The sequence below is a fragment of the Microcaecilia unicolor genome, chromosome 7, assembly GCF_901765095.1.
Source record: "Microcaecilia unicolor chromosome 7, aMicUni1.1, whole genome shotgun sequence".
Taxonomy (NCBI): Eukaryota; Metazoa; Chordata; class Amphibia; order Gymnophiona; family Siphonopidae; genus Microcaecilia; species Microcaecilia unicolor.
The window spans coordinates 210,690,141-211,266,856 of record NC_044037.1 but is presented as its reverse complement, the minus strand read 5'-3'; positions in this window follow the sequence as shown (position 1 = coordinate 211,266,856).

Here is a 576,716-nt window from a genome sequence, read left to right as displayed (position 1 = left end):
GAGACTAATCATGGTAGTTATGTCAAGTAATTCCTTAGAGAATGGGATATAAATGGTGACATCATCAGCATACATGTATGTCAAAATACCATGATTTTCTAAAAGATGACCAAGAGGAATCATCATAATGCCCAACAAGGTGGGGTAAAGAGGGGAACCCTGAGGGACCCCTCACCCAGGAGACCAAGTGGAAGAAATTACACCTGATTGTTTGACTTGATATGACCCAGATCTTAAGAGGCCAGAAAAACATTTCAGGACAACTCCACAGATTCCGTAATAGTCAAGAATATTTAAAAGTATTAAAGGCACTGGACAGATCAAACTGAAGTTGCCAAAACTTAATTCTCTCCTAAAGTTAGCTAAGAGGGTAGTAAGCACAATGTTTGTACTGTAAGAGGGCCTAAAACCAGTTTGTGAACTATGCAAAATGGCATGAACCTGGAGATACTCCATATCATGGCACATGACAAGTCCTTCCATTACTTTAACAAGAAGAGGAATTGAGGCTACTGGTCTATAGTTGAAAACTAAACTTAGGCTACTTTGGGAATTTTTAGGTCTAGAAATCAAAATAATATTGCCATTGTCAGAAGGAAAGAAACCTTGAAACAATATCAAAGTAAGATTTCAGCATAAATCATTTAAGAATAAATCAGAAGCTGACTTGAGGAGATAAGTAGGGCACATATCAAGCAATGTGAATTTGCGTAATGCATTATTGACCTGATCAGTAGTGACTGGATGAAAAAAGATTTTTCCAAGCGATCCATTGTTCAGTGGATTTGTCCTTATCCCAAATTCTCTACCGTCTCCTGCATTTACATTTTATTTGTAAAAGATCATCATTGAACCAAGATGATAATCTTTTCAGATGAGATATGACAGTCACAGATGCAATAACATCAAGGACTGTTTTACAAGTATTATTCCATTGCTGAATGAAATCCAGGGAAGGGTTTGAGGTACGTAATGCACTGAATGACTCAGTGGACCAGAATTTTAAAAGGTCAATTTTACCTTTCGTTTTAAAGGAATGTAACAAATGTCAGGATTTGGAATGGCAATTAATTTCCTTCCAGTGCAATTTAAAAAAAAGGCAACTGTGATCTGACCAAGCTATTGGGGTCCAAAGAAAACCTCAGATGAAAAAAGTAAATTTCATTGTTAATATATCTAATTGATAACCTTTAATATGAGAGGACATTCCATTGAAATGCGAGAATTGCCAAATATTAAGGAATTCTAGGAAATAGTTGGTGTATTGGTTGGTTGGTAATGTTTTCAAGATATAAATTAACATCTCCAACCTTAATAATATTATCATTATTAATATATGCATGAAGATGAATTCAGTAAGCTCAGCCTCAACTAAGTTCCAACAATTAGGACATATAAGAAGGCAGATAGCTTTAAATAAAGAATTGCAAGATACAGAACAAGTAGCAATTTCCAGATTAGGAGACTGGAATTCAGAGATTGTTTTTACCTCAAATAAAGATAAATAGATAGCTAAACCACCTCCTCTTTTTTTAAGCTCTAGGGAAATGAAGAACGGAATAACTGGGTGGGCATACATCTAGAATAATAGGATCATCTTTTGCATGTAGCCAAGTTTCAGAGATTATAACAAAATCAAATTAAGTATCAATTATCCAATCTTTAATATTTACAGCTTTGTTAACAACTGATCAAGCATTGACATAACCCACAGACAGAGAAAAATAACTACAAGTAAAGTTGCTCAACAGTGGGACTTTAATGAAGTGGCATTTATTACAAAAGATTTTACAGCCTTTTTTTAAAGTAGATGATGGCAGAAAAAGATCTGCACGGTCCATCTAGTCTGCCCAACAAGATAAACTCATATGTGCTACTTCTTGTGTATACCTTACCTTGATTTATATCTGCTATTTTCAGGACACAGACCGTAGAAGTCTTGCCCAGAACTAGCCCCATTTTCAGGACACAGACCGTAGAAGTCTTGCCCAGAACTAGCCCCACCACCCAATACCGCCTGGTGTTCAGATCATTGTGATTCAAATAGCTAGGAGCAAAACAAGAGGGATTTCTTTGGTGATAAGTTGATAACCAATAAGGATAATATCTTGGAGAATATATCACTGGGATAGCAAAATAGGAAGCAAACCCATTATTAGAATGAATTGTCTAGACAGAATGAGAAAACAAATTAAACAAATTAAACAATATAGCAGGACTCTTAGCATTCTGTAAGAATACTATGAAACAAGCACTCAACTTGTGATAAGCATAATGAAAACAAAATAAAAAAGAGGCAGTTGTGATTTTATTATTTAGCTAGAATAATGATAACAGACCTAAAAGGTGAGAATATAGAGTAATAGCATAGATAAAAGGCCTCCAAATGCTAACAAAGCACTGCACAAAGGGATGCGCTAAGGGATGTGCCCCTTAGGCACATCCCTTCTGTGCGCCACCTGAGGCACAATGCTTCAGAGGTGGGCTGGTTACTATGGCCACCTCCTCATGATGTCAGGAACCGCTCCCGCTATGGAACTAGGAGTGACAGAAAACAGCTGTGTGTTCAGTCAGTGAACCTGTAGCAATTTTAAAGCCCTAGAGAGTGTATACCAGCTTGTTAACTAAGCAGATAATAATAAAAACATTCATAGTAAAAAACAAAGAAACAAACATATCACAACCTACTTGCTATACTGAATCCCTTCTTTCTGTGTGAGACTTTAAAAAGAAAAATATATTTAAACACAAACATTTATTTGAAATTCTGAACACTAAGAATTCAGACATAGCGATTTGAAAGAGTAGACAATTATCATTAATGGATTAGAAATTAGCTGTCAGAGCTCTGCGTGTGCAATAATTCTTAGTGATAGTGTTGGATTTGCTGTGAGTTAAAGGAAAACAAACCAACATTCATCAAAGAGAACAAGAATAGATCTGAGAGGAAATATTTAATAATTTTCACAAAAAAAAAATATATACAATGTTAAGAGAGTGAGTGATATCTATATCTATCTACCTACCTACCTACCTACCTACCTACCTACCACAGGCAGATAGCTGGATAGGCACAGCTGGAAAAAAATAAAATAATATAGGTGGGCTAGTTTGGAACATGATAATTATATTTTAAGTTTAAAGGGCTAGCTAGCCACAAATAGTCTGATAAAGATTAAGGTCATAGTCCATCTAATGAAAAACATAAGGGAGAAAGGTTCTATTATTTATTGGTAAAAAGAAGATCCTGTTCCAGAACATTCTACCGGACCCCACCAAAAGACAGAAGAAGATAGTTTCTACAAGGAAGAAAAGAACAGAAGAAGAGGCAGGTATACATGAAAAAGGGAGAGAGAGAGAGAGAGAGAGAGAGAGAGTATACATAACCGGTTTTGGTTAAAGGCTGCTCATAAGGTTGCATTACATCTAGAAACATCAGCTCTCATGTACTGAAACTAACCATTTGTGCCTTGTAGCAACATATATTGATGTGTTGAAAAAAATGGTGAACTAATAGTTATGTAAGTTCATGTAAAGTTGTGTTGAATTAGGGTTCCCCTGGGCCAGATTACTAATAGGCAACTATAGGCACAGTGGGGTTAGGATTAGAGGCCAAATAAATTTCGGTTTTGGCTATGATGCCGAAACTGACCAAAAATCATTTTTTCTGTCTGATTTTGGTTTCGGCCAAAGTCCATGGCCATAGTTTTGGTGTCATTGGAGGGATTAAGGCATAACCTCCCTTACTTCCCCAGCCTGGTATATACTGTCACATTTTAGGGGGCTGGGAGGGGGTCAGTAACCACTGGGGAAGTAAGGTGGGTTATGCCTTAATCCCTCCAGTGTTCATTTAGGGCACCTTTTGGTCAGTTAGTCATGATTGAAATAGGTCTAGCCAAATAATATCTTAATTTTGACCTTAGATGTTTTCATTGTGTTCCATTATTGCACACACAAAAAAAAGATCTATCTTTTGGTGTCACCCACGTCCTGCCCAAAACATGCCCCAATACGCCCCCTTGAAATCTGGACAAACTGTGGAGCGAAGCATCTAAAATTGAGGTGTTGAAAATCGCAACTTGGACATTTTTGGAGAGAAAAACTTTCTCCTGACACCTTATGACATTTTTTGGACTTTTATTTTGTTTTGAAAATGAGCCCTACAATATTTTGTGAAGCAACATACTAAACCTGATAAGGTAGGTCTCATAGGATGTCATACAAATCTGTTTTGAAAGTTAGCAGTTATGACATATTTTTTTAATTGCAGCTGTGTCATTAAAAACAAACAAACATATTTTTTAGCACAGCTATACAGTGGAACTGACTCATTGCCTGACATTATCTATATAGAGGTAATTTTCAGTAATTATTCAGATAGTATATGCCTAAAATGGTACTTTCAAAGAATTGGCATTTAAATTTAGGCATCAGGAACTACAACATCTAGGCATGACCATTTAAACCAATGAAACTTTGTTGTAAATCCCTGTGCCTAAATTAGATGTGGTTCCCCGTTATTCTATAAAAACACACATACATTTTGAGAATGCCCCGATCTGCCCATGACCATCCAATGGCCACACCCCCTTTTGGACGCATGTGTAAAATTGAAACAGATCCTGTGGCTAAAGTTAAATGTATAAGTTTTAATTAAATCCAATTAACACAAATAATTGCTTATTAAAATCTCAATTATCAGTGCTAATTGTCTTATATGTTTAAATTGCATGCATAAATTTGCACACACAATTTGTAGTGACTTTTATAGAATTTGGGGGATAGCGGCTGAATGTTGCTGCTATATGTATAATATTTAGTTCTGCCTTGGATCCAACTCTCCTTGCACCTCTAAGTTAAGTGAATAGTGTATGGCCAGTCAGGTAAATTTACAGCCTATATATATATATATATATATATATATATATATATATATATATATATATATATATATATATATATATATATATATGTGTGTGTGTGTGTGTGTGTGTGGCCAGAAAGATCCTTTTAAAAATGTATCCAACAGCATTTATTCAGGGAAATGCTCTCACAATTTATCTCCTGGCTGTCAGGTTGCATTTTCTGGTGAAATGGAAATGTGTATGCTCCTCCAACTTCACTGATTGGTACTTAAAAGATATAGCAAATCTATATAATGGAAAAAACAATCTGAGAAGTTAAGATTAAAGCATACTTTAGCTTATGTTATTTAAAAATTGATATGCCTTTTGTTACAATGTACAAAATAGTTCACAAGATAAATAAAATACAGAACCAGAAGGGAACACACAGACTACCTAGATTTTGGGAGAATGGGAAAACAATAGGAACAATAATTGCTTTGCTACAGATCATAGACTGCTCAAAAGCTCAAAACAAATGCCTGGAAAAGTGAGACAAAAATAATCACTTAAAACATAATTTATATTTCCAAAATATTTTCAGCTTGGGTGGGAACAAATAATTTAAGGGGGAAGTTATGAATATAGGCTACCATTAGAACAGGCTATTTTACCAAAGTTTAGCGATTTTAGCACAGGGTCCCATTTTATGCAATAAGCCTCTGTGCTAAAATAGCATGACTTGTGGTAAAATAACCTGTTTTAACAGTAGCCCATGTTGATAACTTCCCCTGTTATTATTAGTTCTTTAGATACTTCCAATCTGTGGTATAACCAAAGCTGTTTATATATTATATGCAGGTACTTTTTCTGTCCCTAGTAGGCTCATAATCTAAGGGCCCTTTTTACTAAGCCACTCTAGTGATTCCCGGTCTGGCAATGCCGACAAAGCACATTCGAATCGCTAGCGGGAATAGCTGGCATGATTTGGTAAAAGAGGACCTAAGTTTTTGTATAGGAAGCTCATGCATTTTAACCCCTTTCCCCCTTGTTTACTAAGCTGCTCTAGCGGCTGCTGTGTACTAATACTGACAGCCTATTCACTTTGAATGGCCTTTGTCAGGGTTGCTGCGCAGCAGTCTCTAGTGCGGCTTAGTAAATAGGGTAGTAAATCTGCCATGCTTAATAAAACAAAACTTGGAGAAAAGGCGGCTGAGGGGTGATATGATAGAAGTCTACAAGATAATGAGCGGAGTAGAGCGGACAGATATGAAGCGTTTGTTTACACTTTCAAACAATAATAGAACCAGGGGACACAAGATGAAGCTAGAATATGGTAGATTTAAAACAAATAGGTGAAAGGTTTTCTTTACTCAGCATGTAGTTGGACTCTGGAACTCGTTGCCGGAGAATGTAGTGACAGCAGCTGGTCTTACGGAGTTTCAGGAGGGTTTTTTGTAAGAAAAATATCCAAATACAGATTTATGCCACTTTTTGGATGTTTTTCTCTTTTGAAAATGAGCTCCTCAGTGTCACAACAGGCAGATGTTGATACAAATCCAAATTAGTGCCAATTAATGTAAATAATTGTAAACATGCAATTATTAACTGTCATTGGCTTGTTAACTAATAAAGTTGAGCGCTCATCTCAGCAAAAATGTGGACTTCCAACTTTGGACAACCTTTATAGCATCTAGGGGATTGTGATTAACTCTTCATTGCCTCAGGTACAAACTTAAATTATAAGCATTATGTCAACAGAAAAGATTACCTACTGTACCTGAATGCAACTTATCTGCAAATTCTGAGAAAAGTGTGGGCAAAATTCCAAAGCAAATTAGAGATTTGTGTATATAAATGGGTCTTCTACTTCCCAACCCCCACTACTATAACCATTAAGCTACTTCTCTTTTATATATAGTGATGTGAAAAAAAAAGTTTCTCCCCCTCCTCATTCTCCTTATTATTACATATATTGAACGGTTGCTAATCTTAAAAAAAAATGTAATATGAGACAAAGGGGACCTAAGTAAACACATACTGACGTAATAATTTAAAAAACAAAACTAGTATTTAAGGAACAAAAAGTTATCCAAAACCTATATCACCCATGTGAAAAACTAACTGGTTACTCAATCAACCAATTTAACAAAATGTTTATTAGATTGAGATGATTAATCACAATCAGGCTAGGTTTAAAAAAGGTTTGGACAAATTTCCTGCTGAAAATGTCCATATACCATTATGAAAGTACACCTGGAGAAAGCCACTGCTTATCCCTGAGGTTAAGTAGCATGGAATCTTTCTACTTTTTGGAAATGTACCAGCCAGATACTTGTGACCTAGGATTCATGTAGGCCTGGGAGGGCCTAAGGAGTAGGGGGAAAGAAAGGCCATAGGGGAGATAAAGGGGATTGTCTGATACTGCCAGAGGCAATGCAGGAAGGAGGCCCAGCATTGGGGGGGGGGGGGGGGGGGGGGCAGGAAAGCAGCAAGAAGGCCCTAGAAAAGTTTTGTGTTGTATCATCTCCCTTAACAATGGGGAGGGGGTGCCTCAAACAAAAAACTCATTCCTTTAAATGACATTGGAAACCACCCAAAAATAAAATTGGCTTAAAAGGATCATTCATGGTGAGTAGCTCCAACAGTTGCCCCCCCCCCCCCAATCACCTTTAGACCTCATTCAAATGCCTCTAAGGGTACCTTAAAAGTCTTCTCCAATAAGAGGGAGTTCATGTCTCTCCTACCCACAGGGATGACAAATTCAAAATGGTATATCTTATACTCAGACTTCTATGTGTATATATTTAATTTTATAATGTTAGGTTGACTGCATTCACATTTATAGGTAAGAAAACTGGATAACATAGCCACTGTTAATATAAAATAATTTGCGGAGTCAGAAACATAGAAGATGACAGAAGATAAGACCATATGGAGGGGCATAATCAAACGGAAACGCCTACCTCCATGGGCATTTATCTCTGAGAACGGGTCTGTGAAGGGGCGGTCCGAACCGAATTTTCGAAAAAATGGACGTTTTTGAGCTGGGTGTTTGTTGTTTTTAGCGATAATGGAAACTAAAAACGCCCAGCTCAAAAACGTCCTAATCCAAGCCATTTGGTCGTGGGAGGGGCCAGGATTCGTAGTACACTGGCCCCCCTGATATGCCAGAACACCAACTGGGCACCCTAGGTCAGTGCGGTGGACTTCAGAAAAAGCTCCCACATGCATAGCTCCCTTACCACAGGTGCTGAACTCCCAACCCCCCTCCCCCAAAACCCACTACCCACAAATGTACAACACTACCATAGCTCTTAGGGGTGAAGGGGGCACCTACATGTGGGTACAGTGGGTTTTGGAGGCCTCCCATTTACCAGCACAAGTGTTACAGGTGGGGGGGATGGGCCTGGGGCCACCTGGCTGAAGTGCACTGCGGTACCCACTAAAAGTGCTCCAGGGACCTGCATACACGCAGGCCTCTAGGACTGGTTGCTGCTATATAACATTGGCACACCAGTTGACACCTGAAGACTAATCTCTCCGAAAACGTCCTTTATTGGAATAACCGCATTTACTCACAGTTAACTGCAGATCAGAGGTTGTGCCCCACTGGCAACGAGTCTCCCTGGTACTGAGATTAGCAGTAGGTCAGAGCTGGCAGAATGCTGTACAATGCCCTCTTTCAGCCACATTCAAGGTAAGATCTAAGTTGTCTAATGTGGCTACCACAGGAAAGGGAACTAAAACTGGCTTACAAAAATGGCCACTACCGCATGGACTACAACAGGAAACAGAACAGGGCACACTCTGACCCAGTAGGCAGGGGGAAAAGCACCATGGGAGAAGAGCCTACCAACTACCAACATCGTGAGACTGTAACACAAGCTAATGAAATCACGGAGCAAAATACCCTACACCCACCACAATGCAATGCTGATGTGACCCTGTACTGCACCCGAGAGCCACATCTGACCCAGGGAAAGGCTGTGAGAGGATCGAACACATTCTGTTGTCATGGAGGTGGGTACAGCATTTGAGGCTGGCATAGAGGCAGTGGCGTACCAAGGGGGGGGCGGTGGGGGCGGTCCGCCCCGGGTGCCAGTGGGTGGGGGGGTGCTCCGCTCCCGCCGCCTCCCGTGGCCGTTCCCGCGGCGCCGCACATTTAAAAAACCGGTGAAGGAGCATCGCAGGCAGTGCCTCGTGCCCTGCTTGTAAAAAAAAAAAAAAATCAAATTTCCTTCCTTCTCCTCGTCTTGACGTCGACTCGGGCCTTCCAATCAATTTGATTGGAAGGCCCGAGTCGACGTCAAGACGAGGACGGAGAAGGAAGGAGATTTGATTTTTTTTTTAAAGCAGGGCACGAGGCGCTGCCTGCGACGCTGCTTCGTCGGTTTTAACGGGACTGAGGTGGGGAAGGAGAGGGGGCGAAAGGGACTCGGGTGGGGGTGTTCAGAGGGGAGAAGGGGACTGGGGTGGGGGTCTCAGACAGGGGAGGGGAGAAAGGGACTGGGGTGGGGATCTCAGAGGGGAGAAGGGGAGGGGAGAAGGGGACTGGGGTGGGGGTGTTCAGAGGGGAAAAGGGGTGGGGAGGGGACTGGGGTGGGGGTCTCGGATGGGGGAAGGCGAGGGGAGAAGGGTACTGGGGTGGGGCTGTTCAGAGGGGAGAAGGGGACTGGGGTGGGGATCTCAGACAGGGGAGGGAGTGAAGGGGACTGGGGTGGGGGTGTTCAGAGGGGAAAAGGGGAGGGGAGAAGGGGACTGGGGTGGGGTGTTCAGAGGAGAGAAGGGGACTGGGGTGGGGGTCTCAGACAGGGGAGGGGAGAAGGGGACTGTGGTGGGGGTCTCAGACAGGAGAAGGGGAGGGGAGAAGGGGACTGGGGTGGGGTCTCAGAGGGGAAAAGGGGAGGGGAGAAGGGGACTGAGGTGGGGATCTCAGACAGGGGAGGGGGAGGGGAGAAGGGGACTGGGGTGGGGATCTCAGAGGGGAGAAGGGAAGGGGAGGGGAGAAGGGGACTGGGATGGGGGTGTTCAGAGGAGAGAAGGGGACTGGGGTGGGGGTCTCAGACAGGGGAGGGGAGAAGGGGACTGTGGTGGGGGTCTCAGACAGGAGAAGGGGAGGGGAGAAGGGGACTGGGGTGGGGGTGTTCAGAGGGGAGAAGGGGGCTGGATCTGGGGGCTGAAAAAAGGGGCAGAGAGAGAGAGAGGGGACAGATCCTAGATGGAAGGGGGGAGCGAGAGGGAGGGCAGACCCTGGATGGATGGGAGAGGGAGGGCAAATGGTGGATTGAAGGGGCAGAGAGAAAGGGCAGGCAGTGGATGGAAGGGACGGCAGAGAGGGCAGACACTGGATGGCAGAGAGAGAGAGTGAAAACAGATGCTGGATGGAAGGAAGACGGTGAAAAGAAGATGAGGAAAGCAGAAACCAGAGACAACAAACTGTAAATAAAATATATTTTTTATTTTTTTTTGCTTTAGGATAAAGTATTGTAGATGTGTTAAATGTTTATAATAGAACATGTAAATAAGGTAATCATTTTATTGGACTAATTTTAATACATTTTGACTAACTTTCGGAGAACAAAACCCCCTTCCTCAGGTCAGGATAGGATACTGTAACAGCACTATACTGTACTGACGCGAGGACGGAGGTTTTGGCCTCTGAAAGCTAAATGTATTAGTCCAATAAAATGGTATTATTTTACTTTCTATATTTGTTTTATTTCTATTTGTTAATTTGTAAAGTGGTGATTGGTACTTGTTAGGGTTTTTTTTCAAATTTAAATATGCTGTCTTTATATTTTGCACAGTACTAGGGGACAGTTTCTGTTTCTGTGGTGTTGCATTGTATGCAGAGTCTGGCATTGGGGGTTCAGTTTAATTTTTGTCTAAATAGAAAGTTTATGATTACTTATTCTATAGTGGATTAGGGTGTATCTGTGTTTGTGAAAAAGACATGGCTTTCAGTTGGCATTGACTGTGCAGGATCTACGATCTGTACTATTCTGTCTGGTTTTGTTTTACAATAGGTGAATTGATGTTCTAGTGCTCACTGTAGTGTTTAAGATGCTTTCCTTTTCCTTGTGTGACTCGTAGAAATGACTGCTTATGGTATGGTAGAATTGCTCTATAGGTCCTGAGTGTTTTGTATTCTCGGCATGCCTAGTACTGGATTTCGGGGGGGGGGGGGGGTGTTAAAAAATGACCGGCCCCGGGTGTCAACTACCCTAGGTACGCCACTGCATAGAGGCTGGAAAAAAAATTTGTAAAGTGTTTTTTTTGGTGGGAGGGGGTTAGTGACCACTGGGGGAGTCCGGGGAGGTCATCCCCGATTCCCTCCAGTGGTCATCTGGGCAGTTGGAGCACTCTTTTGGGACTTGTTCGTGAAAAGAAAAGGTCCAAAAAAGTGACCCAAAATCGCGGTCAAAACGCCTTTTTTTCGATTATCAGCTAAAGACGCCCATCTCTCCTCGGCTGATAACCATGCCCCAGTTCTGCCTCCACCATGCCTCCGACACGCCCCCGTCAACTTTATTCTTTTCCGCAACGGAGTGCAGTTGGAAACACCCAAAATCAGCTTTCGATTATACCGATTTTGGCGCCTTTGCGAGACAAACGTCTATCTTTGATTTAGGTCGCACTATAGGCGTTTTTCTCTTTCGAAAATAAGCTGGATGGTAAATCCAGTCTGCTCAACCATGCCATTTACTATTTCTTCCTCTCCCTATGGAAAGTATTACCACATATATGAAATAGTGGAAAGGATGTGGTAAAGTTTTTTTTTGTTTTAATATAGGCATTAATCCATTTCTCAGCTAATTAAATGGATAGTGAGGATAGAATACCGTACCTCAAACATTTGGATGGAGTACTGCACATATATAATATATGGCAGTGGTTCCCAAACCTGATACTAGAGGCACCCCAGCCAGTCAGGTTTTCAGAATATCCACAATGAATATTCATAAGAGAGATTTGCATGCAGTGGAAGTAGTGTATGCAGATCTATCTCATGAATATAGTTTGTGGATATCCTGAAAACCTGACTGACTGGGGTGCCTCTAGGACCAGGTTTGGGAACCATAGATATATGCTATAACAACTTGGACGGCTTGTCCATTAAGCAGGATATCAAGAATAAATGAACCTTAAACCTTGAACCTGAGAAAACGTTCAGTGTTTATTTTTCACAAAAGTCTGTTCTGTATTAAAAAGCATATGCAAAGTAATAAATGTCATTCAATATCAATAATTTTGGAATATTTCCTGAAGGCATTTCAATTACAATTGAATTGATATAATTCAAATTTGTGTCCTAATTAGTACCCTGACAAAACTTAGCACAAAATTAATGTTTGACCAAGTCCAATCATCAGTTATTTGACAAACCTGTAAAAATGTCTAGAACAAAATGTACACATGTTTGATATGATATGCAGGGCCGGTCTTAGGCAGAGGCGACCGAGGCGGCCACATAGGTCCCCGCGCCTAAGGGGGCCCCGCGCGGCGCGTCTCAACTCTGCCTCCGACCTCTGCTCGGACCGCATCATGATCCCGCTCAGCTGCTCCGCTCCTGCCACCGGCGCCCACCCCCCGCTTAGGCCCGCTGAGCCCGCCATCAGCTGAGCTCCCCGGACCGGACCCCGACAATTGCAGTGAGCCAGCGACGGCCCCGACAGACAGTTGCAGCGACGGCTCACCTCCAGCTTTTCACTTCCCGCTCAATGTCCCGCCTTCTGATGAGGTATTTCCTGTTTCCGCGAGGGTGGGAGTCACTGAGCGGGAAAAGCTGGAGCCTGGTTGGAGGTGAGCCATCGCTGTGGTGCGAGTGCGTGCGTCTTAAAGTGGAGCAGGGCTACAGAAGTTTGTGCCGTTAAGGCAAGGTATGATAGCTTTTCTTATAAGGAACCTTTTTAAATTAAAGTGGGTCCCCAGGCAGGTAAATGTTTAATAAATAGTTTACACACCTGCCCTAGGCAGCATCATTCTGCTCTGTCCTACGGTGCCTCCTCCCCGAGTCCAAGTGCTCCCATCCCTCTTTGCAATCGGAACCCGAACTCAAAAGCACATGTAGGTTTTACAAAGTGCTTGTTTCGGATAGAGCTTTACACAAGGAATTAAGGTATTTATTCTTTCTAATTCTATGCAATTAAGTTCCTCCTCTGAAGTTAAACCATATTAAAATGATTGTCTCATTACCTAATAGAGGGTGGCTGATACCTGGAATGCCCGCCTGAGGGAGGTGGTAGGGTAAAATTGGTGACAGAATTAAAAAAGATGTGAAATGAATGGTATAAAAATAATAGTTAAATAGTTGCATATGTATTGTAAAGTTTGGGTCCCACATATGGCAATCCAGTTTAGGCTGGGGTGGAGTGGGCTTCCTTGGAAACTCCAGTAATTTGGATCATAAGGACAGTGCCAAGCAGACTTTTACAGTCTGTGTCCCACAAATGACCAAACTGATTTTGATAGGCTGGAGTGGGCTTCAGTGAAAACTTCAGTAGTTGGAACCTAAGGACAGGGCCAGGCAGACTTCTACGGTCAATGTCCCAGAAAATGCCAAAGAGAGACAATGATCAAGTTTTTTATATCACATTCATTGTTGGTTTCATCATGACTTGATAATGTTTGTGACTGTTGGGCAGACTGGATGGACCATTCAGGTCTTTATCTGCCATCATTTACTATGCTACTACAGGTGTTGAATTTTAAAATGGGGCAACTACATGTGTAAGAACGGATTCCTCCACATAAAGCTGCCAAGTCATTTCGATTCCATATTTGTAAAATGGCTGCTTCCCTGCATGTTTACTCCTGCGAGTTTTTTCGAAAGGCTATACATCAACAGATCTTTTTGATCTCTACTTTTGTTGTAAATGGGGGGCTCTAAACTGCTTAGCAAAAATGGATAGTGGCATATATTCAGTACATTCGCTCTTTGGATAGCAGCAAATAAACTAAGCTATTTTTTATGTTAAATTTTCATATAACGCAATAGATCACATGAAAAATAGGTGCCGGCACCATCAGAGGTCTATTTGGGGGAGTGGTCATTCCCCTGGCAACCCACATAGCTATACCTCTGATCCTCGCCCCCCCTCCGCCCCCCCCCCCCCCCCCCCACATACACTGTAGGCTCCCCAGGCTTGTATCTATTATCTATTCAGCAAGATATGGACATCAAGTTAATATCATTGAGAGGTGAAATCTTTTAGTTGTCAGCATATGCTGATGATGTCCTGTTTTATCTGACTATACATGAAAGTACACTTCTACGCCTACTGAAAGTAATCACTTCCTTTGGTTATGTTTATGGCTATAAGATTAATTGGATAAAATCAAAACTGACGCTACTTAATGTACACTGTGTAAAGGGACTGTTTGCTACTTTTATATAGCAAGAATATGGTTTTAAATATCTAGGTATCCAAATGCGTCAGACCACTGAGGGAACTGTACAGGCTAATGCCTCTCATGGTGGGGTTGAATGGAGGCAGTTAAAATGTTACTAGCTCCAGCTGTGTGTATTACATGAATATGATTCCTATCTTCTCCATTACATTCTACAAAGATCTCGATAGACTTGTTACTTGCTTTCTTTGGCTATGGCAAAGCTCCAACTATTGAAAGATTTTGGCGGGGTGAACCTGCCAAATTTTTATGACTATCATTGTGCCTGCATCCTGCGACAGGGAATGTGTTGATTGCTGGATAAACAGCTTGATGAATGCCCAGGTTGGCTCCGACTGGAAAACACCTTGGTGGTTCCATTTTGTATATGTGATTTGGTTGATATGCATCTAGAACCTCATCTCCAGCGTAACCCTATCATGCATTTGACGCAGAGAGCTCTTGCCTCTGTAGACCATAAATTTCAAATGCCACTGTCTAAACGTTTATAAGTGCCATTATGGAGAAATCCTCTGTTTCACATTCATGGGAAACTGATGATATGAAAGGATTGGCTGAAACAAGGGATATACACATTGGCTGACATGAACAAGGATCAGCCTTATCCTTTCCAATCTTAAGAAAGCGGTATGGGATTCTATTTGCACACTGATTCAAGTGCACTCAGTTGAGTTATGTTATACAATGCTCACTGTCATCTCTGACTACCTTGGGTAAGAAAGACAAGATTTAGTCCATCTGTGCCCAAATTTCTGCTTTAGGTCATGAGGCCTCTTGCTGGTATAACGTACTTGCCAAATTGAAAATGCTTGTGCCATTTTGAGATAGGCTGTAGTAGGCAATCTGGGCCAGAGAAACTGGAATTGATTTCACAGAGGAGCAATGATGCTACTTTTGAACCGGTGATTTTGGGATACTGAGGCTAGACATGTATGTATATAATATCACGTTCATTGTTGATATAATTTAGAATTGAGAACGTGACTGTTGGGCAAATCACTGGACATGGAGGGGAAGGCAGGGGAGAGGAGAATTGCTGGATTTGGATGACTTGAGCCTGGAGGAGATTTGCTAGATATGGATCATGGAGGAGAGGGCAGGGAGAGAGGAGAGTTGCTGGACATGAATGGATGGATGGATCATGGAGGGGAGGGAAGACTGCTGGAAGGAGATGCACATGGATGGAGGGGAGGGAAGAGAGGAGAAATCTGGACATAGAGGAGTGGAGGGCAGGGTTAAGAGGAGAAATGTTTGGGCAGGAATGGAGGGAAGGAAACACAAAGGAAGGAGATGCACATGGATGGAGGGGAAGGGAGAGAGGAGAAATGCTGGACATGGATGTAGGGGAGGGGAGGAAAGTAGATGCACATGGATGGAGGGGAGTAAGGAGAAATGCTGGATATGGATGGAGGGAAAATTGCTGAAGTTAAGAGCTGGATCAGAACACTTTGAAGGCAGATGCTGAAACTGGAGAAAGGATAGGGACAGGGCTACAGATGGTAGACAAGACACATAAGGACATAGGAGGATGGTGGACATGATGAGAGAAAAAATGTCAAATAGAAAGAAGACACTGCATAAAACAGAAGACACTGGGACCAAAGCGAATAGAAAAACTAAATAATCAGACAACAAAGGTAGAAAAAAGTATTTTATCAGGATTTATTAATTGGAACATGTCAGCTTTTGGAAATGTGCATCTGTAATATTTTGCATGTAAGTTTCAATTTTTCTAGTAATGCTGCATGCTGAGTCTGACTTCTTGAAGTAAGTTTCCAGTTCAGTATTTTGCCTTCATACCTGTTGTGTCATGTGTTTTTCATGTGTGATCAAGGCGCAGTATTCTGCTAGCATGTAGTATTTGCAGCCCTTTTTGTTTTTGTTTTTTTCACTAGGTTGTGTACTGGTGTTTTAGAGCCCGGTGTAATTACAGTTGGCTTTCCACGCATAAGGTTGTAGCTCGTCCTGTCCTTGAAATTAGTGCTGTTATGGTTTGTTAAGGTTATGAGTGTATTTTTGCACAAGTTTGTGTATAGTGTTCTGCAATGGAGAGATTGTGTGTTGGCCTTACTAAGGTGGCACCAAAACATCAGAGAGGGTGTAACATGGAGGGGCATAATCGAACAGAAACGCCTATCTCCATGGGCGTTTATCTCCGAGAACGGGTCCGTGAAGGGGCGGACCCAAGCGTATTTTCGAAAAAATTAGACGTCCATGTTTTATTCGCCAAGTTGTGAGCTGGGCGTTTTTGCTTTTCAGCGATAATGGACAATGAAATCGCCCAGCTCAAAAACGAATAAATCCAAGGCATTTGTTCGTGGGAGGGGCCAGGATTCGTAGTGCACTGGTCCCCCTAACATGCCAGGACACCAACCAGGCACCCTAGGGGGCACTTTTACAAAAACAGAACAAAAGGTAAAAGAGCTCCCAGGTGCATAGCACCCTTCCCTTTTGTGTTGAGCCCCCCAAATCCCCCCCAAATCCCCCTCAAAACCCACTGCCCACAAGTCTACATCATTACTATAGCCCTAAGCGGTGAAGGGGGGCATCTACATGTGGGTACAGTGGGTTTGGGGGGGTTGGACGACTAAGCATTAAGCAGCACAATTGTAACAGGTAGGGGGGGATGGGCCTGGGTCCACCTGCCTGAAGTCCACTGCACCCCCTAACAACTGCTCCAGGGACCTGCATACTGCTGCCAGGGAGGTGGGTATGACATTTGAGGGTCAAAATAAAAAGTTGTGAAACATCATTTTTTGTGGTGGGAGGGGGTTTATGACCACTGGGGGAGTCAGGGGAGGTCATCCCCGATTCCCTCCAGTGGTCATCTGGTCATTTAGGGCACTTTTTGGGGCCTTATTCGTGAAAAAACAGGGTCCAGGAAAAGTGCCCTAAATTCTAGCTAAAAACGCATACTTTTGTCCCATTATCTGTGAAATGCGCCCATCTCTGTTCGGCAGATAACCACGCCCCAGTTCCGCCTTCGCCACACCTCTGACACGCCCCCATCAACTTTGTCCACATCCGCGACGGAGTGCAGTTGAAAACGTCCAAAATCGGCTTTCGATTATACCGCTTTATTCGTTTTTGTGAGATAAACGCCCATCTCCCGATTTAGGTCGGAACTTGGGCGTTTTTCTCGTTCGATTATAAGCTGGCTAGTAACATAGTAGATGACGGCAGAAAAAGACCTGCATGGACCATCTAGTCTGCCCAACAAGATAAACTCATATGTGCTACTTCTTGTGTATACCTTACCTTGATTTGTATCTGCCATTTTCAGGACACAGACCGTAGAAGTCTTGCCCAGAACTAGCCCCACCACCCAAACACCAGCCCCGCCTCCCAATCTCGGCTAAGCTTCTGAGGATCCATTCCTTCTGCACAGGATGTTTATCCCACGCATGCTTGAATTCCGCTACCGTTTTCATCTCCACCACCTCCCGCGGGAGGGCATTCCAAGTATCTACCACTCTCTCCGTGAAAAAACACTTCCTGACATTTTCCTTCAGTCTGCCCCATTTCACTCTCATATCATGTCCTCTCGTTCTACCGCCCTCCCATCTCCGGAAAAGGTTCGTTTGCAGATTAATACCTTTCAAATATTTGAACGTCTGTATATATCACCCCTGTTTCTCCTTTCCTCCAGGGTATACATGTTCAGGTCCGCAAGTCTCGCCTCATACGTCTTGTAACGCAAATCCCATACCATTCTCGTAGCTTTTCTTTGCACCGCTTCAATTCTTTTTACAACCTTAGCAAGATACGGCCTCCAAAACTGAACACAATACTCCAGGTGGGGCCTCACCAACGACTTATACAGGGGCATCAACACCCCCTTTCTTCTGCTGGTCACACCTCTCTCTAACAACCTTCTAGCTACGGCCACCGCCTTGTCACACTGTTTCGTCGCCTTCAAATCCTCAGATACTATCACCCTAAGATCCCTCTCCCCGTCCGTACCTATCAGACTCTCACTGCCTAACACATATGTCTCCCGTGGATTTCTATTCCCTAAGTGCATCACTTTGCATTTCTTCACATTGAATTTTAATTGCCAAACCTTAGACCATTCTTCTAGCTTCCTCAGATCCTTTTTCATGTTTTCCACTCCCTCCCGGGTGTCCACTCTGTAACAGATCTTAGTATCATCCGCAAATAGGCAAACTTTACCTTCTAACCCTTCGGCACTGTCACTCACAAATATATTGAACAGAATTGGTCCCAGCACCAATCCCTGAGGCACTCCACTACTCACCTTCCCCTCCTCCGAGCGAATTCCATTCACCACCACCCTCTGGTTTCTGTCCGTCAACCAGTTCCTAATCCAGTTCACCACTTCAGGTCCTATCTTCAGCCTGTCCAGTTTATTCAAGAGCCTCCTGTGGGGAACTGTGTCAAAATCATGACACACTACCTCTAAAAGTGTGTTTTGTGGCTCTACATGAGAATTGTGATATTATGATCCCTTGCTAGCTTCATATTGTTGACGGTCTGTAGTGGACTTGAATGGAATAATTTCTGGGGGGGGGGGGGTTCATGATAGCATTGTGCTTATTATTTCAATCAGTTTTTTTTGTACAAGTTTAGCTTCATTTGTCTTTATTTGAAATTTCATAAATAGAAAATTTTCTAAAAATGGAATAATCTTCTCAATGGGGCGGAGCTAGGCTGGGGCGGAGCTAGGGCGGGGCTGGGCAGGGTGGGGCGGGGCTAGGGTGGGGCCCACCAAATTGGTCTGCACAGGGCCCCGCATTTGCTAAGACCGGCCCTGTGAGCCACTTCATCCAGCATCCTGAAACCCCTGGGCTGGCAGAGCAGGGGTCCCCTGGTTTCCAGCACTGAATCTCCCTCAGGGGGCTTGCACCTTCCAGGGGGATCAGAGTAAAAGGAAATTAGAAGAGTGTTCTCCAGTGTCTGCCTTGTGCAGCGGCCATGCGTTAAGTGCTGCCGTTCTATCAGCATTCATGATAGCTGGTGTCAGCTACTCCTCCAGTCTGTCCCTGTTATGTCTGTGACCTGTCTGTACCCACTTTAAGCAACTATTACAGGTTTTTTTAATCACTCTGACTACTTTTAACACATGCATGATACTATTGCATGGTAAACCTCATAATAGCTGCTTAGCTGCTTAAAGGGCCTCTTTAATGGTATATTTACTAAGTGTTAATGATTTGTTAAATACTTAATATACTTTAGTAAATACAAGGGATAGGCTGTAATTTGCAATAACATAGAAAATGTTGACAACATATCCTATGTTGTTACTAAACAAGCATAAACTGTGCACAAAATTGCTTAAATTCTTGTGATGCCAACACAATGAATGTACCAAAATCTTTTCCCCCTATTTTAGGAAAAAAAATTGTTTTAATGTGATTTACAACATAAGAATGTACAAATCACCTTATTGGGTCAGACCAAAGGTCCATCAGCAGTAAAATACTGAAGGAAAGGAGGAGGGGAAATCATTGACTGTATTTTGCCCCCTCATATTGTATAGTATGACTTTATCCTGAGCTAATAATTAAAGGAAGGGTGTAGGAAATCATCAGTGTTCTCTCTAAGCTACAGGGGTGTCCGTTGACAGCTATTTCATCATCTGGTGCTATTTCAACCATTTCATTGTTGAATCTCCAAAGGACCCATAGTCTGTGGAAGCAGCTGGCTATGTGCAATATAAACAACAAAGTGGCCTGATAAAGGTGTCTGCAGTACCTGGATAAGCTTATCACTGACAGTAAATATCAGCCACAGATAAAATCACAAAATAGATAGATAGATAGATAGATAGATAGATAGATAGATAGATAGATAGATAGATAGATAGATAGATAGATAGATAGATAGATAGATATGGCATACATGGAAGAAACACTAATTGCCTCTCTTTAATTCTTCATAGGCCTTGCCTATGTTCTTGTATTAGAGCTAGGCAGATCAATAACTAAGACTTCTGAAGTTGCTTCAATTTCAGAATGATAGAGAAAGAGAAAAGCCCAAAGGAGCTACCTCAAAGCCTAAAGAATAAAGGCACTGAAAAATGCAATGTTTTGACGTTTCAAAAGTCATTTAAAAAATATGAGAAGAGGGAGGAGAGCAAGTAAAAGGTAAGAGGAAAATTCCTTTAATATTCCCTCTGTAAAAAAATGGTCTTCTAGAAAGCAAAATAGAACTGTGAAGCATCAGTAGACATTTCAGCCTTAGCTGTGTTTATCCAGATCAATAGGTAGAGAGTATTTTGATAACACTCATCTAGGTGGGAGGTTTATGTGCCTTATAAAACTGCCCCACAAAAACAGTAGAAATTTGTACACACACCTAAATTCTATATACAGTGCAATCCACTTAAGTGCAAGAGTCTGGGATCAAAGAAATACATGCAGTTAACTGGAGCCTGCACTTAAGCATTGTGAGCCAAAGAAGCTTGACATCTGATAAACATATGTACAGTAATGTTTATTATAGGTACAGTATACAGTCTCCGTTAACTGACATTATACAGTCTCCGTTAACTGACGTTAGGCTTACTTGAAGCCTGTCATAGTCCTCTGTACACTCTTGTGTCTGTGAGTTCCATAGACTACATCTGCCAAACGGTAAAAACTGTCATAGCACTGACATCCAGTTGTCTCCAGATAGGCTCACACGGTGTTGAGACTCTCCAGCACTCTTGCAAAAGTGACAGGAGGTTGTTGAATTTCGTCAGCATGTGCCTCGCTGCTCATTTCATCATCTGTTTCATCTTCAGCCATTGCCTGTGTGTAGGCGCATATCTGGACATCAGTGCTGTCGTCGGCTGTTTGTAGATCGTAATCAACAGCTACGTAGTGATGAAACTCCTCTTCAGTAACACCGACTGGGATGTCAATAGCCTGTTCATCTGAGGTGTTTGAAACAGCTGCATCTGTTTCATCCCTCTCCACATCCCTAAAAAAGCTTGCCCGCTTGTAGCAGTTCACAATGGTTGCCTGTGTAACAGGATTCCAGGCTTCTTTCTGCATATGTAGGGAATCCAACAGTGATAGATTACGAGCCAGTTCAACAGCATGTTTATCCTTGCCAGTCTGGTCATCCATAATGCTCATCAGACGATGTAGCACAAGAGCCTGATAATGTTGTTTGAAATTGGCTATTATGCCCTGATCCTTTTAGTTGGATCAGAGAGGTAGTGTTTGGTGGGAGGAAGACCACCTTGATGTTAGGCAGCCTGACATCATCACTGTGTGCAGCACAATTATCACAAAGCAACAAAATCTGACGCTTTCGTGCCCGCATTCTAATGTCTAACTTCTTTAGCCACTGCTTCCAAATTTCCCCAGTCATCCATGAATTTGCGTTAGCCTCATATAACACAGGAAGTCACTTAACATTCTTGAAACAACGGGGCTGTTTGCTCTTTCCAATGATGAGTGGTTCCAACTTCTCACCCCCATCCATATTGCAGCAAAGGAGGATCGTCAGTCGGTCCTTCGATGTTTTACCTCCTGTGGTTTCGGCTTGTTTGAATGCAAGTGTTCCATCAGGAATCACTCGCCAGTAGAGACTGTTTTCGTCAGCACTGAAAATGTCACGAAGTGCAAACTCATTCAAGATGGTAGGAAGAACTGAAACAACCCAATTTTCAGCACCAAAGTCATCAGCGTCTTGTTTTTCACCATGCTGTTTCTTGAATTTATGTTGTTCTTCTCCTTCCATCTTTCCAACCATCCAACAGTGGCTTTGAATTCAGTTAGTCCAAGACTTTCAGCTAGCTGGTTAGCTTTTCCCATAAGCAGTGGACCACTGACAGGAAACTGTCTGCTCCTGACTTGAGAAAACCACCGAAGAAGAGCATCTTCTACCTCCTCAGCTTTTCCCTCCAGTATTCGTTTCCAGTGTGGATTTGTATTGTTTTGCCAGTCTTCCAGAAGCTGGTCTTTCTGCTTCAAGATACGTGAAATTTGACTGGGATTGACACCATATTCTTTATCAATAGATGCTTGACTTTGTTTTCTAATTTTTTAAAAACTTTTATTCGTTTAGCCAGTGTTAAAGTCTTACAGTTGTGCGATGACGACGACGACTCCAGTGTATACTCTAACAACATTCTTTCACTTATTCTGTCTGTGGCAGTTAAAGGGACAGTGAATTTGAAATCTCGTTGGTTGTCACACGCCAATCGGCTTCCATATTCCATGCGTGCGCTTATGCGGAGTCTTTCCTGCAGAGGAGCGGTCTTAAACCATGCATATAAGCGAATCTTGCACTTATCAGTGGTGCACTAAACTGAAGTTTGTCCCCATAGAAATTGATGGTGCCAAAAACGGGACCGAAGTATGGCATGCAGTTAAACAGAGCATGCGCTTATGTGACGTGCACTTAAATAGAGTGCACTGTATTTGCCTTAAATTCTGAGCACAAATTGAAGCATATTCTATAACAATGTGCATACGTTAATTGGTTAACTAGCTAATCAGTGCTGTCAATTGGATCTTAACAAGCAATTATTAGCACTAATTGGCATTGAATATGATTTATACGCACAACTCGCTAAGTGTATTATGTAACGTGGTATGAATAAATTCTAAGTCGTATAGTTGAAAAGGGGGCATGGTTATGGATGTGGAATGGGCATTTCCAAAATCTACGTTTACTAACCTAAAATCCACTCTGCATTTAATATAGGCATCAGGATTTACACCAAGTAAAACATGGCCTAAATGGACATGACCAAATTTGGTCACATGGAGAGGCACTTGGCCTATTCTATATACCGCGTGAAAATTTAAGTCTATGCTATAAAATGTAGGCGTACTTTAGAGAATATGCCTAGGCATATTTTTTTCCATGTTGATTTTTCAAGTGTCATATATAGAATTTGGCCCACAGACAATTAACCTGACTGTGGGCTCCTTTTACCAAGCTGTGGCAAAAGGGGGCCTATGCTGGCTTTGGTGCTTGTTTTCACGTGCTCTGAGGCCACTTTTACCGCAGCAGGTAAAAGGGAAGTCTCTCTTTCCTGCAGAAAATGGCCATGGGGCAAGTAAAACACTTGCCATGTGGCAATTGTTTTGGGGGGGAGCCCTTACCACCTCCCATTGAGGTGGTGGTAAGGGCTCCTGCTCTAACCTTGCAGTAACCGGGTAGTACACAGCACTGCCCGATTACTGCCAGGTATACTCCGGTGCAACAAAAATAAATATACTTTTGCAGCGCCGGATATGATGGCGCGCAAGGGGTGGTAAGTACTGCTGGGCTGCTAGAGTAACTCAGCAGTACTTCCTGTTTAGCTAGCGGTAAGTCCATGTTGGGCTTACTACCGCTTAGTAAAAGGGGCCCTGCATGTATTTATAGAGAATGCACATGTTGCAACTCTTTCCATTTTCCCTAAATACATCTAAACCAGAGTCATGTACAGGTACATATGTTCTTCTCATTGTGTGTACTTGTATGCAGGGGGTAATTATATAAGAGCTATTTCACATGTGTATTCTGGCATATATGTGAAAAAAATTATTTGAGATTATTCCTGTGGAGCGGCATTTTAGAAAGGATGTCAAACTCAGAATATCAGCTTCTAAGTTTGTGTCTCCCATATGGATGTCCATTTCTCAGGTATTTTAGAACAGGATCTGCTGACATAATGCCTGTTCCAAAATACATGAGAAATGGATGTCCAAGTGTCAACTACATCCAACTGAACATCCATTTTACAAGGTGAAATTTCCAAATTATGAACAGGGCAAAACAAGGGACATGGATGGATGTCTTTGTGTCCTCATAGGAATTTCCATCATTTCCTTTTTTTTTAATTGTGAGCCCTCCAAGGACAGAAAAAAAAACCTACTGTGACTTATCTTCTCCAGTGGAGAGCTGCTCAACTGGAACACCTTTCTGTAACCTAGATGTGCCAAGTAAGAACAACTATGTCCATCTTTATGGACATAGACAGTCCCTTCCCCTTCTGAATTGGAGTTGGACGTCCATATTTTGGCCCATCCCTAGACTCGACCCAAACACGCCCAGACCATACCACCTTGCTATATGGACATCCCTATCCTATCTTTAAAAATTCAGGATTTGGATATCCATGCAATATGGATGTCTAAATGCAGGTTTTCAGAAGTCCAAAAGATGAATAAAGATTTTATTTTATTTATTTATTTGTTACACTTGTATCCCACATTTTTCCACCTATTTGTAGGCTCAATGTGGCTTACTTAGTTCTGGAGAGGCATTTGTGAACTCCGGTGAGAACAAATAAAAAGTGATGTTGTGATAAGATAAAGTTCATGTGGCACAGCCACATTAGAGAATTGTCTAATGGAATAGTTGGATTTTGTCCATTACGTACTTTATTTGTATTGTGTTACAGGGATCAGGCATTTAAGTTGGATCGATGGGGTATGCCTTTTTGAACAGGTTAGTTTTTAGTGGTTATATGTTGTTTTTAAGGCTTTTGGTAATGCATTCTACAGTTGTGTGCTTAAGTAGGAAAAGCTGGATGTGTAAGTTGATTTGTATTTAAGTCCTTTGCAGCTTGGGTAATATAGGTTTAGATAAGTTCGTGTTGATTCTGATGTGTTTCTAGTTGGTAAATTGATCAGGTCTGTCATGTATCCTGGGGCTTCACCGTAGATAATTTTGAGCGGCATAATTGAACGAAAACGTCTATCTCCATGGACGTTTATCTCCGAGAACGGGTCCGTGAAGGGGCGGACCGAACCGTATTTTCGAAAAAAAATAGACGTCCATGTTTTATTCGACAATTTGTGAGCTGGGCGTTTTTGTTTTTCAGTGATAATGGAAAATGAAAGCGCCCAGCTCAAAAACGAATAAATCCAAGGCATTTGTTCGTGGGAGGGGCCAGGATTCGTAGTGCACTGGTCCCCCTCACATGCCAGGACACCAACCGGGCACCCTAGGGGGCACTTTTACAAAAACAAAAAAAAAAGGTAAAAGAGCTCCCAGGTGCACAGCACCCTTCCCTTGTATGTTGAGCCCCCAAATCCCCCTCAAAACCCACTGCCCACAAGTCTACACCATTACTATAGCCCTAAGGGGTGAAGGGGGGCACCTACATGTGGGTACAGTGGGTTTGGGGGGGTTGGACGACTAAGCATTAAGCAGCACAATTGTAACAGGTAGGGGGGGGATGGGCCTGGGTCCACCTGCCTGAAGTCCACTGCACCCCCTAACAACTGCTCTAGGGACCTGCATACTGCTGCCAGGGAGGTGGGTATGACATTTGAGGTTGAAAATAAAAAGTTGTGAAACATCATTTTTTGTGGTGGGAGGGGTTAGTGACCACTGGGGGAGTCAGGGGAGGTCATCCCCGATTCCCTCTGGTGGTAATCTGGTCATTTAGGGCACTTTTTGGGGCCTTATTCGTGAAAAAACAGGGTCCAGGAAAAGTGCCCTAAATTCTAGCTACAAACGCATACTTTTTTTCCATTATCGGCGAAAGGCGCCCATCTCTCCTTGGCCGATAACCACGCCCCAGTTCCACCTTCGCCACGCCTCCGACACGCCCCTGTCAACTTTGTACACTTCCGCAATGGATTGCAGTTGAAAACGTTCAAAATCGGCTTTCCATTATACCGATTTATTCATTTTTGTGAGATAAACGTCTATCTCCCGATTTGGGTCGAAATCTAGGCGTTGTTCTCTTTCAATTATAAGGTGGTTTGTGAACCAGGGTGCAGATTTTGAAGGCAATGTGTTCTTTGATTGGGAGCCAATGTAGTTTTTCACGAAGGGGTTTTGCGCTTCAAATCGCGTTTTTCAAAATATCAGCCTAGCTGCCGTATTTTGAGCAGTCTGGAGTTTCTTTAAGGTTTGTTCTTTGCAACCTGCATAAATTCCGTTGCAGTAATCTACGTGACTTAGTACCATTATAATGTATTTGATGTAGATGCCTCTAGGAGCTATACAGAAAACATTTATTGATATTACTCTAAGCAAGTAGCTCAGGAATTGAATTAAATTAAGGGTGCGTGTGTAGTCTTCATAGGACCCTATCTCATATATTACTTCAATTATTTTGTACAAGGGTTCTCAGTCTTTGGGACACACCTAGCCAGTCAGGTTTTCAGGCTATTTACAATGAATATGCGTGAGATAGATTTGTATGCCTTATATCAATTACATACAAATTTTATCTCATGCATATTCATTATGGAAATCAGGAACACCCGACTGGCTGGTTGTGTTCTGAGGACTGGGCTGAGAACCCCTGGTTTTGTAAGATACTCAGGGTCTCTTTTACTATGCCGCGTATGGATCTACGCACGCCAAAGTGGAGTTACCGCACGGCTATCATGTGGCTCTTGCAGTAATTTCATTTTTGAAGCACATCCGATACGTGCAGCTGAAAAATAATTTTTATTTTCTGGTGCACGTATCAGGTGTGCCAAGTAACATTTGGCGTGCGTAGGTCATTACCGTCCGGTAACCGCATGAGACTTTACCACTAGGTCAATGGCTGGCAGTAAGGTCTCAGACCCAAAATGGAAGCGTGATAATTTTTATTTTGCCACATGTCCATTATCTGCAAAAATGTTTAAAAGGCCTTTTTTACATGCACTCTGAAAAATGGATTGGCGAGCGTCCAAAATCCATGCCTACACTACCGCAAACCATTTTTCAGCGCACCTTAGTAAAAGTATTAAGTGTGCACCTTATTTTACAACAGCTGATACTCTACTACCTTCTGACCCTCTCCTCATTCAGCTACAGAACTAATTTGGGAATTTACTCACCAAATGTAGCACAAACATGCTTCATTTAAATAGGAGCTGTCTTTTAATTAAGCAATACTACTTAAAAAAAACCATCTTGTCTGTGAAAGAGAAATAGCAGAATGTCAGCATCAGTGTGACTTAATAGGGTCCCTCCATATGTTTACACATGAATAATATATGTTGGGGGGTCATAATGCATAAGCTTTTTCATGTCCTGTAAAGTGTATATTTTGGGAAGAAGTTTGGATGGAAATTAAAGATGTTGCATCTCCATTACTATTAATTTCCAAATTATTGTATTTTCAATCACTTGCATTGAGGAATATATTGCTCTGGTGATGCAAATGATACTTTCTAACTAGAAAACATACAAAAGGTTTAAATAGAACCTTCTGGAGGCATACTCCGGATTCTATATAGCATGCCTAGCGTTCCGTGCTGAAATCCAAGTGAATTCTATAACAATGCGTGAAACATAATTGGCTTAACAAGTCAATCAGCATTGTTAACAGCACTTAACAAGCAATAAGGAGCACTAATTGATAAGAATTAAAATTTATACACACAAATCGCTTAGGGTCATGTTTACTAAGCTGCGCTGTAGGCAAGCTAGCATTTTTAGTGCATGCTAAAAATTAGCATGCACTAACGCTAAAGATACCCATATTGTCCTATGGTTGGCTTTAGCATTAGTGCATGGTAATTTTTACCATGCGCTAAAAACGCTAGCACACCTTAGTAAACAGGGCCCTAAGTGTATTCTATAATGCACAGTGCCTATACTTTAATGCATATAGGCAAAAAGGGACATGGTTATGGGCAGGGAAATGGACATTTCATGGGCATTCCAAAATTTACACGCACTGTTATAAAATATGACCTTCTGTGCCTAAATCTACGTGCCAAGATTTATGCCATATTTTTGTTGGTGTAAATGGAGATTATAGATTTAGTGCTAGGGTGTCAACTAAGCATATTCTCTATACTGTCTGTAAATCTAGGCACTGCTTATAGAATACACTTATGCAGAAATGTTTTCCACATGGATTTTTTAGGCGGTGTATATAGAATCCCCCCCACCCCCCACTGTGTGTTTTCTACATAAATATGAGTTGAAAGCTGCAGAGAACAAATAAAATTTAAATTTAGGGCCCTATTTACTAAGGTGCATTAGCGGTTTTAATGTGCCTACAATTAGCATGTGTGCTAACTGTGTAGGCACCTATAGGGATATTGTAGGTGCATACACAGTTAATGCGCATACATGGTTAACACGCATTTAAAATGTGAATCCACATTTATTTGATAAGTAAGCATTTAAAATATTTAGGTTCATTTTTCAGTAGTGGATACATAGCATATTGGATATAGAGGGGCATTTTTGATAAGATGTCTAAGTCCGATTTAGGTCATTTTGCTGAAAACATCCCAAAATCATAGGGTGAACATAGTGATTTTTGAACCCAAAAAAATGCCTTTGTGTTTCGAAAATCACTTTTTGTAGATGTTTTTGTGCTTAATGCATCTATCTTTTGATACCATTTAAAATATATATATGTCCAAGAGAAAAATGTACAAAAATAAGCTATTTGGATGTCTGGGGGGCAGGATTCTTAGTAGACTGGCTACACAGACATCCCAGCAGAGTAGTGGGGAAGCCTAGGGAGCACTGCAGTGAACTTCACACACAGGGTCCTAGGATACACATCTCACAATAACCCCCATATATTGTATGTTTAGCCCTCCAGGAAAATAAATAAATATATATACAGTACCCAACTGTACACCACTACAACTCGCTCAGACCAGGGAAAGGTGAGTAGTGGAGTGCCTCAGGGATCGGTGCTGGGGCCGATTCTGTTCAATATATTTGTGAGTGACAGTGCCGAAGGGTTAGAAGGTAAAGTTTGCCTATTTGCGGATGATACTAAGATCTGTAACAGAGTGGACACCCGGGAGGGAGTGGAAAACATGAAAAAGGATCTGAGGAAGCTAGAAGGATGGTCTAAGGTTTGGCAATTAAAATTCAATGTGAAGAAATGCAAAGTGATGCACTTAGGGAATAGAAATCCACGGGAGACATATGTGTTAGGCAGTGAGAGTCTGATAGGTACGGACGGGGAGAGGGATCTTAGGGTGATAGTATCTGAGGATTTGAAGGCGACGAAACAGTGTGACAAGGTGGTGGCCGTAGCTAGAAGGTTGTTAGGCTGTATAGAGAGAGGTGTGACCAGCAGAAGAAAGGGGTGTTGATGCCCCTGTATAAGTCGTTGGTGAGGCCCCACCTGGAGTATTGTGTTCAGTTTTGGAGGCCGTATCTTGCTAAGGATGTAAAAAGAATTGAAGCGGTGCAAAGAAAAGCTACGAGAATGGTATGGGATTTGCGTTACAAGACGTATGAGGAGAGACTTGCGGACCTAAACATGTATACTCTGGAGGAAAGGAGAAACAGGGGTGATACGATACAGACGTTCAAATATTTGAAAGGTATTAATCCGTAAATGAACCTTTTCCGAAGATGCGAAGACGGTAGAACAAGAGGACATGAAATGAGATTGAAGGGGGCAGACTCAAGAAAAATGACAGGAAGTATTTTTTCACGGAGAGAGTAGTGGATGCTTGGAATGCCCTCCCGCGGGAGGTGGTGGAAAAGAAAACGGTAACGGAATTCAAACATGCGTGGGATAAACATAAAGGAATCCTGTTCAGAAGGCATGGATCCTCCGGAGCTTAGCGAGATTGGGTGGCAGAGCCAGTGTTGGGAGGCGGGGCTGGTGGTTTGGATATGGGGATAGTGCTGGGCAGACTTATACGGTCTGTGCCAGAGCCGGTGGTGGGAGGCGAGACTGGTGGTTGTGAGGCGGGGATAGTGCTGGGCAGACTTATACGGTCTGTGCCCTGAAGAGGACAGGTACAAATCAAGGTAGGGTATACACAAAAAGTAGCACATATGAGTTTATCTTGTTGGGCAGACTGGAAGGACCGTGCAGGTCTTTTTCTGCCGTCATCTACTATGTTACTAGCCAGCTCATTTTTGAAAGTGATCGCCGGCCATTTCCCGACATAAATCGGGAGATGGCTGGCGTATTGTTAAAAGCGGCGAAATCGGTATAATCGAAAGTGGCATTTTTTACAGCATCGCCGCTTTCCCGTCGCTTCGCCAGTGAAAGTTCAAGGTGGCGTGTCAGTAGCTTAGCGAAGGCGGGACATGGGTGGGCATGGGCGTGGCTACCAGATGGCCAGCTTTCGCCGATAATGTAAAAAAAAAGTGGTTTTAAGCAGTATTTTGCCGGGCTTACTTGGTCCTTTTATTTTCACGACCAAGCCTCAAAAAGGTGCCCCAACTGACCAGGTGACCACCGGAAGGAATCAGGGATGACCTCCCCGTACTCCCCCAGTGGTCACCAACACCCTCCCACACTAAAACAATAAAACTAAAAACCTTTTTTGCCAGCCTGTATGCCAGCCTCAAATGCCATACCCACCTCCATGACAGCAGAATATGTTCTATTCTCTGACAGCCTTTCCCTGGTTGTGATGTGGATCTCGGGTGAGTGTGACACCTTTTCTGTTAGGTGCACTGTGGAGTCACATCAGTAATGCATTGTGGTGGGTGTAGGGTAGTGGGCTCTACTCCCATGGTGCTTTTCCCCCTGCTAACTGGGTCAGAGTGTGTCCAGTTTTGTTTCCGGTAGTCCATGAGGTAGTGGCCATTTTTGTAAGCCAGTTTTAGATCCCTTTCATGTGTTAGCCACATTAGAGAACGTTATTACCTTGAATGTGGCTGAAAGAGGGCATTGTACACCATTCTGCCAGCTCTGACCTACTGCTAATCTCAGTACCAGGGAGACTCTTTACCAGTGGGGCACAACCTCTGATCTGCAGTTAACTGTGAGTAAACGTGCTTAATCAAATAAAGGACTTTTTCAAAGAGATTAGTCTTCAGGTGTCAACTGGTGTGCCAACGTTATACAGCAGCAACAAGTCCTAGAGGCCTGCATGTATGCAGGTCCCTGGAGCACTTTTAGTGGGTACCGTAGTGCACTTAAGGCAGGCGGACCCAGGCTCATCCCCCCCTACCTGTAACACGTGCTGGTAATGGGAGCCCTCCAAAATCCACTGTACCCACATGTAGTTGCCCCATTCACCCCTAACAGCTACGGTAGTGTTGTACATGTGTGGGTAGTGGGTTTTGGGGGAGGGGGTTGGGGGGCTCAGCACCCAAAGCAAGGGAGCTATGCATGTGGGAGCCTTTTCTGAAGACCACCGCACTGACCCCTAGGGTGCCCAATTGGTGTCCTGCATGTGAGGGGGACCAGTACACTACAAATGCTGACTCCTCCCATGACCAAATGCCTTTGATGTCGCTGGGTTGGAGATCGCCGGCATTTTTTCCATTATCGCTGAAAAACAAAACCGGCGATCTCAACCCCGGCGAACTCTGGCATTTGGCCGGGCTAAACTGTATTATCGAAAAAAAAGATGGCCGGCCAACATTTTCAATAATACGGTTCCAGCCAGCTGTAGCTCTGCTGCCAAAATAGTTCGCCGGCGATCTCTTTGGCCGGCGACATTCGATTATGCCCCTCCACATTACTATGTAATATCCCTTAAGCCTGCAGGTGTCATCTATATGTTGGTACAGTAGGTATGTTGTGGTTTTTGAAGGGCTCACCCTTCCCACCACAAGTGTACCAATTAGAGTGGGATATAGTCCTGGCTTCCCTTGTTTATAGTCCACTGCACCGACCTCTATGCTATTCTAGGGACCTGCTTGCTGTTCTAAGAGGAATGGCATAGAGCATGGTATGTACTGTCACTTTCAGATCTTAGGGTAGTGGGAGAGGGTCAGTGACCACTGGGAGATTAAGGGGAGGGTCATGCCTTTGTGCCTCCAGTGGTCATCTGGTCAGTTTGGGCACCTTTTTGGCACTTAGTCGTTACTGAAACAGGTCCTACATAAAATGTCATATTTTTTGCCCTGGACATTTTTTACAATGTTCCATTATCACAGAAAAATGTCTAAATTATAAGCCCACCCTAGTCCTGCCCAAATACATTTCCGATATGCCCCCTTGAGATTTAAATGAACTGTATATGAACTGCATATAGAACCTTCTTAAAAATGGGTTTTGATAATAGTGATTTGGATGTTTTGACAAAAAAATAAATATCCATCTGCTGCTTTGTGCTGCTTTTTGGACGTTTTTCTGTTTTGAAAATGAGCCCCATTATATACTACCTTTTCCACTTCATCTGTGGATGATATTTGATGATGGTTTTCATTTGTAAAATGATTTCACATCTAACTCATGACAGTTCATATTTTTATTACCATCAAATGGAGTAATTTTAAATGGTTTTCAATTGGTGGTGTCAGATTTTAAAGAGCAATTATTTTCTGGTTTGCAAAATATGAATAATTATTTCAATAATACATTAATAGGGATGGAGCATGTAATATAGGCTGACAAGTTGCTGTTGACATTGCGTTTATTAAAGAGAAATACATTGGTAATGAGATATCAAAATCTGGGCTAATTTTTCCATAAACTCTTCTATTAATTGATTTAGAGTAAGAAAAGCATGAAGTAAGTGTTCCCATTAGTTTAATTAAAATGCTTAAATTAAGCTGCTACATGCATGAATTCATTTAAATTGTGCCCTTAAATTTTGTTGACAAAGTAATAAAGTTTGTATCTACTATGATACTGTGTCTTAACATAGTAAAAGAATATTAAAAGAAAAAGAAACAATAATTCTTTAAAGAGACAGGCAGACCATACATTTTCATTTTTATATGTTTATTCTTTAAGGGAGATGGTGAAATGCCTCAATCTCCAAAATATGTGTTTAAGGAGGTTCAATGACCGCACACTTCCTTTTGATGTTATTTCCCTACTTCTTTATAGAGAAATATATTCTTACATTTGTTGACTCTGGGTAGATAATAGTGTAATTGCAGAATGTGGATGTTATTCATTCTTGCTCATGATTAACATATTATTCTAGGGGACCTTTTACTAAAGGGTGCTAAGCCCCTAACATACTTTTAGTGTGCACCAACAGGCTGCTGCTGCAAAATGCATTAATTCACAATCAAATACTCTCCACCATATTATTTTTTATATATACTTCAGGACCATCAGAAATTGCATAGATGTATCAATCTTCACCAACTTGGTGTGATCATAGTTCATCAAAATTCTTCATCAGTCCACAGTTTTTTCATTTTAATAATATCTTTTCTTTCTTAATAATTTGTACTTTTCAATTTTTCTTAAAAAGCCATATGATATTCACAACAAATTTTAAAGCATAATGCAAAAACTGTTTACTTATCTTCTTATATCCATAGATATTTATTTCTTCACAGTAAGTCAGTCCGACATAGTGACTTGTTTTGCTTACTAGCTGTGTCAGGGAAAACAACTTTGTGAAGACAAATTCTAAATCAGAATGTTGTATCTTAAAAATTCCAATATATTGCTTTCTTCAACACATGAAACAAGAAGCCTTATCTTAAAATGCAATATGGTAGTGGTGTCTGGCGTATATTCTATAAATAGGCAGAGTTAGAAACCACCAATCAAATCAAACTCTTTATTTAAACCTGCTGGGACTACTGTTTTTAATTCAAAAATCCATCATTGTTCTTTATAATTATGAAGTCTCTCATAATCCCTCCTCCCAACCACATTGTACAACATCAATAATATGCCACTTAATATCAGAAACAGAGTGTTGTTCCTGAAACCAGTGAGCCACTACTGGTGCAGACAACTGCTGAGTATTAATACGGGATTTGTGTTCTGTAAGGTGTACTTTAATAGATCAAGTACTTCTACCTATACAAAGTTTCTGACATGGGCATAGAATCATATAAACAACATATGAGGAATCACAAGTAGTATTTATCCTGGCCTCTAGTTGTCGACTAAAGTCAGGAGGACTCCAATTAGATGCATTCTAAACTTCTTGAGATTCCTTATGAGCATATTGTAACAGTAGATCATGTTGAGCATATCTGGCTCTGTGGTAAGCTCTCCTGATTACATTCACTGGATAACTTCTGTCTAATAACCCTTGTTTCAAAGTGGAAGCTTGATATTTAAAATCAAACAAAGATGAACATATTCTTCAAAGTCGTAAAAATTGACTAACAGGTAGGCTGTCTTTCAATCTGTGAGGATGTAAACTATGATATCTTAACAAATTATTAATGAAGCATCAATAAATTTAGGCGCCATTTTTTGAACGTCTTGTGTAGAACAGCAAAGAGGAGTCACGCCGCAGGAATAGTAAGTTCATCCAGTTTGGTTGTAGTAAAAGGAGAATACAGTGGACTGTTTAGGAACTTGAATGTACAATGAATTAGTTATTTTATGACCGGAGGGTGGCTCATTATAGTGGTTTACTTTCATTACAGATATCAGCATAAGCCGAGGTCTGTTTCCTTGACAAAGTCAAAATGGCGAAACTGGACCCCGTCGGATTAATAAGATAAGTGCTTTATGCTTCAACATCAAGCTACACATGAATAAATAACAATTGTATAGCATAACGAATAAATTTAAATTAAATTGTATACACCTAAAAGGAGGTTTTTTAGCCAATGAAGAATTCACCCCGTAAGTCAGATCACAATAAATTTTGACTGTGGCTACAGAGGCTTTTTCCTCCATTATATATAAACAATCACTATCATGTTGTTTGCAACCACTGTCTGAACATTAAAAAGTACTTGTACAAATATCGTGGTTGAGTCCTATTAACACCAATTTAGCCATGGTCATCAAAAAATCTGAAAGAATCCATTGATGCTCCGTTCTATGCTCTAATACTGTTTATATCAGTGTTAACGCTCCATGAGGGATCTTTGTATATAAAGATAGTATGTCCATTGTAGCAAGTCAACATTCATTAGGAAGTTCAGGGAATTTTTGTAATGTTCTCAAAATGTGAGAGGTATCCTGAATGTAAGATCTAACTTTCTGAGCTTCTGCTTTTAAAAAAATGTCAATAAATTTAAATAATGGTTCCAATACTGAAACTTTTGTACTAACAATGGGATGACCTGGAGGGTTGCAAAGAAATGTATAAATCTGGGGTAAAAAATAAATCCTAGCAGTATGAGGATGAAGTTCTCTTGAAGAAATCTTCTTTCCCTAACCTTCAACCTTGGCCATCTGTAGTAATTCCGAAATTTCAGATATCAACAAAAATTTGGGATCAGAAGGCATTTCCTTATAGCTAATCACATCCAATAACTGACTTCTTCCATATACTTAGTAGTTGACTGAAGAACAACTGCACCTCTTTTATCTGCTTTACTGATGACTATATCAGATCTGGACTGAAGCGCCTGTAAAGCATCTCGCTTCTGTCTAGATAAATTAGAATAAGTTCTTCTAGTGTGTGCATTCTCAAGCAGACCCAAATCTTGTAAAACTAAATTCAAAAATGTTTGTATTGCAGGGTGCATAGCACCAGGAGGAAACCACATCGATTTAGGAAGCACAGCTGACTCATCCTCCACAACAGGTTGCGTGGCAAAATACTCCAATTACAATTTACGAACCAATCTATAAATAGCTATACATGCTTCAAAAGGATCATAAAATGTAGATGGAACAAATCCAAGCCATAATTTAACACAGCTTCTTGAGAGGGAGACAGAGGCATAGAAGAGAAGTTTATTACTGCCGATTTTGTGATCTGGTGTTTGGGTGAGTTTAATTGGTCGCTGCATAATGAACTCTCCTATTCCGTCGACCATAAGGCCTGTTGCCAGGACATCAGTGAGGTAAAAAAGAATCCCCTCTGCTTCTAATGGAATATGATTAGAATTGGATGATGAATCATCAAATGATTTAGACTGCACTTTATCTATTCTTTGTTTATACATCCAAAGATAGATACGTTTCAGTGCATAATCATTCTCATCTCAACGATAATTTTGGATTTTAAATTGTCTCAATGAAGTTTTAAAAGAGGCAATCAGTGACTGCATCTCAGTCAGTTATTTCTGAAAACCATCACTCATAGAAGATTCTGTTAATTGAGTTTGTAACTCTTCAATTGAAGTGTTAATCTATGTGGTATTTTGCCTGTTAGCAAGTAGTAACCTGCACATTAGGTATTTTTCAATAGGAAGGGGCATGTCATAGCCAGAGAGTGAATAAATACAAAAATTAGTAAGGAATAAATTCAAAAGATCAATGATACAAACTATATTAAATTATTCAAAAAATATATATAAATAGAACTAAAAATCCTTTGAACACAAACTAAATTTATAGTGGCTACTAGTCCCTGATCCTTTGGGATTATGACTTTTTCCAGGAAACTGATTTTATAGACACCATATATAGAATCTAACCCTAAATATAGAGGAAAGACACTGCAATGTGTACCAAACTGGTATTTCAGTTTAAAATGCTTACATAAATTGTGTTATGGGGTTTTTTCCTGTTGTCATATTAAGGTTGTTATATTACTTTTCAACATTTTTGTCAGATGTATTTTTGAAAAGTAATTAATCAAAAGTATTTTTAATTAGATGAGTCTAACTGTATATGTAGTTGACATTGTCCACAGTCCTGTCAGTAATTATAATTGGTTTCTTGCACAATGCAGTCAAGTGTGTGACAAAGGCAGTGGGAGCCTGTTCAGTTGCTGCTAAAGCCATCTGTCACATCAAGCACTTTAGTATCCACATTAAAATCTAATTCTCCATTTTCTTGGCCTGGTGGCATATTTTCATATTTTGTATGTCTACTCTCAAGCTTGGAAATAGTCATTAATGGCTAGAGGCCAAAGGCAGTTAAAATTAGTCACTAGATTAAAAAGATGATGACTATCAGATGACTTTATCCACGCTCCTAGATTTGATGGTGGTGTTTCCACAAATAGAAGTGCTACATGCCTTGATGGATAAGGTTACAGGTCATAAATTATTAAGAGGACAACAGATAACTGCAGAAATCCACTCAATCATAATCATCAGAGTTTTCATTGCTGTTGTGTAATGTTTGTGTCTAGATATACACTCTGAAGGCAATTATATAATTTGGCGCCAAGAAGTAGCCACTGCAATATGATGTGCTTAGCTGAACTTTTCTTTGATCTAGTCACACCTAAGCCATTATACAATACTAATGCAAACCCTCTTTGGTGCACCAAAAGTTAGGCATGATCACTTACGTCAGGTGTGCCAATCAATGTTCACAACTGATAGAATGCCATAAGTTGTGTGTGCTTGGTTATACGGCCATGGCCCACTCATGCTCCAACGACGTGTATGCCCCCCTTGCAGTTATGCACTACAGCACTTAGGTGATACCTTATAGAATAGTGCCTTGAGCATATACATGTTTCACAATTGATTATTGGTGTCTAACTCTTACTATTGGCTCAAACGATAACGTGATAACATAAGAGAGGGTTCAATAGTACACAAAAATAAACAGCAAAAGAAAAAAGCACAACAGGGCCTACAAGACTGGAACTATCAAGAGTCCTTTCATCATAAAGACCCAACATGGGCCATGTTTTGGCATAACAACTCCTGCCTTAGGGGTCCAAGTACTCAAATGCTCTTGTAAGCAAATGAACTCCTTTAAACAGCGCTGCTAACAAACTCATAGATGGTGTGAGAAGGCCGTAGCTTATCTGTAATGTCAAAACCTCTCCCATACGATGGACAAATCCATTGCAAATACTGGCTATTTGAGTTTGTTAGCAGTTCTGTTTAAAGGAGTTCACCTCCCCCTTTTTTGTGTTTGCCTTCGAGAGCATTTGAGTACTTGGACTCCTGAGGCAGGCATTCTTACGCCAAAACACGGCCCATGTCAGGTCTTTATGAATAAAAGGACTCTCGATTGTTCCAATCTTGAAGGCTCTGTTGTGCTTTTTTCTTTTGCTGTTTGTGTCTCAGAAGATAACTTGACATCTAAATATCCTGTGCAAAAAGATGTGCCTTAAAACCTAGCATTCCCATTAAAAGAGATGTTTGTTTTCTTAGACCATCTGATCTGTTCCAAGCTAATTTCTAGATAACCTATATTTCATTTGTTGTTTGTTTGTTTGTTTATTTATTTATTTCTTACATTTGTACCCCACATTTTCCCACCTATTTGCAGGCTCAATATGGCTTATGTAGTACCGTAAAGGCATTAGCCACTTCCGGTGATGAAACAAATACAAAGTGATGTTATTGTCAAAAGAGGTTCATGTGTTACAGACACATTAGGAAATCATAGAGAAGAAGAGTTATTCTTTACGGGCTTTGGACTAGAGGATCCACTTGACTACCAGGGATTTTAGAGGGAGGTTGCAGTGACCTGACACAGCAGACTTTTTAAAATGTTTCCCTTCCTGTCAGTGCGTGTTAAAAGAGCAGTGAATCTAACATGGATTTAGAAGTGTTACTCATTTAGGAGCCCTTTTTAAAAGCTGTGGTAAACACAATTCTGTACTTACTGCAGTAAACAATGGCTTACCATGGGGCGTGCTGAGTCATCCCACAGTAATTTGGGAACGTGCACGCACTGCCCATCTGCTAAAAAATAAAATGTATTTTTTAGGACCGGAGGTGAGTTGGGGGGTGGAGAGTGGGTGTGTTCTGCACTAATCAGTTACTGCACAGGCATTGCCACACGCTAACCAATTGGCACAGATGTAGTGTGTGAGTCCTTAATGCCTACAAACTAGGTGACGGTAGGGACTAATGTGCTAATGGCCACATGCTAATGGCAAAATTAGCATGTGGCCATTAATTCAAATGGAAAATCACCCATTTTACCCCAGTGTTAAAAATGGCCTTAGCATGCGGGAATGATCTGCATAGGGGTGTGCTAAGGTCACTTTTTATCATTGTTTGGTAAAAGGGTCCCTTAAAGTATAATAAAAATGACATTTTTAATTTGAAACACCAAACACGTCACTCCAAATACATCAGATGGTAATAATGCTTTAGTTAGAGAGTATATCTTTAAAAAAATGTTTATAAAAGACACTGGAAGAAATAGAATTGTGCATGGCCAGTTGTAGAAGTCAAAGCAAACGAGAGATTTTGGGGCTCATTTTCAAAACAAAAAAAAACGCCATAAGGTGGCAGAAGAACATTTTTCTCTCACAAACATCCAACTTACGATTTTCAACACCCCAGTTTTAGACATTTTGCCCCACAGCTTGTCCAAATTTCAAGGGGACATATTGGGAGTGTGTTTTGGGCAGGACGTGGGCAGCACCAAAAGATAGATGTTTTTATGAAATAATGGCATTCTTGGCAGTGATGGTGCCTCCACTTCCCACTCCGTAGTTTGTGTCTCCACACTGCTGCTCTGTGGCACCTCTAGGATAAGGGAGAACCCAGAGGATACCGGCTCCTCTCCATGTCATAGTCAACAGCTGCCATCAAAATGGATCTGCTCCTAACCTTTGATGCCCAACAGGGTTTGTCTTGCTAAATAAATCACTTGCTAAATAAATTCCCCTGGTGGCTGGCCCAGGTCCCTCCTCACCATGGTTCCTGTTGATGGGAGTGAGCTTGGCCCATTGAACCTCATGACTAGCAGGACTCTGATCACTTGGGTTCTCATCCTCAGTGTCAGAAAGATCACTTTTTTGGGATGTTTCCTTGAGCTGGCTAGTTAAGCCTTCCAGCTCTTTCTACATCTCACAGTTAGATACTGCCATCTGGATCAGCTGAGCCTGGGCCTGCTCTAGCTATTCCCACAGGACCCATATGCCACTGTCCAGATCTGCTACCTTCCCCTGAAATTCTTGAGCTTGAAGCTATAGTGGGATATTCATGCCAGCCAGCATTTGGTGTTGTTCTAACACTGTATTATAGCTCCACCAGGTTCCCATTAGCTCCTGTTCCAGCCACTTAACTTTCCCCTTGTCACTCTCATATCATTCCTTGTTCACTTGGGTGATCTCTTTGGCTTTCTGCAATTCCTTGAGCAGTTCTTTGGCCTGCTATGGCGAAATCTTCTGTGAAGGTCTTATGGTAATTAGTTGCTGATGTCACTGGGTCACCCCCGCAGTCTGAGTTTCCAAACCAGGTTTTAACTTTGTAGTTTCCCGCTCCTTTTCCCTGGATCCTGATGGCACTTTTGGGAGTTTGGATTTCAAATGCCTCATTTCTTCAGCCTGTTGCTCAATGGTTTCCAGCAACCCTTTCCTCTCTTCTTCCACAGCATCATAGATAGATCGAAACTCTGCTATAAATTTTCCATTTTGCTATATAAGGGTTCTCAGGTTGTCTTCATATTCCTTCATTTCTTGAGCTTGCTTTCTAGTTCAGCTCTGAGCTTCATCCAGCTGAACATGGAGAGATCTCTTCCCTCAGTCTCCTTATACATCTAGTCACTTGCTAGTCACTCACTTATAGTCCCGCACAACGCATCCCAGGATACACTGGGCAGGACTGGGGCCGCCATTTTGTAGGCAGTGTCAAAGGAAGAGGAAGGAGGCAGGTTACCTCCCTCCTCCAACTCAAGGGATTGACACTGGACGACCAGGGACCCCTTGCTTAGGGGGGCTGGAGACCCACTGGATCTCCAGCCCTCTCTTAACTGTGTCAGGGAGACCGGAAGTCCGGTGGACCTCCAGGCCCCCTGTCGCTGGGGGGGGGGGGGGGGTCGGTCACCCACTGGGCCACCAGGGACTTTTTAGAAATGCTGAGGGGAGTTAGGGGGGCTGGACACTCACTGGTTCTGGGGGGGTCATCGGTTCCTGGGGGAGTTGCTTCGTTGAGGGGGAATGGGGTCTGCTAGCATGCAAATGCATGCTGGACAGGGCTCACCATTCCTCCTCAATGGTCTGCAAACCCTAATGCCAGCTTGGAGATGGCGTAGGGTTTGCCGCAGTCAGCAACCCAATCTTTGGCGCGCTGGTCACTGATCATTGGGGATGAATAGGTTTAGTATACATTTGCATGCTATTTGCGCTAAGAGCTCTGTTTTGCATGCATTTTCATGCTAGTTGCATTCAGAGCCCGCAAGCGTGTTGTTTCACGTGCTCAGGGACTCTGATCATGGTGCGGTAGCAAACACAGTCGCTAGTATGGCGCTAACAGCCTTTAGCTCCGGTGTTTGCTTCTGATCATCCGTATGTCAATGCTCAACGCTAGTTCTGTAAATATAACAGTGACCTTGGGTGGCCTGCTCCTGCATGGCCACAGGATACATGAATGTCTTTTTCTCGGCAGCAGTTCTTACTGGTCTCTGGCCTGGTCCCTGCATCCAGAGATACCAGCACAATCTCTAGTAGGCATACAAATCTGACCTGCAACTGACCAGGTCAAACACAAATTCTTCACGGTTCCAAGCTGAACTTGGCCTACCTGAATGTAGTGTTTGCAATTTCTCAGCTTCAGGGTAGAGGCATCTGAAGCGTGCTTCCCTCTAGGCCTCCTTACATAAGTACATAAGTAGTGCCATACTGGGAAAGACCAAAGGTCCATCTAGCCCAGCATCCTGTCACCGACAGTGGCCAATCCAGGTCAAGGGCACCTGGCACGCTCCCCAAACATTCCAGACAAGTTATACCTAAAAATGCGGAATTTTTCCAAGTCCATTTAATAGCGGTCTATGGACTTGTCCTTTAGGAATCTATCTAACCCCTTTTTAAACTCCGTCAAGCTAACCGCCCGTACCACGTTCTCCGGCAACGAATTCCAGAGTCTAATTACACGTTGGGTGAAGAAAAATTTTCTCCGATTCGTTTTAAATTTACCACACTGTAGCTTCAACTCATGCCCTCTAGTCCTAGTATTTTTGGATAGCGTGAACAGTCGCTTCACATCCACCCGATCCATTCCACTCATTATTTTATACACTTCTATCATATCTCCCCTCAGCCGTCTCTTCTCCAAGCTGAAAAGCCCTAGCCTTCTCAGCCTCTCTTCATAGGAAAGTCGTCCCATCCCCACTATCATTTTCGTCGCCCTTCGCTGTACCTTTTCCAATTCTACTATATCTTTTTTGAGATACGGAGACCAGTACTGAACACAATACTCCAGGTGTGGTCGCACCATGGAGCGATACAACGGCATTATAACATCCGCACACCTGGACTCCATACCCTTCCTAATAACACCCAACATTCTATTCGCTTTCCTAGCCGCAGCAGCACACTGAGCAGAAGGTTTCAGCGTATCATCGACGATGACACCCAGATCCCTTTCTTGATCCGTAACTCCTAACGCGGAACCTTGCAAGACGTAGCTATAATTCGGGTTCCTCTTACCCACATGCATCACTTTGCACTTGTCAACATTGAACTTCATCTGCCACTTGCACGCCCATTCTCCCAGTCTCGCAAGGTCCTCCTGTAATCGTTCACATTCCTCCTGCGACTTGACGACCCTGAATAATTTTGTGTCATCGGCGAATTTAATTACCTCACTAGTTATTCCCATCTCTAGGTCATTTATAAATACATTAAAAAGCAACGGACCCAGCACAGACCCCTGCGGGACCCCACTAACTACCCTCCTCCACTGAGAATACTGGCCACGCAATCCTACTCTCTGCTTCCTATCTTTCAACCAGTTCTTAATCCATAATAATACCCTACCTCCGATTCCATGACTCTGCAATTTCTTCAGGAGTCTTTCGTGCGGCACTTTGTCAAACGCCTTCTGAAAATCCAGATATACAATATCAACCGGCTCCCCATTGTCCACATGTTTGCTTACCCCCTCAAAAAAATGCATTAGATTGGTGAGGCAAGACTTCCCTTCAATAAATCCGTGCTGACTTTGTCTCATCAGTCCATGTTTTTGTATATGCTCTGCAATTTTATTCTTAATAATAGCCTCCACCATCTTGCCCGGCACCGACGTCAGACTCACCGGTCTATAATTTCCCGGATCTCCTCTGGAACCCTTCTTAAAAATCGGAGTAACATTGGCTACCCTCCAGTCTTCCGGTACTACACTCGATTTTAGGGACAGATTGCATATTTCTAACAGTAGCTCCGCAAGTTCATTTTTTAGTTCTATTAATACTCTGGGATGAATACCATCAGGTCCCGGTGATTTACTACTCTTCAGCTTGCTGAACTGACCCATTACATCCTCCAAGGTTACAGAGAATTTGTTTAGTTTCTCCGACTCCCCCGCTTCAAATATTCTTTCCGGCACCGGTGTCCCCCCCAAATCCTCCTCGGTGAAGACCGAAGCAAAGAATTCATTTAATTTCTCCGCTACGGCTTTGTCCTTAACTTAGCTCTGGCTTGGCCTTTTACAGTTACTGGGCCAAGCCCTCCTGGATCCACCCTTCTTGTATCACTTCCCTCTCGGGTGGGATTCTGGGATATTAAGGTGGCTCTGACACTGTGAGGGAATGTTCTTAAGGAAAAATGGCAGCATCCCAAGGACTCCATCACAGTGAAGGAGCTTTAAAAAAATACTGGAGTATACTAAAGTAAACCCAAACGTTTTTGTGGAGGAACTTGAGAATTGCCCGTAGTAGTAACAAAAATTTGACAGTGCATCAGGCAGTATTACAGTTTATAAGCAATGTTCTAGCAAAGGTACAAATGTCCAATGCAATAATTGTAAGATTTGTGTCATCAGTTATGAATTGGATGCTTCTTTCATTTATCCAGTGAATCGATGCCAATATAAATTAGGTTTCAGCACTACTTGCTGGACAGATTTTGTGGTATATGCAATATTATGCCCTTGCCCAAAGGTCTATGTTAGACAGACTTCCTGGCAGTTTAATATATGAATGAGTGAACACAAGTGTTGTATCAGATGTGGAAGATTGGAGGAAGCTCTGGTTCAACACTGGCTTGATAAAAACCACAGTGACCATCATTGTTATGCTATAGATCACATCCCCACTTCAACACAGAACGTTGATTCCAAAGAATGTCTATTATGGAGGGAACAAAGATGGATTTATGACATGAATGCAGAGAAACTGAATGGTTTTCATTTAACGATAGAATGACATCATTTCTATTAATAAGACGGCTTTAGTTTTTGAATTTTTGAATGTTTAACAGGACATGATGTCATATCTGGAAATGATGTTTCACTGAATCTATAAATGTTTCATGCCTGCAGCCATTTTTGAGAGCCTGTGAGCACCAGGTAAATACAGTGTTGTTTTGCAAAAGTATTTATGGTCTTAGTATCTTATTCTGAACAAATTTAGAAATGTGCATAGGCTGTTTGTCTGTTTATTTTTCAGGTTTGATGGTCCTTATCCCTGATGCAGCTTTCAGCAAAATGCTGGCCACCATCAGTAGTACCATTTCACTTTTGATCATTTGCTGTGGCACTTATAGTTTTGACCACAACTCTTTCAGATAAGTAAAAGTAAGCAGTGGCGGTAAGGGCTCCCTCCCCCGAAATGGCCACACGGCAAGTGAATCACTTGCCACACAGCCATTTCCTGAAAAAAAGAAAGATTTACCTTTAACCCGCTACATTAAAAGGGGGCCTTGGCGAGCATCAAAAACACACGCTGACATCAGCGCAGGCCCCCTTTTGCTGCAGCTTGGTAAAAGGGGCCCTAAAAGAGAAGATAACCTTCTCAGGGCTATTGTTTTCTGGAAACCAGCTGACAGAAACAAATTGTTACATATCAAAGCTACCATGCCAGGATCCTTAAGGATAATCTCCCAGTCAATTTTTTAAGATTAAAAAGTTTCTGCTCTACGGAAGAAGAATATGAAAAACAAGTAGTTGATATGAGAGTAAGATTTACAGAGACGGAATACTCAGAGAAACATGTCAAAAAGCCTATCATAGAATGAGAGGAGCAGATATGGAGTCTGTCTGAATGGAGACATACAGAAATGAGGATTCAAGAATGATGTATGCAAACAGTTTTTCTTAAACCACAAATGACATTTAAAAATTGTATAAAAATACTGCCATATAGCCCCAGGTTTAGAAAGGTTTAAGGATAAACAGCTTTTAGTTGCACATGCAAAAAAAAATAATTTGAGAAATAAACGTGTTTCCTCTGATCCTCCATTTATGAAGTGCTACTTTCTTATAATATAAAGGTATTTATCATTGCTTTTCTATCTTATTCTGCTTGGTCATTACTCTAAGGTCAGTTTTAGGGACTCTTTTGGGACTTTATGTTTTCTTTGGGGGGGGGGGGGGGTGCAGACCTTTATGTATTTGTAAGAGTATTTATGTATTTCTAAGAGTAATGATTATAGGCATTCATTTTGACTTAGTTGTTACCCTTTGGTTTCATGGTCATGCCCACTCTTTTTTGGATAGCTGTGGCAAGAATTATGGAAATGAGTTGTGAAATGAATGAATCCTTTTATTTTATGGGAAGCCATCAGAGAAATATAAAAAGGTACCTACATTGATATAAAGTTTTCATTCACAAGACTTTTTGGTACTTATCTTTTCCTTTCTGAAGGTCATTTGCATCCTCATTTTAGAATGGATGCAGAAGTCAGAATGGAGACATCAAGGTCAGAAAGTCTTTTCACAAATATTTTAGAACAGAATCTGCTGGTATAAGAGGCTGTTCTATAATACAGGAGAAATGGACATATATACTGACCCCCGGATTCTATATAGCACACCTAGAGATCCGAGCCAATTTCGGTGTGGATTCTACAACAATGTGCATAACTTAATTGGCTTAACAAGTTAATCAGCATTGATAACAGCTCTTGACAAGCAACAATGATCACTAATTGGCATTGATTAGAATTTACACCTACAACTCGCTGAGCATATTCTGTAACGAAGTGCGCTGAACTTCTAATGCATGCAGGCAAAAAGGGGCGTGTTTATAGGCAGGGAAATGGGCATATCATAGGCATTCTATAATTTACCCATGTGGTTATATAATATGGCCCAGTGCAACTAAATCTACGCACTGGGATTTACGCCACATTTCCATTGGTGTAAATGGACGCGCATAGTTTTAGGCGCTCAGATATCAACTAAGTGTATTCTATAATTGGTGTCTAAATCTAGGTGCCCATTATAGAATACATTAAGTTGGCACTGATTTCAGCGCCAATTTTTTAGGTGCCATATATAGAATCTCCTCCTGAGTGCGTGTCATACATACATTGTTATGTTGTTGAATAGCAACATAAATTGGTGTGTGCCAGTACACAGATGTTTATCTTTGTCTGTTTAGAAATATAGAGGCATATTTTCCTAATGCTGTCACAGAGACCAGTATCCCTTGCCAGTTTGGTTTTTTGAGGGGACAAAAACCACTGGGGGATTAAAGGGGCAACATCTCCTAATCCCTCCAATGCCGTGCTGTTCAACTGAAGCAGTTTGCCAAAACCTAAACATGCTTGGTTATTTCTCCATTTTGAAATGGATAATAAACATATATCCTCTAAGCATGCACTAGTCCTACCCAAAACATGCCAAGACCACACCCTCTTGCCATTTGCATGCACTTGGGTTTTTGACCTACATAGACCGGCTTTTTAAAATAGAAAATTAGGGGCTCATTTACAAAGTAGCACTATAAAATGATCTTAGTGTGCCCTTATACAGGTGTTTCTCATGCACTAAGGTCATTTTTAGCACTGTAGTTAAATGGCTGCTTTTCTGTTTTCAGCATTAATGGCCACACTATGTTTATAAATTTTTAAATTTAATTTGTGTATTTCAGAGTTCTTTATGATAGTTTTTCTTAGGAGGTTGTCTATGTCTTTTTAGCAGTAGGTGATTGCTCTGTTTTTATAAAATATTTATAGTTTGGCTTAACCTTTTTTCTTATGTAAGTTCTCTTTAATGCCCCCTACCTGCTTTATCATTTTTTTTTGTTTTGATTTTGAAATATACCTCACTTTTTACCATTATCCTTTTTGTATCTAGGTTTTTTATCCAGTTTTTCAGCTATCCCTTTGACTGTATTCATTGGGCATCAACTCAGTTTGAAATTAAGACCCCTGATGCAGGCCTTGTGTGGAAAAATGTTGAGCATTTCATTCATTTATGAACACTAACAAATTGATGTGTTGAGGTAATGTTGGTAGAGATCAACCACCGAGGTGGAGGAACAGGATCCACTATGAACGTAACAAATCTGTCAGAGGAGTAGTGTGATCAACAGAACTCTTCCAATGAAACCAGGGAGACAGAAGATATCATATACACTTTATTCCATAAATAAGATGATGTTAAAAATGATGACTCTACATGGCACTGTGTTTTGGCTAAAATGCCTGTCTCAGGAATCTGTGTATTATAATAGAGCCCAAATATAGCAAAAACATGCTTTGCAAAAGTGCTAGGAATGGATACAGTCTTTAAAAAGACTATCCAAAAAACACCAAGGTAGTGCACTGTTTCCAATGCGGCACCAATTGCTCTGAGAGGACAATTGATCTAAAGGATGCCAAAGCAATGTGTTGCAGTGACTGTGATGAGAATCCCTCCACAGACTGTATACATTCCTAGCACTTTTGCAAAGCACTTTTTTTGCTACATTTAAGAACATAAAAACATTTTGGCTCTATTATAATACACAGACTCTTGAGGCAGACACTTTAGCCGAAACATGGTGCCATATCAAAGTCATCATTTTTAACATTATCTTATTTATGGAATAAAGTGTATATGATATCTTCCAACTCCCTGTTATCATTGGAAGAGTTCTGTTGATCACGCTACTCCTCTGATAGACGAGATAATGTTGGTGCCATTCTGTTTCATATTTTCTCTGTTTGATGTCTATGTTCTTTGTGATATACTATGGTGGTTATTTTAGAAGCTCTATTCCTATTTTGGGCATCTGAAAAATGATATTCAGTATCCATATTGTATGGACATCCAAATCCCAATTTTATAAAGCCAGGGTATGGACATCTAAAACTGCAGTATGTTGACATTTGCAAGGGGGCACGTATTGGGTAAGAATAGGGAGGGGCCAAAAGATGGATGTCCAACTTTGACTGCAGAAGGGGAAGGGAGTAGGATGTCCAGGTCCAAAAAGATGGATATCTGTATTTAGACCTGGTACTTGGCACATACAAGTTACAGAAAGGTGCTCTGATTGAGTAGTTTTCTACTGGAGGGAGTAAGAGAAGTCACAATAGGTATTTTTCTGTCCCTAGAAGGCTCACAATTTAGAAAAAAAAAAGAGAAAATTACTAATAGCTACAGTAGGACTTGAATCTGCAACTTCTGGTTCTTTGCTCTGGTTCTTAATCAGCTGCTCTAACCATTAATTTACTCCTTTACATGGATAGCTGTGTGGTCATTGTAAAGTATAGATATTTCTATGCTGGCACAAAGACTTCCATGTCCTTTGGTTTTCCCCATTCATAGCTGGGATATTTCAGTTTGTAAAATGGATGCTCATGCCAAATGTAGCCAATACATTGAAGTCCATTTCTCTTGTATTTCAGAAAAAGCTATGGACCAAATTCTAAATGGCGTCAAAAGATCGGCACTGACAAAAAATAGTACTTAGCTCTATTCTATAAACAGCTCTCAGAATTAGGCACTGTTTATAGAATAGCCCTTAGCACCAGGGTCTGTGACTACTGTTAGGTGTGAGCATTTATAACAACTGAACCCTAGTATAAATTCTCACACCTAAATTAGGTAATGTGGCTGTGGTGTGGCTTGGATCTCTTTCAGGGAGAGAAAACTAACAACTTATAGCAGCAGCTTCAGAGAGCATTTTCCATCTCACAGATAGGCTGCAGAGAATACCTTCTCCTGCTTTAGACTTAGCCTGGCCTCAGAATGACATCCTATAGTATATCTCCTATCAAACTGAGCTCTCTTTTTCATCAAGCACTGCCATTTCCTCCCCTCACCCTCCCCACTGACAGTTTGAACTTCGTGGGTGTGGCTTGGATCTCTTTCAGGGAGAGAAAACTAACAACTTATAGCAGCAGCTTCAGAGAGCATTTTCCATCTCACAGATAGGCTGCAGAGAATACCTTCTCCTGCTTTAGACTTAGCCTGGCCTCAGAATGACATCCTATAGTATATCTCCTATCAAACTGAGCTCTCTTTTTCATCAAGCACTGCCATTTCCTCCCCTCACCCTCCCCACTGACAGTTTGAACTTCGTGGGTGTGGCTTGGATCTCTTTCAGGGAGAGAAAACTAACAACTTATAGCAGCAGCTTCAGAGAGCATTTTCCATCTCACAGATAGGCTGCAGAGAATACCTTCTCCTGCTTCCACCCACCCTACCCCTCTACCCACCCACCCCTAGAGTGACATGTCTTATATAACCTCCCTATCAACCCACTCATTACTTTACCTCACCCATTTCTATTCTTCTATCACCTTCTCCCACTACTCCAACCAGAGTTACACCTAATCACACTGACCACCCTTCAACATCTTCTGTCCTTCTGTGACTGTTCTCTTGTGCTTGACTGCTTAAATATTTTAAATTTAAATGATTTACTTTTTGTCTATTAGATTGTAAGCTCTTTGAGCAGGGACTGTCTTTCTTCTGTGTTTGTACAGCGCTGCGTACACTTTGTAGCGCTCTAGAAATGTTAAATAGTAGTAGTAGTAGGTACAGATTCCCTTTATTCTATAACAGCATGCATAAATTGCAGGAACGCCCCCGATCCGCCCATGACCCTCCTATGGTCATGCCCCCTTTTTAAAGCCATATGTAAATATATGTGTGTCAATCTCAATTAATGCCAATTACTATTGATAATTGATTGTCAGGGCCCAATTATTAGCACTAATTGGCTTGTTATTCAATTTTAATTGTGTGCGCAAATCGGGACTGCGCCAAAATTTGCATGTGCAATTTCAAGCACTATTTGTAGCATTTGGAGGTATATGTCAGCAGATTCTGTTCTAAAATACATGGGAAATGGGCATCCATATCTGATGTACTGGCTTGAACGTCCATATTCTGATTTAGATATCCTTTCTAAAATTCTGCTCCACATGTTTTAATGGACTTTTGAAGTATAATATTTGACAGTATTTATGTCTCTTTGAGACAAAAATATTTGCTCACAACTTGATACATGTAAGACTGTAATGAAATGTTCATAAATGAGCGATTATACCTATCTTCTTTCCACGGTATATAGACGTCATTCCAAAGAACATCACCCAGTCTCAGTTCATCAAGATACAATATATTTCATGTTTAGACTTAATACATTTCTAATTAATTTTATAAATGTGCAAAACAAAGCATAAAGTGACCTACCTGGTAACAATGTTTTCTTGTATTGAATAATGAATGCCATTAAAGAATAGAGAATAAATAGCCCTAATTAAAGAAAAGTAATCTGGAGAGATCACTGCAAATTATGCTCCACATGCTGCCTATTAAATTGTACTAAATGAAATTGTATTTATTAGGGCACAACATACTGGTGCCATACCAATGCATAAAACTCTGATCTAATTTCTGAGAATGGTTTTGTAATTACCTCACTGTGTTGTTGTTATTATTAGAGCAGCCTATTTACCATTATGTTAAATTAAATATTAAGGCTTTTTGGCAAAACTATTTTACAAGTTTATTCTTCATTGTGTGTGCCTGTTCAGATCTTATACTTCCAGCACAGTAAAAGCATTCATAGTGATGCAGAGCTCAGGGGACACCTATACACATTTGTCTATAATAACAGTTTGGAACTGAAGTCAATATGTAAAACAACACCATTGTTCAGAAATCATGCATTTGCTCATGTAAAGCTATAGATCATCACTTATCAAACTTTCTGAGGCCCTGACCCCAGTATTGAAACCATAGAAAGCACACGACACATGGATGTTCAGGACGATGATAGCCCATCCAGGTCTCAACCCCAAATACAGTTTTGTGACCCCACTGGAGTCGTGCCCAAAGTTTGAGAAACCCTGGTATAAATTATCTAGAAAAAGGTGGTAACAGTTTTTACTTAATTGGGAAAATTTATTATATATGAATAGAAAGGGAAGGGCAGTTTTCTATGGGATCTATTAGTAATGCAATGCACACAAAAGTAGGGTCGTGGAAATATGCACCAGTATTTTACAAAAGTGTGGCAGGAAAGTGGTGTGGAATGGGTAGAGGTAAATCACTTGTTTACTCTTTCCAAAAATATTAGGACTAGGGGCACACAATGAAGCTACTAAGTAGAAAATTTAAAATAAACCAGATAAAATATTTCTTCACTTAATGTGTAATTAAACTCTGGAATTCATTGACAGAGAATGTGCCATTACTAAGATGGACTTGGGAAAATCCACTACTTATTTTCAGGATATGCAGCATAAAGTCTGTTTTACTGTTCTGGGATCTTGCCAGGTACTTGTAACCTGGATTGGTCACTATTGGACCTTCAGTCTGTCCCAGTATGGCAACACTTATGTTCTTTAAATACACATATCTGCCCTCCAAGTATGCACATAAGGGGATAATATTATAACAGCTTGCCTACATGTGATGGCAAAGTAGACCCCACTTTTGAGCCTGTTTTATAAAGACCTATAAAAATCCATTTTTAAATTAAATATGAGGCGTAAATCAACAGAACCTATAGAATGATGCCATGGATGTTCATCCATGTACAATCTGCATGACCACTCATTTTATAAAGAATATGTATACTTTGCTCCACCAGCACTCTGCCCCAGATCTTGCCTACATGAGGGTCACGTTGAATTACATACAGTCTTCTATGCATAAAATAGTGTTTGAGGCACAAAAATGTTTATAAAATTACCTCAAAATGCAAAAATAGGCATATACCCTGTTTAACCTATGCAGACGGGCTTTATCAAAATTGTCCCAAGGGTTATAGGTATATAAAGTAGATTTAGAGAATGTTCATGTCTACTTTTATGTGATTTGAGTGTAGGCATATTTGAGGAAGTAGTCTGAGCTGAACGCATGTGGTGTCATGACATACCAATGGCTGATGGAACAAGGAGCGGTTCCCTAAGGGAAGAGTAAAGCAACTGAAGGAGTAGAGAAAGGATGTAGGCCAAACCAAACAGACAAATATCCAGAGGTTGACTGTAGTCAAGTATGAATTTATTGTATAACGTTATAGAGATAGATTTGGAACCAAGGGACCCCATAAACAAAATAGAGCAGTACAAAGTAGTATACTGTGCCATGCTTTGTATTGCTATTTGAATATTTTTACTGCTGTAATTGTCTATTGCTTATGTTTGATTTATTCTTACTGTATGCCGCCTCGTGTGAATTCCTTCAAAAAGGCGGTAAATAAATCCTAATAAATAAATAAATAAATATGCTGGCGCTTCAGCTCTTTCTTCCTTGGGCTTCCTCAACTGCACTCTGGCCCTGCCTTTTATACATCCCGGTTCTGACTCCACCACTCCCATCTCACTTCCTCCCTGGGCAAGACTAGTGGTTTTAAGGTGGCTCAGGCTATCTGAGGGACTATTCTTAAGGATGAGGGGCAGTGTTCTGTATACCACCTCACAAAGCCTAAAGGCAAAACTGTGCACACCTTATGGACATGTCAAGGTAAAGGAACTCTAGTCTAATAACTTTTGTTTGCTAAGAACTATTGCTGTGTTTTGGGTATGAATAAAGGCAGAAAACCTGGACTAGATTGTTTTAAGGCCTTGGATTGATCTCTAAAGAGACCTGCAAGGATTATACTATTGGGAATGACCCAGTGTGCATGAGGCAAGATGAAGCCAGGGTTTTCACAGTGCCTTGTTAAATTTGGGTTTAGTGCGCAGTAAAATCCTGTACTACAATTTGTTAAAGTCCAGATTTTAGCGCACTTCAGAGAAAATACCCCATAGGTGCTTATATTATAAAATAGAGTCAATGTATGTGACTTCCTGTGCAATTAAACTAGACACTCTGTTATAAATTTATTGACCACATGACCCCTCTCTCAAGAATTATTTGAATTTGTGGAGCCAATTAAGCAGGAAAGCACTGTTTTTGTTTGTTTGTTTTCTTTTAGAAGGCAAATATAAAATACAGGGGACTAAGTGCAATAATCCCCTCAATTCTTCATTTTGAACCCTGTCCTAAACAAGATATTTTATAAAAGCTACATTCACTTCAAATGAGTTGCTAAAATCAAGGGGGAAACATGTTTTGCAAATGGAAAATGGCTGTTGCATTCTTTTGTCAGCATACTTTTATGGAAACCAGTAAAGAAATTACTGAGGCTTAGTTTGGGCACAGCAGGGGCAGAGTTGTGAAATACTTACATACTTCAAAATAAAAAATAAATCCACAGATTGGACTAGATTCAGTAAATGGCACTCAAAAGATGGCATTGAAAAAAATCCGCTCTCCAAGTTAGGTGCCATTTATAGAATAGCGCTTAGAGCTGATTTCCACATCAAACTTTGGGTGTGAGCATTTACACCAACTGAAACCTGGTATAAATCCTGATGTGTAATTTAGGTGTAAATCCTTGGTATTCATTAGTACTGCATGTATCTTTGGTGAATGCCCTTGACCACCACTGATTTTAAAGGTAGCCCCTATGGTAAGTGGGGGGAAAGAGGATCCTGATGGTGAAAGGGTATCTGGAAGGAGTCTCGAGACTCGGGGGGGGGGGGGGGGGAGTCTGGTGCTAAGGAGGCTTGAGCCAGAGGAGCCCAGGAGCATCAGGCCATGGGAATAAAGTTGCTTGCAAGGGATCCCACAGGTTGCTGAATCCTGTTAGGAATCAAGGTGTATAACATAAACCCTTACCACACCTTCATGAATTCCCCCTAAGTGCACCTAAGTGCTGCTGCTGGTGCAGTAATACCTACATAGCCCATTCACTTTGAATGGGCTGTGTCGGCATTGTCACACAGATTTGTAAACCGGGGGGTTAATCTGCATCCCCTCAAACAAATCTGGTATCAAAAGCATAAGGCAACTCCACTATCATACCCAATGAAATAATATTTAATATCATTTCATCACCTTTTATTTGAATAAACATAGAGTTTGTGCCTTCTCCTCTCTTTGCACTCACTCTTCCTGTAATTCATTTCAACACACGGTCTTTCCCACTGAGAGCAGTCCTAAAAATACAGATCATGATAAGCATGGTTCAGAAGAGCTGAGTGACAAATCACCACAGCATTACCTAGAATAGGTAATCTTTCTAATCTTACAGTGAGAACTGAAAGAGAAAAATGATCTTATCCCAGCTTCAAAAATAGATCAAACTCAAATAATCCTCTCATTTTGTTGAAAAATATAAAGGATAGAACTTGCCCATTTCTATGTGTTTGATTGAAAATTTTTAACTCTTACCCCCTGTTTACTAAGCTGCCTATTTTCATGTGCTAATTGCACATTACTTATTTTAATTTTTTTTTAGAGGGGACATGTCATAGGAGGAGAGTGGACGTAACTGTGTTATACAGCTAGCGCATTATGAATAATGAATGCAAATTGGATAATAGAAACAATGCAGAAGCAGTCAAAGCCTCCTAAATAGGAGGTGGTAAGTTCTCCTGTGTTAAGTTTTTAGGGCCCTGTTTACTAAGGTGCGCTAGCGTTTTTAGTGACCGCTAATGCTAGAGACACCCATGTATTCCTATGGGTGTCTCTAGTGTTAGCGCATGCTAATTTATAGCACATGCTAAAAACATTAGCGTTCCTACAGTGTGGCTTAGTAAACAGGGCTCTTAAGGCCCTGTTTACTAAGCCGCGTTACAGGTGCATTAACATTTTTAATGCGCGTTAACCATGTACGCGCATTAACTGTGTATGCGCCTACAATATCCCTATAGGTACCTACATGGTTAACGCGCACGCTAATTGTACGCACATTAAAAATGCTAACGCGCCTTAGTAAACAGGGCCCTTAATGTGGGACCTACACATTTTTTTTAAACCTATTAAGTTCCGCATTAAATCAGAGCTTATTATGGGGGAAAGTCTTGCATTAGAATGCAATAAGTCTAGATTTCAGTACACTCTAGTAAAAGAGCCCCACAATGAGATGGGTTGACTTGAAACATGAGCCTGCTTTTTTAAAATATTTATGTTAAGGGGATTACAGAATGCATTGGAAATTACACATCCTCTGAAGTATCTTATGATAAAAAATGAAGCAATTAAATTATTCCTATTAATAGAAACATTTTCCCAGCTAATATGGTTAAAAAGAACTGATTATGCATGAGGTATAAATGTTATATCTAGAGTTTTGATAGCAATCACTATGGTTACAGTACAATTTGATGTACCTTTATTTCTTTTTAAAATATCAACCAAATCTTATACTAGTTAGTAAAATGGCATTTAGCACTTTGTTTACCACAGAATAATCTTATATTTTATACCCTGCCTATTAAAAAAAAAAAAAAAATAATATAAAAAAAAAATATATATATATATATATATATATATATATATATATATATATTTTTTTTTTTTAACACTGCACTTATGGAGAGTAATTTTATAAAATAATAATCAAATTCCTTTGCTAGATCTGTCAAAGGAAAACTTTATTTTTAATTTAAAAAAGAAAAGTACATCAGAATTATTCACTCTTCTAGAGTTACAGACTTACAGGATTACACTTTTTAATCACTGATCAACAAAATTCTTCATTTCTCCTTGATGTTATAATATTATGTAATCCTTTAATTTTCAAGGCATCTACTTGTCTTTATAAAATTAGAGTAAGCTCCTAAAATGATCTTATACAAGGTATCTCTTAGAAAATTACCTTCTACATCAGAGGTGGGCAACCTGTGGCCTGTGGGCTAAATGTGGTTCACCATTGAATTTTATGAGAACCCAGAGGCCATGGGAATTATACACAGAAAATGTAATTAACTGGAGTTTTGGTGATTTTGAATACCCTATTTCACAGATATTTTCTAAACAGCCACTCTAGCAGCTTGTTTCCATCGTTTTTAGTTACATTTTCACTTTCTTATTTATTTAATACAGAAGTTCTATGGAGCTCTGTGCATTTCTGTTTTCGACATTACATAATATTGCAGCCTTCTAGGAGTAGTACTGACATTCATGCAGCTCTCTGTGTATAAAGATTGCCCTCCTCTGCTCTACATGTATGGTAATTTTAAAATGTATTGTCTCTGTGTCAAGGGAATTGGATGATGCTAGACAGGGCCCCAGCAGAACACGGAAGCACTGCAGTTAATTTTGCCATTCCATTAATTTTGACAATAACTGTGAAACCTTACTGCAGATTAGTAAGCAGGGCTCATATGCCCTGTATTTCAAGTAGAGCTATTGAACCCAATAAAGAAGCATTATTCTAGTTTTCACCACAAAATATACTACTGCAAATATTCAAATTAAAGCTACTTATTTTCATACTTCACACAATTAAAGTCACCATATTGTTTAACAGATTTTCATGGAGTCAGCACATTTCTTTGTATACAATTGCAAACTGTACCGAAAACACAAAATGAAAATGACAACACAGCTTAACAAACACAGGGTAGATAGCAGAGACTTGAGCAGCAGACATGTGTATGAATTTTGACACACACACACAAAGAAACAATGACTACAGAGTAATGGAGTAATGCAGAGAATGCAAGACATGTGTGAGCTATCCTTCCAACCACTGAGGCATCCTCATATCCATGCCTTAATGAGTTGGTAGGCTGTTCTGGTCTGATCCCAGACCAGGAATAGGAATATGGAGGTGATTTTTGGACCCTCATCAATATACAAGAAAAAATAAAAACACAGTAGGTTAGCTGACATGGTAGAAAAGGTAAATTAAAAAAGTACAATTTCTCAATAATAACATACCATCTCAAAATCTTATCACACAGTCGTCAATGAAACTTAGGGGTCATTTTACTAAGCTGTGGAAAAAGGGGTCCTGTGAAAGCATGTGTTTCTGATGTGTGCTGAGGCCCCCTTTTACCACAGTGGGTAAAAGGCTGTCTTTTTGCTGGAAAAGAAATGGCTGTATGGTAAGTGAACCACTTGTCGCACAGCCATTTTGATGGCAGCACTTACCCACTGCACAAATAACACTGGGTAAGCACCGGCACTACAAAAATAGAAATATTTTTGTAGTGCCAGAAATGGTGCATGCTTGGAGTGGGAACTACTAGGTTCCCGCGGAAGCCTGGCGGTAGTTTCTGATTGGCATGTGGCAAGGCTATTGCTTCACGCCAACCCTTTAGTAAAACAGCCCCTTAAGAGCAAAGAGAAAGTTGTGATCAATTTCTTAAACTTTCTTCTATACCACCATGCATACATCTTATGATAAGGTGATTTGTGCATCATATTCAAGGATGGTTCTTACAAAATTTTAGCATTAAATTCAGCATCCAGAGCATTTTGGAAGCTGATGTATTGAATATGAAATGGAAAAACATTATCAAAATGTTCCTGTGGTAAAACGGTATTGTCCAGATGGTGCCCAGAATTTAAGACACTCTGCGGATCATTCTGAAACCTCCAAAATTAGCCCATCTGTACATATATTTAGATGGAGAATAGGAATGGTAAAGTACATGCTTACCCTTCTGTAGATATTTCTCCTGAAACTGTATCAGGTTCAGTGGAAAATGCTGTTGTACCAGCAATTGGTGGCAGTGTTGTTACAGTGGCAAGAAATGATTGGATGGTTGATCCTCTCTGTTCGGTGCTAGGGATGAGCAGACAGAAAATTGTGTTTCCGGTGCCACTTGCGGAAATGCAAGTTTCAATTTTTTTATTTGGTCATTTATTCATCACAGAAGCAACATCATATAGTACACACTCTTTCAGAAACAGTGCACACTCTTTTCTTGATAGCATGAACACGCACAGTGGTTGGCGCATGCATGATGGTTCACTCATGTGCAATGGTGCGTTGGGAGTCTCTGAAGATTCAATGGATGACAATAAACAAGGATGCACCAAACAAAATTGGACCTTTAAAAAAGTTTGTCTCACCAAATGTATCACACACAATGCACAAAGTTGATAACACCACCATAATTTTGCAACAATCTTCTTTTGTATACCAAAAAAAACTCCTGATGTAGGCATTATAGCCAAAACACGGCCATATTTAGAAGTTGAATAAAGGATTTTTTGGCTCCAATTCTTTCTTGTCCTTGCTTCCTCCACTGTGTTGTTGTGCTGTGCATGCTCTGTGGAGTTTTGTTTCTTCTGTGGTTTGCTCTATTGCAAATAACACCCCCATTCCTATTTGGACACCCTCCTCCCCCTTTTTCCTTCATGAGATCTTATCAAAATATCAAAGCTACTTGGACAAAGTGGATTAGTAATGAATTAGACCACTTTAACCAAGATTCGGTAATAAATACAACCTTCAACCCTAGGTCAAATATTAGATCATGAATAATCTAGTGCTTATTTCAGACTGATTGGGCCTTTACTAAAAGGCATTGGGCCATCTCCAGGACACCTATTTTACCCTCCTAGTACAAGGTCATCCATATAGTTTTCTTCCAAACTGTGAGCTTTCTAATCTGTTTTGATTCCTTCTTCTAAGTATTATAGTTAGTTCTCATATTAACTGGGATAGATAGGCCAGCCCACAAAGGGACAGAAATAAATTCATATTCACGACTCTTTATGTTTTAGCCATCTTTATAACAGCCTGCATTTTTTTTCTTTTCTGGCAGAGCCCCCTGTTCTCCCATTGATGCAACAACTATCTGTTGAGAGATTTATTATTCCAAGATTCAGAGGTGCCATTGCTAATAAGGTCCTAAGTCCTTGAGACTTGCAGGGACAAACAAGGTGGACAGAAGAGAACTTTGTCTTGATGTTGTAGTCAGCATCTTCAGGAGCATAGCTAGAATTTGATTTGGGGGGTGGGGGCAAGTATTTCCTTTCAGCTCACACCCTCCCCCTCCCCACTGCCACTGTTGCTGCCATTGGTGCACCCCCCCCCCCCCCAAGGTCATACCTTTACTGGTGGGGATGCTGAGGCCCCACCAGCCAAAATTTTATTGCTAAAGTCCTGCAGGTGCTGTCTAAGAAGCAGGCAAGCTGCTTCAGCCTCTGACAGCAGCAGTTCTGCACATGCTCAGTTCAAATACATAAAAATATATGTATATTGTATGGAAAAGCGATTAGCATTTCTTAGCAGCAGTACCACAAAGGTAACAATGATAATAATTAGCAGCACAAATAATTATTCCTAACAAAACATCAACAGTGGAGCCTAAGATAACCATACACTATTTGGAACTAAATCACACAGGAAACATAGGAAATAAAACGCTGTCCTGACATCTATTGGGGAAGCCAGACACTCCTGTGGTATGCAGCCACTCCCAGTTTATCTGATCATTCTGTTCCTCCACTTCAGGACTCCAACAGGTCTCTGGGTCAGTAACCACTGATAGCACAAGGGTGATGAAGTTGCTGGCATAGCAGTGGAATGTTTATCTGCTGTCAGCTCACAGCTCCCCTTAGTTATTACTTAGGATCTTCTCTGGTGTTACTCCAATGGCATAGCTACAGGTAGGCCTGGGTGGGCTGTGTCTCTCTTGCTGTGGCTGGTAGGAATCCTCAAATCCCACAGCTAAAGGTTTCCTCTCATCAAGCAGCCAGTGCTCTTCCAAACGGCAGCTGGCACCACACACCAGTCCCTCTGCACATGCTCAATTTTCACCAGGCGGAAGCACTGAGCATGTACGGACTACTGGCAGCAGCGTCAGCTCAAGTGCTGTTTGGAAGATCACTGGCTGCCCAAAAAGGAAGATATCTTCAGCTGGTGCAGTCTGGGGATCCCCACCAGCTCAGGTATTTAATATTTTGTGTTTGAAGCTAGGGGGAGAGCAGAGAGCAGAGTGGGGGGGGGGGGACATGAGGGGTTGAATTCCGTGCCCATCCATTTAAGGTTCAGGCCCACCCAAAATTAGCTGTCTGGTTACACCTCTGCCCTGTGTTACTCTAAAGCTACAGAGAAAACATAGGGAAGTTGCTCATACCTTATGTTATGGTAGAGGTTAGGGTATAGAAGAGGGCACTGAGATTTACTGAGCCCCTAAGGTACTCATAGATTACATCTTGTAACTCTGGTGTTATTCTCATTAGGATATGCCTAAGGATCCCCTACAGGTGATCCCTGGTAACAAAACCTAAACCCCAAACAGACCATAAGCAAAATAACATGCCTCACTCCCAGCCGGTACTAAATCCTTAGCATTATATGATGAGGATTGTATCAAGTGAAAACAGTTCTCTGATTGGATGAGCTGGTTACATGAATTCTCTTATGACCAATCAGGTATAGGTGTCAATGTGGGCAGGCTATGAGCAATCAAAGAGGTTTAATAAACAGGGGTGGAGGTGAGCCTATCTAGTCCACTGGAAGCAAGGACAATCTAAGTTTAGGACAATCTAAGTTTCCCCTTCCCAATGCAGCCATCATCCCCATTCACTCAAAACAAAGCAAGCAAACCTATGAGCTGCTGTATCCACGTTGTTTTTTTTTATTGTTGGTCCATCTGTAACAAGTCTAAAGCTGTTTCAATTGGATAGGCAGTGTCTAAGAAGGTGGAGGACAAAAGTTTTTTTGTTGTTATTTTTGGACAGCTTTTTAATTTATTTGAAAGCTTCCCATATGTAGATGTAAATATCATGAAATAACAATTGAATATCACTAAAACAGCTTTAACAAATATTATAGCTGGTAGAAACAGCAATTTTAAACTCTGTATTTTGGGCTCATATTTCTACACTACACTATAACTAAATAAATACACTGTATTTAATACAGAGGCCAAATTTAAGTGAGGATATACTGTTTCCTGATGGGCTCATCTTAAATGTTGTTGTTTTCTGCCTTGGGAAGCCTGGTGTTATAAAGATGATGGATATTGAAATTAAATGGAAGTAGAATTAAAGTCTTCTTTCATTGGGGCACATGGAGGGGCATAATCGAACAGAAACGGCTATCTCCATGGGCGTTTATCTCCGAGAACGGGTCCGTGAAGGGGCGGACCGAACCGTATTTTGGGAAAAAATAGACGTCCATGTTTTATTCGACAATTTGTGAGCTGGGCGTTTTTTGTTTTCAGCGATAATGGAAAATGAAAGCGCCCAGCTTAAAAACGAATAAATCCAAGGCATTTGTTCGTGGGAGGGGCCAGGATTCGTAGTGCACTGGTCCCCCTCACATGCCAAGACACCAACCGGGCACCCTAGGGGGCACTTTTACAAAAACAAAAAAAATGGTAAAAGAGCTCCCAGGTGCTTAGCACTCTTCCCTTGTGTGTTGAGCCCCCCAAATCCCCCTCAAAACCCACTGCCCACAAGTCTACACCATTACTATAGCCCTAAGGGGTGAAGGGGGGCACCTACATGTGGGTACAGTGGGTTTGGGGGGGTTGGACGACTAATAAGCATTAAGCAGCACAATTGTAACAGGTAGGGGGGATGGGCCTGGGTCCACCTGCCTGAAGTCCACTGCACCCCCTAACAACTCCTCCAGTGACCTGCATACTGCTGCCAGGGAGGTGGGTATGACATTTGAGGGTGAAAATAAAAAGTTGTGAAACATCATTTTTTGTGGTGGGAGGGGGTTAGTGACCACTGGTGGAGTCAGGGGAGGTCATCCCCGATTCCCTCCAGTGGTCATCTGGTCATTTAGGGCACTTTTTGGGGCCTTATTCGTGAAAAAACAGGGTCCAGGAAAAGTGTCCTAAATTCTAGCTAAAAACGCATACTTTTTTCCCATTATCGGTGAAATGCGCCCATCTTTGTTCGGCAGATAACCACGCCCCAGTTCCGCCTTCGCCACACCTCTGACACGCCCCCATCAACTTTGTCCGCATCCGCGACGGAGTGCAGTTGAAAACGTCCAAAAATCGGCTTTCGATTATACCGCTTTATTCATTTTTGTGAGATAAACGTCCATCTCCCGATTTAGGTCGGAACTTGGGCGTTTTTCTCGTTCGATTATAAGCAGGATGGAATCACATCTTCATCTGTTTTGTAGAAGTTTACCTTTTAGATACACAAATGGATTATTCTGTTGTTTGAGCATGTTTCAGGGACAAGTGGTTTATAAGTCAAAATAATAAAAATATTTTCTGTCAAACAGATCTCTCATTTGTTGAAACATAACTAAATGGGCTATAAGCCCCTAATGCAGTCCATTGATTTTCTTATATTTTGTTCTTGTGATGGCTAATACTGTACCAAAATTGGAAATACAGTGAGGCAGAATAATAGAATTCAGTAACATCCAAAACATATTTTTATGTTTTAATCATCTTTATTAAAAGCAAAACATATTGGTTGATAAGCTTCATACAGAACTAGAAAAAAACAGTAAACCATCCAACATGGCACAATAAAACTTTTACAGAGAACATATCCCAAGAACCCTTCCCCTAACATACTCCCCTCCCTCCCTATAAGCCCACCTGTCTATTTCCACCTGCCAAAATAACACAACAGATGTACAGATCAGTAGGACTCAAAGAATTTCATAACAAGCACTTCCTCCACTGTATATAAATCTCTCTCAATGAATATTCATTGTCAATATCCTGACAAGCGTTACTGCCTTGTGTAACTCCAGGACCAGGTTATCCTAACTACCATAAGAGGCAGGCATGGTCGTATAATTAATATTATAGTTTTATTTGCATTTTGGGTAATAACTGAGAAAATGCTATTAAAAATTATACTACAAAGCATGAAATTGACTTGGTTAACTTCTGCTGTATATCAACCAGTACTAAATAATAGTAATAAACAACATTAAGTGCATTTTTATAATATATCACTGCATTCTTCAAAACAGAAGGAGCAAGTTCCCACAAACCATCTTTTTCTTTTGATCTAGGCACAGGGGAAAAAAAAGCTTTCAAATGCGCCCCAGTTTCAACCTAATATATGTTAAATTTGGGATAAGAATGTCATAAATAAATAAATAGAAACTCTGAATGTTGAGCACCTGATTGTCATAACATGATGTCTGTTTTAGTGGCCCATTACCAGGAGAAAAAAATCTCTGCACGAATATAACACATGCTATGGTGTCCCTGTAACCAGCCCCTCCAACTTACCACTGATTAAGATTTATAACAAATTATTACTCTACCTATGAAAAGTTATTCCGTTATTATACTTCCTCTGTGTGCATCTGTATGCTGCATAAACTGGCATGTTTTAAAATATACGTGATATTAAATAAAAATGCTACCAACAATAAAGAATGGGGATGACAGCTGTGCTGGAAAGGGGAAACTTAGACTGACCTAATTGGTTTCAGCGTTCTGACATCACTTCATCTCCTGTCTATTAATCCTGCTTGTGAGCAATGGCTGAGATGCTGAAAGACAAGACGCAGACTATGCTGGACTCTGGTATCTAACTGGTCTGGGATGGTGTGCATACTATGTTGCTGACCAAAGACACATACCCCAAAAATTTCTTATGGAAAGTTCAAGGCCTCTTTATCACAGAAAGAACAATGAACAAAGGCCTCTTCAGTGTTCTTATTAAACAAAAAAAAAAGCTTGTTGTTGGGAAAGTCCATCATGCAATGTATTATGAATCTGTGACAGGATGGTTATGATGAAATTTCTACTTTAATTTATAGGCCCAAGTTGGCTAATGCAGGCCTTATGCTCCTACAGACCTAGCCTACTTCTCTACTGACAAAAATTATTACAGTGATTAAGAGGGTAAGTTATCAACATGAACTACTGTTAAGCCATGTTATTTTATCATTAACCCCAGTTATTAGTAACTTAGGAGGGAAATTGTCAATATGGGTTGCTGTTAAGTCAGGTTATTTTACAAGTTGGGTTATTTTAGCACAGTTTCATTGCATAAAATGAAATCCAGTGCTAAAATAATCCAACTTGTGGTAAAATAACCTGACTTTACAGTAGCCCATGTCGATACTCCACCCAAGTGCCATTGCATAAGATGGGACCTTTGCTAAAATCACATGAGTTAGTGGTAAAGTAACACATTTTAACAGTAGCCTACAAGTATTGTTGAGGGGTAGAAAAAGTATGGGGAAAAGAATATACACGCCTATATGGAATCTTCACAATGGGTTATTTTTTGGAGTTAAGTCATTATGAAGGTCATTTACTAACATTTAGCACACACATATACACTATTAGTAAATGACACCCTATTGCTTTTGATATCTACAGCTCTCACTCACTCAAAGTTCATATTGTATTGCTCATTTCATAGTCTGGACATCAGTAAAATAAAAATTCAAAATGTAGTGCTCAGGAGGTTGTTGGTTTTATAGCACAGAGACAAGGACATTCTGACATCCACTATATTTTTATAATGGTGTAAAGAAATAAAGGTCAACAAGAAAAGAAAAAGTGACACCTTTGTAATTGGACTGACCCAATAAAAAATGTATTGCCTTATACATTTTTGGTGATTTTTATTCCTGTGCTTTCAAGTAGACTCACTCACCATCCATGAAGCCCCCATTTAAGTAGGACATGGGGTGAGGAACTAAGCAGTCCAGATCAGGATATGATTGATTCCCCCTATGTTTTACAAAATGATCTACTAAACATAGAACCTCTGGTACAATATATATAAGCATGTGCAGGAAAGCACATGTATTTGCTGGTACAGTCTCACAGAAAAAGAGCATTGAAAAAAAAAGCATGTCCTGTTTTGCGTTGCCACAATCAGGAGCATTGCAGATTCCAGGCTGCAGAAACACAGGTAGCAGATCACAAGTTGGGCTTGCTATCTCTAAAAGGGAGGAGTAGTGGGATAGGTAACCCACATTCCACCCAACACAAACTACAGTTTTCCCCAATGTTCCCTCTGACACCTTGACACAAACCACATTCTTCTCTAATGCCCTCTGACCTCTCCTGGCAGAAGCCAAACTTTTCCCTCAATATCCCTATGACCCCCCCACCACCACCACCACTACCACTCTCAACACCATTCCCTGGCTGTTATTGGTGTTTTCCATGGTGGTCTAGCAGGGAGCAGGAGCAATCCCCAGTCAGTCCTCTGTCACAATGTCTGGGTCAAAATGGTGCCTATGACCCTAGCAGTAGTTTTGTGGTAATATCACTAATGGTCAAGCTGCAAAATTTTGCCCTTATTTGGAGTGAGTCCCTTAGCAGTGATACCATGAGAATATTGTTAGGAGTCTGAGATCCCATTTTGAACCCAGTATCCAATACATCAGAGTGATTATGAATCACTCCTGCTCTCTGCCAGACTACCAGGAAAACCCCTGGTTGGAGCTGGGGATGGTATCGGGATGTGAATGGTCAAAAGAGGGTTGGGGCATTGGGGAAGATTGTGTTTTGTATCAGGGGTTGGAGGCATCAGGGAAGTCTATGATTTATCTCAGGGGTAGAGAGCATCATGGAAGATTGTGGTTTTTGTTGGGGTTCAAAGGAGTTCCATCAGCTTTTGCACCTGCTCCATGCTTGAGGTCTAGTCTGGGTAGCTAGGTGTGTCTTGAGGCAGGTACAAAAGCCAATGTGCATAGAACGTTATAAATCTAAGTGCTTAGAAAGTGCTGTGAAAATGAGCCCTAAAATATAGAATAATGGTCAATCCATCCTTCAATCAAATTAAAGTTGCCAACCTCACAAGTAAAAGTGACAAGCAACCTTGATAGATCAGCAAGCCGGTGACTTCAAAAAGCTGAGCACTGTCCAAATTCTACCTAATCCTTTTACTGGAACAAATTTTCAGTTCCTAGGAGTGCATTTTTTCTAGCAAAAAAGGTGCCGGTACTCAAATGCCAGGCCACCCTTCAGGGGTAGTGTGATTACTGAGGGACCCACCCCACAATAGCCAGGTCCACTGCAACCAGTCACAGAATCTATGACAAGGCAGAATTGATATGTAGAGCCTGAGCTCTTTCATTAAAACTTGGGGACCATGGGTCAATTTTAGGAGACAATGGAAAAGGTGCCAGTACTCAGTAGCCCTAAGTACCCCCTCAAAAAAAGCCCTGGTTCCTAGTAATAGCAGTTCATTTACTTCAGCAGTTTTATAAACACTCCCCTGATATTCAGCTGGGCCATATTCAGTTGCCAGCATTGAATATCTTTTTTTTTTTTCAAGTCAGCTAGTGCATGCCTGGTTAACTCGATATTCAGAGCAAACCAGCCATTTGTTGGCGCATAAAGCTAGGACTGCTATTTTGTGCTAACAATAGCTAGTTAGCTCTGAATATTGGGAGCTAACCGAACTCCACCCCTGAAATGTCCCTGACATAGCCAGTTTGCACTTTGGTGCTAACCAGTCATTTTCAGAGAAGATAAGTAGTTAAGTGTCACTGAAACTGACCAGATAGCTACTGATAAGTGAGTTACCCAGTCGGCGGTTAGTCCCGGCTGGTTAACTCATTTTGAATATTGGACAGTCTGTTTCTAGGGCACAGCTAAGAGCTGTACTGATAGCCCCAGCGGCGTACCAAGGGCGGGGCAGTCCGCCCCAGGTGCATGCTGCTGGAGGGGTGCAGAGAGCCATGCGGCTGATCCCAGCAGCTAAAAAGGCACCTGGGAGGGTTGATGCGCCAGGGGGGTGTCATGCTGCACCCGGGGGGGAGGGGTGTGCATCAGCGATCCGCCTTGGGTGTTAGCCGACCTAGGATCGTCACTGGATAGCCCACCTCCCACTTGTCAGGTATTTTGACTGACCTGATACCACCCACCAATCTACAAATCCCAGGAAGAGTCTCTGTGAATCCCAGTTGCTGACCTGAAGCCTTGATTTACTCTGTTGAAATTTCCATTTCTTCTGCTACCTCTGAGCACTCTTCTCCTTCCTCCATAAACTCCGTTTTTTTAGACTGCTGTGCACCTGGTTCTTCTTTAGACTGCCTGCCCCCCCCCCCCTTCTTTCATCAGCATTTCCTCAGGAAGCACTGGGCGGCTCCTCCAGTCCCAGCCTCCCTTTGGCTTCATGCCATATTATTTAGTTAACCAGGAAAACTGGGTTTGATCCAAAACCTGCACCCCCCTCCTCCTTTGAGGACTGACACCTTTCCTACCAGGCAAGTACTATAGGTGGTGGAATTCTCCCTTCCTGGGGACATGCCGGGTTTTTGGCTTTACTGCGAGTTCTGTACCTATCCTGGGAAAGATCCGGCCCAAGTACCTTCAGGGAGAGTTTTAAAACTGGGGAACTACCTCCTTGATTATTACAATACCTAGCAATGGACAGATCCTAGGAGAACAGGAGGAATCAGTGTGATGGTCTCATGTCCTATGCTTTGGTGGACGTGCTTCTCCAATAACGTCAATCCCACCCCCCTTGAATTGCCTGACATCTCAGAGTGTCAAAATCCTATATCAGAGAAATTGGCAGAGACTAAGGAGCTGCAAAGTACTCCAAGAGATATAGGAAAGTCCACATCCTGAGCTCTTCAATCTTGAGATGATTAATCTTGGAATGATTAATCTCGGTGCCTTTACCCATTGAAGTTAGTCTGCTTGGTGCAATATAATATCTTTGAAGTACAAATGTGAAGTAGTTCAAAGATTTTAGTACACCTAGAAGCTTATAGACCAATAGATGTCTCAGTTTATGCAACTCAACCTTTTTTTGTGATATCATTAAACTGTATTGTAGTATGTGTCATTAGGATCCTCCTAGATACGTTTATGTTGTGATCACTGAAAAGAGATTGTATTCAGAAATGTTATTAATTTTTAAATATACAAACAAAAGAACACTTCTTGCACCTCATGAATTTCTACTTACAGCTAAAAAACATTGATCTGCCCCCATTACATGGGCAACTTGTGCTCTCCGTGTATAACAGATTACATGTCTTTATATTTATTAAACTGTGTATATGGACCAGGATTCTGCATTTCTGAAGTCCTTAGGTGGTGGGCCCTCTCTGAGCACCTATACTGTGTTCCTAGTGCCTTAAGGAACCTTTCTGGTGTGCCTGGCTGCCATTGGCGCCCCCCCCCTCCCCCACACACACACCGAATGCCTGTCTGCCTGCGTAGCTCTCTTGAAGAAAAGGAACACTGCTGTTAGGGGCAAACTTGTTGAGAGACCATAATCTCTCCAGGTTAAGGCAGTAATCCTACTGCTTATTTCCCAAGCCTTAATATCTCATGGTGATTTTTCACCCCTTAGGTATTTACCCATTAGTAGCAGCGTGGAGCTGTCCCCCGCCCAGCCCCCTCTCAGTCTGTATCAGAAGGGCTGGCCTCAGAATGGACTCAGAATGTAATCACGGAACCCTTATTCCATCATATCTCACTGTAAGTGTGTTTTTCATTATTTTGTGATCAACCGTATTAAAGAGAATATTTAGAGTAAGAGTTTGGAGCCTTGGGTTTAAGCTGATTGAATATATAGGTGAGAGAAGAGATTCACTATAGAGTTCAGTACAACCATACTTTCAGGTTTGTTGGGTTTTTTAAAAATTTTATATATTATCCCTTGGATTCTATATATATGGCGACTAAAGTTGCACACGCAAATCAGCATGCATAGCCGATTTGCACACACAACTTAATTGATTAATGAGCCAATCAGTGCCAATAATTGGCTGCTAACAATTATTGGTGTTAATTGGCAGTGAGAGATACGCACACTTCGTATTCTATAATGCTGTGCACAGAACTCCTATAGCCAGTGCTTTTTTTGTAGAAAAAAAGGTGCCGGTACTCATTGTGGGCAGGGTCACCACACATGGCACCGCCCCTATTATAGCCACACCCACATTAGCCACACCCCTTATACCAGCCATGGCGCATATAAACAGACATCATTGAAAATATTATACTAGTATAGGAGAAAAAATAATGTGATTTTTTTTCATTATAAATAATTTCTGTAAGCTGTTACAGCTCCAGTGTACCCAATGCAAAATAAGACAAATTCCAAACACTAAAATGAAAATAAAATGATTTTTTCTACCTTTGTTGTCTGGTGACTTTGTTTTTCTATTCATATTGGTCCAAGTCTCTGATTCTGCTGCTCTCTATCTGTTCTCTTAACTCCGTTTCCAGGGCTTCCTTTCCATTTATTTCTTTATTTTCCTCCTTTCTTCTTCTTTTGTTGCCCTGCATCCATAAGTAAAAGCTGGGTCCTCCTACATGGAATTGACTGGAGGAGGTATAACATGGATCCAGCTTTTGCCTATTTTCTCCATCCATGTGCAGTTTTTCTCCTCTTCCCTTTCCCTCATCTCCATCCATGTGCATCTTCTTTTTTCTTTCCTCCCCTCCATTCATGTCCAGCACTTCTCCTCTGTCCTCCCCTCCATCCATGTCCAGCATTTCTCATCTCTCTTCCCTCCTCTGTATCCATATAAAGCAATAATTCTCTCTCCCCTCTCCTCCATCCAAGTCAGCATTTCTCCTCTCTCCTAGCCAACTCCTCCATCCATCCATGTCCAGCAACTCTCTTCTATCTCCTGCTCTCCTCTCCATCCATTTCTAGCATTTCTCCTCTCTCCCCTCTCATACATGTCTAGCAATTCTCTCTTCCCTGTCCTCCCCTCCCTGTCCAGTGATTCTCCTCTCTCTCCCCTCCATGTCCAGCAATGCTCTCTCCCCTGCCCTTCCCTCCCATCCCATGTCCAGCAATTCTTTCTCCCTTGCCCTTCCCTCCAATCCCATCCCATGTCCAGCAATTCTCTCTCCCCTGCCCTTCCCATGTCCAACAATTCTCTCTCCCCTGCCCTTCCCTCCCATCCCATGTCCAGCAATTCTCTCTCTCCTGCCCTTCCCATGTCCAGCAATTCTCTCTCCCCTGCCCTTCCCTCCCATCCCATGTCCAGCAATTCTCTCTCCCCTGCCCTTCCCTCCCATTATTTCCAGTGATTCTCTGCCTCTCCCCTGCCCTCCCATCGACGTGCAGCGATTCTCCGTCCCTCCCCTGCCCTCACCTCTCCCATATCCAGCGATTTTTTTGTCCCCCAGCCGTCCTCTTTCACTGCCTGCCAGCCAGCATCGGACTCAGAGGCGAACGGTGCAGGCAGCGATTGGCTGGCAGCGTCGTAGCTTCCCTCTGCAAGTCCCGCCTACAACTTCCTGTTTACGCATAGGCGGGACTTGCAGAGGGAAGCTACGACGCTGCCAGCCAATCGCTGCCTGCACCTTTCGCTTCTGAGTCCGACTGGCTGGCAGGCAGTGAAGGAGGACGCTGGGGGACGAAGAATCGCTGGATATGGGAGAGGTGAGGGCAGGGGAGGGACGGAAAATCACTGCACGTCGATGGAAGGGCAGGGGAGAGGCAGAGAATCGCTGGAAATAATGGGAGGGGAGGACAGGAGGAGAAAAAGGTGCTGGTACGCCGTACCGTTGCGTACCGGCACAAAGAAAGCACTGCCTATAGCATGTATTTCAAGGGGGCATGGACAGGGGTATTTTGAGGGGTGTTTCAGGGGTATTCCAGGGACGTTCCCAGAATTTACACACATTGTTAAAGAATAGACTCGATCAGTACCTAACTTAGGTGCTGGCTTTTACATCTGCTTTCAGCAGGCGTAATTGCCAGCGTCCAAAGTTAGGCGTCTTTTACACAGACTAAGAGCTAATCTATAAAGGATGAGGATCCTTTATAGAATATAACTCAGCACATCCCTAAAATTATATATATATATATATATATATATATATATATATATATATATATATATATATATATATATATATATATATACTGTATACACACACACACACACACACACACAAAAGATTACAATCAGGAGATGGAAATCCTGCTTAATGTAAATTCTAAAGCACCAGAATGAAAAACATAGCTAGAATTGTTAAAACTGGAAGCCAAAATAGACCAGAGATTACCTAGGATAAACACCTGACAACGAAAGACCTGCGGATAAATCACACAGCCACCACAGTCTGAATATATCAACTGCACACTTTGTTACACAAACGCAGCCTCAAACAGCCAAGCCCTAAATTGCTTCATGAACTTGATAAAATCAGTTATTAGTTTAAGCTTGTGTGGAATAGCATTTGAGTAACAGGATATTGTGCAGGAGAAAGATCCCTTGTAGTCTCTGATAATTTAATTCAATGTTGTTGTAATTAGACTTAGTTCATTTTCTGTAAAGGAGGCATGTTTCAAATGTTTCATAACTGGAAAAAAGAAGCTTTGATGAACTTACAAAATTTTTATATCTTCTGGATTCCTATTATTATCCTGTCAAGTAATTGCATTTGCAGGCAAAAAACAATCATTGGTAATTTTCATAACCATAACATTACATTTTCTAAGGGACCCTTTCACTAAACTGCCTTAAAAAGCTATTGCGAGTTTTACTGCATTGTAGCTGTTAGGGCAGACATGCAGTAATATTACCTGGTGAAGCAGCAGCTAGGTAGAAAACCTGAGCTACCTGTTTAATGCAGAAAGAGAAGGGTTTTTGACAATAAAGGGGTGGAGACAGGTCATGGTTGGCTGTGACAGTTAGCATATGTCTGTACTGTTTGCTAGCTGTAGTGGTATACCAATGGTGGGGCAGTGGGGGCATCCTGTCCCAGGTGCAGATCATAAGGGGATGCTGCCATGGGCATCCCTCCTCCCCCCCCCTTACTGGTGTTGTATGCTCTCCCTTCTCTCTCCACCACCCAACTGGCGCGGTGCTGTCACGGGCAGTATCGCTCGCCCTCCTCTCTCCACCCCCCTCCTGATGCTACAGGCATCCAAGCTTCCAGGCCTGCCAGCAGTGTCAGTGATGTAAGCGCAGAAGTTAACCAAGTCGACGTCAAGCTTCCTAATATGATTTGATAAAACCATTTTCTCAGTTATTTCCCAAATGTGAACACAATTATAATGTTAATAAGTTTTGGATGTTACAGGATTCTATTCTCACTATATTTCCAATTTTGGCACAGTATAAGTCATCACAATGACAAAATATAAGAAAACCAATAGACTGCATTAGGGACTTATAGCCCATTTAGTTATGTTTAAACAAATGAGAGATCTGCATGAAAGAAAATATTTATTTTTATTGCTTTGACTTATGAAAACTAATTTTCCCTGAAACATGCTTGAAACAGAATAATCCATTTGTACAAAAGAGATGAGGCGAAGTTGTGATTCCATGTGCCCCAATGAAAGGAGCGTTTAATTTTACTTCCAATCTTTATAACACCAGGCTTCCCAAGGCAGATTACAAAAACAGTTAAAATGAACCTGTGACAAAAGTATATTTCTCCTAATTGGCCAGCAGATGGTGCTTGTTTTGGGTTTTAAAGCTGTTGCAAAGACTTTTTCTCTTCCAGTTTCAACTTATGGAAAGGCAACTTGCAGTACCATTGGGCAGATACTTTAAAAATTAATGTGCTGTGCTTTGATTGGCTCTGGATTTCAAATCTAGGCTGAAGGTACTGGATTTTCCCCAGTCTCAGCCAGGGAGCAGAGAGAGAGAAAGATCTCTTTACTGAAGTCATATGAGCGGTTATATTTTATAACCTGTGAGCAGCTATAGTTCCTGAACTCCCCAGGTACTACCCAGGTAGTAACCAAGTGTTTAGTTTTGTAATTGATCCATATTCAGTTACCTGTTATTGACTGCTGATTTCACCTTTTTCTGTTCACTGTTCAAGTTCTGTAACAATAAACCTTTTTTAGTATATTGGCTCTGCTATCCTGGACTAAAAATCCGGGATTGTGCTTTTGGACCTGTGGGTGCTTTCTGAGAACTATGGAACCCTTGGAGTGTGGTCCCAGTGTCCTAGAAATCACCAGAGAGTAAGCTGAGAGTGGGAGACTAGCCCAGAGGCAAGCAGGACCCAGTCAATGGGAGGAGGGATGCTAGTATAGAGCACATGTCCAGGTGCAGGTGGGCCTGAGCAGTGCTTGGAACAGACTCTCCAGGTGGCCGCAAGGTTAACCCCAGGCATTTTGTGACAGAATCCATTAGTATCACTGTATTGTATAGAACAGTGTAGAAAAATGAGCACAAAATAAGGCCGTTATTAATGCTGTTTCCACTAGGTACAATAATATTTGAAGCTGTTTTAGTGAAATTCAGTTTTTATTTCTTGATATTTATATCTACTTATGGGAAGCTTTGAAATAAATTAAAACGCTGTCAAATAAGTAAAAAAAAACAAACAAATTTTATATACTGTATATATATATATATATATATATATATATATATATATATATATATATATATATATAAAACTATCTCTCTCTCTCTCTCTCTCTGTTGTGACCCCAAAGGCAGGTTTTGTGACCCTGTTTGGGGTCCTGATCCACAGTTTGGGAATGCTCTGCTTTAAGGTGTTCAGTATAGTAGATGTTGGGCTACTCTTCATTTCATGTCCAAGTTTTTAGCTTTTATTTTATTTTATTTTTGATACATTTGTACCCCGTGCTTTCTACTCTTGGCAGGCTCGATGCGGCTTACATGGGGCAATGGAGGGTTAAGTGACTTGCCCAGAGTCACTAGGAGCTGCCTGTGCCTGAAGTGGGAATGGAACTTAGTTCCTCAGTTCCCCAGGACCAAAGTCCACTACCCTAACCACTAGGCCACTCCTCCACCAAACTTCCAAAAATAAGTATCCAACAACAAGTGTTTGAAGCTGACATCAGAACAAAACTAAGGGCTTTCAAAATTGTAACATAGATCCCTATCTGAATTTCTTGAGAAAATTTTGGTCTTGATAAACTAGATTATTTTGACTCACTTTCCATCATCAATGATATGTAATTCTGCTTTAACTGAGGAAAAATAGGAATGAACAAAACAGGGTGTGCCATTTTCAAGAAGATTTATTACAAACATTTCTGAGGTCTTTTACCTGCACAGCTATCCAGCTCCTTGCCAGAATTCCAAATGGAAGCTATTCATGTTCTAGATGAATTACTGACAATACGTCCATTGTTTTCACAAGGAGAAGTAATATGCAATTTGCTGTACACTGATCTCAAGAATAGCCACTCAATCAAAAATTTGTCTTTATTATGAAGTATTTGTATTTTAGGTCTTCTTTACTCAGAATCATGCTGTCCTTGAAATTCAAGTCGTATTGCTCCCAAGAGTTCTTTCATTTTAGCTTTGCATCATAAATTCTTTTCTTTTGCTTATAAATGTCATTTTGTTTGTCATTCATTCAGTTTTTCATGCTGCTCAGAGCCTTTATAAAGCAGACCAGAGGTAACAGTAAATAAAAATAATAAAATGTCTCATTGCTGTACCGCAGTAGCAGCTAATAAACCAGCAACTGTGCTATTTGTACTGAACCTTGGTAGCTTGTTGAGTTACATAGCCCTGAGTAAAGTCTTAAAGAATTGCATTCCTATATTATCTTTTCTTTCAAGCTTTGAGTGCAGGTACTAGCCACAATCTAATCTATTATTCTAAAAATGTTGTGCCTTAGGTTATTTTTGAGTACAAACTTGTGGTATAGCACTCTGGTTTAGGGCATGAGCCCTATTTGGAGAAGAGAAGTGGAGAAGGGAATTAGGAAGATAGATAGATAGATAGATAGATAGATAGATAGATAGATAGATAGATAGATAGATAGATAGATAGATAGATAGATAGATAGATAGATAGATAGATAGATATACACGAGAGAGTCTAAGACAGTCTGTCCAATATTTAAAACCATTTAACCAGCAGGAACGGCTCCTGGCTGGTTAAATGGTACTTAACCAGCTATCTGTCAATATTCTATGGGAGATAGCTGGTTATCTCCCACTGAATATTGCTGGTTAGCACTTAGCAGATAAGTTGTTATACATTATGATATGATTGGCTATCCGCCAATATTCAGCACATCGCCAGCTAAGTTTGGCGGCCAATTTAGGCCACTGAAAGAGCAGATCTATGTTTGTCCGGTTTAAATTTAACCAGCCAGCGCTGAATATTGGCCAAAACACACCGGGTCACTGGAAACAGCCCGGCATTGAATATATTGAATATCCAGGATCAGCACCGACTGTTATTAAATTATTAGGAAAGGGATGGTGAATAAGACCGAAAATACTATAATGCCTTTGTATTGCTCCATGGTGCAACTGCACCATGAGTATTGTGTTCAGTTCTGGTAGCCGTTCAAAGAAATGATAAAGGGGATGAAACTCCTCTCATGTGAGGAAAGGCTAAAGAGGTTAGGGCTCTTCAGCTTGGAAAAGAGACGGATGAGGGGAGATATGATTGAGATATACAAAATCCTGAGTGGTGTAGAGCGAGTAGAAGTAAATCAATTTTTTACGCATTCCAAAAGTACAAAGACAAGGGGACACTCAAGGAAGTTACATGGAAATACTTTTAAAACAATTAGGAGGAAGTATTTTTTCACTCAATGAATAATTAAGCTCTGGAACTCTTTGCCGGAGGATGTGGTATCAGTGGTTAGCATATCTGGGTTTAAAAAGGTTTGGACAAAGTCTATAGTCTGCTATTGAGACAGACATGGAGAAGCAACTACTTGCCCCGGGATTAGTAGCATGGAATATTGCTGCTGCTAATTGGGTTTCTGCCATGTACTTGTGACCTGGCTTGGCCACTGTTTGGAAAACAGGATACTGGGCTAGATGGACCATTGGTCTGACCCAGTATGGCTACTCTTATGTACTTATGTTCTTATCTTATAATTTAATAAATTCAGATACAGTATTTATCTGGGTTCCAGAGTCTTTAATCTGACATGATAGTACTTTACCTAGGGGCCCTTTTATTAAGCAGTCCTTACTGCCATATGAATGGGTGGTGGCAAGGGCACCCCCCCCCCTCCCCACGGAATTGCCACACGGTGTTTCACTTCCCGCATGGCCATTTCTTTTCATAAAAATAAAGATAGCTTTTAACTGGTGCAGTAAAAGGGGGCTTCATTGTGTGTCAAAACACATGCTGATACTAGGTCAAGCCCCTTTTTACTGCAGCTTAATAAAAGGGCCCCCTAGAAAATGAATCACCATCCACAAAGAGTCCAGAGTAACAACTGATGGCTTCTCCAAGGATAAAGCTCCAAGTTCTTGCAAAGAAGTCTCCTGTTGGCTCTGATCCAAAATAGGAGCAGGCACAATGTTGTCCAAAGAAGTAAACTCCACAACAGCAACACAACACAACTTTGTTCTATGTAATCAGAATGCCTTGTCAGTTCTACTTGTGTTATATTTTGAGCTATATTGAACTTGAATCATGTTTGAGGTGATGTGGAATATAAATGTCATAAATAAAGAGCAGAAGATGCTTTTCCAGTATTCTCCTGCATCAAGGGCTGAGAAATACACTATGGAGCCGAAAACTCCACAACATCACCTCCCTGCTCAGCAACATCTTATGCCAGGGGACAGGGTTGCCTTCTTTCCTCTGGGTTCAAAGTTGTTTCTAGTGCCAAGGAAGCAGCTACCTCTCCTGTTAAGGCCATTCACTCCAGTGGCAGCACATCTCGATGAACTGTTGTGCCCAGGCTGCAGATCACAAATCTGTTTATTGGTCCTGTCATGGGTCTGGTAGGGACAGGCCACACAGGCACACAGGAGTATCCCTTCCTCTTGTCCATGGTCTCAAACTCAGGTAAAAGAAGGAATAGGAACTGTGGCTCAGCAGTTGAGCTTACCATCTTACTCCATCTCAAGCTAAGTTAATTAAGAACACAGACCTGACACAATTTTAAAGGTGTGGCTACATTTGGTTAACTTAAGCTGTTGAGAATGGACAAGTAGTTGAAACTCTATCATATTGTCTGGACAAAAAAAAACAAAAATAAAAATAAGTGATTAAATAAAAAGACTAGAATCATTATGAGAACCCATGACAGAGAAAAAAATTAAGACCTTAAAAATAGAATAGATAGGGCATAAATTATTCTCTGAGGCATTTTCCCCCATTATTCATATCAAGTAAAAGGCAGTCCCTATTTAGATTTTGTCAGCAGATTTTTGTTATATAGGGCTGGGTTGCTACATACTTTCACATCTACTGGGATCACATAAATAAACTGTAGTTTAGGACTGTTGGGTATTACTAACTTTGATCCACTGTAGGAAACAGAATACTGGGCTCAATGGACCACTGGTCCTATCCAGTTTTATTGTTCTCATGATTTAAGACCTGCTGTTGTGTCTGTATTCCCTCTCTCTGAACTATCGCTGTTATAAAAGGCATGATACAGGTTGAAAGAGGGTTGTTATAGGTGGGGGAGGAAGAGCTACAAGGTACATTCAACTCTTGCTTCCTCTGCTTTAAATCTACAGTTTTGCTGTTTTCAAACTGTGTGTCCTTTAAAACACAGCTGGCAAGCAAGAGAGCGAAATGTACATCGAAATCAGCTTTTACACTGCTGGTTTTGAACGTGTCAGCTGCCAGCTTGGCTACCTCAATTACAGTCAGGTTGGAAGAGCCCCCACTAGTTGGTAACTCTAATTGGAAATAGCATGTTTATTCATTTTTTATTTTAAAATGTTTGTATCTCACACTATTTGCAAATCTAGTCAGCTTACAAAAAAACGCATAGTAAAGTTAAAAAATACAATTACAAAACATAAATAAACATAAAACAATATCTAATACTTGAAAACAAAATAGAGGAATGGTCAAAACATATTGATGCTGGCTTATGTGAGAGTTAGAGGACAACAGGAAAAATCAAGCCCAACAAATCAAAATCTTGAATAAATCAATAAAGGCACAAGGAGAGAAGAGTTAAAACAATCATCTTAGGTGTAGTAAACCGTAAACTGATTTTCTGATTTCGTTGAGGCTCATAACCCAGAGTAATGGCGGAAAAAGACCAAATTGGCCCATTCAGTTTGCCCAGTTACAATTCTTCCACGTTGGGTAAATAAGCACACAAATTCCCATACCAGTTGCCCCTCCCCCATATCTTTTATCTGACATGTCATCATCTTTTCTATCATTACCCTCCACATCAGTCCCAAACTTGCCTCGCACGTGTTTCAGGACTGATCTCCACAAATACTATATGCATCATATGCATGCTTGAGGCTGAATGGTGCCCTGAGAACCATGGAAGCCAAGCTTGATATCTTGCTTCACCCATTTTGTGAATTTGAGCAAGGCACTTAATCCTTCATTAGTTTGTAAGTCTCCTAGGACAGTGACATATCTACTATATCTAACTTTAACTAGCCTCGAGCAATAAGGTTGCAAAGGCAAGTAATTAAATTTAAGTTTACCATCTCTACTGGTAGGCCATATCAGGCCTTGTCATGTTCCTATAAATCTTACAAGACCAACACTAAATCCAATACCCAGGTTTTAAATTGTCATATTATCCATTTTTTCCAGGAATTCACAGTTATCAAAGTATTTTTCTGATGCCACTTACTATATACAGTAACTATGGATAATAGGGTAGTGTCTTGGATTCTTTTACTCATATCCCATTATCCATTCCTTGAGCCTCCCAAAGAACCTCAAGCTCTTGTCCCTTTCCCATGACTTCTTCTAGGATATTTTCCCTCCTACCCTATCCTCCATGACCCCACTGAGTGCTCTCTCTCCCCAATAATCTCATGTATGATGTATGCCTGGTCCTTTTTCTACTTCCTGCCCTTGCCAATGTAGCATTTCTGGGTCCTCTACCTCTCTTCTATCCCTTCATGGACCCACATCACATCCTCTCCAGCCTTTCCACCCCTACCCCCTATGAGTGTTCCTGCAGCAGCAGTAGCAATGGAGACCTTTGAGATCAGCTTCAGCACAGAACATCTGCATGACATTTAAAGGGCATGCCCTGTAATGGCCCTCTGTACTTCCAAAAGCCACCTGCAACTCATGAAGAACAGTTGACCCATCCCTGGTCCTCCTATCCCGGCACCAGCAGTTATACTCAACTCCACCTCATCAGCAATAGTAATCACTTTCACTTTTTCAAACACCCCTTCCCCACCATCTGCTCCTGATTTCTTTTAATAGATTGACTCATACTGTAAAGCCGTGCGAGTAACATTATGAGAGTGGCTTGATATTGCTGCTTTATTCTATTACTAAAATAACCTTGTGCTTCACACAAGGATTTGGTGCGTAATTTTACCCCTGAAGCAAAACGTAGTTAAAAAATCCACCTCCAGGAACTGGGTGACTTAGCAGCTCTGCAAGTTTCTCTGTAGAAAATGGCTAAAATAAACGTAGTCATGCATTTCCCGTACTCTCCCCTGGTTTCAGAGAGCAGTTTGTCACCACTGTGGCTTTCACAAGCTTCCTGAATATTGCTCTTGTCCTGTTTTCCTCTAGGGCTATGATAGGCACCCCAGAAGAAACAAGAAAAAGAGATAAAAATGAGAAACTTATTGTGACCACAGCTGTGAATGGTAGCTGCCCAAGCCCATCCATGCCTCTTCTTGTTCATGAAGCAGTGATTTTTAAAATAGAGACTTCCAGTTATACTTAGATTTTACTTTGTAGCATGCAGCTGCACAATAATAATTACTAAAAAAAAAAACAAACCTGATGCTAACTGAATTAAGATGACTGCGGCTATACAAGTTTACCTTTGACAACTGATTTAAAAGAAAAAGAAAACTTGCAAGTTTGAAGCCACAAGATAACAGGAATCATAGGGAAAACACCTGTACATACCTTCTTTTATGTCAGGGGAGCTAAAATGGTTAATTAACCAATTCAATTTAATCTTGCATCTGTAAAAACCCTCCAGTGTCCTAAAAGCAATAAAGTTAGCACAGCTGGTAAATTTAAATAGCAATTAAAGGACCATTCAGAAAGTTTGAAAGACTCTGAACAGTATTAAAGGCTAAATATTAATTAAGACATGTATTTCTTAAATGTCTTGCAAGACTCCAAGGAACAAATGAACTTAGTTATGAGCAGTGATAAAGTCCCAACGTGTGTGTGCATATATATATATATATATATATAGAGAGAGAGAGAGAGAGAGAGAGAGAGAGAGAGAGAGAGAGATTGTTGTCCTTTATTATACAGTTCAATTTATAGATATACATTGGTATATAACTATTAGAAAAAGTAAAATATTATTTTAAACGATTGTAGTAGGTATTTTATGAAAATATTGATCTAGCAAAAAGAGTCAGTGGACTAGATAGGGCTATTTATGGAGTACAGTAGAAGTCCAAAAATCTGGACTGCTCTGGGATCAGGTCAGTCTGGATTTTTGGATTTTCCAGATTCTCAGGCAGCCTTTCTGCATCACTCTCCCACCACCCTGCCCACTTGCTCCCTTTCTAACCTCAAGTCCAGCAGCATCCTTACTCACTGGCTGCCTCTGGCATGCACCAGACTTTCCCCTCTGACTTGTACTGCCTCTTTTGATGCAACTTTCTGTCTTCGGTAGGGGCAGTAGAGGTCAGAGGGAAAAGGCCTGGTGCATGCCGGAGGCAGCCTGTGAGTAAGGCTGCTGTTGCTGCTGTCGCTGGCACTGCAAAGACTTCAGACTTGAGGTGCGAGAGGGAGCAAGCAGGTAGGGCTGGAAGTGCGGGCAAAGATGCCAGATTGTGCGGGAAGGGAGGGAGAGGGAAAGATGTAGCCAAGGAGGGGGGGGGCTTGGGAGCCTGGGAGAGTGAGTGAAGATCATACGGGGAGGGAGAATGAGCAGGGTCAGGAGAGAAGCTGTACCGTGTGTGGGGGGGGGAAGAGTCCGGATTCTCGGGCACTTTTCTGGATTATTGGTCGGTTGGCATAAAAATGAGAAGGGTCGGGATTCTCGGATGGTCCAGATTTCCGGCATTCAAATTTATGGACTTCTACTATAATATTAATTCAAATGATGGTCACATGGAGGGGCATAATCGAAAGGGACGCCCAAGTTTTTCTGAGGACGTCCTCGCAGGATGTCCCCGTGAAGGGGTGGGGAAAACCGTATTATTGAAACAAGATGGACATCCATCTTTTGTTTCGATAATACGGTCTGGGATGCCCAAATCTGGAAATTTAGGTCGACCTTAGAGATGGTTGTCCTTACACTTGGTCGTTTCTGATTTTCGGCGATAATGGAAACTGAGGACGCCCATCTCAGAAATGACCAAATCCAAGCCCTTTGGTCGTGGGAGAGCCAGCATTCGTAGTGCACTGGTCCTCCTCAAATGCCAGGACACCAACCGGGCACCCTAAGGGGCACTGCAGTGGACTTCAGAAATTGCTTCCAGGTGGATAGCTCCCTTACCTTGGGTGCTGAGCCCCCTCCCCCTCACCCCACCCAAAACCCACTCCACACAACTGTACAACACTATCATAGCCCTAAGGGGTGAAGGGAGGCACCTACATGTGGGTACAGTGGGTTTGTGGTGGGTTTTGAAGGGCTCAAATTTACCACCACAAGTGTAACAGGTAGGGGGGGATGGGCCTGGGTTTGCCTGCCTGAAGTGCACTGCACCCACTAAAACTGCTCCAGGGATCTGCATACTGCTGTCAGGGAGCTGGGTATGACATTTGAGGCTGGCATAGAGGCTGGCAAAAAATATTTTAAAGGTTTTTTTTTAGGGTGGGAGGGGGTTAGTGACCACTGGGGGAGTAAGGGGAGGTCATCCCCGATTCCCTCCGGTGGTCATCTGGTCAGTTCGGGCACCTTTTTGTGGCTTGGTCGCAAGAAAAAATGGACCAAGTAAAGTCGCCCAACTGTTCATCGGGGATGCCCTTCTTTTTTCCATTATCGGCCGAGGACACCCATGTGTTAAGTACGCCCCAGTCCCGCCTTCGCTATGCTTCCGACATACCCCCGTGAACTTTGGTCATCCCCGCGACGGAAAGCAGTTGAGGATGCCCAAAATCGGCTTTTGATTATGCCGATTTGGGCGACCCTGGGAGATGAATGCCCATCTCCCGATTTGTGTCGAAAGATGAGCGCCCTTCTCTTTCGAAAATAAGCCTGATAGGCACCTATACACCTTAGTAAAATGGCCCCTCAGAGAGCAACTTCCTGGGATGCCTAGTGCTCTCTAATGAGGCACACTATTCCACCCTAGAGACAGATGCAAGGTAGTTCTGGAAGTCTATAAGGATGACCCTAACAAGGCAAACAGAGACAGGTATCCCCATGCACCCACACCAAGATCTGCTGGATATCTATATAGTAGAGGGATGCCATCTATTGGAATAGCACATAAATACCTAACTGCCAAAAATGTTCTGCCATCCTGATTCAGATCCCCTCACCAAAATAAGGTAAAATGTATTTTGGGGTTTTCAACCCTTCAGGTACCTAAGCTATAGATGAAATCTATGGCCAGAGAGCAATTTAAAATCTTGACTTTGACAACCAAAGCCCTTCATACTGGTCTGCCAGATTACTCAGCCAGACTGACTATTCCTTACTCTCACACTCATTTAACTTTGCTCTGTAAAAGATCATAGACTTACCTTCCCCAACCTGCTTCAAGCACATTGGGAATCTACAAGAAAGAGCACTTTTTATTTTTTAGCTCTTTTCCTGTGGAATAATCTTCCCCTTTCACTTAGAACAGAAATGACATTTAATAATTTCAAAAGCCCCTTTTTCTTCAGTGAATATTTGCAGCTGGACAGCCCAGTTTGCAAAGTAGGATAGTTTCTTCTGTGACTGTGCTGTATGATTGGTGGTCTCTTTCCTATTTTTATGGACTTTTTTCTTGCTATTAATTTTCTTATCGGATTGTACATTGCTCTAATTTGCTTTGTAAAAAGGGCAATTTTATCAAATTATAATAAACGTAACAATACAATATAATACAAGGATGCGTATTCTTCCATTACTCATCCTTTTGGTTCAATGCAGAGCATAGATCAAGAGACTAGAACATTTCTAGGACTCACATTAAAAAAATAAGACTGAGTATTCAGTTTGAGATAATCTAATCTATTACAAACTTCTGAAAGAAATATATCTTTAGTTTTTTGTTTTGTTTTTTTTTAACTGCATATAATTTTCTCCCAATCTAATCTCTAATGGTATTGAGCTCCAAATGATTGGAGCCTGATAACAAAAGGATGCTGTGAATAACTTTTTTTAAATTTCGCACACGCAACTGAAGGAAAATGAAGTGATAAACATTATCTAGCATGTAGAGATTTATTAAAACAAGGAAATGTCAATATCTGATTCATATACAATGGAGCTAGTCTATATATGATTCTGATTATAAATGTACTCAATTTAAACATAGCACAGGCTTCTATTGAGAGTCAGTACAGTTTACTTGAGAGAGATATAACCTTATCATATTTTCTAGCTTTGCATAGCAGTCTATCAGCCATATTCTGTAAAGCCTATAACCACTTTTTGAGCCTCTGTAAGGGGTCCTTTTACTAAGCCGCATAAGCGTCTACGTGCATCCAACACGTGCCATAATGGAGTTACCGCATGGCTATTGCGTGGCCCTTGTGATAATTTTATTTTTGGCATGTGTCTGCTACGCGCGCCCAAAAAATATTTTTTATTTTCTGGTGTGCATCAGCTACACGTGCCAAGTGGCATTTGGCGCACGTAGGTCATTACTGTTCGATTACCACGTGAGACTTTACCACTAGGTCAATGGCTGGTGGTAAGGTCTCAGATCCAAAATGAACAAGCAGAAATTTTCATTTTGCCGCACGTCCATTTTCGGCAAAAAATTTTTTAAAGGCATTTTTTGCAGGTACGCTGAAAAATGAATCTGCGCATGCCTAAAACATGAGTCTACACTACTGCAGGCCATTTTTCAGTGCACCTTATTAAAAGGACCCCTAAGTGTAACCATCTGCATAGTAATTCAAAACTGATCAAATAAAAAATATTTCCATATATGGCAGAGTAGTCTCATCTTACTAAAGATTCAGTTCATATGCATACAACAGCCACACTGAATTTATACGGGTGCTTAAGCGAGACCAGAACCCTCCTACATCCCTATCCTAAAAAAGAATAAGATTTAACATCATGTCGCAATCATCAAGCAGTGCTGAACTCAGCCTTTTATAATGTGTAATACTGGGCCAATATATAACACATCCAAATAGCTGATGATAAAACAAGAGCCAGGAATGCAGGGCACCTTTTCCCCACCATAGATTATAAGGTGTTTTAAAAGTAGGAGCAGAAACCAAACTCTGTCAGTTAATATACACTGCTGTCACTCTACTAATATATTGCCTGTCATTTGCTTTGCCTTTGTAGATGATTACCTAAACCAGGTCTGGAGGTAGCAGGGAACAGTGATGGGAACTGGAGTTCACTAAAACTTTATCTTCTACTTTAGATGTTTCAAGATCTGGAGACACATTGAGGTTCTCAGGACCTGGTTCAGGGGCATGTGAAAGACCCAGCCCAACCTGCTGCAGTAACTGTGACAGTAGCTAGCAGAGGAATAATGTACATAGCACCTGTACCAGCATCTTGACCAGAATGTAGGTGCCTCTTATTTCAATGACAGTAGTGAAGTATGAAAACCAGTACTGGGCCAGGCCACTAGATGCATGCTCACACCATGCAGCAAGGGTAGTGACCTCTTATAAGGTGTGCACACAGCCACAACCTTGGTACACTCACAAGAGGAAGAGAGCTGCTAATGTAGTGCTACTATCTATTACACATAGAGGTGTAGTTATTAAGGTACGGTAAAAGCTGGCCCTTATGTAAGGTCAGTTTCTTTACTCTCCGTCAAGTAAGTTCAATGAGTCATCTATTTGAACATAATATTTTTCATGGACTCAGACTTGCTGACCTGAACATGTATACTTTGGAGGAAAGGAGAAACAGGGGTGACATGATACAGACGTCCAAATATTTGAAAGGTATTAATCCGCAAACAAACCTTTTCTGGAGACGGGAAGGTGGTAGAACTAGAGGATATGAATTGAGGATGAAGGGGGGCAGACTCCGGAGTAATGTCAGGAAGTATTTTTTCATGGAGAGGTTGGTGGATACGTGGAATGCCCTCCCGCGGGAGGTGGTGGAGATGGAAACGGTAATGGAATTCAAACATGTGTAGGATAAACACAAAGGAATCTTGTTTAGAAGGAATGGATCCACGGAATCTTAGCGGAGATTGGGTGGTGATGCTGGTAATTGGGATTCAAAACCAGTGCTGGGCAGACTTCTACGGTCTACGCCCTGATCATGACTGAATAGATAGGGATGGGCTTGAGTGTAAATTTTAAGGGGCTTCAACGTTAGCTTCAGAACTTTTAGTACAACAAGAGTGCTGGGCAGACTTATATGGTCTGTGCCCTGAAAATGGCAAGGACAAATCAAACTCGGGTATACATATAAAATATTACATATCATGTAAAATGAGTTTATCTTGTTGGGCAGACAGGTCTTTATCGGCCATCTTCCGACACAAATCGGGAGATGGCCGGCGATTTCTTAAAAGCGGCGAAATTGGTATAATCAAAAGCGGCATTTTTGACAGCATCGCCGCTTTCCTGTTACTTTGCCGGCGAAAGTTCAAGGGGGCGTGTCAGTAGATTAGCGAAGGCGGGACATGGGCGGGCATGGTGGGCGTGACTACCAGATGGGCGGCTTTCGCCGATAATGGAAAAAAAAGCAGCGTTAAGCAGTATTTTGCCGGCATTACTTGGTCCTTTTATTTTCACGACCAAGCCTCAAAAAGGTGCCCCAACTGACCAGATGACCACTGGAGGGAATGGGGGATGACCTCCCCATATTCCCCCAGTGGTCACCAATCCCCTTCCAAACTAAAAAAATAAAACTAAAAACCTTTTTTGCCAGCCTGTATGCCAACCTCAAATGCCATACCCACCTCCATGACAGCAGAATGTGTTGTATCCTCCGACAGCCTTTCCCTGGTTGCGATGTGGCTCTCGGGTGAGTGTGACACCTTTTCTGTTAGGTGCCCTGCAGAGTCACATTAGCAATGCATTGTGGTGGGTGTAGGGTACTGGACTCTACTCCCATGGTGCTTTTCCCCCCTGCTAACTGGGTCAGAGTGTGCCCTGTTTTGTTTCCTGTTGTAGTCCATGCGGTAGTGGCCATTTTTGTAAGCCAGTTTTAGTTCCCTTTCCTGTGTTACCCACGTTAGAGAACATAGTTCTTACCTTGAATGGTGCTGAAAGAGGGCATTGTACACCATTGTGCCAGCTCTGACCTAATGCTAATCTTAGTACCAGGGAACTCTTTGCCAGTGGGGCACAACCTCTGACCTGCAGTTAACTGTGAGTAAATGTGGTTATTTCAAGAAAGGATTTTTTCAGAGAGATTAGTCTTCAGGTGTGAACTAGTGTGCCAAAGCTATATAGCAGCAATAAGTCCTAGAGGCTGTATGCAGGTCCCTGGAGCAATTTTAGTGGGTGCAGTACACTTGTGGGTAGTGGGTTTGGGGGGGGGGGGGGTTGGGGTGCTCAGCTCCCAAAGTAAGGGAGCTATGCACGTGGGAGCTTTTCTGAAGTCCATCGCAGTGACCCCTAGGGTGGCTGGTTGGTGTCCTGGCATGTCAGGGGGGCCAGTGCACTAAAAATGCTGGCTCCTCCCACGGCCAAATGCCTTGAATTTGGCCAGGGTTTGAGATGGCCGACATAACTTTCCATTATCACTGAAAAACAAACCCGGCCATCTCAAACCCGGCGAACTCCACGGCATTTGGCCGGGCTAAACCGTATTATTGAAAAAAAAGATGGCCGGCCATCTTTTTCGATAATACGGTTCTGGCCAGCTGTAGCGCCGCCATCAACATAGATCGCCGGCGATCTATTTGGCCGGCAACGTTCGATTATGCCCCTCTATGTTTCATTCCTTACAACAAAGCTGGATTACTGCAACATTATGTATTCTGGTCTTCCACACTTGATATTGAAAAAATTATAATCAATTCAATATCTAGCAGTCAGGTTATTATACTCAGATGAAGAAATCAGATCAAGTTACTCCTTTGCTTAAAAAAACAAAACAAAACACTGTCTACCCTGTTGAGCAAAGGATCATTCATAAAATTTGAATTTTTACTTTCAAGGCATTTAAGATAGTTTTCCAAACTACCTTGCTGCTCTCTCGATTCCATATACATTGCCACATGTTCTTCGCTCCATAAATGATTATCATTTAATTCTTCCAATCCCTAAACAAGTGCAACTTGAAACCACCTGACATAGTGCTTTCTACTTTTTAGTTCCTTCTACTTGGAACAAGTTACCGTTAAGCATCTTTAGTATCCCCTCTTTGAAGGCGCTTAAAACAGCTATTAATACTTGGCTTTATGGCCAAGTATTTGATATCTGATTTTCTCCCTCTCTGGCACTATAGCTCTAGTAAGATATTTACTTGCCAAATTTCTATCACTTGAACGGATGAGTCATGGTTGAGTCTATCCATTTGTATGGCGGTATCCTGTCCTTTTATAAAATTATAGTTCCTTTCTGTTTCTTAATATTGGATTGTACACCACTCAGCTCTGCATATCAGTATGGGCATACTGTTATTAAAAATATATTACTATTATTGACCGGTGTTACTACAAGCTGCTGTAAAACCTGATCCCTGTTTTCAAAATGACATAATTCAGGAAGTGACAATTAAGATCCGTTTTAGCAAAATGGTGTTTAGGAAAGAGGATAAAGTTGCAATTACATTTTTGTAACAAAATAAGCCATATGGTGCAAACCACTTGCTATGGAAGTTTCCTAATAATGGTTGGACATGTGGAGGGGCATAATCGAACAGGGACAACCATCTCTAAGGGCGTCCATCTCTAAGGATGTTCCGGTGAAGGGGCGCGGAAACCCGTATTATCGAAACAAGATGGACGTCCATCTTTCGTTTCGATAATACTGTCAGGGACACCCAAATCTCAACATTTAGGTCGACTTTAGAGATGGTCATCCTTAGGTCATCCTTAGAGATGGTCGTCCCCAGTTTTCGGCAATAATGGAAACCAAGGACGACCATCTCAAAAACGACCAATTCCAAGCCCTTTGGTCATGGGAGGAGCCAGCATTCGTAGTGCAATGGTCCTCCTCACATGCCAGGACACCAACCGGGCACCCTAGGGGGCACTGCAGTGGACTTCACAAATTGCTCCCAGGTGCATAGCTCCCTTACCTTGGGTGCTGAGCCCCCCAAACCTCCCCTAAAACCCACTCCCCACAACTGTACAACACTACCATAGCCCTTAAGGATGAAGGGGTGCACCTGCATGTGGGTACAGTGGGGTTTGGATGAGTTTTGGAGGGCTCACATTTACCATTACAAGTGAAACAGGTGGGGGGGATTGGTCTGGGTCTGCCTGCCTGAAGTGCACTGCACCCACTAAAAACTGCTCCAGGGACCTGCATACTGCTGTGATGGAGCTGGGTATGACATTTGAGGCTGGCATAGAAGCTGGAAAAATGTTTTTTTTATTTTTTTCGGTGGGAGGGGTTAGTGACCACTGGGGGAGTAAGGGGAGGTCATCCCCAATTCCCTCCAGTGGTCATCTGGTCAGTTCAGGCACCTTTTCGAGGCTTGGTCGTGAAAAAAAGGGACCAAATGCTCGTGAGGGACGCCCTTCTTTTTTCCATTATCGGCCGAGGACTCCCATCTCTTCACCACGCCCCCATCCCACCTTCAGTATACTGCCGACATGCCCCCATGAACTTTGGTAGTCCCAGCGACGGAAAGCAGTTGAGGATGCAAAAAATCGGTTTTTGATTATGCCGAATTGGGCAACCTTGGAAGAAGGACGCCCATCTCCCGATTTGTGTCGGAAGATGGTGGACTAAAGACGCTACTTCGAAAAATAGATACAACAGGATCAACTAAGCACCAAGCTGGAAGGAGGTGCTCATAATCTGCAAGAACTGAAAAAAACATTGTTAGAGTCAAGGAGCTTGTGTTGTTAAGCTGGGAGGATAAATCACAGATTCACTGAACAATACGATAAGTATCACATGAACTTGGGATTTCAAAATCATTGGTAGGTGAAATCATGAAGCAAGATAGTTAGAATGCTTTAAAAGAGGAGGTCACGTGACAAGATGGCGGCACGCAAGATCGTGGGTTGAGAACTCCAGAGTTTAGTTTGCTAAACATTTCTTCTTCAAAGTGATGCCGCATACAAAGCGCAAAGGGTCCGTCAGGGGTGAGTCCTCGCTGCCCAGACAGCCCATTAGGCAACAAACAATGGAGCGATATACCACGACTACATCTACCCCGAAATCCGGAGGCAGTCCAGCAGCCCCATTGGGAGGAGACCAACGGAGCTTTGGACTTGATGTTACCTTATCTCCTCCGGAAATCGATCCACCGCCCCAGCCCGAAAGTCGCTACCCTCAGAGAGGGTTCCCGGGACCGGAAGTGGTTTTGCAGGGGCCCTCGGAGCGAGGAGTGGAGGTGGCGAATACCGACGGAGGGAAGGGAGAGAATGTTCCCCTTCCTCAGCCAAGTGCTTCAACCATTAGATCTGGGACGGTGACGCTGGAGAGAATCTGGGAAACTCTCCAGCGTTTGGACATGTCAGTGGTCAATTCAACAAAAGAAGTTTCATCTTTAGTAAGTAAAGTTGATTCACTTTCTATAAATATGGAAAATATAAAACAAGAATTTGGTTCGCAGGTTAAAGATTTAAAATTAGAATTGAAAACTCTTCAGGAGTTCAACATAACTACAGTCAAAGACAGAACCTTTATTCACCGGAAAATAGAACAAATTGAAAATTTTCAGCGTAGATTAACTCTACGTTTTTTGAATTTTCCAAAGTCTCTGGGAGTCAGCCCTCTGGAAGCATTTAAGAAATACTTAATGGAGATTTTACATTATTCCCCAGAAACGTTTCCGCCAATAAGTAAAATTTACTATATTCTACCAAAGAAAGACTTACAACAACCTCCGGAGGTGTCTGACCCACCAAGAGTAAATAAAGATACTTTGAATTTGACCGATTTCTTAGAGGCTTCTATATCCGAAGAATCTGAAAGGATGACTTTGATGGTGACGTTTGTATTTGAGCAAGACCTGGAGGCAATTAAACGCCTATATCTTAGAAATTCAAAGACACTCTTCCTGGGTAAAAAGATCTGGATGTTTCCAGATGTAACTAGATCAACCCAGGAGAGAAGGAGAGCTTTTCTAGCTCTTAGGGCTGAAACTCTGGCTCTGGGAGCGTTATACTATCTTAATTATCCTTGTAAATGCGTGATTAAATTTTTGGGGATAAAATACATTTTTTTTCAACCTGAACATCTTAGTGAATTTATAAAAATGAAGAAATTGGTTGCTGGCTAGAACCAACTAATCGGGTATATTTAGTTTGGATAGATGAGTGCTAAGCTATATTGTTTTTTTTTTTTCTGTTTAATGTTTTCCTTAGCATCTCTCCATGTATTTTCTTTCATGTGGCCTTCTTTATAGTGGTTTAAAGAGGGGGGGGAAATGTTTTTCTTATAAAAATATAATTGTGTTTATAATTTAAGTTCCGTATTGCTTGTTCAAGTTTGTACATGACTTGTAAAAATTTAAATGCATTAAAAAAAAAATAAAAAAAAAAAAAGAATGCTTTAAAAGATGAAAGCCTCTGTCAGCTCAGTAGCCCCACAAGCACACCCCAGTATCAACACTGCAAACTTTCATTGAAACGTTATCCATAAAGTTTAGTGAATTTCAATTGGTTTACTGATGAAAAAAATCTTTACTGTAGCTTCACCGAAGAATAGTAAAAACAATCAAGTCTATACTCCAACCAATACAAAAAAGAAAGACATAGCAGCCAATCATTTGTTGTGCACTCGAGCTTACTTGGGGAGCTGAACTGAGCAAGGAACTGAACCTGGCAGTGGTGGAGAAGCTCCAATCCATGAGGACCACACAATGTCAGGATATGCATGGGATGTATCTGCATTCATACCACCATAACTTATGCAAATATATCTTAGGGATATTATTTAGGCAGGTCCTGAAAATCCAACTCCACAGCCTACTTCAGAACATACAAACAGATGTATTTCATTAGAAGAAATACAGTTTATAATTTAAGCATTAAGGGGCAATTCTACAAAGGACGCTAAAAATTAGCTGCCAGATTCTATATATAGTGCATTAATTTCTGCGCAGAAATTGAAGCATATTCTATAACATTACGTGTAACTTAATTGATGAACTAGATTTACACTCACAACTCAATAAGTGCATTCTGTAGCGTGATATGTGTAAATTCCAAGTTGCATAGTTGAAAAGAGGGTGTGGCCATGGGCAGAGCATGAGTGTTTCTAAAATCTATACACCTGCTCTGCACCTAATTTAGGCATTGGCATTTATGCCAAGTAAAGCATGATGTAAATGGCTGCAACTAAATTTGGTCGTGTGGAGAGGCACTCAGTGTATTCTATATATTGTGTGGAAATTTAAGCCTATTCTGTAAAATGTAGGCTTATTTTAGAGAGTATGCCTAGGTGTATATTTTCTCTATGTAGCATTTTCAGGTGCCATATATAGAATCTAGCCCTAGGTGCTAAAGATTAGCACACTAAGCCAGTATTCTATAACGGCACATTTGTGTGCCTAAGCCATTATAGAATAATAGCATGTCATCAATAAGACTCTTAAGGTTAGACATGACCACTTATGTTTGCTGTATGGCAGATGTAAGTGTCGTCATCTAAATGTGGCAATTGTGCGTGTAAGTGACAGAATAATAGAGGGCCCCTTTTACCAAGCTGTGGCAAAAGGGGGCCTGTGCTGGCATCAGTGAGTGTTTTTGACGCGTACTGAGGCCCCTTTTTACCACAGCTGGTAAAAGGGTAGTCTTTCTTTTCTGCAGGAAATGGCTGTGTGGCAAGTAAAGCATGGCCATTTCAGGGGGGAGCCCTTACCGCCACCCATTGAGGTGGAGGTAAGGGCTCCCACGCTAACCTGGCAGTTACGGGTCAGCGTGAGGCACTGCCTGATTACTTCCAGGTACACCCCAGTGCTACAAAAATAAAATATATTTTTGTAGCGCCGGATATGATGGCGTGCTGGGGGTGGGAAGTATCGTCAGCCTGCTGTGGTACTTCCTGTGTAGCGAGTGGTAAGCCCGCTTTGTAAAAGGGGCCCATAATGTGCATGCCAACCTAGTCGCAACACCCATGACCTACCCATACCTGCCCATTTCTGCACCCTCTTTACAGATCTGCTCCATAGAAGTTACACACTAAGGGGGAAATTCCATATATAGCACCAAAAGTTAGGCACTGAGAGGCCTTTTACTAAGCCACTTAAGCACCTACATGCGCCCAATGTGCGCCAAAATGGAGGTACCACATGGCTACCATGTGGCTCTTGTGGTAATTTCATTTTTGGTGCACATCTGATACACGCAGCTGAAAAATAATTTTTATTTTCTGCTGCACCTATTGGACACATGCCAAGTGGCGTTTGGCGCGTGTAGGTCATTACCACCCGGTTACCGCATGAGACTTTACCGCTAAGTCAATGGCTGGTGGTGAGGTCCCAGACCCAAAATAGATGTGCAGCAATTTTCATTTTGCCGCATGTCCATTTTCGGCAAAAATTTTAAAAAGGATTCTGCGCGCACCCAAAACCCACACCTACACTGCCTTAGGCCATTTTTCAGCGCACCTTAGTACAAGGACCCCTGAGACATTATTCTATAAACAACAAGCAGGGGAGAACCATGTGCAACTTCAGTTAGGCACCAATTAAGTGGCCAGTTGGTGCCTATTACCTTATTAAGTTGCGTGTTGATCTCAGATCCATATAGAAATTCCAGTGCCTAACACTCGTTGTTATATATAGAATCTGGAGGTGAGTTTCTAGAATAGGTGCCTAACGCGTCTGCTAATAAGTGCAAACTAGTAATAGTTGATACCAATCACAGGTACTTAGCATGAGAAACGCAACAATTAAGAGCCAATTAACCCATAATGTTATGCACATCAGTGATGGTATTCCATAACTACATGTGCAATTATGTCTGTAACTGTGCATGCAGTTTACAGGATGAGAAGGATAGTGTTGTAATTTTATATAAAATGCATCATACAGTCTTGCAGATGATTCTACTGGATACTTCATCACTAATTTGTGACTTTTAAACATAATAAAGGGAGAGCTTATTACATTTCCTACTCAGAATATATGTTTTTTTTATTCTGGTGTGTTGGCACAAATGTAAATCACCACATTAATGAGCAGAAGCATGTGGAATAAGAGAGCACTGCCATCTCACAGCAAAACCTACATGATGAATGGCAAAATGCATTTAGTTTTCAAATATGAGGTTATTGCAACATTTAACATAACTAGAGCATTATACTTTGGTTCCTGCTACTTTTATAGTTATAACAAATATATTAGTTACAACAAATACATGAGAACAGCAGGTTTTAGAGACAAAAGGAAAGTAATTTCCCAGATGGTTTGTTTAAATGATCTTGCAAACCCCTTCAGTGCTCATTATAAATACCATTGCTTGAAGTGCTTTATTTTTGTATAGAACTAGTGAATCTATTGTACGTAATAAGAAAGAATGGAAGATTGTAAACAGTGCTGAAATACCTAATAAACAGTAAATCTACACTCTATGTATTCCAGAATTATATAGAAATGCCTAAATTAGGCATTTCTATATAGGGAAAAACTGTCACTTAATTGATCATTTCCCTTTATTTTTGTTTGATTTTGTTTCTGTGACTTAGTACACACACAGCAACATAAAACCAAAGTGAAAGAACATAAGCATAAGAACATTAACATTGCTATAGTGGGACAGACCAAAGGTCTATCATGCCTAGATTACTGTTTCTCAACAGTGGCCAATTCAGGTCAAAAGTACCTGGCAAGATCCCAGAACAGTAAAACAGATTTTATGCTGATTATCCTAGGAATAAACAGTGGATTTTCCCAAATCCATCTTAATAATGGCTTATGTACTTTTCTTTTAGAAAATTATCCAAACCTTTTTTAAACCCTGTAAGCTAACTGCTTTTAACACATTCTCTCACAATGAATTCCATAGTTTAATCACACATGGAGTGAAGAAATATTTTCTCTGATTTGTTTTAAATGTACTACTTAGTAACTTAATTGCATGTCCCCTAGTCCTAGTATTTTTGGAAAGAGTAAACAAGTGATTCACATTTATCCGTTCCACTCCATTGAGTATTTTAAATACCTCTATCATATCTCCCTTTGGCAGTCTTTTCTCCAAACTGAAGAGCCCTAGCTGCTTAGCTTTTCCTCATAGGGAAGTCATCCTATCCCTTTTATCATTGCCGTTGCCCTTCTCTGTACTTTTCTAATTCCACTAATTCTTTTTTGAGATGTGGTGACCAGAGTTGCAACAGTCCTGAAATTAAATGAAATACCATCTGCTTGAATGAAATAATGCATGTTAGATTATCTTAGAAGAGAAACAGGAGAAGAACAAAAACATTCCACAGAGAACAGAAAGAGCAAAAAGCGGAAGCGTCCATGGAGGGTAATGATGTCACTAGAGACACATTCTGGACAATAAAATGAGTAATCAAAGCGTGGCTCCAGTGACATCTTTATCACCCTCCTTTTTGCTGTATCTGTTAATTTGTCTTAGCATGTATTATTTTGTTATCTCCTGTATTATATCATGTTAGTGCATGCTAAATCACAAGAGCATATGATGAAATGAAACACAAATCAAAAGAATTTTAATAATAATCAAAACAAAGCCAGAAAAATGTAGAGTTTGCACACCCCGATCCAGCACATATATTTTAGTGTCATAGAAATTAGGTGGAATTTGCAAAGAGTTAAACGTTCATCTCACCAGTCACATGTGACAGGTCCCCCAACCCCACCTCACCCCTCCCCGTTGCTATCTCCAACCCACACTTAATCCCCCCCTTTTAACCCTCCAGTTCCATCTTCCCCTCCATACCCCTCTTGGATGCGAATCCTCAATCCCTCCCCCACCCTTCACCTATCTTAATCCTGGCCACCCCCAGAACTTATCTAGTGATCTCTGGTAGTCTAGTGGGAACAGGCAGAAACAGTTCACTTCCTCTCTTGCCCTATCTGGCTCTGAGTTCCAAATGGTAGCACTGACCCCTAACAGTACTCTTGCAGTATTATTGATAGAGGTCAGCCTTCTATACTATGTTACTATACAAGGCTAATTTTAAGTGCCGCTGAGTATTGATGGCTAGTCTGGTCAGGTTTAAGCAGACAGGAGTCCACTGCTTTGCAGACCATGAGATTTAAAAGAGTGTATTTATTTATTGGGATTTATTAACCACCTTTATGAAGAGATTCACCCAAAGCAGTTTACAACAGGTACAGTTTAACATAAAATGTACAATTTTGTTAACAGCATAACAATAGTAAAATGACCAAGTATAAACATAAAAATGACTAAGTATAAGCAAAAAGAGCGCTGATCCACACAAGACATTGCTGACAGTTTTACTGCTCTTTTAGTACGCTATGGTGTGTGTTCCATCTGGCCATTTTATATATTGGTTTCAGACTGATTAAGCAGCTTTCAAGGCACGGCATTGGTTGCACTCTTTTAAATCTCACAGTCTGTAAAGCAGTGGACTACTGATGAAGGCTGGATAGCCAAAACATAGACAGTGTTGAGTCCAGCAAGTTCTGGGACTGTGGACTATTTGTCTGCCAATAAGCTGTTTTTGGATCATCCTGGTGATTGCTTTCCTCCACCTGTGTGTTTTGCTTGTAATTGCTTGTGGAATAGTTTTCCTTCTTGGTTTGGACTTCTATTTGTATGTATATGTGCACACATATATTTTGTATGTATATCTATATCTATCTATCTAGATATCTTTCTATCTATAGATAGATAGATATAGTTATATAGATATAGATAGATCTATATTGGAGATAGATAGATAGATAGATCTATCTATCTATCTATCTATCTATCTATCTATCTATATCTATCTTTAGATTATCCTCATACAGTATTTTTGAATGTATTTATTTGTATTGAATTGTTTTTATATTCATTAATATTTATTGATTTGTTATTTATTCCTTTGTAAATAGTATTTGTGACCGCTGAAGCAGATGGCCTTATCTGCTGAAACACAGTCCCATGTTGGGTTCTTCCTTGGTGCTTGTTCAATAAAGTTTGGTATTTCACCTACCTGCCTACTAGAAATCATGTGGTCATCTTCTATTCTTCCCTTTGCATTTTAGAGACATGGGTTACACATGCATGACTTAAAGGTCTCGAGTACACAAAGGCATAATGGGGATAATTTTATAAGGAGCCACCCAGAAATGAGCAGTAAAAGCTCACATAACAAGTGTCTGTGATGCCTATTATATGTACCTCATCATTTAGTGCTATATACACCAGGAGTGGCCTAGTGGTTAGGGTGGTGGACTTTGGTCCTGAGGAACTAAGTTCAATTCCCACTTTAGGCACAGGTAGCTCCTTGTGACTCGTGGCAAGTCACTTAACCCTCCATTTCCCCAGGAACAAATAAGTACCTGTATACAATATGTAAGCCGCATTGAGCCTGCCATGAGTGGGAAAGCACGGGGTACAAATGTAACAAAAAAAAAACCTCTCCCATCTTATTTTTAGGCCTCTAGCATTTGTATACAGGCATTTCAAATTGTGTTTTTTTCCTTGCATCTACAAGCTGCTTTGAAGTTGGTGGGGATAAATTGCATCCTTTACTCTTTTCTCCCATTGGACATTCCTGGCTTTCTTTCACCATTATTGAAATCTATCTATTGGGATTCCCTAAAGATTCTGTTTCAATAGAATCCTTTAAGGATGACCACACTGAACCATGCACTTCTGGGTGACTGTCGGCTTTCCATCCCCCTCCCCCCCATTGTAATTTAAAAGCTGCTCTATCTCCTTTTCAAAAGCTAGTGTCAACTGCCTGGTTTCATCCCGGATAAGGTGGAGTCCATCCTTTCGGAACAGACTCCCCCTTTCCCAGAATGTTGTCCAGTTCCTAACACATCTAAATCCCTCAACCTTGCACCATCTGCTCAACCATAAATTGAGACTTCAGAGCTTTGCCTGCCTCTTCGGTGCCCATTTTCTGTTATAGGACAGAGCCTAAGTTGATATTTGGGCACCATCATTTAGGTGCCAATACTTACACTGTGTAAAAGGCAGGTGTAAATGCTGGTGTCTAAATGTTGGCACCTAGACACACAACTTACAGTTGGTAGCATGGAATGTTGCTAATAATTGGGTTTCTGCCAGGTACTTGTGACCTGGCTTGGCCACTGTTAGAAGCGGGATACTGAGCTAGATGGACCATTGGTCTGACCCAGTATGGTTATTCTTATGTTCTTATTATAGAACATTATCTTAGCACACAGATTTTGGGCAACCATATTTTAGCACCCTTTATAGAATTGTCCTCATTATGGCTAAACAACTAGGTGTGAGAATTTACACCACCCTAGGTGACTGAGACTTAAATGTAGATGCATTTTCTGACATTTGTGCTAATGGTTCTAGGTCACTTCCCAATTAGACAGTTCCCACCCTCCAATTCCCATCTGGACAATTCCCACTGAACCAATTCCCACCACACCAGGGAGGACAATTCCTACCCATAACCCCCAAAATACAAAACACACAAGGCAAGTAATCTCCCTCTCTTCCAGATCATTTGGAGAGCCAGTACCCTCTCACCCCCCCCCCCCACAATGTTAGCTTTCACCCTCATCTTTTCCACCTGTTTGACCACCTTAAGATCATCACATAGGATCACACCCAAGCCCCCCTCCTCTTTCTTACACAAAATCTCTTCACCCTCTAAACTATACTATTCCCTCGGGTTTTTGCAGCCCAAATGCATGACCCTGCATTTTTTAGCATTAAATCTAAGATGCCAAATTCCAGATCCATTCTTCTAGTTTCGCTAAGTCCTTCCTCATGTTATTCACACCATCAGGGGTATCTACCCTACTGCAGATTTTGGTATCATCCGTAAAAAGGCAAACCTTACCATAAGCTCCTTGTAGAATTACTTCTAACAAGTTGATAAAACTCAGTGGGATCCTTTTACTAAGCGGTGGTAAGCCCAATGCGGGCTTACCGCTTGCTCTACAGGAAGTACCACTGGGCTAAAGCAGCAGCCCAGTGGTACTTCCCACACCTAGTATGCCGCCTTTTCCAGCGCTACAAAATTTTATTTATTTTTGTAGCGCCATAGTGAACCTGGCAGTAATCAGGCAGTGCTATGCGCTGCCTGGTTACTGCCGGGTTAATGGGGGAGCCCTTACCGCCACCCCAGTGGGTGGCAGTAAGGGTTCCCTCCTGAAATGACCACACGGCAAGTGTTTTACTTGCTGCTCAGCCATTTCCTGTAGGAAAGTGAGACTTCTCTTTTACCAGCTACGGTAAAAGGGGGCCTCGGCACGCAAGTAAAATATACACTGACACCAGCGCTGGGCCCCTTTTGGCTTGGTAAAAGGGGCCTAGTTTAAGGAAGAAAATTGTTTAATGATTTGTAAATACGTTAAACAAAAAAAAAAATCTAGACATTTTTATCAACTTCTGGTGTGCTACGTACAATTCTTATGCTGTTCCTTGTTTGCTCCTTCTTTTGATCTGGACTCTATTGCAAGATTCACTGAACTCTCTTATTTGCAAATAAATATGATATGGTTGCAAGATATAATTAAGTTCATTTTTATTAAATAATATGTTAGATATATCAAAGTTGGGCCTGGTGAAAAAAAAATGATTGTTTCATTGCTAGGATATGACTTCTAGAAAGACATTTCTACTCAGTTTTATAAACTCAATAAAGTGCAGGCAAGTTGTGTAGGAAGATATAAACAGCTTAAAATGTTTAATTTGCTAAAGCTGAGAAAGACAACACTTCTATTTATTTTCCTCTCAGTAAATCGCATAAGCCTCTTGGGAGACGTTAATGGAGAAACAGATTATTTTAATGTAATACGAATAACGTTTTAAAAAGTAAACAAGAACATAAATAGACACAATGAAACTTACCAGAAATCTATCCTCAGCCTAGACTGAAGTCCAAAAAAAGCACAGAAGGTACAACTATCAAAATATCAAAGTCCTGAAGGATAACATGCTTTTATGAAATGTTCAGATGACCACTGTAAACAACAAGCGTTATAAATAAGAAGAAATCTAGAAGGATAAATAATCATGTTAGATCCAAAAGGCTGCCAATTGTCCACTGCTCAGCAGCCTGTCTGTATAAAATGGCTTAAAAACCTTATGCTGGTACATTCCCAGCATAGATTTGCATGATTTCTCAAATTAGTGGAAATGTTTTCTACTCTTGGCCTATCTTCCTCCCTCATGACACCCTGAAACTCTGATCTCTTTTTAAAGACATGTTCAACTTGTTTCTTACTCAGTGAGATAAATATTCAGCTAACAATGGTCAGCATTTTTTGGGCCGCTCACCGGCTTTATGACCGGATATTCAATGCTGAGTCATGTCTGGGCACTAGCATTGAGGCTTTGAATATCCAGGTTTATGCAGCCAGCTATCTCTTATCTGGTTAAGTGTGATATTCAGCACTTAACCACCTAAGCAAAACCAGATAGGACTGAGTTTTATGCGGTCTGATTTGTTCGGTTAACTTAGGACCCCTTTTACTAAACCACATTAGTGATTCTCAGTGAAACAATGCCGACAAAGCCCTTTAACTATAAATGGGCTTTGTTGACATTGCCGCATGGGAATCGCTAGTGTGGTTTGGTAAAAGAGGCCCTTAGGTAGTTACTACTACTACTACTACTACTACTACTTAACATTTCTAGAGCGCTACTAGGGTTACGCAGCGCTGTACAATTTAACAAAGAGAGACAGTCCCTGCTCAAAGAGCTTACAATCTAACAGACAAGTGAATGATCGGTCCGATAGGGGCAGTCAAATTGGGGCAGTCTGGATTCACTGAACGGTAAGGGTTAGGTGCCGAACGCAGCATTGAAGAGGTGGGCTTTAAGCAAAGACTTGAAGACGGGCAGGGAGGGGGCTTGGCGTAAGGGTTCAGGAAGGTTGTTCCAAGCATAGGGTGAGGCGAGGCAGAATGAGCGGAGCCTGGAGTTGGCGGTGGTGGAGAAGGGTACTGAGAGGAGGGATTTATCCTGGGAACGGAGGTTACGGGCGGGAACGTAAGGGGAGATGAGGGTAGAAAGATAATGAGGGGCAGCAGACTGAGTGCATTTGTAGGTAAGAAGGAGAAGCTTGAATTGAATGCGGTATCTGATCGGAAGCCAGTGAAGTGACCTGAGGAGAGGGGTGATATGAGTATATCGGTTCTGGCGGAATATGAGACGTGCAGCAGAGTTCTGAACAGATTGAAGGGGGGATAGATGGCTAAGTGGGAGGCCGGTGAGGAGTAAGTTGCAGTAGTCCAGGCGAGAGGTAATGAGAGCGTGGACGAGAGTTCGGGTGGTGTGTTCAGAGAGGAAAGGGCGAATTTTGCTGATGTTAAAGAGGAAGAAGCGACAGGTCTTGGCCATCTGCTGGATATGCGCAGAGAAGGAGAGAGAGGAGTCAAAGATGACTCCGAGGTTGCGGGCAGATGAGACGGGGAGGATGAGGGTGTTATCAACTGAGATAGAAAGTGGAGGAAGAGGAGAAGTGGGTTTTGGTGGAAAGACGATAAGCTCGGTCTTGGACATGTTCAGTTTCAGGTGGCGGTTGGACATCCAGGCAGCAATGTCGGATAAGCACTACTACTACTACTACTACTTAACATTTCTTAAGTGCTGAATATTGATACTTAACTGCATAAGTGCGGATTCAACACCCAGACCGCCCAAAAAAATAACTGTTTTTCAGTATAGCAGTCTGTGCTGATATTCAGTGATACTAAGTGGTTAAGTGCCACTGAATATCAGCAGATTGCCCAGCATGAGCAATTTAACCAGCTTGAAGCCTCTCCTGGTTGGTTAAATCACTTTCAATATTAATGTGACTTTAAAATGATTAAAGGGCCCTTTTACTAAAGATGTTGTAGTAACCTCAGCTTAATGCAGAAAAATAAGGCACAATAGCTGCAAATCTAAGAACATAAGAATAGCCTTACTGGGTCAGACCAGTGGTCCACCTAGCCCAGTGTCCTGCTTCCAACAGTGGCAAATCCAGGTCACAAGAACCTGGCAGAAACCCAAATAGTAGCAACGTCCCAGGCTAACAATCCCAGGGCAAGCAGTGGCTTCTCCCAGCTCAATAACAGAATATGGACTTTTCCTCCAGGAACTTGTCCAAACTTATTTAAAACCCAGATACAATAACCACTGTTACCACATCTTCTGGCAATGAGTTCCAGAGCTTAACTATTCTTTGAGTGAAAAAATATTTCCTCCTATTTGTTTTAAAAGTATTTCTATGTAATTTCATTGAGTGTCCCCTGGTCTTTGTATTTTTTGAAAGAGTGAAAAATTGATTCACTTCTACTCATTTTACACCACTCAGGATTTTGTAGACCTCAATCAAATCCCCCTCAGCCATCTTTTTTTCCAAAATTTATATGAGAGGAGTTTCATCCCTTTTAATCTTTTTGGTAGCTCTTCTTTGAACCTTTTTTTAATTCCGCTATTTCTTTTTTGAGGTATGGTGTCCAGAACTTAATGCAATATTCTATTCTATTCTATCTAAGTCTTGTATATCGACCGTTCTTCCCCCCCAAAAAAAGAAAGGATTCACAGCTGCTCACAATGCAAGAAATCTCTACAACAGGAGAGAATAACAAAATCAAAAAACAGTACAGCTTACTAATATAAACATAACCCATAATTCATATAAATAAGTTTTATGAACATAATTTTTTCAAATTAGTAGGCAATGCATTCCAATAATGTGCCCCCACAAAAAAAACTAATGTAAGAGTACGGTGAAAACATAGATTTACCCTAGAAGAGGGAATAACCATCAAATCCACCACTCCTTCTGCATTTGATTCAAAAAGTGATTTAAAAACTAAACATAGCATCTTAAATCTAATGTGCTGACATATTGGTAGCACAATGGAGCAATACAGTGGCATTATAACATTCTGGGACTTATTTTCCATCCCTTTCCTAATAATTCCTAGCATCCAGTGTCCTTGTTTTGCCACCACTGCACACTGTGCTGAAGGTTTCAGCATATTGTCTGCAATGACACCTAGATATTTTTCTTGGCTGCTGACTCCTAAGGTGGACCCTAGCATCAGGAAACTATGATTTGGGTTATTCTTCCAAATGTGCATCACTGTGCATTTGTTCACATTCAATTTCATCTGCCATTTGGATGCCCAGTATTCCAGTTTCCTAAGATCTTCCTGCAATTTTTCACAGTCTGCATGTGTTTTGACAACTTTGACTAGTTTTGTGTCATCTGCAAATTTAATCACCTGACTCATCATTCTGGTTTCCAGATCATTTATGTTTAAATCATTTTTATTGAGTTACAATCCAACAATAGTGCAACAGATTATCATGTTTCTATATAATCTTATTTAACTCTATCCTCCGTAGTCCAGATCATTTATAAATATGTTAATAGCACTGGTCCCAGTACAGATCCTGAGGTACTCCACTATTCACCCTCCTGTATTGAGAAAAATGGCCATTTAACCCTACCTTCTGTTTTCTCTCCAATAACAAATTCCAAGTCCACTGAAGGACATTGCCTCCTATCCCATTACTTTTTAATTTTCTCTGGAGTCTCTCATGAGGAATTTTGTCAAAAGCTTTCTAAAAATCTAGATACACTAAATCAACTGGCTTACACTTATCCACATGATTATTCATGCCTTCAAAGAAATTAAGCAAATTGGTGAGGCAAGACTTCCCTTGGCTGAACCCATGCTGACTCTGTCCCATTAAACCATGTTTGTCCACGTGTTCTATAATTTTGTTCTTTATAATAGTTTCCACTATTTTGCCCAGCACTGAAGTCAGGCTTACTGGTCTGTAATTTCCCGGATCACCCCTGGATCTCTTTTTAAAAATTGGTTTTACATTAGCCACCGTCCAATCTTTAAGTACTAAGGATGATTTTGACAGGTTACAGATCACTAACAGCAGATCAGTAATTTCATGTTTGAGTTCTTTCAGTACTCTGGGGTGTATACCATCCAGTCCAGGTGATTTACTACTCTTTAACTTGAAGATTTGGCTCAGTACATCTTTCAGGTTCACCAGGATTTCTTTCAGTTCCTCTGCATTGTCACCCTTGAAAACCATTTCTTGAACAGATAGATCTCTTACATCTTTTTCTGTAAAGACTGAAGTAAAGAATCTCTCTGCTATGGCCTTGTCATCCCTAAGTGCCCCTTTTACTACTTTATGATCTAATGGTCCCATGGATTCCCTCACAGGCTTTCTGCTGCTGATGTACCTGAAAACGTTTTTTACCATGAGTTTTTGTCTCTACGGCAAATTTTTCTTCATATTCTTTTTTAGCCTTCTTTATCAATGCTTTGCATCTTGCTTGACAATGCTTACATTGCATCTTATTTTCTTCATTCTAATCCTTTTCCATTCTTTGAAGGATGTGCTTTTGGTTTTAATAGCCTCTTTCAATTCACCTTTTAATCATGCTGGTTGTTGTTTGCTCTTCTTTCCACCTTTGTTAATATTTGGAATACATCTGGTCTGGGCTTCCACAATGGTATTTTTAAACAACACCCATGTCTGACTTAAAATCCTAACCTTTGCAGCTGATCCTTTTAGCTTCTTTTTAACCATTTTCCTCATTTTATCATAGTCGCCCTTTTGAAAATTAAATGCTAGTACAGTAAATTTTCTTACTTAAGTCACTCCAGATATCAGCTCAAATTTGTTCATGTTATGATCACTGTTTTCCAGCGGACCCAACACCTTTACCTCCTGTACTATGCCCTGAATTCTACTAAGGACTAGATCTAGAAAAGCTCCCCCTCTTGTTGATTCTTGGGCCAGTTGCTCCAAGAAGCAATCATTTATTACATCTAGGAATTTTACCTCCTTTGTGCTCCTATGTACCTCTCTGTCTCCTTCAGCTCCTCCAAGTTTGCTACTCTAGTCTCAAGTGAACAGACTTATTCTCTGAGAGCTAGGAGCTCTTTGCATCAAGCACATATATATAGGACTTGATTCTATAAATCACACCTAACGTTTTGGCACCAAATTTAAATTTACCTAAGTATATTCTATAAAGTATGCCTTAATTTAGGAATACTTTATAGAATCAGCCTAAATTTCCATGCAGTATATAGAATATACTGAGCAGCCATGACAGCGCCTAACTCTAGGAGCGGCCATTTACACCAAGTAAAGTAAAACTTGGTGTAAATACTGGCACCTAAGTTAGGTGCAGAGCAGGCGTATTCTATAAACCCGTGTGTATTTTTCAGGAATGCCCATGACCCGCCCATTCTACGTCCATAACCATGCCCCCTATTCAGCAGTGCACATTAGAATTTATGCACACTGCTTTGCGCAATATGCTTAGCAAAATGTGCTTAGCAGGTAATACACGTAAATTCTAATTAATGCCAATTAGTGCTGATAATTGCTTGTTAGCATCCAATTATCAGCACTGATCAGCACTGATTAGCTTGTTTAATTAAATTATGTTTATTGTTATAGAATATGCTTCGATTTCCACGTGGAAATCTCAGTGCTATGCAAAGAATCCAGAGGATAACCTCTCACCAGCTGGGAGATAATCATAGACTAGATAGCTTTCTTCTCACTGCTGGACTGCTGTCTGCATCTTAGTGTTATTAAGTTGTTTAATTAAAACTTCTTAAGGTTCTAGGGATATTAGATTAATATAAAGATTATAATATAAGATTATGTGGTATATTGTGTGATTTATTTAGTGTTTGCTTCTCAGAAAGTAATTAAATGAAATTAAAGCTCTGTAATGAAAACTATTCTCTTGTTATCCTAATTAGAATAATTGACTATAAGTTAAGACTATAAATGAAGAGATGGGCTAATTTAACATGACAACTATTGGGGGTGTGCCCAGCATCTTCCTTTGCAGACCCTGTGTAACATTGCTCCGATACAACAAAAGCCTCCACATGGTTTGCCTTAGATCTAATGAACCACAGCTATTACACAATAAAAAAAGTCAGGTCTATTGGCTGGAATGAGTGTGAACAGGTGTTCTATAATCATGGATATCAATCAGCAAGATGAACTGAATGCAACTAATAAGGAATATTGTTAACGTGTACTGAGCTACCTATATAGGTACAGCAAGCCTACAGATGGGCGACTGCAACCTAAAATTCTTCTGAACATGGGTTTCTTTTAGTTCACTTACATATTCCATAAGAATACCACTAGTCTAAACTATAATAATATAAATGTAAGGATATCCACAGGCTTATGGCTAGGAAACACATGTCTACTATAGGGCACATATATGTGAGAATTTAAAAGGAGTACAGTGTTACATATTAGGCATGTGAAAAGGCATATCATTTGGGACTGATATTCAGTGCGAGATAACCTGCAAGGAGAGGCTTCTATTCATTATCTTCTGCTGAATGGGTATTCTCTGTATCTGCAGTGGCACATAACTGGTACTGTAAATCTGAGGAGACTAAAGCAGTACTATCCAGTTAGTACTGGAATGATCCACAGGCAGAATCAGGATGGAGCAAGGAGTTGCATAGACACTGCTGATATTTAGCGATAGTGTTATTGCATGTGCGACTCCAGTCTACTTCGGGAAAGAAATAACTTCAGAACAAAAAATAGTAGACAGATCCCACTCAAATATACAACTAGTGTTTTAAGGGGTAAGTCTCATACTGTCACAAGGATATAGTGTAATTTACACCCACGTTGTGGGTGAAACCCTTTTCATGACTGTTATAATCACAGACAAAACCCCTTTCCTTCCAAATGTGGTGCTTCTATTAGCGTGTATTCATCTAGTGTCAGTGTTTAGATATTTTTTTTATATTTTTTGCAATTTTTCACTGTTTTTTTAAACATAATTTTTAAACATAATTGGGCTGAAAATGGCAGGCTTAAAGCGGTCAACTCACTGGACCCCAACAGGTGCCTGTTTCGCGGAAGCTTGATCAGGGATCTTGGGTAGTCGCAGACCTACTGAGAGAAAAAACGCCTGTCAGCTATCACATAAGTTGTATCTACAACCAAATCAAAGAGTCTTGGAGGTTTCTCACATCTACTGGACCTCTTTCTCATTTGTGCCGCCACCCAAAACAAATGGCGGTAGCATTTTCAGTTTGTGAACCGGAAATGACTTCAGTGCACTGGAGGAACTGACAATGTATATGCGGCAAAAAGGATGGCTCACATATAACATCCCCAATGTAAATATGTGCTAAGTCCCCTGGGTTCCAAAGTGTCAAGGTGGTAGATCTAAAATGTTTCCTGTTGTAGCAATCTTCTGTCTCTATATCCACCCCTACATGTTGGATTGATGTGATCAGTTGCCATGCATTTCAACTTATTTGCTGCATGTGCCAATTGTATGCAGGGTGGCACCAAAGGGGCTCCAATGTTTTGGGCAGAGATGCGTGAGCGATGCTCTGTCATGCTGACATGCAATAATCTACTGGATTTTCCAATATAGATCTTATTGCACGTTGTAATTTACAACGTGGGTGTAAATTACAGAATATCCCTGTGACAGTATGAGACTTACCCCTTAACATACTAGTTGTATATTTGAGTGGGATCTGTCTACTATTTTTTGTTCTGAAGATATTTAGCAATATTGCCAGAATAACTATTTAGTTAACTTAGGACAGTTAACTGGTGGACATTTTGTGCCCAATATTCAACCAGAGGAGGCCAGTGTTTTTTGTCCACCACCAGCACTAAAAATGAAAGTTCAGTGTCAGGCCATGTGCGGGCTTTGGCATTGAATTTATGATTTTTTAAAAAGCCAGCTAGCGTATGCCCTGTTAAGTCAATATTCAGACTTAAGTGGCTATGGGCTACTGCATAAATATTTATGCAGTCCTATTTATGCACTAAACATGGTCGCTTAGCTCTGAATATTGGGAGCTAACTGGACTCCGCCCTCCACTTCCACTTCGGTGCTAACCGGTCATTTCCAGTGCCGCTATCAGGTTAAGTGCTGCAAGAAAGCTGGATTCTAATAGTTATTCAGGGCATTGGCTGTATAATCCATATTGTTATAAAAATGGTTTAGGCTTGCATAGGCCAAGACCAGCAAAGGTGAGATCTCAGATAAATACACCTACATAAATCTGCAGTAGAAAATTACATCTTCATCCAAAACAGTTTTGGTTATGGATTTTTATGGTTAATAACTAATGCTGTCCCTGTAATCATAAATTAGTTTCTAGAATATAGTTTACTCTTCTAGTAAAAATGGTTTTTGTTAATGTTGAAATCTTACAGCTGGAAGGTTCAATGACTGGAGGCATATCTCAGTACATTTTGAGTCAGTGTGAGCTATCTAGTACTCATCTAGCTGCACATAAGCAATGGATAGAACTGTCACACAGACTAAAATCTAAGTAGAGAATATACAGCACTCATCAGCACATTTTACATGCTGAAACTAGGTGATGACTGCGTTTTTGAATGTCTGATTACTATTATTCAGTTCTTAGGACAAGAGTACTTGTAATTTTGAGGAACATCTGACAAACTCAATGTTCATAACAATAAAATTATTTGAAAATTGTTGAATGAATAGCTAAGTTTGCCACTGTGGTGTCAGAACACCTTCCCCTAAATTCTATAAATGGTGCTAAAACTTTTACATGCAGCTCCAAACAGGGGTGTGGCCACGGGAAGGTCATGGGCGGATCAGGGGCATGCCCACAATTTATGTGTACTCTTATAGGATAAGGGGGATCCACACTTATTATAGAGGGTCTTTTACTAAGGCACACTGGCATTTTTAGCACACACTAAAAATAGGCATGTGCTAAATGCTAGAGATGCACATAAGATAACATTGGCATCTCTAGCATTTAGTTCGTGCCTATTTTAGCGCATGCTAAAAACACCAGCGCACCTTGTGACAAGGCAAACCCCAGAGATTCCTCAGTGAAGCAGTTGAACCCAGAACTACGGGTCCTAGAAGTCCTTGCAAGAATGAGAGAAGAGAGTAGTCCTAAAAAAATGGAATGGATTGCCAGCCCCAGCAGGGGGCGCAATGGATCGAGGCAGGGTGAGCCTGTTACTCCCTTCCCTACTAGAGGGAGAGGGAAGGATGAAGCTCAGTTTCCCTGGCTTCGCCATCAGTATATAATTTGCTTACTTTATTTATTTTTTGTCTATTAGATTGTAAGCTCTTTGAGCAGGGACTGTCTTTCTTCTATGTTTGTGCAGCGCTGCGTATGCCTTGTAGCGCTTTAGAAATGCTAAATAGTAGTAGTAGTATATAATTCCCCCCAGCTGTGAGAAGGGGAGAGAAGATTTCCTGGAGGCTGTCAGTCACCAGGAGAGAGGGGAGACGATTGGAGAGAGAGAGAGAGAGTCCATGGAGTATGTGGAGGAAGGAAGTAGCCTGCCCAGTGGCGTAGCTAGGGTAGGTGACACCCGGGGCCGGTCATTTTTAACACCCCCTCCAAAATCCAGTACTAGGCATACCAAGAATACAAAACACTCAGGATCTCTAGAGCAATTCTACCATACCATAAGCAGTAATTTCTACGAGTCACGTAAGAAAAAGTAAAGCATCTTAAACACTACAGTGAGCACTAAAACATCAATTCGCCTATTGTAAAACATAACCAGACAGAATAGTACAGATCGTCGATCCTGCACAGTCAATGCCAACTGAAAGCCGTGTCTTTTTCACAAACACAGATAAACCCTAAACCACTATAGAATAAGTAATCAAACTTTCTATTTAGGCAAAAATTAAACTGAACCCCCAAGAGGCCAGACTGAGCATACAATGCAACACCACAGAAACAGAAAATAAAATACCACCATTTTATTGGACTAATACATTTAGCTTTCAGAGACCAAAACCTCCTTCCTCAGATCAGATCAGTACAGTATAGTGATTTTACAATATCCTATCCTGGCCTGTGGAAGGGGGTTTTGTTCTCCGAAAGTTAGTCAAAATATATTAAAATTAGTCCAATAAAGATTACCTTATTTCCATGTTCTATTTATTAACACAGCTACAATACTACTTTATCCTAAAGCAAAAAAATAAAAATATATACAGTGGGGGAAATAAGTATTTGATCCCTTGCTGATTTTGTAAGTTTGCCCACTGACAAAGACATGAGCAGCCCATAATTGAAGGGTAGGTTATTGGTAACAGTGAGAGATAGCACATCACAAATTAAATCCGGAAAATCACATTGTGGAAAGTATATGAATTTATTTGCATTCTGCAGAGGGAAATAAGTATTTGATCCCCCACCAACCAGTAAGAGATCTGGCCCCTACAGACCAGGTAGATGCTCCAAATCAACTCGTTACCTGCATGACAGACAGCTGTCGGCAATGGTCACCTGTATGAAAGATACCTGTCCACAGACTCAGTGAATCAGTCAGACTCTAACCTCTACAAAATGGCCAAGAGCAAGGAGCTGTCTAAGGATGTCAGGGACAAGATCATACACCTGCACAAGGCTGGAATGGGCTACAAAACCATCAGTAAGACGCTGGGTGAGAAGGAGACAACTGTTGGTGCCATAGTAAGAAAATGGAAGAAGTACAAAATGACTGTCAATCGACAAAGATCTGGGGCTCCACGCAAAATCTCACCTCGTGGGGTATCCTTGATCATGAGGAAGGTTAGAAATCAGCCTACAACTACAAGGGGGGAACTTGTCAATGATCTCAAGGCAGCTGGGACCACTGTCACCACGAAAACCATTGGTAACACATTACGACATAACGGATTGCAATCCTGCAGTGCCCGCAAGGTCCCCCTGCTCCGGAAGGCACATGTGACGGCCCGTCTGAAGTTTGCCAGTGAACACCTGGATGATGCCGAGAGTGATTGGGAGAAGGTGCTGTGGTCAGATGAGACAAAAATTGAGCTCTTTGGCATGAACTCAACTCGCCGTGTTTGGAGGAAGAGAAATGCTGCCTATGACCCAAAGAACACCGTCCCCACTGTCAAGCATGGAGGTGGAAATGTTATGTTTTGGTGGTGTTTCTCTGCTAAGGGCACAGGACTACTTCACCGCATCAATGGGAGAATGGATGGGGCCATGTACCGTACAATTCTGAGTGACAACCTCCTTCCCTCCGCCAGGGCCTTAAAAATGGGTCGTGGCTGGGTCTTCCAGCACGACAATGACCCAAAACATACAGCCAAGGCAACAAAGGAGTGGCTCAGGAAGAAGCACATTAGGGTCATGGAGTGGCCTAGCCAGTCACCAGACCTTAATCCCATTGAAAACTTATGGAGGGAGCTGAAGATGCGAGTTGCCAAGCGACAGCCCAGAACTCTTAATGATTTAGAGATGATCTGCAAAGAGGAGTGGACCAAAATTCCTCCTGACATGTGTGCAAACCTCATCATCAACTACAGAAGACGTCTGACCGCTGTGCTTGCCAACAAGGGTTTTGCCACCAAGTATTAGGTCTTGTTTGCCAGAGGGATTAAATACTTATTTCCCTCTGCAGAATGCAAATAAATTCATATACTTTCCACAATGTGATTTTCCGGATTTAATTTGTGATGTGCTATCTCTCACTGTTACCAATAACCTACCCTTCAATTATGGGCTGCTCATGTCTTTGTCAGTGGGCAAACTTACAAAATCAGCAAGGGATCAAATACTTATTTCCCCCACTGTATTTTACTTGCAGTTTGTTGTCTCTGGTTTCTGCTTTCCTCATCTTCTTTTCACTGTCTTCCTTCCATCCAGCATCTGCCCCCTCTCTCCTGTCCCCTCCATCCAAAGTCTGCCCTCTCTCCCTGCCCCTTCCATCTAGGATCTCCCCTCTCTCCATGTGCATCTCCTTCCTTTGTCTTTCCTTCCCTCCATCCTTGTCCAACATTTCTCCTCTCTTCTCTCTTCCATCCATGTGCATTTCCTTCCTGACTTTCCTCCCCTCCCTCCATCCATCCATGTCCAACAACTTTCCATTCTCCCCTGCACTCTCCTCCATCCACCCATATCGAGCAAATTTCCTCTCTCCCCTGCCCCCATTCATTCATCCATGTCCAGCAAATCTCCTCTCCTCTGCCCTCTCCTCCATCCATCCAAATCCAGCAAATTTCCTCTCTCCCCTGCCCCCTCCATCCATCCACCAGCAATTCTCCTCTCTCCCCTGCCCTCCCCTCCTCTCCAGTGATCTCTTCTCTCCCCATGCCCTCCTCTCCCATCCATGTCCAGCAATTCTCCCTGCCCTCCCTCAGCTCCCCCATAGCCCTCCTCTCCGTTCCTTCCTGCCCTCCCCTCCATCCATCCACCCATGTCCAGCAATTCTCCTCCCCTGCCCGCCCCTCCAACGATCTCTTCTCTCCCCCATGCCCTCCCCTCCAGCGACCTCTTCTCTCCCCCATGCCCTCCCCTTCTCTCATCCATGCCCTCCCCTTCTCTCACCCTTGTCCAGCAATCTGTTCTCTCCCCCTGCTCTCCCCTCCCATCCATGTCCAGCATTCTCCTCTCTCCCCTGCCCTCTCCGGTCCTTCCTTCACGCCCACGGCAGCCCTCCTCCTCCTCCTCTCTGCCCCTGTATCATAACCTTTTACTTCCCGTGTTGGCAGCGGCGTCAGTTCCATTACGAAGAAGGCACTGCAGGCTCCCCTCCGGCTTCAGCTTCTCCCTTCGCTCTTCACACAGTGAGTGTCCCGCCTTCGCGGAAGCAGGAAATGCATCATCGCGAAGGCGGGACACTCACTGTGTGAAAAGCGAATGGAGAAGCTGAAGCCGGAGGGGAGCCTGCAGCCTTCTTTGTCAGTGACTGACGTCGCTGCCACTACGGGAAGTAAAAGGGTTATGACACGGAGGGGAGGGCGGAGAGGAGGAGGAGGGCTGCCAGGGCGCGAAGGAAGGAGGAGGAGGGTTCTACGAGGAGCCCATGGGGGGAGGCGGATTTTGGGTGCGGGGGGGTGCCTGGAAGCAGCGGGAGCAGTGCAGCACCCCCCCTTGTGCTTACACCCGGGGCGGACCCTCCACCCCCCCCTTCCTACGCCACTGAGCCTGCCACTAGAGCTGCCTAAGGGAGAGGAGCCAGTTACCATGGAGTGGGAGAATTCAAAGGTTGCCCTGCCCAGCACTTGAAGGCAGTGGAGGAGGCCTAGCATTTGAAGGCAATGGAGGAGGCCACACCGGGTGTGGTGCTGAGAGGTGGGAGAAGCTGCCAACGCTGCTTCTTACAGGGTTCCCTCTGTGCTGTGAAAAGGCAGGTGATTTGTGGTATTGATTTGATGTGCAAAGACTGTCCATGAAGATTTGTTCTGAACTGTTGTGTTATATTGGAAGTGTGCTGAACTCTTACTAAACCCTTCTGAAGGAGGGGGAAGGGAAAGCTAATGCCCTAATAGAAGACCTGAGCGTTTGCTGAGGGATTTTGGGACCTGGACTGTACCTTTTTTTCTTTTGAAGATTATCTTATGAGGACTGTACCTTTTTCCTTTGAAGATTATATTAAGAGGGCTGTACCTTTTGTTTTGAAGAATATATTATGATTTTTGGTATGAAATTGCCTTGATAATAAAATACTTTGGCCCTGAGTTCCAGTATCAGCAGCAACCTGTCCTGGAACCCTGGGAGCCCTGCAGGCTTGCTGGCTCCACCCAAGAGGAGGAAGCGGACCCCACCCCCCCTTTACAGCCTTTGCAAAAGACCCCCTTAGGCATGAGGATTTACACCAGGGTTCAGTTGGTATAGATGTTCATGCCTAAAGTAGTTGCGGATCCTGGTGCTAGGTGCTATTCTGTAAAAGCCGCCTAACTTTGAAAGCCGATTATAGAATAGCACTAAGCGTTTTTTTTTCAGAGCCGATATTTTGGCGCCATTTATAGAATTTGGTCCCTTATCTACATAGCACAAAGTAAATACATTTGCAACGTTACCACTGAAAAGATCGTTCAAAATGAGCTCATTCACTTATTATTTTAAATGATTAAAGATCAAACACCGTACTTGGTTAAGAAGGCAAAGTACTAATATTAGTCACATAGAACAAATGACAATCATAATCCACTTCATTATGGCTGCGACCGTGAAGGTGTCATTAATGTCACAGGTTGTGAGAATTTCCTACTAACAGACAATACTGGGGTTGGGTGCACCAAGGGGCCCTTTTACTTAGCAGCAGTAGGGTTATTGTGCAGGTACTGCACGCCAAATCGGTACTACCACTGGGATAGCCCCAGCACCCTGTGGTAGTTTCGAAGTTGGTGCACACTGTTTCGCATAGTAGAAAATAATGTTCTTTTTTCTACCGCAGGTTGCGTTCCTGGTGGTAATCAGCAGCATGGCCACATTGGCGTGCTGCTTGATTACCACATGAGTAGCAAGTGAGCTTTACCACTAGGTCAATAGGTGGTGGTAAGGACTCAGGCAGTAAATATCTGTGCGCTACTTTTAATTTAATGCACACTCATTAACTGTCCCATTAAAAAATGCCTTTTTTTCCCTGCCACGGTAAAAAATGGCCCACCTTGTGCTAAAAACACACACCATACTACTGCAGGCCACTTTTTACCATTACTTAGTCAAAGGTCTCCCAAGGTTTTAATAAATAAACTTAGGGAAATGGAGATACTAGTTGAAAACATGAGAGGTCAGAGATATGTCAATGCTTCAGATATGAAAGGAAAACATTCTGGTTTCCAAAAAAAGCATTTGTGACATAAATCCAAGAGCGTTCTGTGTTCCATGCAGGTGTACTTGCTCAACCTTATGGTAAATAATTCTGCAGAGAGACAGTGTCATTCTTTGGAATGTTCAAAGAATGTAATTTATTTTCTGCATCAAATCATCACTGGAATGTTTTTAAAAACATATCACTAGCCTAACATTGAAACCTTTCAGTGTGGAAGATGAAATGGTGGATTGGATAGCAAGATACAAGGCTGAAACTTTGGCAGCAGAACTGCATAATATAGTACAGCATATCAGTACTGTCAGCAAAATGTTGCACAATCTACAACTTGATTTATCAGCTGTCAAAAGTGCTTTAAAGAGTATCCTGAAGTACCTACAGGCTCTAGAGCTGATGAGAGGTTTGCAGTGCATTGGTCAATGCTAAGCAATTGGCAGAACGCTGGAAATTGAATCAGAAATTTCTACTTCCTTTTCTAATGTTTGAGCACACCAGCAAAAGAGGTGGTTTGAGTAGGAATCTGCAGATGAACCCATCAAGTAGGCAGAAATGCAATACAAAGCTAATTTTTCAATGCACACTTGATGTGGCAATTTATTTGGTACATGAGAGATTTTAACTGCTACAAGACATTTCATGCTTCAATCTTTTATATGATTCCAGCAACTTGCATTCTTTTAGAAAACTGCATAAAACCTTCAACTTATTTTCACTGAATAGAGTTCAAAATCCAAAGATATTGATGCACTGGAATTAAATGATAAGCTGTATGTGTTGACATACAGGGTGGGGCAAGAAAAAGTAACCCCCTAGAGTTTTTTGGTTGTTTTCTCAGCAACTGCTTGGAATTTCAAAGTGAAAATTTACAGTTTTATTTGTTGTTAATATCTATATTTATGTGCTGAGTGGGAGGAGATTATCTTTAAACACAGTATTACAAACTTTTTAGTGTGACCACCCAGCAATTTCCACACATTCAAAAAATGTTTGCAGTGCATAACTACCATGTTGGAAAAAAAAAAACTAAAAAACTGCTCACTGTTAATGATGTCACAGTGATGTACACTTTTGCCTGGGGAACAATACTGGAGGCCTATCACAAGCTCCACCCAAAGCCGCAATCACCAAACTCAAGGAAGCACTATAGGTGAGCTGGAACAGCCTCCCACATGGTGTAATCAACAAGCCTATTAAGAACTTCCCAAAGCGACTAAAGGTCTGTGTTGGGGGTGCACAATTTGAGCATTCAGGGTGACTGTGAAATTCTGACACTGTGGGTCCCTTTTACCCAGCTGCAGCAAAAGGGGGCCTGTTCTGGCATCGGTGCGTGTTTTTGACAAGCGCCAAGGTCCCCTCTTACCGCAGCAGGTAAAAAGTTGGTCTTTCTTTTCTTCAGGAAATGGCCATGCGGCAAGTGAAGCACTTGCAGCATGGCCATTTCAGGGGGGAGCCCTTACTGCCACCTGTTGAGTTGGCGGTAAGGGATCCCACGCTAACCTGGAAGTAACCAGGCAGTGCGCGGCACTGCCTGATTACCACCGGGTACACACCGGTGCTACAAAAATAAAAATATTTTTGTAACGCTGAATATGACGATGCTGGGGGCGGGAACTACCGCTGGGCTGCTGCGCTAGCCTGGAGGTACTTCCTTTTTAAAGAGCAGTAAGCCCACTGTTCTATTAATCAAGAATCAGGCAATTCAAAGAATTTTCGTACAAAGCTTAATTTTCTCAATAGCACAAAGTAATGTTTTACCATTATCTATTTGATTAATTATAATTAGTTGGCTATCCACCTCTACCCCTAAGACTCGAATTGAAAAATCAAATTTAAATTGCAAGTTTCCCAGCAAGTTTTCCATAGTAAAATTCTATATTCCCTTTATAACTACAGATGGGTCCAACCATAAAAACTTTGGGGGGTTTTCCTGATTAAGTTTCAGTCTAAGATCTGTTGCCCAACAATCAATAACACCAAAACATTCTTGAATTCTATTTAAAATGTCCTTATATTCTGCAGGAGCTGGTAATAATATAGTTATATTATCTGCATAGATGAAAACGAATGCATTCAATTTTTCAAGTGCTCTTCCTAAAGGCTGCAGCATGATGTTAAATAATAATGGTGAAAGGGGAGACCCCTGCGGTACCCCACATGGTGGAACCCAGACATCCAAGAAAATACTCTGCAACTTAACCCTATTTTCTATTTTAAAAAAAACCCTTAAACCAATTAAGTGAATCCAAAATGGTCTAACAAGTACAACAAAATGGCATGGTCCACTAAGTCAAAAGTGCTTGACAAACCATATTGAATAATAATGGAAGTTTGGCCCTGACTCAACGGTCATCTCCCTTGTGCCACTAATGCTCCTAGAATCATTTCCATGCTATAGGTTTTGTGGAACCCTGATTGAGAATAATGCAATATTTCAAATTCCTCTAACTGCTCCATAACACATCCTTCCATAATTTTCACAAACACATTTCTATTATCTCTGCTCACATGATTAATGCAGATTCAACGCAGTTCAAAGTATTAACAGCCCCTGATGCAGCCTTTGAGAGGGCAAAGCATGGCATTATTAGGCCACTTTAAACCACATAAGTATTAATTTTGAATCAATATTCAGCATTAATTCCTAATGAAGTAATTTAGATATAGCAGCTCATTTAAAAGCATGTTAGTATTACTGCCTAGAGTAGCAAAGATAATGCACATAAAAATAATGAAAATGTCATGAAGATATTAACATAAAACTAGGAACATGCATGGAACAAATTTTATTTACAGAATTTTTCTTAATTTTAAGATATTTTGGTTAATTTCACACATTCAGTATAATAACAATAACATTTTAAATACGTATTAGAACATCTTATGCCCTACACAAACATGGTCAGACCACCTATATTCAATGTGATATCATAGATGCAGTGTAGGTGACTTCAACAACTGAGTGTGATGTTGTGCATATTGTAGGATTTCATATAGTGAATGTATACAAACCACCAAATGAAAGATGGGATGGATCAAGCCCTCTTCCAGTGCCCAGTGCTGCCCCATTCAGCAGTGTTCATTGGCAATTTTAATAACCATCACCCGGATTAATGCTATCAAGAACCTGGTGCAGATGGGGAACTCCAATCAACATGGACATTGTGAAATTACATCTTCTCCATGCATCTTCATGCATCTTCTCCATGACTCTAAGCAGCAGGGCACCTTTCATAAGAACATAAAAATAGCTATACTGGATCAGACCAATGGTCCACCTAACCCATTACCCTGCTTTCAACAGAAACCCAATTAGTAGCAACATTACATGGTACCAATCATCGGGCAAGCAGTGGCTTCCCCCATGTCCATCTCAATATCAGACTCTGGACTTTTCCTCCAGGTGCTTGTCCAAACCTTTTTTTAAACCCAGGTGCGCTAGCCAATGTTACCATATCCTTCAGCAGTAAGTTCCAGAGCTTAACTATTCTTTGAGTGAAAAAATATTTTCTCATTTGGTTTAAAAGTATTTCCATGTAATCTCATTGAGTGTTCCCTGGTCTTTGTATTTTTGAAAGAGTGAAAAATCAATACACTTTTACCCATTCTACTCCACTCGGGATTTTATAGACCTCAATCATATCCCCCCTCAGCCTTCTCGTTTATAAGATGAAGAGCCCTAACCTATTTAGCCTTTTATCACATGGGAGGAGTTCCATCCCCTTTATCATTTTGGTCACTCTTCTTTGGACCTTTTCTAATTCCACTGTATCTTTTTTGAGATATGGTGCCTAGAATTGAATGCATTATAATATTCTAGGTCTTATTTTCTGTTCCTTTCCTAATAATTCCTAGCATCCTGTTTGCATTCTAGTACCATGCTTGATTTTAAAGATAAAGTATAACAATATCTCTGCAAGTTCATTTTTCAATTCTATCAGTACTCTGGAATGTATACCATCCAGTCCAGGTGATTTGCTGCTCTTCAATTTGTCAAATTCCTCCATTTCATCTTCCATGTTTACAGAGATATGTTTCCGTTTCCATGACCAATCAGCATTGAATACCATCTCTAGCACCGGTATCTCTCCCACATCTTCCTTGGTGAAGACTAAAGCAAAGAATTCATTTAGGCATCCTTTTACAAAGGTGTGTTAGCATTTTTAACGCATGCTAAAAATGTGTGCACTAAATGCTAGAGATGCCCATGTATTCCTATGAGCGTCTCTAGCATTTATCGCGCGCTAATCATTAGCGTGCAGTAAAAACACTACTGTGCCTTTGTAAAAGACCCCCTTTATCTCTCTGCTATGGCCTTGTCCTCCCTGATCTTAATACTCATTTGTTAAATTTTAAAATATATATCCTTAAAAATACTGATGGTATGCTTTGACAATCTTTGCTCCTTGTCAGTGTGCCATGAGATGAAAAAGGTTGAAAATCACTGCCCTAGACGTTTTGGCAAAAACATCTATATTCTGACTTCCATGACAGAGTTCTGATATTCATTATCAGTTAAAGTTAATGTTAGGTACTTATAATTTGGAACATTATTTTAAATGGCCATGTTTCCTGAATAGAAGAGTTTAACTTTGGTGCCTTAGATAAGAGTCTTTATTGAAGTAAGTATCCCTCTTTGAATATCAGGTTCTATGCAAATAAACACAACATTGATTGCTTCCAAAATCAAAATATATTTGTTGATTTTCCAGGGACCAGTTAGTTTGGCCAATGGGTAATAGAATGGACAAAAAAAAAGTCCCCAAATAAACTGTAGTTAAAGAAAGCTTCTGATTATCTGAATATATTTTAATATTGTCTAGTCCCTTAAAAATTCCAAAAGTAGAAACAGTAAAGTAATTAATGGCAAAAACAGCTGGCAATACAAATGGTTAAATGAAGCAAGCAAAAAGCATGAAACTTTTACAATATCAAGTATACATCAGTTTCATCTTTGCCTGAACTTTGCACCTCGGTAATGATAAATTGCAAAACCTTATTCAGCATAATTATTCCCAAGGAATTCAAAGCATGTTTATAGTGACTCTATTTGTTACTTTTTTGCAAAGATAAGCTTAATGAAATGCAAGATCCTCTGCTACTTGACTGAGATAACAAGGTACCCATATGTACAACCGTTGTATCTGTGGGGTTTACACAAATTAGTGAATTACAGACAATTTCTTTCTTCCCACTCTGGGAGCAAAAGTCAAGATGACTAACGTTGTAAAGGCTGCTTCTTTAAGTTCTGCACAGGTACTTTTTTTTCCTAGCAACAAATGAGAGTAATGAAGCAAATATGATACCAATGTATTGGTAATTGCTAATTCTGCTTGGAGACTTGTAAATTACCCCAGGTAATGCCTCTATTGAGTTTCTTACATAAACTACATTATTGTCACTTTGTGAGGGATTGCAGGCAATATATCCATTTGAATTATGGTTACTATGGGGTGAACACTATGCATGTCAAAGTCCTTCTTTTGTCTGTTCTTCTACTATCATACAAAGGGTCCTTTTACTAGAGTGCGCCAAAAAATGCCTGCGCTGTTGCAGGCATATGTACTGGATATGTGCAGGTCCATTTTTCAGCGGGCCTGCAAAAAAGGTCTTTTGGGGGGGGCCGAAAATGGATGTGCGGCAAAATAAAAATTGGCATGTGTCCATTTTGGGCCTGAGACCTTACCGCCACCCATTGACTTAGCGGTAAGATCTCACGCATTAACCGACCGGTAACTGTCAGCGGTACACTGCCGATTACCCCTGGTTAGCGCCACATGGTAGAAAATAAAAAATATTTTCAGACGCGCATATCGGACGCATGTAAAAAATGGAATTACCGCCCAAGGCACGTGGTAGCTCCAAACTGATGCATGTTGGATGCGCATAGGCACCTTAGAAAAAGGACCCCTAAGGGAAATATCTTGATAACTGCAACAATTACCTGGATAGATCGCTTAGCTATGGCTGTCCAGGAATATTCAGTGACACATAGACCAATTTTACATAGAACAAGGAGACTGGAATTGATATGTCCAGGTCAAGGTATAGTCAACTCCAGCAGCATTTTAAAAAAGGTTTGTGGAGCCATTTCTAACATACCTTCAGGAGTGCCCTTGTACTGGCCAGCACTTGCAGCCAGAGCTAATGTTTGCAGGGCAGGGTTTGGTGTTAGGAGATTGGAACTCAATACAGGGTGTTTGGGGGGGGATTAACATTACTAGGGGGAGGTCAGGAGAAGGATCAGAATTCATGGAGTAGTTGGGAGGGGATAAGAACTAATTGAAAGGGTTGGGAAGAGGATCACAACTCAATGTTGGTAGATCCTATTCTAAAATACTAGCAGAGCTTTAGATGTCCCCACCTGGATGTCTCATTTCCAATTTGAATGTCCTTTCTAAAATGCTATTGCATATATGATATGGTCAATACATCACTCCCACTTTCTGTTGCATTTCTCAACATACTCTTAGAAGGTAAGTTGATTGTTTCATTTTGGGAAAAAATGTTCACACCATCTGTGTTGGTATCTTGATTCCTGTTTGGCTGGTTTTTGGTGTGCTAATACAAATTATAGTGAAAGCAAAAAATAATATCATTTGGAAATAACTACAGTTTCCTTATTACCAGGTTTTTTTTGTTTACATTTGTACCCCGCGCTTTCCCACTAATGGCAGGCTCAATGCGGCTTACATGGGGCAATGGAGGGTTAGTGACTTGCCCAGAGTCACAAGGAGCTGCCTGTGCCTGAAGTGGGAATCAAACTCAGTTCCTCAGTTCCCCAGGACCAAAGTCCACCACCCTAACCACTAGGCCACTCCTCCACAGTTTGTAATATTTCCTGAAAATATTTCAACAACTCAAGAGGTAACAGTAGCTAAGTCTTATGAAAATTCCAGAGACTATTCTTAAAGGGTTTGGAGACAAACAGTTGACACATGGACACTCTCGCCCAAAGTCAAGACCCCACCAGTAAAGAGCTGACTCTGTCAAACCTCCACAACCATCAAAGACCCTCCTGGGACCTATCTGCAGTCTTTTTGCCCTTAGTTTGCAGCTTGACATCTAGGAGTAGTAACACAAGTCTATTGTTAGGAGTCAACCAGAGTCATTTTGATCCCAGAGCTCAATGTGGAAGGAGTAACTAGAGATAATTCCTTTCCCAGACACTAGAAACCAAGAAAACTCTGTGGTACATCCTGGAGGGTCTGGAGGGACTTGGGATTGAGAGCTAGTCTTAGGGTTGGAAGGTTTTCAGATGTGGTGCAGTCTTGACTGGGTATCAGGATAGGGGGCTTGACTGTTGGTTGAGGAGAGTCTTTTGGGGAGTAGGAGATTTGTCTTGGCATCCAGAGGGTATTGGGTCTTCATTATGGGGGGAAGAGGGCTATGCAGCTCCAGCTCCTTTAAGATAGTACTCAGAAGTATTTTGCCACATGTTTGTAGCCCAATGCTCCCAGGGAGGGAAAATAATGCTATCTCACAGCTGGCATTATTTTTTCACAAATAATGCAGCTTGCCAAGTTCAATGCAAGCTGTGTAATTCTATTTGCATAATAATGAGGTACTTTGCATACATTGGCATACTTTGTACATCATTATTCTGTAGTCCATGTTGCCTTATACTGATATGTATTTACTTAAAATAATATATGATTTTGCCGTTTAACACGTATCAGGAGACAAATACAGTGCAATATTCCCTTAACGCAGGTTAGTAACCACCCTATAAATTATCTGTTTTTTTCTTTTCTTTTTAGATTTTTGGGTAGTATATATTTGCTTTTAATCTAGGTTGAGTATAAATTTAAAAAAAAAAACAGATGTGAAGTACAAGGATTAGGCAGCTTTTGTCAGAAGAACAACTTAATGGTTCCTTATCTCAGCCAGCAGCTTCCTGCACTTGTTTCTCTGTTCTTCTCAAGTTTCAGTATTGCCATATAAGACAGAAGCAGTTTGAAATCTGCATTTTTGTTACTGTGTTTTTAATTTCAGAACAGTTTGTGACGGAAGAGCCAGTCTAACAAAATTTGTTAAAATATGAAAGATTACAAAGAGTTTGCTCATTAAAGCCATTCTACATTGTATTGCAATTACAGCTCCTTATTTCATCATTTAAATACTCATATCTTAAAGGATTAAGCATTCCTCTCCTGTATGTCATCCAATTTGTTTTCCTGTTTCTAAAATTGTTGGATTTTTTTTTTTTTGCCACATAAGGCTAGCCTCTCTCTCTCCAACTTTTTGCTATGAAAGAAAAGCTCACCAAACTCAATCAGGAATTGACTGTATTTAAAGGAGCTTCATGGACTAAGCAGCATCCAACCTAATTACCCCCACAGAACAACCCAAGAATAGATGTGTTACATTATGATCTGTGACAGTGCTATCCACTCTTTCAGTGATTGCATCTGCAATTTTCTTTTGCTGGCAGAGTCAAAGGTAGAGTCAAAGACAAAGAGAGTAACTCAATGCAAAAGATATCCCCAAAGTACTGACAAAACAGCTCAAAATAGAAAGTTCTTTCTGCTAGGGCACTGCATTATCAGAGGCATTAAATTGAGAACGTAGTCCGTGGGTTCCAACAAAGTGAAATCCTTTACAGGATTCTGAGGTAGCAGGAATACTAACCAAATGTTGAATGTGAGGAGAAAAGAGAGTAAGGATTCTAAAACTGATTTTGTAATCCACCTAGGACCAGTTTGGAAAGAGAAGATCAAACCTCTATCCACAGGTGTCATCTACAGACCTCCAACACAAATGGAGAAGCTAGTAAAGGTCTTATCATAGATGTCCAAAAATTGGGAATGAAAAGGGGAGGTGTTACTACTGGGATATTTCAACCTTCCATATGTGGATTACAGTGACCCATCTGCAAAATCATAACCAGAGCGATTGAGCATGCCTTTCAGACAAATGATGTCAAAACCCACAAGAGAAAAAGTGACCTTAGGGGTGGGGTCATTATCTATAGCTCCACCCCTATGGTAGCCACACTCACAGTAGCCACACCCCTTTTACCAGCCATGATGCATATAAACAGGCATCATTGAAAATATTACACCAGTATAGGAGAAGAAAAATAACTAGTGATTTATAAATCATTTCTGTAAGCTGTTATAGCTCCAGTAAACCCAAAATAACGCAAACAAAATTAGCACACAGTCCAGTAAATAATTTGTTTACTAGTGCCAAGCGCGTTCTTCATATAAGATGTCAATACTAACAAAGGGGTCTCAGTATTGTGAGATGGTCTGAAACTGAACTGAGAGCAGTGTAAACATGAAAATTTATTCAGGTAATCCATAAAGAGCTGATTAATATAAGACTCCCATCAATTTAGTAAACAAAGGTATACTCGCTACAGACCGATAGCTTGAGGATAATGCAGATCTAAACTAGAGCCTTTAGGTATCAGAGTGAGTACAATTTGCTCCATATCTAGTGGTAAAGAACTTAATCCTAAACCTTGTCTAGGTTGTTCATGGCATGATAACATCAGGACTGGATTAATGTAATGCACTGTGCACTAGTGTGACTATAAAGGGTTTGCACAAGCTCCACTTGATTCAGAATACTGCAGCATGACTGATAGAAGGTTGTAAGTGACGTGACCACATCATGCCATTTTTACATACTACTACTACTTATCATTTCTATAGCGCTACTAGACATACGCAGCGCTGTACACTTGAACATGAAGAGACAGTCCCTGTTCGACAAAGCTTACAATCTAATTAGGACAGACAAACAAGAGATAAGGGAATATTAAAGTGAGGATGATAAAATAAGGGTTTTGCACAAGTGAACAAGGATTAGGAGTTAAAAGCAGCATCAAAAAGGTGGGCTTTTAGCTTAGATTTGAAGTCGGTCCGAGATAGAGCTTGACGTACTGGCTCAGGAAGTCTATTCCAGGCATATGGTGCAGCAAGATAAAAGGAATGGAGTCTGGAGTTAGCAGTGGAGGAGAAGGGTGCAGATAAGAGAGATTTACCCAGTGAACGGAGTTCCCGGGGAGGAATGTAGGGAGAGATGAGAATGGAGAGGTACTGAGGAGCTGCAGAGTGAATGCACTTATAGGTCAATAAGAGGAGTTTGAACTGTATGCGGAAACGGATAGGAAGCCAGTGAAGTGACTTGAGGAGAGGGCTAATATAAGTGTAACGACCCTGGCGGAATATTAGTCGTGCAGCAGAATTTTGAACAGATTGAAGAGGAGAGAGATGGCTATGTGGGAGACCTGTGAGAAGCAAGTTGCAATAGTCTAATCGAGAGGTGATAAGAGCACGGATGAGGGTTCTGGTAGTGTGCTCAGAAAGGAAAGGGCAAATTTTGCTGATATTATAGAGAAAGAAACGATAGGTTTTAGCAGTCTGTTGAATATGTGCAGAGAAGGAGAGGGAGGAGTCAAAGATGACCCCAAGGTTACGAGCTGATGAGACAGGAAGGATGAGAGTGTTATCCACAGAAATAGAGAATGGGGAAGGGGGAGAGTTTGGTTTAGGGGGAAAGATAAGAAGCTCAGTCTTGGTCATGTTTAGTTTCAGATGGCGCTGAGACATCCAGGCAGCAATGTCAGACAGGCAGGCTGGCTACCAGTACAATACAAAACCAAGTTTAAAACTCTGATCTTCAAGGCCTTTAATGGAAATGGCCCAGAGTACTTGAAGAACAGGATCTCCCTCTACACACCTTTAATGTCACTAAGGTCCTCCCAAGCAGTTTCCCTAACCACACTCTCTCTAAAGGGCATCACATGATGAGATACCCACAATCAAAACATCTCCGGAGTAGCACCCACGCCCTAGATTGCACTCCCTAAAAGGCTTCGCTTAACTCAAGACTATCTCTACTTCAGGAAGCAGGAAAAGCTTGGCTCTTCAACCAGACCTTTAACGGAATAAGTAAATGACATTGGCTACACATACTATAGTAGGACATATTTATCCACTCCGACCCTAGCTAAGATAAACTAGTCCCTTATTTTCTTACTCCTGTTGCTCTATCTTATCTATGTATGTTGACATTGTAATGTAGCATTATATGCCATACTTTGCATTGCTGTTTGAATATTTTACTGCTATAATTGTCTATTGCTTATGTTCCACTTATTCTTGCTGTACACCGCCTTGAGTGAATCCTTTCAAAAAGGCAGTAAATAATTTCTAATAAATAAATAATAGCAACAACTTATTTATTTCTAATGTCAACCATTGAACCTGTAGAACTGCTGAAAAAACACAGAAACCAGAAAACTATCTAAAACACATTGAGAATGAGAGCATTTCCTCAATAAAAAGGCAGTATTTGTAGTTGAAATGGGTAGAAAATAATTCCAAGTTTGATCTACCCACACAGGTTGTTCCAACTCTAATAAAATACCCAACGATGGGATACTACTCTTAGGTGTGTTCGAATCTGAACTACTTATGAAGAAAAAAATCAACTATCTCCTGAGCATATGGTGATATAGACTGAGCATTAACAGGAGCTGTTAATGATTTCACTAGAGAAAAAAAATATATTATTAGGGATAAGGCCATATTCCTAAACATTTATGTGCATAACCCCTAATTCTATAAACTTCAGGCATAATTTGATGCTTAGCACATCACATTGCATATAAAAGTTATAGAATAGTACAAATTACATACATAACTTAATTGTTAAATTAGCTGCTAATTGGCTTTAACCATCAATAATTGGCTATAATTGTTAGTTAGTTGTATGCTACAAATTGAGTGTGCAAAATCCATAGTGTGCAAGTGGAAGGAGGTGTGGCCCTGACAGGGGCATGGGCAGGTCAGGTTATAGAATACTATCAGTTATGAACGTTACACCAGCCTTTGAGCTGGCATAAGCCCTCATGCCTAAATTTAGGTGTGTATCTGCAAGCTTACAAGTATTCTATAATGGCAATTACATGCATACCCATGGATTCTATATAGCATACCTAGAGATCCAAAGATCAGCATGGATTCTATAACAATGCACACAACTCAATTGGTTTAATTAGCTAAAGAACACTGATACAGCACTTATCAAGCAATAATGAGCACTAATTGGCACTGATTATAATTTTGATGCGCAACTCGGGATTTAGGCCACATTTTTGTTGGTGTAAATGGGAGCACATAGATTTAGGCACTGAAATATCAACTTAGCATATTCTATAATCAGCACCTAAATCTAGGTGCTGATTATAGAATACGCATTGTCGGCACTGATTTCAGTGCTGATTTTTTAGGTGCCATATATAGAATCTCCCCTATAGTTGCCGATATAGACTTTGTGCTTAGTGCACATTAAGCCTGTGACTAACGTTTGACAACCTGTTGAGAATTAATCCTATACCCCAGGATGCTATATATCGAGCTGAGATTTCTGTGTGGAAATCAAAACATATTCCATAAGAAAGTGTATGATTTAATTAGTTAACAAGCTAATCAGTGCTGATAATTGAATGATAACCAATCAGCACTAATTGGCATTAATTAGAATTTACATTCACTACTTCCTAAGCATATTCTGTAAGGTGGTGCATATTTATTTATTTATTTGTTGCATTTGTATCCCACATTTTCCCACCTATTTGCAGGCTCAATATGGCTTACATTGTTCTGTCATGGCAATCGCCATTCCAGAGTGAGAGATGTAAGTGGTATTACATAGAGAACATGAATGAGAAAATAAAATTAAGCGAACAGATATAAAGAGATCGTATTCGGAATAATAGATAAAGTGGCAATGTGTTAAAGTTCATATAAAGGATCGTTGCGGTATGCCTTGTTGAAGAGGCAGGTTTTCAGTGATTTCCGAAAGTTGGTTAGGTCACAATGGTTTTTCACGTCAAGTGGTAATGCATTCCATAGCTGCGTGTCTATGTAGGAAAAGCTGGATGCATGTGTTAATTTGTATTTTAGTCCTTTGCAGCTGGAGAAATGGAGATTTAGGAATGTGTGTGCTGATCTTTTAGTATTCCTGGGTGGCAAATCTATGAGGTCTGACATGTAAACTGGGGCATCACCGTAAATGATTTTATGAACCAAGGTGCAGACCTTGAACATAATATGTTCTTTGAGTGGAAGCCAATGCAGTTTTTCTCTTAGGGGTTTGGCACTTTCGTATTTTGTCTTACCAAATATGAGTCTGGCTGCAGTATTTTGGGCTGTTTGAAGCGTCTTGATAATTTGTTCTTTACAACTAGTATAGAGTGCATTGCAATAATCTAAGTGACTTATGTACCATTGATTGTACTAAACTGCAAAATATTTCCCTTGGGAAGAAAGGTTCAATCTTTTGAGTTTCCACATTGAATGGAACGTTTTCTTTGTTGTATTCTTCACATGGCTTTCGAATGTGATGTTTCGGTCAATTGTGACTCCAAGAATTTTCAGACTCTCTGAGACGTTGCATAGTTGAAAAGTAGGTGTGGTTATGGTTATGGTGTGGAATGGTTGGGTCATGGACATTTCTAAAATGTATGCGCATTGTTATAGAATACACCCACTCTGTGCCTAATTTAGACATTGGGATTTACACCAGGTTTACTTGGCGTAATTGACCGTGACTAAATTTAGTCACGTGGACCGGTGCTCAGTGTATTCTATAAACCAGGTGGAAATTTAGGCATACTTTATAGAATACACCTAAGCAAATTTCATTTTGGCACCAAATTTGTAGGCATGATATATAGAATCTAGGCCTTGATAGGTACATAAATGTTAGCACCTATGCTTTAGATTTACCACTTAGAGTGTATTAACTCATGCTAACTATTAGCAAATGATTATGTAATATTTCAGATACTGCAACAGCTTAAATGAATTATATTTTCTTTATCTATATCGTCTTGATTATTGTCGCTCACAAGAAAAGTTGTTGATAGAATGTATGAAGGACATAGAAAGAGATACTATAAACTAATAATTTGTTATGATGTTTCAAATGCTGCAGATCATTAATCCATTGCTCTTAATTCAGTTTATAGGCTGTAATACTTATCTCTTTTGGTGCTGACACTTTGGGATTTCTATAATGTGTTGTGTCTTAGCAGTCACAGACAATTTAACTTTCTCAGAACATATTAATTTATGCTACTGCTATAAAAGATTTAAATTAAATTCCCCATAGGGATTTTGAACTGCTATATTAGGACATAAAAGTAATTTTTTTTGCAAGCAACAGAGAATACAATAATGACTGCTGAATAACATTTTGATTATGACAGATGTTTGGAGGATAAAAGAAGAATTTTTAATGAGCATTGAGTGTTCTTTTTCATAATTTTATTTTCTTCAAAATATGCAGAATGAAATGAGCTATTGATTGAAAATTATAATAGTCTAGCTGGTTTTCATATGTTGTGCTTCTTAATTAGCAGTCACTATAATAAAAGTGTTCACTTAATTAATAGTGTACTTATAGCAAACTCTTTTCATTAAAACAGATGCAGTAGTGCTCAGCAGTGGCCAGTCATCCTCTCAGGGATATTATTGTCACTACAGTTTATCACTAACGTGATATTGCAGATTATTGCAGAATTATGAGCTTAGATAATATGTATGCCAATGATAAATAACAGCCATGAATAGGCACACCATTTCCTTTGCTAATGGAGCTCCACAGTATGCTTTTCTCCTTTGTCCTTGCACCCTCACTATCCAGCCAAAGCAAACCTTTCAGATTTTATTTTCTTGTGAGATTGATAACTGCTTAGATCATAGCCTCTGTCTTTCCCAGGGCTATATCAGTGCTGCTTTTTTAGTTTTTACTTTTACCTAGCTAACTTTTTTCTACCCTGCATCTTTCTCTTCCAGACACTGTCTGAATGCAGTACATAGAGGCCCTTTTACTACAACTTAGCATGCACTATGTTAAGATGCCCAATTTATACCTACGAACGTCTAGGCTTCTAGCACATGCTCATTCTAATAGCGCTCGCTAAAATGTAGTAAAAGGGCCCCATAAATAGAACCTGTTCGGCTGCTGTCAATTTCCTGGACTCTTGTTGATGATGTCGTTATGAATGGAATTTGGGGGAAAAGTGGTCAGGATAGGCTTCTTTGGCTGCTTGTCCAAAACTGTCAACATGATTGCTGAAGTGCCTCATGCTTGTGCCTTCTCTTCATCCCAAAGTGGAGCCAGATTTTGGGGGGTGGGGGGTGTCTAGGCTGCCACATGTGGACCACACATGGGGTTGTCACCCACCAAGAAGAGACTTGTCTGCAAGCAAACCAGGGTCAATGCCAGGTGACAGATGATGCAGAGGGATGTGTCTTAGGGGAGGAACGCTAGCATTGGACCCAATATGTTGTGATTAATCACTGCCCCAAAAGCAGGCACTCGGACTAGGTGTAAATACTAAATTTTGGGCTTCCCACTTCAGACATGGATTCCCTATACAAAATAGGTGCTTCACATCTGCATTGTCATCCCACCCAGACCACTCCCTGTCCCTGACTTTCCCACACCCCTTTGGCATCTGAGTGCACTTGGCTTCCTGAGGTTTGAAAGGCCCCTGTTCTAACATGTCATTTAGATGGCTGGGCCTCTCCATTTAAATGCTGCCATTTAGAAATTGGCAGAGATGGGTAGTAAAGAAGTACTTGTCAGTGGCGATCCTTGGTTGGCTGCCACCCAGGGCAGATTGCCGCTGCGCACCCCACCCCCACCGTGTGCAGCGGCATCCATCACTCTGGGTGCAGCACGACACCCCCTCCGGTGCATCAACACCCCAGGCGTATTACCCAAGCCCCCACCACCAGGTGCATTCTTACCTGCTGGGAGCAACCGCATGGCTGTCGGTTCCCTTCTCCCTTTGTCCCAGAACAGGAAGTAACCTGCTCCAAGGCACAGAGAGCAGGGAACCAGCGGAGCCGACAGCCACATGGCTCCTTTCTGCATCCCTCCAGTTGCGTGAACCTGGGGCGGACTGCCCCCACTGCCCCACCCTCGGTACATAAGTACATAATTAATGCCACACTGGGAAAAGACCAAGGGTCCATTGAGCCCAGCATCCTGTCCACGACAGCAGCCAATCCAGGCCAAGGGCACCTGGCAAGCTTCGCAAACGTACATTCTATACATGTTATTCCTGGAATTGTCGATTTTTCCCAAGTCCATTTAATAGTGGTTTATGGACTTGTCCTTTAGGAAACCATCTAACCCCTTTTTAAACTCTGCCAAGCTAACCGTCTTCACCAAGTTCTCCGGCAACACTGTAGTTTCATCGCATGGCCCCTAGTCCTAGTATTTTGGAAAGCGTGAACAGACGCTTCACATCCACCTGTTCCACTCCACTTATTATTTTATATACCTCTATCATGTCTCCCCTCAGCCATCCCTTCTCCAAGCTGAAAAGTCCTAGCCTCCTTAGTCTTTCTTCATAGGGAAGTCGTCCCATCCCCACTATCATTTTAGACGCCCTTCGCTGCACCTTTTCCAATTCTACTATATCTTTCTTGAGATGCGGCGACCAGAATTGAACACAATACTCAAGGTGCGGTCGCACCATGGAGCGATACAATGGCATTATAACATCCTCACACCTGTTTTCCATACCTTTCCTAATAATACCCAACATTCTATTCGCTTTCCTAGCCACAGCAGCACACTGAGCAGAAGGTTTCAGTGTATTATTGATGACGACACCCAGGTCCCTTTCCCACATGCATCACCTTACACTTGCTCACATTAAACGTCATCTGCCATTTAGGTGCCCAGTCTCCCAGTCTCATAAGGTCCTTCTGTAATTTTTCACAATCCTGTCGCGATTTAACAACTTTGAATAACTTTGTGTCATCAGCAAATTTAATTACCTGTCTAGTTACTCCCATCTCTAAATCATTTATAAATATATTAAAAAGCAGCGGTCCTAGCACAGACCCCTGAGGAACCCCACTAACTATCCTTCTCCATTGTGAATACTGCCCATTTAACCACACTCTCTGTTTCCTATCCTTCAACCAGTTTTTAATCCACAATAGGACATTTCCTCCTATCCCATGACCCTCCAATTTCCTCTGTAGCCTTTCATGTACGCCACTGGTACTTGTACTTCATTACAGTACTTAAGTACAATTTTCAGAACTTTTATTTGTAAGGAGTTACATTTTTTTGCAATACAATAAGCAGTACTTTTGTATTTAATAATGAAGTACAAGGTACAAAAAGTCTTTTTTTAAAGTATCTTCTCTACCTCTGCTTGAACCTGAATGGATACCATGGGAATGGGGGCTATGATATCCAATCAGGTTCGAACAGAGGCATGGAAAATAAAAGGGAGGCTGTCCATACGTCAGTCCGCCCTGCCTCTCTGCCCCCAAGCCTCGGTGTGCCCTCCCAGAGCTTACCTTTTCCACCCTGGTGGTCTAATATCCTCTTCAGGGCAGGAAGGAAGCCCACTCCTTCCTGCCCACTACTGAAGTTTTCCGCGATACCGCCGCATATTCAAAATGGCCACCGAGACTTCAAGCAGCATTCCTGGGCTGAGAGTTTAAGCAGTGGCCTCTCGAGACTGCCACTTGAAGTCTCAGTGTACATTTTGAATACATGGTGGTATCGCAGAGAGATGCGGTAGTGGGCAGGAAGGAGTGGGCTTCCTTTCTGCCCTGAAGAAGCCAGCCACCCATGTCCAGCTAGTGAGGGGGCTGTAAAAAAAGGGAGCCTGAGGCCAGCCAGCTAGTCAAGCCAGCCAAACCCAGCTGCTGGGCATGGTGGGCCTGCAAAAAAAAAATGGGAGCCTAAGCCAGCAAAGCCCAGCCAGGTAGCCAAGCCAGCCAACCCCAGCTAGTGGGGGTGGGGGTCCTGCAAAAAAAATGGGAGCCAAGCCCGTCAGCCAAGCCAGCCAAGCCCAGCTGGTGAGGGAAGGGGGTCTGTATAAAAAGGAAACCTGAAGCCAGCCAGCTAGCCAAACCAACCAGCCAAGCCCAGCCAGTTAGCCAAGCCAGCAAAGCCTAGCCAAGCTCAGCCAGCTAGCCAAGCCAGCCATTCAGTCAGCCAAGCCCAGCCAGAAAGCCAAGCCGGTCAGCCAGCCAGCCAGTCAGCCAAGCCAAGTCATCTAGCCAAGCCAGCCCAGACCAGCTAGCCAAGCCAAGCCAGCCAAGTCTAGCCAACTCCAGCCAGCCAAACAAGCCCAGGCCAGCTAGCCAAGCCGATCCAGTGAGTGAAATGGGGTGGGGGGGGGGTAAAAAAGGGGAGGCCAGGGCCTGTAAAAAATGATTGATGAGGCATGGGGGGCTATCTATGCAGGGGGGGCTGTAAAAAAGTGGATGGAGAGTGGGTGCAGGGTGGTTACTTATTCTATACTTCATGAGGTGCAGGGAGGTTACTTCATGAAAGGCTACCTCTTTTTGTGTGAAAAAGGCTGGGTATTCTGTTAGCATCAAGCATCTGTGTAGGACTGATCAGTACTAATTCAGGGCTCCTTTTACAAAGCAGCAGTACTGATTCCCGTGCTGCGAGGACGCCCATCCAATTTCTGTGGGCTTCTTTGCAACTATCGTGGCTTTGTAAGAGGAGCCTTCAGCTTATTTTTTTTTCCAATAGGTTTATTAATGTTCTCCTGTCCACTGCAATGTTCAGGGTGTTTTTTTTCCTAGGAAGGACCCTGTCCAGCTTATAATCGAAAAAGAAAAATGCCTATATTTCGACCCAAATCGGGAGATGGGCGTTTTTCTCGCAAAGGCACCCAAATCGGTATAATCGAAAGCCAATTTTGGGCGTTTCCAACTGCACTCCGTCACAGAAACGAATAAAGTTGATGGGGGCGTGTCGGAGGTGTGGTGGAGACGGGACTGGGGCGTGGTTATCAGCTGAGGAGAGATGGGCGTCTTTAGCTAATAATCAAAAAAAAGGCGTTTTGACCGCGATTTTGGGTCACTTTTTTGGACCCTTTTTTCTCACGAACAAGCCCCAAAAAAGTGCCCCAACTGCCCAGATGACCACTGGAGGGAATTGGGGATGACCTCCCCAGACTCCCCCAGTGGTCACTAACCCCCTCCCACCAAAAAAACCCCCCACTTTAAAAACTTTTTTCCAGCCTGTATGCCAGCCTCAAATGCCGTACCCACCTCCATGACAGCAGAATGTGTTCGATCCTCTCACAGCCTTTCCCTGGGTCAGATGTGGCTCTCGGGTGCAGTACAGGGTCACATCAGCATTGCATTGTGGTGGGTGTAGGTATTGGGCTCCGTGATTTCATTAGCTTGTGTTACAGTCTCACGATGTTGGTAGTTGGTAGGCTCTTCTCCCGTGGTGCTTTTCCCCCTGCCTACTGGGTCAGAGTGTGCCCTGTTGTGTTTCCTGTTGTAGTCCATGCGGTAGTGGCCATTTTTGTAAGCCAGTTTTAGTTCCCTTTCCTGTGTTAGCCACGTTACAGAACTTAGTTCTTACCTTGAATGTGGCTGAAAGAGGGCATTGTACAGCATTCTGCTAGCTCTGACCTACTGCTAATCTCAGTACCAGGGAGACTCGTTGCCAGTGGGGCACAACCTCTGATCTGCAGTTAACTGTGAGTAAAGGCGGTTATTCCAATAAAGGACATTTTCGGAGAGATTAGTCTGCAGGTGTCAACTGGTGTGCCAATGTTATACAGCAGCAAAAAGTCCTAGAGGCCTGCGTGTATGCAGGTCCCTGGAGCACTTTTACTGGGTACCGCAGTGCACTTCAGCCAGGTGGCCCCAGGCTCATCCCCCCCCCCCCCACCTGTAACACTTGTGCTGGTAAATGGGAGGCGTCCAAAACCTACTGTACCCACATGTAGGTGCCCCCTTCACCCCTAAGAGCTATGGTAGTGTTGTACATTTGTGGGTAGTGGGTTTTGGGGGAGGGGGGTTGGGGGCTCAGCACCCGTGGTAAGGGAGCTATGCATGTGGGAGCGTTGTCTGAAGTCCACCGCACTGACCTCTAGGGTGCCCAGTTGGTGTCCTGGCATGTCAGGGGGGCGAGTGTACTACGAATCGTGGCCCCTCCCACGACCAAATGGCTCGGATTAGGACGTTTTTGAGCTGGGCGTTTTTAGTTTCCATTATCGCTAAAAAAAAACAAACGCCCAGCTCAAAAACATCCATTTTTTTGAAAATACGGTTCGGCCCGCCGATTCACGGACCCGTTCTCAGAGATAAACGCCCATGGAGATAGGCGTTTGCATTCGATTATGCCCCTCCACGTGACCCTCCTGGAAGTTAGCTTGTAAACATACTAGATTATGTGGTCCAACTTGTTAAAATAAATTTTACATTGTATTAAAAAAGTAGTTTTAAGAGCTGTACTTTATTACTTTTACTTAAGTACTTTTTTTTTTTGGATAAGGCTTTATACTTTTACTTCACTATTTTTGAAGCCAGTAATTTTACTTTTTACTTAAGTACTTTTAAAAAGTAAAAAACCCATGTCTGGAAGTTGGGATGCTTCAAATGCACCACCAAAACAATGAAAAGGACATGTTAGCCACTCACTGCATGCAGCGTCTAAACATAAGAGCAGGACAAGGAATCTCTAAAAACAAAATAAAATAAAAACAAAAGCAAAGTACTGAGGTCATATTTTTTCACTATTCTGGCAAGACTACTCCAGTTCATAGTGTTACTCTGGAGGTTTATAATGAAAGGATGAACTTATACTAATCTTGGTCAAAATACTCCATCTCCACTAAAAAATATCAAGGACAAGCCTCAGGTATACATGAAATAAAGTTACAGATATTAACCATAAAGAAAAACTAAAGATGAAAAGACAAAAAAAAAAACCCAAAAAACTGAAAAGGTACAAGCCCAAACTCTTTCAGTTTATCATTCAGCGTGCTGTCTGAAAACTCTATTTGGAAGGATAAAGACTTAAAAGACTTAAACCCAGATGCTATCAACTAAAGCATTAGACCTTCTTATTTGTAGATGTATAAAGCTGTATGTAGGTGTCCAAGTTGACAACATTTTTCCTTTAACTGACAGTGTTTTCTACACATCAAATTCATTCCTGCATTAGGGGCTATACAGGAAGAAATGAGGGATTGAAACCTCTCAACCACAATATTGTATCTTAAACTGCAAATGTGTTATTTGTTTTATGTATTTTATGAGTGTTTTATTGTAACCCACTCTGAGAGTTTGAAGGAGGATGGCATAAAGAACAAAATAAATGAAAGTGCTTGAAGTGTTGGTTAGAGAAGATTTCCGTTCCCTGATTGTTGCTCTATATTAGCCTTTGATCTTTCTTTTCATTTATGGGGCAATTCTATATCCTAGGTACTTGATTTATCACAGTATACCCCCAGCCTTCTACTCAGCATCAAGGACTTCCTGCTCTAGATAAAAAGGACCTCTGTTAACATATCCATTGGTTGCTATTCTTATTATATATCACATAGGATACCAATCTACCTTCTCTTCCTTAAACTTGTTCATCAAGCTTCTCTCACTGTTGGCAGTACCGTATTGGCAGTATAATCAAAAAAATCATTGTTGATCAGATTTATTCTAGGTCTACTTTGCAAGATTAATGTATTGAATTAGGTCTACAACCAACCGGTACATCAGAAAAGAAAAACAAATACCCTGAAAGAAAAAGCTCAACCACTGAATTTCAAATAGTCAGACACATACATTAAATTCCACCCACACAGTAAATCTTCACAGGTTCTCAGTTCTTACCCTAAAACTACACATTAACTACCTACCCCCTATATCCCATAGAACAGGAGTAGGAGAAATAACAGGCAGTTGTGTGACAGGCTACCTATTTTATTATCACAAGTACTACAGCCCCTACATTTGGAACTATGGTAAAGAAACAAAGAACCCCTAAAGCTACTGCTTTCAGTACAGCTTCTACCACTGTCAAGACCAAACCCTTGGACCAAGACAAGATTTTGGTTTCATGTGATAAATGTACATACATTGATTCCCTTGTGAAAGAAGTACAAGAACTAAGAGAAGAAGTGGTAAGGCTAAGAAACATCTGGGACAACCAGAAATTTGACCCAGAGACACAGGTCAAAACATTGAGAACTTCCAGCAAAGGGAGAGAAGATCTTGGGCAGACAGAGCACAGCTGGAAGCAGGTCACCAAGTCCCAAAAGATTAATCCTCCAACTCCACCTTCTATTCAGCTAAAGAATCGGTTCACAGCCCTGGAGGTAGAAGAGCTAGAAACACCTAAAAAACAGGAGGAAACAATGACCAAAAATGCCATCACAGCCAGACAATTGGCCCAAAGGATGCGAAAGGTAGTGGTGGTTGGAGATTCACTTCTAAGGGCTACTGAAGCGCCCATCTGCAAGCCAGATATGTTGTCCAGAGAGGTGTGCTGTCTGCCGGGTGCCAAGATTCACGATAATTTGGAAAGATAGCCTAGACTCATCAAGCCTGCGGACCACATTCCTATGCTACTCATCCATGTTGGCACAAATGATACAGCCAAGTATCCTACTGAACGTATCATACGAGACTTCGTGGCTTTGGGTCAGAGGGTGAAGCATCTAGGTGCACAGGCAGTGTTCTCATCGATCCTCCCTGTCAAAGGTAAAGATCAAATGAGAGAATGTAGAACGCTGACAATAATAATCAAGCAAAGCATGCCTGGCGCTGAAACCTTGGTGTGAGCGGGTTCCCTGATAAAGATATTCGAAACGGGACCGTAGGAACCAGCGCAGTACTCTTCCTTACTTCCACTCTTAGGCAAAGGAACCACATCTGCTCTTCTCCAGTCCACTGGGACCACTCCAGTTTCTAAGGAAGCATTGAAGAGGTCTATCATTGGAGCCGACAGAACTTCTCCGAGTTCCTTAAGCACCCTCGGGTGTATCCCATCAGGCCCCATCGCTTTGTCTACTTTTAGTTTGGCAAGCTCCTCACAAACACAGTCCTCCATAAACGGATCTTGGTCTACCATACATCTATCCCCTTTAGCCTTTGTTTTCTGCAGCCCTACCCCCGGTCTTTCATTCGTAAACACAGAGCTAAAATCATCATTAAGCAGTTCAGCTTTATCCTTATCATCTTCCACATATTTCTCTCCCTCAGCTTTGAGCCTCACAATGCTATTATGGCACTTCCTCTTATCACTTATATATCTGAAAAAGGTCTTGTCCCCCAATTTTACTGTATTAGCTATCTTTTCCTCCATTTACCGCTTTGCTTTCCTGATAGCTTTTCCAGCTTTTCTTCGCTTATTTAGGTATTCTCTCCTGTCTTCATCTTTCTGAGCCATCTTATAACATGCAAAGGCTAGCCTCCTTTCCCTTACCTTTTCAGCTACTACATTCGAGTACCAGAGGCCTTCTTTTTCTCTTACTTTTATGTAATTTTCTAACATAAAGGTTAGTTGCCTTTAATATAGCTCCTTTCAGTCTTGTCCATTGCTGTTCTACATCCTTTAGCTGTTCCCATCCTGCTAACTGTTCCTTGAGAAATTCCAATAACTACAATAGCAGTGATTATTGTATGAATGAGGGAAAAGTCTCAACTACTACAGCTATATTCACACATTGGTGTTGATATTATAGCATGTAGGAAAAAGTCATTACCGACTGAAAAACCCTCAAATATTTATTTTTTATTACTATACTTTTTATTGAAAAAAAATTTTTTTTTTAAATATGATATCCTCTGAATTGAATGACTGTGATATCTAAGTGAAACTAAAAATACATTGTTCACTTATTAGAAAAAAGCAAGGCCATTCACTTATCTTGTCATATTCTCTTTTCAATTCCGCGCCTGTTCCATCTCAGTACTGCGCCGGTTCCTACGGTCCCGTTTCGAATATCTTCATCAGGGAACCCGCTCACACCAAGGTTTCAGCGCCAGGCATGCTTTGCTTGATTATTATTGTCAGCGTTCTACAAGATAGCTAATACGGTAAAATTGGGGGACAAGACCTTTTTCAGATATGTAAGTGACAAGAGGAAGTGCCATAATAACATTGTGAGGCTCAAAGCTGAGGAAGAGAAATATGTGGAAGATGATAAGGATAAAGCTGAACTGCTTAATGATGATTTTAGCTCTGTGTTCACGAATGAAAGACCGGGGGTAGGGCTGCAGAAAACAAAGGCTAAAGGGGATAGATGTATGGTAGACCAAGACCCGTTTATGGAGGACTGTGTTCGTGAGGAGCCTGCCAAACTAAAAGTAGACAAAGCGATGGGGCCTGATGGGATACACCCGAGGGTGCTTAAGGAACTCGGAGAAGTTCTGTCGGCTCCACTGATAGACCTCTTCAATGCTTCCTTAGAAACTGGAGTGGTCCCAGTGGACTGGAGAAGAGCAGATGTGGTTCCTTTGCCCAAGAGTGGAAGTAAGGAAGAGGTTGGGAATTACAGACCTGTCAGTCTTCCCTCGGTGTTGAGTAGATTGTAAGCTCATTTGAGCAGGGACCGTCCTTCTTTGTTTATTTTGTACAGCGCTGCGTAACCCTAGTAGCGCTCTAGAAATGTTAAGTAGTAGTAGTAGTAAACTAATGGAAACGCTTCTAAAAAGGAGGATTGTGACATTTCATGAACTACATGGAATGCAAGACCCGAGGCAGCATGGCTTCACTAGTGGCAGGTCGTGTCAGACGAATCTGTCTTCTTCGACTGGGTGACCAAACAGTTGGATGTGGGAGGGGCGCTTGATGTGTTATACTTGGATTTCAGCAAAGCCTTTGACACGGTTCCGCACAGGCGACTGACTGATAAATAAATTGAATGCCCTCGGTGTGGGACCTAGTGTAACTGATTTGGTAAAAAATTGATTGAATGGTAGGAGACAGAGGGTGGTGGTAAATGGAGCTTGCTCTGAAGAAAAGGAGGTCGTCAGTGGAGTACCACAGGGATCGGTCCTAGGGCCAGCTCTTTTTAACGTCTTTGTGAGCGATACTGCAGAAGGGCTGTCTGGTAAGGTTTGTCTCTTTGCAGATTATACTAAACTCTGAGGAAGGACCTAGCGAAGCTAGAGGAATGGACCGATATTTGGCAACTAAGGTTTAATCCCAAAAAAATGCAGGGTCATGCACTTGGGTCTCAAAAATCCGAGGGAATGGTACATTATAGGGGGTGTAGTGCTTCAGTATGCGAAGGAAGAGCGGAACTTGGGGGTGAGTGTGTCTGATGACCTTAAAGCTTTCAAATAGGTAGAAAAAGCGACGGCCAAAGCCAGAAGGATGCTTAGGTGCATAAAGAGAGGCATGACCAGCAGGAAAAAGGAGGTGATAGTGCCGTTGTATAAGTCTTTGGTGAGGCCTCATTTGGAGTACTGCGTGCAGTTCTGGAGACCGCACCTACAGAAAGATATAAACAGGATGGAGTCGGTCCAGAGGGTGGCTGCAAAATTAGTAAGTGGTCTTGAATGCAAAAATGATAGGGACAGGCTTATGAACCTCAACATGTATAAGCTGGAAGAGAGGAGGGAGAGAGGAGACATGGTAGAAACGTTTAAATATCTCGAGCATTTGTGTACAGGAAGAGAGTCTTTTTCAAATGAAGGAGGACTCTAGAATGAGGGGGCATATGACAAAGTTAAGAGGGAATAGGCTTAGGAGTAACCTAAGGAAGTATTATTTCACAGAAAGGGTGGTGGAGGCGTGGAATGGCCTCTCGGTGGAGGTGGTGGAGTCGAGGACTGTTCCAGAATTTAAAAAGGCATGAGATAAGCATGTGGGGTCGCTTAGGAACAGGAAGAATTAGGGGTTACAGAGAATGGGTCATATGGCCTTTATGTGCCGTCATGTTTCTATGTTTCTAGTTATTGGTGAGGCCAGACCTGATCTTTATTCTGGATTGTTGAAGTATTCAGATTTAATATTAAGGGCTCACAGGACTTATGGGGGTTGGGCTTGGTTAAAACTATGATGAACAATTTAGGAAAAGTTTAGCAAAAAAGAGGCTTGATGCTTGGGGTTATAGGGACATGGATATATGGTTGGCAGAGATGACTCCAGTTCGTGCAGGGTTATTTCGAATGGGCTCTGGGCAAACAGTGAACTTCTTGAATAAACAACCTTTTAGTAAAAATTGGACCATGATGTCTGCTGGGAGTAGTGCATTTTCTGAGCCTGTAAGGTTAAATGGTAGTTCAGGTTCTGGTACCACTGCTCCTGTGAAAGTTAGAGGGCAACCAAATTTTGCTTTCATTTAAATTCAGGTTGATGTGTAAGATCGATTTGTGGATTTGTCCATAGATGTAATTTATGTGGTAATAATCATTCTGCTTTCAAATGTTCTGTTGGGGGAGGAAGTGTTGGACAGAGAGATTTGGTTTTTTTTGTCCCTCAGGTAAATTTTCTGGTGCTGGTACAGTGCAAGGCCCCGTCTCCAATTAATATTGAGGTTGTAAAATTTTGGTGTTCAGGTTATCCGGATAGAAAGGTTGCAAATTTCTTGGTTGAGGGTTTTTTATTTTAATTTCAGATACCTTATGAGGAGCCTCCATTAGAGCATAGAGCAAGGAATGCTTTTTCAGTTTCATTAATGAAGGAAGCGGTTTCAGTTAAGTTACAGAAAGAAATTGATCTTGGTAGACTTGTGGGTCCATTTGATGAAGTTCCACTTTAAAATTTGGTTATTTTTCCGTTAGGTATCATCTAAAGAAAGAGAAAGGAAAATGTAGATTCATTCCTTCAGGGTATGATAGATTGTGTATTAATGTGAATAGTTTTATAAACCCAGCATCATGTTCGGTTCGGTATGCATCTTTTGATTCAGCTGTAGCTCTATTAAGATCTTGTGATGTGGGTTGTTTAATGGCAAAAACTGATATTGAAATTGCTTTTAGATTATTGCCTATTCACCCTGAATCTTTCCATTTGCTGGGTTTTCAATTTATGGGGAAGTATTATGTGGATAAATGTTTGCCTATGGGATGTTCGGTGGCATGTGCATATTTTGAAGCTTTTGTGTCATTTTTTCATTGGGTAGTGGTGGAAGCACTGCAAATAGATTTGATTATTAATTACTTAGATGACTTTTTGTTCGTTGGTTCAAGGAATTCTTCTTTGTGTCAGGATATGGTGGGTACATTTAAACATCTGGAAAAGTTTTGGTATTCCTTTAGCAATAAAAAAAATCTGAGGGACCTTGTATCAGATTGACATTTCTGGATATTGAAATTGATTCTTTGAAGATGGAGTCTCGGTTACCGGAAGAAAAGTTGACTAAACTGAGAAATTTAGTGGAAATAACTGCACGTGCAAAAAAGATTACATTAAATGAATTACAGAGTTTAGTAGGTCATTTGAATTTTACTTGCAGGGTTACACCCATGGGGAGAGTATTTACTAGAAGATTGGGATTACTGACTAAAGGTATCAAGAGGAAACATAATTTTATTCATTTTAATCATGCAGTAAAAGAAGATTTAGAGATATGGAAATTATTTTTGAGAGAATTCAATGGTACCTATATTTGGCAATTTCCAGTATTATCTAATGTTGATTTAGATTTGTTTACTGATGCATCAAGCAGAGTGGGTTTTGGAATATACTTTAAAGGAGCCTGGAGTGCTGGTAGTTGGCCTCTTGTCTGGGTACAGAGGGGATGGTGTAACAGCATTTCCTTTTTAGAGTTATTTCCAGATTTTAAAGCATTATATGTCTGGGGTTCTCAATTGCAGAATAGACGGGTGATGATACATTCCGACAATAGTGCAGTAGTGGATTGTAGTAATAAACAGACTGTGCATCCTGCTTTTTTGGTGGAATGTATTAGAATTTTAGTGTTACAGTATCTGAAGTTAAATGTGCCTGATGCAAAGAGCTCCTAGCTCTCAGGGAACACGTCCGTTCTCTTGAGTAGCAGACTTGGTGGAGCTGAGGGAGACAGAGAGGTGCATAGAGGAGACCTACAGGGATGTTGTAGAGAAGTCACACCTCCAGTCTGGTAGCCCCTGTGCTACCTTGGAGGAGAGAGGTCTCCTAGAAGGAGAGCATCACCCTGGTGAAGAAGGAAGTACTCCTGTAGACAGGACCTGCCCACCAGGGGATGTACTATCCTTTCGCACCGAGGATATGTCTCCAAGTGCTGCCCGGGAGGGAAGGGTTAGGACAGCTGTTGTAGTTGGTGATTCGATCATTAGGCATATAGATAGCTGGGTGGCTGGTGGATGTGAGGATCGCCTGGTGACTTGCCTGCCAGGTGCAAACGTGACAGACCTCATGCGCCACCTAGAAAGGATTTTAGATAGTGCCGGGGAAAAGCTAGCTGTCTTGGTACATGTGGGTACCAATGACATAGGAAAATGTGGGAGAGAGGTTCTGGAAGCCAAATTAGACTTTTAGGTAGAAAGCGCAAATCCAGAACCTCTAAAGTAGCATTTTCTGAAATGCTACCCATTCCACGTGCAGGGCCCAAGAAACAGGCAGAGCTCCAGAGTCTCAATGCATGGATGAGACGATGGTGCAGGGAGGAGGGTTTTAGATTTCTTAGGAACTGGACAACATTCTGGGAAAGGAGGAACCTATTCCGAAAGGATGGACTCCACCTTAACCAGGGTGGGACCAGGCTGCTGGCATCGGCATTTATAAAGGAGATAGAGCAGCTTTTAAACTAGAAATGGGGGGAAGGCCGACAGTCGCTCAAAAGCTCATGGTTCGGGATAAGGTATCTTTCAAAGATATCACCAAAACAGAAAAGATAGAGTATCCTGATAGATAGTGAGGTTGCAAAAGAGACCATAGTAGATCAGGTGTCCTGAAATAAAAATAAAAATCAGACAAAAGATTGCAAATTAATACTGTCAAGTACTGAGCATGATGTTAATAGGAACAACAAACATGGTTTGAAATGTCTATATGTGAATGCCAGGAGCCTAAGAAATAAGATGGGAGAGTTAGAATATATTGCACTAAATGAAAAATTAGATATAATAGGCATCTCTGAGTCCTGATGGAAGGAGGATAACCAGTGGGGCACTGTCATACCAGGGTACAAATTATATCATAGTAATAGGGTAGATTGAATTGGTGGAGGGGTAGCATTGTATATTAAAGAAAGCCTTGAATCAAATAGATTGAAAATTCTGCAGGAAACAAAACATTTCTTGGAATCACTATGGATTGAAATTCCATGTGTAAAGGGGAAAAGGATAGTGATAGGAGTGTACTACTGTCCGCCTGGCCAGGATGAACAGACAACACAAACAATGTAACATCAGGACACGCTAGGGAGGTAAAATTCCTTGATGAAATCAAGGACTGCTTTATGGAGCAGCTGGTACAGAAACCAAGAAGAGAAGGAAAAATTCTAGTGGAGCGCATGATCTGGTGCGGGAAGTAATGGTGTTGGAGCTGCTTGATAACAGTGATCATAATATGATTGAATTTGATATTAGCTTTGAAGTAAGTATACGTGGAGGGGTATAATCGAATGGGGACGACCATCTCTAAGGGCGTCCATCTCTAAGGACATCGTGGCGAATCGAAACAAGATGGACATCCATCTTTCGTTTCATTAATACGGTCGGGGACACCCAAATCCTACTACTACTACTACTACTATTTAGCATTTCTATAGCGCTACAAGGCATACGCAGCGCTGCACAAACATAAAAGAAAGACAGTCCCTGCTCAAAGAGCTTACAATCTAATAGACAAAAAATAAATAAAGTAAGCAAATCAAATCAATGTGAACGGGAAGGAAGAGAGGAGGGTAGGTGGAGGCGAGTGGTTACAAGTGGTTATGAGTCAAAAGCAATGTTAAAGAGATGGGCTTTCAGTCTAGATTTAAAGGTGGCCAAGGATGGGGCAAGACGTAGGGGCTCAGGAAGTTTATTCCAGGCGTAGGGTGCAGCGAGACAGAAGGCGCGAAGTCTGGAGTTGGCAGTAGTGGAGAAGGGAACAGATAAGAAGGATTTATCCATGGAGCGGAGTGCACGGGAAGGGGTGTAGGGAAGGACGAGTGTGGAGAGATACTGGGGAGCAGCAGAGTGAATACATTTATAGGTTAGTAGAAGAAGTAACATTTAGTAATCCCAACATTTAGAGATGGTCGACCTAAATGTTGAGATCGTTGACCTTAGAGATGGGCGACCTCGGTTTTCGCCGATAATAGAAACCAAGGACGCTCATCTCAAAAATGACCAAATCCAAGGCATTTGATCATGGGAGGAGCCAGCATTCATAGTGCACTGGTGCCTCTCACATGCCAGGACACCAACCATGCACCCTAGGGGGCACTGCAGTGGACTTCACAAATTGTTCCCAGCTGCATAGCTCCCTTACCTTGGGTGCTGAGCCCCCCCAACCCCCCCCCCCCCAAAACCCACTCCCCACAACTGTAAACCACTACCATAGCCCTAAGGGGTGAAGGGGGCACCTACGTGTGGGTACAATGGGTTTCAGGTGGGTTTTGGAGGGCTCAAATTTACCACCACAAGTGTAACAGGTGGGGGGGATGGGCCTGGATCCGCCTGCCTGAATTGCACTGCACCCACTAAAAACTGCTCCAGGGACCTGCATACTGCTGTGATGGAGCTGGGTATGACATTTGAGGCTGGCATAGAGTCTGAAAAAAAAATGTTAAAACATTATTTTGTGGGTGGGAGGGGGGTTGGTGACCACTGAGGGAGTAATGAGAGGTCATCCCCGATTCCCTCTGGTGGTCATCTGGTCAGTTCAGGCACCTTTTCGAGGCTTGGTCGTGAAATAAAAGGGACCAAGTAAAGTGGACCAAATGCTCGTCAGGGATGCCCTTCTTTTTTCCATTATCAGCTGAGGTATGCCCATCTCTTAACCACGCCCCAGTCCCGCCTTTGGTACACTGCCGACACTCCCCTGTGAACTTTGGTCGTCCCCACGATGGAAAGCAGTTGAGGATGCCCAAAATTGACTTTCGATTATGCCGATTTGTGTCGGAAGATGTGCGTCCTCCTCTTTCGAAAATGCCCCTGATAAGAAATCAAATACATTAGCGTTTAACTTTAAAAAAGGAGACTATGATAAAATGAGAAGAACGGTGAAAATAAAAATGGAGGAGTGGCTGCGAGGGTCAAAAACTTACATCAGGCATGGATGCTGTTCAAAAACACCATCCGGGAAGCCCAGGCCAAATATATTCCGCGCATTAAAAAAGGAGGACTGAAGACCAAACGACAGCCAGCATGGTTAAAAAGTGAGGTGAATGAAGCTATTAGAGCTAAAAGAAAATCCTTCAGAAAATGGAAGAAGGAGCTGACTGAAAGTAATAAGAAACAGCCTAAGGAATGTCAAGTTAAATGCAAAGCGCTGATAAGGAAGGCTAAGAGGGACTTTGAAAAAAAGATTGTGTTGGAGGCAAAAACACACTGTAAAAAAAATTTTTTAGGTATATTAAAAGCAGGAAGCTGGCAAAATAATCGGTTGGACCGCTAGATGACCGGAGTAAAAGGGGCGATCAGGGAAGACAAAGCCGTAGCGGAGAGATTAAATTAATTCTTTGCTTTGGTCCAATTGTACTGTAATAATATTCTGCATCCAAGGATTTTTTTGATGTCACCAGAGGTGGCTGTTGTCAAGATAAGCATTGAGTTTCAACTACTAACAGTGGACTGGTTGCTGGGGATTGTTGATCTTTTGGGTATATGAGGTGTATGAATGGTATTTTATGGGGTGGTAGTGAGGCTAGCAAGAGTATGTGATTTGAACGGTATGTTGTAATTTCAAAGTGATATAATAAAGTTTTTTGTATATGATGTAGTTGCTGAATAATGGTGATACTTAAAATTTGGGTACATGTCATAGTTAAGCAAAACTAATTATTGTGAATAAAAGTTACTAAATATATATTATGAAGGTGTGATAGCTTGAGTAAGGGTTGAGCACTGACCATTCACTGAACAGCTGGAATTTAAGCAAGGATTCTTTATTTCCTAAACCAAAATATACTAAAGCCTGTTTTCTGTACGGGCAGGCTGTCTTGCATATAGAGTTGCTTGTAAATGCAGCAAAAATTCTCCCAGCCTGGCCATACAGGATCAAAACTTTCAGAAAAAGGCTTCCTACCTTGACAGTCTTCTATTCTCAGCCTGGACACTATAGCAGAGGCATGTATGGAGAGGCAGGTCTCTTCTTCCTGGAGCCCTTCCTCCCTTTCTGGGTCTCCCTGTTTTGTTCCCCCTTTAAGGATTTTAACTGTGCCTCAGTATGGCCTCCACCCCCCTGGCTCAGCAGACAAGCTGTGCCTGCTTGAACTGTGCTCTTTCCTGCATTCTTTATCTTCAAGGTGATCCTGTGAAAGAGTGTTTTATTAAGCAAGACTACCAACTTCCTATACACTTCCTCAAAAAAGGCAGGTCAAGCAATCTTACATTTTTGACTTTAATGAATGCCAAAGGGCACAGGATATTTGGAGAAAACAGTAACATGTAACAATACCAATTAAAGGAGTGCAAATAAAGTAAGTGCTTATTATCTGATGCATGTGGTGTAACAAATTAGTTCTATCCTTTCAGCTGGAACACATTTAACTATTATGCGAAATATTCGTATGCCTGGATAGACAATGGTTGGAACAAACTTTGTAGAAAACCAAATTTATGATATCGGTTATTTTCCTGGCTCACTGTGGGATACTGCTCATAGACGCATACTTCTTAATTAGAAGAAAAATCCACTGAGCATATACAATAAGTTACAGCAAGATTATCAAAGAAAAAGCTTTTACTAATGCATCTTACCATTATCAAGCATTCCTTTTTGGCATTTGGAGGTTAGCAATGCAGTTTCAGGTTTACATGTAGAAAATTTGCCTTGTGAAGGATAATGTATAAAAAGCAGGATAGCTTGTGTGTCAGAAATGCATGTAGCATCTATATAATAAAAGCAATTTAAACATAGAAGTTCCTTTATTAAATTATGCCCATAAAGCTCCTGAACAGTTACACCTCCTCTGAGGCACACACAGTTTTATTTTATATACTCTTGTGATTATTTTATAAAATATATATATATATATATATATATATATATATATATATATATATATATATATATATATATATATATATATATATATATATAAAAGTGCAAACCCCCTCAAAAACTCTTCCCCTAGAATGCCTATGTACTGTATATTCTGAGTAAAAGTATATGTGGACAGGCTATGTGGCCATACTGTTACAGATGGGGTTCTCAATCCAAACCTCAGGACACACCAAGTCAGTCTGCTTTTCAAGATATCCATAACGAATATGCATGAGATAAATTTGCATGCACTGCCTCCATGTAGACAAATCTATGTCAGAAGAAAACAGCCATTCAAGTCCGTGGCCTTTCAGGAATAAATACTTTATTAACAAAGTAATCTTTATCATTTAAAAGCCATGAGCAAAAATTGTCCAAACTTTAGATGGTAATAAAATGCCAAATATATTTTGAAATCATAATTTATTTATTTATTTATTAGGATTTATTTACCACCTTTTTGAAGGAATTTACTCAAGGCGGTATACAGTAAGAATAGATCAAAGATGAGCAATAGGCAATTACAGCAGTAAAAATGTTCAAGTAACAATACAAAGTATGGCTTGGTATACTACTTGCAATAACTACACAATACATAATAAAACATTATAATTGGTAGTGAAGGGTAAGGCAAATTTGTAACATATAGATGAGTAAGAAAGTAGGAAGAATTAGAAAGTAAGGTGACTGATTTGAAGAAAGTTGCACATGAGGTGAGAGAGATGGTTAATAATGCCTGAGTCAGGAGCAGAGTGTACATAATCCTTAGGATATAAAAACACACCTGGTACAAAGGTACTTAAAAAGCCGAAAAGTCACCTACAATGAGCTTCCGGAGCTCAAGGTGCTATGAAAAATGCTGAAAATCATCTGTTACCATTAGTGCTCAACCATTATGTCAGGTTCTCAGGTTCAGAGCCCGCAGGGCCGGGCTCTGGAGCAAACGTGAGCCCTTGGGCTGCTGACAAGGAGCGACAGCAGCAGGCAAAACCCACCAACCAATGCTGGGCAAGCACAATGGCACCGGCAGGGACTGCAGGCACCGCTCAGTGAGCCGGAAAACACATGGACTGGAATCCCCCGTACTGGAGGACACAGGACTGGAACACACACCGGACCGGAACACACTGGACTGGAGCGCACCAGACTGGAACACACACCGGACCGGAACACACTGGACTGGAGCACACAGGACTGGTCCGTACAGCTTCACCTGCACTTGGCCACTACCCCCTCCCCAAGGGTTGAGCCCTTGGGTTCGAGTGGCCGGCAGGACTTACCAGATACCGGATGACACAGGGACCAGGACTGGAAACAGAAGAAACAGCAGTGCTACAAGGAACTGGACTAACCAGGGCACTCCTAGGCCTACACTAACAAAAGGACTTCCTAAGCCCTATACTAACAAGCTAAACACAAAACTAACAAGCTTCCTAAGCACTACTCTAGCAAGCGAGATACAAAACTAACAAGGTGCTTCCTAAGCACTACCCTAGCAAGCTAGACACAAACTATCAAGGTGCTTCCTAAGCATTACTCTAGCAAGCTAGATACAAAACTAACAAGGTACTTCCTAAGCATTACTCTAGCAAGCTAGATACAAACTAACAAGGTGCTTCCTAAGCACTACTCTAGCAAGCTAGATACAAACTATCAAGGTGCTTCCTAAGCACTACTCTAGCAAGCTAGACACAAACTATCAAGGTGCTTCCTAAGCACTACCCTAGCAAGCTAGACACAATGCAATGCTTCCAAAACCAAGAGGGAAAAGCAGGGGAACCACAAGGGAAAAGCAGGAAAGCTAAACACACAGACACCAGTGCACACTGCACTAACACTAACTTGGACCTTAGCAAAAGCAAGCAGGGAAACTAGACACAAAGTCAGAAGTGCACACTGCACCAACACTAACCTGGACCTTAGCAAAAACAAGCAGGGAAACTAGACACAAAGTCAGAAGTGCACACTGCACCACCCTACCTAAAGCAAACACAACCGTTGCAAAGGCTCTGAAGGAAAGAACACCACTTCCTTATCAAGGCCCTCCCGGATGATGTCACACTCCCTTGACCCAGGCAACAGCACACTGACCCAGAGAGCACACTGAAACCCATAGAGGCCCAACACACACCAATGCAGCACTGTGAAGCACTTGAAGCCAGTACACCCAAAGAGAGGTAGAGCAACTCAGGCAACACCCACAGCTGCAGTAAAGTGAGACAATTAGCCCCATGCTGCTGGAAGCTGCCAGCACAGAGAGAGAGAGAGCTAGTTCAGAAAGGACAGACAAAAGAAACAAAAGCCAGCTAAGCGGACCACCAGGAAAAAGGTAAGTTTGAGAGGGGTTATGACCACAATCATAACACATTAAAAAAATTAATGTAGGAGCACTTGCCACTTTCTATTTTGGAGACAGTAAGGGCTCACACATTATCAGGGGCATTTTCGAAAGAGAAGGGCGCCCGTCTTCTGACACAAATTGGGAGAGGGGCGTCCTTCTCTCAGGGTCGCCCAAATCAGCATAATCGAAAGCCGGTTTTGGGCGTCCTCAACTGCTTTCCGTGGCGGGGACGACCAAAGTTCACGGGGGCATGTCGGAAGCATTGCGAAGGTGGGACTGGGGTGTGCCTAACACATGGGCATCCTCGACCGATAATGGAAAAAAGAAGGGCGTCCCTGACGAGCATTTGGCCTACTTCACTTGGTCCATTTTTTTCACAACCAAGCCTCAAAAAGGTGCGCGAACTGACCAGATGACCACCGGAGGGAATCGGGGATGACCTCCCCTGACTCCCCCAGTGGTGACTAACCCCTTGCCACCCTGAAAAAAACAACTTTAAAAACTTTTTTTTCCAGCCTGAAATGTCATACTCAGGTCCATCGCAGCAGTATGCAGGTCCCTGGGAGGGGAGGCATGTGTGTGTCAGCGGAGGCATAGCGAAGGCGTGGACGTCCTTCTTTCAAACATTTTGGATGTCCTGAACTGCCCCCCTCACCACCACCACAGGGATGGCCAAATTTTAAAGGAGTGGAGTGGAAGAGTGGCCTAGTGGTTAGAGCACTGGTCTTGCAATCCAGATGTGGCCAGTTCAAATCCCACTACTGCTACTTGTGATCCAAAATCCAAATAAATAAATAAAGGGGGGGAGGGTGTCAGAGGCATAGCAGGCATGGGCATCCTTCTCATAGAAACATCCAGACATGGATGTCCTCACAGAAACATTACATTTTGGATATCTTCAACTGCCATCGCAGGGACGGAGGCATAGCGAAGGACATCCTCAACTGGCGTGAAGGACGTCCTCAACTGGCGTTGCAGGGACAGAGGCATAGCGAAGGACATCCTTCACCCATACTTAAAAAAAAAAAGACATCCCTGACGAGCACTTGGACGTTTTCACCTGGACTTGTATTTTTCTAAGGTTGTAGATGGCAATTTATTTAAGGTTGTAGACAGCTATTATACACGCAGGTTGCCTGCATGTATGAAGCCGTCTTTGGCATGCGCAGAGCAGCCACACATAATGCTTGGCTGCTCTGCCCTGGCTTCCCCTCCTTAGGAAGGAAATTGTGTGCAAATGAGCTAACAGTGAGCAGCTCATTTGCATGTGATTTCTTTCATGTATGCCCGTTCCTTTCCGAATCACTAAGGGATCGGTAAGGGAAGGGCTTTTTCCGTTCAGTTTGTGCATCATTTAGTCCATTGCAGTGCCCCCTAGGGTGCCCGGTTGGTGTCCTGGCATGTCAGGGGGACCAGTGCACTATGAATGCTGGCTCCTCCCATGATCAAATGAGTTGGATTTGGTCCTTTTTGAGATGGGCGTCCTCGGTCTCCATTACGGCCGAAAACTGGGGACGACCATCTCTTAAGGTCAACCATCTCAACATTTATGTCAACCATCTCTAAGGTCGACCTAAATGTTGAGATTTGGGCATCCCCGACCGTATTATCGAAACAAAAGATGGACGCCCATCTTGTTTCGATAATACGGGTTTCCCCGCCCCTTCGCAGGGACGTCCTGTGAGGACGCCCTCAGGAAAACTTGGGTGCCCCATTTGATTATGCCCCTCCACATCTGCATTGTTCAGTTAGCACATGTTAAGGTCAGCACGCTAGCTAAATAGCACTCCCATACCCATTCTCCACCAATGCTATGCGTATTCCTCCCCAAAATAAATAAATAAATACCATGCACTGCGCACTCAGGGATTGATGCTTAAAGGTTTGTGGGAGAGTCCTCATTCTATTGTGAATGTAGCACAAAAATAGCTGCAGCATGCTCAAACTAATGAGCATGCAAATTAAAGTCACATCAGTAATCTACGGCTTAGCATAAAATATTACATTTCCTGTCAGTGTAGAGGTGATTGGCTCAAGCACTGACAGGAAACTTGACATGAAAAAAAGAAAAGAAAAACACATGCTGAAAATGGCTGGTCTGACCCCCCCCCCCCCCCCGTCCCATAATAAAAATATTTCTGGGTGGTCTAATGGTCCCCTGCTCCCTCCCTCCCACATACCCACACAATAGTGGTCTTAACTTCCCTATCCCATAACCAAAAATCTCCCTGGTAATTCCTCCACCCCCCTTCCAGACCCATAAAAAAGAGACCTGCCTGGTAGTCTAGTGACCCCTACCCCATGACCCCAACCCAAGGCCCCCCTGTACCTGGAAGAAGAGAGACAGGAGTGATGCCCACTTGCTGCTGTTTCCAGGTGCCATCATATTCAAAATGATGGTGCCTCACCCTGGGAAGCACCGGGGGGGGGGGGGGGGGGGATATATTTAACATATAAGGGAAAATTGTATTGCAGAACCTTTATGGATAGAAATTCTATATGTGAAGGGGGAGAGAATAGCAGTGGGGGTATATTACTCTCCCATTGTCCAAAATAAACAAGTGATGAAATGCCAACAATAATAACAGAAGCTAACATATTTAACAACATAGTAGTAATGGGTGATTACAATTACCTCGGTATTGTCTAGTTGAATATTGGTTGAAGAGCTCCAGACCATTCAGCGTAACACTGAATGAAAGTGAGCCCACAGGAACCTTGGAACTGTAGTTCCTGTGACACAAGAATTGACATGGAGTAAGTTCACAAAGGCAAATAGTCTTGGCCCACAAGCAAAGGCAATTAGACACCTGCAGCTAATTAGCCAGTGTGGTGGTGCATACAACAAAAACCAGACTGTTTGTAGACAGGTAGGATGAACAGAAGACCTTAAATCAGAGAAATGGTTTTAGGAGGAAAACCTTTAGGTGGGGAATGCTTGAGGCATTTGTCAGATCCTGGAATATGGTAGTAACTTTAAGTTATATTTTAGCATTCAGTTTAAGCAATCCAGAAACTGTAATTGTGTTAGAGTAGGTCCCCCTAAAGGGAAGGTTTGTTTAGAAATTGGGGAGAAAGTTTCAAAAGCAGATTTTCTCTGTCTGTATTATACTAAGCTAATAACAACAACTTTACATTTATACTCTAATGTGTTTATAGGTGCTCAGAACTTGTGCTTCTGTTTCAGCCATGGGCTGAATGCAAAGATTTCAATCATCACACCTCTTCAGTGAAAGTTTTTAGCATCTAAGTTTTCTTTCAAAGTTTAAATTATTAACTTCCACTTATCTGAACTCACTGGAACCACTGAAGTCACTAAAACCAGGTGCGTTCAACTGGCGTATCTAAGTTCGCACTTAAACAGATATGTATCCGTCCGATTCCAATAATGCTGATAAACAAAGTGTCTCTGTGCTCCTCTAAAAATTACTGTCACTTGCAGCAATCATGTGTCTCATTCTCGATATAGTCCTGTTTTACAAATCACATCTTCAAGAGACAAAACTGCAAGAAAAATATTTGAGCAAAAGAAAAATAATTCTTTTCTATTACAAATCTAGCTATATTGCTCAATAACTTACTCCCTACATTTCCTTGACTTTTTATCTGAAAAATGGCCTGCTATGTTGCGCTGAAAAATGGCCTGCGCTAGTGTAGGCGCATGTTTTGGATGCAGGCAGATCCATTTTTCTGTGGTAAAAGGATGCCTCAGTTCATGGCAAACCTGCGCCCGACACCACCACAGGGGTCCTTTTACTGCAGCTTGGTTAAAGGACCCCATAGTTTGCTGTAGCCACAATTTATAATACAGGTGATAAAGATACCTTTATCATTTTATTTCCTTTGCTGTCCCATTGTATTTGCATTAGTTGATGAGAGGATTCAAATTACTGGTTATTTATCAGAATCAGTCTAGACCATATGCTAAAAATGTCATTGTGTAACCATAATAGAATTATTAAAATGTCATGAATGTGCTTTGCATATTACTTATGTACTTAGATAACTCTTCATTGTCAGACTTCACATTTCCTCCCTGCTTTACAGTGTTTTCAGTTATGAAATGGCCTTAGTCTCCAGAATCTTTGGGCCCCTTGACAAGAAAATCAAGATCTTTGCCATATACGCGGGCTCACAGCCTTGAGCTGTGACCTGATAACATCAGCCGAAAACTAGCCGGGCTGATTTGTCAGGTAAGAGTAGGGGGAAGAGTGATGGCAAGGAGGCAGGGTGGCATCAGGACTTGGAGATACCCTTGTAATTAAGAAAACAATTCACAGCAGTTCCACCCACAATTTTTGCTGAAAGAAACAGGATTATTTCAGAACGTCACATACTGATGCTGTCACCACTTTCTTTCAGGAAAGATAAGTACTGGATATTGTTTTCTGAGAAGTTCAATGGACTTTTTTAAATAAAAAATGTTGGATATGAGTTTTCACGAACCACGTTAAGCATATCATAGATGGGTTGATGATGAAATTATGAGCAAGTGTGGCATTGAAACCCATGTTCTCACTTAAAAATTTAAAAATGAAGTTATTGAAAGTTTAATTTGCATAGTGCTATATATAAAAAACATTGAGCTAATTAGATTTGTGTTTCATCAGATAAAGTTAGAAAAAATAAAGGCTGTCCTAACTTTATCCAGGCACCTTTCTGGATACCAGTCTGAATATGGTTAGTACCTGGATAAGTAGCACCATCTAACATATCCAGATATTCAGTTCCTGCTAGTATCCAGTTACCGGCACTGTGTCTGGCTATAAAGTGGCCAGCAATAAAAAAAACAAAAAACATTAACAGGCATGGCCTGAACATCAGTGGGATAGAGCTACTGAAAATTCGTACAGACAGCTTCAGCAGAATTTGTGTAGTGCTGGGGCAGAGCGAGGGCAAAGCAAGGGCATTCTGCCTAACTATACCAATAGTGGTACTATTCAGTTTAATTTAGAACATCAAAAAGGATGTATGGAATGTTGCTATTGCATTTGTTTGATATTTTACTTGATTATATTGAATTTATATCAGGTAGATTTACTATTTATATTTGTTTTATGTTTTTGTTGTGCCTCATTTTGAGTGCCTGACGAGAAAGCCTGTAATAAAATAAAATTGGATTGGATAGCTTCTCATTGCTTTAGAGAGAATTGCAAATAAATACATTGCTTTTCCAGGCAGTTTTCTCTTCTAACATGCAGGTGCAACAGATTTGATTGCATTCTTGATAAATATTAGTAGTGTTTTACAGTAGCTATTTGAATGTTGAGAGCTTTCCCATCGATATTGATTGAACTGGGGCATGCAATTCATTTTGAAAGGACTGGAATGAAGCTGTGTCATGATTAAAATGTGTCAAAACATTTTTCATTTCATGGTGTTGCTTCAAACAGACATCACAGTCTAAGCTGCTTAGGGCCTAGGCTTGGAGAGGACAATTCTAAAAACTATTTATTAGGGTAAATGTGTCCTGTACTTTCAGCCTTCCTCAGAACAGCTAGAAATTATTTGTGGGGTTCACAGTACATGTACTTTTGGCTGAGTTAAAAAAAAGGAACCTTCTTGAGGATGTGTTTACATCAGTAAAGGAGAGCTTGTACCTGACATTCTCAAATGTGGGTGCACTATTTTACCTCTTTTTGGCTGCCCACAATAAAAGCAAGATACACTTAGGGCTTTTTTAACTAAGGTGCACTAATGGATTTAGCGTATGCTAATCATCAGTGCACATTAAAGGGGCTTTTTACTATGATGTGCTGAAAAATGGCCTACGGTAGTGTAGGTGCAGGTTTTCGGCTCACACAGAATCATTTTCAGCACACCTGTAAAGAAGGCCTTTTTATGGCCGAAAATGGACGTGTGCCAAAATGAAAATTGCCGCTCATCCATTTTGGATCTGAGACCTTAACGCAAGCCATTGACCTAGCGGTAAGATTTCACGCAGTAACCGGATGGTAATGGTCTACATGTGCCAAATTCCACTTGACATGGGTAGCTGGCATGCGTCAGAAAATAAAAAATATTTTTCAGATGCGCGTAGTGGACGTACGCCAAATTTGAAATTACCACAAAGGCCACACGGTAACCGGCCGGTAACTCCAATTTGGCGCACATTGGGTGCACGTAGGCACCTACTTAGCTTAGTAAAAGAGTCCTATAATCCATTAGAGCACCTTAGTAAAAGAAGCTTTAATGCATGCACCTGTACATGCTAATTTTCAAAGAGAAGCAATTCACATTGTTCACTTTTCAAAATAAGGTGTAGAGTGTGAGTTAAAAGTACCAAGGTGCAATACAAATAACATAAACTATTTAACGTGGCCTCCTTGAGGTTTGCTCTCGTTGTGTGTCTATGGGAACAATGCTTAGAAAATAGGGCTCCTAGGAGCCCTTTTATGAAAGGGTTGCCGTGTGGCAACAGGCTTGTCGCATGGCAACCCGGAACTACTGCCAGCCCAATGCGGCCGCTGGCGGTAGTTCTGGCTCAAGCACGCATTGAGCCAGAAAATATTGCAAAATTTCTAGCACAGTGCTGACCTGGCAGTAATCAGGCAGCACCATGCGCGGGAGCCCTTACTGCCACCTCAATGGCCTCAGGTCCATTTTTTTAAACATAGGAGGTGACAATTTTTATTTTTTTTAAAAATTGGTAAAATATATTTATGCTGGCACCACACAGTGAAGTCATTTTTTTCTATGCAGTAACAGTGTAGCAACATTTAGGAACACCCTAAAGAGTTACTGCGCAGGATTTGCACTACCGTGCTGTAATCTGAGCACTTACCATGCAGCAAGCAGTGGCATGGCTACGTGGGGCCAGGGGGGCCTGGGCCCCCGTAGATTTGGCCCTGGACCCCCTGCTGATGTTTTTGGCCCTCTCGGCCCCCCTCCTGCCGCCAACCCGCCATCGCCGTTGCCTGCCTTTCCTGGCGGGGGACCCCAATCCCCGCCAGCCGAGGTCCTCTTCTTCTCGCAAAAGGCTTCCTTCTGTTTCTGATGTCCTGCATGTACAACGTACAGAACGTCAGAAACAGAAGGAAGTTTTTTGTGAGAAGAGGACCTCGGCTGGCGGGGGTTGAGGTCCCCCGCCAGCAAAGGTAGGTGACGGCAGATTGACGGCGGGAAGGGTGGTAGAGAGGGTCGTCGGTAGGGGGGGCAAAGTTGGTGGTGGCAGCGGCGGCGGGGTCAGCAATGGCGGGGGGTGGGCCGGCGGCACTGAGGTGGGGCTAAAATGTGCCCTCTCATCTCGGGCTCTGGACCCCCCCTCCCGCTGAAGTTTGGCTATGCCCCTGGCAGCAAGTACAAAACATTACAGCACTTTAGTAAAAGGACCCCAAAATATTTTCCCTATAGTAGCAACAGGCTCAACTGTAAGAAACACATGGCACTATACTGCCAGGCTTTAACAATAGCCAAAAACCAATATTTCTCTCAACACGTACAGCCAGCTGCAAATTCAACTAAGCAACTATTTAAAACAGTAAACAGCCTACTGCAAACCCCACAACACAACAAAACCTCCCAGTTACAACTAACCAGCAATGATTTTGCCACATGCTTTGCCAACAAAATTATAGGTCTCCTTTAGGACCTACAGACAGTCCCATCAAAGCTCCCACAAGCTAATGAAGAGAACACTCCCTCTTCCCCACCCTGCACAGTCATCTGGGACTCATTCAACCAGGTCACAGAGGAAGCTCTTACATGGTAACGTACAGGGCCATGCCTAGGGTCTCTGGCACCCCCCTGAAGCTGTGTTCCACCTTCTTCTGACATCAAGGAAATGACGTCAGAAGAAGGCAGAACACAGTGAAGGGAAGGCTAGAGATGTCGGGAGTGCCGCCTCCTTCACTGACGCTGCGCTGCCGGAACCGCCACGGAGGTAAATTTAAAAAGGAAAAAAAAAGAAAAGGGATGTTGGGGGGGGAGAAGAGGGCGGGAAGTTGAACAATGGGAGCGGGAGGGCGAGTGAGGTGAGCATGGTGCGGTGGCGCCCCCCAGAGGGAAGCGCCCCCCTGCCATGTTTACCTCGCTTACCGTGTTGGCACGGCCCAGGTAACGTAGCAAATGACAGTAGATAAAGACCTGAACGGTCCATCCAGCCTGCCCAACAGTCACACTCATTATTAATTCATGATTACATCAACAATAAATGTGATATTATATACTTTATCACAAGTCTTTCTTTGACTTTTCTGGGACATAGACCATAGAAGTCCGCCCAGCTCTGTCATTATGTTCCACCTACTGGAGTTGCCGTCAGTGCTCACTCCAGCCTATCCAAATCTGTCTAGTCCTTTGCGGGACCCAAACTATAAAAGACTGCTCAGCCATCCAAATCCGCAAACGAATCTTTTCCGGAGAAATCCGCAAACAAATCTTTTCCGGAGATGGGAAGGTGGTAGAACGAGAGGACATGAAATGAGATTGAAGGGGGGCAGACTTAAGAAAAATGTCAGGAAGTATTTTTTCACGGAGAGAGTAGTGGATGCTTGGAATGCCCTCCCGCGGGAGGTGGTGGAAATGAAAACGGTAACGGAATTCAAACATGCGTGGGATAAGCATAAAGGAATCCTGTGCCGAAGGAATGGATCCTCAGGAGCTTAGTCAAGATTGGGAGGCGGGGCTGGAGGTTGGGAGGCGGGGATAGGGCTGGGCAGACTTATACGGTCTGTGCCAGAGCCGGTGGTGGGAAGCGGGACTGGTGGTTGGGAGGCGGGGATAGTGCTGGACAGACTTGTACGGTCTGTGCCAGAGCCGGGGTTGGGAGGCAGGACAGACTTGTACGGTCTGTGCCAGAGCCGGGGTTGGGAGGCAGGGCTGGGGAGGTGAGGATAGTGCTGGGCAGACTTATACGGTCTGTGCCTGTGCCAGAGCCGGTGGGTGGGAGGTGGGGCTGGTGGTTGGGAGGCGGGGATAGTGTGGGGCAGACTTATACGGTCTGTGCTCTGAAGAGCATAGGTACAAATCAAAGTAGGGTATACACAAAAAGCAGCAAATATGAGTTATCTTGTTGGGCAGACTGGATGGACCGTGCAGGTCTTTTTCTGCCGTCATCTACTATGTTACTATGTATGTTACTATGTTACTGCTCAGCCATAGGCGCCCCGTATAGGAGGCTTGGGGAGGCTAAGCCTCCCCAGCCCAATCGTGGACTTCCGACTTCCCTTGGCGCAGCGCTTTTTGCAGCTCTGGACGGGCACTGGCTCTTCCTCCTTCCTTCCTTCCTTCCTTGGTTGGTTCCCGCTTTCGGCTCCCCGATCGGCAGCTCCCCCCCCCCCCCCCCCCCCCGCGTTTTAATCTTTACTTTTTCCGTGGCAGCGATGTCAATCAATGAAGACAAAGGCACTACAGGCTCGCTCGCTTCCAGCTCAACTTCTCTCTTCACACAGTGTCCCGCCTTCGCGGAAACAGGAAATGCATCATCGCTGAAGGCGGGACACTGTATGAAGAGAGAAGTTGAGCTGGAAGCGAGCGAGCCTGTAGTGCCTTTGTCTTCATTGATTGACGTCGCTGCCATGGAAAAAGTAAAGGTTAAAACGCGCAGGGGGGGGGGGCTGCCGATCGGGGAGCCGAGAGCAGGAAGGAAGGAAGGGAGGGAGGGAGAGCTACCTGGGAAAAGCGCTACCAAGGAGAGTGAAAGGGTTGGGGGGGGCAGCTTACAGATCAAAAATGTAAATAAATTATTTGGAAAACAGCAATCATTAGACTGTTAAAATCGGATTGTTTATCATAAAATTATGTTTATATGTTTTATCATTATAAGGAGAAAAATTGCAGTTTCTACTGCTAAGGTATTGGTTATAAACACATAGCTTGATTTGGAGATCAGACCTCTGCAGCTTGGTCTTAGTGTCCTTTTGGCCATTTGTCAATGAAATCTGTGACCAAAGATTATTTTTGTGGTTCTTGTGGACTCATTTTAATAAACAAAAACCTGGAACCATGGTGACTACATGGGTATCTTCCTTGTAGAACATGTGACCAGAGATGAGTATTTATTATTTTGAGATTACATTTGGCTGCTAGGTTTTATGCTTCTTTTGTCAACCACAACATCACTTTGTTATTTGTTCATACCGGAATTGGCGAACGCTGTTACGGTACTATGTAAGCCACATTAAGCCTGCAAATAGGTGGGAAAATGTGGGATACAAATGTAACAAATAAATAAACAGAGAGGAGGGCTTGTTGTAATCAGCTCTGACAGATTTAGAACCTTAAGGCTTGTCTGGCTACAAAAAATGTGGTTACGCTTGTGCTCAGTAGGTTAGATTACCATAACTCTTTGTTTCTTAGCCTTTCCCAAGCTAACCTAAAAGGACAGTAACTTGTCCAGAATATAGCAAGGAGGCCCCTGAAGAAAAACAGGTGGGATTATGTCACCCATCATTATGGAGCCTACATTAGCTGCCAGTGCCTGCCAGAGTTCAGTTTAAGGTTTTTCCTAGTTTACCAAGCAGCTTGTGGAGGCCATAATACTTAAGGCCCTGTTTATTAAGCCATGCTGTAGGTTTTAGTGCGTGCTAAAAATTAGAGTGCACTAATGCTAGAGACACCTGTATATATTCTTATGAGTGCCTTTAGCGTTAGCGCATGCTAATGTTTAGTGTGCACTAAAAATGCTAGTGTACCTTAGTAAACATGACCCTTAGTTGCTTATAGTGTATTCCAGTGAGGAGTTTAAGATCTTTCTCCAAATTTTTTCATGTCTGATCAAGATGCAGTATTCTGCTAGCGTGTAGTATTTGCAGCCCTTTTTGTTTTGTTTTTGTTTCACTAGGTTGTGTACTGGTGTTTTAGAGCCCGGTGTAATTATAGTGCTGCCTTTCCACACATAAAGGTTGTAGCTCGTCTTGTCCTTGGAATTAGTGCTGTTATGGTTTGGTAAGGCTATGAGTGTGTTTTTGCGCAAGTTTGTGTATAGTGTTTTACAGTGGAGAGATTGTGTGTTGGGCTTACTGAGGTGGCACTAAAACATCAGAAAGGGTGTACAGCGTAAATCATGACACACTACCTCTTGAAGGATCTACATATGGTCGTTAATAAAAGGAGCTCATTGTGAACACTGTCCACCCTAAAAGAGTGTTTTGTGGCTCTACATGAGAATTGTGATATTATGATCCCTTGTTTCATATTGTTGACTGTCTGCATTTTCCCTATGGGTGGTATATTGGTGTATTAGGGTCTGCCCAGTGTAATATTTATGGTACAGTAAGGTTCTGAGTGTGTTTTTGCACAAAATTGTGCATAGTGTTTTGCAGTTGAGCGATTGTGGTTAGTATATGCTTTGAGCAACCACTTTATTCTTTGACATATGATACATAGCTAATATCTAAATTTAATAAAAGGTATTAACTGTGACTATTTTATTTTTACTTATTTTTTTCTGTGTTGTCAGACAATTATGGAGGTAAGCTCCGCCCCTGGTCCCACCCCTAATCCCGCCCCCTTTAGCCTCCCCAAACAGTTGGGCCACCGACCGCCTATGTGCTCAGCATTGTCCTCGGTTCCAGCTACTGAAGTTGCCATTGAAGCCCTTTCCAGTCTATCCTAAACTGGATTGCCATATACAGACACGGACCTACAAAGTCTGCCTGGCACCGGCCTTAGTTCTTCACAGCTGGAGTAGCAGTCCAAGTGTCACTCCCCCTGTAGCCATTTAAGGTTTTTTTTTTATTATTTTTGTTTTCTACCATCTATTTTCTATATAGGGTTCCTCTGTGTTCATCCCATGCCTTTTTGAATTCCGTCACTGTTTTTGTCTGTACCACCTCCCTTGGGAGGGCATTCCAGACATTGACCACTCTCTCCATGAAAAAGAATTTCCTGACATTGCTCCTAAGTCTACCACCCCACAACTTTAGCTCGTGTCCTCTAGTTTTACCATTTCCCCTTCTCTGGAAGAGATTTGTTTCTATATTAATACCTTTCAAGTATTTAAACATTTGTATCATATCTCCCCTGTCTCTTCTTTCCTCTAGGCTATACATATTCAGGTCTTTCAGTCTCTTCTCATATGTCTTATTGGTGCAGGCTCCATATCATTTTTGTCATCTTCCTCTGGACTGCTTCTAGTCTTTTTAATATCCTTAGCAAGATATGACCTCCAAAACTGAACTCAGTACTGTAGGTGGGGCCTCACCAATGACTTGTACAGGGGCATCAACACTCATTCTTCTGCAGGTTACTCCTCTCTCATAATGCAACCTAGCATCCTTCTGGCTATGGCCACTGCTTTGTCACACTGTTTTTTCGCTTTAAGGTCCTCGGACACCATTACCCCAAGGTCCCTCTCCCCCGTCTGCGCATATCAGCCTCTCACCTCCTAGGACATACTGCTCCCTTGGGTTTCTACTCCCCAAATGCATCACTTTGTACTTTTTTTGCATTACATTTTAATTGCCAAATATAATGAAAAAATCCTGAAAAGCCTACAGCCTACAACCTGCCCTCTTGATCCCTGCCCTGCAAATTAGTACAATGAGCGAACATAGGCCTCATTGAAGGGGACACTAAAATTGTTAACACCTCTCTTGTGAAAGAGCAGCTGCCAACAACACTAAAAAGAGCTGCAGTGCGCCCCTACTTAAAAAGAGCTCACTTGACCAGGACAAGCTTGAAAATTGCCAACCAGTCTCTAACATTACTTTCCCGGCAAAATTTATAGAATAGACAATCAGCATTCAACCCAACAACTAGCTGATTGAAAGTAACTGGCTAGACCCATGTCAATCTGGCTTCAGACCTGAGTACTGAACAGAGACAGTTTTTGTGTCCCTTCTTGATGATCTGCACAGAAACCATGACAGGGGATCTGCTTCGATACTAGTGTTGCTGGATTTCTCAGCAGCCTTCAAAACTGTGGATCATATAAGACTGGCAAGAAACAGATATCAGTGGCACAGTATTTATATATTTCAAATCCTATTTGACAGACAGATACCAATCAGTTCTGTTCAGCAACAGCACATCATTATCTTGGGCACTGAACTGTGAGGTGCCAAAGGGATCCATACTTTCTCCCATTTTATTTAATATCTACCTCAAGTCTCTGGCTGAGCTGCTTCGGTTGATGGACACTAAATTCTACATTTATGCTGATGATGTGCAACTACTCATACCCACTGATCCAGATCTACCCACAGCTCTGAGTAAACTGACTGCCTAACCACAACTCAGAAATGGGAAAACAACAACAAACTCTGCCTGAACCCAAGCAAAACAGAGATTCTTTGAGCACCTAACACAAGTGGATAAATATCTTTTGGGAAGTATGTACTCCCCCTAAAATCACAGGTCAGGAATCTTGGGATACTGCTAGACTCACCACTCACTCTGATCCTGCAAATTCAAAAAACCTTTAAAAATGATCTTTATCACCTATAGCAGCTATGAAATCTCTCTCCATATATTGAAAAGATGAGTCTGACCACAGTGGTCCATGCCATGATAACATCATGACTATACTACTGTAATGCCCTATACACTGGTCAAACCAAAAAGAGTTTCCATCAGCTCTAACTAATTCAGAATACTGCAGCACAACTGATAGAAGGCTGCAAGCGGGGTGACCACATCACACTCTTCCTGCAAAAAACTACACTGGCTACCAATACCTTCTAGGGCTAAATTTAAAACCCTATGTTTGATTTTCATGGCCCTCAGACAAAATGGACCAGAGTACTTAAAGAATAAGTTAGCCTTTTACACACCTTTGAAAACTTTAAGGTCCTCTCAAGGATCATCACTATTTGTAAGCCTTCTCAGGAGTGGCCCCCATGCTCTCGAATATACTCCCAGAGGGGCTACGTATAATTCAAGATTACCTCTACTTCAGGAAGCAGGTGAAAACCTGGCTCTTCTCTAAAGCCTTTAATACAGAGGGTGACTGACTATATACTTATTCTGTACCTGGACTAGCTTGCTACACACACTGTAATCTTAGATCAGTTCTTTATATCTTGATGAGCTGTACAAAGAACTTGCCTTGAGTTTACCACCCATCTTGTCCCCATCTATATATCTGCACTTGGCCTCTCAGCTATATAGTAATCTGTATGTAGAAAATCATTAGTATCATATCTATGTTATTTGAATATTCTAATGTGTGCTTATTGTCATTGCATCATATATCTGTTATTTGAATTTCAGTGCTCTTAAATGTGTATATTTTTGATCCTGTTTGATGATAGTCCTATTATAAGGCTTCAATGTGCTGTTTTCAAGTTTACCTCATCTATTGTATTTATGTTTATACTTGGCCATTTTACTATGGTTATTGCCTCGGGTGAATCTCTTCATAAAGGCAGTTAATAAATCCCAATAAATAAATAAATAAATTCTATAAAGGGCCTGATAGAAAGGAGCAGATAAAACAATGGTTTGATCATGATACAGGTTCAATAGTTAGACCACAAGAGTATGAACAGAAAAATTTTGTTCTGTTGTTTTTATTTTTTCGGGGGGGGGGGGGGGGGGGGAACTCACTTGAAAACACCCGCTCTTAGGCTATTGGCCCACATGTATTGGTGGAGGCGGTCTTATTCTATTCCTTTTTAAACTTTTCATTCATTTGTCCATTCATCTCTGTCATGTGATTCTTGCTTCCCTCCCCTTTTTTGTGATTTATCATATATTTCTAGATAATTCCAACAGAAACTGTTACTTTGGATGTGTTTGGATTATGGACATTTACGATTTTTGTCATACTGATAAATATACTTGAAATACAATAAATAAAAAATGTAATAAATATTCTCTTAAGTTCTAGGACCACTCTACTTGCACTGAAATAAATTTCTTAGCAGTATAAATCTTTGAGCTATATTTGGAAGCACAGTTGACATAAGCCATGTGCTTCTGTGATGCTTGTGGATATTAAACACCAGCTCATCTGATACACTTTTTTCTACTGTGTGGGCTGTTAGAAAACATGTGACCCTTGATATCACTTGGTTTCTGCTTGCACACTTCTATGGATTATTTTTTTTAAGTATTTGCATCTTCTGTATGTTTCCTTAAATGCTGGACAGTTATCTGCCCAGGTGGTAAGTGCTCCCACAGTAATGGCATCTGCTGTTCACTAGATCATTCCAGTGATTTTTTTTTTTCATTTGTTTGCTAATACTGATGAATTTTGGTTGGTTTCTGAACTAAAGCAACACTGGAGTTGGTTGTACTTTATAGGTAGAGATTGGGGCATCCAAGGTGGGACATGCACAATTCCCTGGAGGTTTGGGATTTTAACTTTCAACCTAAAAGCCTACATGTGGCTTTCAGAACCACCCTTCACTCCTGCCACTATTGGCACCTACCCAGGTACCCCTGCTGTTTAGTGGGGGGGAGGCAGGAACTATACCCATTTGCTCCTTTCTGAGTGGGTCCATCCAGACATCCCCTAGCAGTAGTCTCAGAGTTATTTCTAGGGGTCAGGCTGCCAAATAAGGGTACACTCATTATTGTTTAATGCATCTTACGCTCAATTATTCTATGTTAAACTGTACTATTGGCAAATAAAGCGCATTTTTACCAATTAATATGTTATTTGCCCCAAAACATCCCATGTATTATTTCCATAATGTAGCTTAATAAATAGAGCCCTTATGTTGGAAGTCATCTGGGGACAGGGAAATGCAGACTGTACCTAAATATAAATCACTTTAATCAATCAATGAAAGAGCAGGAGCTAATTCAAAAAGTGTAGACAACTATTTTCTTTTTCAAAATTTCCTTTACAAAAACCACATGCACAATTTTTCTGCTGTACAAATTTCTAAGGAGAAATATATGATGTGCTATTTTGCCAACAATCTCCAAATTTGTGCTCTATTCAGTCTCTCACCCTCTAACACAGCTCCTTCTGGATACCCTTGAACTGTTTACATGGATTTTCCTCGGTTGCAAATGGGTAGTTTCAATGCTTTTGTCCATGTCCACAGCTCACTGTAAACCGGGATGATGTTATCTCATCAATCTAGCCATTGCATGTTCATCCTTTGTTCAACTCAATGATCAACAAATCAGTTCATAATGCAAAAAGCCCAGATTCACATGTTGCTGCTAGCTGCCACAGTTTTTTTTTTAAACATAATGTTCAATAGTTTCCAGCTGCCCTTAGTCTGTTGTGCCGCTGAATAGACATCATTCATGGGAAACCGACTGAAAAAGTCCTTCAAGTGCATCAAGAGGTCTGTAACATTTTGCCTGGCTGCTTCAGTGCAAGGTACTGTTAAATGCACAGTCTAACCCTATTGTACAATGCAAAGAAGCAATTCTTACCTTATCAGTTCAGTTGCAAGTTTGTAATCTTTGTACTGAGACTTGAAAAGTCCCAGTCCACAAAGATCTCTTTTACAATTTAAGGGAGATGAGACAGGAAAGTTAGACATTATTCCTTTTTCCCTTCTCATCCTATTTGTTTTGTCTACTTATTGCACTGGGACTATAGAACTTATCCATCTTTGCTATGCCAAATATGGTGCATTGTAGGATGTACGACCACCTAAACTTCCGGAAATCGCTAAAAATTAACCTGTTCAAAAAAGCATACCCCACCGAACCCAACTTAAATGACTGATCCCTGCAACACAACAAAACTAAAGTAAAGTACGTAATGGACGTAACTCAACTCTTCCGATGTACGTTTCCCCAATGTGGCTATACCACATGAACCTTATCTTACCACAACATCACTTTGTATTTGCTCTCACCGGAGTCTGCAAACGCCTCTCCGGTACTATGTAAGCCACATTGAGCCTACAAATAAGTGGGAAAATGTGGGAGACAAATGTAACAAATAAATAAATAATTTTATTATTCTTTACTGTATATTGATGATAAATGCAAGTGCTTTTCACTCTGTGAGGATTAGCAGGATTTTCAAAGTAAAAGTATACATGTATTTTGGCTTTGAAAAATATGTCAGGAAAATCTGTGCATGCGCTTATACTTGATATTCAAAGGAATTATCCACCTAACTTTGAGAGTTATGCTCATAAATTGGCCTCTTTGAAAATTTACTAGAGCTGAGTACATAAATTGTTATTCAAAATTTCACTATGAAGTGGGTCCCAGCAACTGTGGATTTAGAGCAGGCAAAAAAGCTAAGAGCTAAACACTGGTTTTCAGCACTAGGCTTATTAATTAGGCTCATAAATCTAGATAAACGAATGGCAGGCTTACATTTTTTTTGTGCATAACTTTTAAGCTCCTAAATTAAGGTGAATTCTCACTGAGAACTTAGGGCCCTCTATTCAGCTGGTGACAATGTTTTGCCCATGTCCGGGCTGTGGCATTAGCTTCCCAGGTATATAGAGTTGGTGAAAACATAGCTGGTTAAATGCAATATTCAGGACTGCATTTTATGTGGTTTTATTTATGGGGTAATCTTAGCCAGGTAAGGGGCCCTTTTACTAAGGCGCACTGAAAAATGGCCTATGCTGGTGTAGGCGCATGTTTTGGACACACGCAGGTCCATTTTTCAGCGCACCTGCAAAAAAAAGACCTTTTTTGTGGGCAAAAATGGACACGTGGGAAAATTAAAACCAGCTCGGATTCATTTTTGGCATGAGACCTCACTGCCACCCATTGACTTAGTGGTAAGGTCTCACACGTTAACCGGGTGGTAACCATCAGCACGCATACACTGCCGATTACCACTGGGTAAGTGCCACGTGGTAGAAAATTTCTACCATGTGTTTTGGATGTGCATCAAAAATGGAATTACCGCCCGGGGCATGGTATAGCCGGGCGGTAATTCCAATTTGACATGCTATGTAAACAGATAAACGTCTATGCCCCAGTGGCGTAGCTATGTGGGGCCATAGAATCCTGGGACCCAATAGATTTGGCCCTGGACCCCTCTGCCGACGACCCTCCCCTGCTGTTGCCTACCTTTGCTGGTGGGGGACCCGAACACCCGCCACCCGAGGTCCTCTTCTTCCGGCGCAAGGCTTCGTTCTGTTTCTGTGAGTCTGACGTCCTGAAACAGAATGAAGCCTTGCGCCGGAAGAATAGGACCTCGGCTGGCAGGGGTTCGGGTCCCCCACCAGCAAAGGTAGGCGATGGCGGGGGAGGGTTTGCGGTGGGAGGGGGGTTCAAGAGGGTCATCAGCGGGGTGGGCAAAGTTGTTGTTGTTGGTGGTGGTGGCAGCGGTGGCGGGGGGTCGGCAATGGCGGGGGGGCGTCGGCGTCGGGGGGGCTAAAATGTGCCCCCTTACCTTGGGCTCTGGACCACCCTCCCACTGAAGTCTGGCTACGCCCCTGCTATGCGCCTTAGTAAAAGGGCTCCTAAGTGCTGAATATCAGCACTTAACTTGCCAATTCGGCCCTTGAATGCCCACACAATAACTGCTTTCAGGTTGGATGCTAACTGGGCATTTTCAACAGCACTATCCAATTAAGTGCCACTGAAATTTCCCAGTTAGCCATGGAGATGCACCTAATCTGGCCGTTTAAATCATTTTGAATATTGGGCCCTCAGTATCCTAAGGACCCTGTTTACTGAGGCACGCTAGTGTTTTTAGCTCATGCTAAAAATTACCTCACACTAGAGACACCCATATATTTCTATGGGTGTCTCTAGCATTAGTGCATGCTAATTTTTAGTGCGTGCTAAAAACACTAGCGCGCCTACAGCGCGACTTAGTAAACAAGCCCCCTAAGTTTGGCATTTTCTGACTATTGCGCCCATACCATTTCTGTGTATAAGTGCATGCATATTTTTGAAAATTCCAAAGGATACATGGAGTTTCAAATGTTGCCGCAGTTCTATTTCCAAGAACGTTAGCACCCCCTATTGCAGGTAAAAGAATCTGTGTTCAATTTACTTGCAGATCTGGTTCACAATTTTATAAAAGAACATTTCTGTGAGTATGCATAATTTTGCTCATGGAAATGGTTTTGAAAATGAACCTCTGGAAAGGTAATTTTTATAACAGGCCACCTACCTTGTGTAGCCAGAACTAACATAAGTGACACTGGTTGTAGACGCAATGCATTCTTATACTTTCCCTTGAAAATCAGTCTGTCAATAATCCCACATACATTTATAGCTGATCCCAGATTCTATAAAAGCTGCCAAATTTGCTGTGCCCAATTTTGTTCACGATCCTGAGAAGTTCATGCAACCTAATTAGGTAACAGGTCAATTAACACCAATTACTGGTGTTAATTGAAAATTATTTAGAGTTGCACACACTTCTGCCTGCACACTATTCAATAAAATTGCATGCTGAAATTATCTCACATGGGCGGATCAGGGGTTTTCTTATAATTAATGGGCCCTTTTACTAAGCAGCGGTAAAAAGTGGCCTGCGATGGTTTGGACATGTGAAATTGGCGCTTGCTGGGCCATGTTTACTGTGGCTGGGAAAAGGGGATTTTTTAAATGGGGGGCAGTAAATGGCCTTACGCTAAAATTAAATAGCACTTACTGCCACCCACTGACCTAGTAGTAAGAGCTCACTTGCTAGTCATGCGGTAATCAGTCAGCGTGTGCCAATGTAACCTTGCTGCCGATTACCATTGGGAACACCCCCTACACCTGTGCTACCCCAGCAGTAGGGTCAATTTGGCACACACTATTCGCACATTAGCCCTAATACTGCTTAGTAAAACTGCCTCATAGTCATGAATTCTAGGGTTGTTCACCCAACGTGCATGCCAAGATTTACATTAAGTAAACCCATGCTAATAGCAATAGTGACAGTGTGAAGGCCGGCCATCTCCCGATTTGTGTCAGAAGATGGCCGGCCTTCTCCTTCGAAAATAAGCAGGATAGGGTGCCAAAAAAATCACTGCCCCCCAAAAAATCTTAATGCTATTCTATACACCGTGCCTAATGTAGCACCTGTTCCCGTGAGTAAAATGTAGGCACGACCATTTTCGCCAACTAAAACCTGCCCAGGTGAGAATAGAGCATATTTGATAACAGTGCATGTAATTTTTAGGAATGCCCATGACCCATCAATGCCGCTCTTTTGGTCACACCCCCTTTTGAGATCCACACATTAGAATGTGAGTGCACCACTTACAGAATACGCTTAGAAAGTTGCACACGTATATACTAAATAGTGCACTGACTGCTTGTTAAACAATTAAGTTGAGTGCACAATTTGGCCATGCAGCCAAATTACATGCGCAACTTCATTCACCATATATAAAATACAGGGGATAATACACAAATTTGCACATGCTAACCAACATGAAACTGTGCTAACAATTGGTGCGCTTATGCAGTGGCAGTTGGCATGCACAAATTCATGTGTTAACAGCTTTATGCCCCTTAGCAAAAGGGCCCTAAGTGTTAGATGAATATTTGAAGCACATTACTGAATGGTCAAAGAACGTGAGCTTTCAGTCAGAACTCCTTAATATCCTGTTTCTTTGTACGCCATACTAAATTCTTTAACAGGATTACACAGCATCTCTCTCCAAGATACCACTTCTATGTCCTCTGTTACTTCCTTGCATTGGTCAGTCAGGGCAATATCATGTTTCATCAATGAGTAGTTCCTCATCCTGGGCTCAAGCTCATACTGATTAAATTTCCAAGGGTACTCAATATCCATACTCTTCCTCCTGGTTGCCAGGAGAACCATAGAATCTGCAGGTCTGCCCCAGGTGTCTAATGATTGCTTAATTTTAGGGACAATTGCCACCTTTCTTGCTCTGGATCCTTACCACCCTGCTCCTAATGGTTTTCCTCTAATTTTCTACCTTAGAGAAGTTGTGATTCCAGTTTTCAGAGGCCAGCTCCCATTTCCCTCTCCCCTGGGGAATGATCTCTCTCTCTTAGGGACTATGAGAGCTGAAGGCATCCCCTGGTCAGCCTGCCTTGATCTTACTGCCTCCCTGCTAGATCTAAGGATTGCCCTCAATAGTCAGTGTAATAGCAGCTTTGATTATTGGAATCTTTGCAATTCTCATAACAATGATCATTAAAGTTTCAGTGACCTGGACATCTGGGAGTAATTTTATTAAGTCATTCTTATGCTTATATATCAATATGTGCACATATAAGGGGATGTCCTTTAAAAAGGATGCGACATGTAGGCACCAAGTAGGTGTATAAATGATCAGAATACTAGTATATACACATATGCACACACATGTAAATACCAATATTCTGCCTATGTGCCATTCTATGAAAAGTTGCCAAAATGTGATGGTGTACACAAGAGATAGAGTGCGAGCAGGGCACTTAGTTACATAAGGAAATTATAGAATACTATTATTTATGTACACGTTTTAGCAACTTAGATGGGAGCATTTACACCAGCAATATGTTTGGTCTACATGCCTGCACCTAAATTATTTATTTATTTGTAACATTTATATCCCACATTTTCCCACCCATTAGCAGGCTCAATGTGGCTTACATAATACCGTAAAGGCGATTGCCAAGTCCGGTAGATATTAAACAAATACAATTTAAAATAAGAGTTAGATAAGGTTAGAGTAAACAGGTACAAAAAGGGACAAGGAAATAAAGGAATATATAATGTCCAATGCGATGTAAGGTATTGATGCATTGCAGAGTTGAGGCATTTAAGTTGGGCCGGTAGGGTAGGCCTTGCAAAACAGATAGGTCTTTAATGATCACCTGAAGTTTTGATGGTCGTGAATCGCTTTCACACTCTTTGGTAGTGCATTCCACATTTGTGTACTTAAGTAAGAAAAATTGGATGCATAGGTTGATTTGTATTATAGCTTCATCATGTTAGTATTCTGTAAAGGAAGGTACACACCTGCATTTTACCTATGATTTCTGCAGGATTTGTGCCAATATTTTGTAAAGACATATAAACGCTTATGAATCTTTATAAGATAGGCTGTAAACAGATGCTTTCTTGTCCTCTCAATCTGAGAAACTTTTATAGAACTGCCCTCTAGAAATACCTGTCCTGCTTCAGTATTGATCTCCTCCTTTATGGATTCTGTAGCTATTACTGAGAAGACCCAGTCATCATTGTTAAATAAAAGTACCCCCCTCTGAAAGCTCATCTCTGTTTTATTAGATCTCTACCCTACACTTCTGCCTGTGATACAGAAATTTGCATGCAGTACAGCATGCAAATCAATCTCATGAATATTCATTGTAGATACCCTGAAAACCTGACTGGCCAGGGTTCCTCCAGGACAGGTTTGAGAACCAATGGTTTAGATGATGAAATCAAGGGTTTTTTTTTTAATAAGGCAATGTCAGTTTTAAACCAGGCAATTACTCTATTTTGAATATGACGTGGAAGTAAGGATCAACAAACAAGTTATCATACATACCTTTTCACTGGACTAAATACAACAGTGACAAGCTCTCTACCAGACACTGGGTTTATACAGTCCGATAATCAAAATTTCAAACCAAACTTTAAATCATGTTGGTGGAGGTTCACCCATTCTTTTCTTTAGACATTGGATGCCTGTTTATAATGCCTCTCTCTGCCAGAAAAAGAACAGCAAGCTTGATTTCGGTATTCATGAGGCCATCTGCTACAGGGAATTTGAATTATCCAGCTAGCCCACAGTTCCACAGTTCACATAATTACATGGTTCACTTTGCACTGAACAGTTCTTTATGTACTGCAAAAAAAGGCTTATATCTATTCAATAAACAATGTAAAGAAAACAAAATGTACAATCTAAAAATTTATGAATCCTAGACAGGAGTTTTCTTGGATTCTTCTTTGTCTCTATGGCTTCAGTTGAGAAATGTTATTAAACAAATATTTTTAAAATTATGAAAAATTTGCTGACTTTGTAATTTCCTAAATGCTGATAAGTTTCAGACAGTAGTTCAAAGTATTGTAACATCTTATTTTGATTATTGCAATGCTCTATATCTGGGTTTGCCACAAAATGTACTTCGCTCATTACAAGTGGCGCAAAACTCAACAGTTCATTTTGTTGCATGGGGCCTTGAAGAATGAGCACATTTCCTCTGTCCCGATTCATTTGCTTTAGCTCCCTGTTTGTTGTCATATGCAATTCAAAGTATTAATGTTAGTGTGCAAAGCATTGAACAGTGACACCCCACTTTGTATAATTTCCACCTTTAGAATTTGTAGGCTTCTTAGAACATTATGAGCTATCGAACAGCTACTCTTAGATGTTCTAACTTTCCATCAAATTAGACTTCAGGAATACCATTCATGTGTCTTCCAGGCAGCAGGACGAGGTCTGTGGAATTCATTGCTACTTGCATTCAGAGCTATTACTCAGACTGAAATTTTTCAAAAGCAACTCAAGATGCACTTATTCCAGAGAGCGTACACGCATCTCCTTGCCTAATGTTAGATACGGCAGTACAGATACGTGTTTGCAGTGTTAATAGCTGTGATGGATGGTTTCTTGATGGATATGGCTGGACCAGTATCTTAAAACATTCACCCCTGGATTCTATATACTGTGCCTAGAGATCCGTGCCAAAACCCAAGTGGATGCCATAACAGCACATGTAACTTAATTACCTTAACAAGCTAATTAGTGTTGATAACAGCACTTAACAAGCAATAATGAGCACTAAATGGCAATTATTACAATTTATGCACAGAACTCGCTAAGCATATTCTGTAACACACTGCGCCTAACTTTCTAACATGCACAGACAAAAAGGGGCATGGTTATGGGTGGAGAAATTGATGTTTCATGAGAGTTCCAATATTTACACGTGTAGTTATGGAATATGGCCCTCTACACCTAAATCTACACACTGGGATTAACACCATGTTTTTGTTGGTATAAATGGGTGAATGTAGAGTTAGGTGATACAATTGCTGCCTAAGCATATTCTATATACCATGCCTAAATCTAGGCACGGCTTATAGAATATGCTTAGGCGGCAATGTTTTCCGCACAGATTTTTTAGGCACCATATATATAATCCTCCCCCCTCCGAGGGTAATTCTCTATGGATTGCCTAAAGTTAGGCACTGGGATGATGCACACTAACCCCCTGATTCTATATATGGTACCCTGATTTTGGCACCACTCCTAGATGCGCAAACAACTTAATTGACTAACAAGCCTTCAATGAGCAATAATTTGCCACTAACAACCAATTATTGATGTTAATTGGCACCAATTAGGATTTGAATGAGCACTTGGCTACAGGCTATTCTATAATGCTTGGCATCCAAATCCCATAGAGTGCAACTCAAAAGGGGGCATGGCATTGGCAGGGGCATGGCCATGGCAGGGGCATGGGCATGGCAGACCAAACAGTGGAAAACACAAAACAGCAAACAGAAGATGCTTGACAGTCTTTTAGTACAATTTTCTGTGACTCAACAAAGGCCGTGTTTCAGCTAAAGTGCCTGCATCAGGAGCCAAAAATGTGAAAATAAATTACGTACACAAAGACGTCAATAAAACAAATCAAACATAATACTTAAAAAATACCTCAATAATGCATCTGAAACAATGAATCATCATATAGATCATCACATAAAACATCTAAAACACAGCTCTTGTCGAGTCACAGAAAATTGTAGTAAAATATTGTCAAGCATCTGTTTGCTGTTTTGTCTTCTCCGTTGTTTTGGTTTGCCTTGCACCATTATGTTTTGACTTGTTTTATTGGGACATGTTCTGAAAAGTTGGCACGGAGGGGCATAATCAAAAGGGGTGCCCAAGTTTTCCTGAGGAAGTCCTCGCAGGACGTCCCGTCAAAGGGGCGTGGAAACCCATATTATTGAAACAAGATGGGCGTCCATCTTTCGTTTCGATAATACGGTCAGGGATGCCCAAATCTTGACATTTAGGTCATCCCTAGAGATGGTCATCCTTAGACTTGGTTGTTTCTGATTTTCGGTGATAATGGAAACTAAGGATGCCCTTCTCAGAAACGACCAAATGCAAGGCCTTTGGTCATGGGAGGAGCCAGCATTCGTAGTACACTGGTCCCCCTCACATGCCAGGACACCAACCGGGCGCCCTAGGGGGCACTGCAGTGAACTTCAGAAAAAGCTCCCAGGTACATAGCTCCCTTTCCTTGTGTGCTGAGCCCCCCAACCCCCCCCCCCCCAAAAAAAAAAAACCACTACCCACAACTGTACACCACTACCATAGCCCTTAGGGATGAAGAAGGGGCACCTAGATGTGGGTACAGTGGGTTTCTGGGGGGTTTTGGAGGGCTCACATTTACCACCACAAGTGTAACAGGTAGGGGGGATGGGCCTGGGTCCACCTGCCTGAAGTGCACTGCACCCACTAAAACTGTTCCAGGGACCTGCATACTGCTGCGATGTACCTGAGTATGACATTTGAGTCTGGCATAGAGGCTGGCATAAAATATTTTTAAAGTTCTTTTTTGAGGGTAGGAGGGGGCTAGTGACCACTGGGGGAGTAAGGGGAGGTCATCCCCGATTCCCTCCGGTGGTCATCTGGTCAATTCGGGCACCTTTTTGTGCCTTGGTCGTAAGAAAAACTGGACCAGGTAAAGTCGTCCAAATGCTCGTCAGGGACATTCTTTTTTTTTCCATTATGGATCAAGGACGCCCATGTCCCGCCTTCGCTACACCTCCAACACGCCCCCTGGAACTTTGGTCGTTCCTGCGATGGAAAGCAGTTGGGGACGCCCAAAATCGGCTTTCGATTATGCCGATTTGGGCGACCCTGTGAGAAGGACGCCCATCTTCCGATTTGTGTTGAAAGATGGGCGTCGTTTTTCAAAAATAAGCCTGACATTGTTACATAATGATGGGTCAGCATGACCAACTTGGGCACCAGCATTTACATCAGATTTCTACAGGCGTAAGTCTGGTGCTCAAAGTTAGGGCACAGGAATCAGCGCTATGCTTGATTCTATAAGGCTCATGATCTTTATAGAATTGGGCTTAGTGCCGATCTATTCTGGTGCCAATTTTTGAGCATCATTTAAAGAATCTGGCCCTAAATGCAAATTCTCTAACGGCAATTGCATATACATAAGTCTGCATTTATATGCCTAACTTTAAGTATAAGCTACACTAGCTCAATAGGTGGCATAAATGCTCACATCTAACTGTAGATAGGTGCATAAATGCTACTATTCTATAACCTATGCATGTAATTGCTAGGCACACCCCTGACCCACTGATGCCCCACCCATGTCCATGCTCCCTTACAACTGTGTGCTCTGGATTTTGTGTATACAATTTATAGAACATAGACTAATGGCAATTATGTATGCAACTGCTAATTAGTGCCAATTGCCACCAGTTAAGACCAATTATAGCCAATAATTGGTCATTAATGCCAATTAGCAGCTAATCAAGCTATTAAGTTACATGCACAACTAACATTATTCTATAACTTGCATGCACAACTTTTTATGCTAAGTGTAAAACTGTATGTACAAGTTTATAGAATTAAGGAGTATATGCATGTTTTATCCAATGTGAGTTGTCTAGTTGCAGCATGATGGTGAGATGAATGTCTATGTTTAATTTGTGTGCTACTTCTGTATCCTAAATATGATGGGATATATTTTCTATTGTCAACTACCCAGAATAGCAGATTGTGTGGTCTAGAATTTTTTTTTAAGAAATAAACAATGACATTCATTTTATTCTTTTCTTCTGACACAATTGAACTTGTGGTGAGTCTCGTTCTTGTTTCTGATAAGGATGTCCCTGGAAAATGTTTTAATTTGATGTTTTTTCCATTTAATGCTGTTCCTTAATTTTTGTTATTTTTAAAAATGTATTTCACACTTTTTTATATTTTATTTTCACAATGTAAATCAATACAATAAACAAAATTCATATTGTGCACTGTGACTCTTCAGTACACTGCATCACATGTAAGTTAGAACAATTTAAAGCTTGCTTTAATTCATAGCTTAATGCTCCTTTATTTAATTTTAAGCACCAAAATTAAGTGAATGCATACTTATGAATGTGTATCCCTAGTTTCTCATATGAGATACATAATGCAAACAGGTGGCATGGTAGAATGGTGTCTTTTTTCAAATAAATCTTCTGGAACCTATTTTCAAATGTTTTTGTTTGCTTATATAATGACTGCATAAAGGGATGATACTTAAGAGAAGCCATTAGACTATGTAGGGTTATCAGTGCATGCTACTTTAGGATGAATCTAGCTGAGAATGATAGTTCATAATTATTGAATACTGAGAGTGCATTGTTGTGAATAGAATAGTTCTTCACATGCAGTATTTATAAAAAGGGCGCAATGACAAGGCAAATTGTAAAGGAATTTGAGATAGGATTTTCTTCATACTTATATGAGAGCCTCCCTAGCTTCCAGATAGCATTAACTTCCTTTTTATTTTTTACAGCATCTTTCACCAAGAATTAAAAAAAAAAAATTATATTGCTTTTCTAAATGCATTTTCTCACTTATTTCTATGACATTCAGCACATTTTTAAAATATTTATATGCCAAAAAGCAGGATGTGACATATTTAGCAGCTAATAATAATGAAGGGCAGGACACTTGCCAAGTCAGTTCACATCTGTCCACAAAAAGACAACCCCCCCCCCCCCCCCCCCCGATATTAAAAACCATTTAACCGGCCAGGAATGACACCTGGCAGATTAAATGGTATGTAGCCGGCTATCTAGCAATATTCAGCAGGGGGTAACTGGCTATCTCCCGCTGAATATTGCCAGTTAGCAGCTAGCTGGTTATATTGCCCAATATAACTGGCTATCTGCTGATTTTTAAAGCCGGTTTAGTGGCCATATTTGGCTGCGTGAAAATGTGGGAATATCAGTTTAGCCGGTTATCTTTAAACCGGCCAAAAATAAACCAGAAATGGCCCAGCATTGAATATGCAGACTTAACGCCGACCGCTGAAGTTAGCCGGTCTAACTCCTGCAGTCTGAATATCGGCCCCCAAATCTCCTGTGACCTTCAGATGGATCATCCAGGGACATCGGAACCAGAGATTGAAAAGTAGGAACATCAGTTACAGTCTGTCATGCTAAAGAACTGTGATCTACTTCCAAGATTAGGGGCCCTTTTACCAAGGCATGCCAAAAACAATGACCTGTGCTGGTGTAGGCACATGTTTTGGATGCGTGCAGGTCCATTTTTCAGCACACCTGGAAAAAAGGCCTTGGCCGAAAATGGACGTGTGGCAAAATGAAAACCAGCATGCATCCATTTTCAGCCTGAGACCTTACTGTCACCCATTGACTTGGCAGTAAGTACTCGCGTGCTAACCGGGCGGTAAGCGTCAGCGTATGTATACTGGCACTTACTGCCTGGTTAGTTCCATATGGTAGAAAATGTCTACTGTATGTTTTGTATGCAATCAAAAATAGAATTACTGCACAGGGCACATGGTGGCTGAGTGGTAGTTCCAATTTGACGCATGTTGGACACACCTAGGCGCCTACGTGCCTTAGTAAAAGGACCCTTAATTTGAAGAAAAAGAAAGTAAATTGAACTATGAAGCCAGGGAGGGGGTGGACAGACTAGGGGCAGGAGCAACAGGAGAAGAGGGCCTGGATTAGGGAGAAGTTTACTGTTTTCTGCTTTGCTCCAGGCTTACCCCACTCTTTTTCTTGTAGGCTTCCTGGAAGGGAGTCTTTTGGAGTAGAATACCCCTGAGCTCTGGAGTCTGAAAAGAAATGGCAGAACTGCATTCTAGGTCATTTTTCCCAGAACTATACCTTGTGTACTTCCATTAAACTAAAGATAGCTACAGTTGATGTCCAGTGCATAGGAGATGAGTCAAGCTGATTCAAGAACAGAATTAAAGTCTTTAAACGAGGCATAGAGTTCCTTTGACCAGGACAAGCTTGAAGGCTATTGGCCAGTATCTAACATCACTTTTGTGGAAAACACCTATAGAACAGACAGTCTGCATTCAATTCAACAACAGGTTGAAATAAAGAAACTGGTTAGACTCATGTCAGGCTTGCTTCAACACAGAAGAAAAAGGACAAAGTAACCCTACAAATAAACATGCAGCACCAAAACGTAGGGATGGACAAGCGGCCTCTCAGAAAAAGACCCAAGGGACACACTTAGCAGTAGATATAGTAATGGCTATGAGGAGGGTCACCTTCAAAGAAATATGCAATTCTGACTGCTACAGTCAGCAAAACTTGAGGTTCAAAATGATGGTGAACGGTGTTCCTTTTCTACTCTGAAGGTGGCAAAGCACAGCAGTGGTGCAATTGTTTGGCGGCGTTAAGTGGGCCTTGGGTTGCTGGGTGGCATGAGTGCATCCAAGAGGACTGTGTCTGATCAATGTGTGGTGGGAAGAGAAGTGTGTTCATTACTGTGGTGGTGTTTGGGGATCCTGTGGTCACAGTGCAACATGAATTTGAATGGGGAAGACAGGACTTGGCTGATGGACAGAAGTGCTAGTGCTGAAGAAGTCTGGAAGAAAGCAGGCCCAGAAAATGAGAGGGTGATAAAAGTGGTAGACTGATGCAAGTCTAAAAATGTGAAGCTCTTAGGCCTAGCTAGCCTGGGTTGGAGACAGGTGTGTGGAGCTCACAAGACTTTGCATTCACACTTGAAACAAACCTTTAGTGAAGGTAGACATTGTATGTGTGTGTGTGTGTGGGGGGGGGGGGGGTAATTATGAGAGAAATGGCCATTTAAATCTACCTTCTGTTTTCTATCCATTAACCAGTTCCTAATCTACAACAGAACATTGCCTTCTGTTCCATGACTTTTTTATTAACCTCAAGAGGTACTTTGTCTAAAGCTTTTAAAAAATCTAGATACACTTTTATCCAAATGTTTATTCACACCTTCAAAGAAATGCAGCAAATTGGTGAGGCAAGTCTTCCCTTGGCTGAATCCATGTTTGTCTATGTGTTCAGTAATTTCATTCTTTATAATAGTTTCCACTGTTTTGCCTAGCATTGAAATCAAGCTTACCAATCTGTAATTTACTGGTTCACTCCCGGAACCCTTTTTAAAAATCAGCATTACATTGGCCACTTTCTAATCTTTCATATACTACGGATTATTTGAACAATAGGTTAAAGATCACTAATAGCAGATCAGCAATTTCATGTTTAAGTTTCCCAGCAGACCTAACACCGTTACTTCTTGTGCTAAGTCCTGCATTCCACTAAGGACCAGCTCTAAAATAGCTCCCCCTCTTGTAGGTTTCTGGACCAGTTGCTCCAAGAAGCAGTCATTTATTATGTCTAGGAATTTTACCTCCCTAGCACTCCCTGATGTAACATTTATCCAGTCAACATTAGGATAATTGAAGTCACCCATTATTATACTGTTGCCCAATTTGCCAGCTTTCCTAATTTCTGTAAACATTTCTTCATCTGTCTGTTCGTGCTGTCCTGGCAGACAGTAGCATTGCCCTATCAGTATACTCTTTCCCTTCACTCATGGAATTTCTATCCATAAGGATTGCACATTGCTATCTATTTCCTGCAGGACTAATGACGCAGATAATAATTGTCCTGTGTATAATAGCCAAATCACAGCAGACTTATTCAAGTTTAGTACCAGATGATGCTGATGGCATCTTTAAAGTTCTACTTAAGAGTAAAATGGCCTTACCCTGATTGTCTTTAAGAAGGCTATTAATTGTATATTATCAGAATAAATGTGGATCAAAACCCTCAATTACCTTTATCAGAGACATCAACTACAAAATTAAACAGCATGCGAGATTCAGTAATAACAAATGCTGTGACACTCCTTGTGCCAAGCTCTTAATTTCATATGCTAAGGAGTTCTAATAAACCATCTCGATCCTCTTGCTCAAATAAAATCAAAACCAATTAAGACAAAAGATTATTTCCAGCTTGGGTGGGGGATGAGGCAGGAAAGCCCTTTGTCCTCTTTATTATTTGCATTCACCCAAATTCTTTAAATGGCACCTTAAGTTGTGCGTGCTAATTTGGCTGCACAGCCAAATTGCGTGCACAACTTAATTGATTAGCAAGCAAATCAGCGCCAATAATTGGTACTTAACAACCAATTAGAAGCACTAATCGGCTTTAATTAGAATTTACACACATAACTTTCTAGGCATATTCTAAATAACAGTGTGTGTAAATTCTAATGGGCACAGCCGAAAAGGGGGCATGGATATGGGTGTGGAATGGGCAGGTTGTGGGCATTTCAAAAAACTATGCACACTATTATGGAATATAACCGATCTGCGCCTAAATTAGGCATGGGTGTTTAGGCCTGGTTTTAGGTAGCCTAAATTTTAGTATCAAGAACGGCATGCGAGCATATTCTATAAACTATGCCTAACTTTAGGCGTAGTTTATAGAATCACGCTAAGCATGTGGTTTTTCGGTGCTGATTTTTAAGGCATCATTTATAGAATTTGGCCCCATAGGCCTTAATTAGGTACATTAGGGGGTTGAGGTATTTCAGTAAAGAGGTTGGAGCAGGTATAGGTGCAGGTTTTGGGTGTGCACCAATCCATTTTTCAGCACACCTGTAAAAAGGCCTTTTTCAAAATTTTTGCCAAAAATGGACATGTGACAAAATTAAAATTGCCGCACATCGATTTTGGCTCTGCAACCTTACCATCAGCCATTGACCTAGAGGTAAAGACATATGTGTGTCAAATGCCACTTGGCACTTGTCTGATACGCACATCCAAAAATAAAACTGATTTTTTGGACACACGTATCGAACGCGTGCCAAAAATGACAGTGGGTTGAATTGTGGACCTCCACTGCCCCAGATAGAATATAATAGTGGATTGTGAGCCCATTAGGGACAGTACCAGTATCTGACAAAGAAAAATTGTAAACTGCTTAGGTCTAATTGGTGTATAAATACTGAAAATAAATAAATAAATCTGGGGCTTCTTTAGAAATCATTCTGTAACACAAATGCTGTGGGAGAGAATCTGGATGTTCCTATCAAGGTAAGCTGAAATCATTTTCCCTGGCACCCTACACCAAGACCTATTAACAGCCATCTAGCAGAGGCATGACTTTTACGGGGTAGGCAGCAAGCTTACACATGCCAGAAATTCTCTGACAGGCTGCATGAGATCACCCCCTCACACAATAATATTGTGTCATCTAGTCTCTGGGTCTTCCAGGAATGATAGTACCAATGCTGTACATGCCTACCACATGGTCACAGGCCAAGGTATCCCAGATGCTACTCCCATAGATATAACATCCACACAGAAGCTGTCATCTGACCTATGAAACACATGCATTTTCAACAAATGTCTCAAATACAAATCTCTAAAAATTATTATAAAAACACATTTTAATTGCAGATGTAATGGGAAACAGCGATTGTTAGAGAAGTGGTTAAAAATGTACACCACTTTGCCATTCCCTATGAAAGGGAACCATAATCAAGTATGAATAGGTATGCTATTTGTTGCAGGGAACCTGTGTATCAGATTCTCTGCGTTGAAGTTTGAGTGTTAAAATCAATCTGGCCAATATTCAGCATGTGGCAGTCCTTGTTTTCATGTCCACCACTGACTATATTCCTGAATATTAAATGACTGGCCATGTCCAGGCACTGGAATTGAATGTCTGGCTTTAGGCTGGCTGCTAAAGCTTTTGCAGGTAAGTGCAATATTCAGCCTTTGACCACATAAGCTGAACCACTTAAAGAGAGGACTGCTATTTATGCAGCCCAATTTTAAGCGGTTATCTTTTGCGGTCAAGGGCTGAATAACAGCATATAACTGCATAAGTACAAACTCTTCCCCCAGAACGGCCACAGGCGCTATGAATATTCATCAGTGCTAACCAGTTAAGTGCCGCTGATTATCAGCAGTTAGCCACAGCCAAATGATGTAAGTACGCAGGAGCCTCTACTGCCAAGTTTAATCATTTTGAATATTGGCCAGTCTCTGTATACAGGATTAGAAACATAGAAACATGATGGCAGATAAGGTCCAAAAGGCCCATCTAGTCTGCCCTTCCTCAGCAACCACTAACTCCCCCTTTTCCTAAGGGCTGTCACATGCCTGTCGCACGCTTTCTTAAATTCTGACACAGTCTTCATTTCTACGACCTCCACCAGGAGGTCATTCCACACTTCCACCACCCTTTCCATGAAAGAGTATTTCCTTAGATTCCTCCTAAGCCTATTTCCTCTTAACTTCATCCTATGCCCTCTCATGCCAGAGTTTTCCTTCATTTGAAAAAGGCTCACTTCCTGTGCAATAACGCCATTGAGGTATTTAAACATCTCTATCAAATTCCTTCTCTCCCATCTCTCTTCCAGCATATACATGTTGAGATTTATAAGCTTGTCCCTATATATTTTATGGCAGAGACCTTTTATCAATTTTGTAGTCACCCTCTGGACCGACTCCATCTTGTTTATATCTTTCTGTAGGTGCGGTCTCCAGAATTGCACACAGTACTCCAAATGGGGTCTCACCAGAGACATATGCAAGGGCACGATCACCTATTTTTTCCCTTCTGGTCATCTGTTTCCTTACCCCCTAGGGGTAAGAAGTGTGTGAAAGGGAGTGATGGATAAAAAATACTCAAGCTGCCTGACTCTGCTTCATTCCCAGTCATTCAGAGTCTCAGTACCTGCTTTCTAATAGAAGCTGATCTTCAACTCACCACCAGGAAGATTTACCTTAAAATTATAACCACTGAAGACAAAATACACTAGGACTGGGAGATTCATGAAACTACAAAATATAAAAAATAATTTTAATAACCCTCTATGCCATTTGGAAGATATTAATACAATTCTAATTTTACATGAATCTCTTTCAAGACTAAAGCAAACATAACTTTACATTATTAGTAATCTTATATGTCAGAGGTGATATACAGTCATTTTATCATACTGTGCTATTTTTCAAATCTCCCGAATGCTATGGGGATAATTCTATAAGGAGTCATCCAGACTTGCAAAAATGCATGTAAATACTGGTATTGAAGTTATGTACATGTGTATGTTGACACATGTGTAAATGACCATTTTCTGACCACATACTATTCTGTAACCATACAGCAATATTTGAAAGTGCGTACTTTGCAGGTGGGAGTTCATATGGGAGGAATTTGGGCAATAACATACATACATTACAAAATACTATAGTTTACATATGTTCTAGGCATCAACATTTACACCAGATCTATGGCTGGTGTAAGTGATTATGCCTAAAATATATGCTAAGGCCCTCTTTTACAAAGCTGCGGCAGTGCTGCCATGGCAACAGAGCACGCAAATCGACCCTACTGTTGGGCTACCACAGGAGCCCAACAGTAGTTCTAATGTGTGTCGTGTGCTCAGGAAATATGTTATTAGCACCGGGGGCTTACCTGGCGGAAATTGGACAGCGCTGTGTGTTGCCTGCTTACTTTTGGTTTAGTGCGGGAGCCTTACTGCCTCCTAACTTACCGCATGGTCATTTCCTTTTTTAAAAGACAAAAAAACCTTTTATCCACTGCAGTAAAAGGGGACCTTGTCGTGCCACAGATCAATGTGCTGATGCTACTACTACTACTACTTATCATTTCTAAAGCGCTACTAGACGTACGCAGCGCTGTACACTTGAACACGAAGAGACAGTCCCTGCTCAACAGAACTTGCAATCTAATTAGGACAAACAGGACAAACAAGAGATAAGGGACTATTAAAGTGAGGACGATAAAATAAGGGATCTGAACAAGTGAATAAGGGTGCCACCGGACAGCCCTTTTACCTCAACTTGGAAAAAGGACCCCTAAGTTTTCTATAAAGAAAAGTAGGTGCCAACATTTGCTTATAGAATGGGTTCCAAATAGGCACCTTCTTAGTGCCTAAAAATAAGTGCCCCTTTTTCTTCAGTACTGTGGAAGGCATGAGAAGTAATGCAAACCATTACTTTAATTTCTGTTTAATTGGCACTTGTTCCAATTTTCAGAAACACATATGATTGGCAGCAGGTGCTGACTGCTTATGTGTATTTTTTTTTTAATTTCTCTCTGTGCTTAGGGCAAGATTCTATAGATCACACCTAAAAAAACTGGCGCCCCCCCCAAAAAAAAATATGTCTAGGTATATTCTATAAAAGTACGCCTAAATTTAGGTGTACTTAATAGAATACACCTAAATTTCTGTGTAGTTTATAGTGTAACCCCTAAGGGGTTAAAGATTTTACCTGGGATGCGTGGGAGAGTTGGACTCCAGCTGCTCGTCGGGTCTGCAGATGCAGGGGCAAATGTTTTTGGCGTGCCGGCGCTATAGCGCGATCGCGTCGGGGAACGAAGGTGGAGGAAGCTTGGGAAGTGTTTTGGGCTCTGATTGGCCCTGCGTTGGCGTCTGACGTCGACGTAGTGACGTCAGATGCTCGTTTCAGACGCAGGGCCTGAGGATTTCCTTTTCTTAAGGGAACCGGCTCTTTTAAAAGTATAGAGCCGGTTCTGAAGAAAATAACGGACCGGCGTGGGACCAGAGGAAGTTGGGGAAAGTGCTCTGGTGCATTTTCCCAGCGTTTTTTGTTTTTAATTAAGCGGCTAGTGATGATGTTAGCGCTGCACGCGCTAGGAGGAGGTGGAGAAGAGTTGGGTGCAGAGGGAGGCACGCGGACGATGCTGGCTCGCGACGGAGTGAGGAAGGACGCTCGTGCCAGGACAAAATGAGGAATTTGCAGGCTGCAAGAGCTCTCAGGTAACAATTAGACATGTCAGTTTTAATATAAATTAAATGTATATGTCTAGAAGGTGTTTAATAGTGTTTAAAAATGCTGTTTTGTTGCTGTGGGGACTTTTAAAATGTTGGGCTCGTGCGTGAGGCTCGAGCTCCGTGGGGAAGGTAAGAAGGATTCTAAACTGCCTTCAGTTGTCAGTTGGGTGGGTATTAAATGACTGGACGGATGTGTGTGAGAGGGTCCGTCCAGAACTGTGTAAAAATTACTTAAAAGTTGCAAAAGATTGTAAACGGTGAATTGACTTGGTATATCTGTGTAAAGACTGGTTTAGTTAATTTAAAAGAGCCCCGCGGCTGAGTTTGGCTCTGAGATGTGTGAGTGAAAGTCTGAGCTTCGGGTAAACTGCTGACCCTGTATTATTATAACACAGTATTGAGAAGCTCAGATAAGGAAAATATTTATTTGAAGTTGGTGTGATTTTAAAGGTTATAGCACCCATTCTGAGAATGACTAGAGCACAGAGATGTTCTGGATGGGCAGCTGGCTCTGTTTATTAATGTGACAGTCTGCTGAACTTCTCTCTGGTTACTTAATTTAAAAGTAATTCCACTGCAGCGCATGTATGGTGTTTAGCGCCAGGTTACTTTTAAGTTTGGTACTGGCATACAATAAATATATATACACATAAAGATAACCTATACTGAATTAAAAAGTTGGTTTCTGGTACATATTTAATTATTATAATACCAACTTTGAGGTTTCCATAATTCATTTTGGGAGAATTAATTGAGGGTGAGATCTAGCATAGGGATTCATGATCATATTTTTATTTAATTGGGTAGCTAGAAAAATAATAACAATTTTAAACTATTGGAGCATTTGCATAGGGAATAGTTTTTTTTTCCTTTGAGTTTGTTAAGGTAGAGTAGTAGGTGTGTGTAGCGGAGGAGCTGATCTTCAATCAAGCACATCCTAAACCAACCCAACATCAAGTTTATGCTGGCCAGCCAACAAAAGAGCAAGGAGAAGAAAGGAAAAGAACCAGTGTTAAAGAGATTATCCTTTAATTTACATCTAAGTAAAAGACTTATCAAAGACCAAGGTACTTGGGATAAACATAGACATTATACTTACCTGCACGCGTCCTGAAGAACCTGAAGAGAAAAAAAACAACACAAAGTATCATTCCTTAGAAGATAGCGTTATCACAACATAGTTAAATAAATATTTTATTTGTTTAAGTAAAAGCTGATAATATACAAGATTATACTTATCTGACAGTTCTGGGTAGCTGATAACCTGTTAGAGAAAGGAGGGGAAAAAAAGTTTAGCATGTTGAAATGTTATGTTAGAAGAAATATATATAAATTCTGTAGTAAAATAAATTTTGTTTAATTTTACTTATAAACTCATTTACTTGTTTGAATTTCTTAATTTTAGATTACTTTCCCCTTCTCAATTCAGAATTAGGAAGGAGTGGTTAGTGTTTAATATTTTAACCTTATTCCCTCGTCCTGACAGATATATACCCGAGGTAATTCCTGAAGTATTGTAGGGTATACTTCTATCCTTGAGGGTAGGGTTATAATAGAATACGCTGCGTGCCCATACACACAACTAAATTTAGTTGTGGGCAATTACGTCAAGTAAAACTTGGTATAAATTCCAACACCTAAATTAGATGCGGACCGGATGTATTCTATAACAACATGTATACATTTTAGAAATGACCATGGCCCGCCCATTCTATGGCAAGGCCACACCCCCTTTTCAACTATGCAACTTAGAATTTGTGCGTCAATTCTAATTAATGCTGATTAGTGTCAATAATTGCTTATTTGGCAATTATCAGCACTGATTCGCTTGTTAACTAAATTGAGCATGCAAATCCAGAACATGACTGGATTTGTATGTGCAAATTAAGTAACGCTATATAGAATCTAGAGGTTAATGTTTAAACTTTGCTTACACAAGCATCAGAGGTGAACAAAGATCAAACCCATAAGCATATAGATCTGAGGCTGGAAACTTATAGCACAGCTATGAAAATCACTAATCTATGAAGAAATCTGGGAAAAGCTATCTTTGAGGGAGGTAGACATGCTTCTGGAACCTCCTCATTGATACAACATAAGATGTAGAATAGGACTGAGATATCAAAAAGTCCAGGGAGGCCCACCTTTGCTGGTCTTTCTGTAAACCCCTGCTGATTCACTCCTGTATTGATGACTTTACCAAATACCATTAGTTGTAGTCCAATCGACCTCTTACTTGACATCACCAAACAGTTCTGGATAACAGGGTACATTAGACTAACCACGTTCTTTCAATTCAAAACCAAAAAGAAAGAAGGAAGCTACAAGGACTATGAGTCAGGAACCAGTTAGATGTTACAACAATAAATGGTGTTTATTATTAGTAAGTCTGGGAATTTTTAATTAAGCAAATTAATTACTTTGAACAACTTCACGTTCAATGTTTCCCATATATAACACTTTTCCTTTTACAGATGCAACCAAACATTCCCATCAGAAACTGGGGAAGGAACTAGAATATCAGATAAGTATTACTATTCAATTAATTTCTGTTTTACTGTTAACTTTCTCTGAAGAAAATAGTTCTTTTTCTATAAGAAATTACTCTTTGTGTCCAATTTTTATCTTTCAGACTCCCATGGATTTGAGCCTTTTCCACCAGGTGAGTATGTCACTACTATGTGTCTCAGTGTCTTTTCTCTCTTTTCTACACTTATCTGTAGAAACTGTGGTCTTTCTTGAGTCTTCTCTCTTCTCCTTGCTTGGACAGTGGGGCCCTTTGCTTCATGCCTGACCGGTGTGGACTCTGGAACCACACCCTACTATTCTAAACTATTCTTAATGCCACCCATTGACAGCGGTGATGGATCGCGTGCTACCTGTGCGGTGACCATGCAGCAAGCACCAACTGCCAATTACTGCCAGGAACACTCCCTATGGTAGAAAATAGAAACGCATTTTCTACTGTGGGATTCAGTGCACACCAAACTTGGAATTACCAGCAAATGCATGCGCTAGCCCAGCGGTAGTGCCTATTTGGTGCATGCAACCCACACGTTAGTCCTCCGGCACCTTTGTAAAAAGGCCCCTCGAGGAACAAAATGTAATGTTTCTGATCTGTGACTGATCTTGTGTAGAGAAAACATGTTTATCCATGGGACTGGTTGTTACTGTAACACTTGAAGTAGGCCTTCCTTGTATTTTCTGCTTCCACATATTGGAGACCTTCCAACCTTATGTAACACCAAAATAGTACTGACACACCTTTGAGCTTTCGGCTATGCTTTAGGGAGACTTGCTTTTAAAGGAGTCAGCAGAGTGCTGACCTCAGATGGTACCACAAAAACTTCTTCACCTTCCTGCTCCTGGTCTGACTCCCCTATATCTCCACCACAAAGTCTCACAAACAGGTCAGCCAGTTCTCCACTTCCTGTTTCAGAGAGACTTGTTTTTAAAGGAGTTAGCAGAGTGATGATCCCAGAGTATGGGGTGGTACCACCAAAACTTCTCCTCCTTCCCACTCCCAGTCTGGATCCTCTATATCTCCACTACAAAGTTTCATAAACAGGTCAGCCAATTCCCCCAAGGTTGGGGAACTGGCTTTTGATAGGGCATTTAGTGATGACTGGCTGATTACATTCCATTCAACTCTATTCTGTAGTCAAATGATCATGTATATGTCTGTTTTACTTGTGTACAATTGTTTCCATATTATTTTGAGATGCAACCTTGTGTTATTCTTGTTGTTGTTGTTGTTGTTTTATTGTTTATAGATATGATGGAAATTTATATTTTCCCAGTAAAATATCTTTATATACATTCCTAGATATCTCTGTAAAACCAAAGGCAAGTTTTTGATTCTATGGATGTCTTCTCAAATTCGTTCCATTTCTACTAATAGAGGGGGTCTTTTACAAAGGCATGCAAATGTTTTTAGCGCATGCTAAATGCTAGAGATTAGCACAATATATATGCTATATATTCTTATGGGTGTCTCTAGCATTTAACGTGTGCTAAAACCGCTAGCACGCCTTAGTAAAAGAACCCCAGAGTAAAGCATGTTTTAAGGTTCTGCATTATTATAGAATTTCCAGAACATGAAATTACTTCCAACCCCTATTTTCTGATGAGGGATCAGAGAATAATAGCAACTGGACAGACGTATTATCTATTAAATTTTATGTTTAAGTTACTCCTTCTGCTCAATCTCTACAGCTGTAGATTTTGTTCATCTGAGCCTTTACATTGAATTTTACTGACTTCTCAGCCATCATACTAATTTCTGCATTCTGTATAATTATTTTACATTAATACTCAGTGTGAGCACTACTTCTCATTTATGGCCAAATACCAATCAGCCTAAGGGCTGAATCTGATGATTCTGAAGGCAAGAAAAACAAATCTTACCATATTGCTATATACACAAAAAGAATTATGTCTAAATGTTGAACACTGTTCAGTTTCTTTGTAATCTATACACAGGAATACAGATTTGAGGACTTTGTATACGGTTTACCAGATTAGTGGTTCATTTATATTTTGTATGTAACTGAGCAATATATTCTTCAATTTGTAGGCATGTCCTTGATTGCCTGGAATTCTGATGGCATTAACTCTGATTTGCAAGCAGAGATACATTTAAAAAGATATAAACAGAATGGAGTCAGTTCCAAGGATGGCCACTAAAATGGTCAGTGGTCTTCATCATAAAGTGTATGTGGACAGACTTAAAGATCTCAATATGTATACTTGGAAGAAAGGGGGAGAGGGGAGATATGATAGAGATATTTAAATACCTATCAGTCTTATTTTCGAAAGTGATCGCCGGCGATCTTCCGACATAAATCGAGAGATCGCCGGCAATCTCTCAAAAGCGGCAAAATCGGTATAATCGAAAGCGGCATTTTTAACACCATCGCCGCGCCAGTGAAAGTTCAAGGGGGCGTGTTGGCGGCATAGCGAAGGCGGGACATGGGCGGGCATGGGCGTGGCTTCCAGATGGCCGGCTTTCACGGATAATGGAAAAAAAAAGCGGCGTTCATCAGTATTTCGCCAGGTTTACTTGGGCCTTTTATTTTCACTACCAAGCCTCAAAAAGGTGCCCCAACTGACCAGATGACCACCAGAGGGAATGGGGGATGACCTCCCCATAGTCCCCCAGTGGTCACCAACCCCCTCCCACACTAAAAAAATACAAATAAAAACCTTTTTTTACCAGCCTGTATGCCAGCCTCAAATGTCATACCCAGCTCCCTGACAGCAGTATGCAAGTCCCTGGAGCAGTTTGTATTGGGTGCAGTGCACTTCAGGCAGGCAGACCCAGGTCCATCCCCCTCCTTCCTGTTACACTTGTGGTGCTAAGTGTTAAGCCCTCCAAACCCCCCCAAAACCCACTGTACCCACATGAAGGTGCCCCCCTTCACCCATAAGGGCTATGGTAATGGTGTAGAGTTGTGGGGAGTGGATTGGGGGGGGGGATTTGTGGGGCTCAGCACCCAAGGTAAGGGAGCTATGCACCTGAGAGCTATTTGTGTATTTTTTGAACATTTTTAGAAGTGCCCCCTAGGGTGCCCAGTTGGTGTCCTGGCATGTCAGGGGGACCAGTGCACTACAAATGCTGGCTCCTCCCATGACCAAATGCCTTGGATTTTGCCGGGTTTGAGATGGCCGGCAGTTTTTTCCATTATCGCTGAAAAACAAAACCGACGATCTCAAACCTGGCGAACTCTGGCATTTGGCCGGGCTAAATTGTATTATCGAAAAAAAGATTGCTGGCCATCTTTTTCAAAAATACGGTTCCGGACAGCTGTTGCGCCACCACCAAAATAGATCGCCTGCGACCTACTTCGCCGGCGACGTTCGATTATGCCCCTCTATGTGGCATAAATGCACAGGAGGTGAGTCTCAATTGAAAGGAAGCTCTGGAATGAAGGGGCATAGGATGAAGGTGAAAGGAGATAGACTCAGAAGTAACCTAAGGAAATACTTCGTCATGGAAAGGGTAGTGAATTTGTGGAACGCCCTCCGGGTGGAAGTGGTGGAGACAAAACCAGTATCTGAATTCAAAAAAGCTTGGGGCAAGTACATAGGCTCTCTAAGAGAGTGATAGGGAGAGTAGATGGCATGGATGGGCAGACTGCATAGGCCATATGGTTTTTATCTGCCTACATTTTTATACGCTTCTATAAAATGCTGGTTTTAAATGTTTCTCTGCTCAATTGCTTTCTTTATCTGATGAACAGAACTGTATTTTCCAAAAAATCACATTTCTGTACTACTTGTTTTCTATTGCTTAAAGCATAGAACTGTAAAAGAAAATGGCCCTACAGTTTGCATTTTCTTTATATTTTTATATAAAAAAGCATTTTGAGAGTAATTTTCTAAAATCATTTTCACATATATGTGGAAATATATGTATATAAAACTGCTCTTATAAAATAGTAATTAAATAGAAAAACAAGAAGGTAAAAATATCAATCCTAAACATAATATCAGCTCCAAAAAAAAAGTGACAGGTTTAAAACTACACACAATGGCATGAATGCACGTACTTTTATTGTACAATTTATACGGTATCAGTATTATTTTTCAAAGAGGGGGTCATCTGTATAATTCACAATATAATACCCAACTTACATATTATTTCAACAGATCTTTATACCATTCAACACTATGATATTGTATAGGATCCGTCAGACGTCTCTGTCACCACCATTCAGACTAATGTGAGCCAGGCACTTTTATGGTGGGCAGATATTCCTCATTTGATCCCATTTCTTTCAACATAAATTATGTTAAACTTTTTTATTTTACTTTAAATTCTACTTAGCTTTAAAAATGTAGTATCACTATATTTATATCTCTTCCTTCAGTTCTATTACAGAGACATTCAGTCCGACATGAACTCATGTTTCACAATAATTGCTATTTTAAGGTATGTCTCCTTAATCAAGTTGGAACACATTCTCATGCTTTTTCCTCCGTATCTTTTATTGTAGGCATTGCCAGGGATGTGGTCTCTACAGAATATGGGCACAGTTTGCAAACACGTGTGTAGATTATGAACTGTGCTAATCTATACAAGTTACAGCTAATTCATTTATAGTCCTCTAATACCAATCATTTAGTTCATAGGGGATTACAAGGAAGACACTAGTTCAAAATGGATCTAGGATGTAACAATAAACAATCCAGGACAACAATTGTTGTGAAATATCAAAGTCAATAATATAATTCTCATACTCGCATATACTAACATAAATTGCAAAATATTACTTCCTAATCATATATCTCATAAGCAACAATGTTTTCAACTCTTTCTTAAAAAACATTATAACCACATATATGCCTTAATTTAGAAGGTAAAGAATTCCACAAGCTGGCAGCCTGGTATGCAAAAAGACATTCACACAATCCCCCCGAGGACTAGGAAAGGAAAATTAAAAAAAAATTCAAATAGTATAAAATTGTCATAGTTTTGAAAAACAATGAGATCATGTATCAAACCACGTATAATCTTAAATAAATAGCCTAGTTTAAACAGCACCCTAGCTTCAATAGGAAGCCAATGTAACCTAATAAAATATGGTGCAATTTGATCTGATTTTTAAGAGAAAAAAAGTAGATGTATAGCCACATTTTGGATGGTTTGAAGTGCTCAGTAAACACCCCGATAGACCCAGATACACAATGATGTAATTTACTAAGAATTAAAGATTGAACCACCAATCTAAACAGATTTCCTCATACCATAAAAGAATATCTCACTAATGAACTAACCTGAGGCTCCATAGACAATTTAGCAACCAATACAATTTCTAGAACTTTAATAGAATGATCTAAGATATATATAATTCTCCATCAATGATAAAGTTTGAATCAGTGATTTGATTTTGTCTTGCTCCTAACAGCAAGAAATATGGGGGAGATGCTAAAATATCAAAAAGGGAATGATTAAGAGCAGATAAAATATGGAGAAGGAGGACATACACCATGCTCAAAATGTGTATATTGCAGATACGTGTGGTAAACGACATCGGTGAAACATCCGAGAACAGGGAAAGCATATTGGTTAACTTTGAAGAGTGATTGTGATTCAACACAGGAAGTATATGGCATTATATGCCCTTGTCAAAAATGGTACATAGGATACACGGTTAGAAAAATCAAACAGAGAATAGTCGAGCATATCAGTAACCTTAGGGTAAAGAAGAGAGAAGCCCCATTAGTAGAACATTGGGAAATGATGAAGCATGAGATACAAGATCTTAAATATGTCATTTTGAGACGCCCTTATGGGGGTGATATAGCCCGGTTGTTAAGACGAAAAGAACAAAGGTTGATTTTTCAATGGAATATGGTAGTACCCCGTGGCTTGAATCGTGAGATAGAATGGCTTCAGATTTAAAAGGGAAATGATGTCAGAAAGAAACCATATATAATGCACAGCGCATATGCGAGCGGTTTTTGGGAAGAAAATCTTGAGTTGGAGTACGAATCCACACCAGGTACGCCAAGAATTCTGATGAAAAAATATTTATGAATGAGGTAGAAATCACAGATTTAGTAATATAGTAAACTGAAAATAAATCTTATCCAATAATAACATAATAAAGAATATAGAGTGGTGATTAATATAACAGACATTGCTATTTTAGATGATATCGTTCTCCTGAGGATGCAAGCAAGTTGCAAAACACAGCTAGTGTCGAGAACAAAGAGAAAATAAGGAGAAACGATGGAACACTAAGAGTGACTGTAAAGAGACAGAGAAGCAATGATAGCACATTCACCACGACTGGTTACTCTGGAAGGAAACCACATCATAACCAATAAGAGAAAAAGAACCCAGCCATAAGCTAAGTACCACTCCTGTCATAACGCAATTAAATCAGATAATTAATAGACTATATCTATATGACTTGAAGAGATGGTAGGCAGGGAGGGCCACAGTGCAATGATGTTGGGTTTAAAATATTACTAAGAGCAACCTCCGCCAGAGTAATATGAAAGCACTGAGCACTGTTCACAATTAATGTTTATTATTTAAAGTTATATCACTATATAAGAGTGAATTGTACAGCAGAAGAAAAAAATAACCCAAAAAATAGACGGTTTCAAATAAAATAGGATTAAATTTTAACTGCCAGACCCTCGACTATTCGAGGGACTATTCTTCTAACTTTCGGAGCTCCCTTCCATTCGTTTCAACTCCCTCCAGGGTATCCACTCTATTGGCTATCTTTATTTCATCCGCAAAAAGGCAAACCTTTCCTTCCAACCCTTCAGCAATATCTCTCACAAATATAGTAAACAAAATGGGCCCCAGCCCCAACCCCTGAGGAACCCCTCTGCTCACCATCCTTTCCTCCGAGTGGATTCCATTTATCACCACCCTCTGCCACCTGTCAGTGAACCAGTTTTCTATCCAGTTCACCACTTTCGGTCCTAAGTTCAGCCCTTTCAGCTTATTCATGAGACTTCTTTGGGGGACCGTATCAAAGGCTTTGCTGAAATCCAAGTAGATTACATCTAGTGCACGGCCTTCGTCCATTTCTTTTATCATCCAGTCAAAGAAGTCAATGAGATTTATTTGGCAGGATTTTCCTTTGGTAAAGCCATGTTGCCTCAGTTCCTGTAACCTGTTGTCATCTAGAAAGTTAACTATCCTTTCTTTCAGCAGCGACTCCATTATTTTTCCTACCACCAACATGAGACTTACCGGTCTGTAGTTTCCCAGTTCTTCCATCTCCACTTTTGTGAAGAGGGACCACATCCGCTCATCTCCAATCTTAAGGAACCTCTCCTGTCTCTAAAGATCTATTAAATAAATCTTTAAGAGGTCACGCCAGGACCTCCCTGAGCTCCCTCAGTATCCTGGGATGAATCCCTAGAATTGGCTCTTATTGCATGCCTTTGGGGTACCTAAATAGAAGCCACCCTAGATGAAATAAGAGACAAGGGCGATATGATACAGACATTCAAATATTTAAAAGGTAAAACCTTTTCCAGAGACGGGAAGGTGGTAGAACTAGAGGACATGAATTGAGGTTGCAGGGAGGCCAACTCAGGAATAATCAGTTCCAAAATACAAGAAAAAAAAAAACTTCCACAAATAAGTCCAACAGGGAAAACACAGGGGTGGAAGGACACTAAGTGCCAGGATGATGTAAATCAGAGGTAATTTATGCCTATAAGAAGAATCAGCAGGTATCTTTAACATAATGGTTAAACTATGGTGTTCATCAGAAAGCATATGGTGTAAAACATTTTGGGGGTGGGGCAGAGGCGTAGCCAGACAATAGATTCTGGGTGGGCCTAGACAAGAAGTGGGTGGGCACCAAGTCTTCTTCATCACCACCACCACCACCAAAAAAATATCTCAGCTGGTGAGAAAACGCTTCTTTCCACCTTGGCTTACCATCAAAGGGAAGTCTTCAGCTGATAGCGCTTGGGATCTCCACCAGCTACCACTAAACATATGCTACTGTTGGGTGGGCCTGAACCCTAAGTGGGTGGGCCCTGGCCCACCCAGGCCCACCTGTGGCTACGCCACTGGGGTGGGGATTATACTTACATGCATTAAAAGTTTACATGTAATTTTACCTGGAGGTTAATTGCACAAACAACAATTACAAATTTGTGTATGTACTTTCACTTGGGTAATTTGAAAATGAAAAATATGTCTCTTTGAAAGCTGGTGTAAAGTCTATAGGTAAAAAACAACCAAACTTTACATCTGTGAGTACAATTTGAAAGCAGTAATATCATTGAAGACATTTATAATTATTTTTAACGTAACCCAGAAACCAGGCATTTGTTATTTGCTTTCACACATAAGTCAAAATCGCATCATCCCCTAGTGAGTAATTGATAGTTTTAGAATTTACTACGGAAGTACTGGAGTACTCTGTTTGCATGACTTCCAGGGCTGTTTGCCCATAAGCCAAATGATGAATCACCTCATTAAGTTTAATGGGAAATATTCACACCTCTACTGATGTTGTTTCAGATGTGCATGATTGCAGATGTAACAAGGACAGCCGTATGCAATTTACATGAAAATAATATTCAGGAGAATGAAGAGTCAGGTGGCAGATGAAAGCAAAACAGGTCCAAGGCAGTAATCAGTCCCATGGTGTTTTGATCAAGGACAAGAATAGAAGAGGTATTTCATTGTCTCTATTTTAGGCCTTTTTTTGGAGAAATAATGCCAAATGCATGTGGTTTTCTTGAGTTGTAACTCTTATAAATGGGATTTATCCTGGAGATATTCAGGCTTGACAAACATCTGTTAAGTATGACTTGGAGAAAAGACATGTGTAGCACACACTAGAGGACCACCATTAATATAAACATTTTCCGTTCTGTCCCTGAATCAACCACAAATGTTTTTTCATACACCCTTATTTGACCTCTGTTTCCTTCCCAGAAAACTCCAAACCACATACATTTCTCAATGCTTGGGTTGTATGAGGCTAAGAATAAACCTCAAAACCTTGATACACAGCCTCCCCTAAGCCTTTGATCTGCAGTGAAAGCTTGCCAGCCCTTAATATTGTCTCCTTGCCCTGCTTCTCTCCTTAGCTGTAATGCTTCTCTTTCAGCCGGTGTTCACTTGCCAACCCTGGGTGAGCTATCCTATCCCATGATGCTTGCCTCCTTCTGCCTATTCTCTGCTCTGCATAGAGCAATGATGAGGAACCTAATGTTATTGTATATGCCAGAGGAGGCAGCTACTGCGCCTCACCACACAATTGCTGGGCCAGAATATGCACATGGAAGACTACCGGCGCCAGAAATTGCTCCAGATGTAACGGGAAGCAGTACAGGCCCAACGTGAAGTGGTACAGCAGCTCCAATGGCTGGAGCACAGCATCGAGGGCCTATATTGTGACATGAAAGCGCCTAATACAGCCCTGATACAGCAACAAATGACGTCTACTTCCACCACTGCACAGTAACCACCCGCTAAGAAGAGGAGCTTGAGATCCTCAGCCTCCCCAGCCACTGGTCCAGCAGCCACCACACCAGCTCCCCTTCTGAGTCCTGTGTTCAGGCTGTAGGGCAAGCCACAGACCGCAAGGTGGCTGGACTTCCACAGGGCAGCCGAGGCAGCAGGCTGCCTTGTGGACACAGAGGAGGAGAGTGGGAGCTCATCAGAGGACTCTCAACAGAGTTCCCCTGCAGCACCAGCTGCAAAGGAACATGGTGGGAGGGGTAGGAGGGGACAGGGTCAGAGGAGGGGGCGTGGAAAGTGATGGGACATGCTGGGGGGGGGGGGGGTGAGGGTTGGAAGGAGGGGAATATGCACAGAGCGGGTGATGGTGGTGGGAGGGGTGGTGGTGGTGGTGTGTAAATACTATGTCATAGAAATAAATGTCAACTTACTCTCACACAAAACTTGTCTTGATCAGTCTTTGCCTGGCTCTAACCCCCAGCTGGTGTGCACTCTGCTCTGCTCTGTGGGCGGGAGGTGGAGGGGGCTCCTCATCCTGTTCATCTGGGGCCTGCTGCTGTGGTGGCTGTGACTCTTCTGGGAGGGCCTGTCCTCTGCGCATTGCCAAATTATGTAGCATGCAGCAGGCCAGGAAAATCTTTGCCACCATTTGGGGGCTGTACAGGAGCTCCCCTCCAGGACGGTCCAGACATTGGAACCTGTTCTTAAGTTGTCTGAAGGTGCGCTCGATGATGCCACAGGTGGTCCAATGTCTACTGTTGTAGTTCTCCTCTGACCTTGTTTGTGGGTGTACTATGGGGGTCATGAGTCAACTCCACTGTGGGTAGCCTCTGTCACCTTTGGGGAGAAGCAGGATGAGAAAGATGACTGTGTATTGTTTGGAGCAGGTACCTTGTGGAGGTAGTGGGGGGGGAATACTGGGTTGTGGAGTGAGCTGGAGGGAGACATTGCTGAGGGTTGCCCGGTGGATGAGGTATAGTTTGGGCAGATCCATGCTGCACTAACCTAGGAGCCATCTGCCAGTGATCTCCCCTCAGTCAAACCTGCGGAAGATTCCTGAGTGCTGCAATATATAGGCGCCATGGGTGGAACCTGGGTATCGGGCACACACGTCTAGAATCTCCCCCTGGGCGTCACACACAACTTGCATATTGAGTGAGTGGAATGCTTTCCTGTTCCTATAAGTGGTCTCTCGTGCCCGGGGAGGTCTGAGTGCGACATGTGCAGTCAATGGTGCCTATGACCAAAGAAAAGCGAACTATGGCGTAGAAGTCAACCATGTTGTTCTGCAGGGCCTGGGGGGTGGTGGGGAAGGTGATGTACTCAGAGGTGTGGGTAAGGAAGGCATCAAGGAACTGGGTGAGGCAGTTAGAAATGGAAGCCTGGGTGAGACTCGTGTTCACAGCTAGGACAGACTGGAAACTCCCAGTGGCCAGAAAAGATAGAGAAGCAGTGATCTTTAGGTGCACAGGGATGGGGTTGTTCCTACAGGTCCTGAGTTGCAGGAGGGGTTGGAGCTGATCACAAAGGTGCTGAATGGCAGCCCTATCAAAGCGGTACCTAGTGAGACACTGCAGGTCAGTGAGGTCTAGGAAACTGCTATGGGGCCTGAAAAGTCTGGGGCATGAGTACCTCCTGTGGTGCCTCCCCTCTTCCTCCAACATGTAAGCCACCTGTGCATTTAGTGCCTCCATTTCCCCACACTACAGGTGCAATGCAGTGACACCAGTGCTCACCTCTCCCTACCAACTTCATGAAACACAGCAGCAACAAACAGAAGCTGACACTCTCCCACCACCTACAAACAATGCGGTCACATACAGCAGAGCCACATTTGCAAGTGCTGCCACACCCTCTAGCCACTCACTCTCCAAGCAGCAAACGACAGTCTTCACAAACACGCTGCAGCAGTACACAGGACAAAGAGACAAACAGAGACTACAAACAGCTATTTATTTATTTATTTATTCATTTATTGCATTTGTATCCCACATTTTCCCACCTATTTGCAGGCTCAATGTGGCTTACAGAGTTTGGTTATGACATAATCATTCCATGATATCAGATATAATTAGTAATGTACAAAGATTAAGTAAGGGAAGAGAGAAGGAAGGTATTAGGTAGTATAGAGGTGGACTTTAATATCTGGGTGGATTGGTGAGGTATTTTTGTGAGGTAGTTTGTAAGGCTAAGGGTTCTCTTTGTAGGCTTTGTTGAAGAGATGTGTCTTCAAAGATTTGCAGAAGTTAGTTATTTCATCAGTCGCTTTCAGGGCTGTTGGCAATGCTTTCCACAACTGCGTACTCATGTAAGAGAAGGTGGTGGCGTGCATCTGCTTGTAATTTAGTCCTTTACAGCTGGGGAAGTGCAGACTGAGAAATGTGCGGGATGATCTTATGCCATTTCTGGGAGGCAAGTCCACAAGGTTTATCATGTAGATTTGGGCGTCTGCGTGAATTATTTTATGTACAATCATGCAGATCTTGAACACAACACGTTCCTTGAGTGGGAGCCAGTGAAGCTTCTCTCTCTTAGGGGTTTTGCACTTTCATATTTAGTTTTTCCAAATATGAGTCTGGTGGGGGTATTCTGGCCTGTTTGGAGTTTTTTGATATTCTGTTCTTTGCAGCCGGAGTACAGTGCGTTCCAGTAGTCCAGGTGACTTATTACCATTGACTGTACCAGGGTACAGAAGATATATCTCGGGAAGAAAGGTTTTATTCTTTTGAGTTTCCACATGGAGTGGAACATCTTTTTCGTTGTGTTCTTCACGTGAGCATCGAGTGTGAGATTTCGGTCAATGGTAACTCCAAGAATTTTTAGATTTTGTGCAACTGGGAGAGAACAGTATGGTGTGGTTATGGTGGAGTAGTTGTTTTTGTTGTGTTGTGAGGTGAGTACAAGACATTGTGTTTTCTCTGCGTTGAGTTTCAGCTGGAATGCATCTGCCCAGGAGTGCATGATTTGGAGGCTTTGATTGATTTTGTTGGTGACTTCGTTTAGATCATGTTTGAATGGTATGTAAATCGTGGCATCGTCTGCATATATATAGGGATTAAGGTAAGGGAATAAAATATGAACTTGGGGACAGTGAATGGAGAAGGATAGGGAGAGGGGATGGGGGAGATAGAGGAAGGAGTAGTGGTGTCTGGGTTTGGGGGCTAGAAGGGGTAGGGAAATCTAAAAAGGTAAAACACAAATGAGGCAGGTGAGGGTGAAAACGTTCCGACTACAGCACACAGACAAAGGTAACAGGTACTCAACAAACTCTCAGCTTTCTCTCCCAACAACGCTCTCGCCACTCTCCAACTGCACAAAATCGCTAATTGGTCTAAAGACGACTTTCTTCTTACCTTGGTCACTTTTATTTCAGGTCTAACTAAGGACGTCCATGTTCTGACCCATGCAAAACCATTTCGCTAGCCGTTATACGCTGGGGGCACCCATCTCGTAACACCGCCCATAACACGCCCCTAGCACGCCCCCTGTGGGGAAGACCATGGATGGATATCCTCGTGCTGAGGATGTCCTTATGGCCCTGTTTCGATTATTGGATTTGGGCGACCTTCTTTCATGGGGACTCCCATGTGCCTTTTGTATCGCTTTTTGGCCGCCCTTCTCTTTTGAAAATGAGCCTGACAGTCAACATGAATTTAGTCAAGGAAAATTTTGCCTCAACAATCTACTACTTTTCCTTAAAGCGGTGAATAAACATGCGGATAAAAGTGAGTCAGTTTATATTGTGTGTCTGGATTTTCAAAAAGCATTTGACAAAGTATCTTGTGAATGCCTCCTGAGGAAAGTAGAGAGTCAAGAGATAGGAGGTAGTGTTCTATTGTGGATTAAGAATTGATTAAAAGATAGAAAACAGAGAATAGGATTAAATGGTCAGTACTCTCAATACAGCAGGGTAGATAATGGGGTTCCCCAGGGTCTGTGCTGGGACTGCTACTTTTTAACATATTTATAAATGACTTAGAGATGGGAATAACTAGTGAGCAATGTTCCCTCTAAGCGGAGCACATGAGTGATTGCTCATTCATTTTAGGACCGCTGCTCACACATTTTGCATAGTGTCTCACAAAAATAATTTTGTGCTATATGCAAGAATGCATTGTTAATACTAGCACTCCAAATTTTTTGGTTTTTAAAACTTGTTGCTCACATGAAAAAAAAAGTTTCACGTGCCAGGCCACTCCTTAGAGGAAACATTGCTAGTGAGTTAATTAAATTTGTTAATGACACAAAGTTATTCACAGTTGTTAAATCACAAGAGGATTGTGAACAATTGCAAGAGGACCTGGGAGACTGGGCATCCAAATGCCAGATGATATTTTAATGTGAGCAAGTGCAAATTGATGAATGTAGGACAGAAGAACCCAAACTATAGCTATGTGATGCAAGGTTCCACACTATGAGTCATTGCCCAGGAAAAATACCTGGGTGTCATCGTTGATGATATGTTGAAACCCTCTGCTCAGTGTGCAGCGGTGGAAAGCAAACAAAATGTTAGGAATTATTAGGAAAGTAATGGAAAACAAAACTGATAATTTTATAAGCCTTTGTATCATTCCATGGTGTGACCACACCTCGAATACTATGTGCGATTCTGGTCATCACATTAAAAAAAAATAGCAGAATTATAAAAAGTACAGAGAAAGGGGGGGGGGGGGGGGGGGGCAACGAAAATGATAAAGGAGATGGGTTGACTTCCATATGAGGAATGGCTGAAGAGGCTAGGGTTCTTCAGCTTGGAAAAGAGATGGCTAAAATACTGAGTGGAGTGAAACGGGTAGATGTGAATTACTTGTTTACTCTTTCCAAAAATACAGGGACTAGGGGGCACTCAATGAAGCTACTAAGTAGTAGATTTAAAAGAAATTGAAAAAAAATGTGTCTTCACTCAATGTGTAATTAAACTCTGGAATTTATTGCCAGTGAATGTAGTAAAAGTATTAGCTTAGCAGGGTTTTAAAAAAGTTTGGCTAGTTTCCTAAAAGAGAAGTCCATAAGTCATTATTAAGATGGATTCACTGCTTAAATTCTGTTTTACTGTTCTGGGATCTTGCCATGTACTTGTGACCTGGATTAGCCACTGTTATAAACAGGATACTGGGACTGATGGACTTTTAAGCTGTCCCAGTATGGCAACCCTTATGTTCTTATGTACCTTAGTTTGTTGGCATAGGATCATCTCCTTGCTTTGGCAGCTGGAGCAGCAGGCAGGAAGTGATCTTCTTTGTTGTATCAAAGCATGTCATGGTCATTGTGACATTGTTGTGTCTGTACTCTGCCTTTTGCAGGTGCATCTTATATAGGCTATCTTATCATTAATGTCCTTCACTCCATGATGTCATCATCACAGATGATTGGTCCATGCCCTTTTGTTGTAGTTATAGCAAATCATAAGAATGTCTTTGATGTCATCTTCCAGGGCACCAAGAAGTTTGGGGCTGCATGAACAATACTCCTTGTCCAAGGTTATCTGCATGCCTCCAAACTGAGCCAAATATCATTGGATTTGTACTTCCTCAGGGTCACAGTCAATATATTTCTCAGATACAAGGCACAAGTCTTTCAGCACAGAGCACAGCGCAGTTAGGTATCAACATAAGCCTGCACCACATGTCTGTAATACACTGGCTATATTGTGGCATGGATCTTTACTCCTTACATGCCCACATACTCACCGTTATATATGTTCTTAGAGTAGTTCCCCACCCAATATTCCCTCATATACCCATATACTCCCCCACCCTTCCACATACACTATACTTTCCCAATCCCTGAAATCTACATATGTAGGGTGCAAAGAAAACATACTACAATCACTGCAGACCATTCAAAGCATGGCAGCAAGACTAATATTCAAAAAGTCGATATATGAAAGAGCAACCCCACTACTGGTAATGCTACACTGGTTCCCAATCAAGGCCAGACTATATTTCAAAACTAGTACTCTCATTTTCAAAATATTTTTTGGCATGTCTTACGATTACATGCTAGACCTGAAACGCAAGCCCAGGAACCAGAGGTTATGTACTACTTCACCTACCCATCGGCAGAAACATAATTTACAATTCCATTTATGCGGCTGGATTTAGTTGTCTGGGCTGTAAATGGTGGAATTCAATTCCCAAGGTCACAAAAAAGCATTTCAAACTATCTTCAGTTCAGAAAATAACTAAAAACCTACCCTTTCAAGAAATGTTATGGTTAATTTATATGTGCTTCTGATTTTCTACACTATTTTGTAATTGTAATGCATCAAATGAAATCTCAACTAATTGTTAACTGTAAGCCACATTGAACCAAAACTTGTTTTGGATAATTGTGGGATATAAGAACAAATAAATAAATACATTCCTTCCCCACACCTCCATTAAACAAAAAAAATCCATAGCAGAGTCAACTATAAGCCATAGACAGGGCTTCTTCAACAAATCCACATGCATAAATACATACCTGGTACCAATGTTATGTACACATGCAAGTCATAGAGTCAAAACCATAGGTTAAAATTATCCCATGTAGTCCCCGTGATTTTTTAAGTATATTGAAGACGATACACTCTTGCTCCGATGGGCACAGCAGCTGATATAAATATATACACATCATTTTTGAAGTATTTTAACTCACTGAGTGATGTGTCAAAGAGAGCTTATTTTACAAAAAAAGATTGATAAGTCATTTAATCATCCTCAAGAACTGTTCCTTACTGTGTAAAACATGACTCATACTACTGCATAAAGGTTGGCTATCAGTGGCATAAATGCTGTTCATTGAAGTTCACTCTGTGAGGGGGGGGCAGCAATGAGGAGGAGAACACAGAGTGTGCTCCCTTTTAACAATATTGTTGTGTGGCTTCCCAACATCTTTAATCAATCAAATTAGTTGATTCCTCTAGTAGCCTGAGAAGGGCTTAAGCACTTTATCATCCTGCTGCAGAGTCAAGTCTTATGATAGGTCCAAATGTAAAAGAGCAGAAGCTAGAATCAGATGCTTAGCTGAAAAGAATGCTGCATATGTTGCACTATTTAGGAAGATCTTTGCCAAATTTAGCCAAGGTGATTCATCCTTTGACGACGGGACAGTGGCACTACAAGAGCCTTTGTGCCCACAATGACTGAGTGAAGGAGTAGCCTTACAGCACAGTGGGCTGAGAACCAGGTAAGCCATGGTTCAAATCTCACTGACACTCTTTTTGATCTGGGTAACTTACTTAACTCTCCATTGCCTCAGGTACAAACATGAGATTGTAGGCCTTCCAGAAACAGAAAAATACTCAGGGCCACTCCAAACTGGAATTGTGCCCTATGTGACATGCACCCTAGTTCGTTTGGCCTGCCCATTACACCACAGTGAAGCAAAGAAGACAATGGACAGGGAGCAATTTTGGCACCCCCACCTCCTTTGTACCCTGTGCGGCTGCATGACTCGCATAGCCTTCAGTATGGCCCTGGAAATGCTTATCATAGCTGAATGTAACTTGTCTTGAGCTACTGATGAAAAAAGCATAGTTAAATCCAAAGCCCCATCTCCCTTGCCTGGTATGAGAAAGGTTTGCAATGTAGATGGACTACATGGTATATTTTGACAAACACTGCAAAATGAAGACATTGTGCAAATAATTAACTGGTTTGATTCTTAACTCCAAGCAATATGTCCCTCTCATTGGAATAATTTACCTAATCATTTATGTTTTTAAGCCATCATAATTGATGTTTGGGAAAAATTTAAAGGCATCCTTGTCTACGGATGCTTTCAGTACCTGAAGGGCAGGGTAGCAGCTGGGGTTGGCGGAGCAGAATGAACACAGACCTGAGACACACGATAAAATGTGTTATTCTTTTCTGAACTAGTTATTGATGTATTTATTTTCTTTCTTTTATATTGTATTATGTGTAAATAGCTGTGTTGGTATTACCTAATAGTGGTATCAAGTTTTAATAAACTAAACTTACATAAAATAAAATAAATTGTTAAGGTATCCAAAATAAACCTAATCCATTCTAACATCTTTCGAAACCACTAAACAAGTTAAGTTAACCATTACTCAGGAAATTACACTGCAAGTAAGAGATCATCCTCTGCTTTTAAATCTATAATGAGTGACTTCCAGCAAAAAGTGATTAAAAAGAAACAGAACATTGTAGAGACTATTACCAAATAGAAATAGTAACTGATATTAATGCTAATAGAGGTAACTACTAAAAACATAAGCATTGCCATACTGGGACAGATCGAATGTCCATCAAGCATACTATCCTGTTTCCAATAGTGGTCAATCCAGGCTACAAGTACCTAGCAAGATCCCAAAAGAGTAAAACACTTTATGCTGCTTATCTCAGGAATACGATTTGAATTTTCCAAAGTTCATCTTAATAATGGTTTATGGACTTTTCTTTTTAGAACTTATCCAAACCATTTTAAAACCTGCTGAACTAACTCTGACTGATATTCAAAATGATTTAATTGGTCAGGAATGACTCTTGGCTGGTTAAATAGCATTTTATTGCCTAACTGTGGATACTCAGTAGGAGATAATAAGTTATCTTCCACTGAATATCTATGGTTAGCAGCTAGCCGCTAAGGACTAGATTTTATATATCACACCTAAAAAATTAGCACTGAAATTAAATTTGCCTAAGCATATTCTATAAAGTACACTTTAATTTAGGTGTAATTAATAGAATAAGCATAAATTTCCACGCAGTGTATAGAATACACCGAGTGCTTGTCCGTGTGATTAAATGTAGTCACGGGCAGTTATGCAAAGTAAAGCTTGGTGTAAATCCCAATGCCGAAATTAGGCGCAGACTGGGTGTATTCTATAATAACATGCACAGATTTTATAAATGCCCCCAACCTGCCTCTACCATGCCCAAGGCTGCACCACCTTTTCAATTAAGCGACTTAGAATATACGCGCAGCACATTATAGAATACACTTAGACTGTTCTGCACATAAATTCTAAATAATGCCAATTAGTGTCAATAATTGCTTGTTAATTGGCAATTATCAGTTCTAATTGGCTTGTTGACTAATTAAATTGCGCGCAAATTGAATACAACTGTATTTGCACATGCAACTTAAGTTGTGCTGTAAAGAATCTGGGGGTAACTGGTTATATAGCACAACATAGACAGTTAGGTGTGAATATTCAGCACTAAACCAGCTATGTTTAGCAGTTAAAATAGACCGTATAAATAGCAGGCCTATCTTTAAATGCTAAGCACTTAACCGGTTAGCAATGAATATTGGCTTAACCAGTTAAGTTGCCATGGTCAAAAATGTAACCGGATATTCAATGCCAGATGTGGCCCAGCATTGAATATTCTGTCTGACCGCTGGCATTGGGCAGTCACCGAGCAGCCCAATGCCAGCTGAATATTGGGGGTACTGTATTTACCACATTCTCTGGCAACGAATCCCAGAGTTTAATAACATGTTGAATGAAGAAATATAGATAGATAAAGACCATATAGCTTATCCAGTGTGTCCATCCATGCCAACTATTCTGCCTATCACTCCCTTAGAAATCCTATGTACTTGTCCCAAGCTTTCTTAAATTCAGATACTATTTTCATCTCCACCACTTCCACCGAGTATCCATTCCATGAATTCACCACCCTTTCAATTGAAAGAGACTCGCATCCTGTGCATTTATGCAATATATGTGTTTAAATATCTCTATCATATCTCTCCTCTCCCACCTTTCTTCCAAAGTATACATATTGAGATCTTTAATCCTGTCCCCATATGCTTTATGAGGAAGACCACTGACCATTTTAATAGCCATCCTCTGGTCCTACTCCATCCTGTTTATATTGTACACATATTCTAAATGAGGTCTCACCAGAGTCATATACAGTGGCATCATTACCTCCTTTTTCCTACTGGCCATTCCTCTCTGTATGTACCCAAGCATTCTTTTTTTTTTAATGCTTTTGCCATTGCCTTTTGTACCTGTTTGGCCACCTTAAGGTCATCACATACGATCACACCCAAGTCCTGCTCTTTCATGCAAAAAAGTTCTTCACTCCCTAAACTGTACCATTTCCTTCGGTTTATGGTGCCAAAATGCATGACCCTGCATTTTATTTTAGTATTAAATCTAAGCTGCCAAATTGTAGACCATTCTTGTAGCTTCATTAAGTCCTTCCTCATCTTATCCACACCATCAGGAATGTCTACCCTATTGCAGGTTTTGGTATCATCTGCAAAGAGGCAAACTTTACCAGTGTAAGCGTATAGAATAATGTCAGTTACATGTGCAACTGACATTATTTAGATGTGAGAATGTACACCAGCCTTTGGCATGGCATAAATACTTGTGCTTAAAGTTAGGTGCTCAACTACTGACTTATACTCATGTTCTATAAAGGCTTGTGCGCCCAACTTTGCCGTTATAGAATACTTGCTTATCACTCAATTTTCTTGTACCTAACTTTTGGCACTCTTTCTTTAAGCTACCTCTTAGTGTTCACTGTTTTCAGTGGGTTTTTTGACAAGAAATGCAGTTGATAAAAAGTAAATGAACTACAGTGCAATCCACTTAAGTGCAAGGGTATGGGACCAAAGAAATACATGCAGTTAACCGGAGCGTGCACTTAACCATTGTGACCCAAAGAAGCTTGACATCTGATAAACATATGTACAGTACTGTTTATTATACGTTCAGTATACAGTCTCCATTTACTGACGTTATACAGTCTCCGTTAACTGACGTTAGGCTTACTTGAAGTAATCAGTGATAGTCCTCTGTACACTTTTGTGTCTGTGAGTTCCACAGACTACATCTGCCAGACAGTAAAAACTGTCATAGCACTGACATCCAGTGGCCTCCAGATAGGCCCACATGGTGTTGAAACTCTCCAGCGCTCTTGCAAATGTGACAGGAGGTTGTTGAATTTCGTCAGCATGTGCCTCGCTGCTCATTTCATCATCTGTTTCATCATCAGCCATTGCCTGCGTGTAGGCACATATCTGGACATCAGAGCTGTTATCAGCTGTTTGTAGATCGTAATCAACAGCTACGTAGTGATGAAACTCCTCTTCAGTAACACCGGCTGGGATGTCAATAGCCTGTTCATCTGACACGTTTGCAACACCTGCATCTGTTTCATCCCTCTTCACATCCTTAACAAAGCTTGCCCGCTTGTAGCAGTTCACAATGGTTGCCTGTGTAACATGATTCCAGGCTTCTTTCTGCATATGTAGGGAATCCAACAGTGATAGATTACGAGCCAGTTCAACAGCACGTTTATCCTTGCCAGTCTGGTCATTCATAACACTCATCAGACAACGTAGCACAAGAGCCCGATAATGTTGTTTGAAATTGGCTATTATGCCCTGATCCATAGGTTGGATCAGAGAGGTAGTGTTTGGTGGCAGGAAGACCACCTTGACATTAGACAGCCTGACATCATCCCTGTGTGCAGCACAATTATCACAAAGCAACAAAATCTGACGCTTTTGTGCCCGCATTTTATTGTCTAACTTCTTTAGCCACTGCTTCCAAATTTCCCCAGTCATCCATTAATTTGTGTTAGCCTCATATGACACAGGAAGTCACTTAACATTCTTGAAGCAACGAGGCTGTTTGCTCTTTCCAATGACGAGTGGTTCCAACTTCTCACTGCCAATCATATTGCAGCAAAAGAGGATCGTCAGTCGGTCCTTCGACATTTTACTTCCTGTAGTTTCAGCTTGTTTGAATGCAAGTGTTCCATCAGGAATCGCTCACCAGTAGAGACCGTTTTCATCAGCACTGAAAATGTCATGAGGTGCAAACTCGTTCAAGATGGTAGGAAGAACTGAAACAACCCAATTTTCAGCACCAAAGTCATCAGTGTCTTGTTTTTCACCATGCTGTTTCTTGAATTTTATGTTGTTCCTCTCCTTCCATCTTTCCAACCATCCAACAGTGGCTTTGAATTCAGTTAGTCCAAGACTTCAGCTAGCTGATTAGCTTTCTCCATAAGCAGTGGACCACTGACAGGAAACTGTCTGCTCCTAACTTGAGAAAACCACCGAAGAAGAGCATCTTCTACATCCTTAGCTTTTCCCGCCCGTTTTCGCTTCCTGTGTGGATTTGTATTGTTTTGCCAGTCTTCCAGAAGCTGGTCTTTGTGCTTCAAGACACGTGAAATTTGGCTGGGATTGACACCATATTCTTTAGCAATAGATGCTTGACTTCATTTGTTTTCTAATTTTTTAAGAACTTCTATTCGTTCAGACAGTGTTAAAGTCTTACAGGTGCGCGACGACGACTCCAGTGTACACTCTAACAACTTTCTTTCACTTACTCTGCCTGTGGCAGTTACCCAATGAGATTTCAAATTTACCGCCCCTTTGTCACGTGTCAATCGACTTCCATATTCCGTGTGTGCACCTATGCGGGGTCTTTCCTGCAGAGGAGCGGTCTTAAACCATGCATATAAGCGAATCTTGCACTTATCAGTGGTGTGTTAAACCAAAGTTTGTCCCCATAGAAATTGATGGTGCCAAAAAAGGGACTGAAGTACGGCATGCAGTTAAACAGAGCATGCGCTTATCTGACGTGCACTGAAATGGAGTGCACTGTATTATGTACAACTTGGTTGTTGATCCTAATTTTTGCTAACTTCATTTGAAGATTAGATTAAAATTCAATTGTAAACATTGCAGCAGAAAAATAGATTGTGATATCCATACATGTTCCAATAATACACAGTTTTGGAGAGCAGATCATGTTTTGCTTGTTTGCTTAGATTTATACTGAATAATTTCAATAAATAGGTTTAGGAAAGGATTCTGTATGAACAAGTTAGACACAGCTTACAAAGTAATGAATAACATACTTCGGACTGGGACATTTTATGGTCACTATGTGGTAATAAAAATGTAGCTTTCAGGAATAGATAAAACAATTTATTGTAATGGAGATTTCATTGATTAGTGTTACTGAAATATAACAGGAATATTTGCAAAGATTTCTTTATAAGGTATTGTAACAGCACTCATATTTATGAGTTCCAAAGTAGTCTTTAAAATCTTAAAAGGAATTTAAGATTTTAGAAAACAACTGGGCTCATAAACCATTATTATATTTCAATCTGCCCACTTGTTTACTGTTCATTAAGATTCACTCATTATTCTGACTCAAGGATAAAGGAACAGGTTTTCAATAAATACTCTATGCTAGGCAATAAAAATTAATTTACAACAGCAGCACAAAATGACACTGATCAACATGATTTTGTTTCCATAATGAGATTGGATGTTTCTTATAGATGTTTGGATGTTGATTACAGAAATGGCATCAACATTTTTCTATAACATATGGAGGCATATTTTCAAAGCACCAGATTCCAAATCTTCCATTGCTAAAAGCAAGTTCCCTCTCTGCAGACCCGGTGCTTCTACCTCTTGGGTGCTGGGTGCAGGACTGCCTGAAGGTCCTCTACTTCCTGGCTGTGAGTGAGGGGGCTGCCTGCTTGGCAGGGCTCAAGGAATCCCCATCTGTACTGTTGACCAATGCCATCAAGTCAGTTCTGATGGAGGGGGAGGAAGTCATCATGGGTCTCGCTGGAATGCCGAACCTCTCCATCATCACCTGCTTCAGCACAGGGACTGCACTGTGTATTGAAGGAGACTCCTGCACCTTCCCTCTCCTCTTGCTCATCTCTCCATGAGCTGGGAAACACACTGACCAGACAAAGCAGTTGAGGTCCAGAGCAGCAAACAGGTGCATCTAGTCTCTAAGTCACCCAATTTCACAATTTAAACAAAACTTTTGATTTGTTTCTTTCACCAGGATAAAGGTATTTTTACTACATTATTTGGAGCCTTTACAATATAGTTTAAAATATGCATGTTTTTAGACTTTTCAGTGGAAGGGACGCCATTTTGGATTAAGCTCACACATCAGTAGCATCTCAAAACAAGTTACATTCAGGTACAGAAAGTATTTTCAAGTTGCTGAAGAGCTTACAAAATAGCAGTTATTTTACAAATGCTATTCATGTTTTAAACATCTCAATCCTGGCATATATAACCCAGTCTTTTACAAAAGGGTAGATCAAAATGTTTAACCCACTAGAAAGTATAGGGCTGGAGAAGGCATGTCGGGGGCAACGTGAGGGAGGTGGTGCTGTGTCAAAGAGGTCTATCCTTGATTCCAGATTGCACACTGACACATCCAATGCCACAAATAAGTGCCACTTCAGCATGTCCCTGCGACAATGGGGGGAAGGGTGTTAAGTAATCTTCCCATGATAACAAGGAGCTGCAGTGGGATTTGAACTTGGTTCCACTGGCTCTCAGCCCACTGTTCTAAACATTAAGTTTCTCCTCCCTCTCTTTTAAGGGTAATGTGATAAAGGCTTTTTCATATGTCCTGCATAAATTGCCTTTTACAAAATTACCCTCTGTAGACAAGTAAACACTATCACGCTTATTTTCGAAAGAGAAGGAAGCCCATCTTTCGACATAAATCGGGAGATGGGCGTCCTTCTCGCAAGGTCGTCCAAATCGGCATAATCGCAAGCCAATTGTTTGACACCCTCGACTGCTATCCGTCGTGGGGACGACCAAAGTTCACGGAGGCGTGTCGGCAGGGTAGCGAAGGCAGGACCGGGCCATGATTAGGAGATGGTCGTCCTCGGCTGATAATAGAAAAAAGAAGGGCATCCCTGACGAGCGACTTGGCCGACTTTACTTGGTCCATTTTTTTTCACGACCAAGCCTCAAAAAGGTGCCTGAACTGACCAGATGACCACCGGAGGGAATGGGGGATGACCTCCCCTTACTCCCCCAGTGGTCACTAACCCCCTACCACCATAAAAAACAAGTTTAAAAATACTTTTTTGCCAGCCTCTATGTCAGCCTCAAATGTCATACTCAGGTCCATCGCAGCAGTATACAGGTCCCTGGAGCAGTTGTAGTGGGTGCAGTGTACTTCAGGCAGGTGGACCTGGGGGGGGGGAGGGATTGGGGGGCTCAGCACCCAAGGTAAGGGAGCTATGCACCTGGTAGCAATTTCTGAAGTCCACTGCAGTGCCCCCTAGGGTGCCCGGTTGGTGTCCTGGCATGTGAGGGGGTCCAGTGCACTACAAATGCTGGCTCCTCCCACGACCAAAGGGCTTGGATTTGGATGTTTTTGAGATAGACGACTTTGGTTTCCATTATCGCCGAAAACCGAGGACGACCATCTCTAAGGTCGACCTAAATGCCAAGATTTGGGCGCCCCCGACCATATTATTGAAACGAAAGATGGACGTCCATCTTGTTTCGATAATACGTATTGCCCCGCCCCTTCACAGCACTGTCATTATAGTTGGGTGCCCTTAGAGATAGTTGTCCCCGTTCGAAATTGTCCCTCCACGGAGTTCTTTCACATAAATTATTTCTAGTAAAATTCGGATCATCAGAACGTGAGCGATGGGGAATTGGAAGCCAATGTTACTCTTGAAGGGGGGCGACAGTGACGTGGTCATATTTATATGAACCAGTTATTCATTTGATCACAGTGTTTAAGTACATAAGTAATACCACACTGGGAAAAGACCAAGGGTCCATCGAGCCCAGCATCCTGTCCACGACAGCGGCCAATCCAGGCCAAGGGCACCTGACAAGCTTCCCAAACGTACAAACATTCTATACATGTTATTCCCGGAATTGTGGATTTTTCCCAAGTCCATTTAGTAGCGGTTTATGGACTTGTCCTTTAGGAAACCGTCTAACCCTTTTTTAAACTATGCCAAGCTAACCGCCTTCACCACGTTCTCCGGCAACGAATTCCAGAGTTTAATTGCGTGTTGGGTGAAGAAAACGTTTCTCCGATTTGTTTTAAATTTACTACACTGTAGTTTCATCGCATGCCCCCTAGTCCTAGTATTTTTGGAAAGTGTGAACAGACACTTCACATCCACCTGTTCCACTCCACTCATTATTTTATATACCTCTATCATGTCTCCCCTCAGCCGTCTCTTCTCCAAGCTGAAAAGCCCTAGCCTCCTTAGTCTTTCTTCATAGGGAAGTCGTCCCATCCCCGCTATCATTTTCGTCGCCCTTCGCTGCACCTTTTCCAATTCCACTATATCTTTCTTGAGATGCGGCGACCAGAATTTAACACAATACTCAAGGTGCGGTCGCACCATGGAGCGATATAACGGCATTATAACATCCTCACACCTGTTTTCCATACCTTTCCTAATAATACCCAACATTCTATTCGCTTTCCAAGCCGCAGCAGCACACTGAGCAGAAGGTTTCAGTGTATTATCGACGATGACACCCAGATCCCTTTCTTGGTCTGTAACTCCTAACGTGGAACCTTGCATTACGTAGCTATAATTCGGGTTCTTTTTTCCCACATGCATCACCTTGCACTAGCTCACATTAAACATCATCTGCCATTAAGCCGCCCAGTCTCCTAGTCTCGTAAGGTCCTTCTGTAATTTTTCACACTCCTGTCGCGAGTTAACGACTTTGAATAACTTTGTGTCATCAGCAAATTTAATTACCTCACTAGTTACTCCCATCTCTAAATCATTTATAAATATATTAAAAAGCAGCGGTCCTAGCACAGACCCCTGAGGAACCCCACTAACTACCCTTCTCCATTGTGAATACTGCCCATTTAACCCCACTCTCTGTTTCCTATCCTTCAACCAGTTTTTAATCCACAATAGGACTTTTCCTCCTATCCCATGACCGTCCAATTTCCTCTGTAGCCTTTCATGAGGTACTACTACTACTACTACTACTATTTAGCATTTCTATAGCGCTACAAGGCATACGCAGCGCTGTACAAACATAGAAGAAAGACAGTCCCTGCTCAAAGAGCTTACAATCTAATAGACAAAAAATAAATAAAGTAAGCAAATCAAATCAATTAATGTGAACGGGAAGGAAGAGGGGAGGGTAGGTGGAGGCGAGTGGTTACAAGTGGTTACGAGTCAAAAGCAATGTTAAAGAGGTGGGTTTTCAGTCTAGATTTAAAGGTGGCCAAGGATGGGGCAAGACGTAGGGGCTCAGGAAGTTTATTCCAGGCGTAGGGTGCAGCGAGACAGAAGGCGCGAAGTCTGGAGTTGGCAGTAGTGGAGAAGGGAACAAGTGGACAAGGTACCTTGTCAAACGCCTTTTGAAAATCCTGATACACAATATCAGCCGGCTCCCCTTTGTCCACATGTTTGTTTACTCCTTCAAAGAATTGAAGTAAATTGGTCAGGCAAGATTTCCCCACACAAAAGCCGTGCTGACTCAGTCTCAGTAATCCATGTCCTTGGATGTGCTCTGTAATTTTGTTTTTAATAATAGCCTCTACCATTTTCCCCGGCACCGACATCAGACTCACTGGTCTATAATTTCCCATATCTCCCCTGGAACCTTTTTTAAAAATGGGCGTTACATTGGCCCCCCTTCGGTACCACGCTCGATTTTAAGGATAAAATGCATATCACTAGCAGTAGCTCTGCAAGCTCATTTTTCAGTTCTATCAGTACTCTAGGATGAATACCATCTGGTCCAGGAGATTTGCTAATCTTCAGTTTGCTGAACTGCCCCATTACGTCCTCCAGGTTTACCGTGAAGTCAGTAAGTTTCTCCGACTCGTCCGCTTGAAATATAATTTCTGACACCGGTATCCAACCCAAATCTTCCTCGGTGAAGGCCGAAGCAAAGAATTTATTCAATCTCTCCGCTACGTTTTTGTCTTCCTTGATCGCCCCTTTTACCCCTCGGTACAAATTGGAGGTGGCACAGATCATAGATTCTGGAGCCTCAGAGAAGAGTGTTGCAATAATCTAAACATGAAATTATGAGAGAGTAAACAAGAATTTGGAGAGCTGTCTTGGAGTAGAGGTGGTGGGTAAGGTAAATCATGTTAAGTTTGTAAAAACAGGTATGTATTATACTGGAAATGTATTGTTTGAAGTTGAGGGTATTGTCTAAGATAGCTTCCAATACCTTTAGAGAGTTCACAAATTAAATTGGGGGATTTGCCATAGTGATTGGGGCTGGGAGGGTAGAAAGGTTTGTATGATATATGAGAAGTCCCTTCATTTTTTCTGGGTTGAACTTATGTCTGAGGAGTTGAAGCCATTGTGTTGATTTAGTTTGTCATGTAGTGCTTGAATCTCTTGAGTAGTGATATTTTGGATGCTAACTAATATCTGAATATCATCAGCATAGACAAAAAGTTAAGATCAAGTGACTGAATTAAGGTGAGAAGAGTAGATAAAAAGATGTTAAATAGAGTAAGAGCCAAAATGGAGCCTTGGGAGACTCCACATGTCAAAGTGTAAGGGGCGATATAAGCGTCAAACCAATGAATAGTGTAAGATCTATTAGAGAAGCAGGAAAAGAAACAATTGCAGGCCTTATCTATGATGCCAATGAAGTTTAATCTGGCCAGGAGTAGTTTGTGGTCAACCAGATCAAACCTGTGGGAAGGACTAACGAGATGGGGCCAACAAGTTTGTCCTGGTCTAGACTCAGACGTATGTGTGTAGTGAGTCCAAGGGGGGAAGTTTTGGTGCTATATTTCCTAAATCCTGTCTGTTTAGGGTGCAATATATTTGTCTTTTCTAAATAATCCTCGAGCTGATTGAGCACGACTTTTTCTGCCATTTTTAATAAGAATGGCTAGTGGACAGAAATTGAAGACAGCGGTAAGATCCATTTTGGGTTTTTTAATTTTCCAGATGGTTAAATCGCTTGTGCAGGACTATCTGCTGATATGCATCAGCACTTAACCAGCTATTCCAGAATATCAGCACTAACTGCTAAAGCCATAGCTGGCTATTTTGTGGGCAGAGTCTGCACTTATGCAGTTAAGTATCGATATTTAGTACTTAACCGCCTAAGTTAACCAGACAACTTGGACTGCACAAAACCCAGTCCCATCTTTATCTGGTTTCACTTAGGTGATTAAGGGCTGAATATAGCTGGCCACACAAATCTGGATATTCAATGCCAGTGACTGGACATAGTCTGGCATTGAATATCCAGGCAAAACACTGGTGGAGACCAAAAATTGCTGACTAATGCCAGCTGAATATTTGCCTCAGCATCATTGCCTACAGGTGATCTTATGACTATTTATGAATATAAATCATGCTGAGAATGCCCACAACAATTAGGGGAACTGAAAAAAACCCCCACTTAAGCACTATTATATAAGCTAAGCTTAAAGTTAGGTGAAGTTTATAGAACAGCACTTAAGCGCAAGGGTTGCACATAAATTTAGGCACATCCATTTGCACCAACAAAAATGTGGTGCAAATGCCCCGCCTAAAATTTGATGCAGAATCCCCTTATGCTATAATTGCACATATAACTCGAATCTATGCCCATGCTCTGCCCCAAAATGTCCATGACCCTCTTATTTCTGGGACCCCTTTTCCAGGACACATGTAAAACTTACAAATGGATCACGTACCTAAATTTACATTCATACATGCTAAAAACATTAACATATCAATTGTTATATTGCACAATACTCCATATAAGGCTCAAAATGGTTTACAAAGAAAGAAAAAATACACAAAAGTACAAAACAAAAAAAATCCCATCAGCAAATGTAAATATCCTACATGTAAGAATATATCATACAATGGGCACTATTTAATAAGCCACACTATAGGCGTGCTAGCCTTTTTAGCATGTGCTAAAAATTAGTGTGTGCTAATGCTAGAGACACCCATATGGGTGTCTCTAGCAGCACACACTAATTTTAGTGTGTGCTAAAAACGCTAGCGCACCTTGGTAAACAGGGCCCAATGAATTGTACTCATAAATAATACTTAGAAAAGAACCAAAATTTTAGGGATTTCCAAAACCACAGATAATTTCAGTCCTAATGGTGATAGGCAGTGCATTCCAGTAGGGAACCACAGCCAATGAAAATAATCTCTTAGTGGTGGAAACCATATGAGGTTTAGAAAAAAGGGGGACTCTTCATTTATTCACATGAATAGATCTTGTAGTTCTACAAGACTGAATAGATATCAGAGTAGAAAGATATTCAGGAAAATTATTGGCACTAATTGGCCACTAATTGTCTCATTATTCAGTTAAATTGTGCATACAAATTGGGTGCATGTCCAAATTTGTGTGTGCAAGTTTTGGCGACTTTTATAGAATTAGGGGGTTAATACAGAGGCCTTTCTAATTACTGTGCAGCAATTGCAATATTTTAGTCTCACTTAATTTTTTTTTGGATTAAGCTCACAGCTTTTTCAGTAGTAGCTCTAGGTGAAATGCATTCAGGTATACTACATATTTCCCTGTTCCTGGAAATACAAGGCCTTTTATTAAATCTTAGCATGCACTAATGGGCATTATGCGTGCTAAATGCTGCGCATCTTTTTTTATACCTATGGACCACATGGCATTTAGTGCATAGTGTCCATTAGCACATGGTAAGCTTTAGGGCCTAAGTTTGTACTGTGAAGGATCCCTCCGCTCCTCTCAGGAAAACTCTGGTCTACGGCCCAAGTTTTCTTTTTTTTTATTTAAATCTCTTTATTAATTTCAAATTTAAACAAAGATACATCTCTTTGAATTGATACATCCATTTCAAATATCCAAATGAAACACATAAAAATCATTATTACAATAATATTAGCCTTGAGAAATGGAATTATAGTCCACTAATAAGGATGGGAGATTCAAGATGGTTTATAAGCCAAAGGAAGTTAGCATAACAATAAGTAGGTTAAAGGAGTACTAGCAGCGGTTCCTAAATATTCTCGGGATTCATCGTTTGGATTGAAGCCTGGTTCTTCTTCTTATCAAGGAAGGACCGCAATTGTTCAGGTTCAAAGAATATGTATTTTTCCTCCTTGAATATTAACATGCATTTACACGGAAATCGTAGCTGGAAAACCGCCCCAGTAGCAAGAGATTCCTGTTTCATGTCCAGGAATTTCTTTCGCCTCTGTTGCGTCCATCTTGCAATATCTGGGAATATAGAGACCTTGCTTCCTTTAAAATCCGGATGAATGTTTTTAAAGTAAAGTCTCATTAAAGATTCTTTATCTTGTAAGAAAACAAATGTTACTATCAAGGTTGCTCTAGTCTCTGTATTATCCATTGATTGCTCCAATAGATTAGTTAAATCCAGCTTCTCAGGTGAATTAACTTTAGAAATATCCTGTTGTGGGGAAGTTTTTATTTCCAGGTAATGAATTTTTTGTAATGGGGGTAAAGATTGCTCTGGGTATTTAAATACCTCTTTCAAGAATTTTGCAAACATATCCTTGGGAGTGACAAATTTAGACTTCGGAAAATTTAGCAATCTTACATTCAGGTTTCTTGATTGATTTTCAAGGTTCTCTAGTTTCCTATGAATTAATATTCGGTCCCCTGAAGTTAAGGCTTGATGTTGAGAAATTTTTCCTATTTGTCCTTCCAAGTCAGTTTGTTTTCTCAACAGCCCTTCAGTTTGACTTTTTAAAGAGTTTATCTGCATTGCATTATTCAGGGAGACTGTAATAAATGAGGTACAAACCTTGTGAAGAGATTCCAGAGCCGTCCATATCGTTTCCAGTGAAACCTCTTGGGGTTTAACCAGGGGCTGCATCGCCAGAGCACAAGAAGTAATTTCTTCTTGTGTAGTTGTTGAAGGCGGTTCTTCCACGGTTTCCCCCACTGTTGTTCCAGGCATTCGCTGGATTCCCTGAGCCAGCCCTAAGAGTGTATCAGGCGTCACAATTACCCCGGGAGCGCACCACTCCTTCGACTCCGCTCTACCTTCGGCGGTCGGAACAGCGCTTCCGGGTGCATGCGGAGGCGTCGGGGTCATCGGTCCCAGCGGGCTGAGCGAAAGATCACTCTCCTGAGCAGGGCTCTTCCTTTCCACGCTAATAGAAACGCCCGCGGTTGGAGTGGAGACCAAAAATGCTGACAGAGACTGCTGCCCAGGCAAGGAAGGGATCTGCTTCGGGAGGGGTGGTCCCCTCGGCTTCCCTTTCCTTTTCGGCATGATTCCTGTGGAAAAAGGTACTTTTCAAAGTAAACCTCGGGAGCGTCTTAGTCGCACGTCCTGCTAGGTCGCCATCTTGAACCCGGCCCAAGTTTTCTATATGATATTCCACTTAGGTACAACTTCCTGTAATCCTCCAGGTGTGCCCTCCGACCTGAGGTATGTCAGCAGTACTATTCCAGCACAGCTCCCGAGATATCTGCCAGGGAAATTATCCCAGCGGTTTCAAGAATGCAATCCCCAAAACAAACAGTTTAGAAAAAGTAGTTTTTAATAATGCAGTTCCAAAAGCAAAGCAGTTCAGGAATCTCCACAGCTTCAAAAATGCAGTTCATAAACCAACAGGACATGAATCTCAGCAGTCCCAATGATGCAATTCAAAATAAGTAATCCCAAAAGCAAGAAACGTTCCACAAAGAAAAACAAGCAGTTCAAATAAAACAAGCACTTCCAAACAGGCAGTTCAAACAAGCAGTTTAGAAATCCCATCAGCAGTTCAGAGGCAGAGAGCTCCCAGGCGTCCCCTCCCTCCTTTGGCCAGTTCTATCTCCTGGCTTCCTCCCACTTGACCCCGTCACTCCCTGGCTCCTCCACGATAGCCACTGCCTTCCCTTGTTTACCAAAACCCCGCATCAAGCAGTTACCTGCTGTCTGAACCTTTTACTTTTGGATCTTGCCAGAGCTGCAATCTCCATCGGCTCCTCTTGCCTCACTTCTTCCTCCTGTTCTTCCCCCTTCCATTCCATGGGCTCCTTGCCCCACCCATTCCCCAGCTGATCCTCCTCCCCCTGATTAGCTCTGCTTAGAGGTTCCCCCTCCATTCCTGGCCTCCCCTCCCTGTCTTGGGTTTCACCTTTACCTGCCTTTCCTTTGGGCTCCACTGGGGGCTGCTGGGATAGGAAGTCTTTGATTCTGTTGTAAGACTTCCTCAAGGGCTGCTGGGAATCGTAGTTTTTACCCTGCCTCCAGCCCTCTGGTGAAAATGATCTATGCTTTCTCCTGACATGTGGAGCTCCCTGAGCTAAGAATCTGGGTTGTTCCCTCCTCTGGGCCTTATCTTCTCCTCCGCCAGTACCCCCCTCTCTGTTCACTTATTCCCTTCTTCACAGTACACAGGTGTGTAGTACAATTCTGCTTGCCCAGCAAAATGCCCAGAGCCACTCAATGACAGAGGCCACCTGAAGCTGCATGTACCTGATCTCCCCCCCTCTGCGCCCAGGTCCGGCATTACTCCCACTCCTCTACTGGGACTCCCCACCCTGCAGGGGGGATTATGACAGAGACAGTCTGAAAGCCATCACACTGGCTGGTAGGCCCTTCCCTGTGCTGCATTCTTCCCACAGGAAGATGCATCAGAGAGGCGGGACAAAGAAGAAGAAAAGGTCCCACCAGTCAGTGCGGCAGCTTTCAGGCTGTTTCTGCTGCGATCCCTACTGCAGTGTGGAGGCCTATACGGGGGGAGAGGAAAATGCTGGACCCAGGTATAGAGGAGGGAGCAATTCTGGACTCAGGCACGGGGGGGGGGGGGTGGTGGAGAAATGCCAAACTAGCTGGGAGAGAGAAAGAGGGGGAGAGGAAAGAGAGAGATAGGCCTGGAGCAAAAGGAAGGGGAAGAGAGGGAGCAGATGCTGGACTGGGGAAGGACGCAGAGAGAAGAAGGAGAGAGAATAGACCAGAGGAGAGAGGAGGGACAGATGATGGATCATGAGAGGGAAGAGGTGAGGGGTGGGGTGCAGGTGGAAGGGAATAAAGCTGGACATGGGGAGGGACAGGGACACAGAAGAGATGGTGGCCATGGAGGGAACGAGACACAGAAGAGATGGTGGCTATGGAGAGAACAGGAACATGGATAGGAACACAGAGGGGCAAAGCTAGTCATAAAGGGAGGGAAAGGGGTACAGAGGAGAAATGCTGAAAGGGGAGGGATAGTGACAGGGACACAGAGGGCAAACGCTGGACAGGGCAGATAGGGACACACAGAAAATTTGAATACTGGACATGAAGAAATGTCAAAAGGACTGGAGACATTGGAGAGAGTTAAGAAAAAACAAACAAAAAAAAAAAAGCAGAAGAGAGACACCAGGACCAAACAATACTCAGTTAACAAAGGTAGGAAAAAAAGTATCTTTTTCTGAATCCATTAATTGTAATATGTCAACTTTCCCCCACTCCCACCACCTTGGGAACAAAGGTATTACGGAGGCCCATCACAACTTTTTCCACACAGGGGCCATTCAGTCCTAGCTATACCACTGTTTGTACGTAAGACAGTGGAGGCTTAAGTGACTTGCCCATGTTCACAAGGAGCAGTAGAATTTGAACCAGTCTTCTTCCCTTGTTGGCATCTCAGTGACCTCTAGACTACTTTTTTATTCCAGTTTAGTAAAAGGGCCTCTTAGATACCAATTTAGAAAAGTTTTAATTAAGAGGAATCTAACTGGTAAAGCTAATGCAACAGACAATGACAGATATAAGAGGTTGTGTTCTATGTTCATAGTGACAGCCAATCAGCAAAAACCTCCATTCACTTATACGACACTGATCATTGTATATTTTATGCCGTATCTATCATAAGCTAATCTCTTGTAGGTGTGCAGTAACTTTGTAAAAGATTGTAGGATATTATATTCATTGAAATACTGATTTCTGATTCACCATCTTTCTCTCTTTATGATGACACTATTTTTATTGAATATTTAATAGTTAAAAATGAATAATAGTGTAAAGATTGCTAGCATGATTTCTAGTCCCCAATACAGCAAAAATGTGTACTATATTTCTTTGTTTATATTTGATTAAATAAATTTTCCATGCTTTCCATTCACATGTCTCTAGAGAAGACTCAAAATGCAAATGGTCAACTATAATTAATCACATCTGCTAACAAGTGTGTACTTTGTAAAACAGTTGTTTTTGTCCTACAGCACAGCTGCCTTTGAAAGCATGCACACATTGCAATTTGCACATGTCAGTGGCAAGTGGCTCCGATGACATGATTTTCTCCATATCCTGGTGGGACCAAAATAGTATTTGTCATTATGATGCCACAGGTTTTATATTACAGGAATAGAAGAAAACAACTAATCTAAAAAGCAAGCCAAGTCACAAGCTAATTTAAGCCATTTTTGTGTGAATGTAATTAAGTACTCCAGGGAACTGGAACAGTGCACTTAATTATGTATGCAGCAGTAGGAAATTGAAAATCTGATTTAGCCAAAACAGTGATGAAATCAGGATGTCCAAATCCAACATAAGTGAACTAGTATTATAGAGCTGACAAATCTATTGTAGATGTCGTTGAACCTGAAGCATCAGTAAAAAAATAGATCAGTAGTATATACATAATCATTCACAAATATTTTATAGTAATATAAAATGAAAATGCACAGATATTGGTAAATTCTCTGTTAAGGCCAATTTGGCAACAATAATGATGCTTGTGGTGCTTGTGGGTGCCATGACATCATGAATGATATATCCTATGTCTTTTATGTCTTTCAGGTTTTAATTCTGTCTTTCTGCAATTTGTAAGCACTTATTGGGAAAGATTCAATAAATGGCACATAAAGATAAGCACTGGGATATAGGACACTAAGCACAAATTCTATAATGGCATTTCCATGTAGATCTGCAGTTATAGAATACTAGTTTAATTCTGCATTCTTGCACTTAACTTTAGGTGCAAGCATTTAATGCTCACGCCTACCTACAGGCATTTAGGCATATAAAACCACCCCTAAATGCTGGGCACACTTCTGTTCTGCCCATGCTCCTCCCATGGCCATGCCCCCTTAGGAGATGTGCAATATAGAAATTAGGCGTGCTGTTTATAGAATAGGAGCACAGATCAGTTATGCATATAACTCAGTGGTTCCCAAACCTGGTCCTGGAAGCACCCCAGCCAGTCAGGTTTTCAGGATATCCACAATGAATATTCATGTGAGAGATTTGCATGTACTGCCTACACCGCATGCAAATCTATCTCATGAATATTCATTGCGGATATCCTGAAAACCTGACTTGCTGAGGTGCCTCCAGGACCAGGTTTGGAAATCACTGGTATAACTCCTAATTAGTGCAAATTAGTGCTTATTAAGGTCAATTATTAACTATTTCCAATTAAGCACCAATTGAGCCAATTAGTTTACACGCACAAGTTGTAGGAGCAAAAAGCACTATATGCAGCACTACATGCTACTATAACAAAGTTATATAGGACTAATACATGGCATCTTTCAGCATTACCAACCTGGTATTAAAACACAGACTTTTGCTAACTTTATTTCACTGCCGAGGCCTGTTGCTAAGACCTTTGTAGGTGCAGTCAGCAAAAACATCATCAAAAGGCTGCAGGCCCACCAAGGACCATTGGAAATTCCATTGGTGACTGAGCCAACATAATGCCTGGAGAAACAGAATACAACAACATTTTGCTTACTGAGACAAAACACCCCACATACAAGAATGCCTCTGTTTCATCACACATGTAATGTAATGTTTTGATTCTCAAAATCAATACTGGAAAGTCACAGACCTGTTTTCCAGACTTCATGACATATTTGTACCCCTGGAAAGCACCTTATTTCCTGAAACACCGACTTAATGGTAAGTGTCCTACAACGTGGTGCCAGTGAGATAGCATTGCATCCCCTGAAGTCACAATAATCTGAAACAAAAAAGGGTGATTCAAGGAAAATGTAGGGTCCATGCCAAGCTAAGAGTTACCTCACCACATCAGCTGGAGCTAGCCTTTTCTCTATAAAAAGGACTGTAAACCAAGACAAAAGGTGCTGACATTCCACCCGAGCAGCCCCTGCTTTGCCAGCTGACCAGGTCCATTTGGGGTCACACTGTCATCTGCTGGATGTCTGCACCATCTACTCAGGTTGTATGTTTGGCATGTACTTCTATGTAGTGCTATGGTAATAGGTGACTGAATTATAAGCCTGTCTAGGGTAAGGTGAGTTTACTCTATGCTATTTTTCATGATAAGTCCATTTCTGTTCCATGACTCTAGCATGTTTATTTTGTTCTTACTGCTATTGTAAATAAATAAATAATCTATTTTTATGATACTCGGGTGTGGAGTTAGTCTTGTTATTATTTGGTCATTATGAATTCAGGTCTATAGATAAAAGGGAACACAATTGCTTCCGACACTACATTGACTAATGCCAGAACATGGCAGAATCACTTTCTTTTTGTGATCTATAATAAGTGTCACATTAGCAAGAACACCTCAAAATAGTGTTATCTGTGTATGCCCCAAAGAATGGAAGTTCCACCAAGATCTAGATCAGATTTTTTAAAAAGGACTAACTGATATCCCGTATTCGAGATTTAGGGTTTTAAACTACCTTTTCTTACTTTGGAAATTGTGCTAGCAAAAGAGTGTTATCTGTGCATGCCCCACAAAGTGTCCACATTCTATAACCATGCACCCAATTGCATGCCTATCCTTGAGTGCCATTTATAGAATCAGTGGGTTTTTCACTATTTTGAAGTATGAACTTTCCACTGAACCTTTCTGAAGAAACTGCTTAGGTGAAACATGGTTCATGTAGTCCAGTGTATACTCTATGTACTCTTTTGTTCTGCTTTTTGTGAAAAGTGTCTTTGTTAACCTAAGTAAGCATTTCACTGATATTGGAATGTACAAATGACCATTCTTTCCATGCGTTAAGTCCATTTCTAGCACACCCGCAAATTTGGCCTTTTCTATTATATCTTTTTATGGCCATGTCCTAATGTGTGCTTGGCCATTCAAAAAAATTAAAATGAGAGCACTTGCCACTTCCTACTTAGGAGGCACTAAGGGGCATATTTTCAAAGCACTTAGATTTACAAGGATCCAAAGTAACCTATGGAACTTTGTAAGTCTAAGTGTTTTGAAAATGATCCTCTATGGTCTCCTGCGTAATGGATGTGCTAACCAGTAAGCATGGTGGTAATGACAGTGTGCTATCTGATTAGTGTGTCCATGCCCATTCTCTACCGCTGACATGACCCCTCTAAGAAAATGCAAAAATAAATAAATAAATGCTACTTGCTTAGCAAATGCAGATGGCAAACCTAATGTAGAATGCTTTATCAAGTTCTGCTTTATGTCATTTTTTTCTGTGTTAGGCACATGTTAGAACCTAACACAGCATAGTAAAAGAGCCCCTAAGTAATACTTAAAAAAAAATTATTTATAACAACTTAATAATAACTTGCCAGAAATACATAGAAAATAACACACAAGAATTATTTCAATCAGGTAATTCTATACTCTTCCTTAGACCACAAAATAGGGAGAGTGAAACAAGACAAGGAGATCAATTAAACAATAGTAAACAAAGAAAATGTGGTATTAACCTGATTATCCCCAGTTATTATTTATCTGAATCATTATTCCACATTGATCGTCTGGTTGGCTTCTTCAAACTCAAAATGGTGTATAGTCAATTTATTTCGTTGGAAACATACTTATTGTCCATATTAGTGGAAATAATACACCTGATTTCATTTTTTTCTCTTTTAAAACCAGAAATTATTTAACAATACAAACACTTGAGTCTCTAATCCAATTCCCACTGATTAAGGTAATCCCAGTTTCACAGGCTTCACTCCTTTTGAATTAATATACTAAGAGGAATCATTTCAGAGGAAAAATCTTTAGGAGTCATACCCGGAACTCTGGGAAAACAACAATCTCGATATTAATCATCTGTAATAATATTCATTTTGTTCATATTTTTCTGGTCTATTATCATTTTCAAAATCTTAACCATTTCCTACCCCTGTAGAACTTCATTTGCTGTATCAATTTTTCATTCTCAAAGGATTCAATTAGATTATCTATGTGGCTCACTAATAAGATTATATTTGAAGCAAAATTATTTACTACCACCGTTAGGTCCTGGAGCGCCTTCCAGATGATATTCAATGTAACCTCCACGGGAGCCAAAAACTCCAAGCTGATAGCTCTTACGGGTTTAGAAGTGGCACCGCCGACACGGCTTCAGCTGTAAACTACTTCCGTTTCAGCATACACTCCTAACTCACTCCTCCACTTCTTTGGACATGGTGGTTAAATGATTCGGGACGCCCATCTTGTTTTGATAATACGCATTGCCCCGCCCCTTCATGGCACCGTCCTTAGAGTTGGGCGCCCTTAGAGATGGTCATCCCCGTTTGAAAATGCCCCCACAGGGGTACCCAGTTCAAATCTCACTGCTGTTCCTTGTGACCTTGGGCATGTTCCTAAACTCAGTGTCTAGTGTACCTGAATGTAAAACTGACACTGAGCTTCTACTGGAAAAGGTGAGAGTGAAATCCAAATCCCAAGGCAGTGAAAAATGTTTTGTATGCACCACAGGCAGCACTGATTAAACACCAGGGATGAGACAGAGACCTCCCAGAGGTTATGAGCTTGTCTTGTAGGGGTAGGGCACAATGGTGTGAGTTGTGTGGGCCATTTTCAGATTCATTTTTTTTTCAGAAGTTTTACATTTATATATTTTGAGACATTGCTGTTGATGTGCTATATGTTTTTGAATGCCTTTAAGGACACCTGGTCATGGGGTAGAGATATGCCAATTTTACGTTAGGCTTCTACATTAAAGCCCTGGGTTTGTAAAATACATCACAGATTCTAGTGTTGTCTAGAATGTTTATATGCTGACTCCCATGGTTTTTCTCTTGGTCTCGTCGGTAAACTTTTGATTGGTTAACTGGCGGGACAGACTCTTTAAATCATCAGTGTCTGACTCTTCCCGGTGCCACCTTTAAGCCGGTGATGACAAGGAATACATTTTGCTTGGATTAAAAACTTTTTCCTTCCTGACGCAGCACATAGATTAACGGGAGGGAGATGTGAAGATTTTGTTTGAGAGATTTTGTTGGAGAGGTTCCTTCAGTGTGCCACCTGATTGCCAGAACAATTGCCTGACAGCTTTAATGCTTGATATTTGGGAGCAACAGTTCCATTTCAGCTCTGAGGACAGCTACAATTACAGCTAAGTTTTTTTCCCCTTTTTTTGAAGGGCTGGCCACGCTCATTCGGGTAGCCTGTTTTTGATTTTGGCTCTTATTATATGAGTGGCCGTTTTGGGGAGGGGGGGTCTTGCTTTACTCAATGCATTTAGTTTTGCCATTATTATTTTTGTATAATCATTCACTTGTTCCCTATTTAGTGTTTGAAAAAAGGTTTTTAAAATCATCTGATTTTCTCCCTTTTAAGGAGTTTTTGCAGTTGATTCATTTTTTTTTTCTTATTTTTAGGACCAATGATATTACCTTACTTCCATGAATGATAGTGGATTATATTAATACTTTGGGTATTCATCCCTATCGGGAGTTTTGAGGTCTCATTTGTTTAAATTTGTATGAAATGTTCCTTGGTTGAAACTTTGGGGATACAGGTGGATGAGATACAAAATATATTGTTTCAAACTTTTTTGGATAGCTTGTCAACTCTAGCATTTAGCACGTGATAAAAACGCTAGTGCACCTTAGTAAACAGGGCCCTTGATGTGTTGCTTCAAAAAAGTTTAAAGAAATGCACAGAAGCTTTGATTTTATGGTTATTTTACACATTGTTAATGCAAGGTGTTTTTCCTATGACTTTTTGAATGTCAGTAATAACTCTTTAAAAAAAGATATTTCTAATCTTCCATTTTGAGGAAAATTGAGAACTAATTTTTATTCAACTCTGGGATTTTTAGAAGAGCATCCTTAACTTTATCCATTACCTGTTCTACTAGTAGGGTGTATTTTTTCTGTAAGTTTCGTTTCCTACCTCATCTCTTATAGATTGAGAATTGTTCATCACTTGAAATGAATCCTAACTTTAGGAGTGTAGTTTAATATCTTATAACTCCTTTTTTGATTACTGTAACAGTTTTTTATTGGGTTTACCAAAAATTTTATTGAGATCCATTCAGGTAGCTCAAAATGCTGCTGCTCATTTCATTGCAAGTATCTCTAAATTCACAGTTATTACTCCTGTTTTGATTAGAGGAGTGTGGTAGCCGTGTTAGTCCACTCTTAAGGTTATCAATAGCAATCAAACAAAATAAAACATGGAAAAGAAAATAAGATGATACCTTTTTTATTGGACATAACTTAATACATTTCTTGATTAGCTTTCGAAGGTTGCCCTTATTCGTCAGATTGGAAATAAGCAAATGTGCTAGCTGACAGTGTACATAAGTGAAAACATTCAAGCATTACTATGACATTCTGACAGGGTGGGAGGGTGGGGGTGGGTAGGAGGTATGCATGGGGACATCAAAGCATATCATTGATATTCTAACAGGATGGGTGTGGATAGGTGAGGGGAGGGGTGATCAACAGAGAATTACAGCTTTATGGTTTATAATGGGCTAGGAAACCCAGATCCTTGTTAAGTCCTTTCTGTTGGATGTTAAAATATTCAATCATTCTGACTTCAAAGGTCTTACGTTCTTGACGAAGAAGGGCAACCTTCGAAAGCTAATCAAGAAATGTATTAAGTTATGTCCAATAAAAAAGGTATCATCTTATTTTCTTTTCCATGTTTTATCCTGTTCTGATGAAATTTCATTAGCTACCCGTTGAATGGCAAATCAGATATAAAGTTCCCTTTCTGACTGTTAATTGTAATACTCCAAAGAACTATTAGGCAATTTGTTGAATAGTGCTTAAGAAAATCTTTCCATCACAAAACAAATGAACAAATATCATAAATGTAAACAAACCTGAAAACATTCTTTCCTGCATTTCAGATTAAATGAAGTAGTAGCATGGTAGTAGGAAGCCAATAGCATTGCAACATAGACATTTTTACAAAGACATCATTATTTACATAGTTGTAATCCTAATGTTATTTCTAAAAGAATATAATCAAACACTTTCTCTAAGAAATAGAAACAAATATAATAATTCTTGATTGATTCACATTTGTGTGCTATGAAGTAGGAATTTCATCACTTTCATTATATAGCCTATAATTGCTTTCACCTGCATACTTTTTCTCTTACAATACAAAACAAATTCAAATTAGAATGGCTGAAAGTTTTTTTATTATTATGCCTTGTTACAGACAAGAGTTCCTCACTCCCTCAGGTACAATGGAAGGGAACAGATGGCCATCTTTTCACTTTAAGAAGAAAATTGGTGTTTGATAATGAAATCTTGATCACCTACCATCTGCTTGTTAATGATTATCAGAGGCAATATAATTTGTCTATGTATGTTCTTTGATGAGGGGTTGTCTATCATGGACAACCTTTGCTACATTCATGTATTTCTTCTTATCACACCTAGATGCTGTCGTACATAAAAGCATTAACCTTTTGGTTCTAAAAATCTTGCATCTCAGAATGTTAATGACATTGGGAGTAATACATCAATTTGTTTGAATAACTATTATAGTACAGCTATGTTATTGTACATTGGCACTTAGGCTCATCTAAGGACAGGGGACTTTTTTTCAACTTACATTTTGAAACAAAGTCCAGAGAAAATGTTTACCTGTGAACATTTCCCCAAGTTGCAAAGTGAAAGTGCACATGAACTTTTGCTTTCAAACTCCTTGCAGCTACAAAGTAGCCACAGACATTTCCACCTGCTTTTCTTACAACTATTATATAAATAGAAAATAATATGCATAGAGCTGCAAATTTAATCTACACTTCTCAGTTTGATCCTTGACCAAACCTCTCTTTAATGTGACTAATGTGTGCATGTTGATTCACAACATGGGCCCTTTTAGTTGCATTGAGAAAACAATTTTCAGATTGCCGATTTATGCGGCTAAATCACTATTGACCTACGTAAATGGCTTCATAAAGTGCTCCCATGTCTGAATGGAATAGTTTCTGACAGCATGACCAAGCCCTTTCATGTTCAAGCAAATTCATTCACATTTTAATTATACAGCATAACAGGCAGAAGCATTGCTAGTTACTTAAAATACTTGGGACCTGAGCCCATATTGTCTACCCTAAGATTCTGATAATCAAATTCAATGAACACTTGCCAGCCACTTTTTTGATCCTCCCTATACAAGAATGGTCATGTACAAATGCAGAACATTAGTATTAATGAGATCCCATTGACTTCCCAGGGAAACTGGTGAGGCCAGCTTTCCAGCAGCACTACCTTCTATACTAGCCACAAGTGGTATCTGTGCCCACACCAACCTGACCAGCTTCACAGCAACCTCCTCAGCTCCAGCCAAGCAACTGGCATACAAGCGGGCACAGATGGGAATCACAGGACCCCAAGCCAGTGGGTGTACCTTACAGCCAGGTCCCTCTGGGGCAGCACACACTGCCTTGCTGGATCCTGTGCCAAACAGAAACTCAGCCACAAGGCCAACCAGGTGGCCTGATTTCCATGGGGTAGCAGAAGCATTGCATCCCCTGATGCCTCTGAGGGCAATGGCCACCCCACATGGGAGGACTTGGACACTTTGTTTGCTCTTGCAAGGCCTGGACCATCCCCTGCAGCTACAAGAAGGAGTGGGAGAGATGGCCTGCAGATGGGATGGGGAAGGGGAGTATGAGGTAAGATAGTGAGGCAAATACCATAATGTGGTGGTGTGTGCTGGGGGAAGGTGTTGGGGGAGGGTGTGGGTGTGTATTTGTGCTAGGGGGAGGGGAGGGTGGGTGGGATAGAATAAGATATGGTGAGCACTGACCTTTACTGGAAATTGGCCTGTAGGTCTGTATGAGTCTTTGTCTGGTACAGATCCCCAGTTGATGTGGTCCCTGGTCAAGTCTGTGGGCAGGGGGGGAAGGGGGTCACCATCCTCTTGGTCTGCCTGCTGCTGCTGCTGTGTTCTCTGACGAGAGCTGTCTTCATTGTAGTGCAAAGTTGTACAGCATGCAGCAGGCAATTAATATCTTGGTGACCATACCTAAGCTGTAGAGGAGCTCCTCTCTGGAACAGTTGAGACATCTGAATCTGTTTTTCAGGTGGCCAAAGGTGCACTCAATGATGGTGTGGGTGATCTTGTGGCTCTTGTTATATTCCTCCTCCATCTCATTTTGGTGGTGGACAATGGGAGTCATTTGGGGTAGCATCTATCAGGGGAAGCAGGATTCACAGAAGTAGGTGTGTATTTGTATGTGGACCTTGTGGAGTGCATGTCATGGGTGCATGTTTTGGTGAAATGTTAAGGGAGGTAAGGTGGTAACATAAGGGGGGAGTGTGTATGGGGGTTAGGAATCCCAGTACTGCTTACCTAGGAACCAACTGACAGTGATCTCCCCTCAGTCAAACCTGTGGTAGATTCCAAAATGTTGCAGGATATATGCACCTTGGGTGAACCCCAGGTGGGGAGTACACACATCCACAATCTCCCACTCAACCTCACACATGACCTGCATGGTCATAGAGTGATATGATTTTCTATTCCTATAGGTCTTAAAGATCTCAATATGTATACTTTGGAAGAAAGGTGGGAGAGGGGAGATATCATAGAGACATGTAATACCTATGCAGCATAAATGCACAGGAGACAAGTCTCATTCAATTGAAAGGAAGCTCTGGAATGAGGGGGCATAAGATGAAGGTGAAAGGAGATAGACTCAGAAATAACCTGAGGAAATACTTCTTCATGGATAGGGTGGTGAATTCATGGAACGGCCTCGCAGGGAAAGTGGTAGAGACACAAACACTATCTGAATTCAAGAGAGCTTGTGACAATTACATAGGATCTCTAAGAGAGTGATAAGGGGAGGAGATGGTATGGATGAGCAGACTGCATAGGCCATGTGTTCTTTATCTGCCAACATTTTACTATGTTCCTATGTTTCTCCTAGTCACCTTGGCCAGTCACCTGATTGTCTAATGAGGCCCAACTCACCTTCAGACTCCCATACCTTCAAGGAAACAGGAGAGATACCCACGCACTCCTGCTTCTCTAGATCTCCATCCTGAAAATGATACTGCTCCGTCCCATGCAGTACATCCAGGAATACACTGGGTGGGTCCAAGCTACTATATAAGGGAGAAATACTTTGATAACTTCCCCCCTCTATGCTATCATTTGTTAGGTGCTAAAATATATATATATCTGTCTTCTATTCTTAGGTGTTTATAAATTGTAAATATCGGCATAGTTTTCTCTAAGCTGAATGTGAACACAGAAACTAACATAGAGACCTGATATCATAATATTGCAAAAAACACATACCCATGGCATTCAGGGCTATTTAACTGCTCAAAAACGGTTGCTGACTAGTTAAATAGCATTTTGCAGCTGGAGATGACCAGTTATCGCCCACTGAAAATTCTCCTACCACTAAACTGGCTATATCACGTGAAAATAAAATGTTTAATTCTACTTAACTGGGAAGTCTATATTTCCACACAGCAAAAAGGGACACAACCCATGTGCTGCAGCCCCATTCTAGTTTAGGAAGTCAGAGGGGTCACAGTCATTTTTCTTTTATATTTCTTAAATTTAGTTGTATGAAATGTTAATGTGTGTGTGTGTGTGTGTGTGTGTCATAACTCTTCATGGATGGTGGGTCTAGTAGTTTCTAAGGGCCCTGTTTACTAAGCAGCATTATAGGCGCGTTAACATTTTTGATGCGTATTAACCATGTACGTGCCTACAATATCCCTATAGGCGCCTACATATTTAGCGCGCGCGCTAAGTGTAGGCGTGCTAAAAACACTATCACACCTTAGTAAACAGGTCCCTTAATATCCCAAAGAGAAACAGGTTAGGAAAGATATATCGCTGAAGTTAATGAGCAGGATACTAGATCTGTAATCACTTATAATGGTTATAATTTGTAATTTCATTTTGTTGAAATTAGAATTGCCTGCATGAAAAGAAAAAGATTCTTTTATTTTTCCAGCAAGTAATTCATTTTCCATAAAATCTGGTTTAACGTCACAGAACTGCAAATCATCTGAGTAGCAGACTAGACAATGTCTTTCATAAGACAGTACCTGCCACAAATCTAAAACACACTCCCTTATACACAACATCATTCCTGCTGCTAATTAGTTACATGGATGCACTTGATAAACAGGTTATTGTGATTAGGCTTTATTCTTCTACTGCATTTATTCTTTTGGTACTCATAATAAAATCTTAAATTGAAATATTTCCCTAAAAATCATACTGGATAATTTTAAAACTTATTTACTGTATATCAACTTGGACATGTGTTGAATTAAAATTATCAATAATGGTACAACGAGGGAATATTTTCTTAAAATCAGATTTTGAATATTACGAGCACTGGGCATTCCTTTCCATACTGATGACAATTAATTAGTCCTTCTGTTAGACAGCAGCAGTAGAACAGAAATAATACACTCCAATTTCAGAAGCATTTGTTTGGAAGCAATGAGGGAAATGGGAAATTAAATTTATACCAATAATGTCCAATATAGTTCACCTGGGATTCACTGACTGGTAAACAACAGTGTTTTCAATAAATAGCTTAGTGAACTTTAAGAAGCATATTCTGGGTATTTTAGTGTATATGTCCCTCCACTATTCTTAGATACAGCAAAGTAAAGAATACTGTCCCTTGTTTTTTCCTTAATCCTTATCTGACACTATCTTTTACAAAAAGAGTCATTACAGCAAGCCCTAATTTTCATTAACTATCAGGCTTATTTTCGAAAGAGAAGGACGCCCATCTTTCGACATAAATCGGGAGATGGGCGTCCTTCTCTCAGTGTCGCCCAAATCGGCATAATCGAAAGACAATTTTGGCCATCCCCAACTGCTTCCCATCGCGGGGATGATCAAAGTTCCCGGGGGCGTGTCGGAGGCGTAGCAAAGGTGGGACTGGGGCGTGCCTAACAGATGGGCGTCCTCAAGCGATAATGGAAAAAAGAAGGGTGTCCCTGACGAACACTTGGCCGACTTTATTTGGTCCTTTTTTTTTACAACCAAACCACAAAAATGTGCCCTAAATGACCAGATGACCACCGGAGGGAATCGGGGATGACCTCCCCTGACTCCCCCAGTGGTCACTAACCACCTCCCACCCCCCAAAAAATACTTTAAAAACTTTTGTCTCTTTTTTTTTAGAGTATAGGTGAAGGGCCTCCTTCACTATGCCTCCGTCCCTGCGACGGCAGTTGAGGACATCCTTCACTATTTATTTATTTAGATTTTGCTCACACCTTTTTCAGTAGTAGCTCAAAGTGAGTTACATTCAGGTACACTGGATATTTCTATGCCTCCGTGTTTTTCAGGGTGGGAGGTGGTTAGTGACCACTGCTTGCCTTTTTCCATTCAGTTAGTGCATCAGTTAGTCCACTGCAGTGCCCCCTAGGGTGCCCAGTTGGTGTTCTGGCATGTCAGGGGGACCAGTGCACTACGAATGCTGGCTCCTCCCACGACCAAATGACTTGGATTTGGTCATTTTTGAGATGGGCATCCTCGGTTTCCATTATCGCCAAAAACAGGGACGACCATCTCTAAGGTCGACCTAAATGTTGAGATTTGGGCGTCCCCGACTGTATTATCGAAACGAAAGATGGACATCCATCTTGTTTTGATAATACATGTTGCCCCGCCCCTTTACAGGGCCATCCTGCGAGGACGCCCTCATGACAACTTGGGCGCCCCGTTCGATTATGCCCCTCCACACCTCTTGTAAATGTTATCTTACATTTACTATATCATAGGGGATGACTGTGGGACCAATGCATAGTGGAACCCATTAAATATAGGTGCCAGGTCGCAAACAGCAACTGTTGCACAAAGGGGATCACATGTAAATGAAATGAACAGATCCCTTTTTGAGCATCAGTCACTGTTTGTGACTTGAAGCTGTCAAATGCATTTATAGGTGGGCACCCACACAGATATTGGAAACACTTCTTCCATTCGTGAATACTAGACCCAGCGTTGACCCTTCCCTCGTGGGTTCCATCACCATTTCTCTGAGCAAGGCACTTTGACAGGCGTCCACAGTCTCCCTACTTCTTTCCGATTCTGCCAACAGGATGTTCCAATCCACATCAGACAAGTTGAAATCTCCCAAAAGTAACACCTCCTGTTTCATACCAATCTTTTGAATATCTTCTATCAGATCCTTGTTTAGCTTCTCCATTTGTGCCGGAGGTCTGTAGATAACCCCTATGGGGATACAGGTTCCATCTTCGCTTTCCAGGATGATCCATAAAGCTTCTTCTTTTCCCAAGGTTCCCCGCATTTCAACCGCTCTGATATTGTCTCTCACATACAGTGCCGCTCCTTCACCTCTTTGGCCCTCTCTATCCTTCCTAAAAAGATTATAGCCCAGTATGGTCACATCCCATTCATGGGAATCATTGAACCCATCTCTGTTACAGCAACAATATCCAAGTTTTCTTCAAACATCAGGGCTTTCAAGAACCTTTTTATGTAGACTATGAGCATTTGTACTCATTGCTTTCCATGTGCTAAGTGAGTGTAGGTGGTTTTCTATATTTAGATGACCTTTTCCTCTGTCATCATGCTTATTCTAGGGATGACTTTCTGATTTCCCTTGTTTCCTTTTGTCACCCCCACCCTCTAGTTTAAATATCTAGAAACATATCCTCTGAATTTGTCCCCAAGGATCCATTTTCCCATCACAGGGAAAGATATAGCTCATAATTACAGTACAGCCTATTTTCCACGTATTACCCCATACTCCTATTTATTTAAAACCGTCTTCTTTACATCAAGACTCAAGCCACTTATTGAATTCCACTGTTTTGCATAGTCTTTCCTCTCCCTTCCCCCATATAGGAATTACTTTAGAGCAAGCCACAGTCCGAACCAAAGATTTCAGTCCCTCCCCAAGCTTCTGGAACACTCTCTGTGCTGTAAACTTGCTATTGTTGGCCAGGTCATTTGTCCCCATGTGAATTACAACATCAGTATTTGAAGCCTTGCTCTCTTCTCGGATCACGTTCAGTATTTGATCTGTACATCTGGTAGCTGAGGATCCTGGAAGGCATTTCACTAGGTTGGATCCCTTGAACTATGTTCCTAAGTTAATGCCTCTGATAATGGAGTCTCCTTGCAGTAAGAATTTTCAGCTTTACACCAATCTGTCATTGTTTGGGGGATGTTTCTTGGGTTGTGCTACCTTCATTGCCTCTGGTTCTAGCTCACTATTTCTTTTTTCAGCATCATAATGATGAAACGCAGCAAAGGAATTAGACAGGGGCAAAGGTTGGAAGGGTGAGTGCTTCTGTGTCACAGGTCTTAGTCTACCAGAGCCTACTGTGACCCATCTATTCCTCTGTTGTTTCATTCTCTGTGGCAGTGGTGGTGGTAAATTGGCTGGGAATTGAGTAATCCTGAATGCTTTTTTAATTGTAGCCAGTTCCTTCTTGAGCCTGTTGATCTCATCTTTCAAAGCTGATATTTGGAGACAGATAAGACAAGCTCTAAGGTTCCAGTTAATACACAGTAACAACCCCCACATTAACTGCAAGGTGCTGTCCCCACACATTATATTCCTTCTAATAGGAATTTCCACATTGATCCCCTCATTCTTTAAATGGCACCCAAAGATAGATGTTCAATTTTGCACACAATAATAGAAAAGGGTTATTTATGCACATAAACAAATTGGATCAATTGGTGCTTAATTGGTGATAACTATCAGTAATTGGCCTTAACAAGCGATAATATACACTAATTAGTAGCTACCCCCCAGATTCTGTATAGCGTGCCTAGAGATCCAGCCAATTCTATAACAATGCATGCAACTTAATTAACTTAATAAGTTAATGAGAGTAGATAGCAGCACTTAACAAGCAATAATGAGCACTAATTGGCAATGATTAGAATCTACGGGCACAACTCACTAAGCGTATTCTGTAATGAAGTGCGTAGAACTTCTAACACACACAGGCAAAAAGGGGCATGGTTAAGGGTGGGGAAATGGGCTTTTCATGGGTTTTCCAAAATTTACACTCCTAGTTATAGAATATGGCCCAGTGCACCTAAATCTACATGCCGGGAATTACGCCACGTTTTCATTGGAGTAAATGGATGCACGTGAGATATCAACTAAGCGTATTCTATAATCAGGCGCCGATTATAGAATATGCTTAGTCGACACTGATTTCAGCGCTGACATTTTATGCATCATATATAGAATCTCCCCCTATGTGTGTAATTGTTCTATGCGCTTACTCTATAAACAGTGGGGCCGATATTCAGACTGCGGGAGGCAGCTTGGTTAACTCCCGTGGTCGGCGCTGATACGGGGTATTCAATACCAGGCCATTTCCGGTGACCAGCATTAAATATCCAGTTTATTTTCGGCCAGTTTAAACGTAACCTGCCAAGTCAATATTCAGCGTGCATTGGTTAAGTTTAAAGCAGCCAACAAAGGTTTCCTATTTCTGTGGCCCAATATGACTGCTGTATATTAGTGGTTAGCTAGATATATCATGCAATATATCCAGTTAGCTGCTAAGCACTGACTGAGAATATTCAGTGGGAAACAACCAACTACCTCCCGCTGAATATTTGTGGATTGCTTGTTAAGTGCTATAAAACTGGCCAAGAGCTATTCCTGGCCAGTTAAATAGCACTGAATATCGAAGAGAGTGTGCCTAATTTCTATAGCACGCAATTCCAAAAGGGATGTAGCCAAGGGAAGGGCATGGGTGGATCAGGGGTATGCTCAGCATTTAGACATGGCTTTATATAATGCTATGTTTGCACACCTAAATGTCAGTAGTTAGGATTTACACCAACCTTTTGTGCCTAATGCAGACTTAAACTGGTTATAGAATTTGAGCTTAGCGCCCTGTATCCCAGTACATTTACTGAATCTACCTCTAGGTGTCTAACACAACAGTTAGAGTGTGCTAAAAGTTAGCATGCTGGTTTAACTGTTAATTCAGTGCCACACTATTAATGCATATTAAAAGCTACATTAAACATTTAACACATCATAGTAAACATAAAGAAAGAAGAATTAAAGGTCCATAAATCCTATCTGAAAATTAGCATGTCAGAAAAGTTAATGGTACGCCATCTTTTTGAGACACGTTATTTAACTGAGTACAATGGTAACAACATTAAGAATAGAAAGCAGTGAAGCACTCAGAGACTCCATTTGCTGAGTGACGTTGCACATCATGTCTTCAACACATTTGTTACCGCATTCTCACAGTAACCCCCCTGTTTACTAAGTGGCGCTAGTCTAACATGCACCCTCGGTGTTCCTGATGTAAACTGTGTGGTTTCCAAAACCGGGTGTTTGTAGTCGGGCCAGATCTTGGAAACACTCTGCAAAACACCGGAAGTGATGTAGGTTCACTATCCATGTCTCCCGTCCTCAAAGGGCGGGAGAGGAAAAATAAACTAAATTTAGGATTTTGATGGTAGTCCTCCCAAAACTCAATGGCACCAGACACCGGATGTTAAATAGTACCCTCGTACTTTATTTGACAAACAACAATTATCTTAAAATAGAATAAACATTGCATCAAAACTTTTACAACTAATTTATACTCTATGAACCTCCAAATAACATCAATATTATTAACCCCCAGTTCTTTTTCCTTACTGGTTAAATTCCCAAAAACAACAGAACAAACCTCATCAGATAAGTGTTTTCCTTATTTATCTTATAACTTTAACCTTTAACTAATTTGTTCTATTCGATTGATTTACTTTGATTTCTTTCTTTAAACAAGAATTTGATTCTTTCTGTATTGTTTTGGTCTCTTTTAGGATTCTCACTTCTTTGACGGAACCCAGGACCTCAGGTATGTTTATTTTGAATGGTTTTGTTTCCCCAGGTCACTTAGCTGTTCTTCAAAACGCTGTTATCTTTCTTGCGTCTGGGCCCAGTCAGTCGCTCTTCCAGATTTTTTCTTCTTCTGGTTTTCCAGTTTTCTTACTCTTCTCCCTAAACCTCTCTTAATCAATGTAAAGGGAAAGAAAACCCTATCTCCCTGATGGATTTTCCATGCAATTTCCCTAGGTGCCAGTTAATGGGGTCACACTGTGGCAAATTACTCCTTCAAAAATAAAATAAAATAAAATAAAGGGACTTATTCTTCCAGACCTGTCCTTCTTTTTACTTGTCCTTGCTCTAGAGGAGCACAAGAGATGCGCACTCACACTCTACCCTACCACTTCAGCACATTCACCCTGTCTCCCAATAACATCAAACAATCCCCTAAAAATCTAAGCCTATTTCCTATAACACCCACTTAAAACACATTCCTCACTCATTACTAGCATCCATATGATTTATTATTTTTCACTATCTTCCATTTCAGTCACTTTTAAGACCTAGGCACTCACACAATCTCAGACACCCAGCTGGACACAACCTCTTCCTTTGGTGGCTTCAGCTCCTCTGACCAACTGTCCACACCTCCATTGCTTAAGCAACGGAACCGCGGCCAGAGTTCCAGAGACCCCCCAGCCAATCAACTGTCCTTTCCAAGGTTCCGTTTTTCCCTGCTGACCAAGGAACCCTGGGCAGTACAACTAAATCTCCATTTTAATTTTATTTTTCCCATAGAAAATAATAAGAAAAATACTCAAAACCGAATTAAAAGGTCACAATTCACCCAAATTGTCCCAAAATCACCCCCAACCACTAAACACAACTTTCTCTATTAAATCATGGTTTAAAAATTTATGGTTTAAAAATTTATTTAAACATTTTTTTATGCCCGTCCCCATATTTTCTCCAAAATCACCCCCTTAAAAATCCCAAATTTAATTAAAAAGTATCCCAAAAATTCACACACCTCCTTTTAAACCTACCCCGTCGAATAATAAGTTTTAACCCTTAATTAACCCCTTAAAACTAGCCCCCCTCCAAATCACCCCCTAAAAATATTCAAATTCAAAAATCAACCCGCTAGAAAATTTCAGAAAAATCCCCCAAACCCGAATCCAAAAACCCAATTTAAATTCAACAAATCCCTTTAAAAAAAAAAAAATCAAAAACCGCATTTACGCATATTAAAAATAAATAAATTAAAATTTTGGGTCAAAAGACCCCTTACCTGAACCGGGATTTTCCCCTCACTCGACCTCTACCTTCAGTTCCAGTCCCGCTCCTTCGGTTTCCAAAAAGGATCAAAAATAAAAAATCCTGGAGCCCAGGCCCAAAATTTAGGCCCAGGCTTCGGCCTAAATTGAACAATGCGCACCCCCGATTCGTGCATGAGGCGCGCTGCCTCATGCACGCGTGCGCACATCTTCCAATATCCTTCTTCTTTCTGTCCCTCTTCGCCAGCAGGATCCTTGACCCCGAAACAGGCCCTGAGTAGCTCACTCCATCCGGGGACGTGCTCAAATGTCCCCGGGCTTACGTCACTGTCCCTCGCGCTCCCCACCAGCCCCGGACAGCCCAAAATCCCCCGAACTGACCCGCAAACCGGAGCGCTGCTTCACGCAGCGCATCCTCTCTGTCCCCTCCTTCTCGACCTTCCCCTGGCCCTAGAATCAGCCCGAAATGACCCCAGAGACACGCTGCACTGCCTCTCCTGGCTCTCTCCTCCTGAAAGATTAGCGACCTCACCGGAGCGGTACCACCCTCCCCAGGTAAAAAACTATTCTTTCCTTTTAACCCTATGTTACACTAGCAGCTGCTAGTGCGCTAATGCTGACACAGCCCATTCACTTTGAATGGGCTGTATTGGCATTGCCGCACGGCAGCCACTAGCAACGATTAGTAAACAGGGGGGTAAGTTGTATTTCTAATTTTCTGAAAACTCGTATAGGCATTTTGACTATTTTTGTACCTCTTTGTATCTAAAGTTGAAAAAATTAACAGCCAAAATAAAACAATAGATACTTAATTCCATAATATATATCTGTCCCTAAAGTAGAAGTGAACTAGATATATTGTCAGTTGGAGTGACAAAATTAGCCACTAAAAAAAAAATCTGTACCCTGTTATATCTGGATAAATCTATCTATTCTGAAGGCTGAATTTCCCCTGGTAATAGCTAGGATTGCAATTCACTTACTGGATTGCTCTTGTAGATATTATACTGTTCCTTACTAAATCATTCAGTGACCTTCAGCCTAAATAAAAAAAAAAGAAGAAGATTTGAAGCAGACAGCACTGTGAAACACCTTGATAATTGAGAAAGTACTCCAATGAATGAAATTGCAATGTAATGACTGCACCAGGTTAAGAATTATATCCAAGTCTGTTAATATTTGTAATTAATGAAAGCTTTGTAAACACTATGCTGCACATGGTTTTAACATAGTGTAACGCCCCCTAGGTTTCAGCGCTGCCTCGCTTTGCAACAATAACAGAATCTGCTATTGGTCACAGCACCGGGGTAAGATGTTTCCCCTGAAGCGGAGCACACTTCCGCCCAGCGCTACTGGTTTTTAATAAGGAATAAAATAACTAAAATTAAATAATTTTTATTAACAGAGTCGATTATTTTCAGAGTGTGAGGAACCCCATTCACGCTGGCAAAGAAATGTGTATCACCACCTTTAACAAGCAAATATGTTTAATTTATTCTGCAACTCACATTTGTTTAACAGTTACATTTACTTAAGCATTATGTGAACAGCTCAAAGTAGCTTCTATTCCTGTTTACACTTTTCAACCTTCAGAACCTTATAGAACCTTTAAATGCTTATACTGAAAAAAATGCAAGAATACAAAGCATTAATTTGTGCACTAGCAAAGGAATTTACTCCCTTCTTAGGGTTTTCTGGATTTCATGGACCCAAGCTCAAAGATTCCTGAAAATTAAGTTCAGAAATGTTTGGAGACCGGAACCCAGTAAAACTCAAACCTCAGCATATCATTATTACCAGTCCAGGACTTTTTTCCTCCTGTTTTAAACCTTAAAAGCAATTTTCCTTTGGTTTAAAAAAAAACAATTGTTTATCTTCTTTCACAGGTAGGGCAAAACAACAACAGGTACCTTTACTGTTTCAGCTGTTCAAAGTTAAAATTATGTGTGCACACAAAAAAAAATAGTTCTAGAAAATTATTCAAAAATGCATAAAGGTAAATAACTTATCCACTCCTTCCCGTTTTGATCCGGTAACCTCTTGCTGCTTGAGACTGGATCCCAGGAAACACTGCTGTCACAAGGAAACACCGCCACTCTGGAGGAATCAGCAGCTGCCCCTCAGAATTACTGCTGCAATTCCTAGGAATCCGCTTTGCTGCAGTTGATGCACAGGAACAGGAAAACCTCAACTCTATTGTGACTCTGATACAGGAGTTCTGAAACTAATGCTGGCTAACTCCCAAACTCTGGTCCAGTTTCTTCACTTGGCCATACCCTCTGTCCAAGAATCATATGCAATGCTCTAACACTTATTCCTCCTTTTCTAATAATAACTTTGCTGGTAGCTTGAATTTCCCAGCTCATCACCTTCAAGGTGCTCTCTCTGACTTCCAATACTTATTGATGGAAACCTTTCACCCTGGCTTTTCCAATACAGCTAAACCCCCCTTTCTTTTGGAGTACTGGAGAGTCCCCTTAAAAGTCCCTTCCCTTACCAGTACTGCCTCTGAGTTATCAGCTGACTCTACAGAAAGAAAACTTTTTTTTTTCTCTCAGCATGGAAAAAAACCTCCCTGTCAGTTCTCTTTCTCCTATCCTTCTCCCTGCTTCCCCAAGCCGTAGTCCAGGTAACCAGAATCAGATGACATCATCGGTCCCTTCTGAGCCAATCAACCTCTCCAGCACTTAAGCTACAGTTTGCACTGAGAATATGGAATCTAAATTTCCCTGGTGTCAGCTCCATTTTAAAACCATCAGACCCATAGACTTTAATTGAGAAGAAACCTTTCCTAAATATTTTGACATCCGCTCATGTCACATCCCTCCCGCTCGCTGAGCAGGTGTAGCACATCTGTCCTGGTACCCTGATAACCTTAGAATTTAAAAATACCTTTTCTCCTGACCACACCGTATTTTCCTAAAAAAAACCCATAAAATAACTTATAAAATTCTCTGATCACCATCTAATAATTTCCCTTACACCCCCCTCCATCCTATATAACCATTCAAATTCCAAAACACCCCCCAAAGATGCGCAGCCTCCTTGAAACTGCGTATCTCCCTATAGACAACTTAAAAACAATATTCTTTTTGCCAGATCCCCCTAATTCCCCCAAACAGGACCCCCAAATGCCCTTACTACCCCAAAAAAGTTTAATTAATTAATCCTCCCAAGGCCCTGTCCAGGCCCCGATTTCAGGCCTACTCAGAGCTTCAGAACCTTACTGAGCATGTGCAGAACCTGCCATTACCCAGTAATGCTCTCTGCCTCTCCTTCACTTAAAGCCAGCCAGCCATCCATCAGGGCTGGTCACAAACAACTCCTGCCCCTAAAAATCCCATCTCTGCAGCCCTGAGGACCCCTCCAGCACTCCAAAAGGAAAAGGTAACATTTGTATTTTGTTTTTAACCATATTACATTCGTCCCTTCAGTAAAAAATGTCGTCCCCGACATTTCCATAACCCCTCAGGATTTTTTCATTTTTAATAAACTATATAATCTTTCAAATAGTTAGGTCTACAACCTCTAGTTATACGTTTTGGTCTTTCACTAAATGCTTCCGTATTGATTACACTATCTCCCGGGTTTCCTTCCCTTCCAGAGTTCGGAACATCTAGCATATTCTCCATCTCTAAAAAGTTTTCATCTCCTCCTTGTGGAGGTGACTCCAGATCACAGGTCAAAAACCAGGCAGTTTCTAAATCACCTGCCTCCAAAAAACCACTCTCTGTATCAGTGTCACTTTGTAAATCCCCATCCCTTCTCCTGACTTCAACATTATCAATACTGTCTGAAAATACATCTTTTGTAGGTCCCAATAACACTTTTAAGTTGTTTCTGTGCACGATTTTACACATTCCTTTAGGGTCTTTGATCCTATACGTACTTCCCTCAGGTGTAAATACGTGTACCACTTCATAGGGAATTTCCTCCCACTTATCCCTTATTTTTTTACGGCCCCTAAATTTGTTGTCTCTTAACAACACCCTGTCCCCCTTAGAGATGAGTGCTCCCTTCGCTCGCCGGTCAAATATCCTCCTCCTTGTCGAAGCATGCTGAGCCGACTCTTGCTGAGCGATTTGAAGAGCATCTTGCAATCGCCGATGATGCAATTTAACCCAATCGTCTAACTTTTCAGCTTCATTCTCATCAAATTTGGTTTGTATATCATGAGGTAAGCGAGAATCTCTTCCAAAGAGTAGGTAGAAAGGTGAGTATCCCGTAGAGCTATGCGTGCTACTATTATACGCCATTACCAGTTCCGGTAAATGCTCTGCCCACCGGCTCTTCTTGGTCTTAGACAGTGTCCTTAACATGTTGAACATGGTTCTGTTGAATCGCTCGCATTGGGCGTTCCCTTGCGGGTGATAAGGTGTGGTGTGACTTTTCCTCATCCCATAAATTCGACATAGCTCCCTGATTACATCAGATTCAAAGTTTCGGCCTTGGTCAGAATGTAACTGCGATGGACACCCATAGTATGATATCCAATGCTTCACTAACAATCTGGCAGTTGTAGAAGCAGTCTGATTCCTCGTCGGCACCGCTATTGTGAAGCGGGTGAACATATCAGTCATCACTAAGATATGCTCCATCCCATTGCTGCTCGCCTCCAAAGTAACATAATCCATTGCTACAATTTCCAAAGGATAACTGGCCTGGAAGTATTTAAACTGCGCTCGCTCTTGAGGGACTAGATCCTTTGCTAATACACATCGTCTACATTCTCTTATCCAGTTACTAACATCTCGTGCCATTCCCGGCCAATAATAATCCTTTTGCAAGTTTTTGAGCGTTTTCTCCTCTGCTGGATGACCCACATGATCATGCTTTGACTGAAACATTTCTCTTCTGATTTCTCTTGGCACTACCAATTGTTTCACTTCCAGGCTATCTCTAGGATTTATAATCCGACGATACCATATCCCATTTTCACAAAGAAGCCTGGCTCGTTGTCGCCACAACTTCTTCCGCTCAAGAGACCATTGGCTGATATTTATGGATGAATTCTGGTTCAGATGATCCAATATGAATTTGATATCTGAGTCCTTTTGTTGTTGTTCCCTTAATTCTGATTTCCCCATACTCAGCACCAAACGATTGCACTTTACTTTTTGGCCCTTTTCCCCTCTACTTTTTGGCCACAAACAGTCTTTCACTTCATCTGCCTTAATCAACAGAAAGTCTGGTCCTGCATCTTCTCTTTCTTCTTCAGAGTTTTGAGGCTGTCTGGACAGGGCATCAGCTACAAGATTGGTTTTACCAGGTTTGTAACATACTTCGAATTCTAACTCTGCCAGCTGAGCAAGCCACCGTTGTTCCGTAGCGTGTATATTGGCAGTTCCTAAATACCTTAGTGGATTATGGTCTGTTCGGATTAAAAACTTCTTATACATTAAGTAGTCTTTAAACTTCTCCGTGGCTGCCCACTTAAGTGCTAAGAGTTCCAGCTTAAAGATACTATAATTCTTTTCGTTCCGTTCTGATTTACGTAAGCCTCTGCTAGCATAGGCTATTACCTTTTCTGTTCCTCCCTGAACCTGGCTTAGGACTGCCCCAAGACCACGATGACTAGCGTCAGTTGTAAGGATAAAAGGCTGATCGAACATAGGGTAGGACAATACTGGTGCCGTACTTAAACTTCGCTTTAGTTCATCAAAGGCTTCTTGACATTCCGATGTCCACTGAATTGGCACCATCTTTGCTTGCTTCTTGTTTTTCCTGGTCAATCGATGAAGAGGCATTGCGATTTTTGCAAAAGAAGGTATAAATTTCCTATAATAGCTAGCCATTCCTAAAAACTGACGTACCTCTGTGGTTATAGATGGTACTTTCCAATTGGTGACTACTTCAATCTTCTCATTATCAACAGAGACTCCCTCCGCTGACACAATATACCCTAGATATTTCACTTTCTTCGCTAGCAATGTGCATTTCTTTGGCTTAAGCTTCAGGCCGCACTCGGCTAAACGAGTAAACACTTTATCCAATCGATCCAAATGGTTGTCAAAGTCTTTGGAAAATATAAGGATATCATCCAAATAAAGTAGCAAGATGTCAAATACATAGTCGCTAAAAACCCCTTCCATCAAGCGTTGAAATGAAGCCGGAGCATTACTCAACCCAAACGGCATCCTTGTCCACTGATATAATCCAAATGGGGTAGCTACAGCTGTTTTTTCTTTATCCTTTTCATCCATCGCTACTTGGAAGTACCCTGAGGTTAAATCCAAAGAAGAGAATAGAGTAGCTTGACTTAATGCGTCTAAAGCTTCTTCTATACGCGGGAGTGGGTAAGAATCCTTGATAGTTATGCTGTTTAATTTCCTATAATCTACACAAAACCTAATTGAACCATCCTTTTTCCTTATGATTACTGCAGGGGAAGACCAAGGGCTCATACTATTTTCTAATATTCCTTGAGCTACCAAGTCTTGGACGTGTTTCTTAAATTCCTCATACACATGAGGCGACACTCTCCTGTACGCTTGTTTTATGGGTGGATGCGTACCTGTATTCACAGTGTGCCGAATCCTATCGGTGAATCCAATATCACTTTCATTTGCAGAGAAAACTTGACGATGTTTTCGCAGCAATTTCTTCAAATTCTCACTTTGCTCCGCGGTTAAATCTGACCAATTTATGTTTACTGCCAAATCTTTTAAAAACTTATCATCTTCTATATCCAACTGGTCCATTATTCCAGTTTGAGATTTCCTTACCACCATGATGTTCCCTTCGAGTTGACAATGGACAGGTGAAGGTGTAAAGATCTCGCTAGGCTTATATACTTCCGCAATTCGCATCCTTTGCGAAAGTCGAATTCTCCGCTGTCCAGCATTCAATACACGGACTACCACTCTGTCTTGTTCTGGTCGGACTAGGGTATTAGCTATACAGACTCCAGCAGGCAACATGACTGACTCAGATCCCGTCACAACCACTGGTGCTCTGGTACGACTGTGTAACCCCACGCAGCTTCCTTGTATCATAACCTCTGTTAGTGGAGGCAGAGTCACCTTCCTTCTGCCTACTAGTTTCACAAATCCAATCTTCTCTTTGGTTTCATTCTGTACCTGTCTCCAAAGGCGATGCATTTCTCCCCATTGCAGCCAACTTTCTGCCAACAAATCCCAATCTAATCTTTGTAGAATATTCATTCCTATTATTCCAGGTACCGGATTCACCCGCTGGTAAGCCTCATCATCACGCACAATTAAAATTCCACATTGTCTCACCATCTGTCCCAGACAGGTAATATCTGCTTCTATGCAACCCAACAATGGAATTTCCACCCCATTCACTGCTGACAGCCTCACCAGAGTCATTTCCTTTAGTTCTACTTCATCTTGCAAATATTGGTGAAAGAAACTTGCTGTGATAGTAGACACTTCTGAGCCACTGTCAACACAGCACTGAAGTATCACTCCACCTATCTTCACCTCAATCACCGGACTGGTTCCTATTACTTTACTTTGTTGACCGTATAAATCAGCACTGTTCTTTTGAACCCGAGTTACTGAGGTGATAACTGCTTTTGAGGTTGACGGAGCCACAGACAACTCTGGCTGTGTATCCTTCCTGTCCCGAGGAGCTGCCGCATATGAAGTAATGGGTGCTGTAACTGGTGCTCCACTAGATGCAACATTGGATACCATACTATGAGTAGCTCCAACCCAAGCCACATCCATCCCACAGGCTTCCGCTTTCTCGCTCCGACATTCTCGAGCTACATGTCCTGCTTCTGCACATTTGTAGCAAATAAGCTGTCCTCTTTCATTCCTAAGAGGAGCCCTTCTCTCTCTCGGCTGCCTGTTAGGAAGATTAGCCCACTGCTGACCATTTTCTCTGACCAGCTGACGCCCAAAATCCCCCCGCCTCAAAGCAGGGTATTCTCTAGCAGACTGTTGTTGGCTCAAAAGTTCAGCCATCATTCGCTTTAAATCATTCAATTCGGTTTCCACTCTTGACTCAATGCTGGTGCTTCGAAGTGACACCTCACTTCTGGCTCGAGACAAAATCTTTGGTGGCCTTTCCTCCCAATCAACAGGCACATCTTCCTCAGCCCACTTCACTGCCTCTTGTAGCAGAGTGGCGAATGACATCTCAGGGACCCGCTCTATTCTTTTTTTCATTTCTCGGCGTAAGCTATCCTCCCGGATTCCCAACACGAATCGCTCTTTCAGCATCTTCTACGAATCACTAAAACAATTTGGATCTATTGCTTCAATCCGTGATAACTTCTCTTGCAGGCCATAGGCATAAGACCGGATATCTTCTCCCAAATCTTGTCTTTTATCATAAAATTCCTTTACTCTGACTGTCACCGGTACTTTGTCCCCATAAACAGTTTTCAATACTTCAAAGAGATCTTCCACAGTCTTTTGTGAACTGGGAGCCACGAAACGAGCTGTATCTCTTGCTTGCCCAATCAAGTGATCCTTCACTATCTCTAGTTGATCTTCGGGAGGAATTCGCAAGACTCGGAGGGCCGCTCTGGTCCTCTCTATCCATTCCACCACCGTCAGGTCACCATGCTTCTTTGGAGTTCCGGAGAAATCAGGAATTTTTTTATCCCTTGGGATATACATAGCTGTAGCTGTTCGTGGTCCTTCCAGGAACCTTTCAAATATTTGCTGCTCTCTCCTCCGCTCCTCCTGAATTCGATGAAGTTCTTCATCCCTAAGCCTCAGCTCCTCCTCTTGCCTATGCTGCCATTCTCGCCGCTCTTCTTCCTGCTGCTCACGGTAGGCACGCCACTCTTCCCTCAAAGCCTGTGCCCAGTCTTCCATAGCTTCCAGGAGCACCCAACTCTTCCAGAGGACACAGCGTTCTTTGAGACTCTATTGCTCCCTCCCGTGAAGGTGTACCCACACTCTGAGACTCCAAAACTCTACCCTGTCTGTGACGCCAAAAAAAACCTCTCTGTAACGCCCCCTAGGCTTCAGCGCTGCCTCGCTTTGCAACAATAACAGAATCTGCTATTGGTCACAGCACCGGGGTAAGATGTTTCCCCTGAAGCGGAGCACACTTCCGCCCAGCGCTACTGGTTTTTAATAAGGAATAAAATAACTAAAATTAAATAATTTTTATTAACAGAGTCGATTATTTTCAGAGTGTGAGGAACTCCATTCACACTGGCAAAGAAATGTGTATCACCACCTTTAACAAGCAAATATGTTTAATTTATTCTGCAACTCACATTTGTTTAACAGTTACATTTACTTAAGCATTATGTGAACAGCTCAAAGTAGCTTCTATTCCTGTTTACACTTTTCAACCTTCAGAACCTTATAGAACCTTTAAATGCTTATACTGAAAAAAATGCAAGAATACAAAGCATTAATTTGTGCACTAGCAAAGGAATTTACTCCCTTCTTAGGGTTTTCTGGATTTCATGGACCCAAGCTCAAAGATTCCTGAAAATTAAGTTCAGAAATGTTTGGAGACCGGAACCCAGTAAAACTCAAACCTCAGCATATCATTATTACCAGTCCAGGACTTTTTTCCTCCTGTTTTAAACCTTAAAAGCAATTTTCCTTTGGTTTAAAAAAAAACAATTGTTTATCTTCTTTCACAGGTAGGGCAAAACAACAACAGGTACCTTTACTGTTTCAGCTGTTCAAAGTTAAAATTATGTGTGCACACAAAAAAAAATAGTTCTAGAAAATTATTCAAAAATGCATAAAGGTAAATAACTTATCCACTCCTTCCCGTTTTGATCCGGTAACCTCTTGCTGCTTGAGACTGGATCCCAGGAAACACTGCTGCCACAAGGAAACACCGCCACTCTGGAGGAATCAGCAGCTGCCCCTCAGAATTACTGCTGCAATTCCTAGGAATCCGCTTTGCTGCAGTTGATGCACAGGAACAGGAAAACCTCAACTCTATTGTGACTCTGATACAGGAGTTCTGAAACTAATGCTGGCTAACTCCCAAACTCTGGTCCAGTTTCTTCACTTGGCCATACCCTCTGTCCAAGAATCATATGCAATGCTCTAACACTTATTCCTCCTTTTGTAATAATAACTTTGCTGGTAGCTTGAATTTCCCAGCTCATCACCTTCAAGGTGCTCTCTCTGAATTCCAATACTTATTGATAGAAACCTTTCACCCTGGCTTTTCCAATACAGCTAAACCCCCCTTTCTTTTGGAGTACTGGAGAGTCCCCTTAAAAGTCCCTTCCCTTACCAGTACTGCCTCTGAGTTATCAGCTGACTCTACAGAAAGAAAACTTTTTTTTTTCTCTCAGCATGGAAAAAAACCTCCCTGTCAGTTCTCTTTCTCCTATCCTTCTCCCTGCTTCCCCAAGCCGTAGTCCAGGTAACCAGAATCAGATGACATCATCGGTCCCTTCTGAGCCAATCAACCTCTCCAGCACTTAAGCTACAGTTTGCGCTGAGAATATGGAATCTAAATTTCCCTGGTGTCAGCTCCATTTTAAAACCATCAGACCCATAGACTTTAATTGAGAAGAAACCTTTCCTAAATATTTTGACATCCGCTCATGTCACATCCCTCCCGCTCGCTGAGCAGGTGTAGCACATCTGTCCTGGTACCCTGATAACCTTAGAATTTAAAAATACCTTTTCTCCTGACCACACCGTATTTTCCTAAAAAAAACCCATAAAATAACTTATAAAATTCTCTGATCACCATCTAATAATTTCCCTTACACCCCCCTCCATCCTATATAACCATTCAAATTCCAAAACACCCCCCAAAGATGCGCAGCCTCCTTGAAACTGCGTATCTCCCTATAGACAACTTAAAAACAATATTCTTTTTGCCAGATCCCCCTAATTCCCCCAAACAGGACCCCCAAATGCCCTTACTACCCCAAAAAAGTTTAATTAATTAATCCTCCCAAGGCCCTGTCCAGGCCCCGATTTCAGGCCTACTCAGAGCTTCAGAACCTTACTGAGCATGTGCAGAACCTGCCATTACCCAGTAATCAGGGTTGCCAGGTGGAAAATTTTTTTCTAGCCCAATCCAGCCCAAAAACCAGCCCAAAACCCGCCCAAACACAAACCCCGCCCCTGACACCCCCACCCCCGCGTCATCACCCCCGCCCCGCCGTCACCGGCCCCGCCCCCGCCGTCACCGGCCCCGCCCCCGCCGTCACCGGCCCCGCCTTCCCGTCATCGGCCCCGCCTCCCCGTCACCGGCCCCGCCTCCCCGTCATCGGCCCCGCCTCCCACGTCATCGGCCCCGCCTCCTACATCATCGGCCACGCCTCCCACGTCATCGGCCCGCCCAAAACGTCACTAACCCCGCCCAAAAAACGTCACTAACCCCGCCCCCCCGCGGCCGAAAAAGGCAAAAAGCCGCCCAAAAAACCGCACAGAAACCCAAAAAGCCGCCCAAAAAACCGCAACCCGCCGCGGGCAAAAATTTCCCGCGGCGGGTCGCGGAAAACCGCCCAATTGGGCGGTAAAACCGCCCACCTGGCAACACCTGGCAACACTGCCAGTAATGCTCTCTGCCTCTCCTTCACTTAAAGCCAGCCAGCCATCCATCAGGGCTGGTCACAAACAACTCCTGCCCCTAAAAATCCCATCTCTGCAGCCCTGAGGACCCCTCCAGCACTCCAAAAGGAAAAGGTAACATTTGTATTTTGTTTTTAACCATATTACAATAGCCAAGCATTTACAATGATTTCTAGTATCTTAAGGCTGTACATCTTTGAAGGAATTTCATTTTAAATAAATGCAGTAGTATTGGCTTTTGTATGATACTAACATTTATTTATTTATTTATTTACATCAATTTATATACCGTATCTTATTGCTACTGCAAGACAGAACGGTTTACAATTTATAAAAAAAAAAAAAAAAAAAAAGCAGTACAATAAGTACAAATTGGACAAACATTAGAACTCCAATCATTACAGGAAAGCACAGCAAACCCAACAAACTAGCTACATAAGATGAAAACAATATAACTCATGATTAATACACAGGAGAACACTGCAGATACAAAATTAAATACATAATATAATCTACACAGACAGATAATACAGTTTTGACTTAGTATATATTACAGATGCCCATTTATAACCTTTCTTCCATTATTCTAAATTCTGATCTACATACTCGATAAAGTAGAAGGTTTTCAAAAGTTTCCGAAAATGAAAGTAAGATTTCTCAAGTCTGATCTCTTTTGGAAGGCCATTCCAAAGAGAGGGAGACAGATAGAAAAAAGCCGAATTCCGTGTAGATTCCCATCTAGCCCTAGCAAGAGGAGGAATCACTAACCTGTTATCTGTCAGGGATCTAAGGGTTCGTGTGGCAGTGTAAGGAATAGTTAGATTTGACAGATAGTCAGGATTTAGTGTATAAAAGGCCTTATGGGTCAAGACTAAGGCTTTAAACTTAACTCTTGCTTCAACTGGAAGCCATCTCAGATTCATGAGCATCTAATGTGCCTTGAGTGTCATAGAAACACCAAAGATTTTCTAAAGCACCTTACTGTATTAACCCACACTAACACACATTATAATGCGTTTACTGCATGTCCCATTTTATCACAACTATCTTCACTGGCTTTACTTGCTCCTCAAAGAATATCACTATATAGAACTAGCAAGTAGCATTAATTTGCTAAAGGTAAAAAATACAAGGGGGAAAAAGGACTTCAGTGGCTCAGGTCACGTCTGAAATGAAACTTAGACTAATGACCCGCCTTACTTCTTCATTAGTCCTAAGAAACCTCCTGTACTTAATGTACTTTTTAATTTTTTAACAATTTTTTCTTTTTTCAATAGAGTCCAATTATATTCAAATTCTCCAGGTACTTATCTGAAGCAAACGCTGCTACGCTCTACAGCACGGCTGTTTCACCCCAGCTTCATCAGGAGTGTTTTTGTCAAGCAGCTCTTTCAGTACCTCCACCATTGAACATATCAAGAAGATTTTCAGCTCTCTATTCCCCGTTCTTGGGGTCAAAATATGGACCTCTACCTAATCCCATCAGAACAGAAAACAGCTACCTCAACAGCAGGAAGAGGCTAAAAACCTTTCTCTTCCCAAAGACTGCTACATAATTCATCATGACTTCTAACTCCTAGTATTATCCATTATCGTTTCCTTAGGGGGTCTTTTACTTAGGTATGCTGGCGTTTTTAGTGTGCGCTAAAATTAGGCACTAGCTAAACGCTAAAGACACCCATAGGAATACATTGGCATCTTTAGCGTTTATTGTGCACCTATTTTTAGCGCACGCTAAAAACGCCAGCGCCTAAGCAAAAGACCCCCTTAATGTTTTTAGTCTCATGCATTACACTACTACTACTACTACTTAACATTTCTAGAGCGCTACTAGGGTTACGCAGCACTGTACAAAATAAGCAAAAAGGTCCCTGCTCAAAGGAGCTTACAATCTAAAGAACGAAATGTCAAGTTGGGGCACACCAATGATCTCTAATGTTTCTCATATCTCACACTAACATTATTTGCTTTTGTCTCACCTAGAATCTAAACCACACTGAACCCTGGAAAGGGATATTAGTATACAAGAATTGATTTGAATTGAATTGAATATGATATATTTTTTTAATGGCCCTACCATTAAAAGCCATAAGTGGAGCATAAAGGAGGAATCCATTGCCCTAAAACAGAGGAGGCCAAGGTAAAGGACATTGGCGTCTCCAGACAGAAATATTTGGGGTAGCAACAGAGGGGCAAGCTAAGCACGGAGGGGGGCAAGCCAAAGCAGCATTTCTGTACATTATTCCCTCCACATCACACACCCCTCCCCTCTCTACCTCCGTTTTAAAATTAGCAAAATAGGACACCACGCTTTCTATGCATAAAGAAACCCTCTTCCTACAGCTAGTTTCAGCTACCAGATAGAAATCAAACAAAATAAAACATGGAAAAGAAAATAAGATGATACCTTTTTTATTGGACATAAGCCGAGGAGACATGAAACTATAAATGTTGTTCACTTTTGTAATTGTCTCCTTTTTTAGTCATTTACTTATTAATGATCAGCAATTACTTTGGCATTGTTTACACAGTTTTTTTTATCTTCACTCAATGGCACACTTGCAACACAGCCCCATTTGGCTATGTGTAATACATACAATTTCTAAATACTCTCTTATGTATCCTTAAATATATTTCCCTTGTTTTATCAGCGGCTTGATGTTCCAGCTACCAGATAAAAACACCTTTATAGTTGATAGCATTATTCAATAAATTCTTTTGTGTGGCGTGAAGTCTGAATTCTCTACAGGACTGGACAGAACCTCAATATACACTCTGCACCTCCAGTTCTGTATCACAAACTCTATGTTCCCCAAAAACGGAGCTATCATGCTACACAAAAAAATATTCAGATTGTGATTAGAACAGCGGACGCTCCTTCCACTGCCAGTTAGGTGGAATTTTGTTACAGGATGTGGAGACCATTCGTCTTGTGCATTTTTATTTTGGGTATCAAGGGCCTGCTTTCAAACAGAGTCAGACACTTTTCAAAATAACACAAAACCTTGCAAAGACACATTCAAAACCTACATAGAAAAGTTACCAAACCATAAGAGCTATAATTCATCTATGAAATGGCAGTGCTATAAATAGTACAGTGGGCCCTACAGCACTTTGTCCTGTACTCTGCTAAACAGAAGAACAGAAAAGATGTACATTTCCCAAAGTAGACACATTCCAATTCTTTAAAAATATTAAATAATATTTTTTTTAATTTATAAAGGTCTTTATTTGGCATTGACAAAATTAAATAACACTGCATAGCTCAACATAGCTAATACAAAACATGCTACATAACATAATCCAACTATTCGCTTGTAACTTATTAAATCAGTACAGCCCCCAAAGTAATAATCAATGCTGCAACAAGTACCTTGTGAACCTCAAAATTTTTGAACTTTTAACATTTTATAATATTCATGTCGACCTACTCTTATCCCACCTCCCCCTCCTCCCTTCCACCCATCTTGACCCCCCTATCCCCCTCCCACCCGCACCCCCTCCCTCCCCCCACACCTCTCCAACATTCAGCCAAGTCCAACTCGCCAAGCATTATCGCCACACCCTTTCAGACCGAACATGCAGTTATGAAAGGCGCCCACACCCTCTCCCATGCAGCCAATGTTTTCTGTTTCACCGCAGTCAACCGTTCCATTTCGCATATGTACCAAACTTTTGATATCCACCTCACCACCGAAGGTACTTTAACAGACTTCCAATGCTGCGCCAAATTAATACGCGCAGCCAGCAACACTCCCCTAAGCAGCCGTACCTGAGTATCAGTAAGGCCAGCTGCCCTCATCCCTAACAGAAATACCGCAGGATGCCACTGAACAGGTCTGCCCACCCAAACTTGAGCCCTGGACTGTACACCTCTCCAATATGCCCTTGCCTTAGGACATTGCCACCAAATGTGACCCATAGTCCCCAACCCTCCACATCCTCTCCAGCACCTATCTGATGTCGTATTGAACATGTGGTGTAAATGCACCGGTGTAAGATACCACCTATAGAATACCTTAACCGCATTTTCCTTCAAGGCAACCGATCTTGAAGATTTCAGAAGATTTTTTTCTAACTGCACCCAGGATCTCTCTGGCAAAGTAAATCCCAGCTCTTTTTCCCAGTTGTTCCTATGTAGCGTATAAGGTCTGAGACGCTGAAGGAAATGGCTATATAGCGTTGTTATCATTCCCCTTGTACCCCTATTATCCACACACAGCTCTTCCCATAAAGTAACCTCTCGAGTCAAAGCCTCTTTATGAACCGGAAGTTGTAAAAAATGTTTCAGCTGTAGATAAGTATAATGATCCCTCCACGGAACTCGATAATTGTCCATCAGTTGTGGGGTTTTTACGGTTGTTGTCTGAACTTTTTATTTTTCCGATTGGGCTCATCCCAGTCTTTTCCAGTTTCCTTATGTCAGTCTTCTCCCAAATTATTTTCTAGATTTGCTTTTCCTTTTCTTCTCTCCTCTTGTCTCCTTTTCCTTCTCTACATCTTTCTGCCACTGACCTCTCTTTTCATATTTTCTTTCCAATTTTCTCTTCCCTGCATTTATATATGCCCATTTGATTTTACCTTCATTCTCCCTTTCTCGCGCCCTCTTCTTACTCTCTTCCATTCCAGCTCTTATCTACCTCCAGCTTTTCTCATTTCCCTCTCATCCCCTTTCCAGTACTCCCATTGCCCCCTCTGTCCCTTTCTTTCCCTAATTTCATTTTGCTTCTTCAGGAGGGATTACATCCAAACCCAGCTCAAAAGACCGCCAGCCTCGAGCAAGGAGTCAATGCTGGATTTATTTCTGCTTTTTAACAGATAGTTACATGGTCATTTGGAACTTTACATTTGATTTATTTATTGATATTATCTAATTTTAAAGAGCTCATGTTTTTCTTAGATTCATGTATCTGACTGGTATGAGTGACTGGTATGAATGAGGTTGGTGTGGGTTGTTAAATTGTATAAGCAATTTGTAATAAAAAGAAATATTTTTTGGATTCTAGAGTATTTAATTTTGGAGTGTATAATTTGCTCTAGTTTATCGTATGTATATCCCCAGAGTTTAGACCATTTTATAGACTAGACATTGTACATTTACTGAGTCATCTACAAGGCCACCTGAAGGAATACAATTTTGCCACACCTATGTATTTTATTAGCATATTTATAAGCCACCTTCCTGCAGATTCTAAAGTGATGTACAACACACAGAAATAATGGAACAGTAAGACAAGACAAAGAAGAAAATAAACAAAATACAACAAAAGTAAAAATGCAAAACATATCACAAATAAAAACGATCAACTTGGGGTTCAGGCTGGATTAGGATGCTACTCTCTTCAGTGGGTGAGTTGCATTATTGTACTTCTTTCTAAATTTTAAAATGTAGATATTCATAATGATTTAATTGTAAAGAAGAAGCTGCTGCCCGGTTAAATTGCCTTGGTCGGCTCTGCTGCTGATATTCAGCAGTATTTAGCCAGCCTGTTGCTGCTGATCATCAGCTGTGACTGCCATGACACTATCCGTTTAGTCACTTCAAACTAGCAAAAACCCACTGTAAAGACAATCAGAATAGCTCTGGTTTTCCTAGCAATATTAAACCAAACATCTAACTCTTCCATGCATTACAATTATCAATTTCTAAATTTAATAATAAAACAAACTTTAACACAATTTTTATATTATTAAGAAAGGCTAGGAAAAGCCTCAGAAAATTGAGTAGCCAAAACGCTTCTCTTAATCATTGGCTCAAAAACCTCCCCTGCTGCATTCCTTTCCTAATAGAACACCAGATTTCATGCAGCTCGTTCAAATATACACACTGGATCCTGAAGTCTTTAAAAGTCTTCTATGGAGTATCACTTTTCTTGGTTCATTCAAATGAAACCCAGACTTTCTTTCCATAATGCAGTCTTGCAAAATAGCTTCAAACTGGCCAGCATTTCACGACTATCTCACCGTTGTATCAGGGAAATTCTTTTATTGCTGCTAAGGTGCCTATACTCAGCAAGTCTTTCTTTTCCATTCCATTTAGTGTCGGGGCAATCGAGGAACAGAATCAAGGAAAAGGAAGGACTTACCTGATTAGCAGTAATTATCAGTTTGCGTACCAGGTTAGTGCTCGGATAAAGTTAGGCTAGCAAACAAGCTGTCCTAGCTTTTTCTGATTAGTTATCTGGGCACCAGTGTAACTATAGGCCAGCATCTAGATAACTCTAGGAGACAACACATTACCCAGATTTTCAATACCAGTGGCTGGATTAGACCCAGCACTGAAAATCCTGGTCAATTCCCATGACTGTCGATGGCTTTTAAATATCTTAGAGGCCCTTTTACTATAGCTTAAGGGGTCTTTTACAAAAGCGCGCTAGTGTTTTTAGCACAAGCTAATGATTAGCGTGCACTAAACGCTAGAGACGCCCATAGGAATATATGGGCATCTCTAGCATTTAGCGCATGCTTACTTTTAGTGTGTGCTAAAAATGTTAGCACGCCTTTGTAAAAGGGACCCGTAGTGTGTGTGCTAATGGGCATTAGAGTGCACTAAGGGGCCCTTTAACTCAGTGGTGGTAAGCCCCGTGGGCTTACTATGCAGCATTCCGGAACTACCGCTGGCCCAATGCGGGCACTGGTGGTAGTTCCACCTCCAACATACAGCATTTCTAGCACTAGCAGAAATATTTGAAAACTATTTCCACAGGGGGTTATCCGCGGGTAATCGGGCAGCCCCATGTGCTGGCCGGTTACCTCTGGGTTAGCATGGAAGCCCTTACTGCTACTTCAGTGAGTGGCTGTATGTGCTCCCCCTGCATTGCCACACATTAATTGCAATCTTACCGCACGGCCATTTCTTTTTTCAAACTTTTTACACATTGTGGTATAAAGAGCCTCAGCGCACGGTAAAAACAGCCACATCTGCCTCTGCAGGGCCCCTTTTACCACATCTTAGTAAAAGGGCCCCTAAATGCTTTGTATCCTATTTTATATCTATGGCCACATGGCGCTTAGCATGCGCTATTATTCATTTTATTTGTCGGAGTGATACATGCTATTGTTGTTTTTATTAGTGTTTGCTATTTAATTATATTTTTTACTGTAAACTGCATTGATGGACTTTTTGCAGTATATAAAAAAAATAAATAAAATGTTTCAAATAAATAAAATAAAATGGTAGTTGTATTTGTCCTTTACAATAATGTACCATTCACAATAATGGATATTTCTGGTTAATGGGAACCTTCCATGTATAATACCCAATCTGATCCTTGCATGTTTTTTTTCCATTTTTATTTATGCAGATTAATTATACAACCAAGCAAAATCACACTTGTACAGGAAAGTGATCAGTATTCAAAAACAAAATATAGGCATAATTACAATAAAATCTAAATCACTAACTCACTGAAGTCCACAAACTAGAGATCTAAGAATTATATACTGTAGGATACAAGAAATAAGTCAAAAGATAATCCTAACTCAACCAAAGAACATGTTACATATCTATAATGAGCTAATCATTCCTAGGAGATCCATCCACAATTGGAGGGGACTCCATAATAGGATGTTTGGTGGCTAGAAAGGAAGTGTGGTGAGATGGATCAAAGATAACATATTTCAAAGATTGATATCTGATAATATATTTATATGGACATCTAAGGATAAAATTGTCCCTATCTGAAGTACACAGGTCTCATAAGTAAAAACTGATTTGTGCATCTCTGGTTATGTCTAGAAACATCTGAAAAAAACCCTCAGTTTTCTATTCCTTTAGAATAATTTCAAGAGCCATTGTTTATCTGGGCTAAGAGCCACTACAGCAATCAGAGTAGAACTAATTGGAGATTCACTATCTGAAGTATCTAACAAAGCTGAAATGTCTAGAAGAACAACAGGCTCATTCACAACTTGCTGAACATCATCAGTTCTTTTACATAATGGTAGATAATTAAGTAAAAACAGGCACACAGTTCTTACATGGTTTAAAGAGTTGAGCTGTTACCCATACCAGAGGGAGAGGTGAATGAACCAACAAGCTGGCAAGCATTAGACCTGTTGGCTGGTCTGGTCCGTATTGGGCAACAGATAAGGCAGTTGTATTAAACAATGAGGTAAGAGAAGCAATGCAGGATATAGGAGGGTCAGACTCAGCCTCAAGATGGCAGGTCATATTTTATGATGGTCTCAGTTCTGGATAAAGAACATTTTTTAATGATAAAAAAAAATGTGATCAAAGGATCACAACCTTTCTAGATAATAGGCTTTTCTGGTTAATGGATCTTAAGACAGCATGCAATCTAATGTCCCCAAAATACATGGATGTTAAATCAGAGTGATTAGCAGCATGGTAGCATGGTAGCTTTATGAAGTTCATGAATTTTATTGGATTATATGTTCATTATTTATTCTACAAATATGTCTCACCATGAAGAACCTAATAATGCTATTTTAGCAGTTTATATAAAAATGCAACAAATAAATAAATGCAAGAAAACAATACCCTGATAAATGACAAGTATATTGTTGAAACCAAACCACTACAAATATTCTAAATGCTGCAGGGCATAGGCAGCCTGTGACCTCCACTTTAAGCATGTTGCAAAAAGCTTTCCTATTGTCTCATCTCCATCCTGGGTCCCCCCTCCTCCCTGACTATTCCACCTCCTCCAAGTGGCTCCTTTGTCAAAAGCATGATCCCATGAGGATCTGTAAGTAGAGAGGAGAGTGGCACAGCTCATCCGTAAGCTGTTTGAGCCCTGTGAGGAACTGAAGCACCAGGCTTGGATGGACATCTGATAATGGAACTGAAGCATGTAGGAGTGAGATGAGTCAGTGATAGGGAATCAGCATGAATACAATTAAAGCAGGAGCATAGGCTCCCTGTGCCCTACAGAACTTTCAATTAAGGATTTTTGTAGCAGTTTGGTTTTAGTATTATACTTGCCAAATATCAGTGTACTGCTTCCTTGGATTTACTTATTCATTTGTTACATTTATATATTGTTTGTCCCAATAACGCTCCAAGGAGTTCCATGGCAAGAAATGAGTATAGAATAAATAATGAACTTACAATATAATAAAATTGATACAGTGCATAAAACTATCCTAAAACCACACTTTCCTTTTGAAAATTGTCCTAGTTAAATTTAACCACAGAAATTAGCACCTGCTTTTCTGTAATTTTTCATTTATAAATAATGCACAGAGCTATATTCTCTTTAAAAATATAGGGCTAGATTCTATATATGGTGCCTGAAAATTCCACATGGAAAAAACTATGCCTATGAGTATTCTCTAAAGTACACCTAAATTTTATAGAATAGGCTTAAATTTCCATGTGGTATATAGTTGCAACCATTTGCACCACATTTTACTTGACATAAATCCCGATGCCTAAATTAGGAGCACAGAGGGTGTTTTCTATAACAATAGAAATGCCCACGCCTGCCCATGGCCCTCCCCTTTTCAACTATGTAACTTAGAATTTATGTGCACCACGTTACAGAATATGCTTAGCGAGTTGTGCATGTAAATTTTAATTAATGCTGGCTAACATCCAATTGACAACGCTGATTAGCTAGTTAGCCAATTAAGGGGTCCTTTTACTAAACCGTGTAAGCATCTACGTGTGCCCAACATGCGCCAAAATTGAGTTACTGCCCAACTACCACATGGTTCGTGCAGTAATTTCATTTTTGGTGCACATCCGCTATGCATGTCTGAAAAATATTTTTTATTTTCTGGCTCGCATAATGGACATGCACCAAGTGGCATTTGGTGTGCATAGGTCATTACCACCCGGTTACTGCGTGAGTCTTTACCGTTAGGTAAGGTCTCAGACCCAAAATGAATTGCAGCAGTATGCAGGTCCCTGGAGCAATTTTAGTGGGTGCAGTGCACTTCAGGCAGGCGAACCCAGGCCCATCCCCCCCTACCTGTTACACTTGTGCTGGTAAATGTGAGCCCTTCAAAACTACTACTACTACTACTACTATTTAGCATTTCTATAGCGCTACAAGGCATACGCAGCGCTGCACAAACATAGAAGAAAGACAGTCCCTGCTCAAAGAGCTTAAAACCCACCAGAAACCCACTGTACCCACATCTAGGTGCCCCCTTCACCTATAAAGGCTAAGGTAGTGGTGTACAATTGTGGGAAGTGGGTTTTTGGGGCTCATCACATAAGGTAAGGGAGCTATGCACCTGGGAGCAATTTCTGAAGTCCACTGCAGTGCCCCCTAGGGTGCCCGGTTGGTGTCTTGGCATGTCAGGGGGACCATTACAGTATGAATGCTGGCTTCTCCCACGACCAAAGTGCTTGGATTTGGTCGTTTCTGAGATGGGTGTCCTTGGTTTCCATTATCGCAGAAAATCAGGGACGACCATCTCTAAGGTCGACCTAAATTTCCCAATTTGGGTGTCCCCCGACTGTATTATCGAAAGGAAAGATGGATGCTCATTTTGTTTCAATAATATGGGTTTCCCGCCCCTTCGCAGGGACGTCCTGCGAGGATGTCCTCAGGAAAACTTGGGCGCCCCTTTCGATTATGCCCCTCTATGCCTTACTTACTACTACTACTACTACTACTATTTAACCTTTCTATAGTGCTACAAGGCGTACGCAGCGCTGCATAAACATAGAAGAAAGACAGTCCCTGATCAAAGAGCTTACAATCTAATATACAAAAAATAAAGTAAGTGAATCAAATCAATTAATGTGTACAGGAAGGAGGAGAGGAGGGTAGGTGGAGGCGAGTGGTTACAAGTGGTTACGAGTCAAAAGCAATGTTAAAGAGGTGGGCTTTCAGTCTAGATTTAAAGGTGGCCAAGGATGGGGCAAGATGTAGGGGCTCAGGAAGTTTATTCCAGGCGTAGGGTGCAGCGAGACAGAAGGCGCGAAGTCTGGAGTTGGCAGTAGTGGAGAAGGGAACAGATAAGAAGGATTTATCCATGGAGCGGAGTGCACGGGAAGGGGTGTAGGGAAGGACGAGTGTGGAGAGATACTGGGGAGCAGCAGAGTGAGTACATTTATAGGTTAGTAGAAGAAGTTTGAACAGGATGCGAAAACGGATAGGGAGCCAATGAAGCAACTTGAGGAGAGGGGTAGTATGAGTAAAGCGACCCTGGCGGAAGAGGAGACAGGCAGCAGAGTTTTGAACCAATTGGAGAGGGGAGAGGTGACTAAGTGGGAGGCCAGCAAGAAGCAGATTGCAGTAGTCCAAACGAGAGGTGACAAGGGTGTGGATGAGGGTTTTGGTAGAGTGCTCGGAAAGAAAGGGGCAGATTTTACGGATGTTGTAAAGAAAGAAACGACAGGTCTTGGCGATCTGCTGGATATGAGCAGAGAAGGACAGAAAAGAGTCAAAGATGACTCCAAGGTTTCGAGCTGAGGAGACAGGGAGAATGAGAGAGCCATCAACAGTAATAGAAAACGGGGGGAGTGGGGAGGTGGGTTTGGGGGGGGAAATGAGAAGCTCGGTTTTGGTCATGTTTAATTTCAGGTGGCATTGAGACACCCAGACAGCAATGTCAGACAAGCACGCTGAAACTTTGGTTTGGATGCAAGGTGAGATATCAGGGGTAGAAAGGTAGATTTGGGAGTCATCAGCATAGAGATGGTAGGAAAAGCCATGGGATGAGATTAATGAACCAAGGGAAGAAGTGTAGATAGAAAAGAGGAGGGGACCAAGAACAGAACCCTGAGGTACACTGACAGGCAGAGGGATAGAAGTAGAAGAGGATCCACCAGAGTGAACACTGAAGGTGCAGAGGGAGAGGTATTTGAATATTTTTATTTAAATATTTTTACTGCTGTAATTGCCTATTGCGCTTGTTTGATCTATTCTTACTGTACACCGTCTTGAGTGAATACCTTCAAAAAGGCAGTAAATAAATCCTAATAAATAAATAAATAAATAAATATAACTCAGCATTCTGTGCCCTGGATAGTTGTCCATTATATTTGATGAAAAAGGCACCCCCCCTTTGTTCATAATATTTTTAACTAATTGAGTCTCATTAATGCTTAATCAAGAGATATTTCCTCCCAATGGAGGGAATTTAATACTTACTCCAATTCCTAAAATCTCTAAGGTCAGATTACAGGATGTGAAAAACTATAGGCCAGTGGCATCTATACTGTTGTTTATTAAAATTATAGAAGGCATTGTCACTGATTGTCTATAATCATGTTTGGAAAAAAATTGAACTTTTGCACTATTCTCAGTCAGGCTTTCATAGGAAATTTAGCACTGAAATGGTTATGGGCACTTTACGGGTGGAGGGCAGATCTTGACTGAGTAAAGGGCACAGGGCAGTTATTTTGCTATTTGATCTGTCATGTGCCTTCAACTTGGTGGATCATGATATTCTGTTGTCAACTCTCAGTTCTTTTGGGGTTGGTAGGTAATGTTTTGAATTGGTTCAGGAGTTTTCTGATTCACCACTCATATAGAGTAATCATATAGAGTAAGATTTGGTGGATCCCAATCTGATTCCTGGAAGGCTGATTGTGGAGTCCCCCAGGAGTCCCCCCTGTCCCCTTCTTTGTTAAATGAATGTGTTACTGAGTTCACTAAGGCATTGCTTAAGACAGGCTGAATACAAATCTCTTATCTGTGCCAACGATATCACAATTTCGTTACTAAATTTACATTCAAGGGACGTGCTATCTAGACAGATTGCATCAAGTTGCTTGAGACATACTACTACTACTATTTATCACTTCTATAGCGCTACAAGGCACATGCAGCGCTGTACACCATACATGAAAAACCAGTCCCTGCTCAAAGAGCTCACAATCTAAATAGGACAGGCAAACATACAGAACAACTAAGAGGTAAGGGAATTAAAGAGGTGGGGATAAAAGGGTACAGGGCAAGTGAGTAGTGGTTAGGAGTCAAAAGCAGTGTTAAAGAGGTGGGCTTTTAGCCTGGATTTGAAAACGGCCAAAGACGTGGCTAGACGTACAGGCTCGGGAAGTCCATTCCAGGCGTGAGGTGCAGTGAGATAAAAGGAACTGAGTCTGGAATTAGCGGTAGAGGAGAAGGGGACAGGCAAGAGAGATTTATCCACAGAACGGAGTACCCGAGGGGGGGGCATAAGGAGAGACAAGCGTGGAGAGGTCCTGGGGAGCGGTAGAGTGAATGCACTTATAGGTCAGTAAGAGAAGTTTGAATTGAATGTGGAAACAGATAGTGAGCCAGTGAAGTGACTTGAGGAGAGGGCTAATGTAAGCATAGCGACTCTGGCGGAAAATGAGTCGCGCAGCAGAGATTTGGACTGATTGAAGAGGAGAGAGATGGCTAAGTGGGAGGCCGGTGAGAAGCAGGTTGCAATAATCTAGGCGAGAGGTGATAAGAGTGTGGATAAGGGTTCTGGTAGAGTGCTCAGAGAGGAAGGGATGGATTTTGCTGATGTTATATTGAAAGAAACGACAGGTTTTGGCAATCTGCTGAATGTGAGCAGAGAAGGAGAGAGAGGAGTCGAAGATGACCCCAAGGTTACGAGCTGAGGAGACAGGGAGAATGAGAGAGCCATCCACAGAAATAGAGAAAGGGGGGAGAGGAGAGGTAGGTTTAGGAGGAAAGATGAGAAGCTCGGTTTTGTATTTAACATGAAGTTAAATACAAATAAATCTAAGGGGCCCTTTTATCACCCAGCAGTGTTGCATAAAGAAAGAGAGATAGGGATGCTGGGTAGGGAGTGAGAGGGTATAGTTAACATAATCTGCAGTGAACAATGTTAATTAGCTGCTTTGCATAAATTTCCATGCAACCCAATTCATTAACATTTTGTCTGCATTTATATTAATATGAACTAATATGCTAAAGTGCATTAAATTACATAAGAACTGATACTTGTGTTAGAGTTAATGCATTTTAGTAAACAGAACTTGGAATGATTCTTTTATATGTATTTTATATGTCATTCTTTTACCCTAACATGCATTAGTGACCCTACAGCTAGTTTGGTTTTCAGTATATGCTTGAGATACATGTTCATACACTAAGGACCTAGTATTTACAAGTGCAGATCATACATATTCATTGTAGACATACTGAAAAATCCAACAGTCAAGAAAAACCTGAACTATTGCCTTTAAAAAGTGCAGACACAATGTTCTCATACTGTATTTGGTCTGCAAAAATCTAAGCAAACTGAAAATGATTGAATTGTAACCAAGAATGTGTTTAGTATGTGACAATAAAAGCAGTTTGCAATTTAAGCTATGTTTCAAAAGGAAATATCTTGTAGAAAGTATTAGACATAAAGGGGTTGTAATACTGATGACTAAAGCATTCCTCATTTATGAGGGGACCATAGGCGTACATAACAAAATAGTCATTCAACAGCATATTGTTTTTCTGGTGTTTATCCAAGACACACCTATTTGAGGGGTCCTTTTACAAAGGTGCAATGAAAAAATGACCTGCTGTAGTATAGATGCAGTGGTGTGCTGGAGCTGGCTCGCTCCGGCTCGCAAGAGCAGCTTGTTAAATTTTGAAAGCTCTTGTGAGCCGGTTGTTCTTGGGGGCGAGCCGGCTCCATTACGGGAGGTAAGCATGGCAGGAGGGCGCCATCACAGGCCATGCTTACCTCCCCTCCCGCTCCCAAACATGTCCAACGATGTCCCTCGCCCCCACCCTCCCCTCCCGCTCCCATCCATCTTTTTGTATTACCTCCGTCGAAGCACCACGTTATTTAAAGCCCTGCTGCCCGACTCCAGCCTTCCCTGCTTGCTTCTGATGAGTTCGTGCCCTTAGTCCCGCCTTCTGACATCATTCTGATGTCATTTCCTTTTCCGCGAAGGCGGGACTAAGGGAACAAACATCATCACGAAGCAAGCAGGGGAAGGCTGGAGATGGGCAGCAGGGCTTTAAATAACGTGGCGCTTCAACAGAGGTAATACAAAAAGATGGATGGGAGCAGGAGGGTAGGGTGGGGGCGACAGAGAACCGCTGGACATGGATGGGAGCGGGAGGGCAGGGGAGGGAGGAGAATCGCTGGGTATGGATGGGTAGAGGGGGGCAGGGAAGAGAATTGCTGGGCATGGATGGGTAGAGGGGGGCAGGGGAGAGAATTGCTGGGCATGGATGGGTAGAGGGGGACAGGGGAGAGAGGAGAGTTTCAGGACATGGATGGAGGGGAGGGCAAGAGAAATTCTGGACATGAATGGAGGGAAGGAAAGGGAGAGAGAAGAAATGCTGGACATGGAGGGAAGATAGAGGAAGGAGATTAGATGAGGGAAAAGGAAGTGAGGAGAGAAACTGCACATGGATGGAGAAAATAGGCAGAAGTTGGATCCACTGTACAGTCAAGTCTGTGGAGGACCAGAAATGAAGAAGAAAGGAGGAAAGAAAAGAAATAAATGGAAAGGAAGCCCTGGAAACGGAGTCAAGGGAACAGATAGAGAGCAGCAGAATCAGATACTGGGCCAGCATGATCAGAGAAACAAAGTCACCAGACAACAAAGGTAAAAAAAAAAATTTTATTTTCATTATAGTGTTTGGAATATGTCCACTTTGAGAATCAGGTGCTGAACGTTGAAAGTTTATATTTATTTACTTATTTATGGCATTTTATCCCATATTAAACATGAATTAGATTGGAACCTGGGATCATTTATTTATTTTTTTCCTGGAGAGAGTAATGCATTGCCCCCCCTCCCCCCCCCCCCGGCTATAGCCAGCTCTGCAATTTTTTTGGGGGGGGCGCAGAGGTGGGTGGGGGGTGCAGAGGTGGATGGGGGGGCACAGTGGTGGATGGGGGGGGCGCAGCGGTGGATGAGGGGGCGCCGAGGTGGATGGGGGGGTGCCGAGGTGGACCGGGGAGAGAGCCTGTTGTTAAAAATTTACCAACACACCACTGCATAGATGCTGTTTTGGGTGTGCGCAGAATTATTTTTCAGCGCACCTACAAAAAAATGCCTTTTTTGCCAAAAACGGATGTGCGGCAAAATCAAAATTGCCACGCGTCCATTTTGGGTCTGAGACCTTCCCACCTGCCATAGACCTAGCAGTAAATAATTTGGATAGTAATGAGCTATGTGTGTCAGATGCCACTTGGCAGGCATCCGCTACACAGTGCCAGAAAATAAAAAATATTTTTCGGATGCATGCCAAAAATGAAATTATCATAAAAGCCACGTGGTAATCAGACAGTAACTCCAACTACGTGGCTTATTAAAAAGGGCCCTTAAAGTTTTTACAGTCAGAAGCCCAAGAATTTCTCTACTATTTTTTTTTTAGCAATGATGAGGCTCATTTTCAAAGCAATTAGGGGTCTTTTTACTAAGGTGTGCTGAAAAATGGCCTGTGCTAGTGTAGGTGCGTGTTTTGCACGCGCACAGATCCCTTTTCAGTGTGCCTGTAAAAATGGCGCTTTTTTGACTGAAAATGGACATGTGGCAAAATAAAAATTGGTGCGCGTCCATTTTGGATCCGAGACCTTACCACCACCCATTCACTTAGCGATAAGGTCTCACGCGTTAACCGGGCGGTAATCATCTACAATGCATTTTACAATGCAGATTACAGCCCGGTTAGAACCAAGTGCCGGAAAATAATATATATTTTCCAGCGCACATATTATTTATTATTTATTGCATTTGTATCCCACATTTTCCCACCTATTTGCAGGCTCAAAGTGGCTTACAATATATCATGGATAATGGAAATGAGCAAAGAATATATATTTGGTGTTACAGAAGGATTTTGGGATGTGTGGTAAGGAAATACATAATAATAACAAAGCAGAAGGCATTATTAGACATTTCTGGATATAAGTGGGGTACTTCACATGTGTTGATCTTTGTGGTATGTTTTGTCAAAGAGATGGGTCTTCAGTAGTTTGCGGAAGTTGGTCAGTTCATAAATCGCTCTTAAGTTGCATGGCAACGCGTTCCAGAATTGCGTGCTCATATAGGAAAAGGTTGATGCGTGCATTAGTTTGTATTTTAGACCTTTATAGTTGGGGAAATGAAGATTAAGGAATGTGCGAGATGATTTTTTAGCATTCCTGGGTGGTAGGTCTATCAGGTCAGACATGAAGGCTGGGGCGTCACCATGGATGATTTTGTGAGTTAGGGTACTTATTTTGAATGTAATGCGTTCTTTGAGTGGGAGCCAGTGGAGCTTCTCTCGTAGGGGTTTTGCACTTTCATATTTTGATTTTCCAAATATGAGTCTGGCTGCCGTGTTCTGGGCTGTTTGGAGTTTTTTGAGTATTTGTTCTTTGCAGCCAGCATAAAGTGAGTTGCAGTAGTCTAGATGGCTGAGAACCAATGATTGTACTAGATTCCGAAAGACGTTCCTTGGGAAGAATGGTCTTACTCTTTTTAATTTCCACATTGAGTGGAACATCTTTTTGGCTGTGTTTTTTGCATGGTTCTCAAGTGTTAGGTGTCGATCAATGGTAACGCCAAGAATTTTTAGAGTTTCCAAAATTAGTAAATTTAGTTTTGGTGTGTTGATAGTGGTAAATTTGTTCGTATTGTGTTGAGATGTATTAGGCATTGGGTTTTTTCTGCGTTGAGTTTCAACTGAAATGCATCTGCCCATGAATGCATAATATGTAGATTTTGGTTGATGTCGTTGGCAATTTCTGTTAGGTCTTGATTGAATGGGATATAGATCGTTACATCATCAGCGTATATGTATGGGTTGAGTTTTTTGTTTGATAGTAGTTTGGCCAAGGGTATCATCATTAGGTTGAATATGATCGGTGAAAGGGGGGATCCTTGTGGAACTCCGCATTCGGGTGTCCATGTGGCTGATGTGATCGAGTTTGAAGTCACTTGATATGAGCGTGTGGTTAGGAATCCTTTAAACCAATTAAGAACGTTGCCTCCGATACTGAAATATTCGAGGATGTGTAGTAGAATTCCATGATCAACCATGTCAAAGGCACATGACATGTCGAATTGTAGGAGTAGTATGTTCTTGCCGGTTGCAATTGTTTGTTTGAATTTAGTCATGAGCGTAACTAGTACTGTTTCAGTACTGTGATTAGAACGAAATCCTGACTGGGAGTCATGTAGTATTGAGAACTTATTTAAATATTCTGTGAGTTGTTTGGTCACCATCCCTTCTGTTATTTTGGTTATTAAGGGAATAGATGCTACTGGTCTATAGTTGGTTAATTCACTCGCATTTTTCTTTGCGTCTTTGGGTATGGGGGTGAGTAGAATGTTTCCTTTCTCCTTTGGGAAGAGTCCATTTTGTAGCATGAAGTTCACGTGATTCATTAGGTCTGTTATAAATTGTTGAGGGGCCGATTTCATAAGGTTGTTTGGGCATATATCTGTTGGAATGTATTGTATTTTACATGCATTGCCTGTCACCTATTATTTCTCTGTGATTACTCTGTGACCTCTGATGTGAATTACTTAGAGAGGTCACAGCTATGCAACTTCCTGTGGGGGTCAGGCACAGTACATGGAGCTCATGATCTCTCCTAAGCTGAGAGGATCTATGGTGGTGTGAGCATCCATTACCATCTAAGCACATGGAAAGAGCTGATAATCCAAATGTATAGTATTATGTATATATAAGCCTGTCTGATTATAATCTAACTACAAACTGTGAGTAAACAGATGTTTTGTTACTTCAACTTTAAAGTGACTCAGCAGTGAATTATTCTGGGGTGTATGATGAGAGAGATGAAGAAAAGAAATTAACATTTCTAAAGCTGAAGCTGTGTGTATAAAATCTGCTAATTATTTACTACAAATAATCCAACAATATCTAGTTTGCAGTGAGATTTGGAGAATCTTTTAAGCGTTTGGGAGATGAGATCTTCCAATAGTATCTCGAATACAGTCCAAGTTCTATCTGCTGGGTATGCTCCAGGGTCTGGGTCTAGACAGTCTAGGAGTGCAGTGTATTCGAAGGCGCTGGCAGGTATTTTAAGTCATAGTTTTTCTATTTTCTCCTTGAAGTACTTTGCGAGGTTATCTGCTCCTGGTGTGTCTTTGTTGTTGTTCGTGACTGGTGTGGTGTCTAGTAGTTTATTCACAAGTTGGAAGAGTTTGTGTGTGTCCTTATAGTTTGGACCAATTTCAGTTTTGTAGTATAGTCTTTTGGTTTGTCTTATGGTGTATTTATAGCAGACACATGTAAAAAATGAAATTACCATCCGGGCCAAGTGGTAGCCAGGCGGTAGTTTCAAATTGATGCACTTTGTATGCGCATAGGTGCCAATGCAGCTTAGTAAAAGGGCCCCTAAGACTTACAAAGTTCTGTAGGTTACATAACTTTATAAGTCTAACTACTTTGCCTCCAAGTCTACTACAGAAAAATATGCAATGTTTTTTTGATATCTTAGTTTTACTGTAGGCTTAGTGGCATATTCCTACTTGCAGAAGGACTAATTTTTAAATCACTCTTTGACAGAAAATGTTGACAAACCCAAATCTAAGATTTGACATTGAGAGATTCTTATGTCTTATCTTTACTGTAGCAAATATAGTAAGAGCCTGTTGATATCATTCTCAATAATAAGACGCAAACTCTTTCAAGTACCAAATGTCATTACGCTCCCACGAGGAAGCTAATTAAAACACTGAGAAAGCATATGGCCCTCTATCTCCTGACAACTGAAAAAATCACCTCTGGCTGCTGTTTGGCCACTTTCAAACCATACAGTGAGAAATCTCTCGATTTTTTTTTTTATGTCAATGACCTGACTTCTTAATGAGCACGATGTTTAGCTGTTAAAAAAAGACATTTCATAAATTAGCCATTTCAATACACAGTTCATTATTATAGAAAATATTCAAATCCAATTACTTTTTCTAGAAAAGTACATTCAACTTATATATTCTGCCTATAGATATATAAAATATGCAGATACCTGTTAAAGTTTGCACTGCTGCTGCTGCTGCTGCTGCAGTTAATTTTTTTTAAGTTAAAAATAATTTAAAAAATAAATACAAGTAAATAGCATTGCAGTTTGAGCAGTGACAATAGTCTTGCATCTGCTGAGGATATATACGATGCTGCAGTATCAACAGTGGCCACATTGTTTAAGTTTATTTAATTACCAGATTGCAATTCACAAGATATCAAAGCAGTGTACAATCAATAGCCAAGGGAAAGGATAGTTCAAACCATGCATTCCACCAAACCCAATAGCCTCACTGGCTTAGTCCTAAACGCTTGGTAGGAAAAATAGGTGTAAAGGGCCGCCGTAAATTTTGGTATTGAAGGATCAAGGCAGAGATACTTAGGGAGATAATTCCAAAAGAAAGGCAGGCAAGAGTATTAGGGTCCTAGGTAAATCTTTAGCTTTATGCCCCTCCCCAATAGCTTTCAGGCCCCTTGGTTTCCCCAACAATCAAATCATCCAGCACCACCCCTCCCAGAATAATCTGGGTAAATGGCAGTTTGAAGAGTACTCCCTGTGTATCCTTTGACTTTATCTGGTTCTCAGGACTTCCTGTTCTGCTTTGACTGCAGCTGCTCATTGGTGCTTCCCTTGGCAACTACCTTATCCTGCCTAGTGTTTGGACCAGCCCTGAAGAAGGCTGAGTCATGGGTGAAGGCTATCCAAGCATGAGTAGAAGGGGAAATCAAAACTAATTTAACATTGCATGAACACAGGAATTGTGAATCTGGGGGACAAGTAGGTAACCAATGTATTCAACAAACAGAGGGGGTAACATGATCCATAAACTCTGTACCATGAAAGAGTCTGATAGCTTTATTTTATCATACCATTTTTGCAACAACTTCATTGGCTACCAGTACAATACAGGGCTAAATTTAAAACTCTATGTCTGATCTTCAAGGCCCTGAAAGGAAATGGCCCTGAGTACCTGAAAAATAGGATGATCCTCCACACACCGCCAAGGACACTAAGGTCCTCCCAAGGACTTTCACTAACCACACCTTCTCCAAAAGACATTACACAATGTAATACCCGCAAGCGAGCCTTCTCTGGAGTAGCCCCCACACTCTGGAATGCACTACCTGAAAGGCTGCACTTAACACAAGACTCTCTCAACTTCAGGAAGCAGGTGAAAGCTTGGCTCTTCAACCAGGCCTTTAATGGAAGAAGTAACTAACTCATTAGTCTCACTCACACACACACACAAGGAGTGACTCGGGCTGCATACATTGCAGCAGGACATGTTTATCCACTCCTACCCTAGCTGAGATAATATTTAATCATTTCTCTGAGCTCATGTGCAACTTTCTTTAAATCAATCACCTTACTTTCTAACTCTTCCTACTTTCTTACCTATCTATATGTTATATCTTTGCTTTACCCTTCACTATCAATTAAAATGTTCTATTACGTAGTGTGTTGGCATTGTAAGTAGTATACCATGCCATTCTTTGTATTGTTTTTGAATATTTTTACTGCTGTAACTGTCTATTGCTCATGTTTGATCTATTCTTACTGTTCACCGCCTTGAGTGAATTCCTTCAAAAAGGCAGTAAATAAATCCTAATAAAATAAATAAATTTTGCACCAATTGAAGTCTCTTAAGCTCAATTTGTTGGACATCATTGAGAAGTGAACTGCAATAATCTAAACAACTGGTAACAAAAGCATCAATGAGTGTGTGAATGGCATCCTTAATCAACAGAGCCCAGATAGACTGAATTTGATGCAAGGTGAAGAAATAGGCCTTAACAACAGAGGCTATGTGAGATTCAAAGGAGAATTCATTCTCAATCATGACAAAACAAACTTTTAGTGTAGGGGTCAATACGATTTGCTGTCCTAATAATGATAGGAAAATGGTAGGTATGGCCAAGCTACCTGTTATCCATATAGCCTGACATTGGTCTGTGTAATCTAACTGACATCTGCTGAAACTTCAATGGAAAATATTTTAGAGGATATTTGTCTATCATACAGTGACAAGTGAAATAACCTTTAATTCTGTATTACAATATTTCAGGGGTCCTTTCACTTAGGTGCGCTGAAAATGGCTTGCGGTAATGTAGGAATGGGTTTTGGGCACACACAGAATCATTTCTCAGCGCACCTGTAAAAAAAAGCCTTTTTAAAATTTTTGCCAAAATGGGCGTGCAACAAAATCAAAATTGCCACATGTCCATTTTGGGTCTGAGACCTTACCGCCAGCCACTGACCTAGCGGTAAAGTCTCACATGGTAACCGGGCAGTAATGACCTACGAGCGCCATATGCCACTTGAAACGCGTCCGATACGTGCGTCTGAAAATAAAAATTATTTTTTCGGCCATGTGTATCAGATGTGTGCCAAAAATGAAATTACTGCAAGAGCCAAGCGGTAGCTGGGCAGTAACTCCATTTTGGCACACGTTGGGTGCACATAGAGCCTTAGGCAGCTTAGTAAAAGGGCCCCTCAATGTCATTCCAAACTGTTTTATGTCAATACTGAGAAATTAATTCCTTCATCCCACCAGTAGAGGCAGATAAAAATGCCCAGTTCTCTAATAATGGCAGCAAACATATTCAGGACAAATCTATTATGATGCCTATCTGGTTTCCTATACAAAGGTTGCAGTAGCAGCAGTGCGTGTAAGTTATCAATATCAACTGTAGTGAGCACTGCTGTTATGAACATTTGTAAATAGATAGATACTGTAAGCTCAATAGTAAAAAAAAAAAAAAAAAAACTTGGAACACCTAAAATTAGGAACCTAAGGACCCTTTACTAAGCAGCGTTATAGGCATGTTAACACGCCTACAATATCCCTACAGGTACCTACATGGCTAGCGTGCATGCTAAGTGTAGGCGCGCTAAAACACTAACGCACCATAGTAAACAGGGCCCTAAATTAGGTTTCTAAATTCTCCCTAATTTTCAGTTAAAATAGGATTGTTTGGTATTCTAAGAAAATTATGTGTTCTGTAGCAGCTGGTGAAAGCATAATTTAGTTATCTATCTGTCTATCTATCGATATGCTAGGAAAACTTGGTTGCAGCTTTATTCAATCTTCCAATGAACATTCATAATCTAAACCAACAGTACAACAAAATCCCCTCCACTCCACCAGGGCCGGCCCTAGGGTTTCTAGCGCCCTCCTGCAGTCTATTAGTCGGCGCCCCTACCCATCCAGGGGCGGGATCACTACGGCTCCGCCCCCAAAGTAGACACACCCCTTTTACCAGCCATGGCATCATTGAAAATATTACACCAGTATAGAAGAAAAATAACTTAGCACACAGACCAGGAATTAGGAGAACAGACAGTCTTGCCAACTCTGAAAAACAATGTGTTATCAAAATTTCAGAATCTAACAAACAGATCCCTATTCAGACACTTCGCCTAGCAGTCACACATGTAGAACAGAGATAGCCCCTCTTCAAATTCTTCAAAAATTAACCTGAAATCCTAAGAAGTTAGACTTTGCATGCAGCACAATAGCCTTCCCATCCAGCACAGCTTAGGATCTAGCTAGGGCAGACTTAATCAGCATAAACTAACATATTCTACAATCTGAGTTGACCAGACTAACAGGAGTTACTGAAGTGGGAATGAGAGATAGGAGATTGGTGATGGTTAGGAATTGAAAGCAGGCATCTAGCCCTCCTGTCCTGTGAGTTGCTGTGTTGGGGGGGGGGAGGGTGGAAAAGGATGGGTCAGGTGCAGCACTAAACAGTAGTCTCTGACAAAACAAGGGTCCAGGCTCTGCTGTGCTGTCTCTGAGCCCTATCTGGGCTGGTTTCCAGCTCCTGGTTTCACTCCGGTTGAAGGGGTGGCTGCAGAGAATACTATGCTGCTGCTTAGTTCCTGAGCTCAGCCAGGCATAATGAGTGCCTGTGCTGGAGCCTCCTCAGGTTTTCCTTCTTGCCCTGAAGCCCCTTGTCACCGGGGGGGGGGGGGGGGGCAGAGGTTAGCTGAGCTCCCACAAGTTATTTCGGAACCAGATTCAGTTGGAGCAGTGACATCCTCTGACAAACACAAGGAGGATATTTCTCTGCTTGGGAGGGGGGAGGGGACAGGACGCTTTGGAGCCAGACTGAGATGAGCTGCAGAGATTAGATACTGAAAAACAAAAGACTCAGCAGAGCTTGCTTGCTGGCGCCCTTGAAGGCAGGTGCCCCCCTGCAGTGCTTACCCTGCTTACCAGGTTTGACCGGCCCTGCTCTCCACCCACCCCCAGTGATTCCCAGATCAGTTTTTTCATCCTTCTATCCTTCACATTACCCCACAGTGTCAATTGGCTATCATCCAAAACTGCACTTAGCCACTCAGCTAGTCAGTACTGATCATTAAGAACTCTGTGGATAGTCACCCTGTTAGCACATGGCTTGCAGGGACACCTGACCACACCTGTAGCTCACAGTAGTGTTGCACACCAACTTCAGAATCCTCCATTTCACTCCTTCTCAACACTGTGCCCCCTTGCATTAAGCTGATTCTGGGTTAAAGACTAATACCCACCCCTGCCAGCTGCAACCACAGCCCCTTACCATCACCGCAACCCAGAATTCCTTGTTCCCCAATGACCCAATACAAACCATGCTACAAATGGGCTAAAAGAGGGAGGGAGGGTGGCAAATTACTTCACACTTCCCAATGTCTGCGTTCCCTCTAGCCCTCCAGACCAAGACCAAAAAGCCCACCAAATCTTATTGCTCCTTACCAAGCTCTTGCTCTCTCCTCCCCGCAGAATTCCTAGTCACCCATCCACCATCTCCTGCCTAGCCCTTCACCCATTTCTACTTCCTTTCTACATGTCCCAGCCCCCGCCTCAGAAGGCTGAGAGCTTTCATTATATTGGCACAGTATATTCAGCGAGTAACAAAAGAGGGGGGTTCAAAAGTACTGTTGTGCTTTTTTCTTTTACAGTATATTCAAAGCCATTACCTGTTTTTATGTTTAGGTTTATTAAATTTGCTTAATAGGAATAGACAGCAGTGGGGAATATATAGATTAAGTTAAATGTTGGCATCAGGAACTGTCCAAGCTAAATATTTAGCTTTAAATTTCAGCTGAAATTTCATATTTTTTAATTTTATTTTTTGTTACATTTGTACCCAGCACTTTCCCACTCATGGCAGGCTCAATGTGGCTTACATATTGTATACAGGTACTTATTTGTACCTGGGGCAAAGGAGAGTTAAGTGACTTGCCCAAAGTCACAAGGAGCTGCCTGTGCCTGAAGTGGGAATTGAACTCAGCTCCTCAGGACCAAAGTCCACCACTTTAACCACTAGGCCACTTCTCCACCCACTAGGCCTTAAAGTTTTGTTCTTTTAGGCCTGACATTCATTTAGATTTAGGATCTTAATTTATGCACCTAATTCTGAAAATCAGTACCAAACTGCTAACTTTTTCACCCACCTTAAATCTGATCCTACTATCACCCACTTTTTAGGGTCCTAAATTTAAGACCTAGATTCTCCAGTAATTTCAGAGATTTTCAACTATACACTGAACTTTTAGAAAACAGAGATGTTGCCCAGAACACATTTTCCTCTTCTGAATTAGCAGAATGGTAGAAATTACAATGGTTGCTTCAAGGCATCATATATCTTGATATACCATTTCACAGAGATCATAACATGATGATTGTACTTAATACAAAGAAGATTTTAGAATCAATAAACATTTTGTGAATGCTTATTCATTGTTTCATGTTACCTGGTGAAATGATTAAAATGATTCTTACCCCATTAGCTAATTACACGCTTAAGATAATCACATTTATTTTCCCTTATTCATTTTACAGCAGTTCACTGCAGCACCTGCAAATTCTATATAGTGCAACTACAGTTGCCCACACAAATCTGGGCATATTCTGATTTGCGCATGCAACTCAATTGGTTAACCAGCCAATCAGTGCCAATAATGTGATTGTAACAAACAATTATCGGCACTAATTGGCACCAACTGGGATTTATGCATATAGCTCACTAACCCCCAAATTCTATATATGTCACCTTTAGTTGTGCATGCTAATTTGTTTAACAAGCCAATCAGCACAGACATTTGGTACTTAACAGCCAATTAGAAGCATTAATTGGCTTTAATTAGAATTACGTGCACAACTTTCTAGACATATTCTATAACACAGTGTGCATAAATTCTAATGCACACTGTTTAAAAGGGGGCGTGTCCATGGGCATGGGAAGGTTGTGGGCATTTAAAAAAGCTATGTACACTATTATAGAATACACCCAATCTGTGCTTAACTTAGGCGCAGGTATTTAGGCCTGGTTTTAGGTGGCCTAAATTTTAGGCACAAAAACAACTCATTAATGTATTCTATAAACTACATGTAACTTTAGGCATAGTTTATAGAATCACGTTAACCGCGTGGTTTTATGGCACTGATTTTTAAGGTGCCAAATCTAGAATTTTCCCTTAAGTGTATTCTATAGAGCAATGAATGTAAATTGTACCTTGTGGATCTCAAAAGGGGGTATGGCCATAGGAGGAGCATAGGAGGGTTGTGGGCATTCCTAAAATTTATGTGTAGTGTTATAGAATAGCCTGTTCTGCGCCTAAATTTGTGTGAGCATTTACACCAGGTTCTCAGTGGCATAATTTGCTGCACCTAGATTTTAGGCAAGTACATGGTGTTATGGCTTATAGAATATACCTAAATGTGTTTTTGATCGGCACCAATTTTTAAGGCAACATATATAGAAAATCTAGCCCATGGTGCCTTGATTCCTTTGATAGAAGAAAGTTCCCTGAATAGAATGGGGTGGGTCTTAAAGGAGGTCCTTGATTGGTGAGGGCTTGGTTGGTATGGTCTTGATCAGTAGGGTCCTTGATCAGGGGAGTCTTGATTGAGGGGGTCCTTAATTGGGGGAGGGGTTTTGATTGGAGGAATAGGACAACACAGATAGTCCTGTTAACTGCCAAAACAGTAAACCCGCTTGTTTATTACAGGGTACCACCCTATGTGGCTAGTCAGATATTTAATATTAAAAACAATGAAACCTCAAAGACTCCCAGTAAGAGTATTCATAGAATTATCACTATGTTGGAGTTTCAGTTCTATCACTGGTTTCTATTTTAGAAGAGGGAAGAAATGGATCAGTATTAATAAAAACCCTCCAATTTGGAGAAAAATTACTGGTCCCCAAAAAATCCCCTAAGTGGGCTTTTTCTCCAGATTGGAGTTTTTTATACTGATCCTTTTCCCCCCTCTTCTATAATAGAAACCAATGATAGAACTGGAACTCCAACATAGTGATAATTCTATGAATACCCCTACTGGAAGTCTTTGAGGTTTCATTGTTTTTTTAATATCAGATATCCGACTAAACACACAGGGTGGTACCCTGTAACAAACAAACGGGCTCACTGTTTTGGTAGAAATACTAGTTTGTTTCCCTAATTCTTTGTCCTGTTCACTTCCAGCATCAATAAAATAACCCCAGTCATTTAACATGTATAAAGGGGCAATAACTTCCATTATGTAAAACATCTAGATAACTACCCCTTAATGTGCTGCTTTAGAAAGTCAATTTACCTGGATAAATCACTATTCACCGCCTGAGTAAGTGGCACTGAAAATTGCCCTCTTCAATAATTGATGCTGTATTGAGTTCAAACTGTTTGCTATTAAACTACATATGAATAAGTTTACTGGTTATCAATTTCATAAACTGTGATTAATTTAATACTGTATAATTAAAGAGTATTGTATATAATTTTATGAAACGCACTATTTAATTATAATTATAAACATTGCTAAAATGGTTAGTTCCTCTATTGTGAGCCAGAGTATTAACAGAAACCATCTATTTTTCAGCTACTTTAGCTATATACACTGAACATAAAGATGACTGTTGTGAGTAAATACTATTACAGAAACAACATTTCAGTAGGGTTTCTACTGTGATTTGAGCCTTGTCCGTGTGCTTTATGTTCATTTTGTCATAGACGTATTTTCATGTTGCTATCACAGAGCATCACTATTACCAAATCCGTATTGTTTGTTATAAAACCAACTACAGTCATATTCCACAGACATTGACGCCTAGTACTAGGGGAGGACTGACAGCAATCTGGGCCCCCAGGCACTAAGGGCCCCTTTTACCAAGCCAGATAAGCATCTACATGCCCAAAGTGCACCAAAATGGAGTTACTGCCTGGCTAAATCCAAGAAGACAGGAGGAGTCTCCACAGAAAGTCAAAGCAAAACAGCAAAAGTAGAGGCTGACAAATGCACAAACCAATAGGGAGATAATATGAAAAACCAGTTTATTCAGAATATTCATATCAAGGACCCGACATGGTCCGTGTTTCGGCGCCAAAGCGCCTGCCTCAGGGGTCACAATCAACTCTCTGAGAAGAAGCTGATAGGCTTGAATAATTCCTTTATGTATGCAAGTTAATCCACAGAGAGAACAAAAGAACAGCCAACTGATCAGCAAACACATGGTGTTCTCAGAGAAAGTTGATTGTGACCCCTGAGGCAGGCGCTTTGGCGCCGAAACACGGACTGTGTCGGGTGCTTGATATGAATATTCTGAATAACTGTTTTTTGATATTATCTCCCTATTGGTTTGCGCATTTGTCAGCCTCTACTTTTGCTGTTACTGCCTGGCTACCACATGGCTCTTGAGGTAATTTCATTTTTGGCATGCATCTGATACATGCATCCGAAAAGTAATTTTTATTTTCAGATGTGCACCAAGTGACATTTGGTGCTCATAGGACATTAACACCCGGTTACTGTGTGAGTCTTTACCGCTAGGTCAATGGCTGGTGGTAAGGTCACAGACCCAAAATGGACGCTTGGCAATTTAGATTTTGCCGCACGTCCATTTTTGGCAAAAATGTTAAAAAGGCCTTTTTTTACAGGCATGCTGAAAAATGGATCAGTGCACACCTAAAACCTGCGTCTACACTACCGCAAGCCATTTTTCAGCACACCTTAGTAAAAGAACCCCCTAAGGGTTATGGGCTCCTAAACACCTATGAAAATTATTACATTAAATGAATTGGAAGCTAGAGGAGAGTAACCCCTCCTACTGATGTGGGCTCTCGGGTGCTTTCCTATTGTCTCAATGGTCAGTCCACCTCTACCTAGTACATAGATCTAGAACCTAAAACCAAAGCACAGCAACAAATTATGGGGCCCTTCTACTAAGGTGCATGGGCGCCTATGCGCGTACAACATGTGTCAATTTGGAACTATTACCCGACTACTGTGTGCCCCGGGCAGTAATTTCATTTTTGATGTGCACCCAAAACACGTGATAGAAAGTTTCTACCACATCACGCTTACCCAGCGGTAATCAGCAGTGTACGCGCACTGAGAATTACTGCCCAGTTAACATGTGAGACCATACCGTGGAAGTAAGGTCTTATGCCAAAAATGGATGTGTGCTGTTTTAATTTTGCCACACGGCCATTTTCGGCCACAAAAAAGGCCTTTTTTGCAGGCACGCTGAAAAATGGACCTGTACACGTTGAAAAAACGTGCCTATACTAGGGCAGGCCATTTTTTGGCGTGCCTTAGTAAAAGGGCCCCTATATATGCTATGCAATTATAGCCTGGACTAAACAGCACCCTGCTTAGTTAGGAAGGTGGGGACCTCCTTCAATAATATGCTCATGTGGGGGAGGGGTCCTCATCTGATATTAGCTGGTTTGGGAGAGGCAGCAGACTCCTTAGATGGCTTTTCCTGGAGCTACTCCTCTTCTAAAGCTCCAATGCTGTGGCTGCATACAAATGGCTCCATGAGAGCTTACTTTCACCACTACTATATTGATATTTCTTCTAGACCCTTCTAGTTACCCTTATCTATTCACTGCTCAGTCTCTCAGCAGTTCTGGGTAGTACTAAGATTCAATAATATTGAAGAAGTTCCTGATAAGTTAGAATTCTCCTTATCCTTGTATATTATGGGTACAGTTATGAATTATAAAATATGAACCATGGTTAATGCTTGTAAGAAGCTAAGTCTTAATAGAGCATATAGGCTGATAGGCCTAAGTATTCGAGTGTCTCTTTTAGTTGCCCTCTGTACTGAATCAGAGCTCATGGTCTGCTAGCACCTAAGTAAACACTACAAAGGCCATAAATCGTGAGGCCCAAGAACTTATGATCTGATAAAACATTCCTTTGTGCAAGCTGGGGTGAGAAAGGTGCAATTATGGATGAACAGAAGTTGTGTGATTTAGTGACCTGGGGATAGATGGTGAGAACAGGAAAACAGAATGAGCTCTCAGGAAAATAAGTGCTGAAGCCTTGCTTAACACAAAAGGTATATAAACTGCTGTATCAGAGCATTACGTTGGGGAGATGCAGAGTTAGACCACATGTTTGAGTCCCCTGCACTTCCCCATGAGAAACTAGCATTGGTAATTGTTAATTACTCTTGATAGATAAGTACATAAGTACATAAGTAATGCCATACTGGGAAAAGACCAAGGGTCCATCGAGCCCAGCATCCTGTCCACGACAGCGGCCAATCCAGGCCAAGGGCACCTGGCAAGCTTCCCAACGTACAAACATTCTATACATGTTATTCCCGGAATTGTGGATTTTTCCCAAGTCCATTTAGTAGCGGTTTATGGACTTGTCCTTTAGGAAACCGTCCAACCCCTTTTTAAACTCTGCTAAGCTAACCGCCTTCACCACTTTCTCCGGCAACGAATTCCAGAGTTTAATTATACGTTGGGTGAAGAAACATTTTCACCGATTTGTTTTCAATTTACTACACTATAGTTTCATCGCATGCCGCTTCACATCCACCTGTTCCACTCCACTCATTATTTTATATACCTCTATCATGTCTCCCCTCAGCCATCTTTTCTCCAAGCTGAATAACCCTAACCTCCTTAATCTTTCTTCATAGGGAAGTCGTCCCATCCCCGCTATCATTTTAGTCGCCCTTCGCTGCACCTTTTCCAATTCTACTATATCTTTCTTGAGATGCGGCAACCAGAATTGAACACAATACTCAAGGTGCGGTCGCACCATGGAGCGATACAACGGCATTATAACATCCTCACACCTGTTTTCCATACCTTTCCTAATAATACCCAACATTCTATTCGCATTCCGAGCCGCAGCAGCACACTGAGCAGAAGGTTTCAGTGTATTATCGACGACGACACCCAGATCCCTTTCTTGGTCCGTAACTCCTAACGTGGAACCTTGCATGACGTAGCTATAATTCGGGTTCTTTTTTCCCACATGCATCACCTTGCACTTGCTCACATTAAACGTCATCTGCCATTTAGCCGCCCAGTCTCCCAGTCTCGTAAGGTCCTCTTGTGATTTTTCACAATCCTGTCGCGATTTAACAACTTTGAATAACTTTGTGTCATCAGCAAATTTAATTACCTCGCTAGTTACTCCTATCTCCAAATCATTTATAAATATATTAAAAAGCAGCGGTCCTAGCACAGACCCCTGAGGAACCCCACTAACTACCCTTCTCCATTGTGAATACTGCCCATTTAACCCCACTCTCTGTTTCCTATCCTTCAACCAGTTTTTAATCCACAATAGGACATTTCCTCCTATCCCATGACCCTCCAATTTCCTCTGTAGCCTTTCATGAGGTACCTTGTCAAATGCCTTTTGAAAATCCTGATACACAATATCAACCGGTTCCCCTTTGTCCACATGTTTGTTTACTCCTTCAAAGAATTGAAGTAAATTGGTCAGGCAAGATTTCCCCACACAAAAGCCGTGCTGACTCGGTCTCAGTAATTCTTGTCCTCGGATGTGCTCTTTAATTTTGTTTTTAATAATAGCATCTACCATTTTCCCCGGCACTGACGTCAGACTCACTGGTCTATAATTTCCCATATCTCCCCTGGAGCCTTTTTTAAAAACCGGCGTTACATTGGCCACCCTCCAATCTTCCGGTACCACGCTTGATTTTAAGGATAAGTTGCATGTCACTAGCAGTAGCTCTGCAAGCTCATTTTTCAGTTCTATCAGTACTAACTACCCTTCTCCATTGTGAATACTGCCCATTTAACCCCACTCTCTGTTTCCTATCCTTCAACCAGTTTTTAATCCACAATAGGACTTTTCCTCCTATCCCATGACCCTCCAATTTCCTCTGTAGCCTTTCATGAGGTACCTTGTCAAACGCCTTTTGAAAATCCAGATACACAATATCAGCCGGCTCCCCTTTGTCCACATGTTTGTTTACTCCTTCAAAGAATTGAAGTAAATTGGTCAGGCAAGATTTCCCCACACAAAAGCCGTGCTGACTCGGTCTCAGTAATCCATGTCCTTGGATGTGCTGTGTAATTTTGTTTTTAATAATAGCCTCTACCATTTTCCCCGGCACCGACATCAGACTCACTGGTCTATAATTTCCCATATCTCCCCTGGAACCTTTTTAAAAAATGGGCGTTACATTGGCCACCCTCCGGTACCACGCTCGATTTTAAGGATAAATTGCATATCACTAGCAGTAGCTCTGCAAGCTCATTTTTCAGTTCTATCAGTACTCTAGGATGAATACCATCCGGTCCAGGAGATTTGCTACTCTTCAGTTTGCTGAACTGCCCCATTACGTCCTCCAGGTTTACCATGAAGTCAGTAAGTTTCTCCGACTCGTCCGCTTGAAATACCATTTCCGACACCGGTATCCCACCCAAATCTTCCTCGGTGAAGACCGAAGCAAAGAATTCATTCAGTGTTTGCCTTTCTCATATTCTTGTAGTTTTGGATTCTTTTATCCCTTCCAGTTGAGAATGGCTGGTTTAAGCTAATTTGGGAGGGGATATAAGCAGCCTAAAAACATTGGTGTCCCCGACGTGTCCATTACGTTTAGAGTCGCGCACAGACCCTCTGATTGACCTGGCTTTCAGGTCGGGGCGAAGCAAAAAGAGAAAAAATTTTAACAAAAAAAAAGGAGAAAAAATAATGAAAAAATATATATATATTGGGAATCACATGTCTGTCTCTGGGATGCTGGAGCAGACGATTCCAGGAAACAGAAGACTCAGCTTGAATCCTGGATTCAGTCCTGAGATCTCCAGGTATCAGGGTGTCGGTTCAGCTGCAGAGATCTTCCACACCACAGACTCCAGGTACAAGTGTGTCAGTTCAGCTGCAGGATTATTGACACCATAGACGAGATTAGTAAGTGACCTCTATACATTTTTATTATGCTAGGCCCTATGTTATTATTACCTGATTAGGTGTTTTAAATCAGGTATGCTTGAAAGTGTACATGTGAGTGAGTTTGGAGCCGGCTGCTGTGAATGCTGCTGTGTTTTTTGTTTGGATTTTGAAGAGAGAAGTTAATTTTTAATTTTCAATTAATTTCATTGAGAGTAGGAAATGGATAGTGTATTTCAAATTGTGTGTACCAGTATTTTTTTTATTAGAGAAAGTTTATAATGTAAAATGCCATAACTTGTTAAAGTCTAACTTTTTTTTTTGTCCTGGTTCATGGACAGATCTTTGCTGCTCCGTTATCACCTAGCCTTGCTGAGAGACTTGGAGAAATGTGACAGGGCTGAAAGCTTGGCATAGTATTCATTACTGTTTGAACTTTGAAATAAAGTGAGAAACAGTGTTGGAGAGTTTCTTGTACAGATCTGAGAGCTATATCTTTTTTTTTAACATTCTTTTCCTTGCCTCTCAGCAAGGATTGTTTGGATTTAGAGCAGAGCTAAGTTCTTTTCCTTTGTTCTCCTTCACAAGCATGGGTTGGCACAAGTGAATTACCGGAGTGATATTTTGCAGAGAAAAAGTGAGCTGCACTTTACAGCATGTTTATTTAGCAACATTCTTTGGTTAATTGCTTTGTTTTCAGTTACCTGACAGAAACTTTACTTTGTTTGAGAACACTAACTTTTAGCATTATAAGAGATTCCTGACCTTTATTGTACAGAGACTTTTTCTTTGCAACAAACTGTTTTATTCTATTGCTTTTTCCTATCTTCTTTGAGCCATGCACATTCATTTTGCTCATCAGTTACAGTGCCCTTGTTTCCGTTATGATCTTTTTCTCACTCAAGTCTTATGAGATTATTCTGCTGATTTAATTTTCAAATTTCTCCCTAAAACTTGCTCTGAATTCTTTGTTGTATTTCCTGATGTGTTCATGTCAACATTAAACACATTTTTTCTTTTCCTGCTTAGAGGGAATATTTCTGATAGTATGGATGAATTGTCTTTTTTGTCTGGAATGAATGCATGGCTAGCACCCTTCCCTTTGTAGGTAGCTTTCTGTCTCTTCTTTGTCTGAGCTTTGAGATCCAGCCTATGATAAGACTTCAATTGCTGGTTCTTAGCCTGAAGCAGTTAAAACTGCTGGCCTGACACTATTTTTGCCTCATCCCAAAAACAAAAGGGAAACCACACCAAGCCACAGACCAGTTTTGTAGGCTTGCTAAGATTTCTAAGTTTACCCTAATCTTTTCAGTTTTAGTTTTACTGGCTGTCATTTTATTTCAATGTCTTCTTTTGTATACACTTCTGTTCCAGTACATTTTGACTTGCCTTCTCTCCCTGCCTTTTTTTTTTTTACTGTATTTCCTGTGTCTGTGAATTTTCTGCTCCTCTTTCAGCCATACTGATACAAGATTAAATTACCTTTTTTCTTCTACACTGAAACAATTTAATGAATGCCAGTGAGCTGAACTGCCACTGCTAATGAAACCTATACAACAGTTTCTTTTATTACTGACAGGGACAGGGTTTGCTCTGCCCCCCTGAACAGTTCAGCAGTTTGCCCCAGTGTTGTAGCCACAGGTGGGCCTAGGTGGGCCGGGGTCCACCCACTTTGGACTCAGGCCCACCCAAAATTGTGACACTCTTGCTGTGGCTGGTGGGGATCCCCAAACCTTGCCAGCTGAAGATTTTTTCTCCTTGGGCAGCCAGCTCTCTTCCAAATGTCAGCCAGCAGCACTTGCCTTGAGCTGACGCTGAGACCGGCCCTTCTGCACATGCTCAGTTTTCGCACATGCAAAAGCACTGAGCTTGCACCAGTGGCGTAGCCAAGGGTGGGCTTGGGCTCAGGTCCACCCGGTTTGGGCTCAGGCCCACCCAGTAGCAGCACACCTATGATGTGACTGGCAGGGATCCCCAAGCCCCACCAGCTGAAAACTCCTAACAACTGTCCCTCCTGCATACCTTGTAAATAGCAGATCTTCACCTGCAGTGAGACGCAACTGATACATTCTGCTTGCAACGACCCCACAACCTTCCCTCTGATGTATTACCGATTATGCAGAAACAGGTAGATGCATCAGAGGGAAGGCTTTGGGGTCAACATGAGCAATGTGTATTAGTTGCTGCTCGCTGCCGGTGAAAATCTGTTATTTAAAAAGGTATACAGGAGAAGAGGGGATGTTTGACAGACCATATGGCATGCAGGTGAAAGAAGGAGAGACCAAATCACTTGTGGGACAAGGCAGAGTTCTTCTGCCCACCCATCTTAGGCCAAAGCCCACCCAAAATTAAGTGTCTGGCCAGGGCCGGTCTTAGCAAGTGCGGGGCCCTGTGCAGACCAATTTGGTGGGGCCCCATCCTAGCTCCGCCCCCACCCTAGCTCCACCCCATTGATAAGATTATTCCATTTTTAGAAATTTTTTTTATTTATGAAATTTCAAATAAAGACAAATGAAGCTAAACTTGTACAAAAAACTGATTGAAATAATAAGCACATTGCTATCATCATGAAACCTCCCCTCCCCCGAAATTATTCAGTTCAAGTCCACTACAATTAGTAGTTCCAATTCTCATAACAAAGGAGAAAATAAGGAAAAATTTTAAGAAAAGATCCAGCACAGTGCTACAGTGTACAAGGTATGCCAGGAATGCTTTATCTGCCTATGGTTGGAGAGAGGTTGAGTGACTCGATGCGGTCCCGGTCCGGCTCAGAACGGAGGCACGAGGCAGAGTTGAGGCATGCTGAGCGGGGCCCCCTTAGGTGCGGGGCCCTATGCGGCCGCCTTGGTCGCCTCTGCCTAAGACCGGCCCTGTGTCTGGCTATGCCCCTGGCTTGCACAGCCTGCCGGCAGCAGCGTCAGTTTGAGGCAAGTGCTGCCAGCTGCTGTTTGGAAGATTTGCTGGCTGCTCGAGGAGGAGAAAATCTTCAGCTGGCAGGGTTTGGGGATCCCCGCCAGCTCAAGTATTTAATATTTGAGGTTTGTGGGCAGGGAGGGGTGGAGAGAGGAGCAAACCGGAGGGAGGCTGGGGGGGGGGGGGATGAATTCCATGCCCACCCACCTTGGGCTCAGGCTCACCCAAAATTGGCCATCTGGCTACGCCCCTGCCCTAGAATTCCCAGTTGTACCTTTTACTGGTAACATTACCTTGTTAAAATTTATTATTTGTCTTTTACCTTCCTCTGCTTGTTCAGAGGCATCTGGTATTCTATGATAAAAACTTTTTGACTATTTCTGGTTCACAGGGATTTTGCATACTGCTGTTCATATATCAACTTTGGAAGAAATGATGGTTTTCCCTGCATGCTCAGAGAAAGTATGAAGGAATCTGTGAATGAGTTTCTTGAGAATGAAATAGCCTTGTGAATTAATTTCTTTTTTCTCTTTCAGACTTCAAATTACAAATTTAGGATTTTTATGGAATCATGGTATCAATCATACATGCCATCCAGATAATTTTAATATAAAAACAAATATTTTCTGTCTTTTAATTTTATTTGAATATATTCCAAAGAGCTTCTTTTACCAGCTGCAGAGATAAAAGACTCTCTCAGGAGCATTTCAAAAAAATCATGATTGTGCCTTTTCTACTTCTGGACTGGTTATGCTATGTGGTTCATTTGTGCACTTAAGAAGTTCTTTTAGTTCAAAAAAACTTTTTTGGTAATCCACTTGGTCACCATACATAATTTTTATTTTGTATAACACTGTGTTTATTTGCAGATTAAGTCCAATCTTGAATCCGAAATGACAGATGTGATATATATGGCCTCTTCAAACTCTGTCTTTGGTCTGTCTGTGTGTGTGTTTTTGTGTGACCCATCAGAATCAGTATAAGTGAACATTTCTGATTTTCTTTTCTCCATTTTGTGGGTAGCACAATTAGTATGTACACATAATTTTTTCTACAACTTTTTATCTATCTGTCTTGCCTTTTCCCAGGAAAATGTCAGACAGAAGAGGGGATCATAGCAAATGTATTAGTTGCAGTTAAAGTGTAATGTTTTCTTATTCCACACAGAATTACGGTCTCTTTTTCTTTAAGAATACACTCTTCCTTAAAGATTACTTTTATTTTGAAGCCCCATCTTGATTATATGACGCTTTGTAAAGGTCAGTCAAGGATACAGCTTCTGTATATTTCTGTTATTTCTACATGCTTTATTGTTCCCATGTGTTTGCATTCTTGTGTCCCTCAGCAATCAGCTATACTTTGCAAGTGAGATTCATCCTCACAGAATTTACAACAATCCTATTGAACCTTTTTATTTTGCTAATAATGCAAGGTAACATTTGTATCCAGTTTTACTTAATGTATTTTAGTTCATTAATATCTGTGTTACTTTACTTCAGCTGAGATTCTAGAGCAATTACCCCACAGGACAAGTAAATCTAGATAAATGTTTAGATTAGGAAGAAGTTGGGATATTTTGAGGGGCATAATCGAACAGAAACGCCTATCTCCATGGGTGTTTATCTCCGAGAACGGGTCCGTGAAGGGGCGGGCCAAACCGTATTTTTAAAAAAATGGACATTTTTGAGCTGGGCGTTTGTTTGTTTTTAGCGATAATGGAAACTAAAAACGCCCAGCTCAAAAACGTCCTAATCCGAGCCATTTGGTCATGGGAGGGGCCAGGATTGGTAGTACACTGACCCCCCTGATATGCCAGGACACCAACTGGGCACCCTAGGTCAGTGCGGTGGACTTCAGAAAAAGCTCCCACATGCATAGCTCCCTTACCATGGGTGCTGAACACCCAACCCCCCTCCCCCAAAACCCACTACCCACAAATGTACAACACTAGCATAGCTCTTAGGGGTGAAGGGGGCACCTACATGTGGGTATAGTGGGTTTTGGAGGCTTCCCATTTACCAGCACAAGTGTTACAGGTGGGGGGGGATGGGCCTGGGTTCACCTGGCTGAACTGCACTGCGGTACCCACTAAAAGTGCTCCAGGGACCTGCATACATGCAGGCCTCTAGGACTGGTTGCTGCTATATAACATTGGCACACCAGTTGACACCTGAAGACTAATCTCTCTGAAAACGTCCTTTATTGGAATAACCGTGTTTACTCACAGTTAACTGCAGATCACAGGTTGTGCCCCACTGTTAGAAGGAATGAGCAACGTGAATATATATATCCCTACCAGTTGAAAATGGCTGGTTTATGCTAATTTGGGAGGGGATACAAGCAGCCTAAAAACATTCTGGTACTCAACAAGTAATTAAGGTCCTCCTTTGATTTCATACGTCAAACTTTCTATCCTTGTGATAGGTCAGTCATATTGGTGTCCCAAAATACAAAAGTTTGCAAAGGTTCAATATAAACATTTGCACCAGTTCCTCCAGAACAGGTTTTTCTTCAGATGAGTTCAAATTCAAACCTTCAGTCCTTCACAGTTTCAACATGACCTTCAACAGGTCCTTGAACAAATCCAAAAAGGTTTACTGCTGGGACTGGGAGCCAGCAAGAGACTGCTCCTCTTGTTTCTGAAATTGATGGGTCATGAATGAGAATAGATTCTTGGGGTCCATGCTGTGATCTCCCCTTGATGTTGCTGGAAAAGGAAACAACAGAGAATGTGCCAAGTGTGGCCCTTGGGTGGTACTTCTCTCTGTGTGGAGCAGGCCTTTCTGTCTGCTGGGCTCCTTTGGTGCCCTCCAGTCTCTTTCACATGGATAATCCAACCAAAAGCTTTGCTATTGCCACTGCTCTTGTGTCACCAGGTCTTGCATCCAGTGGGCAGCCTAGGTTGTTCCTGTTTAGCTTTCTACCACTTTCTTTTGGGATGCATGCTTGTGCCATACATCTGCCTCCAGATAAGGAGTGCTTAGCTTGCCTCTTGTCTCTTCTGGGATACACACTTCCACCACATGTGCCTCCAGATAGAGAGAGAGAGAGAAAGAAAAAGAGAGACTGGCCCCGGAGTGCCCTCCAACACGACAAGATAATATCTTCATGCTTGCACTTTCCAGGATATGAGGAGATTTATTGGTGTCCCAAAATACAAATGTTTGCACAGGTTCAATATAAAAATTTGCACCAGTCCCTCCTGAACAGGTTTTTCTTCAGATGAGTTCAAATTCAAACCTTCAGTCCTTCACAGTTTCAACATGACCTTCAACAGGTCCTTGAACAAATCCAAAAAGGTTTACTGCTGGGACTGGGAGCCAGCAAGAGACTGCTCCTCTTGTTTCTGAAATTGATGGGTCATGAATGAGAATAGATTCTTGGGATCCATGCTGTGATCTCCCCTTGATGTTCCTGGAAAAGGAAACAACAGAGAATGTGCCAAGTGTAGTCCTCGGGTGATACTTCTCTCTGTGTGGAGCAGGCCTTTCTGTCTGGTGTGCTCCTTGAGTGGTTTCCTTTGGTGCCCTCCTGTCTCTTGCACATGGATAATCCAATCAAAAGCTTTGCTGCTGCCACTGCCCTTGTGTCACCAGGTCTCCCACCCAGTGGACAGCCTGGGTTTTTTCTGCTTAGCTTTCTACCACTTTCTTTTGGGATGCATGCTTGTGCCACACATCGGCTTCCAGATAAGGAGTGCTTAGCTTGCCTCTTGTCTCTTCTGGGATACACACTTCCACCACATGTGCCTCCAGATAGGGAGAGAGAGAGAGAGAGAGAGACTGGCCCCGGAGTGCCCTCCAACACGACAAGATAATATCTCCATGCTTGCACTTTCCAGGATATGAGATTTATTGGTGTCCGAAAATACAAATGTTTGCACAGGTTCAATATAAAAATTTGCACCAGTCCCTCCAGAACAGGTTTTTCTTCAGATGAGTTCAAATTCAAACCTTCGGTCCTTCACAGTTTCAACATGACATTCAACAGGTCCTTGAAGAAATCAAAAAAGGTTTACTGCTGGGACTGGGAACCAGCAAGAGACTGCTCCTCTTGTTTCTGAAATTGATGGGTCATGAATGAGAATAGATTTTTGGGGTCCATGCTGTGATCTCCCCTTGATGTTGCTGGAAAAGGAAACAACAGAGAATGTGCCAAGTGTGGCCCTTGGGTGGTACTTCTCTCTGTGTGGAGCAGGCCTTTCTGTCTGCTGGGCTCCTTTGGTGCCCTCCAGTCTCTTTCACATGGATAATCCAACCAAAAGCTTTGCTGTTGCCACTGCTCTTGTGTCACCAGGTCTTGCATCCAGTGGGAAGCCTGGGTTTTTCCTGCTTAGCTTTCTACCACTTTCTTTTGGGATGCATGCTTGTGCCACACAACTGCCTCCAGATAGGGAGTGCTTAGCTTGCCTCTTGTCTCTTCTGGGATACACACTTCCACCACATGTGCCTCCAGATAGGGAGAGAGAAAAAGAGAGACTGGCCCCGGAGTGCCCTCAAACACGACAAGATAATATCTTCATGCTTGCACTTTCCAGGATATGAGGAGATTTATTGGCAGGGGTGTGCTGGTAAGTTGTTAACAGGGGGCTCTCTCTCACCAGCAAAGTAAATGAGAATTCAGGAGGGGCCCAAGTCTACATTTTGGGATCCATTTGTCAAAGTAGCCATGGAGAACCGACTCCCAAAATTCTTAAAAACTTAACAAACGGCTCTCGAGAGCCTGTGAGAGCCTGCTCCAGCACAACACTGTTTATTGGTGTCCCAAAATACAAATGTTTGCACAGGTTCAATATAAACATTTGCACCAGTTCCTCCAGAACAGGTTTTTCTTCAGATGAGTTCAAATTCAAACCTTCAGTCCTTCACAGTTTCAACATGACATTCAACAGGTCCTTGAACAAATCCAAAAAGGTTTACTGCTGGGACTGGGAGCCAGCAAGAGACTGCTCTTCTTGTTTCTGAAATTGATGGGTCATGAATGAGAATAGATTCTTTGGGGTCCATGCTGTGATCACCCCTTGATGTTCCTGGAAAAGGAAACAACAGAGAATGTGCCAAGTGTGGCCCTTGGGTGGTACTTCTCTCTGTGTGGAGCAGGCCTTTCTGTCTGCTGGGCTCCTTTGGTGCCCTCCAGTCTCTTTCACATGGATAATCCAACCAAAAGCTTTGCTATTGCCACTGCTCTTGTGTCACCAGGTCTTGCATCCAGTGGGCAGCCTAGGTTGTTCCTGTTTAGCTTTCTACCACTTTCTTTTGGGATGCATGCTTGTGCCATACATCTGCCTCCAGATAAGGAGTGCTTAGCTTGCCTCTTGTCTCTTCTGGGATACACACTTCCACCACATGTGCCTCCAGATAGAGAGAGAGAGAGAAAGAAAAAGAGAGACTGGCCCCGGAGTGCCCTCCAACACGACAAGATAATATCTTCATGCTTGCACTTTCCAGGATATGAGGAGATTTATTGGTGTCCCAAAATACAAATGTTTGCACAGGTTCAATATAAAAATTTGCACCAGTCCCTCCTGAACAGGTTTTTCTTCAGATGAGTTCAAATTCAAACCTTCAGTCCTTCACAGTTTCAACATGACCTTCAACAGGTCCTTGAACAAATCCAAAAAGGTTTACTGCTGGGACTGGGAGCCAGCAAGAGACTGCTCCTCTTGTTTCTGAAATTGATGGGTCATGAATGAGAATAGATTCTTGGGATCCATGCTGTGATCTCCCCTTGATGTTCCTGGAAAAGGAAACAACAGAGAATGTGCCAAGTGTAGTCCTCGGGTGATACTTCTCTCTGTGTGGAGCAGGCCTTTCTGTCTGGTGTGCTCCTTGAGTGGTTTCCTTTGGTGCCCTCCTGTCTCTTGCACATGGATAATCCAATCAAAAGCTTTGCTGCTGCCACTGCCCTTGTGTCACCAGGTCTCCCACCCAGTGGACAGCCTGGGTTTTTTCTGCTTAGCTTTCTACCACTTTCTTTTGGGATGCATGCTTGTGCCACACATCGGCTTCCAGATAAGGAGTGCTTAGCTTGCCTCTTGTCTCTTCTGGGATACACACTTCCACCACATGTGCCTCCAGATAGGGAGAGAGAGAGAGAGAGAGAGACTGGCCCCGGAGTGCCCTCCAACACGACAAGATAATATCTCCATGCTTGCACTTTCCAGGATATGAGATTTATTGGTGTCCGAAAATACAAATGTTTGCACAGGTTCAATATAAAAATTTGCACCAGTCCCTCCAGAACAGGTTTTTCTTCAGATGAGTTCAAATTCAAACCTTCGGTCCTTCACAGTTTCAACATGACATTCAACAGGTCCTTGAAGAAATCAAAAAAGGTTTACTGCTGGGACTGGGAACCAGCAAGAGACTGCTCCTCTTGTTTCTGAAATTGATGGGTCATGAATGAGAATAGATTTTTGGGGTCCATGCTGTGATCTCCCCTTGATGTTGCTGGAAAAGGAAACAACAGAGAATGTGCCAAGTGTGGCCCTTGGGTGGTACTTCTCTCTGTGTGGAGCAGGCCTTTCTGTCTGCTGGGCTCCTTTGGTGCCCTCCAGTCTCTTTCACATGGATAATCCAACCAAAAGCTTTGCTGTTGCCACTGCTCTTGTGTCACCAGGTCTTGCATCCAGTGGGAAGCCTGGGTTTTTCCTGCTTAGCTTTCTACCACTTTCTTTTGGGATGCATGCTTGTGCCACACAACTGCCTCCAGATAGGGAGTGCTTAGCTTGCCTCTTGTCTCTTCTGGGATACACACTTCCACCACATGTGCCTCCAGATAGGGAGAGAGAAAAAGAGAGACTGGCCCCGGAGTGCCCTCAAACACGACAAGATAATATCTTCATGCTTGCACTTTCCAGGATATGAGGAGATTTATTGGCAGGGGTGTGCTGGTAAGTTGTTAACAGGGGGCTCTCTCTCACCAGCAAAGTAAATGAGAATTCAGGAGGGGCCCAAGTCTACATTTTGGGATCCATTTGTCAAAGTAGCCATGGAGAACCGACTCCCAAAATTCTTAAAAACTTAACAAACGGCTCTCGAGAGCCTGTGAGAGCCTGCTCCAGCACAACACTGTTTATTGGTGTCCCAAAATACAAATGTTTGCACAGGTTCAATATAAACATTTGCACCAGTTCCTCCAGAACAGGTTTTTCTTCAGATGAGTTCAAATTCAAACCTTCAGTCCTTCACAGTTTCAACATGACATTCAACAGGTCCTTGAACAAATCCAAAAAGGTTTACTGCTGGGACTGGGAGCCAGCAAGAGACTGCTCTTCTTGTTTCTGAAATTGATGGGTCATGAATGAGAATAGATTCTTTGGGGTCCATGCTGTGATCACCCCTTGATGTTCCTGGAAAAGGAAACAACAGAGAATGTGCCAAGTGTGGCCCTTGGGTGGTGCTTCTCTCTGTGTGGGGCAGGCCTTTCTGTCTGGTGGGCTCCTTGGGTGGTTTCCTTTGGTGCCCTCCAGTCTCTTTCACATGGATAATCTAACCAAAAGCTTTGCTGTTGCTGCTGCTCTTGTGTCACCATGTCTACCATCTGGTGGGCAGCCTGGGTTGTTCCTGCATAGCTTTCTACCATTTTCCTTTGGGATGCATGCCTGTGTCATGCATCTGCCTCCAGATAGGGAGTGCTTAGCTTGCCTCTTGTCTCTTCTGGGATACCCACTTCCACCACATGTGCCTCCAGATAGGGAGAGAGAGAGAGACTGGCCCCGGAGTGCCCTCCAACACGACAAGATAATATCTTCATGCTTGCACTTTCCAGGATATGAGGAGATTTATTGGTGTCCCAAAATACAAACGTTTGCACAGGTTCAATATAAAAATTTACACCAGTCGCTCCTGAACAGGTTTTTCTTCAGATGAGTTCAAATTCAAACCTTCAGTCCTTCACAGTTTCAACAAGACATTCAAAAGGTCCTTGAACAAATCCAAAAAGGTTTACTGCTGGGACTGGGAGCCAGCAAGAGACTGCTCCTCTTGTTTCTGAAATTGATGGGTCATGAATGAGAATAGATTTTTGGGGTCCATGCTGTGATCTCCCCTTGATGTTGCTGGAAAAGGAAACAACAGAGAATGTGCCAAGTGTGGCCCTTGGGTGGTACTTCTCTCTGTGTGGAGCAGGCCTTTCTGTCTGCTGGGCTCCTTTGGTGCCCTCCAGTCTCTTTCACATGGATAATCCAACCAAAAGCTTTGCTGTTGCCACTGCTCTTGTGTCACCAGGTCTTGCATCCAGTGGGAAGCCTGGGTTTTTCCTGCTTAGCTTTCTACCACTTTCTTTTGGGATGCATGCTTGTGCCACACAACTGCCTCCAGATAGGGAGTGCTTAGCTTGCCTCTTGTCTCTTCTGGGATACACACTTCCACCACATGTGCCTCCAGATAGGGAGAGAGAAAAAGAGAGACTGGCCCCGGAGTGCCCTCAAACACGACAAGATAATATCTTCATGCTTGCACTTTCCAGGATATGAGGAGATTTATTGGCAGGGGTGTGCTGGTAAGTTGTTAACAGGGGGCTCTCTCTCACCAGCAAAGTAAATGAGGATTCAGGAGGGGCCCAAGTCTACATTTTGGGATCCATTTGTCAAAGTAGCCATGGAGAACCGACTCCCAAAATTCTTAAAAACTTAACAAACGGCTCTCGAGAGCCTGTGAGAGCCTGCTCCAGCACAACACTGTTTATTGGTGTCCCAAAATACAAATGTTTGCACAGGTTCAATATAAACATTTGCACCAGTTCCTCCAGAACAGGTTTTTCTTCAGATGAGTTCAAATTCAAACCTTCAGTCCTTCACAGTTTCAACATGACATTCAACAGGTCCTTGAACAAATCCAAAAAGGTTTACTGCTGGGACTGGGAGCCAGCAAGAGACTGCTCTTCTTGTTTCTGAAATTGATGGGTCATGAATGAGAATAGATTCTTTGGGGTCCATGCTGTGATCACCCCTTGATGTTCCTGGAAAAGGAAACAACAGAGAATGTGCCAAGTGTGGCCCTTGGGTGGTGCTTCTCTCTGTGTGGGGCAGGCCTTTCTGTCTGGTGGGCTCCTTGGGTGGTTTCCTTTGGTGCCCTCCAGTCTCTTTCACATGGATAATCTAACCAAAAGCTTTGCTGTTGCTGCTGCTCTTGTGTCACCATGTCTACCATCTGGTGGGCAGCCTGGGTTGTTCCTGCATAGCTTTCTACCATTTTCCTTTGGGATGCATGCCTGTGTCATGCATCTGCCTCCAGATAGGGAGTGCTTAGCTTGCCTCTTGTCTCTTCTGGGATACCCACTTCCACCACATGTGCCTCCAGATAGGGAGAGAGAGAGAGACTGGCCCCGGAGTGCCCTCCAACATGACAAGATAATATCTTCATGCTTGCACTTTCCAGGATATGAGGAGATTTATTGGTGTCCCAAAATACAAATGTTTACACAGGTTCAATATAAAAATTTGCACCAGTCCCTCCTGAACAGGTTTTTCTTCAGATGAGTTCAAATTCAAACCTTCAGTCCTTCACAGTTTCAACAAGACATTCAAAAGATCCTTGAACAAATCCAAAAAGGTTTACTGCTGGGACTGGGAGCCAGCAAGAGACTGCTCCTCTTGTTTCTGAAATTGATGGGTCATGAATGAGAATAGATTCTTGGGGGACCATGCTGTGATCTCCCCTTGATGTTCCTGGAAAAGGAAACAACAGAGAATGTGCCAAGTGTGGCCCTTGGGTGGTACTTCTCTCTGTGTGGAGCAGGCCTTTCTGTCTGCTGGGCTCCTTGAGTGGTTTCCTTTGGTGCCCTCCAGTCTCTTTCACATGGATAATCCAACCAAAAGCTTTGCTGTTGCCACTGCTCTTGTGTCACCAGGTCTTGCATCCAGTTGGCAGCCTGGGTTTTTCCTGCTTAGCTTTCTACCACTTTCTTTTGGGATACACACTTCCACCACATGTGCCTCCAGATAGGGAGAGAGAAAAAAAGAGACTGGCCCCGGAGTGCCCTCCAACATGACAAGATAATATCTTCATGCTTGCACTTTCCAGGATATGAGGAGATTTATTGGCAGGGGTATGCTTGTAAATTGTTAACAGGTGGCTCTCTCTCGCCAGCAAAGCAATAAAGAATTCAGGAGGGGCCCAAGCCCACATTTTGGGATCCATTTGTTGAAGTAGCCATGGAGAACCGGCTCCCAAGATTCTTAAAAACTTAACAAACGGCTCTTGAGAGCCTGTGAGAGCCTGCTCCAGCACACAACTGGTCATATGCCTCTGGATTCTGTATATGGTGCCCTGGTTTAGATGCCCAAATTTGGGCACAATACCAAGATGCACGTGGAACTTAATTGGTTAATAAGCAACAATTGGTCACCAGCAACCAATTATTGTTAATAGGCATCAATTAGGATTTGCATACATATCTGGTTATGTACTCTTCTATAATGCAAGGCATCCAAATCCCATCGCACCAACTCAAAAGGAGGTGTGGTCATGGGAGGGGCATAGATGCATCAGGGTAATTCTGAAAAGTTGCATGCTGGTCTCCGCGCTCAACTTGGGTGCCAGCATTTACACCAAGTTTATGCAGATGTTAATCTGGTACTCAAAGTTACGCTATGGAAATCGTGCTATGTGCAATTCTATAAAGAGTACGCAGCTTTTATAGAATCACGCTTAGCACTGATCTTTTCCGGCGCCCATTTTTGAGTGCAATTTATAGAATTCGGCCCATGGTGTCTCCAGGAGGTTAATAAGTGAGCTGCATCCGCCATGATCGTGAAGAGATAGGGAAAATTGCAGGAGTGATGGGTGGGAACGAACGCCAATATTATTGAGTTAGCAGTCAGAAGTACAGCAGTACTAGTGGCATGTGAAGAGTGTAATGTTATGAAACAAAAATGAGCAAAAAAACAAAACAGAAAACAAAAACAACATTTTTTGTTTTGTAATTCACTTATAATACTTCACACTCTTTGGAAATATGTGGGAAGAGGATGCACTGTTTCAGAAAGAGGACAAATTCTTTCCTGAGAGAGAAAGAGAGAACCTGCTATCCAGCTAAGAAAAATCATGCTGGAGTCATTCTGAGTGAACAGAAATCAAGACTTCAGGGTATATCCCAAGAGACCAGTTCTAGTGAGCAAAAGGCCAGGTCTGGTAACAGTCTGAAGAACCAGATCCAGTGAATGAAAAAGTACCACATTGGAAGAATCCCAATGAAGCATGAGCTCACCATTGCACTATATACATTTTGAATACCCAGTGTTATGCAAATGGTAGAGGAGACACCACAGGAATGATGCTTTCTTATGGCTCCTGCTGGCAGGAATGATGATTGGAAGAGGAGAGGGCTGCAATGTGAATGAGCTTTGCAGAGGTGGATATGCAGGGCACCGCACCGGGGAGTTACCCAGATTTTCCCCTCCCCAGGTTAGCCATTGTATAATTCTAATACTTAAAAAAGGATAAATAATAATCATTCCATATACACCTATAAAATCTACTCCTCCCGCCCCCCCTCCCACACACACACACACACACACACATACATACATACACCTGCCTATCTAAATAAACTATCAAAACCCCAGCAAATTTCCCTTTCCTCTCGTTCCACTGTACCTGGTATCCTTATAACACAGAAGTCATGAATAGTTCTATAAATAGGGCTTTTGGTTTTAGGTTTCAACCGATAAACATCAATGAAACACCCTATTGCAAATATATTTAAATATGTGTTTATTGGAGAATCCCTGGAAAAGCGCCATTCTTATGATCACTCCTTCCCTGGCTTGTTTTGTATCCTCTACTCGGTTTCTGTTCTTTTTTTGCTCTGACAATTCTTAAATGTATCTACTTGATTCCACTGGAAAAGGCACCCAATAAATATTACATGTGGCACAAAAACAAAAATAAACACCTATCAAGAAAAAGCCCCATTGGGCCTTATTCTATAAAGGTTATGCTCTTAAATTTATGCTTCTAAATTACGGGCATATTCTGTGCTCCAAAACAGATTATGCTCCTAATTTAGAAGCGTAAATTATGCTCATAAATTAGGAGCATAAATTTAGGAGCATAAGAATAAGACCCATTGTTTGGAAAAATTATAGGAGTACATATTAAAAGGGGTTTAAGTGGACAGCAGAGGCTCCTGCCTACCTAAATCCCACTCAATGGATCATCCCTGGATAATCAGCTGTACTTAACCGCACAGTGCTGATGAATATGCCCTCTGACCATGGCAACACTGTGGAGTTATTGCCAGGGTGGTCTATGGGTGGAGTTGGGGAGGAGCCAGCAATTATGTTGGCAATAGTGATATTCAGTGCTGGTGCCACATAGTTAACCAATCAGATAGGACCACACAAAAGGCAGCCCTAACTTTGCCCAATTATCTATGCAGGTGCTGACATGGAATATCAGCTGGCACCCACATAACTTCCAGATCTGTTGACGCAGATATTCAATGCCAGTGACCAGACATGGACCCAGCACTGAATATCTGAGTTAGATTCAGATCACAGCCATCGTTGGCTTGAAAACTCCTGACCGCCACAAGCTGAATGTTGAGGGGATAACATGTAAGCGCCTAAGAATAGAATCATTACTCATAACCTGTTATAATTACAAATAGCATGTCATTAGTACTAACAAATAACTGAGCTAAGATATGTACAGCTCAAGAAAAACACTTTATAAAGAAAACAGAATGATAACCAGCTAACCACAGGAAACAATTAATCTCTAATCGAGTAAATAAGATACATCCATAGCAGTCCGCTATTTGGAAGGAGAAACCAAGGTACAATATCAAAAAATACAAAAATTCAAAATTTTGAATGCACTGAAACAAAGTGAGCACTGTCACATCCTGGATTCTTCCGGCAGCACCATTTTGGGCTAGATTCTATATATGGCACCAAAAAAATCAGTGCTGAAAAAAGCATTATTCTATAAGCCTTGCTTCAAGATAGGTGTGGTTTATTGACTAGCATTTATGACCAGAAATAATGCCTAACTATAGGTATGATCATTTGAACCAACTGAAGCGTGGTGCAAATGACCTCACTTAAATTAGGTGCGTATCCCCATTATTCTACAATGTATGTAAATTTTAGGAAACCCCCATTTCGCCCATTACCCTCCCATTTCCACACCTCCTTTTTCAGATCATATGTAAATTTTAGGCATGGATCCGTCACCTAAATTTATGTGCATAAATGCCAATTCAATCTAATTAGTGCCAATAATTGCTTGTTAAAAAGCCAGTTATTGGCACTAGTTAGCTTGTTATGCAATTAAATTGCACACACAAATTACGTGCATACCCAGATTTGTGCACATAAGTTTTAGTAAGTTTTAAGGAATCGGGGATTTAAGCAGAATGTAGAAATGGGAACTGAGATGTCCAGGTTGGAATGTGTCTAATTCAAGTAATATTATAGAAAAGGATCTGTAGAGGCAGAGCCTTTTTTTTAAAAATGTGTGCTGGATCCACCGATCGATTTGGCACATCTGACCTGAACGGAAAAACGCCTTTCTGGGCTAGCCAGTCCAGCATTCAGGCAAAGTGGTTCCTCCCTACCTCTTCGGGTCCTCTCTCAAAGAAAATAAAATGCATTCTAGAAAACATTTGTATGTACTGGCTATGTGTAGAAGGGATAATCTCTTTATATATGTCAACATCTAAAGCATCAGTGGAAGCAATGTGGAAATCTACATGCATACACATGTAAGCCGCAACACATAGATGTTATGTTTGCCATTTTGGAGACCTAAATATTCAATTGCCCCTAATTAACTGCAATCTTTCTGCAGTTTCATTTTTGAGGGAGAAAAAAAAACACTGGTGAGTAAGGTAAGACCTCTCTTAACCCTTTCTGTCCAACACTGCCCAAAATGAGTGCATTTGCAAACATATATGTACCCGGAAGCTGCTGTATATCCTGGCATTGATCTCTGTAATCACAGATGTGCATTCTCCTTCTAAAATGGGAAAAACACAAGTAGTTTTTGATTCCATTGGAAGCTAAACAAAATGAAATGTTTGCCTGCAAACCCTTATTAACAAATATGAAAAACAACAAGTCTTGCAAAAGAAGTTTAAGACTAATATAGCCAATTAAAATACAGTACTTTTACTGAACTTTTACTGCATTCAGTTACAATAGCACCACCTATTGGCTAAAACTGTCTGAATTTTGACTGATTATCTTGTAGGTTATATACTAATTCTGTTTTCTTACACATTTTTGCTATGGGCATTTGATTTTCTTTAATTAGAAATTGGAAAAATGACACATACTTCAGGTCTGCCATTGACCACTAAACTAATCCCTCTCTAACTAATGCTTTCAACTGACTCAAGCCAAGAATGAGTATGCAGTTACTTTTGAAATAGAGAAATTAAAATCAAACTGATCAAGTAAATTAATATTTCATGTTTGAAAAGCAAAGTTTCTGCAATATAATGTTATGACAGCAATTTTGAAAGGCATTTTTATGCCTGAACTACTATAATTCCTGGAGCACAGTCCTTCTAAAACCTCAGCTTTCTCCAAAGGGTTCAAAACAAAGCTATTTTACTTGCTTAACTAGGGGAATATGAGCTTATTTGTCCAGTTCTAGCACATAAGACATAAGAATAGCCCTACAGGGTCAGACCAATGGTTCATCTAGCCCAGTATCCTGTTTAAATAGGGGTCATTCCAGGTCATAAGTACCTGACAGAACCCAAATAGTAGCAACATTCCATGCTACCAATCTCAGGGCAAGCAGTAGCTTCCCCATGTCTATCTCAATAGCAGACTCTGGACTTTTCCTCCAGGAAATTGTCCAAACCTTTTTTAAACCCAGATATGTTAACTGATGTTACCATATCCTCCAGTGAAGAGTTCCAGAGCTTAACTATTCGTTGAGTGAGAAAATATTTCCTCCTATTTGTTTTAAAAGTATTTCCATGTAACTTCATTGAGTGTCCCCTAGTCTTTGTACTTTTTGACAGAGTAAAAAATCACTTTTGTACACCTCAATCATATCTCCTCTCAGCTGTCTTTTTTTTCCAGTGAGCAGAGTTTCAAGTGAACCTCTTAAAAGGGGTAATTCTATAAGGATGGCACAATATTTAACTGCAAAAATTACTTAATTAATTGACAAGAATACTGACATATGAGTGCAGATACCTATGGAAATGCCAATATTCCAGCTACACACTATTGTATAAAATGGTGCCTAAATGTGATGACAAGTAGTTTTAAGGTAGGTGTATATACACAGTGGAGGAATGGCCTAGTGGTTAGAGCACCAGCCTTGCAAACCCAAAGTGGCCAGTTCAAATCCTACTGCTGCTCCTTGTGATCTTGGACAAGTCCTTCACCTCAATAGGTGGTGGTAAAGGCTCCTCTCAGAAATGGCCACACACCAATCCCTGTGATTAGCACAGGGCCATTTTTGGGGGGGGCCGAGATCAACCTTTTACCTGCTGCAGTAAAATGGGGCCTTGATGCACGGCAAATCCGTGTGCAAATACCACCACAGGTCCCCTTTTACTGCAAATTGGTAAAAGGAGTCCATAGAGCCTTAGGTTGCAATAGATTGAAGCCTTTTTCCATGAAATGCCATGCAATTAGTACAAAATTTGATAGCTAATGTTTGGTATCTCATTCAAGAAATATATTACACCTGCATTAATTGCCCTTCAGTAGTGTTATTAATTGAAGCAATGACGCTTGTGAGACCACATGTGTTATTTATACCTTTAAGAGTGCAGCAGGTCTTTGGGTACTTGGTTCCCACTCACAAGGTCTTCTGGAAATACCGTCTGTGTGAGTAGCTAGAAGATATGTTCATCAGGTTTATTAAAATTTTGATATACTGCCCTAGAGCAAAAGCTTTCAGAGCTGTTTACATAGTAAATATAAAAGGATGATAAAACTGCAAAATAAAACAAAACTAAGAACTGAGTTATGCAGTACATAGGGCAAGATTCTATATATGGTGCCTAGAATCTAGGCACGTCCAATAGAGACGCTTAGGCATATTCTATTAGGCATGCCTAAATGTAGGCACAGTATATAGAATATGCCTTGGGCTGGGTAGATGCCTATAATTACGCACGTCCATTTATGCCAGTGAAAAGCTGGTGCAAATGTATGTGCCTACATCTATGCACACTGGCCCAAATTCTATAACCACACACGTAGATGTGATTGAAAGGCCCTGCACGCCCACACTCCTCCCATCATCACTCTCCCTTTTAGGCTATGAGTGGGAGAATTTATGTGCACTGCTTTATAGAATACGCCTAGCAACGTGTTCACGTAAATTCCACTTAAATCCAATTAGTGATGTTATCGGCCACTTATCATGACTAAGTGGCTCATATAAAATCCCGGGGATAATGACTAATGCCTAATGCACCTTGAATGCGTATAAACTAGAAATTATAGATTCCAAAAGAGCATAAATTAGGAATTACAGGCATCTTTGAAGAGGGCAGAGTGAAAGTCAGTATGAGAAGTCATTAGTCAAAGTTGGGGAGACAAGGCATTCCAAAGAATAGGGCCTATAACACTAAAAGCCCTAGTATGAGTGGAATTAGAGCATACTTGCTAAAAGGAGGGAATATATAACAAGTTAGATTGAGATAACTGTAGGTTCCTGGAGGAAGTATAAGGAATTAGATAACGAGAAAGGTAAAGTGGCATACCTTAGTTATGAATTTTGTGGATCAGAATAAGGGTTTTAAGAGTGATTTGAGGTGAAACAGGGAGCCATTGTTCCTCTTTGAGGAGTGGCATAATGTGGTCTTATGTTTTTGAACCTGTCAGCAATTTTATAGCCATATTCTGTACTAATTGTACTGGCATTTTTCTGAGAGGTTTATCCCATGTAGAAGACTATTACAGTAATCTAGATTTGTGATGACAAGGGAATGAATAAACACTCAGAGTTCCTGTTTTATGAAGAGGTGGCATAAAGAAGATACCATTTTGAGTTTATAGAAACAACTTTGTACTAAGGTGAATATGTGAGTATGATAGGAGAAAGTTGAGTCAAAGGTGATTCCTAGAATTTTTTTTAATGGGTTGAAATAGTACTGGGAATCCCACTAAGTGAGCATGTTCAATTTTGGAATTCATTGCTTGTTACACTTCATGCGTTGACTAATTTGAAAGACTTTCAAAAATAATTAAAAATGTTTAAAGAATTTTATGATGCATAATCAAGTGAGTATTCTAGAAATTCTGGGGTGAATTCTATACATCGTGCCTAAAAATAATCAGTGTGGAAAAAAAAGCACTTAAACGCTGTTCTGTAAGCCACGCCTAAAGTTAGGTGCAGTTTATAGAATAGCACTTAAGCACAGGGGTTGTGCATAAATTTAGGTGCATCCATTTGCACCAACAAAAATGTGGTGCAAATGTTCCAGCCTACATTTACATGCAGAACCCCCTTATTCAATAATTGTGCAGGAAAATCAAATCCTCAACCATGCTCCACCTCTAAATGCCCATGACCCTCCCATTTCTGCACCTCCTTTTCCGTATAATTTAGGTGTGGTTCATGTGTCAAAATTTACGCACCAACATGTACATGTTAATTGGGCACATGCCCAAATTTGTGCTCACAATTTTTGGCGATTTTCATAGAATTAGGGGGTCTATGTCTGCCGTGTACCTGTTTTACTGTTATGATTAATATCTATGTTTAATAGAAACTGCAAAGAATTTGTAGATGGTTGACTTATAAGTGTTTTAATATAAAACAAACAAACTAGACGTGCTGAAACTTTTGATAATTAGTTTTCTTATTATTAGTCATTTTTCAATTGGTGTGCATTTATTCTATGGTAATTTTAATGTAATTTATTTTATTTATTTATTTAATTGGATTTTGCTAACACTGCTTGGTTCAGTGTGGCTTACATAAAAGTACAAACTAATAACTGTGAGAACTAACCTTGTAACAAAACTGTGAGGAAACTTAAAACTTACACCTAACAAAGGTACAAGACTTTGTTAACATTGTAGTGTAGGATGTAGGAACTGGTAACAACCGTGGATGTGACTTACTAGTAACAGCCATATTGGACTAAACTTGCATTCTAACAATTTGCTAGCAACAGCTGGTAACTAGTGACACAGGAAACTAACAACCCATTAGTAACCAATATTGTGGGAAAACAGAACACATCAGTCTTTATAAAAGCTTTTCACTTTGAAAATTACCTAAATGAAAGTACAGATACAAATTTGCACTTGCTAGTCGAGCAGGTAAATTTTTCCTAATAAAATTATGAGCATATGTGGTGCAAGCTGACATGTACGTATACAATAAAGGGGTAATTCTAAAGTTAGGCATCTAAAATATATGCACTGTACATGTAATTGACATTATAGATTACTAGCTTAACTTTAGGCGCAACCACTTATGCTGGTCAAAGGATGGTTTAAATGCACGTGCCTAAATGTTGTCATTTATGCATGTAATTGAGTGTTCTAAAAGTCTAGCACATAAGTGCCTGTCATGTCTATGCCCCGCCCATGCCCTCTCATATCCTTCTCACAGTTACATGATACAGAATTTTGATGCACGCATTCTACAATAGCGCTTAAGTGCAGTTATGTGTATAACTGTAAATTAGTGTCAATTAGTGCTAATTAACTTGTACAGGATGGTAGGAATTATTAGGAAAGGGATGATGAATAAGACCGAACACACTATAATGCCTCTGTATTGCTCCATGATGTGACTGCATCTTGAAAATTGCGTTCAGTTCTGGTCACCGTATCTCAAAAAAGATATAGTGGAATTAGAAAAAGTTCAAAGAAGAGCAACCAAAATGATAAAGCTGATGAAACTCCTGTCATATAATGAAAGGCTAAAGAGGTTAGGGCTCTTAAGCTTGGAATAGAGACGGATGAGGGGAGATATGATTGAGGTCTACAAAATCCTGAGTGGTGTACAACGAGTAGAAATAAATCAATTTTTTACTTGTTCCAAAAGTACAAAGACTAGGGGACACTCAAGGAAGTTACATGAAAATACCTTTAAAACAAATAGGAGGAAATATTTTTTCACTCAACAAATAGTTACACTCTGGAACTCTTTGCCGGAGGATGTAGTAGCAGCATTTAGCGTATCTGGGTATTAAAAAAGTTTGGACAAGTTCCTGGAGGAAAAGTCCATAGTCTGCTGTTAAGACAGACATGGGGAAACAACTGCTTGTCCTGGGATTTGTAGCATGGAATGTTGCCACAATTTGGATTTCTGCCAGATACGTTTGACCTGGCTTGGCCACTGTTTGGAAACAGGATACTGGGCTAGATGGACCATTGGTCTGACTCAGTATGGCTGCTCTTATGTTCTTATGTCCCATTGTTTAAAGTCCACCGCACTGACCACTAGGCTACTCCTTACACTCATTTGCTGCTCTATTAGGAATAACCATAACACCTGAACCTGATATACATCCTGCTATCCACTGTCACTTTCACTTCTTAGGAGGGTGAGAGGGAGTCAGTCACCACTGGAAGATTAAGGATGGGTCATGCCTTCATTCCTCTAGTGGTCAGCTGCTCAATCAGGGCACCTTTTTGTACCCTGGACATGATTAAAGTAGATAAAAACATCCTTCTTTTTTGACTTGGATGTTTCTTCCCATTCATTATCACTGAACGACATCCTAATTTTTGAACCAGCCTAGTTCTGCACAAAACACACCTCCAACATGCCCCCTTGCTATTTGAACGAACTGCAGTGTAAAACATCTGAATTCTGCCTTTCAAAAATCACAATTTGGTCATTTTCGGCAGATGGACATTTCTTTGGCCGTTTTCAGACCTACTTCAAATAATCTAAGCTAATAACAACTTTTTTGCCCAGTTGAATAGTAGAAGACCTAAGAGAAACAACCCATTTATCCCATTTCCTTAACAGGTTGGGATATGTAAAGGGACACTATAAATCTTGCAATAGAAACCTAGAGTTGGTATGAAAATTCAGCCCTTGTACCCAATTTTCTGGTTCTAGAATAAATGGTACCAACCAGCTTGCTATTACAATCTTAGTATCATGCTCTGATTCAATCTCCTTCAGTTGGAAAAGAAGCACCTTTAGGAAATCCCTCTAATTGCTTGTGGCTGCTGACACTTTGAATTTTTTCACAGCAGATGTAGGCAAATAACATATTAGAAGTCAGTGGTATACTTCCTCAGGGACAGAAAAAACTTTCATCAAATAAAAGTTCAGGAGAGGCAATGCTGGAAAATTCAAGAAAATAAATAAAACAAAGATTAATCTGTTTCATATTATTTTCCATTGCTCCTAATGTTTGATAGAGAAAAGTATTATCATTGATAAAAGTAATTTGTTGATACAAATGATTAGTTTCCTATGGCCCCAAATACCTTTTGCATGCAGTTTGATTATCTGAGTCTATTGATTAACCTTGGTTTCCTTAGAGCTGAAGTCTAGCAATGCTAAATAAATGATAAATAGTAGCAGCACTAACGATGTTGGATCAATCTTTTACACTGGCAGACACCAGAAGTTCTAATTAAGAGATTACCTTCCATATTCCTAAAGTGTAATCTCTGAAGGGGTTCTCAGAATACTTTTCAGTTTTAATCCACAGCAAAAAAGGAGATGAGTTTAAGTGCATTTAGGTGCTATTCTAGGAACTTAGAGTCCCTTCTACTAAACTGTGTTAGGCGCTAATGCACACATAACACAGCTAAAAATGGAGTACCACAGGAAGCACTCAGGCATCCTGTGGTAACTCTGAAACGTAAGCGTGCTAACCGCATGCTAAAATATATTTCTAATATTTTGAGAGGGTGTGTCAAGGGCACAGAGCGGGTGTTCTGTGCTATCCAGTTAATGCATTTATATTACCATGTGCTAGCACAGGGGTACCACGTGAACCCTTACCGCCTATAAAATGTGGGTGGTAAGTGCTCATGTAGTAACTTGTTTTAAATGGCCGCATGCTAATGGCAACAATAGTGTGCACTAAATGGCAGCATTTAGGGCTAGATTCTATATATGGTGCCTGAAAATTCCATGTGGAAAATAAGCACGCCTAGGTGTATGCCTAAATTTTATATAATAGGCTTAAATTTCTGTGGTATACAGAATACTCTGAGTGCTGGTCCACAAGACATGGGCATTTACACCAGATTTCAGTTGGCTTAAATGGCCATGCCTAAATTTTAGTCGCAGAGCCGGTGCTATTCGTAGTCTATAAACCGTGCCTAACTGTAGATAAGGTTTATAGAATAGCACTGAGGGCTGGTTTTTTTCTGTGCTGATTTTTTCAGCAACATATATAGAATCCCCCCTCCCCATGGTGAAAGAAGGGGTAGAGCTGAGAGGAAATATGTGGCCCCCTCAGTTCATCCCTGGGCCTCCCTAAAATGGACTTCTGACTGTGCAATCACATATATTTTGTAAAATATATGCTTAAATTGTGACTCTACCCAAATTGAACCCCTAAACATGTCTATTATACAAGTACAAACCACTTTACATCATGTATACTTTAGGCACTACCTAAATGAAAATGGTTTATAAAATTCCTTCATAGTGCATGGGATCTTTCATGGCAACAGATTTGAACAGTTTATGTTGCCAGTTTTGAAGAGAAGATTTTTCCTGGAATTGGACTGAACTCTTTAAAAGAGTTAAATGCATTATGCAGAGAAGGGCGATAAAAATGATAAAGGGGATGGGACGACTTCCCTATGAGGAAAGGCTAAAGCGGCCAGGGCTCTTCTGCTTGGAGAAAAGGCGGCTGAGGGGAGATATGATAGAGGTCTATAAAATAATGAGTGGAGTTGAATGGGTAGATGTGAAGCGTCGGTTCACGCTTTCCAAAAATACTAGGACTAGGGGGCATGCGATGAAGCTACAATGTAGTAAATTTAAAATGAATCGGAGAAAATCTTTCTTCACTCAGCGTGTAATTAAACTCTGGAATTCATTGCCAGAGAATGTGGTAAAGGCGGTTAGCTTAGCGGAGTTTAAAAAAGGTTTGGACGGCTTCCTAAAGGAAAAGTCCATAGACCGTCATTAAATGGACTTGGGGAAAATCCACTATTTCTGGGATAAGCAGTATAAAATGTTTTGTACTTTTTTGGGATCTTGCCAGGTATTTGTGACCTGGATTGGCCACTGTTGGAAACAGGATGCTGGGCTTGATGGACCTTTGGTCTTTCCCAGTATGGCAATACTTATGTACTTAGGTGTAGCCAGGTTTTGACGTCAGGAGGAGCAGATTTTTGTAAAATAGAGACAAGCAGCAGCATCCCATAGCGCCCGTGGCATTAAAAAATAATTTTAACTTAGTTTCTTTACTCCTCACTGTCCACTCCTCCCCAAGGTCCAACTTGCCTTTGGACATTTTGGAAAATGGGCAAAGAAGGTAAACAAGGGGAAAGGGGTGGAGGAAGCAAGGGGGAGATACCGCTCCAGGAAGAGTGCTCCCTGAGGCACTTGCCTCAGGTAGCCTAATGGTACGGCCACCACTGGGAGGGAGGATGTTAGACCAGGGTGAGGAAGCAGAGAGCACTTTTGAACACTGTAGGGAAGGACTCCACTATCTAAAGCTGCCTCCTCCAGTACATCTGTTACTACGGCAGTGGAGTCAGAGTCAAAGTCAGAAGCAATTTTGGATGGCATTGGAGTTGGTAAAAATGTACCGACTCTGACTTCAATTTCAAAATAAAACCTTATAACATTATAATATATGGTTTTATACTTATATATCAGCACAAAGATTTTGTTATTTTCACTGGATCTAAAGTACTAGTAAATCAAATCAAGTTTGATGGGCGGGGTAGTAAATTCTCATTAGAAACTTGGAAACTTAGAATGCGGCGTTCTAGAATAGCCTGTAGCCAGATGCACACACAAGTCATAATTGGTGCCAATTAACATCAATAATTGGTTACCGTTCAATTATTGCACATTAATGGCTTGTTAACCAATTAAGTTGCACATGTATCTTGGATTCGTGCCATATGTAGAATCCAGAGGTAAATTTTTACCAAGCTGCATACTGACTTTTTTTTTTGCTTGAGTTTTATTGTAAAAGTCTCACCGAGTCATTTCGTCAACATCATTGTTCTATGGTTCTCTTCTCCTACCGGATATATACAACAGAAGAAGTTACCAAATATATTGACCAGTACTGAACAAGAATGAAAAAAAAAAAAGAAATGCAAATACAGTTACTACATTTACTTATTAATGTGCAGAACAGTGCATGGTTTATCACCTCATAAATAAGAGAATTCCTTTATAATGTAACATATTTGATATGGTTCAGGAAAGATTCGTCTAATGCATTCTGTCCTATTTCCATCATGGCTTAATGTAAAGAAGTTGTGTTTAATTGGTGTTCAGGATTAAAAGTGACCCCCCCCCCCCCCAAAAAAAAAAAAAGAAAGAAAACTGAACTAGATGTGTCTATGCTTTAAAGAACTCTTAATAATGGCATGCAATGCCACATTGAACATAAATAAGTGTAATGGACTACACTGAGAATTACAATTCCCTTCTACTCTGTGACTTAAAGTTTTACGTTTTATAGCTAGATCTCACCTTGTCAGTGCCTTTACAAATAACAAACCTTGGTTTTCACTTTAGTAAAATGTCTTACAGAAAACCTGCCAGGCAAACACCATGGCAGATGCATAATTAAGAGAAAATAAATCAATTTGTTCACATGGATGATAAAAGTATAAACCAAGTCAGACTAGCCAACATCATCATGACATTTGGATTCCAACAGAAATTAATTTTATAAACTGCAGGAGTCTGTGATAAACATATGAGTGCTAAAAAGAACCTGTGGTGTCTTCACAGTATGTAAGGAAGATTGAAAGTGCCCTCACAATAAAGGCCACGGTCGTACAGCTCCTTGGCATGTGGGCATAAACATTTTCTTCATTTTGCAGAAAAAAATATGGGTAAAGATTATATGCTTCGCAGCTGGTGAATCTGTTGGTGAAAAATAACCACAGAAGTATAATTTGTAGTTTCCAAACTGGCAAGACCCTTCATATAAATATAATATCCTCAGCTTCTTGCAAGAGACATTTGTCTGTTGGGGACAGCAATGTGCTCAAGGATTTATTCACGCATGACACCTATGTAACTCCAACACACAGATGCCTCATAGGGAGACCTAAGTGTATGGGCCAGAAAGAAACACAGCAGGGAATTGGTGGCTCAGTTTGGTGCCAGTCAGTGAATACAACAGCCAGCTGTGTCAACTGATTGGTCTGTGAAAGCCAAAGCAGGGGACCAAGTGGTTATGGCAGAAGTAGGAGTGAAGGACTGGATCAATCATGTGGGAGGACTAGGGGAGTGAGTGCTGGGGTTGAGTAGGGAAAGGGGATGCCATGTATTGTGGGTATCTACTGGTAGAACTGTATTTCAAGTGCCTCACCTAAACGATGTAGTATAATACATTTTCTATCACTCAAAAACATATATTCCAAACAGTTGTTTCTTTTGAGTTTTAGAGGTCTAGTAGGAAAAGATCTTTGGTGAAACATGTAGCAGCATTTAAAAAAAAAAAAAAAAAAGATGCCCAAATCTGAATAGAGAAATATAGGTTGGAATATCTCAAGTTCCAATAATACTTTAAAACAGGATATGCCAATGAAGAGCCAGTTCTAAAATGGTTACATGAAGTGGGAACTTCCATTTCAAATCCATAAATGTCTACAATATCAATGAGTTAGCATGGTATCACAATTGTCTATGTTCTGAAATACCTACTTAAAATACCAACATTTTAGAAATGTAAACATTTATTTTTTCCTATGATGTCACAAAGTCCAATATCCCTTGCCATTTTCACATTCGAGGGGGACATCAACCATTGGGAGATTAAGATGATGACCTTCCTTAATCCTTTCAATGAAGCGATACTCAATACAAGCACTGTTTTAAACAAGGACGTCCCAGATAGCAGGTGCAAATCTTGGCGTTGATGAACCCATGAACGTGCATTCCCCTTCTGAAATAGAGAATACAGATTTATTTTTTAGGCCAACTCTAGTCTTGCCCAAAACCTGCCTAGACCATGCTCTCTTGCCATATTCACATTTTTCAGTTTTACACGTGTATATCCCAGTTTTATCAAATTGGTACGGACACAAAGAACAAACAACAACAAAAGCGAAGACAGCAAAGACAAAAAACGTCCTAAATCAAGTGGTGTGATATAAAAGCTTTATTAGTTGGCACAAAAGACTCAACACAAATCATGTTTCAGATATATGGAGTGCTTCAAGGGGTGTGCACCAAACACAGGCATGCCAGGATTTGAAAGTTAAGCAATGCTGATGAACATAAAGGAAAACTCACTCAGTGAAACAATGCACAATCAAATATTTGCCAATGACGAAGCGCTGACAACAGCTCTAAGTAACTTGCAAATCTTGGCACACCTGTGTTTGTGATGTCACTTTTAGTGTTTGGTACAGACTCCTGAAGCAGGCCATGCATATGACCAAAACATGATTCATGTTGAGTCTTTTTTGCCAACTAATAAAGCTTTTAAATCACACCACTTGACTTGGGACTTTTTTTTTTTTGCCTTTGCTATCATCGCTTTTATAAAATTGGTATTCAGGGGGAAGTTATCAATGTGGGCTACCATTAAAGTATGCTATTTTACTGTTTACCCCAGTTATTAGTAACTAGGTGTCACTGCATAAAATGGGAGGTATGCTAACATCTTGATGGTAGCCCACATTGATAATAAAGAGTTGCATAGGGACAGAAATCTAACCTATCCCCGCTGAAATCTAACCCATCCCCACAAGAATCTAACCTGCCCCCACCCATCCCCACCACAAGTAATCTCTCCATCCCTACCCCAGGTCCACCCAGCCCCCCCCCCCCCCGCCGTACTGCATTGTACTCCGCCACACACATCTTGACCCCCCCCCCCCCAGAAAGCCAGAAAAGCAACGAAAATACTGGTAAAAGTAACTGTAACAAAACAGTGGGTTTACGCCTGTAACGTGTATTATTTCTTGAAGTGTATTTCTCTAGTTTGGCCAGCAGGTGGTGCATGTTTATGTTCAAAGCTGTTACAAAGAACCGACCTTTCCTTCTTTAGTTAACACAGATAAAGTAAATGCCTGCAGTGATATAACCAGCTATTTTTAAATGTTGTTCTTCTGAGCTCCGATTGGCCCAGAAGCTCAATTTCCTCTAGATTGTAGTAGCTTGTGCTCCAGTCTTAGCCAGGGAGAAAAGAGAGACAGATCTCTTTGAGGAGGCCCTGTGATCATTAAATTTGATAATCTGTGAGCAGCATATTTCCTGATCTCCCCAGGTATTTTTTTAGAAAGCAAACAAATGTTTAGTTTTATAATTGATCCATATTTCAGTTACCTGTTATTGTTTGCTGATTGTACTCTTTCTATTCATTGTTCAATATTTTTAAGACAATAAACAATTCAGTTTGTTGCCTCTGCTTGTCTGGACTGATAAAGAATCCTGATGGTTTGTGTGTTGGGTCTTTGAGTGCTTTCTGGGAACTGTGAGACCACTGGGAGTGTGGCCTGCAATAACCTAGAAGTCTCTGGGGATAATTTGAGAGCGGGAGACTCGCCCAGAGGCGGTTGTGACCCATTCAGTGGGAAGAGGGTGCTAGTGTAGAGCACAAGCAGCAGGTGCAGTTGGACCTAAGCTGTGCTGGGGATAGACCCTCTAAGTGGCCACGGGATAACCCCAGGCGGTTAGCTAAGCATTTTGTGACAGTAACATAAATGCATTTTCTTCCATACTTTGCTAAATATAAAATTTTTAAAATATGTACATTTTCAAAAAAGCAAACATCCATGAGAAGCATATCCTCTACTTCTCTCCTCTGCATCTCCTTCTATCTCATATGCTGTATTTCCCCCTTTCCCTTCTCTCCTCTATATATGCCCCCCTTACCAATCTTTTTTTCCAGCATCCTCTCTCCCTGCACCCACACTCTATCCACCTTTTTTACAGACTCATCCCACCCATCCACGACTCCATTCATCCATCCATCCATCCATCCATCTCCCCTCCCTTCCAGCAATAAGTCAGGATGCCCTCCCTGAACATACCTCAATGTACCCTGGTGGTCTAGTGGCCTCTTCAGGGCAGGAAGGATCCCCAGTCTGTCCTGCCTGCTCCCGCTAATCCAATCACTGCTGCCACTTCTTTAAAATGGCTGCCGAGACTTCAAGCGGTGGCCTCACAGGACTTCTGTGAAGTCTTACGAAGCCGCTATTTGAAGTCTCAGCATCCATTTTGATGAAGCGGTGGCAGTGAGTCAATCAGCAGCAGTAGGCAGTAAAGAGTGGGGATCTCTCCTGCCGTGAAGAAGCCACTAGACCAGCAGGGTGCATTGAGGTATGTTCAGGGAGGGTGCCCTGAGGCTCAGGAGGAAAGGCTTGCCTGCACTTCTGCGGGAACCCCGCAGGACCTGGGTCCATCCCCACAGGATCCCCGTGGACCTGGAGAGGATCCCCACCGTAACCGTGAGATTTCCGCTAACCCCGTTCATTTGTCTAATTGGTAATTACATCCCTTAGATGTTTATGCAATATGCATGTCTAAATGCCTTTTTATGCATGTTTACAATGTGAATGATACTTCTAAAATAAGCACCTAACCAGATAACAAACATATGCAAATATATATTCTCTCTTAATTGTATTCTTCAGTTCCACATTATTTTCAGTCACTCAACTCTGCTTACCAATCCTCATATTCCATGTTGTACCGTGAGTTCTCCAGTTCTTTTACTGTTTCACCTTGTGCTGGCTCATCCTTCCATTCTTTTTCTCCCTTCACTCTTTTATTATTTTAATAATAATATCATTTCTTTCAATTCACTCTCATTCCCATTTCCATCTAGCTCCTGGAATTCTACTTCTGTGGAGTGGAAGAGTAGCTCAATGATTAGTGACCAGGTGATTCTAAATGTTCTGTGGTCAGTGCGAAAGAGTGATTGACCTTAAAGAAACCCTCACTGCACAGATAGTAAAAACTTTTTTTAAAAATTGCCTTCTGTGCTGCCAGGTGAGCAGCAATGCTTGAATATTTAATGGCAAATTCAAAGCATAGGATAAAAAAAATTCTGGCAATAAGTAATTGTCAGCAATGAAAGTGTTAAAAACAGAATAGCTAAACAACAATAGCATGTACATCTGTGGACTCTCATCTCTTTATTTCTAAAAATTATAATTATTCAAAAATTATTTCACTGGAAATGTTAAAGATAGGTCAGTTTTCAAGAGCAAATCATTATAATTTTTTTTTTACTACAATAGGCTGGCTTTTCATCCCTGTAATTTCAGAAATGTCATGAAAATCTAGTGCTTGTGGTACTTTTTTTCACTATTATTTTTTTAAACTTGTTACCTTGACTACCACAGATAAGAGACTTTGAGGATCTGTTTTCTTCAGAATCACCAACCTACATCAGATTGATGCTACAGAAAGTTACCATGATTTGCTGAAGGCATCACGGCAGAACTACTGTCATAAAATATCAATCATGTTATTCCTGTGTTCCAACAGAGCAGAAATGTGACAAGATTTTTTTTTTTTTTTGCAGTTCACAAAGTTGTATTAGCACCAATCTAAATAACTGGCAAGCAAATCTGTTGTGCTATCATATCATGAATTTTATTTTTATGAACTTTTTCCAAATTATTTTGCATGCCCTGAGATATTCATTTGCACAGGTGTTCGGTCAAGCCCAAGCATTTATATATCATTTGACTCACTTTCTAGAATGTAATACAGCATCTGAATATTACCAGGCTTCGGCTATTGACTGGTATATGGAGACTATGTAGAGATTATAGCCTGTCAGATATTTTGTATGATCTCTTTATTTTAAAGAAATACCCCAGCAGATTAGATTGAATTACTGATTCTTGTTACATTTAGTCAGAAGGCTTAAGATACATTTTCAAAAGGGAATTAGGTGATTAGGGTCAAAGTCACTGAAAATCTAACCCTGCTGAGTAGCTAAATGTAACTACTAAAATTATTGGCATCCCTGAGGTCTAGGTTAAATCGGATAATATTAATTAACCATCTTGTTTCAATTTTGAGTATTAGTTGGTTAAGTAAACTTTTTTAGTTATATTACAAGCAAGAAGCTGGCAAAAGAATCGGTTGGACCGTTAGATGACAGAGGGGTAAAAGGGATACTCAGGGAAGACAAGGCCATAGTGGAGAGATTAAATGATTTCTTTGCTTCGGACTTCACCAAGGAAGATGTGGGAGAGATACCGGTGCCAGAAATGGTATTCAACGCTGATGAGTCAGAGAAACTCTGTAAACCTGGAAGATGTAATGGAGCAATTTGACAAATTGAAGAGTAGCAAATCACCAGGACCAGATGAAATACATCCCAGAGTATTGATAGAATTGAAAAATGAACTTGCGGAAATATTGTTAGTAATATGTAATTTATCTTTCAAATCAAGCATGGTACCAGAAGACTGGAGGGTGGCCAATGTAACACCTATTCTTAAAAAGGGTTCCAGAGGGGATCTGGGCAATTACAGACCGGTGAGCCTGATGTTGGTGCTGGGCAAAATGGTAGAGACTACTATAAAGAACAAAATTACAGAGCATATTCAAAAGCATGGATTAACGAGACAAAGCCAACATGGATTTAGTGAAGTGAAATCTTGCCTCACCAATCTATTCATTTCTTTAAAGGGGTGTACGAACATGTGGATAAAGGTGAGCTGGTCGATATTGTGTATCTGGATTTTCAAAAGGTGTTTGACAAAGTATCTCATGAAAGACTCCAGAGGAAATTGGAAAATCATGGGATAGGAAGTAGTGTTCTACTGTGGATTAAAAATTGGTTAAAGGATAGAAAACAGAGAGTAGGGTTAAATGGCCAGTATTCTCAATGGAAAAGGGTAGATAGTGGGGTTCCACAGGGGTCTGTGTTGGGACCACTGCTTTTTAACATATTTATAAATAATCTAGATATGGGAATAACTAGTGAGGTAATTAAATCTGCTGACGACACAAAGATATTCAAAGTTGTTAAATCAAAAGAGGATTGTGAAAAATTGCAAGATGATCTTATAAGACCAGGAGACTGGGCATCCAAATGGCAGATGATGTTTAGTGTGAGCAAGTGCAAAGTGATGCTTGTGGGAAAGAGGAACCCGAACTATAGTTGCGTAAAGCGAGGTTCCACATTAGGAGTTACCGACCAGGAAAAGGATCTAGGTGTTATCGTAGATGATACTTTGAAACCCTCTGCTCAGTGTACAGTGGCAGCTAAGAAAGCAAATAGAATGTTAGGTATTATTAGGAAAGGAATGGAAAACAAAAATGAGGATGTTATAATGCCTTTGTATCACTCCATGGTGCGACCACACCTTGAAAACAGTGTGCAATTCTGGTCACTGCATCTCAAAAAACATATAGTGGAATTACAAACGGTACAGAGAAGGGCAACAAAAATGATAAAGGGGATGGGGCAACTTCCCTATGAGGAAAGGCTGAAATGGCTTGCACTCTTCAGCTTGAAGAAAGAACCAGGCACACCCATTAAAGGGGGGCCGACCACAACCGGGCTGAAGGCCAGCAAAGACAGAAGTGTGGGGGAGGGTACAGGGAGGGCCTAGCTAGAGAGCAGAGGTAGTAGTGGGAGGGAAACAAGGGGTAGCAAGGGGAGTGGGCAGGAAAAAAGGGGAGGAGCAAGGGAGGAGGAGAGAGGAATTTGAACTGCACAGGAAGTCCTTTTGAATTTGGAAGCAGGAGAAGAGCAACGGGGAAGCAGGAGAAGAGCAACCCTGGGCAGCAGCTCCTGAAATTTTTACAGGCACATGTTTTGTGTCTGCCCTGGGCAGAGCTTGTGCAGAGTACAGCCAAAGAAGCTCTTACAGCAGAGCACGATATTCCAGCAAATTGAGAACAAATTTTACGGTATGTAGACATTTAAAACTTTGTGCAAGGCATTTTAGCTTTCTCCTGCCGACCCCCATTTAGTTTTTCCAGGATGGCCGGCCATCTCGGGTTAGCTGCCTATCTCACGGCATTACGTGCACTAGGCTAGAGTCCCACATACGCTGCCCATGGCGCATGGCAGATGGGTTTGCCACAGCGCGGTTGCCATTTTTGGCCGGCCATGCAGTGCTCACAATCTGCAGTGCATAGCACGGCACTGAGGCACGACTAGGAAGACCTTGTGCACAGTACTGAACCGAGGCGCAAACTATCTCAGGGAGACGAAAACACCTTTAATGGTACGTCATTTTTGCTCTTCTCCTGCCTCAGCGGCACACCGCACGTTAAGATGCGGTGATGGCCGGCCACTAATAATTGGCCGACAGTTACGCACTATACAGCAACGGACCTTCGAACCCCGTTGTGGCTGGCCACGCCGTGTTATCTAATTTGAAAAATAAATGCGGTATAAGCCGTCCATGCCATTACGGCGACGGACCTTAAGCCCCGTTATGGCCGGCCACACCAGATTTTCGATGTAATGCGGCAAAAATGAGTGCAGTATAAATCGCTCATGCTGTATAAGCCGCCCAGGCCACGCAGAGCTATACAAGCCCCATTGTGGTCTGCCACGCAGTGTTATCTAATTCGGTAAAATTTAGTGCGGTATATGTTGCTCATGTTGTATAAGCTGCCCATGTCACGCAGCACTACGGCCATGCTGTGTTTTCTACTCGGTCGACTACGCTTCATCCTAAACATTACTTACCGGCGCCATGTCTGTATGATTGGTCTGCCATACGATATTTGAGATGCGGGTTTTTGCAGAAACGTCCACATTGCGATCCTCGCTACTCAGGGTCTTCTCTTGCGGGCCACTTAGGGGGAGTCCCAAATTGGCGGGACATGCGCTTCGCTACGCGTTGTAATTGCCCGCCCATACAGTCGGCCATTAACCTACAGAGGCACGTACGGCAGCGGTGAATTTCGATAGGGTGGCCATTTGCATGAGTGCCGATTGTAAAAACGGTGGCCACTTTCAATACACCGCCCATTCTGACTAGCAGTAAAATTTGGAAAAGGCAGCCAGTTTTATGGCGCTAAAATTCACTAGAATGGACATTCCAAATACAAATTTAACCGCAGCGGCCACCTTGGATACCGCACGCATTTGTGTCTTTGACACACGGCATAGGCTGGAACAATTGATATCATACCGTTTGGTGCCAGCATAGCGGGACACAGTACTTAGGGGCATCAGACAAACATATCGGTTACAGTATGCTACTCTCAGCTGCCGTTAGGACCAGGTCCACGGGGGGAAGGGTTGGTACAACAGTGTTAGTCCTAGAGGGCCATGTGCACTTAGCGGCCATTTTGACTAGAGCGGCCACGTGGACTAAAGCAGCTAATTTGAAAACGGTGGCCATTTTGATAGAAGGACCACCAGTCTTACTGATTTATCTGCCGGATTTACAGGGGCCTGGCCATTTTAATTTTAGCGGCCCATTTTGCATACGGCAGCCGTTTTGACTACCAGGCCAAATTTGAATGTAACAGCCATCGCCCGTGGGGCATTAGGCCAGCCATTTAAGGAAGGGCGCACTGCGCAGACAGCACGCAGTCGGATATGTAGCTGTGAGCAAGGAGGGTACAGTTTACACAGGCACCATAGGATGCACGCAGCGATTGGGGAAGCCGGCGTCACCACAATCAGTTATTATGAGGTCATTTTGCTTTAAATTGTCTATTCTTTTAGTCTCTCCATTGCAGTAATGTCATTGTAGTGTGCGAAGGAGACATATGCACCAGCAAGGCCAGCCAAGCGGCCCACCAAAACTCCGCCAGCTAAGACGCGGAGTGCTGTGGCCCCAGACCTTAGAAGTCACAGTGGACCTACACCACAAGCACAGACGGTGCGGGGGCCTGCAAGGGAGGTAGCAGCACCGCAGACTCCACCTCCATAGTTGCGGGGCTACCGCCAGTACCGGCAAGGGGTAAGTCTAATGACAGCACCACACTCCTTCCAGCGCAGACGCATGACATAACTAGATATGCAGTATGGGGCGATAAGAACGGGTAACGGAGCCCAATATGGCAGGACAGAATGCGGTTGTGGCACCGGTCGGTGCACAGGGGACCAGTCAGGATGTGGGAGTACTTAATCACAGGAGCGATGCATTAGGTACCGTTCTCACAATACAGGTGGATCGATATCTTCTCCCTCCTTGTGTGGGAGTTGCATGAGGAGGGTACCGTAGGCAGGGATAGCGTAACAGATAAGAAGCCCAAGATATTCAGGTCCTTCATGGGCTGGTCGGAGGCTGTTCACATACTTAGGACACTCAGCTGTTCACATACTCAGGACACTCACTATAGTGAAGGAAACGGAAAGGGACCCGGACTTGGTGTGGGATATGGAATATAATTTTAAAAGCGCATGAGATATTTAGGGGACGGGCATGGCTTAACTAAGATATTAAATTTACAAGAAAGCAGTGCAGACAATCCATTCATTTCGGGTCAGCACCAGTGGTAGTCCTGTCAGGCAATGCCGTCAGGACAAAGGCAGGGACGGAGGCAGCGGACATTGCACCTAGCACCCGACACGCCCGTGCGGGCAGGCATGCTGCAGGGCAAGGCAGGGTCCCCAGAGACAGGGAACAGCAATCTAGTAACACGGGACAGGGTACTGAGGGAGCTAGCGCTCCCCCCATCAAGCTTATGAGACAGGAGAAAGCAACCTATTAACTCAGGACAGGGTCCGGAAGCCATCAAGCTTCAAGGTTAGCCCGTTACCCTGACAGAACGGGTGCATCACCACAGGTTTCCAATCAGGTTGCATGATTCCATATTAGAGGACAACACCACAGTGACAACACTACCCCAACAATGCATCCTCGATTCACATGCATCGACAGATAGCTGCAGGCAAGATTACCAAAGAACTATTGCTAGGCTGCATAGCGGGGCTGTTTGAGGACCCGCCCTTCAAGGCAACAACAGTGTCTCCGCTAGGCATAATACCAAGGAAGGAGCTGGGGAAAGGTAGGCCCAGTCGTAATTTGTCCCGCCACATAGGAACATCAGTAAATGACTACATTGACCATAGCAGCTGTACAGTACAATATGCATCTGTAGACAATGCCATTCAAATAATTCGGCGGCAAGGCAACTAGGCACATTGGGCTAAGGTGGACGGAGATTCGGCTTTTCGCACCTTGCCTTTACACCCACAGCCCTTTCCCTTGTTAGGTGTCAGGTTCCAGGAGAGGTTTTATTGCGATAAATATGTCCCCATGTGTGGCCACATCTAGTGCGCATACTTCAAAGAGCTTAGCATGTTTGTGCACGGGGTAGTGGAGCAACTAGCCCCCGCTAGGTCTCTGGTCCTCATCTGGAGGACTTCCTGTTCAAAGACCGGGAATCACAAGAGTGGACGGATGTGTTACAGGTCTTTATCCACTTGGCACAGAAATTGGACATCCCATTAGCCGTTGAAAAAACAGTAGACCCACGGCGAATCCTTACATTATAGGTATTGAATTGGAACTAGATGTTCCAGACTGCCGGCTGACAAAATTGATAAGCTTGCCAGAGCGGCGAATACGAGGTGGCACTGTAAAAAAGCAAGGCTGAAGCAGGTACAGGAACTCCTGGGTCCAGTAGGCTTCGCAATAAGGGTGATTCCCAATAGCTTTAGCAACATCGGGAACAAACAAAGCGCATTTTCATCTCAGACGTACACAGGACATCAAGCGAGATTTAGCAGGTTCTTGGCCCATGGGATTTCATTTTGGCACGATTCACCCACTCTCACGGAAACCCTGCATTTTCTTTACAGATGCGGCAGATTTACTTCCAGGGAGCGTGGTGCGCAGCAAGCTCGGGTTTCAGCAGGGACCACGTAGGATATCATGTTTCCTGGGGGGACCTGGCATATCTCACAAGTTAATTGTAATTCCCTCAGACAATATGGCAGTAGTTGTCCGCCATGCACTTCCCACAAGTTATGTGTGCAGACAGATAGTTCCGCAGTGATTACAGCTAAACATATACCAGGCAGGGAGAATGGTTATAGTGGATGCTCTTTCTCGGTTTTAGAGCGCAGACCCGGAAATGGGACCCGATGCTGCGATAGTTAACAGATATCTCGCGGACAAGATACACAACCGCACATATAGTCAACACTTAGAAGAGAAGGGTGGTACTGATATATTCCCGGCCCCCGGCATGTATGAAGGGAATTAGCAGAAACCAGGTCTCAATCATGTTCGCAGCCATCAGTTTTCTCGCCAAAGTGGTGGCTGTCCAAAATCCATCTAGGACATTTGTTGTCACGAGACTGATGAAAGGATGGGGCAGGCCGGGAGTACCCTACCCAGGTAAAAGAAAACCCAGTACCGGCAGGGAAATGGGCCGTCTCTTTGCATCATTAGAGGAGATAAGTGACACTGAGTTTGAGGGCCGTCGAGTCAAATGCGCATTCTCATTAGCTTTGCATGGTGCTCTGCGAGTCAGTGAGTTGGTGGCTACGTACAAGCATGCCCACCATGGCATGTCCCTCTTAATACGTGACGCGACCATTACAGCCGCGGCAACTGACCTACTTATTCACAAATCAAAATGGATCGGAACGGACATGCCCTGTCCTGAACCTTTAAGCCGACTTAAAACAAAGACCAAAGACCAGCCTGCTGATTCATACACTATGTACAGTACCCACTCATTTAGGATTAGGGCAGCTACGGCAGTGGCAGCGCTAGGAGTGTCCATAGAGGCCATCAAAAGACTGGGCCGATGGCGACCTAATGTATATAAGCGCTACATCAGACCCATCTAGTGTATACAAGCGGTACATTGGACCCATTAAGGCATCCACAGCAAAGTGATAATGGTTGCTTGCACTGTGCTAACATGTTGCTTCCCATTATATTCTGTTACAGGTATCCATATCCAGAATGAGCTGCAGCGGATTTGGATATGCGGTCACTCATCACTTGTATGTACATTGGGCACAGGGAAAGGCGGTGGGCGCATAGAAGGGCAGCAGTGAGACCGAACAGTGAGAGCCTGGGTTGTCAGAGCGATAGAGGAGCCAGGGCGATAGAGTAGCCATAACAGGGTATAGGTAAGGGAGGGAGGCTTCAGGCATTCTTGTGTGCATTAAAAGTCATACGATCCCACATGACTTGCGAATAGATACAAGCCATAGTGTTAGGGCATGACCGCAGCCAGGAGGGGTGGGGGACCACGGCAAACGAGGTGTCGTTGCCGTGGCCTGTGGCGTTAGACTACAATGTTTACGCACAGCCAGCAATGGGTACACAGCAGCTTGACACATAACAGTTACAAGTTTGGGGTAACTACTGCTGCAGAAAGAGTTGTGTGGAAAATTATCAAGTTGATGCAAATGGTAGGCTTGCATGTGAGCAGCCCTTGTTATAAGGAAACAACGTGTATACAGCTTGTCTCCTGGCTTGGGCGGCCGGGAGGCCTAGAACGTCATTTTGTAAATGTGGTAGGTGCCTCCTTCAACGGGAAACAACGTGTATACAGCTTGTCTCCTGGCTTGGGCGGCTGGGAGGCCTAGAACGTCATTTTGTAAATGTGGTAGGTGCCTCCTTCAACGGGAGACACCAAGTGACATTGGGTGCTTGGAAAACAGCACAGGGGGCCACAGGGGCTTCGTACGGCTTGGCCTGTGGCCCAGAATATGCAACTACGTGTAGAAGCTGTGTACCCAGGTAGAAATGCATGCTGGCCTAATGATTAGTAGAAGATGTAATGTAATTTGTTTAAGTTGTAACAATTTTGATGTTCCTGGCTGCGGCCAAAATAAATCCAATTCTATCGAAGATACAGCTTGTAGTGTGGTATTGAAGGGGGCGGGGGTTGATACGTCTGAGTGTGTGCCGAATGCCCGAGTTGAGGACGGCTGAGGGGAGATATGATAGAGGTATATAAAATAATGTGTGGAGTGGAACAGGTAGACATGAATCACTTATTTACTTTTTCCAAAAATACTAGGACTAGGGGGCACGCAATGAAGCTACAAAGTAGTAAATTTAAAACAAATCAGAGGAGCTTGATGGGGGGGGGGGAGGGAAAGAGAGACTTCCTTCTTTTGTTCTAGGACTTCAGGGGTGGAAAACTCCAGGAGGATTGAGCCTGAAAAGGGGGTTGGAACTGCTAAACTGCTAGAAGCTGAAAGGCACTATAACCAGAGTAAGTAAGGTATCCTTGTCAGTGCTAGCACACTTTAGGGACTATAGTTGTTACTTTGAATGAGAGCAGGGTTTAGATATTTGAAATGGTAATCCTGAGCACAGGATTAAGAATCTAAAGGAATAGCTTGTGCATTTGTACCACACTTCATAAAAGGAAATAAGGTGTGCTTTTGTTTAGTTTCTCATAATTTTATTGTATGGGTATATCTTTTGCTTGTGTTTGTTTCCTGTGGAAAAAAGGGAAGAAATTACATTGTGCAATTGAGTTTTGTGAGACTCCAAATGAAAAACAATAAAGCTGTTGAGTTAAACACTATGCTGTGGAGTTTACTGGGGAAAGCCTCATATATGGCTAGGTTGCAATGAAGCTATGGGACTGGGAATAGGATGCTAGGCTGTAGATTGTAAATAGAATTCTTTTCATGGTTTTAGCCAGATCTAAGCCAACTCCTTCAAGGCCAGCCTTATCCACTGGAATGGACACTGAGACTGGGATAGAGGTACTTGGGTGACACCTACTCGTTTCACTGTATAGAACTTTTGTATATAACCATAGGTTGAATTGGAAATAAAAGTGGGGGTGCTGCCAGTACTTCCTGGCTCTCTATGGGGTCCTTTTACAAAGGCATGCTAAAAAATGGCTTGCGGTAGTGTAGACGTGGGTTTTGGGCGCACACCAATCCATTTTTCAGCTCACTTGTAAAAAATGCCTTTTTAAAATTTTTGCCGAAAATGGACGTGTGGCAAAATAAAAATTGCCGTGTGTCCATTTTGGGTCTGAGACCTTACCGCCAGCCATTGACCTAGCAGTAAAGACTTACACAGTAACCACGTGTGCACCAAATGCCACTTGGCACGCGTCCATTCCGCGCATTCGAAAATAATGGTTAATCATGGAATACTATTACATATACTAGAATACTTTGGAGTAGGAGGTACAGTTCTCATTTGGTTCAAAGGATTCCTGACCACAAGATCTTACCAAGTAACAAAGAATGCGGACATATCACCCCCATGGACACCTGAATGTGGAGTTACATAGTAACATAGTAACATAGTAGATGACGGCAGAAAAAGACCTGCATGGTCCATCCAGTCTGCCCAAGACAAACTCATATGTGTATACCTTACCTTGAATTTGTACCTGTCCTTTTCAGGGCACAGACCATACAAGTCTGCCCAGCAGTATTTCCCGCCTCCCAACCACCAGTCCCGCCTCCCATCACCGGCTCTGGTACAGACTGTATAAGTCTGCCCTCCCCTATCCTCGCCTCCCAACCACCACCCCCTCTTCCCCCCAACTGCTCCGCCACCCAATTTCAGCTAAGCTTCTGAGGATCCATTCCTTTTGCACAGGATTCCTCTATGCATGTCCCACGCATGTTTGAACTCCGTTACCGTTTTCATCTCCACCACCTCCCGCGGGAGGGCATTCCAAGCGTCCACCACCCTCTCCGTGAAGAAATACTTCCTGACATCTTTCCTGAGTCTGCCCCCCTTCAATCTCATTTCATGACCTCTCGTTCTACCGCCTTCCCATCTCCGGAAAAGATTCGTTTGCGGATTAATACCCCAAGGATCCTCCCTATCACCAACTCTCTTCAACCTAATGATGATACCTTTAGCCAAACTTCTAGCCAATCAAAACCTTAATCCCTACATATATGCAGACGACGTCACGATCTACATCCCATTCAAACATGATCTAAACGAAATCACCAACGAGATCAACCAAAGCCTCCAAATCATGGAATCCTGGGCGGATGCATTCCAGCTGAAACTCAACGCAGAAAAAACTCAATGTCTTGTCCTCACCTCATAGCACAACAAAAACAACTACTCCACAATAACCACACCATACTGTACTCTCCCCGTCGCACAAAATCTAAAAATTCTTGGAGTTACCATCGACCGAAACCTGACACTTGATACTCACATGAAGAACACAACGAAAAAGATGTTCCACTCCATGTGGAAACTCAAAAGAGTAAGACCTTTCTTCCTGAGATATATCTTCTGTACCCTGGTACAGTCATTGGTAATAAGTCATCTGGACTACTGTAATGCACTGTACGCTGGCTGCAAAGAACAGACTATCAAAAAAACTCCAAACAGCCCAGAATACCGCCGCCAGACTCATATTTGGAAAAACTAAATATGAAAGTGCAAAACCCCTAAGAGAGAAACTTCACTGGCTCCCTCTCAAGGAACGCGTTGCATTCAAGATCTGCACGATAGTACACAAAATCATTCACGCAGACACCCCAATCTACATGCTAAACCTTGTGGATTTGCCTCCCAGAAACGCCATAAGATCATCCCGCCAATTCCTCAATCTGCACTTCCCCAGCTGTAAAGGACTAAAATACAAGCTGATACACGCCACCACCTTCTCTTACATGAGCACGCAGTTGTGGAATGCATTACCTACAGCCCTGAAAGCTATTGACGAAATGACAAACTTCCGCAAATCCCTGAAGACACATCTCTTCCAGAAGGCCTACAAAGAGAAGCCATAGCCTTACAAAACTACCTCACCAATCCACACAGTTATCACAGTCCACCTTCAACCCTGCCTAACAACTTCCTCCTCTCTTCCCTTACCTAATCTTTGAACACTACTAATTGTAACTGACATCATAAAATGACTATGTCATAACCAAACTCTGTAAGCCACATTGAGCCTGCAAATAGGTGGGAAAATGTGAGATACAAATAATAAATAAATAAAAAATATTTTTCAGATGCACTTATTGGACACGCGCCAAAAATGAAATTACCGCAAGAGCCACATGGTAGCTGTGCGGTAATTCCATTTTGGCGCGTGTTGGGCACATGTAGACACTTCTGCGGCTTAGTAAAAGGGCCCCTAAGTTTTCAAGGCAGAAAATGTACTCTTATAGAGTCCCCAACATGGGAGGTCGAAGCAGGCTGTCATTAGGAGAAACAAGATTTCAATGAGATAGTAGAAAAAAAATTGAGGAAGAATGACTTCTTAATGGCTTGTGAAGGGATGAGCTTTACCTAATGGAAGTCATTCTTATTTTTCCTTTTCTCAATTGGACAGGGTTGACTACAGAGCTTGTACAGTATCCTAACACAACCTAACCCATGCCAAGCCCATTATATAAAAATATTTAATTAAATGCTTGGAGTATTCCATCATAACCACTCTTTTTATCTGTAAAATAATGTAAGTATATAATTGAGACATGGTTATTAGCCACTTGATTTTAGTACATTGTTCAGAATGCTTAACACTATTTGTATTAAATTTCATATAATGTCACCTATTTTCTCATGTACTTCTGGCTCTTTTCCAAGGGTATTTATAGTTGTTCATTCAAGTTATTAACTTTTATTATCACATTTCAACATATTTCCAGTGACATTATGCTTGAGATAGTAAGAACCAGGCAAATGCTGCTCTGTTTCTTTCCCTTCAAGAAGTCTCATGAATATTGTGCTATAATGAAATTGGTTTATCATCATCTCCTAATGACATTAGTTGGGTCACTGCAATTCTCCTTTCCCTAGGTGAAACAGTTTAAATATGTCCTCAAAAACAGTGTCTAGAAATATAGCATCGGTCTTTATTGCTTAAATTCTATATCTATGGCAAGTTCAATTCATGACTTCATTTCTTTCACAAATATTGAAGACTTAAAGGATGTGAGGCTACTTTTCTCAGTCAATAAACAGGTACATTTCCCCAGATTCTATAAATGTCTCTCAAAATTGTGCTTGCAAATTTGCACGTGCCCAATTTGTGGGTGCTAACAATCAATTATTGCCATTAATTGGCAACAGTTTGGATTTATGTCTGTATCTTCCTCAGTGCTATTTTATAAAGATGTGCACGTAAATCTCATAGGGGGTCTTTTATTAAGCCGCGGTAGAATTTTTAGCTCATGGTAGAAATCAGCTGACGGTAAACACTGAGACGCCCATTATATTCCGTTTACAGCCAGCTACCATGACCTTAAAACATGTGCAACTGAAAAGAGGGTGTGGTCAGGGCCAGCGCAAGAGGTCGTGGTGCCCTGAACCAGCTTTTGCTTTTGCGTCCCCTGCCCAACCCACCTTCCACCTATCCCGCCTCCTGCCCCGGGGTCAAATACAATTTAGTAATTTAAATGTGTGTTTCTCAACCCAGTCACAAGGCATTCTGATTTTCAGTACATCCATCATGAATGTACATGAGAGGTTTGTATATAACAAAACGCAATACATGCACATCTCTCGTGTATACTCACTGTGGATATCTAGAAAACTAGATTGATCAATGTCCCAAGGACTAGATGAGGAACCAGATTAGAATGGAAACATCACCCCCACCACCTCCATCGCGCATAGCATCATCCATCCTTCTGCCCTGTAAAAATCTCTCCCACAACGTGATACAGCATCTTCCTCTGCTTTGCTGTCCCCTCCCCCTCAAAAAAATGTAATTTTTCCTTCCTCCCCAGGAACATTCTTTATCCTGCCACCTTTATTTACTTATTTTATTTATGCATTCTTGTATCCCACTGTTATCAAAAAACAAGTTTCAGTTCAAAATGGCTTACAATTTACATTTTAGTTAAGAGTTACATTATTAAGAGTTACATTAGTATTTGACCTTTATAACATGGAGAGGACATTGATACTCTATAGAATTTTCTGATAGGCAGTTTTGAAGGAGGTAGGACACTAAGGGCCCTGTTTGCTAAGGTGCATTAGCATTCTTAACATGCCTACAATTAGCACGCAAGCTGTGTAGGCACCTATAGGGATATTATAGGCACGTACAGAGTTACTACACATAGTGGAGGAGTGGCCTAGTGGTTAGGGTAGTGGACTTTGGTCCTGAGGCACTGAGTTCAATTCCCACCTCAGGCACAGGCAGCTCCTTGTGACTCTGGACAAGTCACTTAACCCTCCATTGCCCCATGTAAGCTGCATTGAGCCTGCCATGAGTGGGAAAGCGTGGGGTACAAATGTAACAAAATACATGGTTTAACATGCATTAAAAATGCTAAACACGCTTATAACACAGCCTAGTAAACAGGACCCTAATTTATGTAGTTATCTAAAGGGTTTTGATGAGGTATGTTTGTAGAGATCGGACTTTGATAGAGGTAGGACGATAATTTCTGTGGTCTTCTGAAGAGTTTTGATGAGGAAGATTTGTAGAGGTGAGGCATTGATAGTTTATGTAGTTAGCTATATAATTTTTTGAAAAGGTAGGTTTTCATTTCTTTCCTCAATGGAAGGTAGTTAGTGATGCTTCTTGTGGCTTTTGGTATTGAGTTCCACCATTTGGAACCCAGGTAGCTAAATCCTGCTGTGTATATGATTTTATAGGTTACATTTCTGCAGTTGGGTAGGTGACGAAGTAGGTAGCCTCCCAGTCTCCTGCCCCAGAATATTTTCTTCTCACCTCTCACTTTCCTTCCCCTCAGCCCCCCCCCCCCCAAAAGATTGTCCTTTTTTACCAGCTTTGGTTCCCCCCTGAATATTTTATTCCTCTTTTCCTCGTTTTAAAGCCCCAGCCCACCCCACCCCCAATTTTCCCCTTTGTTTTTCCTAGGTTTTCTCCTGCCACCTCAATGCCCTGGAATCTTCTTTCAACAACCCCCCCCCCCCCCCCCCCAGCCAAAAGCTGGGTGTGTATCCCGGTGCTATGCACTATTCTATAAACATCACTCAACTCAGAGCACTATTTATTAAATAATACTGAGTACTCTTTTTTTTTAAGCACCAATTTGGGCACCATGTATAGAATCTGGGAATAAATTATGGATTTTGGTGTTGCATTATTATAGATAAAATGTTTCAAAAAGTAATTTATTTTGGTAAAGTTGGTACCCAATGTGTTGAGTTGAATCTAGAGCAACCACAGCAGAGAACTAGCAGGCTAGTGAATATTAAACATTAAAAATGTTATTTTTACAAACAAACAAAATCACAGTTCTGACAATAACAGCCCAATGGAGATAGAGCCACACAAATCTCAACTACTCCAGTATGTTTCCAAATTAAAGCCTGGTCTGTTTTGATGCTCCCACCGGCTTCAGAACACCAGTTGCCAGCTACCTGGACAAAAGAATGTGGCTCAAAAGCCTAAGAGCAAGAGGACAAGCCACGGAAAGAAGGAAAAATAAAAAGAGGAATAGAAAGAGTTAAAAATAACAATAAATAAGACAAAAAAATCCACAAGGTGCAATGGTAATAGATGAATCATTTGTAAAAAAAAAAAAACCCTCAAAAAGTATATATATTACTATGGGGGGGGGGGGGGGGTTTAGCTTTCAAACCAACAAGGAAACACCTATTCTCCAATACCAGGTGGGCTGTCAGAGAACCAGTCTAAAGAACAATAGACAGTGAAAAACAGACGATAACAATGAACAACAATTAAAATTCTCAGAATGAATAGAGAAGAAAGATAAAACTAAGAAGAAACCACACCTATAGCACCTCCTCTGGCGGCCAAATGGTATCAGTCTCAAATGTAAACCAGGAGCAACAAAACAGAAGAGAGAAAAATAATACCAAAGAGACTATAAAAGTGCTGATATTCTGTACAATTGTGTGCACAAGTGGCCCATAAATGTGGATGCCCAGTTATGGAATTCTCCTTTATACATAAAAAGCCACTATTGAGGTAATTCTATATAATGCGCCAAAAGTAAGGCGCCTAACTTTTGGTGCTGAAACAGAAGTTAACAAAAGTTAAACGCCAAAACGGTAGTGAAAACAGCAGTTAGGCACCTAACCAGCTCATTTTCAAAGGAGAACCCCGGCCATCTTCCGACACAAATCGGGAGATGGCCGGCGATCTCCTGAAACCGGCCAAATCGGTATAATCGAAAGCCGATTTGGGCCGGGTTCAACTGCTTTCCGTTGCGGAGCCGGCGAAACTTCAAGGGGGCGTGTCGGTAGGGTAGTGAAGGCAGGACGAGGGCGGGACGGGGGCATGCTCACGAAATGGTCAGCTTCGCCCAATAATGGGAAAAAAACCCAAGGATTGACGAGCATTTCGCCAGCTTTACTTGGTCCCTTTTTTTTCACAACCAAACTGCAAAAAGGAGCCCCAACTGACCACCGGAGGGAATCGGGGATCACATCCCCTTACTCCCCCAGTGGTCACCAACCCTCTCCCACCCAAAAAAAAATCTTTTTTTTGCCAGCCTCTATGCCAGCCTGAAATGTCATACCCAGCTCCCTGACAGCAGTATGCAGGTCCCTGGAGCAGTTTTTAGTGGGTGCAGTGCATTTCAGGCAGGTGGACCCAAGCCCATCCCCCCCCCCACCTGTTACACTTGTGGTGGTAAATATGAGCCCTCCAACCCCCCCAAACCCACTGTACCCACATGTAGGTGCCCCCCTTCATCCCTAAGGGCTATGGTAGTGGTGTACAGTTGTGGGGAGTGGGTTTTGGGAGGGATTTGGGGGGCTCAGTACCCAAGGTAAGGGAGCTAGGCACCTGAAAACTACTTTTATTTTATTTTTTTATTTGTAGACGTGCCCCCTAGGGTGCCCGGTTGGCATCCTTGCATGTGAGGGGGGCCAGTGCACTACAAATGCTGGCTCCTCCCATGACCAAATGCCTTGCATTTCGCCGGGTTTGAGATGGCCGGACCCGGTTTCCATTATGGCTGAAAAACGAAGCCGGCCATCTCCTCGAAAATACGGTTGGCTCCGCCCCCTTGCGGAGCCGGCACCAAAGATGGCCAGCTGTCTATTTGGCCGGCGCTGTTTGATTATGCCCCTCTAAGTGTACTTACAACTATTCTCTAACTTGGCACTTAAATGTTATATAGAAACAGAGAAAACTATAGGCAGATAAAGACCATATGGCCTATCCAGGCTGCTCATCCATACCATCTACTTTCCCTATCACTCCCTTAGAGATCCTATGTACTTTTCTCAAGCTCTCTTGAATTCAAATATTATTTTTGGCTCCACCACTTCCATCAGGAGGCCATTTCACCACTCTTTCCATGAAGGAGTATTTTCTCAGGTTACTCCTGAGTCTGTCCCCTTTCAGCTTCATCCTATGCCCTCTCATTCCAAAGCTTCCTTTCAGTTGAAAGAGACTCGCTTCCTGTGCTTTTATGCCAAATAGGTATTTAAATGTTTCTATCATATCTCCCCGCACCTTCCTTTCTTCCAAAGTTTACATATTGAGATCTTTAAATCTACCCCCATATGCTTTATGACCATTTTAGTAGCCGCCCTCTGGACTGACTCCATCTTGTTTATATTTTTTGAACATGCAGTCTCCAGAATTGTATGCAATATTCTAAATGAGGTCTCACCAATCTTATACAGGGGCATCCTCGCCTCCTTTTTCTTACTGGCCAATCTTTTAGATTTACTATTAGTGCAGTTCTACAGTTTCACAATATGTATGAATCTTTTGTTTTAATTTCAGTTTTGATGCATATCATTTTTATTCTTTTGATTGTGTCATTTTTGCAGTTCTTCATTTAATTGTATGTACTGTTTTAAATTATATTTTAAATTTAAATTCAATATTTTAATTGGCTTACATTGTTCATTCCTATGTGTTTTAATTCAGATTGTACAGACTCCTGAGGCAGGCCAGTCAGACGAAACACGGACTTGTCAAGTCTATACAGTTGTACAATAAAACTTGGACACACTGAGTATTGTCAAGAGATTTATTTTTACATAGTAACATAGCATAGTAACAGAGTAGATGACAGCAGATAAAGACCTATACGGTCCATCCAGTCTGCCCTACAAGATAAACTCATTGAATGTGCTGCTTTATATGTATACCTGACTTTGATTTGTCCTTGTCATTTTCAGGGCACAGACTGCAGACGTATGCCCAGCACTAGCTTTGTTCCCAATTACCGGTGTTGCCACTCAATCTCCGCTAAGCTTCTGTGGATGCATTCCTTCTGAACAGGATTCCTTTGCGTTTATCCCACACATTTTTTAATTCCGTTACCATTTTCATCTCCACCATCTCCCGTGGGAGGGCATTTAGTGTCCACCACCCTCTCCATGAAAAAATACTTCCTGACATTACTCCTGAGTCTGCCCCCCTCTAGGGTATACATGTTCAGGTCAGTAAGTCTTTCCTTGTACATCTTGTAATGCAAATCCCATACCATTTTTGTAGCTTTTCCTTTACACCGCTTCAATTCTTTTTATATCCTTAGCAAGATATGACCTCCAAAACTGAACACAGTACTCTAGGTGGGGACTCACCAATGACTTGTACAGGGGCATCAACACCTCCTTTCTTCTGCTGGTTACACCTCTCTATATACAACCTAGCATCCTTCTGGCTTCGGCCACTGCCTTATCACACTGTTTCGTTGCCATCAGATCCTCAGATACTATCACCCCAACATCCCTCTCCCTGTCTGTGCATATCAGATTTTCGCCACCTAACACATACATCTCCCGTGGATTTCTACTCCCTAAGTGCATCACTTTGCACTTTTTTGCATTGAATTTTAATACCCCAAAATTAGACCATGCTTCTAGCTTCTGCAGATCCTTTTTATATATTTTTCACTCCCTCCAGTATGTACACTATGTTACAAATCTTGGTATCATCCGCAAAAAGGCAAACTTTACCTTCTAACCTTTCAGCAATATCACTCACAAATATATTGAACAGAATCGGCCCCAGCACCGATCCTTGAGGCACTCCACTACTCACCTTTCCCTCCTCCAAGTGAATTCCATTAACTACTACCCTCTGACATCAGGCCGTCAACCAGTTCCTAATCCAGTTCTCCACTTTGGGCCCTATCTTCAGCCTGTCAAGTTTATTCAAGAGCCTCCTATGTGGAACTGTGTCAAAGGCTTTGCTGAAATCTAAGTAGATTACATCTATCATACATCCTTGATTCAATTCTCTGGTCACCCAGTCAAAGAATTCAATGAGATTCATTTGGCACGATTTACCATGTTGTCTTGGATCTTGCAACTTATTGGATTCCAGGAAATTCACTATCCTTTCCTTCAGCATCGCTTCCATTACTTTTTCAGTAACCAAAGTAAGGCTTACTGGCCTGTAGTTTCCAGCTTCTTCTCTGTCACCACTTTTATGAAGAGGGACTACACCCACAGAAGCTCCCCTATCTCCAATGATTTATTAAACATATCTTTAAGAGGACCTGCCAGAACCTCTCTGAGCTCCTTCCATATACTGGGATGGATCCCACCTGGTCCCATGGCTTTGTCCACCTTTAGATTTTCAAGTTGTTCATAAACACTTTCTTCCATGAACGGTGCTATATCCGCTCCATTCCATGTACTTTTGCCAGTCAATCGTGGTCCTTCTCCAGGATTTTCTCCCATGAAAACAGAAGTATTTGTTTAGCACATTTGCTTTTTCTTCATCATTTGGAATAAGATACACTATTCTGCAATGTTTTGAATTGCAATATTTAAAGAAAATGAATTTGAGTATGATATCATAGTTACTATTACTCCTTTCCAAATTTTAAGGAAAGTTATCCATATCCCTATGCCCAAGGGCCCCCAAAAGTCTTAATTCCTCTCTGATTTTGCTGGACTTTTATAAGATATAATTGTTACACCCACCAGATGATCTTTAACACCAAAACAAAGACAGTGTGGCCAGCAAAAGCAATTTTGTCTATATGTTCAGGTACCACCAAACTGCAAGTGTAGTTTTTATAGTCATCCCCCTACCCTGCTCCTACCAAATGTGAAGCCATCCCTTACCCTGAACAATCTGTACCATGTGTCACTCTTTAAATCACTAGATACTAATACTTTTTGACAGTCTGCTAAATAGCATGTATCAGTCAATGAGTCAGCAATATGAGGCTGTTATTGCTTCTGACACTTGACTCTGGTTGAAGCATCCTTCACAATTTAATCAAGAGTAACTAACCTATGCTTGTGTTCTTCTACAGCTGACGCTCTGCAGTGCCAATTAAATGTATTACCTATGCCATGGTTTACAATATAATTATGTTGCTAAATAGGAAAGACTAACTGTTATACAACAGCGGATTCATGCCGTCAGAGTAATGGCAACCCTGACATACTGACTGTTTCAATTAGAGATCTCAAATTATTGAAGAATCTAATTATTGCAAAGAACTGCAAAATCTGAAGGTGAGAAAGACAAAGATTGATTTCTCACAGCTTCCAACTTAAATGTTAGTCAGGTGGGTGATTAAAGAGCACTTGACAAGTGTCAGAAGTACGTATACAGGAAAAGGCAAAGAAAGTGAAATAGCTAGTACTGTATTTTATTTCAAAGTACAAGCAGAGTAGTTGATGCAAAAAGTTCACAAGTTTTTCCACTGTTACTGCCCATGACTCTTACAAACAATTTCATATATAAAGTTGTATAGTTTATCGAGGTGAAATCCTACTACAATCAGAAAAGAAAGAATTGATTCACCCCTGATTGTTGGGGCTCCAACTAGGTGAACAGCAGCCCAACATTGAGTTTTCTTGAATATCTGGAGTCATGAAAAGGGATATTCATCTGCTATTCACTGTAATTTCAAACACTTCAAAGGCCATATGGAGAGTTGTGAAAAAGATATACAGAGAATGCAGGAGGTTGAGATACCCTTTAATCTCAAATTATTTGCTTCCACTATAGGTCAGTTCCCACATTGATATATAGCTTTCCTTTGCCTCTGAGGTCTCCACCCCGAAGATATTTATTCCTGCTCTGACTAGTAGCAAATCCAGGATGCTTCACTTGTTCCCATCCAGCATTATTTCCTATGGGAAGAAAAATATACCCCTCCCCCTCCACCACTCCTCACCTCCATATTTAAACATCATGGTCAGTGTTAACTTCAAACAATAACTATGTCATTTAAATTTATAACAGGATATTCAGCACTGCCTATAATCAGATACCAGCCCTGAATATCTGAGTATAAGGGAGCTGCCTCATAAATTAAGTCAGGAATATAACTAATAGTGGAGAAACATCAGAAAAGAGTTAGGACACTTGAAAAACACCCCTCAACTGCCTGCATAAATAGAGGGCAGCGAGGATGGTGCTTTCCTTCCAATTTGGTCTAACTAAGATGGAGATAAGCATTGGAGATACTCCTCAATGGCTCTTAAGGACAGAACTTATTAACTTGGGCTGTTGTTAAGATGGGTTACTTTACTGATAACCTGGGTTATTAGTAACTAGGGGGTCCTTTTACTAAGCTGCAGCAAAAGGGGGCCAGTGCTGGCATCAGCGCATGTTTTTGATGCACGCTGAGGCCCCCTTTTACCACAACAGGTAAAAGGCTGGGCTTTTTTTTTTTTTTAAGAAATGGCCATGCAGCAAGTGAAGCACTTATCACACAGCCATTTTGGGGAGAGCACTTACCGCCACCCATTGAGGCGGCAGTAAGGGTTCTCGCGCTAACCTGGCGGTAACCGGGCAGCAAGAGGCACTGCCTGATTACTGCCGGGCAAACACCAGCACTATAAAAATAAAAATATTTTTGGAGTGCCGGAAATGGCACATGCTGGGATGGGAACTACTGCCAGGCTGCTGCGGTAGCCCGGAGGTACTTCCTGTTTAGCGAGCGGTAGCCTGCATTGGGTTTACCACCACTTAGTAAAAGACCCCCTAGGTCTCATTGCATAAAATGGAACCTGTGTTGAAATAGCGTGGGTTGAGGTAAAAATAACCTGTCTTAATGGCAGCCCACATTGATAACTACCCCCAAAAGTGTCTCTGTTCTTCAATGCACTTTGCAAGAAACATCGAGTCTCTCACAACAGAATTTTTAATCACAGAACAGATGTACAGAAGCAAAAGGAAACACATGAGCTTGCTTAACATAGCCCAGTTCCTATGGATAATTTTCACTAAGCTGCTGGCTGGATAGGATAATTAGCAAATTTCAGCAGGTTGTCTTTAGATGGCTTTCTTGCTGAACCTAATCATCATATTTTCTGCCAATAATCTGCTAGTAAATTTGAACAGACAGATTTAGAGCTCTTTGTGCAGCTAAAAGTTGATCACCTAAACTGAAAGTATCCTATTGGCTCTCGGGCCCTTTTACAAAGGCATGGTAGGCTCTATGTGCATGCAGCATTGGCCAAAATGAGACTAGTGCCAGGCTACAGTGAACCCCTGGACAAATTATTTTTTTCTTTCCTACTGCACATGGCGCTTCCAGCGTTAATCAGCAGTTGGTGCATGCCGACCGGTCACTGTGCATGCAGCATGTGAGCCCTTACTGCTAGATCAATGGGTGGCATTAAGGGCTCAGGCCATAAACAGGCTTCAATTTTACTGCAGGCCCTTTTCCCAGCCCATTGAAAAAAAGCCATTTTTCCCCTGACCCAGTAAAAACTAGCCCAGCACGCGCCCAAAAGACATGTTCGCACTACCGCAGGCCACTTTTTACCGTAGCTTAGTAAAAGGATCCCTAAATTTGTGTTGAGCTTAAATAAAAGTTAATTAAGCCAGTCAGTGTTTGTGTGTGTGTTTGGGGGGGGGGGGGGATTTTTTAAACATAGAGATTCAAAAAAGATAGCCTGATCTTGATAGCGACTAAATTAATGGAAGCACTGCTAAAATAGAGGAAGATGTAGTTTCTGGAATCCAGTGGATTACAGGATCCAAGGCAGACTGGTTTCACCAAATAGAACTTGTCAGACAAATCTGAACAAATTCTTTTACATTGTGACCAGAGAGTTGAATGAAGGAGAGCAGTAGATATGGTGTACTTGAAGTTTAACAATAATAAAGAAACGAGTCTATTTGCATTACATACTCAGCAGGGAAGGAAATAAGAAAAGGCGGGTGAAAAAGACCTCAGAAAGGGTGACACACAGCAAGACTGCTGGAATTTGTTCAAAAAAAGAAACATCACCACCACTTCTTTAATCATTGGTCTCAAAAAACCCCGATCCTCCCAATGTGAAGAATTTATTTTTTTGTGCTTAAACATGATTAAAAAGTCTCAAAAAAAAAAGAGAGAAAAACCACTTAGATGGCTGCAGCGTCCAGGACAGGCATCCATACCCGACGGACCCGTTTCACAAAAGGGCTTCTTCAGGGGCTAAAGATGCCACTTCCAGACTGGTAATCACTGCTTCAGTGGGTCTATACAAAGACCTGTAACGCAATGCAAGAATAATCAAATAACCAATTGTCCTTGCAAAAGTAATCTATTTTCCCTGCTTAATAGAACAAAAAAAAAAAAAAGACTGAAGAACACCACAAGTCCAGTTACACATCCTAATCCAACTTGCCTGGCTACAAGCTCCGAGCTCAGCCGTTGCACAGAGTGCCTCGAAAAAAACGGCATCTCAAATACCCAGAGCGCCACCACATACATCACAATAGCCAATCTGACGTGATGGCTGCAGCTGATCAACAGACCAACTGTCGTAATTATCAACCAATCACGTAACTGCGGCTGGTACTTAGAATTTAGCAAGACCTCTGACAGAGTTCTGCATCAACTACTAATAATTAAACTGAGCACCTGTGGTATGAGCCCAAATGTGACCCACTGGATTAGAAACTGGTTGAGCTAGAGGCATCAAAGGATAATGGTCAGCAGAGTTTACTCTGAGGAAAAGAGTGCTACTAGTGGTGTGCCAATCAGTTTGTGCATGGTACTTTTCAGTATTTTTCTAAGTGACATAAAGGGGGTCTTTTATAAAGGTGTACTAGCATTTTAGCATGCACTAAAAATTAGCATGCACTAACTGTGTAGACACCCATAGGAACATTATGGGCATGTACACAGTTAGCATGCGCTAATATTTAACACACGCTAAAAATGCTAGCACACCTTTGTAAAAGGGGCCCTAAGGAAGGCCCTTGAGAAAGATTTGCCTTTTTAGATGACACCAAAATCTACAACATGGTAGATACCTACGAATGTTTGGAAAACATGAGGAATCTAAGTTACAAAGTGTGAGAAATGGTCTAGAGTTTGGCAGCTATGATTTAATGCAAAACATTTAAACTAAAAACTCAAGGGTGGTAGAGTATAGGGAAAGACATTCTTCTCTACACAAAAGAAAAGTAAAGATCTGAGAGTGATCATATCTGATATTTAGTAAGACTATTGCCTCCATGAGGGGCCCTTTTATAAAGCAGCGGTAAGCTGAACGCAGGCTTACCGCTCGCTAAAAAGAAGCATCACCAGGCTACCGCAGCAGCCCAGCGGTAGTTCCCACCCCCAGCACACCATTTCTGGTGCAACAAAAATATTTCTAATTTTGGTAGTGCCCTGATATCTCACCTTGCATCCAAACCAAAGTTTTAGCGTACTTGTCTGACATTGCTGTCTGGATGTCTCAACGCCACCTGAAATTAAACATGACCAAACCGAGCTTCTCATTTTTCCCCCCAAACCCACCTCCCCACTCCCCCCGTTTTCTATTTCTGTTGATGGCTCTCTCATTCTCCCTGTCTCCTCAGCTCGAAACCTTGGGGTCATCTTTGACTCTTCTCTCTCCTTCTCTGCTCATATCCAGCAGATCGCCAAGACCTGTCGTTTCTTTCTTTACAACATCTGTAAAATCCGCCCCTTTCTTTCCGAGCACTCTACCAAAACCCTCATCCACACCCTTGTCACCTCTCATTTAGACTACTGCAATCTGCTTCTTGCTGGCCTCCCACTTAGTCACTTCTCCCCTCTCCAATCGGTTCAAAACTCTGCTGCCCATCTCGTCTTCCGCCAGGGTCGCTTTACTCATACTACCCCTCTCCTCAAGTCGCTTCACTGACTCCCTATCCATTTTCGCATCCTGTTCAAACTTCTTCTACTAACCTATAAATGTACTCACTCTGCTGCTCCCCAGTATCTCTCCACACTCGTCCTTCCCTACACCCCTTCCCGTGCACTCCGCTCCATGGATAAATCCTTCTTATCTGTTCCCTTCTCCACTGCTGCCAACTCCAGACTTCGCGCCTTCTGTCTCGCTGCACCCTACGCCTAGAATAAACTTCCTGAGCCCCTACATCTTGCCCCATCCTTGGCCACCTTTAAATCTAGACTGAAAGCCCACCTCTTTAACATTGCTTTTGACTCGTAACCACTTGTAACCACTCGCCTCCACCTACCCTCCTCTCCTCCTTCCTGTACATATTAATTGATTTGATTTGCTTACTTTATTTTTGTCTATTAGATTGTAAGCTCTTTGAGCAGGGACTGTCTTTCTTCTATGTTTGTGCAGTGCTGCGTACGCCTTGTAGCGCTATAGAAATGCTAAATAGTAGTAGTAGTAGTAGTGTGTACACAGCGGGTAAGGGCTCCCGGTTACCGCTAGAGTAACACGGGAGCCCTTACCATCACCTCAATGGATGGCAGTAAGTGCAGTTGCCATACCTCCTAAATTTGTCACCCTAAAAGCATCCCATCCTTTTCGTATCAATTCTACTGATGCTAGCAAATGAAAACTAATAGCTTTGGTTTTTAAGAACGCTAATATTTGATCAGTCCCCTTCTATATGCATTCTGGTGTGTTGGTGCCACAGATGGTAATCTTTTGTCTGTCTGAATGGGATATATCTAGTTCAATATTGTCCTAGATGGGTTTAATACCTAGTCGAAGTCAATAAACTGCAAGAATAATCTATTCTAGTGGTTGCAACCCTATCCTGGAAGCACACCTAACCATTCTAGTTCTCTGGAGTACAGAATACACGTTAGATAGATCTGCACACACTGCAGACCAAGTGTATGTAGATTTATCTTACGCATTTTGATTGTGGCAATCCAGAAATATACTAGTTAATTATGCCTCCAGGACCGGGTTCCAGAAATGCTAGTTTATTCTATCCCAAACTATCTATTGTCTGGGGAAAATCAAATCTCTCTATATAAAACTATATAAAAAGCACCTCCAACGTTCTGAAGCATCCACAACTCCCAACGTTCTAAATGCATGGTGGTGAAACCCGAAATTCACACGAGTGTTTGCCCCCCCCCCCCCCCGCGTCAAACGTCATGACGTAGAGGGTGGACAAATAACACTCAACCAATGAAAACCAGCAGCACACATTTGCTACACGATGTCAAAGCAACGCTAAAAGGACCAATCACGAAACAAAACAACTCAACGAAGGACACTGCCAGCTTCTTCACCGCCACGCCGCACTAACTCTCATCTCACCCCATCCTCAGCCGACGCTGACCCCCACTCCCCCTCCAAGACGTAGCTTCGCGGCGACTTGAAGCGGACCAGGCAGAGCCACCCCCATCAGAGTCGCAACACCCACTGCTCCACCCTCCCCCCCAAAGAGGTCGCCGCCACTCACCGCACCCCCCCAAATGAAGCAAGAACAGTTCCCCGCTACCACTTTCACACATGGGATCAACAGAAAGACTGCAACTGCGGCACGCACACGCGCTCCTCCCCCTCAGCTCCCAGAACAGGTACACGCCGTCACCACTCCAGGGTGACGTCAACAAACTAACCCTCCACCTACTCGGAAGCAGCACCTCCAATTTCGGAGGCGAACCTTACGTACCCTCCCTCGGGCGCTTCCTGAGAGTTGGCGGTGGTTGCTGCCGCTACCACAGGCAGAGGGAAGGAGGAATTGTGGATTGTGTGAGTTATAAATCTTTTAAAACAATCGAACAGAAGCGGCTTATGCATTCCCTTCTGTAACGGGAACGGGGGGGCCTTGACACTGACAGGCAGAGCCAGGGGGGGCCACGACCCAGAAGCTGCGAGGGGGGAGGGAAAGAAAAATGGGGAGGGAAGACAGGGGGAGGGAAACAGAGGCCAAGACACGGATGGGGGGCCCCTGCCACACACTCACACTTTCTCACACACACACTCTCATTCTCACACAGACAGTCTCACTCTGTCACACACACACACACACACTCGCACATTAACTCTGACTCTCTCACACACACTCTCTCAAACATACACACTCCGAAACACACCTTGAATTGGACTCACAAAGAGTCTGTGTAATGCACACATACTCTCTCACTCTCTCTCATACAGAGCGTACCTGTGTGAAACACACTCTCTCTCTCACAGTCACTGTGTCTCACATACGCACTCGCACACACTCTCTGTCTAAAAGACACACTCTCTCTCTCTCTCTCTCTCTGTCACACACACACACACTCACCCATTCACTCTCTTTCTTTCTTTCTCTCTCTCTCTCTAAAACAGTCACTCTCACACACACTCTCTCAAGCAAACACACTCCCAGGAAAACCTTGCTAGCGCCTGTTTCATTTGTGTGAGAAACGGGCCTTTTTTACTAGTATAATATATAGTCAAAGATTGATCTATTCTGTTCCAATTGTATTCTGACTAAGTTCTTCACTCAATTGTAACAAGAATTCATGCATTTCCTGACTGAGAGTCATTCGTTCTTTTGAAAGGATCCAAAGTAAACAAATTTACTGCAGTGTAATTTGAACATGATTCCTTTCTGTTCCAAAGGAACTCTGTGGTAGATAGCCTATTTTGTTCTGGTAAAGGACTATACAACTAATGTAATAACTGGAAAATACAGGGTATAATTTTCTACTGTGAGGCATGGAATATGATTAGATCAGATCCAGGGGATTTCAAACACTCTGTTCTTTGTTCTCTTCCCCTAACATGGATAAGAATAAATATGAAATTGAATTGGGATGTACCTAAAAATGAGTTAGGGAGCCTGAAAAGGTTTTTTTCTGAATTCACTGTTAGCATCCAAACCATACAGAACATATTAGATTCATTTTCTGAAATGATTGAATAATTCACTTTTAGCTGTGCTTCTTTCAAGAGATGCAGTTACACCTGAAGTTGCAGTGTGTGGCAGGTCACTTGTTTTACTGTGTCATTTCCAAGTACACATACAATAGAGAGATATACTATCACAGACTGTGACAGTTATAGTAACTCCATGGCATTTAATGTGATTACATACAAATTATACTCTAGGTCTGCATCTTACTGCTGCCTGAAGTTGTCTGTCTGCATGCTGCTTATCTTTACCTTACAGCTGATGGAAATATAATTATAGCATAGGTTGTTCCTACAGATCCAGTTTATTCTGTTTTTGAAATTATGTATGTTATGTCACAGTGTGTCAAAACGCATGTGGATTGTGAAAAATTGCAGGAAGACCTTAGGAAACTGGAAGACTGAGAATCCAAATAGTAGATAAAATTTAATGTAGACAAATGCAAAGTGATGCACATTGGGAAGAATAATCTGGATTATAGTTATCTGATACTAGGGTCCACTTTAGGAGTCAGCACTCAAGAAAAAAACCTAGGTGCCATTGTAGACATTACGTTGAAATCTTCTGCCCAGTGTGTGGCGATGTCCAAAAAAGCAAACAGGATGCTAGGAATTATTAGGAGAGGGATGCAAAATAAGAGCAAAAATATTATAATGCCTCTGTATCGTTCCATGGTGCGACCTCACCTTGAGTATTGTGTTCAATTCTGGTTGCTGTATCTCAAAAAAGAGATAGCAAAATTAGAAAAGGTTCAAAGAAGAGCAGCCAAAATGAAAAAGGGGATGGAACTTCTCCGATATGAGGAAAGGCTAAAGAGGTTATGGCTCTTCAGCTTGGAAATGAGATGGCTGAGGGGGGGAGGGGGGGATAAGATTGAAGTCTACAAAATCCTGAGTGGTGTGAAGCGGGTGGATGTGAATTGATTTGTCACTCATTCAAAAAGTACAAAGACCAGGGGACACTCAATGAAATTACATGGAAATACTTTTAAAACAAATAGGAGGAAATATTTTTTCACTCAACAAATAGTTACACTCTGGAACTCTTTGCTGGAGAATGTGGTAATAATGGTTACCATATCTGAGTTTAAAAAAGGTTTAGACAAGTTCATGGAGGAAAAGTCTACAGTCTGCTATTAAGATGGACATGGAGGAAGCCATTGCTTGCCCTAGGATTGATTGCATGGAATGGTGTTACTAATTGGGTTTCTGCCAGGTACTTGTGACCTGGATTGGCCACTGCTGGAAGCAGGATACTGGGCTAGATGGACCACTGGTCTGACCCAGTATGTCTATTTTCTATGTTCTTATGTTGTTACCCGCTTTAGATAAAGGTGGGTTATAAATGAAATAAACATAAACATACTAAACATTGTAGCTTAAGGTTGAAGCCAGGGTGTCAGAAAACGTCAAAAGCTTCTTTAATTTCAGTAAGAAATGTAAATATTTCCCTGATGGGCAGGGCTGGCCAAACCATTAGGCAAGACTAGGTAGTCACCCAGAACAGCAGCTTCTGGGGGCACAGCAAAAGAGCAGCAGAGATAAAGCAAAACAATTGATTCTCACTGCCATACAAAGTGAAAGAACCCAACGATGTGCACTTTTCCTACAGTAAGGTAAATAGTCCATGTCTTTTAGGAATTTCCCTCCCTATTTGTGGTGTGTTGGGCACACAGGTACCACCCTCCCCCCCAAAGTTGAAGGGGAAATCTATAAGCTAGGTGCTAACATTTACTCGCCCATTGCACATGTAAATATTTAGAATATACCATAGACCTGTTATAACATGGCTCAGTGATATACAGGATCAGTTACACCATGGTCAGAGCTTGGACCCCAGATTTTTCATGTGTTTCTGATGCGAGTTAATTAGTCTCGAACTTGTTAGGGTTCTTGTAAGTGATGCAAGGCCGTATTGGCAAAGTTTAGGAGGCTTAAAACATTGAATGCTAACAAGGAAATTAAAAAAAAAGCAAGGTCAGTACAAGAAAAGCTAGAAGCTTTAGATCTTTTAAAATCAAGAAAAACACAAACAGAGGTGTGCAGACACATGAGCGTCGGTAAGTCCATTGTACAGGGGTGGATCAATGACAAAGTAAACTTATAGCAAGCAATAAATGATTTTGACACTGGTTAAGGTCTCCAATGAAAATGGCTAAAGCAAACAAGCAATAGCCCCCCGGAAAAATGTTGTGTTCACTTGGTTTACCCAAGAACGAGAAGCAGGAACACCTATCTCCAGAGAAATAATGGGAGTCAAGCAGAAAAACTACAAAAGGAATTGGACCACCAGCGCGGGCTACAAGCAGAGGAGAAGGAATTTAAAGCAAGTAAGGGATGGCTTACCCAATTTAAAAAGAGGCATGACTTCCGGAAAGTTGCAATTTTAGGGGAAGTTCAATCGGCTCACACTCAGGCAGCTGATGATTATACACCAAAGTAAAAAGTTATCATAGAAGAAGGAGGTTATGTTCCAGAGCAAATTTACAATTGCTATTGCATGCTTCCTGATCAGACACTAGCTATTGCATGCTTCCTGATCACAGCCAGTAAATCTGATGGAAAAAAAAAGGCACAGGGTTTCAAATCGAAGAATGACAGAGTGATGTTGCTGTTTTGTGCCAATAAGACTGGCGCACACAATGTAAAACCACTGTGCATAGGGAAATCGAGGTCCCACTGTGTTTCCACCACAAAAACTTGCAAATGCTAGCATTTTCAGAAAGTCACAGTAAAAATGTATGAATGACTGCTGACATTTTTGCAGAGTGATTTCACAAACTTGTACTTGCATAGGGTATATTGGCAAAGAGGGCATACACATGGGCAAAGCATGGGCATGGCATACACAGGGTTCCCATTTATATTGGTAACTTACAGAATATTATAACTTATGGGCAACCCTTCTACATTTACATATGCCAACACCAGTATTGGCATATCTAAATGTAGTAGGGTTGCCCACTAGTTCTAGTATCCTAGGTTTCATTAGAGAATAGGCTCCCGCCACTCTCCCTTTGGGCACATAAATGGAGGTGCCCAATTATAGATTTGTCTCTTTAATATTTGAAAACATACCCCTGGAATCAAGATGGCGTCAAGAGCAGACGATAGGATTCTCAGCTCCTGAACTCCCACAAGCGATCTGACAGGCGACTATTTTCCCCGTCTCAAAATGGGGAAAAGAAAAGGGAAAACGGCGATAACTGCCTCCAAAGTACCGCCGTCAACTCCTGTCCTTCGCCAGACAACTTTGCAGGGTTTTTGGACTGGAACCCCCGGAGCACAGATGTGCACTTCAATTGGTTCAGCGCTTTCTAGCGCCGAATGCAGCACTGAGGGAACGACGCTCAGCCCCCCCGTCTCTCACTGCACCTCCGCAACCCGGAAGCGATTCGCTAGTTACAGGAGAATAGCGTCTGAAAGCCTTGGAGCAGCATAGAGCCTCGGCGCTAGTTGAAGGAGGCCCCATAACTACATCAACCCCGGGCAAGGAATCATCACTGCAGGAACCCCTTCAGGGAAGCATGCAGATTGCCTCAGAGGTCGGAACCGTGAGTAGCGGAGGATTATTAAGACCAAATGTAGTGACTATGGATTCACCATGGGAAGCTATCCAGGGCGTGAACAGCACATTACTTTTGATTAATGCTTCTTTTAAAAAAGAAATAATGGATTTAAAAAATGTAAATCAGATATTGAATGCTCAATTTCAAGAACAGAGTGTCACGAATTTGAAAACTCAAGAAGATATTACTAAACTTCAGCATATAACGGAAGCTTTGATCAAAGAACGAGAAGTTCAGGAAAAAAAGATAGAATATCTAGAAAATAATGTTCGCAGAAATAATCTGAGATTTCTCAATTTTCCGAAATCTCCTTTGATTAATGCTTCTGAGATGCTTAAGAAGTACTTTAAGGACGTTTTGGGGATCCCAGAGGAGGTGTACCCTCCTATAACACGGACACAATACATAACAGGTGTATTCAGTGGACTCCAAGATAAAAAGCAACCAACTACATCTCAAGATTTAAATTTAACTGAATTTTTGGAGTCTTCTCTGGAGTTGATCTCTGAACGGACAACACTATTGGTCACATTTGTACTTGAATATGATCGTAACAATATCTTAAAGTCTTACTTTAGACATATTAACGAGCCATTTTTAGGACAAAAAATTCAAGTATTTCCGGACTTAGCGTGACCCACCCAAAAGAAAAGGAAGGAATTCTTAACTTACAAATCTAGAATTTTGAAGTTGGGAGGTTCCTTTAATTTAAAATTTCCCTGTCGATGCTGTATTTCTTTGCAATCGGTTAATTATCTTTTCTTTAGTCCTAAAAAATTACTCAAATTTATTGAGTCAAAAGAAAAAGCTGTACCGCCAATAGAGATAGCCCCATAGTTTGGGAGAGTGCTGTAAAATTGGCTGTGGATGTTTTGCTCTCTCATCTGCTATTTAAATTTATATATTTTTTCCATTTGTTTTATATTTCTTAGTTCTTGATTAAACATATTGTGGACAAAATGAAAAAAGTTATTTCTTCAGTTATGGGTGGTATTTTGTAATACCATATGTTATTTCTGTACATTTATGTTCTGTTATTAATATAAATGTGAAATGAATAAATAAAGAAGTAAAAAAAAAAGAAAACATACTCCTGAATTCTATACAGGTCACCAAAATTTGGGTGCAACCCTGAATTGTGTGTGCAACCAAATTAGTTAATGAGCCATGAACACTCAATAATTGGCTGTTAATAATCAATTATTGGCACTAATTGGCACTGATTTAGATTTGCACATGCAATTGCCTATGCACAATAGCACTGCACCTAAATTCTCTTGCATGCAACCCATGGGAGGGGAATGGGTGGATCATAGATGTTCCCAAAAGTTACACGTGGAGGGGCATAATCGAACGGGGCGCCCAAGTTTTCCTGAGGACGTCCTCGCAGGATGTCCCGGCGAAGGGGCGGGGAAATCTGTATTATCAAAACAAGATGGGCGGCCATCTTTCATTTCGATAATACGGTCGGGGACGAGTGGAGGAGTAATCTAGTGGTTATTGCAGTGGACTTTGATCCTGGGGAACTGAGTTCAATTCCCACTGCAGCTCCTTGTGACTCTGAGCAAGTCACTTAACCCTCCATTGTCCCGGTACAAAATAAGTACCTGAATATATGTAAACCGCTTTGAATGTAGCTGCAAAAAACCTCAGAAAGGCAGTATATCAAGTCCCAATTCCCCTTTCCCCAAATTTCAACATTTAGGTGAGCCTTAGAGATGGTCATCCCCGGTTTTCGGCGATAATGGAAACCGAGGACACCCATCTCAGAAACAACCAAATCCAAGCCCTTTGGTCATGGGAGGAGCCAGCACTGGTCCCCCTGACATACCAGGACACCAACCGGGCACCCTAGGGGGAACTGTACAACACTACCGTAGCCCTAAGGGGTGAAGGGGGGCACCTAATGTGGGTACAGTGGGTTTCTGGTGGGATTTGAAGGGCTCATATTTACCACCACAAGTGTAACAGGTGAGGGGGCCTGGGTCCGCCTGCCTGAAGTGCACTGCACCAACTAAAACTGCTCCAGGGACCTGCATACTGCTGTCATGGAGCTGGGTATGATATTTGAGGCTGGAAAAAATATTAAAAAAAACTTTTTTAGGGTGTGAGGGGGTTAGTGACCACTGGGGGAATAAGGGGAGGTCATCCCCGATTCCCTCCAGTAGTCATCTGGTCAGTTCGGGCACCTTTTTGAGGCTTGGTCACAAGAAAAAATGGACCAAGTAAAGTTGCCCAAGTGCTCCTCAGGGATGCCCTTCTTTTTTCCATTATTGGACAAGGACGCCCATGTGTTAAGCAAGCTCCAGTCCTGCCTTTGCTATGCTTCTGACATGCCCCCGGGAACTTTGGTTGTCCATGCGACGGAAAGCAGTTGAGGGCGCCCAAAATCGGCTTTCGATTATGCCGATTTGGGCGACCCTGGGAGAAGGACGCCCATCTCCCGATTTGTGTCGAAAGATGGGTGCCCTTCTCTTTCAAAATGAGCCCAACAGTGTTACAGAATTGGGGGGGGGATTTTCACCAGATTTCAGTAAGCATAAGTTCATGTGCCTCAATTTAGTTGCAGGAATTAGTGCTATGTGCTATTCTGTAAAGGACTCTCATCCCAGTGTACCCTTTATAGAAGTAAATGGGCATCTCTAAAGTGTAATGCATGCTAAAAACACTAGCGCACCTTTGTAAAAGGACCCCTGAGTGCCAGTTTTTCCCGGCAGCTTAATTTGGGTACCATTTACGGAATCTAGCCCATAGCGTCTTTTTTTTTTGGGGGGGGGGGGGAGTACTGGTAATTCAGACCAGCTCCTGAATAGGTAACCGGATCAGGTTAGGACAACCTTTTTTTTTTGTCCTAATTCTATCCAGGCAGGTATATGCTTGTCAGACCACCACTACTAACCTGGTAGCTCCCAGCTCCACCCCAAACTGCCCCAGCACTGTCTGGGTAATGCATTGAAAATCCAGGTATTGACACAGTCAGCGGGGCTTATCAGGGTAGGAGCCATTCCTTTCAATTGAAAGAGGCCTACATCCTGTGCATTTATGTACTTCCCCTCTCCTGCCGTTTTATTTCACCACAAGTATACATATTAAGATCTTTAAATTCTGTATTAAACACCCAAACCAAAGGGATTATATGTTAATGCAGGCTAGAGGACAAGAAAGAGGCAGGAAAGAGACTAAAAGGGCACACTGACCATAGCACATGTAAATGGCAAAAGCTGAGTAACGAGCCCTTAACCCATCAATAACTGGGTGCAATATTCTGTAAGGGGCACACCCTTTATAAAACTGCACTTAACACTTATTTTTTATGGCACCGAATGTTGAGCAGTTTTTTCTCCGGATTGCGGAGTTGATTTCTGCTGTTTGTTTGGGGTTTTTTTACTGGATTTTAGAAACCAGTGATAGAAGCCCTTGAAAGAGGAGTATAGGATCAAGTGCACCCTTATCTGCACCCTTCTCCTCCCCTGCTAACTCCAGACTCCGTTCCTTTTATCTTGCTGCACCATATGCCTGGAATAGACTTCCTGAGCCAGTACGTCAAGCTCCATCTCTGGCCATCTTCAAATCTAAGCTAAAAGCCCACCTTTTTTATGCTGCTTTTAACTCCTAACCCTTATTCACTTGTTCAGAACCCTTATTTTATCATCCTCACTTTAATATTCCCTTATCTCTTGTTTGTCCTGTTTGTCCTAATTAGATTGTAAGCTCTGTCGAGCAGGGACTGTCTCTTCATGTTCAAGTGTACAGCGCTGCTTACGTCTAGTAGCGCTTTAGAAATGATAAGTAGTAGTAGTAGTAGTAAGTGCAGACCTTCCCTCGGCAATTGAGGTTCCACTTGATTTTTATATAATTCACTTGTGATGACAGGATCCCTTCTGATTGGCTATTATTAGCAAAATAGTTTGATATTTTGACTGAATTTTGAGCACCATTTACTTAATCCAGTCCATAATGTGGAACAATTAACTCATTTAGGGTAAATTGTAGCAACAATAATGCATGGTAATGTGCATTGACAGGCATTAGCATCTTAGCTGCCTTCCCTCATAAACAAAGGTGCGTATGCTGAATTTTTTTAAATTTAATTGGTATAAGATAAAGACATCCATATCAAAATATATCTAATCAAACGTCCTTCAAAGCACTCACACTGATCAGATGTGAACCCAACAACAACGTCTCTGCTTAAAATGTTATTCCTATTTGTCTCAAGGTCAATGAATGCAATCAATAATTTTCAACAAAAGAGATAAAAAATCAAAAAAAAATCTTAAATAGAAGTGATAGATCATGTTGCAGTATTTCAAACATGTCCCAATCATTTTGCCAGCATTTCAAACATTTCCCAGCAAGGATGTCTCAGGAGAATTCCAACCATTCTCTACTTGTCAATGTTTAATTAAATAAATATGTGAACATGAATTCAACTTCCAGAAATTAACAAATAATAAATTCAGGGTTCCTCACAACTCAGCTAATAACACATTACAGTATCACTCTCCCCCCCCCCCCCCCTCAAAAAATATGCAAGCAGACATTTGTTTCATAATGCTTTCTGAAAGAACTGTAGAGTGATGCCTTCTGTTTAAAACCAATTCACATGGTCTTCAGGAACCAGTCTTCAAATTTTTAGCAAAGATAGTTATCAGGAATGTATGCATTCTCTGCTCCAAAGATCATTCTCAGCACCCTCATTCCTTATTCTTATTTAAACTATCTGGATGTGGTTATTTTATTATTCTTCTGCCTATGTAAACATGAATTCATATCACCTCCCCTCATATTGAAGTGACCTTTCTCTATTAGAGAAAAACAAAGGTCACCCACTTGGTGCCATGCTTCAATCCAGTATTGAGCTGAGGCCTCTACAGTCTGTCTCTTAACACTAGTACAATATTTTAACAGCATGAAACATTTTACTTATCAATCAAATAGATATTCAGATTAAGATGGATAGTGATATATGAGCACAATTCTAATAGCCCATTCAACCAAAGCAGTCTGTACACTGGACCTATATTCAAGTTATCTATGTACATGTATCATCATAATATGGGAACTGCATAGGCATTAGCATCCATAGCCTGTAATAGTTCTGTAATTATTGTCATAGGTTCACCTTCATATCAGTGCACACAATTTTGTTTTTGTAACACAAGTAAATATAGTTCAAGTATGTCAGTGTTTTTTATAAACCAGATGAAGTAAAATCCCAATACCACTCTGTTTTGATTGACCTGCTTTAAGGAACTTTTGCTCTGACCTCACCATTCATTCACTCATCCAACTTCAATTGAAACACGAATCCATATTGAGATAACTATTTTACCTCTCCTAATGTACTGAGAACATTGATGCATCTGGCCTATTTTTTTCTTGCACTGTAAAAACAAAATTTCAGTACATTGGTACTGAGCTGAACTTGTGATATATGGACCTATATGGACATTACAGAATGATAAATGCCAGTTCAATTCCAATGTACTGCTTCACATAAACAGGTAACTTAAGTGCAAGTGCGGAATAGAGATTGCTACAGTTGGTAGTGATGTGCACTCAGCACGCCTTCCAGATGGAGCTACTAAGTCTCTTATGGTGCTGCTATAGTCAGCTCATTCCTAGCTGCAACTTGTATTTCTGTTCAACTTAATTCCTGTTTTTTGATTGGCCCTGGCAGGTTTGTATATTATGGAGCTCATTTTCAAAACAGAAAAATGTCCAAAAAGTGGCACAACTTAAGCAGATAGTGTCAATGAAAAAGTCTGGTTAATGTTCAACCTGAAACCCATAATTTTGGGGACATTCTGGGGGTGAAGTCAGCACTTGGCTAGTCAAATGCCAATATTCAGCACTCATCTGGCCAAGGTAACTGCATTAATAGGACCACATAAAAGTCAATCCTATCTTTATGCGGTTCGCAATTAACTGTCTATGTTTTCTCCACTTACGTAAATCCAGAAATTCAAAGTCAGACCCCAGACATGACCTGGCATTGAATTTCCAGGGATAACACCTGTGACAGTCAGCAAAATGCTGCTTGCTCAGTACTGGGACCTTAACTTATTTTTTTAGCACAAAGGTACTTCCTTCCTTCTGCCATAGAAGGGCAGTTTGGACATTATCAGGCTCATTTTTGAAAGAGAAGGACGCCCATCTTTCGACACAAATTGGAACATGGGTGTCCTTCTCACAGGGTCACCCAAATCGGCATAATCGAAAGCCAATTTTGGGCGTCCCCAACTGCTTTCCATCGTGGGGATGACCAAAGTTGAAGGGGGCGTGTCGGAGGCGTAGCAAAGGCGGGACTTGGGCGTGCCTAACACATGGGCATCCTAGACTCATAATGGAAAAAAAGGGCATCCCTGATGAGCACTTGGATGACTTTACCTGGTCCTGTTTTTCTTACGTCCAACCCACAAAAAGGTGCCCGAACTGACCAGATGACCACCGAAGAGAATCAGTGATCACTTCCCCTTACTCCCCCAGTGGTCACTAACCCCCTCCCACCCTCAAAAAAGAACTTTAAAAACATTTTATGCCAGCCTCTATGCCAGACTCAAATGTCATACTCAGGTGCATCGCAGCAGTATGCAGGTCCCTGGAGCAGTTTTAGTGGGTGCAGTGCACTTCAGGCAGGCGGACCCAGGCCCATCCCCCCCTACCTGTTACACTTGTGGTGGTAAATGTGAGCCCTCCAAACCCCACTACAAACCCACTGTATCCACATCTAGGTGCCCCCTTCACCCATAAGGGCTATGGTAGTGGTGTGCAGTTGTGGATAGTGGGGTTGGGGGGGTTGGGGGACTCAGCACACAAGGTAAGGGAGCTATGTACCTGGGAGCAATTTCTGAAGTCCACTGCAGTGCCCCCTAGGGTGCCCGGTTGGTGTCCTGGCATGTCAGGGGGACCAGTGCACTACGAATGCTGGCTTCTCCCACAACCAAAGGGCTTGCATTTGGTCGTTTCTGAGAAGGGCATCCTTAGTTTCCATTATCGCTGAAAATCAGAAACGACCAAGTCTAGGGATGACTATCTCTAAGGATGACCTAAATGTCAAGATTTCGGCGTCCCCGACCGTATTATCAAAACGAAAGATGGATGTCCATCTTCTTTCCATTATACGGGTTTCCCCGCCCCTCCACCGGGACATTTTGGGTGGACGTCCTCAGCAAAACTTGTGCGTCCCTTTCGATTATGCCCCTCCACGGGTTTCGTGGTCTTCCTAATGCAAACCTTAGTAGAACAAAACATGTCAAAGTTTTGGTGTAATTTTTTTTAATAAACCTGCTGATTATTTTTTCTTAACTGTAAGGAAAAAAAAGACCTTTAGGTGCAAAATAGATCAGCAGTCTTTTACAGATAAATTTGAATACAACTGCTATTGCTTCTTTTCACAGTTTTAGGTAAAGAGGGCTTTCATTTTTTTTTTTTCTGATACCCTTTAAAGTGATGTGGTTTGTTTTTACATAGCAGAATACAATTGTCAGGAATTTACTTATAGTTCTTTTGACTTAATATACCCATACACAGCTACAATTACATAAAAGTAATATAACAGAACAACCTTGATCTCACATCTTTTGGGGGGGGGGGGGAAGTATACTGCATGGAGGTATGCAGTCATAACAAGGTTGTTTCTTTTTGCTGTTTTGATGCATTATGCAGAATTTCTGGAAGGAAAGATGGATGTAGCAAGGAAGGCCTTCCACTGAATTGTGTCACCCCATTCTACCAGAATGCTCAGAAGCTGTTTTGTAAAATGTTAGCAGCTAGCACTGCCAGTTGGCTCCAGATTTGCCTGACGGGGTTGCTCCAGTTCAGGGTTTACTCCATTGTATGCAAAGACTTCTAGTTCTGCATTCCAAATTGGATTCCATCAGAAAAGCAGGACTATAAGTCATTGAATGCAATGGGGTAAACCCATGGCTGGATCAACCCTATTGGGCAAATCTGGAGCCAATTGGCAAACTTACTTAGCAGGTAGAAGCAGTTAATGTTCCAGAAAGCCACTGAGAACAACATGCTAAAACATCTAGCTCCTTTGAGCAGGGACTGTCCTTCTTTGTTAAACTGTACAGCGCTGTGTAACCCTAGTAGCGCTCTAGAAATGTTAAGTAGTAGTAGTAAGTAGTAGTAATATGCTGTTTTCTGATTGAGAGGACAAATATATTTGATGTAAATTCTATAGTTGCTTACAGTGTTGCCAGGAATGATAAGGGAGGGGAAGGGAAATGGGACTTGATATACTGTCTTTCTGTGGTTTTTGCAACTACATTCAAAGTGGTTTACATAGTATATATGTATAGTATATATAACTTTCTCTTTGCTTCATGTACAATTTCTTATTCATAATAGGTTTTCTAAATGTTAAACATTCATAGTTATCCCAGTATGATTATTATAGTGTATAGTAAAATTGGATTCTTGCAACAAATTACTTTGTTTATGCATTATTCTTTGTTATCTATCCTATACGGTTTAGTGTAAGCCACACTGAATTCAAACTTGTTTGGAATAATGTTTGATATAAATGTCACAAATAAATAAATAAATATACAGGTACTTATTTGTGCCCGGGGCAACGGAGGGTTAAGTGACTTGCCCAGAGTCACAGGGAACTGCAGTGGGAATTAAACCCAGTTCCCCAGCATCAAGGTCTGCTGTAGTAACCACTAGGCTACTCCTCCACTCCTTTAAACTCTAGTAAGTGATTTATGTTAGAACCATGAATATGTCAACACCGCTACTGGATGGTACTTTCAACTACTCCAATTTGGAATGAGTTTAAGTATCTACCCCTGACTGGGTAAATTGCTTTTAGCTGATCCTTTCCAGATGCAAAACAGGGGGGGAAATCCTCAGGAGTAGCTATCTTCACAATAAAGGATGAAATGGCTCAATTACTCTACCAGGAGGATTGCAATACATTCCCTTCATACCACATTAAACAGATGTGCAGAGCAGGCCTTGTTTGCATAAATAGCTATTATTCATAGTCTTATACATTCAGCAAGACTATGAATCCTCTCCTCATGAGTACAGCCATAGGCATGGCATAAAAGTAAGCATTCTGAAAGTGCACAATATGTCTATAAATAGCCTGTAAAGTAGTTTATTATACCATTTGACATGTTTAGGGCTTCTGAACCCAGGTGTTTATCTTTCAGGCAAACTGTATTCTAAAGGGCCCTTTTACAAAGCGGTGGTAAGCCCTACATAGGCTTACCACACGCTATCCCAGAACTATCGCCGGCCCCACATAGCTGCCAGTGGTAGTTCTGGCTCCAGTGTGCGCCATTTCAGGCATGCCGGAAAAAACTTTTTCTAGTACAGTGCTAACTCAGCAGTAATCGGGAATCACTGCACGCTGCCCGGTTACTGCCAGGTTACCATGGAAACCCTTACTGCCACCTCAGTGGGTGGCAGTAAGTGCTCCCTGCCACATGGCCATGCAGAGAGAATTATCTTACCACATGATTATATTTTCAGGGGTGGGGGCTGCTTACCTGCTGCGGTAAAAAGGGCCTTGGCACATGAGGAAAATGACCCCTGCTGCTACCGCAGGGCCCTTTTTCCTGCAGCTTAGTATAAGTAGGGTTACCATTTTGTGTCCTCTGAAAAAGAGGACACATGTCACGCCCCCTACCCCGCCCCCGCCACGCCTCATGCCTCACCCCGCCCCCTTCAGGTCCTCGTTCCGCCCCTATTCCCTGCCCCCCATCACATAGTCCCCTCCCCCCCGTCACATATCCCCACCTCACTTACTATCTAGCCCTGGTGGTCTAGTAGCGTCTTCTCTTCGGGGCAGGAAAGACCCCCCTCTTTCCTGCCCGGAGCGCTGCCTGCCCTTGCCTGCTGCATCCTCCTCGGTCTGGCTGGGGATTCAAAATGGCCACTGAGAGTTGAAGCGGCCTTGCGAGAATTCAACTCTCGATGGCCATTTTGAATCCCCAGCCAGACCGAGAAGGATGATAGACAGGGGAGGCAGCGCTCTGGGCAGGAAAGAGGGGGCTCTTTCCTGCCCCGAAGACGTCACTAGACCACCAGGGAACATGGTAAGGAAGGGGAGGGGATAGGAGACCAGACCCACAGCGCCGATCACCCGCCCACACGCCCACCGCATGCACGCGCCTGCCCGCACCCGCGCCCACGTTTGTCCAGAAATCCGGACAAACGTGGGTGCGGGCAAAATCCGCCAGACGCCCCGGACATGCCCTCAAAAAGAGGACATGTCCGGGGAAATCCGGACGAATGGTAACCCTAAGTATAAGGACCCCTAAGAGATGTCATATTGGGTCAGATCAAGGGTCCATCTAGCCCAGCATCTTCTTTCCACAAGTGGCCAATCCAAGTAACAAGTACCTAGCAGGATCCCAAAAAGTAACAAAATTCTATGCTACTTATCCCACACAGGTATCAGTGGTTTCTCCCAGGTCTATAATAATTATTGATGGACTTTTCCTCCACAAAGTTTGCTAAACACTTTTTAAACTCATCTATATTAACTATTTATATCACTTGTTCCAGTGAGTTCCGGAACTTAATTATACATTAAGGACTGAATTCTATAAATGGTACCTAAAAATCAGCTCTGAAAAAAAAATCAGCGCTATTCTATAAATGGCGCTTAAAGTTAGATGCCGTTTATGGAATAGCGCTTAGCACCAGGAACCACAACTAGATTTAGGCATCACCGTTTACACCAACGAAACAAAATTTATTGTTGGGTCTCCATAGTTCTGAAAGACACCTTTTACTGTGCTGGTATAAGGATGATTTATGAGGTTTCAGACAATGACTGAATTCATGTGAAATTAAATGTTGTGTTACTGAGAAATAAGCAACTGAAAGGAACATCTAGTGAGACATTGCCTAGCTCCAGATCTACTACTACTACTACTATTTAGCATTTCTATAGCGCTACAAGGCATACGCAGCGCTGCACAAACATAGAAGAAAGACAGTTCCTGCTCAAAGAGCTTACAATCTAATAGACAAAAAATAAATAAAGTAAGCAAATCAAATCAATTAATGTGAATGGGAAGGAAGAGAGGAGGGTAGGTGGAGGCGAGTGGTTACAAGTGGTTACGAGTCAAAAGCAATGTTAAAGAGGTGGGCTTTCAGTCTAGATTTAAAGGTGGCCAAGGATGGGGCAAGACGTAGGGGCTCAGGAAGTTTATTCCAGGCGTAGGGTGCAGCGAGACAGAAGGCGCGAAGTCTGGAGTTGGCAGTAGTGGAGAAGGGAACAGATAAGAAGGATTTATCCATGGAGCGGAGTGCACGGGAAGGGGTGTAGGGAAGGACGAGTGTGGAGAGATACTGGGGAGCAGCAGAGTGAATACATTTATAGGTTAGTAGAAGAAGTTTGAACAGGATGCGAAAACGGATAGGGAGCCAGTGAAGGGTCTTGAGGAGAGGGGTAGTATGAGTAAAGCGACCCTGGCGGAAGATGAGACGGGCAGCAGAGTTTTGAACCGACTGGAGAGGGGAGAGGTGACTAAGTGGGAGGCCAGCAAGAAGCAGATTGCAGTAGTCTAAACGAGAGGTGACAAGGGTGTGGATGAGGGTTTTGGTAGAGTGCTCGGAAAGAAAGGGGCGGATTTTACGGATGTTGTAAAGAAAGAAACGACAGGTCTTGGCGGTCTGCTGGATATGAGCAGAGAAGGAGAGAAAAGAGTCAAAGATGACTCCAAGGTTTCGAGCTGAGGAGACAGGGAGAATGAGAGAGCCATCAACAGAAATAGAAAATGGGGGAAGCGGGGAGGTGGGTTTGGGGGGGAAAATGAGAAGCTCGGTTTTGGTCATATTTAATTTCAGGTGGCGTTGAGACACCCAGGCAGCAATGTCAGACAAGCACGCTGAAACTTTGGTTTGGATGCAAGGTGAGATATCAGGGGTGGAAAGGTAGATTTGGGAGTCATCAGCATAGAGATGGTAGGAAAAGCCATGGGATGAGATTAATGAACCAAGGGAAGAAGTGTAGATAGAAAAGAGGAGGGGACCAAGAACAGAACCCTGAGGTACGCCGACAGGCAGAGGGATAGAAGTAGAAGAGGATCCACCAGAGTGAACACTAAAGGTGCGGAGGGAGAGGTAGGAAGAAAACCAGGAAAGGACAGAGCCCTGGAATCCAAGTGAGGACAGGGTATTGAGAAGTATGCTGTGATCGACAGTGTCAAAAGCAGCGGAAAGATCAAGAAGAATGAGGATGGAATATTGACCTCTGGATTTAGCCAGTAATAGGTCATTGGAGACTTTAGTAAGCGCAGTTTCGGTTGAGTGGAGAGGGCGAAAGCCAGATTGTAATGGGTCAAGAATAGCATGTGAGGAGAGAAAATCAAGGCAGCAGCGGTGAACAGCACGCTCAAGTAATTTGGAGAGAAAAGGAAGGAGGGAGATGGGTCGGTAATTAGAGGGACAAGTAGGGTCAAGTGAAGGCTTCTTAAGGAGAGGTGTGACCACAGCATGTTTAAAGGCAGCAGGGACAGTCGCAGTGGAAAGTGAGAGGTTGAGAATGTGACAGATAAAAAGAATAAGAGTAGGAGAGATGGCATTAAGAAGGTGGGTGGGAATGGGATCAGAAGAACAGGTGGTACATTTTGAGGAAGAAAGGAGAAGTGTAGTTTCCTCAATAGTAACTTCAGGAAAGGAGGAAAGGGAATGAGGGGAAGGAGAGAGAGGGGAACGGACTAGTGGAGAGAGAGGTGGTGAGGTAGAGAAAGCAAGGTTTATCTTTTGAACCTTGTTGTGAAAGAATTCAGCAAGGGTCTGAGGAGATAATGAAGGGGGAGTTGGGGGAGGGGGCACCTTGAGGAGAGAGTTCAATGTGGTGAAGAGAAGTCGAGATCATCAATGTTTCTTTGCCGAGGATATAAAATCCAGTTTCTCCTTGCTTCTTTATATACAACAATCATTTGTGTTGTATTCTTTTTCCAGATAGATCAGTTAGACTTGTTTGTTTTTGCCAAAGGTTTTTTTTTAATGTAACTTTTGAAATACATGAATCAACAGGAATATGTGTGAATTGCTTAAGAAGATGTTAGCTTCCAAAGTTTACACTTCATGACAGTCACCTAGAGTGCTAATTAAAAATCTCCAAATATGACAAGTGTAATATGAAAGTTACACCAACATCTATTTTAAAACTTTAAAGGTGAGAGAATTATTTTCAAATTATATAGGTCTCTGCTAAGATTTGTAGTGATTAATGGGTTTTTATAGCTTTGGTCTAGATTTGCAAGACAGGGTTGATTCAGTCCTGGGTTTATCCCATTGCATGCAGGAACCTGTAGTTAGGATTTCCCCACTGCATTCCCTAAGAAAAGCAAGACTAAAAATCCCAGCATGCACTGTGGTAAACCCAGGACTGGATCAACCATGTCCTGTGAATCTGGATCCAGTTGGCAGCCTTAATCTTTGAAGATGACAGAGGAAGAAACCCAGATGTTAGAAAATTATTTGGTTCATTTGTCTTTAGTTCGTTTGCTCATTGAGCTGCTTAAATGTTCATCATCTTCATTTTATTTTTTCTATTAAAGTCAATGGATCAAGCAATTTTCTTCTATAACAAGTGGGGGGCTTCCATCCATTTTCAATACTACTTCCTTAAAATTTGTTTCCATGCATCTGAATCAGGCCTAGAGACATCAAGAATGGCATGAATGCTCCAAGTTGCCATCAGAAGGGCAAAGTGACACAAAGAGCAGAATGAAACCCTTAAGCTACAGGACAAGGAACAAAGCAGAACCAACATTGCTAGAAACGCACCAAAATACTTGGGGACCCTTTTACTAAGCCACGTAGGCACCTACGTGCGTCCAGCATGCGCCAATTTGGAACTTCTGCCTGGCTACCATGTGGCCCAGGTAGTAATTCCATTTTTTACATGTGTCCGATACGTGCGCCTGAAAATATTTTTTTATTTTCCAATGGGCGGTGCTAACCAGGCAGTAATCAGCAGTGTATGCTGAAGATTATTGCCCTGTTAACACGTGAGACCTTACCGCTAAGTCAATGGGTGGTGGTAAAGTCTCAGACCCAAAATGGATAATCGCCTATTTTTATTTTGCTGCACATCGATTTTCAGCCCCCCCCCCCCCCCCAAAAGGCCTTTTTTACAGGCATGCTAAAAAATGAATCTGCACGCATCCAAAACATGCACCTACACTAGCGCAGGCCATTTTTAAGCGCACCTTAGTAAAAGACTTAGAGGGTTCCAAAATACCCAAAGAAGACTGAGGGAAATTGAGCAAATGAAGCTTTTTCTTTAGAAACACCAGTTTTTCCCTCAAGTCCGTTGCTGATGCGAGTGATGCTGTTAGGAATGAAATTTCATGTAAACTTCTTGAGATGAGAGTGGAAACTTAAGACAGGATTTTAAAATGCAATACAGGAAAATCATTTTCTCTGAGATGATTACACAGTGATAGGTCCAGAACAATGCAAGGACTGGCTGGTTCTCTGCAATTCACCTTTAGATGTTATTTTCAAGTTATAGTGTTTGAGTTGGACCCAAAATGAGCCCACCTGCTCAGGAAGAACCAGGGCCTGATTGCATAAGTTTTGGGCCAGGCTGACATTCTCCTTGAGTGAGATTATGCAGCCCCAGATATGCTAATAGGATTGGGGGAGCTGGATGAATGAAAAGCTCTTACAACGGGGCTGAAGTGATGACATTGGAAATAGTCAATGGTAAAATGACAAGATGTCTGAGTAACCTCACCCCCTCTAGACATTCCCTTCCACCTCAGCAAAAAGTCCTAGAACTATGGAACACAAGAGGGGCTCCCATTTGGGTCCATTATATGAATTTGTTATAAAAGACTTGAACCTGAAACAATGGAGTGGGTAGGCTAGGAGGAAGGTCTTATTGACGGAATCCCCTGTATCCAGGACAAACAGAGAGGCCTGCTCTTGTTCCATGAAGCCCGAGCTGTGCCTTATCTCAGAGAAATAGCTGTGCTGAGTTTATACTATTGCGTATGTCTGGGGAACTTATGTTATCTTTAGCTCTGTTAAGGTTAGCTCTGTTAGAGAGAAAACGGTCATTTAAGTTTTGCTAAAAGAAACCATCTTCGAGCACTTGGGTGTATTTTACTGATCAAGAATGTCTTCAATTTTGCATTGTGATTCTTTCAATATGATGCACAGAAATAAAGCTTTTAATTATTTCAGAATGAGAATTTCTTTACCATCACCTTTGGGTTAAAGCATAGACTTGAGGAAGGGTTAGAAATATATATTCACACACATTTCCCCTAACACTGTGGACTCATAATATCCAAAGCAGTAGAAAACATATGTTCCCTTAGCATGCTAGTTGGAAGGTAGGAGAGCAAATGCTAGGCAACTCTGGCCAGGTCTGGAGAAACTGAGAACTTGGTGCCCTCTATACCATTGAGTCTGTGTTCAAGATTTCGAAGGGCTCTGCAAGGCATCATATCACAGAGGTTTGTTCCTTACCATTGTATCAACAAAGATAGTTTAGTGACTGAAACAGTGAACTTGCAGATAAAGGTGAGGGAGGAAGTGTAAGTGACATAATACTGCTCATGTTGCCAGTACTGCTTGACGGCATGCCTGCTCTTTCCCCTTCTGATCCCTATTGCCTGTAAGCTTCTGATGTTCCTTTTTCTCTATTCAAATCACCAATTTGTTTCTCCAGTATGTACTGGAGGGCAATACTTCTGCACACCTAATGGTTAGCATTTAAACATCCTCCTTTATGAGGGGTTTCAACCTATTTTCCATTTGCATACACGAGTCCATCAACAAAAACACCTCTGCTATCAATCAACATTGAAGCCCACAAACCCTATAACTTCAGCTCCAGGATATCCACTACTGGAATTAAAAGGTGAATGGGGGTCCTTCTTGAACTCATGTTCTCCATTGCCTCCTAGAAAAAGTGTCAGGACTTCTGACTCATGTTTTTCCAATCTTAATGCCCAAACTCAGTCTCCAATAGCTTCTGATGGAGAGTTGCTTATTGCTCCACTAATTTCTCCAGCATTAGATTGGTTTAATTCCATCTGGTGCTAACATCATGAATAAGCTGGTAGACAGATCTTCCTGTTTTTCACTCTGCTTGTGCCCAACTTTGAATCTCTGGTAGAAATAACATGTTATTGTTTTTGGTCAGTAACTTCAGGGCAAGGCTGTCACTTTTCTTGTTCCCCAAGCACAGGGAGTATTTTACTACCATGAGCAGTATGGGAGCGATTCTACAACTGGGCACCTCCATTTAGGCACCCCATGGAGGCACAATGAGAGCCTATTCTATAATGGCATCTGGGTGCCAGATTTCTATATTTGGTAACTGGAGACTAAGAGATATAAAGGAGCATTTTTGATATGATGTCTAAGTTCAACTTTGGAAGTATTGCACAAAACATCCAAAATCCAAATAGGACATAAGTTCATTTTTGAAAAAGAGAAAAATTTCTATTTTTTTAAATACTATTTTGAATAAGGTTTCGTGCTCTGGATGTTTTGTTTTTTTGTCCATTTTCGGGGGGAAAAAAAAAAAACCCAATAAGTGCAAAATGTAGAGATTGATGCCATTGGGATATAAGAGGAGCCAGCATTTTTTGTAGACTGGTCCCCCAGACATCCCAGGAGAGCAATGGGGCACCCTAGAGGGCACTTTTGTGCACTTCTTGAAAATGCTCCCAGGTGCACATCTCACCTTTGCTCCCTCATCTTTTCCCCTGAGCCCTCCAAAACCCACCCAAAACACACTGTCCCCCACTGTACACCACTACAATAGCCTTATGGGTGAAAAGGGGCACCTATACATGGGTTTGGTAGGGTTTTGGTGACTTTGGGAGGGGTCACAGTTTCCACCACTAGTGTGATAGAGGAAGATAGGTACCTGGGTCCCCCACTGTGTGCTGCATCGACCACTACACTACTTCAGGGACCTGCATGCTGCTCTAATAGACCTAACTTTAACATCTGAGGCTGTCAAAGGCCGGTATGTCATATTTTTATTCACTTTTGAGGGGGTGAGAAGGGGTCAGTGACCACTGGGGGGTATTGGGGGGGTCACCCCTGATTTCTTTCAGTGGTCATCTGGTCATTTAGAGTACATTTTTGTGCCTTATTCATTCTGACCAAAATGTCTTGGTTTTATTGTTCCATTATGGCTTTAAAACGTCTAAGTGTTAGGCATGCCCTAATCTCGCCTTCATAACACCCCCAACACGCCCCTTATTATTTGGATGCACTGCAGATGAATTGCATAGATAAACGTTTGCAAAATAGGTTTCAAAAATACCAAGTCGGACATTTTGAGAAGTTAAATATCCAAATGGTGCTTTATAACACTTTTTGGAAGTTTCTCCTCTTTTGAAAATGAGCCCCCTAGTAACCTCTTTAATCCCATATTCCTAACCACCTATAGGGGCTGCCCATCCATGGCAATCATTTCCCAGATGCACCATATCATCTCCTCCAATATTGCCTGTTGTGTGCCCCAGGGCCATGATGCTTAACAGCACTGCATCTCCTTCATTTTAGCCTGCTTAGATGGATATCAGGCCTACCTGCCTGACTCTCAATGGGGAGGAGCCACTAGGAACTTCGTAATGAAATAGATTTCTCTTTTCTGCATCTTTGCTGCTATATGCAGTGTGGTTGGCATCCTGAGCCTAGAATCAGCACCCTCCTTAGAACCTGGTCCAAAAAGGTATTTTCTTTGCAAATGATGCAGCATCTCACTGTTGGACAGATGCCTAATTAGTTTTCCTCTACTACTGGTCTTCCAACAGTGCATTTACACTGCATTACATGGATCTTCGAGCACTTGGGTCCTTTTACCAAGCTGCGGGGAAAAAGGCCCTGCAGGAGTGGCGGGGGCCATTTTTCCCATGCACCAAGGCCCTTTTTACCACAGCTGGTCAAATGCCCCCCCCCCCCAAACAAAAATGGCCACATGGTAAGGTAGCTCTTACTGCATGGCCATGTGGCAGGGAGCAGTTACCGCCACCCATTGAGGTGGTGGTAAGGGCTCCCGTAGTAACCCAGCAGTAACTGGGCAGCATGCGGCAATGCCTGATTACTGCCAGGTTAGGACTGCGCTATGGGAAAAAAATGCCTAAAGCGCAGGGAATGGTGTGCACTCCAGCCGGAACTACTGCTGGCGACCACGTTGGGCTATCAGTAGTTTCATAGCATGTGGTAAGCCCCCAGTGGGCTTACCACTACTTTGTAAAAGACCCCCAAAATGCCACCACACCTTCGATGTTTTGTTTGACTTCCTCTCTGCTTCTTTGTGGGCTACTGGTGCTATTGCTTCTGATAGTGGGGCTGAAAGCAGAGAAGATGAAAAGGCCAAGGATGTACTTTACATACTGCACTACCTTCTATACCTGTGTGGAGCTCCCGACCCTAGGAGTATTGCTTCCTATCTCTTCACAGTTTAGCATTCTAATAACAACATTTTCCAAACCCTACTCAGATATGTTACTTATATGTAGATATGTAGTGCTTTTGGTGTAAATTTCTCACATATTCATCAGAATATGCTAATATACTAATTCCCAACAGGTCCTGTTCACATTCATGCTTTATCAAGGGAACGCATTTAATTCTGCATCTCTTCTATAACGGGACCTGTTGGGAATTAGCAGGTGCTGATAGATTCATTGTATAGCATTTGCAGAAATAACATGCTATGATGGCAAGCATGTGTGAATTATGCGATTTTATGCAATTTGGTAAATAAACAGAAGATTATTGATGAAGAAATGAAAAGTAAAAAAGAAACAGTAAAAAATAAATTAAATAAGTTTTGGTTTTGGAGGGGGTTTTTTTAGGCCTATGATGAAGGAAGTCTGTGTCAGTGCTAAAAGCTTTCCTGGCATCAGTCAGTAAGCACGACAGACCTTTGAGGCCTTTTCCCTCCTTTTTTTAAATTTTAAATTTTATGTAACTAGTGCACTGCAGTAAGAAAAGATTTGTATTGTAGCATTTGTTGAATAGATGTTCTAAAGCATCATCAAGATAGTCCATTATTGTTTGAAGTGATCCATCTGCACTTAGAGCCAAATTCTATAAATGGTGCCTTAAAAATTAATGCCGAAAAACCATGCGGTTAGTGTGATTCTATAAAGTACACCAAAAGATAGGCATATTTTATAGAATATGCACATGCTCCATTCCTGCGACTAAAAGATTGGCGCACCCATTTAGGCCACCTAAAACCAGGCCTAAATACCTGCGACTAAGTTAGATGCAGATCGAATGTATTCTATAATAGTGTGCACAGTTTTTTGAAAAGCCCACAACCCACTCCCTTTTCTGCTGTGTGCATTAGAATATACTCACACCACCTAATAGAATACGCCTAGAAAGTTATACATGCAAATTCTAATTAAAGCCAATTAGTGCTGCTAATTGGTTGTTAAGTACCAATTATTGGCACTAATTGGCTTGTTAATCAATTAAGTTATACACGCAATAGCAAGTACAACTTAAGGCACCATATATTGTGGTGGACTCTGGTCCTGGGGAACTGGGGAACTGAGTTTGATTCCCACTTCAGGCACGGGCAGCTCCTTGTGACTCTGGGCAAGTCACTTAACCCCCCATTGCCCCAGGTACCTATATATGTAAGCCGCATTGAGCCTGCCATGTGTGGGAAAGCGTGGGGTACAAATATAACCAAAAAAAAACATAAGGGGGTTAAAGTATACTGATACTGGGTTATACTAGTACTCTATTACAGAATTTGGGTGCCCAGATACAGTGGCGATCCTAGGTCGGCTTCCACCCAGGGCGGATCGCCGCTGCGCACCCCCCCCCCCCCCCGGATGCAGCAGCGTCTGTCCCTCCCAGGGTGCAGCACGACACACACACCCCGGCATAATGACACCCCCCTCCCCGGTGCATCAAGCCCCCCCCCCCCCCGGGTGCATTCTTGGCTGCTGGAGGGTGCGGAGAGCAAACGCGCGCCTGTCGGTTCTGCTGGCTCCCTGCTCCCTCTGCCCCGGGACAGGAAGTAACCTGTTCCGGGGCAGACGGAGCAGGAAACCAGCGGAGCCGACAGGCGCGTGGCTGCTCTCTGCACCCTCCAGCAGCGTGCACCCGGGGTGAACAGCCCCCCACTGCCCCGCCCTTCGTACGCCACTGCCCAGATGTCATTACAGAATAGGGTCTCACCTTGTGGCAATGAATTGCCTAAAAGGGGGCACCCATTTATAGTCTTACCTCCGAGATGTTTGAAGGGGAAGAAGACATAAATATGAAAGGTTCTGTAACCACTGAATCTTTTTTTATTTCAATTAAACTTCTGAGTAACCTAAAAATTGTTAGTAAACTAGACCACATGCATGCCTGATGTAATGTAATTAGGTACCTAAATGAACATAAATTTAACTGCTGCTCTATGCCAGTTCAGCTAGCAAGTCCAAACTGTTCATGCTTGACATTACCATGGTGAACAGTGAAATTTGAAAACTGATTTCTTTCTCCGTGATGCCTTCCATCTCTAATACACAGAAAGATTTATACTCGTGGTTGGTTTTTCTATGATTGTACTTTGTGGAGAGTGAAGAGTGCATTAAGAAATAATAAATGTCATGGGTGAAAGAGCAATTCCTTGTCAACACACCGGAGATGTTACTTGTTTTTAATGTTGTCAGCTTAGTTCAACTGCACCATATATAATTTCTTTGGGTTTCCCTTTATTACAACTAAAAGCATTTCAGTTCAAGCAACGTCAAACAATGTCAGGAAGAAAAAAACTAAGCCCACAGCACTCAAGCTTGTTTTCCCCTGGAGGCAGCAAACAGTTTGAAGCAATTTATCAAAAGCCAGAATAGTGTTTTAATGGACAATTTACTTTAAATGACTGTCCTTATTGCAGAATAAGGGGGCATTGTCAAAGAGAAACCATTTCCAATTGTTTTTACTCAGATGGATTTAATTCACCGAGATTAACTAAGAAATTATACCCTTTCATGATTTTTTTTCTTTTCTGGACAAGAGCATTAAAATAAACAATAAAAAAAATTAGATTTCTTTTCCGAGCACTGTGTATGTATTTGAAATGCTATTTACCCTACAATTATGATGTCCAGATATGCAGCTTAGCATCAGTTTTGGCAAGCCCTAAACACAAAGCCATTCATACAGTAGAAAGTCAATCCTCCTTGAAAAATGACAGCTCAAGTTGCATTTATAAAGGATTTGATCTTTTGTAAGTCTATACAACTTAAAATATATTACAGAGTCTAATGGCAGTGACAGACTGGTACATTTTGTTAATATCATTTTTAGATTTGGTTCATCAGGTTGTGTTATTCTTAGCAGGGCCGCCGAGAGGGGGGCAGGGGGGACAAGGGGGGCCCGGTGCCTGGGTCTCTCTCCTTCTCCTGCTCCCAGGTCACCAGCGCTGCAGTCCCTGGTCTCATTCCGCCCGCCCTCGGCTCCATCGATAGCCCCCTCCATCCGCCACCAAGCCCCTGCATTCAAATTGGCAGCGACTCACCTCCATGTGAAAGCGGCAGATCATCTCCCTTCAGGCCCTCCCTCACTGTGTCCCACCCTCGTCTGATGTAACTTCCTGTTTCTGCGAGGGCGGGACACAGTGAGGGAGGGCCCGAAGGGAGGCGATCTGCCGCTTTCACATGGAGGTGAGGCGCTGCCGATTTGAATGCAGGGGGCCTAGTGGTGGACGGAGGGTGGCTGTCAATGGGGCTGGGGATGGGCGGGTGGAGACCGGGGGACTGCAGTGAGAGTGGTAGCGATTGGGGGGGCGGCCCCAGGGGGGTGGGCGGCGGTGGCAGTAGGGGGGACCCCGGGGGCGGCCTTGCCCCGAGCCCGGCTCAGTCTCTCAGCAGCCCTGATTCTTAGGGGTAGGCTGTCGTTTGCAACAACATAGGAAATGTCAACTATATATCCCGTATTGTTGAATGTCATTAACAACAGAAAGCAAGCAGAAAAAAAACCACATTTTCCTCCAAATTCTATAAATGGCACTAAAAATTGTGTGTGCAAGTTTGGGCATCGATGCTTGTAGTTGTAGGTGCTGGGATATCAACTAAGCATATTCTGTATACCGCAATCTAGGAGCCGCTTATAGAATACTCTTAGGCAGAAATGTATTCCACATGGATTTTTAAGGTGGCAGATACAGAATGTAGCCCTAAGTGGCTCATATGTATAAAATAGGACACACAGAATTTAGCAAGCACTAAGCTTCAGTAAAAGGTACCCTAAATTGTTTTGCAAAATTACAGTCTAGATGATATTCAGATCATGGGTGGCAGGCCAGCTAAATCCCGCAATCAGCGCTGAGCTTGGATATTCAATGTCGGGCTGTTTCTGCTGACAAGAATTGAATATCCATTTTTTTTTTATTTGGCTAAGTCAATATTCAGTGCTCGCCGGTTAAGATTACAGGGACCAAAGATAGGCCTGCTATTTGGATGGCCCAATTTGGCCACCAAACTTAACCAGCAATGTGCTGAATATTCGCAGCTAAAAGGTTATATCATGCAGTATAGCTGGGTAGCCGCTATGGACTAGATTCCATATATGGCACCTGAAAAATCCATGTGGAATAAATTTCCAACTAAGCATATTCTATAAGTGGCGCCTAGATTTAGGCATGGTATATGGAATACGTTTAGTTGATATCTTAGTGCCTAGAACTCCATTCTGTTGATAAATCTCTCTTATCTGTCCCCTGTTCCTCTACTGCTAATTCCAGACACCATTCCTTTTATCTTGCTGCACCTCATGCCTGGAATAAACTTCCCAAGCCTGTACGTCTAGCCCCCTCTTTGGCCGTTTTCAAGTCCAAACTTAAAGCCAACCTCTTTACCACTGCTTTTGATTCCTAACCACTGCTCGCTTGCCCTGTCCTTTTATCCTCACCTCTTTATTCCCTTACCCTTAATTGTTCTGTCTGTCTGCCTGTCTTATCTAGATTGTAAGCTCTTTGAGCAGGGACTGTTTTTTTTTGTGTATGGTGTACAGCACTGCATATGCCTTTTAGCGCTATAGAAATCATAAGCAGTAGTAAGCAGTAATAGTAGTAGAACTACATGCATCCATTTACACCAAGGGAAATGTGGTGTAAATACCAGGGTGTAGATTTAGGTGCAGAGGGGAATATTCTATAACAGTGCACATACATTTTGGAATACCCACTTCCCTGCCCCTTTTTGGTTCCATGCATTAAAATGCAGGTGCTGTGCATATTACAGAATACTCTTAGCAAGTTATGTGTGCAAATTCTAATTATTGCCAATCAGTTTTCATTATTGCTTGTTAAGCCAATTAAGCTATTGTTTATTAATTAATTAATTTATTTTTGTTACATTTGTACCCCGCGCTTTCCCACTCATAGCAGGTTCAATGCGGCTTACATATTATATACAGGTACTTATTTGTACCTGGGGCAATGGAGGGTTAAGTGACTTGCCCAGAGTCACAAGGAGTTGCCTGTGCCTGCAGTGGGAATCAAACCCAGTTCCTCAGGACCAAAGTCTTCTTTTTCAGTAGAAGCTCAAGGTGAGTTACATTCTCTGTCTCTGGAGGGCTCACAATCTAATTTTGTACCTAAGGCAATAGAGAGTTAAGGGGCCCTTTTACTAAGGCATGTAGGTGCCCATGAGGGGGATAATCGAACGGTGCCAGCCATCTCCATGGCCGGCCATCTCCGAGGACGGCGCCACAAAAGGGCAGAGCCAACCGTATTTTCAAAAAAGATGGCCGGCCATCTTTTTTTTCGATAATACGGTTGGGGCCGCCCAATGTCAGAGATGGCCTAGTTTGAGATGGACGGCCTCGGTTTTTGCCCATAATGGAAACCGAAGCCGACGATCTCAAACCCGACCAAATCCAAGGCATTTGGTCGTGGGAGGGGCCAGGATTTGTAGTGCACTGGTCCCCCTCACATGCCAGGACACCAACCGGGCACCCTAGGGGGCACTTCTAAAAAGTAGAAAAATAAATAAAAATAGCTCCCAGGTACATAGCTCCCTTACCTTGGGTGCTGAGCCCCCCAAAACCCACTCCCCATAACTATACACCACTACCATAGCCCTAAGGGGTGAAGGGGGGCACCTACATATGGGTACAGTGGGTTTGGGAGGATTGGAGGGCTCCCATTTACCACCACAAGTGTAAAAGGTAGGTGGGAGATGGGCCTGGGTCCGCCTGCCTGAAGTCCACTGCACCCACTAACATTTCTCCAGGGACCTGTATACTGCTGCGATGGACCTCAGTATGACATTTAAGGCTGGCAAAAAAAGTTTTGAAAGTTGTTTTTTTAGGGTGGGAGGGGGTTAGTGACCACTGTGGGAGTCAGGGGAGGTGATCCCTGATTCCCTCCGGTGGTCATTTGGTCAGTTCGGGCACTTTTTTGGGACTTGGACCTGAAAAAAAGGGTCCAAATAAAGCGGACCAAATTCTCGTGAAGGCTGGCTTTCTTTTTTCCATTATCGGGCGAAGCCGGCCATCTCAACGCATGCCTGTCCCGCCTTCGCTACCATGTCGATACACTCCCTTGAACTTTGACCGGCCCCACGATGGAACCAGGGGCGTAGCCAGCCTTCCGTGGGAGAGGGGTCCAGAGCCCGGGGGGAGGGGGCACATTTTAGCCCTCCCCCCGGCGCCGCCCCCCCCCACCGCCGACATTGCTGCCCCCCCCTCCCGCCGCGAACCCGCCGCCGCTGCAGCCTACCTTTACTTTTGCTGGCGGGGGGATCCCACTCCCCGCCAGCCGACGTCTTCTTCTTAGTCACTTCCTGCTCTTCAATTTGTTTGCTGACGTCCTGCACGTTGTACGTGCAGGACGTCAGACTCAGAGAACAGAACTGTAGGCAGCGGTGGGGGCGGGTTCGCTGGGAGGGGGGTCCTGGGGTGAATCTGCGGGGGGCCCGGCCCCCTCAGGCCCCACGTAGCTACGCCACTGGATGGAACGCAGTTGAAGCTGGCCAAAATTGGCTTTCGATTATACCAATTTGGCCGACTTCAGGAGATCACTGGCCATCTCCCGATTTGTGTCAGAAGATGGCTGGCGATCTCTTTCGAAAATCAGGCCCTATGTGCGTCCAATGCACATCAGTTTGGAACTACCGCCCAGCTTCCATGAGCCATGGGAAGTAATTCCATTCTATTCCTTTCTTCTTATCCCGCATACAGTTCAAACTCCTCTTATTGACCTATAAGTGCATTCACTCTGCAGTTCCTCAGTACATCTCCACTTTCATCTCTTCCTACATTCCTCCCCAGGAATTCCTTTCACTGGGTAAATCTCTCTTATCTGTACCCTTCTCCTCCACTGCTAACTGGAATAGACTTCCTGAGTCAAGCTCCATCTCTGGCCGTCTTCAAATCTAAGCTAAAAGACCACCTTTTTGATGCTGCTTTTAGCTCCTAACCCTTATTCACTTGTTCAGAACCCTTATTTTATCATCCTCACTTTAATATTCCCTTATCTCTTGTTTGTCCTGTTCAGTGCTTTTTTGTGCCGGTACGCAACGGTACGGCGTACCGGCACCTTTTTCTCCTCCTCCCCTCCCCTCCCATTATTTCCAGCAATTCTCCATCTCTCTCCTGCCCTCCCATCGACGTCCAGCGATTTTTCCGTCCCTCCCCTGCCCTCACCCCTCTCATATCCAGCGATTCTTCGTCCCCCAGCGTCCTCCTTCACTGCCTGCCAGCCAGTCGGACTCAGAAGCGAACGGTGCAGGCAGCGATTGGCTGGCAGCGTCGTAGCTTCCCTCTGCAAGTCCCGCCTACAACTTCCTGTTTACGCATAGGCGGGACTTGCAGAGGGAAGCTACGACGCTGCCAGTCAATCGCTGCCTGCACCGTTCGCTTCTGAGTCCGACGCTGGCTGGCAGGCAGTGAAAGAGGACGCTGGGGGACGAAGAATCGCTGGATATGAGAGAGGTGAGGGCAGGGGAGGGACGGAAAAATCGCTGGACGTCGATGGGAGGGCAGGGGAGAGGCGGAGAATCGCTGGAAATAATGGGAGGGAAGGGCAGGGGAGAGAGAACTGCTGGAAATCAATGGGATGGGAGGGAAGGGCAGGAGAGAGAGAATTGCTGGACATGGGATGGGAGGGAAGAGCAGGGGAGAGAGAATTGCTGGACATGGGATGGGATGGGAGGGAAGGGCAAGGGAGAGAGAATTGCTGGACATGGGATGGGATGGGAGGGAAGGGCAAGGGAGAGAGAATTGCTGGACATGGGAAGGGCAGGGGAGAGAGAATTGCTGGACATGGGATGGGAGGGAAGAGCAGGGGAGAGAGAATTGCTGGACATGGGAAGGGCAGGGGAGAGAAAATTGCTGGACATGGGATGGGAGGGAAGAGCAGGGGAGAGAGAATTGCTGGACATGGGAAGGGCAGGGGAGAGAGAATTGCTGGACATGGGATGGGAGGGAAGGGCAGGGGAGAGAGAATTGCTGGACATAGGATGGGATGGGATGGGAGGGAAGGGCAAGGGAGAGAGAATTGCTGGACATGGGAAGGGCAGGGGAGAGAGAATTGCTGGGCATGGGATGGGATGGGATGGGAGGGAAGGGCAAGGGAGAGAGAATTGCTGGACATGGGAAGGGCAGGGGAGAGAGAATTGCTGGACATAGGATGGGATGGGAGGGAAGGGCAAGGGAGAGAGAATTGCTGGACATGGGAAGGGCAGGGGAGAGAGAATTGCTGGACATGGGATGGGAGGGAAGAGCAGGGGAGAGAGAATTGCTGGAGATGGCAGGGAAGGGCAAGGGAGAGAGAATTGCTGGACATGGAATGGGAGGAAAGGGCAGGGGAGAGAATTGCTGGACATTGATGGGAGGGCAGGGATGAGATAATTGCTGGACATGGAGGGGAGGGCAGGGAAGATAGAATTGCTGGACATGGAGGGGAGAGAGGAGAATCGCTGGATGGGGAGGGGAGGACAGGGAAGAGAGAATTGCTGGACATGGAGGGGAGAGAAGAGAATCGCTGGACAGGGAGGGGAGGACAGGGAAGAGAGAATTGCTGGACATGGATAAGAGGGGAGAGAGGAGAAATGCTAGAAATGGATGGAGAGGAGAGCAGGAGATAGAGGAGAATTGCTGGACATGGATGGATGGAGGAGTTGGCTAGGAGAGAGGAGAAATGCTGACTTGGATGGAGGAGAGGGGAGAGAGAATTATTGCTTTATATGGATACAGAGGAGGGAAGAGAGATGAGAAATGCTGGACATGGATGGAGGGGAGGAGAGAGGAGAAGTGCTGGACAGGAATGGAGGGGAGGAAAGAAAAAAAGAAGATGCACATGGATGGAGATGAGGGAAAGGGAAGAGGAGAAAAACTGCACATGGATGGAGAAAATAGGCAAAAGCTGGATCCATGTTATACCTCCTCCAGTCAATTCCATGGAGGAGGACCCAGCTTTTACTTATGGATGCAGGGCAACAAAAGAAGAAGAAAGGAGGAAAGTAAAGAAATAAATGGAAAGGAAGCCCTGGAAACGGAGTTAAGAGAACAGATAGAGAGCAGCAGAATCAGAGACTGGGACCAATATGGATAGAAAAACAAAGTCACCAGACAACAAAGGTAGAAAAAATCATTTTATTTTCATTTTAGTGTTTGGAATTTGTCTTATTTTGCACTGGGTATACTGGAGCTGTAACAGCTTACAGAAATTATTTATAATGAAAAAAAATCACATTATTTTTTCTCCTATACTAGTATAATATTTTCAATGATGTCTGTTTATATGCGCCATGGCTGGTATAAGGGGTGTGGCCAATGTGGGTGTGGCTATAATAGGGGCGGTGCCATGTGTGGTGACCCCGCCCACAATGAGTACCGGCACCTTTTTTTCTACAAAAAAAGCACTGGTCCTGTTTGTCTGTCCTAATTAGATTATAAGCTCTGTCGAGCAGGGACTGTCTCTTCATGTTCAAGTGTACAGCGCTGCGTATGTCTAGTAGCACTTTAGAAATGATAAGTAGTAGTAGTAATAGTTTTTACACGTGTCCAATATGCACATCTGGGAATATGTTTTATTTTCTACCGTGTGGCGCTAACCGGGCGGCAATCAGCAGTGTACGCGTGCTGATCATTACCGCCTGTTTAATGTGTGAGACCTTACTCTTACGTCAATGGGTGGCAGTAAGGTCTCAGGCCCAAAATGGACGCGCACCAATTTTTATTTTGCCGCACGTCCATTTTTGGCGAAAAAGGCCTTTTTTGCAAGTGCACTGAAAAATGGCCTGCACTGTTGTAGGCATGTGTATTTTGTGCGCAGGTCCAATACACACACCTACAACACCGCAGGCCGTTTTTCAGTGCACCTTAGTAAAAGGACCCAAAGTGATTTCCCAAAGAGCAGCAGTGGGATTTGAACCAACCACCTCTGGATGTGAAGCGTGGTGCTCTAACTCTAGGCTATCCATCCACTCAGTTATGTCTGTTGTTATAGAGTACACTTGGTACAATACATAGAATCCAGCAGTATGCACTAAGTGGTAATATTCAGCAGAAATAACTAGCTATCCTGTGCTGAATATTAGCGCTTAGCTGGTTAAGTGCTATTTAACTGGTCAGGAGCCATTCCTGGCCGGTTAAATAGTGCTGAACGTTGTCTGGAGTATGTTCAATGACCTGTTTTCGAAGAACCAAACGTGCCCCATAAAATCAATGCTTAGACGCACTTGCATACAAATGTACCTTTGTCTGTGCCTAAAAGCATTCAGCATTACAGTGTGCTCAGAAGCTGCATTGTTGATTTATTTAAATTCTATACATCTCTATTATTTACATCCTACAAGTAAATGAAATGAGTTATCATCAGCTCCACGAATTTCTGAAAACTCAATATGTCAATACATATAAGCTCTGATTCCATCTCTGTGGATGTAGTTTCTTATGTTTTTTATTATATACATATGAAAAATATTGGCATATTAAGAATCTCTCTTTGTTTCATGAGATGGATATAATATTCTTAGGATTTCCCTTCAAACATAAGTGATTCCAAGAACTGCTACTCATCAGGAAAAAAAATGTGGAGCTTTTGTATAAAAGAAAAAAATGTAGAATGAAACATTGTCCAGAAGCTCAGACATAAAAGGCATTTACACAGAAATATTGGGGTCACAGCCTTTAGCATGTAGCAGATAAATCCAAAATCAATTTGAGATGTTCTGAACACTGGAGTAAAAATAATTGATATTTGATCAATGATGCTGCTAGAAGCACAGAGGTTTTCATTCACTCTCGGTAGTAAATCAATACACGGTATAATAACTTTTTATGCTTATCCAGCATGAGAAATTAAATAAAAAGCATATGGTGGGGGCTAAAGGGTTGAGTGCAATATGAATTTTATAACAGAAGGACCTTCTGTTGCATTTAATACCAGTGATGACTTTCAATTTCACCTGAGATAATTAACATAAATTATTACGACACTATTAAAATCCAGGAAGGATGGGAAACAGCACATCTGCCTGGAAAGGTCTGCAGCAGAAGAACGCGGTGTGTTTCCTGAAGGCTTCCATTGCTGTAATGGCCATCCTTTGTTTAACATGAAGTTAAATTTGGTTTGAATTATGTAGAATTTATAGAAGGACAATTTACATGTGTGGATGCTTCTAAAATGACCTCCCATATCTGGACAGAGCAATTTTGAAAGCGATGCCCTTTTTGAAAATTCCCCAACTTCAATGCAGGTCAAATTATGTGTATTGGAGAGCAATTGATTGATATCAGCTTTTTCAGGAGGTCTTTTACCAAAGCTTAACTCGAGTTATCTGTAGCAGGGTCTATTTTATTCCTATGGGCCCTGCTGCAGATAACTCGAGCTAAGCATTAGTAAAAGACCTCCTCAGTGTGCTAGAGCCCACTACACAAGTCATTCTTAGTCAGATAAGTATTTAAAGAAATATCTCATATAACCAGAACTAAATAACAATATCCTATATCTCTGGTTTTCTGCAGGGGACTTGCTAAGAGGAAGAAAGCTTCACTCATAATTATCTTACCTGCTTGGATATTGCATTTAAACTTGGGAAAAGGTAGACTAGGGGTTAAATAGATAATTTCATCATTTTTTAAAAGTTATTCTACTTATTTAGCAAGGTTAGTTTAGACAATAGCAGTGGCGTAGGAAGGGGGGTGGTGGAGCAGTCTGCCCCTGGTGCATGCCGCTGGGGGGAGGGTGTTGGCTCCGCTGTTCCTGTTCCGGGGCAGAGAGAGCAGGGAACCAGCGGAGCCAACGCAGCTCCCAGTGACATGCACTCAGGGCGGTTCAGCCCTCCCGCCCGTCCCTCGCCGCTTTCCCATGTAAGTACGCGCTTCGGGGGGGAGTGCACTCCGGAGGGGGAGGGAGCGCCGTGCTGCACCCAGGGGGGGTGCGCAGCGGCGACCCGCCCCGGGTGTCAGCTGCCCTCGCTAAGGCACTGGACAATAGTGTAGCCTTTAAAGTCTCTATAAGGGTTTTATTTAAAAAATCTGTTTTAGGGTATAATTTAGTATTTGAGATTGCAGTTCAGAGCACAGCTAGGAGTTAAAGGAGGCCTCTGTTGAGTGTTTTAGTCTGTCCTACCTTCACCAGCAACCACCCACCCCAAGGCTGATCTTTTATATATTGGCTTTTCAGTCAGTTATGAGGAGAACATTGCAATGCTTTGTATTTGTCCACATTTTAAATTTCATCTGCCATTTGGATGCCCAGTCTCCCACTCAGAAAGTTCTCCAGCAATTTTCACTATCTTGTGTGATTAAGGGGCCCTTTTACAAAGCGGCGGTAAGTCCAATGCAGGCTTACTGCTCGCTAAAAAGGAAGTACCGCCAGGCTACCGCAGCAGCCCAGTGGAAATTCCCACCCCTTAGCATGCCGTCATATTTGGCACTGCAAAAATATTTTTATATTTGTATTGCTGTTGTGTACCCAGCAATAATTGGGCAGTGCCGCATGCTGCCCAGTTACCACCAGTTTAGCGTGTGAGCCCTTACCACCACCTCAATGGGTGGCAGTAAGGGCTCTCCCTCCCTGAAATGGCCACGCTGCAAGTGGCGACTGGTTCTGATTACATATTTTATAGAGGCACATAGGTGCCTATATTGCCTTTACAAAATAGGCTTAAAAGAGTTGCCTTTTTGGACTTCTCACATAGGCATCCTGTTATAAAATCAGTCCTTATGAAAATGATTGTATAAGGGTACCTAGGCAAGGAAAGCACATAAGGGTCTTTTCTGCTAATTGCCCTCGTCTCCTCAAATCTTCTGGACACCAGTTAGTGTACCTGGATTTAAAAAAGGTTTGGAGAAGTTCCTGGAGGAAAAGTCCATAGTCTGCTATTGAGACAGACATAGGCAAGCCATTGCTTGTCCTAGGATTGGTAGCATGGAATGTTGCTACTAATTGCCTTTCTGCTGGGTACTTGTAACCTGGATTGGTCACTGTTGGACGCAGGATACTGGGCTAGATGGACCATTGGTCTGATCCAGTATTCTTATGTTCTTACGTTATACCTGCTTCATGGCAGAAGCAACTTTGTGCATTTCTGTGCTGGGAAAATTCAGCATTTATGCATACATTTTATCAGATATATGCATAACTACCAATTTTAGCAGTGCTTCCTCTATTTCTCGGCCCAGGAACACTTACATATATATCACATAAAGGTAGACATTATGAAGGTAATTCATAATTGTGGACTAATAAATAGATACCCCATAGAAGCCTTTCTATAAAAGAATGTAAGTGCTTACTTTCCTTCACAGAATACTACTACAACAACAAAAATATGCATCTATAATTTAGAACTGGCATTAAGGGGTCCTTTTACTAAGGTGTGCTGAAAAATGGCTTGTGGTAGTGTAGTCGTGGGTTTTGGGCACGCTTCGATCCATTTTTCAGCGCGCCCGTAAAAAAAAGCCCTTTTTTTATTTTTGCCATTTTGGGTCTGCGACCTTACCACCAGCCATTGACCTAGCAGTAAAGTCTCATGCGGTAACTGGGCAGTAACGACCTACGCGCACCAAATGCCACTTGGCGTGCGGACGATATGTGCAGCCGAAAATACAAATTATTTTTCAGCCGTGCATATCGAACATGAGCCAAAAATGAAATTACCGTAAGAGCCATGCGGTAACCGAGCGGTAACTCCATTTTGGAGTGTGTTGGGTGCACATAGAACCTTACGAGGCTTAGTAAAAGGGACTCTAACTGTTCACACCTAAATGCTGCAGATACACATATAACTTATAGTATTCTATAATTTATAAATGTTAATGTAAGTCCTGTTCATGCGCCACCTAGACTCCACCAATGCGTGCACCTACCTGTAAAATATGCACTGTGCAAGATATGTGCATATTTATAAAACAGAGCTTGTCTGGAATTTTAGCATATATGCACATACGTGAACACATACTCATGCATATGCCTCTGTTCTAATGACATAAACATGTAATCAGCATATAAATGTTTGCAAATGAAAGGTCATATGATGCTAGGCTAGCGTGAGGCAGACGCAAAAAAGAGCTCCAGACCCCCTAGCATAAGATCTTCCCACAAGCAGCAAGAAACTTTTGCAACCCCCCCCCCCCCCCCCCCATTTGGTGCATTATTGTGAGGGAAAGAGTCTGGAACCCAGGATAGCGAGTGAGGAAGAATCGAAATCGTAGAAAAAAGAAGAAGCATGAGGGTGACAAGGGGAATCCAAGATGGTGGCGGCGGGCCCTTCGGAGGCCGTGACGGTAGGATCTGCATGAGCGGCAGAAATAGTGGCGGAGGTGTCAGCACTGCTAGAGCCCACAGTGGATCAGAAATTGTAGAGGATTTTGGATACTTTAGAAGTATTGGATGGTAAGCTGGAGGGTCTCTGCTCAGATGTAAATACCTTCCAGCAGCAGCTATCTGACATGGAAGACAAATGCCTCCAACAGGATAATAAACACCAGCAAATGCAGAATAGAATTCAACAGCTAGAGGCTCAACTTGATGACATGGAGAACAGGTCGATTCTGTGGGGCTCCCAGAGTCTATAAAAGACAGTGAATTGTGCGCATTTTTGGAGGCCTTGTTACCAAAGGTATTGACCTTGGAGGCGTTGGAAGGGCCTTTGTGGATCGAGAGAGCGCACCGCCTGGGAGCCCTGCATGCGGAACAGTCCTGGCCACACATTGTAATTTGAAGATTTTAAATTATGTGCATAAGCAGAACATACTGCGAATGTTGAGGTCAAAAGGGGCACTGAAATATGAAAACCATCGTATATTATGTTTTCAAGACTTTTCGGCAGCAGTAGCCAAACAACGTAAATAATTTGCAGAAATACGCAAGATGCTGCATAACATGAAGATATCATTTGCCTTGTTCTATCCGGCGCACCTGAGGACTCAGGTAGCGGGGAAAACCTGTTTTTTCACGTCGCCTGCAGAAGCTTTGGGCTATGCTACTCACTTACCCATGCCAAAGGAAGGGGCTTTAGAGACAGCCTGAGGAGCATCCTGCGAAGAAGACTCGGATTTATCTCGCCAGATGTTCTGAATTTCTAAAATTGCACATTGCTGGATTTGTTGTTTCAGACATCAGTTTGATTCTAAAAGAACTGTTAAGCATAACATGAGAATGTACTTTAAGATGATGTTTAGAGGTTTTGGAATTGGCTGACAAGTGTTTTTGCGATCATATATGCAGTCCTGGGTTCTTAAAATGTATTTGTTAATGTGAGAACAGTTAAATGTTGTAAGTCAATAAGAGGTTGTGAACATTTGGTGGGCATTTGCTGCTTGTGGGGGGGGGGGGCTAGATGTGATCAGTTCTCAGGTAAAACGTGTGTAGGGAAGGGGAGAGGGGAGGGGAGGGGGAGGTAACGGAAGGGCTCAAGGAAGGGAGGAGGTGGATGGGAAGGTCAAAGATAGGCTTGGGATGGGGGAGGGGCAGATTTGGGTGGAGTTTGGGGGAAGTAGTGGAGGTGTTTTGTTTGGGGCAAGCTCTGGGAGGATAAAGGGACCAATAGAAGGGGAATGGGGAGGTGGCTCGGGGGCTGGGGGGCCCTTCCCTCAAGTGGATCACGAGATAAAACTTTGTGTCAGGGGATACATGGTATGGGATTCTGGGATCACAAGTTAATTTCATGGAATGTGTGTATGTGTGTGTGTGGGGGGGGGGGGGGGTTCCTCACCAATCAAGAGTTCAAAGGTACTGCAGGCTCTATAAAGCTGATATGGCTTTTTTGCAAGAAACACATTTAACATCTGTGGAACATGTTAAATTTCAGACAGGTTGGGTAGGCCAGTTGGTAGAGGCTCCGGCAGTGCAGAGGAAAGCAGGGGTTATGATTCTAAGTTGCCACTCTACCCTAACTCCACCCCAGCCCACCAGAGATGGCAGGTTAGCAGTGATATTCAGTGGTACTACCCAGTTAAGTAATGTTGAATATTGGCGGCCAGCTAGCTCAGTTGGGCTTAACCGGGCAGGAGCCTCTTCCACTTGGTTAAACCCTCTTGAATATCAACCCCAGTGTGTTAAAGAAAACACAGGTTGTTTGTATGAGTAGCAAACAAGACTCTCTTTCATCCAAAATAATCAGCTTCTAAAGATAATGAATCATCACGTCTGTACCAACTGCTAAAGAAGGCTAATGCATTAGATACAGGAGAGGCCATGTTTCCAGCAGAACTGAAAAGAAATGTGGGTGGCAAGCACTAATACTGGAATCAATTCACCTCAGGTAGCTTTGGTCTCCAGGAACTGAACAGCATGGCCTCTAACCCAAATATATTTAGTTTTCCTCATTGTAGGATAAGGTCTATCCAGACTTCTTGGTTAAAAAACAAAAGTTTATAACAAAGCTGGGACTAGCTTTTTCTGATTCGGGGCAGATAGTCAGAATTCCCCACCCCCTATACCACACACCCACGCACGCATGCACTGGTTTTTGTTTTTAGTGCAGTTTATTTCAAAGGGAGGGGATGACAGCAACACCGTTTCTCCTTAGAACCTTCCAGTGCCAGTTGATCTGTCATGGTCAGGACATGGAAGCCAGCAAGCCATTGGTGTCTGAATAGAACCGAGTGGATGGCAAATGGGAGTAAGTCAAAATGGCATATCCCCCGCTGGCCAGGCCAAATTCAGCAACAAAAGAAAAGCACAAAAGGGCCTTCAAGACTGAAACAAACAAGAGTTATTTATTCAAAGGACCAAGCAAAGGCCGTGTTTCGGCGTATTCTACACCTGCATCAGGGGTCAAATGCATTTGCAGTCCAGGTTTGTAAAATTACCTCAGCACACAGGTAAAGATATTTAAGGGTGCCAAAAATCAAATTAACAGTAATGAAGGTTGCTAAATCACAGTTTGTCTGCATCTAATTTCACCAGTTAGTGAACAAACCACCAAACGAAAAAAAAAACTGCGGTGAAATTAGATTCAGACAAACTGTGCTTTAGCAGCCTTCATTATTGTTGGTTTGATTTTTTTTTTGGCACCCTTAAATATCTTCACCTGAATGCTGAGGTGAGTTTACAAACCTGGACTGCAAATACATTTGACCCCTGACACAGGCATAGATATGCCAAAACAAGGCCCATGTCAGATCTTTTGAATAAAGAACTTTTGTTTGTTCCAGTCTTGAAGCCCCTTTTGTGCCTTTCTTTTGTTGCTCAGTTTGGCCTGGTCAGCCGGGGATAACCAAATATCTCTCCTATTTGGTTATCTCCCTTTCAATATTGGCCCCTTCAACTCTAGTTCTGTAACACATGCTCCATATTCCTCCACAATGGAACTGGGATATTTACCATTACAACTCATCATGCAAAAAAAAAAAAAAAACAACAACAACAAATTACAGTGTTACCTCAGGAATAGTATCATTCTCCTTCCAGTTCCAGACCCTTTGTAAAATAACAGAAAACCCTCCAAACAGATGTTAGTACAGCAGTACCAGAACTCAGACTGCAACAACCCTACCTAGTGATAGCACCTACTTTCCCTTATAGAATAAGTTCATACCAAACACCATGATATACAATTGTCTTGCACGTGGCAATATTCAGCAGGCCAAAACTAAATGGATAGAGCTGGCACAGTGACTGCATTATCCACTGCTGCTATGTATGCCAATACATATGTTAATTTAAGCACCAGTTCAATATCAGGCTCTACAGCCTATGAGAGTAAAGTAGCCCCATAAGCCATTCACAGCTTGCTGCTTGTGGGCAGCAGGCACAAGAGCGAGAGAGGCCTATTAAAGCTGCAATACTGAAAAAAAAGTGAAACAGAAATGCACTTCCTATTGTACTGTACAAAATGAAAAATAGATGACATGCACATTACAATCACTTAAAATTTAAAAATAAAATGCTTTTCTTTTCTCTCTTTGTTGTCTGGACAGATTATTTTTCTCATTGGGTTGGTTCTAGTCTCTTTTATCACTTTCTTTGTCTCCTTTCTATTTCTTATCTCTCTTCTTGTCATCTTCCCTTCCTTCTTACATCTATCACCAACTTCCTTTTAATCTCTTTTTTTTATCATTTCACTCTTATCTGCCTCTCCATTTTATAATTTCTCTCTCTTCTCTGACTCCCCATCCAGTCAGGATTTATTCCTCATTCTCACCTTCCAGTCTTCTCCTCAGCTCACTCTCACCCCTTCCCCAGTCCTTCTACTGCCCCCTGTCTCTTGATCTTTACTTATCTTCCTATCCTCCCATTATCCATCACCTAGTCCTTCATTTCTATCCTGTTTTCATCCCATCCCAACTTTCATCTACCTTCCTCTCTCATTCCCTCACAAACCCCAGCTCCTTCCCTGACACAACCCTCCTAGCATTCAGCCCTTAACATAGGAGATTTTAGTTTCATAATAAGGAAGAAATGCCAAGCAGATCCTCAAACATATAGGCAGTTGATTTTAAATCCACCAGGAGAGGAGATACCGTTTGGACGGCTTCCTAAAGGAAAAGTCCATAGACCATTATTAAATGGACTTGGGGAAAATCCACTATTTCTGGGATAAGCAGTATAGAATGTTTTGTACTTTTGGGGGATCTTGCCAGGTATTTGTGACCTGTATTGGCCACTGTTGGAAACAGGATGCTGAGTTTGATGGACCTTTGGTCTTTCCCAGTATGGCAATACTTATGTACTTATAATCACCATCCTGGCAGTAAAATTCTAGACCCATTGCAGCTTAGCAATGTTATTTCTTAGATAGTCCCATCTATATCACAACATATTAATCTAGATGGCTTAATACCAGCCAGAAACACATCCGAATCAACACGAACATACCTAAATCTGCACTACCCAAGTTGCAAAGGACTCAAATACAAATCAACTTACGCATCCAGTCTCTCCTACATAAGCACACAACTGTGGAACGCATTACCAAAAGCCTTGAAAACTACGTACGACTACCTAAACTTCTGGAAAAAAAACTAAAAACTAACCTGTTTAAAAAGGCATACCCTACCAATCCAACATAAATGCCTGATCTATGCAACACAATAAAACTAAAGTACGTAATGGACATAACACAACTCCTCCGTTGTACGATTCCCTAATGTGGCCGTGCCACATGAACTTTATCTTACCACAATATCACTTTGTATTTGTTTACACTGGAGTCTCCAAACGCCTCTCCATACTATGTAAGCCACATTGAGCCTACAAATAGGTAGGAAAATGTGGGATACAAATATAACAAATAAAATAAGTAAATAATACTACAGACTGCAGAACAGTTCAAAAATCCTGTGGGAACAAATATTCCAGCTATCTTTGCACCAAATAAACACAGTACCAGGTCTTCCTAGTCACTGCTGAGATATAAGCTTCTAAAATCAATTTGGAATCAAAGGCTCTTTACCTCCTCCCTAACAGAAATAAATACACCCTCCTGAACCTGTAATTGAAAGTCACACAGTGGAGAGATTCCTCTGATTTATCTGCATTAAGTAACAAAAGGTCACAAGCCAGTCAATTATCTGATGAAGAAAACCATCTGTCCTCAACTACCCACAAGGGAAACTCCCATAACATTCAGAATAGGATTGTTGCAGGGCACAAAGAACTGTATATCATCAGCATACAAATAGAGTTTGAATCCACATGCTCTTATATCTGCTAGAGGCCAAAAGTAAATATTAAGTAACATAGGAGAGAGCAGAAATCCTTGTGGAATACTGTAAGAAAGAATGGATCTCTCACTCAGGATGGACTGAAACCAATTCCACAGGACACCTGTGACCACAGCCTCAGCCAACAGCTACAATAGTATCACATGAGCCCATAGGAGTCAACGTTTTAGAATTATTGGGGTTTCTAAACCCATCATAAATTACCTCTCCTTGAACAAAATGAAAGCAATTGCTTAATATTGGGGGTGCTCAAGGACCCACAGAGCTGGCACCTATGTGACACAAAATCAAATGCAGAAGACAAATCATGCAAGATCAAAAAGTATGGCTCCCATTTATCCAGTCTGCCATTTATCTTCCCACACGTCAGCCAGTTCTGATTCTGTACTAAAACTGGCGCAGAACCCAGACTGAGTGAGATCCACAATCGTTTTTCAGAAACTCCTGCAGTTCAGAGATAAAACAAGCTTCAATTACTTTAGCCAATATAGGCAAGTTCGAAATTGGAAATTGGAGCACTGGGATCCATTGTTTTCAATAAGGCCTAACCTGCACTTTCTTCAATGACTGTGGCATAACACTAGTCTGAAGAAACATGGCTACTAATTTTCCTATAGCTGTTAGAAAAAAATTGGAAGGATTTTTAAACAGACAAGCTGGAGAAGGATTAAACACACAGGCCAGTAATTTCATGAGCTGTTCTTGTGAGGAAAGATCAAACACAACCAGCTCATGGTTCACTATTCTAGGATAGAATTCCAAATCAGGGATCACCATATTAAGGAGATAATTCTATAACACTGTGCCTATATATAGGCGCCTAACGCAGTGATTCCCAAGCCTGTCCTGGGGGCTTCCCAGCCGGTCAGGTTTTCAGGTTATCCACAATTAATATTAATGAGAGACCTGCATGCAGTGGAAGCAGTGAATGCAGATCTACATAAGTACATAAGTAATGCCACACTGAGAAAAGACCAAGGGTCCATCGAGCCCAGCATCCTGTCCCCGACAGCAGCCAATCCAGACCAAGGGCACCTGGCGAGCTTCCCAAACGTACAAACATTCTATACATGTTATTCCTGGAATTGTGGATTTTTCCCAAGTCCATTTAGTAGTGGTTTATGGACTTGTCCTTTAGGAAACCGTCTAACCCCTTTTTAAACTCTGCTAAGCTAACCACCTTCACCACATTCTCCGGCAACGAATTCCAGAGTTTAATTATGCGTTGGGGGAAGAAAACCTTTCTCCGATTTGTTTTAAATTTACTACACTGTAGTTTCATTGCATGCCCACTAGTCCTAGTATTTTTGGAAAGCATGAACAGACGCTTCACACCCACCTGTTCCACTCCACTCATTATTTTATATACCTCTATCATGTCTCCCCTCAGCCGTCTCTTCTCCAAGCTGAAAAGCCCTAGCCTCCTTAGTCTTTCTTCATAGGGAAGTCGTCCCATCCCCGCTATCATTTTAGTCGCCCTTCGCTGCACCTTTTCCAATTCTACTATATCTTTCTTGAGATGCAGCGACCAGAGTTGAACACAATACTCAAGGTGCGGTCGCACCATGGAGCGATACAACGGCATTATAACATCCTCACACCTGTTTTCCATACCTTTCCTAATAACACCCAACATTCTTTTCACTTTCCTAGCCGCAGCAGCACACTGAGCAGAAGGTTTCAGTGTATTATCGACAACAGCGACGACATCTCTCTCATTAATATTTATTGTGAATATCCTATAAATCTGAGTGTCTGGGGAGCCCCCAGGACAGGTTTGGGAACCACTGGCCTAGAGACTGCCTATGTGGCACCTATGCTACAAAAAGAATGTCAGCTTAATCCGGTATATACCTGCTTATAATTAAGGCACAAGTACATACACCATAGGGCTGATGTGTTTGTGCCTAAATGCCATAGATACCCATATAACAAAGTATTCCACAAATTACATGTGAGTCCAGTTCAGACCCCATTTATGTGCATGTCTACCTGTAAAATATGTGATGCATAAGATGTGTGGGGTATTTACAGAATAGCATTTTGGCAGAATTTTGGCATTTACATACATGTGCACATACAGTCAAATGGCCTGAGAACCAGGGAAACTGAGTTCAATTCCCACTTCAGCTTCTTGTGACTCTGGACAAGTCACTTAGGGCTCCTTTTACTAAACGACAGTAAGTCCAATGCTATACAAGAAGTACCACCGGGCTACCGTAGCAGTCCGGCGGTACTTCCCACCCCTAGCATGCCATTATTTCCAGCACTACAAAAATGTATTTATTTTTATAGTGCAGGAGTGTACCTGGCAATAATCAGGCAGTGCCGCGCGCTGTCCGGTTTCCACCGGGTTAACATGGGAGCCCTTACTGCTTCCTCGCTTTGCCTTCACCAGAGGGCGTAATTTGGGAGAAGGGCTGATGCCTCATATTAAAGATTTAAATTCATATGTTGGATCACACAGATTGCAATACGGCGAAATGTGTTTCTGGGATCACCTGCCCCTGTGGTTTGTGGTACATTGGCCAGACCACACACAAAGTAAAAGTTTGGATAGCAGAGCATTTAAGCAATATTTGATTGCTCCGTATAGAGAGAAATCTGAGTAAACTTTTTGAGCTGAAAATTGTCTTCCACCCCCTAGTTTCAGTTTCAGAGCACATGTTCTTGCAGTAAAGGGAAAAGGGACAGAACAAGGGGAAGCAGTAGGCAGGAGCATGCTCAGATTTCTTCCAACTGGTATGACCTCTTTATTTACTTCACTAAGGCTTCCCACTCATGAATGCAGTGATCAAGATTGGTGCACTGGTACTGAAGCTCTGATGAGTAAGAAATAGGGCTCAAAGAGTGTGAGAGTGAGAAAGCTTTCAAATGAGTGTGACACACTCCTAATGAGTGAGATTTGGCATCTCTGTAATTAATTATCCAGGTTCCACCACTGAATATCAGCAGTTGCAGGTTAACTCCCAGCTCTGCCCAAACTTCGCCCCCAGAACATCCCACAGGGGCGTAGCCAGAAAACAGATTTTTGGTGGGCCTAGGCAAGAATTGGGTGGGCACCAAGTGTTCTACCCCCCTCCCCCCCCCCAAAAAAAAAAATTATCTCAGCTGGTGGGAAAACGCTTTTTTCCACCTTGGCAGCAGGCATGCACTGAAAACTGAGCAGGCACAGGTGCCGGTGTCATGGAGAGTAGCGTTTTCGTTACCATCAGGGGAAAATCTTCAGCTGGCGGAGCTTGGGATTCCCTCCAGTTATCACTAAGCATGTGCTACTGTTGGGTGGGCCTGAGCCATAAATGGGTGGGCCAGGCCCACCTGTGGCTACGCCACTGCCGTCCCAGCATTAACCTGAAAGTCCCTTAATAAACTGCCTGGATTTTTAGCAGTTCATGAGCTGCTGAAAATCTGGTTATGACCCGGTTAGCGCTGCTTAACTGGGAAGGAGTCTTTCCTACCTGGTTAAGTAATACTGTATATCGGGCACAGTTATTTTAATTAGTGAGGCCATTTGATTACTTAGAAGGGAAGTTACATTTCTTAAAGTCAGCAACTGTAATTAAACTCTGGAATTCGTTGCCAGAGAATGTGGTAAAGGCAGTTAGCTTAGCGGAGTTTTAAAAAGGTTTGGACGGCTTCCTAAAGGAAAAGTCCATAGACCGTTATTAAATGGACTTGGAGAAAATCCACTATTTCTGGGATAAGCGGTATAAAATGTTTTGTACATTTTTGGGATCTTGCCGGGTATTTGTAACCTGGATTGGCCACTGTTGGAAACAGGATGCTGGGCTCGATGGACCTTTGGTCTTTCCCAGTATGGCAATACTTATGTACTTATGTAACTGTTTTTACTCAACTAACAGGTCTTGTTATATGCATAGTACCCTCTGTTTCTCCCTTTGATTAGGAACTGGGTTATCATTAAATAATCTCATTGCTTGGCATTGTTTTACTGTTTTCTTTTGATAGAAAAATGCTGGAGAGAATACTAAACATTATTATACTTCTGTTTTCTTTTTAAAAAATTTTTAATTTTATTTATTATTTTGCTGTGTTTCATATTCAAAATGAAATTGAAAAATAAAACAAGAAAATAAAAAATAAAAATAAAAAAGGTATGTCCAGGCCATGCTGGCCTAAACTTAACAAAGACACTCAAAGCCCCTTCAGCCTTATGGCTAGATCTCTCCAGGACCCCCCACCCAATGTCTTGCTCTAATGCAGGTCCTAGGGATAACAGAAACTCCCAGTAACTTCTGTCCTCTCAATCCTGTTTCTCAAAATGGAACTAGCCAACCTGAGGCTAGTACAATTTTGAATCATTGCAATTATTTATTTATTTGGATTTTACTCACACCATTCAGGTACACTGGGTATCGCCCTGTCCCTGGAAAGCTCAAAATCTAAGTTGGTACCTGAGGCAATGGCGTGAACACCCCCCCCCCCCCCCCACACACACACACACACACTTGAAAACGGTGCAAGCTATATGTTTACCCAGTAGTCATGGCCAGTTACCTCAAGCTTGCTCCAATTCGGTGAGTTGGTTTAGTCACTAACCTTGTACATTTGACTATCAAGTGCAAGAAATAAAACCAAATTACAGGATTTTTTTTCAAAAAGAGAGAGTCATACATTAGTGTTGTTTCAATAATACTTTATTTATTTGAAGTCAAAAGATTAGTTATAACAACCAAATATTGGAGATGAAACAATGTTTTCAATTAACTAAACTATTTTTCAGGTAATTTTAACAAAGAACCCACTTCAGAGAGACATCAGTGTATCACCTGGAACACGTCCAATCAGATAAGTACTAATGTTTATCAGTTATGTTGTCTCTTTAACCCTACAAATTCTTGAACTTTCTTTTTTTTTTCCAAGTAAATGTTCTTTGTGCTATTTTTATTTTTCAAGTCACCCAAGTCCCCCTCTAGAACTAAATTTCAACCCCTCACGTACGTAAAATGTAAACAAGCTTCTCAGACACCCCAAAGTCCCACTTTCTTGCTCATACAGATATACACTTAGCTGGAATCTGTCTTGACTTAGGCTTTGGTCTTTCTTGAAAAGGTGGTGCCCTTTGCTTTTCACCAGTTCCAGTGTTGTCTCAGGAATGTTTACCTACTACTCTGAACAAACACAACTATAAAAAAACAAGAATCTAACTCCCTGTCTTTTCTAGATACTCTTTCTGCAGGAAAACAAGGAATCACTTGGGCCACTAGCTTTTTTTTTTTTTTTTAAGCTTTAAAGAAAGTTTCTGAATTTAAGACCTATCTTATTACTTGTTTCCCTGAACTAAGAAGAGCACAGGTTTTTTTTTTCTGTATGCTTGCTCATGTTGCATACACATTCCCTCTTTTGCCACTTAACCTCTGTGTTACACCTTTCACTCAGACTCTAAAAGACTCAATTTCAGTTTAATAATAAAATGAATATTTTATTTTCATTAAATCCCTTCTCGGGTTTCTTCTTCCTTTAACCCTTTATATAAAACTTCAGTCACTTTTACACCTGGCTAGTAAGTCAGGACTTAGGCCTTGTAGGCCAAACCTAGGCTTTGTAAACCCACCCTAAAAAAAAAAAAAAAAACTTTTCTCAAGGCAATTTTTTAATTTTCCTTTCTCTGTAATCACACACTCACTTCTCTCAGGGAACTTGTCACAGTTTCAAATCCTTTCACACCTCTCCATGTACTCCCAATAGTATCTAAATATACAATTATTTTTCTCTGAATAAAATTACTTTTAAAAATGAACACTAGTGTGTTCTTCCAGGGTTAGGTTTATTAATTTTCTAACACAGCTGTTAACTTTCTTCAAGCTTTAACACACTCTGATAGAACTCACACACAGGCATCCACTCACAAAATTTACTTTTAAACCCATATTCTCTGAGAACCCATCAAATGCTATATTCCATATTTTTTCATAAATGTTGCTCCACATATACTGGCGTTAACACATTTTTCTAAAAGAGTTACTCCAAAAAACCCCAAAGAACCACAAACATCCCCTCCAGAAATATTTAATAAAGTTTCAGGTGTACCCTCAAATAACTCCAGTCAAAAAAAAAAAGCATTTTAAAAGCCAGTAATACCCAAAACCCTAACCTTCTCATTTCCTCTAGAAAATAACTTTTTCCAAAAAAATGTAATGCATTACCCTGCCACAGGAGGTTCTTAGAAACCCATAGCAACAACAACAAATTCTTTTAAAATTAACCCCTAAGCTCCCAGCCTAACGAATCCCAAAAACATAAATTAAAAACAAAACAAAACCTTGGACCACCAGACCCCTTATCTTAATCCTTGAGGTCCCTCCACCTGGTGACTACCATAGGTTTGGGTCCTGATGGACCTGCAACAATTCCGGAGCCAAAAACTAAAAACCACAAACACCATGAAACACTCTGGAACTCTGGCTGGGCAGCTCAAAAATTGAGCCCCTGGCTTGAGTTTGGGCCTAGTCATGTTCCTGGGCATCACCACGCAAGCGTGAAAAAGCGTGCACACTCTGAGGACACACCTAGGCTGAAGCTGGCCACTTTCTTAGCTGTTCCGGCCACGGGAAACCTCATTCCCGGGCCAGAGAGCATTGAAAATGATCGCACCTGGCGCATCCTCCACCTCTGGACCCCCGGGACACCTCTTGAGCCCTGGACTTCCCTAGCCCTGGCCACCAATGTGACCATTGGCCACCAGGGACTAACTCAGGACACCGGAGGGACCGGAATGGCCTGGAAATAAGACGGACCACCTCAGGCCCCCAGGTAAACAACAACAAAAAATAATAATAATAAAAAAATATTTTGACCCCTAGGGAGGGTTACAGGAGGGTTAAGTGACTTGCCCAAGATCACAAGGAGCAGCAGTGGGATTCGAACCGACCACCTGTGGTTGTCAAGCCCAGTGCTCTAACCACTAGCCTCCATTTTGAAAAAGAATATCAGCAGGCCAGAGTGACTGTGGATTGCTTTTGCCCCCAGACCGCTGAAGAGGTGGAGGAACATAAAAGACTGGAAGTGGCTGTGTGAACCCAGGAAAGGCTTTTCTTTGGTGACAGAAGCTGAAACAGTAGCTGAGGGGTTGGAACAGATACAAGCTAGGCACAGGTAACTGCAGCATGAACCAGCTGCTGTTTAAGGATTTGAAAATGAAATAAAATAACAACAGTTTGTGTTGTTTTCAAAACAAAGGGAATGAAACAAGGAATTTTGTTAAAATTTACTCCTTTGTTAGCTGTAAAATGCTTGAGTTTATTTTCAGCCTCCTGCACATTAGAAAAGCAAATATGACAGCAAGTCTTGTTCCATTCAGACTAAAGTTTGCCTTCCTTTCAACACATAAACAAAAGGGCTCTTTTCTCTTGTATTACAAACCACCAATTTTTAACCAATCTTTCAACTATAACTATTCTGCAGTTCACCCATCCTGGCGCAATCTGTTATTTGTTGTGTAACTCCCATGGGTCTTTAAGTTGTCTAACCAATACAAGGACATGACAATGTTTGTGACACTTAGGCAATTTGATAGTGAATAAGATTCACTGGTATTCAATAATAATTTTTATACATATTTTTAGCTTATAAGCTAGCAGACTGTGGTTAGTGTCTTATTTAAAGAGATACTATTTAGATTTTAACCCTTGGTGTTCTTTTTGCATGTAGGACTAGATTCAATAAATGGTGCCCAAATTGGGGTGCTAGATAAAACCAGCGCCCAGCGCTATTCTATAAAGGGGGTGCCAGGTTGAGCTGTGGCTCTCAGCTGTTTTAAAGCCACTGACAGCTATGGACAGATTTAATCTCAGCTATTTGATGCCAAGCCATGTCTAGCCATCAGCATTCAGTGTCCAGTGTGAGGTACCAGCCGATATTCAATGCTGGCAGCCATATAGCTAAGTAGGCAAAGATAGGACTTCCTTTTGTATGGTCCTATCTTCCCACTTGCCTATTGTGAAGAAGGGGATAAGGGAACAGAGAGGGGGGGGTACCAGCGGAGGAGAAGATAAGGCCCAGAGGAGGGGACAACCCAGATTCTTAGCTCAGGGAGTTCCACATGTCAGGAGAAAGCATAGATCATTTTTCCCAGAGGGCTGGAGGCAGGGTAAAAACTACGATTCCCAGCAGCCCTTGAGGAAGTCTTACAACAGAATCAAATACTTCCTATCCCAGCAGCCCCCAGTGGACCCCAAGGGAAAGGCAGGTAAAGGTGAAACCCAAGACACGGTCGGGAGGCCAGGAATGGAGGAGGAGCCTCTAAGTAGAACTAATCAGGGGGAGGAGGATCAGCTGGAGAATGGGTGGGGTGAGGAGCCCATGGAATGGAAGGGGGAAAAAAGGAGGAGGAAGGGAGGCAAGAGGAGTCAATGGATATTGCAGCTCTGGCAAGATCCAAAGGTAAAAAGTTCAAACAGCAGGTAACCGTTTGGTGCGGGGTCTTGGTAAAAAAAAAAGGAAGGCAGTGGCTATCGTGGAGGAGCCAGGAAGCGACAGGGTCAAGTGGGAGAAAGCCAGGAAATAGAGCTGGCCAGAGAAGGGTGGGACCCCTGGAGGCTCTCTCCTTCTGAACTGCTGGTGGGATTTTTAAACTACCTGTTTGGAAGTGCTTGTTTTCTTTGAACTGCTTATTTTGAATTGCATCATCGTGACTGCTGAGATTCCTGCCCTGTTTGTGTTGAACTGCAGTATTGAAGCTGATGGGGGATTTCTGAGCTGGGTGTTTATGAATTGCATTTTTGAAGCTGTTGAGATTCCTGAACTGTTTTGCTTTTGGAACTGCATTATTAAAAACTACTGTTTTTTTTTTACTACTACTACTACTTAACATTTCTAAAGCGCTACTAGGGTTACGCAGCGCTGTACAATTTAACATAGAGGGACAGTCCCTGCTCAAAGAGCTTACAATCTAGTAGACAAGTGAACTATTTGTTTTTGGAACTACATTCTTGAAACTGCTGGAGTTATTTTCCTGACTGTATATTTCGGGAGCTGTGCTGAAATAGTGCTGCTGACGTATCCCAGGTCGGAGGGCACATCTGCGGATTATAGGGTGTTGTATCCCGGTGGATTATCATATATAAAACTTGGGCCGGAGGCCAGGGTTTCCCTTAAAGGAGCGGAGGGATCCTTCACACTATGCAGGCATCAGTACTGATTATGGCTGGTGCCTGTATAACTGCCAGCACCTTCGCAAGTCCACCCCTGAGCAGTGTCATGGTGATCGGAGCTGACATTCAGCAGCACTACCCAGTTAAGTACCATTGAGTATCAGTGGTTGCTCACTCAGCATGGTATAAGTGGTCAGAAACCTCTCTTGCCCACTTAAATTGATCACTATAGAAACCTGAGGGCCTCCTGGCCCTTTCCTTGGCTCTTAGATTTCAGAGCTCAAGGTGTGTTCAAGGACATACACACCCTACGAGTTACACTCTCCTAAGGTTGGCTTTAGTTGTAATTGTATCACACAGCTGTAAAAATCCAGCAGCCTCAAGGTAAGTATCTGAGCTCTTCTTTTTGCTGAGCTGTTTTATTAGCAAATGTAAGAATACAGATTCATTCTTTGACATGATAACATAGTTGGCATGCAACACACTTTTCCCTTTCTTAGGCCCCTTCTGTTCTATTAATAGGTACACTGTATAATGCTAGCCCACACACATCCTTCTTTGGCTATGCTACTGACAATTTTCTTATTTTCTTTCATGTCTAGGTTTCAAGGCCTTTTGCTAGTACATTTGGTTCAACAAACAATTAGCCTAAACCAAGCATTCACAGTGTATAGCCTTCAAGGCCACTGTTTTAATCCTCAGAAAAACTTAAACTTCCTTCATTGTATGACTGACACAGACGTCCTATTTTTCCCTTATCCCCTGCTCTCTAGTTCTCCCGAGTCCCTTCCAAGGGTCCCTACAACAAAATCATGCTGTATATCAACCTTATAATATTCTTTAAAATAAATATTACATTTTTTAAGACATAAAAAAACCTGAAATGTTGTTTTTTTTTTCCCTGGCTTGTATGTAATAGGGGGTTAAAAATAGGGGGAAAAAATATATATATATATATATTTTTTTTTTCCACTCACCTCGGGCTCCGGGATTTGCGGGGGCTGCTCGGGGGCTGAAAGTGAGGAGGAGCGCTGCAGGGAGCAGCGTTGAGTTTTCTAAACCCAGGGACATCCCCGGTGAGAGTAATTTGGGGCCGGTTGGGGCCGAAGGAAGAAGTGCAGCGCTTTAGGAGCGCTGCAGGGACGGCGCCGTCATTTTTTTTAGCTCCCGGGGACGTGCCCAAACATCCCCGGGTCAGATGGGGCCAGCGGGCTTTTCTTTTCCCGGGGGCGCTGCTGTTTTTCATGGCCGGGAGCGCCGAAGGACGAGGGAGGCCTGTTCCAAGGCTGAAGATGAAAAGAAGATGGCCGACGCGATGGGCGCGCGTGTGCATGAGGCGGTGAGCCTCATGCACAGATCGGGAACGCGCGCCGCACCGGAGCTCCGTTTAGGCCCAAGCCGGGGCCTAAATTTTCGGATGGAGCTCCGAGGGTTTTTTCGTTTTTTCATTTTTTGGCTCCGTTTTTGGACTGGGACCAGCGGGACTAGGGTTACCATATGGCTCCAGAAAAAGGAGGACAGATTGAGCCAGCCGGGTTTTACTTCCATTGCTTTCCATTGAAAGCAATGGACGTAAAACCCGGCTGGCTCAATTACTTCCATTGAAAGCAATGGAAGTAAAACCCGGCTGGCTCAATCCGTCCTCCTTTTTCTGGAGCCATATGGTAACCCTAAGCGGGACCGAAACCGATGGCAGGCGTTTGGTGAGGGAAAAATCCTGAAAAAGGTAAGGGGTCTTTTGACCCGAAATTTTAATTTATTTAATTTTAAAATGTGTAAATTGCGTTTTTTATTTTTAAAAATTCGTGGTTTTGAGTTTTTTAAATTTGGTTTTCAGTTTTGGGGTCGGGGAATTTTTGGGGATTTTTGTGGTGGGTTAGAGTTTGAATTTGAATATTTTTAGTGGGGGGTTTTGGTAGGGTGCTGTTTAAAGGGGTTCTGAAAGAGTTAATTTTTCTTATTCGACGGGGTAGGTTTATAGGGGGGAGTGTGAATTTTTGGGATATTTTTTGAATTTTTTTGGGATTTTTAAAAGGGGTTTGGGGGGAAAATAGTGAGGTATGGGTTAAAAAGGGTTAAATTTAAATTTTGAAATTACAGCTAGATAGGGAATAAAAGGGTTATTGAATATGGGAATTTTGGGGTAGATTGGAAAATGTTTAATTGGGTTTTTATTTTAATTATTGATTTCCCATTATTTTCTATGGGAAATCAGTAATTAAAATGGGGATTTAGCACTGCTGGCCAAGATTCCGCCGGTCAGCAGTGAAGCTCGGAATGTTGAGGGAGATGGCTGATTGGTTGGAAAGGGCTTGGAATGTCACTGAAAGCTCCGTATCCCTGGTTACGGAGTCATTAGCGGTTGGCAGAAGGAGTTGGGACAGCGAAGAGAGCAGATGTGTGTTGGTGGAGTGGATTTTGTGTGAGGTTGAGGAAAGATAGTTAGATTAAATTGGATTTGGGAAGGGTGGTGATTAGTAAAAAGGGAGTTCAGTGGAAGATTATATTAACTAAAGGAGTGATTGTGTTATCATTTAATAGTTTAGGGGAATTTTTAGAAAAGTTAGGATTTAAGTTAGAATTGGAAATAGAATTGTTGGGGTGGAGATTATTGGGAATTAATTGAATGTGTGATTTAAAGTGTTGGAATTTATATTTTGAATGTTTTGAATGATATGATATAGGTTATGTTTTTTCTAATAAGTTTATAAATTAAGAAGTGATTGACTGCATTGGAGTGTGATTGAAAAAAATCTATGTTCCTGAAAACTTGCGTCACTCCTTCAGTAGTATAGGATATAAAGAAAAACATAGCATAGGGGATCTAGAATAGGAAAATTTAATTATTTTGATTTTAAAGTTAGTTTTGGCCCAGTTTTTCTAAATAAAGAGATCCCTTTAGTAAGGAAAATCCTAAAATATATGTAAGGAGCTGAGGTTTTTCTCCTATTTAAGTTATTTAAGATAGGTTTAGGAAGAAGATACAGAGGACGCTGCATCATCTAAGGAAAAAAACAACGGGCCCCCACACAAGAAAGACCTTTGGTGTGAAGCAAGAAGTGGGACTGAGCTACGCACTGAAAGGGAAGTGACTTTCAAAAGGAAAGAAAGAGGGTAGAAAAGAGGGGTACTTACCTGGATCCGACGGGAGGGTTAAGGGTGATTCTGAAAAACAAAAGGAAGTCGACACAAAGTATCAATTCTGGAAAGCTTGGGGAATTTGAGAGAACATTATTTCACATTTCTTTTAGAAAGTAATAGTTAATCTGAAAATACTTATCTGATATCTTGTAGCTGGGAGGTGAATGGTTAACCTGTTGACAACAAAAGCACAAGTTAAAATAAACCTGACATTGCTGTAGCATAATAGTTGAATATTGTAGCATAAATAAGGGGGCTTAATTTAAGGTTTTAAAGAGTTTTATTTTACTGTTTGTTTAACTTTTAAACTGAATAAAACCAATTTATTGTAAACACCGAGGCTTGCTTCTTTCAAATCTGACCGAGCCCAACAAATTAGTTTTTTTCCTCCCATCTCTAACATAGACTTGGGACGAGGATAGTGAACTGTGTCCTGTCCCTTTGCTCCAGGGTGGGTGACATTCTTCTAGCTCGACTACAGGAAAAAGGGGAACTCTGTCACCTAAAAGCTAAAGATCAAGCTTCCCGGAGCAGGGGGTCCGGATTACATGTAAATAATGCTCACTCTTCACGAATGCATACCACAATTAGCTATGTCAAGTGTAGTGAGAAAGAAATAATAGTTTAAAAGAATATCCTAAACAATAACTCAAAGAGAAATAATTCTCACATATTGTACCTGATCTATCTTGAATACTTGTAAACTCTATCACCCTTTATCCAGTAGCTGAACTTGGAACCTTACCAGCAAGAAATTGTTCTAGGTGGTGGGGTTCACAAACATATATGTGTGAACTTGGTACTGAAGGATACAATTGTAAGGGAACCTGAAAAAAGGTTGCCCCTACACTCAGAACTTTCTTTCAACTACAAAAAGACTTTGTAACAAACTCAGGTTTTGTGTGAGACATGGGAATACCAAGACCCTATGACCACAAAAAGGAACATTCTTCAGCATAAAATAAGCCTTAAAAATCTTAGGGGTGCTTTTACCAAATGGTGGTAAAAGGGGCCTGTGGTGGCATCAGTGCACAGGTTTGCCGTTCGTGAAGGCCCTCTTTTACCACTGCCTGTGAATGGCTTTTTTTTCTTTTTTTTAAATTCTTTATTTATATATTTCAATTATATAATCACAAGATTAAACTCTTGTTTAAGCAACACAGAGTAAAAATGACACGAGGAATACAATAAAAATAACAAAAAAATAAAAAGATCTCCCTTAGACCATTATTAAAGGGGAAGTGGACTCTAAAACGCCCAGAGATAGCAAAGAGGATGTATATAACATTCTGAAAAAAAAACCTGAAAGAAAGGTTTAGCAGAATAATTTCCCAATAAGTCCAATAGCACAACAGTCAAAGAATCTTCTTCACATCTAGAAAAGCCCTTAATTGCTCCGGGGTAAAGAAGACATATTTAGTTCCTCCAAATTTGATTATATATTTGCACGGATATGCTAATAAAAATGTGGCACCAAGGCCTCTGGTCTCTTTTCTCATAGTCAAAAATTGTTTCAAAATCCACATATGTTTACCATGAAATAAATCTATTGCATACCTAAAATACAATCTCAAAATGGCATTCAGAACTTGCTCAAAAAACATAAATACTAATAAAGTAGCTCTGTCTGTGGATTCAGGCAAAGATTTTTCTAGAATGGCAGAAATATTGTTCATGTCCAGCTGAATCCCCTGGTCTTGTCTACCCTCCAGCTCTCCATGGGATTTCTGTGTAGATATAGGAAAATAATATATTTTATTCATTGGGGGAATAGCTTCTGCAGAAAATTTCAAAATAATAATAAGATAACTCTTGAATAAATCAAGAGGAGGTATTTCAGGGGATCTTGGAAAGTTTAAGAATCTTAAGTTCAGCCTACAGTTATAATTTTCAATATTTTCAAGTTTCCTATGAATCACAATGTATCCTTCACAGTTTTTGAAATTATTAAGAGTTCTTAAGTCACCTAGAATCTGATTAACCTGAGTTGAAAAATCTTGTTTAACTTGTTACACTGGCTTAGTTAGATCATCCATCTTCTGCCCCCAAATGTTTACCTCAGTAGATGTATTTCCAATCACCAGGTCCAGTTTTGTAGCATTTTCCAGATATGGCCAACAGTTTCCTCCGTGGGAGATGGTAAACAACAAGCACCTTCTCCTGATGCCTTGCTTTCTGGTCCTTCTACACCTTCACCAACTCCCTCCTTAGCGGCACTTCCTGCAGCAACTTCGGCATTGAGCAGCTACATCTGTTGGGCTTACACAGATTCAGATGCTGGGCACGGAGGCACTAATGATGCTGGGGGCATTAGAGATGTTTCTAGCCCTAGCGAGGTCGACTCTTCTTCCTCGCTCCTCACAGCAGAGTGTGCCCCCAAAGACAACAAAGGGGCCTTGACTACAAAGCAATCTATAGGCTGCTGACCCGGGGATGACCCCTGAGACATGGAGGGAGTGCTCTTGACCACCTCCTTCCTCTTCGTGTGCAACATAAGGTAAAGGGAAAACATTTACAAGCAGCACAATCAATAATCTGCTCATGCAGCCAAGCCTGCCGCCATCTTGGCCACACCCCCAGGCTTTTTCTTTTAAGGAAGGAAACAGCCATGCAGTTAGTTAAACACTTGCCGCACAGCTATTTCCTGAGGGAGCACTTATTGACTTCTATTTAGGAGGCGGTAGGGGCTCCAGCGGTAGCCCAGCAGTAACTGGGCAGCAATTACCACCGGGCATGCCCCCGGCACTAGAAGACTAAAAAATATTTTCTAGCACCAGAATTGGCATGCAACAGGAATCAGAACTACTGCCGGGCTCCCCTGGAAACCCAGCAGTAGGGCTGAATCACCACACGTCAAACTGTCGCTACCCATACTGCCCTTTGTAAAAGGGTCCCTTAATTTTGTCACTTTCAGAATAGAAAGAAACTAAAAGGGTGGCCTTAGTTCTAGTGGGATCCTGTGAATCCTCAAGGAAACAAGATAAATCAAGGCTTGCCAAAGGTTCCAAACAATCTTAATCACTCTTAGCATGATCCTGCACCTATGACAATTTAGAAGTATAAAAACAGGAACTCAGTAAAACTGACACAATGCAAAATTTCTACTGAGAGTAAAAAAATCTTAAGAAAATTAAGAAACCTCAAATTCCTAGCTCTATGCAAATTTTCTGAATTCTTAAATTTAAAATGGATGTTTAGAGAGTCCTTTATAAAGCAAATCCATTTTCTGATCCAAATCTTGTAACTTATTTACCACTTCTGCAGCAAAAGTACCAAAGCAGAATCTGTGTCCTGAAGTAAACTTTCTGTTCTAGAGACAGGTCACCATATATCCAACAAGGATATTTCAGAAGACATGTCCTTTATAGAAACGTACCTTTAGAAGGCATAGAAACTGCACTGCAGTAGGCATCTTAGATTAGAAGACCAAATAGAAGCCTGAGCATTCAAAGAAATCATGCCTTCTCCCTGTACAATTTGAGAAGGTACACTATATCAGATTTAGAAGATAACGAAATTAACAAAGTTCAGGAGATACGGCACACTAGGGGTGGGAAGTACCACTGGGCTGCTGCGGTAGCCCGACAGTACTTCCTGTTCCTGCTCTGTAAAAGAGGCCCTTCGGTTGGAAATGGGATGGTAGTTGTAGGGCAAAAATGGGTCAAGAGAAGGATTCTTAAGGATAGGCTTGACCGTTGCTCTTTTCCATGAAAGAGGGACCTGAGAGATCGGAAGAGACAGAACAACTAAGTGTACAATTAATGGGAGAAGTCTATACCTAAGGATCTTTAGCCAGTTATAGGGAAGGGGGTCTAATGAAGAGGTAGTAAGGTGCATGCTGGAAACAGCAGTGGACAGCTGGGTAAATTACCATGGATTAACGCAGAAAATTAACACATGATAGTTCTAAATGTAATGTAGCATCTATCAGGGGCATTCCCAGCATCTAGTTATGCAGGTCCTGCATTGAAAATTCCATTAGCATGCAGTATTCCAGACCATAGGAGCCAACTTTTCAAAATTATTGGGGGTGCTAAGCCCAATGGAAATGACCCCTCTCTGGACACATACAAGGAATTTTCTCAATATTGGGGGTGCTCAAGCACCCACAGAGTCGGCTCCAATGTTCCAGACGCAGTTACTGAAGGACTACTTAGCACTTACTAATAGGTTAGCATACAGTACTTGCAATACTATATACTCTCCACACCCATTCTCTGCCTGTGCCTTGCATAGTTTTGCCCTTAACATAAAACACCCTTAACATTTGATTTAGGGGGCCCTTTACTAAGCTGCAGTAAGCTCTGATGCATGCTAACTGCAGGTTTAAAACACCTGTCATGAGGCGCGCTGAGGTGTACGTGTGCTTCCCACGTGCTAAAAACATAATTATACATGCATCTGCTAAGGTAAACAGGAAAACTAATCAAGAATCAATGTGTTAAAGTAAAAAGTGAGAATATAAACTTGACCTCCACAGCTCAAAAGAATACTGACACATGAAATGAACGGAAAGAGTTAAAGCCTCTAGAAAATAAGCTACAACATTATATGCTAACTCAGTAGCTTTACACAAAAATTATAATTTTAATAGGCTTGAACAAAAGCATGATATCAGCAGCAAGCATTAGGAAGGATTTTCCTCAAGGATATCATTTAGTAAATTGAGGACATAAGCTCCAGAGGTAGAGGAATAGAAGTCCTAATTAAAGCACAACACATACAGTAAGCAAAACCTAAAACTTGCTTTCACAGGCAGACTGCAAGACATAAGGGTATTTTTATAAAGGTTTTTTCTTTTCTTTTTTTTTGCACATACACTAATGTATGTGTGTAAAATGTTTCTCATAAAATTACCCCATGTGTAAATGTTCAAGTGGTGACAAGAGTGTGTATACTTTTATGTGACCCAAGGATAGGTGAATTGGGGGGTATAGAATGAGCAGAGCACAGGTAAAGTCATGAAGTACACACATAGATTATAAAATGAGTTAAAAGATAGAGAATACAGAGTAGGGTTAAATGGCCAGTGCTGTTAATGGAGGATGGTAAATAGTGAAGTACCCCAAGGATCTATAAGAACAAAAGAATAGTCATACTGCGTCAGGCCAATGATCCATCTAACCCAGTATTCTGCGTCCAACATTTGACAATTCAGGTCACAAATATCTGGCAGAAACCCAGTTAGTAGCAACATTTCATGCTACCACCCAGGGCATGCAGTGCCTTCCCCCATGTCCATCTCAATAACAGATTATGGACTTTTCCTTCTGGAAACCTTTTTTAAACCCAGAAACACAAACTGCTGTTACCACATCCTCCGGTAGCGAGTTCCAGAGCTTAACTATTCTTGAGTGAAATATAGCAGGTTTGACCCAAAGATTAATATGGTAGGTGCCCAAGCTACAGTGGGACTTGAACCCCACTCTGCAGCATCAGAGGGTAGGTGTGTTGGCCATTATGCTTTTTTAAACATATTTATACGTATCTGGAAATGGGAACTAAGTGAATTCATCAGTTTTTACAGATGACACCAAATTATTCAAAGTTGTTAAATTGTATGCAGATTGTGAGAAATTGTAGGAGGATCTTGCAAGACTGGGAGAATGGGCATCGAAACAGCAGATGATATTCAGTGCAGGCAAGGACAAATTGGTGGACGTGGAGGGGCATAATCGACCAGAAACGCCTATCTCCATGGGCGTTAATCTCCGAGAACGGGTCCGTGAAGGGGCGGAGTGTACCGTATTTTTTAAAAAAAATAGACGCCCATGTTTTATTCGCCAAGGTGTGAGCTGGGCGTTTTTGCTTTTCACCGATAATGGAAAATGAAATCGCCCAGCTCAAAAACGAATAAATGCAAGGCATTTGTTCGTGGGAGGGGCCAGGATTCATAGTGCACTGGTCCCCCTCACATGCCAGGACACCAACCGGGCACCCTAGGGGGCACTTTTACAAAAACAAAAAAAAAGGTAAAAGAGCTCCCAGGTGCATATCACCCTTCCCTTGGGTGTTGAGCCCCCCAAATCCCCCTCAAAACCCACTGCCCACAAGTCTACACCATTACTATAGCCCTAAGAGGTGAAGGGGGGCACCTACATGTGGGTACAGTGGGTTTGGGGGGGTTGGACGACTAGTAGCATTAAGCAGCACAATTGTAACAGGTACGGGGGGGGGATGGGCCTGGGTCCACCTGCCTGACGTCCACTGCACCCCCTAACAACTGCTCCAGGGACCTGCATACTGCTGCTTGGGAGGAGGATATGACATTTGAGGGTGAAAGTAAAAAGTTGTGAAACATCATTTGTTGTGGTGGGAGGGGGTTAGTGACCACTGGGGGAGTCAGGGGAGGTCATCCCCGACTCCCTCTGGGGGTCATCTGGTCATTTAGGGCACTTTTTGGGGCCTTATTCGTCAAAAAACAGGGTCCAGGAAAAGTGCCCTAAATTCTAGCTACAAACGCATCCATTATCGGCGAAGGGCGCCCATCTCTGTTCGGGTGATAACCACGCCCCAGTTCCGCCTTCACCACGCCTCCGACACTCCCCCGTCAACTTTGTCCGCATCCGCGACGGAGTGCAGTTGAAAGCGTCCAAAGTTCGGCTTTCGATTATGCCGCTTTATTTGTTTTTGTGAGAAGAACGCCCATCTCCCGATTTAGGTCGGAACTTGGGCGTTATTCTCGTTCGATTATAAGCTGGATAGGGAGGAATAAACCAAATTATAGCCACATGAGGCTAGGTTTCACATTAGGAGCCACCATCCAGGAAAAAGAGTTAGCATCATCATCATTGAAATAGTCTGCTCAGTGCAGCGGCAGCCAAAAGAGGAAACAGAATGCTAGGAATTATTAGAGAAGGAATAGAGAATAAACAAGAATATCATATTGCCTCTGTATTACTGCACAGTGCAATTACACCTTGAGCGTTGTATGTAATTCCGGTCACCATGTCTCAAATAAGATGTGGAATCTCATTTTCAAAGCACATACACTTACAAAGTTACGTAGGTTACTAAGGGGCTCATTTTCAAAAGAAAAAGTCTAAAAAGTGACATAATGCAGCATTTGGACATTTTTCTCACCAAAACGTCCAAATTGGTATTTTTGAAACCCATTTTCCAGATGTTTTTCTAAGCAGTTCAGCTGCAGTGCATCCACATCTCAAGGGAGCATGTTGGGGGTGTGTTAAGTGTGGGATTTGGGTGTTCCTAAGACCTGGATGTCTTTCAGCCATAATAGAACAAAACAAAAACATGCAGGATTAAAACTAAGACGTTTTAAGCTATACCTGTTTTAACAACAATTAAGCCACAAAACAAACCATAAATGACCGCTGGAGAAATAAAGAAATGACCCCCCTTACTCCCCTAGTGGTCACTGACTCCTTCCCATCCCTCAAAGATGTATATACCAGCCTCTATGACAGCCTCAGATGTTACAGCCAATACTATTAGAGCAGCAAGCAGGTCCCTGGAGATGTCTAGTGGCCAGTGCAGTGCACTATGGAGAAGGGGATCCAGGCCCATAATCCACTCTAACTGTTACACTTGTGGTGGAAAGTGTAAACACTCCAAAACCCACCAAAAACCTACTGTACCCACATACAGGTGACACCTGCACCCATAAGAGCTATTGTAGTGGTGTACAGTTGGGTACAGTAGGTTTTTGATGGGTTTTGAAGGGCTAACTATACATTTTAAGGGAAACATGGTGAGATGTGTATCTGGGAACTTTTAGGTGAAGTCTACTGCAGTGCCCCCTAGGGCCCCAAAGTAGATCCCGAGGCGGATCTTAAAACTTGGCTATTTAACAATGCGTTTGGTGTTCCTGAATAACTTTGGGGACTGTCTGACACTGTCACTGACCCACTAAATTTTTTTCTTCTTCTGGTCTATTCTTTGGTAGTGTGTGTTTCTTTCCTATGATTAATGGAGTTCCTTTCCTGATGTATTTTAGATTTGTAAACCACTTTGATCTGATTTCAGTTTATGCGGTATAGTAAATTTAATAAACTATAAATTATATTGAAAATACCCCTCCATGTAACTTTGTAAGTCTATGTGCTTTGAAAATGAACACTATAGCGGTCTTAGAAAAGATACAGAAAAAGGCAATGAAAATTATAAAGGGTATAGAATCTCTCTCCTATGAGGAAAGGCTAAATAGGTTAGGTTTAGAGAAGAGATGTCTTTAAGGGAGGTATTATACAGCTCCATAAAATCTTGAGTAAAGTGGAACAGGTAAGTGCAAAAAGTACAAAGACTAGGAGAAAATATTTTTTCACTCAATGCATAGTCAAGCTCTGAACCTCAGTGCCAGAGGATGTTTTAAAAGCCACTACATATCCTGGGGGTTAGTAGGATGGAATATTGATACTTTTGGGGTTCCTGCCAGGTAGTTGTGACCAGGATCAACCACTGTTGAAAACAGAATACTAAGCTTTGATTCAGTATGGTGATTCTCATGTTCTTATGTTAATTTTAGTAATCTGTGGTATTGCTGGTCAATATTTTATTATATAAGAGAGGTACAACAATGTTTACCTCAAAAGCAAAAAGAGAAACTTATGGAGTTGTCACTGTTTTCTGACCAAAGGCTTTTTAGACCAAAGACTAAGACAAAGCAAGCATTCACTTATTATATTGTTATAATATGAGATTTATAAAGGATTTTTCAATAGAAAATAACCTTTTTTCAATCATTCTTATTTATCTTGCTGTACAATTAAGAGATGTCTTTGCTGTTATTGTAGGTTTACGAGACTAGACATATTCCCACAAGAACAATATAACTTAAATATGTTACAAAATGCTCCCCAAGAGCTACTAACAGTGGAAAATATTGATAATCACTGGCTATTACAAGCTGGAGAAAATTCATCAAGCTACTGTACTACAAAATGAAGGAGATCTTTGAAATCTTATGAGACAGAAAATAATGTTGCAGTAAATATGTTTTAAGCATATCGGTATGATTGGGTGCCATCTGTTGACTGCAAAGCAGCTCAGCAGCCAGCCTATTTAACAGCTAAAGAAGGTTTGTACTTATAAGAATACTGGAATAATATATTCTTCAAACCTGTTGTATACAATGCTTTTGGAGCAACAAACAAGTTCTCCTGAGTGGTGAGTTAGGAGGGAATTCATCAAGCTGCATTAGGGATGAATGTCACGTTATTTGCCCTATACATGACTTAAATGGCACTAACACCACCTGACTAAATTTATCACAGTGATATTTTAATTGTCACAGGTGAAGTAGCAGTAAGATTCAAGTTTTGCGTCTTATTACTATGCAAATACCCTAAACTTTTTTGGGAGGGTTGTTTTACCACTTGGGAGTATTGGGCCACAAAGTTGTGGTCCGATGCTCCCAGGCTGGCAGCATAGGCTCCCTCCCGGCTCAAAGCCCCCTGGTCCCTCCCCCTCCCCCACATGGTCATTCCCCTACAGGGGTTACCTTTGGGAGTATTGGCGGTCCAGGGAGGTTTTTGGGGAGGAGTGACTGGGCATCACTCCTGCCTAGTCTGATGCCTTTGCCAGAGGATGTAGTAACTGCAGTTAGCGTATCAGGGTTTAAAAAAGGTTTGGACAAGTTCCTGGAGGAAAGGTCCATAGCCTGCTATTGAGACAGACATGGGGAAGCTACTGCTTGCTCTGGGATTGGTAGCATGGAATGTTGCCACTATTTGGGTTTCTGCCAAGTACTTTTAACCTGGTTTGGCCACTGTTGGAAACAGGAAACTGTGCTAGATGGACAACTGGTGTGACCTAGTATGGCTATTCTTATGTACTTATGTTACAGTATGTTCTTATAAAATGGTTCCCCTAGTGGTAGTCTCATAAAGTAGAAATGGTTGTGCCAATAATGGGAATAGAGTTCTCTTGGAAACTGAGGAATTCGACTCATCTTCTGGCATTTTGGAAAAGTTAAAAAAACTTATCTTTTCCCAGCTTAGTAGCAGATGTTGTTAGGGTTTGTTTCTAATTTTTTTGGTTAATCTGCTGACCAGACATGATGTGGCCTATATGTCTTTATAAATACATACTGCAGATTGTGGGCACTGGCATTTATTTGTTATTTTTTAATTGGGATTTATTAACCGCCTTTATAAAGAAATTATCCAAAGGTGGTGTACAACACTTTAACATAAAACTTACAATATTGTTAACAGCAAAACAATAGTAAAATGAACAAATATAAGAATAAATGCAATCAATATTTACAGGACTAAGCCTATATGTTAAGAAATAAAGTATGCTTATTTTATTTAATATAAGTATATAACGCACAATTCTACCCATAATCCACCCAAACTCCATTTCTGAAGACACCTACAATATACAGCCTGCACCATGCATACTTTTAGGCATGATTAATTTTTATTATAGGCTTTTAACACATGTAAAAACAGTATTTTATGCCCAAAAATATCAATAAAACTATCCTTCATCAGGGTAATTTTATAACAGGGTGCCTGATAAAGATGCTGCTTAAAACTCCTACTTCAAGCCTATTCTATTAAAAAAGTAGATGCTTACTTTTCTTTATAGATATGTCTCCAAGTGCTGCCCAGGAGGGAAATGTTAGGACAGCTGTTGTAGTTGGTGATTCGATCATTAGGCATATAGATAGCTGGGTGGCTGGTGGACGTGAGGATCGCCTGGTGACTTGCCTGCCTGGTGCGAAGGTAGCGGACCTCACGCATCACCTAGATAGGATTTTAGATAGTGTTGGGGAGGAGCCGGCTGTCTTGGTACATGTGGGTACCAATGACATAGGAAAATGTGGGAGAGGGGTTCTGGAAGCCAAATGTAGGCTCTTAGGTAGAAAGATCAAATCCAGATCTTCTAGGGTAGCATTTTCTGAAATGCTACCCGTTCTACACGCAGGGCCCAAGAGACAGGCAGAGCACCGGAGTCTCAATGCATGGATGAGACGATGGTGTAGAGAAGAGGGTTTTAGATTTGTTAGGACCTGGGCAACATTCTGGGGAAGGGGGAGCCTATTCCGAAAGGATGGGCTCCATCTTAACCAGGGTGGGACCAGGCTGCTGGTGTCAGCAATTAAAAAGGAGATAGATCAGTTTTTAAACTAGAAACAGGGGGAAGGCCGACAGTCGCTCAAAAGTGCATGGTTCGGGATAAGGTATCTTTCAAAGATATCACCAAAACAGGGAAGATAGGGTATCCTGATAGTGAGGTTGCAAAAGAGACCGTAGTAGATCAGCCTGCTTATAATCGAAATAGAAAAACGCCTATATTGTGACCCAAATCGGGAGATAGACGTTTATCTCACAAAAACGAATAAAGCGGTATAATCGAAAGCCGAATTTGGACGTTTTCAACTGCACTCCGTCGCGGATGCGGACAAAGTTGATGGGGGCGTGTCGAAGGCGTGGTGAAGGCGGAACTGGGGCGTGGTTATCGGGCGATCAGAGATGGGCGCCTTTCGCCGATAATGGAAAAAAAATATGCGTTTTTAGCAAGAATTTAGGGCACTTTTCCTGGACCCTGTTTTTCCACGAATATGGTCCCAAAAAGTGCCCTAAATGACCAGATGACCACTGGAGGGAATCGGGGATGACCTCCCCTGACTCCCCCAGTGGTCACAAACCCCCTCCCACCACAAAATATGCCGTTTCACAACTTTTTATTTTCACCCTCAAATGTCATACCCACCTCCCTGGCAGCAGTATGCAGGTCACTGGAGCAGTGATTAGGAGGTGCAGTGGACTTCAGGCAGGTGGACCCAGGCCCATTCCCCCCCCCCCACCTGTTACACTTGTGCTGGTAAATGGGAGCCCTCCAAACCGCCCCCCAAACCCACTGTACCCACATGGGTGCCCCCCTTCACCCCTTAGGGCTATAGTAATGGTGTAGACTTGTGGGCAGTGGGTTTTGAGGGGGATTTGGGGGGCTCAACACCCAAAGGAAGGGTGCTATGCACCTGGGAGCTGTTTTACCTTTTTTTTTTTTTTTTTGTAAAAGTGCCCCCTAGGGTGCCCGGTTGGTGTCCTGGCATGTGAGGGGGACCAGTGCACTACGAATCCTGGCCCCTCCCACGAATAAATGTCTTGGAGTTATTCGTTTTTGAGCTGGGCGCTTTCGGTTTCCATTATCGCTGAAAAACAAAAACGCCCAGCTCAAAAAAAGATAAACGTCCATGTTTTTCAAAAATACGGTTCGGTCCGCCCCTTCACGGACCCGTTCTCGGAGATAAACGCCCATGGAGATAGACGTTTCCGTTCGATTAAGCCCCTTCAGGTGTACTTAAATAAAAATAAAAATCAGATAAAAGATTGCAAATTAATACTGTCAAGTACTAAGCATGATGTAAATAGGAACAACAAACATAGTTTGAAATGTCTATATGCGAGTGCCAGGAGCCTAAGAAATAAAATGGGAGAGTTAGAATATATTGCACTAAATGAAAAATTAGATATAATAGGCATCTCTGAGACCTGGTGGAAGGAGGATAACCAGTGGGACACTGTCATACCGAGGTACAAATTATATCGTAGTGATAGGGTGGATCAAATTGGTGGAGGGGTAGCATTGTATATTAACGAGAGCCTTGAATCAAATAGATTGAAAATTCTACAGGAAACAAAACATTTCTTGGAATCACTGTGGATTGAAATTCCATGTGTAAAGGGGAAAAGGATAGTGATAGGAGTGTACTACCGTCCACCTGGCCAGGATGAACAGGCAGATGCAGAAATGTTAAAGGAAATTAGGAAAGCAAACAAACTGGGCAACACAATAATAATGGGTGATTTCAATTACCCCGATATTGACTAGGTAAATGTAACATCGGAGCATGCTAGGGAGGTAAAATTCCTTGATGAAATCAAGGACAGCTTTATGGAGCAGCTGGTACATGAGCCGATGAGAGAAGGAAAAATTCTAGACCTAGTCCTTAGTGGAGCGCATGATCTGGTGCGGGAGGTAATGGTGCTGGGCTGCTTGATAACAGTGATCATAATATGATCGGATTTGATATTAGCTTTGAAGTAAGTATACATAGGAAATCAAATACATTAGCGTTTAACTTTAAAAAAAGGAGACTATGATAAAATGAGAAGAACGGTGAAAAAAAAACTTAGAGGAGCGACTGCGAGGGTCAAAAATTTACATCAGGCGTGGATGCTGTTCAAAAACACCATCCTGGAAGCCCAGGCCAAATATATTCTGCGTATTAAAAAAATGAGGACGGAAGACCAAACGGCAGCCGGCGTGGTTAAAGAGTGAGGTGAAGGAAGCTATTAGATCTAAAAGAAAATCCTTCAGAAAAAGGAAGAAGGACCTGACTGAAAATAATAAGAAACAGTATAAGGAATGGCAAGTAAAATGCAAAGCGCTGATAAGGAAAACAAAGAGACTTTGAAGATTACGTTGGAGGCAAAAACATAGTAAAAGCTTTTTTAGGTATACTAAAAGCAAGAAGCTGGCAAAAGAAAGAGTTGGACCGCTAGATGACAGAGAGGTAAAAGGGACACTGAAGGAAGACAAGGCCATAGCAGAGAGATTAAATGAATTCTTTGCTTCGGTCTTCACTAAGGAAGATATGGGAGAGAAACTGAATCAATTCACTGTAAACCTGGAAGACATAATAGGGCAATTTGACAATTTGAAGAGTAGCAAATCACCTGGACTGGATGGTATGCATCCCAGAATACTGATAGAATTGAAAATTGAACTTTGCAGAACTATTGCTAGTAATATGTAATTTATTTTTAAAAGCAAGCATGGTACCAGAAGATTGGAGGGTGGCAAATGTAACACCAATTTTTAAAAAAGGTTTCCAGAGGTGATCCAGGAAATTTTAGACCGATGAGCCTCATGTCAGTGCCAGGCAAAATGGTAGAGACTATTATAAAGAACAAAATTACAGAACATATGCATAAGCATGGATTAATGAGACAAAGCCAATATGGATTTAATCAAAGAAAATCTTGCCTCAAAAAATCTACTACATTTCTTTGAAGGGGTGAACAAATGTGGATAAAGGTGAGCTGGTTGATACTGTGGATCTGGATTTTCAGAAGACATTTGACAAGGTACCTAATGAAAGACTACTGAGCAAATTAGAGAGTCATAGGATAGGAGATAATGTCCTATAGTGGATTATTAACTAGTTAAAAGATAGAAACCAGAGAGTAGAGTTAAATGGTTAGTATTCTCAATGGAGAAGGATAGATAGTGAGGTTCCGAAGGGATCTGTGCTGGGACTGCTGCATTTTAACATATTTATACATAATCTAGAGATGGGAATAACTAGTGAAGTAATTAAATTTTTCTAATGACTCAAAGTTATTCAAAGTTGTTAAATTGCAAGAGGATTGTGAAACATTGCAAGAGGACCTTACAAGACTGGGAGATTGGGCATCCAAATGGCAGATGATATTTGGTGTGAGTAAGTGCAAAGTGATGCATGTGGGAAAGAGGAATCCAAATTATAGCTATGTAATGCAAGGTTCCACACTAGGAGTCACTGCCCAGGAAAAGAATCTAGGTGTCATCGTTGATGATAATTTGAAACCCTCTGCTCATTGTGCGGCGACAGCTAAGAAAGCAAATAGAATATTAGGTATTATTAGGAAAGGAATGGAAAGCAAAAATGATAATGTTATAATGCCTTTGTATTGTTCCATAGTATGACCACACTTTGAATTCTGTGTGCAATTCTGGTCACTGCAGCTCAACAAAGAAATAGTGGAATTAGAAAAGGTACAGAGAAGGGTGGTGAAAATGACAAAGGGGATGGGATAACTTCCCTATGAGGAAAAGCTAAAGTGGCTAGGGCTCTTCAGGTTGGAGAAGAGATGGCTGAGGGAAGATATGATAGAGGTCTATAAAATAATGAGTGGAATGGAATGGGTGCACATGAATCACTTGTTTACTCTTTCCAAAAATACTAAGATAGGGAGCATGCAAAGAAGCTATTAAGTAGTAAATTTAAAACAAATTGGAGAAAATATTTATTCACTCAATGTGTAATTAAACTCTGGAATTTGTTGCCAGAGAATGTGGGGAAAAAGCAGGGTTTAAAAAAGGGTTGGCTCATTTCCTAAAAGAAAAGTCCATAAGCAATTATTAAAATGGATTTTGGGAAAATCCACTGCTTATTTCTAGGTTACGCAGCATAAAAGTATTGTATTGTTTTGGTATTTTGCCAGGTACTTGTGATCTGGATTGGCCACTGTTGAAAACAGGATACAGGGCTTGATGGAACTTTGATCTGTCCCAGTATGGCAACACTTATGTATTTATGTAAGCTGGCTCAGGCTCACACCCACACATAAGTACATGCCATCAAATCATGGCACATACTTTTTCACTGGTCAAACATCCCACTTTCTTCTATACCTGTGTTCTCTCATGGGGGTGTTCGAGTTCTCCGCTTTACTGCGGATTTTTTTGAACATACTTTTTCACTGTCAACATTCTGAGTAGTGTAGAACAGGTAAAAGTAAATTGATCTTTCACTTTTTCAAAAAGTACAAAATCAGGGGGACACTCAATACAGTTACATGGTAATACTTTTTCACTCAAAGAATAGTTAAGCTCTGGACCTTATTGCTGGAGGATGTGGGAACAGCAGTTAGCATATCTGAGTTTAAAAAAGGTTTGGACAAGTTCTTGGAGGAAAAGTTCATAGTCTGCTATTGAGATAGTCATGGGGGAAGCCACTGCTTGCCCTGGGATTGGTAGCATGGAATGTTGCTACTATTTGGGTTTCTGCCAGATACTTGTGACCTGGATTTTCCATTATTGGAAGCAGGATACTGGGCTATATGGACCATTGGTCTGATCCAATATGGCTGTTTCTTGTGTTCTTATTCAGTGCTGGTGCCCATATATCTAATTGGATAGATATGATTGCACAAAAACAGTCCTACCTTTGCTCAGTTAGGTTTGCATGTGCTAGCACTAAATATTGGCATAGTCTGTCAAAGACCCAGATAGTCAATGTTAGTGAATGGGCATGGCCCAACACTAAATGTCAATGACTAATTCAGCCAATTGAATATCACCCACATAAATAATATACAAGAAGTAAACTTTTGTTTAGAGGAAATAATGTTCAGAAAATTGATAAAGCTATAGGATTTTAAGAGGTAAACTCAAAAGCAGCATCAGAAAATATTTATTTGTGAATAGCTTCCCAGTAAAGATAAAAAGTCAAAAACTGTAATGGAATTCAAGAAACTTTGATAGGACAGAAGATTCCTAGTTGCAAAAAAAACAAAGTGAAGCGTAAGTAAGAAATCAACTAAAGTCATAAGAAAGACATAAGATACATTACATAAAATATTTAAAATATATGGATTACTTAATTGTTCAAGTGAGATTCTTTAGCATAGTGTCTGTACTGCATTAAAAAATGCAATTTTGCTGTTCTTAGAAAACATAAGGGATCCTATCTTGCTGGTTCACTTTACCTGAACATATAAAAGATAATAATAACAGCATCTAGAAGACAATCCTCTGTTGTCCTTCATTTAGCTTTCCTTTCATGCATGTCTCCCAGAGGGCACTGCTTAGATTGCTATAGTTCTGGGGCCTGTCTGAGAGAAATTCAGTGGAGTGTCATCATTAATGCTTTTTTAATGAAATATTAAATCTGCCGTGGCAGAAAGTATGCGGACTGAGCCAGTTTTGGAGCAGCCTAAGCAAAAACTCAGTAAACACATAAATAATTAGAACATCGCTTCTCCTTCCCTTCCTAGTCTAGGGAGACTACTAAAGCTGAATCAAAGAGAAAATTTATTTGGCAACCCTGACATATTAGGTGATCTTCAGTGTGTATTTAAAATAGATGTTTTACCTTAGTAAGCAAAACAGGTAAAGCTGGGACAGCTTTATTTATCTTTTGATGGAAGAACAGACTCTAAAGCTGAATGCAACTTACAGCCATATTCTATAATTCAAATTAAACAAATCAGAATCACAAAATCTCTTCCAATAACATGCCACAGGTATGCTCCCTTGCAATTCTATAAAGTGGCACCTAAGTGTAGGTGTGATAAAGAAGCATGTTTAATGCCAATTATATAACAACATTAAGGCATGCCTAACATTATCAAATAGTAGCACAGTCACTTTGGCGCACTGAAACTTAGGTGCAACAGCTTATGACAAGTCAATGGCAGGCAAAAGTTGGTTGGCATGCCTAAGTACTCCTTCCTATGCATGCATCATTTACTATTCTATAAGGTGTGCACATTACTAGATGAAATGCCTATGACATGCCCATGCTCTGCCCACTGGTACAAAAATTTGCTGTTATGTGTCATGTGACGTGCAACAATTTTATAGAATAGTGCCTATTGTGACGTCATTCAAAAGTGTAAGTGCCCCTTTTCTATAACTTAGTGCATGCAATTTATAGAATTGTCCTTCGAGTTTGTACCTGAGGCAACAAAGGGTTAAATGGTTTGCCTAAGATCACAAGGAACTCCTTATATGGTAGACTGGCCCTGCCCAGCGCATCTCAGGAGGCACCATGTGGGGCAGAATGCCTCCCTTTTGAAGATGGTCTACTTTTTAGTGCAATTTGAAAATGGCTGAAAATTTGTTCTATTAATGGCCACACTCTGATTTCCAAATTAATGTGCGGCCTTCACCGCCTGAGCCCTTACCGCCTCCTATTTTGCAGGCAGTAAGTGTTGATGTACTACTTGTACAGTAATCGGTCAGCGAATGGCAATGTGTACGCACTGCCCAATTACTGCTGGGAATGCCTACTCTCCGTCCCCTGTGCTATAAAATACATTTTCTAGCATGGGAAATGTCGAACGGCAAAACCAAAACTACCATAAGGTGCCTGGGAATGCCTGGTGGTAGTGCTGTTTTGCCATGTGCTACCCACTCAGTAGCCCTACAGTGCCTTGGTAAAAGGCCCCTAATCTCCAGATTATCTGCAAAATGGGGCTCTAAATCATCTTTATGCTTGTGAAATCTCCAAATTTGAGCAAATAAAGTTGACTGACACACATTTTTTAACTTAATTTTGCACACACTAATTTCTGAAATGAATTTTTAAAAATTCTGAAAACTGGTAAAATTTCTGAAATTTGTCTTAAATTGAACTGAAAATGTTTGCTGTGTATCTGCCGTGATGATCTGTGGGTGGAATTTGGGAGGAGCTGGTACATCTGAGGGTACTGAAGTTTTGGTGGCCTCACTGTCTGACCTTTTCAATTGTTCTCTAGAGTCGGGAGTGGTCCTGGAAGACTGGGGAAGGGTGGATGTGGTCCCTCTACAAAAGCAGAAGTAAGGAAGAGATTGGGAACTACAGGCCAGTTAATCTTACCTCAGTGGTGAGTAAATTCATAGAAATGCTTCTAAAATGGAGGATAGAGAAGTTCTGGAATCAAATGGATTATAGGACCCGAGGCAGCATGTTTTACAAGAGGAAGGTCTTGTCAGACTAATTCTTTGACTGGATGACCAAACAGTTGGATATATGGGGAGCACTAGATGTGGTTTACTTAGATTTCAGTCAAGCCTTTGAAACAGTTCTGCATAAGTGACTGATAAAATGATGAACGCCCCTCAGTTTGGATCAAATAGTCAGTAACTGGGTTAGAAACTGGTTGAGTGTGTGAAGACAGAGAGTGGTGGTTAATGGAGTTCACGTGCGTGGAAAAAGATGTACCAGTGGGGTACCTCAGTGATCGGTCCTTGGCATGGCTCTTTTTAACGTCTTTGTAAGAGATATTGCAGAATGGCTGTCAGGTAATACTTGCCTCTTTGTGGATGATACAAATTTCTGTAATAGGGTAGACACCCCTGATAGTGTAGATGGCATGAGGAGGGACCGAGCTAAGCTAGAAGAATGGTCCATAAATTGGCAACTAAGATTTAATGCTAATAAATTGAGGGTCATTCACTTGGGCTACAGAAACCTGAGGGAGCAGTACCATTTAGGAGAAGGAAGTAATTCTGTCCTTGAAAAGAGCGAGACTTGGAGGTGATAATTTCTGATGATCTTAAGGTGGCCAAACTGGTAGAAATGGCAATGTCCAAAGCCACAAGGATGCTTGGGTGCACAGGAAGAGGAATGGCCAGCAGGAAAAAGGAAGTGATAGTGCCTCTGTATAAGTCTCTGGTGAGGCCCCATTTAGAGTACTATGTGAAGTTCTAGAGACCACACCTTCAAAATGATATAACCAGGATGGAGTGAGTCCAGAGGATGGCTACTATAATGATCAGTGGTCTTCATCATAAAGAATATAGATACAGACTCATAGATGTCAATATGTATACTTTGGAAGAATGATGAGAGAGAGGGGATATGACTGAGGCATTTAAATATCTCTGCAGCATAAATGCACAGAAGTAATGTCTCTTTCAACTGAAAGAAAGCTCTGGAACAAGAGAACATGAGATGAAGTTGAAAGGGGTTAGACTCAAAAGTAATCTAAGAAAACACTGCTTTACAGAAAGGGTGGTGGAAGTATGAAACAACCTCTCAGTGGAGGTGGTAGAGATGAGGAAGGCATGGGACAGGAATGTGGGATCTCTTTGGGGGAGGAAGAGATAGCAGATGATATGGATGGACAGACTGGAGAGGCCATGTGGCCTTTATCTGCCGTCATTTTCTATGTTTTTATGTTTAACTGGTTAGCGGTGATATACAGACCACCAACCAGTTAAGGCCCCTTGGGCCTACCTGGAATCTCCCTGGTGGTCTAGGGGGTTCTATGGGCAGCTTCAGCGTATCATGAGTCCACTCTCAAAATTGCCACCGTGACCTCTAGGGGAACATATGAGGGTGAAGAGTAGGGGCTAGGGCCAAGACTATTATTGTCTTTGGGCAGAAGGGAGGGGTATTGGAACTAGGGAGATGGAGGAGCATCAGAAGGTCAGAAGCATCTGATTATACTCATTCATGTTCCAGCAGATATTCAGTTGGGATCTGCATAAGAAGGCATGTATTCAAGTTGAAATGAATAGGTAGCCCCTGTGATGTCAGCTTCCTAACTGGATATGGATTCTATATGGGAAAAACAAGCATATATACATGATGAGAAGCAGCATTGTCCTGATGGTAGACAAACAGGTGAGCAGACCAAATATAGGGTGCTGCATATAACTCAAGCTAAGCATTAGTAAAAGACCCCCATAGACAGTCCAAAGTAGAGTTTATTCCACAAGCAACAGCACTGCATTGGTGAACATACATGTTCCTGACTTGTCCAAATTTTGCCCTTCCTGTGCTGCCTCAGGGGCTACAAATACAGTCAAAAGTAAATAAATAAAAAATAATGAATATTTCCTATAAAATCACAACATATAGATAATATAACATATAAATAATAATAACTCTAGAAGTACATAATACATATATTTTTAAAACCCAAAAAGGAATTAATAACAGATACAATCAGTTTATCTTGTTGGGCAGACTGGATGGACCATACAGGTCTTTATCTGCCATCATTGACTATGTTACTATGTTATTACAGTACATATTGGATGAAACCAAGGTGGCACCTTGGGGGTATCAAGACTATGATGTTAGTGTACTTTTAAGTTGCGCTGCTATAGTGGCATAGTACTACATTAAGCTATAGTATTTCAGCTTATTCATCGGATGGTTAATGTGATTATATCATTGGAACACTAAGGTCTGTACCCCCTTTTATAATTATGAGTTCCTAAAAAATTATATCTATTGTGAATATCAAGAAGGCCAAGAGGGATTACGAAAAAAAGATAGCATTGGAGGTAAAAAACATAGCAAAACATTTTTTTTCGCTATATTAAAAGCAGGCAGCCGGCAAAAGAATCAGTTGGACCACTGGATGACCGAGGGGTAAAAGGGGCAATCAAGGAAGATAAAGACGTAGCGGAGAGATTGAATGAATTCTTTGCTTCAGTCTTCACCGAGGAAGATTTACCGAGGAAGATTTGGGTGGGATACCAGTGTCAGAAATGGTATTTCAAGCGGATGAGTCGGAGAAACTTACTGATTTCACGATAAACCTGGAGGACGTAATGGGGCAGTTCAGCAAACTGAAGAGTAGCAAATCTCCTGGACCGGATGGTATTCATCTCAGAGTACTGATAGAACTGAAAAATGAGCTTGCGGAGCTACTGTTAGTGATATGCAATTTATCCTTAAAATTGAGCATGGTACAGGAAGATTGGAGGGTGGCCAATGTAACGACGATTTTTTTAAAAGGTTCCAGGGGAGATCCAGGAAATTATAGACCGGTGAGTCTGACGTCGGTGCCGGGGAAAATGGTAGAGGCTATTATCAAAAACAAAATTACAGAGCACATCCAAGGACATGGATTACTGAGACCAAATCAGCACGGCTTTTGTGTGGGGAAATCTTGCCTGACCAATTTACTTCAATTCTTTGAAGGAGTAAACAAACATGTGGACAAAGGGGAGCCGGTTGATATTGTGTATCTGGATTTTCAAAAGGCATTTGACAAGGTACCTCATGAAAGGCTACAGAGGAAATTGGAGGGTCATGGGATAGGAGGAAATGTCTTATTGTGGATTAAAAACTGGTTGAAGGATAGGAAACAGAGAGTGGGGTTAAATGGGCAGTATTCACAATGGAGAAGGGTAGTTAGTGGGGTTCCTCAGGGCTAGGACCACTGCTTTTTAATATATTTATAAATGATTTAGTGATGGGAGTAACTAGCGAGGTTATTAAATTTGCTGATGACACAAAGTTATTCAAAGTCGTTAACTCGCAACAGGATTGTGAAAAATTACAGAAGGACCTTGCGAGACTGGGAGACTGGGCAGCTAAATGGCAGATGTCGTTTAATGTGAACAAGTGCAAGGTGATGCATGTGGGAAAAAAGAACCCGAATTATAGCTACGTCATGCAAGGTTCCACATTAGGAGTTACGGACCAAGAAAGGGATCTGGGTGTCGTCGTAAATAATACACTGAAACCTTCTGCTCAGTGTGCTGCTGCAGCTAGGAAAGCAAATAGAATATTAGGTATTATTAGGAAAGGTATGGAAAACAGGTGTGAGGGTGTTATAATGCCGTTGTATCGCTCCATGGTGCGACCGCACCTTGAGTATTGTGTTCAATTCTGGTCGCCGCATCTCAAGAAAGATATAGTAGAATTGGAAAAGTTGCAGCGAAGGGCGACTAAAATGATAGCGGGGATGGGACGACTTCCCTATGAAGAAAGACTAAGGAGGCTAGGAGAAGAGATGGCTGAGGGGGGACATGATAGAGGTATATAAAATAATGAGTGGAGTGGAACAGGTGGATGTGAAGCGTCTGTTCACGCTTTCCAAAAATACTAGGACTAGGGGGCATGCAATGAAACTACAGTGTAGTAAATTTAAAACAAATCGGAGAAAAGCTTTCTTCACCCAACGCGTAATTAAACTCTGGAATTCGTTGCCGGAGAACGTGGTGAAGGCGGTTAGCTTAGCAGAGTTTAAAAAGGGGTTAGACGGTTTCCTAAAGGACAAGTCCATAAACCACTACTAAATGGACTTGGGAAAAATCCACAATTCCAGGAATCACATGTATAGAATGTTTGTATGTTTGGGACGCTTGCCAGGTGCCCTTGGCCTGGATTGGCTGCTGTCATGGACAGGATGCTGGGCTCGATGGACCCTTGGTCTTTTCCCAGTGTGGCATTACTTATGTACTTATGCAAACGTCCCTATTGTCTTGTATAACATTAGTGCCTGTTTGCTTGGAAGTATATATACAATTTATAATGATGACATTCTTATACTGCCACAATGACATCTATGTCCCTTGTTTTGCCAGGACATTGAATGAGGGTGTATGTGGATGAACATTCAAAAGCTCATATGTGGCCAGTATCAGTAGCTGTTCGCATAGGGCCTCATTCTGTAAAGATTATGCGCCTAAATTTATGTTCCTAAATGTATTCTATAAAGATTATTCTCCTAATTTATGTTCCTAAATATATGCTAAATCTATGAGCCTAATAGGAGCATAAAGGTAGGAGCATAAGCTTTATAAAATAAGGCCCATAAGGGCTTCTTTTAAAAATGTCAACATGGATATTAGCACTATATGGGCAAAATTTACCTGTTCATTTGGGACAGAATTAAGGGCAGAACTTATATGGACAACAACTCAACTAAACTTTGACTCTTTCCATGTAATTTATGGCCCCAATATTCAAAGGCACTTACTAAGATAACAGGCAGAGGCTACTTGGATAAGTGCCAGAGATCTCCCGACATGAAGAATGCTGCTGAAAATCTTTTCAGACTGCCTTGGTACTATCCAGATAGTGCCCGGGCAGAAAAAGGATGGAGCATGTGTGTTTCACCCAACTATTCATATAGCAGTGATATTCAGTCTATTATCCACTATCTGGATAATTTTAGAAAGTAAAAAGACTGTCTTAAATTTATTTGGATAGCTATTCAGATATTGGACTGAATATCACTGCTATCCATATAGCAGCAGTGCTGACAGCTCCATATACATGACTAATTTTAACTCTGCTGCTGGTGTTTTAAAACAAATGATGACCATGGTGTTTAAAGTTATGCTGGAATTTTTTTTAGCATTCATGCTTGAATGTATATCATGGCTCAATGCATAACATGATCAAGTTTAAGCTACTATCTGGGATGAACCCACAAAGGAAATCTACTGTAGCTGCATTTAATTTTCAAAAGGGTGACTATAATAAAATGAGGAAAATGGTTAAAAAGAAGCTAAAAGGATTGGCTGTTAAGATTAGGACACTAAATCAGGCATGGATGTTATTCAAAAATACGATCTTGGAAGCCCAGACCAGATGCATTCCACATATTTGTAAAGGTGGAAAGAAAACAACAGCCAGCATGGTTAAAAGGTGAAGTAAAAGAGGCTATTACAACCAAACGATTGTCCTTCAAAGAATGGAAAATGACCCAAATGAAGAAAATAAGAAGCAACATAAGCACTGGCAAGTAAGATGCAAAGCATTAATAAAGAAGGTTAAAGAGAATATGAAGAGAAACTCACAGTAACAACTTTTTCAGGTACATCCAAGCATAAAGCCTGCGAGGGAATCTATGGGACTGTTAGATCATGAAGGAGCAAAAGGGGCATTCAGAGAGGACAAGGCCATAGCAGACAAACTGAATGAATTCCTTGCTTTGGTTTTTATGGAAGAAGATGTAAGAGATCAGCCTGTACTGGAAATGGTTTTCAAGGGTGATGATGCGGAGGAACTGAAAGGAATCTTGGTGAACCTGGAAGATGTACTGAGCCAAACTGACAAATTAAAGAGTAGTATACATCCAAGGGTACTCAAAGAACTCAAGCATGAAATTGATGATCTGCTTTTAGTAATATGTAACCTGTCGTTAAAAATCGTACCTGAAGATTGGAGGGTGGCCAATATGACGCAGATTTTTTAAAGAAGTTTCCAGGGGTGATCCGGGAAATTACAGACCAGTAAGCATGATGCCAGTGCAAGACAAAATAGTGGAAACCATTCTAAAGAATAAAATTACAGAACACATAGACAAACATGGTTTAATGGGACAGAGTCAGCATGGGCTCAGCTAAGGGAATTCTTGCCTCACCAATTTGTTTCATTTCTTTGAAGGTGTGAACAAACATGTGGATAAAGGTGAGCTGGTTGATGTAGTATATCTAGATTTTCAGAAAGCTTTTAATAAAGTTCCTCATGAAAGACTCCTGAGAAAATGAAAGAGTCATGGGATAGGAGGCAAGGTTCTGGTGTGGATTAGGAATTGGTTATTCAACAGAAAACAAAGGGTAGGGTTAAATGGTAATTTCTCTCAATGGAGGAGGGTGAACAATGGAGTGCCACACTGATTGGTACTGGGACTGGTGCTATTTAACATATATAAATGATATGGAAACCAGAACAACAAGTGAGGTGATTAAATTTGCAGATGACACAAAACTATTCAAGGTTGTTAAAACATGTGTGGATTGTGAATAATGCAGGAAGACTACTACTACTACTACTTATCATTTCTAAAGCGCTACTAGACGAATGCAGCACTGTACACTTGAACATGAAGAGACAGTCCCTGCTCTACAGAGCTTACAATCTAATTAGGACAGACAAACAGGACAAGCAAGAGCTTAAGAAATTGGAAGACTGGGCATCCAAATGGCAGATGAAATTTAATGTAGACAAATGCAAGGTGATGCACATTGGAAAGAATAATCTGAATCATAGTTACCTAATGCTAGGGTCCACCTTGAGGGTCAGCACTCAAGAAAAAGATCTAACTGTTGTTGTAGATAATACGATGAAATCTTATGCTCAGTGTGCAGCAGCGGCCAAAAAAAACAAACAGGAAGCTATGAATTATTAGGAAAGGGATGGTGAATGAAAATTCTATAATGCCTCTGTATTGCTCCATAGTGCAACCGCACCTTGAGTATTGTGTTCAGTTCTGGTCACCATATCTCAAAAAAGATATAGCGGAATTAGAAATGGTTCAAAGAAAAGCAACCAAAATGATAAAGGAGATTGAACTCCTCTCGCATGGGGAAAGGCTAAAGAGGTTAGGGCTCTTCAGCTTGGAAAAGAGATGGATGAAGGGAGATATTATTGAGGTCTGCATAATCCTGAGTGGTGTAGAACAAGTAGCAGCAAATCAATTTTTTTACTCATTCCAAAAATACAAAGGCATAGGGACACTCGAGGAAGTTATATGGAAATACTTTTAAAACAAATAGGAGGAAATATTTTTTCACTCAACGAATAGTTAAGCTCTGGAACTTTGCCGGAGGATGTGGTATCAGCAATTAGCATATCTGGATTTAAAAAAGGTTTGGACAAATTCCTGGAGGAAAAATCCATAGTCTGCTATTGAGACAAACATGGGGAAGCAACTGCTTGCCCTGGGATTTATAGCATGGAATGTTGCCATGATTTGGGTTTCTGCCAGGTACTTGTGGCCTGGCTTGGCCACTGTTGGAAACAGGATACTGGGCTAGATGGACCATTGGTCTGACCCAGTATGGCTACTCTTATGTCCTTATGTAAAATATACATAAAGTTATACAGATAAAGTTATCCATATAACTTTACATGGTTAACATCCCATTGAATATTGCCTTCATCTTGCATAAGAACATAAGTGTTGTCATACGTATTTCTGTGATCTATATAATATGAATTAAAATAAAGTCATGGTACTATAATTTTGTAGAAGATTACACAAGAACATCCATATAATCAGGATACATGTACATGTGTAATTCTGGGAGAAAAAAAAGTTAAGAACGGCTTAGAAATAAACATTTTGCTTACCCCCAAATGAACAAAGAATATTCATTATAGTCTGATAAAGTCAATGCCTTTTCTTTCAAAGCTTTTTACTCTGTTTACCTTGCAGAAGATTATGAATGCATTTATACTCATTTTGTCTCTGTAAACTATACATATAAAATGCTACTTCCTGGAGGCCCAGACTATAATGATCTGTCATTATAGGAAGATTAAAAAAATACTAATTTGAATCACTGATGCTGGTGCTTCTAGCATTCCCTTGACACCATCATCAAAACTTCATAGCATGAGTACATTTTTTTCTTCATTAATTGAAATGATTATGGATAAACTCCCTAAAGGGAAAGTTACACAGTCTCTTATAAACAGAAAAGCCTTAACTATTCTCTATGGATGAACGTATTGCAATTTAATTGGGTTAATGCTGAGTCAAAGCTGGAGAAGGGTATGTATAGGGCCAGATGTCAGAATGGATCAAGCATAGGATTATTCCACAATCGATGGCTATGCTAAAACAAGCAAAATTTGTAGAATCAATCCCTAACCTCCCAAATGTTTGATGATAATCAAAAATAAATTTACTTCAATTCTAATTTTGTTTTATTATAATAAAAAGGAGGAAAAAAGGCCTCAGCAGTCAAAGGTTAATGCTGTAGATATCGATCACTATTCATATGACCCACTAAACATCTCAACATGAGAACCACAGCACCTAATGACTTAGACCAATCAATGACCAAAAACCTCCTTTCAATTTATTTAATGTTCAACATGCAAGTCATAATCGCATGCTTGATTCTTCAATATCATTCAGTAAAGTTCAATTCCATAGAATGCAGTGCGATCAGTCACACAGCAATAAAAAAAAAAGAAGTTAACTTATGTTCTCTTCCTCAGATCCCAACAGAGACCTATTTCACCATGACAGGCTTCGTCAAGAGAAACTGCATATTTTTAAGCTGCATGAGAAAAAGCATATTAGTGACAAAACAGGTTAGATAAGAAATATCAAAGACAACTCCAGCAGATAGAATGTCTCACCAAACACTGATGCCAAGCGCTTTTGATGCTGACCAGCAGAAATTGCTTCATCAAACATGGCACCGGTGTTTTAAAAGACGCCTACACTGACTTCACAGATCAGCATCATGATCAAAACTATGAATTTTATTGCTTATCAAAAAATCACAAAAACACCAACCATTGTATATTCTCATTTAAATGCCCCTGGTTCCACTGATTGTAGTCGATAAATCCAGCGTTGTTCAGAACGTAACAATTGTTGATTGTGCTGCCCCCGTATTCATGAGAGCAGAGAGCATAAATGTGTATATTATTTGTTTAGACAGCACTGTTTACTGGGGCTTCCCTTCCCCCCTGTCTACAGTTGCAGTGTACTGTGATTGGCTCCTTGTGAGCTTAGGTCTATTGCTTGTTATCTCTGAGCTAAGGCCAGCTCTCTTTCTTTGCCCCCACAAGCTGAGTCTGTGCCTTGCATTCCATGTGCTTGCAGCTTTTCTGAGAGCTAACATTCTTGGTTCCACTGTGGTTCCATCAAGGTTTTTTACCTTTCTCTCACTCCTTGAAATACTCTCTCTCTCTCTCTCTCTCTCTCTCTCTCTCTCTCTCTCTCTCTTTTCCAGGTACTCACTTCCCCAAAGATCTTTTCCACAAGGTTTTCCTAGCTCTCTCACAGAGCTCACTTTCCTTTATGTTCTTTCTTAAGAGCAAGTTCCTTCCCAAATCTCTTAGAGGCTTCTTTCTTAGGTTGCTATAAAAGAAATTTTCCATTGGTTTCTTCCTGTTTGAGTTTACAACTTTGCCTCTCAGCAGTGCTGAGATTTGGCCCTCTCCTTGCCTCTGAAGTGGCTGGGTGTGGACTCCATGTTGCAATAGGCACAGTTCTAACAGGCAGCTGAACTGTAGATTGGATTCTCTTTGTGTATTGGGAGAATTGCAATAAAGAAGATTAGCCTAAGAACTGAGGCCCAGATGCACAAAACTTTAACGACCTTTTAACGACCCTTTAACGAAGAAATTTTCAACCGTAGCATGCATTAAAGGCCATTTTCCGACGACGCTAGCAGCTAACGAAAACGGAATGCAAACGAGTCACTTCCAATTGAAATGTGAACAATTCGCAATGCACTAACCATACCGACGATTGCAACGAACCATTTACCGTGATATATTTAACGTGAAGTCAGACCTGTCATTAAGGCCTGAGCTGTCATACAGACACTGCTCCCCACTTCTCCCTGCAGCATAAAAATCCAAGCTGGCATGTTTGAAAATTTAAAAAAAAAACACACAAACACGTGGCTCCCCGCTTCCCCCTGCATAAAATTGAAAAAAAAAAACCCAAAAGCAAAAAAGGATTGGGAGGGGGCAAAGGCGCTCGTCAGGAGCGTCCTGTATGGATGCCCTTGCCCCCCCCACCCCCACCCGAGGTTGACGCTGCTCCCCGCTTCCCCGCTTCACCCCTGTATTGAGATTCCCTTCTCTGGTCGTAGCTCTTGCTTCTCTCACACATTTCGAATAGGTTACCCTGCTTCTAAAAGTATACGTTTTAAATCTATTCTTGAATACTCTTTTCCATTTCAGGTGGCAAGAATTTGGAATATATGTCCTCGAGTACTAAACTGCTTACCTTCATATCTATCCCTTAGAAAGGATTTGAAAACATTTTTATTTGAAAATTAACACTGCTGTCCTCTGAAGCCAATTTCCCGGTTCTGTAAACAACTTTAAGCTGCCCCGGTCCCCCTCCCTTCCTCTGTTTCCCCCAGCCGGGGGCGGGCCCAGGTCTCTCTGCTGAGCTAAAGGGGATCACAGTGAAAGAGGTCTTTTGTTAGAAAGGGGGGTTTATGAAGGACGTCCTTTTTGGAGTCTTGAGGAGGACGTCTTCAATTGCATTCTCCTGCTAGGATCACAGAGCTAAATGCTCGCACATCCCGATCCCCCCCCCTTGCACGCCCCCGTCTGACGTAAGCAACCTACGTAGGTTTAATGCGTAGGTTGCTTACGTCAGATGGGGGCATGCCCAGGTCAGGGAAGGAGAGACGTCCTGAAGACTCACGTCGATCAGCTATTCTTCTTGCCCTTGCAGCACCTTCACACAGAGGTGAGAAGCGCTGCGCGGGCCCAGTAAAGCGGAGGGGGGGCCCGGTGGAGGGGAGAGCGACGGCGATGACCTCAGCGGGATGGGGCATGGGGGCGAAGGATGGTGGGAGGCAGAGCTGTGGGAGAAACAGAGAGAGAGAGGAAGGGAGGGGGCCAGGGCTGCTACAGTTTTGATTTTTGTTTAAATTTTTTTATTTAATACAGGGAGAAGCGGGGAGCAGCGGAGACCTCGGGCGGGGCGGGGGGGGGCAAGGCCGTCCTTACAGGACGCTAATGACAAGCGCCTTTGCCCCCTCCCAATCCTTTTTTGCTTTATGCAGGGGGAAGCGGGGAGCCACGTGTTTGTGTTTTGGGGGTTTTTTTTGTTTTGTTTTGACGTTTGTGGCATGCGCAGAGCAGCCAGCATAACGCTTGGCTGCTCTGTGCATGCTTTAGGGGCCGATTACCGACGGGGATTAATGCATTGTACTTTACAATACCACACCGAACATGTTCAACTTGTTTTTTTGGTGCATTCTTCATTTTTTTTCATTCATTAAGGACTTTTACGTTTTAGATTTTTTTAACGTTTGGTTGATGCATCTGGGCCTGAGAGTCTAGTGATAAAGTTTTCTTATCGGGGAGTAAGAGAAGGTTTAACTGACTGACAAGATTTTGGTGACAAAGGCTTGCAAATAAACAGTAGGCGAAATAATTCTACAAAATGCTTAGCTCTTTCTATAGCAGATCAATGGACCGCATGCATCCAAAACATGCGCCTACACCAGCGCAGGCCACCTTTTTGTGCGCTTTAGTAAAAGGGCCCCATAGAGTCTGTAAAATCTAGGACACGTGCTTACATACAAAACAAAGGAGAATTATCAGGCAGAAGCACACAAATACCTTCTTCTCCTAGAAAGACTCTGGCTGAAAGTAGCAGAACAGATGACCAGGGCTGAAGGACTACATACTGACCAGTTGCAAGCAGCCTATAACCACTACTAACAGAAATCACATGAATACTGCCAATTCCTAAGTAGAAAAAATACATCAGATAGTTTGGCCCAAAGAGACAGGAAGCAAGCCCTAGATCTAACACACCAGACTATGGTTTCACAAACAAAAAAAAGTGCAGAGGCAAATACAGCCATTGCAGAAGATAATCAGAATCCTACTACTGCTCTATATACAGTTGTAGAAAATCTAACAGTATTAGCTCCAACTCCATCAAATCACTTAGATCAAGCCATTTCAGCAGGCCCATTGCTCTCAAACTGCAATTAGAATCAGAAGCTGAAAAATCAAGAATGCTTTTTAGCAAGCAAGAAGCAGCTATAGAAATGGAAAAACTCAGATTAGCAGCAGAAGATAGAGCCTGTTGCTACTACTGCAGAAGCTGCTGTTGCAACTGCTGAAGCTGCTGCTGCTAAGGCTAATGCTGCTGCCTTAGAACGCAAAAAGGCAGAGTTAGATATCACTTTGAAACTGCTCCAGCAAAACAAAGAGGCAGCAGTACTCGAGGCCCAAGTTAGGGCACTTGAATGAGCCACAGGGCAGGATGGCAGGGAGAATCAGCTCAACAGTAACACTTATCCCAATCACCCCCTCTTATATTTGGAGAAATCAAGTCAATCACATGACATTCAAAATTCTTAAACTCATGCTTATGCAGAATATTGTGTGCTGCCAAAGGGTCTCCTTTTTTATTATGAAGCAAACTGTGTCGGTGTTCATTCATACGGACATTCAAAGTGTGTTTAGTCTTCCCAATATAAAGTTTATTACAGGGACATATAAGCAAATAGAAAACCCAGTAAAATATTTCTCAAAAAGTAGGTCTTTCCATCCACCAGATTCTGAAAGGCTGTAAATTCTTTTGTAATCATGCACATTTGACAATGGCCATGTTTAAAGTGTCCTTTAGGTTGTTCAGCTTGCAGTGTTATTTGAAGTAATACTGCAGGACTCAATAACTCCTTTAAATTCCATTCCCTAGAAAAGCCAACTTTTTGGAATGCCCCTGACATACCCATGGTCATGTCCCCTTTAGAGTTATATTTTAGTAGAGTTAGGTGCCATGCCTTATAGAATAGCATGCAGCCAGATGCATGCACAATTTTTAATGAGTGCCAATTAACATCAATAATTAGTTGTAGCACCCAATTATTGATGTTAATTGGCTCATTAATTAATTTGTGCACATACCTTGGGTGTGCGCACCAACCCGACCCAACATAAATGCCTACACTCTGCAACACAGCAAAACCAAAGCTCGTAATGGACACTATATAACCTCTCCTCTCTTCAATCCCCATTGTGCCTGAACCTTAATCGACCACAACATCACCATGTATTTGTTTCTCTACCGGACTTGGTGAGTGCCTTTACGGTACTATGTAAGCCACATTGAGCCTGCAAATAGGTGGGAAAATGTGGGATACAAATGTAACAAATAAATAAAAATATATAGAATCTGGAGGTAAGTGCACAGGCTATGCACTACCTATCAGAGTTGTTCCCAGCATGAAAAGATATAAACAGGATGCAGTTGGGCCAGAGAGAGGCTATTAAAATGGTCAGTGGTCTTCATCATAAAGCATATGGAGACAGAAAGATCTCTATATGTATACTTTGGAAGAAAGATGGGAGAGGGAAGATATGAGATGTTTAAATACCTCTGTGGCATAAATACAAAGGAAACTAGTTTTTTTTCAATTGAAAAGAAGCTCTGGGAGGAGTGAAGATGGCAGCACATTCCTGACATGTTGCACAGGGAGATCTCTCTGCTAGAGTTTCTATTTGTTTTCCTCAGTTTTTGTTATGCTGCATACTAAGAGAAAGGGGGTTATCAAGATTGTGCCCCCACCAGTACCTGTAGTGCCCCCGACTCAGCAGAGGATAGACCGATACACTGTCAGGCCTTCGAGGTTGTTATCTGAGAATGAAGGTTCCGCTTCAGAGGTGGGCAGAGGAGCATTAAATATCCTTATCTCCCCCAATTAGAAGTACCCTTCCTGTGCAGCAGCCAAGTCGACAGTTCTTGGTGGTGCTCGCACTGACTGTGGAGCAGCAGCAGATGCATCCAGTGAGCGCAGAATGCTGAACAATGAACTGCTGAAGATACAGTAGGAGGTATGATAGAGGCTCCCATGGCAGTAACTGGAATCCATTTGAATGGTGCTACAAGGTATGAATACTACTCTTGAGAAAACTTCTTTGGTGGTTAAATTTGATTCTATGAATAAGAAAACAGACTTTATTCCTTCCGCAAATTACTGAAGACTCATCTGTTTGAAACAATTTATGGCAAGAGCCAAAACACATAGAGTCCACACTCACTGATCATCAATGCTCCATACATCCACTCCTAACCCTCATCCCCCGTAATTCCACATCACTCATACATCTGCTCACAGGAATATGTACACCATATATCTCTGTGTCTTAACACTGCCCTTTAAGCTTCCCATTGTCTCCTTCCAACGTTTTAATGTTGATGTCCCATTGTCATATTCTTAATGATACTTCGATGGTTTCACAAAACTTGTACAATGTAACCTATAACCAAGTTATAACAAATGTATTTCCATTATTCATATCTTATTGTAAGCCACACTGAGCCCGCAAAGAGGTGGGAAAATGTGGGATACAAATGCAATAAATAAATAAATAAATAAATAAATAAATAAATAAATAAATAAATAAATAAGTTGATCAGATCTTGACAGAAGTTAAAGGCCTACAGGATTCAAAAATGTAGCAATTATGGATAAACTCGCAAAGCATCAACAAATTGAGCAGTTGGCAAATCATAATAGAAGGCTTAATCTATGTATTTTGAATTTTCCTAAGTCTCTGGCTACACCCCCCTCTCCCCCCCCCCCCCCTGATATCTTTAAGAAATATCTTGTTGATATTTTGAAGTTTTCCCCAGAAGGTATGTCTCCAGTAAATTAGATTTATTATTTGCCTATTACTACAAAAAATGCTCAAGGTGAGGTGGTAGACCAAGACCTTGATCCTTCTTTGGATTTGAAAAACATCTCAGCCATTCTTGAAGAATCTATTACTGAGATTATTGAAAGGTCTACATTATTAGTGTCAATGGTTTTTTAACAAGATGTGAATTCAATACTGAAGCAATATGTTAGACATTCTCAACATCTATGGACAGAAATTATAGATTTATACGGATGTTGCAAAAGCTACTCAGGAAAGAAGAAAGACTTTTCTTGCAATGAAGAAAGAGGTGCTACTTTCCTGTAAGCATTTCCATGTAAATGTAGAATTTGATATGGACAATCAAAGTATGTTGTTTTTTTGTTTTGGTTTGGTTTGGTTTCTTTGCTCCAGAACAACTGGAATCCTTCCTGGATTTGAAGAAGATCTAGCCATGTTTGTGTTTTATAGAAACTTGAGGGTTTTCTGTTAGGCCTTACCTAGTTTAAATATTTCTTGATTGTGGTCTTCTAAAATTTCTCCTTTCTTTTTATTTCTTGTATTTGTTTTTACTGGCTATGTTATTTCTTCCTGTGTTTTGTGATGAAGAGAAATCTTGTGGAATTGTAATAAATAAATATATATATATATATATATATATATATATATATATATATATATACATACTGTATATATATATATATACACACACTAAAGGGGGAAAAGGGTCAGGGCCTTTCCAAGTATTTCCCTTTATTGCTTAGAGAGAACACTGGAAACACCAGGGGTAAAGGGTCAGGGCCTTTCCATGTAGAACTCTTTCCCTTTAGTGCTTAGAGAGAACACTGGAAACACCACTGTATCTGAATTCAAGAAAGCTACTGTACAAAGGATGTCTGAGGGAGAGGAAGGGATAGCAGATGACATGGCTGGACAGAGTGGATAGGCCATATGGTCTTTATCTGCCTTCATTTTCTCTGTTTCTATGTCCCCATACAGTTATAGCGCAGCTAAATTCCTTACCATGCATGCAAAGTGTGATTCTATAATAGTGCATTATCAAAGGCACTAGTTATGGCACCTATTTCAGAGTCATTCTATATAGAAAAGTAGGTACCTACTTTTCTTTATAGAATACTAGCACAAGTGGATGAAATTGCACCTACAAATATGCAAAATCACTTACACCAACCCTATAGCTAGTGTAAATGCCAATGCCTCGGTGTATGAAAGGCCCATAAATAATAATATTCTACAATTTATACATGTGCCTCTATGTTTCCTCAATGCTTTACCCAAACTCTGCTCAAATGCATGCCCTTCTGCAAAGTATATGACATCTTATCATGGTGCATACTTGTCCATTGATTGGTGTTTATAAGAGGTAATGCAGGTACATAAGTAGCCTCTTGTATACATAAATAAGTAGAATACTGCCATATATGAAACTTGTTGCCACCTATAACTAGGTGATTCCTTATAGAAGTACACATTACGTGTATTAGCAATTAGTGCTCTTAGTGGGCTTTTTACAAAGGCGCATTAGCATTTTTAGTGTGTGCTAAAAATAAGCGTGCACTAAACAGTAGAGATGCCCATATATTCCTATGGGCGTCTAGAATTTACAGCACACTATAAACATTACCGTGGCATTGTAAAAGACCCCCTTAGTGTACTAACTACACAAGAGACAGTTGGCATGAGCAATGCCCTTTTCCAACCATAACCCAACCATTTTCCACCCCATAACTGGTGTGACACTTGTGAGAGGTTAGGCAGATCCAAGAAACGGAACTCCGGACCGGGGCACTGGAGAGGCAGGCAGGAGTGGGAACAATGGAGGGACTACCAATCCCAGCATCCTTGGGAAGGATCACCTGAATCCTCTAGGAAGGCTAACCAGGGCTGCAATGCCCCCAACTCCCAGAGGAGGCTACTAGACTCCCTTAGAGAGGGTGAACTGGACTACAACTCCCAGGTTCCTAGGGGAGAGGAGCAGGAAGCCTTTGAGCAAGCTCAAGATAAAGATTGGGGGCAGCTGGGGAGAGGGGAGAAACAGATAGAGCCTATGGAATGGATGCCTGAGGAGGTGGTTACCGAGGCCAAAGAGGTTGGTGAAGGAATGCAGGTATAGCCCATGGATATTTCTGCCTTAGCCCAGGTGGAAAAGGGGCAATCTCAGGGCCTGTTAGCAACCTTGATGAACCGGTTAATTCAATTAATTGAGAGAAAAGCCCAGAGAAGTATCTGAGCGAGATCCCTGGGGAAGTAGCTTCCACCTGGCCCTGCGCTCAAGCATGACCCTTGGGGAGGATACCAGGAGTTAGTGGCTGGTATGAATGTAAGGAGGTCCCCTTTCCTCAGGTTGCCCTGAGGTGAGGGTTTGCTAGGGTGAGTGTGAAGCGCGCAGCAGAACTTTTTTGGCTGAATGAACTTTGGGGAACTTTTGGGTGAAAGAACTTTGGGACTTTTTGCTGAATGGACTTTGGGAACCTTTTTGCTGGGGGAAGTGCTGGAACTTTTGCCCAAGGATTAGTGGGCTTGATGAACTTCGGGAGGAAAGGATTTGGACTGTGGGACTCAGGGCTGGGTTAATATCTGTGCGAAAAGAGTTTGTTTTTCTGTTTTTCTTTTTGTTGCTGAGTTGAAACTACAAGAGTGCTGGAGCTATGTACTAAGCCCGGGGAGGCATAAAGCCCCAGGAAAGAAACTGTTCCTAATTAAATACAGGAAATTTCTGACTGGTTTGATATTGTTTGAACCGCTGAGCATCCAGAGTTTCCTAGTAAACCTGGTGTGGAGTTAGGCCTAGGACTGGGAAAGTCGAAGCACAGCCAAGCGATGGGGGAAGTGTTTACACTGGGCATGCAATTAACAAATTAGCATGTGCTTTCATGCCAGTGTGGAAATAGTTACTGTGCTTGTGCACTAGCAGCCTACACTAATTTTCACACTTACCCCATCATTCTATAATAGGTCGCCTAAAGTCAGGTACCAAGGGGTGAATTCTATATATGGTACTGAAAAAGTGCTATAATTTCAAGCTGTGCTTAAAATTAAGCATGAATTATAGAACAGCACTTATGCCTAGGAATTGCACCTAACTTGAGGCACAGGCATTTGCTCCAACTGACATGTGATGCAAATGTACACACCAACGTTGGGCACATATCCCCCCTCATTCTACAAAAATATGCAGAAGTGTTAGGAATGCCCCCATTCCACCCATGACACTCTCTTTTCTGCACCGCCTTTTCGAAATTGTGCCTAAAAGTATGTACGTATATCCCAATTAAATCTAATCAGTGCCAATAATTGCTTGTTAAAAAGCCAATTATTGGTGCTAATTAGTTGCTATTCAATTAAACTGCATGCGCAAATTGGGCACATGCCCAAATTTGTGTGTGCAATTATTAATGACTTTTATAGAATTAGGGGGCAATTGTGCATGTAATTTATAGAATACTTGCCTTTACATGCATGACTGTTACAGTTACCTATGAAAGTGCTAGTCACATGCTACCATACATGACAACTGTAGTGTGTAAATGAAAGGGGAATTGGCAGGGGAAGCATGGGTGGGGCATGATCATGTTCAACATTTATGCACATATCTTATAGAATACTGTAAGTAACATGCACACATGTTATTGACATAGCATAAGTGGGAATGTGAATGCTAACTTACACTGGTATTCTATAAAACCACTTATGCACATAAGTGCTCTTAGAGAATAGACTCAGAGCCTGCATAATCTGGGCACCTAAACTGTAGCACCTAGTTATAGAGATGCTTCAGTTTACCATATCTCATTAGTGAATCAATCTCTTAATTTTTACAATATTATGCGTACTGAAAATACATTTTAAATAAAAAATAACAACAATATACATACATACATATTTTTATTTGACTGTTAGTGTATTTTTTATTGATGTATGTGTTTATTGTTACCTGCTCGGGACATGATGGATGGGTGGGCTATGAATATATTTAAATGAATTCAGTGCATACATACTTAATACATGCCATAGGGGCTTTTTACCAAGCCATGTAGGCACCTACGCATGCCCAACGCACGCCAGTTCAGAACTACTGCCCAACTACCGTGTGGCCTGGGCGGTAATTTCATTTTGTACGCATGTCCAGTAGATGCTAACTGGGCAGTAATCGGCATGGTATGCATGCTGATGATTACTGCCTGGTTAACGAGTGAGACCTTACCGCTAAGTCAATGGGTAGCAGTAAGGTCTTGGGCCCAAAATGGACGCGCGCTAATTTTCATTTTGCCGTACGTCCATTTTTGGCCAAAAAAGGCCTTTTTTGCAGGTGCACTGAAAAATGAACCTGTGCGCATCCAATACATGCATCTATACCACCGCAGGCCACTTTTTGGTGTACCTTAGTAAAAGGACCCCATAGACTTCAGTCTATAAACCATCTTCAAATCTTTATGCTTTCTTTTCTAGTAATGGAAAGAAAAATAATTGAAATTTAGTGGGGTTATGCATATTTTACAGAGCTGTAAATGATATATAATTCTAAAATGTGTCAGAAGATGTGTTTCCTTCTAGGCCAAACAGTGATGGAACCATACAGGTAACCTCAAATTAGGTTGTCAAGAAAAGAGAGTGCCTACATGCAAATGCAACTTAGTGTTAAGTCCTGCTGAGAACACAATGCAGTAACAAAGTATAACACTGTCACCATGTGCTAAATTATAAATTGCTACTTTCTGTGACTGGTTTGAACAAAATGTTCAATTGGCAGAGTTGTTCCAAGGTGTTGAATATTGTACAATTCATATTTGAAATGATCTCCACTATATTTGAGATCATTATTTCATACCAATCAAATACTTGCAAATTGTACATAAAACCAGCACTGTTCAGCAGTAAGTATATGTGAATTTCATAAAAGTGGTTCACCACATGGTTCAAATAAACCCACAAAAAAATAGCAGGTTTGTTGAGCATGTTCTTCAAAATCCCTTTATCAGAAAAGCTGTTAAACCTCCTGTGTATCTGTGGAAATCGAAAAAGGTGCTCAGATCAGCAGAACCACTGCAAATTTTAAAAGTCTATAGACTAAAAAGTATGCTATAATCAGACATCAGTTATTGCACCCTTTTTTTATTTATTCAAATCTGTATGCTATGCTAGACTTTGGTACCTGTCATATTAAGTAACAGTATTTACTGATGATCCTTAAGGGCCTCAAACAGCTCGTCTTTCAGGATACATGTAATGAATGTGTAAGAGGTAAATTTGCATCCATTATACCTCCATTGAATGCAAATCTGTCTCAACTCTATTACAGTATCCTAACAACCTGACACATTTGGACCCTTGAGGACAGGAGGTAAATACTGTTGTACTATGTTAACGATACGCAACATGCACACACACTTGAAGGGGCATATCAAAGCGAAAATAGTCATTTGAACATACACAATCCCCCTAATTCTAGACAGTTGCATGCCAAAATGCGACTAGAGCACAACTTTGCATGCACAAGTTATAAAATAAGGTCACTTGCACATGTAACTTAATTTAATAATGAGCCAATTATTTGCGTTAAAAGGCAATAATAGGCTGTAATTGGCCTTAATTGGCACCAATTAACAATTACATGTACATCCCCAGATTCTATATAGTGTGCCTTGAGATCCGTGCCGAAATCCAGGTGGATTCTATAACAATGCGCATAACTTAATTGGCTTAACAAGCTAATTAGCATTGATAACAGCACTTAACAAGCAATAATGAGCACTAATTGGCAAGAATTAGAATTTATGCACACAACTTGCTAAGCGTATTCTGTAACACACTGTGCCTAACTTCTAATGTGCACAGACAAAAAGGGGTGTGGTTATCGGCGGGGAAATGGTAATTTCATGAGCGTTCCAACATTCATAGTTATAGAATATGACCCTCTGTGCCTAAATCTACATTCTGGGATTTACTCCATGTTTTCACTGGTGTAAGTGGAGGTATGTAGTTTTAGGTGCTGGGATATCAACTAAGTGCATTCTACATACCACACCTAAATCTAGATGCTGCTTATAGAATATGCATAGATGCAAATGTTTTCTGCATGGAATTTTTAGGCACCATATATAGAATCCCCCACATAATGGTCCTTAGTCACTATTCTATAAATTGTGTGCTCAAATTCCAGAGCATGCAACTTCAAGGGGAGCATGGACCTGGGAGGGCATAGGCAGGTCAGTGTATATCGGGCAGTTACATGCACATGTTATAGAATACTAGCATTTATATGCCTAACTGCCTACAGTTAGGCACAAGAATTTACACCAGCCATTCAGTTTGCATAAAAGCAGACACCTAAAGTTAGGTGCTTAAATGCAGACTTAAACTAGTCTACTATAATAATTTGCACCTCCAAAGTTCTGAAGCTGACTGCCAGGAAGTTGAAGCCCGGTTCATAATGTCTGAAGTCTTCTGGTGACGTCACCGTGTTCCCTGGGAAACCACGACGTGACTGAAGCACGGGCGCTACGAGTTCGCATCACCATATCCATCCCCTCCCAGTTCAGCAGTCCGCCCCCCCCCCCCCATATGTCACCCTCCCTCTGTCTCTGAGGCATCCGAGTGCAAGGAGGACGTGTGCGAGTGCCCCAGCCCTTCGTACATGGCAGCTGCTATTTAAAAAGTTTTACCTTCTGCTCGGCCGGCAACACTCAAGTCCACCAAGTACAGACGCCACTTCAGACAGGCTGTGGTTTGCTGTTCCTCTGGTCCCGTCCTCATTTCCTGTTTGCGGAAGGGTGGGACCAGAGGAACAGCAAACCACAGCCTGTCTGAAGTGGCGTCTGTACTTGGTGGACTTGAGTGTTGCCTGCTGAGCAGGAGGTAAAATTTTTTAAACAGCAGCTGCCACGTACGAAGGGCTGGGGCACTCGCACATGTCCTCCTTGCACTCGGAGGCCACAGAGACAGAGGGAGGGAGGCGATAGGTGGTGGAAATCGGAGAGGGGTGTCCTGAGATGAGGGGGGGCCCTGAGACGAGAGAGAGGGGGAGGGGGTGGAGGTCCAGAGATGAGAGGGGGGAGGGGGTCCTGAGATGAGAGGGGGAGGGGTGGGGGTCCTCAGACGAGAGAGGGTGGGGGGTCCTGGGGGGAGGAGGAGGAGGTCGGGAGGAGATAGGGAGGTCGGGAGAGGGGGAGGAGGAGGGGGAGGGGGCCCTGAAACCTTGCTAGCGCCCGTTTCCTTTCTGTTGGAAATGGGCCTCTTTTACTAGTATTCTATAATGACAGTTGTATCCACAACTGGTATTATCAAATTGGCGTTTAGCGTGCATTATCCCGGACCTACATTTTGAGAACCGTTTGAGAATTTATCCCAATATGCCTAAAAGCCTCTTGATGCATCTCTCCTTAATAATTTGCCCCCCCCCCCCCCAAAAAAAAAATGTTGGGTATGTTCATCCAGTTATAGATTTTATGAAAATGTAGTTTTAAAGCTTTGTATATTGCAATTGTTAGAGACTGAAACAATATTGTATATATGGAATCCTGGCAGGATGAGGATGGTATATATATATATATATATATATATATATATATATATATATATATATATATATATATATATATATATATATATATATATATATATATATATATATATATATATATGAAAGATCAGGATAACAACAGTGTTTGGTCGTTCCATCTTTTCGGCTGTATGGCTTTGACTCAGTGCGTACCAGAATGTTTAGCGTAGTTGGACCATCTCTTTGGAATGTGCTTCCATCGTATTTATGGCTTGAGGAGTCATTTCAGGTTTGTAAGCAATTGCTTAAAGCCTATTTGCCATCCAGGCAAATGAGTTTCACCTTGCCTTCGTGGGCTTATCAATGATTGGGAATGAGGTATTCAGTGCTGGATGAGATGAAATGTCTGAGATGAGATGAGATGTCATACTGCTATTTGTTTGCATGTGTTCTTTCCTTTTTACTTTTTCCTATAATTTTTGCCATTCTTTCTTAAATGTTTATTATGACACGTAAACCGCTCTGGGGGTCATTCCAGTGGGTGGTGTGTAGGGGCATTATCGAACGGGGGTGCCCATCTATAAGGGCGCCCATCTCTAAGGACGGCGCCGCACAAGGGCGGGGCAACCCGCATTATCGAAACAAGATGGGTGGCCATCTTTCGTTTCGATAATACGGTCAGGGCTGGCCAAATCTCAACATTTAGGTTGACCTTAGAGATGGTCATTCCTGGTTTTCGGTGATAATGGAAACCGAGGACGCCCATCTCAAAAACGACCAAATCCAAGGCATTTGATCATGGGAGGAGCCAGCATTCGTAGTGCACTGGTCCCCCTGACATGCCAGGACACCAACCGGGCACCCTAAGGGGCACTGCAGTGGACTTCAGAAATTGCTCCCAGGTGCATAGCTCCCTTACCTTGGATGCTGAGCCCCTCAACCCCCCCCCCCTAAAAGCCACTCCCCACAACTGTACACCACTACCATAGCCCTTAGGCATGAAGGGGGGCACCTACATGTGGGTAATGTGGGTTTCAGGTGGGTTTTGGAGGGCTCACATTTACTACCACAAGTGTAACAGGTGGGGGGGGGGCATGGGCCTGGGTCCGCCTGCCTGAAGTGCACTGCACCCACTAAAAACTGCTCCAGGGACCTGCATACTGCTGGGATGGAGCTCGGTATGACATTTGAGGCTGGCATAGAGGCTGGAGAAAAATGTTTTTTCATATTTTTTTGGGTGGGAGGGGGTTGGTGATCACTGGGGGAGTAAGGGGAGGTCATCCCCGATTCCCTACGGTGGTCATCTGGTCAGTTTGGGCACCTTTTCGAGGCTTGGTTGTGAAAAAAAATAGATCAAGTCGACCAAATGCTCTTGAGGGACACCCTTTTTTTTTCATTATCGGCCGAGGACGCCCATCTCTTAACCACGCCCCTGTCCCGCCTTCGGTACACTGCCGACACCCCCTCGGGAACTTTAGTCGTCCCTGCGACAGAAAGCAGTTGGGGACACCCGAAATCGGCTTTCGATCATTCCGATTTGGGCAACCCTAAAAGAAGGTCGCCCATCTCCCGATTTGTGTCGGAAGATAGGCGTCCTTCCCTTTCGAAAATAAGCCTGCAAGGGGTCCTTTTACTAAGGTGTGCTGAAAATGGCTTGCGGTAGTGTAGGCATGTGTTTTGGGCACTCGCAGAATCATTTTTCAACGCACCTGCAAAAATTGCCTTTCTTTAATTTTTGCCGAAAATAGACATGCGGCAAAATGAAAATTCCCATGCATCCATTTTGGGTCTGAGACCTTACCGCCAGCCATTGACCTAGTGGTAAAGTCTCATGCGGTAACTGGGTGGTAATGACCTACACACATCAAATACCACTTGGCGCATGTCCAATATGTGCAAAAATAAAAATGATTTTTCGGATGCACGTACTGGACGAACGTCAAAAATGAAATTACCGGAAGAGCCATGAGTTAGCTGGGCAGTAACTCAATTTTGGTGCACATTGGGCGCATGTAGATGCTTATACAGCTTAGTAAAAGGGCCCCATAGAAAAATGTAGGCAGATAAAGACCATATGGCATATCCAGTCTGCCAATACATGCCATCTACTCTCTCTATAACTCCCTTAGAGATCCTATGTACTTGTCCCAAGCTCTCTTGAATTCTGATACTGTTTTTGTTTCCACCACTTCCACTGTGAGGTCATTCCATGAATTCACCACCCTTTCTATGAAGAAGTATTTCCTCAAGTTACTTCTGAGTTTATCCCTTTTCACCTTCATCCTATGCCCCAGAGCTTCCTTTCACTTGAAAGACTCGCCTCCAGTGCATTTATACTGCATAAGTATTTAAATGTCTCTATCATATCTCCCCTCTCCCGTCTTTCTTCCAAAGTTTACATATTGAAATCATTAAGTCTGTCCCCTTATGCTTTATGACAAGGACCGCTGACCATTTTAGTAGCCACCCTCTGGACTAACTCCAGCCTGTTTATATCTTTTTGAAGGTGCAGTCTCTAGAATCATACACAATATTCTAAATGAGGTCTCACCAGAGTCTTATACAGGGGCATCATCATCATCTTTATCCTACTGGCCGTTCCTCTCCCTATGCATCCAAGAATCCTTCTTGCAAACCATCGTAGCCTTTTCTACCTGTTGGCCACCTTAAGATCATCAAAAATATATACAGAAAAATAGGGAAAATAATTCAATACTGGTCTTCAAAACATATTTAAAAAATATCACAGAAGACCTTAATAATTAATAAAAATATTCATACAAAAGAACAATCAACATCCCAAAATAATATAACTAAATTCTAAGAACTACTACTACTACTTGACATTTCTAAAGCGCTACTAGGGTTACGCAGTGCTGTACAATTTAACATAGTGCTCAGAATCAAGTGTGTGTGATCAACCAAAGGACTGGCAGTTACCAGATTCAATCATTGCACCTTGATATACTCAAGGAGAATATCAATAACAGCCTATCAAAGGGGGGGGGGGGTTGCACAAATAAATATAACTAGAGTTGACTTATCTGTGCTGGATAATCACAAAAGAGTTGATTTTTATCTTCTTGCACTATTGTAAACTCCAGATTAGGCGGTATCTTCAACTGAATACCAGTCTAAAATATCCAAACTTATAATAATCCCTAAAATAGGTGATGTGCATCAATAAGCAGCCAACATAGTAACATATTAGATGATGGCAGAAAAAGACCTGCACGGTCCATCCAGTCTGCCCAACAAGATAAACTCATATGTGCTACTTTTTGTTTATACCCTACCTTGATTTGTACCTGTCCTCTTCAGGGCACAGACCGTATAAGTCTACCCAGCACTATCCCCGCCTCCAAATCACCAGCCCCGCCTCCCACCACCTGCTCTGCCACCCAATCTCGGCTAAGCTCCTGAGGATCCATTCCTTCTGAACAGGATTCCTTTATGTTTATCCCACACATGTTTGAATTCCGTTACTGTTTTCATTTCCACCATCTCCTGCAGGAGGGCATTCCAAGCATCCACCAACTTATCCATCTCAAGTTCTCAGTTTGATTCCATTCCTTAAGATCATTACATATGATCATATCCAAGTCCTGCTCCCAGTGGCGTAGGAAGGGGGGGCGGTGGGGCGGTCCGCCCCGGGTGCACGCGCTGGGGGTGTGTGGGCTCGCTGGTTCCCTGCTCTTTCTGCCCCGGAACAGGTTACTTCCTGTTCCGGGGCAGAGAAAGCAGGGAAGCAGCAGAGCCGATGCAGCTCCCAGTGACGTGCACTGGGGGCGGATCGGCCCTCCCGCCTGCCCCCCGCTGAAAGGTAGGGTGCGTTTCGGGGGGGCGCTCCGGAGGGGGGGGCGCCGTGCCCTGCACCCGGGGGGGGGGTGCGCAGCGGCGACCCGCCCCGGGTGTCAGGCACCCTCGCTACGGCACTGCCTGCTCCTCTGTCATGCACTGAAGTTCTTCACCCCCTAAACTGTACCATTCCCTCAGGTTTTTGCAGCCCAAATGCATGACCCTACAGGTTCTAAAAAGTGACAGTTGACAATTTAAAAAATGGGCTGAGAGAAGAGTCAGATGTCTTGAGCCGCTGCACAGAAGAGGAAAACTGGAAAGAAAATGAATTTCAAAGAAAGAAAAAGAATGTGAGCCATAGTCAGAAAATCTAATTTGCTCTTAAGACTGTTTAAACTGCTGAAAAGGGAAATCTTCATTTTATGGTACATGAGTGTGTGATTGAAATGTGCTAATTTATTTTTAATTGGCTCAAGGTATTTGAGACAGGTGAGAGTACAATAATTTTAGTTTAGAAGAAGATTGTGGAAAAATGTCCTACTCTAGGTGTGATAATGAAACCTTGAGTGATGTAGGTACATGAGAATTCAGATGAACTAGTACAACCTTTCCCCAGTTACCAATCTGAGTAATCAAACTGATATCTAGGCAGAAACAGCTTAAAATGTTTCCTGATTCTTAAATATATTTTATTATGCTGTATTATAATTAAAGGAGGGAGAGAAAGAATGAAAAGCATAGGAAACGATGCACAACAACAAAATGCAACAGGTCCAAAAAACGGATGTGGAATAAGAACGTCAATAAAAGACCCAACGTGTTTTAGCCAAGAACCTGCATCAGGGGTCTTAATGTGGTCATTTGCTGAAACAAATCTAGATAAAGTGACATTGTAAATATCACATCTGACAGATTAAAATTCATTAATGCTGCATATACCAATAGAGAGCATCAAATGGGAAATACTTCTACTGTATAGGCAGCATTAATCTTTTGGATGTGACAGTTATAATATCACTTTATCTGAATTTGTTTCAGCATATTGACTGCATTGCATTTTCTTATTGTATATTATAATTAATACTATCGGCATATACAATAAATAAGGCAGATTTAAATTACAAGTCAATGATCAGTTGGTTAGAAGAGACTTCTCTATGCAGACAATGAAAATCATTGCTTTTGTTTAGTTCCCCTTGCAAAAGAAAAGCCAAAGTGTTTCTATCTAATCCCCTGTAAACAAAGAAACAGTCTTACCTTAATGATACAGTCTCTGGAAAGTTATCAAAAGGCATGGTGTAGCACTTCAGCTTCAGCACAACTAGGAATGCATGCTGGAAATAGTCAAATTGCTGTGGCATGCTCAGAATAATGAGCATGCAAATTAATGCCATGCTAACAGCAGTAAATTGATGCTCAGTGCTCAGTACTAACTTTCCTGAAACAATGTTCCTGAGTAATGATTGGCTACCAGTACAATACAGGACTAAATTTAAAACTCTATGTCTGATCTTCAAGGCCCTTAAAGGAAATGGCCCCAAATACCTGAAGAATAGGATGATCCTCTACATACCTCCAAGGACACTAAGGTCATCTCAAGGATTAACCACACCCTCTCCAAAAGACATTACACAATGTGATATCTATAAGCGAGCCTTCTCCGGAGAAGTCCCCACACTCTGGAATGCACTCCCTGAAAGGCTCCGCTTAATACAAGACTATCTCTACTTCAGGAAGCAGGTGAAAGCTTGGCTCTTCAACCAGGCCTTTAATAGAAGAAGTAACTAACTTGTTAGTCTCACTCACATATACAAGAAGTGATACAGGCTGCACATACTGCAGCAGGAGATGTTTATCCACTCCTACCCTAGCTGAGATAATATTTAACCAACTCTCTGACCTCATGTGCACCTCTCACCTTATTTTCTAACTCCTCTTACTCTCTTACCTATCTATATGTTAACCATTTCTCTGGCCTCATGTGCAACTTTCTTTAAATTAGTCACCTTACTTTCTAACTCTTCATACTCTTACTTGTCTATATGTTCCATCTTTGCTTACACCCTACACTGTCAATTAAAATGTTCTATTATGTATGGTGTTGACATTGTAAGTAGTATACTATGCCATACTTTGTATTGTTATTTCAATATTTTTACTGCTGTAATTGGCTATTGCTTATGTTTGATTTATTCTTACTGTACACCGCCTTGAATGAATTCCTTCAAAAAGTCGGTAAATAGATCCTAATAAATAAATAAATATCCAGTCCAGGCTGTGCCCTGTGTCCTGGTACAGTCTCTGAACTCATTCCTGAGGAAGTCTGCACCCCTTTATTGTCAGGGTTCAAACAAAGGAAAAGTGTTCATCTCTATACAAATCAATGTAGTCTGTCCATAGCATACAAGAATCCCTGGCATCCAGACTCCATCTTCTTTGGTTCAGAAAGTTTGCCATTTAGGATGGGAGGCACTGCAAAAGTTACTTGCAACTTAATCCCGAGGGAACCAAAGAAATAATGAACACATAGAACAGTTTAAAAAATCATATAGGAAGAAATCATATAAAAGCAGATAAAAATTTTTATTTTTAGCACTCCTAAACATATAAAGTTCAATATAAATACTTCAGTAGTATAAATTTAAAGAATTAAAAATGTTTTGAAAATAATCATATTCTGTTATTTTATTTAGCTAATGGTGCACACATTTTATAAGATATGTGAGGGAAAATAATAACTCAACATTGAAATGCAATAGCAGTAATACAGAACTATATTCAGTAAATGGCACTCAAATTTTCCATGTGGAAATTAAGGCACCATATATAGAATCCCGGGGATAACTTATAGAATATTATAAGTTATGCATGTATCTCTGGCATTTAACTTACACCAGCTCTATAGCTGGCATACGTGCTTTCATCTAAAGGCACAAATAACACCTGTCACTCTAGTATTCTATAAAGGAAAGTAGGTTCCTATGTTCCTTCATAGCATAGGTACTTATATATAGCTCTCTTGTTAAAGAATTACCTCCTTAGTATACATGATAAACTCTCTTAGTATTTAGGCCCTCAAGTTGCTGAGAGTCTCAAACAGAACAGCACTATATTTCTGTAATACACATGATGACAGAAGTTAATGCTGTACTTTCTAGAAGCTTTAAACCAGAGGTTCTTGTTTTCATCAAATTTACAAGACACATCTTGTAATAAGAAATATTCTAATATGCAATCTCACTGTAAGATTCAATAGAAAAGAAACTTCATAAGGCAACATAAATAACCCAGTTCTTAACCTCTCTTGGCTCCTTAACCTTTAATTGATCAATGAAACCCTCGCACCCCTTCCTAAACCACATATCCATTAATGACTACTGACTGCTATATATGTCCCTTTTAGCTGCTAATAGTCTAACTGCTAACATGTCATTAAAATTACAATAGTCTACAGTACAAAGAGGTGGTAGGGCTACTAGCAGGTTTGTATGTGGCGAATCAGTCCTACCACAGGGCTTGCCCAGGAGACCAGCAGTAGTTCCAGGTCTGCCAAGCTCCATTTCCAGTGCTCGAAAATATTTTTTATTTTCCAGCACCGGTGGGCAGGGAGTGGGTGTGTCTGGCAGTAATCGGGTAGTGCCGTGTGCTGCTCGATTACCACCATGTTACCACCAGAGCCCTCACCCCCTCCTAAATAGGAGGTGGTAAGGGCTCCAGCAATAAATGTCCGCAAGCCACTTTTTTTAAGTAGCACATGGCCATTTACTGCTTCCTGGGGGAAAAAACCCTTTTAACCTGCTGCAGTAAAAGGTGGCCTCAGAACGTGGAAATCCCACATACTCAGGGCCAGACTTAGCAATTATGGGGCCCTGTGCAGACCAGTTCAATGGGCCCCCCCTGCCCGTGCTTGCCTTCCCCCCATACCTGCCTGCACTCATGTCCGCCACCATAAGCCATAATTTACCAATTTAAAATCAGGTTTAGAGCTCTCAGAGCCCCACCTCACCCCATACCTTGATATTCATCCACCATGTTTCAGTAGAAAGCAGCAGAGCAGTAGCAATTTTCATATCACATCAGCTGCCAAGCGCAGAGTCTCCTCGCTGCTGCATCCTGCCCTTGCAGAAGCAGGAAGTGACATCAAAAGAGGGCAGGACGCAGCAGCGAGGAGACTCTGGGCTTGGCAGCTGACAGGATATGAAAATTGCCCCCACTGCCTAATGCTCTCTACTAAAATGTGGATGCATATTAAGGTACGGAGCAGGGAGGTGTTCCGAGACAGGAGGATAGATGTGCCAGAGATGTCAGGCCCCTAGGAGTGCAAGACCCCAGTCGCCCCTGCCTAAGACTGGCCCTGCACACGCTGATGCCACCGCAGGTCACATTTTCCCACCCCTTGGTGAAAGGGTCCATTAGATTGTAAGCCTTCTTGACACAAGGAAATACCTAGTGTACCTGAATGCAACAAACATTGATCTGCTACTTAAAAAGGTGTGAGCTAAATTCAAATGCATAAATAAATAAATAATATTCTGGCTTCTCTGTTGGCCTATTCTTAGCAGTAAACCAGGGGCAGATTCTGATCTAACAGCTTAAAATGGGCCCATGTTGACCTTTGCATTGAGATTAGGAACCTGTACAATATGGGAAGTAATGTCCTGCCACCCAGAACTGATGGGGATAGGATGATGTAATGACTGTTGCCAAAACAAAAAGAAGAATTAAACTTCTTAAGGGGATACTTAATTTTTTTGAGCTGAGCTGCCAATTGAATTACCAAAAACTGAAAATGCTTTTGCTTTAACATGCAGAAACTCTTTTGTGTTGCAATTCCAAACTGTTGTAATGTGCAGAAACTAATGAAGACACATTGAACTATGTGTTTTATTAACTCCCACATGTTAAAACCATAAGGGTGATGACTCAGTAAACCAAGCAATTTGATTGATTATGGATTTGTACTCAGAAAACCATTGAGACCAATGCTGAAATTCATATGGTAATGAGAACTCATATGTTAGTATTTCATAGTCCTATTGTACACTTGCTCCCACATAATATTTTAAAATATTCTGATCACATTTTTACTCCACTAGAAATAATGTGCACTTTGTTCAGAAAATATTCATAATTTATATATCTTTAACATTTTAGTATATTTCAGAGTAACTTAAACAGTAAAAGCTGCCAGGCTGTAAGCAGTTGGGGCTTGGAGGAACTCGCACATTAAATAAATGTGTTTAAGTCCAGTGGGGTTATAAATCTTTCTTTTAAACTTTATGGCTCTTGAGTAGAGCTTTTTAGGAGCTAGATATAGATATAAACCTATGTTCAATACTATACTTCAGACATATGTGTATGTGTGTGTGTTGTAGTGATAAAGCACAGCCGGTCTCCTTTGAGCAATATATCCCTGAATGGACAAGTCTAAATAATAGGCAGAACAAGTTTGGCACCCCTGTGGTATAGGAAAAGATTACTTGGGCACCAGAAGGAAATAGTTGACCTCACCCTAATAGGTTGAGAACAGGCAAACATCATCTGACAAGCAAGGGGAAGGGTTGAGATGATGCTCAGTTCACCTGGTTAACCAAACAGTATGTGATGGAACCAAAGAGAGGCTGAAGGTCGAGCTTTACCCTATAAGGAGAGAGGCTGAAGGAGGAACTTCACCCTATAAGGTCTGAAGAAGACTCAGCTAGGGGAATTTGAGGGACCAGAGCTTTTATTGGAAGAGAAAAGCATAGAATTGATTGAAAAGGGAGATCAAAGCCAAGATAATGAAATGGACATTGCCATGGAATAACCTCAGGATTATTTGGTGAGCCCTTATTTTGCTTTAACAACTTATTCAGATATTAACAGCTGTATAGAAAACTGTTGAAAGGGATGTAGGATGCTAGTCCAACTTGTTTGAGGCCATATCAGTGAAAATGAAAGTGGACATTAATTCTTGGGGTTCCTGGATTATTGAGCATGGGCCTGTGAAGTCTCTGAATGGAATTAAGGTGGATGCTGGCCAGAAGGGAATTAGAGTAGTCTAAACAGTTCAGAATCAGAGCATGGAGTAGGGTTTTAGGAGCCTTTCCACCTAAGAATGATTTCAATGATCTAATTTGTGGTTATGCATAAAGGGACTTCTGCACGAAACAAGAAATATGAGATTCAAAAGAAAAAGAGTTATTGATCAGCACTCCAAGAAAAATCATGGCACCCTGAAGTGAAATAGGTACAGAATCAATTATGGGCTGAAAAGGACATGGCGAATGACCAGAGAGTCAGATAGTCACTGACTTTCAAAGGTTGAGAGCCAATTTATACTGAGTGATCCATGCCAGAATCCAAGGCCGTCCATCAAGCAAGCATGAAATGAAGAGTCCCAACTATCATGTACTTTTAGGGGCATTTTTACTAAAGGGTTGCCACATGGCCGCCACATGGCCGCCACATGGCCACCAGCAGTAGTTCTGCCCCCAGTGCAAGGCAATTCCGGCACTGCCGTAATTTTTGAAAAATTAATACTACATGGGGTTACCTGGTGGAAATCAGGCAGTGCCTCAATGGATGGCGGTAAGTTCTCCCCATGAAACGGCCACATGGCAAGTGTGAACTTACTGCACGGTCATTTGGTTTTTTGTGCTTTGTATCCGCTGCAGTAAAAAGGGCCTTGACGAACAGGAAAAACAGCTGCCACTACTAGCACAGAGCCCCTTTTACTGCAGTGTGGTAAAAGGACCCCTTAGTTATCTGGATGTTGTTGACATAAAAGTAGGGTGCAATACCTAGATCCTCAGTAAGTGTGGATAACAGGGCTAAACAAACAAACTTAGTGTAGAGGCTGAAACAAAACCCTGGGGAACTCCACAGGTCAAAAGAACTGTACGTGAGACCACGTCATTAAAGGAAATCTGAAAAATATGAATGGAAGCCAATTGAGGGTTGTGTGGAGTTGAATGGGTAGATGTGAAACGTCTGTTTACGCTTTCCAAAAATACTAGCACTAGGGGGCATGCAATGAAGTTACAATATAGTAAATTTAAAATGAATCGGAGACAATCTTTCTTCACTCAACATGTAATTAAACTCTGGAATTCGTTGCCAGAGAATGTGGTAAAGGCGGTTAGCTTAGCTGATTTTTGAAAAGGTCTGGATGGCTTCCTAAAGGAAAAGTCCATAGACCATTATTAAATGGACTTGGGGAAAATCCACTATTTCTGGGATAAGCAGTATAAAATGTTTTGTACTTTTTTGGGATCTTGCCAGGTATTTGTGACCTGGATTGGCCACTGTTTGAAATAGGATGCTGAGTTTGTTGGACCTTTGGTCTTTCCCAGTATGGCAATACTTATGTACTTATGTACCACTCTCCTGGATAAGAGAAAGGAGGAAAAAATGGTCAACCGAATCAAAAGGTTTAGTATATGGTTTATTTAAAACTTTCTATACCACCCAATCTGGGGTACAGGTCTGGGCAGTTTACAAAACAAATTTCATTTTGAAAAGAATTCAAGTCCAGCTGAATAAGTGTCCTTTCTTTCCTTGCAAACATATGGCAGACAGTATCACTTAGCAAAGCCACAAAAGCAGTTTTGTTGCTATGTCCTTCATGAAAACCTGACTATCTAGGGTGAAAAATATTGTTGGAATTCTAGAACCTCATAACACAGATTTCTCAATAAGCATAGCAAGAAAATAGAGGTTGGTAATAGGCTGAAAATTAGCTTGGCTCTAAACTTTGTTTCTTTACACATGGGTGAATTAGAGAGAATTTCCTTAATTTGGGCACCTGGCCATGAATTAAGCTAGATTTAATCAAGTCGAGAAGAACTGGTGACATGGAGGACCAAGAGTCTTTCAATAGCCAAGCAGTAGCGCCCTCCAAAGGGAACCCAGTGGACCTGACAGAGCCAATAAGTGTTTTGTAAACCAATATAAGACAAAGAGACAAAAGCTGAGAATGTACTGCACCCCGTCACAAATGAAGTTAGCTTAGCAGAGGCAGTGGACAGAGATAATGGGAGATTAGGGGAAACTTATTCAGTGAACAGACTCTAGCTTCGGCAATATATGTTAAAGAAATGCTTCTGGTAGAAACTGTGGAGCACAAAACAGAATCCAGGAAAGAGCAGAGGGATTCAACAATAGAGAAGAGCTCTTGGAGATAATTCTTAGCAGCCAAAATATGATTGCTAATATAGAATGTCCTGTCCTGCTTAAGTAGTCTTTATGAAGTCAGGCACTTAGCAGTAAATACACATGTAATTTACAAGATTAGTGCTGACACATATAGTCATTGGTGCTTACAGACGTAAAGCTCTGAGTGGTGCCACTCTTTCTTAGAATATTTTGTTTTATGATGTTGATCTTCCTACTATATGCTCCAGTCAATACATGTCTATTTGCTGGTGTCCTTATACATCTTTTACTAAAGACTTCACATTCAACAAATCTTTTTCTAAAATACTTAGGGACCCTTTTACAAAACAGCACTAAAAAGTGGCCCTAGCATGCCCTTACGCAGGTCGTTCCAGTGCGCTAAGGCCGCAAGCACAAGCCCCCCAACCTGGTGGTCTAGCGGTTCTCTTCCCCACCCCCCTGTACCTGAGTGGTGGTGGAGGAGGGAGTAGTACACTCCCTTCTCTTCCAGTGCTGCCTTGAAAATGGCAGCGCCCAGCCCTGCCCAGTGAATCCTGGGATGCAATGGGCGGGGCTTCACCACCATATAAGGTCACTGGCTTGGGGTGGGGTGAGGGGGTTAGGGATCACTAGGCCACCAGGACCTTGCATTGCAGGGGATTCTGGGGGCCCCAAGGACCTCCAACCCCTGTGTTTAACAGGTCTGGGTTTTTGACACCCAGACCTGTTAAACAAGTGCGGGAGGTTGCTCAGGCACAATCCTCCTGCACTTTTACCCTAAGATCAGAGATAATAGCATGCTTAGATTTCTATGCTATTATCTCTGATCATAGGGGCAGTAAAGCCCAGCGCTGTTCTAGCACTATTTTTAGAACGCTGTTTGGCACAGCATGGAACATTTGATCATCTGCACCTGAAAGAACAATATAGACAACCCCTCCCCCCTCCCCCCCCCCAAAAAAAAAAACAATGACTCTCAAGATCACTTAAGAACAGCTCCCTTGGCCCCATAAAGTCTCCTACCCCCTCCTATAAAATCGTGGATCATTTTCTGGAACAGTCTAAAGGTAGCTTTATGAATAGCGATTGGCAACACCTGAAATAAGTATAAGAGCCTCGGAAGCACATTCATTTTAATAGCTAAACATCCCAAAAGAGGGAACATACCAGTAGCCCATATTCATAAGTCCTCTCACAGTTTCTTAATCAGAGGGACATAGTTTAGGTCAAAAAGGGTAGAGAGATTTCCAGAGATCTAAATATTTAAGGTGCAAGTCTACCCACTTAAAAGGAAAATTAATTTTAGTCTGCTGGATCTCCTCCCCTGTCAGATTAACAGTAAGTGCCTCCGTTATATCCAAATTAGCCCTAAACCTATAGACCTCTCCATAGTGTTTCATTTCTCTGAGAAAAGTCATGAGAGATGTATGCGGATCCGTCACAGTCAAAATGGCATCATCAGCAAAACAGTGAGATCTTATGCAGGTGGGATCCCACCCTCACTCCCCCGATATCCCCTACCCTCACTCCCCCGATATCCCCTGCCTTCCTGATTCTTTGATCAAAGGGTTCCATCACCAGAGCGAATAGAATGGGGGACAGCAGGCACCCAACCCAAGTTCAAATCGATCTGTTTATGTTCTTTTAATCTTAATGTGCGCTGCTGGAGAGTTATAAAGGGGTTTTAACCAGGTGGTAAAGACTGGCCCACCCCAACCCCATGTAAAACTGCAAACAAAAAATCCCAGTGAACGCAAACACTTTTTCCATATCCACTGTGATCAGCACAGTTGAAAGGCGTTCCTGCTGTGCTACCCAGATCAGGTGTATCACCCTCGATATTATCTAATGTCTGATGCCGTAGTATGAAGCCAGTCTGATCGGAGTGCATGAGATGAGGCAGCCGTGGATCCAGTCTGTTAGCCAAGAGCTTAGCTAATATCTTCAGGTTCACATTAATTAATAAGATTGGGTGGTACGACCTGCAGCAAGTAGGATCCCACCGTGGTTTAAAGAGAATTGTGATGCCTGTCGTGTTTGCATTAGGAGGAAAAGAAGGCTCTTGAGATAAAGAATTAAATACTTGGACCAACAAGGCTACTAATTGATACCTAAAAGTCTTATAAAAGGCATTTGGGAATCTATTCAAGCCTGAGGATTTCCCTTGGGGAGCTTTTTAATAACACTGAAAATTTTTTGGCCTGTGATCAGGGCATCCAACTGTATCCCAACGCCTTCAAGCAAGGAGGACAGCCGGATATCCCTCAGGTACTCCCATATGCTAGAGGAATCAATATGGATATCAGCCACATACAGCTGCTTATAGAACTCCAAGAAACAAGCATTAATATCCTGAGCTCTAATGAGATCTCCTCTGGCACCCTGAATTTTCAGAATGCTCAAATTGGTCTGTTTTTTCCTAAGTTTGCAAGCCAATAACTTTCCCGCTTTATTGCCTGCTGGAGGCGTCTCAATTGAAATTCCATATGTTCCAACTATAAATGATTCAGCTGGTCCCTAACCGTTTAATGTCCTCAAAATGTACCACCTGTTCCTCTGATCCCATTCCCACCCACCTTCTTAATGCCATCTCACCTGCTCTTATTTCTTTTATCTGTCACATTCTCAACCTCTCACTTTCCACTGCAACTGTCCCTACTGCCTTTAAACATGCTGTGGTCACACCTCTCCTTAAGAAGCCTTCACTCGACCCTACTTGTCCCTCTAATTACTGACCCATCTCCCTCCTCCCTTTTCTCTCCAAATTACTTGAGTGTGCTGTTCACCACCGCTGCCTTGATTTTCTCTCCTCACATGCTATTCTTGACCCACTACAATCTGGTTTTCGCCCTCTCCACTCAACCGAAACTGCACTTACTAAAGTCTCCAATGACCTATTACTGGCTAAATCCAGAGGTCAATATTCCATCCTCATTCTTCTTGATCTTTCCGCTGCTTTTGACACTGTCGATCACAGCATACTTCTCGATACCCTGTCCTCACTTGGATTCCAGGGCTCTGTCCTTTCCTGGTTCTCTTCCTACCTCTTCCTCCGCACCTTTAGTGTTCACTCTGGTGGATCCTCTTCTACTTCTATCCCTCTGCCTGTCAGCGTACCTCAGGGTTCTGTTCTTGGTCCCCTCCTCCTTTCTATCTACACTTCTTCCCTTGGTTCATTAATCTCATCCCATGGCTTTTCCTACCATCTCTATGCTGATGACTCCCAAATCTACCTTTCTACCCCTGATATCTCACCTTGCATCCAAACCAAAGTTTCAGCATGCTTGTCTGACATTGCTGTCTGGATGTCTCAACGCCACCTGAAATTAAACATGACCAAAACCGAGCTTCTCATTTTTCCCCCCAAAACCACCTCCCCACTCCCCCCGTTTTCTATTTCTGTTGATGGCTCTCTCATTCTCCCTGTCTCCTCAGCTCGAAACCTTGAGGTCATCTTTGACTCTTCTCTCTCCTTCTCTGCTCATATCCAGCAGATCGCCAAGACCTGTCATTTCTTTCTTTACAACATCCGTAAAATCCGCCCCTTTCTTTCCGAGCACTCTACCAAAACCCTCATCCACACCCTTGTCACCTCTCATTTAGACTACTGCAATCTGCTTCTTGCTGGCCTCCCACTTAGTCACCTCTCCCCTCTCCAATCAGTTCAAAACTCTGCTGCCCGTCTCGTCTTCCGCCAGGGTCACTTTACTCATACTACCCCTCTCCTCAAGTCGCTTCACTGGCTCCCTATCTGTTTTTGCATCCTGTTCAAACTTCTTCTACTAACCTATAAATGCACTCACTCTGCTGCTCCCCAGTATCTCTCCACACTCGTCCTTCCCTATACCCCTTCCCGTGCACTCCGCTCCATGGAGAAATCCTTATCTGTTCCCTTCTCCACTACTGCCAACTCCAGACTTCACGCCTTTTGTCTCGCTGCACCCTATGCCTGGAATAAACTTCCTAAGCCCCTACGTCTTGCCCCATCCTTAGCCACCTTTAAATCTAGACTGAAAGCCCACCTCTTTAACATTGCTTTTGACTCGTAACCACTTGTAACCACTCGCCTCCACCTACCCTCCTCTCCTCCTTCCTGTACACATTAATTGATTTGATTTACTTACTTTATTTTTTGTCTATTAGATTGTAAGCTCTTTGAGCAGGGACTGTCTTTCTTCTATGTTTGTGCAGCGCTGCGTACGCCTTGTAGCGCTATAGAAATGCTAAATAGTAGTAGCAGTAGTAGTGATAGACTGCAAGGGTTTTGCATGATAAACAGCCTCCAAAGAGGCAAACTGTACATGCAGTGCCCTTTCTAGTTCCTGCATCTCCTTCTTCTTTCTAATTCCCCACTTAATAAATGTCCTCCTTAGGCTTTCCCATGTCACTTGGATACCTCACCACTAACACTGAACTGCATATACTGCTGTACTTCCCTTATAATGTCCTCCTGCACTCTGGAATCCTGTATAAGATATTCATTTAATCTCCAAAATGAGGGCCCCCTATATTGGGCCCCAAAGTAAAGTAGCACCAGTAGGGTGCATGGTCAGACCAGGTAATATTATCAATAATTTCCTGTTGCACTATCTCTAGCCAATATCCATCCCCCCAGAGCAAATCGATGCTGAAGTAGCTGTCATGTACTTGGGAGTAGAAAGAATATTCCCTAGCCTTGGGATTCAAAGCCCCCCAGAGGTCCGTGAGCTTCAAATCTTTACTTAAGTGAGCAAAAGCTTTTGTGAGAGTGTTATGGGAGAATTGGCTGGTGGTATGATGATCTAGACTGGGATTAGGCACAAAGTTTAAGTCTCCCGCCATTAATATACAATCCTCGGCGTTAGTGCAGATAAGCTCCCCACAGTCCCGCCAAAATGCATCAACCCTCTCACTGGGCCCATACATGTTAATTAAGATGACCTCCTCCATTAAGGAGCAAAAACCTTCCTTCTCCATCCCTGTGCACCCCATCCACCTGGAGAGGAGAGTGACGGTGCACCAATATAGCAACTCTCCTCTTCTTCGTCGCCCCTTTGGAGGAACTGAAAAACATATAAGAGTAGTTCCTATGCTTCAGCATATGCTCCCCTCTCCATGTAAGGTGTGTTTTCTGTATAAATACCACTCCCAACTCCAGATGTTTAAAATCCTTAAACAGAGGGCTACGTTTCCTAGGAGAGTTAAAACCTTTGATATTAAGAATTCCTATCAGTACCCTATTCCAAAACATATAGACATTTCTGGAAAAGCTCAGTATGTTCCACTATCTTCCCCCAAGTCCTGCTTGCCAATCTATCCTCACAAAATATAAACCCCAGCCAAGCCATCATGCCTCCTGACCCTTCCCCTCCATCTACTCCACCCTCCCAACCTCCCCTCCTCTTCTCCTCTCCCTCCCCTCTCTCCCTTACCAGTCAAACCCCTGATATCAGCAGGTATGAGTGTAGCACAGACTGTGTAGGTAGAATCTATCCATACCAGAGTGCACACAAACACCCCTGCTGCCATCCCATAGATTACCCTTCTAATTGCATATAGTTCAAAAACTGTAACAGGAGCACCCTTGAGTATTCCCCTCCCAATCCCCCCCCCCCCCCCCCATCCATATTATAACAAAAACCTCCAAGAAGATAACAGCAGTAAAGATTATAGAAATCTACATCACACCACTCCTGTAGTGGCTAAGTGTGCCTCAAGTCTATGCGAGCCTTACACCCCATCAAGAAGCTCTCAGGTAGAATCCAAAGATGTTGATGGAACTCTTGTCCTCTGCGCAGAAGTGGTCTTTTGGTTACTTGGCTTAGCTGTAGATACCTATTGCCATCTGGGCACCTCCCGAGGCCCCTCCTACCCATGCGGAGGATCTTTTGCCTCTTCCAATAAATTATCCACCTTCATCTGCCATAGGATTTTCCATGCATCCCCCACTCTTTTGGTGGCTCTTTTGATTGTGAAAATTAGACTAATCAGATAGCCCTATTTATATTTTAAATTTTACTACTGCAGAAACTTCATAACTGCCATAAAGTCCTGCCACTTACACAAGGTCAGAGCAGAAATGTCCTGGAATATATCAGTTTTCAATGCATTCCATTGTATTGGTTGTTTACATCCACTCAGCTGCAGCAGCTGTTCCTTAAGCGTATAATCAGCAAAGCAAACCACTATGTCCCAGGGCACCTTGTCACGTCTTGGGCCTAACACCCTATGTGCTCAATCAAGCTTAATTTCACACCCCTCCAGTGCCTCAGTGTTGGCCACACATATTGTGCATTGCAATGTCCTGGATCACCATTACACAATCAGCAAAAACGCCTTCTTCAGTATGCCCAGGAACTGAAGGTTACTCCAACAATATCTGTTATCCAGATCTTCAATCCACTCCCACAGGGCTTTAGTGTCTGTGCTTTGTGTATCATGATCGTCTATGTTCTCCTCACACTTGGCTAGCTATTCCTCGATCTCCATTTGCTTCGAGAGCAAGGCCCCAATCTCAGGATTTATTACCCACCACCACCACCACAGCTTTTAAGTCCTGTCTCACTAATTGCATGTCCATGCTCAGAGCTTTCATCCACAGATACAAATCTCGGGCACATCATCCATTTCCAATCCCGAATCGGCACCATCTTGATTACCTCGTGGTCCGCCATTCGAGACCTGTGCTTAGGTTTGTCGCGCTGAACCGGTATCGCTTTCCCTGACTCTGATTTCTCTCTGGACACCATCTATAAACTAATCCTTCAGAGGATTGTAAAACCACAAAGAGGTTGGTTAAGGAGGAGAATTTTCTCAAATTGCTGGCTTCCCGAGCAGAGCCTCAGCCCTGAGCTGTCATCTCTAGTGCTGACATCACTTCCTTCTTGGTAAACCTTTTTAAGCTGCTGTAAGCATGTGCTAGTGCTTATCACAGCTTGGTAAATGGACATCTTAAAGAATTGTGAATGGCCAGATCTAGATGTTCCAGTTCCTATCTTGAAGTTTAATGCAAAATAAGGCTCCACATTTAATTGCCACAGGAAAATGGCAAGTATAACTTGCAGGTAAATTACTCATGCTAATTTCTTCATGTATATTCAGTGTGGCACTTAATAATATAGACTTACCCATACAGAATTATATAGCAGGTGGTTCTTTGAATTTAGCAAAGCACAAGAACAGAAATAACGAAACTGCATGCACAATGCTACTAAAAGGTTCAGCATTTGTTAGATTTAGAATAGAGAACCTCACATGTTCCTAAATAGAACTAAATTAAATGAAGAAAAACAATATCCTGGAAATCTGACTGAAAGCACTGAGGGTACAATGTTGAATAGGATCAAATACTTGGAAATGGGTCTAGAGCAGGAATTCTCAACCCAGTCCTCAGTACACACCTTGCCTGTCAGGTTTTCATGATACACACAATGAATATTCATGAGAGATATTTGCGTACCCTACCTCCGTTGTATACAAATTTACTTCATGAATATTTATTGTGGGTATCCTGAAGACCTGACTGGCTAGGTGTGTCCCGAGGACTGAGTTGAGAGCCTCTGGTCTAGAGCCTAGCCTGAGCCAATACATTTGCAATCGAGTATGTTATCCAAGAACCACAATGAAATGAACTGAGACTGCCGAAATCTTTCAAGAGCCACTTAATTTGAAATACTGAGCATGAGAACTGTGGGAGTTATATTAATCACAGAGTAAATATTTCTCTCTCCAGTTTTATGCTCAAGGACTAAGAACTGTACAAGTAGGATTTATGTCAAATGGATAAAGAGAGGAAACATTTTTTACTGGATCTTATGTATTCATTAGCAGTCTTTATTATGAACACAGAAGAAACAAGTGTTTTAGCTAAAATAAACTAAATAATACTGCTTTAATAAATACTGCAGAATAATGATTTTAGGGGATGCAACTTTGCTTTAAGTTCTTGGTGTTTTCACACTCTATATTACTCTATTCCATCTGTAGAACAGTTTTTTAATTGGTTATTTTCAGCCCAAGCATGGTATTATTCTTGTCATAAAGAAAGAAGAACAGTTTGTATTGTGTCTCTGAACATTTTGTATTATACTTCCTGCAACCACAAATTAAAGTAGCATACAAAATTAATAAGCACCGTGAGGTTTATCAAGCCATACTGAATATTGTTCCTAGCAGCATTCCCCACAGCACGGCAATTTGGTGAATATTTTTCATATGTATAAATTAAGCCAATTTTTCATGATAGTGGGTAGAAACGTACAAATTTAAAAAACAAATCAGTAAGAGAATTTTGTCATTTTTTTAAGTAATCAAAAATAAAACAAACTATGCTGAATTCTAATCACAGTCAAAAATCTACCTGAACTTTTGGTTCAACAGGATTATGGGTGAGTTCTATCAAACCAGAGCTTTATGGACAGTGGCATCAGATTCCCCTCGGAGACTATTAAGAGCTTGTATCCTGAAATAAACTGGAGTGAGATACATGAGAGAAAGAGGAACTGTTTTCCTTAAATGAAAATTCTCTTCCTGAATGCACTTGCTCTGTTTCTGTGTCTGTCTATCTGTCTACATGGCAAGCAACAGAGGTGCTCGTCAGATCTGCACCACATATGATGCAAAAGAAAATAAATCCAAGACAAACTGCTTCAAATCAAAATCTCTTTATTAAAAACAATCACCCGACCTGGTCCACATTTTGCCCACTCGTGGGCTGCTGCAGGGGTACAATACCAAAAGCAATAATCAAAACAACAATATAAATCATAAAATAAACACAAACAATAAAAGTGTGTTAGATCCAGGAATAACATCATGTGCACTAACAATAATGATAAAACCACCAACTAAAAGTACAAACATAGTCACACAATCAGAATAATAAATAATCATAAGTAATAGCAAAACATAAGGACATGTCTGCGCAGTGCATTATTCCATTTAAAGCTTTATGGGTATATCAAGTAAATTTATTATTAATTGTAAAAACAGGCATCAATAGTATATAAAGGGGCATGCCACATCAGTCCAAAGTGCTTAAACACTTGCACCCATGTTTACTAAACCATGCTGGTGGCTGCCGTGCACTAATGCCAAACACAACGCATTCACTTTGAATAGGCTGTGTTGGCACTGCCACGTGGCAGCCGCTAGCTTGGCTTAGTAAACAGGGGGGTTATTTTGTTAAATGTATTTTTATCCAGACGTGGGAAGGCTAAAGGATTCAGCAACACTATAAAAAGGAAACACAAAATTATATTACAATATATCCCAATTCCTCAAAAACTTTACTTAGAGACATCTACAAAAACTTCTTGTGTTTTCAGCAGCTTAAAACACAGATCATGTTCAGTGCAAATAGCTTTAAAAAAAAAAAAACATGCTTTATACCATATTCTACTACTTAAAATATCCTCAACACATAAAACTTAATAGTATACCTTTAAAAAGACAGACAGGGCTTATCTGTGCTCACTGCATCTCTTAAGAACCAAAATATGAGGTCCAGACAGTTACACAAACTACTAGGTATTTTGCTAAGTGCATTTACAGGGATGAGAGGAGTAGCCTAGTGGTTAGTATAGTGGACTTTGATCTTGAGGAACTGAGTTTGATTTCCACTGCAGCTCCTTGTGACTCTGGGCAAGTCACTTAACCCTCCATTGCCCCTGGTACAAAATAAATACCTGAATATATGTAAACCACTTTGAATGTAGTTGCAAAAAACCTCAGAAAGGCAGTATATCATTTCCCTTTCCCTTATCTTGACATTTCATCCTTTAGATTGTAAGCTCTTTGAGCAGGGACTGTCCTTCTTTGTTAAACTGTACAGCGCTGCGTAACCCTAGTAGCGCTCTAGAAATGTTAAGTAGTAGTAGTAGTTATCTTACCAGTCTTTCTGCTGCTAAAGGGACTTGTACGCAGAGTGGCTCTGGACTGTTAGAGTCAAAGTAACAACAACATTTTAGTGATTAAGTAGCAACAACTTAATTTTACTAATTTATGGTTACGATGGCCCATTAGATCTTTAACCGATAAAGTTATGGATCCCAGTACCGTACATCTGAATAGAAGAATACCTCTATAAAACTTAGTATGGTACCACAAAGAAAATTTCTTGTATTGTATTTATTTAAATACTGTTTCTTACTTCTGTCAACATTTTTGATCATTAAAAATAAAAATCAGGAGGAAAAGACCTCATTTAGACCTTAACCACACTCTTGGAACTTATTGTTTCCTACATATGGGGTTGGACGCTGTGAAAACATTTTAAGAATCCAAACACAAGAGATCATCAAGTAAGGTGGAGTCTCCAGAAGAAGCCATAGAGAAACGGGTCCCCGTTGGGACCCCCACCAAGCAATTGACAGCATAATACATGGTTTAACAAAAAAAACCATTAGACGATCACTTGGAGTTGTTTAAGAACAAAGCTGCTCAAGCTAAGTAACATTTTTTTATACATACTTGCTGAACTAAAGTTATTGTGAATAATGTACATTTATTTTTGTTGGTTCAACAACGGTTAACGGGAGGTTTTTCAGACCAATGATGACTTGTTTGACCAACCCCATATATAGGAAACAATAAGTTCCAAGAGTGTGGTTAATGTCTAAATGAGGTCTTTTCCTCCTGATTTTTATTTTTAATGATCAAAAATATTGAGAAAAGTAAGAAACAGTATTTAAATAAATACAAGACAAGACATTTTCTTTGTGGTACCATACTAAGTTCCATTAGATCTTCAGCCATCAAAATAAAATCACAGCACCTGAAGGTGCAGGAAACAGTGTGCACTTAGAGTTAGTGAAGAGTACTTGCCAGAGTCTGAGGGGACACAGGAATGAGTTATTTCTGGGTCCTGAGCGAGGTAGCGAGTCCTTGCTAGGGTCTAGGGTAAGTTTAAAACCCCCAGTTTATGGGATATAATCACATGTAAAGGCTAACCTGTGTGGAGTGGCCTAGTGATTAGGGTGGTGGACTTTGGTCCTGAGGAACTGCATTCAATTCCCACTTCAGGCACAGGCAGCTCCTTGTGACTCTGGGCAAGTCACTTAACCATCCATTGCCCCATGTAAGCCACATTGAGCCTGCCATGAGTGGGAAAGCACAGGGTACAAATGCAAAAAAAAAAACATCCTGATGTTTAACATGTTTGTGGGAGTTTAAAATGTTTTTATATTTGGGTGGATTCCCAACACTCATATTCCTAGCACCTACCAAACAGTTAATTGTTTCTATCTACTCCTAAATATTTGTAATTCTTCCACTCTTCCAGAACAAGTCTGGATACTATCCTACACATGTATCTTAAATTTTAAAAGAATTGCAGCTTTCATTTTAAGCCCATAATGTTCCAAAGCTACTAGTTTGCTGAAGCACCATCCCCCTCCGTCCTCTGATATTTATATTAATTACAACCTGAAGCACGGCTACCTCTTTTGCAATTGGTTTGAATGAAGACATTTCAGAAGTTAATCTCCATATATTCATGTAGAATGTTGATATTAATTTAAATATATTAACTATCCTTCCATGCCAGGGAAACTTTTTAATAACCAGTACTTAAATTAACTTGTCACTAGATGTCACCTGGCAATTCAATTAAAGTTCTCTCCATTAGAAATTTACCTGAGAGACATCTAGGCTTTAAATTCTTGCTCAATTACTAACGCTGTAATAAACCTCTAAGGAAATATTTTTCAAATACAATGAAGCATAAAGTAGGGGGGGGGGTAATTCTATAATATAGGAGTTAACATGCAGATTACGTGCAAAATGATTAGAATAATTGCATATGTGCATATACGCATGTAAATATCAAAATTCACCTCAGAGCTATCCTGTAAATATGTGCATATCTTACATAGTACATATTTGAATGATGGTGATACAAAAAGCAGAACAGATGAAGACATCTATATGAAGATGAATTTATTCAACCAACAATGTTCAACATAGGCCATGTTTCACCCACACATGGGCTGCCTCAGGGGCAAATTATGTTCAGAACTTGATACCTCTTCACATACGTGTTGTAACTCATATGACTGCAATCACACTGGAGGATTCACGGAGCCATCGTGTGGATTCCCTTGTCATATGATTGCAGTCTGTTCTGCTTTTTGTGTCACCATCTGGGATCTTGCAGATAGACTGCCCTGTTGTTTTCTTGGACCATATTTGAATGATGGGCATACACATAGGCGGAGTCTGGGGGTGTGTAGGCTAGATTTAGTAAATGGAGCCCAAAAATCCGCACAGAAAGCTATTATACAAATGGTGTTCCGAGTTGCGCATCATTTACAGAATAGTGCTGAAAGCCAAATTCTGCGCCAAACTTTGGGTAAAAGGATTTACACCACCTGAAATCTGGTGTAAATCCTGGTGCATATGTTAGGTATGGATCCCCAAAATTCTAAAATACTGCATGCACCTGTAGTGAATGCCCTTGACCTGCCCATGCCCTTCCCATGGCTACGACCCCTTTTGAGTTGCACTTAGTAAGATGCACATGCAAATCCTAATTGAAGCCAATTAAATGCAATAACTGGTTGTTAGCTCATTGCTCAATTAAGATGTGTGCACCCAAATTTGGGTGTGCAATTTTGGGCACCATATATAGACTTTGGGGGATTACTTATAGAACACTATGTTATACTCAAACTTTTTTGTCAGTAGATGCTACTTGACAGCCGTAGGTTTCATTTGTTTTCTATCTGTTCACTGTATGACAGTACTCCTGACGAAGGCCCAAGAGCTGAAACACTGCCTGTGTTGGGTCCATCTATGTAGTGCACCACTTGGATTTTGGAATTTTATATTTGCTATTTCATGTGTTTGAATAAACCTTTTTGTTGACAATTCTGTTGAACAAATTTCCTTGGTTACCTCCACCTTTTTTGCCTTCTCATGCTTAAACCTCCGGCATTTAGGTGCAAACACTTATATCAGCTCTATATCTGGCGTAAGTGCTCTCACCTAAATTACAGGTGCATGTTTCACCTGTCACATTAATATTGTAGAAAGGAAAATAGATGCCTATTTTTTACAGAATAGATGCCACATAAATATAAGCATGCTAATACGGAGTTGCCCGTATAAATTTTTGAAAGCTTCACCTTTGGGTTGCCTGCTGGCTTCAAAAGAGATACGTGTCTCACACTTTTAATGGAACCAACAGAACATGCCAAGCAGGAGAAAAGCTTTTTAAGGACGATGATCTGCAAAAAAAAAAAAGGAAAAACAATTGGCAAATGCACAAATACAGTGGGAAATATAGTGCTACTCCTAAACCAAACGTGGATCAAGTCCCGACACAGGAATGGTTACAGAAAGAAGACCTGAAACCTAAGGTTGAGACATTGATAGTTACAGCCCAAGACAGTGGGTTTCAGATGATAAGTTTACGGCAAACATAGAAAAAACTGTTACAACCAACATTTGTTGATTCTGTAAGAAAGAGCTGGAAATGATTACTCATAGCTGGCTGTGAATTGCTGGTGGGTGGGAAAGTTTTATACAAAAAGGCACATCTCATTCATTGGAAACTCTGTAAACATTACAACATCATTATACTGGCAAATCAGTGGAATTATGTACGTAAGAGGATTGGGAAAAAATGAAGAGTTTATGTTAACCTGGGATATCCCCATCCTGACCAATAAAAACTAAGTGCACAAAAACTGGGCATAGTGGTAATGAGAAACACCAGAACAGCATTAATCAGAGAGGTGTCAGCCCCAAGCTATTACTCTGTGAATCAGTGGAGAGAGAGACGGTCCTGAAGTACCAAGAAACGCAGTCCAAGACAAATAAAATGTGGCAGAAAGGAAAGAATTATTTCTCACTGTTTTGGGTACCACAAGTTTGATCAGAAAGAATTTCCAAACACTCCTGGGGCCCTGTTTACTAAGCCACGATATAGGCACGTTAGCATCTTTAATGTGCATTAACCATGTACACACGTTAACTACCTTTAGAAAGGTAACATCGGTGCCTACATGCCATTACTCAAAAAACAAAAAAATCCCTAATTTCACTGATAAAAATCTAAACTGATACAAGACAAAAACCAGGAAAATGTACTCATACAATCAAAACTAATTAAATATATTAATGTGTTAAGAGGAGCACCCTCAGACATTCAAACACCCACATGGTAGTCTGTTAAGACCATTGTCAGGTAACATAGCACTTCATTCATTGGGTCGCTCTCTCTTTTAGTGAAGTAGTGCAAGAATGTGCTATTTTGTGCTTAATGTGCAGTAATGTGCCCTGACCACTAATCAGGCAATTATAAAAACCATATTAGCCAGCTTTCACAATGCAAAGTAATAATTTGAAATTCAAAAAACATTGTCACTTATCTTATGAGCCTTGCGTCGGAACAACCTGACGCCAAGGGCTCCGTAGGTGAGATCGCCAGCTACTCATATAAAAAGACTGCTCTCCCCCAGAACATAACTAGATACCCAACACCGTGGGTTTCAGACCAATTTTCTTCAGGGACTTGGTTTAGGGTTGTCTCTCCTTGAAAACTGCCACCAGCCTGGTTAAAATTCCACTCTTGTAGTACTTATAAAGGCTCCGTAGAAGGCAAAGTCACTCTGGATGTCGATAGATATGTGACGTCACTTCTATCAGTACAGCAGGCTTCAGACTGGGCTCTGGCATCCCTCTCCTGAAGTCCTGTGTGCTGTTGGGGCTGGTTCTATGTGTCGGAGAGAATTGTAATACTTCTTCTAATTGGCACTAATTAGAATTTGCATGCACTACTTGCTAAGCATATTCTATGAAGTAGTCCACGTTAATTCTACCATGCAGATCTCAAAAGTGGGCATGGCCATGGGAGGTGTAGTTGGAGGACTCCTGTTCAGCTAAGAGGGAACAGTGGGTTCATGTCTTCTGCACTTCAACCCAAACAGAAATGACTGTCTGCAGTCGGGAGTTTCTTCTGTCAGCTGCTAACCTCAGCCAGAAAGTACTCAACATTTTTACTGATCAGGATGTTTTGCAGCTGAACCTAATATATATATAAAAAAAATACACAAGACAAGGTATATTGTATATTAAAATACAATACACAAGGTTAGAGAAATAGAACTGAAAGACTTTGATGTTGGATAGCTCTTTATGATGGTTACATGCAACTTCAGATCAGATTGTGACACTCGTGAAAAAATGAGAATCAACTTTCAATAAAGTACCCTCTATTCTACGTGGATAGCAGCAAAAATGTGTCCTCTTAACTCAAAGCCTCTTATTTTGTTGTGTGTGTTGACTAGATTGTAAGCTTGAGGAAGTAGGGGCTGTCCATGATATTCTCTGGAATGTATTATACAAATTGCAAGCAATGATATGAATAATATTTAGAGTGAGAATGAACAGGGCATATTGTATTTTGAAAGCACATACAACTAATATTCTTGTAAATATTTACAAAGACTTCTTTTTTTCCTCTCGTTTTCCTCTTTTATTTTTTAACAACTGTAAATACTAAACTGAGCAGTCACTGGAATGTTTCCTGATTGTTTATTATGTCATCCATATTCTTTATATAATACCAATTACTGTATATCTTTACTCTGGACTGGCGAAAGCCATAACGGAAAATTGTAAGCCACATTGAGCCTGCAAATAGGTGGGAAAATGTGGGATACAAATGCAACAAATAAATACTAGGAATGGGAAGAATGTTTTATACGTTACCAGTCAATCCGTGTTGCAAATGAAACATTCTGCAGTACCAGCCATGACATGTAACCATTCTTGTCAATATGCACCTAAACACAAGAACAAAACACCTAACAAAAAGTGTGTCAACTCCCTGTAGGGGATGATAATGGTTAATGCGAATACTTGATCAACAGTGTTCTGAAAGCTGACAATCATTGTAAAATTAAATTTGCAAGTAGGGTAAGAGCTTTGCAGGATGGCTATTCTCTGCTGTCTAATTTTCACACACAATATAATTTTATCCTTCCCTGTGATACAGCCCTGCAGCTCTTTACTCTTGGTATGCACAAATCTATTAGATAGATGAATTCTTATCTTAAATTGGGGGAGGGGGCGTTTAAGCGCGTTAAAACGTGTAGTCACGTACACTTTGTAAGCGCATTAAAACGTGAATGCACCTACACTCTGTAAACGCATTAACTTTGAACACGCATACATATTTAAATGCATATTAAAAAGTGTGCCTACATGTTTTAACACACGTTAAAACATGTAGGCGCCTACAAACCTAACACATGTACGCGCCTATACACTTAAGGCACATTCAAACGCTAATGTGCCTATGGGAATATATTTAAGTAGTAGCATTTAACCCGCCTAAACTCTATAGGCGCCTTAACTTTAAAGTTGGCTTAACATTGTAAGCGCCTTAACGGTTTAGCAAGCCTATAAATTTAAGGCGCCTACAAAGTTTATATTGCTGCTGTAGCGTTTAGGCACCTTAATTCTAAAGGTGCCTGAAATTTACAGAAAAATTCTCATGGAGAGACACTCAAAGAATATTCATTAAAACCAAGCTCGTTTTAAATTATTGTCTTTACTTAGAAGCATCACATTTCTTTAACAATTAAGATAGTATAAAAAAACTTCATTCTCCATTTATGAATATCATTTAAAGAATCCAGTCAGACCAAATAAGTTAAAAAGCACTTCACTTTTCAGTAAGTTTCTGGTGCAAGTTACATTTCACTCTGCAGAGCTATCTCAAGGGGTTAACATAAATGACTGGAATATAATATCTAGAAAAACAAAATCTCAAATTAGTTCATCTCGTATTCCCATAAGCGCGCTACCATTTTAACTCACCTTCACTATATTACAGATGAGTACTTATTTTTTTTTTTAGCATAAGTGGACTTCCTTCCTTCTGCCATTACAGGGCAGTATAGTTCCTGCAGAGCACAGTGAAACTTAGACCTAGACTGGTCCTAATACCACACCATGCCTAGGTTTTTCCCTGGGGACAACTTTTTTTCTGTTTCTCTTTTTTTTTTTTCTTTGTCTAGTTTTACAATTTCACTTTTGTCTAGTTTAATATATGACCGCTCTCCTTGTTTCTCTGAGTCATGGGGTACAGAAATCCCATTAGAACAGGACACAGCCATTCTTGTTCACTAAGCCCCATGAATACTTTTCATCCACAAATTTCTCTAAGTACTACATTTGGGTGAATGGAACCCTGTGTGAGGAGTAATAGATTTTAAATATCAAAGACTTTAGCATATCCAATTAGTTCATAATATATAAATATTACATAATGAACATTAATTTCACATTTTTTGTACACCATAGTGCGACTGTATCTCTTTCAGAACTTAGCATGTTTAAAAATGATGCTGTGACTATTTTACATTCACCTTTCATTACTTTCCATTTCAAAAGGAAACTGTCTTACAATCATATGTATACTATTATGGCCTATTAGGGATGTTTAATCTTTTTATAAAAATCCACATTATAATATGCTTGATTCTCACCTTGTAGTTATGCACACCACCTTTTGTTCCATAGACACAAATTCAATTTTGTTCTTGACATTAGCAAAGTGATGTACTTGAGGTTATTCATTTGTCTAAAAATATTGCTTTCTTTCAGTGGCCCAGTTGGCAAGCCTGCTTTGAACCATATTTCTACTGCAGGTCTTCTTCATGTACAAAGACAGGATACCCAAATAAATTATGCACCATGCAGCATGAGTCTTTAATTCTAATTTATTTCCCCTATCCTCATTCCTCATCTGTTCTTCCACTGCTCTCTGATCTGTACACATACCTCTGTCTAGCCTTCTCTGGTGGCAGGTAACCCTTAATTATAGAGGCCCATGAGCACAGATCTCCTCTTAAAACTTGTTAAGACATTGAAAGTGCCACTCTCATATATCATAAATTTGCAATTATCTTTAGCCATTTGGAGATTCATAAAAGGTACATGCCTACAATATCCCTATAGGCACCTACACGAATAGCACACACACTAATTGTAGGCAGATTAAAAACAATAACGCGCCTTAGTAAACAGGACCTCTGGCTAGGTATACATGTTACATCTAAGGAACACCAGAGGAGAAGCTTTCTTTGGCACAATGCAAGTTTTATGGTGAGCATTAGTAGTACATTTGAGACATTGAGATCATAGTTATACCGTCTTAGGAATGAGACATTCCTGTCATGGTATGTGCAAAACTAATCCATTTGGAGAAATTGCCCCGAGAGTTAAACCTGCATTGTCATGGCCTCTGTGCTATAGTAATTTACAGTTTTTGCAAAGTGGCTTCTGCTGGCCAACATCCCTGCTGCTCTGTTATCAATATTCATCCATAATTCTTTTTTTCAGGTTACAATGACACTTTTTATAGCGATTATACAGGTAAAAACCAAATGGCAGATGACATTTAATGTGCGCAAGTGAAAAGTGATGCATGTGGGAAAGAGGAACCTGAACTATAGCTGCATAATGCAAGGTTCCACATTAGGAGTTACCGACCAGGAAAGGGATCTAGGCGTCAACATTGATGATACATTGAAACCTTCTGCTCAGTGTGCGACGGTAGCTAAAAAGTAAATAGAATGTTAGGTATTAATAGGAAAGGAATGGAAAAAAATAAGAATGTTATAATGCCTTTGTATCGCTCCATGGTGCGACCGCACCTCAAATATTGTGTGCAATTCTGGTCACCTCATCTCAAAAAATATATAATGGAATTAAAAAAGGTGCAGAGAAGGGCGATGAAAATGATAAAGGGGGAAAGGGATAACTTCCCTATGAGGAAAAGCTAAAGTGGCTAGGGCTCTTCAACTCATAGAAAAGATGGCTGAGGGAAGATATGATAGAGGTCTATAAAATAATGAATGGACTGGAACGGGTACACGTGAATCGCTTGTTTACTCTTTCAAAGAATACTAGGACTAGGGGGCACGCAATGAAGCTAGAAAGTACTATATTTCAAAGTAATTGAAGAAAATATTTCTTCAGTCAATGTGTAATTAAACTCTAGAATTTTTTGCCAAAGAATGTAGTAAAAGCAGTTAACTTAACGGGGTTTTAAAAAGGTTTGGATAGCTTCCTAAAAGAAAAGTCCATAAGCCATTATTAAAATAGACTTAGGGAAAATCCACTACTTATTTCTAGGATAAGCAACATTAAATGTATTGTACTGATTTAAGATTTTGCCAGGTACTTGTAAACTGGATTGGCCACTGTTGGAAACAGGATGCTGGGCTTGATGGACCTTTGGTCTGTCCCAGTATGGCAATACGTATGTACTTACATACTTATTTTACTCACTCTGAAAATTGACCTCCTTTATTATGGCTAGAAATTGGTGCATTTATTCATAATGCGTACACTTCTATCTACAATGAGATAGGTGCCTATGGGGCTCATTTTCGAAAGAGAAAAACATCCAAAAAGTGTCATAAAGCAGCATTTTGATTACATCCAAATCAGTATTTTTAAAACCTATTTTGCAGATGTTTATCTATGCAATTCATCTGCAGTGCATCTACCTCCCAAAAAAATATTTAAAAAAACATGACTAAACATAGTACTCACCAACCTGTATGACGGCCTCAGATGTTATAGCCAGGTTCATATAGAAGCATGCAGATCCCTGGAATAGTCTAGCAGTGGGTGCAGTGCACTGTAGATAGGTAGATCCAGGCCCATACCTCCCCCTACCTGTAACACTTGGAGTGGAAACTGTGAGCCCTACTCACCAGAAACCCACTGTGCCGATATATGGGTGCCCCTTTCACACATAAGGTCTATTGTATGGCGAACAGTTGAGGGTAGTGGGTTTTGGGTGGATTTTGGAGGTCTCAGCAGACAAGATAAGGAAGCAATGGTGAGATGTGTACCTGGAAGCTTTTATATGAAGTCCACAGCAGTACCCCCTAGGGTGCCCCATTACTCTCCTGGGATGTCTGGGGGACCAGTGTGCTAAAAATGCTGGCTCCTCCTACATCCCAATGGCTGGATTTTGTGTGTTTTTTACTTGAACAGTTTTTTTTTTTTTTCGAAAATAGCCTTTAAAAAGATAAATGCACAAAGCACAAAACCTTGTTTGAAATGGCATTTAAAAAAAAAAGATGTTTTTCTTTTTTCAAAAATGGTTACATTTGTTAGTTGGATTTGGGACTTTTAGCACAAAACGTCCAAAGTCCAACTAGACGTCATATCAAAAATACGCCTCCATGGCCACTTCACTTAGGACCACTCTCCTCTTTTAATATGGAAGCTGACAGTTAATGGAGTAGTTCGATATTTAGTATGTGTGAATTTCCACCTTATGTCCATAGCATAGAATGGGGTGGTAAATGGGTAAAGGATGGACGTGCAAGTCAGAATAGAGATGTCCAGTCCATAATGTCCAAAACGGATGGCCATCTCGCATGTATTTTCCAACAGAAAATCCATCAGGATTTTCTGTTTCAAAATATGTGAGCTGGACGTCCATGTGCTGAGGACATCCAGCACGAATGGCCATTTTGCAAACTGGAAAGTCCAACATATAAATAGCAAAAAAGCAGTGACAAGGACATCTGTCTAGCAGCATTCTTAGAAGAATGGCCCCAAATATCCCTGCAGACAGAGGATCAGCCCAGCTGTTAGTGCAGTAGACTGTAAACCAAGGCGCTCAGGTTCAACTGTAACTTTATTTTGTAACCGTGAGCCTTCCAAAACCAGAAAAATACATACTGTACCTGAATGTACACCATTTCAATCGCCTTCAGGCTTTCAGATGGCTTAAATATATAATTATATATGCAGTAGCTATTTTTCTGTTTATAGAGGACTCAAATTTTTAAAAAATACTAAAAGAGTTAAAGTGGAATTTGGACCTGAGTCCCTTGGTTTAATGACCACTGCACTAACCATTAGGCTACTCCTCAGACTTACTTCCTGCTTTAATAAGAATGCCTGTAATACTGTCATAGAGCCTGGTATCCCATTTCAGTTTCACTTTCAGGGGAGAAGGATGGATTAAGGGGGTCTTATGCTTTAAATCTCTCCAGTGGCCACCTACTCAGAGCAAATTTTGGTACCCTGTATGTAACTGAAACTGAATCTAAGGATAAGAGGAAACACATTTGCTTCTGACACTTCACTCACTAAGGCTGGTATTATCAGAAACCTATTCCTTTTAGAATTTATGCTAAGTGTCAGGTACTCCAATAACACTCCAAAAAAGGTTGCATCTGTATGCACCCACAGACTGGAGGTTCTACCAAGGTCTAGATTAGATTAGACCTAGATCAGATAGCAACTAACTCAGAATGCAGTATTAATTTCTTAGGGTTCTGGGCTTTGGCAAACTTTACTTTCTGTGTTCGCACAACTGCGGGAAGTTTGGAACTGTTCCCGGGATGTTATCTCTGTTTATGCTTCATTGGGAACATATTTTGTCAACATTCTAGAGGTCCTGGAACACAGAGTTTTGTTTTCTAAGTCAGTGAACAGTCTAATAAACTGTTTTTAATTAAAATCCTACTTTTAAGCATACAGATAGCCCTGTTTTTACATTCATAAGAACAGGTGTCTCTTTCACTGTCAAAGAACTGTACATCATACTGTGCAAGTGTTAAAGCTGTCCCCTAGAAAAGTAATTACTTATAGTGACTAAAGTAACCCTAATTAGCATTAGTGTGAGCTAGGAACTACTGAATAATAGCAACAAGAGTGTTTTATTTCTGTAAAAAGAGTGAAAGCATGTTAGGTTTTTCTGTTCATTACCAAGACAGTGCTTCTGATCTCTTATTTTACTGTCATGTGTTGTAGTTTGCTTTCCACAACATTACGTCATAACAGCTGCACATAGCAACCATTTGGTTTTATTGTCACTGTGAATTATTGGTGTCATATAGTTAAAGTCAGGTAGACATAGCAGCTTTTCCTTGTGGTAGTGTGCCAGCCATGTTTCTCTCCCCTCTAAAGCCTAGTGAGGCCCCTGTGGCTACATAGCCTGAAGAGGTAAAAATCCCAGGTCCTTAAAAGAATGCTTACCCAGAATATCAGTAGTAGTGATAGCAAGCTTTAGCTTTAGCTGCACTGAAAAAGGATATCACTCCTGATGATGTATTGTTTGGCAAATGCGACCTCCTCAACTCCTCAAATAGGGACGTAATAGAGGGGAGGAAGTTTTCCACCCTGGGGGTATGTCTAAATGTAGGATGGCCCACATGGTGACTACCAAACAGTTAGCAGATGCTTTGAGAGCAATGAAGTGAACTTGAGAGGGAGCAAGACACCGTCCATGCTGAATTGGAAGGCATGCATAGGAAGTGTGATGCCCTCCATGCTAAACAGGAGCAACCATCAGATACATTGAGGAGAGCGAATGTACACATGAATGAGCTCCAGAGTAGACTACAGACTGTTTGTGTGGATCTTGCTGGGGTCCAGAAGGAACGTGAGGTCCTCCAGACCTGATTGTGTGAGGCTAAGGAAGGGTTACAGAGGCTGAAGAGTGAGAACATCGAGTTGGAAAAGGCAAGGCAGTCTTGGAGACACAGTTCCGCTCCCTCCAACAAGAGATTGATAAGTTAAAGGAGGAAGACCAGAGATTTGAGCAAGAAATAGAGAGCCTGTTAAAAGACAAGGTGACTCTCGAGATACAGTGCGGACCTCTCCAGAGTGTATGACAGGGTCTAGAGGAGGAGCAAAAACTAATGCTTCAGTGAGTATAGAGATTTGAACAAAAAAGCCTGCCAGTTGCATTTGTGAATTCAGACCTTGGAAGGAAAAATGCTATGCTCAAGGAAATTTATCAAGAAGATGATGACGACATCAACAAGTCTTAGCCACAATGTCATCTTATGAAAAGATGAATTTGGCAGCATTCGAACAGGCCCTGGTTAAGCACTGTGGGCCATATAAAGATCCATTCAAGGCTCACTATGCAGCATATAAGATGTATTACAAATTGTTTGCTTTACCGAAATTCATTAAAACATCATGACCAAGACTGAGCTTCTTATCTTTCCCCCTAAACCAACCTCTCCTCCTCCCCCATTCTCTATTTCTGTGGATAACACTCCCATCCTTCCTATCTCTTCAGCTCGTAACCTTGGGGTCATCTTTGACTCCTCCCTCTCCTTCTCTGCACATATTCAACAGACTGCTAAAACCTGTCATTTCTTTCTCTATAGTATCACGAAAATTCGCCCTTTCCTTTCTGAGCACACTACCAGAACCCTCGCCCACACTCTTATCAGCTCTCGCTTAGACTATTGCAACTTGCTTCTCACAGGTCTCCCACTTAGCCATCTCTCTCTCCTCTTCAATCTGTTCAAAATTCTGCTGCACGACTAATATTCCGCCAGTGTCGTTATGCTCATATTAGCCCTCTCCTCAAGTCACTTCACTGTCTTCCTATCCATTTCCGCATACAGTTCAAACTCCTCTTATTGACCTATAAGTGCATTCACTCTGCAGCTCCTCAGTACCTCTCCACTCTCATCTCTCCCTACATTCCTCCCCGGGAACTCCGTTCACTGGGTAAATCTCTCTTATCTGCACCCTTCTCCTCCACTTCTAACTCCAGATTCCGTTCCTTTTATCTTGCTGCACCTTATGCCTGGAATAGACTTCCTGAGCCGGTACGTCAAGCTCCATCTCTGGCCGTCTTCAAATCTAAGCTAAAAGCTCACCTTTTTGATGCTGCTTTTAACTCCTAACTCTTGTTCACTTGTTCAGAACTCGTATTTTATCATCCTCACTTTAATATTCCCTTATCTCTTGTTTGTCCTGTTTGTCTGTCCTAATTAGATTGTAAGCTCTGTTGAGCAGGGACTGCCGCTTCATGTTCAAGTGTACAGCGCTGCGTACGTCTAGTAGCGCTATAGAAATGATAAGTAGTAGTAGTAGTTTCTCGAGGCTTTAGTCACCTTTTCCCAGAGATGGTCACATCTGTGGTGCTGTCAGCTATTTCTGTAGCAATCTCCTTTCTGACAAATACAAAAACATAATCATCAATAACCTCCTCTCTGTTATTTCATTTTCTGTCTGAGGCAATGGTGTTCCCACCATTAAAGTACCAATTCTTAATGCTCTCTAAAAATATTCCCATGTATTGCTTTGTGGAAAATATGATACAAATCAAATTAAATGTTTAAAGTGTAAAGAAATTACTCAGCGTGTCACCAAAGCGTACACCAGTGTGTCATTACAGCAGAATAGAGCTGTATGCCACTTCTTCTAACAATGGTGACTTTGTTCACACATCCCTGTGATTTCTTATGTGAACGTGATAAATATTATAAAGAAATAAGTGTTGAAAATCTCAACTAACATATATCCACAAAATGATATCAAAGAATGTGTATTAATTGTGCCCCAAAATGCAACATAATCATGAATCGCTAAATAGAGCAATATCAATATCAAAAACACTTAGCTATAGCATTTCTGTACTTGACTGCAGTACAGCAACCAGATGGTGGCCTTACTGTTCACTAATAGAAAATAACCTGTTGGTGGCTTCTTGTTGTTGGGGATATTCCCTGTATGCGTGTTATGCAGCTGGGGGAACTGAAGAGCAGAGCCTTTTCAGTGGCTGCACCAGAGTGCTGGAAAAACCTCACAGGCAATTTACATCCAGAGACAAATTTGCTGTCATTCTGGAAGTAGCTTAAAACAATCCTCTTCCCATAATGGGAGTCAGGATATTAATGGCTAGGAAGAACCTTCTGTATATCTTTGGGCAGTAATTTTTATGGTTAAGTTAAATAAGAGTGTAAGGGTATTGAATGAATAGGGAGGTCTATTTTACTGGATCGTTCTTTCTAATTTTTGTATATTGTGAACCACTATGAATGGCTTTTAGCCAAATTGGCAGTATATAAGTTTTAATAAATGTAATGCAAGGAAATAATATATCCAAAGGGTGACGCAAATGTTATAAAGTGATAAATGTGGACAGAGAAAGAAAGGTTTCTTCGAGGACAAGCAGGCCTTTGATTCTCTCATGTGGGTAATGTGATCCGTGTTGTCCAGTCTTGAGGTTATGACAAGCTTTTAGAAGTACATAAGTACATAAGTACATAAGTACATAAGTAGTGCCATACTGGGAAAGACCAAAGGTCCATCTAGCCCAGCATCCTGTCACCGACAGTGGCCAATCCAGGTCAAGGGCACCTGGCACGCTCCCCAAACGTAAAAACATTCCAGACAAGTTGTACCTAAAAATGAGGAATTTTTCCAGTCCATTTAATAGCGGTCTATGGACTTGTCCTTTAGGAATCTATCTAACCCCTTTTTAAACTCCGTCAAGCTAACCGCCCGTACCACGTTCTCCGGCAATGAATTCCAGAGTCTAATTACACGTTGGGTGAAGAAAAATTTTCTCCGATTCGTTTTAAATTTACCACACTGTAGCTTCAACTCATGCCCTCTAGTCCTAGTATTTTTGGATAGCGTGAACAGTCGCTTCACATCCACCCGATCCATTCCACTCATTATTTTATACACTTCTATCATATCTCCCCTCAGCCGTCTCTTCTCCAAGCTGAAAAGCCCTAGCCTTCTCAGCCTCTCTTCATAGGAAAGTCGTCCCATCCCCACTATCATTTTCGTCGCCCTTCGCTGTACCTTTTCCAATTCTACTATATCTTTTTTGAGATACGGAGACCAGTACTGAACACAATACTCCAGGTGCGGTCGCACCATGGAGCGATACAACGGCATTATAACATCCGCACACCTGGACTCCATACCCTTCTTAATAACACCCAACATTCTATTCGCTTTCCTAGCCGCAGCAGCACACTGAGCAGAAGGTTTCAGCGTATCATCGACGACGACACCCAGATCCCTTTCTTGATCCGTAACTCCTAACGCGGAACCTTGCAAGACGTAGCTATAATTCGGGTTCCTCTTACCCACATGCATCACTTTGCACTTGTCAACATTGAACTTCATCTGCCACTTGCACGCCCATTCTCCCAGTCTCGCAAGGTCCTCCTGTAATCGTTCACATTCCTCCTGCGACTTGACGACCCTGAATAATTTTGTGTCATCGGCGAATTTAATTACCTCACTAGTTATTCCCATCTCTAGGTCATTTATAAATACATTAAAAAGCAACGGACCCAGCACAGACCCCTGCGGGACCCCACTAACTACCCTCCTCCACTGAGAATACTGGCCACGCAATCCTACTCTCTGCTTCCTATCTTTCAACCAGTTCTTAATCCATAATAATACCCTACCTCCGATTCCATGACTCTGCAATTTCTTCAGGAGTCTTTCGTGCGGCACTTTGTCAAACGCCTTCTGAAAATCCAGATATACAATATCAACCGGCTCCCCATTGTCCACATGTTTGCTTACCCCCTCAAAAAAATGCATTAGATTGGTGAGGCAAGACTTCCCTTCACTAAATCCGTGCTGACTTTGTCTCATCAGTCCATGTTTTTGTATATGCTCTGCAATTTTATTCTTAATAATAGCCTCCACCATCTTGCCCGGCACCGACGTCAGACTCACCGGTCTATAATTTCCCGGATCTCCTCTGGAACCCTTCTTAAAAATCGGAGTAACATTGGCTACCCTCCAGTCTTCCGGTATTACACTCGATTTTAGGGACAGATTGCATATTTCTAACAGTAGCTCCGCAAGTTCATTTTTTAGTTCTATTAATACTCTGGGATGAATACCATCAGGTCCCGGTGATTTACTACTCTTCAGAAAGCTCTTTGGAGTGTGAGTCACGCTCCATCACACATCTGTAAGTGCCTTCCCACCTGCCGTGAGAGCGTGGGACAACCATTTCTGGTTTTTCCACGGTAAGGAGTGGATGTATTTTTCTCTTCTCTCCTCATAGCTGCCAGTTCGGTTTTGTATGAGAGCTTCTTTTTGTGCCTTCCCAGTTTTGTACCTCGTTCAGGGTATTCTTCATACATTTTTAGTTTATTTTCCCCCCTTTTTAAGTTTCCTTTATTTTATCACGCTCAGTAGGCTGCATTTAGGCCTGAGCTTCGGTCAGGTTATTCCCTTCATCTGGTGCTTTGCCCCTTTTAGGCACAAATTGAGTCTTTGATTTAACCACAGCTTTTTTTTTTTCTTCCATGTCATTGAAAGTTCCCAGTGGCTTTAAGAGCTGTACCTAGAGCAATAGGACCATCTCTGGCATTCTTGGTGTCTCCAGTGTTTGTCTTTGTATGAAGAAAAGAACACAGTTAGCGAGAGAGGCTCAAATAGAGAAATGTTTGGGAGTCAGGTCCAAAACCTCAATGTCAGTGTCAACATCGGTGACATCGATGTTGGCATCTGCATCAAGTGTTGCATCAGCATCGGGTGGGTCGGTCCATATGGCTGCGAGACTTTTACACATTCGGAGTAACCATGAATCGAGTGGGTCTTCACCTACCTCAGCGCCGGCCACAATGCAGGCCCCCATGACCAATTGGTGTCGGATTTGACCCTGTGGCCACATGAGGACTCAACTTCATTCTCATCAGGACCAAGGAGCATCGATGCCAAGCATTGGAAGAAGCATCAGCATTGATCACCCTCGGCGCATGATGCTGGGATCTCTGGGACAGCAAGGGATTCCCTAGCACTCGAGAAGTGTCAGCACCAGGAGGACCACTCCCCCTCCATACAGGAGGTGCCGATGCATGGCAACCAGGACCAGACACCCACTACAACCCCACAAGTCAAGCAGCCTGCTTCAACATCAACTCCCCAGCTTTTCCCGATGTTGGCCCTCAATGAGTGCCTCTGGGCCTTGCTCCCTGAGCTTTTGGTGGAGTTTATGCAACAGAGTGCATCGGCATGTGAGGTGCTTGTACCTATCATGCCTCTTGCTGCTGTCACCCATAGCCATCAGCCTGTGGTGAAGTCTTCAACATCAGCACCGCTTGTGGTCTTGGCATTGACTGCTGTCTGTGTTGGCACCCCCTCAACGTTTATGGAGGAAGCTTTGCTAGAGTCGAGGCTGAAATCAACATCTCGATGCCCTTCTTGGTTCCTCTTTGTCAAGGTGGGCTCAGTATCAGCCCTTCCATGAGGAGTTCCTAGCTGACACTGATAAGGAGCGCTCATGGGAGTCAGAGGAGGATCCGCAGTACTTTTCAGAAGAGAAGTTGTGACAGTCCCGCTTCATGAGATCTTATGGGGCAATCAGTTGAAGAACTGGGAGTCCTGTCTGTCAGTCCCTGTCCTTCCCAGGAAGATTGACACTGTGTGCCAGATTCAGTCATTCACAGGGTTTGATAGGCCTCAGTTGCCTCATCATTCCCTAGTGGTGGAATCTGCACTCAAAAGGGCCAGGAGTTCTACAGACTATGCTTCAGCACCCCTTGCAGAGAATCTAGAACCCTGGATTCTTTTGAGCAGAAGATGTATCAGGCCTCTATATCATCTCCCATATCCAACTGTACCAGCTCTACACAGCCTGTACTTGCAGTCCTCAGTGAATAGTATGTCTGATTTGCAGACTCTCTCCTACAAGAACAGGCTGAATCTGTTCACCAGCTGGTCAAGCAGCAGAAGGCGTGTCATAAGTTCTTGGCAGAGGTGCCTATGACACTTTTGATATAGCATCTAGGATCTCTGCTCAGAGTATAACGATGTGCAGACTCTCATGGCTGCATGTCCTTGACTTGGAACCAGTGGTCCTGCAGAGGTTGGCAGATGCTTTGTGCTGGGGAAAAAATCTTTTGGAGAGAAGGTAGAGGAGGTCACTGACCTCATCAAGAAGTACACTGTTGGGCGCTTTCTGCAACTACCTTCTCATCTAGGAGGTTTTTCTACAAGCCAAAGAGGAGTATTTACTACTCAAAGAGGCATAGGTACAACACTTCTTCTCACCAGCCTCAGCAGGCTTAACTCCAGCATGCTCGTTCTCTTTAACAACATGCGCCTAAGACCCAGACAGCTCCCCAGTTAAAGCAGGGGGTGAGCTTTTGACTGGATCCAATAGAGCATAGCCACTGTAAAAGTGACCATCCTTGATGACTTGCCAGTCAGGAGGAGGCTGAAGGTTTTTTGAAAAAGGTGACCCCCCCCCCTTGTAACCTCCGATCGATGGGTCCTACAAATAGTCTATCTTGGTTACACCTTGTATTGGCAAAAGAGACCGCCAGATTGCCCAATGAGAGCAAATTACTTCCGCTCTCAGCACAAGAAGGTACTTGCAGAGGAGCTCTCTGCCCTTCTAAAGGCCCATATGGTCGAGCCCGTTCCACTAGGGGACGAAGGGAAGGGATTCTATTCCGGGTACTTCCTTATGCAAAAGAAGATAGGGGGATGTGTCCCATCTTAGACCTAAGGGCCCTGAACAAATTCCTGGTCAAAGAAAGTTCAGGATGGTTTCCCTGGGCACCCTTCTACCCATGATTCAGGAAAACGATTGGCTAAGCTGTCTAGACTTAAAGGATGCTTACACTCACATCCAGATATTTCCAGCTCACAGGAGGTATCTTTAATTCCAGCTAGGGACACATCACTTCCAGTACTGTATGTTGCCTTTTGGCTTTGCGTTGACTTCCCAGGTTTTCATCAAGTGTCTTGATGTAGTCGCAGCATTGCTACACAGACTGAGAATCCATATGTACCCTATTTTGATAATTGGCTGATGAAGACCACGTCGAAGGACAGTGCTCAGGAATCCATGCAGATGACTATTTGGGTGTTAGAGCTACTAGGGTTTGTTTTAAACCACCCCAAGTCCCATCTGATCCCTGTCCAGTGACTGGAGTTCATTGGAGCCCTGATAGACACTCAGTAGGCTCAAGATTTTCTCCCTATGGCACAGGTGAATGCTCTTGTTGTCCTTACTGCTCAGGTCCTAGCAGCTCAGCAGGTCACAGCTCGGCAGATGTTGAGGCTGTTGGGCCACATGGCCTCCACTGTTCATGTGACACCCATGGCACATCTTCACATGAGAATTGCCCAGTGAACCCTAGCTTCCCTGTGGTGTCAGGCCACGGGGAACCTGAAGGATGTCACCTGAGTATCACCAGAGCTGGTTCAGTCTCTGCTTTAAGGGTCAGAAAATATTCTCCATGGTTATTTAGAGGATAACTCAAGAAAAAGAGGGAACCAGATCTGTCAGGGCCAGTAAGAACAGATCAGAATCATGGTCTTACAGTCTTGCTTGAGTTTCAGCAAAGTCTTCTCTATGAGAGGTATGGGAGGAAATGCATACAGAAGACCTGACCCCCCAAAGAAGGAGGAAGGCATCTGACACTAGTCTGTCATGGGTCTTCAGCCTGAAACAGTGACTTTCTGATTGGATTGAGGGGCAAAGAGATCAACTGAGGGAGTGCCCTACACTCAGAAGAACTCACAGGCAATGCCCATGTGAGTGGGTTGCATGACCCTGTTCAATCTGTTGGCCAGGCCTTTATGTAACCCTATGGGTTAAAGTTTAAAAAAATTACCTGGCTCCTTCTGGATCTGATGTGGAGACAGTGAGCAGTGCAAAGGCTTGTGCTGGGCTTGTGCTATGTATGACATAGACAGAGTTCCAAATGTTACTGTTAGGCAGTTGGGAGGTAAGGATAGAGCAGAGCAGACATATGTTAGCTGTCTGTCTCTAGCTTTAGTGAAAATCTGTTAAAAAAAAAACAGATTTGAGAGGGTTGGGAAGGTAATGGTTGAATGTGAAGTGAGTGCCTGTTAGTATTAACTTAAATTAAAAAGCCAGACGCGGATAAAGGGCTTTAGTGAGAGACTGGGTTACCTGACAGTTTGAGAAAACAAAATATGAGTTGCATCTAAATCCTGTTAGTGTAATAATGTTAGTTATAAACTGACAAAGCAGGATTTTAGTTTGATAAAGTGCTTATTTCATATATTAACATACTGTAAGTGCTGATAGGATTAAAGTACCAATGCTTTATCAAGTCTGTTTAATTTGATAAGGAGTATTTAAGGTGAGAAGTTTCATTAGAATTGTGGAACACAATTCTTTGAAGAAAAAGGTATTTGTACACTATATTGAGGGGACAGAGGTATAGAAAAATTGGAAGCAATTTTACTTTTAAAGAAGTCTATGCTTCCAGTGATTCAAGGTAGAGCTTCACATTCACTTAATGGTTTTTTTAATGGTGGGAGGGACAGAATAGGGAAACTCAATTATATGTTTTTTTTGAAAGGGACAGCTAGTTAGGAAAGTGTTTAAAGTTTGATGAAAATGGGTTATTGCCTATCAGTCAGGGATTAGGGTTTTCTATTATTGATTTAATTAAAAGCTTAGGATAGTAGGTACAGTCCCTGGCCAGGGATCAACGTGACAACTCATCAAATGGTACCCACCGTCCACGGAGAAAGAAAAGAAAGAAAGCTGACACAGTCAAACTTAGAAAAAGTATCCTTTTGAGTATCACAAAAGTAAGAGAGAATGAAGAGGACAGAATTGTAGAATATATACTTACCTGAGATCCGTCTGAAGAGGAACCTGGAAAGAAAAATAAACAAAGGATCAATTCTTGACAGTACACCATTACTAAGCTAATTTAATTGCATGCATGTTTGGTTTAGGAGTTAATTGAAGAGATACTTATCTGATATTGATATTTTTCTGGACAAAGAAACCTGGGGAGGGAATAGAAAACAAACGTTAGAATTTTCTGTTGTTAAACCTTGTGAATGTTTTTTTATTAGGTAATTGAAAATAGGGGGTATTAGGAAATTTAAACACAAAATTTTAGGTGTTAGAATGTTTCTGTGAATAGAGTCATTAGTGAATTCTTATTATTTGAGCTGAAGTTTTTTTGTTTAAATAAAAATTCTCTTAAAAAAAAACATTTCCATCTTGATCTGATATTTTTTTTTTGTGTTGCTCCCTCTGTTCCTGAGAAATTTCCTGAGTGCCTGGCTCGACTACATTAAAGAGGCACTCAGACTTCCTTGTTCGGAGGTTAAATTTTCAGGAGGGGGCGGGGCTTACACAAAATGGCGTAGTCGGGCAGGATTGAGCCTCACTTTGTTATTTATTTAAACAATGTGAAGCTGGGGAAGTATATATATATATATATATATATATATGTGTGTAAGAAAAATGTTATTGCAATATTTACCTTGCTTATTTTAATATTGATTTGTAAAGATAATTGTTCATTTTACTGTGAACCAATTTTGGTGAGCATTATTCTGAAAGAGTTAATTTTAGAGAAGGGGAATTCTGCTTTCTGATTGGTGCTTACACACCTGATAACAGAAAAGGAAGATGGAAGAATTGCAGCGTCAGATCGACAAACTGAGGAACTCCATGGAGGGATGGAGGCAAGGTGGGTCAAGTCAACAACCCACCACTGTAGTAATACAGAAGGAAAAGAATATTCCAGATTTTCATGGATTTCCATCGCGCTCAGGAGATTTGAGCGTGGAAGAATGGGTGGAGACAGCTAGATCTGCACTCAAAATTCTCAGAGTACCAGCCGAAGACCAACTTGAAATCTTAAAGGATCACATCAAGGGACAAGCTAAAGACACAGTAAAGTACATGGCCCGAGAGCGGGGAGAGAATGTTGAAGGTGTATTTGAGCTGCTGACACAAGTGTATGGGGATAAGGTTCCCTTGGGCCTAAGAGTAAAAGAGTTTTACGAGCGGCGACAAAGAGATAAGGAGACCATCAGGGGTTTTGCCTACCAGTTGCAGGAAAAATTGGAAGCTATACGGACCAGAGACAGGACCAGAGTGGGATGTCCGGAGAACGTGTTAAAGGAGCAGTTTTTACTCGGGCTGAGAGATGATACACTGAGGCGAGAAATGACCCGTCGGTGGGAGGAGAATCCGGACATCAGGTTTGTGGATCTAATGCAAGCTGCTATCCGCTGGTCAGAAGAGGAGCGTATGCCAGAAGTGGGGTCTTCTGGAGTGAGACTCTTACAGCGGGGTCGGGAGGAAATGCCTGGACAGTCCACTGCAACAGAGACAGGAGTACTGGTGTCAGCTTTAACTGAGATAACAAGACTACTTGGGCAGATGGGGAAGAAGCAGGAGGAATTGCTGGAAGGACAGAGAAAGGAGATGGCGTGCCGAATGGATGAGAGACGAGAGAAATCTTTCCCTTATAGGAGTACAATTCAGAAACCACCTGCCCGTGATCAAAGAGGGTTACTAATATGTTACAGATGCCAGGAACCGGGGCATATAGCCCGATTTTGCCAAAGTGAGCAGAGAGTGACATCTGGAGTGTCACAAGCTGGAAATTCAGAGGAGAACAATCGGCCATCCACATGTGCTGGTGTTTCTAATTTTGAAAGAAAAGGGAAAGCACTAGTGAAATCCGCACATGAGGGGGAAGCACAGATACCCACTGTAAGAGTGCAGAGTGTGCAAGAGAAGAATTCAGAAACCAGTCGGGAAAGTTTCAAGGACAGAGCAATCGGAAGTAGTCCGATCTTAACAGTGTCCTTTGGAGGAATCAAGACGCAATGCATTGTAGACACCGGATCAGATGTCACCACCATCGTGGCAAGCCACTTTTATAAGTATTTTGACAACATGAACCAATTACAAGACGCGAGTTGGATCACTTTAACTGCGGCAAACGGTACAGACTTACCGGTGTTGGGGTGTATTGAGACCACTGTGGAATGTCTGGGACAGAAAGTACCATCCTGTTGCATTTTTATAGTACGTGATAATTTGAATACTAGCAAAACTGAGAAAAATTGTATCCCAGGCATCTTAGGAATGAATGTGTTACAGTCCCTGGAAGGGTTGTTTAGAGATCTGTCACAGCTATCACCAGAATCAAAACATGTTGGGGTTACACGAATTTGGCATGATATTGTGCAGAAAAGGAAGTTTGAAGAACATGACCCTTCAAAAAGGTTAGGGTTCATCAAGATGATAGGCAATGAGAAGCATATCATACCGCCCTTGTCTGAGAAAATTTTGAGTGGTAAATGTCATAGTGTAAGAGGTATGACTGCGTGTACTATGCTTGTAACTGCAACAGCTACAGTGAATTTGCCGAGAAATATAATGGTGGCGAACACTTTAGTGAGACCAGAAAAGGGAAACATCCCAGTGAGATTCTTAAATCTTGGAGACACGGAAGTGTTATTACCACCCAGAGTAAGGGTGGCTGAAGTATACAAGGCTGAACCTGTGCTGACACCTTGGAATTTACAGATGGAAGTCAAAGAGGATCGGAAATGCGAAGTAAGAAAGATTTGTACTGTACAAAAATCAATTGTAGAATCGGAATGGCCAGATAAACTTTCTAAGATTAAAATTGACTGGAGCAAGCTGAATGCAGAGCAGGTCATAAAATTAAAAAAGTTGCTGATACAATATCAAGGTGTGTTTTCCAGCGATGATCAAGATATCGGATATACTACCATAATCACGCATGAGATCAAGACAGGTAATGCCTTACCAATAAAGCAACCCTATCGGCGAGTATCTCCTCACATTTTTGAAGAATTCAAAAAACATGTATACGAACTGGTTAATCAAGGGATATTGAGGAAGAGTAAAAGTCCATGGGCTTCACCGGCGGTAGTTCTAAGGAAAAAAGATGGGTCCCTGCGTTTTTGTTGTGATTATCGCCGCCTAAACTCTGTCACCATAAAGGACGCATACCCGCTTCCACGGATAGATGAGTCTCTGGACGCCTTAGGTGGTGCTGAGTGGTTTTCCTCTTTGGATTTGACAGCAGGGTATTTCCAACTGGGAATGGCAGCTCAGGACATGGAGAAGACGGCAGTAACAACACCCTTCGGCCTCTTCGAATGGACACGCATGCCTTTTGGGCTCTGCAATGCCCCTGTGAGTTTTCAACGTTTAATGGAGTGTGTCCTGGGGGAATATGTCTTCAACATCTTGCTGTTATATTTAGATGACATATTGATTTATGCTGCATCCTTTGACCAACATCTGGAGAGATTGGGGCAGGTGTTCCAGCGGCTGCAAGAGTGCGGATTAAAGCTAAAACCCTCCAAGTGCCGATTACTAAGTTCAAAAGTTCGATTTCTAGGATATATTGTGTCCGCATCAGGCGTATCAGCTGATCCTGAAAAGACAGAAGCACTGAGGGTTTGGAAAACTCCAACAAATGCAAAAGAAGTCCGGAGTTTTGTTGGTTTTGCAAGCTTCTACAGGAGGTTTATCGCGAATTTTGCTGCAATTGCTGTACCTTTACACCGACTAATGGGAAAACAAAAGAAGAATAAAAAGGAAGTTCCGTTCAGTTGGTCTGATGAGTGTCAAGTAGCATTTGAGACGTTGAAGACAAAGTTAATGACTGCACCCATATTGAGCTTTCCTAGATTCGAGCTTCCTTTTATTTTGACGACAGACGCCAGTAACAAGGGCTTAGGCGCTATTCTAAGCCAAATGCAGGAAGGCGAAGAAAAGATTATTGCTTATGCTAGTCGAGGGTTGAGACCTGCTGAAAGGAACGATAGCCGCTACAGTGCTTTTAAGCTTGAGTTGTTAGCTTTGAAGTGGGCAGCCACAGATAAGTTTCGCGAATACTTGTTATATAGAAAATTCATTGTGAGAACAGATCATAACCCGCTGAAATACTTAGACACCGCCAACATTCCGGCAACAGAACAACGGTGGCTAGCTCAGCTAGCTGAATTGAACTTTGATGTAACCTATAAAGCGGGAAGGTTTAATCGAGCAGCTGACGCATTGTCCAGACTACCAGAGGGAGAGAGTGAAATTGGGAGTGAAACTGAAGAGAAAGATTTCTTTATCCTGTCCAACACAGATGTTGTTACTTGCTTGAAAAGTAAAATAGATAAACGAAGGGGTCACATAAGTGTCCAGAATGCTGGCGTGCCAAAAAGTAGTGAAGAGGCAGTAATGGCAGAAGAATTGTTTGATTTGCAGCGACATGATCCAAGTTTAAAGCCTGTTATTGAAGCACTGGAGATAAAACAAGAAAGGCCTAATGATTATGAAGAGTGGTCCGTAGAATCAAAAGAACTATGGAAACACAGAAGGAGGCTGGTGCTCAAAGATGGAATATTGTGTAGAATCATTGAAGATTATAGGGATGGGAAAGAGATTATACAGATGGTAATGCCAGATATTGAGAAAAAGAAGATTCTGGAGAGATACCATAATAAGGGGGGGCATTTTGCGACGGAGATCACATGTAAGCAAATAAGAAAGCAATATTTTTGGGTACATTTGACCAGAGATGTCAAAGATTGGATACAACGCTGCAAGAATTGTGGATGGGCAAGAGAAATAGTGCCTAAAGAGAAAGCGCCTATGCAACCATTTGTGGTTACAAGACCTCAAGAAGTGGTTGCGTTGGACTACACCATTTTAGAAAAAGATACAAGAGGGTTTGAAAACGTGTTGATTATCACGGACATGTTTACCCGGTTCACTATTGCAGTGGCAACCCGAAATCAGACTGCAAAAACTACTGTTAAAGTATTATTAGAGAAATGGATCATGGTCTATGGTTGCCCTGAAAGAATTCATTCAGATCAGGGAAAAACATTTGAAGCAGCAATTGTTAAGGAACTTTGTCAGAGATATGGAATACAAAAATCTCGCACAACACCTTATCACCCCCAAGGCAATAGCAGGTGCGAGCGTTTTAATCGGACCTTACACCATTTACTAAAAACTCTGGAAATTGAGAAGAAAAGAAGGTGGTCAGAGTATTTGCAAGAAGTTTGCCAGGTATATAATAGCACCATACATGGTTCCACAGGGTATACTCCCGCCTATTTATTTCTGGGACAAGAAACTTTAATGCCATATAAGGAATGGATGTTTGATGCGGAGAAGACGGAGTTGTCTACCGAAGTGTGGTTGAGAAAACATGAAGAGACATTACAGGAGGCCCGTGAGTTGGCAAGAAGATGCTCAGAGCAAAGTGGGCTAAAGACAAAAAGAGCTTATGATCGACTGGCATGCGGTTCGATTCTGGAGCCTGGTGTGTGGGTGCTAATCAGGAGACAGAATTTTGGGGGTCGCCATAAGTTGCAAAACTTATGGGAGAAAGAACCCTACATAGTGATGGAAAGAGTGGGAAGTGGTGAGAACGTATATAAGGTTCAAACGCGAGATAGAAAAGAAAAGATTCTGCACAGGAATCAGTTAAAACTAGTGAATTGGGATATCACTGAAAATATCCGAGATTTAACTGATGGTACAAACATTTCCAAGAATGATGAAAACTCTCCAGTAATTGAACAATTATCTCAAATGTTGAGTGAGATTAAACCCAAGGATACTGAAACAAAATGGCTTATAATCACTCAAGAACTTGTGGCTTATAATTTTGAAACAGAGGAGGGTGAAAGTGAGACAAATGATAATTTAGGTATGCGGGTTTCTAAGAGAGAAACAAAAGGGAGAGTTCCTAGATTTTTGTCAGAACATTACATTATGTAATGACTGATAAATTTAGGGATTAAGAAAAGAAAATTGAAAAGAAATAGTTGAAGGTTGAAGATGAATTGGGATGATACAAAGTTAGTGAAATGAAAAAATGTTTATTTAATGATAAAAAAAAAATGTTTACTACGTACATTTTTTTTCTTGGCTAGCCCGAATGTAACCCTATGGGTTAAAGTTTAAAAAAATTACCTGGCTCCTTCTGGATCTGATGTGGAGACAGTGAGCAGTGCAAAGGCTTGTGCTGGGCTTGTGCTATGTATGACATAGACAGAGTTCCAAATGTTACTGTTAGGCAGTTGGGAGGTAAGGATAGAGCAGAGCAGACATATGTTAGCTGTCTGTCTCTAGCTTTAGTGAAAATCTGTTAAAAAAAAAACAGATTTGAGAGGGTTGGGAAGGTAATGGTTGAATGTGAAGTGAGTGCCTGTTAGTATTAACTTAAATTAAAAAGCCAGACGCGGATAAAGGGCTTTAGTGAGAGACTGGGTTACCTGACAGTTTGAGAAAACAAAATATGAGTTGCATCTAAATCCTGTTAGTGTAATAATGTTAGTTATAAACTGACAAAGCAGGATTTTAGTTTGATAAAGTGCTTATTTCATATATTAACATACTGTAAGTGCTGATAGGATTAAAGTACCAATGCTTTATCAAGTCTGTTTAATTTGATAAGGAGTATTTAAGGTGAGAAGTTTCATTAGAATTGTGGAACACAATTCTTTGAAGAAAAAGGTATTTGTACACTATATTGAGGGGACAGAGGTATAGAAAAATTGGAAGCAATTTTACTTTTAAAGAAGTCTATGCTTCCAGTGATTCAAGGTAGAGCTTCACATTCACTTAATGGTTTTTTTAATGGTGGGAGGGACAGAATAGGGAAACTCAATTATATGTTTTTTTTGAAAGGGACAGCTAGTTAGGAAAGTGTTTAAAGTTTGATGAAAATGGGTTATTGCCTATCAGTCAGGGATTAGGGTTTTCTATTATTGATTTAATTAAAAGCTTAGGATAGTAGGTACAGTCCCTGGCCAGGGATCAACGTGACAACTCATCAAATGGTACCCACCGTCCACGGAGAAAGAAAAGAAAGAAAGCTGACACAGTCAAACTTAGAAAAAGTATCCTTTTGAGTATCACAAAAGTAAGAGAGAATGAAGAGGACAGAATTGTAGAATATATACTTACCTGAGATCCGTCTGAAGAGGAACCTGGAAAGAAAAATAAACAAAGGATCAATTCTTGACAGTACACCATTACTAAGCTAATTTAATTGCATGCATGTTTGGTTTAGGAGTTAATTGAAGAGATACTTATCTGATATTGATATTTTTCTGGACAAAGAAACCTGGGGAGGGAATAGAAAACAAACGTTAGAATTTTCTGTTGTTAAACCTTGTGAATGTTTTTTTATTAGGTAATTGAAAATAGGGGGTATTAGGAAATTTAAACACAAAATTTTAGGTGTTAGAATGTTTCTGTGAATAGAGTCATTAGTGAATTCTTATTATTTGAGCTGAAGTTTTTTTGTTTAAATAAAAATTCTCTTAAAAAAAAACATTTCCATCTTGATCTGATATTTTTTTTTTGTGTTGCTCCCTCTGTTCCTGAGAAATTTCCTGAGTGCCTGGCTCGACTACATTAAAGAGGCACTCAGACTTCCTTGTTCGGAGGTTAAATTTTCAGGAGGGGGCGGGGCTTACATTTAGATTTGACAACCAGGCAAGTGGCCTTGAGGAGCATTCCCTGCTGGACTGCCCAATGCCAGATCCCGATGGTCTCCTGACACAGAGGGCATGATCCGGTGCCCCCCCCCCCAATTGTTGGTGTAATACATGGCAACCTGATTGTCGGTTTGAATGAGAACAATTTGGTTGATCAGCCAATCTCCGAAAGCCTTTACAGCATTTTAGATCACCTGGTGCTGGAGGAAAACAGCTGTTGTGGATGAAAGCTGCTTCCTGATTGGCTGCACAAATAAAGAAGGAAGCTGGGGAAAAACATCTGTTATGGTCAGCAACGGAAGACACCAGAGAGAGAAGAGGTGCTTCTTGAGGTGTCTGACTGTGAGAGTGAAATTTGAGGAATAAATGTTAGGGTTTGAATGAAATAATAAAGAAGCATTTGAATGTGAAGTAGCTGTGAACATTCTGAGCCTGTAGGAAGGTTTATTTAAAAGTCTGAGAAGAAAAACTTAATCTTAATTCTTCTCTGAGAAGAAATGTGATGCCAAATTGCTTAATTTAAGAAAGTATCTGACGGAAGTATATATAGGGAGGAATTTACGTAAAGTTCTGAAGAATAGAAAAGAAAAATATTTCTGACAGGTTTATCCTGTTGTTAGAGTGAGGAGACTCTAAAATATTAGAGATATTGTATATGGAATTGATATAGTACTGTCCCTAGAAAAACTTTTCTCAGCTAAATATTTGAAGCTGAGAAAAGTAAATCATTTTGAGAGTACACAGAACTTTCCTGTTAAACTGACTTTGAATCTGAATTACTATTAATAATAATAATGATTCAAAGAGAAGTTCCTTGAACTCAAAGGAAGTAAAAGAAGACTTATCATAGTTCTGTTTCCATGGTGTGTTTGAGTGAAAGTGAACCTTCGGAGAAAAAAAATTTGAAGTAGTGAAAAAAAACTTGCAGGAGTGAAGAGAATCTGCTTTCCTTAGACAGGTTAAGGAAAAGGTAAAATACAGTCATGAACCCAGAACATTATTTTAATTTTATTAAATCAGATTTACAGTACAAGTTCCTGAAACAGGCAGGCTTCCATTTTGTAGCTGCACACATATAGGGAGACAGACTCTCTCTTTTTATTTTATTTAAGAATAGTTACCGGAGAAGATAAAGAACAGATGAAAATACAAGACTGGTGAAGCACTGAACTCAAAAGAACTTGAAGACAGACTAAAAGTAAAAGCAAGAAGAGGAATTTAAAGGACATTTGAAAAATTTCCCATAGTCTGAGACATTCACATTCTGCACATACTTACCTGACAAGAATTTTAATGCTGGGTTCTAAACCTGCTAGAGAAAGAAATATCCTTAACTGAAAGAAACAGTTCTAATATTAAAAAGTTTGGAAACTTAAGTTCACACTTACCTGTTGGTTGAAGAATACCCTTGAACATCTTAGTATACATTTGCTTTCTAAATAGTTTCAAGCAGAATATATTGTGACTGGATCCAGCTAGGAAAGAGTAAAGGATTTTAAATTAAAATGTTTTTAATGAAAAAGCATTTTGATTATTTATTTTAAAACTTTAAGCAAGTTTTAACTGATTTTAAAAAATGTTAACATTTTTAACTTTAAATCCATGCAATAAAATTCCACAATTGCACTTTGATTACTGTGTCATCATTAGTACAGTATTTATTGGGGATTGTGTAACATCCAATTTGATTCTCCTAAACAAAAACACTATTATTTCCTGTGATCCCTGAACTCATTATAAGGTCAGAAGTGGTTAGTAATTGTCTCTGTACCACCTTACTCTGGGAGCACCCAGTCTGAGGTAAATTGGTTTAATATGACTACTACAAGGTTAAAGCAGGACTGAGGTGCTTACCCCAGTAGTGAGGGGTTGCAAAAATATCTCTTAACCTGACCTTAGCCTTTGATCTTGTGAACCATTACCTTCTGTTGTCTTAACTGGCAGACATTGGCATCACTGGACAAGTACTCCAATGTCTTACATCTTTCCTTCAGGATAAATCCTTCCAGATCCTCCTATCTTTCTCTACTTCAGCCTCTCAGAAATTACACTATAGAATACCACAAGAGTCAGTCCTGGTCCACCCTCCTATCTAACCTCTTCTTGAGCCCTCTAACCACTTATACATTTGGAAATTTGCACCTTTTACTATGCTGATGATATACTCTTAGTTCACTATACTAATTCTTTTTATCTCACTCTACTTCCACTACAATCTCCTTTAAACAAGGCTTCAGATTATTACTTTACAAGCAACGTCCTTAACCCCTCAAAGACCATGCCCTCCTGGATTATAGGCCAACTCCTCTGCATTACTCTGACAAACCTTCTCTATAGTACACCGATTACACTGGTTTTGCATTTCAAATAAGAACCTAAACATTGCATTACTGGGATAGGCCAAAGGTCCATCAAGTCCAGTATCCTATTTCCAAAAGTGACCAATCCAGTCACAAGTACCTGGCAAGATCCCAGAACAGTAAAGGTGGGGGAAGAGGGGTTGGTGGTTGGGAGGCGAGGATAGTGGAGGGCAGACTTATAAGGTCTGTGCCAGAGCCGGTGATGGGAGGCGGGACTGGTGGTTGGGAGGCGAGAAATACTGCTGGGCAGACTTGTAAGGTCTGTGCCCTGAAAAAGGCAGGTACAAATCAAGGTAAGGTATACACATATGAGTATATCTTGTTGGGCAGACTGGATGGACCATGCAGGTTTTTTTCTGCCGTCATCTACTATGTTACTATGTAAAACAGATTTTATGCTGCTTATCCTAGAATACGCAATGGATTTTCCCAAGTTCATCTTAATAATGGCTTATGAGCTTTTCTTTTAGGAAATTAGCCAAACCTTTTTTTAAACCCTGATAAGCTAACTGCTTTTACCACATTCTCTGGCAACAAATTCCAGATTTTAATTACTTGTTTAGTGAAGAAATATTTTATCTGATTCGTTTTAAATTTACTACTTGGTAGCTTCATTGCATGCCCCCCTAGTCTTTGTATTTTGGAAAGAGTAAACAAGCAATTCACATCTACTTGTTCCACTCTGTATGTTATAGACCTCTTTCATGTCTCCCCTCAGCCATCTCTTCTTCAAGCTCAAGATCCCTAGCTGCTTTAGCCTTTCCTCATAGGGAAGTCATCCTATCCCCTTTATCATTTTCATTGCCCCTCTCTGTACCTTTTCTAATTCCACTTGACTTGTAAAACATTTGTGCCTGAAAAACACTGAAGTTTAGTTATGCTTTGAGTCAGCTTTACAGTGAAACTTTGGCCACAGTCGGAGTGATTAATTAAAGTTGAAGAGCACGCCATTTCTTGAAAGCTAAGTTGTTAGACTTTTTTCTTTTTGTCATGTTTTAAGTTTGTTGATCCAGAAATGTATATAAGTGGAGTTTTAAATTATCCTTCTGAAAGGGCTTTTTATGCCTATGATGAGTGTTTACCCTGGTTAAAATCCTTTTCACCCTGTAAGCTTTTTGCAATGCGTGGAGGTGAAGGAACTGAGGCTTTTTCCCTTTTAGGATTTTTTTGTCCTCCACAAGTTGTTTTGAGGCTTGGAAAGTACTTCGGCTAAACATATGGGAGAGTATCTTCAAGATTTATAGTTTTTGAGAGGTTCAGATTGTAGCAGAATTAGATCCAATGAGAATGACGATGTTGGATAGATCAGAAGAATATCATCTGCACAGAAAAGGAAGCTAATGTTAAAGTCTTGAATTAATGTGGCTAAGGGACTTATGAAAATACTAGTAAAAAAGTCCTGTTTCTGACACAAATGAAACGGGCACTAGCAAGGTGTGCCTCTGAGTGTGTATGTTTGAGAGAGTGTGTGTGAGAGTGACTGTGTGAGAGAGCGAGAGACAGAGTGAATGTGCGAGTGTGTGTGTGACTGTGTGTGTGAGACTGTGTGTCTGAGAATGAGAGTGTGTGTGTGAGAAAGACTGAGAGTGTGTCCCCCCTCCCAGCATCAGGGTGGTTGGCTCCCCTACCTCCAGCTGTCATGATCGTGCCCCCCCTTCCTTCCTTCCTTCCTTCCTTCCTTCCTCCCTCCCTGCCACCCACTTTGAGGGTCATTCCCACTGTCCCTCCCTCCCACTGCCACGGTCAGGCAGGCTCCTGTCCCACCATCGTTCATGCTGGCTCCCTGGCTCCCACGTTCAGGCTAGCTGGCTGGCTTGCTGGCTACCTGTCTCCCTCCATCCCACTCTCCGACGTTCAGGTTGTCTGCCTGTCTGCCTCCCTCCCTCCCTCCTTCGCACGTTGTTCCAGGTTCGCTCCGTGAATCACTGTTACCCTGTGTCTTATTTGGTTCGCAACGGTTTTTTGTGTCGGGACACTCTGTTTATGTTTGTTGGTCCGCCTCCATGCCTGTGCCTTGTGTGTTTCGGCACTCGCGAGGCTGCTGCATCCCTCCTTACCTCGCATGTTGTGGCTGGCTTTGTCCGTGAAACGGTGATACCGTATATTTTGGGTTTTTTTCGCAATGCTGGTTTATTCGGGATGCTGGTTTTGTTTTTGTTGCTCCACTTCCACGCCTGTGCCTTGTCCGTTTTGCCCCTCCAGTGTCAGTGCTCCGCCCTCGACATCATCACGTGACGCGAGGGCTGGGCGGGCAAACCGGATATTTATGCCACCTCAAGTTTCCGGCTGAGGCTTCATTAGAACGTTGGAGGTGCGTTTTATATATAGAGATTGAAAAGTAGAGGTAAGATTGTAGATCCTTGTGGGATTCCACATGAAAGAGCAATTTCTGCTGAACTGGATGAAGGAGTTGAAACAGTGTAAGAACGGTCCAAAAGACAAAATGAAAACAGTTCCTGATAGGCCAATACTATGTAAATGAGACAGAAGTAGTGTGTGATCTACCAGATTAAATGCTGCTGAGAGGTCGAGAGAAACCATAGGACAATGTCACCTGTATTTAGTGATGAATGTAATTAAGAGAGCTGAAATAGTGATTTCTGTGCTGTGGTTAGGCTCTCTCTGCCTAATATTTTTCCAATATTTTCTATGTAACTATGACAGCCTGTTGGGATTTCTGCTAGTGCTCTCTTGTGTTTATCGAATTTAGAATGGGATTCTAGTATTCATTGTTTCAGAGTCCAAAGTATTGGTCTCTGTAAGATTAACATCCACCACTGTCTGCAGTGCCTGTTTGCTGGAACAGTCTTGAGAATTTATGACTTCATAGCAGGGATGAGAGTCTGGCAGGCCTCAGATTGCACTGGTTAGTGATCTGTTGTAAATCAGAAGGTTTATATCAGAAGTTTGCAATCTAAAGACACCAAAAAGGAGGAGGGAAGCAGAATACTTGGGTATTTGATCTATTTTAGCTTTCTGTCTTAAACTATTTACCAATGCCTTCTATAGCAATAACATAGAATCACAGATCTGTATTGGTTATTGCCACCAAAAGTTGTACCCTGGGTACATCTTTTTAATGAGCTCCTCTGCTCAATAACTGTCACTGGACCCCCGTTTCCGATCTTTTCATAGAACCTTCTGGTGATTTTGTTTTTTGCCAGACCCCCCCTCCCCCAAACATTTCAGTATATTCTCACTGTTCAGCCCTTGCTCTGTATATAGAATGGAGGAGCAGCCTAGTGGTTATAGCAACAGGGTAAGAATTAGAAAAACCAGGTATCAAATCACACTGACCCTTCTTGTGTCTTTAGGCAAGTCACTTTACCCTCAGATGCAAACTTAGTGCTAGATTTACTAACTTCCACCAGTGTGGTTTAATGCACATTATTTACCACAGGTCCAAAATGTAGTGTATGTGTTTTAATGTCCTTGTGAGTTGTTGTACATTGGACACACAACACGGAAGTTCAAAACACGTGTTATTGAACATCAACATTGTATAACACATCAGAAGGCTGAAGCTCCGACAGTAAAACATTCTCAACAGTTAACCATCAATTTGATCAAATGTAACTGAAGACATGCCTTTGCCTTATGTGAACCGGCAGTGTCAGAGGTGGAGGCTCGTTTTGAGTCACATCGGGAGATTTGAGGTCTTGGTTATTTAAAATTGCATTTGATATGAACAGCTGAAAGTTATACAATAACTCAGCTATTCTGTAAATGCTTGCATATGCTATACAATGCATATTTTACAGATGGCCATGCACATGACCAGACTCTGGGTGGAGTATGGGTAAGGAACACATTTATGTACATAACCTATACAATAGACTACTATAAGTTACAGAATTGATGTTCAAAGTGATTTTACCTATCAGAAATGGCTCCTGACCAGTTAAATCACCTGTTCGGGGTTAACCACTAATTTTCCTCCACAGTTAACCAGTTAGTGCTGCTGAAAATGACTTGTTAGCGCCGAACTGAAAACCATCTATTTTGGGGGCATTCCGGGGCAGGATTGGAACTTGGCTGGTTAAGTGTCACATAAAAGTCAGTCCTATCTTTATGCAGTAATCCATTGCCAGTTAAGTGCTAAATATCAAACTTAACCGGTTATGTTAATGGCTCTGGAAAACCTAGAAATTCAATGCTGGTGCCCAGATATAGATATGGCAAAATGTTGATCGCTGCCGGCTGAATATTGGACCCTCGGTATGTATTTCTGGCATGTAAGCACATACACACACCATCCCTACTGTGACTTTTGGGCAGTTCCAAGCAGCTCTCTAAAAAAAAAACCTGGAACAGAGCAGGGCTTTACCACCCCTATGATCAGAGATAACAGCATGCAAATTTATGCGCGCTATTATCTCTGATCATAGGGTAAAGTGCGGGGGGATTGTGCCTGAGCACATCCTCCTGCACTTGTTTGACAAGTCTGGGCTGTCAAAAGCCCAGACCTGTCAAACATAGGGGCTGGAGGTCCATGGGACCACCAGACCCCAAGTACCCCCACCCTGAGCCAAGCGAAATGGGGGCTGGAGGTCCGGCGGACCGCCGGTGGGTCTCCAGTCCCCCTAACCCCTTCTAGCATCCTGTCAGATGTCCCTGGTGGCCCAGTGGGCTGCAGATCAATCCCCTCTCACCTGGTGGTCTAGTGGCCCTTCCACACCCCCCTACCTTCAGTTGGAGGAGGGAGGTGGCCTCCCTCCTCTTCCATCGGTTCTGACTCAAAAATGGCATTGCCCAGCCCTTCCTAGTGCATCCTGTGATGCGCTGGGTGGGGCTTCACACCATATAAGGGAGTTGGGTGATGGTAAGTGCTCAAGTGGTAATTTTTATTAATAGTCACACACTAATGGCAACCTTAGTACATGGTCAAGGTCCCTTGGGCCATACATCCATTAATCAAACCATTGCTAATCTTTTACTTGGTTAGATGTTATTTTGCTCTGTGCTTTGGGGCCCTTTTACCAAGCTATGGTAAAAGGGGCCTTGCATTAACAGCAGCATGTGTTTTTGCCATGTTGCCGAGGCCCTGTTTACCACAGAGGATAAAAAGGCTGAAGAAAGAAATGGCCCTGCGGTAAGTTAGCATTTGAAGCAGTAAAATTACGGAAATAAATTTCCATACCGCGGGAAATGGTGAGTGCTGCGGACGGAATTACCGCCGGACTGCTGCGGTAGCCCAGTGGTAGTTCCGGATTGGCGTATGGCAAGCTTATTGTCGCACACCAACCTTTTAGTAAAAAGGCCCCTTTATGAGGTTACATGTGTTCTCCAGAGACAGCAGTGGGAGCCATTATCTCAGGTACATAAAAGAAAGTATTACATTGTGCAGTTTCTGTTCCTTGGATTTGGATTCACTGGTAATAAGAATTCTTATTTAACCTAGTACGCCTAGGTTTTTTTTTCTCATGTATCATCCCGACATTTTAATATAGATTTTGAGTTTGGGTGCTAAACTATACCAGCTGAGTATATCATCAACTCTTTAAACATAAGCTACTGCCAAATGCAGTGTATTTCTTGTATTATATGGCACAGTAATTGCTGGTAAAAAGAATAGAAATTTAAATTCTAAAAATAGATATAATTAAAAATAAATTTTAGACCAAAGGCCAAACAGCTCTTCTTATCAAATTACCTCTTTCTTTTGCAGGATTGAAATGGTTATATTCTTTTAATTAGAGTGTAGTCCTAAGCAAGATGGAGTTCTCCTCTCTCTTAATCAAACTATCACAAGTAAAACAAATAATTAGGGAGTGTACAGGACAGTGGTTTACAAACCTGATCCTGGAGGCACTCCGGGCAGTCAGATTTTCAGGATATCCACAAGAGAGAGATTTGCATGCAGTGGAGGCAGGGATGTTTCGGCAATTTTGTTCAAAAGAGAACAGCGCTTGATCCTTGAGTGGAAAATGGTAAAATCTTTGGGTCTCAATAAGGAGGCAGATTAGGCAGCTGTGTAATTAGCGATTCGATCTCTTTAAGATAGAGACTCGTCTTCAGACAGTTCAGCTTCCGGGTATGACCATCCTTTGCAGAGAGGCTCCTCCGGTTCAATTCTCACACTGAAGTGATCACAAATGAAGTTTTACCAACAGTGGTGAGTGTTATTTTTAGAACTGAAATGTATTTTGTGAACATGTTGCTAAGGAATAAGACTAGTTATTGGTGTTTGTTGTAGGTTTAGTCTCCTGATGTTGCTCATTTTGCAAAACACGCATTTGTGTAGAGACTAATGGAATCTGCTGTAGAACATTCAAAGTATCAACTGGAATGGAGCCTGAGGGATTTTTGCCAGCTGTGAAGGCATAGGAAGTTGTAAAGCTTTAAAACATTCTCCTTCTTTGAAGTGGAATATCTGCCAGAGGTGGAGCATAGCTCCTCAGACAACAGAATAATAACAGCAGGATGTGGAGAGTCAGGGATTTAGGTCTTTTCAATACACAACTTAAAGAGACATTGTTGCTGCTATACCTAAAAGATTGTAGGTCAACTGGACAACCGACTGTAGATAAGGATATTATAGTTGGACATTCAGAGAGGTTAGGGTATATTTCAGTGGTAATGCACAACACTTAGCAAATTTGAACTCAGCTCAGGTATCTGGTGGGCTTGTTTTAAATGTATGTCTTTTGTAGATTTTCTATTAAGTGAAAAAAGGTATTTTTGTGAATAATTTAAAGTTGATGTAAAATGATTTAAGAGAAAATAATGAATATTTATTATGGATATCCTGAAAACCTAACTGGCTAGGGTGCCTCCAGGACCAGGTTTGGGAACCACTGAGGGTGTGCTTTATTTTCCTCTGTTAGCATAGCACCATGGCAGTCCATTTTAAATTACTGATGCATTTCTACAGTACAACTATTTATGATCAAGGTACGGTCTAAAGACAATGAGATAACTAGAAATAGTCTAAACGAAAGACATCTATGTAGCTAACCTATTAATATTCACTTTGATGCCTGTAGAACATGTCACATCCTTTCAGCAATAAATGATAAATTGTCTCCCAGGGACATCTATGAATCATTGCTTGACAAATATGCTGACCTTGTCACTGAATCCAAATTTCAATGATGATCCATCCTGGTGTCAGTTTATTCATTCTGACGAGATTGTAATAATATGCAGTCATTTTTTTTCTTTTTAGCATACTTAAAAATATTTTGCTGATACTTGGAATAAAAATCTTTTCACTAATTTGACAGAAAAAATATATATAGAATCTTTGGGCTCAAAGGGACCATTTTCACTAATCCAGGGTTTCCCGAAACCTCGGAACCCCACAGCCATACACATGAGATCAATTTGCATTCACAGAAAACCCACCTGTGAAGACCCAAGCACAAGTTTGGGAAGCCCTGTTCTAACCTGCCCTTAAAAAGCCATCTGTAAGAGAGATTCCACCACTTTCCTAAGCAACTTATCCCAATGCTTGACTATCTTTACAGTTAGAAAGTTATTTCTAATATGTAATCTAAATATCGCCTACTACAATTTATATAACTTACTAGCTTTCTTTTCCCCCTTAGGTAATTATTTCATTACAGTTCTCATTGTAGCCCTTGTTATTAAGGATGTGCAGCACAAACATTTTCATTTTGTTTAGTTTCCCCTTGTTATGAAAATTTTCATTTTGTTCATTTTATTATTTTTATTTTTTGTTTTATTTTGGGAGCATTATCTTTAGTATGTACTAGATCCTGAGAGTGTGCTCTGTTTCCTGATACTGTGGGATAATTGTCACCATTTCTGTCTCTGGAGAAGACATATAATCAATTAAAGCACTGAGGGTCCCTTTTACAAAGGTTTGCTGAAAAATGGCCTGCAGTAGTGTAGACTTGTGTTTTGGGCACGCACAGAATCATTTTTCAGCGCACCTGTAAAAAATGCCTTTTCTTAATGAAAATTGCCGCGTGTCCATTTTGAGTCTGAAACCTTACCGCCAGCCATTGATCTAGCGGTAAATTCTCATGCAGTAACCGGGCGGTAATGACCTACGTGTGTCAAATGCCACTTGGCGCACATCCGACACACACATCTGAAAATAAAAATTATTTTTCGGACGCACATATCGGACGTGCACCAAAAATGAAATTATCGCAAGAGGAACGCGGTAGCCAGTCAGTAAATCCATTTTGGTGCATGTTAGGCGCACATAGATGTTTATGCGGCTTAATAAAGGGCCCCTATGAAAATAAAATAATTAGAAGTGGTTTGATTAATGGATATAGGGTCTAAGGGATCAATTTACTAAACTATGTTAAGGTTCTGTACTTTGCTTTAGCAGGAAAACTTCTTCATTAATTCTAGGAGATATTTCTGACACTGTGCATGTACACTCTTCCAAAAGACTGTGTATTACTTTACTCTTACAATTACATTAACTACTGTAACATAGGGTGCAATTCAAGATCATGATTATAACCAAGGCTTTATACACTGGTAGTCCTCACTATCTCTCATTCCTTACAATACCATCCAGCTTATTTTCGAAAGAGAAAAACGCCTATAGTGCGACCTAAATCGGGAGATAGACGTTTGTCTTGCAAAGGCGCCCAAATCGGTATAATCGAATGCCGATTTTGGGCGTTTCCAACTGCACTCCATCGCGGAAATGAATAAAGTTGATGGGGGCGTGTCGGCGGTGTGGTGGAGGCGGAACTGGGGTGTGGTTATCAGCCGAGGAGAGATGGGCATCTTTAGCTGATAATCGAAAAAATAAAGGCGTTTTTACCGCAATTTTGGGTCACTTTTTTTGGACCCTTTTTTTTCACGAGCAAGTCCCAAAAAAGTGCTCCAACTGCCCAGATGACCACTGGAGGGAATCGGGGATGACCTCCCCGGACTCCCCCAGTGGTCACTAACTCCCTCCCACCAAAAAAAAACCACTTTAAAAACTTTTTTTCCAGCCTGTATGCCAGCCTGAAATGCTGTACCCACCTCCATGACAGTAGAATGTGTTCGATCCTCTCACAGCCTTTCCCTGGGTCAGATGTGGCTCTCGGGTGCAGTACAGGGTCACATCAGCATTGCATTGTGGTGGGTGTAGGGTATTGGGCTCCGTGATTTCATTAGCTTGTGTTACAGTCTCACGATGTTGGTAGTTGGTAGGCTCTTCTCCCATGGTGCTTTTCCCCCTGCCTACTGGGTCAGAGTGTGCCCTGTTGTGTTTCCTGTTGTAGTCCATGCGGTAGTGGCCATTTTTGTAAGCCAGTTTTAGTTCCCTTTCCTGTGTTAGCCACGTTAGACAACTTAGTTCTCCCCTTGAATGTGGCTGAAAGAGGGCATTGTACAGCATTCTGCCAGCTCTGACCTACTGCTCATCTCAGTACCAGGGAGACTCGTTGCCAGTGGGGCACAACCTCTGATCTGCAGTTAACTGTGAGTAAAGGCGGTTATTCCAATAAAGGATGTTTTTGGAGAGATTAGTCTTCAGGTGTCAACTGGTGTGCCAATGTTATATAGCAGCAACCAGTCCTAGAGGCCTGCGTGTATGCAGGTCCCTGGAGCACTTTTAGTGGGTCCCGCAGTGCACTTCAGCCAGGTGGCCCCAGGCCCATCCCCCCCCCCACCTGTAACACTTGTGCTGGTAAATGGGAGGCCTCCAATACCCACTGTACCCACATGTAGGTGCCCCCTTCACCCCTAAAAGCTATGGTAGTGTTGTACATTTGTGGGTAGTGGGTTTTGGGGGAGGGGGGTTGGGAGCTCAACACCTGAAGTCCACCGCACTGGCCTAGGGTGCTCAGTTGGTGTCCTGGCATATCAGGGGGGCCAGTGTACTACCAATCCTGACCCCTCCCACAGCCAAATGGCTCGGATTAGGACGTTTTTGAGCTGGGCGTTTTTAGTTTCCATTATCGCTAAAAAAAAAACAAACGCCCAGCTCAAAAATGTCCATTTTTTTTTTAAATACGGTTTGGTCCGCCCCTTCACGGACCTGTTCTCGGAGATAAACGCCCATGGAGATAGGCGTTTCCGTTCAATTATGCCCCTCCATATGCACTTTCACACTCCTTAGGGGACCTTGTACAAAGGCATGCCAAAACATGGCCTGCAATAGTGTGGGCATGTGTATTGGATGCTTGCTGGACCATTTCTCCACCACATCTGGAAAAAAGGGGGGAGTTTGGGCCAGGAAATGTGTGGCAAAATTAAAACCAGCACATGTGTCTATTTACGGCTTGAGCCCTTAACGCCACCCATTGACTTAGCGGTAAGGTCACGTGTCACCCATGCGGTAACCGTCCAGCACGCACCAACTGACAATTACCGCTTGGAGCGCCACCATAGCAGAAAATAGAAAATGATTTTCTACCATGGGTTTTCAGCATGCACCAAATTTGGAATTACTGCCAGAGCCCCTTATGATCACAGACTAGTTCTCCCTGGCCACTTCTGTGCTAAATGGGAGTCAACCTTTAATTGTGCATTTTTTGTCTTGTACACCACCTCTGAAATAGTTTGCCTCAATCTCTTCAGTCAGAACTATGATAAAAAGCCTTTAGGTCTGCATTGAAAACCCATTACTTTGTCTTAGCATTTGGTGAGCCATTGGAGTTGTAGGTGACTGGTATGTATTTTCTACTACTTCAGCCATTTTGATCATTCTTGGTTTGCATGTCTCCTGTTTTGCTCGTCTCTTTCCTGTCTATGATTATGGAGTTCCTTTCCTTTTCTTAACCTTAGATTTTACATCACCTTGACTTGCCGTGTAAAAAGAGCAGTATAAAGAATGTACTATTTATAATACAAGAAAAAAATCTAAAATTTCAGGTTTTTTCCTGTCCCTTTCAGCAAAGAAAAAAAAGCCACAAAATGACATGGGAAATGTAATTGACACTTCCTATGGTGTTTCAAATAGATGTACATCTCTACTTGTTATGTCTTTGAAAAATATTATCAAGACATTTCTTTAGATTTCTCTTCTTCAGGCTATATGAGGAGGGGCATTTTCGATATGACATCTAAGTCCAATTTTGGACATTTTGCACAAAATGTCCAAAATCCAAATAGAAAAGATGGTCCTTTTTGAAAAAGAAAAACGTCTTTTTTTTTTTTAATACTGTATCGAACAAGGTTTTGTGCTTTGAACAGTTTTTTATGAATCAGTGCAAAATGTACATATTCGTGCCATTGGGATGTAGGAGGAGCCAGGATTTTTAGTAGACTGGTCCCCCAGACATCCAAGGAGAACAATGGGGCACCCTAGAGGGCACTTCTGTGCACTTCATGAAAATGCTCCCAGGTACACATCTCACCTTTGCTCCCTTATCTTGTCCCTTGAGCCCTCCAAAACCTACCCAAAATACACTATCCCCCACTATACATCACTACAATAGCCCATATGGGTGAAAGGGGCACCTATTTGTGGGTACAGTAGGGTTTTGGTGACTTTGAGCGGGGTCACAGTTTCCACCATAAGTGTGACAGGTAGAGGGAGATAGGGACCTGGGTCCCCCAATGTGCACTGTACTGACCACTACACTACTCCAGGGACTTGCATACTGCTCTAATAGACCTGTCTTTAACATCTGAGGCTGTCATAGAGGCTGGTAAGTCATATTTTTATTCACTTTCCTTGGGGAGTGAGAGGAGGTCAGTGACCACTGGAAGGGTATTGTGGGGGGGGGTCACCCCTGATTCCCTCCAGTGGTCATCTGGTCATTTAGGGCACCTTTTTGTGCCTTATTCATTCTGAAAACAGGTCTAGACCAAAACATCTCATTTTTAGTGCTGGACATTTTTGTTTTGTTCCTTTATGGCCATAAAACGCTCAAGTGTTAGGCACCTCCTAATACCATCTTCGAAACACCCCGACACACCCCCTTGTGATTTGAATGCACTTTTGATGGCCAAACGTCTAAAATATGGTTTTGAAAATATCAATTTGGACATTTTTGTGAGAAAAACATTCAAATGTGGCCTTATGCCACTTTTTGGATGTTTTTCTCTTTTGAAAATGAGCCCCAAAATAATTTCTTCAACGTATCCTTGTATGTCATCAAGGCTTCCGATAATATTATTTTGCTCTCCTCTGAACATTTTCTAATTCTTCACATTCTTCTTACCATTAGGTCTAAATCTGGGTCAGAACCCCAACTATATTCTCACCAAAGGACAATATAAACATTTCTCACATGCATTGTTTGCAATACTTTGGTTTACACTTCTTATCACAGGGTTTAGCATACCACTCACTTTATTTTATACAGAATACTAAGATAGTTTATTACATTCAACTGCCAGTTCAGTTATATGTAATTTACATTTATACATCTTGAGTGTAATTTTCAAAGCTATGCTCATAGGTAAAGTACTCCTTTGCTCATTGAAATGGACTTTTATAATATTTAATACCCCATGGAGCTCATTTTAGAAAGAGAAAACTGTCTTAGCAGCACAAAATGGCAGATGGATGTTTTCCTCGCCAAAACATCTAAGTTGTGATTTTTGAAACTCAGAATTGGGACGTTTTACTCTGCAGTTTCCGTAAATTGCAAGGGGGCATGTTGAAGGTGTGTTATAGGCGAGATTGGTGTGGGCTTTAAATCTGGGCATTTTCCTGAGCTAATGGAACAGAAAAAAAGGTTCAGGGCAGAAAAGAAAAATGTTTTTATTTAGACTAAGTCAGAAAAAAGTGTCCTAGCTGACCAGCTGACCACTGGAGGGATTAAAGCATGACCCCCGCCCCCCCCCCCCCCCCAAAGATGTTACAGTGCTGGTAGATTCCAGGCTGTAAGACAGCTCCAGATATTATAGCCATTCCTAAGAAAGAAGCAAGCAAGTGGATGGAGTAGCCTAGTGATCAGTGCAGGGACAGCCAACAATGGAACCCAGGTTCAAGGCCCACTTTAATTCTAACTGTTTCATTTCAACACAAATATGTGAACCCTCTTGGATCATAGAAATACCTCCTGCACCTAAAACTGATAGGCTGAAACTTATGTTTGATGTTATTTTATGTGTTATATGTTGTATCATTCTATTTTAATATAAAAGTATTACTGTAACCCATTCTGAGGGCTGTAAAGAGGATGGGCTAAATAATTGACTAAATAAGGGCCCCTTTTACCAAGCTGTGGTAAAAGGGGGCCTACGCTGGAGTCAGTGCGTGTTTTTGACGCGCATCGAGGCCCCTTTTTACTACAGCAGATAACAGATAGGTCTTTCTTTTCTTCAGGAAATGGCTATGCAGCAAGTGAATCACTTGCCATGCGGCCATTTTGGGGGGATCCCTTACCACCATCCACTGAGGTGGCGCTATCCACTGAGGTCTCCCACGCTAACCCAGTGGTAACCGGGCAGCGCCTGACACTGCCCAATTATAGCCAGGTACACACTGGCGCTACAAAAATAAAAATATTTTTGTAGTGCCAGATATGACGGCACACTGGGGGTGAAAACTACCACCAGGATGCTTCCTTTTAGCAAGTGGTTAGCCCGTGTTGGGCTTACCGCCGCTTAGTAAAAGGAATCCATAAATAGGCTGCATTTGTTCAGAAAAAGACAACTGAAATGATATGGATTTCTACCAAAAACTGTATAACATTAGGGTTGACCTGGAAAATTGAAAAAGTTCAATTAAAATAAAGTTTAAAAAATGTGTTTACCCCAGAGGAGAGGATGGACAGAGGAAAATGGTAGAGAATTCAAATTCCTGAAAGGTTCATAGTTCACTTGTTATACAACAAATCATGTAATAATATCTAAGCTGTTTACATTCATTGAGTAAAAGCATATGGGGTGGGGAAGGAGGGGAATAATCCAATAGGAGGCCTAAGTTACATTCTAAAAATAATAACATCAAGGAAAGGGATATGGGAATATTACAAAGTTTAAATTAAGTAAAATATAATTATAAAAACTATAAAATCATAAAATTATAATTATGGTTATATGATACAAAAGGAAGGGAATAGGTGAAAAGGAGACAAAACTAGACTGGTGATGCTACCAATCAAGTTTGATTCTATGTGGCTTACAGAACTACATGAATCTGTGAAATGTGGTTTACATTGTGATGGAGAGCTGTAATTGACAGATTTACAGCATATCGAAGGACTTGCTACGATAATTGGCTAAATAGAGAACAGCATAACTTTATATTTACAGGGTAACCAGAAGCATGTTCTAACGACGCATCTACTATGTGAGTGTTAAAAAGAGAACTGCCAAACATCATGTTTAAAGGGTAACCACAACATCAAGTCTACAGTGTGTGTATAATTTATATTTATTAAAATTACTCTTTTTTTTTGAGATCCGGCTCCTTCTTCTCTTCTATATTTTTTTTAGTTCTTGGGTGATGCATGTATCCTGACCCTCTAGGCCTCTCAGCTATTTCACTTCCTCACTTAACAAAAACCAGGGGCTGCGGCAAACTAGTAAATACCCAAATGTGTTCCTACATTGCAGAAGAGGAGGTCAAGATGGCTACAATGGAGATCATCACTATTTCTTCCAGCTTCATTATTTTGACAGAATACACCAAACACCTATAGTATATTCAATCTTTCTCCACTAGATATACAGATCATGGTTATAACTAACTTATAGAGCATTAGAAAAATGTACATGGTCTACTCTGGTACTGTATTCTTATCAATAACTTCTGTATATAACATGTAATTGGCTTTAATAAAGCTTTCTAAATAGTGATGCTTCATAAGATAAATAGTATGGCACGTTTGTATTTCTTAATCAAAGAACAGAATGGATCCCAGTCAATATTCAGAAACCATACAAATTTATTAAAAATAACCCAATGTGGACTTGTTTCGTCTCCCAAGAGGCTGTGTTAGGGGATTTACTTTACACTACCAGAATTCCTATGGGCACATACACCTAGCAGTGGTTAGCATCTAGCAGCACTGAATTGTTCTCAGCTGTTGCACAAATTCTTGACAATCAGAGTTTCAAAAACAAACCTTCTCTTTCTTACACATTAAAACCCTTCCTGCACAGGAGAAGCTTTTGTTTTTAAAACTCTGATTATCAAGAATTTGTGCAGCAGCTGAGAGCAATTCAGTGCTGCGAGATGCTAACCACTGCTAGGTGTATGTGCCCATAGGAATCCTAGTAGAGAGTGATTCAGTGCTGCTAGATGCTAACCATTGCAAGGTGAATGTGTCCATAGGGACCCTGGTAGAGAGTGATTCAGTGCTGCTAGATGCTAACCACTGCTAGGTGTATGTGCCCATAGGAATCCTAGTAGAGAGTGATTCAGTGCTGCTAGATGCTAACCACTGCTAGGTGAATGTGTCCATAGGGACCCTAGTAGAGAGCAATTCAGTGCTGCTAGATGCTAAGTACTGCTAGTTGTATGTGCCCATAGGGACCCTAGTAGTGTAAAGTAAATCCCCTGATGCATCCTCTTGGGAGGCAAAACATGGCCATGTTGGGTTATTTTTAATAAATATTTGTGGTTTCTGAATATTGACTGAGATCCATTCCATTCTTTGATTGCTGTGATCTATGGACCTCTATTGCCTTTCCTTTTCTGGATTGCATCCATGTTTGTATTTCTTTTCATAGTTTTGAAAAATGTATGTAGTAATATCTTAAATAGTTAACTAGCAAAAGACAATATATGGCATGGTAGGATGGTTACACCTTCAATTTCATTTTAGGTCATGCTATACATATTCCATCTTTCAAACTGCAGAACCCAGCAGCCATACATAAAGGGCAATTCTACAAAGTGGTGCCGAAGTCTAGATTCTCCAATGCCATGTGATTAGAGCCAATACTATAAAGGCATCTTGGTGCCAAGGTTCCATTATAGAATATTAGTGTAAGGTTGGCATTGGTGTGCCATCTAATGGCAGGCGTAAGTTGACATGCCAATATGTGCGCCAAGTCACATGCGTAGTTTATAGTATACTATAAACTGCACACCTAACAGGGAGACACACCCATGGCTTGCCCATTTTCTGCCCACATGCACGCCCCATTTGCAGTTAGGTGCTATGGCACTTAGGCACGACCTTGTAGAATAGCACCATGTATATAGGTGCCTGTCAATTTGATGGTGCCTTTGACCCCTATTGTCTTTAATAGTTCCATCCCATTCATCTATTGTCTTTGACATGTCTGCCAAAACTTATAGCAAATCCCTTTTGTAGTCTAACATGGTATAGAAGAAGCAAAAGGCAATAGCTGAGAAGGTTTGTTAATATTCTGAATCCTAGTAGATCGTATGATGAGGTGTAGTCCAACCTCTTTCACTAGAAGAACTTAAAAGGTAACATATCACTCAGAATTTCATTAATCAGCAACTGGAATCATAACCATTTTCATTTTTAGCAGCAAGGGACCACATCTAAGATGTTTTCTTGCATTTTGTTTTCCATCAGCCACTGTGAGAGAATAGAATGTTTTCTTCAAACTGAACTTTAGCACTAAGCAAATTGCTTTATCCCTGTCATTAATGATCTCCAGATCCCTGATGGGTAACTTGCATTTAACTGGCAACATTTTAGGGTTGCTTGTATTAGCTGTAACTGTTTTAACAGCTTGAACTTCAATAAAAATGTGCACGTAAATGACTGGATTAATTTAATCTCATTAATCCCCAACTCTATAAAGTCATTTGAAGTGAGTTTACCAGCTTGGGCACATGGCAAACACAGCCGTGCTGCTACAGAAAATCAACCCTGAAACACACTGCACCCTTTGCTGTCAAGCACTCACCATGGAGTAAATAGCTACATCATTTCTGAAACCTAATATCTCCCTCTCCATATCACATCAAAATGTTAATGAATCTTGTTAGCCACACAGAAATTAGTTGCCAGTGGATAATTCCTGAATAGCTTCAACTCAGTTTTGGAAAGCAAAGCTAATTCACTGTATCATGGCATTATGTAGTCAATGATATTCACTTTTAATTGTCATGAATGTCATTTTGCTGAACTTAAACTTTTTCTTTACTTTATATAACAAATCCAATGCATCTAAACTGCATTGGCTGAAAATGAAATGGAACTCTGCATGCTATGTGAGAATAAATTTCTTTCTAGTTTGAATGCTTAGAGGAGATAGATTTATCTTCTATTAATACCACCTCTTTGTCTTAGTTTCTATTGCTTTCCTAATATTCCTAATAGTCTGTTTGCTTTTTTGGCCACCGTCGTATATGAAGTGGAAGATTTCAAAGTATTGTCCACAATGGCACCTAGTTCTTTTTCTGTGGTGGTGATTCCTACTGTGGAACCTAGCATCAAGTAGCTATGATTTGGATTATTCTTCTCAATGTACATCACTTTACATTTGTGAACATTAAATTTAATCTGCCATGTGGATGCCCAGTCTTCCAAGTCCCTAAGGACACTAGTTGTTTTTATACATATGTAAACCATTCTGTTTTGCAGTCGCAATAAGATACGGTATATAAATTAACATAAATAAATAAAAAATAAATAAATACATTTCTCATAGCCTACATGGATTTTAACAACTTTGACTAGTTTTGTGTCATCTGCAAATTTAATCACTTCACTTGCCACTCCCATTTCCAGATCATTTATAAATATGTTAAAACGCACCGGTCCCTGTACAGATTCCTGAAGCATTTCACTATTCACCTTTCTCCATTGAGAGAACTAGCCATCTAACCCTACCCTCTGTTTTCTATCTTTAACCAGTTTCTAATTCACAACAAAACATTGCCTCCTATCTCATGGCTTTTTAATTTTCTCAAGACTTTGTCAAAAGCTTTCTGAAAATCCAGATACACTGGTTCAACCTTATCCACGTGTTTATTCACACCTTCAAAGAAATATAACAAATTAGTAAGGCAAGATTTCCTTTGGCTGAATCCATGATGACTCTATCTCATTAAACTATGTTTGTCTATGGGACTCATTTTCAAAAGAGAATAACATCCAAAAAGTGTCATAAAGCACCATTTAGACGGATTTCTTCTCAGATTGTCCAAATCAGTATTTTTGAAACCTATTTTGCAGATGTTTATCTATGTATTTCATTTGCAATGCATCCAAATCACAAGGGGGCATGTTGGAGGGCATTTTAAAGGTGTGATTAGGGTATGCCTAACACTTGGACATTTTACAGCCATAATGGAACAAAAAGAAAATGTTTGGGGTGAAAACTTCAATGTTTTGGTCTAGACCTGTTTTTACAACAAATAAGGCACAAAAAGATGCCCTAAATTACCAGATGACCACTCCCCCAGTGGTCACTGACCCCCTCCCACCCACAAAAAATATGAATAAAAATAGTACTCATTAGCCTCTATGACAGCCTCAGATGTTATAGCCAGGTCTATTAGAGCAGAATGCAGGTCAATGGAGTGGTCAAGTGCACTGTAGACAGGTGGACCCATGCCCATACGTCCCCCTATCTGTTAGACTTGTGATGGAAATTGTCAACCTTCCAAAACTCACCAGAAACACACTGTACCCACATATGGGTGCTACCTTCACCCATAAGGGCTATTGTAGTGGTGTACAGTAGGGGGTAGGGGGTTTTGGAGATCTCAGCAGACAAGATAAGGGAGCAATGGTGAGATGTGTACCTGGGAGCATTTATATGGAGACCACAACAGTGCCCCTAGGGATGTCTGGGGAACCAGTCTGCTAAAAATGCTGGCCCCTCCTACATCCCAATGGCTTGATTACCTACGTTTTTCACTTGTACAGGGTTTTTTTAAATGCTAGAAAAAAATAAATGCACAGAACACAAAACCTTGTTACAAATGGTATTTTTCAAAAAAAGATAGATGTTTTATGGTTTTGAAAATGTCCATATTTCCTATTCAAATTTTGGACATTTAGCGCAAAATGTCCAAAGTCCGACTTAGACGTCACACTGAAAATGTACTTCTATGTGTTCAGCAATTGTATCTTTATATTGATAGTTTCTATCATTTTGCCTGGCACTAACATCAAGCTTACTGGTCTGTAATGTCCCGGATTACCCCTGGAATTATTTTTAAAATTTGGCATTATATTGGCCACCTTCAAACCTTCAGGTACCACGGATGATTTTAATGACAGAGCAGCAATTTGCATTTCTGATTTTTTTCAGTATCCTGAAAGGTATGTGATATACTGCTTTTTAACTTGTTGATTTTACTCAGTATGTCTTCTAAGTTCACCAAGATTTGTTTCAGTGCCTCCATGTCATCACCCATGAATACAGTTTCTGGCACAGGTAGATCTCTTATATCATCCTCAGTAAAGACTGAAGCAAAAAAATCATTTATTCGCTCTGCTATGGCCTTGCCCTCCCTGTTACAAGGTAGGCTAAGCTTGGCTTTTAACCTACATAAGCATACTGTTGAGGTCTGCTGGGAGGCAGACCCATGTAGTAAAACTAAGTAAGGGAAGGTATATATATGTACTTACTGTGGGGTTAAAGCCAGTAGGTTATAAACCTGCACAGTTGGCTCCAGAGACCCTCACTCCACGGCAGCTTCTCTCTTCCCAGGACCTCCCTGGTGAAAACCTCTACATCAGGGCTTTCCTTAACTGTTCAGCCTCAGGACTTTTAGCTACAGCTTGATCTGAGCCCCGCCCCTCTGACTCAGCATCAGCCTTGGCAGACTAGTGCCATCTGCTGCAAGGTGGCTGAACTGTATTATCAGTGAGGAAATGTTCTTCCCTATACCATCCACTCCCTCACAGGGTCATTGGTGGCATTTTGCATCTAACCTTACTGGCAGGAGCAGAGGAGGACCACTCTCACTCCTAACCCTAGACCATCAAGGATGACCCCCACCCAGGTAAGTCTCAGGGTTGCTCAGAGAGGTCAAGGAGTTGGGGGAGAATATGATGGATGTGAAGGGAAGGGATTTTGTGAAGGAATAGGGTTTCAGCTGATCTTTGGGTGGGATGAGCATTTATAAAGGGGAGGGGGTTCAGATTAAGGGATTTGAAAGGGAATCAGATTGTCAGGAAGTCTGAAAGGAGGGTAACAAATTTGAGGGGTTAAAAGGGGTGATCAAATCAGGTAGGGGGTATGAAAGGGGGATCAGATTAGGTGAGCAGAAGGGAGGAATGGCTACCACAACAGCTTCATTATCAGCAGTGGGGCAGCTATACTACTGAACTGCCAGTAGCACAGCTGCATTTAATAACACTTCTTGAGGTGGCATTAAGTGCAGTTGTACTACTAGTAATTGTGGCAGCTAGTGACAAGTACTAACCCATGCACTAGCAGTCACAGCAGGCCATTCCTCTGCTCCACTCCTATCATGCCCGCATATCACCCCTACCTGTGTTAAGCAGCTGATGCAGCATTTTTACCAGCAAAATACATGCTAACTGCTTAAAGTAGCTTCTCTGAGCAACAATGTAAAAGATAAGGGAAATGGATAAAGCAAAGTTTTGTCAACAAACGTTAAGCCCTAATTTAACATTACATTTAACTTGTCTTTGATAACGAACAGATGACAACAAAATTTTTTTGGCCTTAAGGTCTCCATTATTGTGTTGTAGCATTGTCCCTGGAGCTGTGTTTGCAGGATTGTAGAACCAATGTGCAGTTCTTCAAATTCCAGCAAGAGCACTGTCACCAGGAGAGGAATACTCTCACTGAAATTATGGTAGTTTCATTTGTTATACATACAGGAGCTGCCTAGGGCAGACTTCATTAGTAAAAACATTCAAATGTTGGCACATTATTTCTGGCTAACATCCTTACAGTTACTGTACATTGTCACATCTGTCCTGACTGGATAAGCCATATTTTCCATAAAACACAGTGCTAAGAATCATCCCTGGAGGTACATAGAACACAACTCTATCACTAATTCATTCACCAGAACAAACTCTGCTGAATAAAGAGCTACATCATTTAAGCTACTCATGACTTTTCTTGAGATGGTAAATATATTTCCTTGCAGGGAGACAGAGCGGAACTTTACATAAGGAATAGCATTTCCACATGAAAGAAGATGTAAACTGTTATCCCCAGGCCTGCAGGAGACTAGGCACTAGGTTACTGAGATAGACTGCTGTACTTTTCATTGTAAAGTAACACAGACTGCTACCACTGTGTGGAAATAATGAAGTAGGATGAATTGCTATGGCAAGAGTGTGTACATTAACTTCTCCATAGTGGAAATAAATTGAGCAGATCAGTGGTAGATACACACAAACTTTAAAAGTAGGGTTGCAAACTAGTATATTGCCCAACACAGACCGTGTTTCACCCAGGAGGGCTGCATCAGGGGTTATGCTGTGATCTTGCTAAAACTTGTTAAAAAGATGTGTAGGCTATCCTCCAACATAAAGTATTAAAAGTCAATGTAAAGAACACCATTGTAGGAAAAAACCAGCACAAGCTCAATTCGAAAAGTCAAGATAAAATCGTTCTCCAGAGAAATGGCAGAGTGCACACCTACACTTCACTTTGGAATCTGTGGATCATCTGCCTTGCTGATTCTTGGGACTCCATTAAATTCTCCATGCTAGTTTTGCCCAAAAAACATAAATTGCCTGGAAGAGTAAAGTGCAAGCAGTTTATCAGTCATAAGCAAATCTTTGAAAAAAAAAACATTTGCATTTACACGCCATCCCCCAGATTCTAAATATGGCGCTCAAACTTGTGCGTGTAAATTTGGGCATGTGCCCCATTTGTGCATGCAGTTTAATTCCCTGCTTTGCAGTTGATATTTTATACTGTTGAACATTGGATGATGGCGCATAGATTAGAGCTGAATACAGAAAAAAACAAAGCAATTGATGTTGATCAATTGCATTGGAAAGTCTATGGAGTCCAGCATTGTAATTGGTCAACAGGTCTTTCTTCTCATCAGTGAGGGTTTTGGGGGCGATGCTGGACTCTACGGCACTTTGGAACCACAGATTCAAAAAAATGTTCTTTCTTATACGAAAAGTACGTTGCATTTGCAAATTTTTTCATATTCATCAGTTTCGGCTACTGGTTCAAGCTGTTTTAATATGCTTCTGTCCATGGGTAGCAAGCTAGATAGTTTTAGAAGTTGTGCTTAAAATTGAATAAAGAAAATTTGTTATATTAACATTTGATAGTTGTAATCATTGTTGTTAGACTATATCCAGGTTTGATTTAGGAATTGTTCCAATTAATGAATATGCATGAAAGATTTGCATACAATGGAAGTAGGAGGCAAACAAATCCCATGCAAATCTCATTCATGCCTTTTCATTAGGTATATCCTTAAAACCTGAGAGTGAAAACAAAGAGCTTATATTAACTAGCCTGCTGCGTGATCTGTCAAAGGCCAGAAAAAATCTATTATCTGCATAACTAGTGTATAAGCCCACTTTTGTGAAAATTACATGTTAATTTTATTTGTACAGATGCACCTATCATTATATAAATATAAAGACAATGAATAACATTGGTATCCCAGGAGACAGTAGCACCTGTCCAGGCCTGCTGCATTAATTTACCATTTAAATGGAAAGCAGTTGAAGGTGAAACTTGATAAGTATATAAAATTATATCTTGAAACAAATGCTGGTATTTGATTCCTCAAGATAAAAAATAAACTTTAACATAGAACAGAGAAATAATAAAAGAGGCAAAACTCTGAAACTCCTAATCGGATCTCAGTAAAAGTAGAATAACTGTTTATAATGTGCTGGTTGTATTTCTTCTGTGAGTATTTTATTTTACTAAAGGGTTGCCATGTGGCAACCCGGAACGACCACTGGTCCAACTTGGGTGCTGGTGGTAGTTCCACCTCACAGAGTGCGCCATTTCCAGAACTAGCAGAAATATTTTTAAAATAGTGCCGCAGGGGGTTACCTGGCAGTAATTGGGCAGCGTCAATGAGTGGCGGTAAGTGCCCCCTCCCCCCGAATGGCCAGATGGCAAATGTGAACTTACCACAAGGCCATTTCTTTTTTTGGCCTTTTTACTTGCTGTGGTAACAGGACCCTGGCATGCAGCAAAAAGAGCAACCGCTGCTAGCTAGGGCCCCTTTTACCACAGCTTAGTAAAAGGGCACATTGGTACCTTACAATACATCAGAAACAATTACTCTACTGCATGTGCAATAAGGATCTTTTATTGCCAGATGTGATTTATATATAGAACTTCAATCCAGAATTTCCAGGTGTGCGTTGTGGTTGAGATGCAAAGAAATAAAAAGAAGTTCATTGTTGAGAATGTTGCACCAACCATAATGCAGAAATTCACTTGACCTACCATGCTGACAAGTGACCAAACAAGCCTATCCCAGACTCACTTCCATATCTCAAGACTGATGATGTCATTATGATTCTGAGACCTGTGCCATTGCTTCCTTGGATCTCAGAGAGGTAGAGAAAACTCATTAAGAAGGTACAGGCCTTGGAGAGAAAAGGGTTGAAATTCTCAGGCTTAGAGATAGATCAAAGTGCACACATAGGGCTCTAGTACACAGGAGCTAGGTACTGAGTTTCTGTATCAGAGGATAGTCAGGCTCTATGTTACAGAACTGAAAGTATATAATGATAAACTTTAGAGACTAAGAAAAGTCTTGACCACATCCTCCAGTTCCACAATTTTATTACATACTGCATGTAAAACAAAAACAACAACAAAAATAAAACTTTCTACAATTTATTTTCAATCTGCTGGTCATTGATTTCAGGTCCTTTCATGTTTGTGTTTTTTTAACAGGTTAAACTACCATTCTCTATTTAACCATTCTATCCCAGTCATGATTTTGTAAATTTCTTTCATAAACCCTCTTAGTCAACTTTTCTACAAGCTGACGAACTCTAACCTGTTTAGCCTTTCTATATAAGGGAGATATTAATGTATCCCCTTTATCCTAAACTGAAAACTGAACTGCCAATGTTGTTGCCATTTTACTCCTTTTTCGGTGTCAGAGCATCTTCCTAATGATGTTGGTGCTGATTTGCTCCTCTCCTGGTTTGTTGGGGTATTCATTCTACTGTTTGTGCTCCTTCTTGCAGTATCATGGGGTCTTCATGCCATGACTGATATTTTGTAAAAGAACCATTCCTGTGCCTGTCCTTGCTGCTCACACCTCACACAGACCCGACAGAGACCCAAGCTTAGGCTAAGAAGTAGCACCAGAGCACCAGCCTGTGGTTCTAAAGAAGTCACTTCTAGAAAGGGATGACACCTCAGCTGAAGCAAACCGAGGAGAAAGTAAGAGTGACAGGCAAGCACTTTATACACTCTGTAAACATAGAATAAGCAAAATTCCCTCATTAGTTGAAAGATAGATAGATAGATAGATAGATAGATAGATAGATAGATAGATAGATAGATAGATAGATAGATAGATAGATAGATATACAGCTGGTTAGCATATCCCTAATGCGGGAGCCCTTAGCACTTCTTAACTAGGAGGCGCTAAGTGCTCTTGTAGTAATTTTTTTTAAATGGCCATTCACCAATGCTAACAATAGTGCACAGCCATATATTAAAGAAATAGAAAAAAGCTCTTTTGATGGCTGCTCTAGGAAAGGGCTTAGTGCACTGAAAAGCCCACCTAAGTATGCACTAACCCCTAGATTCTATACAGTGCGCCTAGAGATCCGCACCAAAATCTAGGCATATTCTATAACAATACGCATAACTTAATTGGCTTAACAAGCTAATCAGCATTGATAACAGCACTTAAGCAATAATGAGCACTAATTGGTAATAATTAGAATTTATGCATACAACTCGCTAAGCATATTCTGTAATGAACTGCAGCTAAATTCTAAAGAGCGCAGTTCAAAAGAAGCATTTGGTGAAATGGGCAGGAAAATGGGCATTTCATGGGCATCCCAAAATTTATGCTTGTAATTATGGAATATGTCACAGTGCGTGTAAATCTATGTGCAGAGATTTAGCCACATTTTTGTTGGCCTAAATGGATGCACATTGTTTTATGCGCTAGGATTTCTGCCTAAGCGTATTCTATGTACTGCACCTAACTCTAGACACCACCTATAGAATACACTTAAGCAGAAATCTTTATTGCACAGAGTTTTTAGGCACCATATATAGAAGCTGGCCCTAATAGCATTAGCACAGCTTACTATAAGGGTCCTGTAAATTTATTTTATTTATTTATTATATTTGTATCCCACACTTTCCCACTAAAAGCAGGCTCAATGCGGCTTACATAGTAATAGGTAACACAGAATTTTGTTATGTAAAGTAGGAAATTAAGTATAACATAATAATAGGATGGATGGGTAGTAATAGGATGGATAGGTAGGTAGAGACAGGTGATAGAGAGAGGAAGGTAAGGTGGGAGATAGAGTCTGGGTCAATGTCGTTTTCTCTTCAGTATATGTAAGGTAGATGGGTTCAAGAGATTAATCTGGGTCTTTTGGGTAGGCTTGTTTGAATAGATGGGTTTTTAGTGCTTTTCTAAATGGTAGGTGGTCATGGATTGCTCGGATAGGTCTAGGGAGAGCGTTCCATAGATGGCTGCCCAGGAAGGAGAAATTGGATCCATAATAAGTTTTGTACTTGATACCTTTACAGCTGGGATAGTGCAGGTTGAGGTACTTTTGTGAGGATACAGACATGTTTCTTGCTGGAAGGTCAACCAGATTTATCATATAGTTCAGAGATTCTCCGTGTATTATCTTGTAGATTAAAGTCTGGGCTTTGAAATGTTTAAGGACCTCTATAACTGTATGTTAAATCCCATTTACCATCACAGCTCCAAAATCCCTTTTACCTTGCAAATGCTTCTTCCTAAAATGTATTATGCAAATAATAATTTTTTGAAAAATCTCCATGCAATTTGCTGAAGAGCCCTCAAGCTGTGCTTCCCCTGAGAAGTTTTATTGAATTTCAGCTATTTCAGTGTGATGGCAAACTCTCTATTAAGAAAACTTTTCAAAAAATAATATACTCATTTTGCAAACTTTAATCCTTTATTATTACATTCACATAATATTTTTTAGGAAGAAACATTTGCAAGATTAAAGGATTTTGGACGTGTGACAGTATATGGGAGTTATCATAGAATTACTGAGTTGAAATTTCTGACTCCAAAATTACTGAGATCCTTTAATATTTACATTAAAGTAACATATGTTGGTTGGGTTTGGGTGGATTAGGGTATTTCTTGCATATATATTGTTTTCTTCTCTCTTTAGTAGTGGTATTCTAAATATTTATTTGAAGAATACCTAGACTTGTATTTTTTCATTTGTTAAAATCTTGGAAAGCAATTTTCAAATTAATTTCTGTTGATAAAAGAGTTATTTCACCTACAAACCTTTTCTTTTGTGAGTGTGCACATTAAATACTAATGAGTAACTGAAATGCAAAATTATGCAATACAGATCATTAGCTATGAATGCACCACTACATGGGAGAAATGCATTACAAATGCAATATTACAAAACAGTCCATTGCTAAATTATGGAGTTAGACTTATTATACTGCTATTAATATTCACTAAGGGCCCCTTTTACTAAGCCACGTAGACGCCTACATGTGCCAAATTGGAGTTACCACCAAGTTACGGTGTGGCCTATACGATAATTTCAATTTTGGCGTGTGTCCGCTACACAAGTCTGAAAAATAATTTTTATTTTCTGGCGCACGTAACGGACACGTGCCAAGTGGCAACTGACACGCATAGGTCATTACCGCCCAGATTCTTTACCACTAGGTGTATGGGTGGTGGTAATGTCTCAGATCCAAAATGAACGTGTGGCAATTTTGATTTTGCTGCACGTCCATTTTCTGCAAAAGAAAAGAGGCCTTTTTTATAGGCACACTAAAAAATGGATCGGCGTGCACCCAAAACCCACGCCTACACTACCACAAGCCATTTCCTGTGCGCCTTTGTAAAAGGACCCCTAATGCTCTTAATATGTGCTATATGTAAATAGATCCCATTGCATAAAATGGGACCTCCAGTAAATAGCACACATTAATGTATTTTAGTACATAATAAGACCTTTTAGTAAATCAAGCCCTAGATGTATTATTCAGCTGTGGGGCTTATTTGCATACGTAACCACTACTAAAATTGTATACAAAATTCACACAATTCAACATAGTTTATTTAATACATTGACTTCAAAATGTAACTACCCACACAGATAATGAAACAGAACTGTGTTCTTGATTAAATATTCATCAACATAGAACATTTGTTTTTAGTTATATTAAATTGCAACTTATGGTAGCAAACCTGTCATGATATTTACTTTATATGAGAATTACAGTCAATTTAAATTTACTTAGAGTAATATTGGAAAGGAAACCTTGGTAAAAATACTAATGCAGAACTAAGAAATAAATTGACAGGGAACACAGCTGTAATTCTTTTTAAATCTTGAATAAGGCAAATTACATATAATTACTGTTAACCAATAAGGCAATTTCACTAGAAATCTCTCATTTCATTTGCTCCAATGGGCACTTTACTCTTGAATATTCAACACATTTCTAGTAAATTTTTCTATTTGGCACCGTATATGTAAGTAGAGATCAAAACAAATGAATAAACGTAACCAACTTTTTATTTTATTTATTATATAGGATTGGTGAATGCCATATCAGCTGAAAAGAAATCCTCAGTGATCCATGATGTCATCCATGAACAGCATCTTGACATCCTAGGAATAGGTGAAACCTGGCTAGATGAAAGCGAGGGTTTATCACTGGCTGAACTATGCACAATAGTTTTCAACATCCAGTGTGCAGCAGCAGCAAAGAAAGCAAAGTTAGGAATTATTAGCAAAGGAATGGTAAACAAAAATGAGAATGTTATAATGTCTTTGTATCGCTCCATGGTGTGACTGCATCTCGAATACTGTGTGCAATTCTGGTCACTACATCTAAAAAATTATTTAGCGGAATTAGAAAAGGTACAGAGAAGGGTGACAAAAATGATAAAGGGGATGGGACAACTTCCCTATGAGGAAAGGCTAAAACAGCTAGGGCTCTTCAGCTTAGAGAAGAGATAGCTAAGAGGAGATATGACAGAAGTCTGTAAAATACTAAGTGGAGTGGAATGTATAGACGTGAATCACTTGTTTACTCTTTCAAAAAATACTAAGACTAGAGGGCATGCAATGAAGCTACTAAGTAGTAAATTTAAAACAAAGCAGAAAAAATATTTCTTCACTCAACGTGTAATTAAACTCTGAAATTCATCGCCAGAAAATGTGGTAAAAGCAGTTAGCTTAGCAGGGTTTAAAAGAGGTTTGGATAATTTCCTGAAAGAAAAGTCCATAAGCTATTATTAAAATGGACTTGAAAAAATCCACTGCTTATTTCTAGGATAACTGTCAAACAATTGCAGACCGTCACTCTGTCCGATTACACAAAATAACAAAAAATATACACAGAGTGTATAAATGCAAATGAAATAACCGCAAGGGCTATGACAATAAATTAAGGCGAGATAGAGTCTCATATATTATACACGATAATGTTTGTCTCACTTATCAAGTGAATCGCTTATTCGTGTTTGTTTCTTAATCATTGACTCAGCCTCCACCATCCTAAATCTACAAACAAAATCATATGTGGCTAATAGCTTTTTAACTTTTACAACACCCTCAATACTTTAATACACTCAGCACTTGGCTTAGGCAGGTTGGTGCGCTCTTAAACCCCGACAGGTCCCCGTTTCATTTTCACTTTGTCAAGGGGGAGTGCCACCAAATCCGGTTACTGCCTCAGAAAATTATGTGTGCTGGCTCATGTTGCAAAGCTAAAATGGCGACAGCGTTAAAAAGTTAAAAAGCTATTAGCCACATGTGATTTTGTTTGTAGATTTAGGATGGTGGAGGCTGAGTCAATGATTAAGAAACAAACACGAATAAGTGATTGACTTGATAAGTGAGACAAACATTATCGTGTATAATATATGAGACTCTATCTCGCCTTAGTTTATTGTCATAGCCCTTGCGGTTATTTCATTTGCATTTATACACTCTGTGTATATTTTTTGTTATTTCTAGGATAAGCAGCACAAAATCTCTTTTATTGTATTGGAATCTTGTAAGGGACTTCTTCTGACCTGGTTTGGCCACTGTTGGAATCAGGATACTAGGCTTGATAGACCTTTGGACTGTCCCAGTATGACAAGGTTATGTTCTTATGTTCTTCTGACATACACAAGCACATCTGTCCTCTCTCAGGCGGTCTTTTACTAAGTGGCAGTAAGCCCAACATGGGCTTACCGCTTGTTAAACAGCAGCCTGGCAGTAGTTCTCACCTCAGCATGCACCATTTCTGGCGCTACATAAATATTTTTATTTTTGTAGCCCCGGTATTTATCCAGCAGTAATCAGGCAGTGCTATGTGCTGCCCGGTTACTGCCAGTTTAGCGTGGGAGCCCTTACCGCCACCTCAATGACGTTGGCATTGGTAGCCAGTGTAATGGTCCATTGTGGCTCTGGAGGCAGTTTGGGGTCTACTAAGGGGAGCCACACTGTCCGCAACCTTCCCTGATGCTGCCTGGCTGAGGAGTGAGCTTTCCCAGCCAGATGCAAGTAAGAAAATGGCTGGCTTTGACCTGTGACAGGAGGCTTCAAGCATGTACAGTTTTTCACACATGTGTGGTAGCGTTCCCAAGTCAGCATTAGGCCTGAAATTGCGGTGTTTTCCCGCTACCTTAAAGGGTCCTCTGAGACCTGAATTTAGAGGTGGAGGCCACCCTGTGGGGGACTAGATAAGGGATCTGGTGGCCCAAGATTTTATTTGTTTTGCTTTTCAAATGTGTTTTTGGTCCCCTTTGGCCAGAGCTTAAAGGATTATTTTTTGGTGGAAACTAGTGATAGTTATGGTTCCTGAGAACTTCTTTAGGTGGGCTAGTACTGTGAATTGTTTTGGCAAAAGTCATTTGGGGGGTGAAATGAGAAGGTTTTAGTTTGGGTCAGTTCTGAGCTTTAATTTTTTTTTTTTTTTTGAGTGGGCATTAATCAAGGGTGTGCATGGGGCGATGTGGAATTTTCTTAGAGTGGACATCTCTGGTTTTATGGGTGTTCTGAGAGTAATTTATGACTAAAATGTGTGAAAGTTTTTAAATCTGTGTTAAAATGTATGAGAAAAGTACAGTATGTGTGGTTTGATGGGACTAAGGGTTATAACACATTTTGAACAAATAGAGATTATGAAAAGTTAATTTAAGGTCCATGCTTCAAAACTTTCTGTGTTCTGAGACCTGATTGGCTAGCGGAGGCTGATGATGCAATCAGAGTCACTTTCTCCCTTAGCAACAGCTTATCTGGCAATCAGTGTTGCCAGGTGGGCAGTTTTACCGCCCAATTGGGCGGTTTTCCGCGAATTTCCCGCGGCGGGTTGCGGTTTTTTGGGCTGTTTTTGGCCTTCAGGGCGGTTTTTTCGGCCGCGGGGGGGCGGGGTTAGTGACGTTTTTGGGTGGGGTTAATGACGTTTTGGGCGGGGTTAGTGACGTGGGAGGCGGGGCCGATGACGTGGGAGGCGGGGCCGATGACGGGGAGGCGGGGCCGATGACGGGGAGGCGGGGCCGATGACGTGAGAGGCGGGGCCGATGACGGGGAGGCGGGGCCGGTGACGTGAGAGGCGGGGCCGTGACGGCGGGGGCGGGGGTGATGACGGCGGGGGCGGGGGTGATGACGCGGGGGTGGGGGTGTCAGGGGCGGGGTTTGTGTTTGGGCGGGTTTTGGGCTGTTTTTTGGGCTCGATTGGGCTGGAAAAAATTTTTCCACCTGGCAACCCTGCTGGCAATGGGGAAAGGGGCTGAAGATACCAAACAGTGAGGACATGTGTGAGAGAGCTCTGACTGTGTGATAGATTTCTGAGGTACAAAAAAGGGGGTGGAAGGGAGAATGCTCCAAAAGACACAGGCAACAATGAAGTTCAAACTTCTAAAATAGCTTATTAGTGAAAATTCACAAGCAGCTTACCTTTTCATCATTTTGTGGATTACTGCTTGTGAAAATTTGCAAATAAACTATTTTAGAAGTTTCAACATTGTTGCCCGTGTCTTTTGGAGCATTATCCCTTCCACCCCCTTTTTTCTACCTTGGTCTTTTTGTGAAAGCCGTGTGGACCCTCCTTTTGCTTCATTTTATAGATTTCTGAGCCAAATAGTGTTTGAAAGTTAGTTTTCCCTCAAAGGTTTAAGTACTGAGTGAAGGTAAAGTGAGTTGGAAGTGAAAGGTGTGGATTTGTTTTAGAAAAATCTGAAAACTGATTTTTTTATTACCTGTGTGCTGTTAGAAAGTTAGGACTGAGAGTGAGAAACCTATTGTGTGACTGTGTGAAACGGGTTGATCTAAGCGAATTAGCTTTAGTTAAGTCCCAAGAAAAACTGCCCTTCAAGGCCTAAGGTTTGGCCTGAAGTAAAACAGCTTGTGTATTATGTATGATTTGCTAGTGTGACAGTGTGGGAGCTTGCACCCTTTTGGAGAGACTTAGGGGCCCTTTTACTAAGCCGCACAAGCGCACCCAACACGTGCCAAGATGGAGTTACCACCCGGCTACCACATGGCTCTTGCAGTAATTTCATTTTTGCCATATGTCCGATATGCGCGTCTGAAAAATAATTTTTATTTTCAGCCGTGCATGTCGGATGCATGCCAAGTGGCAATTGACGCACGTAAGTCATTACCGCCTGGTTACCATGTGAGACTTTACCACTAGGTCAATGGCTGGCGGTAAGGTCTCAGACCCAAAATAGGCGTGTGGCAATTTTCATTTTGCCGCACGTCCATTTTCGGCAAAAATATAAAAAAGGCCTTTTTTACAAGCGCACTGAAAACTGGATCGGCGCGCGCCAAAAACCCGCGCCTACACTACTACAAGCCATTTTTCAGCACGCCTTTCTAAAAGGACCCTTTAGTTGCTGTGGGCAGTGTGACTGCAGTATGCAAAGAAGAGTGCCCGTCTTTATTTAAGGTATACAGTGAAAAGCATAGGAGAATTATTCAGGGTTGCAAAATTAACATTTATTTTCTCAGAACGCCCCAGTAATCCCCATGTACCAGTTAGGGTGATTCCTGATTATTAGGCAGGAAGAAAGTCTTTTTTATTGCTTTGTTTTAAAGTATGAGGTAATAGGTTCCAAAGCTGGAAGAAAAGAACCTGAGTTCCAACAATAAAGCAAGGTGACGGAATCACAAAGAGAGGACAAAGTAATGATAAGTCTGTGCTACCACCTATAGAAATAAAGGATATTTAGAAATCATTTAGTTTAGTAAAACTTACCGCTCTGGGGTCTGATTCTGGGTATCTGCACCTGAAAAACCTAAAATAGATCACAAAGAATCAATTCTTAAAACACACACTACAAAAGAAAGTTTTAACTATAGAGTAAAAGAAAGAACGTAAAATAACTTGGGGGTCCATGTACCAGGCTGCAGTAAAAGGTGGCCTGCATTAGTGTAGATGTATGAAATTACAGCGTGCTGGGCCATTTTTTTACCGTGGCTGGGAAAAGGGCTTTTTTTAATGGGGGCAGTAAATGGACATGTGGTAAAATTAAAAGTAGCATGCAACTATTTACTGCCTGAGCCCTTACCACCACTCATATGGTAATCAGGCAGCGCGCTCCAATGTGGCTCTGCTGCCAATTACTGCTGGGAATGCCCACTGCAGTAGAAAATAAAAAAAATATTTTCTACCTCAGGAAACAGCGCGTGTCAATTTTGGAATTACTGCTGGACACCCACACTACCAAGTACATACATAAGTACATAAGTATTGCCATACTGGGACAGACCAAAGGTCCATCAAGCCCAGCATCCTGTTTCCAACAGTGGCCAATCCAGATCACAAATACCTGGCAAGATCCCAAAAAGTACAAAACATTTTTTGCTGCTTATCCCAGATATGAGCAGTGGAGTTTCCCTACGTCCATTTTAATAATGGTCTATGGACTTTTCCTTTAGGAAGCCATCCAAACCTTTTTTAAACCCCGTTAAGCTAACAGCCTTTACCACTTTCTCTGGCAATGAATTCCAGAGTTTAATTACACGTTGAGTGAAAAAAATTTTCTCCAATTTGTTTTAAATTTACTACTTTGTAACTTCATCGACTGCCCCCTAGTCTTAGTATTTTTGGAAAGAATAAACAGACGCTTCATGTCTACCCTTTCCACTCCACTCATTATTTTATAGACCTCTATCATATCTCCCCTCAGCCATCTTTTCTCCAAGCTGAAGAGCCATAGCCGCTTTAGTCTTTCCTCATAGGGAAGTCGTCCCATCCCCTTTATCATTTTTGTCGCCAATCTCTGTACCTTTTCTAATTCCACTATATCTTTTTTGAGATGCGGCGACCAGAATTGAACACAAATTTCGAGGTGTGGTACAAAGGCATTATAATGTCCTCATTTTTGTTTTCCATTTCTTTCATAGTAATACCTAACATTCTATTTGCTTTTATTAGCCGCCGCAGCACACTGAGCAGAAGGTTTCAACGTATTATCAACAATGACACCTAGATCCCTTTCTTGGTCGGTGACTCTTAATGTGGAGCCTTGCATTACATAGCTATAATTCGAGTTCCTCTTTCCCACATGCATCATACTGCACTTGCTCACATTAAACGTCATCTGCCATTTAGATGCCCAGTCTCCCAGTCTTGAAAGGTCTTCTTGTAATTTTTCACAATCCTTTCGCGATTTAACAACTAAGAATAACTGTGTCATCAGCAAATTTAATTACCTCACTAGTTACTCCCATCTCTAGGTCATCTATATAAATAATTCTCACCTCCAACGTTCTGACCTCCAACGTTCTGAACCTCACTGTGTGGCAGGGAAACACTGAAGCCCTGTAGTCTTCTAGGCTGTCAGCACCACTCACTCTCACTCTCACTCATAGACCCGCCCTCAGCCACGCCCCATCCACACATAATTCACAAGTCCAACATTCTAAATGTAAATTTATAGTTGCAAGATCCCATGAGTTTCTGCCCCACCCTTGCATCACAACGTGATGATGTGGAGGGCGGGGCTATGACACTCAGCCAATCGCCAGTTCCACTGCCCTCCGACGATACCCCCCCCCGATGCACTGCGAGAAACAGCGGCCTACTCAGGGCCTTCACCCCCCCCCCCGACGCACAGTGACAAACACCGAGCTATGCAGGGGGAGGAGTGCCGTCCGAACACCTGATCCACCCCGACACACTGCGAGAAACAGCGGCCTTCGCAGGGCCTCCACCCCCCGACGCACAGCGACGAACAACGAGCTACGCAGGGGGAGGAGTGCCGTCCGAACACCTGATCCGCCGGGACCCCAAAGCTCCTGCCCTCCCAACAAAAAAAATACCCACCTGCACCCTCCCGACGCTGCCGTCCTGCGCCCTCCCGACGCTGCTGCAGGTAAACCTTGCTAGTGCCCATTTCATTGCTCAGAGAAACGGACCTTTTTTACTAGTTTATAAATATGTTAAAAAGCAGCGGTCCCAGCACAGACCCCTGGAGAACCCCACTAACTACCCTTCTCCATTGAGAAAACTGACCATTTAACCCTACTCTCTGTTTTCTATCTTTTAACCAGTTTTTCATCCACAATAGGTCAGTACCTCCAATCCCATGACTCTCCAATTTCCTCTGGAGTCTTTCATTAGGTACTTTGTCAAATGCCTTTTGAAAATCCAGATACACAATATCAACCGGCTGACCTTTATCCACATGTTTGTTCACTCCTTCAAAGAAATGTAGTAGATTGGTGAGGCAAGATTTCCCTTCACTAAATCCATGTTGACTTTTTGTCTCATTAATCCATGCTTTTGAATATGCTGTGTAATTTTGTTCTTTATAATAGTCTCTACCATTTTGTCTGGCACCGACGTCAGGCTCACCAGTCTATAATTTCCTGGATCTCCTCTGGAACCTTTTTAAAAAATCGGCATTACATTAGCCACCCTCCAATCTTCCAGTACCACGCTCGATTTGTAGTGCAGATTTGGTGCACGTGTTAGCCCTAGTACTTCTTAGTAAAAGGGCCCCTAAGTCAATACTTATCTGATGGTTTCTCTGTTGTTCCAGAGTGGTATTACTGTACCTGTTAAAGAAATTTGAGTGGTTAGTTAAATTGTTCTAACAGAAGAAACGTTTGACCATATGTTTATGCAACAAAAGAACCAATTTTGTCAACTTGAACACCACATTTTCTATACCCCAAATTGGGTTTAAATGAAGAAGTAACTTGTACTTACCACCTGTCTGGTTACTGGTCTCAAAATCCTTTTAGTTTCCATTCCTCTCCATAGTTTAGAGCTTTGGAGATGAGGTTAGTTTAATTGTCTCTGAGCTCAGAGGTGAGCTGTGAGCTTGAGGTATTTGGCTACAGGTAAATGTAAAGCTTGCAGGTCCCTCTGAGACTCAGCAGCTATAATAACTACTGAGTGGCTGACACTAAGGAAAACCACTTCAGTAGCATTTAACTTTAAAAACAAAGGCTGTGACAAACTGAAGAAATTAGAAATGAAAACTAGAAAGCGTGGTAGCAAAGATGAAAATTTCACATGGCATGGAATCTCAGACTAAATGTGTTCCCTATAATAGAAAAGATAGAAAAAGCTCCAAATGAATGCCAGCATGGTTAAATAGTGAAGTAAAAGAGGCTATTAAAACCAAAAGGACATCTTTCAAAGAAATAGGAGCTACCAATGAAGAAAAGGTTAGAGTAAGGCTTCAATAAGGCAAACCAAAAGAGAATTTGAAAAGAAGTTCACTAGAGGAGAAAAAATGACCAAGAAAAGATGAGCAAAAGGGATGCTTACGGGATATCATAGGAAAAAAACTTAGGGTTAGATACTGAAAGGGGTTTAAGCAGACAGGAGAGGTCACCATAACCAGTGCCTATATGGGAGCAATTCTATAACACTGGCATTAACATTTAGGCATGTGCTATGCATGGAAATGTTTAGAATATTAACATTTTATTTATTTAAAAATGTATTAGACCGCCCCTCTTACAGTTCTGTGAGGTTCACATGGAGGGGCATAATCGAAAGGTACATCCAGGTTTTGATGAAGACGTCCTCACAAAAAGTCCTGATGCAGGGGCGGGGAAACCCATATTATCAAAACAAGACGGACGTCCATCTTTCGTTTCAATAATACAGTCAGGGACGTCCAAATCTTGAAATTTTGGTCATCCCTAGAGATGGTCATACCTAGACTTGGTCATTTCTGATTTTCGGTGATAATGAAAACCAAGGATGTCCATCTCAGAAACTTGGGAGGAGCCAGCATTTGTAGTGCACTGGTCCCCCTGACATGCTAGGACACCAACCGGGCACCCTAGGGGGCACTGCAGTGGACTTCAGAAATTGCTTCCAGGTACAAAGCTCCCTTAACTTGTATGCTGAGCCCCCCCAAACCCCCCCTAAAACCCACTACCCACAACTGTACACCACTATCATAGCACTTATGTGTGAAGGGGGGCACCTAGATGTGGGTACAGTGGGTTTCTGGTGGGTTTTGGAGGGCTTGCTGTTTCATTCACAAATGTAACAGGTAGGGGGGGATGGTGCTGGGTCCGCCTGTCTGAAGTTCACTCACCCACTAAAACTGCTCCAGGGACTTGCTTACTGCTATCATGGACCTGAGGATGACATCTGAGGCTGGCATAGAGACTGGCAAAAAATATTTTGAAAGATATTTTTTGAGGGTGGGAGGGGGTTAGTGACCACTGGGGGAGTAAGGGGAGGTCATCCCCGATTCCCTCCTGTGGTCATCTGGTCATTTTGGGCACCTTTTTGTGCCTTGGTAAGAAAAACACGACCAGGTAAAGTCGACCAAGTGCTCGTCAGGGACGTCCTTTTTTTCCATTATGTGTCGAGGACGTCCTAGTGTTAGGCACGCCCAAGTCACGCCTTTGCTACACCTCCGATACACCCCCTTGAACTTTGGCCATCCCTGCAACTGAAAGCAGTTGAGGACGTCCAAAATCGGCTTTCAATTATACCGATTTAGACGACCCTGTGAGGAGGACATCCATCTTCCGATTTGTGTCAAAAGATGGACGGCCTTCTCTTTCGAAAATGAGCCCAATAGAAACATACATAATAAAATAAGACAAACTTCACATAAAAGCACATTAACAGTAAAAATCTAAAATAAAAACAACAGGCAAAACAACACAAATGCAGAAAACCATGCAAATACAGTTGCAGCAATCAAAAAAAAATTAACAGCATAGCAGAAAAAAGATTAAGGGGCCCTTTTACCAAGCAGCAGTAAAAGGTGGCCCACGGAGGTGTCGGCATGTGGGATTGCTGCACACCAAGGCCACCTTTCACTGGAGCAGGTAAAAGGGTTGTTTTTCAAGAGGCTGCAAATGGCCATGCACTACTTTAAAAAATTGGTGTATGGCCATTTACTGCCAAAGCCTACCACCTCGTATTTAGAAGGCAGAGGCAGCTCTAATGCTAACACAGTGGTAAATCAGGCAATCTGCATGGCTGCCCGATTACCGCTGTACACACCTACTCCCCGCCCACCGGCACTAGAAAATAAGACCTATTTTCTAGAGCCAGAAACGGCAGCGGCAGACCCAGAACTACTGCCGGGCTTGCCCAGGGTCGATTTGCCACGCGCTATACCATCAGTTAGTAAAAGGGTCCCTAAGTCACTTGCTAGCATTAATAAATAAAGGCCAAAGCAACAGCAACTACATGTTAATAAAGGCCAAATGAATGAGCTTTCAAACTTTTTGTAAATTGAATAATGGAAATAACCTTGCATAAAAGTGGAAGAGCATTCCATAGAGAAGCATCTTCTAAATAGAAAATGAAGGCTTGATACTCATTTAGGGGTCCATTTACTAAGTTGCACCGAAAAATGGCCTGTGCTGGTGTAGACGCGTGTATTGGATGCGCACAGGTCCATTTTTCAGCGCACCTGCATAAAAGGCCTTTTTTGGGGGTTGAAAATGGACATGCGGCAAAATAAAAATTGGCACATGTCCGTTTTGGGCCTGAGACCTTACCGACACCCATTGACGTAGCAATAAAGTCTCATGTGTTAACTGGGTGGTAATGGTTTACACGTGTAAATGCCAATTACCGCCTGGTTAGTACCGCGCGCTGGAAAATTTCCGGTGTGCTTAGTAGATGTGCATAAAAAATGAAATTACTGCCCAGGCCATGCGGTAGCTGGGCGATAGTTCAAAATTGACATGTGTAAAATGCGCGTACTCACCTATGTGGCTTAGTAAAAGGGCCCCTGAGGGCCCTGTTTACAAAGTTGAACTAGTGTGTTCTTGCACATGCTAAAAATGACCACGTGCTAACTATGTACGCACCCACTATATTCCTATGGGCGCCTACACAGTTAGCATGCACTAATTTTTAGCAGGTGCTAATGAACACTAGCGTGCCTTTGTAAACAGAGCCCTTAGTCTATTCTGATAAGAAGATGGAATATCAAGCAGCATTTTACCCACTGATCTCAGCGCACAGGAAGGTCTATAAATTCTTAAAGAATTGGCAGTCAATAAAGACACAATATCATTCAAAGCTTTATGAATAAGTGACAAAATCTTAAATTTCACTCTCCAGAAAGATAGTACCCAGAGAAGAGATATCCTGGTTGAGAACCACATCTGGTGCTGAAATCTCTTCTAGCTAAATCTAATTTTAGCTACAAGTAAGCCAGTGGTGAATATATTGTTTGCATTCTTTTTCTCAGATATCAGGAGATCAGGGAGCGTGACCAAATGTTATTACAGAATCTTAACATTCAGTGGATTTGAGATACAATTAATAACTTCTACTTTGAATAAAAGGATATGAGAAAAATGGTCCATATGAATAACATGCTTCCATAGGAAAGTCCTTAGCTAAACTTAGCTGAATATTAGAAAACAAAGGCAGAAAGAAGAAATATTTTTATTGCCAGGTCTCACCTGTAACATTTTTGTATAGGTAAAAGAAAATGAAGAAGAAAATATGCAGTGAACCAGTGCGTAAAGCAGATTGCATAAGGAAAAGATCATTTAAAGATTCTTGCTGTATAGGCTTAAAATTAATTTTTTTAATTACCTTCTGATATAGAAGCACTAAAGTATAAATATAATGAGTTCAAGAAAACTCCTGCTAAGATTCTCTGATTCCCTTTCCACCTCCATTTTATCCTTCTCTTCCCATGATTCCTGAGCTTTCAAACACATTTAGCTGTACAGAAAGCTAATGTCCTCTTCCTGCTAATGAAGGAGAACTGCAACAGATTGCGAATAATTACACTCAGCTGCAAAATGAGATCAGCATAGCACTTTCTTCCTCCCAAGTGGGGTTGTTAGTTGTAGAATTTGAACAAGAGCAGAAAGATATAGAGGTTTTATGCTCTACACAGGAAAATGAAAATGAGTTATCTGTAGGGGAACAGACTGTACTTTTAAGATACAAGATCTTATTAGCAATGAAACTTTCATAGGTCCAAAACCTATGGGAGCTGTATGTCCTAGGAGGTGAAAGGCTGATATGCAGAGACAAGGAAAGGGACCTTGGGGTGATAGTGTCAATCTGAAGGCAAAAGAACAGTGTGACAAGGTGGTGGCCATAGTCAGAAGAATGCTAAGCTGTATATAGAGAGAGGTGTAACCAGCAGAAGAAAGGAGCTGTTGATGCCCCTGTACAAGCCGTTGGTGAGGCCCCATCTGAAGTATTATGTTCAGTTTTGGAGGCCGTATGTTGCTAAGGATGTAAAAAGACTTACAGCGGTCCAGAGGAAGGTGACAAAAAGGGTATGAGGCTTGTGCCAAAAGACATATGAAAAGAGACAGGAAGACCTGAATATATATCTCCATGAGGAAAGTAGAGACAAAAGAAATATGATACAGACATTTAAATACTTGAAAGGTATTAATATAAAAATAAATCTTTTCCAGAGAAGGGGAAACGGTAAAACTAGAGGATACGAATAGAGGTTGAGGGCTGGTAGGAGTAATGTCAGGAAATTCTTTTTCACAGAGAGGATGGTCGATGCCTGGAATGCCCTCCTGAGGAAGGTGGTAGAAACAAAAATGGTGACGAAATTCAAAAAGGTGTGGGATGAACACAGAGGATCTCTAATTAGAAAATGGATGGTATAAAAAAAAAAGCTTAAATGGCTGCCTGTGTGTGGATGTGTAGAGAAGCGCTTAGATGGCAACTCCGGCTGTGAAGAACTAAGGTCAGTGCCAGGCAGACTTGTACAGTCTGTGTCCCATATATGGCAATATGGTTTAGGGCATCAAAAGCAACATCAGTAGCTGGAACATGAGGACAGTGCCAGCCAATCTTTTACAGTCTGTGTCCCACAAATGACAACATGTATTTGGATAGGCTGGAGTGGGCTTCAACGGCAACTCCAGTCGTTAGAACACAAGGACAGTGCCAGGTGGACTTCTACAGTCTATATCCCAGAAATACCAAAGAAAGACCATAATCAAGTATTTTATATCACATTTGTTGTTTATTCAGGTCTTCATCTGCCATCATTTACTATGGGATTCATTTTCAAAGAACTTAGCGGCCCTTTTACTAAAGGGTTGGCATGCGGTAACAGGCTTGCTGCCTACCAATCCAGAACTACTACCAGGCTACCGTAGGACCCCGACAGTAGTTCCTACCCCCAGCATGCTCAATTTCCAGTGCTAGAAAAATATTTCTATTTTTGTAGCACCAGTGCTTACCTAGCAGTAATCAGTTACTACCGGATTAGCGTGGAAGCCCTTACCACCATCTTAATGGGTGACATAAGTGCTTTGAAAATACACCTCTTAGCTACTATGGGGCTCATTTTCAAAAGAGAAAAACTTTTAAAAGTGGCATAAAGTAGCATTTGAACATTTCGCTTGCCAAAACATGCAAATCGCTATTTTCAAAACCTATTTTGCAGACATTTATCTAAGCAGTTCATGTTGGGGAGGGATTAGGGTGTTCCTAACACTTGGACATGTTTCTGCCATAATGGAACAAAACAAAAAAGTCCAGGACTAAAACTAAGACATTTTGAGCTAGACCTGTTTTAATATTGATTAAGCCACAAAAAAGCGCCCTAAATGACCAGATGGCCACTGGAGGTATCAAGGAGTAGCCCCCCTTACTCCCCTAGTGTTCACAGACCCACTCCTACCCCCCCAAAAGATGTGAAAGAAACAGTACATATCAGCCTCTATGACAGCCTCAGATGATATAGCCCGTCATATTGGAGCAGTAAGCAAGTCTCTGGAGTAGACTAGTGGTTAGTGCAGTGAACTGTAGAGAAGGAACTCAAGCTCATATCCCATTCTAATTGTTATATTTGTGGTGGAAAGTGTGAGCGCTCCAAAACTCACCAAAAACCTACTGTACCCACATATAGGTGTCACTTGCAGCGATATGGACTATTGTAGTGGTATACAGTTGGATATAGTAGGGGTTTTTTTGGTGGGTTTTGGAGGGCTCACTATACAATATAAGGAGGTAATGGTAAGATGTGTACCTGGGAGCTTTTATGTGAAATCCACTGCAGTGCCCCTTAGGGTGCCCCACTGCTTTGCTGGGATGTCTATGTGGCCAGTCTACTAAGAATGCTGCCCTTCCCCCCCCCCCCACCCCCCATACATCCCAATGGCTTGATTTTGTGCGTTTTTCACTTAGTTGTTTGTTTGTTTGTTTTTTTTCAAAAATGGACAAGAAAGATAAACACACAGAGCACAAAAACATCTAGAAAGTGGTCATTTCCGAAAGAAAAAAAAAGATAGACATGTTGCTGTTTTGAAAATCGCTATATTAGCCACTTGGATTCTGGACATTTAAAGCAAAACGTCCAAAGTCAGATTTAGATGTCATATCAAATATGCCCCTCCATGGCACCTAAATGTCAATATTTTGTAAATTTAGGACCCTATTTAAAGAGCAGCGCTAAGGGTGCGCTAGCATTTTTAGCGCATGCTAATAATTAGCACACGCTAAATTCCAAAGTCACCCATAGAAACATAAGGTCGACTCTAGAATTTAGCACACACCAAAAACACTAGCGCATCTTAATAAACAGAATCCTTAGACACACAGTTGGCCCATAAATGTAAGCAACTTGTTATAGAATTAGAGAATGACATGAGACAAAGTTTGTCCCCATCCTTGCAAGCTCTATCCCCATCCCCCCATCCCAATAGCTCTGTCCCCATTCCCGTGAGCTCTGATCCCATCTGCACAAGCCTCGAACAGTTATGACTTTATATATTTTTTATTATTTTTATCTATGAAATGTTCAAATTACATGTCACAGAAAAACAACACTGTAATAACACATTCCAGAATATCCAACCAGGTAATAATTGTATCAAGGAAAAAAAAAAAAGAAAATAACCATTATGTCCCACAATGAAGGAAAAAGGAACCAAGAAAGGAAAAAGAATAGAATATTGAATTCAAGAAATATAAATCATATCATATAAGAACACACCTTCCACTACACTCCCCTAGCTAGACCTTACAGTGGTTCTAAGCCTAACCATTTTATTGAAGTATAAAAAGAAACAATATTCTGTACAACTGTCATTTTATAAATCACAAATAATACAGAACAAGGATCAACAAAATCCCTATATCCATCACAAATATCCCCTCCACTTTCAGGAAAAATGATCAAGCCAAATTACTGCTACATAGAAAATTCATGCTAACAGAATACCTCGGTAACACATACATAGAACACAAATGCCAAATACATAATAACTGACCAAAAATGATAAACATATATAAATCCAAAACCACAAGAAGCCACACCAAAGGAATACAAAAATATGCTTTTCCTCCTATACAGTGCAAAATATAAAGATCACATATACCAGGGATGGTGATAGGGGAGTAAAACTAGGACAACTGCCCCTAGCCAGATCCCTAAGCTTGCTGGAAGCTGAAGAAGACGTAGAGGGACATAATCGAAAGGGACGTCCAGTGACGATTGTAGGTGGGCTGCCACCTGGGGCGGATCACCGATCTGCACCTCCCCCCCCCCGGGTGCAGCACGACCCCACCCCGGCGCATCAACCCCCCCCCCCAACCGGGTGCATCTTTCCCTGCGGGGAGCAGCTGCACGGCTCCCGGCTCCGCTGGCTCCCTGCTCCCTCTGCGCCAGAACAGGAAGTAACCTGTTCTGGGGCAGAGGAAGCAGGGAACCAGCGGAGCCGACAGGCGCGCGGCACCTCCCTAGTAGCGTGCACCCGGGCGGACTGCCCCCACCGCCCCGCCCTTAGTACGCCACTGGGGATGTCCAAGTTTTGTTGAGGATGTCCTCGCAAAACGTCCCAATGGAGGGGCAGGGAAACCCGTATAATTGAAACAAGATGGACGTCCATCTTTCGTTTCGATAATGCTGTCAGGGATGGGCAAATCTTGAAATTTAGGTCATCCCTAGAGATGGTCGTCCCTAGACTTGGTTGTTTCTGATTTTCAGCGATAATGGAAACCAAGGATATCCATCTCAGAAACGACCAAATGCAAGCCCTTTGGTCATAGGAGGAGCCAGCATTTGTAATGCACTGGTCCCCCTGACATGCTAGGACACCAACCGGGCACCCTAGGGGGCACTGCAGTGGACTTCAGAAATTGCTCCCAGGTACATAGCTCCCTTACCTTGTGTGCTGAGCCCCCCAAAACCCACTACCCACAACTGTGCACCACTACCATAGCCCTTACAGGTGAAGGGGGGCACCTAGATGTGGGTACAGTGGGTTTCTGATGGGTTTTGGAGGGCTTGCTGTTTCCTCCACAAACGTAACGGGGGGGGGGGGGGGGGATGGTGCTGGGTACGCCTGTCTGAAGTGCACTCACCCACTAAAACTGCTCCAGGGACCTTCATACTGCTATCATGAACCTGAGTATGACATCTGAGGCTGGCATACAGGCTGGCAAAAAATATTTTGAAAGATATTTCTTGAAGGTGGGAGGGGCTTAGTGACCACTGGGGGGAATAAGGGGAGGTCATCTGGTCATTTTGGGCACCTTTTTGTGCCTTGGTAAGAAAAACACGACCAGGTAAAGTCGTCCAAGTGCTCGTCAGGAATGCCCTTTTTTTCCTATTATGTGTCGAGGACGTCCATGTGTTAGGCACACCCAAGTCCCGCCTTTGCTACACTTCCAACATGCCCCCTTGAACTTTGGCCGTCCCTGTGATGGAAAGCAGTTGGGGACGTCCAAAATCGGCTTTCGATTATACTGATTTGTACGACCCTGTGAGAAGGACACCCATCTTCCGATTTGTGTCAAAAGATGGGCGTCCTTGTCTTTCAAAAATGAGCCCAATAGCCCACTAGTGAGATTTGGGGTCCCCTCCCAAATTTCTGCCCTGGGCCCCAGTCATGTTTAATACCAGCTGTGGCAGGATACACATTTCAAATCTTACATATTCTAATCACAAAATAGAAAATATATTTTTTCTACCTTTTGTTGTCTGGTCATTTTATTTTTCAAATCATGTTGGTCCCAGGTTCTGGTTTCTATTTCCCTCTGTCTTCTCTTAACTCACTTGCCAGGTCTCCAGCCCATTTGAAATTTCTTCTTTCACCATGCACACCCTCCATCTTCTATCTCTGTATAACTATCTTTCTCCATGTTCAGTATCTCCCTTCTCTGTGTCCCCTATATTTCCCCATCCAGCATCTCCCCATGTTCATCTCCCCACATTCATCATCACCATTCTATGTCTCTATCCTCAACCTCTGTGTCCAGCATCACTCCTCTGTGTCCCTATGCCCCCCTTCCAAGTCCAGCATCTCTCTTCTGTGTTCTTATTCTCCCCGATATCTAGCATATTCCCTTCTGTGTCCATATACCCCCTCCCATGACTGTGTCCAAATACCATCCTTCTGCAGCATCTTCTCTTTGTGTCCCAGTCCCTATGATCTCCTCCATGCTCATCATCCCCCTCTATCTCTGTACCTCTATCTACCTCTATCACTTCACTGTGTCCAGCTTCTGCCTCTCTTCCTCCCCTCACCAATGTATCTCTCTTCCTTCCTTCCTTCCTTCCTTCCTTCCTTCCTTCCTTCCTTCCTCCTTCCCTCCCTCTAACCCCCCACAATAGGAATCTAGCACCTCTCTCCCTTCCCTGACTCCAGCCCCCCCATGTGACTCCAGCATCTCTCCCCCTTCCCTTCAGCTCCAGTCTGCTCCATGGGACTCCAGCACCTCTCTCCCTTCCTTGACTCCAGCCCCCTCCCCAATGGGACTTCAGCACTTATCTCCCTTCCCTAACTCCCCCCCCCCCCCCCCATAGAACGCTAGCACATCTCTCCCGTCATTGACTCCATCCCCCCCCCCTTGGAATACAGTTAGATACAGCACTTACTCTGATTCCCCAAATCCAAGCAACATTCAAGAGCTGCTTCTACTATTTGCGACAACTACGCTGCCTCTCTCCTTAAATTGAAAAGGTAAATCTCTTCTCAGTTGTGCATGCCATGATAACATAATGCACTATACAATGCTCTGACTACAAAGGGCCTGCACCAGCTCCAATTGATTCAGAATGCTGCAGCAAGACTAATAGAAGGTTGCAAGCAACGTGACCACATTAAACTTAGTCGGATCAAAGGCAACCTAACTGCAAGAACATACCAAGTGATATCAACACCATGGAAACCAGAATGCGGAGTACCACAAGGATCACCGCTTTCACGACCCTTTTCAACCTAATGATGGCACCTCTAGCCAAAAAGTTATCCAACCAAGGCCTCAATCCTTTCATCTACGCAGATGATGTCACGATTTACATCCCATTCAAACATGATCTAACAGAAATTACAAAAGAAATCAAACACAGCTTCCAAATAATGAACTCATGGATGGATGCATTCCAACTAAAACTCGAAGCAGAAAAAACACAATGTCTCATTCTCTCATCACAACACAATACAAACAAACCCACCACTATAAACACCCCAAACTTTGCGCTTCCTGTTTCAGATAGTCTGAAAATCCTAGGAGTCACAATTGACCGACATCTTACACTAGAAAGCCACGCAAAAAACACAACAAAGACAATGTTTCACTCAATGTGGAAACTCAAAAGAATAAAACCTTTCTTCCCAAGGGAAACATTCCGCAGACTAGTACAATCAATGGAACTAAGCCAACTAGACTATTGCAATGCAATCTATGCCGGATGCAAAGAACAAATTTTTTTATTTTTGTTACATTTGTACCCTGTGCTTTCCCACTCATGGCAGGCTCAATGCGGCAGGCAATGGAGGGTTAAGTGACTTGCCCAGAGTCACAAGGAGCTGCCTGTGCCGGGAATTAAACTCAGTTCCTCAGGACCAAAGTCCACCACCCTAACCACTAGGCCACTCCTCCACTCATTAAGGAACTCCAAACTGCACAAAACACAGCAGCCAGACTCATATTTGGAAAAACGAAATATGAAAGCACCAAACCCCTAACCCCTAAGAGAAAAACTGCATTGGCTCCCACTAAAAGAACATATTACGTTCAAAATCTGCACTTTGGTTCATAAAATCATACACAGTGAAGCTCCGGTGTACATGTCAAGCCTCATAGACTTACCAACCAGGAATTCTACTAGATCATCACGCACATTCCTGAATCTCCATTACCCCAGCTGCAAAGGACTAAAATATAAACTAACATATGCAGCCAGTTTCTCCTAAGTAAGCACTGAAGAAAAAGTTAGACGAATTTCATATTCAATATAAAATGTTTATTTACAGTTATACTGCATACCTTTTAATGAGGTATGCAGGAAGCATGTTCAGACAAAGCAGTCAGAATGCTTAAGGTACAGATCTCTCATTGGTCTTATATAGCATTTGTCTTTGGCATCTGACTATACAACATCCCTGTGCAAGTCTCTGAATACCACAAACTGTTAAATGTGCAGAACATCTGCTTTCTGTTATTGCTCCCCCTTCTTGCCAGACTTTCTGGAGCCGTTGCTTTGGCTGATGTGGGCCTCATGTCTCAGGAGATTTAGTGTTGAAACAGCTTGCTCTGCATGTTCTTTGAAGCTTTCCACTTCTATTTTTTTATGCTTTTATTCAACATCCTCCCTTTGAGGACTGATTGTTTCAGGCCTCACACATCTGTTTCAGCTCCAGTCTGTTTCCTTACCTCCCTTCTAAATCTCCTCCCCCCCTTGTTTGTGGCATTCAGTTTCTGCATGCTTTTTCAATATTTTTGGCTGACATATTAAAGTTCTATTCATTCTTGATTTCAGTTACCATTGTCATTTTAAAAGCATCCTGGCACATCTTTGCAAACATGCTAATACACATGTTACACAGCATTAAACAGATTCAATTGTACTAGGGTACAAAATTTATATTTCTTTTGAATACAGACAGTGAGTTTCATCAAAGGGAAGTACACTGTCATTCTTACTTTTCATATAAGAACAATTATAAGGATAATGCCCAATTGCATTAACTGATGTGGCATTTAAAATTACACAAATTAAAAGCATATTCCAAAGTATTAACATTCATTGAATCAGTTGTTACATACCATTGAGTTAAAGTCTTATTGCAGCTTGTTTTATTGCCACACTTTTCTCTGGCGGCTGTGACTTTTACAATCACTGTACTTCTTCCTATAGACCAATTACCTGTTACAACATTGTGCGTGTAATTGCACTTTATCAGGGGAATGTTTTCAGTTGTCATACTATTAATTAGACACCAAAATGATGTGTCTGTGGGTACTTGTCCGTAAGCAAGGCTTGCTTATAAATAGTCTCATTTGTCCAATGAAGTTTTCCATCATCCCTTACACAGGTATTATTGGGATAACAGACATGATTTTATCATTGTAGTCCCATATATCATAGCTGGCAAGGACAAGGATGATGTCAGTCAGTGGGCACATATGATACAATCAGTCAAATTCAACATCTTGGCCGCTGTAACAAGTCTATATGTGTTCATTGTCCATTAACAAACAACAACAAAACAACAACATCCCAATACCATCATGTTTAGGGCCATGATGTTTGTTTATTCTTTGTTCATTTCAATATTATTAGTTCGTCGAATATCTGATAAATGTATCCAAGAAGTATGACCTTCCAGACGGGCACCGGTCTGAGTAAGGGCTGTGATAGCAAAAGGTCCTACATACACAGGATCCTTCCATGTTTTATGTGTAAAGTTCTTTCGCAGTACTAGATCACCTACTTTAAAAGCACAAACATCATTAGTAGTCCCTGCCTGTGATGCTACATTTGTTCGGATCATATCACTTGTCAGGTTCAACATCGGTTGTAGCTTTTGCCAGTACTGAGTTGTATTATCAGTACTTGCTGCCTGCATCGGGAAGAAATGACGTCCTGTCTGAATTTGGAATGGGGACAATTTAGTACGCCCATTAGGTTGGGCCCTTATTGTCATTAATGCTAATGGCAATACATCAAGCCATGTATATAATTTTCCCACCATTTCTTTATTGAGAGATTTTAGTAAAACTCTCAATTTTGTTTTTAAAATACCATTGTAGCGCTCTACCAAACCATTGGAGGTGGGGCGATACACTGATACTTTCCTGTGTGTTAAACCCATAATCGCTTCCATTTCTTTCAAAACACTGTTATTAAAATGTGTCCCGTTATCAGAAATTATTCTAGACGGACACCCATGGCTTGGCATAATATGAGTTATCAGGCATTGTACCACCTCATGTGCTGTCTCCCTTTTACATGGAAATGCTTCTATCCACCTTGAGAAAGCATCCACCCAAACTAACAAATACCTTTTTCCTTGCACTGGAACAATCATATCAGTGAAATCAATATACCATTCTTTTGCTGGGCCTTCTGGTATTGGAAGTGTCCCAGGTGATATTTTAGGACCTCGTTTAGGTATGTTAATATTGCATACCATGCAATTTTGCACAACCTGTTGAATCAGGTTATCAATTTTTAAAGTCCAAAATCTTTGTTCAAATTGTAGTTTCATTGTTTCTCTGTTCCAATGCATGGTTGCATGCCACCTGAGCAATACCTTAATCGCCTGGCTCATTGGCATGCAAGGTAATCCTTCTTCTGTATTAAACCATTCACTTCCCAATTTCATACATCCTCTCTTCAACCATTTTTCACTTTCCTGTCCCTCTGGCTGCCACATTTCAATCTTATCTACATTCGTAAGTGGCCCTTCCTGTGTCTGTCTAGTATTATACAAAATCTTTTCACTTTGCTTAACCACCTCCGTTGCTGCTGCATCAGCCATTGCATTACCTAGTGCCTCAAAGGTTGGCCTTTCAGTGTGGGCCGGGGTCCACACAACTGCAGTTTTTCTACCTTCACGTTCCCTTCTTGCCAAAATTTCAAACAGCAATTTCCAATATGTGTAATGTTGTAGATTTTTACCTGCACTGGTTATCATCCCCCTACGCTGCCATTTTAATATATGATACTGTAGTGAACTTGCAACGTAACCACTATCAGTATATATAGTGACATTTTGAGTCATATCAGTGTGTTGTAAGGCCGTAATAACGGCTAAAAGTTCAGCATGCTGTGCAGTCTGGTCAGGAGGGGTTTTATATTGTACTTGCATTATCTTTCTTAGATTCTCATCTACCTGCACGCAGGCAAAGCCTGCAACAGTCCTTTCACAAGCTCCATCTGTAAACCATATTAACCCATCAGATAAGGGTTCAAAAGTAAGACAGTGAAATGTAGGGATTTCTATAGTATCGATCTCACCCTCTAGATCGACAGGAAAAAGCAGATCTATCTTATTTCTTTGTTCTTTAGTTAATGGTATTATTCTTATATCTTGTCCTAAAAGTACTGCTTGATATTTTCCAAATCTAGTGGCTGTCAATGCCGTCTGGCTAGGGCTCAACAGCGTTTTAATCGTGTGGTTGGTATGTATTACAATAGGAACAAAAGGCATTTGTGCTCTCCATTTGCCTACTGCTGCCACAATAGCTGTCAATAACTTTGGTATTTCTTTCATTCCCTTTTCCACATGATTAAAAGAGCCTGACAAAAAAGCTACTGGTGCATTTACTTCATTATTTTGATTAATCATAGCTGCCCAACTGTTTCCCATGTCTTTTACCCACAAATGCACAGGTGATTGTATATCTATTACTGCTAAGGGTCCTGGGGATAACAAATCCCTCACAATCTTAGCCAGTACCATCTTATCCTGCTCTTCCAACACAATTAATGTATTCTTTGGTGTGGCTGCGGGCAGTTTCAAATGTTTATAAAGTCTCATTACTTTTTGTGTATAATTTGGTATCCATTGTCTGCAGTAATTTAACATTCCCAAAACAGCACGTAACTGGGTAACTGTTTGCGGTACCGGGGTTTCATTTAAAATAGATATAACTTCTGGTATAATGACCTTATGTTCTGCTGAAACATTTTGTCCTAAAAAGGTGACAGTAGACTGAGCTATAACACATTTTTCCTTGTTACATTTATATCCTAACTCTCCTAATAACAAAAATAATTTTCTAGTCCATTCTACACATTCTGTTTCAGTCTCAGCAGACAGTAGAATATCATCTACATAGACAAACAATGACACCGTGTCAGGCAATTGACTCCTGAAATCCTTTAAATCCATCATTAGTTGTTTTGAGAATACCGATGGACTATCAGTAAAGCCTTGCGGCATCCTAGTCCACCTGTATGCCTCATTCTGTACTATAAATGACGTCAAATCCCTAGACTCTGGATGAAGAGGTATTGAAAAGAATGCATTAGACAAGTCAATAACAGTGTTATATGCATATATATTCTGGGTATGCAAAAGAGTAGCAGGATTTGCACAAATCGGAAATTGATTTCTTGTAATCTCATTTAGCTCTCTTAAATCATGTACTATCCTTACATTGTTTTCCCCTTTTGGAACCGGAAACAATGGGGTATTGTACGGGGATACTGAAGGTTCAATAATACCACATTTCAATAATTTACCAATGTGTTCCAGGGTTTTGGATACTAATTTAGGTCGTATGGGGTAAGGGTCTTGCTTCGGCCCCTGTGCCCCTTCTATTAATTCTATCTTGTGGGGTTTTGCATTTACGGCTAGTCCATATGGTGACTCACTTGTACTCCAAATTTTTGTGGACAGCCTTTAATAATTCCTGAATGTCCTCATGTGTACTAGGACCATTTTCATCGCACGGCAAGGGGAGCCGTTTTACATCTAACAAGTGTCTAGTAGCCCCCCACCATTCCTCACCATATCTAGTATTATTCAGTCTCATAAGCTCTGCAGCCACATGCGTGCCTCGAAAAATTGGCCTGGGGGGCCCTGGGGTTAAAGATGTTGGCATAGTTTTTGTTCGCTTATGAGTTGGGGTTGACATGGTCATGGGAGGCTCGGAATACATCCGCAGTCGTCCCTCAATTTCAAATTGAGTTGCCAGGTCATATTGTTCTGATGTAATTAGGGTTTTCAAATCAGGGTAAGTGCCTGATTCTGCACTAGATTTTCCTTTTTCTTTCTGTCTCACCCGTTTTTTCTCCTTTTTCTGTTCCCTAGTCCCCACATCACTGTCCTCATTATCCCCTCCCTTTTCACTTTCTGAATCACTGGGGGGGTCATCAAGAGCCGAATACCCAGCGCATGGCACAGAGTGCTTTGGCTTTGATTCCTTCATTTTATCAGTCGCCCTTAGGGGGCACAACGTGTCCCTGCTAGATTCATACGACGGGGGATTATTTCTTTTCTACATTTCTGCCTCTTGTTGTATCCTATCTACATCAGCATGAAAAAGATCTGCTGCTACAGAAAATAAATTCCAAATTGTAAGATGCTTCTCTAAGCTTTTCTTCTTTTTCTTATTTTCTTGTATGTATGTCAGGAGAGATAATAATTTTGGACGATCAAACGATCCATACTGAGACCAGTTTGCATCATATTTGACCCATTTCTCATGTATTTTTTCAATCTGTTTTTTTTCTAACGGGAATAATTCTATGACATGCTGCAAAGGGGTGCATTTTTTTTGACTATCTAAATCTAAATACAAAGTAAATACAGGAGTTTCTTTCTTCTCTGCCCCTTTCCCTTCCATTTTATTCTGACTATTAAAATTTCTCCTATAAAGCCACAATCTACAAAAATATACTAGTGCACTTAAACAAAGAAAATATACAAAAAAGAAAACTACAAAGCTAAACAAATATACCACTAATAAGTCCACAATGTAAGCTTACTCACGCGTCTTCTTATTTCTCTTTAGCAAGCCCAGGAGTCGTCACCTGTATGTCCACGTCAGTAGGTTGATCACTCCCAAATCCGTGGTACACAGAAATCAGGCGTAAACAACGCTTGCTCTCTCTCAAAATCCTGTAAAAAACTTCGTTAACAACAAACACTTAATTTGTCATTCGTCTCGCCTTCTCTTTTCCATGTGCGGCATAAATCTTCACTCCTGGCTGGCTCGCCACTTTGAAGAAAAGGTTAGACGAATTTCATATTCAATATAAAATGTTTATTTACAGTTATACTGCATACCTTTTAATGAGGTATGCAGGAAGCATGTTCAGACAAAGCAGTCAGAATGCTTAAGGTACAGATCTCTCATTGGTCTTATATAGCATTTGTCTTTGGCATCTGACTATACAACATCCCTGTGCAAGTCTCTGAATACCACAAACTGTTAAATGTGCAGAACATCTGCTTTCTGTTATTGCTCCCCCTTCTTGCCAGACTTTCTGGAGCTGTGCCTTTGGCTGATGTGGGCCTCATGTCTCAGGAGATTTAGTGTTGAAACAGCTTGCTCTGCATGTTCTTTGAAGCTTTCCACTTCTATTTTTTTATGCTTTTATTCAACAGCACGCAACTATGGAATGCACTACCAAAATCCACAAAAACAACACGATATAACTAATTTCCGAAAATTAATAAAAACCAACCTATTTAATAAGGCGTACCACAATGATCCAACCTAAACACCAGAGAACAAAATTCACACCAGAACTGCACTAAACGGAACTCTCTACCCATGACTGTTTAAGCTAACATATCACGTTTGAACCTAACCTAATACCTTTTATTTCTAATTACGAAAATGAACTCTCTTTACTTGATTGCCTAATCCACTCTGTTCACCTGCATTATAAATATGTATTTCTCATTCCGGAATTGTTGATCGTCATTACGGAATAATGTAAGCCACATTGAGCCTGCAAATAGATGGGAAAATGTGGGATACAAATACTACAAATAAATAAATAAACCATTTTTGCAAAAGCTTCATTGGCTACCAGTACAGTACAGGCCTAAATTTAAAACTCTATGTCTGATCTTCAAGGCCCTTAAAAGAAATGGCCCTGAGTACTTGAAGAATAGGATGATCCTTTACAAACACCTCCAATAACACTAAGATCCTCTCACGGACTATCACTAACCACACTCTCTCCAAAAGACATTACATGATGTGATACCCGCAAGCGAGCCTTCTCTGGAGTAGCCCCCACACTCTGGAATGCACTCCCTGAAAGGTTCCGCTTAACCCAAGACTATCTCTACTTCAGGAAGCAGGTGAAAGCTTGGCTCTTCAACGAGGCCTTTAATGGAAGTAGTAACTAACTTGTTAGTCTCACTCACACACACAAGGAGCGACACAGGCTGCGCATACTGCTGCAGGACATGTTTATCCACTCCTACCCTAGTAGAGATAATATTTAACCATCTCTCTGACCTCATGTGCACCTTTCTTTAAGGGGGTCTTTTACTAAAGCTTAGCTTGAGTTATCTGCAACAGGGCCCATAGGAATAAAACGGGCCCTGCTGCAGATAACTCAAGCAAAGCTTTAGTAACAGACCCCCCCTAAATTAGTCACCTTTTACTCTCTTATCTATCTATATGTTCCATCTTTGCTTATACCCTACACTGTCAATTAAAATGTTCTATTATGTATTGTGTTGACATTGTAAGTAGTATACTATCAATGTGCCATACTTTGCATTGTTATTTGAATATTTTTACTGCTGTAATTGTCTATTGCTCATGTTTGATTTATTCTTACTGTACACTGCCTTGAGTGAATTCCTTCAAAAAGGTGGTAAATAAATCCTAATAAATAAATAAATAAATAAATTATCATAGTTTCCGTTATTTTGCCTGGCAATATCTGGCTAACCAGTCTGTAATTTCCCAGATCACCCCTGGATCCCTTTTTTAAAAATAGGCATTATATTGGCCACCCTCCAATCTTCAGGTACTATGGACAATCTTAATGATAGGTTACCGATCACTAATAGCAGATCTGTAATTTCATATTTGAGTTCTTTCAGTACTCTGGGGTGTATACCATCTTGTCCAGGTGATTTACTACTCTTAAATTTGTCGGTTTGACTCAGTATATCTTCCAGGTTCACCAGGAATTTTTCCAGTTCCTCTGCAGTGTCACCCTTAAAACCCATCTCTTTGGAGATCCAAGATGGCATCGTAACATGTTATTGCAACAAACTGTATTTTGACTCATTGTTTAGAGCGGCTCTTTGTTCCCCTGACTATGGGGAAAAGGAGAGGGAAGGTGCAGGAGATTCCCTCAACCCCCACCGGGACCCACTTTTCAAAGCAGACAACTGGGTTAGATACACATATAAATTCCCTTAGGCAGTCTAATACCAATATTCCTTTCCCTTATGTATAATATTACCCCTCAACCCTTTTCTCACTACTGCCTTCCATATCTGTCCCAAGCATGTCCACCATGTGTTACAGTAATAGCCTCTGTCACCTTAAAACAACACCCAGGCCCTCTTCTATGTCTTATTATCAGTTTTACCATATTCCTCATATCCTCCAAAATTAATGAGTCTATTGTAAAATAAATAAATAAAATCCAGCCTCCCCTGGCTCATCAAAGTTCAAGTTTTACCCACGGCCTTTCCTTGCAACAGCTTGTGAGCAAGAATGGTTGTTGCTGCTGTTTTCATTATTATTAAATGTTTTTTTATATATTGCTTTATATGTTGCTCACAAATTAATTAAACCTATCAAAGCAATGTACATAAACAATATCTTCTTCCCATCCCCCATCCCCTCAATCCCACCTGCCACAAATCACATTAACCTAAAATACTACTCATAGAACTACAGTAGTCCTAGAACTCCAAAATTAAAACTCCCTAAGAACAATAAAATACTTTTTCCTACCACTAAAGCAACATTTCCTTCAACACCTACAATCCCAGAGAAAAGGATCAGAACATTCAATCAGCCTATCTGTAACTCAAACAGTACTTCCGTAAGCAACCAAGTATTTAAAGCTTTCTGAAATTTAGTATACTAATCAATATTACATAAATCTGGGGAAAGCTTATTCAACACAGGGGCGTAGCCAGACAGCAGATTTTGGGTGGGCCTAGGCAAGAAGTGGGTGGGCACCAAATGTTCTCTCCTCCACCCCCACATCAAAAAAATATCTCAGCTGGTGGGAAAATGCTTCTCTCCAGTCTCCACCTTGGTAGTCTGTAGCAGGCATGTGCTGAAAACTGAGCATGCGAAGGTGTCAGTATTGTGGAGAGCAGCATTTTCATTACCATGTGCTACTGTTGGATGGGCCTGAGCCCTAAGTGGGTGGGCCTTGGCCCACTCAGGCCCACCTGTGGCTACGCCACTGATTCAACAAGAAAGAACCCACCACCGAAAAAACTTGGGCTCTCAAATATGAATCCCTAATACAATGCACTGGAGGAACTTCCAACAACAACCCTTTACTGGAAAGCAGTAACTTAGAACCAGATATACCAAGCCTATATTATACAAAGCATGGAAATCCATATATAACACTTTAAATTGCCTCTACAGAGAGCTACTGTAATGTTTCCAGTAGAGGCCAAGCTAACAGCTTAAAAATGTAAGCTGCCACAGCATTCAGGCTTTCCTGGAAACAGTATAAAAGCTATCCTGGAAGCCCTAAATATAAAGAATTACAGTAATCTAAATTGGAACAAACAACTGAACCACCAATCTAAACAAATCTATTGATAAAAATGGTCACAGTCTACAGAGAGTTTTCAATTTTAAAAATATTGATCTGATTGTATTGGTTGCCTGACTCTCTCCTGAATAAGACTGATCCCAGAACCAACCCAAGTCTCTTACTTTTGCATTGGTCACACAAGAATACAGCATAAAGTAAGAGGTTGGATGGTAAAATCAACATCCCGCCTTCCCCAACATCAAAATTTCCATATTTTGCTTCTTAAGAACAAACCCATTACTGCATCCCCATTTTTCAATGACCTGCAAATAACTATTCAACTTTTCCATATGTGTTTAACAGTATAAGAACATAAGAGTACCCATACTGGGTCAGACCAATGGTCCATCTAGCCCACTATCCTGTTTCCAACAGTGACTTCTCATAAATTAAAAATATATGAAAATAGAAAAGTGACCATATCAATTCAATTATTTTAGTTGATAGCTGACATTTTTAAGGGTTTTTTTTAGCCCAGCTTCTTTGAAAAGCAATAACTGGAAGCTCTAGTTTCCTAGGATAAGACCTGAAAAAAACTGAAATGTAAAAGCTGTTCTATAAAGAAGAATGGAATAAAAGAGCTTTCAGCAGGAAAAGAAAAAGAAATGAAAGCATCAATAGCACAAGCAACAGGGAGCTAAAGCCTGAAAATCATTTCTTTCACATTTATATTTACTGATAATCAATGTGAATATATCGTATTATTTGTGTTTTTTATCTAGACTCCTGAAACAGCATTGGTCAAAACAGTTCTGTGTCACATCCATTAGTCTATTATACTGCTTCATTATAGCCTTCTTGGTGATAAAATCTGTTTTTGCCTTTTTTGGTCTACTTTGGCAGAAACGTAATAACATTTTGTACTTTATTACCAGTCCTTCTGGTGTTTTTCATTGTTGCCATTGGAAGGTCTGTGGTCACCCCTACTTTTGTTTACTTTGCAGTATGCCATAAGTAGGGGTTTGTTGCTTTGGTTTTTTTGTTTGTTTGTTTGTTTGTTTGTTTGCTTGCTTGCTTTTGGTTTATGAATAGTGTACTGCAGCCATAATAAAACCATTCTTTGTGCTGCTGGCATGGTATTATGGTATTGTCTTCCAAGATTCCATCGCATATAACTGCCTTTATGTGGTTGGCATGGAGGCAAATTGCAAATTGTCCTGTTTGTGATGCCAGTGTTTAATCATGAAGGAGTGCAACCTACTCTGGGTTCCTTGTTGGGCATACTGGATGGACCATACAGATCTCTGCCGTCATTTACTATGTTACTATAGAAAATTCCTTGGTTTTTGTCTTCTCTTTCTTTCAGTAAGAGGTGAGCAGTGGATGCAGAGCATAGGTTTAAGGTTCACAGAACTGTTGCTACAGATTTGAAAAGATCCTAACAACCATTTTCTCTTTGTTCGTTCTGGTTTTGAAACATCTCCTGTCTTTAGAAAGGCCAGAAGGTTTTATGCTGAAGAAGCTTCAAACAGATTATTAAAGCAGGAAAAATAATACTATTTCATGCTAAACCTTTATGCATTATAAAAATGCAGACTTCTGTGTAACATACTGTTAAGTGTGTTTCTTACAGAAAAGTCTCCATACCTCGCCATGTAGAAGGCTGCTATGCTAAATAATTAAGCAGTAAGACATCATCATACAGGCTGTGTTAATGGACCATTAATACACACCTTTAAGTGCATTTGGAGGCATCAGACAGAAGGCTGACTTACTTTCATCACCTAAGAAAGGTATTAATGGGCCATTAATGTGCACCCTGGAGTTTCCAATGGCTGTGTCATATTAAAAATCTTTGTTTTGTAAAAAGCTATTTTTAGTGAAGTTCAATGGTTTTTGGTGTTACAGTGTGCCTTTACACAGCAAATAATAAGTTATATTGGAAGAAAGGAAATGCATATGAAAAAGAAGAAAAGGCATTTTTCTGCTATATCATGTGTCTGTAGGGTGTTTTTTTTTTTAATTCAGTAACTGACCAAGAATGGCACCTGGCTGGTTAAATGGTACTTAACTTGCTATCCGGCGATATTCAGTGGGAGATAGCCAGTATCTCCAACTGAATATCACCAGTTAGCGCTAAGCAGGTAGCTGGATATATCACTCAATATAACTGCCGATATTCAGCACATTGCCAGCTAAGTTTGGCCAAATTGTTTTTCAAAAATACTAAGGGGGAACGTTATCAACATATGCTACCTTTAGACATGTTATTTTACTATTAACCCCAGTTATTAGTAACTATGGTCTCACTGCAAAGAATGGGACTTGTACTAAATATGTATTTACTATTTATCAAAGTGATGCACTTAGGGAGTAGAAATTCACGGGAGACGTATGTGTTAGGCGGGGAGAGTCTGACAGGTACCAACGGGGAGAGGGATCTTGGGGTGATAGTATCTGAGGATCTGAAGGCGACGAAACAGTGTGACAAGGCGGTGGCCATAAGTAGAAGGTTGCTAGGCTGTATAGAGAGGGGAGTGACCAGCAGAAGAAAAGAGGTTTTAATGCCCCTGTATAAGTCGTTGGTGAGGCCCCACCTGGAGTATTGTGTTCAGTTCTGGAGGCCGTATCTTGCTAAGGATGTAAAAAGAATTGAAGCGGCGCAAAGAAAAGCTACGAGAATGGTACGGGATTTGTGTTACAAGACGTATGAGGAGACACTTGCTGACCTGAACATGTATACCCTGGAAGAAAGGAGAAACAGGGGTGATATGATATAGACGTTCAAATATCTGAAAGGTATTAATCCGCAAACTAACCTTTTCCGGAGATGGGAAGGCGGTAGAACTAGAGGGCACGATACGAGATTGAAGGGGGCAGACTCAAGAAAAATGTCAGGAAGTATTTTTTCACGGAGAGAGTGGTGGATGCTTGGAATGCTCTCCCGCTGGAGGTGGTGGAGAGGAAAACGGTAACGGAATTCAAACATGCATGGGATAAACATAAAGGAATCCTGTTCCGAGGGAATGGATCCTCAGAAGCTTAGCTGAGATTAGGTGGCAGAGCCGGTGGTGGGAGGTGGGGCTGGTGGTTGGGAGGCGAGGATATTGCTGGGCAGACTTATATGGTCTGTCCCAGAGCCGGTGGTTGGGAGGCAGGGATAGTGCTGGGCAGACTTATAAGGTCTGTGCCCTGAAAATGACAGATACAAATCAAGGTAAGGTATACACAAAAAGTAGCACATATGAGTTTATCTTGTTGGGCAGACTGGAAGGACCATGCAAGTCTTTTTCTGCCATCATCTACTATGTTACTATGTTACTATGTTATTTGGATTTTGCTCACACTTTTTTTAGTAGTAGCTCAAGGTGAGTTATATTCAGGTACAATGGGTATAGCAAAGCTTAGTGGTACCGCATAGTGGTAAAATAGCATGTCTTAATGATAGCCCATGTTGAGAATTATGCCCTGAGAAACTGGCCATTTCCACTCCAGATTCAGGCACTGAGGACAATGGTTAATCTGGGTGTATAATGATCATTTAATCTGCTGTTTCATGCCTATTGCCTTTTGATTATGTTAAATTTCTGACATCTGAACTCACATGGTATTTTTCTCTGTTGAGATATTTTGTTTCTTTGGTGATGAAATTTGTTTTTATTTGTACCCTGTGCTTTCCTACTCATGGCAGGCTCAATGCGGTTTACATGGGGCAATGGAGGGTTAAGTGACTTGCCCAGAGTCACAAGGAGCTGCCTGTGCCAGGAATCGAACTCAGTTCCTCAGTGCCCCAAGACCAAAGTCCACCACCCTACCCACTAGGCCACTCCTCACTTGTGATGAATTTTGGAAACTTCATAAATAATAATACTAATAATGATAATAAAGGTAACAAGCCACAAGGCCTTCATTCTCCAGCTCTCTGCAAGGCTCTGCTGGGTCCTGCCCCCACAGAAACAGGAACTGCAGATAAAGGGGATGGGACCCAGGAGAGCCTTGCAGAACACTAGAGCATAAAGGCTCTGCAGTGCACTACCTTTCTTCTTTACTGCTAATACTGTCATAGGAATATGAAGGAGCTTTTACATGAATAATGGAAGGTTGAGGGGAGGGGTGGACCATGGAGGTGCAAGAGAAGGTGACAATGGATCATGTGGGAAGGAGAGCAGAGATTGGAGAAGCATGTGAGAGGGGAGAAACTGGATATGAGGAAGAGAGGATAGGGAGACAGAGGGGAGATGTTGGATGGAGGAGAGAGATAAGGAGGCTGACACTGACAAGTAGTAGGGTGGGAGAAGAAGCCTTCATGTCAGAATAAGTATGTGATGCTGGTACTGATCCAGGGGCTATGGATGGGAGAAGGGAGCTGATACTGACAGATGTTGGTCTTTGGGTTGAGTTGCAAGAAGAAGGCTGATTGCTGGAGAACAGTATGATGCTGGGGCTGGGGCTCAGAGAAGGAGGTTGATGTTGGGGAAATGAAAAGGAAGAAGAGGACATAAACTGCTGAGTGTGAAGCAAAGGCATATACAGTGGGAGGTGGAGATGGAGGAACAGAAAGATAGATACTGGAGGCAAGAAGGAAGAAAAGCATGAAAAATGTGGTAAGTGGGTGAATGTTGGTGAAAGGGGTATGGGTGACGAGGTGGGTTATGGATACTTGGAATGGAAGATAAGCATGGCAATGGATTTTGGCGAAAGCAAAGAAAGAGGAAGAGGGCTATGAACAGATGAGAGACAAAGGAAGGAGACCAGTCTTTGAAGGCAGTAGAAATTGGGAAGTAAAAAGGGAGAATGGGAACCTGGATAAGGATTAAGACAAGAAAGGGACTGAAGATGAGTGACAGAGAAGGAAATGGGGTTGGAGGTACAATGAGAGGCAGAGGTAGATGAAGCTACGGATGAGATGAGTACATAATGGAAATGAGGGAATAGGAATTGGCTGAAAGCTAGGAATAGGAGTCTGGAAAAGGAATGAGAGACAAGTAGAAATGGGAAGACTAGAGAAGTGGGAGAAGTAGAGAAGTGAGCACAGAACGTGGAGGGAGACAGAGGAATAAAATCTAGCTATAGTAGATAAAAAGGCATATAAGAAAAATGGAGACAAAAAATTAAGCAGAAGAATCAATATCAGAAATAAATAAGAACATAGCAATAGCCATACTGAGGTAGACCGATGGTCATCTAGCCCAGTGTCCTGCTTCCAGCAGTGGCCAATCCAGGTCACAAGTACCTGACAGAATCCCAAATAGTAGCAAAAATCCATGCTACCAATCACAGAGACAGCAGTGGCTTTCCCCATTTCTATCTTAATAGCAGACTATGGTCTTTTCCTCCAGGAAATTGTTCAAACCTTTTTTAAACCAGATATGCTAACCACTGTTACTACATCTTCTGGTAACAAGTTCCAAAACTTAACTATTCATGGAGTGAAAAAATGTTTCCTCCTATTCATTTTAAAAGTATTACCATGTAATGTCATTAAGTGCCCCCTAGTCATTGTTCTTTTTGAAAGAATAAGCAATCAATTCACGTTTATCCATTCTATACCACTCATGATTTTTTAGACCTTTATCATATCCCCCTTCAGCCGCCTCTTAAGCCATTGTTCCTTGGTTTACTGACGAAATTAAGATTTTGAAATGTACTCTCAGGTGATATGAATGATGGAGGAAATACCACGCCAGAATTACACTGGAGGAATATTATCTGAAGTCGCGGTTATACAGCACTACTTTTTTCAATGCAAAATAAATATTATTTTAATACTATTATGAATCAGCTCCTACTCAATCTAAATAAATTTTTACAGTTGTTTCTCGATTAACATCCAATACTGGTCAAAGATGTTAGATGAGACAGCATTGAATATTCAGGATTTCGCCTTGGGCTTTTCTAATAAAGTCTCTGCTATTAATTCATATTTGGATGATGATAAATTACCAGTTGAACAGCTATATACATTATCTATTGATTTACAATGGAATACTTTTCAGTTGGTGATACCTCAGCAGGTTCTGAAGACAGTTGCACAGTTGAATAACTCATTTTGTACTCCTGATTACTGTCCTCCCTTAGTTGTAAAAGCTTTGAAAAAAAGCAGCTATTGAATTTTTTTCTTTAATTATTAATAAATCATTATCCGAAGGAGTTGTGCCAGACTTTTTGAAAAAAGCAGTCATGAGACCATTGTTAAAGAATCTGTCTTCAAGATATTAACTTTAGTTGAGAATTATAGATCTATCTCATCACTACCATTTCTTGCAAAAGTATCGGAAAGAGTGGTGTATAGCCAACTGTTGCATTTTCTAGAGTCTCAGGAGATACTGCATATTGTGATGAGCCCCTCGAGTCCAAGGGCCCTCTCCATCCAATCTCCTCCCTCTCTGGAAGTTATGCTTGGGATCTGACCCCCTCAAACAATCAAAGCCTTGGTGAGAATTCCCTAGTTCACCATCAACTTAACTAGCCTGTGTGATAAATATCTTGGGTAGACACTCTCTAATAGAAAGTGCAGTTACAATGCCTCCTCTCTTTAGTGCAGGTCAGTGGAAGTACTCCAAAAACAACTTCTGTAGAGACCTTAGTCAATCTGGGACCTCTGTCCTTTAATCAAAGCCTCTGAACTCACTCGGGATGTTCACAGAAGTGTCACAAAAACTTTGCTTTTAGAAAAGATCCCAGAAACAGCTTGTAACTATAGAAGTTCCTACCTTCAGTGTTAGATATAGGGGTCCTCCTTACACTCAGGGTAACTGTACCTCAGTTATCAGCCTTTCTTAGAATCCTTCTCTGAAGTATCATTGGGTACCAGGTCACATCTCTGATACCCTTAATAAACTTCCCCCCCCCCCCCCCCCCAGTTACCTTTCTTGGTAATACAACACTTGTTTCTTGGCTTTAAGAGATATACAAATTAATCACTCCAGATGCAAATCTAGTCCATTAGCATTGTGATGATCCATTATGTGGGGTGTACAACTTCTTTCCACAAACAGTTCATCCTGATTCTCCTCAACTGAACCCACTTATTTGGGAAACCTGGGTCTCAGTTTAGAACAGCCACCTCCCCTGGACAGGCCTTTTAATTCTCACTCCAATTGTATAGTCCTGTCCTCCACCCCACGGCTGTTAGTCCTGTTCTTATTTCTTAGCACTGGTGTGGTAATGCCGACACAGCCCATACCCAGCTCCACGACAGCAGTTTGCAGGTCCCTGGAGCAGTTTTAGTGGGTGCAGGGCACTTCAGGCAGGCGGACCCAGGCCCATCCCCCCTACCTGTTACACTTGTGCTGGAAAATGTGAGCCCTTCAAAACCCACCCAAAACCCACTGTACCCACATGTAGGTGCCCCCTTCACCCCTTAGAGCTATGGTAGTGTTGTACAGTTGTGGGGAGTGGGTTTTGGGGGGGTGGCTCAGCACTGAAGGTAAGGGAGCTATGCACCTAGGAGCAATTTGTGAACTCCACTGCAGTGCCCCCTAGGGTGCCCAGTTGGTGTCCTGGCATGTCAAGGGGACCAGTGCACTACGAATGCTGGCTCCTCCCATGACCAAATGGCTTGGATTTGGTCATTTTTGAGATGGGCGTCCTTGGTTTCCTTTATCGCCGAAAATCGGGGACGACCATCTCTAAGAACGACCATCTCTAAGGTTGACCTAAATGTTGAGATTTGGGCATCCCCAACCGTATTATCGAAATGAAAGATGGATGCCCATCTTGTTTTGATAATAGCGGTTTCCCCGCCCCTTCGCTGGGACATCCTTAGAGATGGGCGTCCTTAGAGATGGTCGTCCCCGTTCGATTATGCCCCTTCATGATATCATCTAACATTTGTAGGAAGATCACAATGACAACATATATTGTGGAGCCAAGCCATGTAGTATGTTAAAAATAATCGTATAATCTTTAAAATAGAGAGTCACCCTATCAAACTTTCTTGCTGCTTCTTTTTCCATTTTTTGAGGGATGTTCTTTTGGCTCTAATAGCCACTTTCACTTCTCCCTTTAACCATGCTATCTGTCATTTGTTCTTCTTTCCACTTTTATTAATACTTGGAATACATCTGGTCTATGCTTCCAAGATGGTATTTTTAAACAACGTCCATGACTGTTTTAAAATTCTAACCTTAGCAGCTAATCCTTTTAGCTTGCTTTTTAACCATTTTCCTCATTTTATCACAGTTGCCCTTTCGAAAATGAAATGATGCTACAGTAGATTTCCTTAGTGATTTCACTACAGTTAAGTCAAATTTGATTATGTTATGATCGCTATTTTCCTTCAGACCTATCATTGTTACTTCCTGTACTAAGTCCTCCATTCCAGTAAGGACATAATCTAAAACAGCTCCTCATTTTGTCAGTTCCTGGATCAGCTGCAGTAATTTATTACATCTAGGAATTTTGCCTCCCTAGCACTCCCTGATGTGACATTTATCCAATCAATATTGGGTAATTGAAATCAACTATTGTTATACTGCTGTTAACAAATTTGTTAGCTTTCCTAATTTCTGTTAACATTTCTTCATCCTTCTGTTCATTCTGGCCTGGCAGACGGTAGTATAGCCCTACCAGTATACTCTTTCCCTGCACAAATGGAATTTCTATTCATAAGGATTCTATATTGCTATGTTTCCTACAGAATTCTTATTTTGTTTGACTGAATTCTCTCTTAGCATATAGTTCAACCCTCCCCAATTGGATCCACCCTATCATTGCAATATAATTAGTACCCTGATAACACAGTGTCTCATTGGTTGTCCTCCTTCCATCAGGTCTCTGAGATGCCTATTATATCTACCTCTTCATTTAGTGCTATATACTCTAACTCTCCCATCTTACTTTTTAGGCTTCTAACACTTGTATTCAGACACTGGAAATTATGGTTTCTCCTTGCATCTACTGCTCAGAAGTTAACAGGGAGCAGTTGCAACCTTTCCTTTGCTCTCCCCTTAAACACTCCATGCTTTATTTCATCTTTGTTGGAACCTCTCTGTTGGGATTCCTTAAATGTACTGTTTTGCTAGTATCCTTCAAGGATATCTCACTCCAAACCATGCATTCTTTAGCGACTGTTGGCTCCCCCCCCCCCCCCCCACTACCTATTGTAGTTTTAAAACTGCTCTATCTCCTTTTTAAATATTAGTGGCAGCAGTCTGGTTGCATCCCGGTTAAATTGAAGTCTATCCTTTCAGAATCAGCTCCCCCTTTCCCAGAACGTTGCCAACTTCCTAACAAATCTACAGTGGGGGAAATAAGTATTTGATCCCTTGCTGATTTTGTAAGTTTGCCCACTGACAAAGACATGAGCAGCCCATAATTGAAGGGTAGGTTATTGGTAACAGTGAGAGATAGCACATCACAAATTAAATCCGGAAAATCACATTGTGGAAAGTATATGAATTTATTTGCATTCTGCAGAGGGAAATAAGTATTTGATCCCCCACCAACCAGTAAGAGATCTGGCCCCTACAGACCAGGTAGATGCTCCAAATCAACTCGTTACCTGCATGACAGACAGCTGTCGGCAATGGTCACCTGTATGAAAGACACCTGTCCACAGACTCAGTGAATCAGTCAGACTCTAACCTCTACAAAATGGCCAAGAGCAAGGAGCTGTCTAAGGATGTCAGGGACAAGATCATACACCTGCACAAGGCTGGAATGGGCTACAAAACCATCAGTAAGACGCTGGGCGAGAAGGAGACAACTGTTGGTGCCATAGTAAGAAAATGGAAGAAGTACAAAATGACTGTCAATCGGCAAAGATCTGGGGCTCCACGCAAAATCTCACCTCGTGGGGTATCCTTGATCATGAGGAAGGTTAGAAATCAGCCTACAACTACAAGGGGGGAACTTGTCAATGATCTCAAGGCAGCTGGGACCACTGTCACCACGAAAACATTGGTAACACATTACGACATAACGGATTGCAATCCTGCAGTGCCCGCAAGGTCCCCCTGCTCCGGAAGGCACATGTGACGGCCCGTCTGAAGTTTGCCAGTGAACACCTGGATGATGCCGAGAGTGATTGGGAGAAGGTGCTGTGGTCAGATGAGACAAAAATTGAGCTCTTTGGCATGAACTCAACTCGCCGTGTTTGGAGGAAGAGAAATGTTGCCTATGACCCAAAGAACACCGTCCCCACTGTCAAGCATGGAGGTGGAAATGTTATGTTTTGGGGGTGTTTCTCTGCTAAGGGCACAGGACTACTTCACCGCATCAATGGGAGAATGGATGGGGCCATGTACCGTACAATTCTGAGTGACAACCTCCTTCCCTCCGCCAGGGCCTTAAAAATGGGTCGTGGCTGGGTCTTCCAGCACGACAATGACCCAAAACATACAGCCAAGGCAACAAAGGAGTGGCTCAGGAAGAAGCACATTAGGGTCATGGAGTGGCCTAGCCAGTCACCAGACCTTAATCCCATTGAAAACTTATGGAGGAGCTGAAGCTGCGAGTTGCCAAGCGACAGCCCAGAACTCTTAATGATTTAGAGATGATCTGCAAAGAGGAGTGGACCAAAATTCCTCCTGACATGTGTGCAAACCTCATCATCAACTACAGAAGACGTCTGACCGCTGTGCTTGCCAACAAGGGTTTTGCCACCAAGTATTAGGTCTTGTTTGCCAGAGGGATTAAATACTTATTTCCCTCTGCAGAATGCAAATAAATTCATATACTTTCCACAATGTGATTTTCCGGATTTAATTTGTGATGTGCTATCTCTCACTGTTACCAATAACCTACCCTTCAATTATGGGCTGCTCATGTCTTTGTCAGTGGGCAAACTTACAAAATCAGCAAGGGATCAAATACTTATTTCCCCCACTGTAAATCCCTCATCCCTGTACCAATATCTCAACCACACATTGAGACTTTGGAACTTTGCCTGTCTCTTGGGTTCTGCACATGGAATGGGGAACATATCTGAAAATGCTACCCTGGAGGTGTAGAACAGGTAAGAGTGAATCGATTTTTCACTCTTTCAAAAAGTAAAAATACCAAGGGATACTCAATGAAATTACACGGAAATACTTTCAAAGCAAATAGGAAGAAATATTTTTTCACTCAAAGAATAGTTAAGCTCTCGAGTCCGCTGCTGGAGGATGTGGTAACAGCAGTTGGCCTATCTGGATTTTAAAAAGATTTGGACAAGTTTCTGGAGGAAAAGTCCATAGTCTGTTATTGAGATGGACATGGTGGGGGGACCACTGCTTGCCCCAGGATTGGTAGCATGGAATGTTGCTACTAATTGGGTTTCTGCTAGGAACTTGTGACCTGAATTGGCCACTGTTGGAAGTATGATACTGGATTAGAAGGACCATTGGTCTGACCCAGTATGGCTATTCTTATGTTCTTATCAATAAACCTACAATTTCTCTTATTTTAATCTTTAAATCACCAAAGTATAGAGTAAAATAATGTTCACTTAGGGGCCCTTTTATTAAGGTGCATAGGCACCTACACGCATCCAACGCATGTCAATTTGGAACTACCGCATGCCATGAGCGGTAATTCCATTTTTTATGCATGTCTGATACACGCGGTTAAAAATATATTTTATTTTCTACCATATGGCGCTAATCAGGCGGTAATTGGCAGTATATGTGCGCTGATGATTGCCACCCAGCTAATACGTGAGACCTTACTGCTAAGTCAAAAGTTAGCGGTAAGGTCTCAGGCCCAAAATGGACGTGCACCAATTTTTATTTTGCCGCACGTCCATTATCGGCGAAAAAAAGGCCTTTTTTGCAGACGTGCTGAAAAATTGAACTAAGCGTGTCTCATACATGCACCTACAACAGTGCAGGCCATTTTTCGGCGTACCTTAGTAAAAGGACCCCTTAACCAGAGAGATTTCCTGTTCTCAAAGAACTTCCTCAGAAAAGAAGGTTACGTGGGATCTTGCTCCTCTATGTCTTTGCTTCTAAGTGGGACTGCTTCTATCAGTCTCTTTTATAGTTTAACACAGTAATCAGACTATCCTAGTGATCTTTGCAGCTGTTCTACCTTCCAAACAGTACCTTAATTAACCCCTAATTCAGGGATTCCCTGTCAGGTACAAGTTGAAAATATATGTCTATGTGGATTTTGGAGCACTGATGATATGTGCCTGAACATAAGTACTGAATTGGCAAAAATACATTGTTGCATAGTTTATTGTTTCCTGTTCCTGTTTGCCATTAAAACAGCTTTCATGCTTTTGATTTTTTGATTATTTAGTTACTTGTAAGTGGAGTCTTTTTCTTACCTGTAATGGTTTTGATTTGCTCTAGCTTTATAAATTTTTAGCTGAACATGGGCCTACACTTCAAGGTCTTTTTCTCCACTTTTTATGAGTATTAATAAGTGCATTGTAGACCTTGAGTGTGGTCTTCAATCAATTACAGTGACGCTATTTGGCATATCTATAGAAACTACATAAGTGAGTTTCATTATTTGAGTTTCTTGCTCATCTGACACTTCTGACCTCAAATTAAGTGCCAGAATTAATAAGAAAAGGCTATAAAAATTACCACCGGTTACTCTCTGGCGATACAAAAATAAATACATTTTTGTAGTGCCGGAAATGACAGCGCACTAGGGGTGGGAAGTATTGCTGGGCTTCTGCGGTAGACTGGCAGTACTTCCTGTATAGCGAGCATTAAGCCCACCCAAAGTTCCAGGATTAGATTTTAGCATGCAATTAATCCTTCAAGGAGACCCCCTCCCCCATTTTATCATAGGTTTCAAAAAAGTATAAGCATAATTATAAGGTGGAGAAACAAAAAGCGCAATAAGGTTAAAGAAAAACTCCACATAAGCCAATTGGTAGAGAAAACAAAAATTAACTGCTCATAAACTCCAACCTCAATCAACAAATTTCAAAATGCATGGTATATTAAAGCATTAAGGCAGAGGATGTTGGAAGAGTCCGAATGCAAAGTATCAATAACACTGTTAACAATGGGACTCTTTTCCAACATCCTCTGCCTAAATGCTTTAACTATACCATCTATTTTGAATATTTGATGATTTAGGTTGGAGTTTTTCCAGCAGTTGTTTTTTTCTCCACTAATTGGCTTCCACATTAAAATGCATTAAAGCCCAGATTTTAATGCATTTTAGTAAAAGTGTCCCTTCATTTTTTAAATGAAATGAAATTAAAGGTGGAAGTTATCAATGTGGGCTACTGTTAAGATGGGACCTTTAAGCACAGGGTCCAAATTTATACAATGAAACCTTGTGCTTAAATAACACAACTTGTGGTAAAATAATCTGACTTAAACCCACATTGATAACTTCCCCCATAAAGCCAGTTAACTTTAGGACCGCCTTTCACTACCAACAGAGTTTAATGGCAAAGTTTAGCTAAGTAGCACTGATATTCATCTGTATCTGACTAAAATCTTTCCCCCCCCCCCCCCCCCCCACCCGCCCCAGGAAGTTTAACTTTAAGAGGCCTGTTTACTAAGCCACGCTGTAGGTGATCAAACTTTTTTAGTATGCTTAAAAAATTAGCACACGCTAACGCTAGAGACACCCATAGGAATATAACGGGTGTCTCTATCATTAGCACACGTTAATTTTTAGCGCTCACTAAAAGGTTAGCATGCCTACAGCACAGCTTAGTAAACAGGGCCAAAAGTTTTAATAATGGCCTCCAAGCAGTTTTATTCAGACTCGTGGTCCACCTACCTTGAATCTAAACAAAAACGCAAGCCAATAATTTAATGGCTTTCCAACTAGGACAATTAAAAAAAAAAAATCAGAACAAATGTCAAAAATACAATATATTACTAACCAGTTCTATACAGTATACACATAAAATATGTTGAAATAAATTTGAAGCAGGAGACATATGATAACTATCCATTGTACAGAAGCTGACTAGGGTTTTCACTGCACAAATACATTAATATGAAAATCTAAAGAGAGGCAACTGTTAGACACAAGTGGACAATTACTGAGCTTATTATAAATGCAGATTATGTAAATGATTATCTGAAAGTGATGATAATTTTTCATGCCAGCTCTGCACAAACATAAGTGATAAGATTCTTTCACGTCTAATATTTCTACATTAAAGCACTTTTGAGGGCAGGGTCCATTCAAAATCACATCAAGACCATTTCACCAATATAAATTGTGTACAAACCATGTTGTTGATATATAAAGTGTGTGTCTGACATGCAAGGAAAATGATGATAGGTGATTACATTTTGCCACAAGTCCACCAGCGTTATTCAGTACAATCTCAATGTAGTACTTCAGTAAAGTACACACTCCTGCTAAAATTGATTTCATGCATAAAAGGAAGTGCTTGAAAGATCACCATTGCCATTTTGGGATGGCCTATAGGAAACAATTTGTAGAGCCAATAACAGCTTTGACAATTAATTACAAGCAGCAAAAGATCAAGCGTATCTAATCTGTGTGTCATACCAAGGTTTGAGTCAGACTAGCACTTGACTTCTTTCATCGGGTTTAAAAAGCACTGTCTAATCTTTTTTTTTTATAGCTGGTCATTTTCTTGAACTTGTCTCCTGGCAGAACAGATGAGCTCTCTACAGTGTTTAGCAAAATTATACAATATCATTAGCAATTAGTTGGTTGGTTAAGAAGATGCATTTCCTTCATTCAGGTCTACTATTACAATTGGCACTGATTGTTTCCTAGCTATTTCAGCAGAAGGCAGGGATTCACTGGATGTGAAGTCTAAAACTTCAGTTGTACCCTCAGCTGGCATTCCCTTCAAAATCAGGTTGAGGCCTCTTTGTACACAACTGAATGGGTAAGGGCTGGGGAAGGAGGGGCGCAGCAGTAGAATTTTGTCTACAATAGGAGTCCCCCAGTGGCCGACATGAGTTTCCTTTGCCATGTGGTATTAGTTTCTTACATGAGAGACAAGATCCCATAATGTAAAGCTGTCCTAACTTCACCCACTTAGCTATGCGGGCCCTGGCACTGAATATCATCCAGGACCTGCATAACTAAATGTAAACATAAAAGCCCTCCTGATCCCCCTCTTGACCACCAAAAGTGCTCCCTTCCCTCTCTCCCGCCCCCACCCCCAAATGTGCCTCCCTGAGGACAAGGTAGGTACCCTCCCCCTAGGGCCTACCTCCAGTGGCGTTCCTAGGGGGTGCGGTGGGTGCGGTCCGCCCCGGGTGCACACCGCTGGGGGGGGGGTGCCGCGCGCGCCTGTATGTCGTTCGTTCCATGCTCCCTCTGCCCCGGAACAGGTTACTTCCTGTTCCGGGGCAAAGGGAGCATGGAATGAACGATGGACAGGCGTGCGCGGCACCCCTCCAGCGGCGTGCACCCGGGCGGGGGTTCTTTCGCGGGGGGTGTCCTTTCGCCGGGGGGGGGGCGCTGCACCCAGGGGGCGGGGTGCATCGGCGATCCGCCCCGGGTGTCAGCCCCCCTAGGAACGCCACTGCCTACCTCCATCCCTTGTGGTCTTTGTGGGGTTGTTGGGGCAGAAGTAAAGCCCCCCTTGCTTCTGCCCTTTGCGGCTGCCTGGGTAAAATGACTGCTGCAACTTCTCGCAGCAGCTCGCAGTACTACACAAGCTATGTGAAATATCTGAGACTGAAAGTACACTAGCTCCAGGCATGCTGGCAATGCATTTTATTCCTTCTGAATTTTCATTGCAAATCCTAAAGACTTTTTCTCTAAAGTCTATTTGAGAGGTAATTTTAGGATGCTTTAGTCCCACATATTGAGGTACTGAAAATTAAAGTGCATGAGCATGAAAATAAGTTGAACGCTGTTCAAGGAGAAGTTGCTGAGGTCAAAACATCGTAGGAAATCCTTAAGACTAGACATCATTATCTGAAGAAATCTTGTTGGGAAGAAAAGTTGAAGCTTTGGAGAAATTTACTAGGAGCTCTAATTCAAGGATTAATTTTCTTAAATCTGCTATGCAGTGGCGTAGCCAGAAGGCAGTTTTTGGGTGGGCCAGTGGGCAGGTTGGGTGGGCATGCATTTCCTTTTCCCATCCCCCCTCCCCCAACCATGAACCTTAAAAAATTAAATACTTTAGCTGGTGAAGATCTCTAGCCCACAGACCTCTGTTTAGAAAAGCACAGCAGTCAAAGGCAGTGCTCCATGCTAGTGACACTGGCTTCAGCACCATAGGCATGCTCAGTTCTCATGCATGACATATTCCAATCACTAAATAGAAAATAACATTTTTTTTCCTACCTTTGTTGTCTAGTCATGTTATTTTTTCTAATCTTGTTGTCCCAGTCTCTGGTTTCTGCATTCCTCTGTCTTCTTTTCTCTTAACTTTTTTTCCAGTATCCTCTGTCCATTTGACCTTTCTTCTCTCTCCATGTCCACCATCCATCTCCCTTCTGTGTCCATGTCTTTATCCTCCCTCTGTGTCCTTGCTCTTATCCTCCCCCATGTCCAGCACCTCACCTTTGTGACCCTGCTCTTATCCTTCCCTGTGGCCATAATCTCCCCCTATTCCTTACCTCATGTCCTGCATCCTGTCCTTCCTTGTGTTCAGAATCTTCTCCCATTCTCTCCCTATGTCCACCCCCCCCCCCCATTCCTTCCCTACATCCCGACCCCCAATTCAGCATCTCCTCTATTTTCTGTCCTCCTCTGTGTCCTTTTTCCTCACCCCCAATCCAGCACATCTTCTATTTTTCAGTCCTCCTCGGTGTCCTTCCTTATGCCCAATTTTCCCTTCTTGTTCTCTGGCACTCTCAAGTCTTCCTGTCCCCTACAGCAGCTCTCTCCCCTTCAGCCGCAAACAGCTCCTTACCATTGGTTACCACTAAACCCAGCAACGATGCAGTCTTTACAAGGTGGCGCCGGACCTCTCAAGTGGGACTCCCACCCTCTCAGAAACAGGAAGTCTGTGTCGGGCACCGCAGAGCCATCAGCATAATGTGACTGGTAGGTCCATTCTGCTTTCTAAGGATTATATCATGGCCACAGGCCCTCGAATGGCTAGATGTATACCGTCCTTTTGCAGCGATCCTCTCTCCCACCCCTGCCGCAGCGCTTGCACTTTGTAGATGCAGTGTCCTGCTCTGGAGCCTTCCCTCTGCCGCACTGAGTCTGATACAATTTCCTGTTTACACAGGGGCATGGCAGAGATAAGGCCCTGGAGCAGGACGCCGCGTCTATGAGTTGCTGCCAGGCAGCGCCGATAGTAAAGTGCAAGCACTGCAGCAGGGGTGGGAGAGGGTGAGAAAGAAATGAAGGTGTGCTTCTGGGTGGGCCTGAGACAAAATTTTGGGCCTGGCCCACCCGTAGCTACGCCCCTGCTGCTATGATTTCTCTATCAGTAAAGTTTATAAAATATATGTTGGGAGTACTGAAAATTCCTGAGGGTTCACTTCCTCTTCAAATTATTTTATTTAGCAACATCTAAGAGGGGTCTAACCCAACAGCTGCCAAAAGATGGTCTTGATATAGATGTTTTTAATCTGTTGGATAACTCAGATGCATGAGGATCAGGTGGGGTTTGTCCTGGGGTGCTACGCCTCTATGAATATTATGAGGGCCCTTTTGGCTATACAGGAATGTAATGGAAGAGGGGGGCTGGAGGCTATTGTGGGGCTGGACATGGAAAAAGCTTTCGATAGTATATCATGGCAATACTTGTTTTGGACTTTGGAGTGTTTTGGCATAACGGGGACATATATATCTTGGATTAAGGCCCTTTATACCTCCCCCGTGGCTAGGCTGTTGATAAATGGTAAACTCACAGATAGCTTCCCATTACAGCAAGGTACACGACAGGGTTGTCCCTTGTCACCACTCCTCTTCCTGTTGGCTATAGAGCCGCTGGCCATAAAAATCAGGAACAGTAGGAACATAAGGGGGATAAGGGTGGGAAGCAGGGAGTTTCGGTTAAACTTGTTTGCAGATGGCATTTTATTATACGTGGCAAATGGCCCTAGAGATCTGCCCAAGGCGCTGGCACTAGTGGGGGAATTTGGGGACCTATCTGGCTTAAGGGTAAACTGCTCTAAATCGGAATTAATAGCGTTATCGGGATGCCCTGGGGACCCTGGGATGGCGGGGCTGTCAATACCGCATGTCAGGGGTGCAATGCGGTACTTGGGAATCTTTCTTAGCAGTAATGCATCAACATTTTATAAAAAGAACGTGGTTGACCCCTTGGATAACATTAAGATGTTGTGTGATAGGTGGAAACACCTGCCACTTTCCTTGATGGGCAGAATAGCCCTGGTAAAAATGATCTTGTTACCAAAAATTCTATACCCCCTGCAAGCGGCTCCCATCTGGCTTTTGAGGAGGGAAGAGTGAATGTTGCGCTTCATAATTCAATCTTTTATTTGGCAGGGGAAGGGGGCAAGGATAGGACATCAAAAACTCTCTCTCACCAAGATGGCGGGGGGATTGGCCCTGCCTGAGCTTCGCCTATACAATGTGGCAGCACTTATGCAATTTATCTTTGAAGGTATGACAGGCCATTACTGTTTTTTACCTAACGGGGGGTTGGAAGACTGGAGTTCCCCTTGGTCCTTCATAAACTTAATACACATGAAGTATAGCAACGTTTCTGAACTTAAGGGGAAGTTGGCTTTTTTACAGCCTATGCGGAGGGCATGGGTTTGGTGGAGAGGGCACCAGAGTCGAGCGCCGGATGCTTCTCTTTTTTTGGGCATGGTGGGTAATGCAGATTTTCCAGCAGGCATGGGGTATTCTGCATTTGATCAATGGAAGGAGAAGGGGTGCGTGATCCTGGGGCATCTGTTGGTGCAAGGAGAGGAGTATTTGGAGTCCTTTGATCAGTTAAAAGACAGATGAGATATTCCTAATAACCACTTGCTGCAGTATCTCCAGGTGCGGCATTATTGTTCCTCCTTAAAGATGGCTTATGGGGATCAGTGGTTGTGGGGACCTTTAGATAAGATTTTACTGCACACCCCATACAAGCTGAATAGTCTGTCCACATGGTACAAAATCTTAAACATGAATTTGCCAATGGGGGGGGGGGTGTGGAAAGACTGATGGACCAGTGGAATAGAGAGTTGAATACGAACTACACAATCCATAAGTTTAGTAAGCTCTTCCCCATCATCTATGAAATGGTTAAGGCAGAGGATCTGCAGGAAACACAATATAAGATACTGCACCAGACATATATCACTAGGGCCAAGGGGGCTGTTATGGGTCTTTTGGGGGATGGACAGTGTACTAGATGTAAGCAAGGATGGGGGACTTTGGTTCACTCCTTTTTAGAATGCCCGTCCCTCTCTTTGTGGAACAAGGCCTTCCAGGTGCTCAACACAGTCACAAATAGTCAGATAGAGTGGGATTATGCAACTTTACTTCTGGAGGACCAAACACTTTTAGTAGCTCAGGGCCTCACCCAGCCATACAGGAGATTTATATACGTTTCATTATTGCTGATAAAGAAAACAATTCTACAATTCTGGACATCCTCCGAGACCGTCCCTAGTGATGTGTGGTATACAAAGATGAGAACAGTAGGCAAGCATGAATGTCAGATCTATTCCAACTCTGTAAAGCTTGAAAGTAAACAGTACTTCAGTTTGTGGACAGGCTGTTTAAAAGTGTTACCTTAAAGGGGAGGTTGGGGGGGAGGGGAGGAAGGGGTAAGGTAGGGTAGGGTGGAGGAGAGTGGGGTATGGATGTTGGGATAGGGTGTGGATAAAGAGTGGTTCGATAGGGAGTATGGATGGGTGGGGGTAGGAGAGGGAGGGATAAAAAATGGGAAATACAGTGCGAAATGTGTTCCACATATTTGACCTTTAAGAGCGACACACAGGCTCGCCTTGTTGTTTTTGGTTCTAAGGTTTGTGTAATAGCAATTGCCACGGATTGTTGCATGTGGCCACAGCTGTACTGTGTTTATAAAAATAAAAATAAAAAAATAAAACAAGCTTAAACCGGTGCCTTCTTCTTGTGTCGGCCCAAAATGCAAGAAAACCTTTAATACATAAGCCTCACATTTGTCTGTAAATGTTCCTGGTATGTAAAAGAGTTGCATTTTCTGGAAATAATTTGTTGTTATACTTACCTTGGTGTGTCCTACATGCTAATCCCTTGGATGGAGTGCTGAGAGAAATCTGTAAGGTATACACTTTCTACTACCTTCCAACGATAGGAAGATAGCGAAGTACCACTATACATTCATTCTAGCATGATGTCAAATGTTGAAAGATCCTCCTTATGGATGTGAGCAGGAATAGCTGCAAAGGGAATCAATCCATGTCTCAGTAATGGGCTGGCTGGATGAATTGCAAAAAGTGGGGAAGAGACATTGTAATGGAGCTGATAATATGCATTACACACTGGAGAGCAGAAAATCCAGATGTATTTAGCTTTTTGAGATGTGCATAGCCTCTCAGATTGTTTTGTTCAAATAAAGAGTACAATTCCTTTTATTCACCAAATTAGTCAAACAATATTCAGTCACAAAAAGTCCTCACATGTGTAAACTGAGCCTTGCAAGATTCAATTGTGTCTATACTAACATGCTGTCAATTTATAGTGTATTCAGCTGTAATCCCTAGTTATAGAGAAAACATTCAATTCACTCTGTTGGGAAAATATGAAATGTGCATGGTCTCATTTGTCCTACCTGTGCCCCTGTCTTTTTAGAGTACAGCAAACATCATCATCCTTCTAACAAATCATTGAAAGACAATTAGTCAGCAGTCCCTATGTCACAGTGCTTATAACAACCTACTAGCACCAGCCAATAGACTGTTGTCTACACAATATTTTCAAGTGTGTGTCAGCTTTTACTGAGGAACTTCATTTGAGTTAAAAACATTTGTTAGAATGTCTGCTGCTTATTCTCATTCTCATCACTTATCCTATCAGAGCGCCCTAAACTGCAGTAGGGAAAGGCCATCAGAAAGCAATAAAGTGAAGTGTTTTCAAAAGTATATAATGATAAACTTATGCTGTGAAAATGTCTCATTATCCTGAAAGGAAATGGGTACAGACCAATGGAGTAATGACACCAAAAACTGACATTTTCTCTGCACACAGATTTTCTTCTAAACATAAGTATTAAAAAAAAATGTGTTTTTCTGAAAGTATTTTAAAAAAAGAAGAAAAGCCATGGTTTGCAGACTTATAAACAGCAGCAAAGGTTCTACAGAACATGTTTCTGTGTCTGTGAAAAATAGGCAACTGAGATTGCCATCTTCTTGGATATGTGGGGAAAGTATCAAAGAAATCCAATAGAGTCTATCACTAACAATGTGTTCATTGACCCTTATTTCCACATGTGGAAAATATGCAAACAGGTTAGCCCGATACAACATGAAAATTATTATTTCTAACCTGTGCAGTTCCCCTGGTTTGTGGTCCCTCACTGGAACTCTATGGGGAGACCACGGTATTTACTTCATGGAAGGCAGCGCTGTCCTGATTAGAACTTCTACCCATGGATTAAAGAATTCTGGGATGGGACCAGCTGAGCTATGAACTGTGGGCCCTTGGGATCTTTCACTCAGGCCACTTCCACATCCACCAACTCACAATGTAGTCCAGGTTTTGTGCTGAAATGCTTAAGTTTACTGAAAATCATTAAATAGTGGAACTACTGGAAATTATATAAAGATGCAAAATATAAAAATAATAAAATGCACACTCAAATGTCATTTAGCTCAATTTATAACACTAGTCCTCATTCGAGACACCAATAATGCATCAAGGCAAAAATGTGAACGATAAATATCTAATAAAAATATCCTTGTCCTTGACAGACCCAAGGCAGCAACAATGATCATTTTTCTATTTCTGCACATGCTTCAATGCTTCTGATGGGCAACCAAGATAACCTTATCCTGGATATACTTTCTTTTGACTTATCCTTGATTCTAAATGACTGTGCATTTATATCCAATTTTGATTAAGGACCTGGGTGAATACCTAAAGAGATCTCCTGACATACAAACAGAATATGTTGTCATTTCATATATTATGTTTACTTGAGTTAATGCCTACTTGAGTCAAGGAAGTCAGAGTGTTATCAAGTCTTGCACCGGAGTTGTTTATTGCTATGGGAATTAATTCCCTCACTACCATCTTTACATTTCTAGGTAGATGTCAAGCAGGTCAAATTTTCAATTGCCTTTCCTGTGGTTTATTCTTATAGTTTGGCTTCTACTTTTCTCCGGCCATTCATTTCAGGGTACTTATATCAAAGGGTTCTTTTTCTTTTCTTTCTTTTTTTTTGCAGTTGACGATATCAGAGTTAATCACTTCTTATTTCTGTTGCCAGCTAAGCAGCTTATTTTTCAACCTAAAACCTAGACTGGTGGAGCTACAAAGGTAACCAATTACCTTAGAAATGTTTTCCTTTTGCACTCGGCAAGTTCTGAAACCATGTTTTTTGATCCCTCAATTGCGCTTTGCTTCTTTTAAATCCTGAACATCTAAGGATTTAGAGGTTTCACAGAAAATTATACTTCTAGGACTCCAAAAAAAACACAATTGCTCTCCAGGTGATGACAATAAAATATCTGAAAACTTTCCAATGCCATGAAGCCGTGATCTTTGTGAGCAATATATAAATCCATTCCCTTCTGCTCCACAGACATCACCTCCACAGAACTCAACGGTTAATAATGAATAAATCAGTAAACCAGAGAAGTCCTGACCAAATGAAAAAATATTTGGTGGTCTTTAATAGCTATCAGGGAAGAAATGGGGCTCATGTAAATCAGCTCCAGTGCACTAATGAGGCATTATTCCAGATATATTTGAAATGTATTTCTCTATCTCTGTCCAGACAAGATACTGTGAGAGACAAGTCCAAGGCTGAAGTGGATCCCTTGTTTGGTTGGAGATGGTGCATCCTGTTTCATAGCTAAGTGTTTTATCGATATCTACATTCATGTGTCTGTATATCTTTATATAGATAAATAAAAATAGAGATATATGGACATATTAGTGGTAGAGTCAGTAAATGGTACTGAAAGTGAGGCACTGGGATGACTTATTTATTTGTTTATTTATTTATAAAATTCATATTTTGCACTATCTATACTTCTAGGCAGATTACAGATTCACATACATAAAAGCAATTACATAAATTAAAATCCCCTGTCTCCTTGTAAGGATGCGACAAACAAAAGATGGTACCGAATAACTACTATTGCTGACAAGTTAAATAATATCAAGGTGATTCTGACGGAAAATGATTTGTCGATTAAGGAAATCAGGGCAGATTTGGCATAGGTTAAGGAAAACTTTGGAGCATTTGAAACTCGTATATCTGCTGCTGAGAATAGAATCAGTGACCTGGAGGACAATACTGTTGAATACCACCGCACTCACAAAATGGCGCAGGAACTTCAATCAGATCTAGAGGATGCCGGCAATTGGAATAGGAGACATATAGCCTTTGGGCCCTGGGTTTGCACAAAGGATCTGAAGTTTCTGAAATGTTGCATTTTAAGGAAGAATTTCTACCTAAATTACTCCAACTATAATTTTCACTGCCTTTTGAGACTGGCCATGCTCAATGGTTCCCTGCTCCCAGGAACCCCAACTATAAATCCATGACCTGTTGTGCTGAAAGTTTTGAGAGTCCCACAGGTCTATGATGTCCTGAGTGCTGCAAAATCTACTTCTAATTTGCAATGGAATGGCCATAAAATTGCTATACTGGCAGATTATATGAAGAACATGTTCTGGCTCTATGCCCAAGGCTCAAAACACTTGATGGTAAATGTGACTTGTTTGCCCAGCAATTATGAAACTCACACACCGAAATGTCACCAAATCTTATGTTGACCTAAAATTGTTGGAGAAATACCTGGAAGTGCAGGAAGCCATCAACATGACTACTACATGACTGTTATATGATGACATTTGGCCTTCTTCTGCTCTCATTGTTAAAATGTAACATGTGCCAATTGTCCCTTACATCCATTCCTCCTTTTTTCGACCCTCAATTTTCTCCTTATAGGGAGAATGTGGGTGACTGGATGTTTATTACCAATTATGTTATGTTTGTTGAGTTCTGGTTAATGTTTTGCTTGCTTTCTAATATGAGTGTTTGCATGTGTGCTACGTTTACATAGTAACATAGTAGATGACGGCAGAAAAAGACCTGCACGGTCCATCCAGTCTGCCCAACAAGATAAATTCATATGTGCTACTTTTTATTTGTACCTGTCCTCTTCAGGGCACAGACCGTATAAGTCTGGCCAACACTATCCCTGCCTCCCAACCACCAGCTCCGCCTCCCACCACTGGCTCTGGCACAGACCGTATAAGTCTGCCCAGCACTATCCCCACCTCCCAACTACCAGTCCCGCTTCCCACCACCAGCTCTGGCACAGACCGTATAAGTCTGCCCAGCACTATCTCCGCCTCCCAACCACCAGCCCCGCCTCCCACCACTGGCTCTGGCACAGACCGTATAAGTCTGCCCAGCACTATCCCCGCCTCCCAACCAGCCCCGCCTCCCACCACCGGCTCTGGCACAGACCGTATAAGTCTGCCCAGCACTATCCCCGCCTCCTAACCACTAGCCCCACCTCCCACCACCGGCTCTGCCACCTAAACTTGGCTAAGCTCCCAAGGATACATTTCTTCTGAACAGGATTCCTTTATGTTTATCCCACGCATGTTTGAATTCTGTTACTGTTTTCATCTCCACCACCTCCCGCGGGAGGGCATTCCAAGCATCCACCACTCTCTCCATGAAAAAGAACTTCCTGACATTTTTCCTGAGTCTGCCCCCCTTCAATCTCATTTCATGTCCTCTCGTTCTACCGCCTTCACATCTCCGGAAAAGATTCGTTTGCGGATTAATAACTTTCAAATATTTGAACGTCTGTATCATATCACCCTTGTTTCTCCTTTCCTCCAGAGTATACATGTTCAGGTCCGCAAGTCTCCCCTCATATGTCTTGTAACGCAAATCCCATACCATTCTTGTAGCTTTCCTTTGCACCGCTTCAATTTTTTTTTACATCCTTCGCAAGATACGGCTTCCAAAACTGAACACAATACTCCAGGTGGGGCCTCACCAATGACTTGTACAGGGGCATCAACACCTCCTTTCTTCTGCTGGTCACACCTCTCTCTATACAGCCTAGCAACCTTCTCGCTACAGCCACCGCCTTGTGTGCTACGTTTGCTTTGTATATTTTGATGTATTGTCAACTCTTTTGGATGGCTTTGCTTGGTGCCAACAGATCAATCTCTTTTTTTATGACTAGATGGCTAGTTTGAATATTCTCTCACTGAATGTAAAGGGGATCTTGCACCCCATAAAAAGAAAAAAGATATTGCTCTACTTCAAAAAATTAAATCCTTAGTTGTAATCTTGCAAGAATCCCCTCTATCCACTCATGAATCAAAAAAGTTAAAACAGGAATGGGTTACGGAATGTATATACTCCCCTGCTCTGGGGGAAAAGAATGGGTAATTACTTTTATTGCCAAATCCTTGAATTGCTCTGTGCTCCATCATGTTTCTTACTGTGAAGGTCTCTGGCTCATAACTGTTATACAGTATGGGTTGAATTCTATTAAATTGTATGCATGGCCAATTTATGCACGCTATTGAATTGAATAATGAGCTAATCAGTAAAGATAATGGGCTGATAACAACCAATTGTCATCACTAGTTAGCAATAATGGGAACTTACACATATATTCCAACATGCAAAGCTGAAAAGGGGGCGTGAACCTGAGAGAGGTGTGGGCATGTTGGGGGAATTACTCAAATTTACACACATTATTATAGAATTTGGAGGAACACATCTATATTTAGACATAGGTATTTACACCAGGTTTTCAGTGGCATAAATAGTCACGCCTAAATGTAGGCCTGTTCCCCAGTACTATACGCTATTCTATATTCCACACCTTACTTTAGGTGCGTTATATAGAATAGTGTTAGGCGCGTTAATCAGATGTGTCTAGATTTTAGATGGGAATATTTATGTGTAATTGTTTTATTAATATTTGGTTGAAAATTATTAAACGCTGGTTATTTTAATTTCTGTTTGGTTCCAATCTTTGGATAGCCTGACTTTTATATTCCCACCTTTTTTTGTTTTTACTTTTACGCCTCGTGGGATCTATTGAGTTCTCCACTTTTGTGGATTCTCTCTAGATTTTAGATACCTATATGGAAGAGCGTTATGCTTTAATTAATACTTATGCACCAAACTTAGACCAACTGGACTTTTCTATACCTTGTCGAAAGACATAGCCCTTACTGGTGTAGACAATATTGTTATGGGTGGAGATATGAATCTTCCTTTAGACTTGCATCTTGACTGTAAATCTGATGTTAGGGCTAAACTCCTTAGGGCTACTGAGGCATTAAAACAATTATCACAAAGATGGACCTTGATAGATACTTGGTGCCTCTTTCACCCCAAGGACATGGATTCTACATTTCATTCATTGCCCCATAATTTGTACTTTAGATTGGATTATTTATTTATCTCTTAGTCATTGGTACACTCTACCTGCAATATTTCCATCGAACCTAAACATATCTCTGACCATGCATGCTTTACTTTATTTTGGCTATGAATAATGCATTTAAAGAACAAAGACACTGTTAAATGTGCGGCAGCAGCCAAAAAAGCAAACAGAATGCTAGAAATTATTAGGAAAAAGAAGGAAAATAAGATGAATAATATTATAATGCCTCTGTATTGTTCCATGGTGCAACCTGACCTTGAGTACTGTGTGCAATTCTTGTCACTATCCAGCTTATTTTCGAAAGAGAAGGACGCCCATCTTTCAACACAAATCGGGAGATGGGCGTCCTTCTCTCAGGGACACCAGAATCGGCACAATCGAAGGCCGATTTTGGGCATCCCCAACTGCTTGCCATAGCCGGGACGACCGAAGTTCCTGGGGGCGTGTCGGAAGGGTAGTGAAGGCGGGACAGGGGCATGCCGGGGTGTGGTTAAGAGATGGGCACCCTCGGCTGATAATGGAAAAAAGAAGGGCATCCGTGGCGAGAATTTGGTCCACTTTATTTGGTCCCTTTTTTTCAGGTCCAAGTCCCAAAAAAGTGCCCGAACTGACAAGATGTCCACCAGAGGGAATTGTGGATCACCTCCCCTGACTCCCCCAGTTGTCACTAACCCCCTCCCACCCTCAAAAAAACAACTTTCAAAACTTTTTTTGCCAGCCTCAAATGTCATACTCAGGTCCATGACAGCAGTATACAGGTCCTTGGAGTAGTTTTGATGGGTGCAGTGGACTTCAGGCAGGCAGACCCAGGCCCATCCCCCCCACCTGTTCCACTTGTGGTGGAAAATGGGAGCCCTCCGAAACCCACTGTACCCACATGTAGGTGCCCCCTTCACCCCTTAGGGCTATGGTAGTGGTATATAGTTGTGGGGAGTGGGTTTTGGGGTGGTTTCGGGAGGCTCAGCACCCAGGGTAAGGGAGCTATGTACCAGGGAGCAATTTGCGAAGTTCACTGTAGTGTCACTGTAGTGTCCTGGCATGTGAGGGGGTCCAGTGCACTACAAATCCTGGCCCCTCCCATGACCAAATGCCTTGGATTTATTCATTTTTGAGATGGGCGCCATTGGTTTCCATTATGGGGGAAAACCGAGGGCGCCCATCTCTAAATCCAGCGATCTTAGCATTTAGGTCAAGATTTTGGCGCCCCCAACCGTATTATCGAAATGAAAGATGGACGCCCATCTCATTTCGAAAATACGGTTGGCCCCACCCCTTCACGGCACCATCCTTGAAGATGGGAGCCCTTAGAGATGGGCGTCCCCGATTGAAAATGCCCCTCCACATCTCAAAAAAGATAAAGCAAAATTAGAAAAGGTTCAAAGAAGAGCGAGCAAAATGATAAAGGGGGTGGAACTCCTCCCATATGAGGAAAGGCTAAAGAGGTTAGAGCTCTTCAGCTTACAAAAGAGACAGCTGAGGGGGGATGTGATTGAGGTCTACAAAATCCTGAGTGGTACAGAACTGGTAAAATAAATCAATTATTTACTCCTTCAAAAAGTACAAAGACTAGGGGACACTCAATGAAGTTATAGGGTAATACTTTTAAAACAAATAGGAGGTCCTTTTACTAAGCTGTGGTAAAGATTGGCCTGAGGTAGTGTGGGTGCAGGTTTTTGGTGCACGCTGGGCCACTTTTTACTGTGGCTGGGGAAAAGGCTTTTTTTCAATGGGGGCAGTAAATGACCGTGCACTACAATAAAATGTAGTGTGCAGCTATTTACTGTCTGAGCCCTTACCACCAGCCATCGACCTAGCAGTAAGGGCTCATGCACTACTCAAGTGGTAATCATGCAGCACACGCCAATGTGGCCATGCTGCTGATTACCGCTGGGTATGTGTGTGTTCCCTCCCCCACCCCCCATGGTAGAAACTAGAAAATTATTTTCTACCACAGGAACCAATGCATGCCAACTTTGGAATTACCGCTGGGTGCAAACGCTACCCTGGTGGTAGTGCCAATTTGGTGCACATTACCCGTGCGTTAGCCCTACTGCTGCTTTGTAAAAGAGCTCCTCAATGAATAGATAAGCTCTGGAACTCATTGCCAGAGAATGTGGTGATAGTGGTTAGCATATCTGGGTTTAAACAAGATTTGGACAAGTTCCTGGAGGAAAAGTTCATAGTCTGCTATTGAAATAGACATGGGGAAAGCCACTGCTTGCCCTGGGATTGGTAGCATGGAATGTTACTACTACTACTACTACTACTTAACATTTCTAGAGCGCTACTAGGGTTAAGCAGCGCTGTACAAATTAATAACTAAGGACGGTCCCTGCTCAGAAGAGCTTCCAATCTAAAGGACGAAATGTCAAGTTGGGGTAGTCTAGATTTCCTGAGTAGAGGTGTTGTGATTAGGTGCCGAAAGCGACATTGAAGAGGTGGGCTTTGAGCAATGATTTGAAGATGGGTAGGGAGGGGGCCTGGTGTATGGGCTCAGGGAGTTTGTTCCAAGCATGGGGTGAGGCGAGGCAGAAAGGGCGGAGCCTAGAGTTGGCGGTGGTGGAGAAGGGTACTGAAAGGAGGGATTTGTCTTGAGAGCGGAGGTTACAGGTAGGGACGTAAGGGGAGATGAGGGTAGAGAGGTAAGGAGGGGCTGCAGATCGAGTGCATTTGTAGGTTAGTAGGAGAAGCTTGAACTGTATGCGGTATCTGATCGGAAGCCAGTGAAGTGACTTGAGGAGAGGGGTGATATGAGTATATCAGTCAAGGCGGAAGATAAGACGTGCAGCAGAGTTCTGGATTGACTGAAGGGGAGATAGGTGGCTAAGTGGGAGGCCGGTGAGGAGTAGGTTGCAGTAGTCAAGGCAAGAGGTAATGAGAGAGTGGATGAGAGTTCGGGTGGTGTGCTCAGAGAGGAAGGGGCGAATTTTGCTAATGTTGTAGAGGAAGAAGCGACAGGTCTTGGCTATCTGCTGGATATGCACAGAGAAGGAGAGGGAGGAGTCGAAGATGACACCGAGGTTGTGGGCAGATGAGACAGGGATGCTGAGGGTGTTATCAACTGAGATAGAGAGTGAAGGGAGAGGAGAAGTGGGTTTGGGTGGGAAAACAATAAGTTCAGTCTTGGCCATGTTCAGTTTCAGGTGGCGGTTGGACACCCTACTGTTTGGGATCCTGCCATGTACTTTTGACCTGGATTGGTCACTATTGAAAGCAGAATACTGGACTTGATGGACCATTGGTCTGACCCAGTATGACTATTCTTATGTTTTTATGTCCCTTTTACAGTACCTTTTCTGCCAGAATTTAAAGACTTATTCTGAGGAATATTTATTGTACAATGAAACAGAGGAGTTGGATTATTATACTATTTGGGATGCATATAAGGAATATTTAAGGGGGGAACTCATACAATAGAGCGCATATAAAAATAAAATAACGAAGGAGGAATTACAAATATTAGAACTATCAAAAATCCATTAATCCTGCAGATTAAGAGAGGCCTTTTTGATATGATGTCTAAGTCCAACTTTGGACTTTTTGCTAAAAACGTCCAAAATTCAAGTGGGGATATAGCCATTTTCAAAACAGAAAAACATCTATCTTCTTTTTTTTTTTTTTTTTTCAAAAATGGCTGTTTGCTAGATGTTTTTGTGCTCTGTGCATTTATCTTGTTTGTCCATTAAAAAAAAAAATGTCCAAGTGAAAAGCTTACAAAATCAAGTCATTGTGGTATAAGAGGAGCCAGAATTCTTAGTAAACTGGCCACACAGACATCCCAGAAGAGCAATGGGGCATCCTAGGGTCACTACAGTGGACTTCAGAATAAATGCTCCCAGGTACATATCTCACCATTGCTCACTTATCTTGTCTGCTGAGCCCCCAAAGGCCCACCTAAAACCCACTACCCCTAACTGTACACTACCACAATAGCCCTTATGGGTGAAGGGG